The sequence below is a fragment of the Pan troglodytes genome, chromosome 14 (genome assembly GCF_028858775.2).
Source record: "Pan troglodytes isolate AG18354 chromosome 14, NHGRI_mPanTro3-v2.0_pri, whole genome shotgun sequence".
NCBI classification, from domain to species: Eukaryota; Metazoa; Chordata; class Mammalia; order Primates; family Hominidae; genus Pan; species Pan troglodytes.
The window spans coordinates 77,099,057-77,675,772 of NC_072412.2; the positions used below are offsets into that span (position 1 = coordinate 77,099,057).

At 34.5% G+C, this 576,716-nt stretch overlaps 2 protein-coding genes across 3 annotated transcripts; one reads left to right on the top strand and one right to left on the bottom strand.

Annotated features, from left to right (window-relative positions):
• Positions 1-19,516: 19,516 nt before the first annotated feature.
• Positions 19,517-448,772, bottom strand: DACH1 (dachshund family transcription factor 1). Of its 2 annotated transcripts, XM_016925363.4 has the most exons (12): positions 447,476-448,772; positions 264,692-264,807; positions 213,311-213,472; positions 156,196-156,351; positions 155,619-155,791; positions 142,624-142,759; positions 139,822-139,956; positions 70,611-70,762; positions 60,794-60,941; positions 57,318-57,461; positions 56,752-56,820; positions 19,517-22,234 (listed from the first exon to the last, which is right to left on the bottom strand). In XM_016925363.4, the coding sequence occupies exons 1-12, from the start codon at positions 448,330-448,332 to the stop codon at positions 22,197-22,199; spliced, it is 2,286 nt and encodes a 761-aa protein (XP_016780852.3). In that variant the 5' UTR covers positions 448,333-448,772; the 3' UTR covers positions 19,517-22,196. The 2 variants fall into 2 exon arrangements, with proteins under 2 accessions (XP_016780852.3, XP_522679.5); XM_522679.8 differs by lacking the exon at positions 156,196-156,351.
• On the top strand, positions 257,840-258,481 carry LOC100613592 (histone H3.3A-like). Its single transcript, XM_003314165.7, has one exon. It carries the CDS (start codon positions 257,938-257,940, stop codon positions 258,346-258,348), a length of 411 nt encoding a protein of 136 aa, XP_003314213.2. The 5' UTR covers positions 257,840-257,937; the 3' UTR covers positions 258,349-258,481.
• Positions 448,773-576,716: the final 127,944 nt, after the last annotated feature.

The following is a 576,716-nucleotide window of genomic DNA, read 5'->3' on the forward strand; positions in this document are numbered from 1 at the left end:
TCCAAGATGGAGGCCTTTTGTTTCTTTCTCTTTCATGATTGATCTGCTAGGACTTCCAGTACTGTGTTGATTAGGAGTGGTGAAAATGGACATCCTTGTCTTGTTCTAGTTCTTAGGGAGAATGTTTTCAGTTTTTCCCCATTCAGTGTGACATTGGCTATGGGTTTGTTATATGTAACTTTTATTATTTTGAGGAGTTTCTTCAATGCTCAGTTTGTTCAAGGCTTTTATTATGAAGTGGTATTGAATTTTCTTAAATGCTTTTTCTGCATCTATTAAGATGATCATATGGTTTTTGTTTTTAACTCTGTTTATGGGATGAATCATATTTACTGATTTGCATATTTTGTACCATCTTTGTGTCCCTGGAATAAAACCCATTTGATTGTGATCTATTATCTTTTTGATGTGCTGCTAGATTCAGTTTGCTAGTATTTTGTTGAGGATACGTGAATCTATGTTCAACAGAGATATTGGCCTGCAGTTGTCTTTTTTGTTGTTGTTGTATCCATGTCTGATTTTGGTATCAGAGTGATATGGTTTGGCTGTGACCCCACCCAAATCTCATCTTGAATTGTAGCTCCCATAGTCCCCATGGTTCTTGGGAAGGACCCAGTGGGAGATAATTGAATAATTGGGGTGGGGTTTTCTTGTGCTGTTCTCATCATAGTGAATAAGTCTCATGAGATCTAATGGTTTTATAAAGGGCAGGTGCCCTGCACATACTCTCTTGACTGCTGCCACGTAAGAAATGACTTTTCTCCTCCTTTGCCTTCCACCATGATTGTGAGGCCTCCCCACCCATGTGAAACTGTGAGTCCATTAAACCTCATTTTCTTTATACATTAACCAGTCTCAGGAATTTCTTCTTAGCAGTATGAAAATGAACTAATACACAGGGTGATACTGGTTTTATAGAATTAATTAAAGAGACATTTCTTCTCCTAAATTATTAGGAATAGTGTCAGTGAGATTGGTACTAGCTTATCTTTATACATCTGGTAAAAATCGTTTGTGAATGCTTCTGGTCCTGAGCTTGCGTGTTGGAAGACTTTTTATTACTTATTTAATTTAATTACTCATATTGGTCTCTTCAGGATTTCTATTTCTGCCTAGCTTAAATCTTGTTTTATGTTGCCAGGAAAATGTCCATTTCCTCTAGGTTTTCTTTTTTTTGCATGAATAGACGCTCATAGTAGTCTTTGATGGTTTCTTGAATTTTTGTAGTATCAGTTGTAATGTCACCTTTATCATTTCTGATTGTGTTTATTTGAATAGTCTCTTTTTTGTCTTAGTGAGTATTGCTAGCAGTCTATCAAATTTACCTTTTTTGAAGAACAAACTTCATTTGTTGATCCTTTGTAATTTTTTGGTCTCAATATTATTTATTTCTGTTCGGATTTTTACTTATTTATTATTTATTTTTGAGACAGAGCCTCACTCTGTCACCAGGCTGGAGTGCAGTGGTGTGATCTCAGTTGTTGTTTATTTTTATCTGCTAGCTTTGGGTTTGGTTTCTTGTTTTAGTTCCTTGAGGTGCGACAATAGGTTGTTAATTTGAGATATTTCTTTTTGTGTAAACATCTAATGCTATAAACTTGCCACTTAAAACTGTTTTTGTTGTATTCAAGGGGGTTTGGCATCTTATGTCTCTATTTTTATTTCTCTCAAAAAATTTTGTTCATTATTGCTGTAATTTTCTCACTGACCAAAACACTACTCAGGATCACATTGTTTAGTTTCCATGTATGTTTATAATTTTGAGAATTACCTTGGGTATTGATTTATAATATTATTTTACTGTCATCCAAGAAGATACGTGATGTGATGTAGATATTTCTTAATGTATTGAGACTTGCTTTATGGCCAAGCATATGGTTTATTTTGGAGAATGTTCCAGGCAAAGATGGGAAAAAAAAGAAAAGGTTGAGAAAGTACATCTTAAATGTTCTTAAAACAACAAAACAAAAGATAGCTATGTGAGGTGATGGATAAGTTCATTAGCATAATTGTGGTGAATATTTCACAATGTATGTATACATCAATTCATTAAGTGTAAACCTTAAACATACACAATTTTAAGAACACTTAAGATGTACTTTCTTAGAAAATTTCAAGTATATGATATTGTTTACTATAGTCACACTGTTTTACATTAGATCTTCAGAAGTCATTTATCCTGAATAACTGAAACTGTTTACCTCATGACCCCAGATCCCATTCCCCATCCCCTGGTAACCACCATTCTACTCTATATTTCTATATGTTCGATATTTTTTGATTCCATATATAGGTGAGATCATGCAATATTTGTCTTTCTGTGCCTAGCTTATTTTGCTTGGTATAAGGTCCCTGAGATTCAGTATTTTCTCCATTTTCAAGGCTGAATAATATTCCATTGAATATTTATACTACAGTGTTTTTATCCATTCACTCACCAATAAATATTTAGGTGATTTTCTTATCTTGCCTATTGTAAATAATGCTGAAATAAACATGAGAGTGTTTATTTCACCACTTTGATGAATTGATTTCATTTCCTTGGAGATATACTCATAAATGGGATTGCTGCATCATACAGTGATTCTATTTTTATTTTTTTAGGCAACCCCATCATACTGCCTTCAATAGCATCTATGCCATTTTACATTTTTCCAAATCATGAACAAGGATTCTAATTTCTTCATATCCTCACCAACTCTTATTATCTCCTGTCTTTTGGATAATGGATATCCTAACAGATGTGATACATGTCTAATTGTAGTTTTGATTTGCATTTCCCTAATGATGATGATTCCGCAGTAATATTGAAACCATTATGTATTTCATGTGCCTGCTTGCCATTTTTATTTTTTCTTTGAAAAAAAATCTGGTCAGGTACTTTTCCTATTTTTTAATTAGGCTATTCATTATTTGCTATTGAGTTTTAGTGATTTGTATGTGTAAAATATTAACACCTTATCAAATACATGGTTTGCAAAGCATTTCTTTCTATTTATATGCTGCCATTTCATTCTATTGGTTGTTTCCTGGCTGTGCAAAAGCTTTTTAGTTTGGCATACTTTAACATGTTAATTTTTGTTTTTCTTTTCTGAGCTTTTGGCATAAAGCCCCCCAAATCATTACTGAGGCCTATGTCAAAAAGCTTTTCCTCTATGTTTTTTTTTCTAGGAGTTTTACAGTTTTAGGTTTTATGTTTAGACCTTTAGTTCATTTTCAGTTTGTTTTTATTTGTGGTGTAAGATAAGGGTCCAGTTTCATTCTTTTGCATGTGTATATCCAGTTTTCCCAGTACAATTTATTGAAGAAAATATCTTTTCACATTGTGTCTTTTTGGCAGGCTTGTTGAAAATTAGTTGACCCTATTTGCTCAAGTTTATTTCTGGGCTCTTTATTTTGTTCTATTGTTGTCTATTTTTATACCTCTACCATACTGTTTTGATTTTTATAGATTTGTAATATAATTTGAAATTAGGAAATATGATGTCTTTGTTTTCCATCTCAAAATTGAACTTATTATTCAAGGTGTTTTGTAGTTTCATACTAATTTTATAATTTTTTTAAATTTGTAAACAAGGCCATTGAAAATTAGGTAAGGATTGTTTTATGGCTTGAGTGTTTGTGTCCCTTCAAAATTCATGTTAAAACTTAATTCCTCTTGTAGTGGTACTGAAAGACAAGGCCTTTGGGAAGTGATTAAGTCATGAGAACCCCACTTTCATGAATGGGAGTAATGCTTTTATAAAAGAAGGTTAAAAAGCTTCCTGTCTCTTTCATCTCTTCTGAAATGTGAGAACAAATTTTCACTTTTTGCCCACTTCTGACACATGAGGATACAGCAAGAAACAGCAAGAAAGTGCTATCTTGGAAGCAGAGAACAGCCCTCACCAGACATGAAATCTACTGTCACCTTGGTCTTGAATTCCCAGTCTCTAGTACTGTAAGAAAGACATTTCTGTTCTTTATGAACTACCCAATTTCAGATACTTTGTTATAGCAGCACAGACTAAGATAATTGCATTGAATCTGTATATCACTTTGGGTAGTACATACATTTTAACAATATTAATTATTCCAATCCGTAAATATAGTATATCTTTTTATTTATTTGTATTTTTTAATTTCTTTCATCAAAATTTTATAGTGTTCAGTGTACAGATATTTTACTTTCTTGGTTAAATTTATTCCTGAATACTTTTTTATGCTATTCTAAATGAGATTATTTTCTTAATTTATTCATCAGCTAGATTGTTATCAGTGTTTTTTTTTTGTCTATTTGCAGTTGTTTCATCCCTCTTTCCTCTCTTGCTATTTTTTTATTGTATTTTATTTTATTTGGAGGGAGTGATTTGCTTTGATTCTTTCTTCTTCATCTTTTTTCTATATATTACAGGGTATTTTTTTTCTTTGTGGTTAGATGAAGGCTTGCATAAAATATTTTGTAGTTAGAACCTTCTATTTTATAGTGATTATTAAAAAGTGAAAAAACAGTAGATTCTGGTGAGGCTGTGGAGAAATAGGAATGCTTTTACACTGTTGGTAGGAATGTAAATTAGTTTATCCATTGTGGAAGACAGTGTTGTGACTCCTCAAGGATCTAGAACAAGAAATACAATTTGACCCAGCAATCCCATTATTAGGTATATACACAAAGGAATAGAAATTATTCTACTACAAAGACACTTGCACACATATCATTATTGCAGCACTATTTACAATAGCAAAAACATGGAACCAACCCAAATGCTCATCAATGATAGACTGGATAAATAAAATGTGGTACATATACTCCATGGAATACTATGCAGCCATAAAAAGGAATGAGATTATGTCCTCTGCATGGACATGGATGAAGCTGGAAGCCATCATCCTCAGCAAACTAGCACAGGAACAGAAAACCAAACACCACATATTCTCACTCATAAGTGGGAGGTGAACAATGAGAACACCTGGACACAGGGAGGGTAACAACACACACTGGAACAAGTTAGGGGGTGGAGGGGTGAGGGGAGGGAGAACATTAGAACAAATAGCTAATGCATGCGGGGCTGAAAACCTAGATGATGGGTTGATAGGTACTGCAAACCACCATGGCACACATATACCTATGTAACAAACCTACATATTCTGTACTTGTATCCCAGAACTTAAAGTAAAATAATAAATAAATAAATAAATAACCTTCTATCTTAAATTGATAACAACTTAATTTTAATCACACACAAAATGCTATACTTTTACTAACCTCCATTTTTGTTCTTGTAATCAGAATGTGACTTCTTTTAATATTATATATTCATTAACAGATTTTTATCTTTTAACTTTAATTATATTAGGATTTGGAGTATTTGGAGTCAGTTATACAACACCATCACATTGTTACAGTAATCTATATTATGTTTATATGTTTACCTTAACCAGCGAGATTTAAAATAATCTGTTTTTGAATTAACTGATTTTACTGCTTGATCAAGTCTGCTTTTGGAGCTCTCTTGAACTTTTTATTTCAGTCATTGTATTCTTCATCTCTAGAATTTCCTTCTGTTTTGCTTTTTTATGGTTGTTGAACTTATTTGAATCCTTTGGGGATTTTTCTTCTTTCCTGATTTTGTTTAGTTGTCTATCTATGTTCTCTTGTGGCTTAGTTTCTTTACGATAGTTATTTTTCCTACTTAGGCATATCTCAATTTCCTTGGAATAGATTCCTAAAAAGTGATCACATTCCATTGGTGGTGTCATGTTCCTTGATATTTTGTATTTCTTATAGACTTGTGTTAATGTCCATGTATTTGAGGAGACAGTAACCTCTCCCAGACTTTGTAGACTGATTTCAATGGAGAAAGACCTTCAATTACAGGTAGGCTTGAGGGCACCATCTGGGAAGGGTGTAGCAGCTATGGCTCTAGGGAAGATGCAGTGGCACAATCTCTGTGCAGTTTCATTAGCTGAGGTTAATTGGTGAAAACTGCAGGGGCCCTTGGTGGTCAAGGCTTCAGGTGTCCATATTGGTGGCAATGTCTGCTAGGGTCTTCTTGTCCTCTTTTTCCTTGACTAGGGGAGGCCAAGGCCAATGGGAATCCTTCTTGGCATGAGACCTGGTATTTACACAGGTATTTACACATGAGACCTGGTATTTACACAAATGTATTTACATTTGTGGTAGTGTGGGATGGGTGTCTAATGCATGAGCACACATGAAGCTGCCATGAAGCCATGGTCTGGAACACGGGCACATCTGAGGCCCCTGGGTCTAGGACATGGGTGCACTTGCTGCAGCACTGTCACTAGTGTTTAAGGAGCAAGTATGTGGTAGTGGTGCAGGTGTTTGAAGCACAGGTGTTTATGGAGTGGCTGTGGAGCTGGTATCTGGGACATGGGCACACATGGGACAACCATCCCATCCAGTTGTATATAGTTACAGAGAGTCTCAGGGTAGTGCAGCAGTGGCTCCTTCTCCAGGAGGATGTGCTGGTGTCTCCTTCTCCAGAGGGTCTATGGCAGAAGTAATGGCTATTAAGTTCCTCGGCAGCAAAGGAAAGCAAGCCAGTGTGGACAGTGATAGCACTTGCCGCATGGCTGATAATGATAGCCCTATCCTTCTTTGCTCCTAGTTGTCTCCAGATGTCTCAGCAATGACTATCTTCCAGTGATCTGGATGAGATGAAACTGAAGTGTGTCCCCAGGCAGTGCCCTAAAAGGCTGGGAAGCTGATTGCTCACTGTGTGCTTCTTCTCCTCACTAGGGGTACTCAAAAACCAGTGTTCCCCCTTGATACTAAGCTGTGCCTGCCTAGGGAATAAAATGATACAGGCTGAAGGAAACTGTTCTTCCTACATTTTGTGTGGTTATTCCCCATCTTTTTGCTCCACTTTGTTGTTGTAACTTCTTAACTCTTGAGATCACCCAGAGATTACTTTTTCATTTGTGAATAAATGCCTAATTGTTTTTTGTGGGAGGACAAAGGCTGGGTTCCCCCACTCTACCATCTTGCATATGTCACTCTTGCATTATGTTTTTCATCTTTTCTTCATCTTCTTCATCTCTGCCTTTGTCTTTTGCTTACTTTTTCAACCTCACTAGTTATTTGAATTTTGTATGCAAGAATATAGAGGGGACAGGAAGTCCACAGAACGGGGAGTCAGCAAATAGAGATTTCATGCATTTCTTATGTAGTTTCACTTATTTTATCACAGTCACATATAACCTCAAATGAACCAAAAATTTGCTTCATTTAAATTCAGAGACACTTAGTAAACAGAAATTTCTTAAACTTTATTCAACTTCATGCCTACAACTGTAAAATGTGAATAAGATGGCCTATATTGTACAGTTCACAAGGGCATGTGGTCAAATGAGATAATATGTGTCAATTAGTCATGAAAAATATAAATTTAAAAAATAAAGTTAAAATATTACTTATTTGATGCACCTCTCATCAACAATCACACTGGCTATTGAGTGGCGACAATCTGGCATTTCACTTTTTTCTGGTAAAAATATTGCAATATGTCCACAGTAAATAATTCATCCTCTCCCATTCTTATGTAAAGTGATTTTAATAGATTTAATTCTCTTCTAATTCTAGAGCTATGAGACTCAAGCATAGACACAGCAACAGATTTAAATAATAAAAGCCAAACAAATAACTATTTTGTTTTCATAATACTTATTAATTGTTCCGACAATGCTTTTTTTTTTTTTCTTTTTGAGACGGAGTGTCACTGTCACCCAGGCTGGAGTGCACTGGGGCAATCTCGGCTCACTGCAACCTCCGCCTCCCGGGTTAAAGCAATTCTCCCCGCTCAGCCTCCTGAGTAGCTGGGATTGAAGGCATGCACCACCACGTCCTGCTAATTTTGTATTTTTAGTAGAGATGGGGTTTCTCCATGTTGGTCAGGCTGGTCTCGAACTCCCAACCTCAGGTGATCTGCCGGCCCCAGCCTCCCAAACTACTGGGATGACAGGTGTGAGCCACTGCGCCCAGCCACAGTGCTTTTCTTTAAATAAATAGAAATAACTTCTTACCCAAATAAACAGGTGGAAAGTGGAATGGCAGGGAGGAGGACTATATTTCACACATGCATTTAAGGAAATGGGCAAGTGCAAGCCATTTTGTCATCAAATGTGTTTTCTACTGTAGCTCTGATGGCAGCATCCATGCGAGAAAAGAGAATACAAAGAATATGTGGAAAGTTTCAATGGGCCAGGCCTACAAGTGACATACATTAACTCTATCTTAAATCTACTGACTAAAATTCAGTCATATGCTCTTACTTAGAAGCTATAGACCTAGAAAAACTTATCCACAACATCATTACACAAAGAAAAGAGATGGTGTTTATTTGGTTAAAAAAAATTAGCTATTTTAGCCACACTGTTGGTGAAGAAATATTCTATTTTTCTACCTAAATAGAATCTAGGTACATACAATAGCATCATTGCTAAAAGGAATTGTACTTTTGTATGAATCTTGAAAGTGGTGGAAAACAGAAATGGTCACTGGATAACTTTTTTTTAAAGAATCTTGATTATTTTATTAAGGCCCTGATTTGAACTATAAAAGATGCTACCAAAACCCTGAATTTGAGAGATGCTTCCCCTTTTTAGCTGAAGAAAATTTGATGTGAGCTTTCTGTCAACAGTTAGTGAAAGTGCCTTGACTATTATAAACCATCAGTTCAGACCATTGAATGCCCAATGGTCTTAAAAACATTTTCCTCTATAAAATACAGGATTATATTAAATGATAGAACATTTTTAGGGCCAGTTAGTTTATAATTTCATAATTATTTTAGCAAACATTTGTTAATCAAATACAAGAAATCATTCACAAAGCTTGATGTACAACAAATATAACAAGACAGAATTTGTTTCCTTGAAGACATATATTATTAAAAAAATCAGAGAAAAAGCATTATAATCAATTTTTTAGATGTAATCATGTAGTCACTTGCCTTGTGAGAGAGCCAAGAAATGTTGTGGCCTTTGTTGACTAAGTTAGATAGAAAGAATTGTTAAGAAATGCTACCTGAGAAATTGGCACCTGATTTGATCTAAAATTAAGATTTAAAAAGAGCTAACAAGACAAAGTTGGGACAGAAAGGAATGCCTAGCCATGTTGTACAGGGAGTAGAATTTCCAGCATTATAAATAAATTTATAAAAAAAATTATAAATTTTGGGCAGAAAATTTCAAAGTTTCAAAGTTTCAGTATCAGCCAAGCAAGTTGAATGTGACAGGAACATAAGAGAGCCAAATAAGAATGTTTAAAAATGGTCAGATGACTAAGCATAGGTTCCATGAAAAGTTCTTTTCTTTAAAAATTAAAAAAGAAAATCTGATAAAGAGGAAGGATATAAAGTATATCTGTCTCGGAGCCATCTATAGATCCATGGGTAACTTGGAATTTCAGTTTCAAAGGTCATGATTATGGCATATGGGAAATAAAGTCTGAGTGGAGAATTTCATATAAACCCAGGAATCAGAAAGTCTATACTCTAAGTTAAAAACTTAAAGTGGTAAAAATCCATCTCTTAAAGGTAGATGTCAGAAAAAAATATATATGAGCTGTAACTCTGGGTAAAGAAGAAATAATCTCATTTGAAGATTTAGGACAATAAACTTACTCTCAAACTTGCACTATCTCCATGAACTAAAAGAATTTTAAGTTAATTTAAATTTAGATTTTAGTTAAAAGAGCCCCTGGTATCTAGCAGAAGCAAAAAAAAATTCTCCATGGAGCATTAGAGTCTCAAACAAGATTTTCAAGAATTCCCATAGATAAAGTTCCAATGAACATGAGTTCAAAATCAACATTTAAAATTGATACATAATATTTGTACATACTTATGGAGTACATATAATGTTTTACATGCTTAGAATGAGTAGTAATAAAGTCAAGGTGTTTAGGATATTCATCACCTTGAGCATTTATGATTTCTGTATTTTGGGTACATTTCAAGTCCTCTCTTCTAGCTACTTTGAAATACATAATACTTTTTTATTAACTATAGTCACCCTGCTCTGCTATCAAACATTAGAATTTATTCCTTCTATCTAACTCTACAAAATCAAAATTTTTATATTATTAAGAAATAAGAAATTAGAGGGGATCATAGAAATAATGAATACAGAATCAGACCTCAATAACACAAAATATTGGAATTCTCAGAAACAAAATATGTCTTTATTGATCAATAAATAGATAGATATAGAAGTATGCAACTATAGGTAAATAATGTATATAATATATAAAGAAATAAAAGAAAGAACCAAACACGTGGATAAAGAAAACCTACTAAGAGCAACTTAGAAGGTCTAAAAAAAACCAAGTAGACTTCTAAAAAATGAAAATATAATAATATTGAGTATTCTCTGTAGCGTTAAATGGCAAACTATATACATCTGAAGAGATATTTAGTAGACTGAAAGAGAAATCAGAAAAATTACATAGAATAAGGTACAGATAAAGAAATAGTATATATGAATGAAGGTTAAGAAACTTGGAAGTTAAAGTAGAAATGTCTCACACAGAATTACATTGGAATTCCAGAAAGTTGTAAACATTATGAAAAATAGACACAGGCATCATTTGAGGACATAATGTCTTAGAATTTTCTAAATTAAAGAAAAATATCTCTTCAACTATTTGGGAAGCCCAGTGGTTTCCAAATATAATAAATAAAAATAAAAGTCCACACCTATACAAATTATTTTCAGACTGCAAAACACCAAAGACAAATAAAAGTTATTAAAAGAATCCAGAGAGAAACGACAAATTGCCTACAAATAACAACATTTAAACTACACTTTCATAATACCAGTTGGTGCCAGAAGCCAGCAAGAAGAATATAAAAATTGTTAAGAGAAAATTACTGGCAAAATCCAATTGAACATTAAGCAAATTTATTTTTTGTCCAAGAAGAGGAGAAAAATAAAGCTGTTTTAAGACTACCAAAAAGTAAAGAATCTTATACAACTCCATTAAGGAAAGAAACTTTTGAACATAATCTTCAGAAACAAACAAAAAAAATGACTCAGGAAGTCAGAGATACAATAAGGAATACAAAGAATAATAATAATATAAACACAAAATGATGAACCACTAGCAATAGTAAGTTCTTGTAGGAAAAAATGAAAATTAGAAATAAAAGAGCATCTAAAACATCAAGAGAGGAAACGGAATGAAGGCATTTCAGGGGCCTGGTATTTTTTGGAAAAAAATAAATGTATGGAAATATTGTACCCTTTGCTACATTAAGTAAACTTCTTAAAAACTCAAGAATAACTACTAACAAAATAGAAATAGAGTGTATGGTTTCCAAGCTGTTATGGGAAGAATAAATCAAATGAGGAATCACAGCCTTAAAAAATGAATAAATAAAAAGAAACCCCAGAAAATTAGAATAAATAAAAATAATTAAAATGCTGGAAATAAATATAAACTTACTGAATCCTCTAGAAACAGATCTTCAGTGTGAATTTTTAAAATCAACTATATTTAACCTTATGTAATATGAAACTATATCAGTCTTACTTTCTGCTGAAGTTTCACAATTAAGACTCTTTGAAGAAATAGATGGGTGTTTGTTTGTTTGTTTGTTTTGTGACAGGGTCTCACTTTGTGACCCAGGCTGGAGTGCAGTGGCATGATCTCTGCTCAATGCAACCTCCTCTGCCTGGGCTCAAGAGATCCTCCCACCTCAGCCTTCTGAGTAACTGGGACCACAGTCTTGTTGCCATACCATACTGGGGTAATTTTTGTATTTTTTTGTAGAGATGGGGTTTTACCATGTTGCCCAGGCTGGACGGGAATTCCTAGACTCAAGCTGTCTGCTCACCTTGGCCTCCCAAACTACTGCGATTACAGGTGTGAGTCACAGTGCCTGGCTGAAATAGTGTGTTTTAAGGTCTCAAGCAGTTAAAAAAGTACTAGCTAAGGCTGGAACAGTTTATTGAGGTCCAAGCAAGCAAATACTCAACAATTAATGGAGACCCATAGAAAGGACACAAGAGCCAGCTTGAGGGAGTTCCTGCTGGCCAAATTTGGGTCATTTTAATATAAAAAATAATGTTAAATAATATAATATATCAAATATATTTTTAAAAATAGTTCACAGCTGCTTACACATTCTGAGAGAGAGGGGAGAGAAAGCAAATGGGGCAAAATATTAGCAATTAGTGATCTTAGATAAAGGGTGTGAGTCTTTCACATTTTCTATGGCTTTGAAATAATTCATGATAAAACATGCCTGCGCATTAACTACAAGATCATGCCCAACCTACTTTGCAAAATAGTACTATCGCATAAATGCATATTTTAAAATAACAAACATTTTGATATCTTGCAGATTCTGTGTTGGTTTCTGGTCATGATTGCTTTAAATATTTATCTTAGCAAGTAATAATGCCATATGATCTCATTTGTTAAAGTTCTGCCCTTCCAATGTGACGAGACTAAAACAAAACAAAACAAAATTAACTGAGATTGGAAAAACAAAAACCTGGGACGTCACTTGTTTTTCTGGTTTTGGCCAAGAGAATAGCACTGTTCCTCCCAGATCCTTTTTTACAACTAAGAACTCTGAACAAAAAGACAACAAACAAGCATAGAGAGGGTCTCTGAAAGGTGGAAAGAATGCGGACTGCCTAGGGGCCTCAAGCCTTAAGAATGATACCGAACTGACTTCCCTGGGTTTCCTTATTGCCTCCCATGTATCTCACAGCCCTGCAGAAGTCTCCAAGCAAGAGCTGCAATGAGACCCAAACATAAAATTCTCTAAGGTCAGTCTTTTTCCTTACCCCAAGGACCAGTTAAATGGTGGGCAAACAAAACAACCTCTTTGGCCGTACACAACCAACTACAGCCAAGCACCAATGGAAAAGTCACTCCCCACAGCCAAGTACACTCCACATTTAGTGGGGCAAGTGAAAAGCTGATCTTCCACCCAATGCCACCACCCTCCACACCACTTCCCCATCTGTATAAGCAGGAGGTAGGCTGTGATCCCACTGTTAACAACCAGATGGGAGCTAATCTTCCTTCCCTCTGCTGGCTGGGCCTAGCTGAGCCTCCACCCCCACCTGCTGGTAGCCATGAAACTTAATGAGGCAGGGCAAGACAGGGCTAGCTACCACTTAGATTCATCACCCACCTCAATCATGTCATTAGGGCACAGTGCGGGTATTCACTTTGCATCAAGTAAGCAGAAAGAGGTGGTGTGAGCTTCTTTTCCTCCAGTGCCCTGTGTCAACGGGCAGAGAGAAGAACTCAGCTTCTGCCTGACCTAGGTCATTCATACGTTGTTGATGGGAAAGTGAAACAGCACAGCCCCTCTGGAAAAGAGTGTGATGGTTTCTCACAAAACTAAACATGCAATCACCATATGACACAGCAATTACATTCTTGGAGTGAAGAAATAAAAACTGATACCAAAAAAAGTGTACATAAATATACATAGAGCTTTTTTATTTTTTATTTTTGACGGAGTCTTGCCCTGTGGCCCAGGCTGGAGTGCAGTGGCGCAATCTCGGCTCAGTGCAAGCTCCGCCTCCCAGGTTCACGCCATGCTCCTGCTTTAGCCTCCTCAGTAGCTGGGATTACAGGTGCCCGCCACCATGCCCGACTAATTTTTTTTGTATTTTTTAGTAGAGACGGGGTTTCCCCGTGTTAGCCAGGATGGTCTCGATCTCCTGACCTCTTGATCCGCCCGCCTCGGCCTCCCAAAGTGCTGGGATTACAGGCGTGAGCCTCCGCGTCCGGCCACATAGAGCTTTATTCATAAAAACCACAAACTGAAAACAATCCACTTGTCCTTCAAAAGATAAATGGTTAAACGAAATGTGGTACATCCATACCACAGAATAATACTCAGAAATAAAAAGGAATTAACTACTGACAAGTCAATAACTTGTATGGATCTTAAGAGCATTGCACTGTGTAAAAGAAAGTCAATCTCAAAAGGTGTCCGACTGTATGACTCCATGTAGACAACATTCTTATGAAGATGAATTATAGAGATGGAAAACAGATTAGGCATTTGCCAGTTTTCAGGAAAATAGGGAGAGAAGTTGATGGCTGTAGCAGTAAAAATATAATAGTGGGAATCCTTGTGATGGAACTGTTCTGTATCTTGACTGTGGTGATGGTCACGTGAATCTACAAACTTGATAAAATATATAACTAAACACACAAATGAGTGCATGTAAAACAGGTGATATCTTGTTGGTAGATGATATCAATGTGAATTTCCCAATTGTGATACTGTACTATATTTATGCAATAGTTCACCTGGAGGGTAAATGAGGGAAGAATTCATGGGATGTCTCTGTGTTATTTCTTATAACTGCCTATAATATACAATTATCTCAAAACATTTAAAAATATTTTTAAATGAATAAATAAATAATATTGATACCACATCCCAAGGCAAGATGCAAGATCATCATCAGAATTTGCAAATAGATATTTAGAAACTAATATTGTGTCCTTCATTTTCCACCCCCTACAGATTGTAAAACAAATTTAAGAGGTAGGATAAAGAATCAGAGGTAATAAGATGATTGTTGGTGAGGGCTGAGGGTCTCTTTTGTTTCAAGTTACTTCAAACACCTAGAGGATGAGAAAAATAACTGTCTTTCATCTGAAGTCTAGAGAAGAGATCTCAATGGGACCACTTAAAGAACCCAATTTGTCCCCTACAGGTTGGTGGACACAGAGGACCAGTGTCTGTTTAATGCTTGAATTTTTAATGTAGCAATATGTGTCTGGTTTGTTGCTCTGACAATGGTAGTCAGAGCATTTTCTGCATTATGGGGAGTGCTTCAACATTCCCAGTGTCTATCAAAGTAATAATGCTGGAGTATTTACTGTGGACGCATGTGGTACAGATTCAAGAATGAACAGAAGATAGCTAGGCCTAATAGTGAAAGCTCAGCAGATAAAAGAGGAGTGCTAGGTGACCCATCAAAATGGAAGTGCATCTGGCTTCTTCAAGGCAACTGCAGGTGAAAGATTCCCCAGGAATGGGGGGTGTCCCCCAAATCACAGTCAGCTTTTAATACCTATAACATCTAAATGTTAAATTATCATTTCTGTTAGTCAATTAAGAATTTTTGGCTGAGTGCGGTGGTTCACACTTGTAATCCCAGCTCTCTGGGAGGGTGAGGCAGGCAGATTACTTGAGCCCAGAAATTCCAGACGAGCCTGGGCAACTTATTGACACCCTGTCTCTACAAAATTACTAAAATTAACCGGGAATGGTGATGTGGGCCTGTAGTCCCAGCTACTCTGGAGGCTGAGGTGGAAGGATTACCTGAGTTAGGGAGGTCAAGGCTACAGTGTGTCCTGATGGCACCACTGCACTCCAGCCTAGGTGACAGAGTGAGACCCTGTCTCAGGGGGAAAAAAAAATTTCTCTCCACCTTTCTCCCCTAAAAATACATTGTGCTGTTACACCATTTACCTGTTTGTTCTTTGATCATTTTCTCTGGTCTTGCCCTGCCTTGTTCTATACTGCAGGGACCTTCATTTCCCAAGATCTCTTGACCACTATTATTACTATTATTTTGGCTCTGATATGGACCTATTGTCTTCCTGTAGCCATATGCGGTGTGTTGGGTCGGTGGGGGGGGGGGACATAGGTAAAACATACATACATTAAAAAGCATCAAACTATATAATGGAAGGAGTCATAAACCATTCAGCATACATGAACCCAGGCACATGATAACCAAAGGAATTTAGCTGAAAAATCCAACTCATTGTGATTATCTTTTTCTTTATAAATTCCACACGGTGAGTTAGTAAGAAAAGCACTGACAATCTTCTCCCAGCTCCCATACTCATGATAGAAATTAACAATGGGGATTTTTAAATTAATAACTTTTTTTTTTTGAAACGGAGTCTCCCTCTGTCACCCAGGCTGGAGTGCAGTGGCATGATCTCATCTCACTGCAACGTTTGCCTCCTGGGTTCAAGCAATTCTCTGCCTCAGCCTCCCAAGTAGTTGGGATTACAGGCGCACACTGCCATGCCAGGGTAATTTTTGTATTTTTGTAGAGATGGGGTTTCACCATCTTGGCCAGGCTGGTCTTGAAATCCTGACCTCATGATCCACCCACCTCAGCCTCCCAAAGTGCTGGGATTACAGGCGTGAGCCACCGTGACCGGCCAAATTAATAACTTTTAATAGCTAAATAGTTACCATTTAAGTCCTTGCTTGTTTTTTAAAGCAGAAGTTTAAAATATATTATCAAAAGTGACTACACACAATAAACAGAAAATAGGGATAATGCACGGTGATGGAGATTTATCAACCAACTTGTGGTCATCTGTTGCCTAATGTAGTAGACACAGTTTGTCACACAATTAGCATTGATGGAAGAGCAACCAAAATACCTGCGAGAGAACTGGAGACTACTAGCAAAGTAACTTAACACTCTGGATCAACTCCCAAAGATATTTACTGTTTCTCTGCAAGCTAACCTCACCATAGCATAGAATTCTATTTTGATTAATCTATGGTGTTTTTGAGTGTGTATATTAATAGAGCATTTTTAGTGGTTGCTGTAGATAATACATTATATTTGCAGAATTTACCACAGTTTACTTGAATTGACTGACATTTTTCCAGTGTGAGCTATATATAAAAACATTACCTCCTTTTGCCCGACTTTACACTCCCCCATTAATATAATTGTCTTAAATAGTTACCCTTTCTACATTGAGAACCACACCAGACTATGTCATAACTTTTGCTTCTGCAAACCTGTAGACTCTCTGAGAAGGGCTTGGGGCTGCTTCTCACATGCTAATCCTAGGCATGAAAAACCAAGGATTCTCCCCAAATGGGATGAACTGAGAAGAATGTTTAGGACATTCAGAGCAAAGGTGAATCAATAATGACTGAGATAGAATTTTTACCTCCATGCGCAGTTGGAACTGGGGTCAGATTTACCAATAATTTTATTTAGAAAAAAATCATTGCATTCCTCGTATTGCAAATTCATATTTAATTCAGAATTAAGTTCAAAATGCTAAAATTACTTTTCAAAAATATGTAATTGATTTTACAGAACCATTAGTTGGCATTAGTAGTGTGAGTGCACAGCTCACATTGCACACTTATTCATCTCCAGCTATTTCTCTGCCCCACAGCAGGACCTCCACTAATTGTTTTCTATAACGTAATATTTGTCAATCTCCCAGACAGTGGTCTGCAAACTTAGCTGCTTGCTAGAATCACCTGAAGAACTTGAAAATCCTGATGCCCTAGCCTCAACCCCAGAGATTCAAATTTAATTAGACACAATAATTTCTAAAATTCCCTAAACTCATCTAATGTACTGCCAAGGTACCTTACTGGCATGTGCTCTGACCCGAGGCAATCAGAACTCTCTGGGAATCTGACTTAGGACAAGACAGAGAGAAGGATTTGTTCATTCCTGTGGGCTGGGTCTTATGCTCTTGAATAATAGAAGAGTCAAGTGACGAACAAGAGAAGCAAGTGTGTCTGCAATGAGAGGAGAAAGAAGCAGAGTCACTGAAAAGAGCAGAAAAGTGAAGGTAGAAGAAGGTTCTTGGTCCCTGGTCCCTGGGGTCTGACTGCGTTGTTGTCTTGGGGTCCATGTGCACCTTTCTGTCTTTATAACAAATTTTCTTTGCTCTTTAATCTTGCAAAAGTTTGTTTTTATTATATCCCACCAGAAGAGTCCTAACTGATCAAATTGTTCAGCTCAAAATCTTCAGCTCATTAATCTCTAAATGTAAATGATGCTACCACTACAAATGTCACCCATTACCTAAATCACTCAGTTGGCATTTAGGAACTTATGTTCTGTGTTCTTTGAATCATTTTAAGCCATTACTTACTCTATATACTGATGCTGAGGGATAAATATTAAATATTGTATATCTATATGCAATAGTCTAAACATATCAGGAACTTTTGTTTGTTGATAACCTTTTTTTTGGTCTGTAATTAAACAGGCTACTTACCTTAAAATAACATTTGTGATCATTGATAAGAATTATGTGATTGAAATAAATGAGCAAACATGAAAAAAATAACTAATAGGATGCTTTACATAGGGGAAAATATATCTTTCCTTTTTCTCAATTCCTACCCAATTGCTTGACTCCCAAATCACCTCTGTTCTTTAGAAGGTTAAAGTATAAAATGGGTCACTAGATTGTTACCACCTAGTAGAAAGGTGTCTATGGCAATACCCTTTTAGTGCCCGTTCTATTTCCACTACAGAGCAAAAAAAAATGCTCAATGAATCTTATTTTCCTGAAAGTAAGATTCCTTATTCCAACAAAATTATAAGCTTTCAACTTCAGTCATTACAACGTCTAGTGCAATGCTTTGTGTAGAACAGAGGCTTTATTCATGAATTTGGTTAAATGAATAAATGAGGATAAGTTCGGCTTTTATATACAAGTCATATAGTAAAGATAAATGTTATCACCAAGCCTGCACATAAGGAAAAGATATTTTTGTAAGGCAATTTACAACAGCTTTTTGATTCTATTAACATCTCTATTTCCCATATTTTAAAAATGCAATCCATATAACATATTTATAAGATACTCTCCTCTAGTAATAAATAGCTCTTGTGAACATTATAAATTTGCTAGTCTCAATGAGAACACATGGGGGCAAACCTAAATTATCACTGAGTTTCACTAACATCCAGAGACCGCATGATGTTCTAGCGCTAGTCTTACTGACATAAACATATGATGACAGAAGACAAAAATGTGCTTGTAATGGTCACATAAACGTTTTAGGTTTTATTAAGGAAAAAAATCATAATTTAATATACTGTTTCAAGAATTCATTAAAATCATACCTTTAGACAGAAAAATTCATTTTCCATTCTCTTGGGAATGTTCAGAATATTCACAGAGATAGCAACCCGATATTTCTTCAAATGCTGCACTTTTGATTGATTAAAGTGTTTATATATTATTAAAGGATATTGTAATTTCAAAGTTTCTAAAGGCATTTTTTTCCCAAAGATAGAGATCAAAAGCAAAACACTGAGTTAGAGTTACAAATCTTCACTCATAGATATGGGAATAATATATTTTGTTCCATCAACATGTCTACTTTGCATTATTCAGCACAAAGCTTTGTGAAATAAGAATCATGGGAATATAAGAATATAAAGAAAAAAGGTACAAATAACAGCTTCATAAACTGAGAAATGTACATAAATAAATCATGTATATGTGGGCAGTTTGCTTAGCTGGCAAGAAACAAAATATGGAAAATCTGCTTGTTAAACAATAACTACAGAGTGTGCTTTTATGATGTTTTTCACCACAGTAATTCATATTAGAGACAGAAGCAGTTGCATGTTAAATAAAATCATTGAGCATTGTTCCCCTTGCATTGCAAAGAGCTGACTTGTGTTGTTTTTAGATGCCTCCCATTAGAAAGTAAATATTCCTTCAATGCTATGCATTTCACAAAATTTAATAAAGATGAACTGTAAATAAAGTCACAGAGAGATTTCAGACAGTTTTATTAGGAGATTGTTGAAAAGGAAAAGAAAATTAAATACAATAACAGTAAACGTGGTTCTCACATTGAAACCAGGCTCAAATAACTAGGCTACCATAGAAAAATTTCCAATTCTTGCATTATGATGTAAAAACAGATTTTTGTACAGATTTTGTACAACAAAATTCGTAATAACCTTTTATCATTTTTAGAAAACTTTAAATATATAGATAAAAATAGACAATTTTCATAGGTCCTACATGAAGATGAGTATGTTCTGTTCCAAGGGCTTGCATAGAGCGCAAATGTGGTTATAATATAGAACAACTAGACATTAATATTTTTAGGATTACAAAAGCATGGAAACCATAAAATGGGCACATTTTACTTGTTTATGCCAAAACACAAATTTCCAAACCAACCTGTATAACTAAAACCGGGAAAAAATTAAGTTACAGACTTACAATAACATTTCATGAATTGTAATATTTACAACATGTTAGTAAGAGTCTCTCTTAACATACAGCTGATAGCTTTTTTCTTTAATCCTTGCTAAAATTTCCTTTTATTTCAAATCAAACACTAAAGCATTCTCAAAGGTCTTCAAATACGTATTTTAAAACTATTTAATCCACGTAACAGGTGACTCTATGCCAGGAGCAGAGCAATGGCTGATTCTACTACATATGTAAGTTGTAGGCTTTTTAAAAAATCTTTCAAAAAATGTATGATGCAAAAGCTTGACACAAGTCCATTCAATTTTAAGTGTTGTAATCCTTTAAAGACTGCATATAGGGAAACAAACACATAGAACTAGGAAAAGAATCCCTTGTGCTCAAACAACAAAAGGTGGTTATGGAAGAACTATGCTTAGAAAACCAAGTTTCTACAAATCATTTACTAGCAATACTTTAAATAAAAATAATGCTCCCTTTGTAAGCAAGCTAAAATAGGAACTGTACATATAACCTTTTTATGGTATTAAAAAGATGAACTTAGCTGGCTAATAGTGAGCTACACAAAAGAATTATGTTCCAGTATTGCAAGGAAGACCTAAAAGGTATAGAAGCGTAATGCCAGAGTATCTATAATGTTAATTTTTTCTTAATCAAGTAATTAATACCCAATCAGAACTATATTTAAACATTTTAAGCTAGTTTTCTTAGACATTGAAGATTTTGCTGTTTTGTGGTAATAAATAATGTTACGATCATACAATTTTAAGATGACAGAAAAATCATAAAATGTATAGTGACCGTACTGATTCATATCAGTCTTTAAAGGTGTAATTCCAGATATGCAAAAAACAAAGAGAAGGTAACTTTAGCATGTAATAAGCACTGTTTGCTGCTTTACTTCCAGTTATCTGCACGAAAGTGAAAACACATACTGTAACTTTCAAAAAGACAGTGAAAATAACACATAGCCACCCTTCCCTCTGACAAGGGTGGGAAGCACAGCACATTTTAACTTTATCACTCAGCGCTACATGGTGTTGGACTGGTACATCAAGGTTTGTTAGGTTTTGTTTTCAGCAACATTAACATAATATGACGTTAACATATAAAAATATTTCTGGTGTTTTGATTTGCTGTTCAGCCACAATCCATTCCCAATAGTGCAGCTTGGGGCACTAGCTAGGGTTCAATATACAAATAAAAGTGGCTGACACAGAGTTCTGATGTCACCAGATGCTTAAGATCTCATTCATTAATACTGTGACTCCAGACAAATATTTACATGCCTGCATGCGTTAAAACCAGAAAGACATCTTTCTGACCAACAGGGTGACAAAACATATTTTCTAAAATTTTCATTTTCCTAAACTCTAGTATACTACTGCATACATAATACCTTCCTTGTGTGTTTTATGTTTATATACTGTACATATGACCAACAGTTTGAATAAGAAGCAACATTATTATCTTTAATTCTATATACCACTACCAGTTTGGAATGAAAACATGTTACATTTATATTTTTTTTATTTTTAAGAAAAAAAAACCTTCAGTGAAAGCTTTTGGCTTATATTAAATGCTTCTTTTCAGATATGCAAAATGTTATTTCATTGGGTTGTTGTCAACATCCATTTGTTGGTCTTTTGGAAAGTATGTGAAAAAAAATTCTTCAGGAGAAAACCCACAATTAGAGAGTTTGAAATTGAATGTAACAGAAAATCACTCTTGCATTTTTTTTTCAAGAATCCTCTATGCCCCCTACAAGTTCATTCGTTCATTCCAAGTGTTCTTGCTGGTTTCTGGAGGACATAATTCTGTAAGTCTGGGTAACCACTGCTACAAGAGTCTCTTGATGTGCTCAGATACAGAATTTTCAGAAGAGGAAAATGGTTCATTCCATTAGAAAAAAACAAAGCTAGGTCTTATTCAGACCTGCCTTTAACTCTGTATACAATTGTCCAGCAGCAAGTTGCAGTAATTAACTGTAAGAACTTTGATACTTGTACATTTACAAACATTCTCAGGTCTCTGGTATGAACCACAGGTGAAAATCAATGGAGAAAACTTTTTTTTTTTTTTGTAGAATACTTAAACTTTTAAAGAACATTAATACACAAAATTCAGGAAGTTCCCTTAAAAGGACTTTATTTTTTTCTGAACTTTCCCATGACGAATGTCTGACTGCAAAGTTCTTTTCTATAACATGGATTTCTTCAACAGGAAAGATTCAGTACATGACAGTAGTTTTCAAATACAGTCTTCCATCTAGAAATGAACAGTGAAAAATTAATTAATGGCATGGCATTTGGGGTACAAATGTGCATGTAAAAATGATGTAACTTGATATAAAATTTGTAGTTTTTATTAGATCTTTACTTGGTTAAGAAGTAACATTTTTCATATCTTCTCAAAGTTAATTTCATAATTACACTGAGTTTATGCGACTGAAAAGAATACAGCATTTCTACTTCTCATAAATATATATTTGTTATTTTGATATCAGTTCCAGAGCACTCAGAAAATAGCTAAGAGTATGTGTGTGTATTTTACTGATATGCAAAGTTAGTTGATTTCTGTTGAATAACAATTACTTCCTTCAAGCTTGCAGAACCAAATTTTCTCTGAATGCACTCAGGTGTATCTCCATCAGGAAAGACTGAACTCCCATCTTACTCTTTAGCAGTGTTGTTAAATATACCATGTAATGTAACTATTGTGCACATTCGTTGCTATTTATATGAAAGCCAGCTAGGTTATTTCATCACTGTCAATGAACTATAGCCTTTACCCCTTGAAGTGAGATTCATCCAACAATTAAATATTAAAATGTAAACACTGTATATTACTCAACTTTTACTAATGAGCAAACACACAGTTGTGTGAAAAAGAAAAGGAAATCAAATCTTGGAGACATCGAATAAATCCATTTGAATGAAGCACTAATAAGAAATAGGAAATTAAAAGTCCAAACCAAAAATAAAACAATAACAATACCAAACATAAGCATATTTCTCAAATATTTAATACCCTCTAAACTGTCTACTTCCTGGTGTGGCCTAAACTTTGTATACATTTGTCTAATATATGTCTGAAATTCAAATTTTAATATGTACAGTAGAAAGGAGAACAATCAGAAAAGGAAAGTTTTCCGAGCTTTGAAAAGTACATATTGCCATGTAAATGTTTGCAAAATGTCTGGTAACTGGAAGAATTAAAATATAAGAAAACATAAATGACCTATAGTACATTCAGGAAATAAAAAAGATAGTCTAAATATTTATGGACCTCACCTTCAACTTTTATACAACTACTTTTATACAATCTATAGTGGATATAGTAAGTTGCAAGGAACTTAATATCAGCAATGTTAAATCATGTCGTACTTCATAGAAATATTGGTAAGCCCAAATTATATATTCCTCTCATTTTTTTCTATTTTTTATAATCCTTCCTTTTTAAAAAATGTTTTTAATTCTTGTGGGTAAATATTAGGTGCATATATTATATTTATGGGATACATTGCATATTTAGATACAGGCATACATGCATAATAATCACATCTGGGTAAATGGGGTGTCTATCACCTCAAACACTTATCCTCTGTGTTACAAACAATCCAGTCTCTTTCAGTTATTTTAAAATGTACCAATTACTACTAACTATAGTCTCTTTGTTGTGCTATCAAATGTTAGATTTTATTCATTCATCCTATTTTTTTGAACCCATTAACCATCCCCACTCCCTCCCCATTCTCCTCACTAACCTTCCCAGTCTCTGGCAACCATCATTCTACACTCTATCTCCACAAATTTAATGGTTTTAATTTTTAGCTCCCACAAATAAAGTGAGAACATACAAAGTTTTCCTTTCTGTGCTTGGCTTATTTCACTTAGCATAATGATCTCCAGTTTCATCCATGTTGCTGTAAATGACAGGATCTCATTCTTTTTATGGCTGAATAGTATTCTATTGTGTATGTGTACACCATTTTCTTTATTCATTCATCTGCTGATGGACAATTAGGTTGCTTCCAAATCTTGGCTATTGTGAATAATGCTGCAATAAACATCTTAATAAACATTTGTAGGGTTGAAATACTACCTCCAAGATGTCATGAAACTCTATTTTGCTCATTGAGTATACAGAGTCCTCCCTTTTGCACAGAGTATACAGTAGTCCTCCCTTATCTGTGGGGGATATGTGCAGACTGCCAGTGGATGCCTGAAATCATGGATAGTACCAAACCCTATGTATACTATGTTTTTTTTGTATACATACATACCTATGATAAAGCTTAATTTATAAATTAGGCACAGTAAGAGATTAACAATTATATACAATAATGATGCAATTATAGATACATGGATAATAATAGAACAATTATAACAATATACTCTAATATAAGTTATATAAATGTAGCCTTTCTGTCTCTCAAAATACTGTAACATTTTCAAACTATTGTTGACAATGGGTAACTGAGACTATGGGAAGATAAACTATAGATAAGGAGGGACTACTGTAAGTTTAGTAAATATGTGTTAAATAAATGCATTAATCAGATATAGGTCTTTAAAAATATAGATTTCATATGGTTTACACAAAGTAGATATTGAATTATATATATAATTATATATATTATTAAATGTAATTATATATTATATGTAATTACATATATTATAAGTATAAAAACATATTATATAATGAACATCTCAAATCCACAATTTTCCCTCCCAGAGGCAGGGATGTCCATGAGATTAGCCTCAGACTGGCTAAATGCTAATAAGTTGTGTCAGATATCAGTTGCCTCTCTTAAAATTAATCTAGTTCAACTTTAAGAATAATAATAATGATTACTTGAAAGTCGCTAAATAGCCTTAGCTTTTCAGGACTGGGAGTGGTGGCTCACACCTGTAATGCCAGCACTTTGGGAGGCTGAGTGGGGAGGACTGCCTGAGCCCAGGAGTTCGAGACCAGCCTGGGCAACACGGTGAGACCCCATCTCTATTAAAAAATAATAGTTATAAATGAAAAAATAAAAAAGAAATACCCTTAGCTTTTCAGTTCAGCAGTCATACACTAGGATTTTTCTTAATAGTTGAAACATATAATAATCATAATAAAGATCTGCTCCCTCAAAATAGCATACATGTTTGGATATAAAATATAACCTAAGATTAACCAGTGAAAACGTATTTAATCCTGCTGAACTCTAATTCTGAGCAACGATGTAAAGACATGCACAAACTGTGTCTAATTCTCTCTGTAGATATGTGTAGATATGCAGTCTAAAGGGATTTTACCTCTTTGGCCCCTAACTGTCATTTCTGATTGATACTAAATATTACTGCAGTTCAGCTGTAGACATTTTGGTATTAAATAAAGATTGGAACCTCCTAAATCAGGTATTAATCAAATACTAGTATCAAGGCCATATAATTTAGGTAAAAATTTATTTCTAATTAAGGATATGGCAGTACCATGTTGACATATTGTGAAACATTTATTGTTTTTGTATGGAATATGGCCTGATTTCTTCCGTTTGCTTAGCTTAATTGGGCTCACCTGTGGGACCAAACTATGTTTTTCTCACTTACATTATATGAGTAATATAAAATTATTTGTGGTTTCAGCATAGCAGGAGTTTCAATTACTCATTTAGTAAACAAACCTAATAATATTATAAAAATAAACAGAACAAAAATTTCTGTCTTTCGTATATTTACTACCACTTGGCTAAAAATTGGACTGTTCTAAAGATAATTTTGATTCAAATGATTTCTACTACATAAAGTAACATTGATTTGTTTAAAAATCTAGTAACAGAGAATAGAGAAGTATCCAAAAAGATAGAGTGTTGATACTTTTGCCAAAGCTTTCTAATTCTTAATCCCTTAATTTATTTATCCCTACTTCACTCTCTTTTCAATTGTCTCATTATTTCTAGCATGTATTCAACTACATTGAGATTATCATTCCCATTCTTATTTTTTAAAAAATACGCAATGTTTCCTAGGATTAAACAGAGGGAACCGAGACCTTGTCAACTTCCACAGAATTCAAATTTCATTAACCTAAGTCCTTCATAAACTTTATAAAAAGTAATAATTTGCTCAAAAGTAACATTTCAGTACTCACTGTGGAACTCTTAAGTCTCTGTACAATGAAGAAAAGCAACTAAAGTATTAAATATAGTTTTCTAATCATCTGTGATCTACAGTATATTAAGTAGAAAGAATCCAGGAGCAAAAAAATGGATTTATACAAATAATCTTTTAAGTATGAATAATTATTTAAAAGACCCATATTTACATTAACTAGCCAAATTATTCTCCATGGTCTACAAATTATTCTCCATGGTACCTAAGCTGGTGCTGCTTTTCCTTTTCAATCTTATCTTTTACTTCCCTCCCCCAGGTTTAGTGGCCTGTCTATTCTACAGCACGCCAAACTCTATATTGTGTTGGAATATTCAGGTCTGTTCTTCCTTCAAGAAGCCTAGAATACAAGTACGCCCTCTCTCCCTACTTCCCCTTCTGCTGCCTCCTATTGAACTTCTCTACAAAGAGCTCCACTAAGTACTCCTCAATACTATCACCCTAAGAATTACTCTATAGCGCTTATCTCACTTTGAAGTCATATAAAGTGAGCCTCCCCCACGATAAGCCCCGTGGAAGAGGCAGCTGCCTCTTTCTGCCAGTATTAGAATGAGAAGCCTTCAGCATGGTGTTGTTTGCATTAAAAGTTTTAGTGTGGCCTCAAATGTTAAACTTTTGAAGAAAGAAATTCATTAATATGCCTATGTAACAAAAATTATTAGCATGTTAGAAATGTTAAAGTTTATCTAAAACTAAATATTTTAAATAAAACTCTCTTAGATTTGCAAAATATACCAGTAATAAGTATTTCATAAGCATCTTTACCATGGGTACTATATAAAACACGTTTATAAAAATTACATACATTATGTGCTCAGTATCTGATCTGCTGTAATTCTACTTTTAATAAATATGTCTCCTATTAAATTTTTGGCTAATGTTCCTAACAGATGGACAAATGTATCAAGCATTAAAGATGTCAGCTATAAAATAGACCCCACCTGTCACATTCAGGTAGTTCTCTATGATTAAATAATTATTAAACATCAGAGATCCTCTACTTCAGAATCCACCGGAGGCAGAAATGCACCAGGCACAGACAGACCCTTGAAGACTGACTATCTTTCTTTCATTTACAGACCCTTATTTTAAAAGCAGTTCTAACATATAATTTTGTCATATTTATTAAAACATATTTGCAGATCATTAAACGTCTGTAGGAACAAAATTTTAAACAAATGTTATAATGTTCCAGAGAAGTTATATTGGCCCTGTAGCCCACAGTAAATAGCTGCATGTGGACATACCCAGGGAACTAACAACAGGCTTCTGAATTATGGGGCTGTGGTTCTAACTCAGCCTTCTGTTAACAAACCACCTGAATGAAAGGCGGACGGCAAATGTGCTAGGAAGGATATATGGTCCTATAATTCAAACTGTGCCATGTCTGTATGTTATATAATAATGGTCCCAATATTCTCTCCTTTCCTGACTCTTCAAACAGCAAGAAAAGTCATGGGCCATGGAGAAGACTTTGCAAAAATGAGCGGCAAAAGAGAGATTATTGGAATCCCTGGAGCGTGTCCATGGCTGAGGCCTCATTATTTGGAGGTGTGCTGTTTACATCTGACAACTCAGAGGGTTGATTCATACATTTTATTTTAAAGGTTACTCATTGTACATCATACTTACCCTCTAACTAGATAATCTCACTCCTGCCCACCATTTTCTACATTGTCGTCTTTGGTTCTTTCTGTATGTGTTTGACACAGAAAAAATATATTTCCTGTTTGTTCCTCATGCTGAGGCAAGTTTACCAATCAGTTATTCCTCGATATCTCAAATGGATGAAAGCTTTACATTAAGATTAAGTAAACTGGCAATAATGATTCGTATCAGTAAAGCTAACATTTTCTGAGCACCTGTGATGTTAAAGGTGCTATATCGATTTTAAGTCTAAACTTTCCACCAACCCAAGAAAATAATGCCTCTTACAAATAAGGCTATTAAGGCATAGAGAGTTTAAGTATCTTGCACATTTTCACAGAGCTAGCAAATGGAAGTGCAGTGATTTGACATTTCTGTGAATTCAAATTTCATGTCCATTCCACTCTATCACTTTTCCTCTAATAAGCAACTGGACTGTCCCTGGAAAAAATATGATGTCTTTGACATACAGAATTATAGGACTGACTCCTAAACACCTAGTACCATTTGTCTCGCTGCCTTGTGGGTCTGCTCTTTGCCTTCCTCCTGGGAGCAGGGCTTCTTTTTAGTCAGCAAAGCCTCAATTGGTCAACCTGAAATCAGAACTAGAATTCTTACAGCGTAGTTTCAAAGAAAATACCTTCCTTTAACACAATGATTATTTGCTTTTGCATGGGAGGTTGATATGACAGAAAAATCATCAAGCTAAACTTTGTGCATGGGAGTACTTAATTAAAAAGTCTGTTCTAATTAAAAGCATTTGGGAGTAGGGGTTGAGCGAAACTATTTAAATTACAAATTCCTAATAGTTTCAAAGTTCATTGTGATTTGATGCTTACAGCTATAATTTGGTGTATAAGAAAGTATCTCGTGTCTAAGAAAGCATTTGGTATATAAGAAGGATCACTGAATAGTTTATTGTGCGTGTGAATTTTTGTATGCTGTTTGTTACTATGCAGATTTAGATCTACAGAAAAAAAATTGAAGAAAAACTTGTAAATTATTTGTAAAAATGGATCTCAGATTTTAATACTACAGTTGCAACCATCAAATCAGACCCAGTAAGTATATAGATTTTAGATATTTTATTCACTGTGTCTGAGGAGACAGACAGGAGAATTCTATCTCAAAATTTCTAGTTTTGTATTCACGGATTAAGTTTAATGTTTGGTTTAATATTTTTAAATGTATTATTATATGAAGTTATTGCTAACTTCTAATACATATAGACAGATGCGGAATTTAGCTTTTATTCCATATATAAAAACTAGAGTATTGAACAGATTGATCATTTATTTTAAAAACTAATGAAGTTTGTTTAATGCCAATCATATGGCCAGGCGCAGTGGCTCACACCTGTAATCCCAGCACTTTGGGAGGCTGAGGCGGGTGGATCACGAGGTCAGGAAATCGAGACCATCCTGCCATCATGGTGAAACCCCGACTCTACTAAAAATACAAAAAAATTAGCTGGATGTGGTGGCACACGCCTGTAGTCCCAGCTACTTGGGAGGCTGAGGCAGGAGAATTGCTTGAACCCAGGAAGCGGAAGTTGCAGTGAGCCAAGATTGCGCCACCACACTCCAGCCTGGAGAAAAAAAAAAAAAAAAAACCCATTCACATTATGTGACAAGATTTTATATAAGAAGATGACATATAAATTAATACAATTTCAAATTGACACCAAAAAATCCAATTTGTTCACTGTGAAAGTCATGTAAAATCCTTAACAATGGAGTATGCTTGTGGAAGGTATCACACAATATGCAAATAGATTTCTATTCCAGTTTTGGGAAGAACTCCCTCACAAACATCCACAAGGATCTTTTACACAGCTTTTGCACGAAGGACTTAATAAATTGCGTTTTCTATTAGGAAGTAGCTTTATTAAACAGGTCAACTATTTGTTCAAAACTTATATCCAGGCACCTGTAATCTAGGGATATTTGCTGCTTTCACAAAACAGTTGTACATGCAGATGCCTCACTCTTCCAGAGCTGAGGAAAATATTAACACAGCAGAGGGCAAACATATCACATCACATGTCCAGAAAGTTTAATATTTACTTAAAGAATCTGAGGTTAATATAAAATATAGTAGCCGTGTGTGTCTCTCAACATAATGTCTTCATCATGTGAAGTAAAGGAAACCAAAGCAAGCGATGAAAACAAATGTTAATGATTCATGTGATATTTGATAAGACAACGAAAGGAAGTCAAAATAAAAGCAAACAAACAGGAACAGATGGGAAGGATCTTTGTCAAGTCATAACCCCTCTTCTAAAACCCCCAAAGGAAGAAGCTAATTAAAGAAAATATTGTTTCTTGCTTTTTTTATAATTTTATATTTAGAGTAAGAACATTCTGCTACTGCTAAAGCAAGAAAGCAGAGACACAAAGTCTACATTAAACATGAGAAATATTTTAGTGAGACTGATGTTCTGCACAGGCCCATTTATAAGAGGATACTGAATAATTATCAGTTCTTCTCATGAAATGCAGATAATAACAGTGCAAGTGATTTCCAGATGTTTGAAGACTAATATATTCAAAGCTGTGTTTAAATATAATTAAAAAGTAAAAACTGAAAAATTAGTAACAGATTCTGTGGGTTTTTTTTTTTTCAAGGTTGTAACTGGGGAACCTGAGGCCTACAGAGTTGGGTCAAGGTGAGAGAGGACTAGACATCATATTAGACCTCATATCCTCTTTATATGCTTTTTCCATTAGCACTGGGTGCTGTTCTAGACAATAAGCAAAGACTGTGTGCAGGAAAGTACAACAACTAGGGTACTTTGTCTGTACACTCCAAATACACCACAATAAGAAATAGGTAATGAAGTGGCTGGGCATGGTGGCTCATGCCTGTAATCCCAGCACTTTCGGAGGCTGAGGCAGGCAGATGGCCCGAGGTCAGGAGTTTGAGACCAGCAAAACCCTGTCTCTACTAAAAATACAAAAATTAGCGGGGCGTGGTGGCACATGCCTGTGATCCCAGCTACTCGGGAGGCTGAGGCAGGAGAATTGCTTCAACCTGGAAGGCGGAGATTGCAGTGAGCCGAGATCGAACCACTGCACTCCAGCCTGGGCAACAGAGTGAGACTGTCTCAAGAAAGAAACAAAAAAGAAAGAAAAGAAATAGGTAATGAATTACATAATAGACCAACATGGCCTTGCTTATTTGAAATCAGAGTAGATAATGTGCCTTACTAAAAAAGGCTGGTATGCTCATGTTCTCACTTATAAGTGGGAGTTGAACAATGAGAACACATGGACACAGGGAAGGGAACATCACACACTGGGGCCTGTCAGGGGTTGGGGGCTAGGGGAGAGAGAGCATTAGGACAAATACCTAATGCATGCAGGGCTTAAAACCTAGATGATGGGTTGATGGGTGCAGCAAACCACCATGGCATATGTATACCTATGTAACAAACATGCATGTTCTGCACATGTATCCCAGAGCTTAAAGTAAATGAATTTATTGCATCATTAAAATTTTTTTTAAAAAAGGCTGGTATGAAGTAAAGTTCTTGATTGTGGCTAATAATTAGACCAAAAAATTGTAATCACAAACCGCTTTTATATATTTTTTCAGTTCTCTTCAAATAAGAAAGTACATGAGAGAACGCAGGTTAGTTGAAAACATGTTCTAATGAGAACACATGGACACAGGAAGGGGAACATCACACACCAGGGCCTGTTGTGGGGTGGGGGGAGGGGGAGGGATAGCATTTGGAGATATACCTAATGTTAAATGACGAGTTACTGGGTTCGGCACACCAACATGGCACATGTATACATATGTAACTAACCTGCACGTTGTGCACATGTACCCTAAAACAAGAAAAAATGTTCTGAGAACAAGAGATCATCTAAAGCTATAACACACAGTTTGATAAGGTACAGGCTTACCTCCTTTTATTTTGCTTCATTTTATTGTGGGACACAGATACTTTTTTTTTTTTTTTAGTTTTTTGTTTGTTTGTTTGTTTGTTTGTTTTAACAAGTTGAAAGTTTGTGGCAACTCCGCACTGGGGAAATGCTCACTTAATGTTACTGTGTCACATTTTGGTAATTCTCCCAATATTTTCAACTTTTTCATTATGATTATACCTGTTTTGGTGATCTGTGATCGATGATCTTTGATGTTACTATTGTAACTGTTTTGGGGGTTCCACGAACTACGCCAATATAAGACAATGAACTTAATAAATGTTGCGTGTGTTCTGACTGTTCCACCAACAACTGATTACCCCATCTCTCTCCCATTCCTTGGGGCTCCCTATTCCCTGAATCACAACAATATTGAAATTAGGTCAATTAATAATCTTACCATGGTCTCAAATGAAAGGAAGACTTGCATGTCTCTCACTCTAAATCAAATGCTAAAAATGATTCAGCTTGGTGAAGAAGGCATGTCAAAGTCCTAGACAGAACAAAAGCTAGGCCTCTTGCACAGTTTGCCAAACTGTGAATGAAAAACAAAAGTTCTTGAAGGAAATTAAAAGCTACTCTAGTGGACGCACAAATAACAAAAAGCAAAACAGCCTTATTGCTGATATGGAGAAAGTTTGAGGGTTCTGAATAAAAGATCAAACCAACCAACCATATTCCCTTAAGCCAAAACCTCATCCAGAGGAAAGCCCTAACTTCATTCTGTTCTAAGAAGGTTAAGAGAGAGGGTATTAATGATATTCTAGTCTGTACTCAAGGATCTGCCTCAGCTGGGGTCGAAATCTGCATCCTGTGATTCTATGAACTCAAATCTGTTCAAGAACTGAATGTTCTTAAAACTGTATTACCATAACAACAACCAAGCAAAATTAACAAAAAATTATGATGATAATCATCATCATCATCGTCAACTATCTATTGTTTGTCTATGCAACAAAGAACAGGCAATTATATGATTAATGTTAAGAAAGCCCTTCGACAAAGTGTTTTAGTCACGAATGAGTGGCCTAAACTCATGTACACACAGTTGGGATCCTATATATTGCATTGCTAAAACCTAAATGTTGCTCCTGTCCTATGCACGTGGCATAGGACCCAGACTATCATCTCTCCCAAGTTGTCTTCTTACACTGACAAGTATAATGCTTCACTATCCTACAGAAATTGCTGAAAGACTGGCTATAAATCTCCTTAAGAGCAGATAAAATACCGTATTTGTGTATTTCTAGCATCTTGAGCATTGCTTGGTACATGGAAAGGGCTCAATAAAAATATATGGAAGGAACTATCAAAATTAGTGTCACAAAATGAGGAGAAGATGGACGTTATGTGGCTCTAGATGTTATGCCTTGGGAAGAACACAGCCCCACTGGGATAGTGTATTGGCTTAACATACCTGACCTGAGCCTAAACATGAAGAAACATCAGATGCAAAATGAGAAACATTCTATTAAGAAAAGGACTGTATTTTTCAAAAATGTCAATTTTATAAATTATTTTAAAAGACTAAGAAAATGCTCAAGATTAAAGAGACTAAAGAGAAATGACAACTAAATATAGCACGTGACCCTAATTTAGATTCCGTAATGAAGGGAAACAAATGCTATAAAGGACATTATTGGGTCAAATGACAAAATTGGAAGTTGGATGTCAGATCAGATCAAAGTATTGTCAATGAAATATTTACTGAGCTGATAAATATACTGTGTTTGCATACAAGAGAACATCTTTATTGTTAATAAATACTCTGAAATAAATATGGATTAGATGATAGGTAAAGGCCCATAATATGTGCATCTTACTCTCAAATGCTTCAGAAAATATTATATAGACAGAGAAAATGCTAAAACACATGGAGGCAAAATATTAATAATTGATGAATCTTGGTAAAGAATACATGACAGTTTTTACACTGTTCCTGGACTTCTCTAAGTTTAAATTGTTTTGTTGTTTTTTTGTATTGTTTTGTTTTGTTTTGTTTTAGACAGGGTTTCACTTTGTCATCCAGGCTGGAGTGCAATGGCACTATCTCATCTCACTGCAACCTCCGCCTCCTGGGCTCCAGTGATCTTCCTGTAGGCCTCCCGAGTAGCTGGGACTACAGGCATGTGCCACCATGCCTGGCTCATTTTTGTATTTTTAGTAAAGACAGGGTTTCACCTTGTTGCCCAGGCTGGTCTCAAACTCCTGGACTCATGCAACCTGCCTGCCTCTGCTTCCCAAACTGCTGGGATTAAAGACATGAGCCATTGCACCTAGCTTAAATTCTTTTTTCAAACACAAATTAAAAAAAAAATACGTCAGCTATATCAGATATTTCAATATGTCAGCTATATCAGATATTTATTAATAACTAGTTAAAGATTTACCCTTTCTACTATCCACATATACTGTTTCACTGGTCATATGGACAGTGTTCTCATGATAAGTATTTTTCCTGCTTAGCAATGAGGTTTTTGAGAAGTTTACTCAAGTATTAGGTAGAAAACAAATGGTTCATGATTTTCTTAACAGAGTTCTCCAGAAATACCAGGTTTGAAACTGGACAGAGGGTGTGGACATTAGCTAGATTCTAGTCTATTGGTCTATCATGTTTTAATGGCAAATTTACAATTATAAAGTTTATGAAGTCTGCTTAACTATTACCTGTTACTGAGTTAGGACTGCATATGCAATGTGCATTTGTTAGTGTAAGAAATTACTGTTCTGTTTGACTCTATTTGAAATAAATATTAAGTTATCTTTTAAAAGCTTATCAAAAACAAAAACAAAAAGCAGAGCACAGGCCCTCTTTAAAGTTTTGCTTTGCTTTTATAAATAAAGAAAAAAATTTATATTGCTGGAGAAATGCTTTGGTAAAGTATTTTTGTGTGTGTCTTCTAATTAAATATTCATTAGTAAGAAGCAAGAAGTCATCAGAGTGGTTAATGTACCAGCAAGTGAGAATGGGGTACTTTGCACTTAGGTTACCTTGTCCTGATTGGAAGGTGAGACCTCTGGATTTCATCAAAGTGAAAGACAAAGAAATCTCTTATTACTTTCTCCATTCCTCTATTCCTTTCTGAGGGAAAGAAGACTAAGAAACAAGGGTGGAAGGAAATAATTATATAAGTGCAAATCTGATCCTAAGTAATGAATGGACATATTACCTAATATACTTAATTAAAACACAGCATAGAAGTAAAATGATTTCTTGTTTGATCAAATAAGATGCTACAGAGAAGGAAAACAGGGATATTTTGATTTATTTCAAGCCTTTATATCTTTTCAGAACTGCAAGAAACAGACAAAATCCTGTGAATAAATTGAGATTTCAGAATAAATTTATGTGTTATCTCTAAGAAAAAAACCAGAGGTGGCAATTAGAAGGGCAGCTCTTGTCAAAGCCTAGTTATTTTCTTCTAAGTTTGGAAGAAAAAAAAATCATCATCTGGCTTTTAAAAGTTCAGCATTTTCTACTTTTTTTCTATTTTCTCCAGCATGACTAATTTGTTACTTTTAATAAACATTATACTTGTTTAGGGAGGTAACTGTGGGTGAATAAAGTTCTACATCTTTAAAGCCTTATTTAATATGTTTACAAAAAGCTGAGCTGAGATTCTGACAGTGTTCAACTTGACAAATGACAGGCAAAGTTCAATGAAAGAGCTCTCAAAACTTTTCAGTAAATATGAGAGTTTCCTAGCTAAAGAAGTGACACTTTCATAGGGAAATAACTTTTCTTTATATCTTACCTAATGAAATCATTAACTGATATTTAGACAGTATATGGGTGAGAACAATAACATCCTATACAAGAACTTTTAAGTAAGGTGGCCCTCTGTGCACTAAAAACACAGAAGAGATAAGTTCAAAGATGTGCAACGTTATATTAAAAAGAATGACTAGCAAACAGGCAAGAAAGCACATTGACAGAAATATCATAACCAAAGGAAGAATATGAGAATCAATAGAATGTTTGCCCTGAAATGAAGCCTGGAGAAAGCAGTTAATCAAGCAAATTTACCAGACAGGGATGATGTTACTTTCAAAGACAAACATGGACATCTGCTCTGTCTTTAGATATATTCCTGAATCCATTAAATAGTAGGAATATATCACACTCCTTGTTCTGATTCCATTCTCACTAGGGAACTGCACAGTTTTATTTTCTGAAGAGCCTTCTGTGGTAGGCATCCTCTAAGATGATCAGCAATGCCCCCTGCCTCCTACAATTACAGCCATACATGATACCTTCTCCTTAAGTGTGGGTTGTACCTAGGGACTTGCTTCTAATGAGGAGAATATGGTAATAATGATGGGATGTCACTTTCAAGATTAGGTTCTAAAAAGACTGTAACTTGCAAGTTGTGGGCACACTCTTCCTCCCCAGATCTATTCACCTGCTTGATCTGATGAAGCAGGCTGCCATGTATTGAGCTGCCCTGTGGAGAGTACCGTGTGGCAAGGAACTGATGGTGGCCTCTGGCCAATGGCCAGCAAGGAACCCAGGCCCTCAGTCTAGCACTCTTGAGGACAGGAGGCATGGCAACAGCCACATTAGTCAGCTTGGAAGTGGAGTGTCCCTCAGTGGAGTCTAGAGATGACTGTAGGCCTGCCAACACCTTCCTGTAGCCTGGGGTACCCAAAGCAGAAGGCCCAGCTAAGCTAGTCCCCAATTCCTCACACACAGAAACTGTGAGGTAGTAAATATTCTTTTAAGCCATGAAGTTTTGAGGTAATTTGTTGTGACACTAATAGTCATTCCATGATAGAAAAGATGTTCTGGTCAATGTCACAGGTAAATATTTTAGTTCTTGTGAGTTTTAGTGTGTTAGTACCTCTGTTTGCTTTCTTCTGAAATACAGAGAAGATTGCTAACATAACTCCAGATCATGTGAACTCACCAAACCAAATGCTACCTTTGATTCTTCCTAGGAGCCTGCCTGCCTTTCAGAGGAACAAGGCTAACTTGCATGTTTCCCAGAACACTTATTGTTCTTAATGTGCAAAAATCAAACCAAACATCCGATTTGCTATTGAAAAGATAAATTATTCTAAATCACAAACTATTTATTTTCACACTTTTAAAAGATTTGTTTTGTCATACACACACACACACACACACACACACACACATACCTCTCCATATATAGAGATAGATAGATATATCATATATCTATCTCTCCATATATGGAGTCTATATAGACAGATAGATATAGATAGATATATCCATATCTACCTATATGTGTACCTATATATATCTTCTTCAGTAGGTGGAAATAATTTGCTTGTATTATCCTAGGGTGCTTTGATTGTACTGGGAATAAAAACAGATTTTCCTTAAAGAGCAATATGATTTCATGATATCTGGTGGCCTTCTCAGAAATAAAAACTATAATTCGAAATAGTTTAATTCTCAGATCAAAAATATCTCAGAATAATAATGATCATATCACGTAACTAGATGGACTGCGACAGAACTTACCCAGGCAATTGTTTAGCTCCCTACTGCTGAAGTTGTTACAGTTTAATGAACTGACAAAAAGCAAAAGAGGAAAACCACATTCTAGATCTGTCCCTTAAAAGCATCTAAAAAGATACCAGATTGAATGAAACAAGGCAACATATTTAGTGTTCCTGAGAACTTTTGATTTAGTGATTGTAATTGGCTGAGATCTATTTCGGTTAAATCTGGTATCTTACCATTTTTAAAACTATTGTTTATCATACTTCATATTTTCTAAGGAAACAGACCTCATCCTTTGCAAATTGCTCATGAAAAGATCAACAAACTGGTCACAAACAATAACAAATGTAAGACACTAAGTGCTTTCTAAAATGGAAAGCAGTAACAACAAAAAAAAGGCAAAATGTCCTATTACAAAAAACTGTAATGCTAATAGATAATTTTGCAATTTACAAATTGTCTCTATCTCTAGAAACAAAGAATTTCAGGAAACATCTGAGCACTATGGACTTATAATTTACATCTTTTGAAAGTTCCGGTTTGTTCTCAGCATATATTAAATTTCACAAGATTGCCAAACTTCTTTAATATAATTTCAAAAAATAAACACAAAAACTCTACAACTAAACATGCAAAGTATATTATAATAAATGTGCATATATTTAGAAAGAAGATAAATGCTGATATATGTATATTTCATGCCCATTGTGAAATTCTGCCCTGGGTCATGGTAACATAGGCCACTATTTCCATTAAAATTAATAGCTTGTGGCTGTGGTTACTGTCAGTATTGCCTTACTTTCCCATCACTAGTGATTGTGACATGAATAAAATTAACTTATGTCACCATGTAGATCATTATATCCTGAATTAAGGTTAGATTTCGAGAAGCATTATGAATTTAAGGAATTCATCTAGCCTTAGCTCTAAACCACTTTATAATAAAAATCTTTATTTTCCCACCAAAGGGACTTTATACCACTCTTTTAGGGCTAATTCATAGTTGCACTTGGACGATAGCAAACTGTTCAACGCAAAATGCTGATTTTATCTTAAAATCCATGGTCATCTACATTGATTTCAACTGGACAGACTTCAATTTCATTTCTTCTCAGGAAAACCTACTTGCATGGCTCTAAGAATATTAACTTCTATGTCTTGGATAATAAACGTTGGCTGTTTCCCCATCAGGTTTTGGTAGCATCGTGGTGCCTGTATAAAGAGTTCAAAGCTGTATAGCCATCTGTAACAGCTCTATTTCTTTACAAGTTCAGTGCTCAGATAAAAATTCTAAACGTTGCAGCCCTAAACAGACACTTGATGACTCTATTACCAAATGCATTTTATATAAGAGATCATGATGTTCCTAAAGCTTAAAATATCGTGTGAGAATAGTATTATTTTGGTATAACCTACACTTTCTTGTGATAATTCGGGACACTATTACATGAGCACGTTTTTCTTTATTTACCAAGACTAAAGAATAATTTTTACTTCCCCTTCATCAAAATAAGAATGCATTATACTGTTCAAATGACTGCAAAAAATATCTATGCATCGGAGGGAAAAGCTTACAATGAGAGTAAATTATTGTTGCTTTTTTGTTTATGACTCTATTCAATGTAAGTTTGATTACTTGAAAGGACTGGTATCCAACATATTGCCATATGGAACAATATCATGAAAAATACATGTCTCTTAATGCAAGAGTTGAATTGACACTTTGTCATAGATAAAATCTGCAGAATCAACAAAGATGCAAAATAACTAAGTCAAAACATGAATTATCTAACATAACACTATGTATTTTTATCATTCACTATTCTAATTTCATGTACATAATCTAACACTGTAAATTTATTGGTCCCAGTTTTATTACACTCACTTTCCTGGACAAAATTCAAATCCATCCTTTCTAACTCCCACGAAAAAAAAAAGCTGCTTTATGTTTTATCCATTTCTAAAAATTATTAGGTCATTCATTTCATACAAGGATAATGTAACATGTTACAAAATGTTTTAACTCATTGCTATTTGAACATACTTTGCTTCGCAATGTTGCCTTCGTTGCTCTTATTACTGTCTTTTCTTTGTGGAAGGATGAAGTGGAGAGTGGCTTGACTCACTTCTCAGAGTAATAAAATCAAGATTATGCAAAGAGATTCTATATTTTCAATATAAGAGATTTTTGTCAGCTTCAATTATGTCCAAAGTTGTGTCTCTCATCTGGACTTCACATTCCAATGCCTGCTTCATATCTCCTGAGGTGCTTACTCTACAACTGTATCTAAATGACACATTGTCACATCACACCCCATATTAGTAAGCCAAACTCATCATCATCTACATTAGCCTGGATCTCTTTCCCAGATTATGAAATTCAAACACAGCCATTTGGCTTTTGCATTTTCTTAGTACTACAATTTGACTTACCCCTTATATTTCTTACTCTATTCCTTATGAATACCAAAAGATGAACACTTATTACCTCTTTTCTGAATGAATTACAATTTTTATTTCTTTATTCTCACCTATATGAATACCTTTTATGTAATGTGTATATTATTTAGAATTTACTATATTGATTTCAGAATTTAAAAAAAAACAGCAGAGGCCATATTTTAACTTTAATAAAGGTTATTTGTGAATCTGTCCAATTCCATACTGAGAAACAATCATATTTATTTATTTCCTGTTTGCAAAAATTTTGCAAAATATGTTAATAATATGGCTTCTCAAAAGATCTAGACTTACATATCTTGACTTAAATAAATCTTCATCAATCAGCCAGTTGGAATGTACTCTGACAGTTGCCTGTACTCTGAAAGCAATTTATATGCATTTCAGAAGTACTGGGTTAAAGTGGATACTTTATTAAATGAGAATTCTAGACCTTTTACATCTCTTAAGGGAAAAAATATCAAAATTTCTAAAGTTTTAGATTTTACCTATTAGATCAATTTTAGGCTTAGATGCATGCTTCCAATATTGTGTGAGATCTTACAACCAACAAAGCTAAAAATGAGTTCTACTAGAAAAATTGAAACTATGACTACCTAAATATTGTATAGAGTATATTGGCTTTTAAATATTTAGACACACATACACGTGATATAGTTATATTTTGATTCATTAAAATTGTTTCTGTTTCATATAATAAAATCTAATGCATAAGTATTTCATACCTTTATATAAATAAAACCTGACCTAAAATTCCTACCACACTGAACAACATCTTGATATCTACAGCTATATTAAAAACAATTAACTAAATATGTATTTTATTAGAAGTATTTGTTTCTGTATATCCCACTAGATTATAAGTGAATTAGAAAGGATATGTCTTTTGTTTTGTTTTTGTTTTTGTTTTTTTTGGCCCTGCACTTCAGTGTATAAGCATTTGTTAAAGTGAATTGGCTGCTACAGATAGATTCAACAAGAGTTACGGACAATAGTTTGCCAAAGTTCATTCCACGAAATATTATTACTTTTAATTCAATAAAAAGGTTTTATGTCAGATACTTTTAGGAAATGCTAGTTCAATAAGTCAAATATGCTTAACTTTTAATGCAGTACTTTAATGCAGGATCTTGGTGTCTTTAAAATACTAAACATGGACTTTGAAAATTCAAGAGGATATGTATTAAAAACAAAGAGCTATTTTAAAATTTTGTCCTCTTAAACTGTTCATAAGATGATTCTCAGAGTAGTATATTGATAGCAGTCTGGAAGCCATACTGGAAGAATGTGTTCATCCATATTTTTTCCATTCTATACTGCAGTGAAGATTTTATAACAGTTGTAGTGTTTCAGGAAGAGAGAAAATGGATGAAAATTATTTGAGTGAAAGACATGAGAAGAGCAATTCTGAGGTTTCATTATAACTTAAATTAATGATTTTGAAACATCCAGAACTTTTTTTATGGGATGTCTTTATATTTTGTATTTATTAGCTAAACCATATGAAAGTATAGACCTTCAGATAGTGGTATACAAAGGGAGATGAGAAAAGCTAAGTAGAGAAGAAATTAAAACTGAAATTAAAACTGAAATTAAGCCCAAAGAAGAAAGAATCTAGTATTTTATATTTATATTTTTCACATTGCTAACTCATTTTATTCAGAAATCATAAATCCTGCCAATACTGAAAAACAAGATTTATTATTTTCAAGTCTCTCATAAATCTAAAGTATCATTAGTCACCTAATATTGCTAAAATTATACACATATTTTTTCATGTTAAAGCACTGCAAGTGTTAAAATATAAAAGTCTGCAGATTTGTAATGCATCATACAACTTCACCCTTTTGTTGACTATGCATTTTTACCATTAGGAAAATCACTGGAAAGGTTTTTGCATTTTTTGTGTTTTATAAAATAACATGCAAAGGAACCACTAGGCTATGAGAATTCACAGCCCTTCTATGTGCATTGTTGGGTTTAAATAAATATCTATGTTCTAATTTTCTCACAAAGAAAAGAATCATAAATAAAAACACTGTTCAAACCAAGGCAACCAAGAACTGCATTTGAGATCCAAGTAGGCAATTACCTACCAAACTAAATATTTACACATTAGTTTAGAAAATCAGTTATTATATGGCTTACCAGAAACAGAAAACAAAAATCTAGTTATACTGAAAAAACTTAAGTATATAAACATTCTAGAAAATTTGCCACATCTTTTTCTGTGTTGATTTATAACCACTCAAGCATTAATTTCATAACATTTTCACTGTGTAGATAAATGTTATCAGTGTTTTTGGAATTAGTCAGTTGAGACTCTTGTGGTGAGTGTGAAATTACGAGATGAGGAAATGTAGAAACTAAGCTAAATACTATTCCCAGCTCTTGATCAAAATGAGATTTGTTCTATTGTTTAACATGACAGCTCATATTCTTCAGTGTATTTACATGTTTTCTGGATGGATGATTGGGTGGTGTTGATGCCCCATCCTGTGCCCTTGATTTGGGCTTGACAAGGTTGTCTTGTTGGGAGCCAGTGAAGAGGTTTCTGTCTAGTTTGAAACCAAACCAGTCAAAGCATTAGGGCTGCTTGCCTTCATTCGTTATATTAGTGGGTGTAAAAAGGAGCAATAAGTCACTGGTTGAATTTGGCCTGTATTTTAAAATCTCATTACAAGACTACAATAAAATATCTATGAATAATGAAACAACATGGAGAAAAAGCTTATTCCAGTCCCATTTGGCTCCACTGCTGGTAACCCTTGGAAAGTAAGTGCAAATATGTTACAAACCTCAAAGGGGTCTCCTCCAGCAAAGATATGAAGAATTACAAGAAATGTATTCCAAAGGATAAACAGTAAACCGGTGACTTTATTCCATTAACATATTTTTCTCTTATCTATTACATTTACTTCACTATTTTCTGTAATTGAGACTTTGACACATTAACCAGGCTAGGTCCTGAACTCTTAGGGAAATACAAGCCTATTAGCTATTATATTATATAATAAATCAACCCTTTAAATTAAGGCATCTTCTGCAATTTCTTTAAATGTTCTTCCTTCAAATCATTTAAGAAGAATAATTAGAATTTACATAATAAAAATATTGGGCATTTTTATCCTTTGCAATATTTATACCACTTAAGTGCCTAACACAATGGTGTTAATCTGAATGGCATAAATGTAAAAGAAGATGTAGGAAGATGGCCCTCAAAATATTATCTCAAAAGTAAGTCTGAATTCAAAGCAGTTAGGAGAAGTCATTGCATTCATTCAAAAGAGCTTTGGGAGCTTTTTCCTTTATTTATGACTGAACTGCTATTTTCAAATTTGTTTATGCTGTATTACAATTGTTTTTTATTCAGAGGTTTTAAAAAATCTCTCTTACTATTATCAGAGAACATAAATAAGCCCGCATCTTATTCAGGCTTCTACATTGCTTTTAAGAATCTGCAACTTTGCATATAAATATGTATTTGGAGTTCCTTTAGAGAACAAATATGGTACTACTGGGCTTATGGTCCCATTGGGGTTGGCTGGCACTCATTACTATCTATTGGGTTTAGAAGAGGAAAGTGCTTTCCATTCTTGCTATCTTACATTTCTCATTAGTGAAATTTCTCTCCAAATCACTATCCTTTAACTATGAATAAGGCCCAGGTTGTGAAATTGTATATAACTTCTCTGGAGAAATTTGGTAAGGACAGTCAAAAGACAATGATACTTTGGAACAAGAGAGGCCTAAAACTATATTAACCAGTATAAACCACTAAGAAAATAAAGACATCAAAATTATTAATATAATATTGTTTTACCATAGAAATCAAATAATTAGTTCTTAATTCTGTTAAGATGACTTCATAAGCCTTATGAACTAAATGTAAATGTAAAACCAGGGTATGAAATCAAAGTTAAACATAGCACACCTGAATATGTATGGAAATAATTTATGGTCTAAAATCTCCCCATCCAGCACTCTTTCTCCCAGGGAGAAATAAATAAAGAATGAAAGTCAGATCCAATAATTTGTAGCCATCATTCATCGTTTTATAGGTGTAATTAGTAAGCTTAAGTGGAACTATGTTTGGAGATTTACTATCTCTGGAGTGTGATTATATATGAATTAGAAGAGTCTGCAGTTACTCCACACTATATGAAAATACAAATCATATTAGGAGAAATTTGCCAAATATAATAGAAAAATCAAGACACTCTAATGCTTCCATCTTAAATTTGAGCCAACAATAACTAGTTTATTTTTTATTCTGAAAGAGGTAAATAATTATATATAATATGTAGCTGCAAATAAAACTCCTTGTGCTATATTGTTTTAATTGATGTAATTATTGAAATTCACACCGTGTCATGAATTTTTTAAATGCTCTGGAAAATCTGGTGAATATTTATTTCATTTTCCAGCTCAATCATGCCTCAAAGAATAGCTATGTATCACATACAGAAAAAAAAAATCATTGACTGAGGAGAATGCAAGGTATGTTTAATTTTTACCAAAAATAAACACAATTTCAACTACTATTACATTAAATTTGTGCGTAATTGTAAAAATAGCAAAATCTTTTCAACACTCGGCCTCTACCAGTTACTGTTCTAACTTCTTTATGTGTATTAATTCATTTAATCTTCGTAATAATTCCACAAATAAAATGTTATTATCATATTTGTTTTACAGATTAGGAACCCAAAACATCAAACAGTGTAATTTACACACTTGGTATTATACTTAGTATTATACAGTTAACAGCAGCATGGGAATTTGAACCCAGGAATTCCAGGTCTAGAATCTATCTATCTACACACACACACGCGTGCGCGCACACACACACACACACACACAAACCATGAATACATATGCGTGTGCGTGCATGTGTTTGTGTGTCTATACTCAGTGAACAAAGTAGATGTCTTTGCCATTTTAACAGAATAAAAATATCAGTGTTAGAACAGGACTTAGCAGTTAAAGTGAGTTACCAAGGTCACAACATTAATGAATGATAGTATTGACACTAGACTATTACTCTCAGTTCAGCACTGCTCTCTTAGCACTAAACTGTATTAATGTTAATTTTACTCATTTTAAAACCAGTTATTTAAATACATTATCGATATTAGTAAAATAAAATCTGTATTGGCATTTATTGTGTAACTGATTTATTAATTATCCCTGTAAACTAGTGAATTTATTTTAGAGAAAACTAAACTTTATTTTAGAGAAAACGTCTTGAGAAAAATGCAAGCTAATGAAAATGCCTTTTTACTAAAGATGAATCCTACAGGAAACTTAAAGTCAATTTAATTGATTTTATCACATTACTAAACTTTACATAGAAAGACTATATATTTGCATTTTGAATCTTAATCCTCATAAATTTATGCCACCCTCATTATCTACTTTAACATTTAGTCACTCACAGCCACTTCATAAATTCTCATGACATAAAAAGATTGCTGTCACGTAGGAAGCAAGGCGTATGGAGACAAAGGAACTCAAAGATTCTGGATTTACAGTTTGAGTCCAAGTGACTTACATCTATGTGCCTCAGTTTCCTCAAATATAAAATGGGTTTACTGTGAAGATCAATAAAAATAATGCCTGTAAAAAAGTTGTGTAAACCTTAAATTGCTTTGGAAGTATTAGATGATGTTCTTTTTTGGTAATATCCTGAAACACTGCTGTGTCAAAAACAATCCCATTAAGAGATCACCAATATCCTTTCCCTTATGTCTTTTTAACTTCCAGGCTCTCTCCTTCCATTCCTCCTCAGTTCCCTTGAATGTATACTATTTGGCACTTGATGAGATTTTGGATTTCATCCCTTCCAAGGCACGGCTCTTGGTTTTCATTATGATCTCTTAGTTTGTGAGAGGAGAAACTCCTGCTGCAATTCTTTAGCAGATAGATTTAGAATAAAGTTAGAACTGTGTAGTTTCTGCCAGGAAACACTGTCAGTCAATCTAGCAGTTGTTAATAATAACAAATAGATTTTTACAGACTAATTTCTTTTAACCAGCTAAAATATTTTCAACCAATGAACCATTTCCCAAACCATTAAACATTCTGATTTTTCTCATATGGATGAGAAAAATACCCATACCCTCTAATTGCCCAGTATTTCAGCCATAAAAATAACATTGTCATTAAAAAAAATGAGCTGGTCTTTATAAATCTTATTTTTAAAACTAAATCGCTGTATGTATTTGCCATATGATTTGCCATCTTTGAGAAAGTGAAATTGAACTTTCTTTATTTTAAAGTGTTGCTGTTGTTAAAATGATACTGAATGCAAAATAATATGTTTGTTTTTCAGCTGTTGTAAGACTAAAGATATTTTTTGAATACTTCAATTATAAAAACATTTAAAACATACAAACTTGTGCAATTTTTATTTTAATGAAGATGAGAAGTTCATTAAAGAAGATAAATATTTCATTAGATCTTAAATAAAACAAAGAGATTTTTTGGCTTCTCTCAGCACAAAATTCCTTTGAAAGATTAATTAATACATGCAAATTATGCAAATTAGACCCATGCAAATATTTTATGAAGACAATTAAGGGAACCATTAATTACTGCTTTTTTTGCTTCAGTGAGATTCATTCATTTAATTTTAATTTCACTTTAACTGTTTTGATGTATAATCTTGCAGCTAAGAACTTTATCTTTCTTGGCGGGTCACTTAAACTTATAAATTTCATCAAGTGAGCACACAGAAATCTGTAAAGATATTCTCAAGACTATGTTTAGTATCAAGAGAAATTTCTGACACAATGCACTCCCAGAAACAGGGAAACTGGAAGGGAATGTGAGCTCATTCTTGGACAAGGTTCAACTACTGGAAAAGCAATTAATTTGCTTTGGCTGTGCTAATATAGGGGAATTAGAAAGTGTGACACAAGACAAATAGAAATAATTAGTTCTCCAAAATGATGTTCTCATTAATATGGTTCGAACAGTAGAAATAAAAAAACATTATTGTGGCATGTCTGCATTCTGTCCCTAACCATGGGAGGTAGAATAATGCACTATAAGCATTTTTATATTTATAGTTTAAATGATTATGTTTTTTTCTAAAGAAGAATTTATATCAAAGAGTTTATATGCTTAGAATGTCTAAATATATACATGCTATCAAATTAATAACACACTTTCCATAACCATGCATTTGTATACCAATTTTTTATTTTGCTCATACAAATCTGTATTGTAATGAACAGACTTAAAATGGGGGTTCTTTTTCTGTTACTTAAATATTTTCAGATCACTTTTATGACTCTTGAAGTATAACATTTCTCAGAAAAAAAATTAATTTTATTTATGCTCTATCTTAAAGAAGCCACTGTGTTTCTTAAAGTTTCTCTAAGATGGCTAGGATATCCTTACCATGGGGGATGAATACAAAAAGAGGAAGCAGGCTTTGTGAATATGAACTATTAGAGTTAGTTGTTATCTATATTACTAAATGATAACCTTCTTCAGCTTTTGTAGTCATTATATACATTTTTTGTTGTGATGATGTTTGATGAACAAGTTAATTGGATAACTTGCTCCAACTGAACCATCATTTTTTTCACTTGATAATAAAGGTTAAAAAAACTCAAAGCAAAACCTTATAAATATATTATTTTTCATAAATCTGAAGATAATACTATACTGTATAAAAATTCTTAAAAATTAACGTATTGACTATAATGAAAAAGCAACTTCCTAGTTATTTGGAATTCATAGTAGTAAAAAGTATCATCGGTACAAATATATATATGAAATTTAAATGCAGCTGATTTTTCTACCTCTTGTCTGATACTCCCCTCAGCCCTGCAGCTAATTGTTGTTAGTATAGTACCATAAAAAGATGTAAGTGGACATATACTGTCATTGATATTTGTTGAGCTTTTTAATATTCTTTAAAAACAGATGTTAAAATTAAATTTTCTTTCTTACAAAGGTAATCTTATTTCATTCTTCCTTAAATTTCTAAATTCCCCAAGTTTATTTTGCATGTTTATACTGACTGCAGAGATGTGTCACAACTTTTAAATTAGGATCACTTGTGAATTTCACCGATGCACTGTTTAACCACTCTTCCATGCTACTAATTATGATGTTAAATCAAAATGGATCTAGCATTGATCTTTAGGGTCCCCTGCTAATATCTTTCCCAGTTTCCATATATCACTATTTTTGACTATTGGTCTTCCAGATACTATTTAAGCCCAACCACAAACATGTTTATGAGCAAGCCAACTTAATTTATTTTTTTCAACTTTATTTATGCTAACAAGACATTTATATTTTCTGTTAATAACTCTCTGTTTCAATATTTAATGGCAATTTAGTTGCACGATGTCTACTTCCCCTCTCTAAACTTCCACTTTCAATCCATCATTCTTGATATTCCCAGATTAAAGTAATTTATCTCCCGAACTCTCATAGTGCCAACCCCCTATTACATTATTTTTACTAGAAAAACATGATGCCAGGCAGGGTGCGGCGGCTCACGCCTGTAATCATATCACTTTGGGAGGCCGAGGCAAGTGGATCGCTTGAGCTCAGGAATTCGAGATCAGCCTGAGCAACATGGCAAAACCCTGTGTCTACAAAAAATATGAAAATTAGCTGGGCGTTCTCACACACAACGTCTGTGGTCCCAAATACTCAGGATGCTGAGGTGGGAGGATTGCTGGAGACTGGAAAGTTGAGGATGCAGTGAGCTGTGATTACACCACTGCACTCCAGCCTGGGTGACAGAGCAGCACCCTGTCTCAAAAAAAAAAAAAAAAAAAAGACAACAGATATATTACAAACTAAGCTCAATCATTATGCCTAAATTTTCTCTGTCTAATTGAAATAACATCACAAAACTTCATGAAATGTCCCAACACAGACATATAATAACAATGGTTTCTTTTTCGTAAGGACCAGTTTAGAAAACTAGCTCTACGAAAACAATGTATTGAAATATTTTTACATAGTAAATAATTATAATGAGTTACATTCTATTACTATTTTGAGCAGCTTCATACTTACACAATGCCTACTATGTCTATATCACGTATAGTTTAATTTATGTAAGAAGTAATTTCCCACAAAAACCCACAAGAGGCCTTTAGCATTTGGAGTTCAAGCATATCCAGTTACATTAAAACACAGTATTACTTTTTTAAATATATTTTTAAAAGAATAAAATATATTCTCACTCATAGGTGGGAATTGAACAATGAGAACACATGGACACAGGAAGGGGAACATCACACTCTGGGGACTGTTGTGGGGTGGGGAGAGGGGGGAGGGATAGCATTAGGAGATACACCTAATGCTAAATGACGAGTTAATGGGTGCAGCACACCAGCATGGCACATGTATACATATGTAACTAACCTGCACATTGTGCACATGTACCCTAAAATTTAAAGTATAATAATAATAAAATAAAATAAATAAAAAAAGAATAAAATACTTATGCTGAAATTTAAAAAAATTCTAAAATTTTAAAAAATGTTAACATTTATGGGTATCGCTAAAACTTTCTGTTTAATATTAATAACTGATTGTCTAGTTAAATGAGTAGTTAACAATGACCTATAATAACTATAGAACAATAGTCCGTTTATTGCTTACTGCCTACAATCAATACCACCTTTTGTTCAATTTAATCAGTGACATCTTAAATTGATTAGCTTTATAGAAATGCTGCCAAACACCAGAAACCAGTGCCAAGGGACTAGAGGGAAATTTATTGTTTTGTTTTGTTCATAGTAACATAATTCTAATATTTATATTTTAAGATCGAGAAAAATGGTTTAAGGTAATACCCATGGTGATTACTTATTTCTAAATGACTAATCAATAGTCAATATGCAGTGCAGGCAGCCCCGAAAACAGTTTTAGTCCTGATTTGTTTGTTTGTTGTGTTTCTAAGAAACCTCTCCTTCTCCCCCACATCCCCCTTTTCAATCTAAATAAAGACACTTTTAAATACGGAAAACGTGGTTAGGTAACATTAAAAAGTTCTTGGACATTTCCACAAACACTTTACTATGGGAATAATTCAACATTGTATTATAAACACAAGTCGATTTCCCAAAAAGGGAAAAGTAAATTACATATTAAAAGTAATAATAGCTTCAGTGTTTACCAATTGCCAAGACCTGTAGTAAATATGTTGTAATAATAAAATTTAATACTAACATCTAAAACTTAACTGTATGCAAACTATTGCCCAGCATGTGCTAAGTGCTTTACATGGATTATTTTATTTAATCTTCACAATTACCTTTTGAGGTTAAGCTATTGCTAAAGGGGTGGGGGAATCAATGGGGCAGAGATTTCAGTCTAGACGTGATTTCTAGCATTTCTTAACTATTAGCTTCCATAGAAGTGCCTAAGGAATCCCCATTCCCACACTGATCTTAAAAGTCATATTAGAAATTGAAATGTGCATTAACAATTATATGACAATCAAACTTGAACAATACTTTCATAAAGATCTTAAAAGTGGTAAGTATAAGTAAGATACAATTTAGTGCTGTTAAAGTATGAAAGTCTTGGGATACCATTTAGCAACTTCTATTCAAATGCATACGTCAAAAGAAACAAAGGGGCTCACCAAATGTCATATATTAAATCAAAATTGGATCTGTCGCTGACATTGTAAATTTATCATAAATTCATTACATGTTAAGTTGTAGATTTTTTTCTCTAAATATGATTACTGTCTTAATTTTTTCACTGTCACTTTATTTTCTTTGCTTAGAGTGGGGTTTCCCCCAGTGTGTCTGGAAGTGTCTATAAACATAATATAGGCACAATGGCTGATGAAAAAGTAAAAAGCAGGAAAGGAAACATTTTTTCAATTGTATATCATTTGTTGGCAGTACACTGTTTTGGACTTTTTGGTCATTAAGAGGCAACAAGCTAACTATCTAAAATGAGTGATGTGGTTGGGAGTGGTTATCTTATAAAAGGGACATGTAAGCCTGGGTAAAAAGTTTTGGTGGAAGCAACAAGGACTTTGAAGTCATAAATCTCGATTCAATGCCAGAAACCCAGAAACCCCATTAACTAGTAGTGTGACTGTGAGAAAGTTGATCAGTCATTCTGATCTTAGGTGATCTTGCCTTTAAATTAGAATACACAGGAAAGGCTCAATACATTTCAGTTCCCAATCCACCTAACTATTTTAATGAGTAAATACTTCCACTTACTATTAATATACCTGTCTAAATGAAAGAAAATGTATTACTAGGAAATTCATTGAGTGACAGCATATTTGATTTAAAAAAAAAAAAAGCTTGCTCAAAGATGTAAATTCCCATCATAAGAATGACATGAAATATGATTCTTTGGAGCTGTAAGTTAACAAAACAAATAACAACAACAATAATAATATATTGTAAAAGAGTAAGAAGGGAATAATTTAACAATCCTAATCTAAAAGCAACCAGGAAGAACAAGATGTGGAAAGCAACTGGACTTACAGTCCTAGCTCCAATAAACTCTTAGTGTGACTTTTAACAAGTCATCCAACCTCACTAAGCCCCCTCTTTTGCACAATAAGGAGATTTAATTTATCTTAAAGTCCTTTCCCAATGTTAAAGCAGTTACATAAAAGTGTGCTTGGCATATCATCAATGTTGAATAAATATTTGTTGAAAAACTGAATAATTTTAAAATTCAGCACGTATCTTCAAATATTTAGCAAACAGAAAGAAGATATTTTTACATTAGAAAAAAGATTTTTAATGTGAAGGCAAGTCTTTTATGTCTTTTTATTGGAAGAATATTTGGTTTTCTATGATCTAAGATCAGTCAAAAAAGAATAAAAAGCCAAACAGTTTTGATTATGGTCATTGGATGTAAATAAAAGAGTTGTACTTTCAAGTGAAGTCAAGATTTTGCAAGCACAACTTGCAGATATTCTAAGATGTCAGAGGAACTATGGTCTGTATCGCCATTGGTTTTAACAATTATTTTTCTTGGTTTAAAATAACTTGTTTTTACTTAAAAAGTGAAAGCAAAAAACTACTAGTTTGAAAATGAACTTTTTGTTATTGTGGTAAGTGAAGTATCAATTTAAAATGGAAAATTGGATCTAAGTATTTACAGAATCCAAATCTTAGGTCAAATGTGAAAAGAAGAAAATAAAGTTAAAAATGCAAACGAAGAATAAACACATCCTGTTAATTCAGCTATTGCATATAAACATTAATTCTGGGTTTCCTTCTTTCTGTTTTTTTTCTGTTTTTTTTTTTTTTTTTGAGACAGAGTCTCGCACTGTTGCCCGGGCTGGAGTGCAGTGGTGCAACTTCGGCTCACTGCAACCTCCGCCTCAAAGGTTCAAGTGATTCTCCTGCCTCAGCCTGATTCTCCTGCCTCAGCCTCCCGAGTAGCTGGCATTACAGATACTTGCCACCATGCCCGGCTAATTTCTTACATTTTTAGTGGAGATGGGGTTTCACTATGTTGGCCAGGCTGGTCTCAAACTCCTGACCTTGGGATCCGCCCTACTCAGCCTCCCAAAGTGCTGGGATTACAGGTGTAAGCCACCGCGCCCGGTCTAATTCTGGGTTTCTTAGGTCATCCATTTTTCCCTCTCATCAGTCTCTTCAACCAAAGTCTGAGAAATGTCAGAACATTAAGGATCTTCATATCCACAAGATCTAACATAGGTCCTAATTCCTCGATGGCTGATTCATTCGTTCAGGGAATAGCAGGCACCACTATGTGCCAGACACTCTCTCAGACAATAGGAGCATGGCAGTGAACAAAACATGCATGGTTTATGCTCTGCCCCAGCTACCACAGAGATAAGAAGAAGGCATTGAACAAGGAACTGCATGTACAGCATGTTCCTGTGGAGAAATGGAAGGTGTAGTAAGAACCTCTAAGAGGCAGAACTAGTCCCAGGGGGCAGGGAGTTGCCACAGCGGGAGAGTGAGGGGTCTGGGAAGTGTTCCTTGAGGTAATATTTCCAAGCTGGGACTTAAGGGGTGGTTAAGTAAAGGCAAGGAAGAAGAAAAAATGTCTCCAGTAGGTGGGGAAAGAAGTGAAACAACAACAAAAACTTCCAGTATGATGGGAGCACAGAGATTGGAGGGAAAGAGTCGTGACCGGGCATAGAGGATGAGGGAGTGAGGGAGGGAAATGTCACGCTCCACTCTGCCCTCATTACATATTAACGACAATATTGGACTAGATGGATTAGGGTGCCATAGGGAAGGAACACTGGAGAAGAAAGGCAGGCTTGGGGAGAGGGGAGAGGATACATACCGTTTTGTGCACTGAACTTTTGGGTCTCTGTGAGTCGACCAAATAAAAAGTTGGATATTATTATCTGGAGCTCTTAAGAGATGTCTGAGTGGATTGGAAAAATGTCTATAAATTTTCTAAATATGTAAGTTAAAGAAACTACGGGGCCAGGCGCGGTGGCTCACGCTTGTACTCCCAGCACTTTGGGAGGCCAAGCTGGGCTGATCACAAGGTCAGGAGTTCGAGACCAGCCTGGTCAACATAGTGAAGCACCGTCTCTACTAAAAACACCACCGGGCATGGTGGTGCATGCCCGTAGTCCCAGCTATTCAGGAGGCTGAGGCAGGAGAATCGCTTGAACCCAGGAGGTGGAGGTTATGGTGAAGCGAGATGGTGCCACTGCACTCCAGCCTGGGCAACAGAGTGAGACTCTGTCTCAAAAAAAAAAAAAAAAAGAAAGAAAAGAAAAGAAAAAGAAAAAAGAAAGAAACTATGAAAGTAGATGCTGTTGCCTAAGGAGAAAGAATAAAATAAGATGACGACTTAGCTGAAGAAAGCCATCATGTTATAGATTTGGCTACATAAAATGTACGCGTATGTGCATATATATGTGTAGGGGCCAGAGGGGTTTTGAGGGATATTTACTGACAGGCCCAAAACACTGCTCGATGATTGTTTTTATGAACTCTGTCTACTTTATATATTCAAAAGATCTTAGAGAAATTCTTGAGTAGGGTAAATTTTTCAAAGTCCAACACAAATCATGCCATATAAATCTGTGTGACATAAGGCATAAGAGAGTTAATGGCCATATATTTCAGTTCCTGGAAGAAGTTTTTTAAAAATTTTTGAATGTCTGTTCTGTACTTATAGCATTTTTACAATTCATGAATTCCTAGTTATTTGAAAATCAGCAATGAAGAATCTACCCTGCGTACTATGAGCTGATTTACTTCATTAAGAAAATGCAAGTAAATTATTTAGGGCTTCTTTCTTCAGAAATACTTTCTAAACTACTTTCTTGATTCCTCTTGTCCACCTCTGTGGTTTTATAGAAATGGTGATACAAAATGCCAATGAGGCAATATTTAGTCTACCCAGAGGTGCATATTTAGGGGTAATTACTTAGCACTCAAGCAGTAAGTATTTAAGTGCCCAACTTCTAGGTGACTAACTCTTGGGCCAAGTGTGGCATTTATTTATTGCCAGAAATGTTAAAAATACATGAAAAAATTAAAAAACCTGTGGGCTTATTTTGTCTTTCCCAATAAATTGAGTTTACTTTGGAATAGAAAATAATTTCAGTTATGGTTGGATTGGGAGCAAGAAATAATACAAAGAACGTCATAACACCTGGGCTTGGGGACAGTTGGAGAGAGAAAGTGATGAGTGTGAGAGGCTGTGTGTGTGTCATTCTTGAATTGTGAAGCAGCAGGTGCTCATGGCTCCCAAAATGCATGACATAGACCGTTTCACAAATTAGTAATGAGTTCTGGTTCTTCCTTTTTTGCCTTTCCCTTTCTTGTCCTTAGACAACATTTAACTAAATACAGTATTCTTTCTTTGATTGCTTTTGTTCACAGTTAATTGTATTCTGTTTGTTAGCTTCCAAATGTATGAATTTTGTCTGAGGTTAGAAAAAAATTTCAAAGGGCTAATAAAGCTTATTGAATAGGGTGTTAGAATAGCAAATATGATCTCTTTGCTCTGTTATGTTAAGAGTCTTGAAATAGTTTGACTGCTGGTAAAATATCTTTTAGCAACTAACAGCTAGAAACAGATTCATTGACAGTGTTTTTTCTTATTACAATTTGGGAAAAGTCGTATTATCTGATAAATATAATGAATAGTTAGTATGTTTTATTAAAAAACAACTGTACATTTTGACCAGTACAACAATGGACAGGCTGAATGAATGAATAAAGTGAGTGAGGACTTTCTATTACAATTAAAGGCAAAAATAATTCCATAAAATGTGTATATGGTTTTAAATTACTATGTATAATTGTTGTACAAATGTTTTGTTTCCATAACCATTAAGTTGTTGGTGCATAGGTTTACTGTATTCCTCCACTGGTAAGATTCTGGATACTAAAAGGAAGGCAATTTGTGATTAAAACTTTTCTTCAGAATAAGTCAGTCACAACAATGGAAACTGAAAGTTGTCAACATTTCAGCCTCATACAGCAAGACTTTACCTATATTAAAATGTATGTTTGAACATATGTAAATTTGACAAATTCAAACAAAAATAACCATAGCCTTATTAACAACCAACATGTTGTTATGGGTGGCATACATATTATATCATCAACCATACAAAAATGTTTAATCACTTCTTAATATTAACAACGAATCTCTCATTTATATGCAGGACGATATTGTTTCAATTTTTTCTAGATTGAGTTCTGACCACCTTGAGGATTCTGTGTATATCAGATGATTTATATGTCACACTTATCTATGGGCTCATGTGCTTTCTGAGACCACTTTGACATTATCTAATGTGTGAATAGCCCCTGCGTGTACACATTGGTGCTGATATTTGCATTTGTCTTGTTGGTGCTATTGTCCCTGATAAAGAGGACTGGTTTTTTCATTAACAGTAATTTTGAACATGTGTATGTAAGTTTTATAAGATGCAAGAGGATTCTTTTAATTGTCATAACCATATACATACAGACACATACACAATATAATTGTGCTGAAATCCATAGTACTCTAAAAATTCAGATCTTTTTCTATATCTACAATAGCATTAATCTTGTATATCCAAGATGTCTCATAATAACATATGATTCAAACCTTAGGATTTACAAATTAATTGGAATGGCCTCAGGTAAAATAAATATAGGCCAAAAAAAATCCATTCTTTCCTCAAAAATGTTTCTTCAAGTTTGTGATTGTTACTTCTTGCACATATGATAGTTTACAAAAGTATATTTCCTTTACACTAAGCCAAGAATGACATATTTGGAGCTGATTAAGTAACACAATTAACGTCATATAATATCCTAAAAATGATTGAGTTTAAAATGCAGAATAAAAGCAATTGGGAGGATTATGGCAGTTAATCATTTTAGGCATCCCTTTGAAGAATCACCTTCATTTTAAATAGAAAACAAATGCTCCTGTTACTGTTTAGTATTCATGTTGTTAGGTTGAATTTGTCGTCTGGAATAGATGTTTGCCTATAAATGCTACCTTCTGGTTTTATTCTTTTCTAATAGTACGATCATGACAATATACATATTTAGCTCTTCTGAGCATTTAATACAACTCCCTTTGGTATGCTATATATGATTTTACTCAGCAGATTTGTGTTATTAAAGTGTATATAATGGCATACAGAACATTTGGAATCCACATAGGAACTAAACAGTCTTATTTATTGTTAGCATTCAACTAGTCTATTTTGCAGGTACCTTGCAGTAACTGTCATAAAAATGAGTAGTTAGACATTTTTAAATTGTAAGAACTACCTATTTGATTAACCACATATTTTATTTATGTAGCACAGAACTTATAAACCCTTCCTGCATTAGACTGGGCTTCACACATTCAATAAAGCACATTTACTGTGTCCAAGATTAAATCATACATTGTTTAAAATTAATTATTCCTTTTAATTGCATTGTATAAACAGAGATGACCTGTTAATTTAAAGAAAATCTATCAGCACAAAATGAATTCACTCATATAAACAAGCAAGATGAACTTGACCTTGTTTGAACTTGTTTTGATGTGGCCCAGATGGTAGGCTACATGCTTGAATAGCAGGCTAAAGCTGAGGAAAAACTCATATAGCAAGATCTAGATTTATAGCCTTCTGCAAATTCCTACCTTGTATTGTCCTTTCAGCATCTGTTCTGCCGCCACTGCGGTCAGCCTCTATCTCTGGGGTCAGAGAGTCTAAAAGCACAGAAAGGTAAGAGTGACACATATTTCATTTGATTCCTATTGTCCTTTAAAAAAAAAGAGCAACCTGTTACTTTGGTGCTGAATTAAAATTACATAAATCTTTGTCATCTTTTAAAGGTTGAACAAAAACTGTAACCATAAGAATTTTCGGAAGATTTGAACAGTAAGCAACACAACATTGTTCATAAAAGAGGATGGGGGTTCGGAAATTCTCAAATTAATATTTTATTGTGCTTCAGTAGAAAAAAATCTGGTTAAGCAGAGAAGCAATGACAAGTCCCAGATGCTGGAGTTCAGTAAAAAACAGTGGAAGCACCTATAAAATAAGGCATTTTCCCCAACACGTTCTTCCCACCCTGCTTTCAGCTTCAAGTATAGCTGAATGAATCACAAGATATAGAAACATACAAAACTACAAACACATGCCTAAACTGTCCTTTAAGCATTAAAAATGACAGTTATTCATGCAATAATATACACCCTCTTACCATTTAAGACTCTGAGACTATCTGTTGAAGCTGCCTGTTTTAGCGTCTGTTCTGCTTGTTCACGCCGTTTCGTCTCAAACTCAAGTGCTTCCTGCAATTTTCTCTTTGCCTTCTTCTCCTTCTTTAGCCTCTTTTGAACTATGGCTAAAAAAGAGTGTGTGCATATTATTATTATTTTTTTAAATTTTCATAATGCTGCTAATTTCCAAATGGTCTATATTTTTTATATTATTCATTTTGTTTTCCTGCTGAACTGAGTCTACCTATAAAAAGAAAGTTCCAAAAATCTCCACCTTTATCTAAAATAATTCCCAGTAAAATAATAAGAAAGCCAATTTTTATTTTAGCCTAGAACTATTACATTACAAGAATGGCTTTAATTGCCATATGTAAAGATAAATTTAATAGGAAACTAATTTTAGTATATGTTTGTATTCACTGATAAAGGAAGCTTGATTAAATGAATTTTGTGGCTTAGTTCTCTGTCCTTGAATCACAATAGTGCAGAGTCATTTGGATAGTGCAAACACTTATAAGCATGCCTCCTTCCTATTTCCTCATAGAGCATCAATTTTGAGCAGCAAATGGAGCATCTCCCCTAAAAACGCTTTGGAAAGCAATGTTAGACCAACTCAGTTTTTAATAATTTCTTTCTTAAAATTTTAGGAAATGTAATAAATATTTTTTGTACACTAGAAAAAATACTTTTAATTATTGTTAATGTATAGAACAGAAATGTTTTTGTTTGGATGAAGTTACGATGATTTCCTGAGAATATTTTTCTCACAGCAAATTTACAGTACTATGATATATTTTAAGAAAATTATTCTACTTTCACTCTGCAGAAATCTGAGGCAGTATGAACCCCCATTGCTAATAATAATATGCTGCTGGTAACAATAATGAGCCTTTTATATTTAAAAAAATAGATAATACAAAAAGTTGATTATGAAACATTTTTCTCCAACTGGACAATTTAAATATTTGTATATGATACATACTCGATAAATAATAACTACTGTTCTTTACAAAATGTATATCAACTATGTTTTCTGGAGGATAATTGTTTTAACTTTTACTACATATATATGTATACATATGGTAACTACTCAGCATATGGGAATATGCATTTTTCTTTAAAATTATCTTTGTTGATGGTTGATAAACATTGTAGATATCAATGTGACAGACTCAGTATGAGAAAATGCTTCTCTTAGTCATGAAGACTAATCATTTCATATTTACTGTTTGATTTCTTACTACAGATTAAAGAACAGCAACATTTTTAAAGCAGAATATGTAATCAAATTATAAAATAATAACGACTCAAGTAAGTATTTTAGTTTTAATTTCTAATTTCCACATAATCCTGTTTTTATTTTATATATATATATATATATATATATATATATTTTTTTTTTTTTTTTTTTTTTTTTTTTTTGAGACGGAGTCTCGCTCTGTTGCCCAGCCCAGGCTGAAGTGCAGTGGCGCGATCTTGGCTCACTGAAAGCTCTGCCTCCCAGGTTCACGCCATTCTCCTGCCTCAGCCTCCCGAGTAGCTGGGACTACAGGCACCTGCCACCACGCCTGGCTAATTTTTTGTATTTTTTAGTAGAGACGCGGTTTCACCTTGTTAGCCAGGATGGTCTGGATCTCCTGACCTCATGATCCACCCGTCTCGCCCTCCCAAAGTGCTGGGATTACAGGTGTGAGCCACCATGCCCGGCCTATTATTAATATTTTTAAGATGGAAGCTAATTTACATGTCAGGTGTATTGTTGCTGTACCATATATTTTTAAAAACCTGTTTGTATCAGAATGTACACTGGCTATGGTGTTATACAAAAAGAAATCGAAACTGATTTTAAACGTTAATTTCCCTTATTTAATGGTGTGCAAATCATGTGCTTACCTTAACAAAATTACCTGCCTACTGTTTCCCTTTCCAAAAACGATTATTTATGAGTCTCTTTGAAAAGAAACAGTAATTTCTGAAATATTTATTTGGATTGTACACTCTTGTGGCTCTAAAGGCTTAATACCCTGCACTTTGCCATTGACCGCTCACAGTTTCCTCCTACATGATTGAACCAAATGGGATCGCCATGTTCTCTCTCTTCAGGGTGATACACTGCTTCAATAGGCACATTCATAATAGATAAGTATTGATAGTTATTGCCTTGAATTTACTGTTCGTAATTAATTAAATGGGAATTTTACGGTGTGATCTGTGAATGTTTTGCCCTCTAGTGGTTAACGAAAGAAAACAGAATGTAAATCCTCCCAAAAGGTTTGAACCAATAAAATTCTGAAGGTCTCTCCAGTAACCAAAGGGTTACTTTAGGAATCCCCGGGCCTGCTTTTAAGTTCTGTAAAAAAGGACTAAACAAAATTAAGTGAGAACAAAATAAAAACATGGCTGTCTCATGGAAGCTGGTTCCACAGATTGAGTTCTTTGACCCAACTTCTTTATTCACTTGGAATACAGCCATTATCAATGTTTACCTTGTTTTGATTATTTAAATACCTGAATCTATGTGAAGCCACATTATTTAGAACTGTGCTATACATCTGGGATGACAGTGTCCCAAACTGACCAACTTCCAGGAATACACTAGCTGTTGCTTCGTAATAGCTAATAAAACAACCTGGTAAATCCTGCTAGTTTAAAGACAAAACAGAAACAACTATTTTTAAATGACCATTTCCAACATATAAAAGAAAATAATGTGGAGCATTTATATTGGATATATATTAAATGCATAGTTGAAGCAAAGAGGCAGTTGATTGTAGACAAAATAATCTTCAAATTCATACATAAAATAAACATGCAAATATAAATGACCTTCAAAATTATCTATAGATGCACCATACAGTGTGACAAAAGAAGCAGTTCACAGATCAATAATATTATTTTATCCAATAAGAATTTATATCAGTTTCTACTCTGTGTACTTGACCTTGTTGGATGAAAATGAGGCCTTCAGAAAGAAAATTATACAAACATTTAACTTTGGTCATTTGTTCAGATATTCATCCATTTTCAATTTCAGTTGATAAATATCTTAGTAAACCTGCTTCGCTTGAATAATCAGTATCTTCTATTTTAGCTTTATGAGTTTAACTCAAGTTTTTCAAAGGGCAATTGTGAATTAACATAAAATTTTTCTTCATGGCTATCATTAGAGTTTATTCTTATCTTAAAGAACATGAATTTTTAAACTCAACAATCAATAAAAGTTACATAATTAATGATGTAATGGACGTATTTCAATTTCCTGAGGTAGGAACAGAAAAGAAAACATGTACTTTGGAGATTAAGAAATACAATGAGCCTAGGATTCAAATTCTGCTCTGAACTTTAGCTACCGTTAAATTAACAAAAATACTACAATTTCAAAATAAATCACCATCATAGTATTAATATGTTTAATATTTTCTGTAAATATTAAACTTATCTGGAAATTTGGAAATACCTCTATTCTTTTGTTCCATAGCCAACTGCTTCTCAAGTGTTTCCCTTAGTTCTCTTTCCCTTAAAAAATCCATCTTCAGCTCAGTTTTTTCCAGTTGGACCTGTTTCTCTTGAGCTCTGGCATTATCTATGGCAACTTTCAACAGCCCCTGTACAAAGAAGATATTCGGAATGGTAATATTTTAATACAAAGCAAATTTCGTTCATTACTTAAAAGCATTTTCAAAGCGAAGAACCCAGTGATCAAATGACCTAATTCTTTCGCATTCACTCTGCACTCACTAGAACAAATACTATAACTAAAGCATAAAACTCCTAAGTCTAATTAAACTATTTTCGGAAGACAAATATTTATGGCATGCAGGTTTAATTGCTTCTAATTAGAATATCTAGATCCAAAGCTAAGTAGATATTCTAATTAGAATATCTAGATCCAAAGCTAAATAAGGGCAGCACATAAGCGTGTCTAAAAAATAAGAACTGAGAAGGAAATTAGGCTGAAACTCCTCCACAAGTAATTATCTGACATGGTTTATGCAACCTTCCAGGATTCTGGCAGTGCTCACCTTTCTCCTCAGAGCTCATTCTCCCACTCCCTACCATGAGCACATAGCCACAATGGTCTCCTTTTGGTTCCTCAATGCAACAATTTGTTTCTGCTCCCACGGACTTTGCTCTTTCTGTTCCCTTCCTGAATGCTTTTCCTCCAGATCTTTGCATGGCTCACACCCTCATTTCATTTCATCTTTGCTCAAAGTCACCATTCAAGAGAGGCCATCTCTTACTACCCTATCTCCAAATGTATCTTATTACTCCCTCCCTAAAATTCTTCACAGAATGTATCATTATGTGGTATTGACATATATTTATTTGTTTACTGATTTATGTTATGTCTTCTTTATTAAAATGTAAGCTCTCTGGGGCAGGGACATGTTCTCTCATTCAGGACTATGCCCCCAGGGCCCAGAAAGTGCCTACTATATACTAGATTTTAAAATTTCACAAATAGCAATTATAGTACTGCTACATTTTTCTTGAGATATGTAATATATTTAAGGGATCTAAAACTTGGTTTAGTAGTGCATTACTTTTTAAAAAGCCATTCAAGATGGTTGTAATAAACTCAGGATAACTTCTAGGAAATGATTAGACAGCATAATAATTTAAAAGAACATATGGAGAAAGCAAAGTTTATTCATACAACTAATAGTGAATATATAAATATATATATATTTTGACATACTGTATGCTTTTAAAAATTAGCAGTATTTTAAGGTTCTTGAAAATTAGATATGGAAATATGTTAAACATATAAAAAGCATTCTCTGTTTTCTCTCCTAAGATACTTTGAAACAGTTACTAGTAAAAATTAGAGCTAAAACTTCTCTTCAATTCAGCAATACAAAATGAGTTTTTGAAGTAGAAGATATTTTGCCTTGGTCTGTGAGTGTCAGAGACTGAAATTTTCAACTGAAGTTAAAATGAGATGAAAGTTGATGTCATTTGTAGATATACTCTAGGATGTGACTCCCTTGCAAGAAGACATTGTGAGCAGTTCGAATCAGGAATTTCTACTCCAGTTTGACTTGTAAGCGCAATAGACAGATAGTCTTACTTCAGTCTACCAATATAGTTTATAGCATTGCTGTAAGCCAATTTTATTCTCTTTTGACCACATACAAATTATTCCATATTTGCTATACCTGACCCAGAATCTCCTGGTATAATTCTTGTGATATGAAACAAGCTGAAGAAAGATTTCTCCGTGGCAGGTTGCCCCTCCCCACTCTTTTTTGTTTAACAGTAAAACATAGCTGCTAAGGAAACTGCCATCTTAACTCAATTCAACAGCATTCCTGTGTAGGCTTCTTCTTCATCAGGAACAAACAATTAGTAACAAATGAAAGAGATCATTACATCAAGTGCCCTTTTAGATCACCCCAATTAAAACTTTAGCTGTATTTTAATTCTAAGATACCAAATTCTAATTTTCTGCTCTGATTGCTCTTGTTGACTTATCTTTGAAAGATGTACTCTGTGTGCAATGTCTAGAGATTATTTAGCAAGATGCCAATGTTGGCACCACTTAATGTGTTGATTGGTTGTATTATCAGTAGCTGTTTAAAATAAATTACTATTAAACTATTATTGTCCTTGGCTGACAAAACACAATATTTTGGTGTTATTTAAATATGAAACAATCATTATGAATAAACATGTTGAATAATGTTAAACTGCAACTCTAATTTGTGTAATTTTATATTAATATTCGTTGTAAAGAATGAAGTTGCTGAGAGCATTTATGTTTACTGTTTCCTTTTGTTACAATTGCTGCTAATGTGACTAATGGTAATACATTACCTATTCCTGCTGATTATGTCTGAAAAATATTAGCTTTTAGGATCCAAGTCTCTCTGGGACTACTTATAAGCTATATAAAATTAAATGTAATTTTTAGACTTTGTATCAGTGCATATCAGTAGGAGTCCAGTGTGAACAAAAATCTGTACTAGAGCCAAACTGATGCATATGCAAAAGTATGTTACCGCCAGTGACAGCTCTGCTTCAAAAAATACAGAAAACTGATTAAATTTCAATGCAGCAGGGGGCTGGGAAAAACAATAGGATGTAGTGTTCACAACGTCTACAAATCTTTAGGACACCATTGTAGCCATCAATGATAATAATACTTTCAGATTTGTGTAACTTCTGTAAAATTTCCAGGTTGATCAAGTGCAAACGGTCACGTTAAATGCTGCATCTCACTTGGACATGCAATATCCAGAAAATGCTGTGGCAAAAATGTGAATGACAAAAAACGATAGAAGGTTTATAGCATGATTTTTTCTCCAAGGGGAGGATGGTTCTTAGGATACTGAAGTTGGTTAATGACAAGTCTAATGAAATACATTTTAAGTTTATGCCACAGCAATGGTGAGAGACAATAGTTGATTGACCCCAAATTTTTTTTTCTGAGTGAGGCATAATGGTTGTTATACTACACAAATGTCATTGTTTTCTAAAATAATCTAATTTGTAAATTATTTTCATCGTTTTTTAGAGATTGAGTTTGTTTTTTTTTTTAAAGGGTACTGTATCTAGCAATGTTTCTACTGTTGATACGGCTTAGAAAGTACAATATCTGTCTATATAAGAAGACTTCAAATAATACTGCTAAGAAACATTTCTTAATAACCTAGCTAGATCCTGGAGGAGAAGCTTACTTGATCCATGTTTGTATTTAAAATAAATTTATTTCAGAATCAGACAGTATCTAAGGTTTCTCGAGTGTCACTGAAACTCATGTGATAAAATTTGTTCTCAATAATGTGTTGCTTCTAATGAAATTAAAACACCTTAGTTGAAGAGGATTTTAGCAATCACCATCCTAACCAAATACTTTTAAAGATGAGAAAACCAAGATGCAGAAGAATCAAGAGACTGACTGAAAATCCCAAATACTGAGTTGAGTGTGCCTAGATCAGAACTGTCCAGCTACTTAGTCTCCTTTATTATTCTTTTAATGTTTCCCTGGTCTCTTTTCAGGGAGAAAAAGAATAATGTCCCTTGGAATCAGGAACTTTTGTAGACCAAAAAACAAACAAATAATCAATAGTACAGTATCAACTGACAGTTTTTTTTTTTTTTTTTTTTTGAGACGGAGTTTCGATCTTGTTGCCCAGGCTGGCGTGCAAATGGCGCGATCTCGGCTCACTGCAACCTCCGCCTCCCAGGTTCAAGCGATTCTCCTGCCTCAGCCTCCCAAGTAGCTGGGATTACAGGCATGTGCTACCATACCCGGCTAATTTTTTTTGCATTTTTAGTAGAGACGGGGTTTTGTCATGTTGGCCAGGATGATTTCAAACCCCTTACCTCAGGCGATCCACCCACCTCAGCATCCCAAAGTGCTGGGATTACAGCGTGAGACACGGCGCCCGGCCCAACTGACACATTTTCAGAGAAGCTTTTGTAACAAAATACAATACCATACTCTTTAATGCTATGATTATTGTCCTGCAACGCCGATGTACGACAAGAACAAAGAAGAGAAGACTCATAATATATAATTACGATTGAAAATAAAAACATATAATGTAGGGCCAATATATTTGATACTAGCTTCCCCATATTTTGAATTCAACATCTATTTTGTTGGGGTTTATGCAAAGTCTTCTCCCAATTAATTATATTATATATAATTATGTATTATAATTAAATTATGCATCAATAATTAAATTATGATTAAATTTAATGTTACAGTTAAAATTATTATATTTATATAAAAATTAATATAATAAATAACAAATAATACCTTATAATAAATAATATATTAATATAATATAATAAATGAATACATAATAAAATTATAATTACAATAATTTTTATACTTATAATTTTATAATTAAATTATAATTAAAATTATGTGTTAATGTAAATAAGGAAACTATTATTTTATTTTAAAATGTATTAAAAGTAAAGTAAAATTATTGGCCATGATATTGAAATGTAAAGAACTGAAGATGGATAATCAGAGTACAGTCATTCACCTCCATAACAACTTTTTGGTCTGCAAGCATATATGATGGTGGTCCCATAAGATTATAATATCATATTTTTACTGTACCTTTTCTATGTTTAGACACACAAATACTTGCTATTGTGTTACAGTTGTCTACAGTATTCAATACAGTAACCTGCTATACAGGTTCATAGCCTAGGAGCAATAGGGTATACTGTATAGACAGGTATACACTAGGCAATATCCTCTAGGTTTGTATAAGTGCATTCTATGATGTTTGCACAACTATAGGACTGTCCAATGATTCATTTCTCAGAATGTATCCCCAGCATTAAGTGATGCATGACTATAGTTCAGTCTTCTACTTAATTCTTTTTCATTTTCTTCCCACGAACACAGAAGTAGAGAATAATTCCTCCTAGATACCATGGTTGGATTATGTCCATTTACTAGGCTATAGTGAATCAATCTGGAGCTGCCATTTCTTGTGTGTGTATGTGTTTTTAAGATAGGGTCTCACTCAGTCACCCAGGGTGGAGTGCAGTGGTGCCATCATAGCTTACTGTAGCCACGAACTCCCGGAATCAAACCATCCTCCTGCCTCATCGTCACGAATATTAATAGCTGGGACTGTGGGCATGCCCCATCATGCCCAGCTAATTTTTGTATTTTTGTAGAGGCAGGGTCTCCCTATGTTTCTCAGGCTGGTCTCAAACTCCTGGCCTCAAGTGGTCTTATTGCCTCAGCCTCCCAAAGTGCTGGGATTACAGGTATGAGTCACAGCACCCAGTCAAGCTGAAGCTATTGTGGTTTTAACATATGTTTTAGGTCTTTCTTGTTTGCTTAATTCTTCCATGTAGGTTGACTATAGTGAACCAAACTCCAATCATATATCCCCTCATGGCAAATATCTTCAATGCTAACCTCACTCCTAACTGAATTTTATATTCTCTACTTAAACTTTACATTTTCACTTTTTAGTTATTCACCTATTCTTATTTTAATGTTTGTAAGCCACTTTTTAAAGCCTTTTTGTAACAAGATAAACAAAGTAAATAATTTGTTCACAACCCTATGTGCCAAAAGGTTCTAGATTTTAAAAAGTGAGTAGGCCCGGGCGCGGTGGCTCACGCCTGTAACCCCAGCACTTTGGGAGGTGGGTAGATTAGTTAAGGTCAGGAGTTTGAGACAAGTCTGGCCAACATGGTGAAATGCATCTCTACTAAAATGTTTTTTAAAAATTGCCAGGTTTGGTGGTGGGAGGCTACTCCCAGCTACTCAGGAGGCTGAGGCAGGAGAATCACTTGAGAGGCGGAAGTTGCAGTGAGCCCAGATGGTGCCACTGCACTGCAGCCTGGGCGACAGAGGGAGACTCCGTCTTAAATTTAAAAAAAAAAAAAGAAAAAAGAGTAAGCAGAATTATCCTTTGATCATGTTCTAATGGTAGCTCATGTTTGACGGTGTCATATCCAGTTAACTGACACTAAAATTTTAGTCTCCTTACATAAAATCTCACAGGTTGTTCTCCATGGACAGGATTGAAAGAGGAAGCCATAATGAAAGATAGACCACAATGAAAAAAAAAAAAATGCCATATAGAAAAAATAAAAGCAATTCTAAAAATCAAAAACTGAAGTGTATCCATATTCTTCACTAAATTAAATTAGTTTTTTACTCTAGATATCTGTATCCATTATCACTTTTAATTTCTAAAACACTCAAATGTCAGGAAGTAGTATAGCTCAAGCAGTAACAAAAATCTGGTGCCCAATTTTTTATATATATAAATTTTATAAATTTCTAAATACAAAATTTAAATATAATTTTTTATATATCAACATAGGATTTTTTTACCGGTCTTTTTTTTTCTTTTTACTTCATTCATTATAACTTTTCTTTTCTTTTTTTTTTTTTTTAGCTGGAGGGAGTCTTGTTCTGTCGCCAGGCTGGAGTGCAGTGGCGCAATCTTGGCTCTGCAACCTCTGCCTCCCGGGTTCAAGTGATTCTCCAGCCTCAGCCTCCTGAGTACCTGGGACTACAGGCATGTGCCACCACACCCAGCTAATTTTTACATTTTTAGTAGAGACAGGGTTTGACTATATTGGCCAGGATGGTCTCAATCTCTGGACCTTGAGATCCACCCACCTAGGCCTCCCAAAGTGCTGGGATTACAGTCATGAGCCACTGCACCTGGCTAACTTTTAATTTCTAAAACACTTAAATGCAGGAATTCAGTATAGCTCAAATAGTTAACAAAAGTCTGGTGCCCAATTTTTATATATATGTACATTTTATAAATTTAAATTTTAAAATAAAAATTTAAACAAAATTTTCACATATAATTATAGTATTTTTCTATAGATCTTCTTTTAAAACACAAAGAAATAACTGACAAAAATTTAATTTTGATGATGATGTCATGGAAAGGACATCTGTGGTAATCATTACAAATTTAAAAATCCAGGCTTTTAAAATTATAATATATAAATTATTGATCATTAGAACAATAACACTTTATGAAAACACGTTATTTTAAAGGGTTTTTTGGTCATTAATTTTAATAAAAAATAACATCTTTAAAAAATGGAACTTTAAACTTACTACACAAAAAGTATGTACCATTTTGGCATAGAAAGCACAGAACCCTATTATATATAATTGAAACTGCAGAGGAAATTGAGGTAGGCAGAATGTAATTACCCATATTAGAATTTGGACAGCAATCACATTTATACTGTATACCTAATAATCCGGGGTCATGACTGTTTAAACATTCCATACCATTCCTATGATAATACCATAACTCAGTAGATGTGACAATAGTAAAAGAGTTAGCATCTGCAAGCTTTTGTAAAATGATATGAAATCATTACTAACAATAAATGTGTGTGTGTTTGTATATGTATGTGTGTGTATATATATATTTATAATATACATGTGCATGAAATTCTGTAGGATTTTTAATTTTTATTTCACCTTGTGGGCACATATGTACATGCATGTATAAATATATGCATATGCATATTAGACATACATATAAATATATGATAACTGCATCTATATATACACATACATATAAGTAAGATTGAAGCGGACAAGCTAAATTTATCTATCTATCTATCTATCTATCTATCTATCTATCTATCTATCTGAGATGGAGTTTCACTCTTGATGCCCAGGCTGGAGTGTGGTGGCACAGTCTCAGCTCACTGCAACCTCCACCTCCCAGGTTCCAGCAATTCTCCTGCCTCAACCTCTCGAGTAGCTGGGATTACAGGCACCTGCCACTACGCCTGGCTAATTTTTTGTATTTTTTTTTTAGTAGAGACGGGGCTTCATGATGCTGGCCAGGCTGGTCTCGAACTCCCGATATCAGGTGATCCACCTGCCTTGGCCTCCCAAAGTGCTGGGATTACAGGCATGAGCCACTGCACCCGACCCCTAATTTATTTTTAATAAAGCATTCTTATTTTGGGTGTTCTAACTTTATCAGTCCCAGATCCCTATAATTTGGGAATAGAAATAAATTATTTAGCTTGTCTTGACCATTGTCCTTTTATCTACTCTTTTGAAAATATATCTTGAAAGCATATGGTAGGAAAGGAGAGTATATTAAATCTAGAGCCACCTACAATGAATAATTTGTCTAAAATGTGTACATTTTAAAGCTGGAGTGTTCTTTTTCTTCTTTTCTTTCTTTATTTTATTTTCTCTTTTCTTCCTTCTGAAATAATTATAGTTTGAGGTGATGTGGATAACATTCCTAATCTGAGTATTTCTGGTCCGTAGAGTGTGGATGAATACTCCAAACTGAGAGGATTTGACTTTGAAATGTAGTGGTCATATACAATTCAAGAGTCCATGTGTCAAACCTGCTCTTCAGATGAGCATGCTGTTTTACACTGATGAAACCCAGAAACGTTTTCTCTGCTGAAACTGAAATTAAATCCTCACTGACCTGGTTAAAGAGCTTTCAGTTAATGACAATCCATGCAAATAGCTTTTCTTTTGCTTCATATTGAGTTTTATACATAAGAAAATGAATTATTCCTTTACTTTTCAGAACATAAATTCAGAAATGTTAAGGGATATTTTCTGAAAACATTTACCTTAACTTAAGAAAAATTCATTAAAAGCACTATCTTATAATAAACAATAATATGGGTGAAATTTAGAAAGAAAAGTCTTTTGTTTTATATAATCGACTATTTGGCCATGATTTAGTATAGGCTGGATTGATGATTTTCAATTACTGAGTTATAAAACCTTAAAGTTGAATACAGTTCTGGAGACTCTAATTACATTAGTATTAAAAAATGCCATATTAATAGATGAGAAGACATGTTACATTAAAGGCCTTCTGTTATGTCCTTGGAGAGGTAAATAAAATTAATTACATTTCCACTGGGGGAAACTTTAATATGATAGGATATGTGTACAGAAAAATATTACTGAGGATGGAATGTTAGAGTAAAAGAATTTTTCTAAAAAGGAGCTTACCAGCACACTATCAGCAACTTGTGCCTACTACTCACTAGCTACCCAAATATGGAGAAGTAGATGACAAAAATCTCCATCTGGGGTCCACATGATCACTTCATGTGTGGGCAAGAAAATTATGCTTTCTTCTATCCCAAACACTCTTATTATCTTGGCTCCACACTCTATGTTATTGTTAACTGTAAGTATTTTTGATTCATAATGTACTGTACATAAAATATACATCCTGAGGACCACATAGGAAATCCGTGGAAAGTTTGGTAAGGCTTTTTGAAGTCTAGTCTTTGAAGAAATTCTATTAATTGAAACAAACTTATTTATGAAAGAAGGCATTTTTTTGGATTCTTCTAAATTAGACATATTTTAAATGACTAAACATATCATTTCCTCACTAGAAGGCCAGCAGTTTAAAAATAACTAAATATTTATTAGAACTAGTGTGCCGTTGTTTAGTAAAATCAGACAAACTTAAACAGTTAAATTCCTCCAATTAGTTGGTAATAAAGAGAGCATTTTAGACAGAATGAATTTTAAAGGCCTATGTCATTTTCATCTAAGTTTTTATTATGGCTTAATATACATATATATGAATATATATATATATATATATATATATGAGTATTTCTAAGCTAATTTGATTAGTGTAACAGGTTTAAAATCTAAGTTGCTTGAAGAGTTTAATACCATGTTTCAGTCAGTCTAATGAATGGATTAGGTAGGAACAGTATAAATTTTGGAAAAAAAAAATCTACAACAGGGTGTTCCATATGTCTTTCTTCCAGGTTGTAAAAAGGCCTACCTGTATGTTAGTCAGAAGAGTCTCGATGGAAGACAGTCCATCAGGAAACAGAAAAGGAGATGGAAAACCTGGAGGCAGTGGTTGTCCATGCCCAGTTAGAGAGAGTTTGTCAAGGCTGTCTCTTGCGGTTGGTGTAGAAAGCGGGGTCTCATCTGTATGTGATTGAAACAAAAATATAGAACAAGTTACGCTTGTCTGTTTTTATTAGACCTCAGTAATGGCTTCCCTAGTGGTTTCCAGAACATTTATTGCAAATTGGTTCCTGCTATCAGGAGAAAATGCTTTCTGCTGAATTTTCTTTAATGAAAAAGCTGTGGAGATACAACAAGATAACATTAATGAGTAACTTTATAAGCCTTTTAAATGCAGTCTCTAATGAGACTGAGTTTACAGTGCCATAGAATCTTTTTAAAACAAATATTATCTCATATATAGTTGTGATAATATATTCAGGCTGACTTTATGGGCACCTTCCCAATTATCTCCTTTTAGTTTGTTCTGTTTGGATTGACAATAGAGTATTTCTAGAGCTCCATATAAGAGAGGGGCTTTGTACATTAGGAAGCTTGTTTCTCTATTAACCCTTCCTTTATATCAATGTTTGTTCAAATATATTCTTAAGGAATTTACAAAAGAATGTAAAGTTAAAATCTTTCACTTTACACCTAAAAAGAAAAACTGGAATCCAAATATGTATTTCTAAATTATAACTGAATTATTCATCATCATTAAAATTAAAGACATAATTTTTTTGAACTTGAAGACCTTTTACCTTCATATTGAAAAATTATAGCTTCCATACATAAAAAACGGCATAAAGGAAGAGTAATAAAATGCTACTTCTATAACAACATTCAGGGAATCAAATTTTAAAATCCCTTCAAAATAAACTAGTCTTATTGAATATTCTTCAAATTTTTAAGCAATTTAGAGTAACTCATGAATACAGATTCTTTTCACCTCTCACAGTGAAATCCTTTTATTCAGTTTTTTTATTGTTTAACCATTTTTACAGTTTCACATAAGATAGATACAAGTTATGGCTTATTTTAGTTTATCATAATCACAGAGAAAATTTTATTCATGGCAGGATCCTCAGTTTTATAAATATTTTCATATTTCACCCCAGGAAAATTAATCAGAGCAATGTATTTGCACAGTCCCGATAGTATCTCTCAATTTTGCAAGTGGCTAAAAACTTCAGCACACTTGCCTTATGCTTATAATTTGATTCCACTGTTCTCCTCAATCATTCTTTTATTTTTCATTACACCACCTAACCACACAACACGTTTTCCAATTATGTCTCTCTGGGGCAGAAATATTGTAGAAGCTGCCACACTTCCCTGTCCCTCACTAATGTCAGAACAAGTTAAATTCATCTCCCTCACCTTGCCACATTTCTAGTTAATAAACCAAAAGGAAAGAAAAGCTGGAGAGGGGAGTAATGGCCAGAAGGCCTCCTATTAACTGCACTCCTCTCACACTCACGACTTTGCAGTTTCTCCTTCTACTTCCTCCTATGTTAACTTACTGAGACAGATGATCTGAGGCAGCAAGTACTAGAGGAAGAAACAGAGTAAGCAAACTAAAGTAGGACTCATGTTATTTTTCTTTTTAATCACACTTGTCACCAGGGTTAAAGAAAGATGGCCATGCAGGGGCAGGGATGCTGCATGGCTAATGTGAGCAAGGTGATCTTGGACACCATTTACCTAGCTATCATAAATTGCTCTTCCAAACCAAGGCTGCTAGTGTTTTCTCATAATAGCTCTGGAAAGGCACTTGTTAAACATATATGTGCATGTGAAATTGTTTAAGAATGGAGAGCAATATTTTTCGATCATCATCACCTTAGCTGTCACATGCTAAAGAAAATGTGGCTTAATAGATCATGGGGATAATAATTGCTTGTCTCTTGAAGAAAGGCATAGAACCAGATGACCACCTGAAGTTGCTTTCAGCTTTAGAATCTATGATTCCACAATTATTAAAGACTGCCCAAGAAAATAAAGAATCATATGTATGTGTACACATTTACACACATTTAGGCTATAAGTTTCATCATCCCCATGATTATTTGATTTAACTTCAGTGCATTTATGCTTGACTATATTTGGCTGTTGTGTGGATTAAATCATTAAATCACTCATGATGCATAAATTTATGTAGCCAGTATTTATTTAACATAAACAATGTGCTGGATACTGGAGATCAAATGCTAAAAACACAACCAGAAAGCCTCAAGAGGCTCATGTAGCCTAGAGTGACTGATTCCAATTGTTAAATAGCTAATTCCTATAGCCACTAATACAGTTTTCCTTCACTCGTTATTTCTTCAGATACTCCATTTATCCAAATATAGCATTAAAATTCTGTATATATATATATGTACATGTGTGCGTGCATGCCTGTAAGCACATTTTTTCCTGAAGCTGTTTTAATGGAACGCTCATTTTGGGCCTCGTGGTTTCAGCTGTATGAGAATAGGCTATTATTTGCTACAAACTTATCTAATTGGATTCCTTCATTTATCATCTTACATAGTGAAGAGACTACATAAGGACACTTTAATTCAATATGTACATAAGAAATTAGCAAATTTGGGGCAGAATGTTTAAGAAGTGAAAAAAATGATTCTTAAAGTCAATACACAATTTTGAAAAGAACACAAACAAACTACTCAAAGATCAAACAAACAGGAATATTCCTTTGGGTCTCATGACCCTATTATCAGACATAAAGTTGTCATCTTGTGGCAATTAATATCATAGAAGATTTCGTTTAGCTCTTCCTACAAAGATTGTAATATTGGGACCATGGTTCCACCTTTTGAAATAAAAGTGACCTTTGATTTCCTAAATGTTCTAAGAAGATTAAAGCAAAAGTTTGAGAGGCCAATGTAGAAGAGAGTTTTGACATCACATAATCTCCACTGACTTCAAAGAGTGAATGATGATGAAATACAAATTCACAAAATACTTTATTCTGATTGATATATCTGTACATATTTCTAAGCTTATGTTTAAGAGAAAGTTGGCTAGTCAGATGTCATGATTTTTGGATTAGTATAGCATTTGACAATGTAATTTCTTGTTTTTATTTTGTTTTCTTAAAAAACATTTTACTTTAAAATAATTGTATACTTACAGAAAAGTTACACGAATTGTACAAGGAATTCCTTCATAGTCCTGTAATGTGTGAATGGCTGACCGCAAAATATATGTTTATTCATACTTCCTGACATGTAACGACAACTAATGTTATTTTACTTTAAAAAAGGGTTTTCACAGAGGGAATTAAGATCTTGAGATGAGGAGATCATTTTGGTTTAGGATGGACCCTAAATCCAATGGCAAGTGTCTTTTAAGACAAAAGCAGAGAAAGGTTTGAAAGAGGCAGAAGAGAAGACACAGAGAAGAGAAAAGGCAAAGTGAAAACTAGGCAGATATTAGAATGTTTCACCTACAGTTAAGGAAGGGAGGACAACCACCGGAAGCTAAAAGAGATAAAAAATGGCCCTTGGAAGGAGCTCATTTCTGCTGGCACCTTCATTTTGGACTTCTAGTCTCCAGAACTGTGAGAGAATAAACTTCTGTTGTTTTAAGGCACCAGGGTTAAGGTCATTTGTTATGGCCAGCTCTGGAAAAGTAATAAAACTCCAGTTCACCAATTGTTTACATTTTGTCACTTTTTTTTTTTTAAATTCTCTCTCTGCTTCTCTCCCTCTCTTGTTCTGTGTGCGTGTGAGTGTGTGTGTGTGAGTGTATGTGTGTGTGTATGGTGTGAGGGAGGGTGCATATGTTTGAACCATCTTCCCCAATTAAGCCTTAAGACTTCAGTGTATATTTCTTAAGTACAAGGACACACTCTTACATAAACACAGTCCAAAATCAGCAAGAATAACATATGGAGAATATGATGATTTAATCAAGAGTCCACATTCCAATTGTATTATTTTTGAGATTTTTTGTTTACGGTAGTTACATAACAAATATTTTAACTTTTTTGTGACATGTTCTTAATGAGTTTTTTTTTTTTTTATGGGCATGTAGTAAGCACGAAATGGCCTCTAAGAGGGACTGTGATGATTTCTTATCCTGTTAGTCACACCCTGTCTGGTCCTTTTCTCTTGACCTAACAAAAAGAATACAACAAACATGAGATGTCACTTCAGAGACAGAGATTTGGTTATAAAATGTCTAGCTTCCATTTCTCTCTCTCTTTCTTTTGCATTGCTTGCCATGGGTCAAACCAGTTGACATGACATGAGACAGCCCTGTGGAGACGTACATGCGACAAGGGACTGAGGGCCAACCTCACGAGTTGGGTTGAAAGTAGATTCTTCCTAACCAGTTAAAGCATTTATGGCTGCAGCCCTGGCTGACAGGTTGATTGCAATCCCATGAGACCTTAAACCAGAAGCACCCAGGGAAGCTGTACCTAGATTCTTGAGCCACAGAAACTGTAGGATCATAAATGTTTGTTGGTTTAAGCCACTAAGTTTTGGTATAACTTATTACACAGCTATGGATAACTAAAACAGTATGTAACTTTTTCTCTGGCAAATATAATAAAAATAACTTAATGTTCAGTTAGTATTAGCTGCTTTGGACGTGGAACAACTTCTTTCTATTCAATTTCCTCATTTACAAAAAAATATCAGGTTAAATGAGACAAATGTAGGACCACACAAATCTAAAATTCCACATTTTCTAATACTTTTTATAAAAATTTATAAAAAATTATTTAAGTGGGCTTCTCACCTATTATGATGAAGAGTAACAATGTATCAGTTTGGAGTTAGAAATTTTAATAGTTTTAAAATTATTAATTTCAAAGATTTATGAATATCTATGAATATCTGAAAAAGAATGAGTCATACAAGTAAAATTTCAGAACAAGTTATTAATTACTTAGGTTTACAAGCTCCACTTTATAAGGATTCTTAAATTATCTTGTTTTCTTTTATTAAATTAGATCACAGTTCAGTCACCTATAAGGCAGCACTCCCAATACCTTTGATGGCAAATCAGATGCAGCAAAAAGTGCATCTTCCTAGGAAAAAAATTAAGCACTTTCAAAAGATGCAGTAACTAGAATACTGTTATTTTTTAGAGGACTACACATGGGTAGGGTCTGGCAGTTAATGCTAGTTCTCTACATAAGTTGTTAGTGGAATGAAACCATTGCAATTTTCAGTTTTACAGTAGTATAAAACCATTGCAATTTTGATACTTTGAATTTTGATGTTTTTTCCCTGGGTTAGCAATATGCAATGGTATGAAACCATTGCGATTTTCAATTTTACAATGGTATAAAACCATTGCAATTTTGATACTTTGAGTTTTGAATTTTGACTTTTTTTTCCCCTGGGTTAGCAATATGCAGTATGTGAGATATTTAACACTTTATTATAAAATAAGTTTTGTGTTAGATGAAGTTGCCTATCTGTAGGTTAATGTAAGTGAGCATATTTCAGGTAGGGTAGGCTAAGCAATGACGTTTGGTAGGTTAGGTGTACTAAATGCATTTTTAATTTACAATATTTTCAAATTATGATGGGTTTTATCAGGATGTAATGCCATTGTAAGTTAAGAATTATTTGTTTTTTAATTCAGTTATTTGAAACTATAGTGGTTTTCTAAAGAAAAATAGAGCAGCACATATTATAATCTTGACCAGAAAAACTACTTATTAACATCTTAATAATTATATAATAAATACATTGATAATTATAACAACATACAGTCAATTAGAATAATAGAAAACAAAATGAGAAACCAGAAATGGAAGAGAAGAAAATGTTTAAAAATTAAGTCACTTATCAATAACTGACTATCAGTAAGATTGATGCCTCTGTAAGACAAAGTATTTTTCTCTCCAATCTTATCACACATAACAATTTAGCAGGATATCCTAAGGAACAATGTTGTTTAAAAAAATAATGGGCCTCTACTTTTAAAATGTTTTCTTTCCTGTTAATAAAATCTAACTCAGTTGTTATTTTCATAACTAATCCCTTTGGGTTTGGATTATATATTCTCTTTCAAGTTAATGTGTGTCTGTGTGTTTTGGTCTCTAATGTCTTTTATTATATCACAAATTCCAAATAGAAAAACACTCAATCACTTCTAGAAAAGCACACATTACAAAGAGATTCACAATTATTCATTTCCAGTTGAAGTATACAGTATTATTAAAATGGAAAATATCTCCATATTTAATGTTTAAAACAGATCTGGGAGTTTCCTTGAAAACTCTCTATTTCTATACTGGCAAAGTGAAGGAGATTTTAGCAAAATACTAGAGAATAAAATAGTTTCCATACAGAAGTAAACAATTACTTATAAAAATATAAAATTTTATTATATTAATAAATTTCCATCACAAATATACAGAAAGATACATTTATAAGTGTTTTGGCAAACTCACTAGACATATTAAATTGGAGTAGAAGTATAAATAATCTATAGATTAAGGGTTGGTGCCTAAAAAATTTTGAAAATTATTTCCAGACATAAAACACAGTTCTTTAAACTGAGCTCAGTTGTAACCTCAGTACTGATTCATTCTCACTCTAGGCACTCTCAGCTTAATTTAGCAGTAGATACTAATAATAAATTTTACAGAAAGAAAAAATTACAGATATTGATGAGGGTGTAAAGGAAAGGGAATATTTATACATTATGGTGAGAATGTAAATTAGTACAACCTCTATGGAAAACAGTATGCAGATTTCTCAAAGAACTAAAAAGAAAACTACTATTCGACCCAGCAATACCACTACTGGATACCTGCCCAAAAGGAAAGAAATCGTTATATCAAAAAGATACTTGCACTTGTATGTTTATTACAGCACTATTCACAGTGGCAAAAATATAAAATCAACCTAAGTGTCCATCAAGGGATGATTGGATTTAAAAATGTGATACAGGCTGGGCACAGTGGCTTACGCCTGAAATCCCAGCACTTTGGGAGTCCCAGGCAGGTGGATCACTTGAGGCCAGGAGTTAGAGACCAGCCTGACCAACATGGAGAAGCCCCATCTCTACTAAAAGTACAAAAATTAGTTTGGTGTGGTAGCATGCATCTGTAATCCCAGCTATTTGGAGGGCTGAGGCACAGCACAAGATTGGCTTGAACCTAGGGGGCAGAGGTTGCGGTGAGCGGAGATGGCACCACTGCACTCCAGCCTGAGTGACACAGCAAGATTTTGTCTCCCAAAAAACAAAAAAATTGCTATGTATATATATATATATATATATATATATATATATACAAAAAAAGATATGCAACATATATATATATTGTGTATGTGTATATATATATAGACAAAATGGAATACTATTCAGCCATAAATAAGAATGAAATTATGTCTTTTGCAGCAATATGACTGGATCTGGAGGCCATTATCTTAAAACAAGTCAGTTATAGAAAGACGAATACTTCATGTTCTCATTTATAAGTGGGAGCTAAGTAATGTGTACAAGGACATAGAGTGTACACTGATAGACAATTGAGACTCAGAAGGGTGTGGGAATGGGGGAGGTTCATGATGAGAAATTATTTAACGAGTACAATGTAGGCTTTTCAGGTAATGGATATCCAAAACCCTGACTTCACCACTATGCAGTCTATCCATATAATAAAATTACACTTGTACCACAAGAATATATACAGATAAAAAAAGGAGAAAAAATTATCAGGTAAATGTTTTTTCTTTCTACCTCCATCTTCTCAGAAAATAAGGAATTCTGAAATATCACATTAAAATTTATCAAAATGACTTTTATATATCTATGCTGATGCATATAAAATATCTAGAGGTATTTGGGAATAAAACTTATTTCCTATATTTTACTTAATGCCCATTCTTCAAATTCTGGATTTAAAGTTACTCCAGAAATTTTTATAAAATTGACACCAAAATGCAAGGCATGATACAGCTATGGTAAAATGAAAAGCAAACCAGGCTTGATTCAGAAAGTATGAGTTCAAGTCCTGGCTCTACCAAGTACAAGCAAATTTTAGAGCTAAGAAACTGTCTCTTATTTGAGACTCATTTCATTTATTTATTAAAACAATGATTACCAATTCAAAGAATTATAGTTTAAATCCAATTAGATTATGCATGTGAAAGTGCTTTGTAAAATATAAAATACTATATTAATATAAAGTATGAATGGATGAATAATTAACAAATAATCCAATCAATTATACATTTTATAAATTTCATTTTGGAAACTTGGCTTCAGTGTGCCATGGAGGAAATTCTGTTCTTGTACCATAAGCCTGTGGTTTCTTTCTTTTTTTTTTTGAGACTGAGTTTCACTATTATTGCCCAGACTGGAGTGCAACGGCTCAATCTCGGCTCACGGCAACCTCTGCATCCTGGGTTCAGGTGGTTCTCCTGCCTCAGCCTCCCGAGTAGATGGGGTTACATATATGGGCCACCGTACCGGGCTAATTTTGTATTTTTTGGTAGAGACGGGGTTTCTCCATGTTGGTCATGCTGGTCTCGAACTCCCCACCTTGGGTGATCCGCCCGCCTCGGCCTCCCAAAGTGCTGGGATTACAGGCGTGAGCCTCTGCGCCCCTGCCCTAAGTCTGTAGTTTCTATATTATGTATCTCTGATAAGGCTTTGATGAAGATGTATAATGTTGATAAAAGAATGATTACTGTATACATCAGTTTCCTTATATGGACTAACCCTGAGTTAGTTTGGTGAACAGTTAAAATTGACTTTGATAGAAATAATTTGGGAAAGGGCAAAGAATATGAACTGGTTTATCAATTTCTCTTCAGGTGGCAGGACCTAGAGGAAATATGTGTTGACTCACACACACACACACACACACACACACACACACACACACACACACACACAGAGAGAGACACACAGACACACACACACATACACACACAGTACAGGTTTTGCAGAAATAGACTGTGAATAACATAAAACCACTTAAGAGGCTTCTTGGATATACTTCAAGCAGCATTAGAACTCTGAATTTTGAGTTTGAGTGAATAAAAGAAAAAAAATTTATATGGGAAGGAAATCATTGTGTTTGGCAGAATGCTGGAGGTTTGCTACAAAAATACACCAAACTCACAGTGTTGCCTAATTTAATGCATATGTATTCCACACTTATTATATGCAACTATCACATATATCAGTGAGTCTTAACTTTTGAATAGTTCTCTTTTGAGATGCTTATGAAAGTTGGGGACCACTCTTTTGAGGAGGAAATCGATCATCTAGTCACAGCTACCTAACATATAGTAAGTACTTATTAATATTTACTGAAAGAATATGTGAATGAGATAAGGCAAAGCAAAAGCTGGAGGAAAACAGACTGCAAAAATGAGAAGGATATAGCCTTTGCCTGTCCCAGGGTTATACCACATCCATGACAGTAAAACTAAAAATACCTTCTATTGGAAAACCACTCTATTGATTACGAGGCAATTTCACAGACATTATCTTGAGTTAAGAGGAAGCTCTAGGAATAAAATTTTTAAAATGCATGCAATTATAATCTCAATAAGGTTATATGCCAAAAGAGTGATTCAAATGGCACCTGGTGCTTATTTAGAAAAAAGAAGAGATTATGTTTAGATGATGTGAGTTGAAAGGGGAAAGAAGAAAAAAAAAAAAAGAAAACCACCATGGCAAGAAACGGGCACTGAATTTTGGGGAAGACTTAACCAGAGGGAGGTCAAGAGGTTGTATGAGGAAACCATGCAAGGATAACAGCTCAAGAAAATCAGGAACCCCAATTCCCTGAAGAAACTGTATTTTTAGGGGGAAATCATATTTTCTATTATTATGCTCAAAAAAGAATCTTTAGTTTCTGGCTATTCTGTATCTGTATTTCAAAAATTTCTGTATTCAGAAATTCTAAGATCAAGCTATCTATTAATATTTCCAATCTTGGCCTTGACAGCAAATCCATCATTATCTTAGCAAACTCATCTGAGGAGACAGAACTTGAGAACTCGGGTATCTGTGTACAGAGGTTTTGTTCCTTTGACAATTTGAAATTTCTTGGAAAAAAATGGAATGGCACCAAGCATTAAACACACACACATGCGAGCGCGCGCACACACACACACACGCAGACACACACACACACACACACTGATTTAACTTTCAAATGTTTTGGGTTGCATTCACATCTGCTTGTTTCTTAAAGACATACGTCATCAGTGTTTGTGCAAGAACTGGCATAGCTTATGCTGAAAAGATTCACTTAATTGACCTTTCTGTCATTTCCATGACCCAGTAGGTTTAACCTCACTGCTGATACTGCAGGTGAATATGGGAAAGCATTTATTGAAAGCTGCAAAACAGACATGGTTGTATTTCCTAGGTTGATGTTTTGCATATCTGCACAGTAGGGCCATTAAGTGTTCTAAGAGCACAACGGAAACAATCATAACATTTGTTTTTAGATGACTGACTCAGAACATGTACACCAGGCTTTATATAGAAACTGTTTTTGTTTTATTAAGGGACTGTTTGCCTGTTAGTGATAACATCATTAAAAATAAATGAAAGGGGGCTGGTAAAATGCTTCCCAAAAGCAGAAACCTAATTAAAGGTGATATGCCTGCTATGAGGCTTTTTGTTCAGAACTCAGAAATAGAACAAGGTTAGTTCTTTCTCGTTTTATAAGGCCCAAAGAAGACCTCACAGTAAAACATCACTTCTGATCTAATTTTCTATTTCTGTGTACTTTAATAATCTACTTTAAAGTATGCGCTTGCCCATAGAAAGTGAACTAGTTTTGTGCCTACAGATAGATTCTTCCTCATGTCATACCGCATGAAAAGAAAATCTGATGGTTCAGCTCAAACAAAAAATGCACTCCCTTTTAAAACAAATTGTAGAGGTCGTAAGATGTTCAGTAATAGTAATAGTAGATGCATAGTGCACCCATAAACATTCCACAGCTCTAAATGACCACTTTTGAAAGTCTGAGTTAATGATTAAAAAAAATTTCCAAATCAAGGTTTATAATTTCAGAAAGAAAAAAAAAGTAGACCCTTTTATTTTAAGGGGTGGAGTTACTCTAATTTCATGGATGGTGGAAAAAGCAGGAAACTGCATTCCCTTGATAACTCTGCCCTTATTGTGCTGTGACCTTGGCCAATTTACTTAAATTTACATCTGCCAAAAATGAGTTTCTGAAATGTGCTTTAAGAATTTTCGGGGGGGGGGAGGAAGAGTTGTCTCATAAATCCAAGGCCTTTTCAAAGTTAATATGACTTTAGAAGTAAAGCAAAAATGAAGAGAAATGCTAGGCACCATCACAGGGTGCCATAGTTTGATACCTGTTCTCTTCTTATCAGCTCTGCATAGCTCTAATTCATTTATGAGTCTCCAAGCCGAAAATGAGTGTCATTGCTACGTGAATAAAACAGAACGATTCTCAAATAATACCCCTGAAATATACACTAGCTCTGGTGTTGAGGACTGATATTCAAAGTCTAATTTGCATGTAACTTTTAGACTAAAATTATCATGGAATTATAAAAAATGTAAGAGGCCTTTGGAAATCACCTCATCTACATTCTTCCTTTTTCAGATGAAACAAGCCCAATAACTGAATGACCCAAAGTTTTTCAAACCCAAGTCTAAAGATTCTCATTTCTTTTCTCATTAAAAGATAAAGTGTCAATTTAGACGAAATACATGGAAAGCACAATATTTTGAATGATTCCATGAATATGGCCACCCACAAATATACATATATAGACTGAACTCCGGCCTTTTTTTTTCTCTCGCTCAAACTTCTATCTAAGAGGCCTAGGGAGTCATGCCCTACAAATCATAAAATCTACTTTAAAAGGTGGGTTTTTTTAAATTAACCCTGAATATTGTGGCTCAGTTTCCAATCTGATTCTGTTAGAGCATCATAGGACCACAGACCCCTTTATCTTAACTTAAGCATTCATTTCTACGAACTTCAAGTCTTTAAACAATAGCTTAACTCTCTCAACTGAAATTGTCAATCAAAGAGTCTCTAAAATCCACCTATGACTGTAAAAGCCCCTGGTTCGAGACGTCCCGCCTTTTCAGATCAAACCAATGTATATCTCTCATGTATTGATTTATGATTTTCCCTGCAATTCCTGTTTCCCTGAAATGTATAAAATTAAACTATAACTCGATCTCTTCGGGCGCGCTTTCCCAGGACCTCCTGAGACTGTGTAACACGAGGCTGCAGACACTCACATTGGCTCAGAATAAACCTCTTTAAGTATGTTAGCAGTGCTTGGTTTTTCAGTCATCACATATACACATATATGAAACAGGTGAAATGTGAAGCCTAATGGGATATTTAGTAAATGTTAAGAGATTTTAGGAGTGATAAAGATTATGTGTTTGTGATTTAAGAAAAGATTTACCCATCTTTAGAAAATATACACTGAACGTAAAGTAGAACAAAAAAGAAAAACATTAAAAATATGTACAGATTACAGAGCATATGTTTGAGATTTGCTTCAAAAATCTCTGGAAGAAGGGAAGAAATTGGGTGGAAGTATGAGACAAGATTTGCCTTGAGATGACCATTGTTAAAACAAAATGATGGGTAGGCATATGGGAATTCAGTACTCTTCTAATTTTATGTATATTTGAAATTTTCAATAATAAAAAGTTAATAGAAAAGGAATACTACTCAGTATTAACTTATTCTTTCTTCAGAGTCAGAGGCATTGCTATGATGATGTTCATCATTACCATAAATAGCTAGCACACAGAGAGTGCTTCCTGTGTGTGCAAAGCAATGTTTTAAATGCTTTGCATGCACTGGCTCATTTAATCCTTACAACAATTCTGTTACTGTTTTACTAGTGTTATACTTATTTTACACATTAATATGTAGAGGTAAAAAGAAGTTAATTAACTTGCCAATGTAACTCAACTAGGAAAGACCGCAGCCTGAATTTGAGCCCAAATAACCTTATTTCACAGCCCATGTTGTTTAAACACCCAAGGAGTAACACACAAATTTTTTAAGGGCATTCAAAAATACATTAATATGTGCATTCAAGTTTGTACCATAAATATATATTCAAAAAATATAATTGTATCTTGGAATAGAAAGCAAATGTAGAGATTTTCCATTTCGCTCCTCCGCCTTAGGACTTGACTTATTCCCTAAAACCAAGCCTATGTTCACATCAACCAGCCAAGATTCCATCAAATTGACTACTACTGATACACTTATGATTATTTGTGATTATCTGTGATTAATTGCTAAGATACCTATCCCAGAAATGAAACTCCAGAATCTTCCCAGATGAGACTAGAAAATTCTAACCATGAGTATAGTGGACATTTAATATCAAGTTTAACTTTAGGTAGCTTATGCAGAATATCTCTGTGGAAATTTCTCCACCCTACACCTTATCAAATGCTAACCATACCAACAAGGTCTATACTTCCCTTGTCGGAGCTGTTTAACCATGGAAGTACTACTTTTAAATTGACGCATGCATTCTATGGGGTAAAAACACAAAGTCTACTTAAGGATCTTTAAAGCAAAACAATTATTGTCCAAGAGGTTCATTTCAGAAGGAGCAAGTCTCATGCTTTACCCATTTATCAGATGCAATTAAACCTTGGATAATGCAACAAATTATCTTCTGCATTTGTCCCAATTTAGCTTCTCCTGAATTTCTTCATCCTGTAATCCTAGTCATGGATCTGCCTCATTTTTCACCATAAGAACCTTGTGTAAGTTTCCAAATCACCGTCTTTCAGTATTGGACACTATTTCTTCCCTGACTGCGTCAATGTGTTCCATGCTAGCACTGGGACTTCCCATTGCACTTGGTGACTACTTTGCTCTGATAAGCTGGCATGCAACATGCTGTTGGAATGCTACCCTAAGCTAGGCATCAGTTTGCTGGTCTAGAAAAATTAATTTATGTAAGTCTGATAATTTACTAAGTATAATGACTTCGCTTAAGCTACAGGTATGTTTTAATGGGTCCCTTCTTTCCCATCTTGCCTTGCCACCATCTCTTGGGACAGGGAGCACGGTATGTAAATGACAAAGGTTTTTTCAAGTCATACCTAGAACCACTTCATTTTTTCCTTCCCACATACAACAACTGATTACAAGTATATATTACCAGGATCATTTCACATGATCAAATTCATCAAAAATTATTATCAAATTTCTTTACAGGTTTATTTCTGTCTGTTTGTTTAACATGAAAAACTGTGAGGGAAGGAACTCAGTCCATTTATTCACCTGTGCAGCCTCAATGCCTGGCACATAACATATTTTTATATATGACTTGTTGAATATCTGATATAATTTATTTTCAAAACTAGTTAATTTATTATACCTTTTATTCTCATAGCAACATAGATAAATTTTAGTTGTAGTTACTTACTTTAAGTTAGATGAGCCTGAATGAATGAGAAGGGATATAATAAAAACTGCTTTTGTTTGAGTTGCCTTTTTAGAAATGTGAATTTAGCATATGAAAATAACTTAGGAGATTTAAATTCTAAATTTTAAAATCCCAATATTTACTAAATAATAAACTATATTTGTGGCTGCCCTGTGCAGCAAAAGAGACTAAGTAAATGCATATAACATTATAGTAAGATTTGGTTCATCTACTTAAAAATACTATTGGCTGTTTTGGGCAATCCCAGGTTTGCCACGGCAGAGTGTCCAAGCAAATGTTCATAAGCTTCTTGTCAGGAATATTACGGAAACTATTTCTTAGAAATTGACAGAAGGTTAAATTAAGTGACCTTTATATCCCTTTTACCTATTGAGATTTTACGACTTTTTCCTTTAAAACTAGCTGTTTTATAACATAGCCATATAAAAATGCAAAGGAGAGCACTAATTTTTAGGATTTAGGGAAATATAAAAAGTTAAGAGTGTATGTTTATGTCATTGTCAGCATTCTTCCCTTGGCAAGAAGGGGATTCTTTAACAGCACAGCTGCTATTTTGCAACTCTCAGAGCATAAAAACATAATGTAAATTCCTGGACCTCTACTATATATAAGTTAAAAATAATAATTTCAATTTATAACCACTCATTCTTTGTAGCACAGAAAAGAGATGACGTTGTTAGATTTATAAAATTGTACTTACTAGCTTTTCAATGTGCTCTATTTAAGAAATACACATCTGTTGGCTCAAAAAGTCAACAATTAACACGAGAAATCTTGGTTGTTTTACTTCAATACCTATGTTTAAATTTAATTTGAAAAATTGTTAGAAATTTTAAAGTTACTTTAAAATTTCAAATTAAAAAAGAAACATTGTGTTATCTGCATTCATTAAAGTATTTCCTGTTATCTTCTGCTTTGTATTCTATATGTGTAATAGTATGAATGCCTCATATTTATTTTGTGGAATTTGTTTAATTGATGAAGAATTTATGCATTCAAGGTAAAAGACATAGCTCAGATCAAGAATTGAACCTGGGAAGATAACACATGTTAGGAGGAAATGAGGAAAGGCAGCATGGATGAGATCGCTAAGGGGAGAGAGGTTAGAATGGAATTTGAGAAGTAATAAGGCCAGATTTGAGTGAAGTCTTGCAGACCTGATCATCCAGTTGTAGCTCAGAATGTTCAGGAGAAGGTTGGTCACGATCTTACAGAAATGGCAACTCTTCCTAATCATGGATGTATCATGAGAATATAGAACCATTTCATCCTTATGTAACCAGTGACTTTTTATTTCGATGGCATGTTCAATGTATATCAAGCTACCATTATTACTACTTGATATTTTTCTATATATTTCCTTATTGTTTGTCTTCTTCAATTACAATACAAATTCCTTAAGAACAAGATGTCTCTCTGTACTGTGAGCTGTTGTGTCTCCTATACCTTGAATGGTGCCTGGCTCTTACATGTAGGATGAATCAATACATTATTTAAAAATATTTCATAATGAAATCAATTCATCTCTTCGACTATTTGTGTACACTTAACTCAGTTTTAACTTACTGAGAAATCTCAAATTTAGAAACACATATATTTGTTAATTAGATATCTCCTTCCTTCCTTGCTTCTTTCTTTCTGGAGTCTTACTCTGTCGCCAGGCTGGAGTGCAGTGGCAAGATCTCGGTTCACTGCAACGTCCGGCTCCGAAGTTCAGGTGATTCCCCAGCCTCAGTGTCCCAAGTAACTGGAATTACAGGTGCGTGCCACCACGCCCGGCTACTTTTTTGTATTTTAGTAGAGACAGGGTTTCCTCATGTCGGCCAGGATGGTCTCAATCTCCTGGCCTCATGATCCACCCACCTCGGCCTCCCAAAGTACTGGGATTACAGGCGTGAGCCACTGCGCCCAGCCTAAAAATTTTCTTAATAGTATATTTAGAAGGCTTGAGATACATTATATTACTATAGATAAAATAACCATATAAGTCTACTGTTGAAGCAATTTCAAAGTAAAGCAGATTCTGTGTGTGTGTGTGTGTGTATACCTAAACGATTGCACACCACACATACACTTAGTTACATAAGTACATAGGTACATATAGGTATATCATATGTAGAACTCTTCCATATTTAGTAAATCCAATAACTGTTCTGTTCTGTTTCAATTATTAATTTACCTTAAATATCACCAGAAGCTTTAGGCAAATAAATAAGTTTATTTTGTTAGATAATAAGTTATCTTTCATTACTTATTCCTTCTCATATACTAAGATTTCATAAGAATGAAAAAACCAGGTAGAAACTGAAAGTTTTACTATTACTTTCTATATTCTAGTACTTTCCATTTTAGCCTATATACCTAAGATTAACAAATTATAAGTGGCATACAGACTGAAAGGCAATTTCCATAAATGACTTAATATTGACTAAAAATTTAAAAATAATTAAAATATTCAACTTGATTAGAAAGCATTTCACATTTGAATAAGCAAACAAAACATGCAGATTTTGTTCCTTCATCCTCTTGATACAGATTAAAAACTATACTATTATTTAATGTTATTCTACATTAGAAAAATTTAAATAAATACAACTAAAATGAAATAAATAAAAATATTAAGAAAATGTGGCACATATACACCATGGAATACTATGCAGCCATAAAAAATGATGAGTTCATGTCCTTTGTAGGGACATGGATGAAATTGGAAACCATCATTCTCAGTAAACTATCGCAAGAACAAAAAACCAAACACCGCATATTCTCACTCATAGGTGGGAATTGAACAATGAGATCACATGGACACAGGAAGGGGAATATCACACTCTGGGGACTGTGGTGGGGAGGGGGGAGGGGGGAGGGATAGCATTGGGAGATATACCTAATGCTAGATGACGAGTTAGTGGGTGCAGCACACCAGCATGGCACATGTATACATATGTAACTAACCTGCACAATGTGCACATGTACCCTAAAACTTAAAGTATAATTAAAAAAACAAACAAACAAACAAAATAAATAAAAAAACAAACAAACAAAAAATATTACATTTACATGCATTTTCAAAACTCACATAAAGCTCTTAAGATTCTTTTTTTTTATTATACTTTAAGCTTTAGGGTACATGTGCACATTGTGCAGGTTAGTTACATATGTATACATGTGCCATGCTGGTGCGCTAAACCCACTAACTCGTCATCTAGCATTAGGTATATCTCCCGGTGCTATCCCTCCCCCCTCCCCCCACCCCACAACAGTCCCCAGAGTGTGATATTCCCCTTCCTGTGTCCATGTGATCTCATTGTTCAATTCCCACCTATGAGTGAGAATATGTGGTGTTTGGTTTTTTGTTCTTGCGATAGTTTACTGAGAATGATGATTTCCAATTTCATCCATGTCCCTACAAAGGACATGAACTCATCATTTTTTATGGCTGCATAGTATTCCATGGTGTATATGTGCCACATTTTCTTAATCCAGTCTATCATTGTTGGACATTTGGGTTGGTTCCAAGTTCATATGGAACCAAAAAAGAGCCCGCATCGCCAAGTCAATCCTAAGCCAAAAGAACAAAGCTGGAGGCATCACACTACCTGACTTCAAAGTATACTACAAGGCTACAGTAACCAAAACAGCATGGTACTGGTACCAAAACAGAGATATTGATCAATGGAACAGAACAGAGCCCTCAGAAATAATGCCACATATCTACAACTATCTGATCTTTGACAAACCTGAGAAAAACAAGCAATGGGGAAAGGATTCCCTATTTAATAAATGGTGCTGGAAAAACTGGCTAGCCATATGTAGAAAGCTGAAACTGGATCCCTTCCTTACACCTTATACAAACATCAATTCAAGATGGATTAAAGACTTAAACGTTAGACCTAAAACCATAAAAACCCTAGAAGAAAACCTAGGCATTACCATTCAGGACATAGGCATGGGCAAGGACTTCATGTCTAAAACACCAAAAGCAATGGCAACAAAAGACAAAATTGACAAATGGGATCTAATTAAACTAAAGAGCTTCTGCACAGCAAAAGAAACTACCATCAGAGTGAACAGGCAACCTACAAAATGGGAGAAAATTTTCGCAACCTACTCATCTTAAGATTCTTATACATCCCCGATCTATCCATGCAGTAGTGACAGGAGATCATTCATATTAGTGTTTCTTCCTTTAAGTTGGGAATCCTCATAAATATAGTATTCTCTGTTGTTTATCTTCTAATGTATTCTAAAATCTATTCCCCAACTGTGTTTTTTAGCATAGAAATTCTCCACAGAGAATTTTAATATAGTGCCTCCTATAACAATAACTTCAAAAATCTCATGATACTTTTAAGAAAGTTGTTATTTCCTTCACTAACAAAACTATTTTTACAATTGTTAAATTTAATCATAAATTTAATCAGGAACTTTTTATGAAATGCAATTAACCTTGAAATATGAATACATTTTATTTTGCCAATTAGTTCAGCTGGAAAATTAGACAAATTTGAAACTAGTCACTCTAGAAATATTTATGGATGAATGCCAAATGCAACACTGTATAGAAAATACTCTAACAAAGATAAGACAGAGGAACTGTCACGGCAAGTGAGGACATCTAGTCCATCCTTGGACTGACTACCTGGAAGAGAACAATTATAATTCCAGAATGAAAGATAATCAGGACACAATTCTTACAGCATGGCTAAGATTTTAATATATGGGGATAATACATAACTTTTGGAAATGTATATAATTTATTATCTCAACCTATTATCAAATTTCTAAACTGAACCTCCACTTTAGGCTTAGTCCTGCCAATGTTAATATATTTTCTAATTGTCTATCATCTATTTATTGCTAACAATTAAACATAAAAATTCTATAAATGTTTACTGGAATCTGTTCATCCTATTATTTCCTCATTTCTCTGTTGGGCAAAGAAAATGAGCCTAGATTAAAAGAATGCTTTTCTGATGAGCCCATACAAATCCTAGTCATTGCACTCATGTTTTCTAAGAAATTATTTTAAGGAATGATTTTAGAATCTTCTTCAGGGTCATTATGGAGGCACTTCTTTCACTGCAAGTGAACTGTGCCTCTGTCCAGTTAAAAAAAATCATAGCTGCATATTAGTATGTTTACTTACTGATCACTTCTTTTGTGGGTCAGCATATTTGACTGTAAATTTAGTCTAAATATCTTGTGATATAATTCACGTGGCCTGAATTCATTTTGAATTGCCAAGTATTTTCGTCCTGTTTCTTCATCTGACTTGGGCTTCTGTTCCCTCTCATGATGATTACTCTCACAATTTTTATTTTCTCTTAGAAAGATAATGAAAACAAAAGAATAACTTGTACTTGTTAGTATCATTTTATATGCATGGAAGACAGATCTAAACAGTGAATGTGGTAAAAATTACTTTTTTTTTTGTAGATAGATAGGATCTTGCTCTGTCACCCAGGCTAGAGTGCAGTAGCATGATTATAGCTCACTGCAGCCTCAACTTCCTAGGCTTAAGCAGTCCTCCCACCTCAGCCTCCTAAGGAGCTGGGACTACAGGCATACACCAACTTGGGTAACTTTTTTTTTTAGTTTTTGTAGAGACAAGGTCTCACTATGTTGCCCAAGCTGATCTCGAACTCCTGGGCTCACACCATCCTCCTGCCTCAGCCTCCCAATAGTGTTGGAATTACAGGCAGGAGCCACTGCACCTGGCCAAATTAATGTTGTTAACTAATTACTTGGCTGTAGTTTGAGTTTATCTACATGTCCTCACCCTAAGCATATTAAAAATAATATTAAAAAACTTAGTTTCCCCAAATGCATTTCACTATTATCATCTCTATTCCTCGCAGTGATACCACCATCTTTGAAATTATTCTAAGAATAGCTTTGATTTGATTTATTTAACTTTTCTTCTCACATATACACTCACCAAATTATCCCTTCAAAATATTCTTAACATTTCTGTGTTTCTCTTCAACTGTCACCCTACACCAGGGTGTATAAATGTACTATTAGTATATTTAACCTTAACAGGTGCATTGCTTTTGACTGATCTTTCTACTACCACACCTCACTCCACTCATTAATAAAATATATGATTTAATTGCCTGCTCTCTATTCATTATAAACTGGATTCTCAAACTTTCAGCATGATTTTGAAAGAAATCCAGAATCTGATACAACCTCCGTCTCTACTAATCTTATCAACTGAGTCCAATAATGAAATGTGCTAGGTACAGTGAAACTCAAAAACATTCTTTCATGAAACAGATCAGAAACTGGAAAGGATGTGAATTAAAACCAACTCATAACAATATGAAGAATATATAAAATATAACTAGTAGAAAAAATTAGGAATGAGACTAATAGATGAAAGGTGAATACAACTAGTGTGAGAAATTAAGAGTACAAATAATATGTCTAAGTACAAGGTTATCAGGGCTTAAATTGTAATGAAGGAGTCAAAGAGGTGGTAAAAATATAAAGAAGAAATATAATCCTAAACACGAAGTTTAAAATTCTGTAGGAAACAGTCGGCTTATATTTTTACTAAGTTTTTCAATATGGGTCCTAGAGCTGGTTTTTCCAAATATTAACAATGATATTCAGTAAGTCCTTCGCTTCTCTGCCTCAAATGTACTGCCTCAAATTTCTCCTGCAATTGTACCTTTCTTTTACAGACTCTTCTGCTCTTAACTGAATAGTTCTAATTGCATATAGCCAGGCTATATTATATCCCATCTAATGGAAAAAAGAAAACATCCCTGGATACCATCGTTCCTTCTAATTATTGTTCCAGTTTTTCAGTTTCTTTTTCAAGAGTTAACTATACTCTGTTACCTTATCTTTTCCTCACAATTTAATCTTGAGCTCATTCTAGTCAACTTTTTATTCCCAGTTCTCTAGTATAACTACGTTTATCAAAGTTAACAGTGATGTTCATTATACCAAATCCAATGGTCAATTATCAGACCTCCCTCTACTTGACTTATTAGAGGTCCTTGACACATTGAACATTTCTTCATTCTTGACACCCTTTCTTAACTTGGCTTCCAGGACACTATTCTTTCTTCTTCTCCCAAAACCTCAATAGCAGCTTCTTCTTAGTCTCTTTAATGCTTTTCATTCTTATCTAGTCCTTTTAAGCTTAAGACATATCAGGTGCCTTCTGACCTTTTCTCTTTGCTATACTAATCCTCTAATGATCTCATTCAGACACAAGCCTTTAAATACCATCTATATGCTGATGCCTCCAAAATTTATTTGCTTTAGCTCAGATATTTTGCCTGAAGTGCCCTCATCTCTGGACTCACATCTCTACGGGGATATCTAATAGATATCCTAAAAAAAATATGTTCAAAAAATGAACACTTCATTATCCAATCCCACACCTCCTCCTATCATTTTGTTAATCTCAGTCCCATTCTATTCCCCTCCTTTCCAGGGTCAAATAACAAGATGAATCGTTAGTGTGACATTCTAGTTCATAGAGTTACAAAGACATAGATTTATCCAAATTTGTGTGCAACTATGAGAAACATTGAACATATTTTAGGTTAAATTTAAATAAGCAATATCATGCCATTAATATATTTTTTCAACTTGCATTATGTTTTTGAGACTCAAAACTGTGTTTTAAGGCTTGATTCATGTAAATCTATTTATTCATTTGAAGTGCTGAATGGTATTCCATTACACAGCAATGTTTTATCTCATTTATGCCTTCCTCTATTGCAACATTCAGTTTGTTTCAAAATGTTTGCTATTATTAAATGTTGCAGTAAAATACTTTTATCTCTATACTAGATCTTTGAACACATTATTCCATCTAACTCTCACAAAAATGTTGCATAGAATTATTATCGCCTTTTCATCATAAAAAAAACCTGAACCTTAAAGAGATTGAGTAATTTTCCTAATATTACACAGTTAGGAACAGAGCCAGAATTTGAAATAATGTTTATACAAATTCATTACTATGTTTTTGTTTTTGCTTTTTTCTACAGCACTACGTTATGTGCTTGTAAAAGCCTATGGAATTCTTGTAGGAGCAATGCTAACAGTAACAAGGACTAACAAGGGAGGTCCATTACACGTCCCAATCCATATTTTACAGAGTAGACACATGACATGCATGTGAGTATGGAAGAAAGATGAGCATGGTGGTGGCAGCCAGTTTAGAAAACTACTATTTATAACCTTGTTATTGACTGGTTAGACACTCTTGTTCCAAAGAGATTGAGAAAAAAATTTGTGGGAATTTGTGAGGAAACTGAAATGAGGAAGAAATACAAGTGAAATAGAAAAATCTTCATTTATGTGCTGAGAGCCAAAAAAAATGTAGTGATATTAAACAAACGAGGAAATTAGAAAGGAGACCCTCTAGAATGGAGCCACAATACAGAGTGGAGGAAAATATGAGTGCTTGATAATGGTCCCCTGGAAATAAAGATTTGTTTTATTTACTAGAAACCCTGAGCCCAAAATTCTTACTTGTTTTCTAATTAAGGGAAAGATGGAAATATAAACAAAACAAAACATAAAGTAAAAAGAGAAAGAAAAACTCAATTCAAGAGCATTGAATGGCTATCACAGCTTTCTACATTTATTCCTTTTAAAAAAATAAAATTTAAAAAATGGAAAAAGGAAAGGAACAAACCTTACTAGCCTCTTAGGTATGGAACTAAAATTATAATGATTACCTTTCTTTTCCTTGCCTTTATACATATGCCACTTAGCCTTTAACTAGATTTCCAACTGCCAGCAACTATTGAAACCAATCTTTTGTTTCAGCAGAAGGAGTAATACAAGGCATATTAAGCTAGGAGATTTAACAAACAGAAACTCAGGATCAATTTGTCTTTACTGATCTACTCTGGCCTTGGGTCCTGCTTCTAGTAATTATATCCCTGCCTTGCTTCCCTACGGGATTTATTCCTAAAACTGTAACTGAGGTCCATTCTATACCAGAAAGTGTGTCTTGGTTCCATGCTCAAAACGCTTCATTTCCCTAGGTCTATACTTCTTATATTACCAATTTCAGCATTTCTTTTTTGGAAATTCAACCCAGAACCCAACTTTCCATGGTCAAGCATCCCCTAATGCATTCAAATACCAATTTTTTTTTGAAACTTTACTTTTGCCTTCTATTTCTAGGCCTTCATTTGTTATCTATTTCCTGCTATAACCCATTTTCCTGGCACCCACCTGTTGGCATTCTGCATACTGCCTAGCCTTCTCTGCATTATGTTCCTCTGCCCTACACATTTTTTTAATTTAAAGTACTATAAATTTCCCTTTGGTTTACCGCAAGGATTAACAAGTACCATTATATGAAAGGAGAAAAAGTAAGGGAACAGAGGGAGAAGCTCTAATGTCCTTCTGTAGAGATAACAGGAAAACACAAAAGGAAAGCAAAATACTAAAACAGAGGAGAAAGTAAAATGTCAACTCTGAAGACTGAGTAAAGACCAAATTCTTAATAAAGAATTTGGCGTGAACACAAATATTTGGTCCAGTAGACCAATAAACTCCAAAAATTTGGATAATTTTGGCCTTTAATAAACTTTTCTTGGATCTCAAAATGTTCAATATAGTGTTGTCAGATCCTGAACATATCAAACTCCTGTATGAATAAATGTTAATGTAGTCATGTGTAAATTGGCTATAAGGAATTGCACAAATAACTTGAAATACAATTTCAAATACATCCATAGTTGCCAAACTGTGTGTGTCTAAATTGATTCTTACAGGCCTTTTGTTGTTTCACTTATAAAACCCTATTTAAGAAACCCACAAAAGAATCAAGGTATATACCTTGGAAGAAAATCTAGAAGAATAATCTTTTTTTAAAGATTATACATTTTTAAAAGATTATACATTTAAAAAATAATTTACATAGATGCTTTAGAGACTAACATAAGATAGTGATTGGTGAAAATGAGTAGGCTTAAATTCCACAAAATATAAGTAATAGACACGGTAAAGAAATATGCACAGAACTTAGAAATATATACGTAATTGGAACCATCTGCTACCAAATACAGGTACTACAAGACCTGTTTCAAAGACTAAATTAGACTCATTTGTTATTAGCAGTATGTATTTGCATTCAATTAATGTGCTAAAATCCTTTAAAAGTATGCTCTCTTAAGTGGGTTAAACATGCTCATTGTAATCTTGTTTATACTAATAATTGGCTTAGCAAATCTTTTCTTTATATCTAGAACAAAGGTAAACTTTATCAAGCCCAAGCTGAATTATCATAAATTCCATATTAGCAGAAACCAAATTAATGAGGTTTGATTGTACCAAGAAAATTGCTTTTGCCATTTGCTTAATTTCATCTGCTCTATATAATAACAAAAAATTCAAGTGACGAAAAGGGCAGATAATACAGTATTTGCAAAAATATTAGTAGAAGCAAGGCAAACATTCAGAAACTCTAGTTTAGTATTATATTTATTTGTTTAGATTCAGTGTGTAATATGATGTTAAGTATATTACTGTACCATGCTATTATGGAACAGATGTTAAATGCAATGTAAAAATGTCAAGGGTAAATGATTGATGATCCTCTTTGCCATTTCAAAGTAAACCATGATTATTTATATGCTCTGGACATTGCTTGAAAGCATCATATTAAATCTAAACAATTGATCCATTTTCAAGGGTTTTGTATAATGTATTATTTATGTGGTTTTTATTCTTTTGTGAACATGCTCCAGTATAAGAAAGTATTTAGAGTCTCAAGTGCTCCACCCAGTCCATATGGTAGATTTGTTCTCTGTGTAATACTTACCTTTTCCCTCTAGGCCCATATGGCAAGTCCATAGGCTGCCCAGGCCCCTCTGTCCTCCACAGGGGCCATATGGCAAGTTCAGTGAACATTCATTTACCTTGTATTAATATTTTATCTGCCTCAGACAGAAAAAGAGATCAGATTAAGTAAAGGCAGCTCCTGAAAATGGTTTAGCCATATAATCAATACTGAGTGTCAATGTGGTATGAGATATGAGTTCTGTTATTTCATTTATATTAAAAATAAAAAGTCCATTTGAATAATTTATCAAATAATTTCATAAGCTCCTTTGATCACTTGATATACATTGACAGAATACTGTTTAATTATGCTAATCATCTAGGCAATATTAACACATGATAGTATAAGCTAAGAAGTGGCTTAAACTTATAGGCTTTGATATATCCAAATAGATAAGGCTAAATCTAAATTATAATCTATATTACCAAGTAATTGCTCTAAAATTAATTCATTGCTATAACATTTGCAACTATAGGCTAAACTTTTGCTGTCAATGTAAAGTAATTAAGAAACCCTCAGAACTTTATTTACGGTTAGTAAGGATTTATATAAAAAAGAATGAATTAAAATACTATATTTCTGCATCTTCTGCTACTACAAGTTCATGTAAAGTTATCAAATGAATAAACTTTGTAGGGTAATTTATCTTCAAGTTCATTCAGTTGATAAAAAATTACTATTACTATAACTTTGTTAATACCAATTGTGTATATATAGATATATATAGTTATATTTCATAATGAAATTACTATTCCAAGGATTTAAATATTCTTTCATAAATTGCCACAAAAACATGCATATCCTTTATGTTAGACAGAGTTATATGTGTACATTTCTTTCATCTCCTTCAATGAAATGAAACTTGTCTCTCAAAAAATTCTTGCCTATTTATAACCTCAGCTTAGTTATTCAAAATGAACAAAAAGGATAATGCAGCCCACCACACTTAGGGTAATTTATTTTTGTTAGACCTTAGAATTCTTGTCAGCTTATATGTAAAATTTGATGTCAAGAATGTTTAGCAGAGGGAAGTTCATGCATTTGATGCTTAGTCCTTTCCTTAATAAATCTACAATGTTTTCTTCTTGGGCATGTCTTTTAATCAGTCAACCTCTTCCCACACAACAATTATAAATGGTTAGGTTTTTTTATTTGATTTTGCACAATGCACATATACTAGTATCACACTTTACCTACCTTTCCTTTGAGTCACCATATCTTTAATCATACGTGTTATGATATTTTTCCAGAATACATTTTCCAGGCCAATGTAAATTTTGAGATCACAACTCATAGGTGATAAGGAAGAGATTCTGAAGTCAATTGAAATTTTTTAAAAAGATAATATTGAAGTAAAAATGTTAATATGTTTAGGTCTGTCCCCTGTAAGTGCAAGTAAAGTCATAATTAAAATATAAAGACAACATCAGGATCTCTGACAGCTTATTTTAGGCTTGTATATATAGAAACATATTCCAACGAAAATATAAAAGTTTAATTTTATGCACTGAATATTTTCACGGAGTCAGCATTTTGCTATTTTGTGATAACATGTTAAAATTAATGGGATGTCTTAACTATGTTCTTTCTGCATATATACATATAAAAAAGGGAAAGCTCTGAACCTGACTTCATAAATAACATTTGCTATGATTTTGTTAAAGTTTAGATGTGTATATTTGTATTTGAAATCCTCAGAAGGTTACACGGTGCAACCCTCCAACAATATCTCTGAGTCTTTAGGGACAAAATCCCATTATGTGGAGTTCAGTAAAGGGGGTAAACACCACCATAAAGAAATACAAATTGCACATATTTCCCATTTAGCTAGTGTCACCAAAGTTCACCATTTAGAATTCTAACCAGTTAGGACTTATTCTTGGAGGTCAAGTACCTTGTGAACCTTGTCATCTCACTGATGACATCATATCCTATCCATCAATTCTTTCAGGAGCACACTTGCCATCTGCTCTGCACACGTTGTAATAACTTATTAGACAAATTCACAGGGTAACAATCTGCACAATGACACTGTTATCTTAATGTTGGCACACACTGAGATAACAACCACTATTTCTCTGTCAGAGCACAATGATTCTGCCCTCCAACTTTAAGAAAGAAGTTAGGAGGCTATTTAAACTTCACGCTTATGGAAACAATAAGCACGTTGGTAGGAGCATTTTTATCCATTGTAGGATGAGGAAAGAAACCCTCATCACAAGGAGATAGGCAGTTCCATTCCATTCCAGCGGACCAAGAGAGCTCAGATTTTGCTGGCGGTTAATTTCTTTGCTTTTTTCCATGAGGGAATTAGATGTACAGAAGTAGATGCAAATACCTTGTAGAAACTTAAAAATAATAATATTCGTAATCACCAAGCCATAAAACCCAGTATTTTCCCATTCCACTTGCTCAAATAGTACAATTAAAATAATTCCCCTATCTTGTCTGGATGACTATAGTATCTTTCCTTTTATTTTTTTTTCTAAAGGCATCTAATTAGCAGAAAGAGGGTCTCAAACATCTAGCTGACGCTGCATACCTGCAACTTTAATAGGTCCTTTGGAAAAATCAAGGACAGTGTCCAAGATCACGTACCTGTATTTTAGCAGCATGTTTAAACTAGCAGCTGTCAAACGCCTTATGACTTAATGAAGTCCAGCCCAACAGTCTCTCTCCCTCACCTTAAAACACATATATATTTTTAGAAAAAGAAGATGGTATTTATTTTTCATTACATGAAATTCATCCTCTGTTCCTTCTTTTGGCTCGTCATTTATTCCAGCTTACACTGTGATCAACATTGTACTAAAATAAAGTCAAGTACAACAGCCGCTCCCTGCCCATCAAAACGCACAGACGTCTGCCAAGCACTTGTAACAGCTGGTGTTACATTAATTAGTTTAAACTATTTATTTCATCCATCTCCAGAGCAGATTGAGCAAAAACATTAGAGATTATTCTAGCATCTGTAAGTGCCCTACAAACATTAACCAAGGAAAGTTAAAATATTCATCAGTCTCATATATACATATATATATGCACACACATATATTTTTATGTTTATATATATATATATATGATTTGAGACTTAAGAGCCATTATAAATACATGCGTATACTCTCATATACCTTAGTGAGGGGATGTTTTAGTAACTGTCTTTATAAGCATAAGTTTTCAACTTATATTCATCTTTTGTGTCTACAAAGTTTCTCTTCTTAAAAATTATCACTAGAAAGTGATAATAATTTCTGGTAGCATGGGCCATTAAACAATATATGACAGAGACTGGGTGACTCAATGGATTAGTCACAGATTTTATGGCCACTGTTGGAATCCTGCCCTAACTACAGTGATCAAAACACTGTTATCAAATGGTTGTAAAAATCTCAATTAAAATTACTTATATGGCTTCCACTAGGTTCTCAGCAAACTACATCCCATAACATGAATCTACACATTATTGACAAAATTAACTCAACTGCCACTTTTTGGCTTAAAAGAAAGAAATTAACTATATAACTGAATCTTCAAATAATGGTTGTCAACAGAGACTTGATTATGAATGTGTGTCCATTAAACACCTGTCAGTCTTCGTAGTTGTGTGTGGACTTTATTTTTTTTATTTTTTGTAAAACTTCTAGATTTTTCTAGACTACATTATCTTTCACTACATTTTGGTCTTTAGAAGCCAAATACACATGGATTAAATTAACAATAACAAAGGTGCACATGATAAATACCAAATAAACGTTAAGGAAATAAGTAGTCCAATGTTCACTGGAAAGGAAGTCATAAGAAGTAGAAAACATTAGGGGAAACATACTCTATATCTTGGCCAAAGTCTCCTGCATGAGCACAACCAGAAGTCCTGAAGCATTGCTTCTTATTCCTGGAGTTAAAAGCATTTGCTAGTCTAACCTTTCTCAGGTCAAAAATCAATCTCTATCAAGCAAATTAATTTTACTCCTTGGCACTTTATTTTCCTATACCAAATACAAAAACAAATTAGTACAACCAAAATTCAGTGTAATATAATTCATTCTATTTTGATTTATCTCAGATGGAAATAACCTCAGTTTTAAATAGTGAGCCTAACTGAAGAAGCTATTATAAAATGTATCCTCATTGTAACACCAACTACTCTACCTCTGTCATATCTAAGGGGATTCAGCTTGGTAAACTACCTTGTTTAATGGACAATTTAATCATTAATATGTAATACTAGTGTGAACTGAAATATGTCCCTTCAAATTCACGTGTTGAAGCTATAATGCCCAATGTGACTATTTTTGGAGATAGAACCTTGAAAGATGAAACTAAGTTTAAATAAGGTCATAAGGGTGAGACCTTTAATCTATTAGGACTGATATCCTTACAAAAAGAGGAAATGGCATCATGGAGGTACATGCACAGAGGAAAGGCCATATGAGGACACAGTCATCTGGAAAGCCAAGGAGAGAGGCCTCAGCACAAACCAAAACTACCAAAACCTTGATTTTGAACTTCTAGCCTTCAGAACTGTGGAAAAAAAAAATCTGTTGTTTAATCCATCCAGGCTATGGCACTTTGTTATGATGACTCCAACAAACTAATATAGTAAAATTCTGTCTCCCAATTCTACAGTGCTACCTAACTTATGGTTACTTAAAGTATCATTTCATGTGTCTTTTATAGCAATTCCATTAGGTATGAGATGATTTCCTTTGCTTTCAAAATGAGGGGTCTGGGCCTTCTGATTCAGGTTACAAGTTACTAACACTCCGTCTTAGTCCGTGTGTGTTCAAGCTTTTTGTAAAAATAATCAGTTTTCAATTTTTTTGAACCTTTTAGATACCTGAGAGGTGAGAGGCTGACAGGGGTGACTGAAATAAAATATTTTGGAACAAGAAAGTTTAGAGGAAACAGAAATCATATTTTAGAACAAGGGTAGGCAAACTATGGACCATAGGTCAGATCCAACCTGCTGCCTGATTCTGTACAGCTAGTGAGCAAAGAATGGTTTCTGCATTTTGAAATGTTTGAAAAAAATAAAATAAAAAGAAGAATATTTGGTGACATCTGAAAATTTTATGAAACTCAAATTTCAAGATCCGTAAAGTTTTACTGAAGCAGAGTCCCAATTGTTCATTTATATACCATATACATCTGGTTTCTCACTACAACAGCAGAGTTGAGTAGTTGAGTAGTTGTGTAGACAGAAATTATGTGTCCAATAATCCCAAAATATTTACTATCTCTCCCTTTATAGAAAAAAATTGCTGGATTCTGTTCTATACAATAAGATTAGTAGCATCCTTTATCATAATCATTTTAAATAGTCTAGTTCTGGTTTCTCCAGAGAGCCTATTTAACCCATAACAAATGTATAGTGTATCACTAATGAGCTGATAGCATTATTTCAATTAGCTCTAACCTATATTTATAATGTTATTCTATGACGGGAAATAGTATTTAAACTTTCAAACAAATCACAAGTGAGTTTTTGGCACCTAATCTGTTGGTAAATTTGTGGCTATAGGCTGCAGAGATGATTGATGATGATGAAACACGGTAGGAACAATAGTTACCCATGTCTACATTATTAAATTGTTCTTAGAACTTCTCCATTAGGCAGGTTTCCTACCATTTTTCCAAAATTATTCCCATTTTTCCCATTTATAAAACAAGGATTAATAGAGCTAATAAATGTCACAATTTAATAGCATGCTCATTATGTAATTGGGTTAAAGGTGAAATCTTGTTTCCCTGAATCCAGAGCTCATGTTTTCAACCATTATGCTCTCCTGTTTACAGTAATTTTACTTAGGCAAATATAATTGTTAAGATTTTTAATGTTTTTATTAACAAACTGATCTAAATACAACATAAGTACAAAATGAATTCTAAAGTTTTCTTTAAAGAAACACCAATCACACTGAAAATTAATAAATGAAATAATTCTGAGCACCAAATAACACTTCACCACAAATGTTTCAGATCATTTATTGTTCAGATGTTTGTGTCCAAACCAAAGTAGTATATATATATATATATATATATATATATATATATATATATCCTAACTGACATAGCACATATATTGTGCAGGCTTAAGCCTTTGAACAGGAATCAAGACACCATTAAACAAGCAAATTTATATGGTCACCACCACATTGCCATTGCTTATATTTTCTAAAATTTCCATATATAAAATAATTTTAGCATCAAATAGAAACAAAACAAGTCCAAAGCCACTGGAGTATAAGGCAGCTTAGAGAGAAGAAGCACTAGTTGAAGTCAAATTTGGGTTTCTTCCATGTTTTGTCATTCTTAAACTCTGAGTCTTGGGCAGTTGTATCCCATTATTGACCTAGATTTCCTCATCATTAAAACCGAGATAAAATGGTACCATCTTCAGAAGATTATGGTAAGAATTAGGTGTAATAATGCCATACTCTTGCCACAGCATCAAACCTCATGGAAATGAAGAAACAGTTCAATCCACAGGATTTTTGTAAAATGCTATTGCAATTATTTTAGACTATCCAGATTAAATATAGAATAAATTGAAGCTTGTCCCCAAAACTCTAAACAAGAATTTAGGGAAGGTGAAATAATGAAGACTTTTGAGAAAAAAATTAAAGGAGATAATCATATGTAAGTTTAGAAGGACAAGTTAATAAGGATCCAGGAATCTAGTATGTAAACCAAAAAATAAAATGCTAGGGACAAATTATTGATTACAATCAAAATAACTAGTTTAAGTATAGACAGTATAGATTGAACTATACACACAAAAAAACTATGTTATACAATTATAGACAATTATATATAAAATCAAGGAATAGTTCATCCAAGGGAGATAGTTAGACTTAAAAGGAAATTGAATTAACAATAGCAGCCTGTGTGCCTGATATCAGGAAGTATATGAAAGTACAAAGATCCTTGCATTGGAGAAAGAAGAAAGGGAAATTTAAAATCAATATTAACATAGTGTTAATTCCAATAATATCATAGTATTATGGTAGTTAGGTGAGAAGGTAAGTTAGTAGGCAGATATGTAGGCTAAAAAGATAATTTGTAAGCATATATACTATATTTCCCACTTATAAAGCATACATACATTTAAGCTACATCACTTTTAAGCTCTAAACTCTACAGGTCCAGAAAACATGTCTGTATTCATCATTATTTTAAGTGAATAGCATTGTGGCAAAGAGCAGGGGCTCTGGAGCCAAACTGCTGGAATTCAATTCCCAGACCTGACTGCTATCTATTAGCCACATGACCTTGGACTCTGTCTTATTATCTTCATTTGTAAAATGGAGATAACAGTAATGCAGCTGTCTTGTAAGTTGCTGTGAGGACTAAGTTATTACACTTCTAGTATTTAGAATAATATTTGCCATATAGTGTGTGCATGTAATAGTTTTCTATTAATACTATACCTTTTGAAAGCAAATGGAGGGCAGGGACCATATTTTTCTTTCTGTCCCCTTTATAATAGGTTATGATTTTGTCATCTTAAAAATATACGCATATGAATATGGATATGGATGTAGATAGAGATGTATAAATATACGTAGGTTTAACATAGGTCTAAATCTCACTACTATTCAATACTGCTTGAATGGGAATCCAAAATTTTAAACCTATTTTAAAACACATTTTAAAACCACCTCCTGGAGGAAAGAAAAAAGGAACTTCAAAATGATTCTTCAGTCTTTCAAAGGCAAGGCAACTGTTATTCCTATATGGTTTCCTCTAAGCAGATGTCCAACATTTTTTGACACTATGAAGCCATAATCTATCATTCTCATCTCTTCATGGGTGATTCCTCATGTCTTTTCTTCACCCAGAAAGTAAAGTAATCACCTGATCCCAGAGCATCACATAAAAATGCCAAATCGCCTACGCGGTCAGCCTCTACACCATACTTAAGCTTCATGGTTCCCTCTCAAATGGTTTAAAGACGAAGAGCCTCACCTTTGTAACTGTACCTTTATCTACTTAAACACCATACTGTCCATACTAATAATAATGAAAACTATTCAACTTTAACAATATATGCTAAAACTTCGATTTCAATAGAGGTTGAATTTCACATTTTCTCTTCACTTCAAAAGTCATTGTTGTGGAACTATTTATAGCACAATGGAATTTGTCATGTGACATTTCCAGGAAACTGCAAACTACTACAGTATAACAACCAAATCCAAATTGTTCTACTCTGTTTGTGGAAGAATCTGGATTGTTCTGAATAACTAATGGAACATAAAGCATATTAATCAAAGAATTGTTTTTAGTAAGTGGATGTAGTATTCATAAGCAGAGAGCTTTCAAGTTTTGCTAATATAAACTATTATTTGTTTCACAGGCAAAACATTCTCTGCAATGTGGGGTGAGTGGCGATGAGAACACCTCAGAAGACACTGGGGAGCTTTTTCAAACTCTTCCCTCCACATTGAGATTCAGATCTCAGAAGTACTGGGGGAAGAGGGTTGAGACTTGTGGATTATAAATCAAAAAAAACCTGAGGTTCTGCTGCAGCCCTTCCTACCACCACGCCGCACCTCCCTACCTTGAGAATCGCTGTCTATTTTGATGAGAACACTACTTTCGCCCCAAATAATCCATCATACTGCTATTAAAAGTCAAGTTCCAAACCAAGCGCAGTGGTGAGCACCTGTAGTCCCTGCTACTCTGGAGGCTGAGGAGGGAGGATCACTTCCAGTGCATACATGTTGATTTCTTATAACTCAACAAATACAACCTTCAGTTTATTAAACAGATTTCACTATAATCTCTATTTCATGGCACAATACCATTAATATTAGTAATAACTATATTTTTATTATTCTTTTACTCTCCTGTAATATAACATTCAGGAATGACAGTTTAACCCATTTCGACATCCGTACAGATGAAAAGTTTATTCCAAGGGTTGAATGTTTCTGGGACTTCCTTCTTCTAAAACTGTATACTATTTCGCTTTTTGATGAAATTGTTTTCTCATGTGAAATTCTTTTTTCTCTTTTATCGAAAAGTTAATTGTTAAACTTTGCTACAAAACCTTTTGTTCTTACTGAAGTTACTTTGCTTGTCTCTCCTACTGTAAGGACACCAAATCCTAAAAGCTGGCAAGAATGCATATGTTTATTTCACCATTGCTCTGCAATTACTGAATGCCACTTAATTATAGCAACAGATGCTCGAGTGTAGGAACCAGAAAAATCAAACGCCTCATTTCCAGGTTATTTTTTTCCATTGCTTCTGCCAACAGCAGATGTGTGAGCCCCTTGTGCTCTGGCGTAAATACTTATCAAATCCTAACAGGTCACCTATGTCACAAACAACATTTCAGATGCAACTGTTTCACCTGATAATAGGCTCTGAAAATAAAACTGTGAGCTGTAAATACAATGTATTCAGAATGAAATGCCATAATGTGAAATTGCTTTTTCTCCAGCTACAACTGAAGTCCTTGACAGTTTTTGGCAGTGATAAATCACCCTCCCATTAATTGTCTTCTCTCTCATTGTGAGGTGAGCTGCTAAAAGGGGCAGTCAACAAAAATGACTTAAAGGACAAATTTTGGCTAAAAGACAATGAAGAAATCTGTCATTGCTCAGCCTCCAGTAAACTGTCGTGAAACAATCAAAATATATGTAGCCAAAGTGTTTATGTCTTTGTTAGGAAGATTATAGGATGATAAGTTTACTGTAAAAAGAGAGGAAGGGCCTAGAGAAATTTAAATTGTGGGTCCTTGACACCCTCTTCGAAGTGATTTTTCTCCTACAAGATGCATTACTGTCTCTTAGATTTGAACATTATTCTCATCTATTCAGATTCACACTCTGACCTAGAATAAATGAAAAGTTCCCCAATGTGTGATCACAAGTTATAAAATCTTATTAATGTAATTCTGAATTGAGTGTAAATTTAATTTTTAAAAATTAATTTCATAAATTCTCGAATAACGTGTTTTGTCATAAACAGGAAAAAGAACTCATTCTATTCTACTTCCAAAAACTGTTTGCCACCAGTAGACAATTTAATTTTACCATATGCAGTATGTGAAAATTATATGTTACCACAGTGCATGTCAAATGCACCATTTACATTTTAGTTTATATTCAGCATTAGTAAGTAAAGATGCATTAAAACTAGATCCAATGCTGTTTTTGCATTAAAAATGTTCATATTTACTTCATGTAATTAACACATTGCTTAAATTGCTGAATCACAAGTCTAATTGAACTAAAACCCTAAATTTAACTTGTGCCATTTCCTGGCGAGTCTCTTCAAATTTCAATAACGTATTTGAAAGAGATACAGAGAAAAACATTAGGACCACAATGATTACACTTGTAGAATAATTCAAATAAAGCAAAAGCTGTAAAATGAAAACCAGGCTTTCAGAAATCTGTATGGCAAATAATGTCCTGAAGCATGATTGCTACATTATCATGTCAACAATTTTTTCTAGAGGAATTTGAGATAACTTTAAAAATAATTTATGGATATTTCAATTAATACAGGAAATCACTGAGTCAGTAACTCTAAAAAGAATGATTCAATATATCAACAAAGTGTGCTTTTTAATAGATAGGCGTCTCTGGTTTGCATTAAATGGGGCGAGATGAAGTGGCATTTTGGTCTTTCGATACTGTAATTCAATGAAGAGCCTAAGTTAAATAAGGAAAACTTAAATTACGTCAAATCCCATTTTGTAGCTCAAGCTGAATGTTAGCTGAGTATTAATAAATATAGTTTGTAGACTATGACATTAAAACATCTTTTGAATGACAGAAATAAAAAAAAATGAAGGGATTGCTTTTTTTCTTTTTTGGTGATCCGCCAGTTTGAGAGCTTACTGAGAGCATATGGAGATAGCATATTTGCAAGTCCATCTCCGGAGGATTGCAAAAGGCCCTTAGCTTGTGAAAAACAGCAATGTTATTTTTTTTTTAACGTTCCCTATATTTAGAGATTAAATCGCTCACTGCACAAACCCATTTGGAACAGGCGCGAAGGTGAAAAGGATAATCAGTACAGTCACTGGTCCGTGTTTCCTAAACGCTTTTGAAAACATTACTGTGCGCAGGCATAAAATTAGCGGCAGGACCTTAAAAAGGCTGGCATTTAGCATGACTTTTTGGAAAGTGACACCCTCATTTTTTTCTTGTAGGATATCATTAAATTTCAATCGCCCTATGGCAGTGCCTTTCCATTAATAACCAATTCACTGTGTCACTTTGGCTCTCCTTTGAAATAATGAGCCTTTGCTTCGCTTTAATAAATTTAAACATATTCTCAAGGCCAGGGAAGATAGGAAACCGCAGATGGGCTGAGAAAAACACGATTCATAAATCCTTAACTGCCTGAGATCGTTGAGAGCAAAACAAAGTAACACTCGTAAAATATTAAACAATCCCAGCTGTATGAGGGAAGCTTCATTAACAAAAATGGACTATTTACTGCCTTGCTCAGAGCCTGTGGGTGGAGAGAATCAAAGAAATCTTTTTTAAAAAAATCCCACTGCCATTTCTTTTTGTGATTCTTTAACCAACTAATGGATTAATGAAAACATTATCTGGAAAGTCCAGTTATTGTCAAGAATTAATAAATATTATTTTAAACAATATAAATTATTTTCCCCACAGACACAAATTCAAAATTAACAAATAAAGAGTATGTGTATGCCTATTTTTTCTTGGAAATATTCCCATAATCTTGGGAAAGTAATTGAAGACATGAGGACTACCCAAGTCCTCAAAACAAAATAATAAGTGTTGTGGACATTCTTATTCAAATGGTTTCTTTAAGTATTTGTCAGGCTGGAACCGATTAGTTACTTTAGCTTTTAGATTTGTATTTTATTATCTACTTCACTGTTTCTTCATAACTAAGACATTTTCTAACATTAAGCTTATCAAAAACTTTAAGATTAATAGTATTTTTGGAATGAAGCTTAAAGATTGGAAACTTGATTCAAAAATCCTAGCATAATAGATGGAAATTATGAGATATCACCATCAAGGATAACATTTTTAATGCTCTGCTTCAAAATCAAGTCGAGACTGCTGCTGATATACAAGTTTGAAGAACCAAGAGATCAATGTCAGTGTGTTAAATGCTAAGAACTTAGAAGCTCTAACCTTAAAGACAAGCTGACAATTTAGTGGACAGAATGTCAATGCTTCTAAACATTTCAAGGGCAAAAATATTGCTTTATACAATCTGTGTCACATTTATTGCAAGAAAAGAATTTAGATTTTTCTACTGCATTCTGTCAGCACTTTTCCTTTTATTATACAGAGATACATAATTAAGGAATTCAATATGGAATAATGCAGAGACTGACTCTTTTAACGATACATAGAGTCTTGTGATATTACATGCAAAATGCAAATACATTCATCCTTTTACAAATACCATATATTTTACCAGCTGTGCCTTTATATGGATAAAAATTCAGGGTATGTAACAAAGCATTTGAATAAACATGTAAGGTCTTTTCTGTCTTCACTGGCAGTTCCATTTTCTTATCATATTGTAATGGAAGCAAATAATTGTTGACCTATTTCCTAAAAGACAACCGAAGTTGAAAAGTCATAAAGGATTCTGGTTAAGAGCACACATACTGACTACAAATATCTTCTGGTATCTATTTCTTAATCTGTAAAATGGGAAAAATAATAACTGTGCCTACTTCCAAAAGTCATTTTTGAACTCAGAGAATTAGTGCATGTAACTTTAAACTTGCATCTGGTATATAATAAGCACTATATACAGGTTAGATTATGACTTAGTTTTAAATGCAATCATTTTGAAGTAAGAATTGTTCTGCCATGATCATACATACATATGTGTGTGTGTATATATATATAGGTATATATATGTATGTATAATAACTAATACAAAGAATGCTTACAATAAACTTTACTGTTATGTAAGAGCAAGGTGGTCTGTACTAGTATTACAAAGCTATTTGCTGAATTATTGTTAGACATTTAAGACTTGCTTTTCTTCTCAGTGAAGTCTTCCTGAGCTGTCTCCTTCAGTGTCAGAATGTGCCCTAGGCTCAATTCTTCGTTGGAAAGCTTAAACTTTGTATATTATATTCATTTGGAATTATTTCTGTTATTAATATCTAATCTTTAAGAGGTATTAAAAACACTTGCAATTATTAATACTTCTAAACAGTAAATGATTATCACATAAATATAAATTTTCATGTGTATTTAACAGCATTACTTTTTGTCTTTGCAGAATGTGAGTTGCCTTCAATATGTTTGCAAGATCAATTTAATATTATTTCAATTATTTAAATTAGTAAATAATGATTAAATTATTAATTTAATTTAAATTAAAATATCTTTGGTTATTCTTGAATGCATCACAACTAATTTATAAAAAGAGGTTAAAATGCTGTTAAAAATAATATAAGCATATTATACTTATATTTGTACTACACATTACTCATATAACTTTTAAATTACCATTGCATATCTTATAGTTACAAATTGCCAAATGTAAGTCATTTCCTTCTTTGCGTTGCAACTTCGGAGCAACTTGGATAGTAACAGATTGTATTTTCCCAAAATTGGAGTAGAAAAGTTGAAAGGGCTTTGATAACTAAGATGGCATGAGGATGCCATAGTAAATCAAATGTGAAATAGCATCTTATTTGAGTCTAAGTGACCACCCCTGAAAAGTTGGTATTTTCTTCCGTATCGGTCCTTCATCACTGAACATGGGAAACAATTACAATGAGAGAGATATGAGCACAGAGTCTTTGCCACTGGGCCCTCATAAATCTTGCCGGTTCCCAGTGAACAACACCAAATATTTGCAGCTGAGGAACATTTGCTCTGGCTTAAATTAACATATCTCAGCAGTCAGAAGTCATTAAGCTTTGCCAATGATTTGAAACAATTTTTCCATTTCAAAAGCTATATTGGCTTTTACTTATTTTTCTGGATGAAAAAGGTAGTAGAAACTAAACAAACAACATGAAACTGCAAGTTACTAATAAAAAAAATGACAAAGGTCTTTGAACTGTCCTTGGTAAATTTGTTAACACTTTTTTTTTTTTAAAGAATCCCTTAACTCTTAGGCATATAACCATATAACAGTTCAAGATGATAACAATGTTATGGGAAACAATGATTAAGGTATGCAAATGTAGATATGTTTGTCCATGAGATTTTTGTGAATGTAAGATAATCTACAAATCTGATAAAAATGAGAAAGAATAATCCAACATTTTCAATTAGTTTTCAAGCAGATTTAGTATAGAAGGAAAGAAATATGTTGCTGTGTTTTTCAAAGATGACACACCGTATATACCATTCATTCAGACATAAGGGCAAGAAAAAGTTGTTTAGAATAATTCAATGATCGTACCGGGGAATATATCAAGTGTAGAAAATAAAGTTTCTATAGATGAGACTGCAGTTTAGAATTCAAATCAATACATTCACCTATTTACAGGTTAATTTCATCAACTATGGAATATATGTTTTCTTCAAGGAATAACACTGCTTCAGGAAAAAGCAGATTTTAGAAACGGAAAAACAGATTTTTTTTTTTTTTTTTTTGAGACGGAGTCTCGCTCTGTCGCCCAGGCTGGAGTGCAGCGGCGTGATTTCGGCTCACTTCAAGCTCCGCCTCCCGGGTTCACGCCATTCTCCTGCCTCAGCCTCCCGAGTAGCTGGGACTACAGGCGCCTGCCACCACGCCCGGCTAATGTTTCTTTGTATTTTTAGTAGAGACGGGGTTTCACCCTGTTAGCCAAGATGGTCTTGATCTCCTGACCTCGTGATCCACCGGGCCGGAAAAACAGATTTTAACATCAGTTTCCCTTCATGATAGTTGTGTCCACCTAGACAAGTCATTAAACCTTTCAGAACCTCACCTGTAAACTAAAGATAATAACTTCCACCTTGCAAGTCATTTAAAGATTGGAGATAACCTACCTACAAAACAGAGTACTGTCTCACACTAAATGTTCTATAAAAGGTAGCTATTAATATTAATATTAAAAATAGGCAAATTAGTATCTAATGGTATTAATATTAGAGAATATTTAAAACAGAATGTTCTTAAATCTCACATCTAGTGAATTTTGTTAATTGGCAACTATGCATTAAGACGGGACCTTTAATTGATAACAGATAATAGAAATGTGTATATTTACCAAAAGTGAAACTGGGAGTATGGTAACACATGGTAAGGGAAATGCAAATAAAGCACTTCTTATGTGCCAGAAGTTGTATTAATGTTACTGTTATGTGATTTCACATAGTGCATCAAACAATATTGTGATTTGGGTTTTTTTTTTTTTTTTTTTTTTTTTTTTGAGACAGAATCTCGCTGTGTCACCCAGCCTGGAGTGCAGTGGTGCGATCTCGGCTCACTGCAACCTCCACCTCCCTGGTTCAAGTGATTCTCCTGCCTCAGCCTCCTGAGTAGCTGGGACTATGGGCGCTTGACACCACGCCCAACTATTTTTTGTATTTTTAGTAGAAATGGGGTTTCACCATGTTAGCAACGATGGTCTCCATCTCTTGACCTCATAATCCACTTGCCTCGGTCTCCCAAAGTGCTGGGATTACAGTGAGCCACTGCGCCCAGCTGATTTGGGTAGTTTTTATTGGTCTATATTTATACAAATCGTAGATGTGGCAACTGCAATGTGGACCCAGGTTCACCTGCCACCAGGCCTCTATTCTCTCTCTTGTGCTATGCTGTTGGAAAATAACTTCGGAGAATATTCACTAAAGATTTCAGATAACTTTTTCATATATAATTTTGTCAAATAGAATAATCCAGTTGCATCTGTATATCACCATTCATCTTTTAAGTGCAAACTCAACAACTCACCATCCTTAAACCATTAATCAAGATGATAAAGTTTCAAACAACCTCCATGTTGTTTGTGAATATTTTATTTTTATTTTTGCCAAAGATAAGATCCAAAGTAACTGATACTGTAGAAAACAAACATTTTGGGAAATAGCATTTTTAGGAAAATGGCCATTAGAGTGTAAGCAATGAAAGTCAAATTAATAAACTTTAATTGATAAAGAAAAATACTTACATAAATAGATCTTTTTTGTCAAGTTAGGTAGCAGTTAAAAAATGATATTTGCATTATGTTGGCTTTTTCTCTTTTTGAAAGGTCTTATCTAAATCAAATTAAAAGACCTTTCATGCCATTTGAAATAAATACAAAATAATTGAACACTGAAGATAGAAAATGAAGTACTAAAAGTATGAATGAGTAACACAACACCATCATTGAAAATATGTAATGCTTTGTGGACATATATGACTTGGAACACTAGAGAAAATTGAATGTTACTTGTTTTACTACCTAGAAGAGCATGGAACCACAAATAAGGCTCTCTTATTGCTATATATCAATTCTGAGGTCACACTGCACTTGCAGAAAGAGAAAGCATGTTTTCACAATTGTTCTTGTGTACTCTTTGCTGTCTGTTCTACAGTTTACTAACTTACATGGTAATGATTATTTTAAAACATTTTATCTTATTCTTTGTTAAAAGAAAGTTACATTACATTATTTGGACAAGGACAAAGACGCTAATTTAAAAAAAAGTTATTTGAACTTTTAAACGAGATTACAACATTGTTCTTTTTAGAAAAGGAAAAAGGGCTGGCAGAGAACCCATAGTGGAAGAAGTGAGCTTGCAGCCCTGCCTAAAGTAGTCAGTTGCCTCTAACATGCCTACTTGACTTGCCTTCTCAGTTTCACATCTCATTTCTCTTGGTAATTTACAGACCTCTAATTCTTTCATAAAGGCAAAAGGAAAAAAAAGACAAGCAAATTACATTTGCCGATCATCTTGTGAATTAAGATAATCATATCCTTAATATTAGAAACTAATACTTTGACATCATGTCAAATAATTAATATTTAATAAATGCATATTGAATAAGTGTAGAAAGGTAAAGACCTCAGATTTCTTTCATCTGTAAAAATAATTTTTATTTTATTCCATTTTATTTCCTTCCAAATAAAGTAAAAGAAAGAAGGAATTCTAAAGATAATTTCTAAGTTGGATTTAGAGTATCATCTCCTGGCTTATTTTTCTTCCCTTCTTATGATCAACGTAAGGGATGGAGGACAGATGGAGAAGGCAGGTGGTGGAAAGTTAGTTAGAAAAACATATATATAACTATATCAAAAGTGAGATAATTTTGAAAAATTTTATAATTTATGTAGATAGCTTCCTCTTGTTAGATAATAAACAACAGGAATTCTGTCAATATGAACATTTACACATATCTTATCAGGAGGAGAGTATTCCTCTAACTTTTCGGGAAGAGTTATTTAGTTTAACAACGACTAAATTTATTTGGATTTTATGTCTTATTAAATTATTTATATTTATCATGCATGTATAAATATAAGTTCATTCAAACTATTTCAGAACATAACCAAATTTCAAATACATTGTGTTCACATGCACCTATTGAAGAAAGGTCTAAGGAGGTCTTCATAACTTTATAAATAAAGAAGAGATATTTGTCCTTGAATAAGTATATGAGAATTGAAGAAAAACTCAAATGGCAAATCTCTAAGAGGTGTACAACTATGGATGAGGCCCTCTAGAATGAATTCTGAAACTTTATAATCTCATATGAGATGCACAATGTAAAACTCTGTTTAATAAATTTAATTTGCATAATGAGCTTATCAATTTTTTAATGAACTCAGAAATAGGACTTGGCCTGTTAACTCCTGAAATATTAAAACATGCAAGCAAAGGAATAGATAAAAAAATCAGTTCCCAATACACATCTGTGGAGATGACATTACTGGGAAATAGAAGTAAGATTTTTAAGGGCTCTGAGTAATTTTGTTATTAATGTTGTCATTTTCTGTTTGTTTTCGGAAGCGTTGTTCTCTAAACAGGGTAGCAAAATGAAAAACACAGGCTCACAGGTCAAAGACCTCTTTGGAATGCCTGTTCCATCACATTGAGTATTTAGACCTCATTCTTAAAATAAATATTATATTTTTATATCATTCTTTTGAGGAATAATCACATATATATGTGTGGGTATATACATGTGAATGTATGTGTGTATATATATACATGTGCATATATATATGCATACTATACTGTGTCTTGTGCATATTAGGCATTCAATAACTTCTTACTATTACAATGTTCACTCTCTCTTTCATTTGGAAAGCAGAATATAAGCTAATGATGTTAGTGAACTACTTTTTCTAAGGTCTCTGATAACCAAATAATGATAAAGTCCTTGGTTCCATTATGGACACTTGTTACATCCTTAGATTTCCATCATTTTGAAAAGATAATTTTAGCTGGCAATAGTTCTTTGGGGTTTTCAAATACATTGCATTATTAGACTATATTGTTAAAATCTAACCTTTCAAGAGAGTTTAAGAAAAAGATATATTTCCTATCTGTTTAAGAATTTAGTTGAATTTCAGAAATACTAGGAAGAGGGAAAAAAGAGTAAAGAGAAATATTTATGAAATTAAATGCATTTTAATTTTTCAGATATTCATTTGACACTTTTGGAAATTTACTATTTACTAACTCCCGTTCCACCAAAAGGAATTTAGAAAGGGCTCTCCAATACCAAAATAAAAGTAACTGGAAAATATTTATGAAAATAAAAATGAATAAATATATACCTTAATTATGTTAATTATGAAAAATGTATGCTACTGATGAAGAAGGAGATATTGGGGAGAACTGAAAGGCGTAAACCTAGATAATGTGTTCATATGTTTAAAGGATCCTAGTACCTAGTAGGCTTTCAGCCAGTACACTTCAGCTCCCTTCCCCTTTAGGGAAACAGATTTAGGAAAAAAATGCTTCTATCTAAATAATCTATGACTACAGCTTTAATAACCTCTTCTGGTTTGCATTTGTTTTAGCATCTTAAAATAATTGGGGTAGTTGTGATTATATCAACTCATATATAAATATATTTCACTGTTGGTTTTATTTTTATGAATCAAATAAAATTTTCTAGTTAATAAATATACAAGGCTAGGCCTAACTTTAAATAATGATAAGAATATATTTTTCTAATTATGGGATACATTATACTGAGAAAAGTTAATCACAATTGAATCCAAGAAACATGTAGGAGATATTTTTATCTGATTAGAGACAACTATTCAGGTTTTACCTGCTTGTACCGATAAACCACTTTACTTTTAGAATAACTGGTCAGGAAAATTGTTTTAAGACTTAAAAAAAACAAAACAAAACAGGAGAGATATCAATAACATTCTTTTAAAAAATTATTAGGAAAAGACAATGAAGACTGTGAGTCAGAGAAAAGCTCTTCAAAGCGTATAAGATTTTTTTCCTATATTTTCCATTAAATGCAATTAGAGAAATTTTTTTAGAGAAATATTTTCTCCATTTCCCTATTTTTCATTTGGAGTCAGCTTTCAAGGAAATAAAAAAGTTTCATAAGTAATTCCTCGTATTTTCAATCTAAAGATCAGCATGAGAAAAGGAAAGGAAACGTGACAGTGAAATTTATATCTTTTAGGACAAAACTCCAAGCTTGGCTGTTACTTATTTGCCTAATTTTCCTCAGTGGCTTAAATTAGGCTTAAATACTATGATGTTGATATTACTTTAAAGTCATGACCACAGTTATTTCCGGCCTATATTAAATTCTAATATGCCATTCAAAATAATCTCATCAGATTATTTAAGGGTCTTTTCTGCAGTACCTTTTCTACATTTTCCTATAAAACAGCTTGATATTTTCACTCTCTCTTTAGTTCAATGAAATCTCTATGGGAATGTACTTATCAGGTCTTCCTTTCTTGCTTTCTCTTTGTCTCTGTCTCTCTCTGTCTATCTCTCTCTCTCATTCTCTCTCTCTCTCTCTGAGTGTGTGTCACACACACACACACACACAGACACTTTACTGTATTGATGGCTAGGTATCAAGAATAAAAGAGTACTGAGGAATAGCATCAGTATGTATTTTTTATTGGTATTTCAACAAGGGTCATTTCTCTTTTTCTCCACCCTACCCCAGTGGCACAGAGAGAGAAAGACTTACATAAACACATGAGAAGCTTGGTCAGGAAATTAGACATCTTATCTCTGGGTCGGCTAAATAAGGACCAATAACCTAGGCCTGCAGCACTACTCGTGATAACTGCCTTTACAAAATGAAATTTTGACTTCTTCACAGCTTAGCTACAAGAAGACACTATCAGTAGACCAGCATTTCTGTGCAATATGAGGGGTAGTAAAAGATTTTAACATCTGACAGGGGAAAATGAACAACTGATAAAAAGTCTTTGAAATGTTCTCTCAATGTGAGGCAATATTTTTTATGTTGATTTACATTTTTATTATTGTTTACTTTCTTGATAGACTGAAGGTATACTAAACATGAAATACATAAATCGAAGGAAAAATTCAAAAATCAATAGCAACAATAAAAGGACAAAAATATTTAAAAAATAGTTAATTGTCTTTAATATTAAATTATGCTCGTTAATTTAATTGCATATTTACTTTGTTAATGATTTGAAATCATTGAGAAATATTTATTACTTTAATAATATCTACATAAACCATTATGAAAAGTAAAAACATATTGATCATATTGAAGTTCTACTTCTAAAATTAAGCAAAACATCAACACCAGAACTTTTAGTTTTTAAGAGTAGACAATGTTTTGATGATGCCCAAAGTGAGCAATTGTAATTATGGGGAAGGAAAAGAAATGAAGAAACAGTATCTAGATTTTAAAATTAAATATAAAATATAATTTTAAATCTTTAATACTTACATTAAGAACTCTTCTGATGTGTGGAGAAAAAAATGAATAAGAGGTAAAATTTAAAACAATAATAACTAAATTCCATTGTCATACAATATCATAAAAATAATAAAGTTATAACTCATCTTTTATGGTGCATGGATGATTGAATGAAAAACAAGTTGAAATTTATCACTAAATGTACCCATTCAAGTAAAACTGTGCACTTAATTTTGTACTTGTTTATAAGAGCTAAATGAGTGTTCTATGCAAATAGTGCTGCTGAAATTTTAGAAGAATGTAATTTTATTTTCATATGAAAGAGGTGAGGAACAAGTTAAAAGCACATGGAAAAAGATCTAGTGACTATCTGACTCTTTAACTCCCAGAATAATAACTTAACAAATCAGAGTTTTTCTATGTTTCATAAAACTATTTTAATAAATATTAAATGTTTTACATAATTTATTTAATTTTTAAGATAGAAAAATAATACTTAGAAAACCAAGCTTACCATTATCAGTATATTAACACTGTATTATACAATTTATAATGTATAATACTGATTAAGGTTTGGTATTAGAAAAACCTTAAAGAAGCATATTTATAGATGTTGCATTTTTAGATGTTATTAGACATACTAATTGGTGTATATCATGTGAATTTTCTTTACAAAATTTAAAATGTTCAACTGGCTTTTAGCATGTATAAGAATTTCCAAATAATGTATCATTAAGATTTTCATTTAAAATTTGGAATGTTATTGTTAACCAAGAAATCAAAAATAAAGAGTGATTGTGATTATCACAAATTTGGTCATGAAATAAGGAGACAGACTTAGCAAATCTCATATAAAAATAACATGGTAAATATTCCTTAATTAACAAATATGGTAAATTCCTTCAGCAGTTCAAAGGGTTAAAAAAGGTTTAAATAAAGTCAGGCGTATTTTTTTTCCCCCAAGACACTGCTTTGATGCTGAATTTACTTTCCATACAAATATTTATAGTGACCTCTTGTATTACTTAGCTTGTTCGTGCGCATACTTTATTTACCAATCTTGATTTTATATCTTTTTGATAATTTCCCAGAATACCTAGAACAAGCTCTATAACAACTGGAAATATTTGTATAAATATTTTGAAGATTCAATAAGCTATCTTATATGTTTTTTTTTAAAATGTTTTGAACAATAGTTTAACATTGTCTTCCAAGTTGACTAAATCAAAGTAAAAACATGCACTTAAGTACATAGAGTAGTTTATTTGGATAATAATGACTGAAAATTTCCCACCAAACTTGACGTAGAAATTGGTTAAACATAATAATTACGGTATTACTATCTTTAAATGATTAATTCTCATATTTGTTTTATTTGATAAAACTATTTACTTTTATTTCATTTTGATAGTAAATGATTAAGAGAAATGTATTGATTTGTTCCTCCTAAACTTTATTCTAGTCAAAAATTTAACAATACTGATCCAGCTAAATTTATCATCTCTTGAAATAAGAAATTAGAACAATTAAATCTAATTTAAATAACTGTATCTTATTGATAAATGTATTCAGAAACATCAAAATTCAAAACAACTAAAATTTACACTCAAAATAATTGCTTTCAAAAAGTTTTATCAGGAGAAATCTTTCTCAAGCGCAATTTTATCCCAAAGATCTAGGTAGAGATACTTTGGTTAAAGTGTTAGTCTATGGAATGCTGAAATCTCATATCTAGTGAAAGTTCTTGACACATCCTCGCTATTCAAACCCTAGGGCTAATAGTAAATACTTAGGAGATTACGGACATGGAGGCAGTGTGCTCTAAGAGACAGAGCATAATAATGAGAAGAAACAGACTGTCTCAATAATAATTGCATTTTTTCCTTATGCCTTGATTGCATCTGTTGCCCAGTGGCTGCAAATCCAAGGATTCTACATTTATGGAAATTATGTGCCAAGTTTCATTCCTCAGATCAACTTCAATAAATATTATGACATGCATTCATTCAACAAAAACTTGGAGTGTTTATTCTGTGTGGGGCACTAAGCTGAATGGTGGGTTGAAGGTGGTTGACAAGGATAGACTTCACAAATCATGCAAACTTCAATGTAGGAGACACTCTTGAGCTTTCTCTTTCTATCATCCTTTCCCCATTATCAAATTCCTCAAGAAATCCGCTCAACACCACTTCAATCAATCCATTTCTCTCCACTTTAATTGCCAACACCCTAGTCAAAGTCACCATCATTTCTCACCTAGAGGTCTTTAATAGCCCCTTAATTAGTTTATTATTTAATTATAGCTCCGCACACCATTATATATTTTCAATGCAAAAATCAATTAGAATCCTGTCATTCCTCTGGTTAAAATCCTCAAAAGATACTCATAAAATACAAACTTCTTACCAAAGAATGCAAACATCTCCAGGCTCTGATCACTTCCCTACCTCCCTGAATTCATCTTACCATGTGTCTGCTTTAATCTTTATGCTCTGGCCAAGAGGATTCATGCCAGTTTCATCCTGCTTGAGGGCTTTGAGCCTGCTGGTCTCTTTGCCTAAAATGTCTCCCCAGCTCCACTGCACCAGAACTTGCCATGACTGCCTTTGCGTTATCATTCAGCCGCAGTTCAAATGTTGCCCAGAGAAGCCTCTTGGTGCCATCCTATGTATGAAAGCCTACCCTAGCTACTATCACATTTCCCAGTCTCTTATCTGTCATACACAAAACACCAACTAATATAAGTTCATATGTTCATTTCTGTGTTTATCATTTACTTGCTTATTGCTGATATCTTTGATAAGAATATAAATTTTATGAGAGCAGGGGATTTGTTGATCATCTTGCTTCCAGCAGCTAGAACAGGGCCTGGTCCTCAGACCTCAATGAATAATTGAAGGGAAAAAAGGCAGAAGTAGGGAAAAGCAAAGAAATTTCAGGAATGTCTATATGATAACAACGTTAGAGTTCCATAGAGAGAATAAATAAAGTCTTCAATGGCTCCTTCATGATTAGTCATTTCTCAATCCCATCTTGAAAATATTGTAGTTTTTAGATTTATCACACTAAACTTCAATTTTGTCTCAAATTTGTCTTCTCCATTAAAAATTGTACTCCATGAGGTGCCTTGTTGTCTGTATTTCCAATTATCTAGTTGGAATTATCTAGCTTTATCCAGAATAGCTGCTCAATGAATATTTTCTGTTTACTACACAAACATAAAAATGTAAAACTATATTTGTTGTATTTTTTCATAAGGTTCTTTCTACTGAAATCATAAATACACGAGTCATGTAGATATTTTCTCTATGAGTTTAAATATAACCCACAAAAATCCAACTCATTTTATGCATCAGATATGCTAGCTTCTGAATTTTCGATGAACCCTTTTCTACTTCTCTAGACCAGCAAACACAATCACTCATAAACTGCATCTCACATTACACTATTGTTTTTGACCTTTAAAACTCAATGCCCCACAGTAGGCCACTGCTCTTTTAAATATTCCACATTGATTATTTCTCAAGGCTAGAAAATGGAACCGATTCAAATAATACTAAGGTTAAAAATCTAATTACTTCAATCATAGAATGAAATGTTCAGTGCCATCTTCAATTTCGTCATTTTATTACAGAGGTGATACATGAGTATTACAAAGAAGATACATTAGGGTAGATAATCCCAACTAGTGGTTCTATAATGGGAGTGTTTCTGATGTTTTGTTTTCCTCAAAAAAAAAAAAAAAACAATTACTTCATCAAAAATGATTTTATTGTAGCGTTTGGAGAAGCAAGCGTGGCAAAAGGAACCTTGGAAGGTCTTCCTTACCTATATAAGAATTCTGAGCAAGGAAAAGGAATATGCAGAACACAGGCAAGGGAATGTGAACTTCGAAGGGAAACACTGACATTCCATTTACACAGTCACAAAATGGATCTTCACATTTTAATAAAATCAACAGTATAAAATATTTAGACCTTCACATGAATTCTCCAGGGGAGCACTGAACAACAAACTACCAGAGTTTCTGGATATTTTTAGGAAATGCAAACAGCATAGTACATTTAGTTTAAAAATAAAAACATACTCAGTTTAAAAATGACTGCAGTTTCAAATGCTGGCACCTATCTTACCTACGGAGCTCTAGATTTTATTTAAAACAAAAATAAACACAAGATTCAGGGTCAGGTTAAAACATGTATTTTGCATTTCAATTTCGTTTCATATTTCTTGTCCTTTTAAAAAGAGGAAATAACATTGTCAACATGGTAATTTCAGAGTTTATTTTAGGCAGTTATTGGATATTTATGTTTATCACATAAAAGTCATCTTTCATTCCTCGATGTTGCACAGTTCCTTATATTTTATTTTTTAATCTTTTGAATGAGATTTAAATGTTTAATGTCTAAATATTCAAAATGCAAATGTATAACAGCTGAAATTGTTATGGTTCTGCCATATACACACAGCTCTATTTGCTAAGAGGCAAGAAATAGTGAAAATCATTTTCTCATTCACTGTTGTATAAAAACACTCTCACACTGGGTCTAGCTGTTATTATTTTTTGTCAACTCCTGTTTTGCTTCTATCTCTTGAACTTGCATGTTCTATGGCCCGTAGTGATATTCATTGATGGGTGCTCTTGATATTCAGAAAAATGCTTTTCTTTGCCTCTTAACCATAAAGTTCAGCAATGACAACCAAAGATTAGGTTGTGTGCACCCTTTCAGTTGTGGACTACAGAAAATCTTTCCTTCGAAAGACTTTCTAGAAACCTGTCAGAATTAACTATAAAATTAACTGTTTGATTATCAACCATGAGCCTATAATACCAGTGGTTAACAGAAGCCCACAATCTGCAATATATCCATAAACTCTCTGAAAATGTTACTGATAGGAACTATAATCAATATAAAAACTTGCAGTAACAAAGGAATCAATGTGCACAAATTCCCCGAGGATTTCTGCTTTCCTAAATAAAGTTTGTATTTCTGGCTAATTCTCTTAAGATGCTATTTTACACATATTTTAATTTTTAGTGAATTAAATTTGGGTAAAATAGAGAAAGTAAATTACACCAAGCTTTATTTATTTCCTGTCATTTCAACTCAATCAGCACTAAAACTTTTATGAAAGTACTACGGTTGATCAATGTATTTGTAAGAGAAAATATCAAAAAAGATGGAACTGGAAAAGGAAGGGCAATACAAAGAATGCGGTCATGAAAGAACTGGTTGTATTTTAAAGAGTATCTTGTATTTTTTACTTTGTTTTAAAATAACATTCAAAATAAAGATGATTTAAAAGATCATATTCTTAATTGCATCAAAAATATGGTAAATTTTATTTCAGTATCAATAAAATGATCTATCATTGGCATGAGATAAACTTTATGAATTTAGGCTTCCATGTCATTTATTCTATATTGTATATCATATTTATTTATAATATAAATTCACTAGATAATATAATTGGAAAATGTTTCCAATTAGATTCAGTATTATGGCCCTAAAATGGATGCATTTCTGTTAATATAAAAGTATACCTGGTACATTTTATCACGCATTAGAGATTTTAATCAGGTAATCTACACAGCATCTGGAAACCTAAGCAGAGGCAAAGTCTGCTATAACAAAGGCACTGTAACAGTTCACCTTCAGTGAAGAACAATAATGCATTATTAAATTCACTTTCCTGCTCAGTGGTTACACTTAGCTGACCACAGCAAATTTGCTCTCTGCCTGGTCCTCACAAGTTGGCAGAAAAATAGATTCTGTCACATTTAACGGGTTTAGAAAATGACAGGATGCCTCTTTTGTTTTAACTATAAACCATAATCTTTCAGAAGTAAATATAATTACAAATGCCTTTGGTCATGTCATTCTTAGGATGGATATTATATGTGGGTTATCACAGAATCATATATCACCATAACTATCATTAATAAATGAAACTGATACTACATACCAAAAAATCCAGATTTTTTATGGAGCTTTCATTCCATATGACATCATAATTCTTACAATGGAGTAAAGATCATTTTGAAACCTTATAGAGCTCTGAACATTACAGCAACCTGTAGGTTTTTGTTTTATCTTAATTTATGTAACTCACATGAATTAGGGTATTTAGTCTATGACAAAAATATCACATTGAACAAACTCAACTTCAACTTCTATAATATTGCCTAAATTAAAATGGAAAGAAATTTTAAAGTCACTGATTAAACGATCACCAACATAAAAATATATATGATTGTTTATCTATTAACCCATAAACCCTTTCCTTAACACACATACTTGTCCTATTAATATGCCTATTATAAAGGAAATGCTATGTTTTTTATTTTATGTATTGTTAAATTTAGATTATCATGTTACATAGCACTTTTTGTCAAGTAGGAGAGAAATAAATATTATGTAATGATGAATTATGTTACCATCCTAGAAATATTTTCATAAGTAATAAGTGCAAATTATGATGCTATTCCTTATGGATAATGAAGTTCATATATAATTTTATTTTTTTAAAAACCTGATTCTTTATGGTTCTATAGAAATTTTACTTCAGAATACTTTACAACTAGGTGCAAGAGATTTACTAACCAACACCAAAGAAATATTGCTTCCTTACTTGACAATGAGTATCAGTTACTCAAAGAAGTATTTTTATAGTTTCCCGAAATGTCTTTCGTAAGGGCTTTTAAACTTTATTGTATGTTTGAGCTTATTTCACATAATGATCATGATTATAAAACAAACTGGCATAGTTTGCCTTAATATTTAATTATGCAAATAAACTATGCAACACCTTGAATAAAAATATCAATTATAAAAATATCAATTAAAGAAATAAATTCATTGTTTGACTCTAAGATCTGAATAAAACTTTTTCTTTACAAGAAGCACACTGGACTTGCGATTTGTATACGTATCTTATTCTATAGGTTACATTTTCCATATATAAGTTCATTTATATGGCATTTTACATTTTTATTGATAATATCACATGAATCATTTGTTGTCAGAAAAGAGAAGTCTCCTGCCGTAATCAAATGAAAACACTGACATTTTTACATGGTGTTAAGGGTTAAATTCTTGTTATTAAAGAAAAAGAATACCCTGTGAAATTTGCTTTGCAATTTATTTCAATTATATTGATTTTAAGGGTTCTAAAAATGAGTTGCAGTAGAATTCTATGGAGCTTTTTAAACATTTAACATCCTTTAGCTTGCTATCCTTTTTAAAAAATTATTGACATTTGTGGAAAAGTCACTGATATTTGCCCAGTTTTTTTTTTTTTTTCATCTTCACAAATTTCAGGCCGGGTATGATGGCTCACTCCTGTAATCCCAGCACTTTGAGAAGCCAAGACAGGCAGATCACCTGAGGTCAGGAGTTCGAGACCAGCCTGACCAACATGGTGAAACCCCTTCACTACTAAAAATACTAAAAAATTAGCTGGGCATGGCAGTGGGCACCTGTAATCCCAGCTACTTAGTAGGCTGAGGGAGGAGAATCTCTTGAACCCAGGAGGTGGAGGTTGCAGTGAGCTGAGATTGCGCCATTGCACTCCAGCCTGGGAAACGAGCGAAACTCCGTCTCAAATAAATAAATAAATACATACATAGATACATACATACATACATGAAAAATAAAATAAAAAACAAAGTTCAAAATTGTACATCAGGTATAAAAAGTACATTGTGGTTCAGATAAACTTATTACATCACAATATGAAAATATAACTTATTCCTTAATCATCTGAGTTATTATCATACAGGCTGTTTCTTCATTTCATGGTAAAAACTTTAAATTATTAGCTATAAAGAATTGATAGAGAAAAATACATGCGTTGATAGCTGACTTTTAAATATCAATAATGTCATTATCATTATTCTAAATTTCTATTTAAAAATTTTTCCACAATAAATAAATCTCTCTCCTCTTTGGCTTGTCTAAAACAATGAGAAAAGTCTGTTTAATCTTGAACCACTGCCATGATTTCCAGAACACTGAAAATACATGAGTGTTTCATACATGAATTTTATTGGAAGCCAAATTTTTCTGCAAAGAAAATATATAAACTCTAATCTAAAGTCTAACTTCAAAGTTTCTCACTGTACCATCCACATGTTATAGAGAAAATAAGAACTTATAAGCCAGTATACTTCTATATAAGGAAGCTGAGAACTTTGGCTATTTGATGCCAAAAGTAATATTCAATTTAAACAATAAGTGAGCATTTTGAGGAGATTAAAAGCTCAGCTATTTTACTATCAGCAATTATTCCAAGTCTATGAAAGCTCTTAGTCTAACAAAGATCACAGCAAAATAAAATACATTCATGAAAGGAAAGATTGAAGATCCTTGAGGAACTGAAATTAATGGCACAAAAGAGATTTTCCAATATTATTGGCATAGACTTCTCTCTCCTTTCACCCACTGCCTAAGTTTGAAAACTGGATTTAAGTCAGGAAACAACAAGGTCTGTGTTTATGGTATGTGAAGAATTTAGGTTGTATGTTTATTGGTGTCTGAAGGACTTAGGTTCACTACAAGAAATGTAAAAGCAACAAAAGGAAAATGTAATTGCATCACTTTTGGTCTCTGAGTAATGTCTGGAGGATACACTGGAATCAGCACACATCCCACATTGGAGTCTTTTATACATATTTAATCCAGTGTTTTTTGTAAAATCAAGTTGAATCCTAGTAAGGATGATATGAACTGAAAAATCAAAATATTTAGATGATTAAAACAAATAATAAACTCTACAAGAACAAATGAATACATTTCAATTCAGACCTAAAACCATAAAAACCCTAGAAGAAAACCTAGGCATTACCATTCAGGACATAGGCGTGGGCAAGGACTTCATGTCCAAAACACCAAAAGCAATGGCAACAAAAGCCAAAATTGACAAATGGGATCTAATTAAACTAAAGAGCTTCTGCACAGCAAAAGAAACTACCATCAGAGTGAATAGGCAACCTACAACATGGGAGAAAATTTTCGCAACCTACTCATCTGACAAAGGGCTAATATCCAGAATCTACAGTGAACTCAAACAAATTTACAAGAAAAAAACAAACAACCCCATCAAAAAGTGGGCAAAGGACACGAACAGACACTTCTCAAAAGAAGACATTTATGCAGCCAAAAAACACATGAAAAAATGCTCATCATCACTGGCCATCAGAGAAATGCAAATCAAAACCACTATGAGATATCATCTCACACCAGTTAGAATGGTGATCATTAAAAAGTCAGGAAACAACAGGTGCTGGAGAGGATGTGGAGAAATAGGAACACTTTTACACTGTTGGTGGGACTGTAAACTAGTTCAACCATTGTGTAAGTCAGTGTGGCGATTCCTCAGGGATCTAGAACTAGAAATACCATTTGACCCAGCCATCCCATTACTGGGTATATACCCAAATGACTATAAATCATGCTGCTATAAAGACACATGCACACGTATGTTTATTGCGGCATTATTCACAATAGCAAAGACTTGGAACCAACCCAAATGTCCAACAATGATAGACTGGATTAAGAAAATGTGGCACATATACACCATGGAATACTATGCAGCCATAAAAAATGATGAGTTCATATCCTTTGTAGGGACATGGATGAAATTGGAAACCATCATTCTCAGTAAACTATCACAAGAACCAAAAACCAAACACCGCATATTCTCACTCATAGGTGGGAATTGAACAATGAGATCACATGGACACAGGAAGGGGAATATCATACTCTGGGGACTGTGGTGGGGAGGGGGGAGGGGGGAGGGATAGCATTGGGAGATATACCTAATGCTAGATGACGAGTTAGTGGGTGCAGCGCACCAGCATGGCACATGTATACATATGTAACTAACCTGCACAATGTGCACATGTACCCTAAAACTTAAAGTATAATTAAAAAAAAAAAAACAAAACATAAAAAAACTCTTGATTCGCATAATGTTTCTATTACTATGATTAAAGAGAGACATTGTTAAAATTCTGATTTATTTCTCAGTAGACAATGAGAACTAACATGCTTGATCAGATACCATGGGCCAAGTACTTTTCTAAGAGATGCATAGGGAATCTAACTTAAATCTTGTGAGGTAAGTAGATATATTGCTTAAACTCCCCATCTGCCTTGATTTGGATATTTTTCTAGATACAATAACGGGGACAATACTGATATGGAGAATGTAGCACCATTCATCTCCAAAAAATTCCCCTTGATTACAATACTTAATTTATGACATAGGTCATGAGTAGTCTCTGTCCCATCTGTAAATAATAGCGAAACTAAGAAAGGCACTTGATCCTTAGCCGTAGATTTAAATAGACTACTTCTGCTAAGATTCCCCAAGAAGAACCACACCTTCTCTCCTAGTACGAGAGGGATTTACCACATATCTTTCTCTAGAATTGTCCCACCTTACCACTAAAGCACACAACTATAGCAAAACTCAGAAAGGCATTTTATCCTCAGCCATAGGTTTAAATAGGCTATTTCCGCTAAGATTCCCCAAGAAGAACCACACCTTCTCTCTTAATACGATAGTGATTTACCACATATCTTTCTCTAGAATCATCCCACCTTACCACTAAAGCACTCAACTGCCTATGACAATTCTCAAACAAGCCATAGGTGTAGAAAGAACTATATCTATTGGGTAGGTGTGGCAGAGAGAGAATGGAAATCTTCCTGCGTATTCCTTATTGCCAGTAAAATGTAAAAGAAAAACAAAGCCATGAGACACATGACTACTTTTGAATAGAGGTTATAGTTTAGATAAACTCCTATATATGGGTTTAGTCTTCATTATCATTGATTTTATTCAAAAACTTCTCAGTATGGTTTGAAAATACAACAATGTCCTACGTCCTTTTGTTTAACATTCATCTCTAACTTTTTAGCGACAAGCACAGTGGTGCTTACCACATAGTAGGTAATAACAAATTTCTGAATGAATAAATTAATAAAGAAAATTGCTCACTTAAAAAAATAATGCTGTTAAGGAATCATTTACTGTGATTTTACTTAAATGTATGAGATTATGACTGCAAAACTTCCCTATGTCCTTTCACAAATGTTTCCTGGAATTGTATTGTTCTAAATGCTATCACTTATATTAAATGACAATTGAACAGATAAATCATTCTCTTTTACGCAACACACTGCAGTATGACAGTCTTTGTGACAGACACTGAAGATCCAGTTGTAAATAATATAGACCCCACCACATATTCATGGAACTTGCAACCTGGTGAATTACAAATCTTATCAGGGCCCTCCAGATTCACTGTCCACCCTCTCTGCCTTCCTCTCTGATCTGTGTGACTTCAGGATGAATCCAAGTCCTATGGATAGATTACTTAATTAAACAACCCAGCAAGCAGATCAGATGGAGCACCAGAATGTGACAGCCTGGCTTCTACTAAGCCCTAGATTACTGCATCGTCCTCTGTACCTACACCTTGAATTATCTTACTTCTATGAGCTGTCTGTTTTCTGATAGGACCCTGAGTGATATGGCACAACACGTATACAGTGCTCCATACAGATGGAACAGTTTTGCTAATTTTTATAAAAACAAACTTGTTTTTTTCAAGTACTACAAACTGAATTTTTACAGATGAAGAAACTGAAGGTCACGGACATTCGCTAATTTCCCAAGTTCAAAATTTTAACCAGGACTTGAATAGAGAAATCTAATCCCAAGGATATTTTCTTACCCTCATGCTAGAGTGCTTCCAGTGATAGTCATCTCTTAGATGAATATAAAACTATTTTGTGAATTCAAGATTTTTCCATAATAGATTACTTGTGTTATTATGGAATGGATAATAAATAATAACAATCATGATAAATGATAAGGTCAATATATAGCAAATTGAAGAAAGTATAAAAGCATTATATACTTATTTTCATGCTTCATTAGTAACCTCAAAGTATCTCATAGTTATCATGATTTTTAAATAAAGACAGAAAGAAAGAAGAAAAGAAGAAAGGAAGGAAGAAGGGAGGGAAGGAGGGAGGGAGGGAGGAAGGAAAGGAAGGGATGAACCTGTGAAACATTCAACTAATTAATGATCGCCTCATCTTCTGAAAGTATTTTTTATTGAAAATTTTTTAACAAAATATAGTTCACAAAATAATTCATTTGTGCTGTCTTTTAAATGAAGAACCATAAAGACAAATGTAATCACAAGTTTGAAATATATAGCCATCATGATTTTTTAAAAGTATCCTAACATAACTTTAACATATTCACAAATGAAGACTAAACAACTTGTTCCCTTCATTAACATAAGGGAAGATAATTATCTATTAAATTTTCTACATCCAAGAGGCTGTGATTTGAAATCAAGGCAGAGAGGCATGCAGTAATTCCAAACTTAGAAGAGCACAGAATGGCAAAGCCTTCATAAATATCCATCAATTTTGGCCACTTATACAGATATCTGAGTAGAAGGGGAATTCCCTTTAGGTAGTGATCCAGTGAAGGCTGATACATTTTTATGTAGAAAATTACATTTTACTTAGTTTTAAAGTAATTTGGCTCCATATGTCAAAGAGATCAGCTTTCTAAAGTTTATATTGCTTGCAATAAAATTTTTTTAAATCATCCTATCAACTGTTTCCTCACATCACAGCTTTGTAAAAGCACACAGGATTGTCAGACTGATTTACCTTCACAAAAGTATAATTCTCAAGCACTTGCGAACCAGATTACATTTTTCAAAAGAGGGATATATAAAGAAGAAAATTAATTTATGGCTTTTTTAAAGTAAATTTTTTAACTTGTATCTTAAAGATTTACATTGGATATAATAAATTTCTAATAATGTATTTAATAAATGGCTCCTCCTGAAATATACCAATAAAATAATCCTTAGTTATTACTATTTTGATATGAAATTATAGAACATTACAACATAAGGGTACTTTACTTGCTTGGAGTGGAAGCAAAAGCAGTTGTTTTTAAGAATTTAGAAACATATTGAGCATTCATTCTTAAAGTTTAATCACCACTTAGGTAGAGCTATATGCAATTACTTTTAAAAAGCATTTCTATACACAATATATTGCTTATAATTAATTCAATGAACTATCAAGGCTATAAAGATTAAATAAGAAGGAAAAAAATATCATTAAAAACCTCAGCTATGGTCTAAAAGTTAACTAAGCAAAGTGATCTAGAGAACAATCCTAATTAAAATGCCTGATATAAACAAAGCTTAGACCAAAAGCACTAAAAACAATTGAATACTTATTTTATTAATCTAATGAATCATGTATCATATCATTACAACTTCGTATATATCATTAATTTCATTCCTTTCACTTAAGCCTTTTATTGGGATTACTTCAGTTATTAGTTGGTCTAATGTATTGGTTACCTCTAAATCTCGCTCTACAATCTCTTCTTATCTTGTTGCATAAACCCTTGCGTGTTATTCAAATTGCTTCATTTATTATGATAGCTTTCCCATGTAAATTGTGCTGACTGCTCGCCCTTGCACAGTCCTCATTAGACTAATGAAAACCTTCAAACGAAAAAACTAAACAACCTGCCAAATAAAGGTCTGAGGTTATTATGAAAATTACAACTCTGGGAGCTGGAAGAAGCTCTGTTCATTAATTCATGCTCAGCAAATTGCTAACTAATTTAGTTGCACTCCTCTGCATTAATGGATTATTTTATAAAAATGTTTTCCACAGCCCAAGACCTTTGGTGCATGCTTTTGAGAGGCTTGAATTCTAATCAACCTTAACAGTAAATTAGGAATGTAATATCTAAATAATAATTGGGATGGCATATGGAGGAAAATAGTGTTTAAAATCCCATGAAAGGTGCTTTTGGTTTTCAGCTTCATCTGTCAATTTCACAGTAGTTAAAACAATTGTACTTGTTTAATATTCTGAAACTGTAGCATAAGATACTAGCAACAATGGTAATGTAAAATTTTAAAGAAAATCTAAAATGCAGCTTCTACTGGCACAAAACTGATTGTTATACACAGAAGTTATCACATACATCTCTAGGAATAATTTGTCAAAAGGAAAAGATTAAGTGGTAGTAAGCAAGGAAAAGTCAAAGAAAAACACTACCCAGTTTTCTACAGCAGGTGGGCAAGATCTCCTTTAAAATATCTTCAAAATATCACCAGGTTACTATGCATTTAAACATAATAACCACTAGTTCCATATTAACTTCTGATCTATTTCATATAAACTTCAAATTAGTTCTAGTGTCTTTAGGATTTACCTAAGCTTGGCTATTATGTACAAGCCCTGCAAACAAGGCTGACTGAATGTGTTAAATCATCCTATCAATTTGATGGAAGAATTCAAACTGCTCCAAGCACAAGAAACAACAGGGGTGTTACTCTGCTTCTTAACCTATAATACAGCATTCAATGCAAGATCACTCCATCATCTACCAAGAGAAGTTAAAGCATTTGTGTGTATGCAGGGGTATACGTGTGCACATGAGAGGTTATAAAAAATTTTAATAAAAGTAGAATGTGAATGTTAGGCAAAATTGAAAATATGTTTTTAAGTGGCAACCCTTTCTCTTTTTAAAAATTTAGATACTTGGAAGATATTTTGAACAAATAAGAAATTTATTTGTATTTAGTGATGATTAGCCATAAGATAAACAACTTTGTTTGTAGAAAAGTCATTATTATGTCAAATAATTATATGTCCATGTGGCAGTTTATATCTCAGGTTAGAAACTTCAAAAATATTAGGTCAAAATATATGCAGTTTCAGATATTCTATTCTTTTATTCCATAAAAACATCATCATACAGAGTAATCTGGTATCTGTGGAAACTCAGAATTTGAATTTTATTATTCTTTCATATTAAAAAATAAGAAAGCTGTTAGAATCACTGAACTTTTAACAGTCATTTTTGTACATTTCTAAATAAGTCTAACCAAGGAAGGAAAACAAGTGTTTTATAGTTCTTTGAGGAAAAAAACATAGCTGTCCATTTACAAAATTAAAATGTGCAAAATAAAAACATCTTCAGCTCCACTAAACAATGTTGGATTGTTAATTACTATTCTCAAAATTAAGTTTCAGGCACTGTGTGGTGGCTCACGCCTGTAATCTCAGCACTTTGGGATGCTGAGGTGGGTGGATTGCCTGAGCCCAGGAGTTCGAGACCAGCCTAGCCTACATTGTAAAACCTCATCTCCACTAAAAATACAAAAAGTAGCCGGTGTGGTGGCGTGTGCTTGAAGTCCCAGCTATTCGGGAGGCTGAGACCCAAGGATCACTTGAACCCGGGAGGTGGAGGTTGAATTGAACCATGATTGTGCCACTGCACTCCAGCCTGGGCAACAGAGCAAGACTCTGTCACCAAAAAGAAAAAAGAAAGAAAGAAAAAGAAAAAGTTTCAATTTGGGGTAAATTCTCACTCAAATAGACATAGCAAAAAATACACATAACCTTCCTCTGTAGATCACTTCCATACTAGACTATGCAAACTATCAACTGGAAACTAGCAAAACTGAAAGAAATCTACTAGCAATATGCTAGTAAATTGCAGGAAAAAAAAACTAGAGATAACCAATTCATTAAGCCAAATAATAAGTTATCCAATCACATCTTAGATGAAAGCAATAAAATAAGGGAATTTATGATGATTGATAAATCATTAAATGAAGCAAATTTCAATGTGAAACTGATAAGTGAGTCTACTAGTAATTTGTTCTCTACCCCACGTTTAATGCTTTAAAAATATTATCTATTTGCACAACTATATAAAAACAATCTCTTAAACAGTGAGGAAGTGAGTCATTCCACACCTACGTATTAAGAAAATAAAGCAGATTAAGTGGAATAATAGTTTTTTTTAAATGAGGAAAAGGCATCTCATCTGATCACAAGTAAAACTACTATAATGTATAAATTTATAGCATTTATAAGACTGCTCTTGTCTCTTTGACATATAGTGCATGAAAATTATCAGTAGATATTAACGTGATTCAGTTTTCTAAATATACAAAAAAGTTACTAAAATCTAAACATAGAAAAGATGTACTGGAGATATAACTGAGAAACCACTGAGGTTGTCAACACTAATAAATGACTCTATTTTTAAATATAATATTCATATTGCTTATATGATAAATTCCTGGGAAATGTAACCTTTATGTAAAACTGTAGTAATTTACTTTACAAGTGGCATGTGTGAGTAGTTCAAAGACAGAATTCTTACCCATCAGAGGGAATCTTGTTTGATTTCTAACCCACTCTCTTGTAGCCTATTCACATCTAATACCCACTATCACCTGTGATTTACACAGCCACACACATTTGTTTCTCCTCAATATATTTATTGAATGAATTCTAGGTTCATTGAAATTGTATTAAATAAATAAAGATTATTTTGAATACAATCATTGACATATAAAATAGCTGATTAATGTAGTTAATTTAGCAATTTTTTCCTCCAAAACTGTACACATTACATTTTAGCTATATGTAATCAAAGTGCTGTCTACAATATTATAATTTCAAATTTCCTATTTGGGGTCAAATGTAAATCATGATAACTGTGGTATTATGAATTGTAAATAGATAATATTCTAATTCAGAGGTTTAAAGCATGTATATTTTCCAATTTATATAATCAAACCACTTGCTCATTAGCTAACTTGATAGTAGTAATGGTTTCCATTGGATATTTATATGCATCAAGCACTCCAGACATATATTATCTCACTTAACTCTGAAAAGAAATTTATTGTACCCACTAATGCCAGAACCTGTGCTAAGTATACAAAGAAGGTGAGAAGACATAGCTCCTGCCCTGAAGAAGTTTGGGCTGAACACTAGTGGATAGGAAGGCATACATATCCCATGTAAGGAAAGAAACAGAAATCATGTAGGAAAGGACAGAGGATGTTTGAGAAACTTGAAAGTTCAGTGTGACGTGATGGTCATCAAGGCGCATGGGTAAAAAGTAAATAAATATTATAGTCTATATTTTATACCAATTGCCCATCATTTACAGGGCTGTTATGAATATCTTACAGTAAGTATTTTCCTCAATTGTCACTGAAATATTATTACAAGCTCTGCTCCTAGAAATAATTCATAAAAGAACAAAACCAGTGTCTTAAGCAAGCTGAGCTATGGCTTTGCATATGAAATCTGCTATCTACTTAAGAAAGAGCTCTGGGATCCAAAGAAAGTTGTTGTTGTCCAGTGTTATAATCACAGAACTAAAAGTGATGGCACTAAGTTCAACACTTATTTTCGAGGCATGGAAACTGAGGAGGAAAATTACATAGGTAGGTAATAGAATATTTTACAGGAGACTTTGAGATATGCCAACAAAAAATATATTTAGGTGGTATAAGTGAAGGAGAAGTTGCGTGTTAGAGAATTTTACAAGTGAAAATACTCATGGCCCTATAATATGTGTTAACATTATCAAAATATAGAAAATTTTAAAGAAAAAAGGCTTTTAGTCTATGCAATTCTATATAGACACAGGAGATACTAACAGGCTCCCATATAGTTGTTGTATGTAATATTTAGTATTGATTCATTTGAATAAGATCTATTTAGAATTTAAAAGAAAAAAGCCATTTGTTTACTTATAATTTAATTTTTTATTGATACATAATAGATGTATATATTTTGGGAGTACATGCGATAGTTTAAGACATTTACATAATTTTTAAAGACCAAATCAGTAGAATTGGGATATCCATCACCCTAAATATTTGTCTTTTCTTTATGCTAGAAATATTTGAAATTATCCTCTTCTAGGTATTTTGAAATATGCAATAGATTGCTGTAAACTATAGTCACCCTATTGATTTATTGAACATTAGGTCTTATTTCATCTATCTAACTGTGTATTTAGACCCATTAATCCTCTCTCCTCCCCACTGTTCTAAACAGCCTCTGGAAACCAGCAATCTAACTACCTTCATGAGATCCGCTTTTGTAGTTCCCATGTATGTGAGAACATGTACTTATTGTCTTTCTGTGCTTGGCTTATCTCACGTAACACAATGACCTGCAGTTCCATTCATGTTGCTGCATGTTTGAAGACTCAATCTTGATTTAAGTTAGGATTTTTATACAATGAGAACTGCACAAATAAAAATATATTTCAAAAATTACTTCCAAAAACTTGAATAAAGTGATACATAATGATTTTCTTTCAAAAGGGCTTTGTATGAAAATGGTCCATAAGGTTGGATGCTAAGACTAAAATATAAAGAAGAGACAAAAAGCCAAATATGGCCAGTTTGCTAACTACATTATTGCCTTTAGTGCTGTGTCCTTCACTTTAGATTACCAGTATGAAAAGTTTTTATACAAAGATGTTGAGCATTGGAAATCTTGAGCATTCCCCACCAAGCAGAATATGACACAAAAGAAGTGCTTTATGGCCTGAAGCAAATCCCCTGGATTTCCTGCCTCCCTCAGATTAGTCCTGCCTCTGAAATGTTGGTCTCCTGAAGTTGTCACCAGTGAAAGAAAGTTTTCTTATTTCTTATGAAAACAAATGAAGAGAAAAGCCTTATCTGTAGGAGAAATGACATATCAAGAAAAAAATCTGTATAATTTTAACGAGGAAAGGGAGAGACAGAGAAAGAGAGCGATTGATTTGCATTTCATTTCTTTTCATTCACATATCTAGCTTTCAGTAAATATTTACTCATTGATTACTTCACATTGGACTACTTAATCCAAGACCAAAATACAATAACACAAATTAGGTATGCAACAGTTAGTCACAACTATAAATGCCTAAGTTTTCTATAATTGGAAGAAGTTAATATTATAGGCTTATCTCCATCATATATATAATTTTTGATCAATCAAAAATTAGGTAAATTGTATAATAACAAAAATGTACATATTGAGTTACAGGCAAGGAAAGAAGTGTGCTCCAAAATTTGTTGAAAGTAGCAGCAATTTAAGAAAAACCAAAACAAATTATGCATGAGAGAGCAACACTGTAAACTAGCGTCAGTGGACAAATGTGTGGAGGATAAACAGAGAGCTCTAGCATCAAGAAACAGTGAGCCTATTTATATACCACAAATGTCAATTATTACAGCCTATTCCACTATATTTAGAATGAGGGAAAAGATCAGCAATGTTTTAAAACACAGAAAGCTCTTGAGAACTCCGGATGTTTGGAAAAGCTGAAAGACAGTTTTCATGCATATATATATATGGATGTGAATATATATATATATATATATAGAGAGAGAGAGAGAGAGAGAGAGAGAGAAAGAGACAGAACTAATAGACCAGGTGTGGTAGCTCACGCCCTGTAATCTCAGCACTTTGGGAAGCCAAGGCAGGTGGATCACCTGAGATCAGGAGTTCGAGACCAGCCTGGCCAACATCGTGAAATGCTGTCTCTACTAAAAATACAAAAATTAGCCAGGCGTGGTGGTGGGTGCTGTAATCCCATATATATATATGGGATTATACATATATACATATGTATATTATACATATATACATATATGTATATTATACATATATACATATATGTATATTATACATATACATATATACATATACATGTGTATATATATATACATATATATATACATATATATGGATGTGAACTGACATAGATTCAAGCCTAAAACTTTTGTTTTATATATATATAACATTTTGTTTTTGTATTTTGTATTTTTATATTTTTGTGTTTTATATTATTATATATATAACATTTTTGTATTTTATATATATATTGTGTATATATATATGCATATATATGCCTTAATTATACTCTCTCTAAGCTCAAAACCTTATGTGAGCATTCTTTATTTTTAAGATGGAATGAATTTACTCAATAGTTAAAACCACTGGTCCTTCAACTAATGGTGACTTAATTTTTTGGGCTAATAGAATGGAGCCCATAGCTATTTAATATTAAGAAGAACATAAAATGTTTAAGTTACTGATGCTTAAGATTTCAGACCACAGTGATTCTCAGAATACAAATAAATTTTGGCATCTATTTTTGGAATCCGTGTTTTCTAAAGAATTAATTGTCCTTTGAATAATTTAGTTGGCAGGCAGAAAATTACATATAGGTTCAAGCCTAAAATGTAACGAACATACAATTAATTTCTCCACAAATATCTATCTCTAAATGAAGTTATCTGTTTGATATAGATATGAGTTGTAGGAAAGTTACAGGGATATTATGAGGCCCATGAAAACTTTGTTATGAAAGAAAACAATTTTTAATTTCGTAGTTTCTATCAATCTAGAAAGCCTATGAATATTTACTATTAATTCACTATATTAAAAACTAGATAAAAGAAGGTACACACAAGAGAAAAGCATCACATAACAAAACGTTTACTAGAATAGTATCAAAATCTATTAAAATTTTGAGATTACATATACACATTTGAAATCAATGATACTTTCACATTTCTAGGGAGAATCTTAAAAATTTATTTGTCACTATAAAATATATGTCAAAATATTGGGAAACTGTCGGGCTATGGTCAAGGACTTTGTTCTTACAGCAAAACAATTTATAAAACCTTGATGTAAGTACCATTAGTGATATAGTAAGTTTTTATGTATATTCGTGGTCAGAATGTTCTAATGTGTTTCATATAAATGTGCTTTATGAAGGTCAGAAAATTCCACCTTTGGCCTTGCTATTAATCCTTAAAGCATGTGATCTCCACAGTTGTTTTAATTCTTGTCTATCTCTTAGAAACTTCTAGTAATTCAGCCCAGATCAGTATGCACTCAAAGACTGCCTAGTCTGTTTAAAGCAAATGTAGTACATTCTAGTAGTGGAAGGATAGCAATGAAGAAATAACTTCCAAATAACAAAGCAAATACTTTAAAACATGCCTAGATCATCAACCTAGTATATTATCTCAAAAAAGGCTCCACGGTGGCAAAATTATAATAATAATAAATAAGTAGAGAGATTGAAATCTTGACATATGAAAAAGGAATAGTTATGAAAAATATAGGTCAATTCAAAGGATAACATGGCACAAAGCTCTCCACCAAAAATTCTAGTGAGATTTGTTATTCCAATTCTAGTACTGGTCATTCCTTTTGTATTTTTCTCTTCACTACCACCTCTGGACTTGTATATTTCTCTTAGCCCTTCTCCACCATGGTGCTGCAAGAGAATTTAGCTCTAATATCCTGTCATTCATTGTATAACATAAATTAACTTCCTTCTTATGCATCCCAAGTTAAACTTGGTAAATAGTATGTAAGGGAAAATTGAGAAAAGAGTGACTCAAATAATTTTCTGTAGGGCTTTACTCTTTAGCTCAACCCTAGTGGAGAATGATTGTGACACCCATACATTTAATTATTATATTTAAATATCATTAATTAAAACTTGAGTCTTTGATGAAACTTTATGTTTTACCAGTATACTAATTTTTCTTATCTTTTCTTTTTTTTTTTTTGACATGGACTGTCACTCTGTCACCCAGGCTGCAGTGCAGTGGCGCGATCTCAGCTTACTGCAACCTCTGCCTCCAGGGTTCAAGCAATTCTTCTGCCTCAGCCTCCTGAGTAGCTGGGACTACAGGTGCACACCATCACGCCCATCTAATTTTTGTATTTTTAGTAGAGACGGAGTTTCACCATATTGGTCAGGCTGGTCTCGACTCCTGACCTCGTGATCTGCCCGCCTCAGCCTCCCAAAGTGCTGGGATTACAGGTGTGAGCCAGTACACCCAGCCCCACTATTCTAATTTTTACAATATTGCTATGCATGGATTTTTGATTAAATATCAAAAGTATAGGTCAAAATAAATATGATGGATAATATACATGACATTCTGCTTTATTGTTAATGAAGAGGTTGTGAAAAAAATGTAAGTTAAAAATTTAGAGACCATCTGACCTAGTCGTGCACTGCATTAGAATGCCTAATATAAATAGCACTTGATATCAAGTTTCACAATAAATAATGTAAAAATTTTATTAATGTCTCTATTTCTCAATTATGCCTAGATGTTAACATGTTAGTACCTAGATTATTGTTTTCTCACTGACATTCCACAGCTCAAATAATCTAATTTGTAGAAATATACTCCTTCTCCCTAAGGGATTTAGCAGAGCTATTTTTATGCTGAAAGGGAAATGTTTTATGTAAGCATTTTTACTTTTTTGTGAGTAGTCTTTTTGGTGGGAAGAAGGTACCCCTCCTTAACTTAATCTCCCTCCATGCATTTATTCCTGTTCAATTATTTAAATACCCAATTTTGTTTCCTTTCCTTGCTGACAGCTGATTAATTGTGCCCCTTTTATGTTTTCCAAAGAAATACCCTTATTCACAACACTGATTATTTGATGGCTTTGTCAAAAAAAGATAAGCAAATTATCCTATCTATATTTATAAAGTTTGAAAATATTAAGTTAAAATAAAAAATAGGTGGGAAGATTCTGATATCCACAATTTAACACTTACAATTTGAAAATACGTATTTGCATCTCCAAGAATAAATTTCTAATATGCTGACTAAAATATTTTAATTTTTTCATGGAATTATCAAATAAGGCATGAAAATACACATTTTTGCCTGTGAAAAATGGGTTTGATTGACATTAACAAAATATAAGAAACTTTTTTAGCTATGTAGAACCTGAGCTTTCTTGGCATATTTTGAAACAACTAGTAGTACATTGACATATAAAATATATTTCTGTTTCCTTATTGGTCTGTAAACTGTTTTTTTAATTCAAAAGAAGACAGAATAATCCTTTCTATATTGTTATTGTTCTATCATGCTAAGTAAAATGACAGTGACCCTGAAGGTATTGAAAAAGTCAAATAGCAGACCCTTTAGGAACTGAGAGATAACGATTGGGACTTTTTTTTTTAATGTACTGGTAACTAAATTGTAACTTACCTGTTGTGTAAGAGAAGTGCAGCAGGTCTTCATTCATATCTCTTTTTTGTTGAATGAATAGGTTTAATTTGTACTTAATATTGTGGATTTTAAAAACATTTATATGCTTTTTTTTTTACATGATGTAGAGATAGACTTCATTGTGTGATTAAAATCTAGTTCTAAAATCTATTGAATCGGGAAAAACAAGGAATATATAATCATACATTACCTTTTTCAATATGCATCCTTTTTGACTCATGTCCCATGTCATGACCGGCCAAATCTCCCTCTTTGGGCCCAGGAAGTACATTTGGTGATAAGCCCATCAGCATCTGGTTCATGGACAACCCATTCTGATGGACCGCTATTATGGCCGAAAAGAAAACAAACAAAACAAAACACAAAAACACCATAACACACAAGGTTCCAATAAGTCAATTAAACTCTCTTGGACTCAACAGTAACTATAATATTAATATAATGGTCTAACTTTAAATTTATAATCTATCCCTAAAAACACTGTGATAACTGATAAACATGATAATTTGTCAGAATATGCAGAAAATATTGAAAATGACATCACCTCACTTTATTTTCATTTTGCATAAAACAAGATTTTTATCTGGAAAATGTAAATTTTTAAAATATAAGAATATAGTAGAAATTGCTATTTGGCAAACACCATTAATAATAATTGTTTCAGGATCAAGGGATAATTCTAAAACTAGTGAATGGAAGTTTGGTAAAGAACAGAATATTTGCATAGTCTTAAGATATTTTTCTCACCAGACACTCACTATCTACAAAGGTAAACATCATCAACAAGTAATATTGCAATAGAGAAACCTAGTAGTCACCACCTTAAGAAAGTGATAAAGTTATTGCTGGTATTGTAGAAATGTGTGTTTCCTGAAATGATTCACTAAGAAGGACACATTATCACAGCTGTGTGATTCCCACCAAACATCCATAACCTAAGTCTAATCAAAAGGAAACATAAAAAAATCCAAACTGAGGGACATTCTACAAAATAAATGGCCTGTACTAAAAAAAAAAAAAAAAAAAAAAAAAGTTACTGAAAGACAAAATGGACTAAGGAACTGTTCCAGATTAAAGAATACTAAGAGAATATGACAACTAATTGTAGTGTGTGATCATAGATTGGCTTTTGCAGCTAGAAAAAAAAAATCTTGCTTTAAAAAATATTGGTGTGAAAACCAGTGCAATTTAAATAAAAACTGTAGTTCAAATTTTAGTACTATAATAATGTTATTTTCCTGATTTTGATCATTTTTCTCTTATGTAAAATAATGTTCTTGTTTCTAGAAGATAAACGATGATGAATTTGAGGTAAAGTTGTATTAAATCTATGACAGAAGCACTAGGTGACATTATGCCTTTATTGAGATATCACTTTCAGAGAACTTGATTGGTTGACTGATGAGGTAAATCAGGATGACAAACACATAAGAATAATTTGCATTATATTTGAAAATTTTCTGTTAGTCTAAAATTACTTTAAAGTAATATGTTACATATATGTACATATATATGTATGTGTGTGGATGTGGATGTATTTCCATTTCAACAATTATGGTATCCCAGGCATACAAAAATGTCTCCTTTGTTTCTATCAAAAATTGAAAAAAGAATATTACCATTACTAAAATAACATGAATGTATAACAAAACTCATTCAAATCTTCCCCCATCTGTCCGTCATTTTCATTTTGTTCCAATTTTTTTTTTTCTCTAGGACAGCACCTTTCCAATGACAATATCTTATAATGAAACCAATATTTATCATTAAATTTCTGATTCTAGTGTCAACATACCATAAAAATATACAGTAAATATTTTATTTGAAAACTGTTTTAAAATTGTATATAAAGTTATAAAATTAAGGAAATACGTTTCCAGCAGGCCAAAGCAAGTATATATATTTAGTATTATGTTGAACTATATAATTGCCAATAATTGTCTATCTTTTATTTATAATTATTTACATAGCATTCAACTTAATCTTTAAATTATCCACTTCAATAGCTCCCAGATCAACAATTTTCACTTTATGCATACATTCCTTTATAACCTATGAAGTGACTTTCTAGAAAATGCTTTCCTATTATGAAAATATTCTCGACAACCAAATAACTTAAATAAACTTTGTACAATTAGATGAAGTGTATGCTATAAACATAACTGCATAAAATAATAGCTAAATTCTGGAAATAAGCAATATATATAGGTTTTATCAAACAAGTTATTCTCTTTTAATATAGTCATTTATCAAAAGAACAATCTGAGATTATTGTACAGACACAAAAATCACTTGTTAATTGGATGGCATTTTAACTTTATTCTTAATTTTCTTGGCCATAACTACCAAGATTAAATATTGTGAAAATATTATAAAATAACACACAGTCCTACTTTCCAAATTTTAAAAATAACAATATATGGCAATACTATGCATTATTGATTGTTACTAATTCAAATTCTCAAACTTAGCTAATTTCAAATTATTTAATCCATTGACCACCTGAATGACTTAGAAATGTATGCTTTTTAAATTTAGTATTTTGAATTTAACTCATTTCTCTTTGTGGATATCTCCATTAACACAAGGATAAAATTTTAAAGTCAGTGAATTACAAAAATGGCAGAGTAGGATTTGAGGAATGATGTTGAATAATCCATAAACAGTGTACCAAGACACTAGATATTTGAGAATTGGTTGTGTTTACTTCAGAAACCAATCTAAAAGGTTACTTATTTTCTCTGTTTCATAGCTCAAATCTTTATATGTGGCATCAAAGAGAGGAAATTTATATCAGGACCTGTTATTAATGTAGTATCATACCTCATGATATTGCAAACTGGGAAACATAATTTTGAGAGATGGCTATTGCTACAGAGTTTCAGAACATGATCCATCTGAGATCCATTTGGAATGAGGGCATGTTGATTAGAAAAGCCAGCTGAACCCTAATAAAGTTTAAAATGGTGACAAGTAGAAGTATGAGACCTACGGATTCTGTCAGAAGAGCTCTCAGTCCGAGCAGGGGAGCTGGACACGCTGCTGCTGCGATGTGATGATGGGTGACTGCCAGGCCTTCTCCCCTCCTCCAGAGAGGGGGCAGGTGAGGGGCTATCAGGAACACGCTCCTGCACCAGCAAGAGAGGGAAGGAGGGTAGAAAAGATGTTAAATACAACGGATCTTTACTTAATGAATGTTGTTTTTTCTCAATACAATAAGAAATGTAAAGAGAATAAACACTTTACTTCATCAGCATTTAACTGTACTAAAAGATATGTTTATCTTGAGCAAGCCAAATAAAGTAGAAAAAGATGGTCTATGAAACTATGGTTCTACAGGTAAGCGTGACTGCAGTAATGGTGAATGTCAATCCACTCTGGAGAAAAAGTAAGCCCTAGGAAGACACCCAAAAATAACCAAATAAGAACCCATTAGACAACAAAGATCTCGGAGAATAAAGAAGGATTATTTATCATTTTGAAGAAATCTTTAAATATATTCCCTTATTTCTGCAAGTATCTAAAGATCATGTAATAAACACATTATCAACATGACTGACCATCATAATAATACCAGAGGAGTTTTTAACAGGTATTCCATCCTAGTACTGCTCTGGACATACTCAGTCACATTTTAAGGCATCACGGAAATGGATTATTATTTAATACTGGAATAATTTTCTTTGGTTTAAATAATTCTCGGAGTACCTACCACATCTAGCTTCAATTCAACCACACAACTGTATTAAGGGCACATTTATGAAATATATATCAATCATGTCCCAGGGAAATTTGGTACTGTGCTTCCTGATACTCTATTTTATGTCAACAGTCTTGTCTCTCTCCACACCTCCCTCTCTAAGCTCTGTACATTCTCCAGTAGACAAATCTGCAAGTAGATTCTATAAATGTCTCCAATTACCTATTATAAATGGAATTACAGATTAAGAAAGAAGGTACCCATTGGTGAACATTTTCTACTTTGAGCAGCAAAATATTTATACCCTCAGTTATTAACAGACACAGGCCTTGATGAACTGTCTTTGTCATAATAAATAGTTAAAAGTGTGGAAGAAAACTATATAAAGTATGTAGATGTATAATGTACTTATAAATAATTAGTACGTTATTCCTTATTAGGGAGAAAATATGCAATTACGAAATAGAGAAAAAAATCTAAAATGTAATTGGCCTGTAGGAGGCTAATGTTTCCAAAACGTCAATGTTAACTTAATATGGAAAACAAATAGGAGGTTCCAGGTTTTGTACTGCCAGTGAGAATGATGATCATGCTCATCTTTGGTCAAAGTGATTCCATTAGCACCATGATGGTTTGAAATCCTGCTGCACATCAGAATCACCTGGCATGTTCTTAAATGTGCTTATGCTTGAGTTTCACTCCCAGAGATTCTGGTTTACTGAGTATTATGGCTTAATTGTGTTCCCCAAAAAGATCTGTTGAAGCCCTAACCTTTGGTCCCTATCAATATGAATGTACTTGAAAACTGAGTCTTTGCAGACATAATTAGTTAAGATGAGAACATACTGGATTAGGGTGGCTTTTAATCCCACGTGAGTCATGTCCTTACAAGTAGATGTGAAGATAGGAGGGAAGAATGTCATGTGACCATAGAGGAAGAGATTAAACTTGTGCAGCTTCAAGCCAGGGAATGGCAAGGATTGCCAGCTGCTACCAGAAGCTATAGAAAGCGAAGGATTCTACCTAGAATCTCAAAGGGAGCATGGTCCTGATGAACTCCTGATTTTGAACTTCTAGACTCCAATAATGAGAGACAATAAATTTCTGTGGTTTTAAGGTACCCAGTTTCTGGTTCTTTGTTACAGTGGCCCTAGAAATCTAATACACTACGTCTAAAATGGGACCCAGACTTCAGTATCTTTTTAAAGCTCTCCCTGTGATTTTAATATGGAACCAAGATTGAGCTGTACTTTTGTCACACTCTTTTAATTTTTCAATGATGTACATTGCCAATAAACATCTTCAACAGATATGCTGAGACTTCATTTTGAAGACCCTGACAAATAAAATGAAAATAACCAGAAAAAATAGCCAGCCCTTTTCCCAAATCCATGTCATAAAACGGTTTCCTAACATATATTCCACGGAATTTTTAAAAAAAAAAGCGCTATAAGAAGCTTCATGACAAAACAATATTGTAAAGGAAAAGAAAAAAGAGGTCAATTAAATTTTAATCTCGAAAGTTGCAATGCGTATTACAATCTTGTCGTAATAATAACTTGTTGAACTTTAAGAGTTTTTGTACAGAGCTAATATGTGCTGATAGGCTTCTGTAAAAGACAATAAACTCCCACAGAAGGCAGACGTATTGTTAGTATTATACTAAAAAGCATTAGCCCTTTACCTTAATTGATCGGGGTTAACAATTAAGTGCTTTATTTTCTGCAAATAGCAAAATTGATATGTAGGTAAATGTAAGCAACACACAATATATTTTCCATCTCAAGTTATGTGGGGTTTCCACTTAAAATACTGCAAATATGCAAATAAGTGGGAGGGAGAGAGAAAGAGAAAGAGGCAGAGAGAAGAGATGGGAAGAGGAGAGAGAAAACAAGGGGGGACAAAGACAAACATACATCCCAGATATTAAAATTTGAAACTAACTTGTTCAGAGACGTTTATAACATGTATGCATTTGTTACATGCTAGGATACTACAGAAAGATGGCATCCAACTTTACAGTTTGCAGATTAAGATATTTTGAAATCTTTATCACAGGTAACATGGAAAACGAATATATTATCAGTTACTTTTCCAAACTAACAAAATGAAGCATGTATGCTTCTAAAATGTCTAAGGCAAACAAACGACCAACAGTTTTAAAAAACAAACATGTATATGACTTAAAAGAGCAGAAACTTCACATCTGGATGCCAAAACTTACTTCCTGTCTTCCAATTATAATTACCCTAAACTATAAAGAAGTTTCAAATGGCAATATTCTCATATCAAATCATTGTAATCACAAATCAAAAGACAATCTTGGCTTGTGTTAGCCACGCCATAATTCAAAAGTTTAGTTGTGTATGGTTTTGGAGTATTTGCGCACTTATCATAGAAGATGCATTTATAAGGCTATATGTAGAACTCCTTCATAATTTGTATAAATATATCAAGAAACAATACTGCAGCTAACTGCATACATGTCCAGAGATATACTCTTAAAGTCTAATCTTGATTTCTTGAAATTCTAATAGAAGCATAGTTTGTCTAAGCTTTAGAGCTAATTCCTAATACATCTAACTGTTAGCACTTGGATTACACAGAAATACATGGTGTGTATTTAAGAAAATGCATTGATATATTTTTGTATAAAGAGAATTTTCTAAATTAACCATTCTATTTTATTCCAAAGTTCACTCACATCAATGCTTATCTATCAATAAATTTTAATATTTTTCTTAATAATTATGTTAATGCATGTTTGGCTGAACAGACATAAAGTACAATCTTGAAATAAATCAGTCTCTCTAAAATGATTTTGCAAGTCTGATTTTCCTGTCATAATAGATTTCTTAGTAGTGCTAATGGAAAGCATGAGAATATAATTTTTCTGAGATATTTAACTCATAAAATGCTTAAATATTAAATGCATAAATCTCTGGAAACAATTATTATGCCATTAAAATAATTCCTTGTTTATTTTAACATTTCCCATATAAGTAGAAAAATGCTTTATTAGTCAATGTACTTAAATGTCAAAGTTGTCTGTGATCATCCCTTTAATGTATGAATTGTTCAGTTATTCATTTACACATCCAAAATACTCTTAAAGAGGCATATTATACTAAGTAAAAATAAATTAGATTGAAATCTTTATGTAAAATGCATTTTAAAAGCATAATAAAGCTCAGTAAATATGTATAAGTAAAATAATAATATTTAATTTACCTTTAACTTAGTTTTTGCTTTAATTGTAGTTTCGTGTTCAAGAACAAAGGATACAAAAACAATAGTTAATACTGTTATTTGAAGAAAATATTTTAATTTATGCAAATTTTTATGATTTAAAAGCTTAACTATTCAATTGAAACTTTCTATAAATTGAGACACAACATATTCAGTCATTTTACTTAATGTATAATTTCAATCTTTGGAACCTAATGTATTGTTCTTTGAAGAATTTCATTAAAGTAAAATCCATTGAGCAAGTAAGATTTGAATACATTGTTGCACAATAAATTAATTTATTTCAACAGCTTAATTCTTTTATCATATTTATATGCTTGCCTTTCCAGAGTATTCTATAAGATGGAGAATAATGGAGACAATAAAGAATTGCTTAGGAGGGAATCTCATAATTATTACTGAAACAAAATAGATAATGAGTTTTATTCAGACATAATAAGAAAGAAGCAGTTCAATGTCTATAAGAAAACTATGTAAACTGGATTTATCATTTCATTTGTGTAATACCCTTTAACGTCCAATAAGGGGCTGAAGCAGGACACAGAAAACGAATATTTAATTTAATACTTCAACACACTCCTTTATAGTCCTGCATCAACTTCACCAATCAATAAAACACAATCTTTTGCAATGTTCCATCTTTATAAAACTCGCCACAATAATAAATGAAAATTTAAGAGGAGCACTCTTTCACTGAAAAAAAAAAAAAAAAGGTCATACTAATAAACTAATAGTAACAGGAGAACAAAAAAGGAAAAGCTGCATTTTTGCCTCTGGGAAGAACAAGAAGTATTTGGTGTGTAGGATAATTCAGAATCAAAAATAGAATTCAAAAACAACATACTCAAATTCTAAAATAAACAGTGTAAAATGTTCAGTACTACACACATGTGATTAAACATTTTAAAAATTGCATTATCTCAGTTGCCCTCTCTCCACCTTAAAAATGTATTATATTTTATCAAATTAAAATATTTTCTTAGGGTAAGTATAATCACAACTCATTTCTCTAAAGGATTATTTCATTTAGCTTTTATTTATTTTGCTCTCCTTTTAATTCTCTTCATTTTTTGTTTTTCAATAGAGATTCCCTAACTGAACAGGATATAGAAGTGGGAAAACAATTTGTAATATTAAATTTTTGTTGTTGTTGTTTGTTTTTTTGAGTCAGAGTCTTGCTCTGTCACCCAGGCTGGAGTGCAGTGGCACAATCTCGGCTCACTGCAACCTCCACCTCCCCAGTTCAAGCAATTCTCCTACCTCAGCCTCTGAGTAGCTGGGATTACAGGCGTCTGCCACCAAACTTGATTAATTTTTTGTATTGTTAGCAGAGACGGGGTTTCAGCATGTCGGTCAGGCTGGTCTAAGTGATCCACCAGCCTAGGCCTCCCAAAGTGCTGGGATTACAGCTGTGAGCCACTGTGCCCAGCCTAAATGTTATCTTCATATAACTTTTAATTTATAAAATTGATGAAGTTGACCAGCACTTTATATAACCAAAACTTCTCAGCTTTAAGAAAACTCAGGCTCAAATACATTAGTTCAATGAGTATTTACTGAACACTTACTATGTACCAGGCAGGATCTAGGTTCTGGTTACATAAAATTAAACAAAACTGACAAAAATTATTGTCCCCATGGAGCATATATCACACCTGGTAAATGTTGTTAGTGAAATGCAACATCATTGACACTAAGAGTGGTGTTCAAATTCCTTTGCTTTGGAAAAATGTGCAAAGAAGACAAATAGCAGAATTGGAATCCTGTATTCAGAAAAATGCTTAAAAGTACTTTTAAGAGACAGTCAATGATGTTAGCATGCTTACACCTAGTTGAGGACCAGGCAGCCCAAATCAAGATTCCATAGCTGAGGAAGCCCCAAATAATATTTACATAGCTTTTAAAAAAACTTTGATTATGGAACTCCATAAATACTCAAGTTTTCTAAACATGAAACTGGCAAGGCCCCGTGAAACAACTTAATATAGCCTGAAACAACTTAACTTTATTCTCCTGTTGTCTTTTTGAACTTACTCATTGGTGGTAGGGGACTATATTTTTCCCAAGTGTGTATGAAAATTCACATAGCCTTGTAACTTTTTAGGTTGCTATTTGATAATATAAGTTTGCTTTAAGCAGCAAAATAAAATCTTGACTCAGGAATTATAATTCAGCACCATCTGACAATAAATACTGGTGTCTTAATTAAAAGGTTGGACTTCTTTCTTTACTACAGCCAAGGGATATAGAGATGAAGGAAGAACAGCAAGGAAAAAAAGGTAAGTGCTGATTTGACCAGCATTGCCTTTAACTGGCATCAATCTCTCCTGCATGGTAAATGTTTAAAGTCAATGTTTAACTTAGTAAGGAACAAATGTATGTTCTTACAGGCCACCACCACTATGAGCCTCTCATCTGCAGTTCACTTGATGAGTCTAATTCATCCAGATGTTCCTTTGACCCTTGAGTTTCCTGCATAGTTACCTCTGGAGGCTTGGTTCAAGTTGATGTGGGGGTACGACTACTTCATAGATGGTGTTGCAAGCTTCTATAATGAACGTAATGTCTGCTTGGTTGCCTTTTATGATGCCAGCCACCACTGATGATCATGGTCACAATTCATCACTTCATTAGGGCTTGTAATTTCCTACACACTTATTTTCTAGAAGGTTTCTATGATCACAAAGTTACCTCATGAATCATTTGGCTATTCTTAGGATCAGTTTTTATGGAAAAGGCAGGAAAAATGCTTGATCCCTTCCATGTATTTATCTTTAAGCCTTTATTGTCCTTTAAAAACATTAGTTCCCCTCAAATTCTCCAAATGTGAACAATGAGTTTCTTTTTTAGTATTATTATAAAATCAAGCATTTAAACATGTGATGTATTTCAAGGCCTAGATGTTTCATTAGTGGTGGTTGTGTTGTAAAACTTTCTTTTTTAGGTTAACATCTTTTTTTCATATTTAATATCAATATTCAAATAAACCTAAAGAGAACATACTTATTATTTTTTAAAACCAAATAAAATTAAATAAATTTTTGTGAAAAAAATTTATGTCTAAAAGCTCTGCATACACTTGGGAGATTTTTATGTTTGTACAAAGAATAAACTATTCTGTAACTAAAAACAAACATGAAGTATATGATGTCACATTGCTCTAAGATTCACTCTACTTCGTGAATTAGGTCACTCTGGTTGTAGTTTTTATAATCTTTTCACATTTTAAACTTCATGCAAGTAACATCCTGTTTCCTAATACAGTATTTTAAGAACTTGCTTTAAAGTATGAGTACAATTATAAACAGCGTTTTTCAATGTTTAATTCTTTAAATGAGAATGTCACAAAGTCTCTCTCTCACACACACATGCACAGACACACACAGAGACACATAACAGATCAGCAAAGAAAATTAACGAATTTAAGTCATATTCCCTATTTTCAGAAAACTGTAATGTGTCATAAGAAGAAAGATGTGTATCCAACAATGTAGGGTAATTTGAATGTCATCATATTTCTCAAAAACAATTCTATGTTATCTCTGAAAAAAATCTTAAAATGCATTTAAAAATCTGCTTTGCATACTATGCACTACAAACCCAAAAGTCCTGATTAAAATAAAGCTGTGTATAAAATTTTTATTAGGTAAAATGAGCAGAACAAAAAAAAATAGAAAGAGAGACAGAGGTCTCACCATAGAAGTATGACTATATTTCACAGGCTTGACAGGGATTCCCTGCAAAATTCTAGAACTTACTTTTAAACAAATGATTTTGGATACTTGGAGAGAAAACAAAATAGTAATGAGAAGAAAATAATGTTGGTATATAAAGACTTCCAAAGATTAAATAAATAGTAATTTAATCTTTATGACAACCTAATGGGGTAGTGCTGTTATTACATAAAATACAAATATATTAAATAATTTGTCTATGGTCACACTGGTTGGAGGTGATAAAGTCGAAATGCAAATCCAAGTAGTCTTTTTTCAGAACACATGCCTTAAATCACTAAAATATGCTGCGCTTCTTCCTTTCACTATTACTTCTATTTCAGCAAGAACGCCCTTTTCAAAATCTTTATAACATTGTGAATTTATTAAATAAAAACTGAGAAAAATATTGATTCATTCAAGAGAATTTTGGGTTACATAATGAATGATACCTAAGAGAATCAATTAATAGAACATTTCAACTTATTAGGAATTCTCCAATGACAAGAGAAATTGATCTCTTGATTTATATTGTTTATTTTACTCAGTCGTTTAAGGTAATAAAGGAATACATCCTTTTAAAATTTGGAAATGATACAAAGGTGGCATAAATAGCTAATGTGATAGTCTGGGATGTTAATACTCCAAAGTATCTAAAGACCCTAAATCAATGGAATGGAAACTAAAAAACTTAATGTGGATAAATAAAAATTCCTAACACAAATAAAAGATGAAGAAAAACTGGCTTAACAGAATTTTATGTCAGAAAGGCATGAAATGTACTGAGTCAGACATTCAACTACCAAACAAAATCTTTGGAACTATGACTAGATTTATAGATTATTGTCCAAATTGAGGTTGATGTCTAGTGTCTCTTCATTGCACAATTCACTTCTAGAGTATGGTGTGATAGAGGGTGCCTTCAATAAAAAGAAGGCAACCAAAAAGATGAAGAATAGTCAGAACAAATTAGAATAATTGGTCTAGAAAGCAGAAACACTATAGGCACTAAAACAGAGGGCTTAAATATTGAAATGGCTAGAACCTAGAAGAATTAGTAGACATTTTTCTTCAAATAAAATATAACAAAGTTAAGGTAGAAGCTATTGGGATGCAAATTTTAATTTGATTAATGAATATACTTCTCACTCTTAAATCTGCTGAAAATAGATTAGGCATCCTACAAAAGCTTAGATATATGAAAATGAAGAAGAAGGATGTGGGAATTATTTCTCCATTATGGGGGAAGCTGAATTACATAACATCTCAAGTCTAAGTTGCTTTATGTTCTATGAATGCTAAACAGAAAAAAGTATATGGGTATCATTGACACATAAGAAATTAATACAGGTACAGTTTATAATTATTTAATATATCCCTACAGATATTTAGCGAGAGAGAGACAGGAGAGGAAATTGTGCATATATCCACACAACTAGGAATTTTAATTAGACCTATTATTGTCTAAAGAGTATGTCAATTTCCTCCTCAAAATAATCTTGATTATACTCAATACAACCAGCCATAGAAAGTCTAAGTTCAAGACTTTAGCAGACCCTCTCATGAACGCTTGCATGTAAAGCAAATAACAATGCCATAGTGGGAAAGTCTTCATCTATCTAGTTTTCTTTTCCTCAGTGCATTTAATTCTTTCAACCCTAAATTCTCAATTATTTTAATTTTTTTTTCTACTTGGTTCTATTTTGTTTGAGAGTTTAGTTTGAGCTGCTTCAGTTTTCCATAGTCTGAGATTCATGTGGGTTTGGGATAATCAGAGGTCTAACACAGGTATCGACAAACTTTTTTGGTAAAAGGCCAAATAGCAAGTATTTTAGTCCACTCTGTCTTTGCATGTGAAAATAGCCATAGACATTACATAAATTTAGATATGGCTCTGTCCCCAGAAAAAACTTTATTTACCAACACTACATTTTGAATTTCATATAATTCTCATGTGTCATGAAATATTTTTCTTTTTATTTTTTTCCAACCACTTAAAAATGCAAAACCATTCTTAACTCACAGGCCATGAAAACCAGCAGCAGAATAGATTTCACCCAACGTTGGCAGCTTGGGGATTCAGACCCTGCTCCATTTCATGTACTGGCATTGATATGTTAATGAAAAAACTTTTGGAGCTCCTTTACTTCATAGAAACAGCTAAACAAAGAATATTTTTAAAATATGTAACTCTGAAAGCTATATTTTTGCTTCTCTTTTGTCCTACAAATTGTTATTGCCATTTGCATTTAGGTTGAGTTTTAATTTTAAGTCTTGTCATTACTCTTAAAAAATGTAAATGGTATATTCCAGCATTTAGAACATCTCTCAAAGTTATATTTTCTGTTTAAAGACTATTTCTCCAGTTGCTTTATAATTCCGTCATATGGGCTCAATCTTCTATGATATTTAACATGTCACTTGCAACAGACTTTCACACTTATTAATAGAATCTTCCCAGGCAAACCAATGTGTAGTCCATATTCTAGTTATCCACGTGTCCAATACTGTTAAAGGTGACATAGGAGTCAGCTGTTTTCTTTGAGGAAAATAAAAACTTCCCCAAAACTAAACTTAATTAACATCTATTAGGTGAGTTTACTAAACTCTTCTTGTTCTATACAGTCAACCAATATATACATTTAGACAGGTTGATTTGTTAACTTCTCTCTAATACTTAGAACTTCTTGGAGGACCTATTCCTCACCCTTATTCTCTGAGGACACTCACTTGATTTTTATCAGGTTATGTGGCTGTCTTTAAGCATCTAAAACTGTTAGAATCGTCTCATGCCTTTCTTAAAATGTGTTTACTTTCAATAATCTTTACCTGTCAGTGTCAAATTCGAAGCTATACAAAATAAGGGCACCATGATAAAAAATGGGCCTTTCAGCCCTTCCACAACAGCCAATTGAACTTCACTTTGATGTTGGCAATAAAAACTATCAGATTTTACTTTTTGTAATCATTCTCAATTAGAGCCATTGTTCCCTATTTGGCTGCTACTATTACCATTTACATCAACACTTTCAAAATCCACAACTCCCTTTAATCTGCATGTAACCAAGTTTCTGAAAATATTTGCAACAAGAGAAGAAGTGAGATATCTCTATGACTTAGTAGGTGTTGGCACATATCTTAAAACATAAAACGACCTCACTCTCTTCTCTTTTTGTGTATTTTCTTCCTTTCTCCATATATCCCCCTCCTTTCCATTCCTAAACTTAATCTAGGAAAACACAGGAATGTTTCTGACTTCCCAATCGTTGAGTCCTGAATTATTTTCTATAGACTTCTTCCAGAGGAAACTCAACTTCTTCCTCCTACTTATCTAAACTCTGACAACCAAGTATGTATTAAAAGGAGATCCCCTAAGTATTCTAATTAACAAGTAGCACAACTATTTTTTAAAATATGTATATATTGCAAAATAAAATAAATCAAGTATCCTGATATAAATAAAGGCTTTTAGATGCAGGAATAAGTAAGCCATCCCTCATGCAAATATTAGCTACAGGTCATAACTTAGACACCCATTATGACTTTAAACTGCTAAAATCTGCTCTTCTATAATATGTTTGCCTTATTTATTAATGTAAATCTTACCTAAATGAGAGATTTTAGTTACCAGTTTTAAAAGTAAAAATTACATAATTAATATTATGAGATGATTCTTTATAGTAATCACGACCAGATTTTTTTAATGAGAATAATCACATCGTATACATTAATACTTAGTACCTTGTAATATTTGCTTAAAGTAGCCATTGACTACAATGATGGGAAGACTTAAATGGGTTTTTCCCTCCGCCAAACTCCTCTTCTAGATAACTTTAATGAGTGAGGCAATCAGAGTGCTGAATTCTCAATAATACCTATTACCTAACATCATCATAAATTTAACAATACGGTGATATCTTGCTTATTGAATAATCTGGTAACAATATCCCTCTTAGAGAAGAGTTTTCAAAGGTCTTTTTATCAGTTCCTTGGCTGATAACAATGTGGCACTCACTGGCGCTCTCTGAGGTGGTGATCTTTGAGTAGTTGATCCAGGTCTTCTGTGAGACTTTTGGTTATTTTTTCCTCTGGTATTGATACTACAGAAAATGACCAAAGCATCTGGGACACATCTTTGTTTTTAGAGCCATTAATATAAGAAAAATTCCTATTTGTATATTACTCCACATTGTATGTAAGTAGTAACAGGGCCTTCTTTTTTTTTTTTTTTTTTTCTTTGAGACGGAGTCTCACTGTGTCACCCAGGCTGGAGTGCAGTGGCGCGATCTCGGCTCAATGCAAGCTCCGCCTCCCGGGTTCACGCCATTCTCCTGCCTCAGCCTCCCAAGTAGCTGGGACTACAGGCGCCCGCCACCACGCCCGGCTAATTTTTTGTATTTTTGATAGATACGGGGTTTCACCATGTTAGCCAGGATGGTCTCGATCTTCTGACCTTGTGATCTGAACAGGGCCGTTTATATAAGATGTGCTCCAGAGGATACCCTAAATTTAAGTGTATTGTATTCAGAAAAATGGGATAATTGTAATGTCAAATAATGATCATGCAGCATAAAATATCTTGTACTTAGTTTAAAAATTAATAATCTATTCTTAATTTTTTGTTATTTCTTACTCCTTAGCCAGACAATGCAGTTAAAATATTTTGATTTAAGTACACATTTTAAAATAATATGAAAGTAAAAGATATTTACATATATAACACATACGATGCACAAACATACACACACAGATACACAGGGATAGAGGAGATGGAATTGTGTATATATGCACATATGAAGTTTATATAACAATAATGTTACCTTTAATTTAGTGTATTTTTGAATTTATGGAAACTTCCAATTTTATTACTTCATTTAGTTTTTACAACATAATCCACACTGGATTATGCCTTTATTAGATATTTACTAGAATCAGGAAGATTGAATTACATGTCTAAGGTGACAGAGCTAGGAAGTGGCAAAACTTATCCCTTCTGGTCTTCTGATTCTCCACACATAAATGCTCATAACACCACACACGCATACACACAACTACCTATGTAAGAACACACATAATTTGAACTATAACATTTAATGTCCTATGTTTTTCTCTATCTTAATAGATATGTAGAGAATTTAAAGCAACCCTAGCCTGCCTAAGTAATGTGCCCCTGGGGCCATTTGCTACAAGTGATTTTTTTTAATAGTCTATTTACTATCACTTAGCTTTTTAGAGTTCAGATGTACTTATGGAATAAGAAAAATGGATTAAGGGATGGTGGCTTAAGATGAACATGCCAAAATAATTGTATAAAAAAAGAATTACCTTAATAACTGATGTCTCAACTCTGGATGGGGGACTCTGAACTTGTGCTGCTGCTGCCATATTTGCAATGGTGCTGAGGTGGTTCATCTGGCTCATTGCCATGGTGACAGATGCTGGAGGTAGGCTGACAGGAATTAGAGGGTGGGGCATCATCATAAAAGGAAGTTCCAGTCCTATAAAAAATGCACATATATCATCATTGCTCTGGAGGACATAAATCATTAAAAATTGAAACAGTCAAAAGTTTTCTAATAATGGTAGTCAAAGAAACAATATTTTTCCTCTTCGTATGCAAAAATTTCACTCACTACTCAGGGAAACCAGGCTTACAGCTATCTGGTTTGGTGCCATGGTTTATCATTTCCTAACTTATCCTGTGTTTAATACAAATGGTCAATTCTTTGCTATATTATTCCTATAATCAGTCTGAATCTTGCTTAAAATACTAGGGTTTTCTTTAACTTATCCCAATTAGCTATGTAAATATAGTATATCTCTTTATTATGTCCTATTTTGCCAACTGATAAATACAATTTAAAAAAACTATGATTTTTAATACTAAAGAATGCCATCGTACCATTTGGCAGAAGGTGGCTCTGCTGAAGATGGTTGAGAGGATGACTAAGTGGAAGGCTACGTGCTCCAGGCATGCGGGGGTGGGTTATAGAGGCCTGGGGTCCCTGGGATGGGGAAGAGGGCAGTGTTTCCTTATCCCAGGAACCATCACTGCTGCCTGTGGGGAATGAATATAAATTACTTGGATATAATATTATTCCAAATCTTCCAATGACTAACTTAAAATGAGTTTTTAAAAAAATGTATCACATTTGGAGTTGGAAAACTGATTTCTAGGGAAATAAGCCGAGGTAAGTAAATTTCCCCTAAGCTGCACGTTCTTTTTGATTTTCTATTTCTTGTATAGGATCTCAAAATTTAAAAAATATATATATTTCGGCAACATTTAACCTAGTGGTGGAGTCTAATACTGTTTGGCTATCCAGCTTAATATGAAATGGTCTCTATTATATTAACCAGATAATTAATTACTTCTTGGAACTGAAACACACTAATATTTATAGAATGCAAAGTTATCCTTGCAGTAAATGACATCCTAGCCATCACATAAAGTGCCTAACTTCATTACACAGCAAATCCAAAAAATGAAGCCATTAAACGTCCAGCTTGGTTAGACATTGTACAGAGAACACAAAAGATCACTTTATAGAATATAATGCCAAAGCAAAAATTAAATATGCATGCATGTGTGTGTGAATAAATACATCACTTGTTTTCAAATAAAGAGAAACATACATTATGTCTCCATGTCAATGCCACTCAACTGAGGGCTTGCATTTCAATATTGGTAGCAATGCCTTAGATTTAAAAAGATCATGAAATACCTTATTAGAATACTCCTTGGAAGGTGTTTATAAATCATTTCAATTTAGATGTGCTCCCAAATTAAATTAACATTAATTTATTCCTTAACTGAATCTGTTGAAAATACAAACTATCCACTTAGAGGAAATTTCTGTAATATCCCTATCAGCTCATGACTTTTTTATATCTTAAAAAAAGAAACCATATTTTCATATAATATGCATAGAAACAACAAAGTTGGTAAAACTCCAATTTAATGCTTTAGCTCTGCTAAAAGCCTCATTGTAAAATCTGTACGACATAGTTTTTAATGAAGAATACTTAGTTACTGCCATGATTTTTTTCCATCTACTTCATGAAGACAGTTAAGGTTCAATATAAATTCAAACTCATTAGCTCAATACTGTCTGGATCTTAGAGTAAATTGTTCAGAAGTGGGTAATGAAAACTCAATTCAAATTCTTCAGCAATCAAACAAAGCAATTTTATTAAACAATGAAAAGAATCAATTAAAATGGATATCTTTATTATCTTTATTATTTTACAAGAAACCATGACAGCTTTTGGTTTAAAAAAAAGTTTATAGCTTCATACAGAAATGACTTACATAAAAGAAATTTCTCCAGCTTGCTCCTACACTGTGATATAAAAGTTCTTTTCATATTCACAAATTTATACACCTTATTTCTGTTCTCATAACTTTTTTGACACTTATCCCTAGGTACTAGTCAAACATGCAAGCACTATAAATAGATGAATTTTTCAAATGTATGATATCAAGAGATTATTATTATAACACATTTTAAACATCTGCTCTTTACATTGCCTTTATCAAAGTACATGCAATTTTTTTATTATAGGCTTAATTCACAAAATCTGTGGGATTTGATTTGGTCAAATGTTATGATTCAGCATTGATTTTACCTTGTATGTTATCAGTTAAAACTGACTATCGGGATATAGAAATCATGCTTTGGAATAAATATTATTTTAATATAGAAATTGCCCTGGAAATTTAGAAATAATAAGTAATTTTCTCTATATTTTATACTTCATTTAAAATCTTCAACAAATGTAACGATTACATTTTCATAGTAGAGTGCATATTTGAAGATAATTAACTAAAATATGGAGTGGAAAAATATACATTCATTATTTTGGATTCAGTTTGAGCTCCATTTACAGCTATAATCTACTTTTGTTTTTCTGTTCACTTAAACTAATTTCCTCTTTTATTGAAGTTCTTACTGCCACGATAAATAAATAAATGGGAAATAGTTATTTCTGCAAATATATTTAAATTTCACTCATATCAGTAGAGATGCACAATAACTCTATTTTTCACATTACTAAGGTACAAAATATTATCTTAAAATTCTGATTAAATCACTCTGAAAACAGACTACAGATAAAACACTACCCATTTTCACATATGTTTTTGCGTCACAGATATCAGTCCCTTGTGCACAGGTAAATATCAAGCATTCATATGTGAATTTTCCCTAGTAAGTTTCTAATACTATATTAGATTTTCTCACTACATAGAATGCTTCTAGCCATCTCTGCCAATCATCATTTGTTAAGTACTCATGATGTTAGCTCATTTGGGTAATAAATAGAGCAAACAATTAAGAAACTAAGTCTGATGAAAAATATACAATATATAACCAAGTCAGCTGTAAGTGATTTTTGCATTATTTATAACATCCTTTTCCTCTATTAGCATGAATAAATAAGAATTGAAAATAGGCCACTTCAGAACAAGACCTGCCCACAGGTATTAAGTGCATATTTTCCCAATTTTATTTTAAGCCAATATATTAGCACGATATAAACCAGTATATATGCACTATGCTTATACACACATAAATACCTTTAAAATTCATATTTACTATTAAGACTGCAAGAACCAGCAGCAGATTCAATATATAAGAAATTTCTAACATTTGGCAGGGGAAGACAGAAACAGAAAAAACTGACTTACTGCTATTAAGAATATACTAATAACTACATATTTAAATATATGGAATTTATATATAAAGAGTGACTGTGTGTGTTTAGATTTTCTTCTGTGTAAAAGATGGGACAAGCAAGGTTATTTCAAGATTTAGTGTAACTAAAATTCAAATATGTAAGGAGTAGGTGTGGGAGGTTCTCTCCCCGCTTAGTCCCTCCCCATTCCAACATTAAAACAAAGCTTCTGAAAAATAAGTTTGATGCAATGTCTTAGTCTTCATGGGTTCAGACTATTTTCCTTGGCTCACCCTCACTTGATATTTTTATTGCGTTTTATGATACATCTTTTAAGATGGACCAGGTTTTAAATGCAGAAATATATCCCTAAATTGTGAAAGCCATCCCTACTCTAAGGGCACCAGATTACTGAATAGTCAGAAATGATGGGTTACAAATATAAAATCGTTTTCGTTTTCCTCTAATTACTGCCTTCAAAAAAGCTTTGCCAAGGTTCCCTATTCTGTCCCTTAAGAGCCTTGAGCAGATTTTGAGTATAATAAATCCACTCTAGTTAACTGTCATCTCTGCTTCCCCATCCCCACTAGCATTAGCCATTTCTAGAGTCTAGGTATCTGGAAGACGGAAGCTAGCTCAGCTTTTCAACCATCCTGTCTTCCTCCTCTCCTTCTTCTGGGTAATAAGATAAATGTCTCTTGCTTAAATGGTTCCTGCTTAAATTTCCCCTGCACCACAACTTCTGTGGCTACTCCTTTAGGCCATTGACATCTTCCAAGTGGTAAAGGCCTAAATCTAAACATTTCCATGGTGGTAATGTCTGATCCTTCAAGGGAATCCTTACTGAGGAACTTCCTAACTGCACAAGTCCCTCACAGTAGACTCTCCTCCAGCTTCATGATTGTCTAAGCTCCTTAAACTCCCATTGCCTCTTGATACTAAGGCCCTCCTGCTGGTGTAAGTCCTCTTGTTCTGATGCCCACTTTCTCCAGCCTGCTCCCTTCTCCTCAGTTCTTTACCACCACCTCCAACCCCTGCTCCCAATCAGCAGTTCACACTTAAGCAGAAATCCAGCTACCAAACGAGGTGGAAACATCCGCAATCCTTCTGTAATTCTGTTGGAATTTTCCTCCCTTGACCTTCTCAGTGAGGAAGCATGCCCAAAGAGGAATTACTAAACCACAGCCATACCTGTCAGTTGCTGTCCTTTCATTAGAATGATCTCTTCAAATCCCATCTTATAAATGAATGTTCATAAATGAGTGTGGTCCATTCTTATAAAGGAAGAAGGTGGTTGTTCATGGAGTCTGAAGTGATAGTTAAGACAGCAATGCTGATTCGGCTGCTATAATAAGCACAATTGTTTTTTACTTTCTTTAAAATGAGGGGTACCTGACACCTTTTGTTCTTGTTGGAGACCACAGGAAAAATTGTATTTAATATCCTGTTACATAAACATACACAAGAAAATGAACAACAAATATGGCTATATTATAAATCAAATTTTAGTAACTGGTTCTTGTAAATAAACTGAAATAAAGGGAAAGAATAAACAGAAATAAAGGGAAGCACAATTTTTAGGTAGGAAAGGGAATGAAAAATGTTTTGGACAAAGATATTCTTAGTTTCTCTACTGAAAACACAATAACAATTTTGAGTGTGTGTACGCATGGCACCAATTATAGTCTTAGTCCAAATAATTATACATATTCATGTATTTGTTCATTTCATTCCTAAATATATCCAACAAGAAACAGGTTCCCAAAGAGAAGTCCACAGTATTTCTATGCATTTTAGATAGAAGACACATAAAATAATCAAACACAAAACTAAAATGATCTGTAAAATATAAATGCCTTTTAAATTACTTGCATTAAAATAGTAAAAGTATATTTGACTACTGTATTACTATCATTTATACCTAGGTGACATGTAACTATTTGTTAAGATTTTCCCACAGGCTGACCCTGATAAAGGAGGCAAATCGCAAAGGGACTAACGGTCACACCACTGCTTACTGAGTGACACTGATGGATTGTGACGGGAACCTGACATTGTCAAGATTTGTTTACAATGAAAATGACGGCAAGAGCAGGCATTTACTCCATACCATTGGAGACCACTTAGAAAGACGTCAACTCCATCTTAACAACGAAAACAGAACTTCTAAATAAAAGTAAATATTAGTCACAGGTGCTACAGATGTTCAGCTGTTACTTCAGAGGTAGGTGAGAGAATAAACAAGTTATTATCTTTTAGTGGATTAAGTTCACTCTATTAAAAAATGATGTAAAACGTCAGCAGTAATGCTACTATTTTGCATGAGTTGCGGAAACAGTCCTTTCATGAAAGTTATTGTAATATAGTCTTTAAGTATTCTTTTGAATAACTATTTAATCCCAGTTGATCTACTTTAGGATATAAAAACACTGAAATCTCCTGATGCTTTGGTTTGACTTTATCACACTACTAAAATGAGAAAGAAGAAATCTTCTAGGGATATAATTAATTAGGGACACAGTTTAAAATGTTCCTGTTTTAAGTGTAGTGGTTTAGCAAAGTAAATGCCACAAGTGCCTCCTAACTGGTATTGCAAAATAATGTCCGCAGAGTAGGTCAGCACATGTATCATGTTTGATTTGGAGGTTCTGGGAAAAAAAAGAACTGGTTGTCTTTCATGTAACCAATTTTGCTTGGCTTAATATTCTTACATCAATTTATTTTTTTTCTTGAGAGAAAAATAATGTTGTTATAAATTCTAACTGCCCCATTACCTATAAATATATCATTTAGGAAAATATGTTACTTTCCCATAAATAATTAGATATTTTTTCTTTAGTTATCTATCTAACTAAATCTTACCCTGTGTTACTTGAACGTCAGATATAGTTAATTAGGAATGTGAAACTCTTGCCATACCAGGGGACTTTTATCTTACCTATGAGGTTTTCTTTTGAATGCAGAGCTGTTTTGATATATTTATTTTGTATGCATTGTTTATAACATAATACTGATGCTATTAGTGTTCTTGGACTCATCAAAACTTTGTTAATTCTAAATTTCTTCACCTACTTAAGATATTGGTATTGCCCTATATACTCCACAATGGTGCTGAAAGTAACAATAAGTGAAGTTGTACAAAGCACACACAAATTAATGGAAACTAGAACTGCTTATTTTTAAATTTTGGCTGAATATTCTTTACTATGGCCAATGATTATTGAACTAAAGAGAATGGGAAACAAACCGTAAAATCAGATCTGATATCCAAGTGACTAATGTAAGATGAAACGATACTTAATGAACAGGCAGACATTACTAAAAACAATGGCTTCTTTATCCTGAGAAACTGGATAATTATGAAAAACAAAAATAGCATTAGGAAACTTAAAATAGACAATGGTTTCAATTTTAAATAGCTTTCATTTTGGAACTCATAAAATTTATTTAAATGAATTTCTATATATAAATAACAATGCTTCATGTATTTTTCATTATGTCGTAGTAAATTTCAGAAAGTTTTGATGCAACTCAAACTAAAAGAAGTAGGGTCATAATTATAAAGATAAAAGGTAAAATACTATATGTGCAGAAGAGAGAGAGAACTATATCAGAAAACACTGGTTTTTTGATGCCATTGTTGTCTTTGGACTCATTAGCACCATGCTGTAAGTGTTAACCAGGGAAAATAGATCCACACACCAAAGTAAAACACAGAAATGCAGACTGGGTAAATAGTTACATAGATTTTTGTATAAGAAAAAATTAGTAGCCAGATTGATTTGTATTGACTACATATTTGGGTGTCTTGTAAATACAGACTATAAGCTGATTGTAAGCAAGAGCCAAATGTTGCTAGTCAGTGGAAATGAGACTGAAAAAATTGGTTAATTTCTACAACTTAAGTATAATTTGATTACAGATAAAGGACAATGTAGAAATGACCACACAATGTTCATACACACTTTGCTATCTAAAACTTATTCATACAGTTCTTCAAAATAAAGCAGTTTGGTATAAAGTATCTATGCTAATTTTGCTTTCCATCTTTTAGCCTTTCTTATTGCCATGTTAATGAATTTCTACTTTTTCTAACTTTACCTCACCATACTATTCTTCTATTAGGCAAACCAATAAACTAGAAATTCTTTCTCTAAGGATATTGTAATTTCCCTATGGATTTATAATCACATTAAATAAAATGGTGAGTTATATTTTATAAATTGTTAGTGGGATAATCAATGTCAAGGTATATATTATTAATGTTTTTATGCTCATGTACAAATGTTGCCCATGGCAAGGTGAAATAAGTTTTAATTTTCATGGTTTTATACAATGTTATCAGTTTTCAATTATTTGTGTTGAAATTGAAAACTTTTTTCCCACTTGAGGAAAATTGCTATTGAATTTTCCAAAAAGCATAAAACCTTCACAAGTGAGATGGTATGTTTTGGCAATTGTCTTGATATTTCTCATATGTATGGATTAAGTATTAATTTATCTCCTTCCTAAACCTGGTTAGCCTCAAAGAAGGACATCACCAGCGAGTTTTATAAGCCAGGAACCTAGGAATCCACTTTATCTGCTCATCTCTTCCTGTGCACCAGCAGCACCCAACTCCTTTTTCATGTCCTATTGATTTCATCTCTATTATTCATCTCTATTTTGTCTGTTTTTACCTCAGCTGCTGTAATCAAATTTAGGACCACTACTTTTAATTACAAATCTTACACTGTCACTCCCCTGATTAGGGGTCTTCATTTTTTTTCCCATTGTTATTAAGAAAAATATTTTAAAAGTTTGTCTTAATGTAAGTTCCATGTGGTCAAGCCTGTGTCTTTTTTTTTCTCTCATGATTGTATCCACAGAAATAAATAAGGTAAGACTAACTTTCAATCAGTTTTTGAGCTGAGAGCTTCAAATCCAGACCAATTCTCACATTTACATCTGGTAAATATCATTGTGGCAATAAAAGCATTCAGATATAGCCTTTGTTATGGAGCAGCTTATGATATGCAGGAGAGGCACATGCACATATAATAACATGTATTTGCCTAATTATTATTGTTATTATTATTTTTTATGCAGAATCTCACTATTACCCAGGCTGGAGAGCAGTGGTGCAATCTCAGCTCACTGCAACCTCTGCCTCCCGGGTTCAAGCGATTCTTCTGCCCAGCCTCCAGAGTAGCGAGACTACAGCACACGCCACCATGCCCAGCTAATTTTTGTACTTTACTAGAGACGGGGTTTCACAATGCCAGGCTGGTCTCGAAGTCCTGACCTCGTGATCTGCCGCCTCGTCCTCCCAAAGTGCTGGGATAATGGGCATGAGCCACCGCGCCCGGCCCTAATTATTATTCTTAACTGTAATTAAAGATAGAGAAGATAAAGAATGGTAATATGTCTAACATTTTGGAAATAAGCTTAATGGAACTTAGTAACTGTTGAGATATAAATGGAGATAAAGTGAGTAAAATATGAAAGATGAATTCAGCATCTAGATTAACAATTGTTGCATAGTGGCATAATTAAGGAGGCAATAATGATGATGATAGTATCTAGTATATATCATGTACTTAAAATGTGTTGGGCATTTTGTTAAGCTTTTATATGCATTATCCTAACTCTGAATTCACAATCCAAGCTTTTTATCACCCATATAAAGATCAGATTTTACGATAAATAAAATTCAGTTCAATATTGGACTGGTTGAATATGAGATGTTTCGGTAATAGTCTTGCAGAGATTGACAACAGGGAATTATAAATATGGGACTGAAATTTGGAAGAAAAGGAGATGCCCAATGAGGAAGATTTGGAAGTCATTAATTTGTACATAGTAGATTAAGCCATGATGCTTTAAGCAGATATGGAGAGAATAAAGGTATTGCTACCAAAAGTGTATTTCTACTATAAGCCATAGAATAAGTCTCAAATAAACCAAATTGCATAATGTTTTAATCCTGAAGAGCTGAGCAAGAATAAGCAAATATTGGTATGTGACTCCTATAGTTTAATACAAGTTACACAGAGTATAATAAATTCTTAGCACAAATGGTTGTATTAATACATTTTTATAATATTCAAGTTTCTCCGCTTCTAAGCTAAAATATTCTTTTTAATAAGATAATCAATACGAATACATGAATGCCTGACATATCTTAGGCCCTCAATTAATAATGAATGAATGCACATTATGATTGAATTTAAAGATTTAACAATCCTAACTACTATTTAAGGTAGACAGCCTAAAGAAAGACAAAACCAAATAGACACAACTAAGAATAATTTCAAAATGTGCCATTAGTCCAACTTGTAATATGATAATCAGTTAGGATATCCAGTAATTACAAAGTTCATCTTAAAAACATGGAGATGGCTGCCTTTAAATAGAGGTACTGCATATAACAGAAAAGAATTCAGCATATTTGAAGGACCATTGAAATAATATTATATTATAGGGTAGATTACATGCAGATGGCAGACTTGTTGAAAGCTACTGTTTATATGAAACCAAATCATTCTGACCATAGCTTCTATTATACATAGTGAAGACATTCTATTCGAAGCGCTTTTCATCAGTTTTTCATAGGCATTCAGAGGAGGAGGTTTTCAAGGTCAAAAGGACCAATAAAATTTCGGCTGCTGGCAATGGAAAGAATACTTAGGATCAGCAGCAATACAGATAATTTTATTTTTACCTTTATACTCCAATTTGGGGAAAATATAAGCACTTATTTTTATCCCAAGAATAAATGGTTATAAAACTCTTCTGTAGATTGCCGTGACAATGAGAGTTAGAATAAGAAAGAGGGTTAAAAACTATGTTTCTAAATAAGGATTTATTTTCTCAAAATATCAATCTTCATAGGCAAATATAAAGTAAAATTTAAACATTTTTATTCTTTTTATTTTAAAAATTATCTAATTTAATTATTGCAACCATAATGTGACCAATGAAGAATATAAGGGGGTATGAACCTAGGTAAAGTTACACAATGATTCAATGTCTGACTCGAGGGCTAAACACAGGTTTAAGTTTAGAAAAGACAACAACTCAGGATGGCATTTAGCTAAATCGGTCACATTCATTTTTGTTTCTTTTTTGCAAAAATTTTTCCCAACATCAATATTAAGAAGGTACATGCCTTGGTAAAAAATAAATAACGAATGATGAAATATGGCATCTTTTCCAAAATGGTCAAAGAAATAGGATTTTTTAAAATCCTCAACTTACAAAAATAACATGTATTCAAATTATCGTTATCTAGAAATAATAGTAATAAAGCTACTGAATTTTAAATACTTTCAGTGTGAGAGAAATCTACTTATTAAAAATAAGTATCTCCATGGTCAGGCACAGTGGCTTACATCTGTAATCCCAGCACTTTGGGAGGCTGAGGTGGGCAGATCACCTGAACTCAGGAGTTCAAGCCCAGCCTGGGCAACATGGGGAAACCGTCTCTACAAAAAATACAAAAATTAGCCGGACATGGTGGTATGCATCTGTAGTCCCAGCTACTCGGGAGGCTGAAGCAGGAGGGTTGCTTGAGCCTGGGAGGCAGAGGTTGCAGTGAGCCATGACCATGCCGTTGCATTCCAGCCTGGGTGACTGAGCAAGACCCTGTCTCAAATAATAATAAGAATCATCATCATCCAGGGGGCCCTTAATTAACAACGAATCGTTATCTGATTCTAAAAAATATTCTCCATTGTAAAATACTTACTATAATCTGTTATTTTCTTTGTAATCCCAAACTGTCTTAAATAATTTTAATATTTCCTCCAATGTTAAAATATTGCACACTTCCTACTTTTTGCCTGTTCTACCACACACATTCTCTCACATCATTACATCAGAGAATATTAAGATCATCATATACAGATGCTCTCATTTAGATAAGCCTGGCCTAAGACTTGAGGTCGCCTGGGTAAATATGCACCTTGTTAAACTTACAACAAATGTTGCTCTTAATTAAAATAACTTATATGAAACAACCACTTAAGACTTCAGCTACTAGACCAAAACAAAATTTTTCAAAACGAATTAAATACCTAAGGACTTCCTTTAGTTAAATTGATCTGTGTAAAAACTGTTTTCTTCTTTGATTTTGAAATTTTGCTCTGTGAGCTTCCTATGAAGAGTTGCTTTTCAGAAGGAAACATCTGGAGTATACTTTACGCTTAGTGTAAGTATCTTTAAGCCATTTCACAAGAAACATAATTGTGTTACGGACATACCAATAAACAATAATGGAAAGACGACTTGTCTTTTAATACTTGTGTGTGCAAATTACTATGATGGGTGTTTTAAATATATTTATCCATTTTAAATCTAATTAACTCACAAAAGTATTAAGACTTTAAGAATAGAACTTGGCTTAATTTTTGAACTGTGTCAAATCTCTACTGAACTGTTTGAACTGTTGAAACAGTTCTCTACTGAACTGTTGAAAAAATATTTCAAAAAATATTTTTTGAAAATCATTTAATTATGTGCATTTATTCAGGTTAATATTAATATAATTTTAAATTTTAGATGAGAAATAAGATGGCTTTGAAAAACAATTTATGTTCTTATTTATGCCAAAATTAAGTTAACCCTGCATATTGGAAATCTTAGGGAGGCAAGACAACAGAAACGATCAGACTAAGATTATTATTGCAGTCATATGAACTAGCAAACAAAGAAATAGAGCAGAAAACATAATTTAAATATATATGTATATCCAGAATGCTATGGTGTACAGGCCAAGGAGCAAGAAATTGCATTTAAACTTTGTAATACAACCTACAATTTATTTTTCTGTATATATTTGAATCATAGAATATTAGAGAACAAAATAGACATTGAAATCATTTGTTCATTCATTTTTTTAGCATATACCGAACATCTATTTTGTGCCAGGCACTGTTGTAAGTACTGGGGAGATAGCAATGGACAAAGCAGATGAAACTTTATATCCTCATGGAGTTTATATTAAAACTACAGGGAGGTTGAAAAAATAATAAACAAATAAATAAAGTAATATTATATACCAATTATGGAAGGATGAAAAAGAATTTTCTCATGTGCATGTGTGTATTTGAGCACATGTAAGCATGTGTGTTGGAAAAAAATATATTTTAAAATGATGCAATAAGGTAAGACTTTGCTGAGGATGGCACCATAAAGTCTAATACCCTCATTTTACAGCAAAGGAAGCTGAGGTTCAGCGTGATTAAATTAAGTGCTTAAGTTTGCACAGCCTTTTGGAAAAAGAGCTGAATTTGGAACATGTTTGCAGGCCTCTTGGCCCCATGTCCTCTCCACGGCACAACAGCACACACCCAGTTCAGAGAATTGCCTGGGCCATGCAGTGAGGCAAAGACATACATAAACGGTGCGTCTGGATGACAGCTGGGTACCTCAATTGACTAGAGGAGAGAACACGTATTAGGAAAGTCTGAGAAGTCAGAAGGAATTAGGTAGGCTAGGACCAGATTATGAAAGTTCTCAGATGTCAGGATGATGAGTTTGGTCATCATCTTAGGCACAGGAGAGATATGATTAAAGTGATGTATCAGATAGTCAGAAGGAGGAGAAGGAACTCATCATCAGGAATAATCATCCTGAGTTCTGTCATCCACCACATTGACATTGATATGACCAGGGCAGGATTCCTGAATCTCATATTTCATGCCACTGGAAAATTGATAAAATAGAAAAAAAAAATCTTGTGTTCTCTATCATTAGAGTTTTCTAAGAAGATGACTGAAGAACAAATTGGCTTTCAGAGCCAGCCATGACAAAACAATTATGTTGGGTGAGGACAAGTGGTTACTGCATACTCTACTCCATATCTAAACCTACTGGCTGTAGTTCCTTTTATACTGCAGTTAATATTATTTTTAATTAAGAAAAAACTATCTGTATCATGTTTGGAAGGTTTCACATACAAGGATACAATTTACCCTTTCTTGACAGGGGGTACCAGCTCACCAATAACTGAGTCAACAATGTGGAGTTCTTATTAGAAAAGCAAGAGGGTACTTGATAGATTCAGGTTAACAGATAACTTTTAGACCCTCCCTGAGTGACACAGTTGGAGATGCTAAAAAGGGAATATTCCTCCCAAATTCAGGATTAAATAGTAAGGTTTATGAAATGTAACAAGGTTGCTTCAATCTTTTTAAAGAAAAATTAAATCTGGGGAATATGCTTTAATACTGCAATTTCTATTGGTGCAAAGTGTATATCACACGGCACTTCAAATAACTGTTATTAAACAGAATATTATACACATCAGCAGATAGGAAAACAGTGTGTAATACTCTGACATTGAAACAGTATTACACACTATTTATTACTATTCTTCACTATTCACAATTCTTATATTCACCAGCGTTCTTCAAGACTGACCTCTCAAAAATGACAATATATAATATATCGTGTAGGCAATAATTTCCAAAAGATACCACAATAATTTATATCTAATACTATAGGCAATTGCACACCTAAATATATATACATGCAGAAAGTACTTATTATCTTCAGCCTGAAAAAATCAAATAGCATGATGAGCCTTCATTCTGCCCAGGAAGAGTTTTCTCTTCCTCATCAAAGCCATCAAATCATCATATTATTATAGGTTTCTCACATGTAAAATAATACCCAATGTGATTATTTTCATTTGTATGAGTTGTCCCTTCACATTATATCATTTACTTTAATGATTTTTGTTTTCATAGCCCAAAGTTTTTCGGTTAAATTTCTATTTTTATCTAGAAAGCTTAAAACCTGGTACAATTTAACATGCTAAAATAAAGTTTCAAGCAGGTCGCTACACATAGACTGCTTTTAAAAATTCAAAAAAGCCCCAATAGCAAATGTTACATAGTTACAAAATGCAAACTCCAAGTGTTTTATCCTAATGAATAAATGAGTTTGTCCTTTATGTATAAAACATAGTTTGTGTTTGTTGCACAAGTTTTTAATAATAGATGAATTTTAGGTTTGCTCCAACGTATTCAATAAAGTGTGATTAATTTGGTTTTTCAAAAATGCAAACTAGACATTACTATATTACTTTGCAAAATGCACAGCTTGCAACATTATTGTCTCAGTGGGATCTTAAATTGAATTGTAAAATGTGTCTTATTTCCAGTTTGATTTATGTAAGAGATAGCAGTGGATAATGCCCCTTTTGAAGTTTCACTGCTTTGTGTGACCAAACAACAGAAAACTAAAATTCATGATATAGTTTGTTAAAACCTCAAACAAACTTATACATTATATAATATTTGACTGAAATAAAAACTTGTGATGGACTTGGAATACCACATCTTCAGTGAAACAACTTTTTGAAGTTTCTTATTATGATGGATTATACAACACATTTTTGACATTTTCTGTGATTTTTTATGATATTTCAAGTAATTACCAAATCATGTTTTACTCTAAGAAAGCTTTCCTGTGCCCTGAGAATTAATCTATGATACCATTTAACTTGGCTTTTTGAAGTAAATATCACCAGATAAAAGCCAGCTGGATCTGAATAATAGGATACTTGAATGAATGTATTAGTGTTTGAAAAAGAGAGTACAAATCTTCTAAAAAGATTAATTTCCATAAAAAAGATAGCTTCCAGATCTACAAAAGAATAAATTCAAAAACATAATAAACTCTCAGAAAGAAAGGTAGATTAAAGTAAAAGCTGCAGCACCTTGTTACTGCAGCTGTTGTGTAGCAATGATTCTGTATCAATTACATTCGGTTGGTCCTGTAGGGCTCTTCAAAGCTTTGTGTGAAAAGCCTGAATGTGGAATACATGTGACACCGTAAGTAATAACTTTAGCGATTAATTTTGATGCAACACCACATTTATTCTGATCTTACTCTCAATATTTACAGTTTGAGAGAAGCTACAAAGGTTTAGATGGGAACGGATGAATCTACTAACAAGGCTTTTTTTCCTCCTTCATTTATTAAAGATGTGGATATGAATTTTTCTTTGTCATGAAAATACTGCAGCTTTATCACAGGACATAGTTGCTGACATCATCATGTAAAAAGACTTGAGTTGGCCAATGGACTTTGTTTTCAATATCCTGTTTCAAAATATGTCCTCTAAAAAGGCCAGGAATTCTGTTCACACAACTTCTCTACTTTAGTTTGTACAATTACTAATAAAAACAAAGTTTGACCACACATAAACTCCTCTGGGAGGCAAAAAGTACCCTTTCATTTTAAATAATTCTTATGCTGTTATTATCTTGAATACAAAACCAAAAGCAAATATGGAAATAACTTGATTTTTTAACTTTGATTAAATACTCAAAAATGCAAATCTACCTAAAGCATTCACATAAGAATATCATATTAGACAATTTCAAACGCAATATAAAGTACAGTAAAACAAGAAACAGACAAATGATAGTCTATTGTAATTCTGAAGTCATTTTTTCAGAAACAATTTTTTGTAAAAAACAATGCAAAATAATGAAAAAAAGTGAAATTACTGACCAATTCTTATAATAGAAACACTAAGCGATTAAATGAGATTAGTAAATCACTTTGTCAATCACATTTTGACAATAATTTTACTGTGTGAAGATAAATAAATGGCTATTTTCCTCCCTTTCTTTAATTTTTTCTATAGTTATCTGCCAAAAGCAATCCATAAATGAAATGTAACCTAGTAACTGCAAATGTGTTTATTTAAATGGAGCAAGTTGTTTAAATATAGCGAGATGTTTAAATACTAAGTCAACGTCCATCATAATCAAGACATAAAAGACATATTACCATTATTAGCAAAATATCACTCCCTATGAAATGCGATAGTGTTTATCAAAAAAATAAAATAAAAAGTAAGGCTGCCTTCTCTGCACTCATATGAACCACTAACTGGTTATGACAATTTTTAATAGTAACTCAAAAATTTCTTTATCATACTTCTTCAAGAAAGCTGCTTTTAGTTAAAACATAAAAATGGTACTTACAACGTTTCTGCAAACATAACTGCCACTCCATTAAGGAAATGGTGCAGCAAACAGTAAATAGTGGCCTCAAGGGAAATGTAAGTATTGATTTTATTACACTGTTGGTTGGTTTGTATTTGAAACTGTCAACTCTAATTTCGAACTATGCTCTAAGTATCCCTAAAACTGATTAAGAAAAGGAGAAATATTAATTGAAAAATAGTGATAATTATTATTTTTGTAGTTTTAAATACCACAGAGATTATTTCTTTTCAGCTTTTGGTAGCCCGTATTTTTAAACTACAAAATTTTATTTTGATAAACATAGTAAATAAATGATGATCTCATATTCATTAAGTCAAATTATATACTCATTTTGTAGACCGTAAGTCAGTATTTTACTCTAGGAGTGAAGCTAATCAGTATTAAAAATGTGAACATGGTTACACAACTCCTTAATTCAGTTTGGGAATATAGCTTTAAATTCATTGATATTGACGTTTTGATTCACCTAAAAAGACCTGATATGAGTATAATACTAATTATAAATCTAGAAATTTCATCATATTGAAATAAACTTCAACCCCTTGCCTCATTGAGCATAAATCATCAAATACTGAAAAAAGAACAAAATTTGCTAACTTAATATAATTGATGTTTTATATTATCATCATTATCACTGATTTTCCTTTTTTACATTTCAGTAAATGACAGCACATTCATGCTAAAAGTATAATTAATAACACAGATCATTTTATTAAACCATGCCAGAGAGCAATTCTGTTTAATATGTACATTTTCAACTATACCTACGGGGCTGTAAATATAGTCAGTGTTAAACTTCTACAATTAACTAAAAGAAGTGTTTATGCTACACATAAATCTTTGAAATGTCCTCTATGGAAATCTAAAGAGGTGAAAATTAATATAAAGAAAACATTACGGCTGTTCTTCAGATTAAAAACATAAAGTATTCTTGGGTTCACAAGCCACACAGCACACTATAAACATCTCATATCAGTAAGAAAAAGAAAACCTGTTATATAAACTCACAAAAAATCATTAATATAATTAAGCCAAGTCTCTATATCATGAATCTAAGAAGAGGGTCAAAGTAAAACCATTCTTATAGTTTACCACAAAAGTCATACTTATATTGTGTTTTAAATTATTTGGAGAGTACACATATCTTAATAAAGGAAAGCCTTGCTTTGACAAGGTAGATGGGAATTCTTTGCATATTCAACATGTGTTTACTGAACCAAATTTCTCAATTCTGAAGAATTAAAATTTGATGGATAAATACACAATCTGGCCTCACTGGTTGTACTATAGGCTTGAATCTCAGATCTGCCATTTGTTATACAGTTTGAATGAAAGTTGTGAAGGATACATTTTCATATTCACTTTGGAATTAGCCATAGACTAGAAAGCCTTACACAGAGATGTCCCTTACGAAATGTTAGTTGAATGAATGAGATGCATAAGAAAAGTTTAGTAAATATTCCTGCTAGGACTGACATTTTAATTATAAGAATGGGGGAAAAATAGGATATTATCTAACAATAATTTAAAAATCAACAGAGATTTTGAAAATAACTTTTAGTTCATCTTCATTGTCAGCCTTCCTGAGAGCATCATATTGCTTACAAAGTCATCTACAATTTCCCAGTTTTTCTTTTCTTTTTCTGTCTCTGTCTCTGTCTCTCTCTTTCTTTTTTCTTTTTTTTTTTTTTTGAGATAGAGTCTGGCTGTCAACCAGGTGGGAGTGCAGGGGCGCCATCTCAGGTCACTGCAGCCTCTGCCTCCCAGGTTCAAGCTATTCTCCCTCCTCTACCTCCCAAGTAGCTGGGATTACAGCCATGCGCCACTGTTCCCAGCTAATTTTTGTATTTTTAGTAGAAATGATGTTTCTCCATGTTGGCCAGGCACGTCTCAAACTCCTGATCTCAAGTGATCCACCTGCCTTAGCCTCCCAACATGTTAGGATTACAGGCATGAGCTGTTGCGACCGGCCTCAATTTCCCAGTTTTTCATTTGAGACTACTTTATTCTCCTTCACACTTCCACTGACTATAAGCAACTTTAAAGAAAACTCTAGAATACAACTCACTGTAAATACATGAGGATTTCTAATACAGATTGTAAAAAATCATGAGCTTTTTTTATAATCCATAGATCTACATATCAGTGATTTTCAAACATCTTGGTTTCAGGACTTCTTTATACACGTGGATTATAAATAGTTACCACATTAGAAAGGAAAAACTGTTAAAAAACCTTAAATATATATGCAAAAATATGGTAAGAAGCAAAACATTTTGTTTTACACTTTTGCAAAACTCTTTACTAAATGGCCTGAAAGAAGTCACTTAGATTTTGACATCCACTTCTGCATTCACCCTGTTGTGATGAAATGAGTCATGTAGCCTCTGACAAACAACTGTATACTCATGAGGGAATGACAGTTTAAGAGAAGTAAATAATATATTAGTATTATTATGAAATGAGATGTGACTTCTTGGACTCCCTGGAAGTATTTTGGGACCCTCCCTTCCAGGGGACCTGGAACCACACTTCAAGAAATACTCTAGTATCTGATGACATTTTAAGGTATTTAGAACATCCAGGTTACATTAATTTACTAAATCAAATACTGCCCTAGTATGACTTCAGAAAATAAGAACAAGTTTATAAAAGTTACTCTTAACGTTTCTTACACAAAGCCATTGTATCACTGCCATGCCAAACAACAGAATCCAAAAAGAAGCTAGTTAAAACAAAAAAAAAAGGGAGCTTTTTCTCTAGAGTTAATTTTACCTCACAGGGAATAACTACTTATTATTCATTGTGAGGTAGCAGACAAACTACAGAAATTAGTAAAAGTTAGGTGTGGCTGTCCATATTACCTTTGCAGTCTTAAAAATTCTGTGTAATATAGCAACAATCAAAGAGAAGGGCCACATTATCAAATAGATTAGATGATGAGTATAAACAAAGCACCTGCTATATAAATGGCATGAGGAGGAGAAAGAAGTACTTTGAAAATTTTAAAAAGGAGAATTAGGGGCTGAGTGCCATGGCTCATGCCTGTAATCTCAATATTTTTGGAGGCCAAGGTGGGAGAATCACTTAAGCCCAGGAGTTCAAGACCAGGCTGGGCAATCAAAAATAATTAAAACTGCTAGCTGGGCGTGGTGACATCCACCTGTGGTCCCAGCTACTTGAAGTATTGAGGTGGGAGGATCATTTGAGCCCAGGAGGTCGAGGTTGCATTGAGTCATAACCGTGCCACTGCTCTCTAGCCTGGGAGACATAGCAAGACTCTATGTCAAAAAAAAAAAAAAAAGAAAAGAAAAAAAGAAAAGAAAAAAGAAAAAAAAGGAGAATTTACCATGCCAATTTAGAACTTATAATAATTATAGAAAGGAAATTATGACCATTCTCCACAAATATTATGATTTGAGGGGAGCAGATTTCAATACCGAAAAATAGCTAATACAGTATGAGCATTACAAGTAAAAGGGAATACAATTTGAAACTGATATTAAAATTGATAAATTCTGGAAATCCAAGTAGAATGTGACAATCTCAATTTTCACAAGAGAAAAAGCAATCTTCCTCCAATAGTTTCCTTAAATTTCTTAAAGGTAAAGTATTCATTTTCAGTCTTTGAATTGCCTAGACTTAACCCAGTATGGTCCAGAGTAGGCATTCAGTAAACTGGCATTCCAAATAAGGGCAATAAATCATAATTAACATTTATATAATGGTTTCAATTTTAGGAAAATATGAGAATGTAAAAGCACATGTAATTGTTAGGCAGCTGCCTCAGAGTACAGATTTTGACACGAGAATAAAAGTAGTGCATAAGAGCACCTCACCACAGAAAAATAGGAAGAATTAGAGAGTTTTAAATAGAATGCTAGATTGACTAAAGCCAGGAATTGAGCTGGGACAATATAAAAGGCACTGGGGATTTATTTTTAATTTTATTATTTTTAAGTTAGCAGTTAACAAGAAAGAGAGGAACATCCTTTTATTGAAGATGGTATAAATGTTCAAACCAATGTTTTGTGACTGCTTGTCTTATAATCTGGAGATATTAATACTCTCTGAAAATGATGTTCCAATTGTCTAGATTCTAGAAAGTTAATCAGATCTTTTATGTTCTAACATTTTATGATCATCTGAAAGCTTTTACAGACAATGGATCTAAATTATCTATTATATTAATGATTGAAAGAATAGATGCCAACCCATTTCCAGATGACTTAGCTAATATGTTTTAACTGGTAAATGAAAGCCACACATTCTGGGTAATCAATAATACTCCCAGTGGCATTTTTATTTCTATCAAAATTTCATTTCTAGTTTCCCAGATGTATTCAAAGCAAGCATGAAAATTTAATTTTTAGACTGCAAAATGTCAAATGAATGTTATCCATTTTAAAATTCAAGAAAATGCTGTTGAGTGGGAATATGTAGAAGAAAAAGAAAATAGCAAGATTATGTATGCTTTGAGCTAAAAGTATTCATAATCCTTAACTTAAGAGATTTTAAAGGTCAATAACAATGGAACATTCCCATTTTTCATCATCATTTCCCATGAGGAAGTAAGTAAAATATCTTGAGTGACTATTAATAACTATGAAGAAGAATGAAGAAGTGAAGTTTTGGTTCATATTGAATTTGACTAATAAGTATATTTTCTGAAAATTTAAAATTCTAAATGTTCTTAAATAAATAAAATCTTAAATATTTCAATCAATTAGTTGTTTATGGTAAGTATAGGTTAACAATATAATTTCCAATTAAAAACCTATATTGACCATTTTAAAAACTAGTTAAAAGATATTAACATAATATAGAAAAACATAAAATGCATATTTTCATAACTCGGTGTTTTAAATAAAATCTAATTAGTAAAGACATAAACATTGAACTTATTTTCAAATGCTGTGTATTAAAATAATCTACTTGAATATGGACATCTCTAATATAAAAAAATTTTTAGAAAGTCTTGGGATTCTATCTGTAAATATATTACAAAGGTATTTTTAAAAGGAAATTGTGTAAAATATATACTTTAGGTAACAAATTTAGGAATATATCATTAATTCTTAATGTTTAAAGAAAGTTATTTAATGTACAAAATAATCACTCTCAAAATGCATTTATTTATAATCGCATGCTCAGAGATTTAAAGAGATATAACTACCTACTAAGGAAATACCATTTTACTTTTATAGATATTTTATTACATCAATGGAAATTTATCTCTATCCTTCTATGACTAAACTCATAAGCTATAACATAAAAATTACTGTCAACAATGTAGACCAGCCATAAAATTCAATTAAAAATCCCTACATTTTAAGCAGTTATAGTAACATAATGTGTAAACATGAGCTGAAGTGATGTGTAGCTCCTAGAGCATGTCACATTTAGGAAATAAATGTTTTAACTGTTTCATCATCACTCAGTGCAAAGATTTTTGAGGACTTTTTTTCTCCTTAGGTCTTTCTGGAAACATTAATGTTTTTGTTAAATATCAACAAACTGGCCCCTAGTTCTCTTGGTTGAATCTGTTTTGCAGTATTATTTTTTCATATGTTTCTGTGCCTCAAAACATATGTCTCTTAATTCATTCTTTCAACAAATATTAGTTGTAGTCACTGTTCTAGTTACTAGGATTAGCAATGAGCAAAGTGGACAACAAAGTCCCAGGCCTCACAAGGCTGACATTCTAGTAATTATATACTAGTTAAAATACATGGCATATCAGATTGTGTTAAGGGCTGTGGAGAAAAATAAAACAGGGAAGGAGGATAGGGAGTATCTACATATTGAGGAGACAGGTTGCAATCTAAAATAGGGTTATGTATAAACATCCTTAATAAGAAGGTAGCATTCGAAGAAGGTGGGAGAACAAAATATATGTACGGATCTCTGGATGAAGAGGATCTCAAGAAGATGGCTGAACAATGCATAGACTCTAAGGCAGATGCATTCCTGGAATATTAGAGAAATGTTAAGGAGGCCTATTTGGCTGGAGGTGAGTTTTGGTGAGAGATGAAGGAAAGGGAATCAGAGTAGAGAAGAATCCAGGAGCCCAATCATGGAAGGGGTTGTAGGTTATTGGAAAGACTAGTATTATTTCACTGATTATGAAATAGGAAGCCTTGGGATAATTATAGGCAGAGAAACTACCTGATTTGACATTTGTATTTAACTAGACTACTCTGGCTAGCATCAAAAAGAAGGGAGGAAGCTTGGAATTGAGTTCTGAGACTTTCACGATAATTCCAGCAGGTGATAATGGAGAAGGAAAGAAGTAGGTGGATCTGTGGATATGTTAGATGTATAACAGAGGGAAGAATCAGAGATGGTTCCAAGGTTTTAGGCATGAACAAGTGTCTTAGTTTGTTCAGACTGCTATAAAAAAATTCCCAAAGACTTGTTGGCTTAAACAACAAATATAGATTTCTCACAATTCTGGAAGCTGGAAGTCTGACATTATGGTGCCAATATGTCAGGTTCTAAGAGGAAACTCTTCTGAGTTGCCGACTGCAAACATCTCCTTGTATCCTCTCTGCCCACTCCTTAGGAGAGCACAAACCCCATTCATTAGGACTCTACCCTTCTAACCTTATTACTTCCCAAAGTCCCCACCTCTAAATACTATCACATTGAGATTAAGGTTTCAACATGAATCCTGCAGGGACACAAACATGCAGTTTGTAAGTAGAAAAATGAAGTTACCAATAACTGATATGAGAAAAATGAAGAATTAACAGATTTGGGGTAAGAGGTCCAAGAACTTATTTTTTTAGAGACTTTAAAGTGATGTCCCATACTAAACTCCTACTTGAATCACCATTTTGAAGGGTAGGGTCCACAGTTGGGGATACTAACATTCACATATATGTATTTTTTTTTATTTCTGGAAGAATAAAATGGATAAGTAGATGGCCTCAAATTATGAACTTATTTCATACTTCATTTTTTAGGTTTTCACTGGAAATAGTGTATCTCGAAAATATAAAATAGCTTACTTACTATTCCCTTGTTTTCAGGATTCTTATTCATTAACTGTTTATTCATTTAACTCATTTACTGAGTAACCACTGCATGCTGTGTGAGTCACTACTCCAAATACTGGAAAATACAGAGACAACATGATTCTGCCCTCAAAGCGCTAATAGCCTACTGGAGAGGAAAAGATACCATGGCATTTATACACTTTGGGGATTTTGGAAACAAAGTAGAAATGTCTGGTTTATATACACTGTGTTCATATATATGGTTTAATACATTGTACTTGTAATAACTGTGCTAGAAATATATATGACTTACAGAAAGCATATAAACAAAGAGATGGATAATGTAAGGAAGACTATTACTGTTTTATGAAAATTCAAGACAATGTCATCACAAAGCCTAACCCTCAAATAGTTAAATTATCTCACCATGTTGTATTAGGGCTACATCTTCATTTGCTACTTTATAGGTACGAACAAAGCACTATAGGTGAAGAGTGTACTCATGCAAGTGTGGAAGGTCTCCACATTAAACAGAACACTGGAAATGTAGGTTAATGAGGGGAAAATTACATTTTTGGCAGACAAACAGCAATTTGAATTTATAGAAGCATAAATCCTATATTCAAAATTTGTGGGCAAATAGGTATATAGCTAGGACTTTCAAGGAGAGGTTGAAGACTTGGAGGGGGCATAAAAGGAGGGTGCAACAAATAGCCTAAGATGACTCAGGTGGCCAATATATATTGCATGTAAATTTAATATTAATTTCCATTCCAAAAGATTTAATTAAATATAAGTCTAAATCAAGCTGAAAGAAAACTGGTATTTGAAGTGATAAATGTCACTCAAGCCAGTCACTTCAAATTTATTCAATGGTTTACTTCTAAGAATTGGTATAATAAGCTATGATTTTTGTGATGTAGCGTGAATTGAGGGTTTTTCTGAGCTAGAACCTCATGACATTTATTTGAGGTCAAATTGTCTATTATAAAATAACACTAGGTCACTATAAGAGTAGATTTTAAGTGTTCTTACAACAAGAAAATGTTAAACATGTGAATTAATGCATATGTAAGCTGGCTTAACTTGGCCATTGCATAATGTACACATATTTCAACACATCATTCTGTACACAATAAGTATACGTAATTTTTTAAAATTTAAAAATAATAGAAATGAAAAACAAATAAAACAGCTGTACGTGTGTTTTTACACAGTAGTGTTATACAGTACCTACCATTTGGACCAAGGGCTTAAATGCACACAATTTATTTCCCAGTAAAGACAAACATTGTTGGAAAAGTCCTCTACTGAAACCCCTTCTCTACCTCCCTCAGTGTGATTTTGCCATGGGGCTCTCATCAGTGGACCCTGGGGTTGTCTCCAGACTCTGGCATCCAATCAGAATTCAAACCAGTGGCCTTGGGGAATTGATTTGGTCTCTCAGTGCCTCAGTTCCCTACTAGGTCAAAAGATGATCATCACTGTCCCTACCTTCCTGTTACATTGTGTTGAGTCACACAAGTAAAATACAGCATCTTGTCCCTAGTAAGTGCTCAAAAAATTGGAGGCCCTATTATTAACAAGAGGATAATTGTTTTGTTGAAAGAAAGGCAGGCCGGGCAGGGTGGCACATGCCTGTAGTCCCAGCACTTTGGAAGGCTGAGGTGGGCATATCGCTCGAGCCCAGGAGTTCCAGAGTAGCCTGGGCAACATGGTGAAACCACATTTCTACCAAAAAGGAAAAAAAAATATGGGAGGCTGAGGTGGGAGGATTGCTTGAGCCTGGGAGGCAGAGGTTACAGTGAGCCCAGAGGGCTCCTCTCCACTCCAGTCTGGGCAACAGAGCAAGACCCTGTCAAAAAAAAAAAAAAAATAGGCAGAAATAAGATAGGAAAAAAAGAGAAATAAAATTAAACCCTTTATATTAAGATGCACTAGCCATAATTTTGTTTCATTGGACCACAGTAATGGGACCTGGATAACCCTGAAACTGAAGACACAGTATGAATATTTTGATAAATGTTGCAATTTAAAATTTATTGATGCTTTTTTTTGAGATGGAGTCTAGCTCTGTTGCCCAGGCTGGAGTGCAGTGGCGCAATCTCAGCTCACTGCCACCTCTGCCTCACAGGTTCACACGATTCCTCTGCCTCAGCCTCCTGAGTAGCTGGGATTACAGCCATGCGCCACCACGCCCAGCTAATTTTTGTATTTTTAGTAGAGACGGGATTTCACCATGTTGGTCAGGCTGGTCTCGAACTCCTGACCCCATGATCCACCCACCTCAGCCTCCCAAAGTGCTGGGATTACAGGCGTGAGCCACTGCGCCCGGCCTGACGCTTATTTTTTGATTCTATACACTCTTTTGTGATGTAGAAAATGTATATAAACCACTCATGATTTACATCATAAATTTTCCCCTAAAATAATGCCCAATTGGGCCATGATTGAGTTGCCAGTACTCAAAAGCCTATTTAAACCACTCTGTATTCAAAAATTTATATTTGCAGCCCTCTTTCAAATTGAACTATCATTTATCACATATTCAAAATAGAAAACCTATTTAATAGTTCTACTTGCAAGTCAACAGACTCTCCCTCGGCGATGGTGAAAATTATGTGGGAAAGATACTCTTGGGCACCAGAAATCTGGTGATTTTCCGCATTTGCAAAGGAGCATAATCTTAGCAAAACCTTACCCTAGTTATTTTTATATTTTGTTTATTCTCAAATCAGGGTCAGCTCTAACTTTTTTAAAGTGTCTAGGTCTTAGAGTTCTTCTTATATTTGGATAAATCTCTTATTTATATAAGGATATAGCTCTAAACATGTCATTTTTCTAAACCACAAAACTTTACTATAAAAACTAAAGATAAAATAAGTCAAAGCATGATAAAATTATTATAATTTTAAGCCTCATGCTGATGATATAAATAAAAAGACATCTGAGCATTCATCTAAAAAATGAGTTTTAACAGAATGATGGGACTGCACTATTCACGTTTTAAATAATTTAATACTACTTCAGAAAAAATTGCTGAAATTCTCTGACCCAAAATTAAAGGCAAGTTTTAGCTAAATCAAATGAATTAGGAGTAAAATTTCATTAAATGTAATGTAATTCAGGTATTAAAGAGGTTTATGAATTATACAACCTGAACAATGGAAATGCTGTTAAACAATTCCTGGGCTTTCAGGGGTAGAAAAATGGCATCCTCTTCCCTTGTTCTGAACAGAACCAATAGGCAAAAGTTTTGTATCTAATTTACTTATATGCCATCTTCAGGGTTTTAAGAGAGACACTCAAAGCTATATTGTGCACTTCTTGAATTGGAACTGTAGAGCAGGAAAAGTCAATTAATACACATCTCTCCACCTGTATCTTGTTTTATATGCACATAATAAAATTGACTTTAATTCCCCTGAATGATAAACCTCCTTACTTTCTGTATTTACACTATTTTGAATCAGTAACCTTATTAACATGGGAAATGGTCAATAACCCTCTCATTGATTTCATACTAATTATGCTAATGTTAATTTTTTTTACATGTATATAAAAAGACTTTCCTTTTTGTATTACCTCTTCATACACACAAACACATTTCTACACACACACACACACACACACATGCACACACATAAGATAATTTAGAGGACACAGATATAATGTGAGATGCCTCTGAATAATGAAGATAAAAAATAACTGATATGCGAAAGCAGAATAAATATCTTTACCATAATTTTCAGTCTTAGTATCAAATCATGGTCCCTGGTATTAAGGAATAGGGCCAAAAAAATCATGTGGCAATATCTGAATGTCTTAATCAGTTATTTGAAACTCACAGAAAGAGGAACTATAATTGTTTATCACCAAATACAACTAAAATATTCAGATATGCTTGATCAATATAACCAATAGGAAAGACACTCTGATGTAGAAAGATCATAGATTTAGAAATCAAAATTAGTAGATGCAAATCCTTCGAAAGACAGTAGCTTGCCCAAGGCAAGACAACTTTCAAGTTCTTGGCTCCTTTCTTTAAAATACTGCAAAGCATAAACAAAAGTTATATTCATTCAGAAATAATGGCCACATAAGTAAGCCACTACTACTGGCTGGACTAAAACTTGGATTAAAAAGTTTTTCTAGTTTTTTACACTATATATGCCCAAATCCTGAGATATAGGTGGATATATTTAACTAAATAAAGTCTTTCCGCATAATTTGATTTACCTGTCCTTATAACTACAATGATTATATGTTATATCCTTATAATATATATCATGTGCATATATACAAGTATACATGCATATTTATATAATTATAAAAGAAGGATCCAGGAAATCATTTTATATATAAAATAGCCAGAAAATGAGCACAATAAAAATCAAGGATCCACTACAGTTTTATTCAAACACCTAAAGGACTCTCACATTGTGAATGGCTGTTATGCATAATTTACATAAATTCTTTCTAACAGTCAAAGTTATCCACAGATGGATTGGTATAATGGACATGTGATAACTAATGGTTTTCAAGTTTATATTTTAAAAAAGTATACAAAGAGGACTCAATCATGAAAAGGTAATTAGACTAGAATTAAGTCATTCTTAAAACTGACTTTTCATTAGAATCACCTGAAACAAATAAAAAATTCAATACATTGCCCTCACCCTTAGAGATTATAATTTTGTTGGTTCGGTGTAACTCCAGTTATTTTTTTTAAATCTATCCAGAAGATTCTAAGAACTAGTTCAATCATATGGTCTCTTTCAATTCAGGTTCCATAATTCCGGAAAAAAAAATGCCATTTAAATATTCATATCTGTGCCAAAGTAGGATTTGCTTTTTATTCTCTATCTATCTAACAAAGATAAAAGAAAACCAAATAATTAATAGGTGAATAACGCAGTGTTCTTTGGTGGCATTTGTCTTCTGGAAATGGTTTATTTACATGTGTCCTTGCACCTCTTCGATCTCTTTCTCCGCCTGAAGCAAGCTGGACAAGAACATCTGGAGTTCACAGGAATATGGCAAAATCTCCCAGATATTATCAGTGGGATTAATATATTTAAACTTGCTATCTATATGAAAAATATACTCTTATATTACAGAAATATGTTGTCCCTTTTTCTTCAACAGGAAAACATGTAGTGGAAAAAATATTTTTTATAATATTTATGAAACTGTCTTCAACGCATCACTACATAGTAATTTATGACTTTTTCTTGCTTTCTGTTCTTTTATTTGCCTTGTATTGTTCTAGTTAATATGAATTTTATGCTTCAGATATAGAGTGAAGTAGAATACATTTCTGTATTCTTACTTATTCTGTGCTATTGGAGGAACACCTGTAGGAACAAAATCTCTGCCCGTCTTTTTTCTAAACAAAACAAAAACAAAAACTTATACTTTGTTTTAAAGATTTCTGAGGACTTTTTTCTGATTGAAATAAAGTAAATGTCAGTACTCTATTATCAGGTCAAAATGTTTTACAGTTTGTAGTCTAAAAGTAAAAGATGAGAATAATTACATTTCACATTTTTGAAACTAATGTAACCACTGATCATATAGCATATTTTAAAATAGTACAATAACCCATGTTATGGGTTGCCAGAATATGCTATTTCAACATTTGACTCTTGTACATATTTAATATATATTATGCAATATTCTTTTATGTAATTTGTGTAATGCTAAACAATGAGGCATAAGTGAGCTAGATATTTTCATACAGTTAACAGTTACAAATTTAATAAACATTCAATAGTATGCATTGAATACCCTTGGCTCATGCAAATATATTGACTAATTGTTAATTGAAGGCACAGTAAAATCAGAATATCAGGCTATGGATACCTGACTAGCTGGCTACATTGAGCTAATTTGACTCTATAAATATGGCACTATCAAAAAATATGTTTTACATTCTGGAAAGCAACACAAAATTTCCGGTATATTTTCAACATTTCCTTTAATAATTAAATTTTATTTTGTGTATCCAAGCATGCACAGTTCTTAAAGTGTTTTCTAAGTAAATATAAAATAAACTACGTAATTGCAAGTCACTAAATTATTTAGTCAAATAGAAAACATTGTTAGAAGGAAAATCTGTGTGTGTTTTCTTTAATTACATAGACCATATCTAATTTTAACTGCCTCCTTTTTTTCTTAATAATGAGTTGACCTTCTATTCTCCTTAACCCTTTTTTATCAAAGCCATCTACACCCACTTTGCCTTCTGTTTCTCTAATCTGCAGTTATTTATGTTTTCTTCATGCTGCTTTGTCCGCCATGGGAGCAAAATTGTATTTGGTGAAATATAGAGCTAATTATACCATGAACCCAGCAACAAAAAGACAGAGCAGATGTTACTTCAGACGTGTTAAAAGTCCTCATGCTTAATGTGCATCTAGTAAAACACTGAGCAGAGTCGTCAAAAACAATATCTAATCAAGGCTGTTTTAGACATGCAAATCTTTTTAACACCACAGTTAAATGGAGAAATTCTGTCAATAATATTTTCAGTACTCACCATGTGCATGCCAGAATAATTATATTAGGTAGTGATTTCTAATTAATATAATAAATGTGTGAGTCCACATCGTTACTATCCCAGGGGGAGAGAAATCTAGGGAGGCAGAAATGGAGATCATATGCTGTGAGTTAATAATACAATACACAATGTTTTCATTGAGAATGTGTTTCTGTGATGCCAACATAAGCTACTTGAATATTTTTAACTAGTAAAATACACTTTATTCAATTATGTTGCTTTCTTTTTATTCACAGAGAACCACTTAAATTAACTATTTAATTGGCTATTGAAGTAATAAAATTAAGATCAGTTTCTCTATTTAATAATTTTTGTCTATAATTTGGTAGTGACATACAGAATGTAACGGTCACCACAATCGTTGCTTTTTTGTTTGTTTTGGAAAAATTGAATTTTTTTGACATATTGGATTAAAATCAATATTACTTTTCATGAAGAAACTGGTTTCCCCCATTAGGACATGTATACCAATGGTGGATTACTCCAGGAAAATACCAAAATGCTTCTCATGCTGTGTACAGACTAAAAACAATCGCAACTATCCTAGTTTAAAGTCACTGTAAGAGGGCAGTATTTTAATGACATACTTTCTACTCAAAGAAGTGTGCCTACACCACAGGTTGTAAAGCCCCTTCTGAGATCTAAAACTTAGTGTGTTCAGTACACCAAACCTCCCTCCTGGTGAGTGTTAAATGTGTGCATTGAGTGGCTGGGCTGTGCATCATTTTCAGTGTTTATTTTAGGAAAATAAACCACCTCTCTGCAGAGTTGTGATAGCATAGCTAAAAAAATTCCACCATATTCAGAGGTGTATAACTTGTTCTCTTTTCTGTGTCACATGAAACGATAAAATAGTGTCTAGTTTATACAAATAACCAATTTTAAAATATTATATGTTGGCCAGTTTTAAATGGGATAGATACTCCAACAAATAATATTTTATATAAATTACCTATCAAGAAAAATAGATATATCTGTGGGATACATTACATTAGTTGAAAATTTATGCTTTAATTAACCTAAATTTTGTATGTGATACCGATATTATGCTCCATGTAAATAAAATTATGAACATTACAAGTTATTGTTTCTTTATTACAAAGGAGAATAAAGGCCTATTTGTATTTTCAAAAGGGAATGTGAGGGTAACTTTGATAATATTGAAGTTTTCATCAATGCTGAATATAACTGTTGTGAAGATATATCTAATTAGTCTCCTAGTTTATGCCATTATGTCACATTGTGGGGGGCTTGATGGGATACATTCACAAAATTTGACTTATACAATGAAAGCATTTTTTCAAAACTCTACAAATAAAGTTTACTGATGTCATATTTAATGAATAATAAAATGCAATATAAAAATCACTTCATGTAATTTCACAAACTTCAGTGATTATTGATATTTTCAAATCCTATTTTCCAATTGGTTAATTTTTCATTTATCTCATACTTTAAAATGTGCTTTAAAACCTAAGCACATATTTACTATAAAAATACTTATTGAATCAATAAACATCAAATCAAGTGATTAAGTAAAAATGAACTAAGTATCCTAACAGGTAAATAAAAACAGACAAGCTAAATTTTTCAACTTTCCACAGTGGAACTTTGCTACTTTGATATTCAGCAGACCAACAGAAGAACCACTCCAGATGGACGACTGATTATAACTCATCCAATACCATTACCATGCACTCAGAAGAATGGACAATTTCTCATGAAACCAAACCGTTAAATGTTACTTTTCCAAGTGTAGAAATTACGGTTTTATAAGCTTCCAATAATATGGTCTTTTTAGGAATTAAAACTAATGAAGGTGACATAACTGAAACAAAAATATAAAAACGTATTTTAACTGAGCTCAACTCTCAGTATCTAAATGGAAGTTATCTCAGCCAATAAATGAACAGAGTAAAACTAGACACCTTAGAGAACCCAGGTGTCACATGGCAATGGAGCAATTTCTCATTTATCTCCTCCTGCATCAAAAGCATTATCTTATCAGCTCTAGCATCATATTCTGCTAATAAATCAAAACAAAGGGACTTTCAAAGGATCTCTTTTGCATATCAGTAATTTAATCAAAACAGCAAACAGGGAACTAAAACACCTCCTTTGGTCTCATTTAGTTTACATGTAAACCGAAACACTTCTCTTGGTCTCAGTTGTTTTTATTTACCCCCATTGACAAAGTGGTCTATAAATGTATACATGCATAAGCAATATTTATGCAAAGTGGCTTGAATTTCAAAATCACTATAGATGTAGTTCACTTTAAGAAAATGCATTATATTAAAATATTTTCTAAGTAGTGGATTCCCTTAAAACTTGATTAGATAAAGCTCTTGATTTACATAAAACATTTCAGGAAAAATCCATAAAGATGACTATGCCTGTATACTAAAAGAATCTAATGTTTTACATGTTTAATATATTTAGTTCACTGAATCAATAATTACATTTTTTAAATATTAAACTTACACTACTCAACATATTCTTCATATCGGGAATATATTCTTAGCTTGAACGATACAACTAATGTATTGTAATATGATATTATATTTGAAAGAAACAAATGAAATAACATGACGTTATTTTTAATATCAAAAGATATACTCAAGTATGACAAACTTCTATTTATGAAATCACAATAAGATCACTTGGTTTAGTGTGAATAATATACCAAGTTTTAATGAAATAAAATTTAAATAACATAATGAATGAATATACTAAATGTGATAAAATAATGCTTCACAGTGTGAATATTTATAATTGATTACTTTTCATATAATAAAACAGGTATGCTTATATCATTTTTAAGCTTTTATCAAAGAATGTTTTCAACAAAAACATTGGCTCACAGCAATTCATTAAAAGAGAAATATTTTATGATATTGTGAAAAATGAAAGATTCTCCCTCTTCAATAAGTCTTACTTTTATTATGAAAATAAAAATATTATAATGTCCTTTTTCTTTCCCCATGCAGAGTCTAGAAAATATGAATTTACAACCACAGAGAAGTGAAGACAGTCTCCAAGATTCTCACCCCGTGTAATTGAAAGTGATTGTTGAACATTGCTGATGAAGACAAAACACTATGTAATAAACTGAATAATAACTTAGACTCAGTAGGGACTGTGGATGACTTCACTGTGTTTGGTGGCACTTTGCAGCTATCATGTGTTGAACTGGCAGAGTGACTCACCTATCTCACTGAAGCTACACTGTTGTGATACAGTGATCAACAATGGTGTTTCAAATTGGCACTCACTTTTTCTGCTAATCTACTAGAGTACTATTTTTCTGCTAGTACTGTAATAAATGATATTCTAGACTTGCAGTAATGTTTAATACATCACCTTCATTATGCTGCTTAACTATATATTGAATGTATACACACATCTATATCTATTTACAAATATTTTTTATATAGAGGAGAAACAGAATAAAATTGAATGTAAACAAGATTTTGTTTAAGCTGTCCATTTTAACACCCTGTTTATTATGTTTCTTACATGATAAGAATTCTTTCTAAATCAGTTTGATAACTGTCAGTTCAATGAATTCACATTTATGAAAAAATATTAGTAGATGTTCATCTTAAAATTATTCTAAGGAAATAAAGAATCTACAATAGAACTATTTTTGAGGATTTCAGAATCTAAAATAGAAGTATTAAATGATTACTGGTATGACAGATATAAAAAATCTTCCTGATAGTTTGAATACAAAGGTATCAGGGGGTAGAATGAGTGTTGAATTTATGTTGTGGAAAATTGGTCCCAAGTTGGTTTTCCACTTCATCAGAAAGCACTTTTCTCTTGTATGCAAACAGTTAATGAAGCATGCCAACACTGAATTGTTTTAACTAGTGTGAGAAATACTTCACCTTTTTCCTCTCTATTTCTTTTGGGAAGTTTTAATATGAACATAGTGAGACACCCTAAATGTTAGATCCCTAACAGGTAGAATGAGGGAATAAAATAGCTATTCATGATTTAAATATTTTCATTTTCATTTATGAATTATTCTCTAGTGAAAGGTAGCAAAAGATCCATCAATTCTGCTGCACTGTAATAAATGTATGATGAGAATGATCTAGTCATTACATTTTCATCCAGAAGCCTACCTTTAGTTTGAGCATTTTGAAGTAGTGAGCCTTTTGATTTAGTTTTTAAAGCCTCTGGCAGGTGGCAAAATTTTGTTCCAACAACACTCATGTGATTGGGAACAAAGGAATTCTTTCAAAAGGTTTGTGGTTTTACCTTTATTCCACTTTCAAAGAAAATGGGATGATCATTTCTTTCATATTAAAATTAAAATAAACATAAGGGACAGGAAAAACTACACATTACAGGATATAATTGCACTTTAAAAAAGAGCTTTTCATAGATTTATTCAGGCTACATTTTATACTTGTAATAACAAGGTGTTCACCTGCATAACTCTTTACAATATGATAATTTAATCCTTACGTTGCATTTCTTCTATTTGATATTTAAAAATTCCTGTTTTAAATTCATGTATACAGGCTTATTATTGTTTTGTATAAAACATTGTACCTTATATGCTATGATCTCAATAAAGACAGTTAGATTGTACAGGTACTAAGCCATGTAACAATTCTAAAATTTTTTTTCGAAGTAACTCAAGGAAATGCATTTCTGATATCGCTGTTACATGGAAAAAAGTAAGTCTTTTAAAAATACTGTGTTAAATGGGCATGACTTTCAAAGCCAAGTGTACCTCTAATCATCAGCAAATGTGAATAAGAATTGTCTCTTAGGAGCTTGTTTATTTGTGTTTTATTTATTGTTTCCCCTTAAAGACCAGTGTGATAGTAGTCTTTGTGTTTTAATACCACCAGGAAAAATTCTCTTGATGAAAGTGACTACTAAGTTATGGTAAACTTATTTCACTGAGCATATACAAAGATTATCATGAGCAACAGCACACATGTTCCTGTTTCTGGGCTGGGACTTTGTGGAGTGTTTAAAACATGATAAATTGAAAGATACCAACAAAATTCAGACTGCCTGTCAGCTGTATCAGTTTCAAAGGAACAGTGTCATAAAAAATAAAAGTTTTTAAACAATGAGAAATTTTGAAAGTTACTGCATTTATTCCCTCAGTTTAGGAATGAAGATACTGATGCCCAGAACGCTTAAGCGATATGTATTAATTCACAATCATGATACTCTGTAACAATTTCCATATTAATGAGAAAGATGTAGATTATGAATTAGGCATATTAGTAATAGAGATTACAATGTGTATATATATATATAAAATGGGTAAGATATACATCCTCATGAATTTATCCTTAAGAGAGATAATGCTGAATTTGCAAGTGAATCTCTTGCAAAACATTTTTATATACACATCAGAAAAATACTTTTTCTGAACGGTATGTATATTATCATAGATATAGATTTAAACCATGTGGGTAATAATAACATCCAGCATACATATAAACAAATCCACTTGCAAAAGACTAATACACATTAAAATTCGTTTCTTCTATGAAAACTATTAACAAGATGTTATTATGTCCATCATGTACCCATTACAAAAGAGAAAATGAATATGTTGGTTTGTTAAGAACATAAGTAGTGTATAAAATAGCATGGAAAAAAACTCTGAGCTTCTGACCTTACTAGACTATCATACCAATAGTCTGGTGAAGGTTTCACTCTATACTAGACTTTTAGACAGTATTTATTACCATATGGCTACCAGAAATTCTTAAAAATAAACTTTACTCTCAAGTCCTCAAATATCAATAGATTAACACATCATATTCTGAATGTCTCAACTTATATCAACAGTGAATAATATTCCAAATTTGGAATATGGTATATCTGTTCACTTATAATTAATCCTAAAACTAAATTATTCTAGAATTAAAAAGGACTGAAGTATAATGATTCTTCAAAAGGAAAAATATATGGGCTTGAGTATGGCAAATTCATTCTGTTTTTTATAATAATTATTTCATGCTCTGTGCCAATAGGAGAATAGGAGCTTTTGCAAACTTTACATGCACTGGCCATAACGAATTTCCTGAGTATATACTATAGAATACATGGGCATAGTTTGAGGATATAAAGATAATTGTACCTCTCCTTATGAAGACATGGCATAACTGAGGAAGATAAAACAGGAACTCTACCCAACATGCAAATGGACAAAAGATACATGAATTGATATTTTTGGTTTGTTTGCTTTCTTTTGCTTTGTTCTAAGCCGTGAAAGGAGAAAAGTAATAATCCTTCCTTTAAAGCAAGTATAATTTTATAATAAATATATTAAGCAACATCAACAATAGTATAAAATTTATTCTAAACCACCAATAAATATGATAGATTAATATGAAGTTTATTATTATGTGCCTAGTTCTAGAGAACTATGGAGACTAAAAAATATACATAGAAAAAAAAATCCACATCATCCATATCTCTAGTCCAGAAAACAGATCTTTCTCTTTTTGTGACCATACGAAGTCACCGTTGCAATTTATTTTAGTTCATACATATAAACACACAAACATCCGTGTGTGTTTCACAATGATAGGTGGATAAGAATATTAAGAATATATGTTGATGTTTTCCTGGTGCTGTGTACATACTATAAACAGGAAACCATGCTTCTTTAGTCTAGATTGAAGACTGAATGAATCAGACTTATGAAATATTAGTCATTTGTTTTAGTAAACACAACTAGTTAAAAAGTTAAAACCCTTAGAAGTTGACTTTTTTTTTTTCTTTGAGATGGAGTTTTGCTCTTGTAGCCCAGGCGCGATCTTGGCTCACTACAACCTCCACTCCCCAGGTTCAAGTGATTCTCCTGCCTCAGCCTCCTGAGTACCTGGGATTACACGTGCTCACCAACACGCCCGGCTAACTTTGTATATTTTTAGTAGAGATGAGATTTCACCATGTTGGTCAGGCTGGTCTCGAACTCCAGACCTCAGGTGATCCACCCGCCTCAGCCTCCCAAAGTGCTGGGATAACAGGCGTGAGCCACTGCGCCCAGCCAGAAGTTGACTTTTTGTCTTGATAAATATAAAAAATTTTATTATTAAAAACCCATTCTGGATAGTAGTCAGTAAAAAAAGGAAACATTCTCATTTTTAAAAATATACTTATAGAAACCCTCAAAGGACATCATATATCAGGGAGAAATGAGACATAGTCTTTATAAATTTGAAATGAAGAACCTAATATTCAACTTTGTTCTAAAGTATGGCCAGTTCATTAAGATAAGATACAAAACTATAAAATAAAAGAGGCAAACTACACTGATAGAAAAAAAAAATGTTCTTGTTTGCAGTGGATGTGGTCATCTTCCTAGAATTTCCAAGTGGGAAAGATGATGCTGGACAACATAATTAGGTTCTATGAACCACTAAATAGAACTAGAATATAATATCTATCTGATCTGATATTAAATGAGAACTGGACACTAAAACAGGGATATCTGTATGTTTTATAGAGCATTGTACAAAAATGTTTATACTCGCTTTACTGAACAGAATTCTACTGTCATACAGAATATGAAAGTTACGATGGTCGTGACTATTTCATTCAAAGTGATGTTTCTACCCCTCGTTCAAGCAAAGAAGTGGGAAAATCTAGTTTTTGTTTTGTTTTGTTTTTAGTAATTTCCTACTATTATATATGAGAACAAACTACAAAGCATCTCATAATTGCCAAGCATAAATCTTAAAGAGAGAGCATCTGTATAAATCACAGACACATACATATGCACATACATATGCACTGGCGAAGATTCAATACATTAACATAACACAAAAACATATCATATGAGTATAATAATAATTTCACCAGAATTTTTCCATATATACATTTTCTACATTGATTAGAAATATTCTGAAGTTTTTTGTTGTTTGACATCTCTTTAAGCTTGGTGTTTGGGGTGCAAAGAGTTTACTAACACTTAGTAAACAAGAAGAAAAAGGATCTTAAAAGATCTCTCAACTGTTTCTAGAACTTCTAGTGTTAAATCTACCTAGACAAAGCATACTAAGAAATGTCTCATGCAGATAAATCTTTGGGGAAGTTTTTAATTCTGAAATATTTTATACGGGCTAATGTATTTTTCTGATCATTTGTTTAACCTAAAATAGGAGAGCAATCTAACCTGATAATCACTCTTGTCTCTCTCTCTGACATTTGAGCCCCATACACACAAAGCAAATCACAGTCAGAATGAGATTATGATGCAATGATCTCGTTGTGAACGTTGCATTATGGCTCAGGCAGTGTATAAGCAGTCCCTCGGCACTTGTGCTTACAGCAATTTGAATTTCTCTGGTAGCTCAGTATGATTTATGGCATAATTCAGACTTTCTCTTCATCAAGGGAGAACACTGTCAAGTTCATGAGAGTTTTGAAACTAAGATAAAGAAGGGAAAGGAGAGCATTTGGAATAAACAGGAATTTGCGGTTTGTTATAATTTTAGATTTTAAAACTGAATTGGTTGCAAAATTATCTTTGACAGTTGTATTCAATATCATCTTGTGTACTGAATTAAAAAAATGGTGTTTACTAATGAATCGTCCATGGACTTATTCAGCCTTCAATTCACATGCAAAACACCTGTTTGAAGAATAAGTGTTAAGGCTTTAGTATTAATAGCGGAATAGATCTTCAACAGGGATTCATGTAAAATTCTGCTGTTTATCTTTTTTGAAACTCCTGTTCTGGCAAACAGGTGGTTTCTTATACCTGCCGTATTTCATTTCCTCATGCACAGCTGTGTTAGAAAATGTTTGATTTTATGAACCACATGCCAGACTTGGCAATATTTTTATAAAGGGCAGGAAAAAGCAAATTGTATTGCTTCATTTATTTTTTCTATACCAGCAATGTAAATTTTCAGATTTAATATTACATGCTTTTTTCATAGTCAACTTTTGTAATATAAGCAGCTATTTCTCCAGAAATATGGACAATGGTATGAATTCATCTCTAAATTCACATGCAAAATAAAACACTGCTGATGAAAGCTTTTTTTGCCTCCTTTTTATTATTATTCATAAAATTCCCAAGGTGTGCATGGTGTTTTATAGAGCAAATAAAAAGACAAGGTCCCTGCCACAAAGGGTTTATAGTATAATCCAAGGAACATACTATATAAAACAGCTCAGATACAGAGAATACATATTATTTGAGGGACAATCATATGAGGATGAATAAAAAGGTACTAAGCAAGGATATAACATCACAAAAGATATTTTTGTTGTTATAAGTTTAGGGGAATTTGTTGGGCAAGGGTAAGAACATGGAAAGTGATACATAACAAAGTTGATAGCATACCGATCCAAATTTTATTTTACATTCTCCATAGTGTTATGAGTTATGGCCACAGAAATCTCAACGCTGTATATATATTATGCTCCTGAAATGCTATAGTAGAATCCTTTCTCCTCACTCCATAATATGGAGGTTAACTTGAGTGACTTAAAGATACCAATTCCTTATGTTATATTATATTATACAATAATGTAATTATATAAACTGAGAACTTTCCATTCCAAACGGCTGTAATCAACCAAATGAATACAATAAGACACAAAAAGTTTACCTTATGTCATCAAGGTCAACAAGATGGATGCTGGCAAAACTAAACTAGAACTCAAATTTCTAGATTTCTAATTTAATGTTCTTTAAAAAAAAGATTAAACCTTATTTTCCCTACCTAATAACCTGGAGTAAACACCAAAGTGGGAGTCCAAACAGTAGACCCTGCCTTCATTACACGACCTTAAAAGTCACATAATGTCAAGCAAAAATCGATCTTCTCTGGGATTCAAGTTACTCATCTGTAAAGTGGAAATGCCAACAATATTAACGTTTTATGTTCCAGATTAAATGAAAAGAATAAGTAAATGTAGACGTGCATTGTACAAGAAAATGAGATTATAACACCCTACATAGTAAAACTCTGGAATGCTGACATTGAGCAAAATGCAGCTTAAAATGAAGGAAATATTCTATTGGAAAAGCATCTAGAGGAATTCCATGAATAAGACAGCCTGTAGTAACAAAAATAATGTATACAAAAGCATTCCTGCTTAGTGAGTACTCATTCATTAAGAATTCATTCAGGACTATTTGTTGAATAATTGACTGACAGTGTATGCCAGTCAATGTGGCCAGGCCTGCCCTGCCCTCAGCAAGCTGATGGTCTCAGGAAGGACGATGGTTATGAAGCAAACAGGCTTGCAAATAAAGATGTTATTATAGATTGTGCAAAGTGCAACAGAAAGAACAGGGTGATATAGGATGGAGCAGACTTGAAGAACTGATTTTAATTTTAGCATTCGAGGAAAGACATTTAAGCAGAGACTGGAAAATGAGTAGGAATTCCAAAATTTAAGAACAAAGAGAACAGAGATCCACTGGCCAGTTTTTAAGAACATCTGCAGAAAGAAAGGACGTAGTCTGTTTGAGAAACTGGAGATATGCCAGTGTGGCAGGAAGAATGAAAAGGGGAAGAATAACCCAAGAGTTTTGAGAGAGGAGGTGAGGAGCATTCCACTTTATGCAGAGTCTTTTCAGGCTATGTTAAGGAAGTTGAATTTTATTATCAGTGCAATGAAACGCCATTGAAAGATTTTTTAAAAGGAAATCTTATGAATGAATTTATGGCTCATAATCATCACTGTAGCTGTTGCAAGGCGAGAGGATTTAAAAAGACAAGGAGTGAAAACAGGAAGTCTGGTTAAGGTTACTGCAGTGGTCAATGTGGGGAGTGCTGATAATTTGAGTTACCGCACTGGCAATGGACGCAGTGCAAAGAGGAATTTGAATCCTAGATATGGTTTGAAGGAAGAATAAACAGATTACACATGTTAAGGATGAAACCTAATTTTCTAGATTGACTGTCTGAGGTTGTTGTGGGCTTTTGTGGTTGTTTTTGAGAGAGGGTCTCCCTCTGTCACCCAGTCTGGAGTGCAGTGGTGTGATCATGGCTCACTGCTGCAGCCTGGACCTCCTGGGCTCACACAATTCTATCTCGACCTCCCGAGTTGCTGGGACCACAGGTGTGTGCCACCATGCCCAGCTAATTTTTGTATTTTTTATAGAGATGGGATTTCACCATGTTGCCCAGGCTGGGCTCCTGCCTTGGCTTCCAAAAAGTACTGGGCTTACAGACATGAGCCACCACGCCCAGCATCTGAGTTTGTTTGTTTGTTCATTTGTTTTCTTAAAGATTGCTATGTACTGAGCTTAAGGAAGACTGACCAAAGTCAGAGTCCATGCAGAGGCATAAGATTGTATTTATTTATAATCCATTTTGCCTGGAACTATATGAAGGTTCTTGTTATGCATCTTTTAATGAAGAGAATGGTTTAAATCATCATGGAGGGGAGAGTATATTACCACTAACTATAGAATTTAACCATTGGACTGCATAATTTTATGCAGAATGAAAACGAGGAGAATTCCATTGGTTTTGTCTATCCAGAGTTCATGGGTAGTTGACCTGCTTTCATACACATTAATCCAATAAATATTATTATTCTGCAAGAGTAGTTTCAAGAGAATGGATGTAGGAATGGATAACACAGAAACTATTTACAGAATCCTGAGAAATAGCTTAACTTGATATAATGTCCAAGAAATTATGCACATGGAGGAAAAAAAACCCCAAATTTCAGTTACTATTAAACACACATATATGATGGGGAAAAGTGACACCAAGGCTAAGGATAAACATTAAGACATCATTAATATAAAAATGCCAAAACTAGGGCAGCTCATGCCTGGCAATGGTTTGTGCCAGTAATCCTAGCACTTTGGGAGGCCAAGGCAGGAGGATCACTTGAGCCCAGGGGTCCCAGATCAGCCTGGGGAACACAGTGAGACTCCATCTCTACAAAAAATAAAAACATTAGCCAGGTGTGATGGTGAATGCCTGTAGTCCCAGCTACTCTGGAGGCTAAGGCAGGAGGATTACTTGAGCTCAGCAGGTCAAAGTTGCAGTGAGCCGTGATTGCACCATTGCACCCCAGCCAGGGTGACAAACTAAAACTCTATCTCAAAAAAAAAAAAAAAAAAAAAAAAGCCACAAATGTAACAAAATCCTCTCCAAATACAAGAAATCATTTGAATCTATCAGTTTTTTTTTTAAAAAAGATAACTAAGTCTTCTGAAGATAACATATAAGTAAGGTATCTGTTTCTAACTAAAATCATGTAACATAAATCATAAAAGTAAATGTAAAAATTTCCATATTTATATCCTAGGAAATAATCAAAATTTATATTTTAAGATTATCCCATGTTTATGGTAAACCTAAAGAAGCTGTAAAACTTAAACTATAAAAGCTTATGTTCTATTGTTGTAGGCCTACATGTAAAGAAGTCATTATTTAATGTTAAAGTATAAATAAAATACAACTTCTATTTAAAAGTGTCAAACTTCTTTTCAATTCACAAGTATAGAAATAATTTAAACCATTTTTAGGCGTTATTTTATCTATCAATAGTAATTAACACAGTCTTAATCTGGCTAATGTTAATGACCACTGTTCTTCGGTAAATCCCAGTTAAACCAAGCTTATTAAGGGCTAATTAAAGGAAGTCTTATGTGCACTGAATAAAGTAATGTCTGTGTTTAGAGCTGGAGTACATATTTTGTCTGATAACATAAAATGAGACAAAACTTTTCAATTAAAGTTTACTGGCTGATTATTGATTTATTTTTAAAAATATGCAGATGAAATAACTGACAACTTTCCTCTTCCTGTGTGCCCGTACTTTTTAAAAAGTGTAGCAATGTAATCTGAATCTTGTAGCATATTTCCTGAGCTTGACACAGGCTCAGAGACTGCAGTAAATAATCCATAAGACACTCTTTGGATAAATATTCAGTCATGATCAACTAATGAAGATCTTGGATAAGAAATGAATGTTGAGGGCATGTAGAGGAGGCAATATTCTATATGATTTGAACTAACATTGAGACTCTGGGAATACTGGAAAGTCTTAGCTTTTTAGAAGATATCTATGAATGTTCATGTGTGTGTGTGTATGTACACCTTTATTATTTTACTTCTATTACCTACTTAAGAAATTTTAGAATAGTGATTGCAGTGTATCAAGCAGTGTTCAGAGAACTAATTTAACCCAAATAATCCCCAAAGAGCCCTATGTAATATTTTAAATTGTTATACCTATTATACAGACGAGGAAACTGAGATTCATAGAGGCTAAGTAAGGAGGCAAAAATGTCCTAACAATGGCAAAAACAAACAAACAAAAAAGTCATGTTTTACACCAAAACCACATGGCACCAGATTTTGTATTTTTAATGCTGAACCACAAACATTCTGTTGTTTCCCAATTTTCACTTCCATGTTTTGGCTCTCTCTCTCCTCCCCCTTACTTCCAAAGATTGCTTTGGGGAGACTAGAGGTAGATATTACAGAGTATTAACAAACTGGAGCTGTGTGAGGATGAACAGAAAAGGAAATGATGCATGCATGAACAGCTGGAGGCATGAAGGACAGGTATGCATGCATCTTGGAATTTTAGGTCAAACCTGTCTATACTGGAACAGTATTGTAGCCTAAGAAATGAAAGTTATGTCCAATTTCATTATGTGCAGGAGTTTTTGCTTATTTTGTTTTTCTCTAAATGAGAAAAGAAGATCAGGTGTGGTAGCTCACATCAGTAATCCCAACAATTTGGGAGTCCAAGAGGGGAGGATCGTTTGAGGCCAGGAGTTCCAGGCTAACCTGGGCAACAATGTCTCTACAAGAAAAAGAAAAATAGCCAGGTGTGGTGGCATACGCCTGTAGTCTTAGTTACTTTGGAGGCTGAGGCAGGAGGATCATGTGAGCCCAGGGGTTGAGGCTGCAGTGAACTATGGTTCCTGCCACTGCACTCCAGCCTGAATGACAGAGTGAGATCCTGTCTCTAAAATGAACAAATGAGAAAAGAATAGGGTATTGGATTCAGAATAGTGTAAAAGTGGGAATATCTATATATATACATAGAAAGAGAGAGAGAGAGAGAATTATGACATTTAAATATTTGTTTCTAATGCAGTTTCGGGGTTCAATTTTTTTTTTTTTTTTTTTTTGAGATGGAGTTTCGCTCTTGTTGCCCAGGCTGGAGTGCAATGGCGCGATCTTGGCTCACTGCAACCTCCACCTCCCAGGTTCAAGTGATTCTCCTGCCTCAGCCTCCCGAGTAGCTGGGATTACAGGTGCCCACCATCACACCTGGCTTTATTAGAGACAGGGTTTCACCATGTTGGCCAGGCTGATCTCGAACTCCAGACCTCAGGTGATCTACCTGCCTCGGCTTCCCAAAGTGCTGAGATTACAGGCTTGAGCCACTCTGCCCGGCAGGGTCAAATTTTTTTACAAAACATGTGAATTTGGTATTGAGGGACATTTGCATGCAGACCTATTTCTTAGAACTCATGCTGGATTATAGATGGTTTTGACAAATTAGGGAATACTGTCTACTGTATTACCTGTTTTTATCAATTTATTTCTTTTTTATTCATTGTTTTTGTCACCTTTATTTCTCAACATTCATGATTTACAGCCAACTAATCAGAATTCCTGGTTATTGACTAAATGTAATACTGCCTGCACTGCATGAGTTTATGATACAGAAATTTCAAACCACAAATCACTCCAGATTCCTGGAGGAATAAGTAGATGTTATACAATTATGCTGCAGTCTTCATCTCAAAAAAGAAATGCTTACGAATAAGTGATTCATTCTGGCTGAACATACTTTGAAATATCACATTATTGCCCTGAATCACACCTGTGAAAAAGCAAATAGGCTAACCAAAGACCCGGAAGAATAAAATAGTTAACAACATTTACAACTACTCTATGACCTCTTTCAAAGAAACACCACATTACAAAATTAATATCAGAAAGTACAGATATAAATAAAGCTTGTATATTCATTTTCTGTGTAAATTGAGCTCTTTTCACTCACGGACATAGGCTTGGCATCAATCATGGGGCTATATATTCAAAAGCAATCAATAAAAAAAAGTACAGGAACTGACAAACAACTAGTCAACAGAATCATTTTTTAAAAAAATACTTAGCAGTAGCCTTTTAAAATAATTTCTGCGTTCAATGTTACTTGTTTTGGTCTGCTCATTTGTTAAAATAAAATGGATGTCATATCCATTAACATTTTAGCTGGCTGTGGAAGTTTTTCACACCTACAGTCAACCATAAGTGGCTACGATATTAATATATCTAAAATGCATCCTCTTTTTGTCAGCTTTACTAAACGAGGTTTGGAAGGGCAAGGAGGAAATAAAATATGTAATTTCACAAAATATAAAGATATACCCCTTGCTCATCCATAACTTTCTTGTTCAGAATTTTTCCCTGGTTGGAAAAAGGGAAGCCATTTCTTATATTGAAGTGATCATTTTGAGAATTTATGTGTTTAAAAAGATAACATCTGTGTGGGGGGTTCAATATCAACATGGATTAAGCCAATTATAGGACACATCTTTCTTAGTTGATAGAAAAACTCAGAAACTGCTGAGTTATGCTTTGTGGTAAACATTTTGGAATGTTGCCAAAGCTGTTATAAACATTTCTGAGCTCACTTTTCCAGGGAACTCTTTTAAAAATCAATTAGAAGTTAAAGTCTTTCAATGCTAGTGTTTCAAAATGTCAAGCTTGTATTACTTTTTTCCTTGTTGTGCATCAATGGCAATATTTCAAAACCTGCATATTAAATTGATTATATTCTATAATTAAGCTATTAAACGAAGTAGAATGTGCAAGTGTACTAAAATCCACACTACAGCAGAATTAGGGTTTTTTTTAAGAAAAATAAACCTAATTACATAAAAACTGGGGAAGGCACAAGGTAAAAATAATGTATAAATGACTGCTCAGATATTATTTTAAAAGCCTACTCAAGTATAATTATTGATTTTAAAAAATACTTTTTAATATTACAGGTCAATGGGTTAAAATAATAAATGCTTTATTGATGATCCCTGAGTCAGGAATTTCAGAAAGTATTCTAGGGACAATGGCAGAGGATCAATTATGTGTCTAAATTTACAAAACCAAGGTCTATTCAATAATTTACTGCACGTAAGATTACAATGTATTTATATTTAAAATACATAAGATGAATGCACACGAATACCTTAGATGCATTTTTTTTTGCATAGGTGTGAATACATATTTAAATGTTTTCTAGAAAGGCTATATTGTCAAAATTTTTAAAGGTAGTGCTGAAAACATTTTATGCACTAAAAATAATCTAATTCTGTTTTATATATATGTGTATATATATATCTGGTGACATATAAATTTATATATTTTAGAAAAAGTAAGATCTAAATCTGTAACTATAAAAAAGTATGCTCCCTTACTCAACAAATGAACCACAAATGTACTGCAGAGAGCAAAGGATTAAAATTCCTCATGTATGTGTAACAAACACATTGATATTAATTGGTTTGTCCTTTCAAGTTGTGTTTATCTCTTCATTTCCATCACAGTTTCAAAGGTCACTCTGTTCCATTTATAAATCCAATATGACAGAGATTAGTAAAAGCAAAAAGCAACAACTAAATGAGTACATCATCATGCAATCACACATCTCACAATTCATTTATCCAATTAATAAAAAATACCATCAAATGCTTCATGGTGGGTTTTTTCAAAGCATCAAATGGTTCATGTCAAGATAACTTAATCGTCAACATTTAGGTTCAACAGCAGAGTAAATGTAGAGAAATTGAAATTGTACTTCAGTGAAAAGACAGTAGATATATCTATATTTTCCCAAAATAAAATAATTAAGAAAACAGATTACAAAAATGAATATATTCAGTAAATTCAGTTTATATTTGCATTAAGTTAATGAGAGATTCTTGGAAGCTGAAATGTAGGAGGGATTCAATTATGTGGGGTTTGTGTATGAGTGTCTAGCTAAGTTATGTAATTGCTAAGGTCATATATTATCAAGTAAAGGATTCTAAACAATAGAAAACAGTGCCAATATGTACTAATAGAAATAGGAAATTGTATAATATTTACACTCATTTTGATACATGTATTTTAATATATTCTAGACGATAGCTTTTTCTCTTGATATAGACATAGGCTTGGACAGTGGCAGGTATGTGAAAGTACCAGAAGAAACTAAACATGTGCCTGTGTGTGTTTTTAAAACTGGTAACTGTAGGAGGCTGAGATTCAGATTGCTAAAGAAAATAATTTACAAATTAATTTGACCACCTTGATAAGATGTTTAACTTTAATATTTTTATGTAAAGTGAATATCAGACTTATATTATCTGATAGACCCATTGTTTTAATAAGGCCATTTCCAAAAATATAGTTAGGATATGCAAATGTGAAGCATAAGCGAGCAAAAACAGAAAGATACAAGCAAAAGCAAGATAATCTAGAAGTCCTTGTGACACAAGTTCAGCACTTAAACTATAGAGAGATGAAGAAACACTAAACTATTTCCAAAAAGCAGACTAAAACACATAGAACTGATTAACAGATTATTTATAAATAATAAAGACTATTTCTCCCAAAAACAAACATGAGTAAAATGAAAACTATTGAAATTGATTTTGAAAATCTTTTTTTTCCCCTCAGCTCTATTATATGGATCTGTCTTCTGAACATAATAGGGTCATAGAATCTGAAAGCAGAAGAAAATTTCTAAGGCCACTGGATTTTCAAGTAGGCTTATCACTCAGATGGCATACTGCCTGAGTATAAATTATTAATCAGCACATTATATTAAATAATGTCATAATACTTTTACATTTGTTTATTAATTTACATATACTTACATAATTTTGTGTGTTCAGTGTGATGTTTTGAACTTCAGCTATCATTTTAAGTTAAATATACTTTCTGAAAAAAATCTATGTAAAGATATAAATATTAAATGTTTTATGAGATGATGATGTCTTTCTCAGATATCTTAAAATGTAATATCTTCCAGTACGAAACATATATTTTCTCCAAAGATCATAATCTATACTGATGTAGAAGTAAAATCATAGATGAATTATTTATTTTTTTAAGTTTTACTTAGAAAAGTGAAACATTTTCCTGAGAATTCCTGAAATGCTGCAATTATAGATAAACTCAATTGATAAAAAGACTTAAATATGTGCCATAAAGCCATGCATGAGGTAGATAAAAATGCAAAGTACACATTTTCTTATAATTTTTTAAACTTTTAAACACACATATGTTATCTATGTGCATATATATGTTGTATATATTACATATATAATGTATATAACTGGACACACAAACACACACACACACTTCTTCTTTGTCGCTATGCAGCTATTACTCCCAGCCTACAAATGACCCCAAGGAAGTAAGTACACTACACTTTTTGGCCGAACAATTTATCAACAGCTTGAAGTGACAGGAATGGTGATTCAATCCTGCATCCCCACATATCAGATATAGGCCACATTCTTTAGTCTGCAGAACCAAAAAGGGAAAAAGTCCCTGTCGCATTTGCCCTTTCATAGAGATGGAAATATTATTAGAAAGGACATAAACAGACTAATTAAATCACAGCAGTATGGCTGGGATGACAGCTGGTACAGCGTGTGACTGAGAAGATCCATATCTGTGAGCAGGAGGTACTTCACTTCCAATCCATTCGCTATTAGGTGCTTTCAAGCTTGCTGTGCAGACATTAAATAATAACATATCATTTCCAAGACTAAAACGATGTAAAGAAATAAAAAAGGCTTTCTAACCAAGAAATCTTTTGTGCAACATAGAAAAAAATCATTTACCACTCAGTTCTGCTTTTGAGATAAAGATGTAATAATGCCATTACCTTTCATCAGCAGGATCCTTGAAAATCAACACTCTTTGCTTATCATGCTGTGAAATACAAATAGAGCTAAAGGCATGGTCTGCGAGGCACTGCTGCAGCGATATTAACTAACAGATCTGCCCTTTGTGAAGGAAACCGTATCCGTTTCATTAGTGCAGACTCTAATTCAAAACTGTTGAAAATGAACTGCACATACTGTTTTAATAACAACATTCCTAATCATTATCAAACTGGTAATTCTCTCAGCACTGAATGTAAGGGTCTGTGTTTCCATTATGACCTGCTGTTAAAGAAAACCATATTTAAATCCTCCGTTCTTTCCTATCTTCCAAATTATCTGGGTTCATTTAGGGGGGATGGGGCATAAAGAGCACGCAAAACTATGTGTGCTACATTATTTCATCTTAAATGAATTGACATTTTTAGACATTTATGTCAACTACTATATTATTTATTTATTATCGCTTAGTTTCACTATTTTATATTAGATTTCACATGTCATGATTGATACAAATGGTTTTGTATAATTTGGGAATATTTGTACAACTGAGAGATGAATCACAGTCACGTGAATGTGAAATACTAGGTCTGGTGACAGGTGCATTGGGCTCAGAGTTATAAGCTTGTGTGCACACACTCAAAACAATATTGGACTACAAACACCCTAGTAAAATCTCTAAACATATATTTTTAATATCAAGACATTATGAGATATTTAAAAATATGTATTAGCAAACATTATATTTTATACAACAAAGTTAAATATTTATTTTAATCCCTCATCATCAATCATATGAAATTCAAATATAAAACAATTGAGTATCATATTAATGAAGAAAATAAGAATTGTCTGATCTTAAACAAATTGAATATGACCTGGGGTTATTTTATACTGAAATATGTGGTTTCTTTTTACTTTCTTTATAAACTTTACATAAACAGTATAGCATGTTTTTGTAGGTTGATAATTACCATTTTCAGGACTTTCCATGATGAAAACATATTCATCCTCCTGGAATGTAATGGAGTCTACCACATAACATATTCATTAGGATATATCCTATATATATGATACATCCTATATACATCCTTATATTTTATAATTACATGAGGATATAGTGTCAAATAAAATCACTTAACTTTTATTTCCTAATATGATATGCTTGAATTAACAGGTTTACTCCATTATCTAGTCATTAGTTAGAATTAGCAATATTGAAATCAAAACAAAAACATTGCATAATATTTTTGAATTATGTTCTCCAACTGTCCATATAAGTAAAAAAAAGTTTTCATGAAGTGGAACAGACATCACATTCAAAAATAAAAATATTTTCTGCCTTCTGCTTATCTGCATCAAAAATACATTTAATAGTTCATATAGGAAACTAGTACATGTTATAAATCATGCTCTAATGATTTTATTACATATAGAAATGGATTTAAGAATATGTGTTCAAATATTTCAAAGTGAAAAATGATTTTTTAATATAGAAATGTATTTTTCCACAGTCACCTGTTGCCATCATTAATGTTTCTATTCCTTTACATGAACAATAAAGATCAAAAACAAATTATGAGAGAAAATGCAGAATAATGCTATCCAATTTCTAGAAAATAATGAAAAAGAGCTTCATAAAATAATCAGTTATTAATATACTCATATGCCATTTTAAAATAATCTAATTTAAGCTATATTTATTTTTTAATATTCATAATTTTTCCACAATAACATAGCAATGTTAACTCTTATTTAGCCTCTTCCAAACTCTAATGAAAAGGATACATAGTACCAAGGTAGAAAAAGTGGCATCATCCTTTTTTTATATTCAAAATAAATACTGTCAATACTTATCCATCATATAATGCTTGCATAATATGTAAATAGATGTTATAGTATACTTAAGGATGCCTTGTTTTGGAACATGTGGTTACTTCTGATTTTTTATTTTAAAAATTACTGTCAAAAATATCTTTTTGCCCTTTATCTTTTATTGAGGTTTCAAAAATCAAAGAATTTTAGAGCCAACAGAGAAATTAGGCAAAAATTCGTTATTTATTAAATAAAAAAGACGAGCAGTTAAGTGACTTATCTAAGTAGTTAAGTTATTTATTAACTACATTATTACTGGAAGCTAAATCTTCTGACTTATTTTGCTCTCTGCTCCCCTACCTGAGTTTTTGGCTGTGTCTAGAAGGACTTACTTGGTCACACAATAACATATTCATATTTTACACAATGATGTTTTGATAATCTTGTATTAAATTAGCCATTTATCCTTTAGATTTTCACATTAGACTCTAATTCAAAGCTGTTGAAAATGAAGTGCACATACTGTTTTAATAACAACATTCCTAATCATTGTCAAACTGGTAATTCTCTATCTTGTTTAAAATACATAATGAAGAAAAATTGCCATAAATAGTAAATATTTAAAAATGCATTTAAATTGATGGAATAGTAGCTTAGTACATTTTTTGTCTTTTATTATTGGGGTAAGCAATTTTGTGTAAAAATTTCAGGATATGAAGATATCTTTTGCATAAGGGATGATATTAACCATATGGCCTATTCTCAATCAATTGAATTACAAACCATGGCGGTTCCTATACTTTTAAGAGATGCTTATGTGGTCTTCCATTAAAATATCCACTAATAGGACATTTGTGAAAAGATTTATATTTGAACATACTTTCTTGACCATATGTGAAGCTACAGAGAGCAAATTCATTAATTAAACTACTTATATATTAATTGACAGCTATCAGTTCTAAAATATTTCTCATTTCATGTGTCAGAATCTTTCTGGACTTTTAGGGTAGTCTTGTATATGCTCCACGTTTACAAGACTGGCTGTTAATATTGTTAAGTTTTACTCATCAGGCAGGAAGAAAGATCTTAAAAATCATCGTTAGGCAGAAAAACATTCTAGTTACCAAAACAAACAAACAAACAAACAAACTTTCTACATTTAATCTGTTAAACAATAGCAAATTTCTTGTGAATCAGTGATACTGTAATTGAACTGGAGACATTTTTAGAGCAAGCTTGCTTTGGCTTTTTCACCCTCCGATTTGGAATCTGCTCACAGTACTGCCAGCTTAACCAAAAAGGATTAACTCTCATATCCAACTGAGAACACAGATAATTCTCAGTAATTGGTAAAAAATGAAGATGAATGGGGCTGAGAGATAAGGAGCAATTAGCTCATCAGCAGTTACAGCTGTGCACTCAATCCGGCTCCATCTCTTGAGTCTCGGCCCCTTTTAAAGAACCTAAGCAGAATAAGCATAGGACACCCCCTCCCTGAAAAAATTGCTATACCTGCCCATCATTTCTCTAGTCTTCCATTTTATTTCCTTACTATACAAAGACACCTGTCATAGCATGCTGTGTAAATTACTACCTCTCTCAGGACCTATGTCTAAAGCCAATCTTCTTTTTAAACTTTTTTTTATAACAGAAACCAAATGACTACTGTAGACACTCTTAAATTCCCTGTCAATCGTTTCATTATAGCAGCATCATCTGTTTGAAAATATAAGCAATTCCCTCATCTAATTATAGGAAGGATTTGAGGTTCATTAACATTGCCAAGGCAGAGAATCCAATGTGCAATTGCAGAGCTCTGCTTGGTGGCCTGCGTTCTCAGTTTCCTTTTATTTGCTTTCTCAAGGTCTCCAAGACTTTTTCCTGAAATCATAAAATTAATCTTTTCCTTCCAAATAGACACATGTGTTAGAAGAAAGGAAATGACTCCAGCATAAACTATTTTGTTTCTGCAGGAATGGTTAAAATTAAAAAAAGATAAGAGTAGGGTGAGCTGAAGAAGATAATTTTATCTCTTTAACTGCCTGGCTTTTTTTCCCTTCATATATTTGTTTTGTTTTATTGGTTGAGGAATAGAAGAACTAAGGAGTGATAAATACCCTTGAAGGTGACGGCTTTATTCTCAAACTCAAGTCCTTAATCTTACTTGAAACTTCTACATTCTTGTAACGATTACAAGTTTGAGAAAATGAAAAACAATCATATGTTTTGAGCATGTGAAATGTGTTCAGGTTTGTTGATCAGGGCATTAGTGTACCCTTGCCTATGTTCCACAATGTTCAGAAAGAGAAAATACTAAAGTCTTACAAGTACTTCCCTTCCTTAAAGAAATTACAGCAGTTAGAAGGTTATGACTATGGTTTAAACAATGAGATTTTCTTGGGACATCTGTTTTGAGATTACATTTTGAATAGATATGAACTCATTTCCTACTAAGCAAGCAATCTACTATTGTTGATAGCTGTTTACCAGTTCTATGAGTCAGATATTAGCTAGCGGCAAAGGTCCCTCTTAAATCCTCCAAGTATTTTTTAAACTGTATACATAGTGTTTTCCTTAAATAAAATGTTAAGAGAAGTAAAAATGCAGTCTTTTCCTGCCTCTTGGTAAATTATACTCCACAAAATGTTGCACTTGGGAATAATATTTAATGTATTTATCTTTAAAGAGTTATTTCCTTTGTTGTCATTAAGGAAGGGAGTAAGATACTAGGTTTAGCAAGTATTTAAATAACATAGAAACTATTAAGAGATGCTCACTATGTCAATATTTATATACTATTTAAAAACTAGAAGTAAAATTAAGTTTCCTTTATTTAGATTAAACTGATTGTGATTAATTTAGTATTCTCAAAAGCGTGCATAATGCCAAAAAAAGGATAAACAGATTAAAACATAGCTATAGACACTATCAAATTGACCTTGGGTTCACCGGTTTTAAATTCCGCCTTTGCATTATCCCAGTCCCAATTTCCAAGCAGCATTTTTTAAGCTGGTTATGTAGATCAGTCCTTAAAGCAAAAAAATAGCAATTTATCTGGCCTGTATGTTGTGGATAGTGTTGCCACTAAAAAGAATCCAGGACATTTTTCCTTCTTATCTGCAATGTAGCTCATATCAGCCAACCTGTCACAAGATAGTACTTGATATAAACAAGAGATTGCAAAGACATCTCAGTAATCAATATCAGGATGGCTACAGTATGGAAACCCCAACCAGTGCATATCATTTGTCTCAGCATCTATTTCTATGGCCAAATGAAGCATTAATTCAAATCATAAATCTATGGTGATTTAAATCTGGGAATGAGCACCTGCCTGCTTTAATGATTTATTTTGTACATTTCAGTAAGCAGGAGATTTGTCCATATGAACTGACAGGTCACCTTCAGATGCCAAGAGCAGACTGTTTATCACCATGCAGACTAGCATCTCATCTTAGCAAGTAAATATTAAACTAAAAGAATCCAATTGATTGTGGATGAGGGAGAATGGCGACATGGCCATATATTTTACTCAGTGTGCTGATGCCTCACTCGGATCTATCCTCAGGTGCTCACTTCCTCCTAAAGTGATCATTTTGTTGGAAAGATATGAGCTCAAGGTTACCATGTAAAATTGGGATATAAAATAATTATTCACCATTGTCAAAGCTTTCTTTAAACATCTTTTTCTGGCTAATTTCTAAGGTTCCTATTATGAACCGGGAAGGGTTGTGTGATACAAATTTTTCCTGTCGTCTTACCCAGCAAATCAAACCAAACAAAGCAAAAACATAATCTGTTATCTGGGGCTTTAAGGATTCATTTACAATCAAGGAAAAAAACAATGCTCTCACAAAAAAAAAAAAAAAAAAAAGCCTAAAATGTTTAACAGAACTTATGAGCTAGATGAGTGCAGGAGAAAACAACAGCCTTGAATTGTCTTCAGAAATGTCACCGGATTTGGGCAAGACTGAGTAGCAACAATACATCATTTAAGTAGCACCCCTCTGAAGGGTTTCACTACTTCAAAGAGTCAACAGTTGATAGATTCATGAGAGCAGTCTGTATTCTAAAATATAGGCCTTGGAGATTCTTGGGATTCCTTCTAGAATTCATGTGCTTCAGTACCGCTTCCTAACCACTTCATGGTAATCGGTTCTCCTGGAGGATTCAGCACATCCTGTTATGACTGCCTGCTTACCTACCTATCTCATCCATAGACTGTATGCCCCTGAGTCCTGGGCCTGTGTTGTGATTATTTTTGTATTCCTAGAATGAGCTAATATTGAATGTCCTACAAAATCTAAAAGAGGCAACAGCTGCCCTGAAATCTCCTCACAGGCCTGCAGCTTAGCAAGTAATAGCTACCAGAGACAATGGAAAAGCAGGTGGAAGCAGTTGATGGTGGTAAGAAAGGAAGAAGGTGATTTCCAGGAGGACAGATTTGAAGAAATCATAATAATAATAGCAAAAGCAATCCCCAATCTACCAACCTTACTGATGACCAAACAACCTGATAAGCAGACATTGTAATAAATAATGTGACAAGTATTTTAATCCTCATGATATGATACTATTATTTATGCCATTTTTCAGATATGGAGTTTTGGGCTCAGAAAGTTTACATACTTTACAAAGTCACAGAGCAAGTCATTACTGAACACTTACCAAGAGGCAGGCATTGTCCTCAGAACCATAGAAGATTGTGGCCATCAAAGCTGCAATTCAGGAATTGCTTTGATCTTTGATGCAGCTCAACCCCCACCTTCACCACTGCTTTGTACCTCCCCCATTACCACATCCCTCCCAAAATCACTTTCCTTGATCTCTAGATATATACCTGGGGTGAAGGTGTTCAGGAAGGATATTATAAATTGGAAATTCTTAGAGGACAGCAGCATGTGAGAATAGGATGAAAATTACAATGATAACATCTTTTTGCCCAAATCAGCTACAGATATCTAATATAAATGACCTGAATGCCTTAGGGACTAGCAGCAACACCGATATTATGTTAGCACAATCTCAAACTATTAAGACTTTCTAGGAAAATTCAAGTAAATTTCTGCTCTTGGTTCATTTTGGCGTTGGATGGGGGGTGTCAAAACTAAAAAACAGTAATATCCATCAACTGCATACCTTAATGAAAAAAAGTCATTTATTCCAACTAAAATACAAAAGAAAATTCAAATTGTCTGTTTTTAAGTCATTGCGATAGGCTATGTACCGAAATAATTAAAGTAAGCTACAATTTGGTTAGTAGGCAAATATTGTCATGTACTATCAAATATGAAAAATATGTTGATGCTTAATTATGAACCATGTTCTCTTTATCTTATGCCTGTTGATTTCTGCAAAGCCAACTTCTGCTCTGGAAAATTCAAACAGAGATACCATGTTTTAATGTGTTTTGCTTTAAATGTTGTTAAATTGCCTATTTTAAGAATCCCTTCTCATAAAACCAACTATTAAGAACAGCCTGCATGAAAGCCTCCTTTTCTAAAATTTTGAAAACAATCCAGATTGTTTTGTAATAATACATATAATGTATAAGTGGCTAATTACTTGTTTTAAAAAGTGTCCAACAGTGCCCCATTTTCTCAGTCTAATAAAAGGCTTTTACTTTAAAGTAATAGTTCTAAAAACAGAATTATAATTCTTGCATTTTGCTTCAATTCTGTTTTAATTTTTAAATGTCTAAATATATGTGTGTAAACCATGACCGAAACAATCCTCATCCCTCCCTGTCTTCCCTCCAGGAGCGTTACAAACATGAGCACAGATATTATCCTTAGTCCTCTGCAGTTGTAGGGCCATCTCTTTTGGCTCTCTTCCATGTCTTTTCATCCTTCTAGGAACTCGCACTCACACCTACTCTCCATTCAAATCCACTACTGCTGGTCCTTTGCAATTTCCCTTACATAGTTGTGCTGAAAAGATGCATTTTTCCCCTTTTTACATTACAAAAGCTGCCTTTTAGCATCACTGAAACAGTATTTTGTGTTTTGTCTATATATTTTACTCTAATATTCATGTCTGTGTATGTTTCCAGACAGCTCTTGTGAAAATGATTGTTACTAAAATCCACAGTATTCCTTTATATACCCTTAACTATGTCTTAATGGATTGAAAGTAGAGAGCTGACAATTAACTTAAGAAATAATCTATGAAAATGCTGCATGGAAAAGAGAATTTAACTGAATGGCCGTGAGTTATTAGGGTCTTCATAAATATACATTGGCTATAGTATCTTGCATACATCTTGTAGTATCCAAATTTCTCTTGTTAATTATATTTTGAGCATGGTCACTGCATTTTAAAGAGAAACAATACAAGTGCAATAGCAGAAAAAAAAATGTTTTGCCCCACAACATCCAGATGCTAAGGATTTCATTAATACAAAAATTAACCCATATTTGAAGTTGTGTTTGACAAAATGAATTACCCAAATGGATAGTTGGCACAGGTAAAACTGTCCCTTTTGGTTTGACAGTGACAGTTAACTTTTCATCTTTCTCCATATGGTAGGAAAGAAAAAAAATCAAGAAAAAGTCATATTTTTGAAAGGAGAGACATTGATAACCATTATCTATAGAAAGAATTAATCATCAACATAATCTGTATTCTGGGCAGCATATGAAAGGGCTAAGTTTATATGTTTTGCTGCCAAGGGTAGTAAGTTTCTTACTTGATAACAAATGGATTAAAAGAATAAAAAAGTAAAGTCTAGGGTTTCCTTTGTACATATTTCTCTGTCACCTTAGCTACTCTCAAGGTTTTAGAATTCTCTTGATTAAACTTTGTATTATGAAAGATGTTAGCTGAATGTTTTTAGAAGTTGCAGACATAAAGTTGATCCAATAATTAAAAATAATGCTGCTAATTATTCCTTTAGAATGAACAATTATCATTAGTTGTTAGAGAGGCAAAATGGTATCCTCAAACATACAGTGTTTTCAAGCTAAAAGTGCCAACTTTTTGAATGGGTAGCCAACAGTTTTGTTCTGGAAAAGCATTTACTGTAATTCAGTAGCAAAGTGATCACAATAAGTTTCAGCGAACATAAAACTTACCGACACTTGAATTCATGTCCCCGTTTTCAGAGTCTGCTCCATGTTGGTTATTACTGGCATGATAGTTGCTCATGGCTTCTAATTTGATTTTTTTCACCTTCATTGCTTCGGCAATAGCTGCATTGGTAGCAGCAGCAGCTGCTGCAGCGGCTGCTGTCAGACCTTAAAAGAATAAATTAAAAATGAGGTAATTCAAATTCTGATTTTTCATTTAATAGTTCCTGTACTTGCTATAACCAACATACAAACATTTATTAGAGTATCTGATTCCTTTATGCAACACTTTGATAACTTATACTCATTCCCAACTAGACAATGAAACAACATTGATATAAGGGGGAGATTGATTGCTACAGTCCAAAATTAAATATTAACAGAAACACAATTCACAGGTAGAAGGCTAATAGTGGAAATGCAGCGACAGTTATCTCTTAAAGAAACCAATCTACGAATCTAAATATGTCCTTTCCTGCTTAAAATCCCCTGTAGCTGCCTACACGGAGGGAAAAATCTGAACTGTTAACTGAATCCACAAGGCCTTTCACAAGGAGTGTAAACCTACTTCCTCACCCAGTTTCTTCATTGTCATCCACACCCTGGCTATATCACAGATGTCACCATTACCCATACATGACCTGCATCTTCAAGCATGTGCTTTCACACATGCCATTCCCTTTTGCCTGGAACCTTCTTGCCCTATGACAAACATTTCCTTGACTTTTCATCCTCCTGAAAAAAGCTACTCATTAGAAGTCTTCCCATTCCATGGCCCCCAGCTGCCTGGATGCCTGGTCTGTTCTTCTCCCCCTGACCCACGTTTATACCTGTGCTGCTGTTATAGGACATGCCACCCTGCACTGGAATGGTCTGTTGGGACACCTGTTTTCCTCACTAGATTGTGAACTACTCAATGGCAGGAACCATGTGTTGCTACACAGCTTGGTATTCCCAGTGTTTAAGGTGTTAAAAAATAAAATACAATGTAATGAAAGCTAACACTTAGCTTCTAGTCATGAAATTTAAGTGCTGATTTAAGTGACATAAAAGTAGCTTAATCATCTTAATAACCCTCTGTGATTGATCACTATTATCCTTACTTTACAGATTAGAAAACCATGGCACAGGATTTGAAACAGCACACTCTGGCCTCGGAGTTGACACTTTAAACCACTATGCAAAGAAAATTTGTCCAGAATAGTTCATCTTCATCCATCCAGAGAACAGGGGGTAGAGGCAGACATTAAATTAGAAATAGAGTTTGAGCCAGGTGCAGTAGCATATGCCTATAATCCCAGCACTTTGGGAGGCAGAGACAGGCGGATCCCTTGAGCCCAGGAGTTTGAGACAAGCCTGGGCAACAGGATAAAACCCCCTCTCTACAAAAAATACAAAAAGTAGCTGGGCATGCTGGCCTGTGCCTGTAGTTCTGCTACTCAGGAGGCTGAGGTAGGAGAATCAGTTGAGCCTGGGAGGTTGAGGCTGCAGTGAGCTGTGAGCACACTTGGGTGACAGAGTGAGACTCTGTCCCAAAAAAGAAAAGAAAGGAAGAGAAAAGAAAAGGAAAGAAAAGAAAAAGACAAAAAGAAAAAAAAGGAAAAGAAACAGAGTTTGAGACAAGATCTCGGAAGATCAGAATTAAGACCATGCTGTTCTGACTTTATATATTTATATAGAGAGATAATAAGCAGAGGTTTTTGAGCAGGGGAGTGGTTTGTCTTGCTTAAATGTGTGAACTTTTGCCAAGTCAGTTCACTTCAGGCTGACATCCCTCATCTGCAAAATGACAGACACTGGAATGTATAAATGATCTCTCCTAATTCTAAAACCTTAAGTCTATGAGAAGATAAATATCCCCAACCCCACCCTTTTTTTTTTTTTTTTTTTTACTGTGGCTTCTTTAGTATTTTTGACTACAGTGCTCCAGCCGTTCGAATTTATCTGTGTGATTTATTTCCAATCCCAGCTGGTGGATTAGAGCCTAAGCACCGCTCTCCTCCTTTTCCTCCCCACTAATCATCACTTCTAGTTATTCTAGCAAATAAGTTACTGCCCAAGGAATTATAAGGAAGTATTTTTCCATGAAAATCTCTGCTGGTTTTTTAGAGGTTAGAAGAAGACTTCACCTTTCCTTCAGATCAGACCAAAGAGGCCCTGACAACTTTCACCCCAACGCAACAAGACCTTCAGATTGGGTCTTTACATGAAAAACTGATAATCACCCCTTAAAAGGCACTAATCTAAACTCAAAGAATCCATCTGGGTTTGATCTGAACATTCATTGCCTTTTAAGTCTCAACTTGAACTGATTCTCTCATCTTCCTATGATTGAATTTTCTCCCCAATTACTCATTTCCTTCAAAGATGTTTCAGAAAATTTTCTTTCCTGTTCTCTTAAAAGTCTCTTTGTGTTTTCCAGCAAATCTTTCTTCCTCAATTTTGTTTTGTCACCAATGTGAACATCCCATTTTTCCTTGGTTACCTGATGTTGACCCATCTCCAATTTATGACTTCAAAAGTCTTTGTCTTGGATTTGTGCTGCAGGGAAAACTTGTTCACAGTATTCAAATAATAAAGGTAAACTTACAACTCACTATTATCAGAGAGATCCAAATCAAATTAAGTACCAGGAACTATGACTATGCATGATATGGCCTTGGACCAACCATCCAATTATCTTGAATATAATTTTTTTCACCTGTAAAACCATTCTAATCCCCAAGAAAAAATATAAGGATAAATAAAATAAACTATGTGAGGAATGCCACATCATGTTTAGTAAAAACTAGGCATGCTATTCATTCTAGTTTGTTAAAAAGAAAGGCTTGGCCTCACTATAATTTCTGCAGAGTATCTGTGGCCTGACACAGCCCTCTCAGCTAGAATAATCACATTTGTCCTTAGGTGACTGGATTAGCCCTTGACTTTTAAAAATATTCTTTATGATTTTATTATTTAGCTGATTTATTTATAGTACTCCTTTATTTTTCTATGACAGCTTTTCCCAGTTTTACATTTCTAATACAAAGTCCAAAAGATATATGTGTGTCACTGACACACACACACACACACTCATACACTTTTACATGCTGTAACTTAACTACAACACTTTTTAATATTCTACTTTTAGCCCAGTTTTATGAAAGCAGAAAGCAAGCTATGACATATGCAACAATTGCTGATTTTAGTTTCACTAACTCACCTGGCTGTTTGATGGGTTCTCAATTCTAATTATTTAATATCTTTCCAATTCAACTAATTTTCTCCATTCCCACTGCCCCTCCCCACCAGTACAAGTTCCCATCTTTTCTTTCTTAGAGTCCTGCTCAATATAATAGCACGTCCCCCATCTCCAATCTCTTACTATCCATGTCATAGTCAGCCAAACCTCATGAAAGCGAAGATTTTTTCTTTTTTCTTCCTTTTTTTTTTTTTCTTTTGAGACAGAGTCTCCTTCTGTCACCCAGACTGGAGTGCAATGGCGTGATCTCTGCTCACTCCAACCTCCGCCTCCAGGGTTCAAGCTCTTCTTCTGTCTCAGCCTCCCGAGTAGCTGGGATTACATGCACCCACCACCATGCCTAGCTCATTTTTGTATTTTTTGTAGAGACGGGGTTTCACCATGTTGGCCAGGCTGGTCTCGAATTCCTAACCTCAAGTGATCCACCTGCCTTGGCTTCCTGAAGAGCTGGGATTACAGGCATGAGCCACGGCACCTGGCCTGAAAGTGAGGATTTGAATATATATTCAATGCTTGCTCTTAGGATCCAGTCCAGTGCTTCTCATGGCTGTCAGCGCCCTTTGTTCTCAGTTCCCTGCCTATCTGTATGTATTCCTGCTCCTCCAGCTCCCCCTTGCTCTCTGTGCTCCAGGTACACAGGCCTTCTTTCCTTTTCACTAGCAAACGACTTCATTCCTTCTTTTAAGTCAGTCTTTGCATATTCTGTTCTCACTTCCCAGAAAAGCCCTCTATGTCCTGGCCCCGGACTTGCCTATGCCTTCTTCATGTCATCACTTAAATATTATGCGCTCAGAGCTGGAGGCTCAGGTTCCTGACTCTTAACTATCTACCTAGGAAAGAGCTCTCAACATCTCAAGAATTAGCTCATGGCTTACTCTTTTAACGAGCTGTACCTGACCTTCCCCAATCTATCCCACTTGCTTGTGTTTGCATCACCCCTGCTGTATGTGAGTCTGCCATCCCTAGCTATGCATAAGAGTCACCCATGGAGTTTTAAACTATGCAAATAGCTCAGCCCTAGCATCTGAGATTCTGAATCATGAGGTCTGGTTTGAGGCCTCTGCAACTGTATATATCTGGTTAATCTTACTATTCTACAGGTCATTTTAATAAGCAATTCCAGTAGAGAAAAACAGTCTCTTAAACTCTTTATTGCTCTTTTCTGGGGGCTGGGGCCAAGGAGGGTAGGATTAGGATTCTGACCTCTAACTAGGTCATAGCACTAAAAGGGCAGAAATACTTTCTTAGTATATATATCCCAAACATCTGCTGCGGTGCTTGGCACATATTGTCACTGAATGAACAAATCCTTATCAAATTAGATTACATGGAAAACCACAGGAGAAACATGGTCATTATTTTGGCAATGTCAATGGAAAGTAATTTAAAACATTATTGTTATGTTACATTAAGTGTGTATAGACTAAGAATAACAAATCTCATCAACTTAATATAAAGCATGACTCTCCAAAGGTATGTCTTGCCTAGGGCTGGAGAGGATCACAAAAGATTCACCACCCTCAACCCACTCTGCATTTATTGAACTTCCTGTTGGCCTTGCAATGGTCCTTTCAAATCCCTGATGTAATTCTCAAATCCCTTCCAATTTCCTGTCTCTAAAAACATAGCTTACAATCTATACACTAGCCTTAAATAGAGGTCTCATTGTATATGTTGTTCCCAAACAAAGTTGCCTTAAAAACAACAACAAAAAAAATTCATGTAATAAATTCACAAAATAACTTAAGTCTTTGGTCTACACTAAATAGAGAATATAAACTATAACAACATTTCTATTTAATCAAGAATTGTCCACTGGTGTAAACACTGGCAACCCATAACATTTGCCACACCCTTTTCCTTCCTTTCTTCACTTATCATAGATCTTCTCCCCTGTCTTCAGATTCAGGGAAATTTTTGCTACCCTCCCCCCTCTTCCATATCCCACTTTGAATTGTCTTATACTACAAATTACCACTGCTTTTACATTTTTCTTTTCTTTTCTTTTTTGAGAGAGTCTCACTCTGTCACCCAGGCTGGAGTGCAGTGGTGGGATCTCGTCTCACTGCAACCTCCACCTTCCGGGTTCAAGCAATTCTCCTGCCTCAGCCTCCCGAGTAGCTGGGATTATAGGCAAACACCACCAGGTCTGGCTAATTTTGGGGGTATTTTTAGTAGAGATGGGGTTTCACCATGTTGGATAGGCTGGTCTCGAACTCCTGATCTCTGGTGATCCACCCGTCTCAGCTTCCCAAAGTGCAGGGATTACAGGCATGAGCCACTGTGCCCACCCTGCTTTTACATTTTTTCATTCAAGCAACCCATTTCTCCCTCAGAACTAGGCAATCAGCTGCAGTGCATGATAAAGACAGAAGTGATGTTCTCCAAGCCCACATCCACAGAATATTTCTGAAATGGACTAAGGAATCAGTGGTTTTGCATAAAAACACATTGCATAAAAGTATCTCCTACACCAAGACAAAAATGTACTAAACTGAGAAGTCAAAGGAAGTCTAAATTTTATTTTAAAAGATTCTAAATCTAATTTTATCATCAGAAATGGAGAAACTTTAATGCATATTTAAAGTTCATTTTCCAGATGTTTTTAGGAGGTTGAGATCCTAGGCAATGAATCCTGTGAGCACAAGTTAAACTACTTTGATTAGCTAGAGATGCTTTATAATTCCTTCATCAGTTTCCAAACAAGAAACGATGACTTTAAAAACCTTTTCTAACAGAACAAAACAACACAAAGTAAAAATAATAATAATAATAATAATTTTTCACTGCGTAAAAATGGATCGAGAAAGGTTTCTTTAAAAAAAAAAAGTTTTCCTTCAGTGGAAAGATAATAAGTCATATATTGTGTTCTCTCTTCTAGGCCTCCAATTGGTCTTCAGGAAAAGAACTGTATATCAAACTTAGGTTAATACACTACCTGCCTTAAGTGGTGCAATGTATTTAGATTTCTTTTTCTTTCCTATTGAATCTTGACAAACTATCACTTGCAAATTTAAAAGAATGAGCAAATTTTTACACAGAACTTAGAAACGTGGCTTGTCATATTACTATCTGAATTATGATGCAAACTTATGCTTGCTTCTTCAGAGTAAATTATAGATTTTTTAAAAAATGGCTATTGTTAAAAATTTTTATCTTTGCTAGTCAATTTCTTTTACTTTTATTCTCACTTTTTGATATTCCACTAAAGTATTTTAAGATTCCTGCTAAATTACTGACCAGCATAGAAGTTATTTGTAGTCTAGACTCACTCTCTTATAAGAAATATGTATAATACAGTGGTTGGGGGGAGAGAGACACCCCAAAGAGCCATGCAAACTTTGGACAAGATGCATCTAACTTATCTGGGATGGCGCAGCGAGTTATATAATGTCCCATGCTTCAAAAATTTCATCTCTAAACAGAGGGATAACAATTCTGACCTCACAGGTGTGTTGTGAAGAATGAAGGTGAAATTACGTGCAACAGCCTGGGCACACATCAAGCCCTCGCCCTCCATAAATGCTCACTGAAACTGTGAAGTAACTCATACGATCCATCATGTCTCTATGTTTAGTTTTACCTTTGTTCAATTACAAAGGTGCAAATAGGACAAAAAGTACCTAACGGCATAGGGTGAGAATGTAGCCATTTGGCAAACGGATATCTAAATATCAGGTTTCCATCAAATCATTGGATTTGGCTCTCTACATTGATCAGATTTATCATAAAATCACTAAATCTTCACTCCATGCTGTATTAACGCAAAGCCTTCACTAGTTTAAATTCTATATTCTAAAACCAATCCATGGATATATCTTTTGGAAGAGATGCAGGCATTTTTACTAGTTAGAATATTCTTTCACTTTTTAAAGATAGTGTTTTTCTTCTGCTTTCAACCTTTATTAAAATGGCCTTTAAATTCTTCAAATGCCATTATACAATCCTGATTACTCTCTTTAAAAAATGGAAAACTATCTCCATTTTATTTATTTCAAATAAGTTAGTACCCTTACTTATAAATAGAAGATTACAACTGTAGATTATAGATATCAATAAAAGAGACATATTGCTGTCAAATTCTTTCTCTGATCTGTTTGTTTGCTCATTAACTTGAAAGGCCCAATCTTTGATCTTTGGTTTCAAAGACATCAAGATGACTTCCAAATGTTTGATATATTGTCTACTTTTACATTGCATTCCATATAAAATGCATTTCCTCAAATTTAATAGTTAAATAAAATGGGTTATATCCAAGAGATGTTACGTATTCAAACTTTCCATATGATAGACTCGTTATTAGTTTGTGTTAGTTTGCTCACATTTAAACAAAACCATTTTAAACATGCAGTAGATTATAGCCAATGGTAGTTATTATTAATATTCTGGAATTGATAAGTTATTTATGTCTGGCATTCTTCCTACTGATTATTCAGAGAGACAGGCGGCTTATAAATATCTCATCACTCCACCGTCACAGAAATTTCATCGACAGTGCTCATGCACAGCTATTAGCAATATGAATCTAACCATTACAAGAAGGAGGAAAATCGAACATGTGGCATTAATACGCAGTCCTGGTTCCTAACCATCTGATAGGCAGATGGTGTGAAGCGGATTCTCCAGCTGAAATGAAGGGGCACATCATTTAAAACCTTGTTTGCATTCTAACTGATATCAGTGCCATATTGATATACATGATACATCATGGCAGTATTTGAACAATCTAGTTTGTTTCAGTCATAAATGTTTACAGCCTTGTTTTTTTAATCTTATAAGCATGTTCAGAAGAGTGTATTTTTAATTTATGAAACCTATTGTTTACTTCTGTTGAACTAGAAGATTAGTGGAAAGCAGGAATATTAAATTACTTCAACCAGAGCAATATAACCAAGACAGATGAATAAAGTGGGTTTCTATTTTCAATAAGGATGTTAGCAAAAGAATTTTAAAATTAGCTCAGGCATTTTGTGCATTAAATACACTTATTCATTTAAACCTTTCAGCTATTTTTCCCCAAGTGGCATACAGAGAAACTTAATGCTTTACATAGTCATTCATTTAAAACTCTCACTGTGTGCAATTAATCTTGTCCAACAATTCAATTCAGAAAGTAAAACATCAAAAAGCATAGTTCAATTCAACAGTCATTACTGTGAAGTAATCTTTCTGCTCCTGACAGTTCCTATAGACTCTTTGCAAAACTCTGTTGAAGGTGCATTGTAAGCTCCACATGAGTTTGAATTACAACTCAATTGAAATCACTCCAAGTCTTAGAAGAACTCTTGGCTCAATATAACAATTTGAAAACACCAGTACCTTTTTTCACCCTGTTTTCCTCCTATCCTTATTTAAATACTAGCTGTCAGAAACTGACACTAACTTTCCGTTATTTTATTTCTCAATGCTTTCTAAATAAATTAAAATTGTGATTGAAACATGCATGTCTTCACTCTTGAATGATTAAATAACCAGAATGATAAGCAGATAGAACAAAAAACTTAATTGTAAATCTGGTTAGACTGAAGATTTTGAGTGTGAACTTTTCTCTTAATGTCCATTAGACTGACTTTTCTTGGCCTTTGAAACACATTTGTATTCTGCAGAGAAAAAGAAAAATTGATCCTTGAGGCCATTAATGGAAACACTCCCTATACCAGTTTTGAGTCTTTCAACTGATTGAATTAGATTTTTTAAATGTTTGTACTAACAACAACAAAAAAACCCCACTAATTTGGAGATATATACAGTAAGAAAGATGTTGTTATAATGTGAATAATGACTTATAAATCAAATAGACATCAGATTTAACATTCTTTTTCTGGATAGCTTAAAATCTCAATTTCTCAGACTGAAGAGGTATAGAAGTGAAATCAGAAAGAAGGAACACCATAGGGAAGTCATCTGGCCATATCAATCACTGAGGAACTTCTACGAAAGCTTTTAAAAAGCTCACCTTCTGATCACTAACCCAAAATCAGGCTGAAACGTAATCAATAAAAACTTTTAAATTACTATAATTTGGTTTAAAATCAACTGTTACCTAATTTATAAAAAGTTGAACTTGGCACTATGAGGTCTTAAATATGTAACTTTTACTCCACCTTTAACATTACTACCTTTAGAAAAATATTTCTAAACAACCTCTTGGGGTCTTAAACTTCTAAAACTTGGGGACTAGAAAGACTTTACCTAATGTAACCCTTTTATTTTACTGATGATTAAATTTAGGGGCAATGAGGTTAATCATTTCTGTAAAGTCACACCATTAAATAACCACAGAGTAATCCCAATTCGCCTTACTCCCAGTTCAGCACTGACCACACGGACTCTATGAGTAAATATAAAAAGAAAAGTACAGAAGACAGTAAACTATGGAGTCTTTGAAACAGATGACCCCCCCTTTGCTCTAGTAGCTTATGGATTGTATAGAAAGTCGAAGTTATAGACACTCAGGTATGTCACAAATATACCAATATAAATTGACTCCACTTAGAAATCTGATCTAAATGTTTGTGTTTCAGTTTTATAGAATTTAGAGTGTATCTGCCACAGAAACAATGACCATTGAACTTTATGCACAAAACTTTTAACCTATACTGTATTGGTGAAATACAATATAATTTGTGCCTGAATCCTATGTATTACATAGGGCACAATGAGGAAGAAATAAAAAGAAGAGTAAATAAATTATTCTTCTCTGCATATCTTGAATATAAAACAAATTCCAACCAGAAACAAATTGAACTAGACATGCCTTGACTCTAATTTTCTTATAAGCACCCCTCTCATTATATTTTTTTCAATTATTTAATAAACTAGGCATTAGATATCTTCATGTTGGTCTAAGGCCCAATACTTCTTACTACTCACAGCACCCATCAGCCAAAATTACTCAGTGAATTGACTCCACGCAGGTAGCTCTAAGTAGCATTAGAGTGATTGAAAGTGTGTGATATTCTAAACGATGTTTTTGTTTTGTTAAGAGGCTTCTTGTTAATGTATTGGTGATAGTTCAGGCAATATAATAAGTGAAAAGAGGAAAAGATACGATAATCGTAATTTCCTGCAAAAGAATAACCTCACTGGCATTTCAGTCTAAGTATAAGCTCCTCAAATGTTCTACTTTTCTCAATATCATGCAAATCCTTGTCTAAATCCATTTCTACCTCAATGTCTCAGTTGTTTTTTTCTTTTTCCAGATTCCAAGTACCACATGGGGTCTGTGCATGTGTAGTTTATTGTTGAGGACAGAAAATGACAAAAAAAAAAAACAAAAGAGGTGGCTATTTTTACATATAAGTCTTGTTTGGGATGAGCCATCCAATTAAATAAAAATAGCCGGAAAATACATGGCCACAAAAGTCTTCTGATACAGTAAATAAATGTTTTTCAAGGAAAAGACTCATGCAAGAAATTTATTCATATATACATATATATGTATGAATATATGTACACATACATATATATACACACACATAGAATAAAGAATACAGACACACAGTATTCTTTCTAAGTGGAGGTCAAAGTCTGAGTGGGCTAGGAACAATATACATGCAGAGTCACTGGTTAACAATAGGAACAGAGAAACCAGTGGTTGAGGCATTATATTTTTTACTTCTTTGTCATTAGGTCTAGCATTTATAACAACATCTCATTTAAGCTCCATCATCAACCTACAAGGTAAGTGTTTTCCTCATCTGGTTACAAAGAAAACGTGAATAGTGAGAGGCCAGTTGTAGTGCTTTGAAAAGTAGGTTTGTGTTTGCAGTTTTAAAGTTGGATTATGGAGAAAAACAATCCTAGTTAATTTAGAAAAACACATAGTGCCATGTGATAAGGAAGATTCAAATGAAATATGAGTTGTGGTCCATAGTCTCAAATGGTTGTCATCTCCTACATGGTGGAATGTTAAAGGGAATGAAGCCCTTATCTTGGCACAATTTCATAATCATGGTCAAGTTACTTAATTCTTTGAGTGTGACTTAGACAAATTACTTAGATAGTCTGATTATAAGGAGACTTTACACCTTACTGTTCAAAAAATAAATGGTGTTTAGGTTTGAATTTATTTCTTTTATAAGGTTTGATTATTATATTCAACCCATCTCACCTAGGAACAGAGCAATTATATATCAGGAAGAATTACCAATGTGCAGTATTATATTATTCACTTCTTTTTGCTGCAAAAAAATTATTCCAACAGAAAGAAATGTTTAGTTACTAACATGCCAAGAAATGTGAACCTTTTGTGTATTCTGACAGGAACTTTTACTTTGTTTCAAAACATCTGTAAGTCATAGCAAATCTTCAATTTTCCTAACATCTCTTCATTTTAGACGCAATGTCTGTAGTTATACTGATCCAATGACTTCTCTTGACCTAATTTATACCGTACCATGAGATTCTATTAAAAGAAACTAAATCACTGCAGTAGATTTATTCACCTTAAATAATTTAAGCTAATTGAAAAAGAACCAAACTAAAACTAAGACACTTCTCTCAAGCATTCAACTTCTGCATGTCAATTAGTAATTTAAATAACCAGCTAATCACAAAAGCTTCGTGAGAAACACCGACCTATGCTATGTATACATCTCTCTACTTCCACTGGCTGAAGATACAAGTAAACATCAATTCTGATTCTACAAGTATGTATATCTCTTCTGTAGTAATTAGGTAATTCCAATACAATGTTTTCATGGATGGATTTGAGATTCTTTTTAACTTTTCCAAAAAATGTTCAAAAGAACATAGAAAAATAGAAATATCTGAACATTTCACATCTGGTCACTCTTTTTTGTCAATGAGTTATGACAGTTCAAATTTATAAGGTGACTTAAACAAAACAAAATTGAAAACACTGCTGTTATCTACAAACATTAATACATCACAATAACCAAAGACTGAACTCCCATGGATTGGTTTAAAAATTACTAACTCAGGCCGGGCGCAGTGGCTCATGGCTGTAATCCCAGCGCTTTGGGAGGCCGAGGCGAGCAGATCACTTGAGGTCAGGAGTTCGAGACCAGCCTGGCCAACACAGTGAAACCCATCTCTACTGAAAAAAATATACAAAAATTAGCCAGACATAGTGGCACATGCCTGTAATCCCAGCTACTCAGGAGGCTGAGAAAGGAGAATGGCATGAACCTGGGAGGCAGAGGTTGCAGTGAGCAGAGATCGCGCCACTGCACTCCAGCCTGGGAGACACAGTGAGACTCCATCTCAAAAAAAAAAAAAAATTACAAATTCAGTTTAATATTATTATATTTTATTATTGTTACTTTTCTTCTTAAGATGAAGTTATTAAATATCATTTTGATTTATGCAATGTTCACAGTGGCACATAATGTGATTAGAAATTACAATATTCTAATTGTCCCATCCTTTGGAACTCCATTTGTAAAATCAATGGTCATTTTTCTCATGCATTTATTAGATTTTATAATTCAGCCATTTGTAATACCTGGAATATGTGGCATAATGACATGTATGACAGTCCTACAAAGAGTTTCAAAAGCTTTTTGCAATACTCTTACCATACATCTTTCTTATGAGAATTAGAAAATTCAAACATAACTTTATCTTGGAGGTAAAGCCTTTTGAAATATTGCTAAAGTGCATACTGAATAAAGACAACACACTTAAGCGGACTTTCTCCCCTTTAAACAGCATTCATCTTTTCAAAAGCAATAGATTCTCAGTCCACACGGAGTCTGTTGCATTATTCATTTCATGTGCAACCTCATGCTGGACCATAAATTGTTACTTTATCTAATCAAAGGAGACTTAACTCTACAGAAGGTCAAAGGTTTAATTTTGTGAAGTATTATCTTACGCTATGAGTTTAACCGAAAAATAGAAGAAGAAAAACAGCCAAGAAACTGGTAATAAATGAACCTTTATTGCCTCAGGCACTGGCCTAGTTAATAAACTTTCATTGAAGGTTTCTTTCAACTGTTACGGACAATGAGAGGAAAAAAATCTTAAATTACAGCCATGTGTGACTTTTAAAGCAGTCATTCTTTTTTATCTCAACCTTCCTAGCTCAGGGAAAGAAGAAAAAAAAAAAGACAAAGAGAGATTGTCTTCGATCTCTTAACCAAAAATGTATGTTTCTAAACAGATGAAAAAGTGCAGATAAACTTTTCTAAAAGCAGAGGTCAGCTTTGAACAATATTAAAAAAATGCTTTCTTTAGGTGTTGAATCTTAGAAAACAATCTCTCTAGCTCAACGTAAAACTACAAAAGGGAGGAGGGGGACATGTTTTCTTCCCAAAAAGCCTAACTCTTAAATTGTAGTCTCCTGCTTAGCACAACATAATGCCTTATAATCTTGTCATTATTGCACAAAGTCAACTGTAGTTTTGATATTAATTAAATGCATTGTAAATAAAACAGTATCTATGTATTATCTGACCTGTTTTAAAGCAGAAATCCTTCCTCTGTCATCAGAAATGCTAGTAGCACAATAATTAATTGATATACAATTAAAATTTTTGAAAGGAACAATTTTATCTTCTTAGCTAATATTCTCAACCAAAAATGAATGGTCTATGTGTAGTTTTTATATCAGTATTTTCTAGAGAAGTAAACGAACTGAGTTCTTCTCAACTATATCCACTTTTTCAGCTGGCACTGTGTTGAGGATGAAAGTTGTCACAGCCTCAATTCCACTTCCACGCCACAGTATAAATAAGGTAGATCCTCCTGTCACCAACAGAGTTCATATAAACTGTGAGACAAGGAAGAAGCAATGTTTTGCATCATACCTCAGATCTTCCGCAAGAAAAGGGGAAAGAGAGCTGGCTCTGTACTAACGGGGCCCTCTCTGCCAGGTTCTATCCACAAATCACAATGCTCTCAGCAGGGCACCCAACCCTATTCCACCTAGCAGCATTTGGACAGAACTGGGGCTCTACTTCATTCCAGGGACATGTCCCCAGGATGCTATCTTGGCCACCTTTGAATCTGAACATGATGGCTGCTTACACCAGCAGCACCAGGTGAAAGCAAGACCAGGCTCCCTACTAAGAAGTGCACTCTGCACAGCTGGAAGGCAATGAGTTCTTCTGGGGTCAAGGATGGAGCAGGTTTATAGCAGCAGCTCTGTTTCTTTTCTGTATTTGCCAAGAATAGTAAAGGAGACTTCTGAGAAGAGACCATCTAACCTGAATCATGAATGGAAAAAAAAAATCAAGTTTTATTCGTAGAATATTAAGGATACAAACACGGTGTTTCTAAAAATGTGGTTAAGCCTAGATATCAGAATCCAAAGCAAGTTGGAATAATTGGTTTTCATTAAATTAGTAGAGGGTTTTAGAATCAACGAGCAGGTTTGATTTTATGCAAGAAACCATAAAGTGCTACTCCAAGTTTAGGAGGGGAAGCATTGTCGGAAGAGCAATTGATAAACATGATTCTCCCCCCCCCTCTTTATTTACTGCATAATTTTGACATAGGCATATAATTGGGGAGCTTAAGAAGAAAAAGGTGGAGAAAAATGCAGAAATATCAACTACTTTCTAGAACGAAACACTATAGTTTAGAATGTACATAAGTGAATGACAAGTTGCATGTATGTGCGTAAACGATTTAGTAATAGCAAGAGTGGTCATGGTTTATAATTTCAATCATCTCATTTACTGTTCTTTAAGAGAAAAAGCCTGAGGTACATTTGGAAGGTGATCTCAAGGTCAGAGAAGCATGGGAGAGTAACAAAAGCAGGTATCTCAAGTCTAATTCTTTGTTCCATTAATCAGATTTTTATGGGCTTGGGAAAGTTGTGCTACAGTACACAGGGAGGATAAGAATAAGGAAAGATCAAGGGAATTCAAAGGATTTATTAAAAGTGCAGACAGTAACTCCGACTAGTGTTTTTGCTAGACAGACACAATTAATTAATTGTAACATTGTGAAACTAAAATGCTGAAAGAACGTGCTCATGCCTGCAATGCAGTAATGTAGCAAATACTTAGAATCTTTCAACCACCAGGAGCTTTTGTTGGTTTTTTAACCTAATCCACAGCTTGACATAGATCCTAGGGTAATAGAACACAGTTCTTTGATTGAAATAATATCTAAACATTGCTGCACTAGCCTGGTGGCCTAATAAGTCTGTGTTTCTGAAACTTGAGAAATTTCAAGTTTGGAAACAAACTGAGATACTGAACTCTGGCTTGAAAAGTCCTTCAAGAAATTGCCTTTGAGACTGGAATATACTCTTTCCTGTTTAACAGGACCAAAAGAGATATAAAACTTCTGCAATCGGCCAGGTGCGGTGGCTCATGCCTGTAATCCCAGCACTTTGGGAGGCCAAGGCAGGCAGATCACAAGGTCAGGAGTTCAAGACCAGCCTGGCCAACATGGTAAAAGTCCCATCTCTAGTAAAAATACAAAAATTAGCCAGGCATGGTGGCGGGTGCCTGTAATCCCAGCTACTCGGGAGGCTGAGGCAGGAGAATCACTTGAACCCGGGAGGCAGAGCTTGCAGTGAGCCGAGACTGCGCCATTGCACTCCAGCCTGGGCAACCAGAGCAAAACTCCGTCTCAAAAAAAAAAAAAAAAAAAAAAAAAAAAAAAAAACCCTTCTGTAATCGTTTTTCTTTTAAACAGTGATACAGTCAAAGCAAATTGTTTTCTTCAGCCACTCAAAAGTTACTAATAAGGAAAAAGTACAGTGTTGATAATTGCAGAGTCTAATACATGTCATAAAAACATGAAGAATTTCAGAAGTGATCCATTAGCCCAACTTTCTACATTTGGACATAAAAATGTGAACACTATCTACAAGTTTACTCATTGTTACAGAGAAAGTTGATCCATCTATTTGATCAAGTTTAATCACATGAAAAACTTCAATTTGTTCAAAAACGCACTAAATATATCTAAAAAGTAATTCTTATATACCATTTAGTGGAAAATAGAAAACCCTCCGTACTTATTTTGTTTTATTCAAGGTACCTCAATTTGTGATAATGATAAGAATGCCATATTTGAGCATTTTAGTGAGTGTGGAATCATTTATAAGTCTGCATTTGCAGCAATAAATACACTCTGATCAAACTCTGAAAGACAATTGCAATAAAATATCCATTTAATTGTGGATTCTGCTGAATTTCAAAAGGCAAAGAATGTGTGCCATTACTATTTACCAATACTCAGGTGTCTTGTAAAAATTGCTAAGCAAAAATGGATGAATAGAGAAAACAGAAAGGCATGGGTAGCATTATGTATACCTGAGGCTATAGGCAAACTGTGATCAACATTTAGACAACAGACTTATAATATTTAAATAACGAAAATGATTTTTACTTAGCATCTGTCATTTGACACTATCAAATCACTTTATAACTGTTAATAAAAATGATACTTGGATGACAACTGAGATTCTGAACACTGCCACAAATGTGAAGTCTTGGCATATTTTATCATTACCTTGTAAAGCATGAGCTGTGAAGCTGGAAGGGAACTAGACAGCAAGTAAGAAAAATCCTCAAATTAAATAATAAAGATATTAGTTTGAAAGCATACCAGTCCTTGTACAAAGAGTTTTCACGAGCACAATTACAGTTAGATAAATCAGGAAATCAATGATGTCTAGAACCCAATTTTTTTTCCATATTTCCTTTCTGCTATCTGTTGGTAGATAACCCTCATATTAAAAAGTATTAAAAAGTTAGCTACAGCAATTCCAGGAATCCAACTAAAAAAGAATTAGCTGATTATGCTATATGTTTCTTTTTAGTCCTTGAAGAAATCGTTCCCACAGGACATCTAAAAGGCTCTAACTGGTCAAACTGTATCATCTGATCATGCCCAACCAATCATAGGCAAAGAGAACAGGGCCACCATGACTCACAACTGGGATAGAACATGGGGCTGAGACCTCCTAAGTGCATGACTGGAGAAACAATGGGAATACCTGAATCAAGTTAGGATTCTGTTAGAAAAGAAGGGGTGATGGGTTGTTATTGTGGAGCAACTAAAAAAGCCTGTGAGAAAAGCTCCTTGGAGAATATTAAAGAAAATAGCTACCAACTTCAAAAAGAAGCCCACTTACTTTGCTATTTCCAATATTCCAATATTTGTAATCTTTCCCAAGCATGCTCAACAGTTAACCTGCAACTCCTAGTTTCAGAGGATAATATCATTGTTGTTTTCAAGACACTACTTTATTCTCATAATGAAAGTCTTGGTCCTTGTACAGAAAAGTTTCATAAAATTACATAGTGAATTTGATTTTTATATTTAGAGTTACCAGGAACAGAAACATGAAATAGCACCCAATTGCTTTGAGTTTCCTTTCTTGTCTCTAGCTGGAGAGATATAAACAATAAGATGATGTGTCTACAGAACACAAAGATGGCATCCTTCATTTAATTACTATACAATCAAATATATGACAATAAAATGTGGACACCAAAAAACTGGTCATCTTTGAGCTATATCAAATAGAGACTTAAACTTTTCCAGTAACAGTGGGGTGGTTAAAATTGGTGGTAACATTTTCTCAATGCTTTGATATAGTACTAGAATCATTAACCTCATGTTCTTCATTCTTAATGGTGCAGACCAGTTTAGAAAAACATGATACAGCAACTGCAGAGCTCACGAGAGGCGACGAGAAGAGAGAAAGAGGGGACTAGGGTGAAAGGGAGGGAGACAACAATAGCTTTAAGAGTACATGTGTTTATGGCCAAGTTAGTGCCATTTTCTCCTCTTAATGTCCATCTTTGATACCATTAACAGGAAAAAAATAATTAATTAAAAGTTTAAAAATTGTGAGCAATAGCAGGCATATGGTATAGGACAAAGAATATGGGTTTTGAAGACAGAGCTGTGTTCCAATCCCCTCTCAGTCGTTAGATAGATGGCTTCTGTTTGTAAGATCTCAACTGTTTTTACCACAGTTAACTATTTTGCAGCATTAAAAATCAGGATCACATTGCTTAGGTCTCATAGAATTGATGAGAACATTAGATGCCATAGGATGCATAAAAGGTATGGTATAGAGGTGTTCAATGATGACAGTTGCCTTCCTATAATCTCACCATAGCCACCCCTTTCCTGCCATTTATGCGTTAGAAGCCTCACTACTGAAGGAGATGCCACTACTTGTTCAGGACAGATGGTAGGGTCAAGGCCATGGCAATAATCCCATAAATCCACCCCTTCAACTTTATTTCTCAGGATCAATAATGGAACTTGCTAGGTAAATATGTTCCTTGCCAGAAATTTTGTTTTGTAAGTATAGTCATGCACTGCATAATGATGTTCCTATCAACAACAGACCACATATACAACAGTGGTCCCATAAGATTATAATATTGCTGAAAAATCCTTATTGCACAAATACCATTGTATTATTATTTCCTCACACTAGTTCAGTAATGTGCTGTATGGGTTTGTAACCTAGAAGCAATAAGCCATACGTATAGCCTAGGTATGTAGTAAGCTATACCACCTAGGTTTGTGTAAGTACGCTCAACGATGCGCACACAAGATGAAATCACCTAAAAACACATTTCTCAGAATGTATCTTCGTCATTAAGGGACACATGAATGTACATGAATGGATGAACTCTGTACCACATTTTAAAATTGTGTAAAATTTGGATCTACAGCTTACTAAGGGACCTTAGAAAAGTCACTTAACTGCCCTGTAAATGGGGCTGACAACAACAACATGTTGTAGCGGATATAAAAATTAAATGAGGGAGTACACATAATGAACTTCAACTGTGTAAGGTAGAACATAAGCAATCCATATATGTAGGCTATTGTTAGTGTCCTTTGACATCAAAAGACACTAATTTCCATAACAAACACCATATAGAAACTAATTTTAAGATGATGAAAACTAAATTTTAATTCATGTTGTAATGAAAAGGAAAATAAACAAATATTGCAAAAATCACAAAAAGATCCACATTGTCATTACATTACCTATTTTCACTATACACATCTTGACTTTAAGGACATTTTATTACTAGAAATATATCATGGTAAAATCACACTGAAAAAGAGATCCAGTTAAATGGATATGAGCAACACGGATCTCACAAAAATTCTAAGTTTAGACTTTAAATATATAGTCACTAAATTATCCAGTGCAGACATAAGAATTGGTGCTATCTTGGAATTCAACTTCTTTAATCTCAGACTCACATTATGAGCAGAGGCCAGAAGCAAGCTAGAATCCCCGTCTTTCCCCTGGAAGGCCAAGCACTTTGACCTTTATTAAAAGCTACCCCATCATACACACAAAGTCTCTTTAAACGCATATTGGAGCCCCTAAATATGCTCACTCTTTATAATATATTTACTGTTTGTTCACATTGAAATATCCAAGAATAGTGGAGAATAGATAAAAGGAGATTCAAATAACTAATAAATATCATGCGTATTTCCCCCATATTCTCTAAGAACAAATCAATCAATACATATCAACAGCACATCAGCAATGTTTCCTCTACCATTACATTGGTTTCTTGGTCAATGGCTAGTTTTGTTACACAGACAATTTCTAATAGTCAAGTAATCCAGTACATAAGCAGTACTTGGTATATTATAGCAGCAAGAAGTATTTCTATTCTCAGAAAAATATAATTTGTTTTCCATTTCCTTACACTGTTTACTCTCAATGTCAACATTCAATTACATATCCATAAATATAATTTACTGAATGAAAGTTAAAATATTTAATTTTTAACTTCAAACTGTGATTCAAATTAAATAATGTTATTGTAATAGATAATAAGATATTTAGATTTTCAGAGTATGTGGTAAATAGACCCATTTAAGCAGTTCTATACAAGAAACACTTTCTCTCTTTGTGAGGTAATAGAAGACCAAAACAACTTTTAAAACAGAAAATCAGGTATTTGTTGAATTCTAAGAGACTCTAAACTCTATTTTCCCGAATTCTAATTATTATCAAGGCATTCAGATAAAAGCTGACAACTACATATGATCTTTCAACACATACATTTATTCACATAATCACTAAAATTGACAGTGTATCTTCATCATAATAAATTTGTAAGAATTACTTGATGTTAATAATTTTTATGACAAATTATTTTAATTCAAGTTTGAAGCTCCACTTGTAAGATAAATACAAACAAAACCAGCCTTGACATTCAGTTATGAAAAGTAATTCATTATGCATGAAGTAAAATTTGCCATCAAATACTTAAGCATCTTATTACTTTTTATTGTTAGTAAAAATTTGCAAAGGTAATTTGAACTTACTGTTATATAAGCTATTTAGCATTTATTCTAAGAGCAAAATATAGTTTTGGTAATCATTGTACTAAAAGACATACAATCGCTATAGCACAGAAGAAAAATGCAAAATATAGTGAAAACATGGCTGCTCAAATATTTGTTGATATCATCATGGAACTATTGTCATAGGTCTTTCAAAAGTGCATGAGGGCACGGCACGGTGGCTCCTGCCTGTAATCCCAGCACTTTGGGAGCCTGAGGTCAGTGGATTGCTTGAGCCCTGGGGATCAAGGTTGCAGTGAGCTGTGTTTTGCACCACTGCACTCCAGCCTGGGCAACAGAGTGAGACCCTGTCTCACAAAAAAAAAAAAAAAAAGAAAGAAAGAAAGAAAAGAAAAGAGAAAAAGAAAACAAAATAAAAAGTTTATGAGTGGGTTCTAACTCTGGGGGTTCAAGATCAGTCTGGACAACATGGCAAAATCCTGTCTTTACTAAAAACACAAAAATTAGCCTGGTGTGGTGGCACACGCCTGTAGTCCCAGCTACTTGGGATACTGAGGTGGGAGAATCACTTGAGGCCAGGAAGTCAAGGCTGCAGTGAGCTGTGATAGTGCCATGGCACTCTGGGAGTGAGATAAGAATGCATGTATATGTACCTGTATCTGTATCTGTATATGTATATGTATATGTGTGTATATATATGTGTGTATATATGTGAAATGTATGCATCATAAACTTCTGAATATATTATGAAACTATTTGGAATAAATTTTAGGAAACTGCAAGCTGTATTTGTACTAGTATCTCACACACATACACATATATACAGATATTCATGTGTTCAGAAAGATTATATCTATAATGTATGTTTATGACACAGACAGCATGTCTTACTCAATACTTTATTCCAGCTCCTAGAGATATTCTTGCTAAATACTAGACTTTTAGTAAATTAATGAACCCTTCATGAGTGTTTCTCTGAATTCCTGAGGAACTACTTAATTGGCATTTGTCATGCTAGATCGTATTCCTATTTGTTTCATATGACATAGGTACCTAATAAATGCAAATGCTTATAAAGATTACATAAGAGATCACTGATCGGTCTTTAGAACTAGCAATGCACCAAGCCACACGAATGGAACAGTGAGGCTGCCTCCTCATCATCTAAATGATTAGAAAACAAGGCTAAATTCTAGTATAGATTTCAGCACTCTAACAAATCGTTACTGTCCCTTTATCTTCCCTCTCCCCATGGCAGATTGTCATCTTTTTCTACTTCACAAAATTAAGTCATTCCACTCCTCTGCTTGCACATTTTTGGCATTACCCATTGCCTAGAACTCAAGATTCAAACACCTTATCTATAGCAATGCTTAGGCTTTATAACCTGTCCCTCACCTACCTTTCCACATATATCACTGACCAGTCACTGCACTCATTCCACTTTCTATTCTATTTAAAACTACGAAGAACTATCCTTCAACTCAGCATCTGATTCCTTCACTGTTCTCTTTGCCAAGAATCGTTCCCCTCCCTGCTATGCATAGTTTAAACACCATCACAAATTATCACCTCTTAGGAAGTGATAATCAGTTACTATTAATTCACCGAAGCAGAGTTGATTATGTCTTCCTCCGCCTCACCTTCTAAATTTTGCAGATATCTCAACTATAGCTATACTGAATTATATTGTTATCATGTGTTTACCAGCTTGTCCAATTATACTATGAGCTCCTTGAAGGTAGAGGCCATAACTCATTAAGTTTTCTTTTTGTTCTCTTGTACCCTCCATAGCATAAACGTTAAGTTTTTGAATAAATAAATGGCAACACTACAACAAATGAAATCTAGAAAATGTAGAAAAGTGGACCGCGATGACCAGTACAGAACATAATTAAAGAAGATCATTTAAAGGGCCAACAATTTATCCAAATTTGAGTCCTCCCAACTCGAGATAAATGAGACCTCATCTTTCTACATATTGCAAGTCCAGATTCGGAAGCTTAAACTAAAACACACATTTGGTTAAACTGTATGAAATTGCTGATATTTGACTAATTTTGACCTACAAAGTGATCATTTAATACAGTTCAACTTAATTTCTATTATTTGATGACAAAATTCACCCCCATTTCCCAAATCTTCTGGAGAAAGCAGCACAATAAACCCCGCCCCTAAATCCATGCTCAAAAGAAACACACTCTTCCAAATTCACTCACAAGAAGAAACATTCATTCCAGTGCCAACAAACATCAGCTGGTTCTAAGGTCAACACATTTACCAAAGAACTAAAAGTAAACTCTACCAAAAGAACAACAAAACAATCTAAGCCTGAGTGAAGTATGACCGTCAGTCAATTCAGCTCCAGTGCTGCTCCCTGATCTGTCATTTCCTCTTATCTCAGAAGGCTCTTTGAATTTTCAGACTAAGAGCAAAGGCAGACGCTGCCCTACGCATGTCTCTAAGGCTTTTACCTACTGTAATTGTTACACCTGACACCTGTGGTTATCGCACCTGCTAGGAGAGCATTCCCTTCTTAAAGCTTTTCCTTACAGTGCTTTTCCTTCCTGATGTACCAAAAATATTAGAATATTTTGGCTGCAAAACAAAGCCTACGTTTGAATCTCTCCCTTTATATATAAAGTTGGTATTTATCTACCTATAGATACCAAGAGATTACTAAATGAAAAGTAAGCATATTTCTGAAGTATTCACTATCATTTATTCTAAATTCTATTTTCTTTATTTTTTAATGCCAGAACTGATTACAGTAACTTTCCAGAAAATATGAAAAGAATCACTGTAACTATACTTAGCAATACTGTGACGTATATTTGACATCTTCTACAGAGTATATCTTAAATGTTCTCATCAGAAAAAAAAAGAAAGAATAGAAGCACTATTTATATTTGCACTGTGTGCTCAAAACTATAGTCAGCGTTCTGTTAATAATTGTACTACATCTATAGTATGTATGGGTGTGTGTATAAACACAAGCATACACTATTTTAAATGAGGAGAATGATGTGCAAAGGGATAGGTAACCATCTAAAATTAGATGACTAATAGGCCGGGCACAGTAGCTCATGCTTATAATTCCAGCACTTTGGGAGGCTGAGGCGGGAAGATCACCTGAGTTAGGAGTTTGAGACCAGCCTGGCTAACACGGTGAAACCTGGTCTTTACTAAAAATACAAAAATAAGCCGGGTGTGGCGGAGCACACCTGTAATCCCAGCAACTCGGGAGGCTGAGGCAGGAGAATCGCTTGAATCCAGGAGATGGAGGTTGCAGTGAGCCGAGACTGCACCACCACACTCCAGCCTGGGCGACAGAGTGAGACTCTGTCTCAAAATAAAATAAATAAAATAAAATAAAATAAAATAACATAACATAACATAACATAAAATAAAATAAAGTAAAGTAAAGTAAAATAAAATAAAATAAAATAAAATTATACAACTAATAAATGGGGCAGTCAGTTCAAACCAGATGTGTCTAACTCCAAAATTTACACTCTTAACTACTGTACTATAAGTGGGCCTCAATAAACTGAAAAACTGACCCACATGTCCAAGTGTAATATGCGAGTACATGGAAATGTGTTGGCACTTGAGTTTTCATAAGCATTACAGTTCACAAACGTTACATTCAACTCAACTTCAAAGCCTAAAATGCCAATATTTTGGCCATTATGTCACCAAATGATCTCAAATACATATACAGTGATTATATGACAGATGGCTTTGATAAACAAAAATAATTCTAACAATAAAAAAATGATAAAATGTTTATTTGGTACAGAGATAGGTGGGGAATGAAGAAAGGCAGGCTTAAAGGAAAAGTTGGAGGTTTATCTTTCATTAAAGAACATCTCTTACTTTGCATGTTGTACAGACTTATGATTCTAATCTACATGGCAGCATTAACTTTTTTGTGATGTGTAACCTCTAACATAGTTTAGTCAACTTCAGAGAAAAGCTGAAGATGTAAAACTAGAAAATTTCCAGATCGCTCATTTGAAATCATTGAAAGCAACTTGTTTCTTCAACTTTCTGCAAGAAACCTTCCCTGATGGCTACAGCTGTGATGATTAGAACTTCAGAACTTTTCAGCCCTCAATGACTGCCCCACTCATTTGATACACATATCATAATGCTATGCCATGTTATTACGTTATTTTTACTGTTAATTACTCTGTGTGTAAGATTTTCTCCCAATCACTTGAATACAGAAATCAAGACATCACTTAGCAAAACCTTCAGGAAAGCATAGCAGGCTGACATTGGTGATGTCTCTTTTTTTTTTTTTATTTTTTTATTTTTTTTGAAACAGAGTTTTACTCTTTTTGTCCAGGCTTGAGTGCAATGTAGGGATCTCGGCTCACCGCAACCTCTGCCTCCCAGGTTCAAGCGATTCTCCTGCCTCAGCCTCCCGAGTAGCTGGGATTACAGGTGCCCGCCACCATGCCCGGCTAATTTTGTATTTTTCAGGAGAGACAGGGTATCTCCATGTTGGTCAGGCTGGTCTCGAACTCCTGACCTCAGGTGATCTGCCCACCTCTGCCTCCCTAAGTGCTGGGATTACAGACATGAGCCACTGAGCCTGGCTGCCTCTTTCTTAATGAAAGCACACAAAATAAAAATTAAAATTAAAAATCTTAGAAATGACACTTAAAACCTTCAGTGTTCTAAATACTGCAGTCCTAAATCAGAATACTATTTCACTTTTTCCCATCTTTCTTTTTCATTTGCTTTAATTTGTTGGTGTTTTAATTTTGTTCATATTCCCAAGAAAACTTTATTTACAAAATGTCAACATGGTCTAAATTAATCTGCCAAAGAAGAAAAAGTTATTAAAGGGAAATTCTGGAACAGTCACATTTTTTATGAAGCATATAAAGAAGAAAGTAGAAAGTAATTTTTAATTGGCCAATAATTTAATAAGCTTGAAACTTGCGTGACATACTTCAAAGGTTATCATTAGCAAGTTTTTTAAAGTAAGTTATTTGGGATTTTGGGTATTGGGCTTTATTTAGAAGCACTCTGGTCTTGCGTCTTTTTTTTCCTTATTTAATTCAGTCCAGTCCCACAAGATATTTAGCCATTGTTTTACATTGGTAAACTACTTCAGATGAGCCTTAAGTGTGATTTTGCTTGCCTGTGTCATTACTTGGGCATTCCCTGTTCATTCTGCATTCTTCCTCACCACATGCCCAAATTATACTTCTATTCAGTCCAAACTGTCAGTATCAGATCAAGTAACTCTCTCAGCTTCTATTTATTTATTTATTTTAATTTAATCACTGGCCTAACATTTTTCTTCTGCCTACTGAATAGGGCATCTGGTCAAACTTCTATTTGTCAGCATATAGCTCCTTAACCCTGTGAAAACAGCTAACTAAACTGCATTTTATGGCCACCAGTCTAAGTCTAGGCTAAATTTTCTCTGTTTGATTTATCTTACCCAAAATTGGAGCACGTTTTGTTGATCCTTCTCTAACCATGCTTGTTGTCTTTTCTTTCTAACATTTTTACTACTTTATTTCTTCTTCCTAAATATTTTTGTTAAATTATGTTAGTTCCTTTGCATAGGCTGTCATCCTATCTCTATAATGCTGACAAATCAGCTTTCTCTAACAAAATCAAAACACTGTTATATCTCCAAACATTTTTGAATAGTCAATCTGTACCATGGGAAAGAAGATGAGTTTTCAAGTCAGAATATATATATTCTGACTTGAAAAGTATAGATAGATAGACAGATAGATAGACAGATAGATTGATAGACAGATATAGATAGACAGATACTGACTTGAAAACTCATCTTCTTTACCTTGAGTACAGATTGACTGTTCTTCTTTCATCTATATATATATCTATGCACATATATATGAACATATATATGTGTACGGGTATGTGTGTATATATATATACACACACACATATATATACATAAACGTGTGTGTGTGCATATACATATCAAACAACTGTCTCCACTGCTTCTTAGTTATGAATTATTGATCAAGTCAACTAACTAACCTGAGACTTAGAGTCCTCATTTTATTAATGGAGCTAATTGCATGCACTGTATAGGATCTTGTGGAAAATAAATTACAGTATATAAAATGTCTCCTAGTATGGTGCATTGTACATGGTTGACATTCAAAAATGCTTCCTAGGCCGGGTATAGTGGCTCATTTCTGTAATTCCAGCATTTAAACACAGTGTGACCTTATCTCTATTAAAAAAATTAAAAATTAGCTGGGCATGGTGGCATATGCCTATAGTTCCCACTACTAGGGAGGCTGAGATGGGAGGATTGCTAGAGCCCAAAAGGTCAGGAGGTTGAGGCCACACTGAGCCAGTGATCACACCACTGCACTCCAGTCTGGGTGACAGACTGAGACCCTGTCTCAAGAAGAAAAAAAGTTTCTTTTTATTCTTTTATTCTTACTCCAGCCTGGGTGACAGGCTGTAGGTAAGTAAGTAAGTATTCTTTTATTCTTTTTTTTCTTTTATTCTTACTCCAGCCTGGGTGACAGGCTGTAGGTAAGTAAGTAAGTATTCTTTTATTCTTTTTTTTCCTTTATTCTTACTCCAGCCTGGGTGACAGATTGAGACCCTGTCTCAAAAAAACAAAACAAAACAAAAAAAGGTTTCTTTTTATTCTTTTTCACAGTTTCGTCTGGTGCTCATTTGACTTTCTAATGGAGACTCACATATACATACATAGTACAAAATGCTGTGAATGTACCAAATCTCAAAATGATTAACATAGAAACATGCCTCATGAGTAGAATTTACTTTCTCTTTTTTATGTCTGAGTAATTCTATTTTTTTATTTTTTATTTTTTCAGAGATGGGGTCTCACTATGTTGCCCGGGCTTGTCTTGAACTCAGCTCAAGCAATCCTTCCACCTTTGCCTCCCAGAGTGCTGGGATTACGGGTGTGAGCCACCGTGTCCCTGAATTTACTTTCAAAAGTATACTCACGAACTTAAATAATTCAACACAAAATAAAAAACGTACTTTGATATCCAGTTTTAAAAGAAGAAAAACTAACTTCTATTAAATACCTTAACACTAAAATGAAAGTGTTCAGTGACTCAAAATAAATATTTCTGAACCATAACTCTGTAGTCTTAAACACAGTATATCTATGATATGTGACTAAAAGGCATAATGTTTGAAAATATCATATCACAATAATTATGGTGATTTCCCCTATCAAGGTAATAAAACTGAATTATATAAATTCATTCTTAGGGATGTATATTTATTGTTTCATTGAACATTATGCATTATATATTTCTTATACTCAAAATTGATGGCCAGGCGCTGTGGCTCATGCCTGTAATCCCAGCACTTTGGGAAGCTGAGGCGGGTGGATCACCTAAGTTCAGGAGTTCGAGACTAGCCTGGCCAACATGGTGAAACCCCATCTCTACTAAAAATACAAAAAATTAGCTGGCATAGACGTGGGAGCCTGTGATCCCAGGTACTTGGCAGGCTGAGGCAAGAAAATCTCTTGAACCCGGGAGGCTGAGGTTGCAGTAAGCTGAGATCGTGCCACTGCCCTCCAGCCTGGGCAATAAGAGCGAAACTCCATCTCAAAAAAAAGTAATAAAAAAAGCACTATATCCATGTAATGTATACCAAAACATATTACTTATTTTAATCTCCTTCACTTGGCCTAAATATTCTCACCTTGTAGGAAATATTAGCTATAATATATTTCAATGTGATTATTTAAAAGTCTAAAACCTACAACATTGTATTCCAAAAACTAGAAACCGTGATTTGAGGAAGAGATCTTGCTGGAATATTTTTATTTTGCAAAGAACTAATACCAAAAATGTGTACATAGTTTCAAAGATTTGAAGTCTCTAAAAATGTCCCTGTGAAATAAGCACACATATACTTCCTTGATAATTGCACACATTTTGATTGTTAAAAACATTTTTTCAAATTCAGAACATATTTCTTCACTCTGTCTTTCTTAGGAGAAAAATCTGAATATTAGCCCAATTTTTAAGTTAGGGTGTTAAAAATCTCAGAAAAGTTTATTCACACCTCTGAGGCTAAAAGAAATGCCTTTTAACCAGAACATAAGATTTTTAGAACCATACTAGAAGTCACTACCTCTTTGTATAATCAAAAATAGAAAACAAAGTACACATTTAGAACTTAACTATGAGACAGAAATTAATTTACGTAATGAATACTGAGAGGAAACAAGGTAGGAAGGAAGGAAGTTTCTGTATATCACTTCTTCTAAAAAATGGAATACAAAGAGTGTCATAATCATGTTTTTGACTCTTACTGGGGGGTGGCTCACAAATTTACAAGCAGATATTGTTACATTAAAGCAATTTCAATGCTCTAATAGAAGGTTATGAATTTGCAATGGAAAGTTACTTGAATTTCACACTGTAGAGCTGTTAGTGGTAAGTAATTATACCACTGTATTTCCAATGATGAAGTCCCATCTCTGTGCTTGTTCCCTTCCCAGTGGAAAATATCTTGTGAAGCAAAGAGTGGCTAAGGGATTCAGGAGGAGGAAAACACATACCATAAAATATAATTAAGAATTGTGGAGGCTGCATATGACAAGAATAACCATAAAAAACAGATACAAACCAGCTGGCTGTTAACAACTTCTGAGTTATAAAAATCTTAAACCTGCTGTAAAGCACTCAATTCGATTTACATAACCACAGAGCTGACATTCCTTTTAGGCTCCTCTGTTGGGGATTTTCTTTTTTTTGACATGTTTTAAGGCAACATAAAAAGCAACTGTGAAAAGAAGACATGTATCATCTTACACAGGAATTTATTCCTGCTTTAAGACTGGACTTTCAAACTTTAATTTGAACCTCTTCCCTTGAAGTGGAAAATATCTTTAATGGACATTGGCTGTCTGATTTTACAGCATTAGTTTTTAGATGTTCATGTTTCTAACAACACTAATGCTTTTTCTGTGTGTTATGTGTTGTGTGTATTTGAGTCACTGGCATTATACAATTTCAATTCAGTGGTACCCATTCAAGAACCAATATCCATGGTCTATAAGAAGAGAATAATATTTTGGTCAACCATGACTGAAACAACTATAATTTCTTAGGAACCTAATGATGCAAACAGCATTGTACAAAACTAACATAGGCTGCTGTAGGGAATTAAAAATAAACAAAATAAAATAAAATCAATTGTACATTGGGTGAAGTTTTGATGTATAAGTGCTGGCAGCCGAAATTGCCCTGAGCACAAAATGAGCTTTCCTGTTTGATAATTTGCTTGATTCACTATGTTGCTACATGCAGGGCACTTTATGTCTGACTTATATTAAATCCAGTCACCTGCTTAATGTTAGAAGGGTCATAATTATATACAAGGGTTTTGAACATATAGCATGTCAATATTTCAGATCTGGCATATAAAATATGTATATCCATTTTCAGTTTAACAATTTTAAAATATGTTTGGTAATAACTTTAGGGTTATAATAAAACACAAAATCATTCTATTTTCACCAAGAATAAAGTAAGCAAATGTATTGGGGTTATGAGACAACCATAGCCCCATATATTGGGACGAGCAGAGGCATGGAGTTATGAATTCAAATTCTCTGCCATTATCTGGCTGATTTTGAGCAGCAAACCCTAGTCTTAATTTCTCATGGTACTACATGTACCACAGAAAGTTGTTGGGAGATTATATAGTATATGGATTCTTAAAATATGTTAGGATTTTAAATAAATCTCTAAAATATTTTTATGTAATGTGTAAGCTGCCTTTTGTTATGTTAGATTATGTTAGGAATTATAGTTAACTCCTTCAGTTCTTTAGTCTGTGTAATTATTTAAAACAGAAATTACCACTAATAAAAAGAGAGAAATCAGTCCAGCTGTTATAGAAGAAATAATGAGTTTCTTTTTAGTCACTGACAAGTTTAAAATGACATCAAATGTCCAATATCTAGTGATAGACGTAACACTCTTTAGAGAGTATTATGGATAAAGTGATGAAAATAATTTAAAAAAAGGACATGAGATTGTTCTATAACATTGTTATAGAAAAAGATTGTTATAGAACAATCTCATGTCCTAGACAGGGAAAAAGCAAAAAGAAGTTTTCAAATATCTTTATAAGATTGTCCATGTTGTTTATTACAAAGAATAACAGTAATACTAGCTGCTTAAACACACATACACACACAGACACATACATATATATATGACTCATAAGAACAATTTTAATTTTGTTACATTGTTTTATCTTGAGTAAATATGAACTTAATCACTAGAAAATATCTTAGCACATAGTAAAATTAATTTCCTGAGATATTTTCAATCTAATTTTTATTAGGTAAAATATAAGGATTTTATTTTTTGTCACTTAAATCTGTCAAAGGACAAATTAAAGTAGCAGGAAAAAAGAAAGAACATGATTTACTATGTTCTGGGATATTACAACATTTTCTATACAATGGAATAATTAATGGAAGACTATCAATATAGACGACTATGTATATGATTAGACAGATTAATACATCTAAATATGATATAATCAAATGTGTGTATTTTATATTTCAAACACTTAACTCAAAAATTATATTGTTTCCATATAATCCTGAGACGGAGGATACATTTCCTAGATTATATGTTCCCATAATAAAATATCAAATGAAAATCTTCAAGAAAAAAAGATCCCTTGAAATTAAGTTTATTTCTATTTCATAGGCAGATTGAATCTTAGAATTAATAATAACTATAACGTTATCCTAAATGTAAAACATCCCTGTACAACACACCTGGGAGAGAGTACTCAAGGCATTTCTAATGAGATTTCCATGCAATATGGTCCACACAGTTTCTCAGTGGGCTCATATTTGAACCATTTTTTCTCCCATGAGTGACAGTCACTCGTTCAGTCCTGCCTTCTGGAACAATGGAGAATTAATCTGTAACCTCTGTAACTATATCCAAAGACAGTGATAATGTCCCTACTCAGAGCCCCCATTCTTCTCTAAATATTCTCATTTCCTTCAACCAATGTTAATGTAATAACTTCCAGTTGTGTTTACCCAATTTGGGCAATGTTTTCTATCATGACCTCTCAAGACGTAACAACCACAAATGGACACAATACTGTTGATATCGTCTAAGCAAACAAGGCTGCTGCCAAAACAAAGCAATATGTAGAGTTTGTCAGCAGCCACACAGCATCAAATTTAAAATAGACTTCAGTGAATCACCATGTTGGCAACGGTACACAGAGGTTTTGTTCCCAGATGTAAAAATCTTGCTTAGGTTGAAAACATCAAATACTATTGTTAAAAGGGTTCAGAATGAAATAAACTGATGAATACATGCTTTTTTAAAAATCACGATCAAAATATAATAACCATAAATGATCCCAATGCTGCCGATAAACATACAAGACTGTCACATCGTGATTCAGGAAACAGGCTTGGCAGTTATGTTAACAGTCTTGAGCAAGAAAAATCAGTGCCAAAATTTACTCATCTGTAAAATGGAAACGGTAATAACTACCCACAGATATTTTATCAGTATTAAATGAGCTAATATATGTAAAAGGACTTAGTAACTGAAATATGATAAATCCCAATAGATGGTAACAATCACTAATACTCTAATGATCTAAAAATTACATATTCATTAATCAGTCAGTGATTGCCTTGAATCTTCAAACAGCCACATTATATGCTTTGTAATACCATAAAACTCATATATTTTTCCACAAAAAATATTGCTATCGGATTTAATTTTCATATTTGTGCTGTACAAATGAAGTTTTGAGTTGAATCATACTCTTTTTAAGCCAATATAAAAATGGCACTTTCCACTATAATGAGAATAATTATGCCTTTAACCCCTAGTTTTCTCTTCCTCTTTGAAAAAATTTATAGTGCTGTTATGTAACTCTCTTGGTATTGCTACTTTGTACCTTCAATTATAGATTACTGAGTGGCAATGTCATTCCTCTTTGCAACTCATCATAAATATTTGTTGAATATTTATGAAAGGAACATTTCTAAAGTGCGCATTTCACAAATAAATTTTGAAATAGTTATGAATATATTGTATGATATCTAATATTCATTTCAGATTTTCTGCAACAAGAAGATATTCTATTTAATGACTATGAATATTTTACTTATTTGGAAATAAAGGGTGTGTGTGATTGTGTATATGATTGTGTGTGTGTGTGTGTGTGTAACTTCTCCAATTGAGAATAAAATGTATCAAAAGTAGATGGAGGAGTTAAACAGCAGAACAACAGAGACAATAATTCAATAACATCAATCAGTTATCTTTGTTACTTTGATTCTTTCATCAGAACTTAGCCTCTGCTAAACACAGGTTTCATAAACAACTTTGCCATTTTAAATGTTTTAAATAAAACATAAGAGAAAAAAATGCAAAGAGAGGAGAAAGCAAAAAGCTAGATTGAAAAGACAGACAATTCAAATTTGAGGAGTAGAGCCTAGGTTCAGGTGAAAAACATGCAACAGATACATGCTTTCTGGTCAAGGCATTATTGGAGAAAAGATTCAAGGGTTGACAGCTAAACAATGTGCTACTGGAGCACTGAAATGTAGAGAAACTCACGCTCAGAAATTTAAAGGAATTGCCAACATTTGCTTACTAGCCACAAATATTTAGTGGTTAAGGTTAATCAACCTTACAGGGACCCAAATCTCCTTAAGAAAGAGCCCAGTTTTATAGATTCCCAACTATTAGCTTATCTAACCCTGCTAGTTTCAGAGTGAATATAAATAAGAAATAGAGATTCTGGAGACTCCAGTTTTTCAATTGTTTTAAAAAACCAATTCACCAGGTATTTGACGATAGTTGATACAATTCACACAGCTGTCTCAAATAATATGGCCATGTAGATTTCCAGAGTTCAATATGTAAAGTTCACTAATATCCACATAATTTTTCATTTAAAACAGATTTAAGTGAATCACCTGTTGGAAACAGTACGCTGAGGTTTTATTCCCAGATGTAAAATCTTAGTTAGGTTGCGAATACCCAATGCTATTGTAAAAAAAATCTCCAGTGTGAAGTAGATTGGTGAATACATGTCAAAAAAAATCATGATCAAACCTGGCATTTTTGTTGACAGACTTTGTAGTGAGGCCAAAGGTGTAATTAGGCCAGAAAATTACTTTCTCACCACTAGAATTGTTCCCTTCAGGTCTTGAGTTATCAGTCCAGAAAATTTCATTAAACACTAAATTCACTTTAAGACAACTGTCAAAATTAAGCAGAGGTGAGTCAAGTCAAGGTCCTAATATTCAAATCTCTCATTTGGATTTTGAGATGCAATACAAAATAAAAATGCTATAGGTTCATTTTTCTATCAAGACTAAACTTTTTGTGAATTTAAGAAACAACCTGTTCTTTTGGAAAACAGGATAAAGCAGAATAACTAAATACATGTAGAATTTGAGATGCCTACTAGCCATAAATGGTTGAAATAATCTCTATTCCCTGTTCAATAAGATCTTGGTGTGAAAACAATAAAAACATAAAAGTACCCACAATTGTTATAGATGCAATGCAAGGGGGGAATGATACTAATGACAGAATTGTGAATTTACCATATTTGCTTTAAAATGATGGGAGTTGGCTATAGTATATTTATAAATAACTGGTGTACCACATTTTCAAAAATGGAAAAAAATAGGATATTTTGGTACATATTCCATAGATTTTTGAGCAAGAACTCAGTGTTAATAAACACAAAGGAAATATACTTTATACAACATGGTAGGATTATGAGTGACGCCTTCGTATTTTCCAAAATCTTGTAATAATAACTTACAAATTGAATATTTGAAAAATAGCTTCAACTACTTTTGCTAATTATATCAAACAGTTTAGTGTCTAATATAGTATCATGAAAAGTATGACCATAATTTCTGGAGCCAAAGAGCTTATGCTGAACTTCCCTTGGATGCCAATTGTGACATTGCTTTGACCAGGAGCTTTATCAATTGCACAAATAAATAATAACACAGAGATTTACTACTAATGAGCAATAGGGTAAATGAAGACTATAAAAGTGAGTTATTAATAAAAGTTAAGAAATTATTTTTTCAATTATTTAGGGTAAAGTAGCATGCTTGGGACTTACAGCTAACACTACAATGTGTTGAACTATTTATAACGTTCAGAAATAACTCTAATAGCATAAAACATTTGTCAGTCTATTAGTACTGCATTATTTAGCAAACAAAGTGCAATGTAAAAGAAAAAAAAAGTTTAGTAGACTTTTCCACACTCAGTAAAGTAATAGCTAAGTTAGAACTAAAATTCAAACATAATGGAATATTAATGAATTAAGCTTGGTCAATAATGTGGAAATATAATTTTTAACATCTCTCAATCTATGATTTTGCTACCCCCATATACCCTACATCCAAAAAATCATGAGACTGAACATCTCAACACTTTAAAATGTAACTATACAATATATAAATCTTCAAAATGAAACTATTTTAAAACAGTTCTTAAGCTTTCCACCAGTATTATGAGAGAAATAAAACACTATCTAGAAGATATTATGGTGTAAACTAGTGACCAAAACGCCTACTATGCAATAATTTAACTTACATGTCCAATACATGCAGTGGTGCTGTAAGAAGTTTCTGAAATTAGGATTAAGCATGCTAATGAAAATCTGAGGTGTTCTTTTAAAATTTGACCCTGTCCTTTAAAAAGTTCATCTATCAATTTTTTATCAATGAAAAATTCAATTCATCTTCTTTCAATTCTGATCAAAATGTCACCTAAAGAGATTAATGGATTCCTTGGAAATAGCATAAGTGACAGTGAAAACAAGATTTATAATTATTTATCACTGAATTCAATCCCCAATTGGGCCCTTCATTTCCATTTGAGCAGACTATTTAAATTTTGTGTACCTTAATATTCATCTGTTAAATGAGACAAACAACACCTCCTTCATAAATGGACACGAGAAATAAATGAAATGATATATTAGCTATTAGCCAAGTTCCTACCATGTAGTAGTTAGTTATGAATTGTTTGCAGTGCCTTTTGTTTTAACCAATTTTTTATACTTACTAATTGAATCATATTTAATTTAACAACATTTTGGCCAGAAACTACGCTAGCAATAAAAGATGCAGTGGTAAAAAAAAATACATAGACATAAATATTGATTGTATATATAAAAGTAGTTGGAATTTTAAAATTAAATGCAAATGTAACTGACAAGTTGTTTTACTTCTATTGATTATATCCTATGTACAAAGTCTTAATAAATATGCATTATAAATGCAAGAATATCTATAAAAGAGATGTGAGAAGTACTATGTAGATAAGCTCAAGCAATTATTTGGAAGCAAATTTCAAATATTTTTCATTTGTCAAAATATTCTTTATTGTGGTTTGCATCTGCAATATGGCCATGGCTATTCTAACCCATATGGTGAGAATTATAAATTTGAATAAGCCTTTTAAAAATTATTTCTAAAAAGTAATGTTCTCTTTGAATATACTAATTGGGTTTCCAACTATGCTACTTATGAAATGCTAAACTTATGCATTTTATTGGATTTATTATAAAAATAAATCAGTTGAACATGTAATAATCAGTAATGAAAAGATGACATAAAAATATGTCCAGAGAATAAAGAACCCTGCATGCTAGTTGATATGACATTTTAGGAACAAAAAGTGATAATTAAGTAAAAAACGACCAGGTGCAGTGGCTCACGCCTGTAATCCCAGCACTTTGGGAGGCCAAGGCAGGTGGGTCACCTGAGGTCAGGAGTTCGAGACCACCCTGGCCAACATGGTGAAGCTCTGTTTTTACTAAAAATACAAAAAATCGGCTGGGTGTGGTGGTGCGTGCCTGTAATCTCAGCTACTTGGGAGGCAGGAGAATTGCTTGAATCTGGAAGGCAGAGGTTGCAGTGAGTAGAGATCATGCCATTGCACTCCATCTTGGGCAACAAGAGCAAAACTCTATCTCAAAATAATAAATAAATAAAAATAAAAATAAAAAAATGAAGCAGCTGCAGACGTCAAATTTTATGTACAGTTTTTTTTCATATAGAATAGGAATATGTACTCATGAAGGACTATAACAAGGAATTTTCAATATTTTTTAAAGAGAAACTGAGAAAAAAACAGCAGCACAGTCAGTTCTTTACATGACTAAGATCTCACTTTAAATCTCTCTGAATCTCTTACAGATAAAAGAAACATGGCCAGATAATGGTAGTCCATGACATATGTGTTTAATTATAATCCTGAAATTTAAAATATTAATGCATAGAAACTCCAGAAGCAATAGATTCTCTGGAATTCAGGCCAAGATCAAAAGTGGTCTAGGCAGAATTTGCTGGACAGACAGTCAACATATTCAAGGTAAAATGAAGATTGCTGTTCAGATGATGGGATGATACGCTAATGGGAGTGATAATGCTGACAGTTTTCATGATCAATTTTAAAAAATCAAAGGAAGCAAACCACCCCATTTCATTAAAATAATAGCATTGGTATTTGGAGGAAGTACATATTTCTAAAATGTCTATATTCCAATAGTTCTCTCTCATTGATACATATAGTATTTTATTATAGATGATTGATGTGGAACTCACTGTAATTTCAAAAATTCATAGAATATTATTATGTCATGAAATCCATGCCTAGAAAGCAATTGCCATTATAAATCAAAAAGACAACTCATATGGACAGGTCATATGGTAACAGGTTCTCCTTGGAATAGTATCCTTAAACTTAATTTATTCAATAAGTTACTTAAAGGTTAGGTACGATGAGATGAATTTCATGCTCAAATAACTTCAAAATATCATTACATTGTAACATTAAGGGATTAATTTTCTTGGAATTTAGACACACTTGCATTTATATTCATTTGAATCAACATGGTTCCATGGAATCCTACTTAAACATTTCTCCATAATTTAATTCCCTAAAAGAATTTTATTAAGCAATATAAGATAATAGATAATACAAAGGGCATTTACTGCTTTAATAGATAAATGAAGGTATCCAAATAGAGGGATACATTTTAAAAACTTTCACAATGTTACATTTTCAAATTTAGAAAATAGATGTTTTAATAGGAAAACGAATAGGTCCAAAACTTGACTTTTAAGGAATAATGCTTTACTTGGGGAACTAAACATTTTATTGCCTTTAATATTAAACATTTTACATGTTTAAAGATAATCTTGATAATATAGCATCACATTTGTAAATTAAACCCAAAATAATAACTTACATTTGCATAGTTCTTTGGAATAAACAAAGAGTGTTACATCCCCTTTAATCCTTAAAAACTCAACACTCTTTCCTGAAATTATATCCTTACATCCCAGGAAGTAAGCTCAAATAATTAAAAGTATATATCTTTAGAAAAATAGTCTCTCCAAAATTATTGCATTTCTGAAATGAAAACTAATGGAAATGTGTTTTATCTGAATAGAATGATATTCAATCAAAAAGTCATGTAGGATGTATTCCAGTAAGTTAAATATGAATCACAAAATTCTATATATAATGGACAAAAACAAATCAATGACATAAGAGAACTGTATCAGGGAAAAAATATTTTCTTTGATCTAATTGAAAAATACAAGACAAAATTTTTTTTAATAAAAATAAAGAAATGGGCCCAATGCATTGGCTCACACCTGTAATCCCAACACTTTGAGAGGCTGAGGCAGGCAGATCGCTTCAGGTCAAGAGTTCGAGACCAGCCTGGCCAACATGGTGAAACCCTGTCTCTACTAAAAATACAAAAATTAGCCAGGCATGGTGATGGGCGCCTGTAATCCCAGCTACTCCAGAGGCTGAGGCAGGAGAATTGCTTGAACCCAGGAGGCAGAGGTTGCAGTGAGCCGAGATCGCACCACTGCACTCCAGCCTGTGCAACAAGAACAAAACTCTGTCTCAAATAAAAAACAAAAAAAGAAACAAGAAATGATTATAACCTGATGCCATAAATATGGGAAAGAACCCATAATTCCCAGAACTGATATATTCAAACATTCAAACAGAGAGATAAATAACTGGTATTCCATGTGAAACAAAGCAAATTATCTGTTTTAAAAATCATCATCATAAAACTCTGAATCGGATGGCATCTTGCTATGTCACACTTTGCAAAGTGTTTTGTGATCACATTAGCTCAGGGGTACCCAAACTCCAGGCCACAGACCAGTATGGGTCCTTGACCTGTTAGGACCTGGGCCACACAGCAGGAGCTGAGTGGCAGGTGAGCAAGCAAATCTTCATCTGTATTTGAAGCCACTCCCCATTGTTTGAATTAGCGCCTGAGCTCCATCTCCTGTCAGATCAGTGAGGACATTAGAGTTTCATAGGAGCAGGAACCCTATTGTGAACTGCACATGCGAGAGATCTAGGTTGTATGTTCCTTATGAGAATCTAATGCCTGATGATCTGTCACTGTCTCCCATCACCTGCAGATGGTGTGGTGAGTTGTATTATTTCATTATATATTACAATATAATAATAATGGAAATAAAGTGCACAATAAATATAATGTGCTTGAATCATCCCAAAACCATACTCCCCACCCACCCCCATCAGTGGAAAAAATGTCTTCCACAAAACCAGTCCCTGGTGCCAAAAAGGTTGGGGACTGCTGCATTCGCTTACTATGTTCTTCACGAAGTCCTATTGAGTAAGAAATAAGGCAGAACTTATGATGGTGGTCTTTACATGATAAAGTAGGTATTTCAGAAGGCAGCTTGATGTAGGAATATAATCAATAAACTGGGATCATAAAACCTAAATTGACTAGAACATAATAGGTACCAATTCCTACCTGTAATGGCTGAACAAGTGAGGGCAGGTAGTGTTACTGAATGTCACACAGCTAGCAAGCGATGAGGAAGAGAATAAAGGCCAGACCTTTTAGTTTCTAAGTTAGGAGCCAACTCACAATACCATTTTGTTTGAAAAATAAATAAATGTCTTTTAAAGAAAAGAGTCATAGCCTGACCTACTCATTGTATCCTAAAATTAGCCAAAAAATAAAAATAAAAAAAAGTCCATGGTATTCATGTTCTAGGAATTAGGTCTGCGGCAACTTTAATTAATGTGAAATGGCACAAAAGATCTTCAAATAGTTTAGTCTACTGTATATATCTTCAGCCATATATCAACACGTGAACATGATAAAAAGCTCTCCCATTAATTATACTGACTAATTCCTTAATGAAGTGCAAAAATGTTTGCGTAATCTGATTCAATTTATTGAATTAGGTTACAGTTTTATCATTTTGAAAATCAGCTTCATTGTTTACTTTACAATATGTCAATTCATTTCCAACAATTAAATAGCTCAGCATACAGCCATAATCAATTGAAAGCAATCTCCATTTTTAAGGTCTACCACCATTTGTAATGTGCATATTTCTGAAAGCAATATGTGATAGTTTGAACATATATTGTAACAGTAGCAATGACATTTTATATCCCTAAAACTTATTTTGTCCACAAGTCTATAAAGAAAGTTCAGTGTCATTAAGTCCCTAAAAAGTAAACATTTCATAACCAAATTTCAGTGTTATGAAATAATACTATTAGCAAAATCTATAGAGTATATGTGAATATGAATAGCTTGACAAACTAAGACTTCCTATACCTAACCTATACATTTTAGAAGTTATTAATTTTATTTTTAAATCCAATGGAGTTGATTTGAGCAAAGAAAGTTAGCAATGGCATTGAATAAGACTGGGATCAGCCTAATTACAATAATACTTTACCTTTGTCTAGCTTCATCACTTACAAGATGTTACTATAAATTGTGTCATTTGACATTCATGACAATTAGAGAAGCATAATTTTGATGTAATAAAAAGATTATTTTTACAGGTGAAAGAAATGAAGAATCAAAAAAATTTGAATGGCTCAATTATTATATATTTTAAAAACCATGTGCCTGAAAGATTCCTATGAATTTTGGCGATTGGCTTCTCTCTTGGGGCTTTACTTTTTAAATCAGAAAGTCAAATCAAAATAATTCTAAGTAAAGTTCAAGGTCTTTCATTTAAATATCTTTAGGGTTTATGTCATTGTTTTATCATTTCTGATGATGTTTACTGTTTAAAATAATACAGCATATTCATCCTTATTCCAAACCCTATCACAACTTTAAATATTTCTTTATATTATATTCAATAATTGTCATTTCCTCCTATTGACTAATTTTACAGCTATGGAACCCTTTAGGGTTTCTCATGAAAGAAAGGGAGAGAGGACAAAAGAAAAAAGATATGTAAAAATCTCTTTCAATTGGAAAAAAAAAAAGTATCCGTTAGCTTTACCATAGTCACAGTTTTATTCAGAAGCTAACTATTCCATCCATAAAAAACAGTGTAGCAAGTACGATTGCTTAAGAATATAAAGCATGCATCTCAAAAGTAATTTTAAGTTACCATACAAAAAAGTAGGAATGAATATATGAACAGGCACCTTTTAACTAGAAAGACACCATGTCATGTTTGGGAGAAAAATTAAAAGTAAAATAAAATAGAATCCACATATTTCATAATTAGAAGGGAACAAGGTGGTCTTCCCCAACCTACCTCCCTCTCAATGTAAAATTGCCTTCAAATTTAACTAACAACAGTAATTCTAAAGTGGGAAAATTTACAGCTGATGGTTAGGGAGGGAGAATAAGTTTTCAAAAGAATCGTATTGTTTTGTAACATAAACAATATAGCCTATTAAATAAATTGAATAGAAAAACCGTGGCTAACAACTTTTCATCCCAGTTTTCTCTTGAACATTTCTGTCAGAAGGAAAATTTGAGGTTTTATTAGTAATACATTCCACTTTCTGACAGTTCTCCACACAGCAAGGCTCTTTCTTACGGAAGCCAATGTAGACTTCTCTGCAATTTATTCTATCAGATTTCTGTCCTCAGAAGTGCACAATATGATTCTATTGTATCATCCACTTTCAGATTATCTGTAAGCCTTCTTAAGACTAAACATCACCATCATTTCCAAATTGCTATCAGCATGACTGTTCTCTTAATGCTCACAAGTTTGTCAATGTCTTACTAAAAATTGTGGTGCCATGACTGAACATAATATTCCAGATGCCATCTGAAGTGTAGAGCAAAATAGTACTGTTCTTTCCATTTATCTGGACTTTATATTTCTATCTATTAAGCTTAGGTTTATATTAGCACTTTCCAAAGTTGTACCATAATGTTCATTTATATGGTTACAGAGCCAAATGAAATTTTTCATCATTTTTCATGCAGAATATGTTTAAATCAGGTCTTAAGTTAATGAATAAGTAGGATAATAAATGTTTCGGGACACAAACTGCAAGGTTTTTATAAACACTATGATCTTTCTGGCTTTTGCCAGCTTCTCTAGAAATGTTGTTCCTGCCAACCCTTTCATAGCAATTTTACATCTTTACAAAGGACAGAGTAAAGTTCTGAAACTTATCCCCAAAAAGTATGGAGAAAATAAAAAGAAGTTCCAACATTTTGTGGTTAAATCTTTAATAACTAACCTACAGCACATCATTAAGGGAAGGAGTTGAAGCTTTGAGGCTAGCTTCAGAGAGGAAAGCCTATCAAAGAGAGAGGCTAAAATAAATAAATAAACGAAATAAAAATTAAAAAAGTTTATCTTGCTTTGCACTAAAATAAACAATATTTGTATTTCTCGCATTTCTTGGTTAGGAAGGGACGTAAGATACCAGCTGCACCTCCTACTGGTTAAAAAATTATAGCGAGCAATAAAAGACAACATGTGGCACATCCACGATGTAACCAAGGGATTAGAACACTAAGAATTTCACAAATAAATGGATATCTGCGAAGCTACAAAGCTCCAGGTAATCTATACAATATCCACTGTCATAATCAAAAGTTGACTCTGAAAATCTGATTTGCTTTTCTTAATGTAAGTAAACTTCTCTTGTCAAAGGAGGCATCATATTACTAAAAGGAAGCAAATAATACCTTGCAGTTACTCAATTAAGGACATTAGCAACTTCATTATGGGAAATCTACTGAGAGAGAAGTATAAGCAGATTGTAATTCTTAGTACAGACCAGTGTAGGAAAAGAGACTACAGAACTCAATAGAAACCTGGAAGAGAGAAATAAATTAGGGAAGAAAGTATGGTAATTTTCTTCTAAATTAAGTAGATGAGAGGACTGTCCAGAAGTCTAGTAATATGTGGTTATTTAATTAAGTCTAAAAATAATAGATCATTGCTCTAAGAGATAAGAAAGAAATGATTTTTATGAATATCTATGCTAGTAACAGACCCAGGGTATATTGTGATTTAACAGAAGTACTCTGTTTTAACATGTTGCATAGGAAAAAGAAGTAAATATATTTCTTCTGTAGTTCATCATAACAAGAGCTATATTTACATTCAGTTAACTCAAGAAATATATTTTATTTATATGTATTAAATTATATATCAAGATACTGGAGGTACAATGAAAATTCTAATCTTAAAGGATTATACAATATAGTACAAATGTAATTATATATACCTGTATATGCGGGAATTGTAAAGAGTAATATGTTCCCATGGACACGGGGTGGGTGGGGGACACCACACACCAGTGCCTGTTGGGGGATGTGGGGCTGGGGGAGAGAATGCATTAGGAGAAATACCTAATGTAGATGACAGGTTAATGGGTGCAGCAAACCACCATGGCACGTGTATACCTATGTAACAAACCTGCACGTTCTGCACATGTACCCCAGAACTTAAAGTATAATAATAAAAAAAGAGTAATATGTTCCATGCTACTATGTTATTTCTATAAATATCACTTCTCTAGAGCATCAATTTAGAGATTTAAATTCCATCAATTGATGATTATGCTTAAATGTAACCATCATAACCTATAAACAAACAAATAATGCCTTCCATACACTTAGTATACTTCCATTAGGCTCTACACGCTGCATCTTTAATCTGGAGCCTAACTGTGCTTAATGGGATTTTATAAGCTACATTAACACACCAGTGTTTAAATTTGTAATTGTAAGGCATAATAATTTCTCTCAGAAATCCTTTACTAAACATTTATTAGCCATATTCATTGAACAAATATTTAGTTTGAATATCTGCTCTGTGCCAGGCAATATTTTACACACCAGTGATACCAAAGTGAATAAAATAGGCCAAAATCTTCTGTGTGCATATCTACCATACCCCACCTGGACTTCTCATAATACTTAGCCTAGTGACTTGCTGGACGTCGTAGGCTGCCAATGGCCTCCAAAATTAAGCCCATGTCCTAATCCAGGAAATGTGTGAATGCTACTTTATATATTAAAAAAAATTATTTGTAGATGTGATTATACTAAGGATCTTAAGATAGATTATCCTGTATTATCTAATGTAGCCTAAATACAATCACAAGTGTCCTTAAAAGAGAGTCAGAGGGAGATTTTACACACACACCCCCCCACACACACACACACACGAAGGCAACATTACCACAGAGTCAGAAATTGGAGCCAGGCAGCCACAAAACCAAGAAATGCCTGCAGCTCCCAGAAGCTCAAAGAGGAAAGGACTGGATTCTCCCCTAGAGCCTCCAGAGGGGGTACCCTGCTGACACCATGATTTCAGCCCAGTGATGCTGATTTTGGACTCGCAACCTCCAGAACTCTGAAAGTATAAATTGTGGTTTTGCCACTAAGCTTGTGGTAATTTGTTACGGCGGGCACAGGAAACTAATAGAGGGCTCCATTCAAGTTTGAAAACTAAATAAATTGCATGATGAAGTCTAAAGTTTAGGTGGGCCTTACAAAAAGGAAAAAAAAAAGAAGACATACCTTTTAATTTTTCTCTTCAAGAAAAGTACAAAGGGAACATGTACTAAGTAGTTATAGGTTAAATGTGCTATCCTCAACAAAATGTCTAGTATCAAACCTCTCAAATATTTCCTAGATATATAAATATATGAAAACACATACAAACGGTGTTCGCAGCCGCCACCGCGCTGCCGTCGCTCTCCAACGCCAGCGCCGCCTCTCGCTCGCCGAGCTCCAGCCGAAGGAGAAGGGGGGTAAGTAAGGAGGTCTCTGTACCATGGCTCGTACAAAGCCGACTGCCCGCAAATCCACCGGTGGTAAAGCGCCCAGGAAGCAACTGGCTGCAAAAGCCGCTCGCAATTGTGCGCCCTCTACTGGAGGGGTGAAGAAACCTCATCGTAACAGGCCTGGTACTGTGGCGCTCCGTGAAGTTAGACGTTATCAGAAGTCCACTGAACTTCTGATTCGCAAACTTCCCTTCCAGCGTCTGGTGCGAGAAATTGCTCAGGACTTTAAAACAGATTTGCGCTTCCAGAGCGCAGCTATCGGTGCTTTGCAGGAGGCAAGTGAGGCCTATCTGGTTGGCCTTTTTGAAGACACCAACCTGTGTGCTATCCATGCCAAACGTGTAACAATTATGCCAAAAGACATCCAGCTAGCACGCCGCATACGTGGAGAACGTGCTTAAGAATCCAGTATGATGGGAAACATTTCATTCTCAAAAAAAAAAAAAAATTTCTCTTCTTCCTGTTATTGGTAGTTCTGAACGTTAGATATTTTTTTTCCATGGGGTCAAAAGGTACCTAAGTCTATGATTGCGAGTGGAAAAATAGGGGACAGAAATCAGGTATTGGCAGTTTTTCCGTTTTCATTTGTGTGTGAATTTTTAATATAAATGCGGAGACGTAAAGCATTAATGCAAGTTAAAATGTTTCAGTGAACAAGTTTCAGCGGTTCAACTTTATAATAATTATAAATAAACCTGTTAAATTTTTCTGGACAATGCCAGCATTTGGATTTTTTTAAAACAAGTAAATTTCTTATTGACGACAACTAAATGGTGTTTGTAGCATTTTTATCATACAGTAGATTCCATCCATTCACTATACTTTTCTAACTGAGTTGTCCTACATGCAAGTACATGTTTTTAATGTTGTCTGTCTTCTGTGCTGTTCCTGTAAGTTTGCTATTAAAATACATTAAACTATAAAAAAAATACAAACATATTGTATAAACATCAAGTGTTTAAATAGTTAATATGAGATTTATTCTTTGGGTAAGGCATACAGTAGATTGTTATATTTAATTTATTAGTGAAGACAATCCAACAATTTGTGGCTGTTTTATACTTGTGCATTTTTGTGTTCTCCTTACTTGTGAGTATCCCAATGAAATACAGAGCATTTATTATAATAAACTTCTCAACATACAAGGCACAATATTTTTTTTGTTGAGATGGAGTGTTGTTCTCTTGTCCAGACTTGAGTGCAATGGTGTGATCTCGGCTCACCGTAACCTCCTCTTTCCGAGTTCAGGCGATTCTCCTGCCTCAGCCTCCCGAGTAGCTGGAATTACAGGCACCTGCCACCACGCCCAGATAATTTTTGTATTTTCAGTAGAGATGGGGTTTCACCATGTTGGCCAGGCTGGTCTCGAACTCCTGACCTCAGGTGATCCACCCGCCTCGGCCCCCGAAAGTTCTGGGATTACAGGCATGAGCCACGTGCCCAGCCTAGGCACAGTTTTACATTGTAAATTTTCTCCTGAGAAGTTGAAATGTTTAATGCATTTAAACTATTACAAATGCTAATATTACAAAAGAGGTTGTTTAGATATTGTTGCTGTTTACTATTTAGTAGAAAAAAAGAACATTAAATTTGAAATATGTTTATGAATTCACATGAGAACATTTTTCTCTAAATTTTTTTAAAGATAAGAATGTTTCAATGGGATTAATTCTAGATTAATATTGCCCCGGTCCAGTATTTTTTCCAAAATGATAAATTTGCAAGTTATAAATTCTTACCTTTTAAGCATAAGGTATGTGTGTAGAATTGCTTTCTTTACCCTGAATACGTATTAGTTATATGTCTACAAGATCACAATGAGGGAAAAGACATATCCAACAGACAAAACTATAAATCATTCATTTAATTTGAGTGTATTTTTAAGATACTAAATAATTTTTATATGTCAAAGGCAAATACTGAGGACTCAATTAATTCTTAGTATTTTTATGAAAATTGTATTTCAAAATTAATTTGCATACTGACTTAAAGATGAAATCAGAAAGTTGGCAAATACACTATCCAAATTGCATTCCTGGACAAGAGGGGAGTATTTTGAATTCCTAAATAACCCCTTTCTTAATTTTAAATAGACATCATCTTATAAAAAGTATGAATGTTATTGGAAGTCTGTTGCTAGGATGAATTATTTCAAACTGGTAGTTATTATCAAAAATGATTTATGACAAGTGCTCAGTCAAAATAAATGCAGTGACCACAGCAGGAGGTATTGCCTTGTGTGACTCTACAAAGAACTTTCTTTCTTTCATTAACTTCAACTTCTGGTTGCTATGGCATCCGGTGACAACCATAACTTTTAGAAATTATCACCATCTGCCCACGCCCCTTCTAAGGTTACACACAAGCCCACTCAAGCAGCCAAAATAACACATAAAAATTCCACAGGCAATCTCAAAGTTTGTTGTTTTGTTTTGTATTTGTTTTTGTTTTTGTTTCAAGTATAGATACCTAAATATTTAATATTAAGACTGGGAAAATACAGTTTTTTTAAAAAAAAGTCTTTTTTTTCCTAAGAAAACAAATGCATCCAGGGAAAACTATTATTTAACTCCAATGTTCAATTCTTGAAAAGAAACAATAAAAGAATGATTAGGACTGAATCAATAGGTGTTTTTTGTTTGGTTTTTTGTTTTGTTTTGTTTTTGAGACAGAGTCTCACTCTGTCATCAGGCTGGAGCGCAGTGGTGCGATCTCGGCTCACTGCAAACTTTGCCCCCCGAGTTCAAGCGATTCTCCTGCCTCAGCCTCCCAAGTACTTGGGATTACAGGCGCCCACCACCATGTCCAGCTAATTTTTGTATTTTTAGTAGAGATGGGGTTTCACCATGTTGGCCAGGATGGTCTAGATCTCTTGACCTCATGATCCGCCTGTCTCAGCCTCCCAAAGTGCTGGGATTACAGGCATCAGCCACCACCCCCTAGCCGATCAATAGGTATTTATAAATTTGTCTAAATTAATCCATTTTCTTTTCACAGGACAAAGGTAGGCAACCTTGAAGATATATTTACATCTTTTTATCGTTTTCAAATGTTACTTCTCAGAATACAAAAGTACATAAATAAAGTCCTGCAAATTTAAAAGTCTATATAATCATATTTAGTCATATTCCCCAAATACACTAAAGCATTCGGTAGACTGTTCTGGCAGAAAGATGTTATATACTTCTTGAGAATTATAAAATGTATTTAGGATCATTAGATTTCCAGTTAATGTTTTAAGACAGTAAAGATATGTTCCCCAGTATATGAAGACATTACTCTGTATTCCCTAAAATCTAAACTTCTGCATCTAGAAAAATTTTACATAAAAAGAGAAATCATACTGAATATATGAAGGTAACACCATTCATGTGCAATAGTCAAACTTCTGGCAACCTAAAATCTTTGGACTAATGTTTAAAAGTTGAAAGTAAGCAAAATAGTAGTGAGCTGGCTCACACACCCTGTTCTAAAGCAATTCGCTGAGGTCTACAGGGCACTAAACTAACTCCCTCCCTGCCTCCCTCCCTCCCTTCCTCCCTTCCTCCCTTCCTTCCTTCTTTTTTTCTTCCTTTCTCTCTCTTTCCTTCTCTCTTTCTTTTTTTTCTTTCAGACAGGGTCTCTTTCTGTTGCCCAGGCTTGAATGCAGTGGTACAATCATAGCTCACCACAAACCTGGATCTCCCAGGTTCAAGTGATCCTCCTGCCTCAATCACCCCAGTAGCTGGGACTACAGGCACAGGCCACCACACACAGCTAAATTGTTTTGATTTTTGGTAGAGACTAAACCTTGCTATGTTGCCCAGGCTGGTCTGGAACTCCTAGCTTCAAGCAATCCTCCTGCCTCAGCCTCTCCAAGTGCTGGGATTGTAGGCCTGAACCCCGGGCCCAGCCTAACATCCCCTTTCTAATCCAGTTTATGCTCCTAATGAGCCTCCATTTCCTCATTCTTCTTTAGAACATGACTGCTTAAGGTCTTTTTTCGATATAATGCTTAGCTTGACAGAAGTCCTGGTTTCTGGGTTCAAAACATATAGGAAAGAACAAAAGTAGAATGTCTGAGAAGGCACAGTGATTGAAATACAGAAAATGATCGTACTTTAAAAATGAAAGACCAAATTTAAAGTATCTTCGGTGTCTCTGTTCACCAAGCCGGGAAGTGCATAATATATTTCAGAAAGAGTTCTTTCAAAAAATAATTTAATATTTTGAGTTGGGACTTTGGAATATGACCTTCCTTTATTTAGAAACTCCACTTACTTACCCGAAAGTTACTTGATGGTGTTAATTATGTGAGGTGTTGCTATTTACATTTTCATGGTATCATCTTATTTAATCATTACTTTGGTAATGAACTATGTATCATCTTCATCTTAAAAGATTAAATATGGGCAGACAAATCTTCCCTATTATAATATGACTACAATCTAGGATACATTTTTTCTCTTATAACTGTGAGTAAGTAACAATTCAGAGTCAACACAAGTTTACTAAATACAGAAAAAATGATTATTAAAATGGTTATTTAAAAAAAAAAACCTCAGAAACATGGTTCATAGAGAGGTTAATTATGTCACAAAGACTCTGAGGTCTTTTTTATTTCACACTTGAGTCTTTCAGCTATAAAACATGAAAAGTTGGCCAGGCGCAGTGGCTCACGCCTGTAATACCAGCACTTTGGGAGGCCGAGGCGGATGGATCATGAGGTCAGGAGATCGAGACCATCCTGGCCAACATGGTGAAACTCCGTCTCTACTAAAATACAAAAAAATATTCGGCCGTAGTGGCACATGCCCGTGATCCCACCTACTCCAGAGGCTAAGGCAGCCGAGATCGTGCCACTGCACTCCAGCCTGGTGACAGAGCGAGACTCCGTCTCAAAAAAAAAAAAAATAAAAAAACAAAAAAAAAAAACGGAAAAGAGAAGTTAAGATTTTCATATGTAGTATAAAAGATTTTCCTATGTAATTCCCAAGTCCCAAATTTTCTAAACAGAAATCTTTATCATTCAGTTAAACATAAATGAGCAAGGATTAACAACGTACTACCTATTTGATTTTTCCAAATCTCAAATTGGAATTAGAATATCAGGCAGTAGGATTCAGTTACTTGAAAAGCATGACTAAATAAATTAAAATGATGATAGTCGCCTTGAAATTGGGCAATTTTCAGCTATTGATTTCATTTTTCTATATCTCAATTTTTCATGCATGAAATTAGTATAAAAATATTTTCATGGAATTTTCAATTATTTACTATTAAAAACCTTTGGTGGCTGGGTATGGTGGCTCATGCCCGTAATCCAGGAACTTTGGAAGGCCAAGGCAGATGGGTCACTTGAGTCCAAGTGTTCAAGACCAGACAGGGCAACATGAAGAAACCCCATCTCTAGAAAAAAAAATACAAAAATTAGCCAGGCATGGTGGCCTGTGCCTGTAGTTCTAGCTGCTCAGAAGGCTGAGGTAGGAGGATCTCTTGAGCTCAGGAGGTCCAGGCTGCAGTGAGCCACGACTGAGCGACTGCATTACAGCCCAGGTAATAGAGGGAGACTCTTTGTCTTAAAAACAAAACTTAAAATTAAAATTAAAATTATTGAGGCCTTGCTGAAAAAGATATTAAATATATAAAATGAACAAATAGCTGAAATAGCTACAAATTAAACTCAATGATTTTTGTTAAATATCCACAAAGGTGAATGAACTGTTTAGACATTACTGCAAATATGAAGATGAGTTAGAGACAGTCATTGATGTCAAGAAACTTCCACCCAATTATGACATATGAAATAAGATTAATCCATGATTATATCAGAGCACACAGAAAGACAAATGTTACAAAGAAAAATACAATACTGATACAGGAATTTAGAGAAAAAAGAACAACTCTCATCTTGCCTGATTACCTTTCTTGTATCAGCTGTATTATAATACATGACATTTATATGTTCCTATGTATATTTCCTTAATATACATATGATAAAGAAAAAACGTTAATATAAATATTCTATATAATAATATCAGCAATATTTTAATTTGCTCATGGATCTGGCTCATTTCCTGATGAAACAATAAAGATGGGCAAACATATGTTTATGTAAATAATCTAATTAATGAACCCATTCAGGTGGTAGAAATCAAACGAATTAATTTTGCTCCAGTGCATTATGAAATTTCTTTATGGTATGGAGCTTATGAAGTCAAGACTATTCTTTTACTTATACATTTTCAAAATTCTAGAAATAAACATCTTTCAAATGGGTTCTAATAGAAACGTATTAGTTTGTGAAAAATTACGAGACATTTCTATTCAATATAGTTACTGTCTTTTGTTTGGATGCATGTCTATCAATTTCTGGAATGCTAAACAAGTTTAAAATCCAAAGACCTGGGTTTGAATAACCACTGACAGCTACAGCTGAGTGACCTTGAGAAAGTCACTGATTTTCTCTGAACTTTGATTCCTTAATAAGAAAATAGGAATAATAATTTGATGTTTGATATTTGTGGTAGGATTAATTAAAATAATTTCTAGCACTGTGATCAGTTCAGCTTTTATTTTATTTTAAACAAAGAAAAGATGGTAATCATAATGCAGTTTTGAAATAAATTATCTCAGTAACATTATCTTAGTGTGCACAAAATATAATTGATGTGTGTAAATATCGATGTCACCACAGATATATATAAAAGCTATGACATTGGCTGATTTTTAATATTTTTTGGCATAAGTGAGTAGCAGTCTTACCTGTTGGTGGAATTATCCCAGGAGACATGAGACCAGGGACAGAATGCGGCATGATGTGAGAGTTCTCTGGGGAGGTGACACTTTGAGTCCTCTTAGGAGGCCTTCCAGGTCTAGAACTGAAACAAACAAACAAAAAATTTTTACAATTAAGCTATTGTCTTACACATCATTTCAAAGTTGTTTCAAGTGGTAACATGGACTGTAAATAAATTTGTTTCAAGGACGGTTGCTTTTGCAGTTAGATGTAATAGACTTCCATCACTAATTAGATTACATGCTGAATTCATTTTCCTCATTGAAGATCAGCCACTCCTGATGCATAATTCATAGCCTGCACCTCGTTACCTGCTTCTTCATATTAATATCTATACACAGTTTGAATTGCCTCGTTTGCATATGCTAAAGTTCTGCAAGCAGCCTTCAGCACGAAAATTATGCACTAACTTGTAATAATTATTACAGTCAGCCTGCTATTGATTTATGAGACTTTTAAAAACCAAATATGTGTAGTACTTGTAATGAATGATATTTTAAGGTTCTTCAGGAAATTAAAAGGCAATGGCTGCCTAAGGAAATGTTCTGCTTGTTTGATTTAATACTACAGTTAGCTGGGAGGTGGAATGAAAGAGTGATTCAGACCTATAGCACATTTTTCGATGATATGTTTTATTACTTCGCACTGCTAGCCTGATATCTAGATGATAAATGACAATACATATCTAATGTGTGAAAAGGTCTTGCAATTTCTTTATTTTTTGTCATTTAAAAGATAAGTCAAGTTATCATTTAACCCTTATTCTATTTAAGTGAACATGCCCCACTAAGTTCCCTTACTTTTAATATACTAAAATATACTTGAAAGGCTTAGGATTATTTGTAGGATATCATTAAGGAACTGCCAGTGTAGCATCTCATATGTACCTTTAGGATAAATAAAAATACCTTGTGTTTTAGCAGTACTGTACTTTACATGCCTATTGCACAAGATTAATTATTACAATTATAAGCAGAGGTAGAGACAGCTATTGGCAATCATTAATGGAAAACAACCTAAAGTATATAATATTACAATTTTTGAAAACAAAGTTTTAGCATTGTGTTTTCACTTTCTGCCTCTGTATCATAAATGTGCTTTATGAAATGCTCTCCCATCATTTATTTGGCCAAAACGTGCCTAGATATTTCAAAACTAACAGATATAACCTCATAAATAAGCATTTTCATGTTTTGCCTTGGCTGAGATCCCTAGACTTATCAGAAGATTCAAAGATGTTATCTATTTAATTTAGGTAGGTAATGTTTGTGGTCATTGAGCAAATAATTATTAAGTACCTGCTGTTTTCAAAGAGGTGCACTATGGAGGCTAATTTAGGAGAATGGGTTCTTAGACTTCAGAAGTTTGTATTCTTGCCAAAGGGGAAGAATCTGGTGCATAAACAACTATGATGCAAATTGTAAAGTGCTAAATCCCATAAGAAAGTTGCAATCTGAATACTAATTGGAAGTTAGGATGGATGATGATACTACCATGTCATAGGAAGGAAGAAGGCAGCGGGAACATTAGAAGACAATTCTGAAGAAGAATTAAGCATGGAGAAGAAAAGAATAAAAGAAAATTACACTCCAGTGAGAATGTGAGAAATAAATGAAACCATGAAAAATGTATGGATATACAGGATTGTTTCAAATGAGCTGAAACAAGTCAAATAGGAAGAGGAGCAGTGATTGAGACTTTCAGAGTTATTGCCTAGGGCTAGATCCTGGAGGATGTTGGAAAAAGAGCAAGACTGTTTGCTTGTCTTTCTGTTTTGTTAACCCATAGGGATATTGTCGTGCTTATTGTTCTTGAAGTATCCCTCAAGCTACTTCCTCTTATTATTACTTTCTCATGATTACTGCTCATTCTCAGTTGGCTTTTTAACTCTTGTTAGTTGTCTGTGGTCAATCAACAGCCCTCTGATAGTATCCATTTTCCTTGAGTGATCTCTTCTATTAGCATCACTTAGATGCTAAGGGCTAAGGGCTAAATATATATCTATAGCCCATATCTTTCTCCTGGGATTCAGACAGATGAATGCTTATGTGCTGGAAATCTCTGCTTGGATGTTCTATAATAATCTAAGACTCAGCTTGTCTAAATCTGAACTCAGCATCTATCCCATTAATACCTATTTTGCTTTCCCCTGGTTCAGCGAAATGGAATCCAACCGACTAAGCCAAAAATCCAGGAGTCACTTGTGTCTTTTCCTTCTTTTGTATACTCAAATATTATCTTTCTGAGGTTATCTTTCTAATCTATTTTCTCTTCTATATCCCCACTCCTACCTTCCAGATCAATCCCTCATTTCTTGATACATGGTTACAGCTTTCCAAACTCTTCCAAGACACACATTCAATTTTGTCCCACTCCAGAGTCTAGAGTCCAGAGTCTAAACAACTCTCCATGCTAATTCCAGAAGGATTTTTATAAAATGCAAATTTGACCTTGCTTTCCATTTGCTTAAAGATATCAGTGGTTCCCTACTGGATTCACAATCCTTGAAATGGCATCAAAGCCATTTCAATATTTGGTCCCTGACGGCTTTTCCAATTTCAACACTTTATTCCTACATTCATAGCTTATATTTGGCCCTACTCAGTTTCTTAACAGTTTCCTGAGTGGCTCTGGTCTCCTATTACACTGTCTTTAAAGATGCTGCCTCCTTTGCCATCAAAGCCCTTTTCTATGCCAACCAATCCTCATTCCTGTTTTATCTGACTAAACCTGCCTAAACTTTAATCATCCTTCTTACCAACCACTTCTAGTTAGTATTTTTTCTGTGCTCTACGATAGAGCATGGGGAACCTATAATTCTTCCTGCACTGATTGCAATAATCGGATTATTTGCTTATCTCCCAAGGCTACTTGACAGAAATTGCACAAAATACATCTGTGTGTCCTTAAAACGTAGCTCAGTGTCTGGTTCACTCTATGTAGTAAAATAATAAAAATAATAATAATAACCCTATTTGTAAAGCCATTTCTCCCAAATCCCTCAAGTATACTACCTTATCAATTCCAGGGTCATAAAGTTTCCAAGAAATGAAAAGTAAGGCACAGAATGAGTTTGAAACTCTAAGTCGAAACGTAATGCTAAATATACTTCTCAAGCCCAGAGAAAATAGAATAGAAGGTTTGGGAAATCTCAAGCAAGATGCTACAGAAAAAGTGGGAAAGAACAAGGAAGTTAAAAGATTTGAAATGTATAGCCCTTTAACTTGTTTTGATTTTAAAGAAAATCAGACTACTTAGGAGTACTTTATTATTCTGGCCACAGGAATTGTCCCCACAGCCCTCACTCTGGAAGTAGAAGTGAGGCTACTAAGTAGGAACACTTTAATTCACGCTGTGATTAGAATAGACCCGGTGGGCTCCTTTCACCACAGATATCTCCTGCCCAATCTATCACATTGCCTCAAATTCCACCAATAGAGATTTATTGCTTTCAGTCTTTAAGCTTTAAGTTCTTTTAAAACCTTTCATTAAAATGCAAATACTCTTGGTGGTGGTAACACCCTAAAGCCATCAGCTAACACCCTACTGGGGACTACTTTCAATTAGGTGAGAGCAAGCTCTCGGGATACCTTTGCGAAGAATGAAAGGGACTGAAAGAAAATACTTGTAGGGACAAGTAAATCACTTACTCTTTTGCCTAAGAACAGGACAACAACTATGAACCTCTCGTTGGAGTTATTCCCAACTTCTTGGCTGAGGAGAAGTTGGAAAATTTATTTATTAACAAGACTTTTCTCTATCCCTTCACAACCTACAGTTAGGTTCCCTTATTGACAGGCTCGATATTTTATCCTTATGCAATCCTGGTCATTAACTCCTAGGGGATTTGAATACTTCAGGGAAGATAACTGTAAAATAATTGAATATTTAAATTTCTTTCAAAGGCATTTTAGGGAACCTCCAAGAGAACATGAGTAATACTCTGGCCAAAATCAGAGATTTTATTGCCTGGATTGATCCTGCTGTGATACTGGCTCTACCAATTTACTAGAAGGTGTAGACTTGACCAAGCTACCTAACTTAGAAAACTTGATTAAATCAGGATTTCTTTAAGAAGTGTTTCGTATCTTTGTTAGAAATAAGTTATTCTTAAAAAGAAAATACTTAGAAAAACAAAAACTTAACTGAAGAGAGGAAGCGAAACAATGAAAAAAGCATTTTCTTCTGGAATGTTCAATTATCTCAATAGTAGCCACTATCAACCCATCATTTTCTATAAGAGCGACCCATTTCTATCCCAGAGGATTAGAGCAAGCTGAACTCTCCTAGCTCTAATCAAACGGAAGACCTCACTTAAATAATTACACTTAATAGCTTGAATAAAATCACAATTTATGATTTTGGTAATTGTTTTTGCCAGCTTCATGCATTAGCCTTAGTACAGGCTTTAGTATTTTCAAACATCTGCATTAAAAGAGGAAAGCAATAGCTTAGAGATGGCCGCATCCACATTTAATATCCCAAACACTAGGGAACTCACCCAAGCACACTTTCTCCTGCAGTTCTAAATAAAAAGCTTTCCCACCCACTCCCATTCCCAACCCGCCACACACAGACAGATCGCCAGGGGGGTCTTCTTTCCTTAGTTTATAACACTAAATCAATCTCATGCTAATTTCAGTCTCTCTCCTACAACTGTATAATGTTTACTAACTTTTCCAGGTCCATTTATTGTTTTTATTTAAGGTGAAGTCAAAATTGAACTTAACAAAAGTGATAGTAATTAATAAGAAGCTTAGTGCAAAAGAGCAAGAGATGTTAGAGTACTTTGTAGAATTTTCAATACCCAATCTTCTTTGTGGACATCATCTTTTGTTAATCTCTTCAGTAGTTTTTGAGAAATTAAGCTTAATTCTCTTTCTAAGAGTTGGGGCAGAGAAACAAATAAAATTCAGAAAAACAAAAACAAAAACTGTGGTGTCTACACATAGGAAAATGTGAAAGTAGCTGCCCAGCAGAAATTTTAAGTCCAAATCCTACCTGCCTGGAGAAAGGAAAGAAAAGTTCCATTCAACCATTCATTCATTCATTCATTTATTCAAGAGAAAAGAGCTACTGTATATAAGCACAGGGCTAGACATTAGGGTTTCAGTAATAAAGACACAAGCCCTTCTATAAGAAGGACAATAAAATTAAATAATCTGTGGGGTAAGTGCAGCAGAAGGATACATGGCAGCAAATGAGCACTGAGATTAATCCTGGGACACAAACAAGCATTTACGAGTGAAAGCAACTTGCTCTGCTGATCTGCAAGAGTTCATTGGCCCTCTCCGATCTATTTACCCAAGGAAAGTTCCAACTCTGTGGTTATATTCTGCATATTTTTTTCTAGGAAACTGCTCCTACAAAACCAAGAGGTTTGTAAACTTTATATATGTATGTATGTTTATATTATACATTTTATATATATACACATATAAATAATTTATTTCTGATGGGAAAGTTACAATTTGCTTAATGATTTGCATAGCCACTTGAACATTATGGAATCATGAAGAGTCATGTTTATAAGTTTATGGTAACACAGAGGAATGCTTACGTTCTAAGTAGCATGAAAAAGCAAGATACAAACCTGCAGATATGGACGTATCAGAGCACATGAGAGAGAAATCAAGTAAAGGAAGCAATAAATACACAGAAAAAAAGACTGAAAGGAAATATGCTAAAATATTGAATGCTTATCTTTGAACTCTGAATGGAGAGTTACTTTTTTTTACATATGAAGATTTTCGTTTCTCTGTCATAAACATACATTATGTTTAAAACATAAAAACAAACTTTTTTGTTTTTTGACACAAGGGCTCACTCTGTTACTCAGGTTGGAGTGCCGTGATGTGATCACAGCTCACTGCGTCCTCGACCTCCTTGGGCTCAGGTGATCCTCCCTGCTCAGTCTCCTGAGTAGCTGGGACTACAGGCACACACCACTATGCCTAGCTGATTTTTGTACTTTTTGTAAAGAGCAAGTTTCACCATATTGCCCAGGCTGGTCTCAAATTCCTGGGCTCAAGCTATCCACCCGCTTCAGCCTCCCAAAGCATTGGGATTACAGTGTGAGCCACCGCACCCCAACATAAAACAAACTTTTAAAACTAATTTGACTTCAACAACTTGGATCATATTTTTCAGAGACTTCATTGTGGACAAATCATGACCCTGGCTAAACTTTATTAGTGCCTGAAGTTTGCCTCTATCTCATATCATTAACCACATATAATTGTCCTTTTAATCTTTCCTTTCCATTTGAGTTCTAAAATATCTGCTAAAAAGCAGATGATTATAAACAAAAATATTATCCTTGTAAGAACTATAAACTATGAAAAGTACAAATAATCATTGACATCGTCTAGATTAAATAAACCTCAGGAAATAGACCCATCAGCACAAAAGGATATAAAGGACTTCCTAAGATTAATGTATGTATATCAATATTTCACCAAAAGAAGAGGCTGATTTGGAATCCTCAGTTTATCAATGCATAGTTTTCCCTTAGAAAGATGTTGTTAACTTGTTAGTTGAACTTTTCCTTTTTTCAGTTTCCTGAGAGGCAACAATCCAAATAATCCAGAAGCTATATGATTAACATTATTTTCCCTTCTAATGCAAATTTTTTCCTATTGCTGGTAAAGCTTTGAGGGATACACTTTTTAAAATGGTGACTAATGTGAACATGTTTTCATTCTCACGTTCCACATTTGTTTGGACTTTTAGTGTTCTCTGTGTAGTTGTGTATCCCAGTCATGTGCACTTCTCAGTACAAACAGACTATGAACTAATGCATCAAACAGATTACTTTCCCACACTCACCAAAATACAGAGGTCCATGGGGCACGTGCTTACAAATATCACCAGTGGACACCTTGTGAGCACTTTCAGCTTATTGGCTCACAAGCACAAAAGCACTCTCTCAACTATTAACATGGCAGGTAATTCAGTACACCAAATGAATAAATACATACACAAATATGCAAAATACAAATGTTCCCTGGGGAAAAAGTTAAAGTATATTTTAATTAAAAGGTTCTGTGTTCAAATTAAACTACTAAGCATACGTATGTTTTGTGGAAGAACCTGACAGATTCCTGAAGTTTTTAATTTTGTTTACTGGGGCAAGTTATCAGAGTTTTCACTATATTAATATGCATTACAAATCTCCAAGAATGGGGTAACATAGGCATTTACTAAACTTAGTTCACCATGAAACCTGCCATTGCTAGTGAGTTTGTTTGTTTGTTGTTTGTTTAAAGACTTGTGCTCTAAACAAATGTGAAATAATCAATGGTATGATTTACATTTGAATTATGAAAATTTCTCATCTCTCAACAGTACCAAACCATGTTCTATATGTCATAGGGCACATGAGAAGTATTCTCTAAAAGTTAGGAAAACAGCAATTCACATATTCCACCGGATGCCAGAATGGGGGGCTTTACCCTTACATCACACCAATATGTCCTCATCATTTTGGTTACCATTATCTATTAATATTACTGCATACATATTTGACCAAATTCTGTAAAAGTTGAATACTGAGCAATGTAAGAAATAATTGGGTCAAAGGGAAAGGTTTACAAAGCAGGTGATCATCTAACTTGAAACATTTTACTCTCTACCAGAGGAAATGCAAGAGTTCACCATTATCAAAAAAATTACTATCAGTAAACTAAAAGCATCGTTAACAAAAAATAAACAGAAGTTAAAATTAGCTACTCTGGTGAGGATAAATTATTGTGGCCTCTGACCTCAAAAGTCACACTGTATACAACCAAAATAGTACAAGAAATTTATTTAATATAAAACCTGTTTAAAAAGCCAAAGACAAAATATCTGAAGTCTCCAGCTCAGTTGGAGCTACTACATACTGAATAAGGAATTACCCCAAAGAAAGCATTAAAACACATTGGAATGTAACTAAGCCACTCTTAAGCATTTGTATATTAAGTGTTAAAAATTAATGCCAGCCTAAAATACTAAAGAGAGTTCCTGTCGTAGGTAGTTGGGATAATCTCGCCCTCGCCCTCGCCCCTAAAGCTTCTAAGTCCTCTTCCCCTTTTTTTAGAATATACATAAGGTCTAAGTTAAGAAGATATTTAAAATCCATTATGTATATTAGTTATACTAATCTTAGAATATATTAAGTATTATATTAAACTTAGTTTAAGATATGTTAACTTAATGAATATATTTTTGGAGCCTAACCTTTATCAGATCAGGGAGATGGATATATTCTTGCCTCAACTGGAATTCTTTACATCCATGGTAAATGTCCCTTTATAAAGTGAATCAAGTCACTTATCACTTGATAAGTAAATGCATCAAACAGATTACTTTCCCACACTCACAAAAATACAGAGGAATATTTTGTGAGACTGAAATGCTTTTCAATGCAACTTAAAGTTTTAAAGAGACATACAATTTAATACTATTTATGTTTACCTTTCTATAGCATACATTATGCATCTACATATATGATTTCTCCCAGAGTTCATACCATTTGCAAATTTCATTTAGTGGCATGTTTGTCGAGAAAGCTAAATATTTTTAACCTTTTAATCACCTTACAGTTTTCCTTTCTTCCCGTAAGTCTTCCAGGCCACAACACCTCTCTTTTACAATTATGTGCAAAAGCTTACTAGAATCCCCTAAAGAACAAATTCTGAAATAATTAGAAACAATTGTAAGTGGCCTTCTTAAAGTTTGGGAAAACGTTAATACTATATTGGATTCTTTCTCAAAGCTCCTGTCATACCTCATAACAATATTCTAGAAAATTTAAATTTAATATTAAAACCTATTCCAAGCCCGGATGCGGTGGCTCACGCCTATAATCTCAGCACTTTGGGAAGCCAAGGCAGGAGGATTGCTTGAGCCCAGGAGTTCAAGACCAGCCTGGACAAGATGGCGAGATCCCATCTCTACAAACAACTTAAAAATTAGCTGGGCATGGTGGTGCATGCCTGTAGTCCCAGCTACTCAAGAGGCTGAGGCAAGAGGATCCCTTGAGCCCAGGAATTTGAGGTGGCACAGAGCTGTGATCAAACCACTGCACTCCAGCCTGGATGACTAAGTGAGACCCCAAGTAATATCTAAACCAATCTTTTACACCAACTATGAACTCCATAATCACAAATAAAAATGTTTTCCTTTTGTAATTTTTCAATTTACATTTCAAATGACAAGATATTCACAGCAATTACTATTGGCTATATTTTGTTTGAGCCAAAAGCAATGCATTCGGTCTTTTATTTCAATGGCATATGCCAAGAACCTGTTTATAAACTTGCAGTGGAAATGGTCGACCATCATTCTGTTTCTTCAGGTTATTGTTAATTTGGTCCCAATATGAACCCATTGCTCCTATCTCAAAATAATATCCAACTTTCCTTTGTAGGAGATGCCATTTCCAACACTTTAAAGGCCCCTTTTCCAAATGTTTTTGTTTTATTTTTGAATAGTAGATAAAATAATGAAATAATTGCAATTATATTATCTACTGCCAGGGATTGTGCTAAATTCACTATGCGATCTAACTCTTTTAATACTTTGACAAACTTTTGAGATAAATACTATTATAATCCTTATTTTTCTGGTGAGACACTGAGACACCAGAAAGTAAAAGTAAAATGACTTACCTAATATCACACATATTAAAAGTAATAGAGTCAGGTTGTGAACCATGGCAATCTGGCTTCAGATGCCAAGCCCTAAGCCCAGAAAGTAAAAGTAAAATGACTTACCTAATATCACACATATTAAAAGTAATGGAGTCAGGTTGTGAACCATGGCAATCTGGCTTCAGATGCCAAGCCCTAAGCCCAGAAAGTAAAAGTAAAATGACTTACCTAATATCACACATATTAAAAGTAATGGAGTCAGGTTGTGAACCATGGCAATCTGGCTTCAGATGCCAAGCCCTGAGCACAGTGTAATACTACCACTGTAGCAGATTTGCATGTTAATGTAGTCAACAAACATTAATTGAACATGTCCATGTGCCTGACCTTTTAATATGTGGTGGAAATAACAACAAAATACTATACCTTCCCTCAAGTAGCTCATGGTCTATTTTGGGAAATACATCAATACATAGAGAATTACACTAAACCGTGTTAAATACTGTAGTAAATGTTGCAGAGCATGGTTGTTGGGACAAAGTCATGGGGGTGCTTCAGGAAAGATGAGGTATGAGCAAGCAGGAGTTTGTCAACTGAAGGAGAGGAGGGGGTGCTAAGTAACGAAACAGCCATAGAGGCATAGCCCCCCATTACACACACACACACACACACACACACACACACACATACACTTCTGTAATGAAGCCTGAAGTACTCAAACTGGAGTACTTATAACATCTAATATTAGTATTAAAAGGTCATTTATTAAAGAAAACACTTCATAAAGTATTAAATAAAATTCAATTAATGTAAATCATATTAACAGCAATGTTTGGTGCTTAATTGGGTCAAAGGGAAAGGTTTACAAAGCAGGTAGTCATCTAACTTGAAATAGTTTTCATTTCCCCATCCTTAGCATGGTTAGTCTCACACAGTCCAGCACATAATTATTCTCTAATAGTTTTATACGTCAAATCTTCTCTGTCTATACTGTCTGCATATTTCTGACTTTGAGAAATGTGTTAGTTATATGATGGTAGGCACTGATTATTAGTCAAACATCTTTAGGATATCATGATTTGTTCACCTGTGTTCTTTCTTTCTTTCTTTCCTTTCTTTTTCTTTCTTTTCTTTCCTTTTCTTTTTTTTTTTCTTTTTTTTTTTTTTTTTTTGACGGAGTCTTGCTCTGTCACCCAGGCTGGAGTGCAGTGGTGCAATCTTGACTCACTGCACCCTCTGCCTCCCAGGTTCAAGCGATTCTTCTGCCTCAGCCTCCGAAGTAGTTGGGACTACAGGCGTGCACCACCATGCCTGGCTAATTTTTGTATTTTTAGTAGAGACGGGGTTTCACCATATTGGCCAGGCTGGTCTCGAACTCCTGACCTCTTGATCCGCCCATCTCAGCCTCCCAAAGTGCTGGGATTACAGGCGTGAGCCACCACACCCAGCCCGTTCACCTATTTTAAATGTATTTTCTTGTGATGCCTTATTTAAGAAGAATTTAAATAGAACACAATTTGGTGTTATATTATCAACTACATAGACAAAATCTGAATCTAATCAAAAATGAATCCATCTCCCCTTCAATACTTTACTGTAATAGGGATTTGTATTCATAAGATGGAAATTCATTACTCAACTGAGTTTTATTTCATTTTTCTGTAATCACTTATTATCTTAATCTTAATCAAAATTACTGTCATATTTTTGATATAAGAAGGAAATATTTTGTAAAGAAATTATAGCAAACCAGCAATAAGAAGGAAAAAACTACAGCGAGTGTGCATAAATCTTTATATAATAAAGCAGCCATAACCATAAATTACTGGTAAAGTAACTTTAAAAGTTAGTAAAGTAAGTCCACATACACACACACACACACACACACATACATTCAACAATCTGGTATGATAATACCTTCTTATCCATGGTTTTTCTTTTCTTTTTCTTTTTTTTTTTTTTTTGAGACAGGAGTCTCGCTCTGTCACCCAGGCTGGAGTGCAGTGGTGCGATCTCGGCTCACTGCAAGCTCCGCCTCCTGGGTTCACGCCATTCTCCTGCCTCAGCCTCCCTAGTAGCTGGGACTATAGGTGCTCACCACCACGCCCGGCAATTTTTTTTTTTTTTTTTTTTTTTTTGTATTTTTAGTAGAGACGGGGTTTCACTGTGTTAGCCAGGATGGTCTCGATTTCCTGACCTGGTGATCCGCCCGCCTCGGCCTCCCAAAGTGCTGGGATTACAGGCGTGAGCCACCGCGCCCGGCCTGGTTTTGCTTTTCAAGTTCAGTTACCAGTGGTCAACTGCTGTCCGAAAATAAGTATGGTACAAGAAGAAACTCTGAATGAGAGAAAGAGAGGCCACATTCATATAACTTTTATTACAGTGTATGGTTATACTTGTTCTATTTTATTCTTGTTGTTCATCTCTTACTATGTCTACTTTATAAGTTAAACTTTATCCTAGGCAGGCATGGGTGTATAGAAAAAATACAGCATATATAAGGTTAGGTACTATCACACTTGCAAGCAACCATGGGGGGTCTTGGAACATATCCCCCATGGGTAAAGGGGATTACTGTATAAGCATCTTCACATATAAATCACAAAAGTAGAAAAATAGTTTTGTTTGTATTAAATGATTGCTCCTTAGAGATGTAGTCTCAAATGAGGGTAAAAAAACCTATTAAATCAGAACTCAGACAATCTTGTCTTCCCACTTATGAATGCAGAGGCAAGATGGCTGACGCTACCTAAAATGCATGTTTTCACCCTTCACTGACAAGTTATTTGTATGCCACCTCTGGAGAAAATGTACATAACTAATTTGTTTGAGAAACCTGTAAACACACACACACACACACACACAAGCACACACACATCCGCCATTCCCCTCCACTGTGTAATGCATGAGGAGCTGTCAAGAAACGTAATCCTGAAGCACAAATTCAGACACCAACTCCAGAATTCAGAGACCTCCTGACAACTTTTTGATGCTCCCGTGAGGATTCCAGGCCTATGAACTAATGAAAAGATGATGTTAAGATAGACCAAGGCTGTTTCCAGCCTGCAGAGATTTAATAACCTGCTTAATTTGTTACCTGACATAGATGATACCTATGCACCAAACATTGCTGTTAATATGATTTACATTAATTGAATTTTATTTAATTCTTGATGAAGCGTTTTCTTTAATAAATGACCTTTTAATACTAATGTTCAATGTTATAAGAAATTAAGATATAAACTACCGGAACCACAGAGTTGGAGAAGTCATTGGCACCTGTCCTTTCAAGCTTGAATAGACACTGTTTTACCATGGAATTTTTTTCTCCTGGAATACTAGGCTGAGGCTGCTTTTAAAATCCTGATCATTATCCTAATTCCCATGTTCCCTTATTTATTTATAGCTGAATCATATTTTAAAATACTAAAAACATATTGCCTTAAAAGCGTTGTTTAAACTGGCTAAAGCATAATAGCTCACATTTAGAAATTACATAATGTATGCACTAGAATTCTTTTGAGCACTTTATGTATATTATTTCACTTAATTCAAGAAACTTCTGGGATGGAAATATTATTTCCATTTTATAAGGGTGGAAACTGAGGCAAAGACACATTGAAGCATAGAATTATGGAGAATAAAAGTATAAGTTTTCTTATTATTTCAAATTGAAAAAAAAATAGTTTCTTGATTAAACCTGTAACTAACATTACATTAGAGAGAAGTCTAGAAAAGACAACAGCTATGACATTTTGATTTCTTAAAACAGAAGACAGAATTCCATATTTCAGTCAATTTTTAATTTCATTGCTTGTTAGAGGATTTTCTAATATTTAAAACACGGCTTCAGTCTTGGTCAAACTTCTCTTACAGTCCAGGACCTTAGATCTGATGACTCACTTCAAATTCGTCCTCTCTTTCCAACATTATTAGTGCACAGACATGTGCTAGGTGACCCTGGCATGCAAAGGCCGATTCTAGATACCATGGCAGAAACAAGGCAGCAAAATATAACCCTCTCTCCAAAAGTCGTCTTCTTATTGTTAGAATACATAGCTATGACACTAAGCTTTAAGTGACTTTAGAAAGAGAAAGGAAAAAGAGAAGAAACTCTCAGAAAACCTAAAGACAAAAAAGGCATTTAAGATGAGTCTTCAAGCATGAGTATTATTTTAACTAACAGAGAGAAAGTGAGAAGAATGCATTGAAGATTTTCAAATGACATGGTCAAGGGCTCCAAGGCAGAAAAATGTGGAGTTCACCAGAAATGATGAGTGTGTCCAGGCCTCAACAAATGCTCCATCTGCAAAGAATCAGTGAGGCCATTTCGGTAAATTCACTATGTTTCTTATGCTACTCCCAGCTATATTGCAAGTCCTTTGAGATAATCACCAAGGCTTGTTTCTTCTAAAGCCCTCCTCCACTGTCCATTACAGAGGGCAGCAAATTGTGTTTGTTCAGTAGCCTTGGCTAACTCAACCAACAGGGTTGAGTTTGGCAACTGCAGATCATACTGTAAAAGGCAAAGCAAATATTTGAGTGTTTAAAATAGGGCCTTCACAGATGGGCCATGTGTGATCTACTATGACACTCATACTTAGGAAGTGATAGTATGTAAAGTACAGTGCTCATAATTTAATAGGTTTTTATGAGGTTAGCATGAAAATTAATTTAGCTGTAATTATCAAGATAGGGATGAAAAACAATGAGATCTAGGGAGGGGCGTAAGGGCTAAGGGATGCCAATCTGGTGCTATACTCACTGCCTGGGTGACGGGGTCATCTTCACCCCAAACCTCAGCATCACGCAGTGTTCCTATGTGACACACCTGCACATGTACCCCCAAATCTAAAATGGATGTTGAAATTATTTTAAGAAATCATGAGATCTAATAGTAACTGAATTTACAGTGTAATTAACATTATGCTGAACACTTTGATGCACATTATATAATTTAATCTCCACAATAACTCTATGATATAACTATCATCATTATGCCCATTTTAGAGATGAATGGAATGGTTCCTTATGAGAGAATAAGTAACTTGAATAAATCACAGACTGCTAAAGAAGTAGGACCAGGCCTGTCTGTGCAAAAGTCCATGCTAAATTGCCATGCTAATCATAAAAATGTTTCAGCCTTAAGTAACTTACATCAGAAGCAAATAGCCATATCTAGATAATTTTTCAAATTCACTTTTTTTTTTTTGAGACAGAATTTCACTCTTGTTGCCTAGGCTGGAGTGCAATGGCGCAATCTTGGCTCACTACAACCTCCGCCTCACAGGTTCAAGTGATTCTCCCGCCTCAGCCTCCCGAATAGCAGGGATTACAGGCATGCACCACCACACCCGACTAATTTTGTGTTTTTAATAGAGACGGGGATTCACCATGTTGGTCAGGCTGATCTCGAACTCCTAACCACAGGTGATCCGCCCACCTCAGCCTCTCAAATGCTGGGATTACAGGCATGAGCCACCGTGCCCAGCCTGAAATTCACTTTTAAGACTGCACGGCTATTCCACGACTCTGAATATATTTACTATTTAAAAATATACGTATTATCTCTAAAAAGAATTGAATGTTCCTGTCTCCACTTGCTGTTGCTGCTGCTTAGAATGCTCTTCAGTCAAACATCCCCATGTCTCACCTTCCCTAACCACTACGCAAAGTGCACTGGGTCCACTTAATAGTTCCCTTCTCCCACCTCACTGTGTTTTTATCTTAAGTGTTGTTCAGAAATACCACATAGCTACTTGTTTATTGGTGACTGTCTGTCTTGCATATTTCATGAGGGCAGAGATTTTGAATGTTTTGTTCACTGGAATATCCCCATTTTAGAGGAGCAATGTTTGGCACAAAGTAGGGACTCGATAAATATTTATTAAATGAAAAAAAATGAATGACTGGGTGAAGGAAGGAATGGATACACATTGCTGATCTATGGCCATCTGAATCAACATTGTCTTCGCAGTTATTTAAAGACCTGAAAGGCTGGTACTCCGACTTGTCAGAGTGTTGTGTATGGCGCCAACTTGATAATGATGATAAAGTGGAAGGCTTTTGAGTTAGTGCCTTCTTTGCATTACCCTGTCTCCAACTGAATATTCTGGATTTATCTTAGCTCTTCAAAATGATGTGGTTGGAAACAGAATCATCCATAAATTTTTCAACTTATAGCAATCTATAGAGCTTGAAATTATCAACCAAAGTATTCTATGCCCAAATATGTAAATTTTTAAACATGGCTTACAAATCTAGACACATGTACTTAAATTTTAATTTATACTTTTACAATGAAGTGTCAATTTTTAATTATATTATTTAGTCCAGGGTTCTAGATTATCAAAAATAAACCACCTTTAAACTATAATAGCACATTTTGTACTCAGAGATTCTTTCTTATATATTCATGGTAATATATGAAAGTCCTAAAATAATGCATTTAATACCATTGGAAGGCTATATTAATTTTAAAAATGGTGTTAAATTTTGCTGGCTATTTGAAAAGTTGAAATAGAGCCCGATTTTATGCATTTTAAAAGGAGATTACAGATTACAAATGAGTAAAAAGTCTATATTTGGAATAATACTTTATAAGAATGACATTAATGCCAGAAAGTACTGAGTAAATGATTGATAGAATTATACACATACAAATTAAAAACATTTTTAAGACAATTAATGCTGAAATAAAGCGACAAAAGAGAAAAATGTGTATGTAAAAGACGGATAATTATTGCAGGAAATTGCTAAAACCCAGGAGGTGCAAGTTACAGTGAGCCACGCCACTGCACTTCAGCCTGGGTGACAGAGCGAGACTCCATCTTAAAAATAGATAAATAAATAAATAAATAAATAAATAATAAAACAAATGAAAAATCCAATAATAAATGGCAAATGCATATGAATAGAAAAATAATACACATATGTAATTAGTTAATAAACATTAAAAGATTTACAATTTCACTAGCACATAAGGAATTAAAAATCAAATCAAATATAAAATATCATACTTTGGCCATCACTCTGGCAAAGCTAAAACATACTGATACAACACTGGTAGAATATAATATTTCTCAAAGAACATTTAGCATTCTGTATTGGAATTTAAAATATGAATACTACTTAAACCAACACTTTTATATTGATAAATCTAAAAATTCATTCTGAAGAAATAATGAGAGAGAGAGAGAGAATATGCAAAAATAAAACCCTAAAGGCTCATATAATTGTGTTGGGTTGAATAAATTACGGTGTATACTAGACTGAAATTATAGTAAGTCATTAAAATATATATTATAGACAGCTAGATTTTTAAAATACAAAAACCTGTCCATTGTAGATTTTTATGTGTTACAACAGGTTAGACAACAGTATGATCATATTTTGTATAGGCTATCAGTATTTTCCTCTTGTGGATGCAATATGTTATTAAATCTTTACTTTCTTACTAGTTTTTAAAATTCTTTAAATATCTGGCAGTGAACAAGATTTTGTGTTCTATTTATTTATTTTTAAATCAGAGAAGCACGGAAGGTACTAGGGGATCCAGGGGTAGATTTAGTGCCATTAAAAAACAATTATTTTTCACACACCAGGGAAAACTAAAACATTTAATACTCTGAAAATGTTGGATAGAAGTAAACTGTGTATGTACAGAAGACCTTTATTTTAGAAGTGCATGTAAAAAGAAAAAATAAATAATTAGAAATCCATTCTAAACTGACTGAATATAAGGATTGTAACAGGCAGATTTTATTCACAATTATATATAACTTGGCTATTTGTCTTTCACAAACTAAAATACTTTAGGGCAAATTCAGCTTTCAAAAGTCCTGTATACCAAGGGGAGCTACAATTGCGAGGAAGTATTTTTACCAGAAAATACTATGTCAAAAACTTCTTAAAGGAAAAAAGATAAAAATGAATATAGACACGAGGATTGCTAACTACATTTTAAAATCTCTCCTCTTTACTTACACTTCAAAGCAGTCAATTTTAAAACTGTATTTCATTTTTTGGTAACATTCAGCCTGACTTTTTCAAAAACTAGCTTTTCCTTCTTTAGGCTTCAACAATGAATTTTATTCAATCTCAAGGCTTCCCTGGTTGAATGACAAAGAGTAGTATATCTTCCTAGAAGGCATGGCCTCTTTGGAGTAAAAGCACTATACTCTTTTATTGGGTTCATCGATAGGATTTACTCTACCTTGAATGGGTGGTGTGTGGTGAGTAGTTTATGAACAAAACCTTCCTGGTATATAAACTGTCAATGTGAACACGATGAAAAAAGAACGGAGAATCTTGCTGGACAAGATGTTATTGCATCAATCCAAATAATTTCTCTTGTTTTCAATCTTCACACAAAACTTTTCATAAGCTTTGAAGAAATATTTGAAGGGATGCCTTGAGTGTGCATATTGGTCTTATTTATAGGAATGCATAACTAACAAAGAAATATCAAAACTTGTATCAGCTTTTCCAGCTATATTTTATAGCCAATTATATGAAATTACTATAGTCTCACTTTATGTCAAAATGGATATTTTTACTTTCATTAAAAAAATGTTAAAAGCAATGCTCCTGTTCTTATTGAACTACATTTCTGAATCTGAATTGCTTAAAACAATTAATTACATGTTTAAATTTTACCAATTATTTTTTGTTGTTTTCTAGTCACTATTTGCTTGACCACTTAGAGTAATTCATTCTGAAAGTCTGTGAAAAGTGTGTGTGTGTGCATGCATGTGCACACACACACACACACACACACACATGAGACACACAGTGTTTGGACATGTTGGCATCCTCCATATGTGCTGAAGTCAATGGAGCTAGCAAATGCATTGAGAACAGGAAATAAGAAAAGGCAAAGAAAAAAATTGATCTTAGTAAAAACAGGGAGCCACCCCTGCTGTTAAGAGAGCAAGCTGGCCAGGCATGGTGGCTCACGCCTATAATCCCAGCACTTTGGGAGTCCGAGTTGGGCAGATCACGAGGTCAGGAGTTCGAGACCAGCCTGACTAACACGGTGAAACCCCGTCTCCACTAAAAACACAAAAATTAGCCGGGGGTGGTGATGCGCGGCTGTAGTCTCAGCTACTCAAGAGGCTGAGGCAGGAGAATCACATGAACCCGGGAGGCAGAAGTTGCAGTAAGCAGAGATCGCACCACTGCACTCCATCCTGGGTGACAGAGCAAGACTGCAAGACTCCATCTCGAAAAAAAAAAAAGAGAGAGAGAGAGCTAGCTTAGTTAGAAATAAGCAGTCCTAATGAACATAGTTACATTTAAGGACTTGCCATAGGTTAAGTTAAATCACTGTGACTACCTGGACAGCCCTGAATGCACAGATATAGTAATACTGTAATATGGCAAGGAAGAAGATGTTCTTACCTCCCATGGAGTTAGGGTATACAATAAAATCTTTATATTTGAAAACAAAATTAATGCAAGTTGCTGTTTCCAAACTTTCCACATCCCTGATTCTATCTGAGCTTTTAATTAGTTAAGAGAAGTTCAAAGTAAATTAGCCTTTAATAAGTTAAATGCAAAATCCATGGATTTCTAAATTTTAACTTTAGTGAAGTATTTTCTAGGAACCTTTCCCCAATTATAGAATAAAAAACACAAAACCAACACTTGACTTTTTTAAAATTTAAAATCTGACTTGCTAATAAAATTTTGTCAATCCTCCCTGATCTTAAAGCATAAGTAGATGTTTATAATTTGCATGCATACATCAGAAATAAGGCAGATGCAAAAGGTTATTAACTGATATGCAAGCAAGGATAGCATTTACTTAACAAAAACACAGATTCATTTAAATCCATTTTTTTATAAATGTTCATATATGTACTAAGCTATTTGAAGTCAATAAACATAAATGATTATTAAATTACTACATAATCAAGACATTTTCTTAGGTAAGTGTATATTTAAATCTGAGATTTCATAATGCAATATAATATGTGACAATCAGAGTTATAATTAATACATATAACTTTAGATGCAATTGTTTTCCAAAAATTGTAGTACTTTAGTAACCGTGTTTTTTCCTATAATGAATGATGCATATATCTCTGTATCTTCTTACAAAATATTTTCTATTTGATGATTCCTTGTTCAGATATATAAGTGAAAATCACCTAAACATCAAAGATGCAATCCAGAAAAATCAAATAAAAAAGGAAATGGGAGATAGTGACAGAACAAAAGGCGGATTGATAGGAGGTAGTTAAGGAAGTAACTAGGGTTAGGAGATGAAATCTAAAATGCACACTAAAATGATGGACTAAAACTAAACTACAGATAGAGTTTCTGGAGGTAGAAAGATGAAAATAAAAATCAGAAAGTATCCTGTGTGAGATGATAAAATGTGGGTAAGTAAACAGAAAAGTAAATTAATTCAGAGTAATAAAAAAATTCAGATTTCATGATGAGGTGTTAAGGTTTGTTTAATTCCGTACTGTTTTACAGTGTTTGATTATATAGTTGCTTTTCAACAGGGGAGCCTAAACTTCTAGTCCAGTGCTTTCTTGCGACACTAAAACAAAGTTTTCTATTTGAAAATTAAGTGTCATGATACCAACTCCACATGCCTGCGTGTGCATGGGAAAGCTTCAGTTTCTGTTATCTGTCTTCTCTTTTTCCTCTTCTTCTTATCCAAAAAAATGAATAAATAAAGTATGTAACACATATATAAAATGAGGCAAAATCCATGTTTTTCCATTTTATTCTAATTTTTAGTTTTAAAAGTTATGCAAGTCACAAGAAATGTATACACCAAGCTCAAATTATTCACATCTAAAGACTTGAAATATATGAATTAAGTTCTCAACTTTAAAACGATCCTACATTGCATATCATTTTTATATAAACTTCCCCTTTAACTTACTAAATTAAAATGAAAATCATACAGCATATTTAAATCTAGATTTCTTATGAAACAATTTCCAAAGTTTGCCACCAGTGAATTATTTCCTTGATTAGCTTGAAGTACTTTGGAACAGGGAAGAAAGAAAGTAATTCTGGGCTTGTATAAACATCTACCTTCAGTGAGCTTAACAAGCAAACATTAACAAATGCTTTGCATCCTATTTACTTACAACAGTCCTATAAAACAATAAACTTCTGAAAGTAATTACTTTAAATTTATTTTTCCTCTACATTGAAGCAGAAAATATTGTCACGCAAAAGGTAGCATTGAACTTCTATAATAATAGAGATTTATTGAGACAGGGAACAATGCTGATTAAAAAAAGAAAAGCATTGAAATATACCCTAACATCTTTCCTGAAACACATGATAATAATTATCTTAGGAAAATGTGGTACTGACAACAGCATAAATGATGCTGCCAAATCGAGAGTTAATTTTATTTTAAAGGATTAAACCATAAATTACTTCTTTAAAATTAGTGAGAAAAAAATAGATCTCTTCTAAAGTCAATTTAATCAATTCACAAGAATTTTGCACAAGAGAAAAAATTATTAGACCATAACATTCCAAGAGGTTATATGAGGATCATATTAAAGAGACTTGCCACTCTTATTCAGGAGCTAATTAGGAATATATATGACTGGATTTTCAAATATCTGTTTAACAACTTATAGTCTAACATATTTATTGCCATCTCAACCTAGATTGTAAAGCAGTAGTTGGTTAGGATTTAATCATTTTTGAACTGTTCTCTTTTTAAAAATTTACTTCTAAATAAGGACTAATTTTCTTAATTGTGTGTCATATAGTATCTTAGCAGAGTCAAAAGATAATGGGCATTTAATAAATTCATGTTGACTAATAAGTGCCATGTATTGTTCACAATTAGCTATTCCCTCCCTGACCTTGCCCTGCTTTCACATAGGCAGAATGAGAATAACACTTTCTTCATTACAGAAGGTTTTCCTCCTTTTTAAATTTGAGCTTGGCTATGGGACTTGCTGTGGCCAATGACATGTGAGCAGATGTGACATATACCGTCACTGGGAAGAAGTCTGACATGGACCAACATAGATCTGTCCCTTCCTGAGCCTCTGTTGTCTTCTATGAGAGCGCATGGATGAACAGACCATAGCAGAGCTCAGCAGAGTGGTCCCTGATCAGCAGTCCTCAAATATAAAGAAATGGTTGTTGTCATAAGCCAGTGAGATGTTGGTATTGTTTGTTGCTGCAGGTAAAGCTGACTGCACAAGATGCGTCACAAATAACATAATTATTTTTTGTGATACTTAAAATGAAGAGCATATGTATGCTAGAGCTCAACTGCAGATAGAATGCATCAGAAGTAAACAACCTTTATGTGAAAAGAAACTCAAAGCTTTCAACACCTATGAGTAGGGTAAGGAAACTGCATAGGACTAAGAGTAGACCCCTAATCACAGCAAATCTGCTCCTTCAAGCTAATTCTGCATTCACCCTCAGGGGAGGAAAAGAGGAGAGAAAGTTGGATTTTAAATGATGGTACCAGCTATGTGAAGTCTACATGTTAAGACAGATATATTGATAAACACTGGCTTACTAAATATTGTACCTGATTATTAACAAATAATCCAAGACCGTCTGTCCAAGTATGGAGGGGAAGATGAATACAGGCCTAAAATGAAGTTATTACAATGTGAAAAAATTTTACTGAGTTCAAAATAGAGTGACAAAAATTCACTTTCGAACTACTTAATGATGACATTTCATCTCTTCAAATAAGGAAGTGTAGAGACAAACAGATTTTAATTAAAAAATACAATATACTTAAGTATGCTTCTTTGCTTCAAAAATCAATACAGTCCTTTTTTCTGGACCCGCCATCTTCCAGTAATTCATCAAAATGAGAAAAACAAAGGGAAAGAAGAGAGGCACCTGATATATGTTCTCTAGGCCTTTGAGACAACATAGAGTTGATCCTTTGGCCACGAATATGCAAATCTATAAGGTGATATTGTAGACATCAAGAGAATGCGTACTGTTCAAAAAGGAATGCTCCACAGGTGTTACCATGGCAAAACTGGAAGAGTCTACCATGTTCCCCAGCATGGTGTTGGCATTGTTTTAAACAAGTTAAGGGCAAGCTTCTTGCAAAGAGAATTAATGTGTGTATTGAGTATATGAAGAACTCTAAGAGCTGAGATAGCTTCCTGAAATGCGTGAAGGAAAATGATCAGTAACAGAAGGAAGCCACGGAGAAACATACCTGGGTGCAACTGAAGCACCAGCCTGCTCCACCCAGAGAAGCACACTTTATGAGAACCCATGGCAGGGAGCCTGAGCTGCTGGAACCTCTTCCCTGTGGATTCATGGCTTAAAAGGTGTTAAAAAAATAAAATAAAAGATCTCTGGACTGTGAAAATGTTTCTCTTTATTGAGTAGAAGTATGGCGTCCCCTCCCCCAAGAAATATTTAAAGCAAATTTTAATTGTGTCCTAATTTATTGTGTAACATCTTTATTATTTGAACTTAATGTTATTTTTTACTGAAAGATATGAGGTGGCTTATTGTGCAACAAATTGCTCAATTGGCTAGAAATCGGCCAGATACTATTTATGAAATATTTGTACTGGTTTGAAGGTAGTTCCTCTAAATCATTTTGGAAGAAATAAAATAATTTTAAAAAATACAATAATAAATAAAATCAATTCAGTAATTTCTCTGATACATTTTGATTAAAAGACTATTAATTTACATTCATACTTTTATGGTAGTGATGTTGAAACTAGCACTAAGCTATATTTCCTAGCACATATATAAAGAGTGATCCATTGTGTTTGGAGATAATGCTGTTCAAGATATAAGGTGTAGGACAGGACCAAAAATTATCAAACAGCTAAGTACAGAGTGAATATTGTCAAGGTAGACTGTCATAAATCTTGGACTTCGTTTTCCTCTAGTAATAATATTTTGTGTTAAGATTTTTATCTTTATTTATTCAATGACTCTGGGTTGGGAAAAAGAATAAAGTCCACAACCAGAAACTAGAAAATGGCCTAAAGCACTATTTAGGGACCGAAATGTTGTTGGCTACAACTCTCAGCACATTGGGCTTCACTTGAAGAAACTAACTAACCTATCTGCAAATGAGCACTTGCTTTAAGTAGATAAGGACTGCTGAAGTGTATGGAAGACAGTGGTTTAACATCATTTAGAACTCATCATTAAAAAATCATTAAACATCATTAAAAATGAATTTATTCAAAAAATGTTTTATGGATTTGAATTCTTCATTGAATTCACACAGCTCAAGCCTATCAATGAATGTATAGGCAGATAGGCAATTTGTTAGCTACCAAAGAAACTCCTCCAATCCTTCCATAGCAAAAACTTGGGAAAAGTTATTTTCTGATGTTAAAGAGCCAAAAGACTTTGGAATTACCACTTAGATCTCTATATGAAAAGTCTTTCTTTTTTTTTTTAGAATCAAGTAAATCAAGTCTTCTCTCTTTTGAGCATGTCATGAAGTCTCCATTAAAACAATTAGTAATTATCATATGGTTTATACAAATTCTGTAAGTGTACTTCTCTATTCATATCTCCTTTTCCCTTTTCTCCATAGCACACTTGTTCAACAACTAATCTTCGATTTATATCCTTTTTCTTTTGTACCCTTGTACAATAGCATATATTTATTTTTCTTTTTAGAAACTATCAGATATTTTTTCTTATCAATCAAGAAATCTAGTGATCAAAACCTTGTCATCATAAATATTCTCTACCTTTACCACCAGCTTCAAGTCATGTAAAAATTCAGTCAGAATAGGATATTTTCTAATGCGAATGTTACAGAACTCACAATAGAACCCTATATCATCTTAGAGTTTTTAAGTGGCATTTTATTATGTACAACTTCCTTGATTTTCTATAAAGAATCACGACAACAAAAGGGATAAAAACATATTATTAATTATATTATTAATCTTTATATTAATTAAAACATATTATTAGCCTTTCATCCATTTAAGGACTTAGTATTAATTGAAATCTATTGGGTAGCATATTTATATTTTTTACAGTGAGATGTATTTTTAATAACAGCCTCCTTAATTGAAATCCCAACAAAGATAGCATATTTGCAAATATTCAGATTTGAAATAATCAAAACAGTAAGACATAATTTCCCAGTTTGTTTGCTATTTATTTTTAATTATCTGAAATTTAGCAAAAACATGTGATGTGATTACTTGGACATATTCCATTCTTTTCAAGCACTGGCTCGATACAAAAATAAAATTGATTTCTTCACGAATATGAACTATCATGTTTTCTTGATAATTTCACTCACCTAAATTCTTTCAGAATAATTCTCTTGGCTTGTGGTAATTTTTTTCACTACACAATTTTATTCTATATCTATTTTTTTCAGACCAAAATATGCATTCTTATTTGAAGTATTATATAAAGTTGAAAAATGTTAAAATGCATTAATTCTCATATTAAAGTCAAGTTAATACTGTATGTCCTAGAATTATTCTTTGAACTCTATTTCCAACTAAATTCTCACATTTATAATGAATCTGCCTCGGTACAGTAAGAGTTTACTGTCGCTATTTAAACTGTTTTAAAGACCGTATTGATAAACTATGATTTTCATTTTAATATATCTAAAAACTTTGTTTCACAAATTATTTGATATTAAAGTCTTAGATAAACACACATTTGAATGTTTTTATTTCCCATAGTCATCTTCACATTTAATTTAATACATTTAGTGAGTATCTCTTCCTGTGAGGAAATTGACTAGGTCAAAGGACTTGAAAGAACATTAAGACAGGTCTGTCCCCTCATGGAACTTGCAAGCTCTTGGGGTGACAGGCACATACATACACATGCAGTAAGCAGGCTGTGTAAATGCAACATAATAAAGATGTGAACTACATGCTATGGGAGCATTTCTTGAGGAAGTCTCAGCAGGGCATGCAACCTGTGCAGTTGCACAACTCACGTGCTTGGAAGAGTTTCTTCTGCTGGATTTAATGCTCTGCTGTCAGCATCTTGAATTCTTACCATTTTAAAATAAGGGACCCTACATTTGTATTTTGCACTGGGCTTGTCCTGAAAGTGAGCCTGTGTACATGGTGCCCAAATGCAGATGGTGGGCTTTGGGGAAGGAGTAGCCCTGAGCCTCCCTGAATACTTGGTCATGAAAGTGAACTGGAATTTGGCAAGGGAAAAGAAAGTAAGGAGAGGCAAATAATCCCAGAGAACAGAAGCAGAACAAAGGCATGACATAATATTTGCTTAGACGGAATAATTAGGCTCTTACATCTAGAGAAGATGAAATTAAGACAGGATAATTTGTAATCAGATTTCCAAGGGCCTTAAAAGCCTACCTAGATTTTATTTATAAGAAAAGGAATAACTTTAAGCAAGGAAATGGAATGAAATGTAAATTGGTGTAAACGTAAAGTTGGAGAAAAAGACTAGATGGTGGCATCTTTAATAGAAGATAATGGCAGAAATCTAGATTTAAAAATAACAGGCTGCAGGAGAACAATGAAAGGGAGGATGAAGAGATGGGTAAGTGAGCCATACTCAAGGGCACATGGTGTTTCAAAAACACCTCCCACTATTTGGCTTTTATCCTTGAAAGAGAGGTCATAAGAAAGTTTCACCAGGCCCACTGAAGTGGAAAAGCATAATAATATACTTGGTGAGTAATCTAACTTCTTTTTCTCCAAAGGCTAGTAATCACCTATAAATTAAAATAAAGCACTTAAGCTTTATAGCAAAAAACAAACAAACTGGCGATTTTCACTAAAACCAAAACTGAAAAAAAAAAAGTAAAAACAAAATAAAAACCCTGATTAAGGGTGCATTTGAAATATATAGTCTCTTCTGCATGGCTTATTCCTGTGCCTCGATCTATAACAACAAAGCAATCAACAAACAAACCATATAGTCAAATTAAAGTCTGGTATTAAAAGTAAGCTTGACTTGATTGAATCAAAGCAGTTCATTTATTAAGTTTTTCACTTCTCAACTTAATTCCTTCAAAATAGGAATATGACCATATTAACTGAGTAAATTATTATTTTAAAGAGAAGATTATCTGAAATCAGTATAATTTCATTTTTTCAAATACAGATCTGGAGAAAGAGATTGCATGTTTTATTTTGGGCTAAAATACTTAGTTGAAAACTATTTAATAAAACATTTGAATAGAAGTTTTCTGGTGTTTCCCATATCAAACTGCTACCCTTTCTTGTACCAATCTCATCAATACCATTTATGAAACTGAAGAATATATTAACATATAATATATTATGAAGAATATATCTAAGTGTAATAACTGCAAAATAATCTTCGTTGAAGATTTAAATAGCCTACAGTGATTCTTGTAATATGGTTTGCAAAACATTCAGATAAGCAAGCTAATATCTTCCAAGTATTGTTTGTTACCAACTTTTCTACATCCAATTCTTCTCTAAATGTTCTTAAAATGTTGCTTATGATTATTACTTTGTCAATAAGCTTTCTCAGGGTTTCCAAGTTTTTTGTTGTTTTTTTTTTTTTTTGAGACGGAGTCTCGCTCTGTCGCCCAAGCTGGAGTGGCGCGATCTCGGCTCACTGCAAGCTCAGCCTCCCGGGTTCACGCCATTCTCCTGCCTCAGCCTCCCGAGTAGCTGGGACTACAGGCGCCCGCCACCATGCCCGACTAATTTTTTTGTATTTTTTGTAGAGACGGGGTTTCACCATGTTAGCCAGGATGGTCTCGATCTCCTGACCTCATGATCCTCCTGCCTCGGCCTCCCAAAGTGCTGGGATTACAGGCGTGAGCCACCGTGCCTGGCCGTATTTTTAAAATGATTTAACTTCTTCATAGCTAAACTTAACTTATATATGTACTTTTTTAAAATATCAATTCATCACTGAAATATATAAAATTTTCCCTTGATTAATAAAACGCGTTATATATACAGTAGTCCCCTATTATCCATGGTTTTGCTCTTGGCAGTTTCAATTACCCCTGCCAACCACAGTCCAAAAACATTAAATAGAAACTTCCAGAAATAAGCATGTCACAGTTTTAAATCGTGTGCCATTCTGAATACTGTGATAAAATCTTGTGCTGTCCTACTTTGTCCCACCGAGACGTGAATTGTCCATTTTCCAGAGTATACAGGCCATGTATACCCACTCTTTAGTCACTTAGTAACTAACTCTTGTGGTTACCAGATGAACTGTGGCAGTATCGCAGTGGTTGTGTTCAAGTAATCCTTATTTTATTTAATAATGGTCTGAAAAGGCCAGAGTAGTGATGCTGGCATATTGGTATAATTGCTCTATTTCATTATCAGTCATTTCTAATCTCTTCCTTTGCCTAACTTATAAGTTAAATTTTATTATAAGTATGCACATATAGAAAAAAGCATAGTATATAGAGAGTTGGGTACTGTCCGCCATTTCAGGAATCCACTGAAGGTCTGGACATGTACACCCTGCAGATAAGGGAACATTACTGTATAAATAAATAAATACACCCACACACATATATATTTGACAGGGTTTTGCTCTGCCTCAAAGAGCAAAGTGCAGTGGTGGAGTGGCGTGATCACGGCTCACTACAGCCTCGAATTTCTGGGCTCAATCGATCCTTCCACCTTAACCTCCCTAATAGCTGAGACTACAAGTTTGCACCACCATGCCTGGCTAATTTTTGTATTTTTTTGTAAAGATGGGGTTTCACCATGTTGTCTAGGCTTACACATATATTTTTTGTAATTTTATGAATATCTTGCATCTAAATGTGATTATAAATAGTCTACTTATTGGGAATAGAGACTAGAACTTTATTTGTCTGAAGAGGGATTGAAAAGAAAGAAAAAGACAATTCCTGACTTCAAAATATCATAAGGCTTGACTTTGAAATAATGCTGTGTAAATAAATTAATAAATTGATTTTTATAAAGAAAATTACATTTCCCTTCAGATTCCATCTCAAGGACTTTTCATATTTGCCAAATTTTAAAGAAAAGGTGCCATGCAAATTGGACCATTGAGAGGGATGCGCAGAGGATCATAGAAAGCCCCAGAGATTAATGAGAACTAGAATTTTATGGGGCCTGAAAGTGAGTTTCAAATATGAGGGTTGTGTGTGTGTGTGTGTGTTTATGTGTGTGTGTGTGTGATGAACAGGAGGAGAGTGTTACAAGAAAAACAGGATGGAAAAGTGAACAAGAGCTATCATAAAGGATCTTGTAAGCCACACTAAGGAATTTAGATTTTTGAACTGCTTCTATTTGAAAGACACTGAAAGATTAAAAGACAAAATAAGGTTTGAGTAAGTATCATTTTGGAGGTGGCCAGGTAGGAAAACACATGACAGCCTGCCTAAAAATCTTCCAACATTTCCTTTCTTCCCTCTTTATTAAAAAATTCTTACATAAAATAGCAGAAGAAATGAATTCCGTGGAACATCTGCAAAGCAAAGAAATTTACTTAAAAATTGTATTAGGGTTTGATAGTCTTTGAGGAATTCCCTTTTGGAAGACACTTAGAAGTTGACTTCTGGGGTAAATTTTAGAAAAATTAAATATTACTTAACCAATTCATATTACAGCTGTTTAGTTCACTGGGGCATGAATGGATCAAACAATACCCTAGTCAGTTATTCTATATAAAAGTAAATAATTATGTGTCTTTATTGATGGAAGAAATGGTTCTAAGTAGAAAGAAAACAGGATTGGAAAGCCATTGAAGTTAAGCAATACACATTTAGGTCATACACTAGGCTGGATCCTTGAAAAATGCATGAAATTTATTTCTAACACTTCATGCACTGGGAAAATCTGGCCAATAATAAATTCAGAATACACAGCAATAAAGAGCATGAAAATAACATTAAAAATAAGTATCAACACTTAAACTGCAACAGGAGGGATATAGATGAGATATGAAAAAATAGTTCTTCCTCTCATTAGAGCAGTTAAACATTAGAATAGGTTATCAGGGAAGGTCTCCACAGACTCTTCTCTTGAAGGTTTTTAACATCTACGACAGCCATTTATCTTGAATAGTTGAGGCAAGTCCTGTCTGCAGGCAGGTGAAGGACTAGATGACCTCTGAATTCATAAGTCATAAACTACTTTTTATCTGCTACCTGATTCGGTTACTCAAGCAGTCCTTTTTATTCAGAAGTGATCATCAGCAATGTTAAACATTCTACACATTAAATATTTCCCATTTTAACATGAGTAAACCACATTGAAAAGGTGTGGATGACAGATTAAAATAATCATTTGTAATCAAACCAGAATTAATTTTTTTAAAAAAATCTATCCTTCACATGTTAAAAGAATAAGCAATATGGGGACCATTTAAAATTTTGTCATTTCAGTGTGATAATGAAAATAGCAGGTATTTATGATAAGACTAGCACGAATGTTATTTTTGATTACTATAAATGATATGATAAAAGTCACATGAGGAATGTTTTCGATACTTGCTACATTGTCTGACTCATTTAAATAGATACTTAAATACCTCCCTTTTCTTTTATTACACTCTATCTGGATCATGAGAAAGTTCAGTTCTATGCTTGACACAGGTGACTTCAAGGAAAATAAATTATGTTAACCAAAACAGCAAAGGATCAATAAACAAATGAGCATATAACCATAGCTAATGTCGTTCCAAAGAGTTACAAAGATTCATCTGTTATCTTGGTTCTATGTAATCCCCCCTTCACTTCTCATCTCTGGCATTGGAATGCATGACAAATAAAAAATGATACAGGATTTTTAGTATAATAATAGAAATTCTAAAATGACCCATAATGTCTTTACTGAAGAAATATCTAATGTAGATTTCTTTTAATTCATTTGAATATGTATTCTTAAATCATATTTTTTTCAGAAATTAAATCTTTTTTTCTTAGAACTTCAATCTGAAAACCTTTTTTTGAATATCAATTCATATTAAAAATAAAATGTGGACAAAAATTAAATTGAAATATCAGGCAATGATTATACCTGGGGTATATAGATAACATACATATTATAGGTATCATTAATAGTTTTAAAATAAGAATAGCTTCAGCTATACTGCTTTAGCTGTAAGATTTTATAGGCTCAGAGGACAAAATGTGAAATAAACTACATTGCATTGACCTTCCTCAGAACGAACACTTGGCAAATGTTTTTAGAACAAAAATTTCTGCAAGTTTAGGTTGTAGTCTAAACTTCAGGATTTTAAATTGGTTTGAATTTTTAGCTGTATTCAAAAGACACTTAGAGGTTGTTCCATGTAGGACATGCTGGCCTATTACATATCACAACTTCTTGCCATTTAAGGTAAACAAAAATTTTTTTAAGGAAAATGTTGCTTTAGTTTACATTTCCCCCCTTAATTTAAAATAAATAATTATTTCAACCTATTTAGTCAGCGTTAAATTATTTTTAATAAACTATTCCCTTTACCCCCCAAAAAATCAATAAACAAACTTTTCATATTTCACTAAGGGAAAATTTAAATAACATTTAAAATGAAATTAAACTAAACACTTACAGCAATGACTCTGGCAGTCACTGAATATGTTTGAGGATTGCCTACAAGTGATAATAGAATAAACTTTGGCTTCTATTCCTTTATAGATTATTGTAAGTTTTAATTTTTCTCTGATGCAATGTTTAATTGACAAAAACAAAAAGAAGCCAGTAATGGGCCCATGGCAGCAAGGGGTCACAAGCCCAAGATTTCTTCTTTTCTTCTTCTTTTTTTTTTTTTCCTTTCTGTTTTGTAACCATGGTAAAACAATAGAAGTGAACTTTCCCTGAACTTTTCTCTTTAAAGCCCTGGGTCCAAGTTGACCTAGCAGGGCAGGCTGGAACCTGATACTATCAACCCAAGGGCTGCTAAAGCAATCAGGTTCAACAACAACCATATATGTTCCCTAATGTCACTTTGCCACAAAGCCAAGGCAAAAGCAAGCTATTTCTAGTAAAGAATTTATTTCTATTGTTTCAGAGATTAATTCAATGGTCTAAACGTGCATAAAACATGGACTAAATGGTAGACTACAGAAGTATATTATTGTTCTCTTATAATTATATCACTACCAAAGTTTATTTGCAGATAAGGCCTAATCCCACACACACAAAAAAAGCTTCTGGATGCATTATTAAAAAACAGATGATTTAAATCATTATAGATTTAGATAATCTTACATTTAACTTAGTCATTTTATTAAATTCTCATGGTGATCTGTCTTAAAAGGTAACACTGTACGAAATTTTGTCTATGTTCTTCTGCAGGCAATAAAGGTATGAAGACACAATTGATTAAAGATACAAATTAAAATATTTGTTATTCTGCAATTGCAGCATGATAAACAATGTATTAGATAAATTGTAGTAGCATCATTCCCATCTCGTTCAATAAAAGGTGTATTAGATTTTTGTTTTAAATCCAGTTTTCAAGAATTTGTAATACTACAAGCAAAATTTTAAAAGAGAATGATCAAATTCAGAAAAATTAGACAAATATAATTTCTAATAATCATAAATAAGTATTATAGAGGTAGTTCAGATTCAGCCTTTTTACCCACTTCTTATTTTCAACTACAATATTAAGAAACAATTAATAAAGATAAAATAATGGTAAGGAAAAGTTATTCTATCATAACTTGAAGCTCTCTCAAAATGTCTCTACAGATACTTGAATATCATATATTTATTACATATTAACTATTATGAATTACTTCAAAATGTCAACTGTGCATAAATAGATGCTCAGCTATATCATATCTTCCTGAATATTATTTCATATGGGCTATTTTATGGTACACTTTCATAGAAACAGTTTCAGTGGTTCCAATAGGAGAGTTGGATCATGTGGATAAGATTTTTGTTATGGCAACACTAGGCCTCAACGTACCAATAAGAAGAAACTAGAATTTTGCCCCCATATAAAAAGGAGTTAAAAATATTAACTGAACGAAGAAACGGGGACAATTAAACAAAACAAAACAGGACATGGGCCATTGTATCAATAGTTGTCCTTAAAATAATATTTTTCCAGAATTACAAAATAGTAAGAATCCTTTTCGAAAAGTATGTTTATAGCAACAACTTGTTCATACTTTAACTTGAGTAAGTTAGTTATTCGTTGAAATTCATTTTTGTAGGTGTAGGTTTACATTGGTGTATGCTTACATCCAGTATTATACACATTTGAGAAATGGGAGGACGAAACAAAAAATAAAAGACATCTGTGGAATTTTATTATATTTAGTAAAGATTCCTTATGAAAATATAGGATTAATATTTTTATCCCGTTCTTGAGCTGACTTTCCAAGTAGTAATATAAAAAATATTACTGAAAGTGCAGGTTAAACGCTAATTTGACTTTAAAGAAACCTATCAATGTTTAGAATATTTAGGGCACCAATAAGAGAGATTTTTTAAAAATGTATTTTAAAATAGAAAGGATGGAAAGAAGATCATGAAGCCAAGAAGTAAAATAGGCAGAGAAAGCATTGGTCTACCCTTTCAACTCTTGATAGTGGCTTCACTGATTCTCTTTTTTCCAAGTTTGAGAACAAGGAGTTAAGGTTGTGACTTAACTGAGAAAAAAGGGATAGCTAACATACACAGAACATCTACTAACAGGTAAGTAAAATATCTATCTCATTTAAATTCCAACAACCGTTTTAGGCAGATATTATTATCTCCATCTCTCAGATGAGGAAATTTGAGCTGACTGGCCCAACAGCATGACTCATAAATTTTAGATCTTTATGTCAGATCCATGTATCTCCGACTTCAAAGCCTGTACTTATTCCGTTATACCATGGTGCCTCTGAATAGTAGAGACAAAAGGTCACTTTGCCATGGATCAAAAGACAGAAGCTGTCACTTATTAGATGTGTGACCTTGACAAGTCACTTAACCTTTTGGTATCCACATCTTCCCTTCCCTAACACCCTCAAGAAGTGCTATAGCCAATAAAACTTAAAAACCTGAAATAAAATAGTCAAAGAAGCTAATATTAGCATAGAGCATTGAATAAGAATGTGAACAGTGAGCACAAAGGAAAAAGATGGCTGTGTGTGTGCTGCTCTGTTCAGGGTACATTCTTCCAACCTAAGAAGGCGGTTTCCTATATTTGTGCCATTATCTTAATCTCATTTCTATCTCAATGTCACTATTCTTCCTCCTGCCCTGCCTGATTTCTCTGAGTAAAAGTATTATACAGAAATTTTAACAGCTGTTGATGTCTATTAAAATAGCTAATTTCAATAGCTGTCTATTGGTGAACATAGAGTATATTAATGCAGAGTATTTCCAATGAGAACGAGATATGTCTTTTATGTAAATAAAAAGACAACTTTCAGTCTCGGGGAACAGTTAATGGGCTCTGAAAAATAATTTTCTTCAGTTGTTTCTCCTAAAAAAAAATAACAAAAACTCTGGAGACTGAAAAATTTATACCCCTCAAATAATTTCAGATCAGCTTAGAAATTAAATTGAAGTTTAGCTTATCAATTATTAAAACAAACATCTGGGAATACAGAAATAATGTTTTCCTTTTTCTCTTGAGTTTGAAATCTATCTTTCTAGACGTGTAAATGATATCTGAATATTTCACAAGTGCCTCAAATTCAACATGTCTGATGTAAACTTCTTATCTTCTACCTTAAACCTGCACCTCATTACCTATTGCATTGCATATCTCGGAAAATAAACCACCATCCATCCAATCCCCAAAACCAGAGCCCAGAGAGTCTTCCCAATCCTTCCCTCTTTTTCAATGTACTTTCTACTTCTTAGCTTAATAATCATCATCTTCTATTGATTCTGCCTATGATACATCTTCCAACTCACTCTCTTCTTCATTCACATTGCTCCTGCCTTCTCTCAGGTCCTCCTGTGTTCCTGTAGTGTTTGATACTGACCTAAGTGTTCTATATAGAAATAACATTATAGCACATTCGGTGCCTTCTGCGAATCTAAATATTCACCAAATTTCTTATCATAGCATACAAGACTCTTCAAAATCTAGCACCTCAATTCCTTTCGGGTATAATTTCTCATAACTTTCCTGCCCTCACTCTGTAGTTGGAACCTAATTACTTTCACATATTCATGCTTTACAGATCTAATCCTTCTTCCTGAAATGCCCATTCCTTCAGTTGTACGTGAGAAGCCCTACACCAATTCTCACCAACTTCTTCCCTAATCTTCCCAAGTGCTCACCAGTTGCCTTTTACTTCTATTGTATCACGGAATACCATAGTATCATATTAGTTTCTCTATTAACATAATAATTTATGTATTATTTTAGTCTGCCAACAAAGCCTTTAAATGCAGCAACTATGTTCTATATATTCCTCTTTTGCCAGAATTCAATGGTCTGGTAATAAGGATAAAAGTATTACTGTTTGCTGGATGAATCAGCTGAAGAAGGAACAAATGAATTATTTTTTGAATTTAATTTATTTTTATTTTACTTTAAGTTCTGGGATATATGTGCAGGTTTGTTACATAGGTATACATGTGCCATGGTGGTTTGCTGCAACCATCAACCTGTCATCCAGGTTTTAAGCCTTGCATGCATTAGGTAATTAACTATTTTTTTAAAGTATACATCATGCATGTAATTAACAGAAAATATTACTTTACAGGAATAGCCTTTCCAAAAAATTTCCGTCCTTCATTAAATTAAGAGACCTAATGCTAAGGATTCATCCAAAGAAGATTTTATATTCATTTTTACTGAATAATCAATTATATTATGTACACACCTACAAAATTCAAAATATAAAATAAACTAAAGCAAAATAATACACAATTTTATGTGCTACAAAAATTTTAGTTTAAAAATTATTTTAAATGTCAGTCAAATAATACAGAATATTAAGTCATCATTGCCCTTTAAAATTCTTTCAACAAGAAATGCCTAATTGTACTTTCATTTTATCTCACTGTACCAGTAAGTAAATAAATTAACAAAATAGCTTTTATCACACAGAATAACCTTTTAACTGAGGGATTATCTCTGGTTTATTTTTCATTTCTTTCACTGCAGATAGCAGTTCATGCCTCATTGATTAGTTTGCTAAGGTGCTGACCAGAAATGAAAACACTGCAAGGACCTGTGTGTGTAATCACACACACACACACACACACACACACACACACACACACACATTAATTCTATGCCTCTATGCCCGCTTACATTTGTTTCTTATTTACACATTTTTATGTTTTTTCGTTAAATTGCATTTCCATTCATAATTTAAATTGTCCATTTCATAACTCTCAGGGAGAGGAAAATATAAAGTCGATGGAAAAAAAAATCTAGTTTTCTTCAGATTCCTGCTACTTAGGAATATAATGATAGCCTATATCTTGATGTATGCCATTGAATATACCAGCCACATTTGAGACTTGCCATATTCATCATAAGCTCATCAGTCAGATCTTTAGATCTAACATCCCTTTCATTTTTTCAGTCAAAACCAATATGGAATTAGTAGTCCAAAAAAACTTTTAAATTAAAAAAAACACACAGAAATCAAGTACAGTAATATTAATAAGTGTTAATTAGAGTAACCAGAACCAATGAGAGCATGTCACTCTCATTTGGTCTTTTGCTACCCAAAGACTCTGTAGAATCACGTGTCCCAGTGTTTAAAAAGATCATGGATCACCTAGAAGGCCCCAGAAAAGAACCACCACAGGGTTGAAGGATTCGAAAGTCCAGAACAAATGAAGAAGGAAAGAGAGCATATGGTCACACATGGAAAAGATGAGAACAAAATGGGAACCTTAAAATATTGAATAAAAGCTAACCAAATAAAAGACAGATTAAATTCATTCCTTTCACTTCTGAACTCAATAATAGATTATTTTTGCCAAATGGAAGAAAGGGCATAACAGTTAGACTTAAAAAAAGCTCTCTTCCGGCTGGGCACACTGGCTCACACGTGCAATCCCAGAACTTTGGGAGGCCCAGGCAGAAGGATCTCTCGAGCTCAGGAGTTCAAGACCAGTCTGGGCAACATAGCGAGACCTCATTTCCACTAAAAATTAAAACAAAATTAGCTGGGCATGGTGGTGCACCTATACTCCCAGCTACTCAGGAGGAGGATTACTTGTGTCAGGGAAATCCAAAATGCAGTGAGCTATGATCGCACCACTGCACACCATCCCGGATGACAGAGCAAGACCATATCTCAAAAAAAAAAAAAAAAAAAAAAAAAAAAAGAAATCTCTTTCTCCCAGATCCTTCTCCCTCCAATGTTCAGGTAGAGCTAGATAACTTACTCAGTATGTCAGGATGTTGTAAAATTGACACTGGCATTTGTTACAGGCTTTAGCTCACCCACTGCTGAGGCCTCTTTCTCTTCTAAAACTGTATTCCCTTCTCTGTAATCTCCATCACCAAGTAGAGTTGATTATGTATTCAAACATATTGTTTCTTTTCCATTTGTTTGCTATTTCATTAATTAGGTGCATATTTCCTTAGGATCTTATGTTATCCTGATAACTGGCTGCTCTATCAACATTCCCATTTATAAACCATCCTACCCATTGCTTTTAGAATAAAAATTATTAGGTAAGAAGATTTTTAAGTAATAGCCAAAGCAAGCTTTAGGAAAATTATAATCTGGCAATCTTCATGTCTCTACTGTTAGTGGAGCTTTCTTTTCTGTTGGCATTCTTACTCCTCCCATTGACATTTAAACCCATCACCCCAGACATCTACACATCTTAGTATTTTGCTTTCAACAGTCAACTAAACCCTGCGAGGATTTAATTGATAATTAAAGTTAAAAGCTTAAATTATGAGTATTTGCATTTAAAAGAGGCTCCTTCTTCTGTGTGAATGCAACCTCTGGTGCTATTTCTTAAGTACAAAAGTAAATGAGCCTTTGTAGGCCACCTTTGAAAGGTTGTCTTTGACCCAAAATAGAATGGCTTATTTAATCATAGGATTTTCTGCTCAAGGAACAACACAGATCCCATGTCTTACTGTAGCATGTACCAAGCCTCTTCTTTTGGTCTTTCAGCCTCTTTACAAACAACACCCCACATTCTCACCAATTTGACTACATTTCAGTTCACATTACAATTTCATGCAATGCAAAGAATAGACATAGATTTTTTTCTAGAAGTCACAGTACACTTTCTATACTATGCTCACTATCTGTGTGTATTATTCTATTACCTATATTTTTCTTTTGGGTAAAGAAGAAGAGTATCACTTTTCTTTCCATCAAAAACAGATTTTAAAAGTGGCCTTGGGAGGATTGCCTGAGCCAAGGAGTTCAATCTCAGCCTCGGTAACATACTGAAACCCCATCACTACAAAAAATTTAAAAATTAGCCTGGCTTGGTGGCATGAACCTGTAGTCCCAGCTACTCTGGAGGCTGAGGTGGAAAGATTACTTGAGCACAGGAGGTTGAGGCTGCACTGAGCTGTGATCACGCCACTGCACTCCAGCCTGGGCCACAGAGTGACACTCTGTCAAATAAATAAATAAAAATAAAAAGTGACCTCCCCAGGAAGCCTTATTGAAATATATTAACTGTTTCTACTTTTAGTTCTTTATTTGTCTTTTTTGTTCAATATTTATTGAGAGTTTATTACGTACTGGGGAAGAATCTAGGTGAAGAAAGACAACACGTAAATAGATGAATAAACTACTAAAACGCTGTCTTTAAATTACTTGTACACAGAAGACTTCTCTAAGAAGATGAGACTTGAATATCAAGAAGTTAGCAGCTATGGATGGGTGAAGCTATGGGAAAATCAGCAGAAAATGTCTCAGCAAATGGACTAGTGAGTGCAAAAGGCCTAAGTCTGATCAGGAAAGCAAAGGAAAGCTAGCATGGCTTATTCCAGCATGTGAGGCGGAGAAAAGACAGAATGGACTCCAGGAGGCTGGCAGACATTTGGACTTCACTGACATATGAATAGTATTTATTTGTATGCTCTCTTACTAAGTTTTAAATCTTTTCCTGTTCACAGCACATTTTTGTATTCCCCAAATATATTTTCTCTCTCAGAAATATATATAGGTGTGTCAAGAGACACACCTTGTTACCCTATTGTCAGCCATAACGTCTAGTTCAAGGCTCAGCTCATAATCATGTCTAACAAATGTGTTTGACTAACTAAATTAAAATGTAATATAAATGAAAACCATTCATTTAAAATTCCAAAGCACTCCATGGTGTTTAAATTTTCAGATTCTATAAAGAATACTATCGGTATTTTAATGAAATATGAATCCTTTGCCTGCTAACATGTAAAGATAATGCTGCAGCTAAAAGTGCATTATATAAATGTCTACTTTAGTCCTTCTTTGTCAATGCTTTGCTATCCATATAAAAGATCCAGATCAATATAAAGGTAAAAACATGATACATGATAGCAGACAGTTATGTTCTCTAAACTTTACTTATCAATTCTAAGATGTCTTTATCAAAAAGTTTATTTTCTTGCAGTAGTTACTTTATATCAAGCAGTTATCTCTCACACTTCTCAGATTGTTCCTACACCCAGATAAATGTCCCTGTCATCAAATACTGAAAGGAAAATGTAAATCTGCATTATAAAATGCATTTCTCTCTTACTTGATGATCCACAGCTATTTCCTGTTAAAAATACTGTAGAACAAACAACAATAATAATATTGGTTGGAAAAAACAGGGAAACATTACCTATGGATATTTAAGAAACAGAGCCAACACTAATCCTTTATTTGAAGAAAGTAAAAATCTATATCCAAACATGATTTCCCTATACATAGTCGATGTTCAGATATTGAGCCTGATGCCCTCATAATACATTTGCCTAACACCACAGTAAATTTTTTCATTGTTTTCTCCCAACTAGGATGACAACCACCTAACCTACATAATATTAAGCAGACATTTAGTTCCACTGATGTGAACAGCCAAGAGATTAATGCTGACAGAGCTAAATTACACAAGAGTCAAGAGATGTGATCCAACAATACAATTATAATTATCACTAGGGGAGGTAAGAGATGAACATATTTTCGTCTACTAAGAGCTCTGAACTAAAGGGCCAAACACTTAAATGCCACTTTTACTCATTTGGTAACTAGGGGTAGTCCAAATTCTGTAATTATCTGACTTTGCATTCATTAAAAGCAGCTTGGTTTTAGAGGCTTCTGATAGCAATGTCACAATTAACAGTCTACGTTTCATTTGCAGCCACTATTTCAAAAGAACTAAAATAATCACCAAGTCATATGAATAATAAAAAAGGACTAGTCCTCATTTTCTTCTCATTTTGTTTCAGTAATTTGCTGTGCAATGAATTATGTTTTAACTTAGATTTTTATTTATTTTGTGTGATATCATAAAATAATTCAGAAATCCTCATATCATTTTTTCTTCCTTAAAAGTATGTTGGAAAAAAAAGAAATATGATATCCATTTAAAAAATAAGATTTTAGATGAAAGTTCTTAACAGTATGTTAAAGCATTTTACTTCTTGAGTGGTACATTATAGACACTTAAAGTCATGAATATATACCTGAAGCTTTAATAATCCTTTTGAGTAGTGTATCTATTAGAATGATATTTATTATAAGGATAGAATTAGAAATTATGCTCTTAGGCAATTATAAGTCTATACCATTAAGTTATTTTTACTCCAGTATATGAATCATCACTTTGAATAATTTATATATTAGAAAGTAATATTCCTTAGCAGTATACAACCAGCATATGCCATTTGCTATAAATGAGTTTCTGTATTATAAACAGGTAATACAATCAGGATGAAAGTGAGGAAACCATCTTCCTTTTGGCTTTCCTTACAGATATTCTGGGTGATTTTAAGAAGTTTAGTAAGTTTTGTTTTCTTACTAACTCCCTCCACATTGACATTTGTTGATTTCCTATGAGATTTTCTACCTTTTGAGAGAAAATATCAACTTGCTTCTTTCCTTCTTTTAGAAAAAATAATTCACAGAGCAACATTCCCTTCTAATGACTACGAGGTGGAATATAACAAGTCCTTCCTATGTGAAACTCCCAGTTGCAGCTACTCATGACTAAATCATACCGAACACCAAAGAAAGCAGCGGTTGGTTACTTAATAGCTTTCTGGACAGAACTTGAAAATTGGGAAGGGGGTACTTCCGGATAATAATACTTGAAAACTATCATCATAGTGAGCTTGGCTTATATCAATGTAAAAATCTGTATGCATTTAAAATAATCCCCAAACAGATATATATCATTTTCTCATTTATTATTTTATCTTGCTAGAAACAATAGTTCTAAATATGTTGATAAAGTACTGAAAAGCCAGACACACAGTATCATTCAGTTTCAAAAGTTGAGGAAAGAGCTTTGGATTTGGGGTCAGAAGGTACAGGTTTCAGTTTTTACTTGTATGAACTTCAACTTTCTGGGCTCAATGTCTACATCATTGCTATGGGGCTTCAATATACTATTTGTGGCTTTCTCATAAACTACGATGGAGCTGGGGGTGTAGCTAAAGAGAGGAGGAGGATTCTTATCACCTCCTCCCTCAATGCTTAGGAGCAGGGGCTAGGGTTAGAATATCTCTGTTATTTGGAGACTTTGTAAAGGAATGACTCAGTACCATCTATATTCAAAAGAGCAGAATGTGCTGAGTTCCAGGTTTCTTTTCATCTTTTTCATGGATTGTTGTGTCAAAACCAGAAACAGTTGTACATTTCTCTACCCTAAATAAAATAAAACCTATTAAAATGTGTCTAGGCCTGGCATAGCAGCTTGTACCTGTAATCCCAGCACTTTGGGAGGTTGAGGCAAAAGGATTGCTTGAGCCCAGGAGTTTGAGAACCAGCCTGGGAAAACCAGGCCCAATTTGTCTCTACACAAAATTAAAAAAAAAAAAAAAAAAAAAAAAAATTAGCCCAGGATGGTGGCATATGCCTGTAGCCCCCAGCTACTCAGGAGCCTGAGGTAGGAGCATCAATTGACCACAGAAGGTTGAGGCTGCAGTGAACCCTGATCACACCATTGCATTCCAGCCTGGGCAGTAGAGTGAGATCCTATCTAAAAAATAAAATAAAATGTGTCCTAGTTAACATGGTTAACATGGTTCCCCAAATATTTGGCATTATGTGTTAAGATATTTTATAACTTCAGACCGCACAAATAAATAGGTACCTGAACAGTAATATTAAAAACCTCTTTTGATGTTGACTTGCATTTGACGCAATAAAATCTGTTTTTAGCAAGGTGGTTTTTTAAAAATTTATGTTCTAATCCCACATCAATCCTCTTCTGTTTCTTAACAAATTAAATGATAAATTATTGTTTTGCTTTTTTGTTTTGTTTTGTTTTGTTTTTTGAGACAGAGTCTCACTGCCTTTTCCAGTCTGAAGTGCAGTGGTGCTGTCTTGGCCTACTGCAACTTCTGCCTTCTGGGCTCTAGTGATCCGCCCACCTCAGCCTCTTGAGTAGCTTGGATTACAGGCAAGTGCCACCATACCAAGCTAATTTTTGTCTTTTTAGTAGAATCGGGGTTCCACCATGTTGCTCAGGTTGGTCTCAAACTCCTGGCCTCAAGTGATCTGCCCACCTCGGCCTCCCAAATTGCTGGGCTTACAGGCCTGAACCACTGCACCTGGCCTGTTTTGTATTTTTGTTTTCACTTTCCTTTCAGACTATTTTGATAGGAATCAGCAATTCTTAGATTAGTCTGAAAAGCCTTCTCAGTATTGAAATTTTGTAGGCATTCACTTAAACCTAAGGTAAGTAGAAAAATTAATTCGTATCTAATGGAAACTAGTTCCAACTTGTTTGTTTTCAAAATAAAGGAAACAAATATGAAAAAACTTCTATCATCAAAAACTTCTAAGGGGTTTATAGTTGTATTTATCCTGTTTAGCTCAAGTGAGAAGTAATTTTACATTTGAAAACCTTCATCAAAACTGTACTGAAGACAGCTTTCTATACTTGGATAATTCCATTTGGTGACTCCCAACTAGGCAAAACTTTTTGCCCTTTAGCAAATATAATTTACTGAATGAATAAATAAAATTAAATTTATAATAACTAAAAACAATATATTCAATGCATGCCAATTTAAATCTTAAATTACTCCAACTGACCAACAGAAATCCTGAGATCATCAACATTTGCATAAAACCTGCTCTATAACTTGTTCAAAATAACTTGGAAACACTCTTGATATGATACAACTATACCATATACTTCCATTTCTGAATTTTTTTATACACAGCAAAGTAGATGGGTTATTTCCAAGTCAATTGAATAAAGTATTACTTATATCAAAAAATACATAGAAAATGTATGTTAGTTATGATATCAAAAGAAAGAAACTATGTTATGCCTAGAGTTTTAAACAGAGAAGAATTGTAAAGGAACTTGCAAGTAAGTTTCTTTATGATTTATGTCCATTTGTATTTTTTTAAGCTCCAATTAGCTCCATAAAGACTACTTTAGAGGAATAAAAACATTCAAATATTTGGCAGTCTCAAACACTCGTCTTAGAAATTTTTCTTCATGGATGAACCTTTATGTTATAATGAATGTCAATCACAACTAACTATAACTTTTGGATTTGCAAAGGAACAAGCAATTCTCTCTAACACTCCATTTGCAAGTGCAAAACATCAAAATGTGATATTACAATTGGCAAAAAACGGACTTTACATGCGGATTATAGCATATCTTAGTGAAATTGAAACTGTAAAAAAAAATTCAAAAGAAAACTTGAAAATAATGGTTTTGAACATAAAATTAGTACAACAAAAAAGACTTGAAAAATTTTTAGCAAAACAAGTCTCATCAAAGCAATATGAATGCTAGCGTCAAAAAACCATGTTTCTCAAAAGGCACCTTTCTTGACAAAGCTTTAACTGTTTTGAGCAATGTAGCCTTTAAGAAAATGAACCTACGGATTCAGCTGAGTTTCAAAAAAGAAGACAAAAGAGAGAGAAAGTAAATAGAAATTAACCAAAATATCGAATTCTACTTCTAAAACTCCTCTCAAAAGCTGTCATTTCATTCAAGTGTTAGTCCTCTCTTTCTCTGAGTGCATTGTGGTATCTAACATTTAATATTAAAGTAAAATGCCCTAGGGAAGGAGTGGTACCAATAAGAGTAAAGTTGATGAAACTATATAAAATATAAACTTTAAAGCTAGCTAAATCTTGATTTTTTCCTAAATATCTTAAAATTTGTTTTGTCTAGAATTATATTGCCATTTTATGTAGCATGTATAAATTTTACTTTGATTAGTAGATGTTCTTTACATAAACACATTAAAAATATAATTGATAATATCTATTAGAGAAATAAGCTCCTTAATTCACAATATTTGGGATGGCAATCATCATTGAAAATAAAACAAAAATGCAGGATATTTTGCTTGGATATTGCTCTGAAAATAAATAATACAGTATTAAAAAATATGAGTGGAAGATTTAAGGAAAGCATGCTTACACATGATTGATCTCTTAGAAAGCTGCATGGTTTATAAAGGCACTGGATTACATGGGGCTTTTTTGGTTTCAAATAGATACACTTTGCTCCACAGAGTTATGTATTTGCTATTGTCTTTTGCATTATAGTTTGTCTTTCTGGATAACAAATCCCCTTGGAGAACCTGTTGAAAGTTACGGACCCCTTTAATCATTAATGAACACATAGTGATTTACCTAAAATTGTGCATGCAATTTCAGTTGAGGTCCTCACAGATGCTTCCCCCTCAGAATCTCAGCTATGGACCAAGACTCTGCCTGGCATGTTTTAAACCTCTATTCTTCTCAATGCATTATACACTTGTAATGCTACAGGGAGTTGAGGCGAATAGACCGCATGTTGAAGCCCTATAAGTTTGTTTCATTAATAGGGGAAAATGTGAATTTTCCTATTTATATGCACATAGGCACTAGTATCATTACTGAGAGAAAAAGCAAAAGAATACTTCCATGTCTGAGATTTAAAACTGATTTAGTTGAAACAACTGATGAGTATTAAAAACAGTAAACTCAGCGTGACTTAACAAGAAAACGCTTTAAATGTAAGAAATAATTGTTTGGATATCTAAACATCCAAATCACATGTGCATTTTCATCCTAAATTAAACAAATTCTAAGTAAAAAAGTATACGCCTAATAGAAAAATAAAGTGATTTTTTTTGTCATCCAATAAATAGGCAATGAAAAATCTATATTTAAATTCAAGGTACTAAAGTGAATTAAAGAGGTAACTATTCCACAGGAGTATACATCATTTCAGTTTAATTTTAGTATACAAGTCTCCTTATTAAATATCATGTATAAAATAGTCTTATTTATCATCTTATCTCATTAAGTATTGTCTAGAGAGGCAATTTTGAAAAAGAAAACAATGGTTAGGAAGACTTTATTTTATTCTAATTATATTTGATACTTTAAGTGTTTATCTATCTAATATATCTCTTATTAAACAATTCTTTAGCTCTGGTATATTTTTTAGTAAAGTTTTAATAACTTTCTCAGAATTAAAAATAGCATATGATATCACAGACCAACAATAAAAGTAATCGAATTTAGAGAAATGTTTAGAAAATAAATAGATCTATACATATTTTGTTAAAGACCAATCAATTGATCTGCTGTTTTCTATGTAAAATGAAACAATGCTTATTATTAAAATATAGGCTGAATTCTTTGCCTGATTTTCCGCTTTCGTAAAATGCATTGCTTGAGAAACAAGTCTTCAAAAAACAAGGCCTAAAAAAATCTACTACTCAGGGTGCCTTTGAGGATATTTAATTAAAATCTAATCCTGCATTCATTAAGGCTCACATAAATTAAGCTGTCATTCATAAGATTTATGGATTCTCATTTGCATATTGCATACAATTCATCAATTACTCAAGTATGAAAGGAGCACATTTCCCTTGGAGCTGCCTGCTACCCTGCCAACATTTGAAATGAGGGAAAGAGCAAGACTGTCAGGCATTCACACAAACTTTCTTCCAAATGTCTGCTCCTTGATTAATCTAATTTTCTAGATCTTCCCTACAAGATACACCAACAGCCCTGGTGCACATTTCTATTATTTCGCCTGTCTTCATCACCAAAATCTTCCAGTCTTTGAATACTTCTTCATGTCTGAGTGATTATTATTTATTTGCTAATAATATGGCATTGATGACATTTCCCTATTCAAATGTGTTTGATATGTACAAAGATGTAGGTTATAGGTTTGTTGATTTTTAATGTTTATTATTTGCTACCAACAATCAGCCAATAAAGAGCTGAAAATGAGGACATGGAAAAGGAAGAGAGTGTTGCTGTGGAATGTAGTTGGCACAAAAGCCTAGTTTCAGAGACTGTTAGCATTTCAGAAGAACCTGAAACAAAGCCCTGTAGTAAATCATTGATTCTATATTTAATATAAAAAATGGAGTTCACTCAATCAGCTGCAAGTACATGCTACTGCACTTTTTGCAGTTCTAAGCAAAGTAGTAAGTAACCCAAATTAGTTTGTTTTCACTGTGCATAAAGCATACTGTGTTAATTCACTTGTCTTCTCTGGGGAGTAGATCTTAATTTCAGTGGCACAAGTTGGAAGTAACAGTCCCTTCTAGACCACACTCTGGAAACCTTCCAACAGGAATGTGATCAGGTGCGAAACTTAATGCAAAACATTCCTCATGTCCAGGATTTCTACAATTAAAATATATGAATGTATCAGCACTCTCAAAAATCTCTGCTCCTGAAAACATGCTGTCAATTAAATAGAACAACGGGAAAAACTACCTTTCAAAATCATTAGTTTTCTATGAAGTGCATATACTTCAGTATAAAAAGAAAGCATTTTATTCAATTTAAACATTTAGAAAATTCATTTGGTAACATGAGGGATTTTATTTTACTGTATGATACTTGCCAAACTATGATCATATCTCTTTGGAAACACCCATTTATAACCCAAAATTAGAATTTCCCAAATTAAAACCTTAACATCTCAGGTTGTGTTAAATTACAAAAGACACCTTTTGGTTGATTTTGCTCCCGAAGAGTCTAAAGAAATGAGTAAATGACTCTAAGGACTATACTAGCATAATCATAAATATTTTCACTTTACAAAAACTGTGCCTCTAAAGAGAAAAAAATTGTATTCAGCAATAAAAATAATTTCCATGAATCCCTCATAAATACATTTAACATTTATTTAAGGAGAAATAAATGATTCTATAAATTTAATCAGAAGGATGAAATCATTAGCATCCCCAATTTATAAAATGACTTTCAAAACTGAAAGCAAACAACAGATAAGCTCATGCTTTTTATTCATTCAAGTGGGATGGTTCTTCATAATTTTCAGAGATCCATGCCTGAGACACTACTGAGTGTATTGTCTGTCTTTTAACTCTTGCATTCTCTACATTTCAGTTTTCTCAGCATGAGCTGTCTACTTTATTCTATCCAAGTAATGTGTAATAGAAAAAGAATTGACCTATTCCATAATAATAATGCTTATTTGATTTCTTCAATACAAACCACCTGTTTGGGTTTTGTTTGGTTTTTGAGGTTTTTTTAACTATGTAAATTAAATATGATAATCAGCTTCCTTACTCAGTGTAATAGACAGTGAATGGAAAGCATATGGAAAACTTTACTTTTTTTAATTTACTTCATCCTACAAAAGAATTTACCCCAGATTAATGAAGAAATCCCAAGTAAGAGAACACAAAAACATCTAAGAGTGATGGACAATAGAGAGGAGAGCTTCACCTGGGGCACTTCATTTAAATTGAAGATTTTGCATTAAATGTTTGTACAGATTAAGTGAACTTGTTTCATGTCCCAGAGTGCACATTTATTTTGAATAAATTATTCCCAAAATGAATTTGCTTTCTTTTTATTTTTCATAGCCCCTTTAGATTAATAATCAGATCTAAAATGGCATTTCTGAATGCAATCTATCTAGTCCACACATATGAGAGAACATTCTGATAGATTTTAAGAGATACTTATTTCAAAAGTCACACACAAATGAATACATAAAAGGACACCACTCCTCTTTAGGAAAAGTAAATATATTAAGGAAAGCATCAACATGGCAATGACCTTGACAAGAATCTTGGGTTATGGTAGTCTATCACTAGTAATCAGGATTGATATCCATAAAATGAAGCTATCACAAAATCACTCTCTTGCTAGCATACTGCTATGTATGTTACATCCCTTAATACTGTTAAATGTGAGTCAGGTCCTGTGGAATCTATGCATAACAATGACAAACACAATGACAGACCCACAGAATGAAACTTGTTTAGAATCAGTTTAAAATAAAATATGCATATGTGAATTCAATTGTTAGTGTATTGTCGAAGTTTTCAGTCTCTCCAGAGGAAGAATATTAGGTAATTAGAATTACTCAACGTACACTAAAAATAATAAAACTTCTCAGAATTGTTTACAAGGCCATAAAGCAGAATAAGCCAAGCCTGATGGGTACCTGTGTAACAGAAATATTCACTACCAATACACCTTTATTTTAAAATCCTCTGATTTACCAGTGTATCCTAAATGCAATAATATGGAATGAACATTTATTGCGGCTCCACTCAAAAATAATCTTAACAAGTTATTCTGTATATATGTATCATGTCTATAAAGAAACATAAGATTAAAGACATTTTTTTCATGGTACAATGAAAGTTGATCAGTTTTTCTAATCTTATAACTAGAAAAATAAAGCAACATGCTAGATATCGAGTTAGTGGGTGCAGCACACCAGCATGGCACATGTATATATATGTAACTAACCTGCACATTGTGCACATGTACCCTAAAACTTAAAGTATAATAATAATAATAATCATAAAAGAGAAAAAAAAAGAAAAATAAAGCAACAAAGGTGAAAACAAGTTCTAAGAAAGGCAGAAGTCATTACCTGGGGCTACCAGCCTATTCTATTCTGTGCAAACTTGTTCTCCAAGAGGAATCAAGTATTTAAACTATTTACACATTTCTTTTTCCTAGATTAAAAGCTAAGTACAGAGAAGAAATAAAAAGTTGTGTAAAATGTATGTTTTCAATCACATGAAGGACAAGTCTACTCATTCTGAATGTATTTGAAATAAGCATGAGTCATGCACGCAAAGTCAAAAAATCAATCACAAAATGTTTACTTTTATTGTATAATGTTGTCTAATTTTAATTTCTTCCTTTATATATTGTGTGAGCATGTACATATGAGTGTTTGCACACACATACACACATATATGTATATGTGTGTACAGATATATACAAACACACACTCTTCATTATTTGGCATTTACAGACACACAAACACCTAAAGCATTATGTACTTTGTTGTGCACCTGAGAGCTTACTTAGCAGAAAGCAAATTTTATTTTACATTCAGCCATTAAGATTTGTTATTGTCTTATCATTATTTTTATTAGTTATAATTGTCATGTAAAATAGCTACAATTATACAAATCAGTATTTTTTTTTTGAAATGTGATGATTTTAAGCAATTCTAAGGGCCACATTTTCTTAATTTCAGAATGTAGTTGTCCTTTTGAGACTCTTAAGACATTCAAAGCATATCAGGAACCTAAAATTGTATATTTTAATTAATATTTTTTTCAAACGGAATACAGTTATAGCAATTAACTATTACTTACTTAATTGTAGTTTATCTACCTTACATAAAGATGGTGAGAATGAACACTTTTGCAATAATCTGAAGTGTCTAAAGTAGTTGAACTCCACGAGGAAAGCTCTCTCTGTAATATTCTTCAAGAGCCAGTCGTGTTATTAAACAGATAAGCCTGGGTTAAAAATACAACAGCACAAGATTCTAATGTTGAGTCTATTACTAGATTACTAGAATGCAAGGTGATCTTAAGCAAGCCACTTAACTTCTCTTTTCCTTGGTTTCTTGATCTTCTTTTTTTTTTTTTTTTTTTTTTTTTTTTTTTTTTTTTTTTTTTTTTTTTGGAGACAGGGTCTCGCTCTGTCGCCCAGGCTGGAGTGCAGTGGCACCATCTCGGCTCACTGCAAGCTCCACCTCCCGGGTTCATGCCATTCTCCTGCCTCAGCCTCCTGGGACTACAGGCGCCTGCCATCACGCCCGGCTAACGTTTTGTATTTTTAATAGAGATGGGGTTTCACCGTGTTAGCCAGGATGGTCTCGATCTCCTGACCTCGTGCTCCACCCGCCTCGGCCTCCCAAAGTGCTGGGATTACAGGCGTGAGCCATCGCACCCGGCCTGTTTCTTGATGTTCTTTAAAAATGGTGTTATGGAATATTCTTTTTACCTAATTCCCATGGTTGTAATATTAACACTCAAATCGTAGACTAGACTCCGCTGTTAGAATTGCTTGAGGTTAAAATATTGTGAAGTTTTGAGAATGGATGCTCAATCCAACTGAATCCAATTGTGAAAGAAACTTAGATCTGAATTCCCAAATATTCTGTCTCTATAGAGAAAAGTTCATGCCTTATATTCTTCAGCAGTTATTTTAAGGATCCAATGGAATAACTAGTTTTATAGTTCCAAGGGTTCTTCTGAGATCATTTCAATACTCTTTTGCTTCATTATGCTGTCTCTTCAAACTCATAATTGAGCTTGAGAGTAGTCAACTAAAATCTTCAAATAATTTCTGAATGTAAACTGCTAAGTACACCATTTTGAACCCTTTCAACGAAGATCATACATTGACCTTTATAAAACTTATGTTAACTATATTTGATCTATCATTCCAGCCTGCCAATATTTGGGGGATCTTGATTCCACCATTATCTATAGCTCCATCTAGGCTCCAGAATATGAAAGACGACTTATTTTTTTCCTTGAATTTTTCATGAAATCTATAATCTCTACTTCAAAAGCTCTGTCCAATCTATCTCTTCCTTCATTACCTCTTCTACTGTCCTAGTTCAGCAGTTAGTTTAATTACCTCTCCTTTTGGCTTAAAAATCACCAACTGGGCCAGGCGCCGTGGCTCACACCTGTAATCCCAGCACTTTGGGAGGCCGAGGCGGATGAATCTCCTGAGCTCAGGAGTTCGAGACCAGCCTGGCCAACATGGTGAAACCCCCATCTGTACTAAAAATACAAAAATTAGCTGGGTGTGGTGGTGGGCACCTGTAATCCCAGCTACTTGGGAGGCTGAGACAGGAGAATCACTTGAACACGGGAGGTGGAGGTTGCAGTGAGCTGAGACCACGCCACTGCACTCCAGCCTCGGTGACAAGAGTGAGACTCCTAAAAAAAAAAAAAAGTCACCAATTGGGTCCCTCTTCTCTAGAGCAGAGGTCAGCAAATAATAGTCTGTAGGCCAAATCTTGCCCACCTTTATTTGTAAATACAGTTTTATTGGAATGCTGCCACAACCTTTTGTTTATTTTATGGCTGATTTCACACTATAATGGCAAAGTTGAATAGTTGCAACAGAGACCACAAGGCTGGCAAAGCCTACAGATATTTACTATCTAACCGTCTCTAGAAACAGTTTGTCAATCACTCCTCTACAGGGTATTTCCAAACCTCTTAGCATGACACTGGAATGTCTTTATGGTCTGATTCCAAACTCATTCTAACATCTTCTACCATCAATTCCTTCTCTTGGTTCCCCATGATCTTTCCTATCTGCCTATACTTACTCATATCATTTTCTCTGTCTGGAATGCCTTTCCCCAATTTCACCTCCAAACAACCAAACCCTAACCATATAGCAAGGTCCTTTAAAAAAAAAAAAGGTATTCATAAATGGTGAAAAACAATATATCATAAGTGCTCACGTTTTATTCTAATTTTAAATTATTACTACTATTTGGGGGTTTTTTTGGTTTTTTTTTTGAGAAGGAGTCTCATTCTGACACCAAGATTATAGTACAGTGGCACAATCTCGACTCAGTGCAACCTCTGTCTCCCAGGCTCAGGCTATCCTCCCACCTCTGCCTCTTGAGTAGCTGGGACTACAGATGTGCGCCACTCTGCCTGGCCAAGTTTTTTGTTTGCTTGTTTGTTTGTTTGTGTTTTGTAGAGACAAGGTCTCACTATATTGCCCAAGCTGGTCTTGAAGTCCTGGGTTCAAGCAATCTGCCTATCTCAGCCTCCCAAACTGCCGGGATTACAGGTGTGACCAACACACCTGGCCTATTACTGCTATTTGATATATTCATTCTTTGGACCCACTTTGATAACTTCAGCACTGCACTAATATATATTAAGAATTGTTTTAAAGTATTCATCCACCAGTGGTTTAGACAGCACACAGGAGCAAGGACTCCTTAAATATAAAAATATGATGTAATTGTCAATCAGATTATCCCAGTGTGTTGGTGACTTCCTAAAAGTAAGCTAGTCATTTTGCAGTTTCACATCATAGGGTGCCATTTTATTAATGACAGTAGCATTTTACATAATGGTTCACTTGTCATCATAAATAATTCATATTATTCTCTTAAAATGAATGTTATATGTAATTTTGGTTCATAAAAATTATTTCCTATAAGCCAAACCAAAGCACAGTCAGTGGCCAACATGGTGAAACCCTTCTCTACTAAAAATACAAAAATTAGCCAGGCATGGTGGCCCGTACCTGTAGTCCGAGCTACTCAGGAGGCTGATGCAGGAGAAGCACTTGAACCTGGGGATCGGAGGTTGCACTGAGCTGAGATTGCACCACTGCATTCCAGCCTGAGTGGCAGAGTAACACTCCATCTCAAAAAATAAAATAAAATAAAAATAAAAACACACTTGAATATGTATGTGTGTGTATATATATATATACACACACACACACACAGGATATATATATATATACACACAGGATATATATATATACACACAGGATATTTATATATACACACACAGGATATATATGGGATATACGTATATGGGTTATACATATACATGGGATATACGTATATGGGATATACATATACATGGGATATACGTATACGGGATATACATGTACATGGGATATACGGATACAGGATATACATGTACATGGGATATACGGATACGGGATATACATGTACATGGGATATACGGATATGGGATATACATGTACATGGGATATACGGATACGGGATATACATGTACATGGGATATACGGATACAGGATATACATGTACATGGGATATACGGATATGGGATATACATGTACATGGGATATATGGATATGGGATATACATGTACATGGGATATACGGATATGGGATATACATGTACATGGGATATACGGATATGGGATATACATGTACATGGGATATACGGATATGGGATATACGTATATGGGATAAACATATATATATGGGATATATGTATATGGGATATATGTATATGGGCTATACATATATATGGGATATATGTATATGGCCTATATATACATATATGTGGGATATATGTATATGGATATACATATATATGGGATATACATATATATGGGATATATGTATATGGGATATGCATATATATGGGATATATGTATATGGGATATGCATATATATGGGATATATGTATATGGGTTATATGTATATATGGGATATATGTATATGGGATATACGTATATATGGGATATGTGTATATGGGATATACGTATATATGGGATATGTGTATATGGGATATACATATATATATGGGATTATATATATCCCTTCCTACTTGACAAACGCATTGCTTAGATGGGTTAAGATTCTTCACCAAACATTGCTCTTATTCTAGAAGTAATTTAGAAATTAAGGGAGAGAGTCCAATTATTTTTACTTCCCATAAGGTAATCCATTTCAAAATTTTACCTGTTTTATTATAATTAATCTATTTTTATAACACAAGAGAGTAGAAATTTGTCTTAGATAATGACAAGGAATTGAGCCAGATTGTGGCAGTCGGTAAAATCAAAGGCACCCTGCATGGCATTTTTGGCAACTGCAAATGATTGCTGGCTATTTCACACCTCACTTTTTCTTATAAAATGCATTAAAAATCTATCTCCATGATACTAGCTACCAAAATACACTGAGCTGTGTACAGAGAGTATGGAAAATGCCAGCAGAGTGGTAGAGGTATGCATGGATTTTCTAGACATCAACCCCAAGCAATAGGAAAGAGTTTTGAAGGACCAGAGTCTATGAAAATAGCTTTTGTTCAAAGTGACCAAAGAGTAATAATTATTGAAAACAAATCTCAAAGTTAAGAGGACACATATAGTCTAGGCTGTTTGTGATTCACCTTAGAAGAGATTACCATGATGTGCCATCACATATCAGATTCATTCAAAAATTTATTAATGACTTTTTACGTATACTGCAGCATACCTTCACTGAAGTACTAAAGCATAATGACAAAGGCCTTGAACATATGGGCAATTTTATTGATAAGACCAAAAAGACACCTGATAAAGCATAGTAACAGCTTAAGGAAAAAAAGTAAATATCTTAAAAAGGAATACAGATTTTAAAATATATATATAAATATAAAAGTGTATGATTGCTGAAAGACAAATGGAATGGGGCCCGATATACTTGAAAGGGTTGGATAGCAGAAGTGAAAAAGTGAAAGCATTCTAATATATTCAAAGTGCACTGCTATTTTTTTTCCCGTAAGAAAGAGGGAGTCAAATCAATATGAATGCTTACCCTTTTATTCAATAGTTAACCCAGAAGTATAAAAACAATAGACAATCACAGCAATAGGATTAGAGCAGTAATAGTGTGTTTTCTTAATCGATCTGATGTATATGAGTACATGCATCTATTTGATAAATAGTTATGGAACTTTCATAAACTATAATGTATTAAATACCATGTGCTCAGCTCTGTAGTAAACAAAGGAATCAGACACAGATCCTGTCTTCTTAGAGAGTAAATAGAACATAAAACATCTTTATGGAAAACCGTAACACCATATACAATCTGATAAATGACACTTTAAAAGTTGAAGATTATAGATGTGGTGGCTCACGCCTATAATCCCAGCACTTTGGCAGGCTGAGGTGGGCGGATGACTAGAGGTCAGGAGTTCGAGCCCAGCCTGGCCAACATGGTGAAACCCCGTCTCTACTAAAAATACAAAAATTAGCCAGCTACTTGGGAGGCTGAGGCAGGAGAATCGCTTGAACCCGAGAGGCAGAGGTTGCAGTGAGCTAAGATCGCGCCTTTGCACTCCAACCTGGGCGACCGAACAAGACTCCGTCTCAAAAAAAAAAAAAAAAAAAAAAAAAGTTGAAGGGAAAAAACTATGGGAGTTCAGAAGAGAGAACTAGGCGTTGTGCAAAACCATGAAGATAGTTTTGGAGCAGGTAGCCTTTGAGGGAACTCTGGAACACAAATGGAACTTGGAATTCGAGACTTGGGGTAAGGGAAGGAGGGATTTGGCAGAAAAAGTACCCTCCCCACATAGGGACAAACAACAGCCAAAGCACTAAAGCCACAGAACATACAATATTTATGAAAAACAGCAGTAGTTTAGTTGATGAAGGCATCTTTAAAATGGAGAAGAATGCAATCAATCTGGAAATAGTTTGGAAACAATACTAAGCCTTAAATTTTAAAAAGTTAGATTGACTTATTTTATAATCAATCAGTAACTACTGAAGGTTTTTGGAGGAGAGGGTTCTTTTTGCTGTTGTTGATGTATAGTTTGGCTTCAAACATAAATGGAAAGTCTGTGGGCAAGGAAATCATTTAGAAGATTCATTTGTCCTAAAGTCTATCATGTCCCAAACTACATCAGCAATATTATAAACTAGAGGCAATAGGAATGGTGAAGTTGAGAGAAAATGAAGTTATAATCAGCAATGTTTAATAGCTTATAAAATGCAAGGATTCAGGGAGCAAAGTCTCTATTAAAAATGACTGAAAATATGAAAGCCTGGTTAGCTGAAACAAAAGAGATCCTGCTGGAAACAAGATGAGTAACGCTGAAAGTGAAGATAAGCTCAGTTTTTAATATATTTTGGTGGTGGTGGAATTTATATGTGAAGTTCTTCAGTAATGGGACAAGTACTAGTAGTTCCGCGGAGAAAAACGGACATATATTTGGAAGTCATCTGCACGGAAGTAATCATTCAAAGCACGAGTTATTTGATATTTTAAGAAAGAGAACCTCAAGTATTCTTGCATACTTGCAGGGTTTGATCAATTTTCATCAGTAAGAGTAGCTCCCCATGGAAGTGATTCTTAAATAGGAGTTCCCCTCCACCAATAGAGAGTAGCAAATCTCAGTCTTGAGAAATATAGGTAAAACAAGGTGTACTGGGGCAGGGTGAGCGAGGAGAGAGGGGAATTTTGTCCCATACTTTTTCCAATACTCGATAAACAATTCCATGGTGAAAAAGATACATTTACAATATTAATTGAGAAATAAAATTCAGGGAAAAAGAGATCAGGATGGAAACAAGCAAAATGAAAACTTAAAAGACAGAAAACTGTCTGCGTGAGGTGGCTCAAGCCTATAATCCCAGCACCTTGGGAGGCCGAGGTGGGAGGATCATGAGGTCAGGAGTTCAAGACCAGCCTGACCAATATTATGGTGAAACCCCATCTCTACTGAAAATAACAAATTGGCCAGGCATGGTGGCACCTGCCTGTAATCCCAGCTACTCAGGAGGCTGAGGCAGGAGAGTTGCTTGAACCAGGGAGGCAGAGGTTGCAATGAGCCAAAATTGTGCCATTGCACTCCAGCCTGGGCAACAGAGCGAGACTCTGTCTCAAAAAAAAAAAAAAAAAAAAGACAGAAAACTATCAGATGCTCAAGAAAAAAAAACAGAAAGGAAAAGAGAATAAGGACTGAGACGATCTGGCAACGAAGAAGTTGCAGGTTACTTTAATGGGGAATTGGGAAAGTTAATAAATTTTTATGGAAGACAATGTACAAGAAGTTGTAGTCTACATTGGACACAGGAAGAAACGCGAATCAACAACTATTATAAGAAATTGGCAGCCAGGCACGGTGGCTTACTCCTGTAATCCCAGCACTTTGGAAGGCCGAGGCGGGCGGATCACCTGAGGTCAGGAGTTCAAGACCAGCCTGGCCAACATGGTGAAACCCCATCTCTGCTAAAAATACAAAAATTAGCTGCCGTAGTGGTGAATGCCTGTAATCCTAGCTACGTGGGAAGCTGAGGCAGGAGAATCTCTTGGACCTAGGAGGTGGAGGTTGTGGTGAGCCGAGATCGCGCCATTGCATTCCAGCCTGGGTGACAAGAGTGAAACTATGTCTCAATTCAAAAAAAAGAAAAAAAGAAATTGGCCAATGAAAAGAAGTGATGGAATCATGGTTCGAGGCAGCAACAATATTTAAGGAAGATGAGCTTGTGTGTAGAATAGCACTGTTCAATAGAAATATAATGAAAACCCCATATAAAATTGTAAGCATTTTAGTCACTATCTTTAAAAAATTGAAATTAAAGAGATGAAAGTAATTTAACAATATATTTTACTTAATGTATTCAAGTTATTATGTTTCAATAAGTAACCCACATGAAAATTATTGAGAAATTTTACATTCTTTTTTCCTATTATCTTATTTAAAGTTGTCAAGTACTTTACACTTAAAGACTATGTCAGTTTGCACTATCTACCTTTCAGGTGCTCAAGAGCCACAGGTGGGTAGCAGCCACTGTCCTGGACAAGATAGCTCTAGAAACAGAGCTAGGAACCTGGAGTGGTTTTTGCAGCTGTTACTTGACTGCTAAGTTTGGTTAGCTGGCCAGTAAGAAGTGGTACACATGTATTTATTTTCTCTATTTTTTATCATCAAGTACAAATAGAAAAATATGAAGGCATTTGAATTAAGAATCATAGAATTCTGTTACAAATTTTCTTTGTAACTAAGCAAGAATAATTCTTTGAAATGGGAATTTAATCTAAAACACTTTGAAGCTAATAACGTGAGCTTTTAAAGACACACTGTAAAAGTTAAAAGTAGAAAACATTTCCAGGATTTCTAAAGTAAAAGACACAATGTAAACACAGGACTAAAATTGGTTTAAGAATTTCAAAACCATTCCTCATGAAATCATAATTATATCAACTTGTACAAATAAAAGGTCAAGAACTTTCCAAATAATTGCATCCAGACATTGTCTCATTAACTAGAATCCCACACGCAAAAGTAGTTCAACAACTGTTGGATTTATCCTTTGCTCACTCTATTTTCTCAAGACTGATGAAGACAGCTAAATCACACATCTGGCATATCTTCTTCAAGCTATTTTCTACTACCTACATCAAATAAAATGAATTCCAAATACTTCACTCTTTACAAGTCAATTAAAGAAGAATTCACTCTAAAACAAAACAAAACAAAATTACATGATTTCAAGAACTCTTTCCTTTAACAAGTATTTTTCTTTAAAAAGTATGTCCCCATTTTTATTGACAATTTGAAACCAGCTAAACACGAAGCACAGGGAATTAAAAGACATCTTAGAAAGCAGATAATGTTTTAAATTTAAAGATCACATAGAAATCAAACCTTGGCCTATGTTCTTTAAAACTCCTCAGTAATATATTGATTTATTCATATTTCAAGTGATTGTGCATCAAAGAAAAAAATTGTTTATGTTAAGACAGTTCAAATTGGAGGATCAACTATCAGAGTTAAAGCATAAGGTAAAGGTAGCAACAGTCATAAAGCTGAATAAGATACTGCATGTGCTACTGCCTGGGGTGTGGGTGTATTTAATATCTCATAGCAGTTACTTCCCAGTACATAATGTATTATTTTAAAGTGAAAAGTTATAAGAATCACTTTATTTTGAACATATTAACACATGATGATATGATGTATAATATGTTGTCATTTTTCATACTGAAAACATAGATTATAACATAGATTTGAATATTCTCCTAAACATTTTTTTAAAATTATGTTAAAATGGAAGCCATCTACCTACCTTTTAGCCTTGACACTTTATTTTGGCCTTGACAGATAAAGCGAAGACTTTTTACTTTGTATCACTGAAGATAACATGAAATGGCCCACATCAGCCCAGTAGCAATATACTCTCAAGGTAAAACAGTAAACTACTAGTTTTCTAAAGAAAAACTAGTAGTAATTGTTATAACTCTCCTCTTAACTCTACAATGCTGTTTTTATCTTTCCATTTTCTTACAAGTAACTTGCTATGTACATATCATCTTCCCACCCAAGTTCAAACAGTTTCTTGAAATATTACTCATGGCGTATTTGGCAAAATTTCCATTGCAAAGTACCAAGCACATGGAAGTCATTCAATAATTGACTTTTTAATTTTGATTATTGGGAAAAGAGAAGAAAAGAAAAATGCCCACAAGGAAATGCCTTATCAGATACTGCTAAGTAAGGACAGGCTGGCATAAAAACATTGATCAAACAAGAACTTTGTTCGTCTTATTGTTTTTCCAGGAATGGAGCTCAACTCTACTTCATTATGGTTAAGGGGAAGTATTAAAATGAAAAAGAGATTGGGACATTTTATTAGGGGAAAATCCTGCAATCCACTTCTTTATTTTATTTAGTATTGTATTTTTATTTTTCTGTTGAAGACAATAAAATATTCCCTCAAAATGCTTGATAAAATTAATGATCCCTCTGATAATATGTCTAAGAGAGATTATTTTTTATGCTAAATTTGAAAAGTAATTTAATTCTTATTAACTTATTTAAATCTATAAAATAAACTTATTAAACATATATAATGGATAAAGATGTAAAATAAATAATTTTTCTTCCCAAATCTTTTTAATTCTATTTGAGTGATTTTTCTCTCATTTTTTAGGCTATTCTGGCACATAAGGACAAAAGAAGCCACTTAGTCAAAGAATGAAACAGAAAATAACCCCATCTTTCAGAATACCTATGTATAATCCCTGAAAACAACACCTACGCATAGTCACTTAAAGCAGAAAAAAAGAGAGATAATACAGACTGATATGGATCAGCTGTGCCGCCTCCCAAATTTCAACTTGAATTGTATCTCCCACAATTCCCACATGTTGTGGGAAGGATGCAGGGGGAGGTAATTGAATCATGGGGGCCAGTCTTTCCCGTGCTATTCTTAATGACAATGAATAAGTCTCACAGAATCTGATAGGTTTATCAGGGGTTTCCGCTTTTGCTTCTTCCTCTTTTTCTCTTGCCACTGCCATGTAAAAAGTACCTTTCGCCTCATGCCATGATTCTGAGGTCTACCCAGGTATGTGGAACTGTAAGTCCAATTAAATCTCTTTTTCTTCCCAGTGTCAGGTATGTCTTTGTCAACAGCATGCAAACAGAATAATACATAGCCCCACAGATTAGTTGGAACCCAAGTTTTTACTGATATGTTATGGAAATTTAATTTGTTACTAATTTTCCTCAGTTAAACTTCTAAATATCAATGGTCGTTACCAGTTTTTTATTCTTCTTGTCCCTCCAAATATCATACTAATGTTGAAATTATAACATGTAAAATGTTCTAACCACTATCAAGCAAAAATTTCATTAGTATAGTTAAATATGAGACATTCCTAAAATTTATTCATATTTACTCCATTGGGAAAAAAAAGGAAGAAAAATGCAAAGAAATGTTTTATTTGTAGTTTTCTCTGCAAAATAGAAGTGTCAATGAAAAATAAAGATATGTTTTACTATTAGTAAAGGGATTTCTGCTGTCTGCAGAATTGCAGCCTCTTCTAAATGTCACCTTGGGAATATTTCAACATCATCTTCTTCATCTTATACATTTTTTTTTTCTAAGACACTGGAAACATTTCAATCTTCCTTTTTACCTCAAGGATTTCCCAAAAGTCAGTTTGCAGAGGGATCAGTATAGACAACTTAAATAAGCAAAATCTGCCTTTATTTTTCTCTTGTTCCTACTCAGCATCTCCTCTCTAAAGATAGTCTAATAATTTTTATTCCATGTGCTATTTCTCTGTAGAAATTTATGAATCTTGTGGTAAAGTTTCCCCCCTAAAGTCACATAACATATGTGAGGGCTAAAACACTGACTTCTTGATTGGTCAACTTTTTGAATTAAATAACCATTACTGAAGTCCTGGTATTTACACAGTGATATGATGGACATAGTAGAATGAGTTTTCAATTGCATAGAGACCAAGACATACATATCCAGAAGACAGAAGTTAAGCAAGGCTATATAATACACTTAACTCACTGCCAAAATTATTGGCAAACTTGTCATGTGAATGCCAAAAGAAGGACAGATCACTAAAGGGAGGAATAATCAGGGAATACATTTTTTGTGAACCCCAAAGCAGAACACACTCTAGATATGTGGAACAGAGTGGGGGGAAAAGCCATGGCAGAAGACCCCCAATAAAGTTGATACATGGAAATAGAATCCTAATAGTATATTTGAGAAATAGTGACAAGACTGCATGGTCTGTCTGAAGTCAAGGGTTGCTGTTTCTATACAGCAGAATCAGGACTGCTGATTATTAAAGACAAGGAGCCACACACTTCGCTAAAGGTTTTGCTTTTTCGCACAGTCCCTACAACTCTATGAGGTAGATACATCCTTCCTCAGAGATAAGAAAATGGAGAGGGTTTCAGTATCTTGCTAAAGTCTCTTGAACTGATAAATGGCAAAGGCCAGGAATGAATCTGATTTGGAGAATATCCTATGACAGGTAAGAGATGTGGGACTTAATTCCTTAGACAATTTGTGTTTCCTAATTGCCTTTAAACAGATTTTATGGCTTTATAAATATTAGTGTTTCAGGAAGATTGATATGAATGTTTGAAAAAAAGTTTTCTAATTTGTTCGTGTTAGCAAAAAAGAAAATTATATTTTAAAGGAACTTTTCATGTCTTTTTCAAATAAAATGACTGAATCCCTTTGCAGAAATATTTATTTCCATGTCATCTCAGCTTCTCCTAATTATGTTGAAAGTCGACTGATTTATAGAAAGATTTTTTCAGGTTGATAAAAGCCCCCAACCCTGGAAAGTAAAAACGAAAATATAACAAAGGAACCAAATTACTTTTTTGGTTCTCATGCCCAAACCTCAACACCACGGAGGACAGATAAGGTGTAAATAAGGAAATTTTACTGTCCTGACCTCTGTTGAAGGTGTCATTTTACTAAAAGCATTGCACTTAATAAATTGATTTGGTGCAGTTACAGATACCTCCCTAAATAGTAGAAAAAGCAACAAAGAAAGGTTGAACCATTTGATGATTTGGAAATAATAATCAATGGATAAACTGACTACCTCATAACATATTTTAATTCAGCAATGAAGCAGAAATATAGCTCATGAATTTTAGAAGTTTACAAGAAAAGAAGTACAGTGTCCCAGATAAGGCACTTAGAATTCTCACCATCTTCTGCATTGGTTAGCTTATGCCTGATACAGTTCAAGAAAGACATACACAAACTAGAAAGCAACCAGAGGTAAAATCTGAAAGCTGTAGCTGAGGAAGCACTAAAGGTATGGTGATATCCTGCCTGGAGGACGGTAGAGCCAGAAGTATCTTTCCTATCACAATTCTGAAGAATTGTGATGCAGTAGCGGAATTAGTGTGGCCTATCCACATAGGAACCAGGAACAAACAGACACTTCTTACTTCCACAAGAAGGCAAAAACTCTTACAATTAGTGTAGCCAAACAGTAAGACCATGCTGCTAAGAATATGCAATCACATATTTAACAACTATCCTGGAAGAATATTACACATGGGTGCCCACTTTGGTTGGGATTTAAACATTTCTATGAAAACTATAAATCAAATTTTATATGATTTTATGAGAATCCATACAAAAAGGAAAGGAACTTCTATAATTGTTTTAAATTCATGAAACATCATAGGTTAAAAGTGTATATATGCTTTAGCAAACTCTAGAATTTTTCTTTAACCTTCTACCAGTTTAGTCTTGGGAGTCAAACATGAATTCTACATAAGCAACCCAGCAAGGTTTGGTTGAAAAGAATACTAGACTTAGAATCAGAAGTTTTGTGGTTTTTTATTTATTCTTTTACCTTTTGCAAATTCATATCTCGGAATATTGTTTCTCATATATAAAGTGGCAATAATATCATCTGCCTTACAGATTGCTGTGAAAATCAAATGAAACCACATTTATACAATCAGGTTGTAGACTATGTGACACTGAATATTATAAAGGGTTGTTTTCATTCCTTTTTTTTGTTTCAAAATAAGTCTCTCTGTCTACTATTTCTTTCCACAAATCTCTTAGTTATTAAAGAACTCATCTGTCCCCACTTTAGTTTTCCCCTTCTTTTCTTTTAAAGTTCTACTACAGGTTCATTATCATGAGAACATATGTAATAGGCACACAAATACCTTTGAAAAATGAATGCTCTGCAGTAATGGCATCTCCAAAAGATAATTATCATCCAAACTTTAGTATGCATGTCAGATATGACCTCACAGTATCAAAGGGAAGAAAAGCAATAATTTCTTGCTACTTGGTGAATATGCAAATTGCATTATACTATCATAATATATAAATTCTAATGGATGTCTAAATTGCAATGGCATGGCACAGAAGGCTAGATGAAACATAGCTTCACAGATTTCAGGTTTCCACCAACTAAGCTGTATCATCAAAATGTGACATCGAGATTAAGAAATAATTCAATGTGAATCTTCCTGGAGAAACAGTCACCAAACAAGAACATCATGTAACTGCTTTGTATAACTGTGCAATTCTGCCCAAAAGACAATGTTACAAAGTGAGTGGTGCTTTACATTTCACCAACTGGAGTGAGACTACACTGAGAACTGCCATTATGCAAACAAAACGGTGTACCCAATCCCAATAAAACTGCAGGGCTTTTGCAGGGAAAATAGAGGGGTTACCATGTTCCACCACTACACCTCAAAACATTAGAGTTATCTATACTTACTAAGAGATAAGATAATATTTTTTTAAAAGTAATTGTTACATCATAATAAACAACATAATGCGGCCGGGCGCGGTGACCCAAGCCTGTAATCCCAGCACTTTCCGGGCGCGGTGACCCAAGCCTGTAATCCCAGCACTTTCGGAGGCCAATGCGGGTGGATCACGAGGTCAAGAGATCGAGACCATCCTGGCCAACATGGTGAAAACCCCTGTCTACTAAAAATACAAAAATTAGCTGGGCGTGGTGGCACACGCCTGTAACCCCAGCTACTTGGGAGGCTGAGACAGAAGAATCACTTGAACCCGGGAGGCAGAGGTTGCGGTGAGCCGAGATTGCGCCACTGCACTCCAGCCTGATGACAGAGCAAGACCCTGTTTCAAATAAAATAAAGTAAAATAATAAACAACATCATGTACAAGAAAGATTCTTCCAAAATATACATGAATGAAGAGGAAACCCATAGATAGGAATGGAAAAAAATGTTGAAATTAAACTCTTCCCTTTATAGATGACAAAGTGGAAGCTTAGAGTTTAAGAATACAAAAATCAATCACATTTGGAGTTCAGATTTGGTCACTGATGAAAAGTAAACTCACTTAACTGCAATATGTTTTTTAAATGTGGCACTAAAAAAGGCATAATGATTTTAATAAGATGAAATCAACTACAAAAATTCCCAGGTCACTGGGAATTCCTCACCACTAAAGTCCTGTTTGGAATCCTCTTATACCCCCAGAGCACCAGCAACCTATTCCTTGCTGTGCTCAGTGTTAGCATCTCTGATAAAAGAAATGGTATAAACAAACAAACAAACAAACAAAAAACCTCCACAGTATCTGCAGGCTACCTGTGTTATCTAATCAAGCTTATGAGCTACTGGTGCCAGCCTTCACTGGTTGCTCATGTAAGGTTAGAGAAGTTTCTGGGTTCCTTCCCAGAAGTGGCTAGGACTTCTCTAATGTCTTCACTAAGTATAAGTCAAAGCTATGTTGACTTAGTGAATGTATTTATTTTAATATTTTTTAAGATATACTAAAAATACAATGTGGTAAATATTTCCTGCCAAAAATATTCAGCTTGATAGAGTACACATTTCTGTATTAACACATATGTATATGTATTAACACAATATCTAACACATAATTCTGTAGTAACACATATGTATTAACACATATGTATATGCACTGACACATAATAGCTATATCTATCAACAACTATTTTTGCATTTATGTATTTATATATTGTGTTTGTATATAAAAATAGTTGTATGATATATAATATCTATTTTCTGCAAAGGAATGGTAATTTTTACAGGAAAAATTACTTACAATTCAAAATTGTTCACAATGATGAGAGTTAATACTAGATCATGTAATGTACTCCACACACTGTAATGTAATGTAGTCCACACACTGTACAGAATTAATAAGAAAAAATAATTAAAATCAGTCATCCCAGGCCTGGCGTCGTGGCTCATGCCTATAATCCTGGCACTTTGGGAGGCCAAGGCAGGCGGATCACTTGAGGTCAGAAGTTCAAGACCAGCCTGGCCAACATGGTGAAGCCCTGTCTCTACTAAAAAAATTTAAAAATTAGCTGGGTGAGGTGGTGCATTTCTGTAGTCCCAGCTACTAGGAAGGCTGAGGCAGGATAATTGTTTGAACCTAGGAGGCAGAGGTTGCAGTGAGCAGAGATCGCACCATTGCACTCCAGCCTGGGTGACAGAGTGAGACTCCATCCCCCCACCCCCCAAAAAAAGAAAATCAGGCATCCCAGCTCAAAATGCATTCATGTCATGCCCAGGCTGGCTTCCATACAAGGATGCTCTAGGAGATTCTGTGAGTTTCCTCACTACATGTTTGTTTTAGATAAATTTGGGAGCTACATTTACCTTGAGAGTATCTCTACTGGGTCCATGGGAGGAAGCAAGGAAATCTGAGTTCTGCCATCCTAGCCTCCTTTCTCTGGGAATTTTTAATGAATTGTGTCCTAATGGGTCCCTGTATAGCACTGTAGCAGCTTTCTCAGGACCAATACGTAGGACTTTGGAGACAACCCTGGTCCATTCTCACATTCCTGAGGTGCAGGAAGGTCTTGCCCAGTTTGTGCATGAACTTGACAGGCAAATAAACCATCTAATCTGGTGAAAAGCAAAAAGCAATATGGAGAGACCTTTGGGGGACAGCATGTTGACTTCCAACTATAAAAAGATTAAGTACAGTTAGAATACTTTTCCCATCCAAAGTAACCTTCAAATTTATTACTTACTGGCCAGCTTTACAAATGTATTCACACAGATTAACACGTTGTGAACATGCTCTGTTAATATTGGAATCTGAAAAAAAAAAAAAAAAAAAAAAAAGGAGCAAGCTCCAAACAATGTTGAGGGGGGGAACATAAAGTGGTAGGGGACATTATCTAAGATAAATAAAGTAACATGGAATACAACTTTGAGACCATACACTTCAGTTCATAAGGCCAAAAGCTGATCACAGTGAGTGGCAGCTAAAGAGATCTTAGAGATAAAAAAGTGCTTGGAAATCATTTTACAGATGGAATAAAACAAGCTCAAGCCCTTAGTTTTTAAAAAGAGAAATCAATTTAAGGGAATCCAGTGGAGGGTCTGCTTGCTTCGCTAGAATGATATTCCTGTTGCTTATTTTCCATCATCCCCAGAACATCCTTTGCCCTTGAGCTCACTCTGGGGGCACCATTGAATAAAGGTCAACAGGTCCCTCTTGGTCTACTACTATAGCAATCCTCATTCCCAGGGCCTTGAGGTGTCTACCCTGTATAAGCTGACTGGAAATCTGCTTTTCATATTTTCAAAGAACAATGCCTATTTGTTAGCTCAGATAATAATGTAAGGATTTCAAAAACAAAAACATATGGGACATTTTCTTAACTAATATATCATCTGTCATAACATGATTAGAGTTTACTAATTTTTCTCTATGTTACCTGAAATATAAAAAATATTCTTTCCTTCTTTCTTTCTTTCTTTCTTTCTTTCTTTCTTTCTTTCTTTCTTTCTTTCTTTCTTTCTCTCTTTCTTCTTTCCTTTTATTTCTTTCTTTCAGATGGAATCTCACTCTGTCACCCAGGCTGGAGTACAGTGGCATGATCTCAGCTCACTGCCACCTCTGCCTTCTGGGTTCAAGCGATTCTTGGGCCTTAGTCTCCTGAGTCACTGGGATTACAGGTGCCTGCCACCATGCCCAGCTAATTTTGTATTTTCAGTAGAGATGGGGTTTCAGCATGTTGGCCAGGCTGGTCTCGAACTCCTCATCTCAAGTGATCCACCGCCTCGGCCTCCCAAAGTGCTGGGATTACAGACGTGAGCCACTTTGCCTGGCCCTATTTTCTATATTTTTCTGTTCACCAATCCAAAATCCAAGCACTTTGTGTGTAAATTATGAAGATTTTAATTTGCCTAAAAATATCCAATGACTAATTTCTATTTGAGAACACACTAGATTTTTTTTTGGGGGGGGGGGGCATTTGTTAAGAAAAAGTTGAACATATCAGATAAAACCTGGGTTGATACACCAAATGAATGATGGATAATGCCGCAAATCCCAGCTCTTAGCACAGTGCTTGGCACAGAGTCAGTACTCAGTAAACATAATTATTATTACTAATATTTTGACAAATTTACCTTATTCAGCCTCTTTCAAATGAGAAAATTACAGGCATTCCCTTAAGTGCACAATTAAGGAATCATCTCTCAGATTTAAAACATGATGCACTAAAGAAATGTTAATATTGTAGAGAGGAGCAACACTTGGGAAACTGTTAGTCGTTTATACCATTCTGTGAACCCGACTAAGGAACACGAGTTCCGTAAGCGTCATCTCCAAGCTTCACAACAACTCCATGCTATAGGCATTATTGTCTCCATTTTGAAAACAAGCATCATGAGGGTGAGAGGTAAGAGCTAGATAAGCGGAGAGCTGAGGATCCGGAGAGGAATGATTGAAGAAAGGGACCACCAGTTGTGAAAGCCAAGTTAAAGACAAAAATAAACAAACACTTGTCTTTATCTCAAACTTTTATGCTTTCAAGCAACTATTTATGGAAGCACCTACTATGTGCCAGGTACTCTGTTGGGAATAAATATCATGCAGAGTTCAAAAATTTGGTCACATTCACTCTTAACAGCTTGCTTTCTCTCATGCTCTTTCTCTGCCTGGAACATCCTCCTTTCCCCTGCTTCTCCTCCCCACTCCACTATACGGATGTTTAGAGTCTACACTTTAACATCATCTCCTCTAGAAAACTTGCCCTGAAATACCTGAGCTTCTTGAAATACACTCTCTTTGCATGCCAGTAGCAACCACTTACCCTACCATGCAATAATTGCTTCTTTTGGATTGTTTCCTAATCCTTGGACTAAGAAACTGTACCTTACACTGCCGCAAAAATGCCACATCTGTGTTTATTTAATTAATAAATTCACATAGCAAATGAATGAATGAAAACAGAATTAAGGATCTAACAAAAAGAATGAGAAAAGTTAGCATTTCAAGTAAATGTACCTTTTAATGACAATCTAATGTATGATTTCATTTAATATGTGTCTTAGCTAGAGTATAAGAATAATTGTTTAATATTGCTTTAAAGTGCAAATTGTTTCTTTAGAATTCAATAAATAAATGCTGAACTAGGAAATGAAAGTGTTGTTTAATTTAATTGTCCTCACTACCATGCATGGCTTTTTGATATTTTTAGTTATTAGCAAAATAGAAATTGACTTTAAAACCAAGAATAAAAGAAATATCATGAATAAATGTTATCTAATATTTCTACACTGCTTACTTTTAATGATTCAATCATTACAATAAGAAAACAGCAATATGTAGTTCACATAATTAGCTCTTGTAATAATTAGGGGAAGGGGTGGGAGCCATCAATGAAACACACACATTGTTGTCCAAGTTAAACCAGAAATTCTTGATGACTAACATTAATTGAGAAAAGATGGCTAAAAAAAATAATAAATCCTATGTGAAACATTAAACAAAGTTATCTGATGTTTATGTTTTTCTCCTTTAATAATTAATGGAATGTAAATAGTCAGGAGAGGCTTCAGTTTTGCATTGTAACTAACCAGCATTATAAATGGCAGTCAGATGTTTACATAATACCCAGAACCCTTCTGTATGGAAGGAGGTTACAAATCTGCCCCTTTTCCCTGTTCAAAGTCAAAAATAATGGTGCCTGATCCCCAGAGCATTCACTGCAAGAACTGTTTGCATATTCAGTTATTGTTTCTGCTGCGTCAGTCATCTGTTGAAGTTCACTCTAATGTGGCCCTGATCAATTCTGCCAGCTGTGCTTAAGTGCTGTTTACTATAATAACATCACACTGCATTCTTATTTGGCAACAACAGCTATGACAGCACCTAAATGCATTGAGAAGCCAAGATTTTTATCATGTACACAGATCAAATTGAAACTGTTTACAGAGGACAGTGATGTTCTATTTCTGTCCATTCTAGTGAATACCAATAGCACAATAATGGCTTTGCAAAATTCTGCCCTGTCTAATAATTGAAGATATTGTTGATCTAAATTCTTAATGGGATACAGAAATTATTTTATAATTACATCTTACATGTTGATTCACCAGAAATAAACCCTCACCTCTAGCATGTCCTGATGTAAGATGTAGTATGAGTAAACTATCTAAAATGAAAATATATTCTGAAAAATATCTAGCAGGAATAAGAGTAAATATGAAAGTAAAAAAGTAAAAAACTAACAATTTTAAATAATAGAAAAATATGTCAACAAAATATTAGATTGTATGGTTTTCTCACCTCTTAAAATAATATGCTTCATCTCATATTAAGCAATAATGCAAACTAAGCCGAATATGTCACTGAAATGAGAACTTAGTATTTCTACAAAAGCTTATACACTTCTTGTGATCAATATTTGTTACTGCTTTGCTACTTATTTAAAACTTTTATGTGTGAATTCTACTATTATGTATCACCTAATTTATGGCATTGTTGATTGAAATTTTAAAAAATCTCTCTTTATTCTGTGACTCCCTTAGTATTTCCTTTATAGTGAGTGTCATATAAACAAAAATACTGACTAATGAAAGAATAGAAAAGTCACTGAAATGCCATCCTCTCAGAGGTTTTAATCCTCCTGAAGCAACAGCAAATAAGTGGATATTTTTAAGATTAGCATAGAAAACATATGGATAACTCAATATAAATGCATGTCATAGCTCATAAATGCTCTGAAAGCTCCTTCTGAGCTATTACAGTGCATGCTGTGAATGTGTATTAACAATAGTGCACAGTCGTACATTAAATACATCACATATTTGCATATTTAGTTCTACTCAACTGTTGATTTTAAAAATATACTTTCTCCAAAGAACTATAGTCTTGGTTTCTAGTAGCCGTAATTTTTACATTAGGGTCTATCAAAATAGTAACCTAGTTTGATATTATTCAACTTTTAAAATTGCATTTAAATTCCTACAAACCAGGAAATTCTCTCTCTTTCTCTCTCTGTCTGTCTCTCTTCCTTTCTCTCTCTCTCTCTCTGTTGCTCAGTTACTTAGCTATAGCTGAAATTATTATTACTTGGAATTTCAGGAACTCATCTTTCTAAAGATTAACAACACTTTATACACTTTAACACTCTTTAGTAGATAATAATTATTTCCCCCAAACAAAATCTGTCATTTCTGATTTTTTAAGAAAACATGACATTCTACTAAAATCATCAAGTTGCCAGCAAGAATCCAAAACAAAAATAATTCATTCAAACTCTTTAATCTAGTCATTGAAGATTGACAATATCTTTTTATATTTTGAAAGCTCTTTTAACATTAACTGATATTTTAGTGTGTGAAGAAACTAAAGCTTTCTACATATAAAAGTTCATCTTTTGCCTCCTCACCACCGTCAGATAAAAGCATAAGGGACTTGAAGTCACAGTTCAGATATACTAGTCCCACAGAAATGAGCCCAATACATCAGCATCAGGACAGGCAGCAGGTGTGAGCAGTGACTAGAAAAGAGCAATGATACACAAAGAAAGCAAGCCAGAGAAGAGTTAAACCTAACCTATTAATACCACTATGCATGGGATAATAGAAAGGCCCCCTTGTTACTAAAGGTGAAGCTATCCTGGCTAGAAAAATAAGCGAACCACTGCAAATATTGTAGTGACTGTCCTGTGAATGGATTGCCACACCAAATGACAGAACTCTCTCAATTCCACTTTCCAATAACTTCAAGGCACTAGGGATGTGACAGCATGATGAATACCACAACAGACAGCTCCAATATGGTACCAGTTTACCAGATCAATATCTCGCTGCAATATAAGAAAAAAGGAGCTGATATTAGTCTACACAGTGTATTACAGATGAGGTACATTTCTTCTTACTGCACTCATGCTGAACCAAAGCAATAATTCACAGATTCCTTAAAAGGTTCGTGCACCATCACATGCAAAAAAAGGCTAATCCTTATTTTAACATCTGCTTGAAGATGTAATCACTTAAAGAAGTATGCAAGTTTTTTAAATGCCTTTTTCACTTATCACTTACCAAGATATATAAATAACGAAGTTAGTATATCCAGGTCTGAAAAAGTACAAACATTCATAGATTGCCTTGCTGACACTGTTCCAGTAATAGTATGAAGAAAATTGCCCTCAATATTTCACTACCAGCCTACCTAACTTGCTTCACAAGTGGAAGAGCACTTTAGAACTTTCCACATTTTGAGTGTGTGAAATATAATCAATTCTCAATTATCTGCAATGGTTTATTCTTTTTTGGATTATTCCATATTTCCTTTTTAAAACCAAAGTCACTGTGATGAGCTACCCCTAAAGCTGCCGAGAGCTGTAAACTACTATACAAGAAATATTAGTTGCCATGTGTACAAATCATACAAAAGTAATATAGAGTAATTCTCATGCCATAGTCAAAGTATAAATGACCAAATGTTTTATTGTTTCAAAATATTCTAATTGGTTCAGGCCACAGATGCAAAGAGAAACCAAAATAACATACTAAATCAGAAGCAGCTTAATTCTGACTTAATGTGACTCATGATTATCTTTTTTAATGTACTCTATACATCATCCACTGGAGTATTACTTTTATTTTCCTCCATTTTCTCTTTTTTTATATCCTGTTTCAGCAAAATAAATACGTATTTCCTCAAGCAAAGTTCCAGACTGTTCTATTAGTGCTTTAAAATGGAGGAATTCACAGCTGGCTCACCTGGTTAGTGCTTCCTCTCTGATCGTGCCCATTTCCCTTCTGGCACCACCCATGGCTCTTGATATAGATACTCCCAATTAATATCTCTAAAAATATGAGATATGCTTCCTGGCTCCTGTCCAACTACAAATAATAATTTACCTTTCCTTGCCCCCTTTCATGCTATGCAATCAAGTATCTGTACTATGGTATGTGCAGTCTTTAGAAGATATGGGAGTTGATACTTTGCAAGGGGATGATGACTCTCAGTATTTTCCTAGCTGCTGCCAACCTGAACTATGAAGTAGGTCAGCACTAAGAGTTTTGTTTTACAGATGAGGAAAATGAAGTTTATGGAGGTTAAATGGCTTAGCCCGTTGACCCAACAGCTGTCAGACTTTAGTAACCATTCTCTGGGCCAGTGATTTCCAGCCCAGATTTTGTAATACCCCAGGGTGTCTCACATTTCCTAAAGTATTTCATGAAATTCTCAAAAAATATTCCATTAAAGATAAATGTAGGCCAAATTATATCTTTTAGACATAACCAGGAAAAAAAAAAAAGGCACAAATATATCGCACAACTCTGCAAAACGTAAAAAACGCCACTATCTGGTGATTCACTGCATTGCAGGAGAGTCTAATAAAAAACAGGTAGAATAATAAGGCAAGTATGTTATGAATCATTAAATATCATTTCTTCCTTGGGTCACATCGCTTTTAATATCATTCTGTTTTTATCCAGGAGATGGGCAAAAAGACCGGGGCCGGGGGGGAAATCATCATAAACTACTTTATCTCTTCATCTTCTCTTTGAAAATTAACAAGAAAAATCATTAACTTCGTCTATGAGTTTTATTTTATCATGTTCAGGGTAGATTCTACATACTAAGATGTTGCCTGGAAACACTCCACTTGGCTAATACTGAATAGCAGTGTTCAACAGAGTTGCCGATATCTCCCCACCTTTAGTAGCTTTAATTTTTTATAGCAGACCCCAATCAAGTATAGCAAAACAAGAAAAATCTGTTTATGGGAATTTTATTAATATATCACACATGAGTTGAGGAAAAAAAGATATTTTGGACATTAAAGCTGCAATACAAGGCTGTTATACAGGTAGATATTTAAACATGGACCCCAATCAGAAAAACAATGGTGATGAAAAGCTATTTTCACAGAACTCTCTTTCAAGTTTAAATTGTGACATCAGTGGGCCAGACGAAACTGGTATTAATTTTATTGCTCTGACCAAAGCTAGTTAAATCTCTTCTTTCTGCAGTCAATGTCCCAAGGTCCCAAGATTATTGTTAGAGCTAGGAAGTCTTAAGTTAGGTCTAATTTGTCTTGTTTTGCAAATGGCACCCCTGAAATTCAGACAGTTCCAGGGCTACTAAGTAGCAGAACCTAGTCTGAAAGGTATGCATCCTAACTTTTAATTCAGTACATTAAGAGGAAATGGTGTAGCTATCAATTTCTTCACATATATCTTTAAGAACATGGGATACTACTTTCCCCAAATTACTATCTAAGAATAGAGACAGACTTGTATAATGTCTTCAAACTAAATCAAGTCTGTCCCTTGCCTACTCTCTTCCTTTCACATGAATTCTAAAAGTATTTCTTTTAATCACAGCATTAGCAACAAATATATGGAAACCATTACTTTTAAACTTATGATACTATACCAAAATAATAGAGAATATTCATCATAGACCATTAATTTATTGGCTGAGACAGTATGGAAAAAATACTAAAAAATGTTAAATATTAAAGTAATGGCTAGAAAATTTAAATTATTTAAATTTAAAGACTAAAATGCGTAAACTAAAGACTTTTTTATTTTTTTTTCTTTTAAGACGAAGTCTCACTCTGTCGCCCAGACGGGAGTGCGGTAGCCCGATCTCGGCTCACTGCAATCTCTGCCTCCCAGTTTCGAGCAATTCTCCTGCCTCAGTCTCCCGAGTAGCTGGGACTACAGGCACATGCCACCATGCTCGGCTAATTTTTTTTTCTTTTTTTTTGTATTTTTAGTAGAGACAGGTTTTCACAGTGTTAGCCAGGATGGTCTTGATCTCCTGACCTCGTGATCTGCCCGCCTTGGCCTCCCAAAGTGCTGGGATTACCTAGGTGTGAGCCACCGCACCCGGCCAAGACATTTAAAAGTATACTTAGACTCTATCTACCAGGAATTCATTTTTATTTCCTAGAAATCCAGGGTTCAGAGAATTGAACATGCACCCTCATTTATCCTTTTAAAACTTATAATTCAACATTCTCAGAATATTGAAAGGACTTATATTATGGTTTAGGGTTTGTTTTCAAAACAATGAAAAAAAAACCATCTTATTTTAAAAGATACTCTGTTGAGTGGCAGCTAAGTCCTGGACACTGTATTGGCAATCACAGAAATAAAGGTCAAGATAGATACGGCAGGATTCCTCTAACTGGATGAACTCACAGTCTAATGAGGAAGACTGATATAAAATGGTATAATTATAATACAAAACAATCATCTTTAGAGTAGAAATATAAATTCAGATTTTTAGAAGCAAAATATATTTAATAGCAAAATTTGAAATCCACTCAATTTTCTAAAGGAAAAATCATAACTCTCAGTATATTTAGAAAGTTTGCTTTAAATCAAGCAGAATTGAATATCTGATTATCATAGAGACATCAAATTGGGATATATGCTTGCCTGGATGTTGTTCACTTGTGAGAATGACATAGTGAATGTAAAGGATCAGGAGAAACGATGGCTCACATAACAAATTTGTAACAAAAAACTCATATACTGTGACTGTTTGATTTTTGTTAAGTACAATTCAATGCATAAAACATGAGAAATATGTATTAAAAGTCCTAATAAAAATGTAACACACGTTTGAAGATTTTTGAAAGGGCTTATTATTGACATAAAGCAAAAATAGTTTATTTAGCTTGAATAATTAATATTATGCCTCAGTAACTCATAATAAACATGCATTCAATTAAATGTTAAAATATCACTTAAATCAATACATAGTAATTCAAGACTTGGGATCAAAAGAAAAATTAAGAAAAACTGTTTTAATACCCTAAATGCCATAAGCACTAGAACACAAGCAATATAAGGAAATAACTTGATTTTTTAAAGGCATTTTCTTTGGAGCTTTAGTAAAATAAATGGACCAGTGGCCAAATGGCTCTGTAGAGTCTTTGTTGTCTAACCTGAACAAATCACTTAACCTCTGTAGGGACCATTTTTCCTAATCACAGAAATGGGTGTAATAATGCCAGTCTCACCAGTCTGTTGTTGAAAAGCCAAGAGAATTTTTAAAGGTACTTTTTTTTTTTTTTTGAGACAGAGTCTTGCCCTGTCACCCAGGCTGGAGTACAATGGTGCAATCTTGGCTCACTGTAATCTCTGCCTCCCAGGTTCAAGCGATGCTCCAGCCTCAACCTCCTGAGTAGCTGGGATTACAGGCACCCGCCATTATGCCCAGCTAATTTTTATATTTTTGTAGAGATGGGGCTTCACCATGTTGGCCAGGCTGATCTTGATCTCCTGACCTCAGGTGATCTGCCCACCTCGGCCTCCCAACGTGCTGGGATTACAGGTGTGAGCCACCACGCCTGGCCTTAAAGGTACTTTGAAAGTAGCAATCCCGTTGTTGATAATCACAATGGCATTTCTGTATTATCATGCTTTTCAGGGTTGAATCACTGAAGTGCCTTTAGGAAGGTGCAATATCAAGATTTTTTAAATTATGGACTTAATTTACAAAATATACATAAACATAATTACAAACCTCTCTATGATTAAAAGAAAAATGATGAATATTGTATTCAGAACCAATATGATAATTTCAAATATTTTTAAATTGACCACTGAAGACTTGATTATCTGACAACAATATAGAGATTTAGGGCTGTGAACACAGTCTCTCCATGGCCATTGCTCAAAGTTCATTAAGCACCGTTTAAGGTGATGGGTAACATTTGTCCAGAGAAATTGTCAGGATTTTTTTAGAGACAAATAAATCCTCAGTGGGTGTCAGTTGTGATGTGTGCATTTAAAACAGATTGACAGAGCAGAAATAGATTTTTATGTAAAAGACTGACAAAATTAACATGTTTAAGCTACTGATCCTATAAAAAGAGATCCCTGGAAAACACCTCTGTAGGTGTCTAAAGAAATACAGGGAGTGAGAACCTGGAAACAAAACAAGTTTTATTCAATGTAAATAAATGTTTTATACATATAAAAGGTCTTCAATGTGATCAAGAAAAGTGTAAGTTCAAGTGATGACAGATTGCTAAGAAATGCAGTGCGACAGCTAGCAAGGCATCCAGATCCTCAAATATTTTTTATGGAGGAATACTCTAAAATGTGCCTATATAATTATTTAAGAATAGCTTGAAATACTTTGAAATGCACCACTTAATCAAAATACAGCATCTCCTTTCCCTGAGGATGATACATCTGAACACAAATATGTATCTAAATGCTTAATGGGTCTGCCGAAGGAAGTTAACAACAAATAAATGAAAACAAGTACATATAAATATCCGGTATATTAAAAGATGACTGAGTGGCATATAATTTCTACGGGTAATTCCATGCCCATGTTGAAGTTTAAATTAGTACACTGTTAAGGCCTGCTTTGAAGAAAGTTATTATGTACCTTTTAGACTGCAAACCAGTAAACTCCCCCTCCCTCGCATTATGTTGTTGCCAGTCTTTGTCTTTTTTTTTTTTTCCTGTGGTCCTGTTTAAATTCTCACCTTGCTCTGCCCTTGTCATCAAGTCGTTCAAGCACAAAGCAGGGAGCATGGGGAGTGTTTACTCATTTCCCAAGTCCATTATCTTACACATTAATCACTGGTCTGGAACTTTTGGACAATGCTGAATCTGTTACCTTTTTTTCCCCTTTCTGGCTGCTTTTACTTGAGAGTCTGACAGTTCACCAGTTTTAAGCTGCACTAAGACTTGATGACCTTTTCATCTGATTAACTATTTTTGTCCCTAAAAAAAAAAAGATAGACATTTATAGTCCAGTGAAACCATCATGACTTTAAATGTGGAAGATGAAGCCTTTATTTTTTCTTCATGGAAAGACAGCCTAAGGGAGCTAAATATTTTAAATATTGGTTTATAAAAGAGTGCCTTTTTTGGGATTAAGTTCATTCCCCCCAACCCCCACGCTGCCCTCACTATTATTAAGTGTCATTTTCAAAACAAAACATTAGTGAGAAATTCCAGTTAACTTTGGAAAGCAAATATTTTTAAATATTAAAGTAAACAATTTTTAACTCTAATATCTTCATGGTTCTTGCATAATATGAAGGACTGTTCTGGGAATTTAAAGTTTAGCTTCAATAATGATTACTAAACCAAGAGAAATAGATGTAAAAAAGCAGGACAGCTGGAGGCTCTTGAACTATAGTTGTCAAAAGATTTGTTTGTGAAACATGCATTTTATTGCCTTGTATGCATGTTATAATGAGGCATGGACAACTGCAACATTACACTTAATGATTGCATTTCTTGTTTCAGCCAGTTTCCTTGTCCTCTTGCAATTAACGTTTTCCCAGATCACCCAGGGCTACTTTGTCAGGGAGAAAAAAAAAATCTGAAATTCACATAAATGAGCAATGTCAATAGTTTAGAAAGAGTTTACTTAGAGAACAAAGGGCCCTTATGAGGCACTAGTGAGAAGAAATGGGGAAAAAATGAGTCCTCACAATGTAAGCCTTTTCTTAAAGCGACTTGTTATCAAGCAGTTCAGGATAGTCCCTCAAATCTGCATTAAAATGCATTTCATTCCATTGACTCATTTGCATTAATTTCTCCCATTATATCTGAAAATGGCTGAATGTCTACCCAACACAATGCCACAGCCTATCACAGGCTACCACGGCGGCCCCAGGTGCCAATTTACTCCTCTTAGTTCTTTTCATTCTGTTTGCTGATTCTGACAACTGGAGTTCTCCTCTCAGTCCAAGGGACTTTTCAATTGGATTTGCTCGTGGTGACAAAATTGTTGCTTTGCTGAGAGGAGGGGGTTCTTTGATTGAGCGTCTATCATGCTGCCATGGGAAAGCGAGAGGCGAATGATTCTCAGTGGCTTCTGATTTCCAGTATTTGTTCAGCATTAGGCCCACTTATCTCCAGAAGAAAAAGCAACATGTAGAAAGAAAGTGACAGGCAGAAACACACTCACTTGCTCGTTCATTCTCACTGCGCTCTGTATTCAAACAAGGGGGACCTATTACACTGAAAGCTCCAGATCAGCCTCACTCAATTATCACAGTTAATCCTTATAGCTCTATAAAGTAAATATTTCATTACAATTTCAAATAAACAGTCACCCAATCTAATGAAGCAAGAACTCAAAGTGGCAATGTCATAGAACTCGTTACCGTCATCAAAGGGAAGGACACAGCCTTGTCTACTAATAATGAAAAAATAGATACTGGCATATTTATGAACTCAAGGGTGTTGCAGTGGTGAGGATTTCTTTTTCAGTGCCATTGGCCAATTTATCTTTCCAAATACAATTCAGTTATCAAAATTCTATGTGTCTTTTTTCTCTCTCTCTTTATTTCTCTTGGTTTTTCACCCCAATCTCTTCATGGGGATCATCATCTTCACTACCCATCATCCACACACTTAGCACATTCCACTATAACTTTTCTTTTTCATAAACATCAGAGAATTTTGATATGGCATTTTGAATTCAGGAAATTTACAGAATATAAAGTGATCATTTTCATAATCCATTGTCTCTATCACCAATGTTATCTTAAATCCTTCATCTTGTATGTCCTTATATCCTCTATCTACTACTCTTTTACTCCGGGGCAAGAACATCTAAAAATAACTCTCATTTCACTAAATTTTAATAATTTGAAAAAAAAAAGCTTGAATTGAATAAAGATAAGTAGATTAAGTCCTTAATCAAATGTTGAATTACCTCTATGCTATTCTAACTCTCATTTTAATCCTAATCTTTAGTCTCTCAGGAAATCGTTTTTCTTAAATTATTATTTTATCCTTCTTATTAAATATCCCGGTAGTAGTCATTATATTTTCACACTTTGTAATTCACTCTATAGGGCAGAGGGTACAATGTGTATAATAGCACCATTTTGCCTGTACTTATAAGCGCTGACTCAAAAGGGAGTCCATGTTATGCAATAAGACAAAATTTCCTATAGGTAGATTGTAACTATAAACTTCTTCTCTTTTCCTCTCAATTTTACAATACTATATTCTCCTGTCCTAAAATTATCGTCAAGTAGGAAGCGAGATGAATTGTTTTAGTGAGGAATATTTGCATTTTTCCCTTTCTTATGGGATTCTTAAATACTTACTAGCCTTTAAAAATATCACCTGAAACACAGACTTCTCAAACATCAATGTGCGTACACATCATCTGGGGTTGGGCAGGCGGGGAGCTTGTTAAATGCAGGTTTTGATCCAGTAGGTCTGGAATGGGGCCTGGATGCTAACATTTTTAAGTCACTGGTGATGCTGATTCTGCTGGTCCTGGGGCCGTACTTTGATAAGCAAGGACTTAAACTATTGATGGTGTTTATAATTTGTATAATAAAATCAGGAGTAGGGGATCCTTATATTACTATCAAGATAAAGCCATATGTGATATTGTCAACACTATTTTATTAATTTCATTAATAAATATATCTAAAACATGGGTGATTTAATAGATAATATTTATATTAATAAACTATCAAAAATGTGGATGATTTAACTAGGAGTGTTACTAGCAATACTGATAATAATATTGATAATTGAGTGCCTGCTATGTATACTTAATTATTAACTAATTTTTTTCCTCACTACAACCTCAAAGTCTGTATTGTTATGTTAATTGTATTAATTATACAGACCAGAAAACTAAGACTCGGTGAGGTAAAATAACTGGTCCAAGGTAGGGGCTGAACTTGAGTCAAGTATTGTATACAAATGCACTATCAGTTCAGTATCACTTAAATCAACTTACTCCCCCATGCCAAGCCCATATCGCTGGATCACAGTCTATGACATTCATTCACCCAACATGTTTTATTGAAGGCCTACAGTGTCTTAGTCCCTCTTCTGGGGACCAGGACATTTAGGTGTGAAAAGACAAGCAAAGTTCCTGCCATGTTGGATTTACTCTACAACTGAACAAATGAGTGAGCAAGAAAATGTCAGATATGAGTAAGTGATATGAAGAAAATGATGAATATGATGTAATAAAAAATTATTTAGGAATGTACATCTAGGTCCGGCGTGGTGGCTCACTTTGGGAGGCCGAGGCGAGCAGCACTTTGGGAGGCCGAGGCGAGCAGATCACTTGAGGTCAGGAGTTTGAGACCAGCCTGACCAACATGGAGAAACCCCGTCTCTATTAAAAACACAAAATTTACCCGGGCATGGTGGGGCATGCCTGTAATCCCAGCCACTTGGGAAGCTGAGGCAAGAGAATTGCTTGAACCCAGGAGGCGGAGATTGCAGTGAGCTGAGATTGCGCTATTGCACTCCAGCCTTGGGCAACAAGAGTGAAACTTTGTCTCAAAAAAAAAAAAAAAAAAAAAAAAAAGAATGTACATGTAAGTGGTAGATACACTACCTTCAAAATTTACCTTCAAATTTAAAATTTGGTACTATTAATATTGGACCAATTTAATAATGTAGTTTTTTCTCAGTCATTCCAAGTCATGTAAAAATGCAAATAAACATAAGTGACGTATCACTGGCATATAAAACGGCTTGCACCACAGATATGGGAAGACAAGTTTAAATGACACCATATATTGGAATAATCCCCCATGTATGTTGCTTTGACTGGTATCTTAACACTCTCTGAGATCAGTGTCATAATCTTCATCCTCAACATTCACATGTATATATCACCTTATTTAGGTGCTAGTTTTGTTTGAAGCATTTTAACATCTATTAACTCACTGATTCATTATGACTGCTTTATTAAGTAAGTATTATATGTTTATATTCATTTTGCAGATTATAAAACTGAGGCATGGAGCCATGAAGTAATAAATTCAGGTTTATATCATTGGTTACGTATCAAAGTCAATTTTGAAATTCAGGCAGTTGGGTTCCAAAGTCTGTGCTGTTGAACAGTTTGCTACACTGCCTCTCATTTTTGCTTATAAGATATTACAGGTGTTGTTATAGATTATTTCCAAGATCTCTTTCTAATCACAAATGCTCAAACCCCATGATAATTACTTAAAATATAAAAGCTAAGAGATCAGATTGTGTTTCAGCCTGTTTGGTTGGAATAGTTTATGTGTTTAATATCTTATCAAAGCTATTCCCTGATTTTTTTTTTTGAGATGGTATCTTGCTGTATTGCCCAGGCTAAACTCAAATTCCTGGTCTCAAGTGATCCTCTCACCTCACCCTCCCAAGTAGCTAAGACTACAGGTGCACATTACTGCACCTGGCTTTCTAAACTTAATGTGAGACTCTGCATTCCTCCATTTATATTCCTTTTTACAGAAGATTTCATTTGCAATTAGTAAACCTTTTAATCGATCATTAAAATTAAAGTAGCAAAAATATCATTTATAAAGGCACATGCTCAGCAGAAAACATTGGTCAAAATAATTAACACATGTTTGCAGATTTAATGCAACTGTTGGACCTGTTATACAAACTCACCTTTTAATAACATCCAGGGGCAAAATGCCCACCTTTGTGCCATGTTGCAAAACATTTTATTCATTTATCTGTATTTTTAATGAACATTTGTTGAATATCAACTTGTGCACAACAATCTTGGGTACCAGGATATAAATATAAATGGCTGTAGAGCAAATATCAGGGTTTATGACACTAAAATATGGGTGATATAAGAAGGAATATCATTATCATTATAAATAATAACAATAATTATTTGCCTTTATGTGCACTTCATTTTTAACTAATATTATTCTCACCACAACATTTAAGGTCTCTAGCTCTATCTTATGCTATATTAATTATAGGGATTGGAAAACTTTCATGCAATCATACTCAAAGAAATACAGTACAGTTAACCGGGTGTGATGGCATGTTCCTATAGTCCCAGCTACTTGGGAAGCTGAGACACGAGGATTACTTCAGGAATTCAAGGCTGCAATGAGCTATGATAGTGCCTGTGAACAGCCACTACATTCCAGCCTAGGCAATAAAATGAGAGCCCATATTAAAAAATTTAAATTATGATAAAAAATTTGTAAAAGAATTATAATACATTTAATTATATAAAACTATAAATGTTATAAATGAGATAAAGTATTCAATAAAGGCACAAAGAAAAGAAAACATAAACAGCCCACAAAATTTCTAAATTAAAAATAAGTGGAAGCAGTGATGAAGTCTCAGAATGCTGTTTGTCTTGGGATGTAGTTCACTAGGGTAGAAGTCTCGTAAGTTTTCACTCCCCATATCTAATAATTGCTTGGCCTACTGCTGTGCTCAAAGTACATGCTCAATAAATATATGCACAATGCAAAAAGCTCTTATTTTACTTCTTTACTTTTACAATCTGAAGGTATGCCAATGTGGTAAATATCTGATGACATATCCATTAGGAGAACTCTTCTGCAGATTAATTTCTTAGGCATCTTGACAACTGTTTACATCTTGAAACATACGATTGGTCTTTGGACTTTGGACTTTAAAACAATGTAATTTATTGTCTTTTTACATTTTAACCATGCTTCCCTTTTTTCAAAGACTCCTCTCCACTCTTTCCTAAAAGTAGATATTACTCAAGATTTTATCTTTAGCTCTTCCTTGTCTCTCAAAATCCTTATACCCAGAAAGTTCCATTCATTCCAATTTCCAATCTTCAAGTGAGGTAAGCAGGGGTCCCCACTGATACCAATACAGTCTACTAACCCTGGATACCAGCCCCTGATTATTCTACAGTTATCACAAGTGCAACATTTCCATGAATTTGTTATCTTTTTCCTCATTCTGTATTCCCTTCCTGTTGCACCATCCATCAAGTCATACAAACCAGGCATTTGGAAGACATTAACTTATGATTTCACCTGTTCCATCTATCCTTGCCTACCCACAAGCTTCTAATCTGTGACTAAATTCCATGGGTTCTACCCCTTGAGGCACTGTCACGTCCATCTGCTTTTCCCCATTTTTGTGGTCACTGTTTCAGTAAAGGCTCTTTTTATTTTCCACAGGGACTGTTACAATAATCTTCTAACTAGCCTTCTTGCCTCCATTTGTAGTACACTTTCCAATTTGTCCCACAATGGGATGCTAGAGTCTTACTTATACTATGCAAATTTTGTTATGTAATGTACTGTCTTAAAAATCTTCCATATTTCCTCATTCTTTTCAAGATAAAAATCTAAACACAAGAATAAATGAGAGCCATTATTATCTGGTTCCTGCCCATTTCTCCAGCCATCTTTAAACAGTAATAATGATGGTTATCATAGGATGTGCCAAGCACTGTTGAAATGTCTTCATACGCTATTTTATTTACTCTTTCTAGCAATCCTAGGAAGTGAGATTTAAGACCCCCAGTTTTATAAGTAATGTTTCCATAACAACTAACATCTACAGTCATGGAATAAGAAAATGACCAAGCCAGGATGTGAAACAGAGTCGGTCTAAATCTAATGCTGTTGCTCAAAAGGATTCTTCTTCTTCTTCTTCATTTTTTTTTTTTTTTTTTTTTGAGACTGAGTCTCGCTCTGTCGCCCAGGCTGGAGTGCAGTGGCGCGATCTCTGCTCACTGCAAGCTCCGCCTCCCGGGTTCACGCCATTCTCCCGCCTCAGCCTCCCGAGTAGCTGGGACAACAGGCGCCCGCCACCACGTCCAGCTAATTTTTTGTATTTTTAGTAGAGACGGGTTTCACTGTGTTAGGCAGGATGGTCTCGGTCTCCTGACCTCGTGATCCGCCCGCCTCGGCCTCCCAAAGTGCTGGGATTACAGGCGTGAGCCACCACGCCTGGCCTCAAAAAGATTATTTACTATTTCCCCTAAATTTCATACTCACCTCTCCTTCTCATTCTCCATCTGTACCCTCTTCTCTTCAGGTTGTCACCTGTAGCCTTTAAGTACCTTAGAATCTATAATCACTTGTGGAGATGTTTAAAATTCCAATGGCCTGGCTTCATTCAGCTCTTGAGATTCTTAAGGTGAAGCCTGTGCATCAGAATTTTTTTAAAGCAACCCAGTTTTTTCTAAGGTGTAGCCAGGTTTGAGACCTACTGCCTAGCAAAACTAAATTATATATAGTTGTACCAAACATAATGTAACCTCCATTAGCCCTGATCCCAGTGATTGTAACTATTTCTCCCCATATAATTGTCTGTAGGGAATGTTTGGGCTTCCCACAGCTTCATGGCTCCCTTCAATTTACAATTGACATGACTGGCAGTCAGTAGACTGCCAACAATAACTTGTAAAATAAATAATTGAATAAGACTTGTTGATTGCTCTTATAAGTACTTTGTAGGAATTCTTAATGTAAGCACTGAAAATTAATATCTTGAAGTTCCTTAAATTTTGCAGGGCAAAGGGAGGAATGAAAGCACTGAAAAAAAACAATTTCAATACACGAAATTATTTACACATAAAATGTGTCAGTTTCCTCCTGAGAAAAGGCTTAAAAAAAAAGCTCTCACTTAATTAAAGGCCAAAAAAGTTTTTTTCCCCCAAAGTTTTAAACTCATTAGCATCTTGCAGATATATGTGAAAAATTATAGTCTAGATAAAGATAACAAAGACAACAGAGAGGTCTTGTTTTCCTAGTTAACACCCTCCTCTCCTCAGAAAAAGGTGACTTTAAAAGCTACATCTTTATGCAACTGCCATTTTTTCCCCAGTGACAGAGTACATTTTCCTAATAATTAATTACTTAGTCATTGGCAAATTAAAACATCATATTACTTTGCAATTAATATATATTTAACACTGTTTATCAATAAATTAAGTTAATATTAATTATTATCAATACAATGATTTAAGTTTCTACTATTATTTAAGTTATTCATATAATTTTTGAGAAAACGCTTTAGAGGTTTCTTCCATGAGGTTTTATTAAAACTGTTATAAGAATCTAAAAATCTTGTGTTTCTGCTATTATGTGAAAAATCTAAGTTATAGTATTTCAAGGGGCGATTTGGTGGGGGAATAAAATATCTAAGAATATAAAGAGAATCTGAATGACCACATAATAAAAATTAATCATGGTGAATTGCTTTGGGGAGAATCATACACTTGACCCATATTGAAGACTGAAATATTAATCCATTTCTATGACAGAGATCAAGTTTCACAGTCGCTTTTTATCCTCCTCATAATAGAAGCAACAGTTGTAAACCATAACGTTATAGTTCAAACAATGCCCCCCCAAGACTTCAAATTTATTATAGCATTCATCTCCAAGACAAAAGACCTGGTGTAGGCAAAAAGCTCTTTTTAGCAAAAAGCATGGTTGTTATTTATGGCTCAGATGCAAAGAATGAGTTTGGGGAATTTATCAGAGATGAAGGTATGAAATGTTTTAGCTTGTTCTTCCCTCTCTAATCCATAAACCATTTTCTCAGCCACCCAAGTGAATTCTAATGGAACAGAAATGATGAAATAATATTTTCCTAGCCCTTTAACACTTTTCCTTCTGTACAAGTTTCAGTGGGATGAGAAGAATATGTTTTATAATATAATTAAAAATATTATAAGTAGCAATGAAGCAATATTTTAAAATAAGATATAATTTAGCTCCATAGGCAAAGTTTAGCATTTTTAAAAAGTTTAATTTTTACGTATTGAATTCTGCAATTTCCTATTATTAGTAGTATTAAGAGTACTATGGGCTATCATATAATTAGAATTTCAGAATGTTAAGTATATTCTCATTAAAATCATTTAAAGAATATAAGCCCCATTATTGCCTCTCCAGTCCCAGCGATTCAATCACATTACTTGACCTCTTTCTTTTAATATTCTTCACCATTAATTCTACCTTCATCGTCACTCTCCTTGAATAAGACATGCCATAATCAAAACAAAGATGACTCATAGATTACCTACTTTCCATTCTCACTTTTTGGAACAAGTATAAGGCCACAAAAAGATGTCGATTTCTCTAAAGACTAGGCCAGGGAGAAAGCTTACTGCAGGTAGGAGGGTTTAGGATGTGCCAAGATGTGATGAAAGTTCATGCTTTATTCTTACAGATTGCCTTTCTTTTCTTTCCTCTCTGGCCTATGTCAGAAGGGTGTATTGCTTTCTTATAATGAAAACATATTCAACAAATGTGACTGGAAAAAAGTATGAAATGTATTAATATTTGCTCTCAAATAAATAAGATGTTTTTTAAAGTGTTGCAGTTACAGTTCTACAGCCCTGAGCACACTGTGAGCTACATGGATGACATATTTTTTCTTCTCTAATTCAAAAGACAGGTAATTGTAGAACAAAATAAGGCAGCTCAAATAAATACAGAATAATCTTTAAGCTGGAAAACTTTTCTGGCATTGTTTGATAGATGTTATACTAAATCTATTGTTTGCCAAATTCCATTTAAATTGCTTAAACAGCTCTAGGAAAATGTGGACTATGTCTGTACAATTTTTAACATCATAATTTGCAGAATTAAAAACAATCCACCACTGAGTTATTTGACATCACGCATTTTGATTGCACATTTTCTGAGTCTTGGAGCTTTTTTTCTCTTAGTTGTGATACTATTTCCTTTGCTACAATTTTCATCTGTATTACACTACTTTATCTTGACATGGAAATAAAAGTTAATTAGTTTCTATGACAACCTGTGCATTAAACATAGCAGTTCTCTCAGATTTGTAAATACATGCCAACTTAGTATTCAGAATGCAACTTGTATAAGCATTCGGTACAAATAGTGTGAGTTTGTTTGCAGTTAAGATAGAATAGCAACTTGAGCCAGATGACATGATTCATTTGAGTATACAGCATCTGTGAAAGATATCCTAAATTTGTCATCTATGTACCACATACTCTTCATATTTAAAGCTACAAATGCCTTTATAATTTTTTTTCTTAACCACATTAAAGATTCCATATAAAAACTCTACACTAAAAATCTTCTAGGTTTATTCTAACAAAGTGCCAAAATTAGACCCTTCCATTTAGCCTATGAAGTGTTGCACTCTCTCTAAAATAGTAGTTTTCAAACTTTTGTGTGCAATAGAAACACCTGTGGAACTTCATTAAAAATAGGAATTTCCAGGTTCTGCTCCTAGAGTGAGAAATTAAGTATATCCAGGATGAGACCAATAAATCTACATTGTTATCAAGCACCTTGGTTGAGTATAATGTGCACTTTGTGAGGGTCACTTTTCTGAAAAATAGTAGATTGTATATCAGACAGTTTTTAACCAAATGTAGTAAAAGATACTTTTAAATCATCAAGTTATCAGCATACCAAGATTTTAAAACCATTGTGAAAAAGTACTCCTTATTCTGTACTGAGAGTATAAAAATCACAGTTCTCACAGCATTCGTTATTCTAATTTCAACTTTTTAGAACAATAAATGATAATCTCATAAAGAAATCCTCCAGAAGACCAAATATATCAGTTATTGGTTGAAATTAGTAATATGTGACATGATCTTATGCATAAAAACCTTTCACAAAAAGCAGATGATTTACATGAATAAAAAAAGAGGCTAAATTTTACTATCCACTATTTTCTATGGACAATATTCTTTTGCCCTCATGGCAAAGGCAAGCTCTAATACATTATGCTTTGGGATTCTCATCAGAAACCTATAAACAATGTATAACTTACGAATGTCCTTCAGTGCATTAGAATACTTTTAGTACAGCTTTAAAATTTTAAATCAATTCTGCCATTCACTCCATATTATTTATCTTCAATTTCTCCATATTTTAAATGTCACTGTGTCATATTAAGTAATAAAAAGTTTAAAAGATTATAACCTGAACTTGGCAGATATGCACTTTCATTACAAGGCCTGAAATCCTTGCCTTCGTACGTTTTCTCTACCAGAGTCTTACTTCTTATCTTGTTTTCATTTTTGAATGCAATGAAATCTTCACACTCACCGAACAGTCTAAAGTATCAACAATGTTATTTTAAACCAATTCTAATAGTAAGTTAACGGTATTTAAAATATTTGGCTCTTAATCAGACTATTTTGTCACCTCTTTTAAAAATTATCCTATTATACAATATCAGCTGAAATTATCCATCATTCTGCTAGTCTTAAATCATCCTTTAATTCTATCAATTATATTATTCACATGCCCCATAATCCAGTAACATTTCATATTCTTCAATCTGAAGCTCAAGAAGGAAAGAACGCATTTAAAGATTAATTTTTATGTATGCTCTTGTAACAAATTAAAACTAAGTGACATAATAGGCTTTATTATAAGAAAATTAAGTGTACCAAAATGTGCTTGGGTAGAAAACCTAATTTATTTTCTCAGAACGTCCCCCTAAAGTAGGTGTTGTTTTCATTAAGTTTTTTTGCCTTTTAAAGGCCATAAGAAACTGAATTAACTAAATCTAGTAAATTCCATGTAAGTATTAAGTAACTCAGAACTCAAAGACTTATGGCAACAAAACTATGTACAGAATAGCCAGGTGCCTCTTTCCCTCCAATGCAATACTGATCTTTCCTTGACTACATGGTTTTTGCTGTGACACCACTCTCATTAGATTGGAATTTGTGTTAACTTCCCTGTACTAGGACTTACTAATAGGATTGCTAGCAATTATTATACTGAAATGAAATCAGCACAAACTATTAGATCTGTTTAAACAAGTTAAAAATAAACCTTGATTAAATGTTCTTTTATAAGAAGCTGCTCATTAGGGCTACATGGCCTTCAGAAAAATTGGTGTTTCATTAACATCAAAGAATGTACTCAGTTTAAACTCCCTAGCCTAAAAAGTTACATAGAAAATAAAGTTTTAAAAATATTTTAGATAATGAAATTTTAGGAAAGATCTTCCTTATAGCTCTTGGTTTAGTCAATAGAAAGAAATATACTATTAAGAATGGGGAGTATTAATCATGGAATTATGAAGAAGAACACCACCAGCAAATGCAAAAAGAAGCAAAACAAGAAATAAATACATAAATAAATCTTTGCCAGAATGATCAAATGACAGATTTCTTCTAAGCGGAGATACAAGTCGGCCACGAAATTGTTGAATTAAAAAGTCACTTAGTATTTAAATGCAAATCAGTATGTCAATTTAAGTATCCCTGCATCCATTTTTGCAACTAATCAGTAACTTTTGAACCAAAGTAGAACTTACGGAACTCTAGAAAGGGCAAGTATCCCATTCTAGAAAGTAGAAACAACATTTTTCTTGTTACAAAGAATCAATGAACTGTTATGACCTGATTTGGTGGAAATTATTCTGTTGTGATAGATAACCTAACATAATTAAGATATAGTGTTGGTAAATGTTAAACATTTTTATGGGCTACAAACTCATAGAAAGGATTTGAGTAAATTCTTATTTCTCATCTTCTTATATCCATATCATTACACACACACACACATGCACACACACACACTCTTTATCTCACTAAGAAAAGGTAAATATTACTTGTATAAAGGTAAATGTTAGTTACATAAAGGTGGGTTACCATTTATGGTTGAAGATGAGTAAAGGATGAAAAAAAAAGCCACTATAATTAAAAGTCCAAGAGAATCATCAAACATTGAAATTCACAATAACATGTTATCTAAAGTTACTGGCAAGTTGATCTATTTAAAGATTACAATTTACTATCCTTAAAGGGGTTTTAAAATAAAATAATTCATTTTCTGAACTGTACATGTATTATTCTAAACAAACCAAGCAGTAATTACAACTGTAAATTAATCTCTTCATATAGACTGATATCCTCTACAGTATACTTGCCCCTTGCCTACACAGTAATACGAATATGTTCTGATGTTTAAAAGGAATAAACCTTCTAGTTTGAGTAATTAATATTCCTTAATTAAACATACTAAGGAATAGACAATGGGTTCTTTATGAATCTGTGAGCATGCCTAAAAGCAACAAAATCACACTTTTGTTAAAGCATTTGTGTGTATTTTGCACAATTTTTAAAAGTTTAACCTCTGTAGATCAATGTGCTTCCTTAAAAGACTTTAATAAATTAAAGTGCAGAGAGCTTTTTTTCACCAGGCAGAAAAAGCTGATGAGACAGGTTTAGTTTAATCTCAGGCAATAGAAGTCATTAACCATTCTCTCAGGGATTAAAATATAGCTTGCCCTTTTCTTCTCTCACTTATCATTAGCATCACTTTAATCTCCTAGCGTTTCACACTGCTATTTTAATCATTACTTACTGCCTTTTGACAAGTGCAGAACATGCTTTTTCTCATTGAGGCAATATCCTGGTTTTAGCTGACAAATGTAGGACATAATGTAAAAATATCAAAGTGACATCTCTTAAACACACCTTCATCATAAAAACTCTAAAGTTACAATATTCCTTTGTCTAGTATTTCCATGAAAATTATCATTTGAAAGGTTTATATCTTAAATAAAGAAAAAAGTTTCTTCCAAATACAACAAAAACTAGTTTAGAGAAATAGTATGCTGAATAAATGAGATCTAAAAATATGCACATACATGTTATTCTTACTCTCTAAAATGTATATTCATGAACTGCCAAGTGTTTACAAAAGCAAAATGTTGTTTCGATATAACTATAATAACAAAATATGCTATATTGAAATGCCCACCCAATTACCATTTAATGCTTTATAATGATACTACATAGTACATATATCCTAGGTTGAGCAAAGTAAGTGCTGCAATGATTATCCCTAATTCTATTATTTTAAAATATGTACCACACCTCTGCTGATTGATAGATACTATGTAATTCTTGCGGAAAATTTAGGTAGAAATAACAATAGTTACAACCATATTCATATGTAACATCTGAAAACCTATTAAGAGTGTTACTACTGAACTTTCCGCTACATTTTCAAAATGGCTAGTTTAGATAAAAGAAAAACCATATGATGTTTGTTAATGTTCTTTTATCTAATGACATTTAGTTTAATTTACAGAATCTCTTTAATCTAATCTGCCTAAACCTGAAGTGGATAACAAATTTGGCATAAGTCTCTTGAGATCTGTGAATGTAAGTTTTATATTGTCTTTAGATATAAATATTACAAGTCTGAGAATATATTCTAGCATTAATACTGTGTTCTATTTTAACTCAAAACTAAACCAATGAAATGTTTGGTAATTGTAAAACCTGACTTTTTAAACCAAAGCACCAATTTTTGGTAACGATCACTAACACTTGGCCCCAAGCCTTTTAATCTAGTCCATCTGTAATGATCTCATAGTACTTTCAACCATTATTTAACTGTTAGAAGAAAAAATATGTCGCACTATATGTTTCGACAATAAAATCCCTTCTTAAGCTTCACAAAGCAGAACAATTCATTATTTGATCTCTTTCCAGGTTCAAAGTCTGTCTTATTACAGTACTTCAAAGAAATATGTAATCAAAGACAAACAGCTGTGAAAACAATCTTTTATTACTTTATTATCATTGAGAATATATCTTTGGAGTAAACCAGTGGAAATAGCGTACAAATAATCTTCATAAAGGTTGTTGTTTTGCATTTGTTCACAAACTATGCATGTTTATCTTTAAGGCTTTAATTTTACTTTCTATAAATAGAATAATGGCACAGGCCAGTCACTCTATTGCCTGTTTAAAAAAAAAAAAAAAAAAGAATAATAGCAACAACACCACAAATAAGTTAGCTGCTCCAATGTCAAAGAAATGTTTTTAATAAACAAATTTTCAAAATGATATTCAGTGATGTGACTCCCTGGGTTAACATTGCCCTGAAGTGAAATTATTTTTTTCTGGTGTTCATATTAATCAGTTAGATTTGCAGAATTAGTCAACTACAAATTGGTATACACAACTAGAAAGCATACACCTAAAGTTCCACTGACTATTCTGAAAACAGATGCAAAATCAAGCAATTAGCTTCTAAGGTAGAAGCTACATTGCCAAAATTATCTTCATATTTTACACATCACACAATAATCTGGTCATGTCTATATTTCTCAGTATGGAGGGTTTCTGTTATCAACATGCAAATAGACTGGACAACATAACATAGTGTTCTTTAAATGGGAATGACTCTCTTCATCTGCAGGCTTGTGAGACACTCTGTAGGTTTCAAGGTAGAAGTGATGAAGTCCTGCCATCCCACTACAGTAGAAAACATGTGGAGGCAGAAGGAAGAAACATCTCCGGAGTGCATATTATATGGTAGAAACCGTATAATTTAGTTATGATACCAACCCTTTGAGGAAGTCATCATTTATAATCCATGCTTTACAGATGTGGACACGGATTTTAAAACTTTAGTAACTTTTGACCCATTCTTGGGTTAATCAGACTCCAAAGTCAGTGTGCTCATTGTATTAGATCAGAATGCTGTCCATTCTAGAACACACTTTCTAGGTACATGTCCTCAAAAGGCACTATATTCTCTAACAAATCCACCTCTTCTTCAGAAAACCATAAGGCATTATGGTAGACAGGGACAAAATAGGTCACTGTCATTTTCTATGAAACTAAATTGATGATTCATCAACACAGGCCATTGTTAGAAAGATCATTGTTCCTAGGTCTTTACAAACATATCGCTAGGCCAAAAGTGATGTGAAATCAGTGCCATCTTGCTTACCAAAAGATATCACTGAAAGGTGCTACAAGAATGCTCCCCCAGCAGGGCATAGTGGTTCATGCCTATAATCCCAGCACTTTGAGAGATGGAGGAAGGAGGATCTCTTGAGGCCAGAAGTTTGAGACCAGCCTGGGCAACAGAGCAAGACTCCACCTCAACACAAGCTTTTTTTTTTTTTTTTTTAATTAACTAGGTGCTCGCCTGTAATCCTACCTACTCAGGAGGCTGAGGCAGGAGGATTATTTAAGCCCAGGAGCTTGAGGCTATAGTGAGCCATAAATGCATGCCACTGAACTCCAGCCTGGGCAACAGGGCAAGTCTCTTCAAGAAAAACAATTGCCACCTCAAATTGACAAACTGAAGAAGACAGACAGATACCAGTTATTCTGGTGCCATGGCCATATAGACAAACCAGGTAATTAAGGCTGTGATATAAATTTTTAAAAGATAATGGTATGTTCATTTCACTTTCTACTGTCTTAGTACAATCGCAAAATGATTTAATATCTTTGTATTGGTTTTAAAGTTTTGTCTCTAAAAATAAACATAGATACATATATAAACAAATACATATTCACACAAAGATACATACATTAGCTATGATATGTTCTTATGTATTTATATGTAACATTGTCTTAGTTGTAAAATGTGAAGTCTAAACTGAATATAGTTGTCACAGACATTCCTTTATATTATTAAGATTATTTGAAGGTCACTGACAGAGGAAGGAAAAAATAACACAATGATAGGCAGTAAACAGAACTGAATTTAAATTTTTTGTTATTGCCAGTAAACATAACTGAAAACTCTAACATCATATTAGTATGAACATTAGTATTTTCAATTTTAAATAATACATTAAAAAATTCCTAGAGACTCTTTGCCAGCCAAGTGTAGGGATAATGGAGAAAATGGAATTGCTTATTTGAAGTTATGATCCTTCACTTCATAGCACAACTTGGTTTAGTTTTACTGGTTACTAAATAAGCAGTATAAGAATTAAAAATGAATTTAAGGCATGACTCAATTTCCATAAAAGTTAATTTCTTGACTTTTCAGTTTGATTGTTATCAAAAGTTATTCAGTAAAAGGGCGCAAAACAAAGCCAGTCACTCCAGCTTTGGAATAATTAAGCAGTAATTTGACCAAACATTTCCTTCCTTCCTGTGTATTTCTCAAAGTCACTATTACACTATAAATTTTAGCAGAACCATTTTTAATGGGCACAATCTATAAGGGAAATAGTCCATAGTAAAATGTTTCACAACCAAGGTTGGCAACACCATTATGAAGTCACTTTTTACTGCTATTTTTAGGATGTATTCAAGATAAACTTTTGATTTTCAGGTTTTTAGAAAGGTCAGATTATAGAAGTGAGAGTTACCATGGCTAATTTTGACATGTAACACCTATGTATAATTGAGTTTATTAATTTTGGAAATACCTAAGGAAAAGTTAAATAAACAGTATGGTATTATAACTTTAGATGTTATTTTAATGCAATATTTTCTTAATATATTGATTAATAAAGAATTAAATCAGTTAATACTAATTCATTGTTTCCATTTTGGGTGATGCTATAATAAGCAATAAAAAAGGAGAAATAACAGTCTTAATTCCTAAGAGTCCCTGGATCATTTGCTTTCATTGAAAAGGTATCATTCATAAAGTCATGTGAAATAATCTTATACAGCTGCTTTTTCACTTTTTGAGGGTACCTTCTTACATATCATTTCATTTCACACTGAATAAAACATATATTTAAATTTTACTTACCCAGATAGAAAAACTAGCATCTTTTCTATACCCCAAATAAACCCTGCTGTTGCTTTTACTTTGTCACTCACTGGTAATTTTTTTCTTTGTCTTCTTTATCTTTTACCTTCAGTAAGTAACTTCTCATCTGACTTGATCTCTACAACTTGTTCTTCCTTCATCACTCCCCACCCAGACCCTGTCCCAGAAGTTTCAGAAGCCTCTTGACCTCCAATGCAAACATCTGATAAGCATCCTCAAAGCACTCTAGGCCTATTCATAGTTTTCTGTCTTATCCCAAATTATGCTATCTATTCTTTCAGCTTCCTGTAATTCCTGTTATCAAATATATTTCACTGTTTTGCCCCCATGGTTTACAACAATCACCCTCTTGTTGTTTTCAGATGAGTTCCTTAAAATGGTAAAGGGGAGCTCAGGAAACATTTCCACCTTCTTCTTCTTGTCAGTACGGTATAGCCTTAAAGAGACAGGAACTTCAGAGTCAGACAGTCCTGGCTCTTAGCTTGTCTCCAACAAACTGTTTGGTAACTTGAACAGTAAGTCTCAGTTTCCTCATGAGTTAAATGGGAATAATGACATCTATATCATAGGGTTATTATAAGCATTAAGCAGACAAAACTTTCAAAAATTTTATGGTACATCATTGATGCTAATCAAACTTAATATCACTTCCCCTCTTCTAGAAACTCATGTATAAATAAACAAGAATTGTTCTGAACTGCAATATCCTAGCTTGCTTTTAACAATCTATGTGATTTTATATATAATTATATTGGCAGTGACTGCATCTATATTATGTCAACCATTTTAAAACACAAAACAACTAATCCAAACACCAAACTTGTAGATTGGAGCTATATTTTTTCCTAAATTTCTGTTTTGTTTTGTCTAGTTTGGATTTCTACTGGACAACAAATAGAAGACTTGCTAACCTTTGTCAGACGTTTAATTTTAAGTATTTATGTGTAATATTCCCACTATTCTCAACATTCATATTCAGTATATATGAATTATTAAATCAATAAATTATAAGGCCAGGTGTGGTGGCTCACGCCTATAATCCCAGCACTTTGGGAGGCCAATGAAAGTGGATTGCTTGAACCCAAAAGTTTGAGACCAGCCTGGGTAAAATGGTAAAACCTCATCTCTACAAAAAATACACAAATTAGCTGGTAGTAAGGGGTTGTGCCTAGAGTCCCAGCTGCTTGGGAGGCTGAGGTAGGAGGTTGCAGTGAGCCGAGATTGCACCACTGCACTCCACCTTAGGCGACAGAGTGAGACCCTGTCTACAATAAACAAACAAATAAATAAATAAATAAATAAATAAATAAAACTATAAAGCTTCAGAATTGAAGTGGACCTTATAAATAAGCTAGTTATTTCTCTCAATTTACAAAAGACAATGCATTGCTCCAAGAGATTAGACAACTCAGTCGGTGATATTCAGAATCAGTAGTAGAAGCCAGATTTCGGACAATTAACTCACTAATTTCTTGATACTTTGATTTTTACATAATTCAAATGTAATTAATATTTTGAGATATACATTTTACTGATCTTTGTCTTTAACATTAGAGTAAATGTTAAAGGAATAAACTCCCTGATTTCTGTTTTCAAACTTCCCTTCAGTGACAAATGAGAGCACTCAATACTTTTAAAATTAACTTTCTGTGAATTATAGCTTTATAATGTTGAACAAATGCCCCCAATTTTTGGAGAAATTTAACTTGAAAAATCTAGTAAAAAAATCTTAATTTTCAAAAGGCATAACTATTGTTTTCTTTATAATAGTTTATAAAAAAAATTCTTATAATAAAAGTAAAGAAATATAAACTGCAACTTTCCTCTGCTAACAATATGTAGAAATCATATGTTTTAAGCATAGCTCTTGAAACACATAGTAAGCTCCTTTCAGAATTTCATATATTTATCATTTCTTTAAGAATAATATTTCCAAAAAATTAAACTTGGAAACAATAAATTTGTTCTGGTATAGTTTATAGAATTGTTACCCTAGGAGAAACACTGGTCTAACATGGCATTTGTTTATCAAATGATCACTAAAGAAAGGCAGATACCAGAAAGTTGGAGCTTTATGTGATATTTTCATTGTAACCATTCATATACACAGATTTAGAAAAGAAAGTTGCTCCCCTTTTTCAGCAAGATTTGAATGGCATTTTGCAAGACTTAACTTTGATACCTTTTCTTCTGTCATACCTAAGTCAAACTTTCTTACAGTGTGGATATAGTGAAAAGATGAGAATTTAACAAAAACAAAGGGCTGAATATATATATATACATATATACACATATATACATATATACACATATATACATATATACATATATGTCTATATGTATATACATATATATACATTTATATACATATATATAACATGCAAAGGTAATAGAAAACGTTTTAAGAGTTTGATTTTGGATTTTAGAACAAAACTTAACTTCATTCACACCCAGATATCTGAGAAAGAACAGCTATACCCTTTTAACATCACGATTTAGAAAATAGAATGCAGAAAGTGGCAACGCAAAATATACTTTGAGTAAGACACATTAATTTCTCTGGACCTCCAACTTTTTGCTTGTAAAAAGTACTTACTTTACTGAGTCATTGCATAAAATGAGTGACTTAATGCTTGCAGAGCGCTTTGCATACAACCTAAACCATATTGGAAGCTCAAGTGGTAAAACAATAACCACACCAAACAAAAATAGTTCTATTTCATGGAGTGATGGAGATACTTGCTACCTCTCCACCTCTCCTTTCCCCTCTATTCCCAGATCTCTTCTTTGACATCTTCAAAATTCAACAAAAAAGTTTCCCTGTCTTTTTCCTTCCCATCCCTGGCCACCTCTACTCAACCGCATCCACCTGTTTTATGTTTCTACTTGTGCAAATCTCAAGTTTTGGACTCACCACAGAGAATTATGCAGACTTATTTCTCTTTCCTACTATATTGTGAGCTGAGAATAAAAACTCTTTATTAAATCTCTGGATACCTCTTCTCTATATTAGTGCCTGGCATATTGTGGGTGCTTCAAAAACATCCTACGAAGGAATGAATGAATGAATGAATGAATGAATGAAAATAATAAGGATCAAATGGGATATTATATATAAAAAGGCTGTGTAAACCATAAAACATTACTGGGGGATAAGGGTCAGGTAAAGATCAATAGAGATTTAAAAAGAACTGTGACCAGAATAGGAATTACATCAGCAAGGGAAAGAACGGGAGAGGCTTCCAGATAAAAAAGCATACACAAAGACTGAAAAGTTAGAAAGAGCTTGGCAAGTTGAGGGAACTGAGGAAGGTTCAGTGAGGCATTTTAGAGTTTTTTCATTGTGCTATATAAATTTATATGATATTAACATTTTTATGTGATCAATCAAATAATAACAACATTATTTTTACATTGACACTATCATTTAAATTTCAGAGGATTCTGAAGCACTTTATGTATATTTAGATTAAATATATTATTTTGTTTATCCCTTATAAAACATATCAAATAAAATATGCAGGGCATTACAAATAACACGGTATGAAACAGAGGCTACCACATATTTTTGAAAATTAGCTACAAGTTGATAGAATTATCAATGTTGAAAATCTACTCTTGAACCTGGGAGACGGAGGTTGCAGTGAGCCAAGACTACGCCACTGCATTGTAGTCTGGGCGACAGAGAGAGACTTCATCTCAAAAAAAAAAAAAAAAAAAAAAAATTCTCTTAATGAAAAGAATGTTCCTCTCTCCCCTCTCCTCCTTCACTTAACTTTTACTCTTCCTTTGGTAAAATAAAAAATGTGCTATAAAAGTGAAATCACTTTCTTTCCTGCCTTTTTAATGTTTTGTTTAACTTTCTTGTTACACTCCCTGAATAGTGAAATACATTTTCAAATTATTGCTAAGAATAGGCCGGTCTCAGTGGCTCATGTCTGCAATCCCAGCATTTTGGGAGGCCAAGGCAAGAGAACTGCCTGAACCTAGGAATTCAAGACCAGCATGGGCAACATAGCGAGACCTTATCTCTACAAAAAATAAAAATAAATTAGCTGGGTGTGGTGGCACGTGCCTGTAGTCCAGTTACTTGGGAGGCTAAGGTGGGAGGATCACTTGAGCCCAGGAGGTTGAGGCTGCAGTGAGCTATGATAGTGACACTGCACTCCAGCCTGGGTGACAGAGCGAGATTTTGTTATGGTAAGTTTGAAACTTTCACTGTGCTTTCCCTTTGGTTCATTAGGTTATAATAAAGGCCACAAGCTCAAATGCCTCAAGAACCAGGCAGGGAACAAACAAATCCTGTGGGAACCACAGTGAACCTGCACACAGGTCCACAGAAAGGAAACAACTGTAACTCACCTCTAGAGAACTGTTGCCATGCCAACACTAGGTCCAGATTTTTTTTATTTTTATTTATTTATTTATTTATTTATTTATTTATTTATTTTTTGAGACGGAGTCTAGCTCTGTCACCCAGGCTGGAGTGCAGTGGCACCATCTCGGCTCACTGCAAGCTCTGCCTCCTGGGTTCATGCCATTCTCCTGCCTCAGCCTCCCAAGTAGCTGAGACTACAGGCACCCGCCAAAGCGCCTGGCTAATTTTTTCTATTTTTAGTAGAGACGGGGTTTCACCGTGTTAGCCAGGATGGTCTCGATCTCCTGACCTCGTGATCCGCCCGCCTCGGCCTCCCAAAGTGCTGGGATTACAGGCGTGAGCCACCATGCCTGGCCAAGGTCCAGATCTTTAGGATTCTTAGACGACCTAACAATTATGATTTTTCTTTGGAATTTTCATGGTAAATTTGATGCATAATTCATGTGGTTCAAAGATCACTCTGGACTGAACAAAATGATGTTTCTATGAGATATGAGTTGGCAACCTCAGTTCAGTATAACATTTCCTTATTTCTGTTTTCTGACACACACTACACAAAAGGTTTGTGAACCTTTACATATGTTTTTAAAATGTTGAATTGGATCAGATCATCCCATCTTCAGAAAGCTTGAATGATGCCACACTGATTACCGCAATAAGTACCGATTTCTCAACTAGACATTGGTTGCCCAGTAAAATATATCTCCAAAGCTGTAACTATCTCATCATCCTACAGACCCTTAAGTTTCAGGCAAAATGGACACATTTCACTCATGTCTCATCCTCCTATTCTGCAAAACCCATTAAACATCATTTCATTAGAAAATAAATGTTTGTGGCTGGGCCTGGTGGCTGACGCTTGTAATCCCAGCACTTTAGGAGGCCAAGGCAGGTGGATCGCTTGAGGTCAGGAGTTCAAGGCCAGCCTGGCCAAAATGGTGAAACCCCGTTTCTATTAAAAATACAAAAAATTAGCTGGGCATGGTGATGCATGCCTGTAGTCCTAGCCACTAAGGAGGCTGAGGCAGAAGAACTGCTTGAACCTGGGAGGCAGAGGTTGAAGTCAGTGCAGACCATGCCACTGCACTCCAGCCTGTGGACAGCAGGAGACTGTCTCAAATAAATAAATAAATAAACAAAATAGAAATAATAAAATAAATAAATAAACTGAAAAAGAAATGTTTGTGTTCTTATCCTTCCAGTAGTCCCAGTGCCTAATAATCTGTATTACTGGTAAACTTTGTATCAAATATTGTCTTGTGTTAAAGTTAATAGTTTCTTTACAAATCTCCCATAAAAATCACAGCATCAGGAACTATCTTAGTCATCAGCATCCATTCATCTGCTTTTTCCCATAGTGCGTACTCTGGCAGGCACTAAACCAGAGTTTTTACCTTCATTTTCATACCTAACAATCCTGAGAAATCAAAAATAAAATACTTATTCATGACAGTTGTTTGTGCACATTTGAATCTAGACAGTATAGTAATAGGTATTATTGCAGGCTAATAAACCAACGAGAGGGCAGGATTTGTCAGCCAAAGTTGAAATTATTTTATCTAATTTCTTCGAAGTAAGAAGATTTCTTCCACCAAAAATATTTTTAAAAAATTATTCCTCAAAGTCCCTCAAGCCATTATCACAGGAAGGATCAATAATAAGAGACTGGCATTGACAGTGAAAGAGGGAAGGATCAATAATAAGAAACTGGCATTGACAGTGAAAGATAACAACAAAGATAAAGGCATTGCTTCAAAAGACCAGTCAGTGGCTACACACACAGACATACACACGTTCCTGCACAGAGAAAGGAGTTACGACACTATCACCAGAAAGATTATGACATGTAAGGGATTTGGAGGTCTAACATCAAAACCTAAAGATAGCTGTATTAGATCCATAGTGATGCCTTCATAAAACAATAAAAGGCAACTCAAGATGAGCAAAATACGGTGAAAACTGGCTAATCACTATCAAGTTCCATTCTCATTCTGAACATAAACTTATAACTAAAGTCTAGGAAAAGGTACTTAATATTCCTACAGAAAAGAAAGAGATGAAATTTAGTCACTAACATATACAAACAAGATCAAGGTCTCCGCTTATGTTTTCCTATCAAAGGACAGGCAGAGGTTCCAAAAATGTAAGATAAAAATAATGTGATAACAGTAATTATAGGATGATTGAATTAATTTAAGAAATATCTCCTGTACTCTTATGGCTCAGATATTGTACCAGGGGACCAGAATACAGAGACGATAACCAACGATACCTGCCCCCAAGAGCATTGCCTTTAGTAGGAAAGGCAGAGAAGAAGGAATGGTTACAATAGATTATAAGAAGGAGTCTCAAGAGGAGTGATTGAAATTTAAATATCTTTCTATGGTATACTTAACTCTTGCTCAGAGTGACTGGGCAGGGAGAGTTTCACAGAGAAAGTGTCACTGGAGCTGGCATTTAAAGAATGAATGGAAAAAAAACATAAAAGACACAAAATAATTTAGGTTTGATTTAAGGTTTTTTTTTTTCCTTTTTTAAGAGGTATAAAAATAAAAAACAGGATAGTATTAACTCTATTTACTCACTAACATAGGTTGGCTCTCATCCTGGGAGATGAAATACATATTCTCCAAGGTTTAAAAAAAAAAAAAAAAAACTAAAGATAACAAAAGTGTTAGCATAAAAGTAAAAACTTATTGAGGACAACTGAGAGGTTGCTGCCTTTATGAAATAGAGAGAGTACAGTGAATTTGAATTTTTGTTTTAAAGGTGATGTATACTTTAGCACAATAGTTGGATTTGTAATGGTACCAAGGACCTGAATAAATCGATAATTTCATACAAGTAGGAGTACATTTGCACTGTTTTCCAGTCTTTTAGTTTTAAGATGTTTTCTAACTTCTAGAACTTCTATGTGTAGGCAAGGTAGTACCTGTTCCATGTAGGCACTCAGTAAACAGTGCTTCAGTAAATGAATTCACAGAAAATGGGTAAATAATTAAATGTAGTGGTAGAATAAAGCTAGAATAAATATGGTGCTCATGTAAGGAAAAGAAAGTAGAAAATTTTAAGGCCAGAGTTTTGTAGAAAAATTCATTATTTTCGCTCTGAATTGGTATACAACAATGCACAAAAATGGCCTATTTTCCTTTCTGTTCATGTGATTCACAACCACTCACATAAGAAAACAGAGTATGTTTGGCTTCACAAACTGGGGCTTATCTATCACTTTTTACTCCTCTCAAACTATTTCCAATCTTTTGAATTCAATCACTGCAATTATACAAATTCTCTTAGAAGTCCACTGCCCTCTCCTACCCTTTTCTTTATATATTAGAATTCACCCAGACATGCTCATTAGCCAAGAAAAGTTTTGTCATTATGAAGTACTAGAAACAGAGATAAATCCCCTGCAGATTTTCTGATCCATTTCTTGACCTATTTTAAAAAATAATCAGGTTCCCCAGCCTTCATCATAAAGAATTTCTATCATAATAAAATGTGCTGATAAATAGAATAGCCACTTGCTGAATTATCTAGATCTGTTCTAAGACTTCAGCAATGTATGGATTCTAATTGACTATTCTTTCTCAGTCTATAATAAATAGTGATGATCACTAGAAAAGCGATGATCACTAGAAAAACTTCTCTAAGAAGTACACATATAAAAATATATAATGGGATTCAGGGGAAATAAAATATGCTAACAGAGTCCTTTGAACTCTCTAAAAATGCGATTTGTTTCTTATTTTCAATTGTGAGAGTTCTAAGATGTAAGAGTATTCTGAACCACAAAATTAATAAGGGTCCAATTAGCTCCTGAATTCGCGAGGTTAAACATATATACTCCATAAAATTATTAAGAAACCCGGTTGTATCTTTGTCGTCTGCTTCAATTTCTTTTTATTTCGCACTAATTAGGAAGAACAAAGTTATATAAGTGTGTCTCTCTGTGTCACCTGCTAGTTAATCATTCAATGAAAAAAAGTAAATTCTTGTTAGCTGTAAATGTGATTGCTGTTAAGATTTAAAAAGCACTATCCTGAAGATAACCCAAAGAGCATGCCGTATTCAAATGTATATTATGCATTTAAGTTAGAGTTTAGAAAATTCCCTTTACATTGCTAACCAGTTTTAAGATAATAAGGCAAGGCCTAGGCTTCCTGATGCTGTTTTTAATGACAATCATATCTGTCTTATAATGTTAATGTGTTCCTAAAGCCGTGTGTACTCTTGTATCAAGGAGATGTTTTCACTTCATGCGTTGGATCACTGCTTTTCAATATAGCTGAAAAGACTCTGTTGACTGGGCTCAGCTCATTGCACAAAGCCTGAAAGGCCCAATGATTACTAATGGGAGCATATGGTCAGAGCTAAAATCCATAATCCCAATCCCTAGAAAGGTATCTTCACTTTTCCCACCCAGCATCTTTATTCTCTTCACATGCTTAACATCCTAACATGTTTTTCTCTCTTGCTCCCTCCTCAACTAACCAATCCCATGCTACTTTCTTCTACCTATTTTTGCACTGTCTACTCAACTATGCATCACAAAACCCCACTGCTATTCTTGGACAGGCAGGGTCCTCTCAACTCACTAGCAAGCAAGTACCAGAGAGCATACCTTTCAAGGGAGCACCATGAGGGGCAGGCATTGGTGGACAACAGCTTGGAACAAGGCAAATGTGAATAAAAGGAGGCTGCAAGAGAAACATAGCTCTAACAATGGAAAAAGTTTAAAAGGCGGGTAGAGAGCCCAATATAAGATTCAGGAGTAAGCCACAGGAAAGAAAAAAATAATCATAAGGCCCTGAAAAATAAAATACATACTTGAATCATCTATTTTAGTTGAAATAGCAAGACATAGTTTTTTAAAAATACAATTAGCTTATGCACATGTGCATGTAAGCATTTAGGCCTCAAACAATAAACATGCCTTGTGTATTATAGATCAATATAGCTTCTATATTTAAGACAGTTTGAAATTGTAAGTAGATGCTCTTAATGCCTTGCATCCCATCAGGATGGAAAACACAGAAAGTGGAAGTTGACATGGCGGCCACAGCTTCATAGCCAGGCAGGTGAAGTATATTTTGTCAGATGAGAAACAAATTAAAACATTTATTGTAGATCTAATGATTCAACCCTATTGCTTACATGTTCTGTAAGTTGTATTAATAATAGAAAGTAAAAAGGTTAATAAAATTAGATCTTTACAACCTATCTGAAAATGGCATACATTTCAGTATTTAATATTAACTCCAGAAATAGCCCTTTGAATATACATTTTAATCATATAAGAATGGCTACGAAAGGACACAAATTAACAATATTTTTTGTTTACTGGCTATTATTAAGTCCAATCTTTTTGCCCTGAGGACTGAGCCTCTTCATGATATTTAGAATCCATTATTTCATAAACTGAGTGACATAAAACTTCTATCAGAATTTCAGAGGGGAAAAAAAAGCTTTTCTAATGTTTCTTCTTCTTTTTGTTTATTGTGCATGGTAAATTGACAATACTTATTTAAACACTTAAAAAAAAATCTGATCCTTTTCTTCCTGGACCAAAGAATTTTCTCCGTCACAGAGTAATAGAGCTTGAAAACTTCAGCATCAGCAGGGAAGGCAGGCACTCCTTAGCCAGCCACTGTGAGAGAGAGAAAATGCAATTAAGGTTCCCACCAGGGAGAGAGAACTAAACAAAACCTGCGTCTTCACACAAGAGCCTTTTTCTTCAATGCGAACTACAAGGCCTCAAATCTTGTTGGTGAGATGCTAGCATTTAGGACAACACACTTTCAGATTTTCTCACAGCAGATCAAAGTAAATAATGCAAGGGCAGCAAACAAAAGGGAAAACTCCAGCGTGCTTACATTAAAAAGAGATTACAGGGGACTTACAAGTGATTGAAGGAAGAGATGACATTTTTTAAAACATAAAATCAAGATCTCTAAGTACAGCTGGCAAATAAAGTCTAGTTGTGTTACTTTAGCTAGAGAGACAAGCCACAAGTGACTTATCATCAGCATGAAATTTTTAAAAAGGTAATCTTACTTTATTAGAGTATTTTTTACATCTTTAGTTACACATATTCCTTCTCTTCACTTCCTAGGTTTTAGGATTTTCAAAGCCTAGAATCATGACAACTGATCATGAACCATTAAAGTTATGAGCCTTCGCAAATCATTGCTACAGAATATGCGCAGCATTCTGTGGATTGGAGAGATGTGGCCTCGCTTCGCTTGCCCCTTTCTCCCGAGGACAGTAATCAGTCATAAAAACAGCTCTCCTCCTTCATATCAAGCCAACAGCTGGAAACTCTTCTGCAATGTCAAATTTAGCACGCACCCCTTACTAGGCACTGAACTTAGTCTTGTGGGTCTGCGCTACAGTCTTAAATGAGTATTCCCGGGCCATAGTTTATCCTTTATTTTTGCGTTAACATTCTCATTGACTTTGGTGCAACTCTATAAAGGAAGCAAGGATTGAATATCATCCTTTAATGCCAAATTTACTACAGCTGAACAAAAGGAGCGGAAATCTGGGAGGCTCATGTCAATAAACAAAAGATAAATGTTTAGGAGACTTAATAACTGAAAGGAGCTCAAATAGCACTTTCTTTGGAACTATTTTTAAAAATACAGTGATATAGTAGTGTATAGAATTTAGTGACAGTTTAACTGATATTTATACAGTTTGTATAGTATATGTGAATATATAAACACACTATGTATGTATGTGTATGTGTGGGTGGGTTTTTGTAGTAACTGCTGAGATATTAGGCCACTAGAAATGTCCAAAACAATTCACAGATACAATAAATGCCAGAATCAAATAGGCAATGTGGAAGACAGACGTCAGGTCTTAGAATCCCTAGATGTGAGATCTGGTTCAACTTTACCATTTTAACTTTCCTGGGGATCAATCTATGACACAAAGAGGTGGGATTAGAGACACTCTAATGTTCTTTCCAATTCATACATTCAGTTAGTCTATAAAGACTCTTACAGCCAGCTTCTGGGCCAAACCTGTGGCTTTTATATGTGTGAGTATCTGTGTTTATATACACAAATATGCATATACATTTCTGTGTATGTCCATATATATACCTATATGTTTATACTAACATATAACGAATCAAATAATTTAATATTGTGATAACTTCCAAATTTAGAATCAAATGTGAAGAAATATATTTGTCCTGTCTGCTATAGCGTAGTTTACTGCACACACACACATCACACATACCCCCCACACACGCACACCTTCTTCTACCGCTATATTAGTTCATAAAATGTAAAATACATTGTTACTTTTAATTTCTTATGGTTACTTTTGGAGAGATCAAGGACATTTGGGCAGACATGTGTGGCTAATGTATCATAATGAAAATAATGTACCCAAGTTGAACTTCAACTTTTTTCACAGCTCATAATTGGAAAAAATGCATACAAATATGCTGTTGTAATAACTTAAATAGAATTTGTGCTTCCAAACTCTTATAAACCTCCATTCTGAAGCATTATTACAATTGATTCTAAATGTTTATATCTCAGATATACTTTCATTCAACTAAAATGCAGTTAGAAAAATTTATTCTCCAGAAATCAAATCAGTGTTGACAAATATGATACCAAGTTCTGTTTTAATTGTAACAATGAAAGAAAATAAATATTATGTATTACTTATTAAAATTCCTTCTCCAAAAAACCAGACTGGAAAATAATCAGTCTGTATTCAGTTCACAAGATTCCTTTATCTCACATGGATAAAGTAAGCCAAGTCAAATTCTCAGTGCTTACTATACACATTTAACTCAAAAGTTATTTAATTCTGTTTACTTTGTAAAATGTATGATTTTACTCTGTTTAGATCACAGTGCATTTAATTTAGGAAGAAACTAGAAGATTTAATATGAAAACTGGCAAGTGTAAAAGCAGTATTAAACTGTCAATCACAGCTGATATTGCAGAGCTTCATTATTTAACTGAATATGAAGATTAGACACCCTATGTTATGCATATCAATTTAAAATAAGAAATAAATTTAATCTTAAGTTGGAAAAGTGCATAAAGATTTGCTTGAACTGACGGGATCTGATTTATCCCATATAAAGTATTATTTCTGAGTTTATCATATGTGCATATAAGTCTATATATACATAAACATATCAAAAGTTTTAGATTTTAAAAATTTAGGTATTTATGTTGCCTTTCACTATCACCTTTTTCTATATCTATAAGAGTACATCATAAATATTAACATTAAATCTACTGGGAAGGCAGCTGTTGCACACTACACGCTAAAGGGCATTTTAACCCATTAGTGGGGTTTTCTCTGACAGATAGAAGTATATATGAGTGAGTGATTGTTGTGCAATAAACCTGGGAAACATGTAAATTGCATTTCCTCATGACATATTGCAACTGAATTAGAATATTGGACAGACATAAACAATGCAATCAAACCGTGCCTTTTATTGAGCTTCTATTTGACTTAGTATTCATCTGTAACAACAACTACAAAAAATGTGTTTCTCAGGGTCTGTGACAATGCAGGCCACGAGAGATTCAATGTCAGTGCCGGCATACAAATTTATTAGTCTATAAAATTTGACATTCTCTTATTTATTCACAGAAGGACAAATAAGATATTTTTTCATACTTACCAGAAATATCTGGGAGTGTTTATATGCCGCTCCATCTGGAGGATGCAAATAGTCAGAACTGCTTTACAATTCAGTAGGCAAAAGCCTGCTGAAGGATAACAAATGACTTCATGGTGAAACTGCTATTGAAATTCTTTCAGTATGTGATATTAAAAACAACTGAACAAACAGAGATAAGGGACAAATAGGATTTGAAACAGACTTTTTTTTTTCTTACAGTGCAAAAGAAAAACAAATGAATGCTCTAGTCGAACCTATATATACCTTTTAGTGACTTCACAGCATGGATTTGCTTAATGCATGATAGTTTTTAACTGAAGCATCTCTAGAAGTCCCACTAAAACCCAGGAACCAATTCTAAAATGTCTCCTTAGGGTCAAGAATTATAATGTTGACGCTTAAGAAAAACAAGAAGTCAACATGACTCTTTTGATGACTTGACTTAGAGTTTCACTTTTTGGCCTTTGGCATAATGCAGGGATGTGGAGGTTTAATAAATATTTGGTGGTTAAGATGCTGTAGTTTAAAAAGGCCTTCCAAAATTATGTGATATACACAGATAAAAGCAAAAATCTAGAGTTAAATATTATGAGAACCAAAGTAGTATAATGAGAGCTACCAAAAAGTTTACTTGAAAAAATGCATTTCATTTAGTTCAATCTCTCTTACATAGAAGAGGTTCTACAAATGTTGGCTTTGCAAGACAAACTAATGTTAGTAACTTCCAGGTGATCAGGAAAGTCAAAATCTAAGAAACACAAAAAAGCATTACTTTGCAATGATTATTTTTATTTCTTGCTTTGAAGGAAAGATGAAAGGCTATTTAGTTAGGTGTTCTTGTTTTATTCTACAGCTGCATCAAAGCAACTACCTCCAAATTTACAAAACAGTTCATAGAGCCCCCTGGTAATTGAAGTATAGGCTAAATGATCACATCAACAACATATGAACATTAAATCTGCCAAACAAAACTCAAATTATTAGGTCTTCAAATGATCCACTATTTTTCAAGAAATATCCAGTAACGAAACAGCTGACTGAAACCCTGACATGACAACGATTTTTAGATACTTCCCAAGATAGCATTTCTGTGTATTAATGTACAATGGGCCAAAATTATCAGAAGCATATTACAGTGATCTTCCTTTAGTCAAATCTAGATTCTTTAGGACTAACTCTCTTTACTTACAACTAAAAGTGTGCCATGTGCAACCAGCTGTGCTAATATAACCCATTTGCTCTTTCGGACATCAAACAATGATTTGCATTAAATGAAGAAATATTATCTTCTGAGGCTAATGCAGATTATTTTCTTGATAATTTATTTTTAAAATAAGAGGGTGGAGCTATTCTTTGTTTGTTTGTTTGGTTTGGTTTTTTTTTTTTGAGATGAAGTCTCACTCTGTCCCCCAAGTGGCAGGCGGGAGTGCAGTGGCGCTATCTTGGCTCACTGCAACCTCCGCCTCCAGGGTTCAAGTGATTCTCTTGTCTCAGCTTCCCAAGTAGCTGGGATTACAGGCACATACCACCATGCCCAGCTAATTTTTTGTGTATTTTTAGTAGACATGGGGTTTCACCATGTTGGCCAGAGTGGTCTCCAACTCCTGACCTCAGGTGATCCACCCGCCTTGGCCTCCCAAAGTGCTGGGATTATAGGCATGAGCCACCGCTCCTGGCCTGAGTGTGGAACTATTCTTAAAAGTACTAACCTTCCAAGTGAATTCACAGTTAAATGGGATTATAATATTTTGATGGGCAATAAAGTTTCATCAAAACTAGTATATTTTGATGACTGCCCAACTACAACTTGTTTAAGTATATAAAGAAGCAGATAGCTCCAATATAGTTTGCTCATTTCACATATTTGCTGGTCAATCAAGTCTAGATTGGTATTATTAAAGTCTAGCTCTAGCTAGCAATCTCTCCACCAAAGCCACCTCAGCAACCCACGGAAAGCTCACCCTCTTTTCCACGGAGGGACACTCTAACTGTATCACTCATTTGGTACATGATGATGTATGTCTTTGCATTTCCTCGTGTTGCTTCCTTTCAATTAGTTTTCTTCTTAGCTTCTTATCCTGTAGATCTTGCTTCCTTACCAGATTGTGGTATTGAGACCACTTTAATACTTGTTAACATTTCATATATAACCCAACCCAATGCATTTTACTCTAACTTTTCTGCCCAGTAAATTTCTCTGAATAAATGACATATTAAGCTCAACTCTAGTTTGCAAAATGTGATGTAGATAGAAAGAAATAATTAAGTATACTTTAAAGCAGAACAAATTGTGTATTTAAAGGAAATGTGAGTTCTAAAATAAGTGTTTTGTAAACACACACACACACACACACGCACCCCTGGAATCCAGACAGCAGGAAAAAAACAAGACGGATGATTATCAATCAGCCTTTACATTATTCTGAAGATGGTGGCTAACGGTTCCTATTTTCCTCAAAGGCAAAGGATACTTTTAGTTTTGATAATAGACAATAAATTCTGAAAATAATTTTACACAATATAGGGTGAACAAAAAATATTGTCAAACTCAACTTGTAAAAATTTAAAATTGAGATGTTAAATTGAGAGTTCAACCTGGTCAGATGTTTGTATATGATCAACCCGTGGTCACTGTATGTTCAATATCACCCTCTATTAAATGGAAACTGAGCATGCCACTAGAAGGAGGCATATACTCTTAGTGGTGGCTGGCCATCATTCGACTTTATCTAGCCCTAAATTTATTTTGTAGACACTAAGTTCTTTGCTCTCAGTGTTAATATGCCACATTCAATTGGGAGGAAATATTAGTAATTGGTCACTAGAGCTAGGAGCACCTGCATTAATTTTACCTGACTCTTCATGAAAGAGGAGAGGACAGAATGAAAGAAAGAGGTAAGTAGCATACAGTGGACTAATATGAGAGCTGCAAAATACTATATTCCTAAGAATATTATTGTAAAGGTCCTCTCTTTTGGAGCAGCTTTTAACCTGTGTGGTAGCCTCTTTCAATTCAACTAAATTCACTTCTTCAATGGGAGAAGTATCAAACATATTAAGAAAAATACATTTTTAAAGTTTTAACTGAAATAATGGCAATCATAACAAAACACTGGTTAACTTGTTCCAAAAGTAGCATATAGTTAAGCAGAAATTGTGAAAAAGAGTAAAACTAGTTAGCAGTTTTACTTAAATGTCCAGAATTCTCAGTTATCTTTGAGTTATATTTTAAGGATGTTAGAACATGTATTTACTGAAGAACTGAACTTCTAATATTTTCAGTCGAAAGCTGCTTAACTAAATCTTTAAGACTCAAGAAAATAGAAGTGGTAGAAGACTCTTCAGCAACTTTCAAAATGGAAGAATCTGAATTAAGTTTCCATTCTAAGACACCCTTTTCATTTCAATCTCCCTCCTTCCAAGTCTCCAGATTCCTTGCTATAGATTGAAGAAAAAAGGGAAGTAAGTATGTGAACATCTATTTTACTTACTTCTCAACCCAGTGATATCTCTCTCTATTTATTTTTTTCTTTCTTTTTGGAAACAGGGTTTTGCTCTGTTGCCCAGGCTGGAGTGCAGTGGTGCAATCTCACTGCAGCCTCCACTTCCTGGCCGCAAGCAATCCTCCAAGCATAGCCTCTCGAGTAGCTGGGACTACAGGCGTGTGCCACTTGTCTGGCTAATTTTATTTTTTGTCGAGATGAGGTCTCACTATGCTGCCCAGGCTGGTCTCAAACTACTGGGTTTAAGCGATCCTCCCACCTCAGCCTCCCAAAATGTTGGGATTACAGGCGTGAGCCACCATGCCTAGCCGGTAATCTCTTTTTTAGTGAAAAACATTGAGGTTTAGAAAGTTTAAGTAACTTGACCAAGGTCGTACAGCTAATGAGTAGGAGGGCGAGCTGGAGCTAGAATCCAAATCACAGTTCTGGTCTTAAAACCTCCTTATTTCCATTAATAATTTTTTCAATATTTTTTGAGACTTTATAAGGGGCAGGCATTTTGCTGTGTTTAATACTATAATTAGGTCCAATTATTATCCATTTTTTCCTTAAAAAAAAAAAAAAAGGTTTAAAGTAGTTAAGTTACTTTCCAAGGTCTGAGAATCAGTGGCACAGTCTAGATATTTACCCAGCCTGTCAAAGCCCATGCTCTCTGTCGACTCAACTTAGAGATGAGAAACTGAGTCAATGAGATGTACAATCACATATTCAATAAGTCAGATTCCTGTAAACCTTCAAACCCATTTTTCCTGTATCAATCTCCCATATGTATAGTTATTCACAATTCAACACAAAAAGGGCCTTGCCAGGGCAGGACTAACCAAATCCTAGGTGAATTAACATGGTGTCTCCACATCAAATATTCTGTCATGGTTGCATTGGTTTGCTTACCCACTAATCTCCTTTAAAAATAATAATGAGCAACCATTTTATTTATTTATTTATTGGAGATGGAGTCTTGCTTTGTCGCCCAGGCTGGAGTGCAATGGCGCAATCTCCGCTCACTGCAACCTCCACCTCCTGGGTTCAAGTGATTCTCTTGCCTCATCTCTCATACAGGTGGGATTACAGGTGCGTGCCACCATGCCCGGCTAATTTTTGTAGTTTTAGTAGAGATGGGGTTTCACCATGTTGGCCAGGTTTGTCTCTAACTCCTGACCTCAGGTGATCCTCCCACCTTGGCCTCCCAAAGTGCTGGGATTACAGGCGTGAGCCACCGCACCCAGCAAGCAACTATTTTTAAAAGGTAAATATAGGCAGAATTCCTTATACTAATTTTTAACCCTCGAATTGACATTCAAGTACAAAATCTTAGTTTCCTGTCATTTTAACTGAAAGGTAAAAACAAAAAACTAATGCCCTTTAAAAAGAAACCTTACTTTATAGAGTACAAGATCTTATTTTCCAATAATCTTAAGCATATCTTAAACCTTGCTAACAAATAATATACATAGAATATAGTATACTCAAACCATAGCCAAAGAATGGTTAAAAGAAAATTTCAATAAACCATTCTTTGAAGTCCTAGTTAATTTTTTATGTTACTGAGTAACATAAATAAGAGTATAAAATGAGATAATATCACTATTTTCAGCAAAGTCTATTTCTAATTTAGAAGCTCATATCTAGATTTGCTTCTCCACTTAGGAAGAAAAGTGATCAAAGCATTTACAAAATGTTTTTTTGTTTGTTTGTTTGTTTTTTAAGCCAAAGACATGACACTAATGGGCCTCAAGTACTTCAAGAACGCTGTAAAGATAGGAGTAAATTCACATTTCTAACTTAAAAATCTCACTTCTTAATGCTTCTCCCAAATCCCATACAATTCACCTACAGAACTTCTTGATATTTCCACAGTGAACCATGTTTACTTTCTGGATTCGTTCCTCTCCTTTGCCTTGTACTTAAACATCATGACCTGGTCCAACTCCCAGCTCCTCCCTAAGGCTCTCCATCTCTTCGAGGGAGGGCTGGTAACTCTTTGTCAATAATCCCACGGCATTCTCATTTTACACTGAAATCATTTATTTGGAGTCAGATTCCTCCAAATGAGGGAAAGAAAACATATCATGTACCTTTCTATGCACTTAGTATAATGTCTGATATAGGGCAATCAATGGTCCTGGGGCAGTATGTGCTACTGAGAAAAAGCAAACAAACAAAAAACAAAACAAATCACTTTGAAATCGGCCAAATATACTTTCCAAGCCACTTGTATGACGTATAACTTTGATCAAGTATTTAACCTCATCTAATTTTAACCTTGCATCTCTAATGTGAGCACTATAATATCTTCCCTGCAATATTGTTGGAAGGAGCAAATTAAAAAAAAATGCATGTACATAGCTTGGCGTGGTAAGTGGTACGCAGTAGGTGCTTAGGTGATAGATAATTATCAGAATGAATAATGTATAGCCAGAAGAAATTGGGCTAATCTTTACGAAAAATATATCTAAGAGAGCGTTATGAGACATGAACATTCCAAGCAAGGCTGTAGACTTCTGTTTTCCCAAGAGCTTTAAGAAAGAAGCAAGCGACTCTATTTCTGGAATGCCTTGTATTACTGAACATGCTTCTTTTAAGAAATCTCTTCTAGATTTCGGATTTTATAACACTCAACTTTACTAATTCTGCAAGTGACTTCACAATGGCCTCAATTCTTTAGGTATTATTATTTTTTTCATGAAAAAGAAGTTAGAATAATAGTGCTTGTTCTTTTTGTACCAGAATATCATCAAAACTTAAAGGTTTCTTTAAAGAAAAATTAAGGGGTCCTTCAGATTTCTTGCAGTTGGATAAAAATAGTTAATGGAATTATTCCTTATAGATCAAAACTATAAGCAGATAAACCTATAGCTATTATAAAAATCTTACTTTTCTTCTTTTCAGTAACACATAGTATATTATACTATCACTTCTACAAATTTGGCTGGTGACAAAGCTTTAAACTATTAACCAAATTTTCAGTATTAGTAATTCGCATTAGAAATGCCATAATGTTTTAGTTTAATGAATGATTTAAGGTTACACACTGTTCCTCCAGAAAGATTTCCAACATCTCCCAAGGCATGTTTATGATTAAAAGTGTCTCACTTGGCCGGTAAGCAAACAAAAAATATTATATTTCAAACTAATTATAAGGCCTATGATAGGAAATCACATAAAGAAAATCTCATAAAGAAGAAAATCACATAGAGACACATCACACACTTTGTATAAAAGACAAGTAATATATAGTACTAATTTGTAAGCTGGACAGTTCATATAAACATATTCAATTAGAAAATTCACCAGTAAACTTTGCCTTGTAGAAAAATATTTTATTTCCCAAGGACATCTACGGACACTTAGGGTTAGGAAACTGGTTTCTCTTATTGATCTTCTTTGTTAACTACTATCTCTAGTGAAAGAAATAATAAAAATAGAAACCAGCTATTATTTCTCCATGGTAAGAAATATTAATATTATATTTATTTGTTTTGTTTTTTTTACATATAGAAATTCCAAATACACCTAAGTTAACATAATCCTCTCGTATGTGTCAATAGTTCTAATATTATTAATGATAATATTCTCCTTTCTCACTTCGTTAACTCAGGTATGATCATTTTACTAATAATGGTAGAAATCTTTAGTTGCATATTGTAATTTTTTAACCACCCTGTACTTACCTTGTGTTCATTCAAACCTGCTTTAATATACATGCACTTTAGCTTTTGCTCATTACTTTAAATATTCCTAACAAATGTCCCAGTTTCACCCTGAAGGATTTAAAAAAGAAAACGTGGTACTTGCAGACAGTACATTCCATGTGATGTGATCAAAAAAATTAGGCTGAAAATTAGAAAAGTAATCCCAATAAAACTTAAAATGGCTCATGGTAAGATGATACCCTTAAGATAATTCTAGATGCCTTCCATCAAACAGTACATTGACTGAACTGGCTCAGTCCTTAAAGGGTCAAAATTTATTATCATTTCAGTTCATCTAATAAGTAATGTTTTTGCCGAACAAAACCAATTCCCAATAAATTCTCACTGTATTTGTGTGCTATGATTTGATTTAGAGGCCTATGGGGAGACACCATTTGGTAGCACAGGAACACAGAGGGGTAGGTGGTGCTGAGGAGAAGTAGGGCTCATGTGCCAGAAGTGTTATTGTGTCAGGTTGATTTATTGAGTGAGCTTCACTTCACCGAATGTTCCGAGATATTTATTTCCCTAAAGGCTCTGCAAAGATATGAACAGACCCGCATCCACAGATGTCATCATTGCTCATTTTACCGAGTCATGAAATTTTCTCAACTGCAATTTGTCCATCCAAAATTGCTGTAACAGAACAATGTCAATAGCAGCATCCTACTCCAGCACCTCCTTCTATATAAGGATCTGTTGCCAAATTCAGTACTTCTGTGCAACTTCATGGTAATTAAAGTGACAGAACAGTTTCACTGTAATTTCAAAAGAGTTTTCCAGAGAAGTTGCTCCGATTTTTAAACTCCACTTTGAGTCCCCAGATGAAATGTAACCGTTTAAGGGGAACCAAGTAGAAATATATAAACACAGAACAACTTAGCCTGGTCAAAATTAAAATAAAAATAGGTATAGAAAAGTAAATTAAGAAAGAAAGCAGGCTGTGTGTCTCCAAATCCAGGGTTTCAAAAATGTCACCTCTCCAAACACCATAAGCAGACTTAAATGACTAAATTTAGTATCTCACTCTTGGGATATGCTTTTATCTGTTTCACTTTTCCCCTTTCCAGCATCAAGCAAATGAACTATGAAAGATGATTTTAAAGGGAACTTGTTACATACATATATATATATATATATATATATATATATATATCCATTACCTAAAATTTTTTTTCAAAAACACTTATGCAAACATATGAAGAAGTACTTAAGGTGCATTCATACACCCAAACATTATAACTTGAGTATTTTCCATAATTTCATCTAAAACCATCTTCAGAACCTAATAGAATTTCAATGTCTGTGTTAAATAAAAACTGCATGCTTGTGTCGTATGTCAGAATTTTGGAGTTTATTTAAATATGTTAATATTTCTCATTATGCCATTAACAATAACCTTCATCCATTTGTGAAAAACATTTTGCCAAGCATGCACATAAAAAATTAGCAAGTGAAGCAAAATCACCTTAATTTGCTTTGGACCAGCAAATAACCAACTAATTTGCAGAAATCCCTGCCAAGCACTCATATTAAATGCTTCATGCTTATTTTATGACCTCTGCTGCTCTTCTCCTTCCCAGGCCCTGAATCATATGATCATTAACATATTGCAAGGTCTGAAACTTTATTTTTTACATTCTTTAATTAATGCCTGTTTATAGAAGGCCATAGGACTTCAGATCCAGTTAATGAAACTTCGCTCCCCCAGGCCTCTGGAGCCCAATGGAGAGCTCTCTCCTCTGTTGTTTTAGTAGCTTTTTTCCAACTGTTTGTTTATACACACTTAATTGATCTCTTTAGTCCCAGAAGCATTCCAGAGACACGACCTGTTTTGAGGAAGCTAAAGTTTCCCCCCTTCCTTTATAAAAGCCTTGAATGCCCAAGGTTATCAGTTTTAATTTGAAAGTTGAAGATTCAGCTTTATTTACACTGTCTAAAAGTAAAAACTGATACAGGCCCAGAAGTGTTTATTTGTACATTCATATACAGTAAAGGAGATCACAAGTGCATACAGGATATATTTATTTTGATGTAGAACTAAGTAATTACTAAATGCTGGTATGTCTTATTTTAAGGCATTGAATAAATGCAGTCTTTATAACAAGTTGAAAATAAAAACAAATCAGGCTGCCAATGCATGAAATTTTCATGGCTCTTCAATTTACGTTTTACATATTCCCTATGACAAGAATTTCTATTATGCTATTCTCTTTTTTCTGCTATAATTAAATTAAAAAAGTAATTGGCTGGTGCTGCACACTGCAGCAATGTCTTAATCACATAGACAAACAGTTTTACAATAGCTTACACCATTTGCCACATGGGGCAATGACATTATTGTACCAGACTATAAACCCGAGACAGATAGCACATACCGGCTCTCAACAACTGTGTTGGCAAGAAAAGAACACTAGGTTCATTCGGCACCCTGACTGGCATTTCTATGATGGAATTCCCAACTAAGTAGAAGTGGCCCAAATCTGGCCATGTGGTTTTGCAAATTGCCAAAATTTGAAGCTATGAATCTACAAATGCATGCTTATGGCCTAGGTACAGAATGTATTTTGGAAGAGCCAAAAGGAAAAAATATGGGTCTGAGTTATAAATGCAGTAGGCATTATGACTACTGGCAATGAGGAATCATTATATCTCCATTTTCGGATGGAAAAAATCTTGATTGTTCATGTGTCTTATATGTGTGTACACTATTTTATTAGTGATCAGTTTATGGATACTTTTTCTATTTATGTTTAGAATGAATACTGCACTAGGAGTTACGTGGGGTGGGGAGTGAACTCTTTGGTATTTCCAGAAATTTCTCTCTGACGAGATTCATGAGTCTGGGTCTTAATTTTGGCCTTTCCACTGACACACAGGCTAGCCTCAAGTGAGTTGCTTGAACTCTCCAGGCCTCAGTTTCCTCATTTATAAAAAGCGAAAGTTGGACAAGACTATCTCTAAGGTTCCATTCGGCTCTCAAACACTGTGATTATATACAAATTTAATTCTTTCTAAGAACAACATCTGAGAAAGGAACTAAAATAAGGCACAGAAGCTTCCAATGGTTGCAAAGAAGCAAAGGGGAATAGAAAGCTGAGAAATCTAATAGCCAGAGCACTAAAAAGAATAAAATAAACACAATTTGACAAACACAAGGGAAAACACAAGAGTTTGGGAAGCAAGTATAGTTTTTAGATCAGCACTCTCTACCGCTCAGTGAAGCCCTGTTTATAAAACATCAAAAGCCAAAAATTTTAGATGAACTTCTTTCTAGATTTTTAAGTGTAGTGATAACATTTGCTCTTTTACAACAGACACTTTCTCTCCCGACTGCCTATAAAGAAAGTAGGTACAGCATATGAAGAATTATCAGGAGAGATTTTCCTAAAGTTCATAAAACTAAGATGTTCTCTACAACACCTACACTTGATTACTTAACCAGTATTTCAAATCCTCATTTAGCTGAGACCTCTGAAAAATATTAAGATGACTCATTATGATAAAATGTAAGCCTGTTTTCTAGGATGAAATTGCTTTATCCAAACATCTACATGGTATTTTAATAGGATTCAGCGGCTAATTTGAAGTCCTCAGATATCGCTCTTTGATCATTTTAATTATTATTAATAATTTAGAAAGTCCCTTTGAAAAAAAATCTCTGCAACAATAAAAAAAAAATACTCTGCCATATCCGAGGAGACATTGCACATTGCTAATATCCTGTGAACAAATTAGTCTTAAATGGAAGGAAATTATGGAATAAAACAATAAAAACAAATAGCAACTATGTATTTTAAAGTAAATAAAATATTTCAGAAGCCTTTACAGTGTGCATTATACACATGTAACTTACAGACAAGCACACAGCAGTGTTTTCTAGACTTTGGAGAATCCACTCTTTTCCCTTGAAGTCCTCCATCCCTAAATTCCTAAGGCTGAACTCTTTGCCTTATGTGAAGCAAATTCAGTCCTTCCTGGAAAGGTGCTCAATAGCTGAAAGTCTTCAATCTTCACATAAATAGGGTGCAAATCAAATCTTATGATGGTATATTCAAGCTCTCAGGATCTCTGTTTGCCACCAGAAATGTCAGAGTTTAGTACCTACTAAGCCATAGATTTATGAGGAAATGCTTGTAGATTGACAAGCAATTTTGCAACAAATGCATCTTCAGCGTTAGATTCACAGGAATGTTTAGGACATGCCTAAATGATTTAGTATTTTATACCTCTGCTCAAAAGAACAGTTCATATAAGTCAGTTCTATCTGAAGACTGTCAATCAAGCAGAAACTAAAAGTAATTTTAGAATATCATGATTCATTTACAAAAAGTTTATCTCTAGAATTCAGGAGTTCGCAGTTCCAAGTGATACACTGATGGGCAAAGTTTGAAACGCATTAATTGAAACAAGGCAAATTACTTTCTTATTTAGATATGAAATACAGAGCATTTCTGGTTACTTTTATTTATGAGCTGCTAATATTTGAACATATGCAAAGTCTGAATTGTTTCCCATTTGCCCCAGACTTTAAAACATAATTCCTTTTCTTAACGTGCCACCCTTCAGGGTAAGGAGTTGTAATGAACACCTTCCAGTCACACAGAATTACAATGTTCTTTATCTTGCCCAGTACTGAAAAAAAAAAAAAAAAAACTTCCAAAGGTTTGGAATCCTGAAACCTGTAAACAAAATCTGTGGAGCAGATAAAATTTTAAATGGCACAATGCAATTAAAGCTGAATTCAATTTGAGCGCACCCTGTCCATCTGTCAGAGAGAAACAAAAGCCGAGGAGCTCCATTATTGCTGAATCCCTGCTCTTGTTAATTTGCTTGCTGAGAGATTTCAATTTCTAGGAAGTGCACAAATTAGTGTTCAGTCAGGGCTAGATCCTCAGTAAGTATAAGCAGATGGTGGAAATCAGCCCTAATCAAGTGGCCAGAGCCTTTTTTTTTCCTGTCTGATTAAAGCATTTTAATCCTTTCAGATTGTCTGCTTTTTTAGCAAATATTCACCATCCTTTATTTTTCTTATATTCCAGGATCGATTTAAATTTAGCCTAGAAACATGAGAGAAAAAATAACTTTGAGAAATAGGGCTATCAGCATCTGAGTCACAAGCAGTGGCCAACTGGGTTTGTGAATCCATTTAATACTTTTTTCTATTATTTGTTAAATAATTGTTTGAATCATTATTAATTTATATGCTAATATAAATAAAGCATATTTAATCTGTTCTGGTGGAATTAAATTACTGAAAGAAAGACAAAGAATTAGAAAAATTTCAGCTTGTAGATGAAAGCTAACAGAAACAGAGAGCAACCAGAAAACGTGGCAAGTATGTGTAAATCTTCCATCCAGGGAAAACAAAATAAAACAAAAATTTTATTCTTTATATTAACATAAACTGAAGAATATAAACAATTTTAGTAAGAGGATATGTTTAAATCAAAACAAAGAAGATCTAATAACTAAAAGAGTTGCAGGCTTTTGTGAATAATGAAAACAAAATTAATTTGCAATAAAAAATATACCATTGTTTTCAGAGTATGAGACAAACACACTCAAAATGCAAAACGACTGTAGTGATTATAGATATGCTAAAAGTTTGGTTGTATTAAAAGCTCACACATACACATCTACAAACCAAGGAATATGTGAACCAAAAATTTAGAAACTGTTCAGAGAAGCAGTAATAATTGTGATGTAATTGTGTAGGTTTAAGCAAACAGTTGGCAAAAACAAAGTCCTTCTGCTTCCAACATTTACCCAGCGTTTATAGAAAATAAACTTTTCTCATTATATACAAAATGTTTGTCATAATAACTTGTGGGTAAAATTTCAAAGTGTATGAACGTATTAAGGTTAATCTCTTAAGTCCTATTTTGAAATGTTCCTAAAACAAAGGCACATCAATAAAAAGTATTTATGGGAACAAGATACCAATTTAATATCTGAAAGCATTTTTGAACAAACTAAAACTTTGGGCCCAACATTTGCATGATTTCTGATATGCTGAAGATGTGTAAGATTCCTGGTAGTGCTTTAACATCCTGTTTAGCAATTTCATTACACAACTAGATTCTTAACAAATACCCTCTCTAACAGTATGATAACATTTTACAAGTAAACTGTTCATGTATATTTTTTGATGCATTTAACTAGGATAGTTACTAAAGAATTGGAACTTTCACTTCTTTATTTGAACATTTTAAAACTTATATTTACAAATTTTAAACCGAAGTATATTCTTGTTTATATGCGACCAAGTTCAAGCATTTGCCCATGATTGTAAATTTGCAAATTTCTCAAGCTTAACAATTGTAACTACTACATATATGAATAAATATTCCTCACATAGACAACTTACCCTTATATTTTGAAGTCTCTACTTAAATTTTCTAACTTTCTCATTCGAAAGCAAATTATGAAGAAAAAAATCATGACCCTATTAGACATTTATTTCGTGGAAAAAGCTTTAAGTTTTCTCACAATTTATAAACATGGAATCAGGCTTAAATCAGCTCACAAAGAAATAGTAAGTTTGTATTTCCCTTCTATTCCTCCCATCTATTCACTATCAATGTAATCTAGCAATGAAAACGGGCTCATATCTCAGCACCTTCTCTTTCCTCTCTTTAAAATCAAGCCTTAAGGCATTGGATCTTGCTAGATTCTTAGACATCTTGTCATGTGATTGTGCCTAGGACTGGGTATTTGAAAATAAACCACTATGAAATATAATTAGGTACTATGCTGAGAAGGCTACAGGTGTACAGGAGGAACAGATTGGCTTTTTATTTCCCCTTTAAAAATATATGCTACAAAGCTGGGTGTAGTGGCTCACATAGGTAATCCCAGCACTTCGAGAGGCCAAAGTGGGAGAATTGCTTGAGCCCAGGAGTTAGAGACCAACCTGGGCAACATAGCAAGACTCTAACTCTACAATAAATTTAAAACGTAGCTGGCCATGGTGGCATGCACTTGTAGGTACTTGGGAGGCTAAGGCAGGAGAATTGCTTGAGCCCAAGAAGTCAAGGTTGCAGTGAGCCATGTTCGTACTACTGGACTCCAGCCTCGGCAACAGGGTGTGACCTTGTCTCAGAGAAGAAATACTTATATACATGCTACTATAGGAGACAGCAGCTATGGGAGAATGCACCCAAGACATTCCTCCCCATCATCTTCCTTCTCTTACCACTGCGACCAGTGTGATTCTGGCATCAAACCTCTCTCCTGGGCCACTTTATAACCTCCTATTTCACCTCCCTACATCTTTAGAGATTGATTCTCTTACGTCCACTAAATATTTAAGACTTCTTTGCTTACCGTATTTAGGCCCTAGCCAATATTCAAGGCTCTTCTTTCTTGACCCTCTAGCTAAATCTTATTACTCATTAACTACATGATTGGACCTCTTCTTGCCAAAGCCCTGCATTTGCTCACAAAGTTCCCACCCTCTGGAATGCCATTAGCTCCACCTGTTAAGGTACTAGTCAAAGTTTGTCTACATTTCTGTTTCCATAAACCTTTCTCTTCCATCATAAACTAGAATTGATCTTTCCCCACTTTTTGCTTCAATATGTTCTTTCAGGGGGTTTAGTCTATCTAAAATCTTTTCAACATCCTGACTTGTATTATTAATTATTTACCTACGTATTTATATCTTATCTTACCTACCATATGAGAAATATTTCACGTTTGTTTGCTTTGTCTTCTCTGGAACACAGAACACAGTATTGTACCTTTCATGTTATGGATCTTCACTATGCAATACAGTAGCCAATAGCTACATGTGTCTATTTAAATTAAAATTAACTAAATTTTAAAATTTACCTCTTCAATTATACTTGCCACATTTCAAGTGCTCATTAATCACATGTCAGTAGCCACTGAACCAAACGGGGTGTAGAATATTTTTAATTTCAGAGAAAGTTTTATCATCAGATAGCTAGATTGTAAAGAGTCAATAAGGGTTTGACTCTTATAAACCTTACAAAGGTTTATACATTTGTATACAATTATCATCAAAGTACCAGGACATGACTAGAAAACAAGGAGGGAATCTTGACGGCTACTTTCTTGATGGTTTTGAGGACAACCACCAAAATCTATGAGACGCAAACACTCAACTACATTCTCTGGGAGGTTTTGGTTGCCTCAAAAGAGTCAACATTTTCTATTCCCATTATGTTTAAAAATGAACCCAGCTAAGCCAGCACAATTTTTTGATATTTCATATGTAATTAATAGTGGTTAAGGAAATTTATATGTCAACTGTTTTGCAGAAGCTTTAATTCACACTTTCAATATTTAAAAAGCCTGCTGTCACGGCTGGTAGGAATAAAATTAAACCCACCAGCTGTGGTTTGTTTTTTGAGGAAAACACATAACATTTTATTTTTGCATTGTCTGTCATCCTTGTAAATGTCAGAAATATAGAATTGAAATGCACTGAATCCCCTGGTTTACCGTTAGAGTCTTCTGAAAATGCTTAGTATTTTAATTAGACAAATATTTTAGCAATAATTAGGAGGAGGTTTTATTTTAACAGTGATACAAAGCATAGCTTTTATATTTGCTTGGAGAAAGAAATGTGGTAATAATATTCATTTGAATTCTTTTTTTTTGAGATGGAATCTAGCTCTGTTGCCCAGGCTGGAGTGCAGTGAGTGGCACGATCTCATCTCACTGCAACCTCTACCTCCCGGGTTCAAACGATTCTCCTGCCTTAGCCTCCCGAGTAGCTGGGATTACAGGCTTGTGCCACCATGCCCGGCTAACTTTGTATTTTTAGTAGAGATGGGGTTTCTCCATGTTGGTCAGGCTAGTCTCGAACTCCCGACCTCAGGTGGTCCGCCCACCTCAGTCTCCCAAAGTGCTGGGATTATAGGCGTCAGCCACTGTACCTGGCCAAATTCTTTATAATTTTTGTATTACTTTCTTTGTGGAATTTTTCATCAAAAGATAATTAAGGACAATTTCCTAAAGAGATATATTCTTCAAATCTTTCATTTATTAAAATTTGAGGCTATCTGAAGAAATGTCGTTCTAGATTATTTTAAATTGACCAGGTGTTTAGCTATACAAATCAAGAGTGTTTTGCTGAGACTTAAGTAGTTTCCATGAGCCATTCGACAATCACAGCACAGAATTATACAGTTTCCTTTTGATATGTGGCATTAATGTTATACCCTGGGAAAATGGAACTTGTCACAAAATTAACTTAGAATGTGAGAGAACATAAGCTGACAATTTCTTTTTTTCCCATTATTTTTAACTAGAAAAAATTGTATTCTATTTTTAAATGTTTTTGCCTTATAGGCAGTCAGCCACTGATAAGTACCCTAAGCACAAAGACTTAAGTACAAAAATTCAGACATTAAGTACCTGTTACATATCAGTACTTGTTAATGTCATTCTAATCAAAATCAAATTATTTAAATCTAAGCAGTGTTACATATTATGAAGAATTTCCTGAACAGATTTCTCAAAGCTCATCATTATATCACAATACTATTAGTCTACTTTTGGCCTACCAATCGTGAAATATTTTTCACTAACTTATCATGGTATCACTCTACTTCTCTATGCAGTCTAAGATCTCCACGGAGAGTGTGATTTATTTAAATTAGATCCAAAGTGATGGAGTTCTTCCAAAATGTCATGACTTTTTCATTAACATACCACAATTAGTTAATTTCTTTCATCAACCGATTATGAATCTAAAAATTATAAAATAGAGATGAGTTTACATTACAATATAGGTAATATGGTGAGAACACCATCATAGGCTTCTTGCACACAAGGGAAGTAAATAGGGACAGTGCTTCAACTCCGGGGCATAGGTGGGTTCCAGGAATGAGAAGAAAAGCCCAAGAGAGGAACTTCTGGCACTTTGCAGTTTTGCCCAAGGCAGTTCCTGCTTTTGCAGAACAGAATGAACAAGTTAAATCAGCATCCTCATATCAGCACAAGTAATATTTGTGCTATATTAACAACTGTCTATTAAAATGGTAGGTTTATGTCCAAAAACAAATCCAACATGGCATGTTTATATCCAACACAAAAATATGCCAATAACATTATTTGCTAATATATTTATAGTTCAGTACTGTAGTTTCAGTGAGATTAAAATAAATAGTGGAAGCTTGTGTTTGCCAGTTCATTCGCACTTCCCTCGCCCCTGTCATTTTATAACGTTCTGCCAGTATTTATCACAGATTGCAAAAAAAAAAAAAAAAAAAAATCCTCAATATGTAAAAATAGCAGCTGTTATTTGCCATTAACAATTGGGCAACTTCATAAATCTTTCCAAACTCAGAGAGAAAACAGAGTGTGTGGTTTAAGATTGGTCCAAGTAAATTTTTATTTTGCTTTAATTCCAAAAAACAAATTAAGTTTTTATTTTAAGCTATTATGCCTTTGCTGAGACATATTTCTAGAAATAGGAATCTAATAATGTATCTTTGGTCACTACATCACATCGATGTTAATATCAACTTTTGGTAATTGATTTCCTGAAAATTGACAGATACAGTAAAAATATTTCAAAAAATTAATCCAAATGCCAATTTTTACTCCTATCCAAATAATTTAGCAATATCTCTCACTTCAAAATCCCAAATATTTCTTGGATTTACCAAATTTTCTATGTCCAACTGACACTGCCTGGGTAAATTAAGTCTAAAAAGTCCTCATTATTTCCAGCTTCTATGATTACAGTTGTCTCTTGATTACTTTTCCTGATGTTAATGTCAACCTTATCAAATAATGTAGTCGGAGTAATTTATTTAGTCTAGAATTACAACTTGAATTATACATCTCCCCTGCTTAATATCCTTATACATAAGATTCTTTGTGATCTGACCATTACTCTCTCCTTGACATCACCACCCAACCTGGACCAACGTCTTCACCATACCCACTTACACCAAGCAGATCTTAAATTGCTTTCTTTTATATTTCTGTGTCTTTGAAATGCTTTTCTTTCTGGCTTACACAGATATCCCCAGAATTTTTGGAATTAATTTAAATTCTATTTCATATTTGTAATGCCTCTTTACTGTGCTTCTTCTCAAAGGTCTCCATGAGATTTTTTTGTTGTCATTATTCCACAAACCTGTTTCTGTGACCTCAACTTTCATTATTGACCAGGATTATCCATTTTATGGTCTCCCTTGATCAAATTAAACATCTGTCTGCAGAATTTCTACTACACTTTTGCTATGGTCAAAGCTCTAAACAAATTTTCTAGTAGTTTGCAAAGAATTTTCATTATTTTTATAAACACATAACTAATAAAAAGAGAAATATAAGCATCTTTGGAGGCACTAATGTAATCTATTTCTGCATCCTTCATAGAAGTAATTTTAATAAAACATCGTGAGATGTAAAATATCATGTTCCCTATTCTGTTCAAGGTCATTTGGTCATTGATTTCAAAGAAGTTGATGTTTTAAAGCAGTTTGACATCCTGCTTGTATGTCTTTAGAGAAGTTTAGTCAATACAGTAAGAAGAATCATTAGTTATTCAAGGTAAAACTTTCAAAAAATGCAACTAAGACACTTTGACCTTCTCTGAATCAGGAAATGCTCTGTGCATCTTTATGTTCTTTTAAATATAATTTGTCTAAACTGTCTAAAGTAAATCAAAAACTATCACTCAACCCTCCTAGTAAAAAGGGTACATTTTAATTGCAGAACTTAAAACCTCACAATTAAAAGCTGTGTTGCTACTTAAAGCCAACACAAACACAGGAATGAAAGCTGATGCATACAAATTAGACTTCTTGACATATGTGTAATTCTGAAGGATTCTCTAAAGCATAGACCATTTATATGCTTTAAGCGTTTCAATAGGGGAGGAATAAAATGGATGATTGTTACATTTTTAATAAAGTTTTGTCATTTTGGTTCTTAGTAATAACTTCATGACTATCTAAATCTTTCATCTGAAAAGGTATTTATAACATACCTCAAACAAAAAACAAATATGTGAAAAGAAAATAAAGACAGGGTCTCGCTCTGTTGCCTGGGCTGGAGTGCAGTGGCATGATCACAGCTCACTTCAGCCTCAATTTCCTGGGCTCAGGTAAGCCTCCACAGTAGCTGGGATTACAGGCATTGCCACTCCACCTGACTAACTTTTTTGTTTTTTGCAGAGACAGAGCCTCACCATGTTGCCCAGGCTTGTCTCGAACACCTGGGCTCAAGTGATCCTCCCACTTCGGCCTCCCAAAGTACTGAGATTAAAGGCATGAGCCACCATGCCCAGCCTAGAATCTTTTAATAGTGTTTAAGATGTGCACTTTTGAAATTAAGTTGAAAATGGTGCCACAAATTAATAAGTAAAACTTAAGCAAAAACTCTACCCAACATATAAGGAATATTTTTTTAAATGAATGTAATTGCTGCTAAGCATATAGTAACATCAATTTCTTATTTTTTCCAAAGAAGATAGTGTTGCCTTTTACATGGAACATAGTCTTATTTGATAATAACTTCACAGCAAATGTATGTGCTCAAATGATATAATTCTTCAATACCAGAACTACTGGGCCTTATAAGTGTAGAGGTAGAAAGGATGCAATGGATGGAGTAATAATATAATCAAAAATTAACTAATATGAAGGTCTCAGTTCTAAAGGAAGCTAAACAGGTAAAGTTTTAAGCACCACACTTTTTGAGTGTTAATTCCCGAAAGTTCAGAGTCATCAAGAAAAAGAGATTGAGACAGGTGTGGTGAATGTTAAATATTTTTCTGGTATTCTGGAAGGCCATAGTAGACAATGCTGTGTGTGTGTATGCTGTAGACAGAGAACTGAATCACTGTCCTGAAAGAAAACAACATACAAAAGTGTAGAAAGAGAAAGCTGATTTTGAAGACCAATGTTACCAATTTCACAAATTTTCAGAGGTTAACACTAGTTAATATAATGACAACCACAACTTAGTGAGAGACTATTAAATACCAGGCGCTGTACTAGATAATTCAGTTTTTATCTAGTTCACAAAAACGTTATCACTTAGAAAGAATTAATCCATTTACAGCTGAGAGATAGGTTAAATAGCATGAATGAGGCCAAGAGTTGAATTCAGGTTTATCTAATGCCAAAGCAGTGTCCTTACTATCACACTACAATTTACAAAAAGAGTACGGGCAAAGAGATATTTTTGTCATATGGAACTACAATTTGTAAACTTTAACAGGAAGAATGTAACTTAGTGGAATAGTGAACACCTACAACAAATCACTAGATTAGTGGGAGATTTCATTTATTTTAACATGGATTATTTTATGAAAAACTTCATTCCCAAAGAATTCACTAATTAAAGTATAAGTAATAAAATAATTGCCAAGATATACAGTGGACTCAGGTGGCTGAATAGGAAAAGAAAATACTATGAATACTATGAATTTGTGTGTAGAAAAGTCTGTAGAAATGGTAAAGAAAAAATGGATTGATTGCTCTAATCTTTTAGCACAATGATATCTAAAAGCTCATATAGCTTCAACTTCATTATTTTTAACAAAATGCACTACGTTACAGTTACTTGTGGAGTACACAGTACCATAAATAATTTAAATTAAACTACACTTGTCAAAATAAATGAACAAGTAGATTTTATGATACAGTACATTTTATGACGCCCTTGATTCTTTAATTTGTGTGTTTTGCTTAGTTGCTAATTCCCAAAATACTGTAATCTGCAATGGCTCTTGTACTCATTAGTATAGATTACCAATATCCCAGCTCAATAGGAAAATCAGCATAGAGAGGCATTCTACTGAACCAGAACATTTTTTTTCAATAATATCCTGCGAATATTTTATAAATATTGGTGTGAAGACAATAAGAGAAATAGTTCACTTCCCTTCCATACTAATTCACCAGTTCTATCCCTAACTAAGATATCTGATTATATTTGGCAAGTAAAGGTTCTTATTAATTTATTAATTTTGTCCCAGTGAAATACATCAAAATTTAGATTATAGATTCCTTTGATATTCTTGAATTACATATACAAACATAAAATGTTTTCTTTAAGACTAGTGTTACTGCTCTCCAGGAAGATCTAAGCAAAATTATCACAGTGTGAAATAGTAAAATAATTAAAAAGTAGTTATTTAAAAATATAAAATGTATGTTCCATATTACAGATTAAATATTTTTAAAATATATTTTCATGAAATAAAATACTTTCTGAAATTAGTACAACTTCCAGATGTTAGATATGGCCCATGTGATTTTTCCATCACAATTTATGAACTAATAAAGAATAAAGCTCTCTGAGAGCTGCATCACCTCTACAAACCACTAGTTTGCTACTATTCTATCATTTAATGATTCAACCTCTGACATCTTGGAGAGTATTTAACTCAACACGAGGAAACTATGGAGAAACTCTTGGAATAAGTATTAAGTATACTTAGGCTTTGGGTTCCTCAAGCCAGGGATATCCCCCTCATTCTCTACCTTTGCTGTTTCACCTGCCATGTTGGTGCAGAGAGCAAGTAACATGAAGGTAACTGGAGCATCCTTTGGCAAAACATCTTGAACCTCGGTTCCTACTTCTGTAAAGTGGGGTTAATAATATCTACATGTGAGGATAATGTAAGTTAATATCTGTAAGAATATATTGGGAAACTGCTATACCAGCAGTTCATTTTTTAAACTGATTATTTTATTGCAAATTTATCTTATGTATTTATAAGTTAAAGTAGAATGAACTGAAAAACTTTCCTTCTACCTATTTTTATTCTCTAGTACTTTACTTTTTTTCTGTCATGTATTTGAAATCTTTTAAAAACTGACTTACAAATTAAAATGGTCTACAGCTGTTTAAAACTGTGCTCCCACTACTAATTTTAAGGATCACAGTTTATTTCCACATCTTTTATTTTTACTCTGGATTTATGATTTATTAATAGATTTTTCAATGGATTAAATTCAAAGAATATATGTTTAAATACAGAGCATAAAGCTCTAGTTTTGTTTGCATTTTAATAAAAAAAGTTTCCACTCTGAAGGATATAAATTGAACTGTCCATGATCCTTGGTGTCTACTTGTCTCCCTTACAGAATGTATCAGCACAGTACATTCTGATATGTTTTATTTTCATGTCTATTTGTTGTCTAACTAGAGGATAATTCTGCACATTAATTGTTGTTTCAGTTGTATTTAATCAACTTCTACTCTTAAAAGAATTATATTCTTATCTTGATGAATTCAGATTAGACACATTACCTTTATTCCAAAATTTTATGCTATAATCAGTATTAGAGGACAGGTCAAAGGTGGTTAGAGGCATCAAAATGGCACCATCAGAAACACATCAAAATGGCACTATCGGAAACACATCAAAATAGTACCAACAGGAAAATTAACAGTTCCCTAAAGTCTATTTCCAATTAACTCCAGCATTTAATATGTATGTCCAATCAGTGTGCACTGTACATGTTATTATATGTTACTCAAATATATGCTATTATTTAACTTGAGATTCCTCTTAGTAAGAAGAGGCTAATGTTGTGTCCCACAGAAAAAAAGGAAAAAACCTCAAATGCACTTATCCTGACCCCCATGACCAAATTTATATTTCAAATATCTACATCTCCTAAACTGTGACTAGTATTTAAATCACAATTCCATATAAGTTTAAGTGCTAAATAACAGCACAGTCAGGCAGCCTCAAATTGCTTGGGTCTGCCCCAAGCCCAGCTTTTTGCAAGATGTGAAAAGTCATCACTGCCCTTTCATACCATCACTGCCTAAGTCATTCTTCTTCCAATAGGTTTCGTGCATGGCTTATACTAAAATCTTGTCTGATATGTCTAGCATCTTAAACATATTAAGAATGGTCTAACAAATATAATGGACTTTATTCATTGAAAAATATTAACTGAGTACCTACTATGTTATTTTTCTTTCACAGAGAAGAAGAGATTAAATTGAACTTTAAAGTAACCCAAGTTTACTATTTTAGTAGTTAGAACTATTATTTATAGGACTCTCACTAAGAGTCAGACATTTTACCCATAATCAAAAAATTATTTAGTATCACAAAGTCTTGCAAGTTAGATACTATTCTATGTTTAGGATAAAGAAACAGAGGGCCCTATGTGTTGAGTCACTTGCCCAAGTTCTTAGGATGTGATCGAGCTAGTGATCAATGCAGGTGAGTCAGACCCAAGAGTTCAGACTCAAGCTGCAGTTCCCATAACTCCTCTAACATCTAGACTTGCGTTATCAACTCCATCCACAGATGCCTACCTATATTTCCATTAATGAGGTTGCCTTTCTTCATTCTGAGGGAGGATGTATTCTCCTCCTTCAGCTCAAAGACAGTACAACTGGGAAAATAGAGCAATCATAGCACAGAATAGGTTTAAGAACAAACCTATAATATGATCTCATTTGACTAGTTCTCATGCAAGTCATCTAATAAATAGACTAGTGTTCACCTAGGCGAATATATACAAGACTCAAAAGCACAAGTTCTATGAGGCAAGTCATATCAATATTTAAAGGGATTGCCATTTTTCAATAATAACGTAAAGTAACATGCAAAATCATAATTTTTAGAGTTAGAAAAAAATATAAGACATTAGTAGTTACCTCATTTTATGGATCAAGAGACCCAAAGCCTAAAGAGATGAAGATATCTATCCAATGTGAAATGCCAATTTGGGGGCAAAATGATGGCTTAAATGGTGACGTTAAGCCCTCAGCCAAGGAGTGTCTCCACAGTGATGTTGTAGTCTTGGAATAATTATTTGAGGGCAAAGGATAAAATTAATGTAAGTAATCAAATAAATTGATTATGAGCCTGTCAACAAATGTAGTGACTGGCCATATCTGTTGGCAGAAAGTAAGCTAGATGAACCAAATAAAAATGTAAAAACTTTCCATTAGCAGTTTCATTGTGCTTGTCTATAAAGTCTGGTTTGTCCAAATGGGCAGTTTTTAAGAATGACCTTTAGTGAATGAAACTTTCTGGTTGCTGCCACAATTTTGTACAAGTTTATAAATTATGCATGTTTCTTAGCTTAGCTACATAACCAACCCAACCTATAAGAATTAAATAAGTATAAATTGTTTACATCAATTTACTTAGAATACTTTGTGAAAATACACTTAATTCTTCCTTCACATAATTTACTAAAGTAATATGTTGCATGTATACTTGTAACATCGGTATAAAGAGATAATATTTTAAAAAATCAAGTATCTTATAAAACATTTTTAAATGGGATTCTATTAATAACAGTGGTAAAAACCTGGCACCAAACAAGTTGCAGATAATTTAATACAACTAAAATTTTAAAGCATTAAAGGACTGAAATTAGATTGTAATGGACTCTTTGGATTAAATCAATGCAATTAAGAATATGATGAAGTATCCAGTTATCTGTTTTCTGAGCCTTTGAAAAGTGGAAATATTAATGGAACTGTACAAGAAATTACTGTTGACTAGATTAATTGCCATAGCAATTGTCATCTTATAAATATGTTATTTGTGACAATTATGCATCAGGATAATGCATGTATTGTCACATTACTTGAAGAAATCTTTAAATTCTGAAGAAAGATCATGAAGCTTTTTTTCATTTCCAGCATTATTGCAAACTTAGAACATTTTAGAGAAGGAGTTTGAAATTCTGTACTAACATAGCATATGATTTTAAAAGTTTGCCAGCACTTCAACTAACAAGTTGGGGGAAATTAAGCAGTAAAAATGCAACCTGAGGAAACCTCAACAGGAATGTAAACTAAACGGGTGGGGAGGTCTGTAGGTGTCAATCAAGAACAAAATGCAACTGTCAAGCTTGCTTTGCTAACAAACTGTCACATCAACAATATGGAGTTAATGACTACAAATTAACTGTATACCAGATGCTTGACACTTTGTTATGACACTTAGCAAGCTAGTTGACATTTGGGGATCAAAGCTTCTTTAATTACACTTTGTATAACATGTGCAACCTTTATGCTAATGTCCAAATATTCCTTGGAGCAAACAAAGCTGCCCAAGTAAAAACCACCACAGACTGTTTTCTAGGTGTGGGTTTGAAAGTATTCATGTTGTTCTTAAAAAAGGGGGTGGGCGGGGGGAGTAGCTGAGCGAGAGCCAGGCGTCAAGCACAGTGTTATTCATTATTACCATTGCCTAAAATAATACTGTTTCTTAACTTGGTGAAGCACTTTTTCTTACATATAGATGCAGACTGTGAAATAACACATTTTCGAACAAGGTGGTAATAGCATTTAAAGCCATTTATAAAAAGAAAGACAACTGGGCATTTCAGAATTTAAAATAATTGAAAAAGGTATTGAAGAGTAGAGTGATAAGGAATATATGAACTGTTTGTGGAACACTGATTTGAGTGATTTTTCAAGTCCTTTTTAGGAAAACAGTTTAACGATTTCCCAAGTAATTAAAACTCAATAAATGATATAAGCAAAATTTCACATGACAGGTATAATACTGAATGCTCAACATGCATAACCTTGAACTACAGACTATGTCAACATAAAAGAAGGTTAACATTTTTGTCAGGTCTTAAAATAAGCTCAGATTAACCAAAACTAAGATTGTCTTAAAATTAACAAAATTTTTAAAACAGCTAAACAATCAAAGAGGAAAATATAATACAATGTACTTGCAACAGGAACACAGTCAGGGGTTTCTTTGGAAATGGCACTATCTTGCTAAATGTGACAGATATAAGGAGAAGCTGTTAGATCAGGGGCATGTGACCCTTTATCCCATTTTTGCCTGGACTCTACTTCTTGGGGAAAGGCAAGATTGTAATATGTGAAGAAAAATAAAGGAGAAGAAATACCATTTGACCCAGCAATCCCATTACTGGGAATATATATAAATCATCCTATTATAAAGACACATGCATGTGCGTGTTCAGTGCTGCACTAGTCACAATAGCAAATACATGGAATCAACCTAAATGTCCATCAATGATATACTAGATAAAGAAAATGTGGTATATACATATATATTTGTATATACACACACCATAGAATACTATGCAGCCATAAAAAAGAACAGATCATGTCCTTTGCAGGAGCATGGATGGAGATGGAGGCCATTGTCCTTAGCAAACTCACAAAGGAAAAGAAAACCAAATACCACATGTTCTCACTTATAAGTGGGAGCTAAATGATGAGAACACATGGACACATAGAGGGAAACAACACACTCGGGCCTTTTAGTGGGTGGAGGGTGGGAGGAGGTAGAGGATCAGGAAGAACAACTAATGGGTACTAGGCTTGATGACTGGGTGATGAAATAACCTGTACAACAAACCCCCATGACACAAGTTTACCTGTGTAGGAAACCTACGCTTGTACCCCTGAATTTAGAATAAAAGTTTTTTAAAAAGAGAAATGGAAGCATATGTCTACAAAAAATTATGAATGAATAAAGTAGAACAAAATTATTAAAAATAAGACATATAAAGGAGAAAGGAAATATATAATGTTAGAACTGGAAATGACATTGAAGATCAAATAGTTCAACCTTATCACTCCACAGATTGGACAAACCATGGCACAGATCAGTGGAACTGTCCAAGTCACAGAGTTGTGGTTGGCCCATATGCCAGCTCCCAGGACTGTAAGTTGTGTAGAGTGCTGTTACAAGTACAACACTCTGGTTCTCTTTGCCATCATTACAGCTCCACACACCAAGATGTCAAGATACAATGTGATCCTGCCAGTTGATGTTTCAGTTATTGAATACTTATTGTTCTCTTAGAAAATGGCAAACCCTTCTCTAGGTGTTGGTAGTTCTAGGGACACACCAGGGAACTAGGCCTGCACTCAACAATGTCGCAACAGCTAGTCACATGTAGCTAGTGAGCACCTGAAATGTGACTTCTTGAAATGTCTGGGTGGCACATGCTATCAGTGTAAATGACACATTGAACTTCAAAGATTTCCTATGGAAAAGAAAGTAAAACATCTCATTGAATATTTGTTTATATTGACTACATCTTAAGAAAATAATATTTTTAAGGTATTAAGGAAATAAATGATTAAAATTAATCTCACCTGTTTCTTTTAACATTCTTAGTGTGGCTACTAAACATTTTCTTTCTTTCTTTCTTTCTTTCTGTCTTTTTTTTTTTTTTTTGAGAGAGGGTCTCGCTCTGTCACCCAGGCTGGAGTGCACTGGCATGATCTCGGCTCACTGCAACCTCTGCCTCCCAGGTTCAAGTGATTCTTCTCCCTCAGCCTACCAAGTAGCTGGGATTACAGCCACCCGCCATGATGCCCCACTAATTTTGTATTTTTGTAGAGATGGGGTTTCACCATGCTGGCCAGACTGGTCTCAAACTCCTGACCTCAAGTGATCCACCTGCCTCGGCCTCCCAAAGTGCTGGGATTACAGGTGTGAGCCATCGCACCCAGCCATTTTCAAAGTCTCACACAATGTTTCTATTGAACAGTGCCAGAACAGACCAGTGGAGTCCTGCCTTCGAGGAACTAGAATGTTTGGCAATAAGAAACAAGAAAATAAAAGAAATATATGCTATAATTAGGGAAAACAGGGTGGCCTGATAGAAAGTATGCTGGGTGCAAGTGTGCTTTCACTAGGTTGTCTGTGAAGGTCACTCTGAAGAGGTAAGGGGAGATTTGCATAATGAAAAAACAGACAAATGAGCTCAGTGAATGCAACATCAGAGAATAGGTTATTATGGATGCAGCTTGATTGTAGGTGAATTTGGAGAAGACGGTAAAGGATAGGCCATGCAAGCCCTGAAAGTCCCAATAAAGACTTTGGATTTACTTTGGTTGTTGTGAGAAGTCACTGTAGGTTGTTAATTATCATCTCCAGGGCTGTGACCCTTGTCCAAATCACCATCATAACTTGCCTCTTCAAGGAAGCCACTTCCTATTTGGTCATCTTGTCTCTACTCTTGCACTGCCCAGTCCATCCTCCAGGTTAGGCATGGATCGTAGCTAATATTCACCATTAAATTTATAAACATATTTTTATCTTCCAGTTAGCAAACAAACAAAAAGGTAAAGTAAATACAGGCATTAGTTGAAAGTGGATTCTCCTTTGGAGTGTGGACAATAAAGAAGCTTAGTTTTGACTTGGATGCTATTCTGTGTCTATCAATATATAGCAAGTTCCCAAAGCACATTTTCAGTTTAGATTCTCATTCTAGTTTCCTAAATACATCATTGCTAATCATGAAACTCCCAGGAAGGGACCTGAATCCATCAAGGTCTCTATAGAGAACACAAGCCCCTCAAACGTTATTAACTGAAGAGAGTTAGATGATGTAGGGAGTATTTGCTAAAGTATCAGCAGAATTGAAGTAAACCAATAAAAGAGAAGGTGGCACCCTGGGGCTGCCAGGTGTGGGAGGCCTAAAAGGGAGAGGAGATCAACCAGTTGCTGCAATTGGAACATGGAGCTGAAGCTATAGGAAAATCTCCCTGCAAGAACTGTGTATTTTGGAAGAGGGATGAAGCCACTGCTCATTAAGGCAGCAGGAAGGAAGGAAGAGAATTAAATGACCTGACCTCACTCTCCCCTACTTCTCTCCTCCTGATATCCAGCTGGCACTTTGCATAGAATGAACACATCCAGAAGCTACAGGGTAAGGTAGGCCAAGGAGGCAGTCCATAAAAATCTGGCTCCCAGAGAGCAAAGCCAAGGGGCAAAGACGCAGTGTGGATCTGGAAGGGCATGTGGAAAATATCCAGCACGGAACTTAATAGAGTGTCATTGGAGCCTCTCTCCTTTCATTTTATGTGGTCCTGGTCTGGGATTGACAGTCTGTAGCTGGAAGTCTATTTCATGGTCATGGTATCACATGGTATTTTTCTAGTGGGTGTAAGAAAGGATTAGAGGTCACGACTTTGTCTCTACCAATGTTTCCTTCCACCAGCAATAATATAATCAGAATGTACACATTCCATTCTCCACTACTGACAGAAAAAGAGCAAATTGAAGGTGTAAAGGCTCTGTTTCATCATTCATTTAAGGAACATTAATTTCTAACAAAGAAATTAATTCTTATTCTGAGCACTAAGTATCCACTAGTGAAAAAACAAAGTCCTTGTTCAAAAGAATTCATGCACAAATGAGGAAAAGGCAAAACTAAGAAACCAAGTAAGATAATTTCAGATATTGACAAGGACTCAAACAAAAATATAACACAATGTGACAAAGGGTACTCAGGGGAGAGGAGTGGATGACATTAGCTAGAATGGACCAGAAGTGGCTCCATTTCATTTAACTGGCACCTAAAGAAAAGGACTGTATTGGGTGCAGTGGCTCACTCCTGTAATCCCAGCACTCTGAGAGGCCGAAGTGGGAGAATCACTTGAGCCCAGGAGTTTGAGACCAGCTTCAGCAAAATAGGGAGATCCTGCCTCTACGGAAAAAAAAAAAAAAAAAAAAAAAAAAAAAGAATAGGGGCTGAAATTAATCACAGAATGATATGAAGGGGCACAGTTTCTATGGAAGAAAGAGAAATACCAGACAGTCCAGTGCATCTACTGCACTGCCCGAGAGATTGGCTGGGTCTGCCAAGGGGTTTCAAGGAAGTCCAGTCCCTTATCTTAGTATCACCATACCATTATCCTAGTATCCAAACAAGGACAGGCATGGTCTTCTGCATCCAAAGACAGTAGCAGCACCCTTCTGCAACCGAGGAGATGTGATTGCTCATGAGATGACTTTTCCAATTTCCAAAGATGCCACAGAGTCTATCTAAAGCCTTGACCAGGGCTTTGTAGAGTATGGTAGGAAGTTTGAATTCTATTCCAAGTGGTAAGGAATGCATTAGAGGTTTTGAAGTTTTAACTTTTAAGTTTCACATAATATTCTTTGGATGGCTTTGCTTTAGACTAATGCATTAAATCATGAGTTAAAAAAACAGAATTCGGTATATGTCAAATTAAAATATTAATATATATTTTTGGAAAGGTAAGTCTAATAAAAATAATCACAAGAAGAAACAACATACAGTTATAAATCCACATTCATGTAGAAAGAGCATTAGAAATCTTTTGTAATAAACCACTTTCTTAGTATGACTTCCACAGAGAAAGGATAGGATTGTCATTCATCTTCTAAAAGCTGTTCTACAAAAGTGGAAGGGGAGGTATATTAGACTGGAACAACCGAAACAGAGAACAAAATGGGAAGGAGAAAGATATTTCATAATTCTCTTCTTATGACCTCATCACACCCTCAATCATATCTCAAACAAAAACAAAAAACCCAAAGTACAACCTTACCTATCTAAATAGCAGAGCTCTAGACAAAAACAGAGGCCAGTAAGACAGCTAGCTGTACTGCAAAGTGGTTGCAGCATGAGAAAGCCAGGACTAACTGGAAAAGTTCATAAGTGGACATGGTAGGAGGTATATTCTATAGACTCCTGATTGAAGTATCTGGAATGATAGCCCCATTCAACAGGGCTTACCTACTTCTCCCATTTGTGAACATTGGTTTTAGTAGGTGAATCCTCTTACATGGTGCTTAGTTCCTTTTAACTGACTTAGTGTTAATATTCTTTTCTGCTTTACTAGGGTTGAAAAATGACTTACTCTATCCACTTCCACCCATGATCCAACTACTACACAGTTTTCCTCTCCTTTAGGTTTACAAAGTCCCTCCTGTGTGCCTCAGTTCTCTCATCTGCAAATTGGGAGGAGTGCACGATCCTGAGGTCCCTTCTCAGCTTGACTATTCTAAGATTTTAAATTTAAATTTAAATTTAAATTCTAAGATTTTAAATTTAAATTTAAATTCTAAGATTTTAAATTTAAATTTAAATTCTAAGATTTTTAAATTTAAAATTTTCCCCTTAATGTAGGCAACATCTGTTTTCTTCAAAATATTCAGTTTTTAATTTCTACACCTATAAGTTAGGAATGCCTAATGCCTACATTAGTTATATATTTTCTTTATAGGTCTATGCATTTAGATGATGAGAGTACAGTTCTATTTTTTAAGTTAAAACAATATACAATTTTCATTTTTGCTCCTGTATGCCATCATCATAAAGCATTTAAGATATTCACAGTCTCTTTAATAATTCCCTACTGGTAACTATTAAACGACTCCAGTATTATCTACTTCACATTCTTCCTTAAAACTGAAACCAGCAATCCCAGCACTTTGGGAAGCTGAGGCAGGCGGATCACAAGGTCAAAAGATTGAGACCATCCTGGACAACATGGTGAAACCCTGTCTCTACTAAAAATACAAAAATTATCTGGGCGTGGCGGTGTGTGCCTGTAGTCCCAGCTACTCGGGAGGCTGAGGCAGGAGAATTGCTTGAACCCGAAAGGCAGAGGTTGCAGTGAACCAAGATCGCACCTCTGCACTCCAGCCTGGCAACAGAGCGAGATTCCACCAAAAAAAAAAAAAAAAAAAAAAAAAAAAAAAGACAGACCCTGAAACCAGCAAAATTATATATAAATACATCCACATAAACCACACACACATACAATTTCAGTGAAATCCAGTTCTAAATGTGCTTATGAGTCTTTTAGTGTCATGTATTAAACTATCCCATTTTAAATAAGTTAATAATATAATTGAAAAGGAAATGTGATTTCCACTATATTTGTAGTGAACAGAGATACTCACAAAAGTTCAAAATAAGATCTTGCAAAATATTACATGGATTAACACCTGTGCCACCTTTAATATAGTAAAAGTAAAATGAAGTATGTCTTTATTTTCTTAGATTCCTTCCTAATACATTTCTTAAATTAAGCAAAAGTGCAAGATGAGCATTCCTTAGATGCACTTGCTGCTGGGCTCTCATCATTCTTGTGTATCTCGTGTATGTTATTATGTTGAACACACTGCATGTTTCCCAAAAGTTGCAATGAATGTGGAAAGGGAATTAACTAAAGCAAACTTTCCTCGATTAGCATTAATTTTCCTAATACAAAAATTTCTAAAGACAGCTCTATTTTAGTTTTGGAAAGCATGTAAAAAGTGGCATATACTCAATCAAACCTGAATTTGAAATTAACCTGTCACTTTAGACACCATAGTTTAAGGGGAAGGTTAAAACCTAAGGGTTTTTCAAAATCTCCATGCTGGAACAAGTGGCTAATAGTTCACTAGGACCTTATATGATACCAAAGGAAAGAGGGAGAGAACTAAAGAAACACAAAACAAGAAACAAAACATCTCTCGCTTTTATTATTAATAATTTAACAGTTCTCCACAATGAAAAAAATCATAATCTGAAAATAACGTATTATTAGAAAAGAATAAAGAAAAATGTATCTACACAGATTTGAACTTAGGGCTTCACAGCTATTAAAATTCAACAGAAAATGTACCTTTGAGGGACTATATCCTGAAAAATAACACAGCACCAACACAAAAGCGGTGGCATGCCCTGACTCATTATTTTCTATAAAGATGAGTATGATTAACTGTGTTCATAAATTAAAAAATAAAATATTCAAAAAATTATTTTTTCCTATTCCATAGTTATTCATAATAAACAAAAGCAACCCTTTCATTAAAATGCCCCCTTTTACAAGCTGTAAAGATAAGACAGCAAAATTATTCCATCTTTTGTTTCCGTTAAAAATATCCAGCAATCAGAGTTATTCTACTTATTAAGACAAAGGAAAGGGTCAATGTGTTCACAGTGGAAATTAAAAGGATTTCATCTCTTAGCTAAACCTCCTGTTTCTAGATGCATGCACATAATGATACTAAAAAATGACAATGGAACTTTAGAGAGCTATCGAGCTATGAAATGAAAGGCCTCATAAAGACAAGTGATTAACTTATTTAAACTTTTTCACTGATGCACTGAGAAATACATTTCCTTTTATTTCTGGTATTACAATCCAAATCATCATATAATGAAGTACTTCTGGATGTTAAGCCTGTATCTAAAATATGGAACAGGCGAGAAAGTCATTTAGCATATATCACAGATAGCCAAAGGTAGCATTAAACATAAGGCTAAAAGAAAGCAATTGTAGATAAAATTTATCTGTTTCTTGATTGTTTGAAAAGGCATTTCAAGCCAAGTTATCATAAAGTTGAAAAAAAACAAACCAAAATTATTTCAATGACAACCTCGTTATAAGATAAGCACTGTTAAATGATAAATGATCATATGAAAGTATTTCAAATCAGTAAACAAAAGAAGGCTATTTGTCTTGACGTTTTACTATCTGCAAAAATAATGCATAATTATTGAAATACACTTCCCCCACTCAAAATACAAGGCTAAGTATTTATCAGAAATTATATCAAACACTTGCCAAATTTTGTTATGTAAATTCTGTTAATTTGCTGGATATCAAGGAGAAATAGCTTACTAATGTTTTTCTATATGGAATAGTTCACAATTCTTCAAACCTCTTGCCACATGCCATGTAATAAAAGAACTAATACAATTATATTATATTCAATTTTAAAAATAATATAGAATATGTGTTACCTACGTTGAGACTCTTCAACAGAGTTGTCACTTGCTGTCTACAATGAGCCAAGATTTAAACTCTACACATTAATCACTAAATTTGATCTACGTAATAACTATGAACATTTTATATTATTATTGCTATTATTATTATTTAAAAGATGAGTCAGCAGGGACTCAGTTATATTCAACATCAAATAAGTACTTAGAAAATGAAAAAAATAAAATAAGGCAACATATGTCCTTAAACAAGTTGACAGACTGAAATTAAGGAAGAGATGGAGAGGAACTTTCCCTAATACTCTGAAAAAATGCCCCATTAATTGCTGAATGTCACATAAACATGATAAGTAAGAAAAAGAAACATTCTTGCCAGAGTAATATGCATGAGTAATAATCACCCAGCACATGGCAGGGACTCAGTGAGTATGTTCAGAATGAATGAAAAATAAATGAATGAATGAGTGAGAGAGTGAAGGGATGATATTTAATTTTTCCTAGGTCTGCAACTAGAGTTTTTCTTTTGGCTAAAACTACAATTCTCCACATCATTTCTTCTGCTTTGGAAAATAACTCTTTCTAGTCCCCAGGGTATTATTTCAATTACTACTTCATCAAAAGAGTTATTCTCACTCCTTACTACTCCCAGGGAGTAGTTTACACAATGGAGGAATTTGTCCTGAAATATTTGTGTTTTTTCCTCTCATAAAGTCAATAAAGTAGAAGCTCTGTCCAAACACAATCATTGACTTGAGCAATTTAAAGCTGAGGATATTACTATTTATACATTTCATAAACATGGGAATTTTAATACTGTTGCTTAAAATTTATTTTCATAATTGGAAAAAAACATGCCATTAAACTCAAAGAATGTCCCAAATAATGAAGTCTTAAGGAGGCTCCCACAGGAGAAAGAAATGGGAAAATCATCACTGATTGACTTGGAAGGTAAAAGAGCTATTAATTTATTAATTTTCACACATACCAAAATTGATGGATTAAAGGTTTAAACATATTTCAAACGAAATAATAAAAAAGATGCTCTTAAATGTCTTATATCATGTGCTTCATATTTAGTTTGCTCTTTCATTTACTAATTTAGTCCTCATATTTTACTTAAGAATTTTATAAAAAATAAACTGCACAGGTGATAATTTTGCATTATTTAACTCACTCCCTTATCCAAGCTATTTAATATACTTCCTTTTCACAGATTTATTGATAAATAATTCACCTATCATACTTTCACTAATTTACAGTATACAATTCAATGATGTTAGTATATTTACAGGGCTATATATTACCAAATTCAATTTTATAATATTTTTGTTCCCCTTAAAAGAAACCACATGCTTATTAAGTGTCACTTTCCACCCCAATCCCTAGACCTAGGCAATCATTACTTTAGGTGTGAGTAATTTTGCCTATTCTGGTCAATTTCTACAAATGGAATCATGTAGCTGTGGTCTTTGGTGGCTGGCTTCTTTCACTTAGCGCAATGTTTTCAAGGTTCACCCATGTTGTACCACGTATCAGCACTTTATTTCTTATTAATACCGAGTAATACACATTGGATAGATACGCCACATTTTATTTATCTATTCATCAGCTGATGGACATTTGGCTTGTTATTTTGTTTGGGCTATTATGAATGATGGTGCTATGAACACTTGTGTACCAGGTTTTAGGTAGACATATATTTATTCAATATGTTTCTGATTGACACCTAAAAAAAGTCTAAAAATAAAGACAACTTGTATTTATATTTCAAGAACATTATTAGAATCTATAATATTTTGCTTCTGGGAAGGAGCCAATACGTGGAATATATTCCTGAAGCCCCTAGTCTAACATCTGGCAACCATGCAAACAGCTGTATCCATGCACATGTAAAGCTAAAGAGATGGAAAGAATTTACACCCTGAGTCCACTGCCTTTGGCATATCAATCCTGATTCCAAATTTTGCATCTTAAAAACTGGAAATTAAAAATGTGTATTCAAATATCCATTTGACTGCTTCCCATTAAAAGTTACATTTTACAGCAACAAAATTGTGTTGCATATAGTATATACATATCAAAATAAAACATATTTGTCAACTTTATCATTTCTTTTCCTAATCCTGATTCTGTATGACATATTGCTTTTTTAGATAAGCACGGAATTTTAGGTTTCTTTTTAAGGATTCTAAGTTAAATCAGTCCAACAATAAACAAATAAAAGAAACTTCCTTTGATCTAAGTCTTTCCTACTTTTCAAGAATTTTCTCCCAGTACTCTACCTCAAAATGGTTGCAGTTTTCCAGGCTACACAAAACCATTTCTTATGAGCAAGGCTGTGCTCATGATTTCTCACGTGGCCAGCTGGTACCTTCTCCCTTTTGTCCTCCTCTAGATGGCATTCCTAGGAACATCTATAACCTGTCTCTTCTCCCATTCCCCTACTTGTCCATGCCATCCCACTGAGGTTTGTTTTGCCACCACCACCTCTGCTGCCATAAGGGCATGTAGTTGTGTATACATAAAGATACAAGTAAAATAGAATATGATTAATTATATATAATGATGCCTATTATATATGTATATGCATACCTACACATATAAAAGGGCATTTAATATATTTTATTTCACTTACATCTTTATATATGTATATTCCGAAGTAGATCCTTGAGGACTCAGAAATTGCCACTTTCTTAACCATTTTCTCTTCAGCAACCAGAAGAGTGCCTGACCAAGAAAGTACTCACAAACTGTTGACTGCTCAACTGGGGTTAATTGCGTGAATCTTCATTTACTATTAGTTGGAATAGGGAAGCATCAGTAATCCTGAATCAAAGTCTTCTGAAAGCTTTACAATTACATATGTACAGGATTTTCCTAAGACATTCAAATTCCACTAGGATGATGATTAAGAACATCCAGGAGAGTGGGAGTGTTATTATTATCTTGATAGTGGATTCTAACATTCTAGACTCACTTTGATAATCTAAATGTGAAATGATTTTTGATGGAAAATAAAGAAATAAAGTAGAAGAGAAAAAGCTGGCCTTTGCTGCCTTAGAGTCCAAACTCCAGCATGCAAATCCATTTTTATGCCTCTAAACACAGCTTACTAGTTCCACCTTACCAACATCTAAGAAGGCAATATTACAATCATTGTTTCCAGGGATGCAGGCGGGGCTGAATCGCCAACCTACTGACTTACAACTCCGTGAACTAGATCACCACCTCCTGTTATATAACGTATTGGCTGCAGAAACTTAAAACTAATTATTACAACATGGCCTTCATTAATTTGAAGAATATAGCCTTCAATGCCAAGATGGCAAAAAACAAAATAAACGTGCAACCTAATTGGTAAGGCATCTTTGGGTTGCACAGTAAGTTCCAAACTTGAGAAAACATTCATTCAACCAGCAAATGATTCCATAATAGCAGAAGCGCCAGCAGACCCAGAGAATGAGCTGAGAGCAAGGGAGTGAGGACTACATCAAAAGATTGTCAACGTACTACAGAAGAATAAGGTCATTGATAGAACGCTCCTTATTAAGTTTATAAAAACATTGGATTCACCTTCAATGTGACAGTGCCCTTTAAACATTTACAATTTAATTTATGTCACTAATAATAAAACTTCAGACTGTGCATGCCAGTTGAAGAAGTGAGAAAAGAATAGGAGAAAAAGTCATAACTATATAGCTGATTAGGATTTCCTACATTCACTATTTTAAGGCAAAGATTAAATAGCAAATCCTTCATTAAGGCAAGCGCCTGGGCTCCTTTTTTGAAAACCAGCGACTGAATTTCAGAGCAACTGCATTGTGTAGTGGACAATAACAAAGAACAGTGCTATTAATCACATAAAATCATTTCCTATTTACCCGAGGTTATCTGTAAATTTATAATTCTTCTGATAGCTTTTGATTAACTAAGTAAAGAAGAGGTTCTGCACCAGAGCTATGTAAATTCAGGTGCTGTGTCAATATCTGCAACACAAATTGATTGCCTTTAATGCTACTAAACAGAAGCCATCGTTCCGCTCCTCCGTGAACAAGATTTATATATAAATTAGCTTGAAATATACTGAAAATGAAATCACCTAGGGACATTTATTTTTTGCACTGTTTTCTGTGCTAAACTCTTCTGAGGAAGACTTGAACTCTGAGGATCAGGAAACCACAATCTTTCAAAAGTGTTAAGCTGCGTTACAGGGTAACGGAAAGGCTCGGGACAGAGTGATAAGATCTGTGTCTGCTTCTCTCTCCACAGCTTACTGTTCCTGACCTTAAGTGAGTTCTTTAACCTCTGTGAAACCTACATTTCTTCATTGGTGAATTAAGCCAGTTACACCCGTGCCATCGACATCCAAATATAAAGTAGGGTAATAAAAAATAATGCTCTTAAACGTCTTTTTAAACTTTTATATTTTCTAAACTATAAACCATGGTTTGTAGCACAAAAGCATGTATTCAACCATGAAACATTAGCGTAAGCATAATGTGCCATCTCTAAAGCAAATCATTTTAATAAGACAGACTATTTAAAATGTTGTTTTTCACAGCTTTTAGGGTAGGCTCAAGGCAAAGTTAAGAAAAACCCTGAGTTTGTCTTCATTACATGGTGCCTCTGTGGTTTGATCTTTCCTTTTAGCCTGCTGGTTCCCATCTTTGAGTAACCCACTCTTCCTCACTTCCATCCTGGCTTCTCTGGTCTCTAAGGCCCCCAGTCTTTCAGGTTCATTTCTGGTGTTCCTTATCCAGACACCACTATGGCTGTTGCCTTATGCTTATACTGTTGCCATGCTTGTACTCACTAAACCCCCTTTCTACTTTCTTCCTCCTCACTCCCCTCCCACAAAAATTCACTTAAATCCTGTTATCTGAAGACCAGTAGTTTTCTTTTCAATATTGAGTAAAGTTGTCTAATCTGACATTCAGTTCACATTTATGTACTAACGTAAGAAAGTTAAAAGCATTAACCTCTTCAAAAACTTAAATATTTTAGCTCAAATTGTACCTTTTAAATAAAATTTCTTTAGACTGGGGAAGTTTTAATAGTTTGTGGTTCTATTTTATATACATGCTTTGACCAAGTATAATCTCCATTTACAAATCACATAAGATAAATATGTATTGAAGTCATCATCGGGCTTGGTTTTGTGTGTGTGTTTAAATGTAAGACAAAACATATGGTAGTTTCTAGATGCAAATAAATAAAATCCTGATCTTAGAAAATTATTTTTGAAAAATAGAATAGAATGATTTTGGACTTAATTTTCAAACACAATTAATTTGACATTAGAATAAGTTCGTCTAATTTGGATAAATTTCATCTAAAACAAGAAAGTCACTGCAACTAAGTATGTTCTGGGAATAAAAATTCAACTGTATAAATTTGTACAAAATTAAATTTGCTTTATATACTTATTTCCTCCTCAAACCTAGGCTTTGACTTCTTTAAATTCTAAACAAGTAATTTTAGGCTGCTCATCCATTATCTCCAAGCATTCTCTTCCTGCACAGGATCCACCATGGTAATAGTTCTTTCATCAAAGCCTAATGGTTTGTTTCAAATAATCAAAGTAGTGTTTATATCACTGTCCTCAGGTGCAACCATTTTGCTTCCCAGAGAGCAGTATGGTACATGCTAATGTCAGAAGTGATAAATCAAAGTAAGTACAATTGTTTGTCTACCTTAACCAGTCTATTCAGCACCACTAACAAAAATACATGTTGGCATTTGCACTTATGTACTTTCTATTCGAGACCATCCAGTAATAAAGATTACCAAGAAAAAAATGCATATGTAAAACAGATGGTTGTGTGCAAGTCTTAGCCTTATGAGAAATTCCAGTGTTAGATGGTGGTTGCTGTGAATTAATTTGTATGCTTTACCTAGGGAGAGTGTAAAAATAGAGGAGTACTTACACTATAAATGATCAATGATATGTTTTCTACTTATAGGAAATCAGAATAGCTTACTTTCTTAAAATCACCAAATATTTTAAGTAGATATATTCATTTATCTTTTACTAACATAAGTAGTAAAAAAGTTAAGAATACGAAACACACCTACAACATTAACAGATTCAGAAAATATCTGAGAGGTTGCAATCAAATTTATCTTATTTATATAGGCAAAATTCTTATGATAGCCAATAGGAAACAGAATCAAGTTAGCGTAAATTAGAATAAGAAATTGAGTACTATTGTTCTGGTCATTTGCAGCTTGAAGTTGCAGTGACACCTAGAGCTTTTGTTCTTTCAGCCAACAGAAGTTGTAGAAGTCACAAATGTTTTCTATATTCAAAAAATAATAGAACTTGTCTGGATATTGATCATTTCCAGTTTCCAGTTCCTGTCGTAGCGCTTTTAGCAGCACTAGAGAAAGTCTAAGGCAAAGAGAAACAGTGAAATCTGTCTACTCACCTACTTAAGCATATATAAATGAGGAAGAGACAAAGAGAAATTGACAAGCGGAAAATAAACTGAGATGAATTAAAGACCCACTATGTTTAACCGACCAGTCTAATATCCTTCGAGAGCCAGAATTCCCTTTCACATTCATCTCTGCTCAAGAAAGTAAATGAGAGCAAAACTACCAGGTTTGTGACTCCTGAAGGGAAAAGAAGACAAGACAAAAAGAGCTCTCAAAATCTATCTTATGCCTAATAAAAAAGGAAGAGCTGCCAATCCCATCTTATTTGCTTTTGGATTTTGGAACCATAACATAAAGTATATTCTTAGCAATAACACCTCACCCTGTTTCTCTCTACTCTAAGTGATGGCTTCTTCACAATCAAATTCAGTCAATAGCCCAAGACTGATAGGACTTATCTTGAGATGTCAGCATGGTTCCAGAGGAACAAACTGACAAAGCAAAGGCGATAAGTTAGGGAATAAAATCTGTTTAAATGGTAGGATGCCTGATCATGGTCCCAGAAATGTATATAGATCAAATAGTGTTGAAGAAGCTTAAGTACAAATGATAAAATGACTGAATAAAGTTAAAGCCTTTTCGCCACCACATGAAGTGCTGCTAGGGCAAATGAAGAGGCATGTGCTATTTTAAAATGTCATCACATTTAGAGTTTTCCTTCAAAATTGTGGCTACTATTTCCTCAGTAACTCTTAATCTAACTGGAGTAATTTTTTTTATTCCTAAATATTTCGAATATGGAATTGTTAGTTTTTCTCATGTTAAAATGCCCCATTTAAAATATTTAGTAACCACATGGTTTAAGTTAAATAGTATTATATAAAAATAAACATAGAAACTAATAAATACAAGTTAGTATTGTAAAAAAAAAATAGTAAGTTCCGAGAAACTGAAAATCAAAACATTACTATGTTTTGATCTCATACACATTTTTATATAAATGCGTGTTGTCTTTCATTAAATCATTCCCCTCTAAAATGAGTCCTAACATAACTTGTGATATATAGGGTGGGCTTTTTTCTGTACTACTATATACCCACCAGAGAGTTAATCTTCTGATTCTATGGAAGACCCCCTTCAAATGAACAGCTTAATAATCTATCACAAAATCATGATTAATTTTCTACCACCATGCTACATACTGGGATTGCTCCCAAATGTTCAGTTTAATTTAAGTACTTTCTGATTCATGAACCGAGGGATAACATACAGCTATAAAAAGGTAATCCAATCCTAACATGGCCTTAACCCCTATAATCTGCACTTCAATAGCAGGGAAACTGTATAGTTTTGAAACTGTAATCAAGAATTTTTTTTGCAAACACACACTGGAGCTGTCCTTTGCTCCCATCTCTTATTAGATTACAATAAAACGACCATGCTCTCTTTATGGTGGGAACAGAGTGACCCTGGGGTGATTTATAATCTTGTGAAACCCTGTCCACACTGCTGACCAGACTTTTTTTTGAGGTCACTATCTGTTTCTTCAACTGATGTCTTCCTGCTGTGACAACACTGTTGGAGAGCTGTCAGCACACAAGAATTTCTCAGGCTAGGTATTGTCTTTGAACGCATTTCTTGTGTTATTTCTATTGAGAAGCATTTGCGTGCTTGGTGTTTAGACAGTAAAGGATCTTTCTAAGATTTTCTCGTTAGTCTAAATCCTGACGAAGAGAAGACAACTAAATGGGAATAAATGAAGTGGATCTCTTACTGACAAAGGAAGAGAATATTTATTTCTTCAAAATGTATAACATTGCCATTGAATACAAACAATAAAGCAACAATTCATGGTAAAAATGAGAGTATTGTTCTCCCCAATAGCAAAATAATTTGACTCCAACATGTTAGATATTGTCAAAAGTAAGTATTAGCTAAAATGCATGGGGCCTGCATAAACATAAAAAAAATAAGTGTTTCGATTTTTGTTTTTAATGTAAAAAGCAGAAAAAGTTAAACTAAGAAAATGTTTTAATAGTAATTTTTCATAAAATAAGTTGCAATCTCCATTCTTGTCAAAAAATGGCTGTAGATGACTAAAACTTATGTTGAATATTCCCAAATAGAAAATTATACTTAAAAATCAACTAGATCATAGCTAGAGTTAGAACTACCTACATTTTTTTTGTTATTATAGAAGAGGAACTTGTTCAAATGATAGACCTTCATCAATTTAGCTTCTCAAAATAAGACATCTTCTACTACTGGAAATGTAAAAATGTAAGAGAAGGCATGATATCCAGCCACCTAGGTTCAATTAAAGCAGTTTGTTTCATTTTGTTTATTCTCATTTCAATTGTATTTAAGTTAAATGACCAAGCCAACATTAAATTGCTTTGTTTTTATATATAGATAACTCCTACTATTCTAAAAAGAGGAGTAATTAATTTATCTCTATTTTCCTCTTTTTTGAGAGAAGACAATTAAGTAAAACAATCTGAATTCCACTCCCTACTTTTTTATTTTTATTTTTATTTTTAATGAAATCCATATAGCTTCAGAAAGACGCTAACAGGGAAGTTGCCCTCCCTTCAGAATCTTCTGAGATCTATGTGAATAGAACGTTTTGAAAGCTACAAGAAGAGAAAACATTTTGTAAGAGAGAGCCGACATTGATGTAAAAGAATCCTAGTGCATCAGATTCATCTGTAGCACCTGGGCTAGGAGTATTAGGGATGCTCAGTGAGAAATACCTGCCCCAGGACCCACTGAGGGATGGGTTCTATGGTCCAGTGGATGTAGGTCACTTTCACCCAGATACAGAGCTAGGTTATTTAAAGAGGCTCATGAAAGTCTCATAGTTTCATCCTTTTTATTTTGTTTATCTTTGTTTGTAAAGAGAATAAACAAATTTAAACTAAATTTTGTTTGAAAGCATCCGTTAACCTAATTTGTACACATTACTACTTGAAGTATAAGTGGAGAGAATCATGGAAAACAACGATGTTGATAGACTAAAACAGAGATTTATAAACATATTGTGTAGCATCATATTTTTTTTTACAGTATCCTAATTTCAGGTGGGAGTGATAATGTTGGAACTTAACTATTCCTGAACTTGTATGAATATCACAATTCAGAGCCCACACCAACTATGGGATTTCGTGACACAGCCTGGGGACTTTATAAGCTTTTTTGATTTATAAGAGTATTCATTCATCTAAACTTTTATAACTAAGAGCAGTGAGAGACGCCACTTAAAGACCTTCGACAGTGTCATGCAATTTTGTCTAGGATGGCTTTGTGAAGCTAAAATAAAAAAGTGTCTTAAAATGTTTTCATAGTAATTGGTACAATAAATTGTAATCCCTAGTTTTGTCAAAACTACAATTTATTAACTAGCATAAATAAGTAAAACGTAGGTTAATTCTCTGAAATAGCACAAGATATTTAAAATTCAAGTAGACCCTAGCTAGGGTTGGAACTAACTGATCCTCATCTTTTTATTCATCCGTATAAGTAATTTTGAAATGATGAAAAAAATGTTTAACTTTACAAAAGTATGGACACACTGGTAGTCATAACAAATACGTCAAATGTTCCTTTGTTTCCAGGAGGTAACCTACCATTTACCTTCTCCAAGGACTCTTAACAAAATGGACAGAAAAAATCAATTAAAGTAGCGAAATATCCCTTAGGATAAAGTTACTTCAGCAGTCAGTGCACTCCTCAGTAATCTCTTTATCTTGTGCTGAAGTAATACACATTTGTGCCATGTTTTTAAGTACTATATTTTTCATAATGAAGCTATTTAAAACTGAGCAGTGGAAAGAGAATGGGTGCTGATACAGCAAACGTTATGATATAAAAACAGGGTTATGAGGGAAGCACACACCAGAAATGGAAAACGTGATTAGAAGCAAAATGGATGATGCCAAGGTTCTCATATAACACGCCCGTGAAGTAAGACCCCAAATATCTACCTAATCTCCACTATCTAGAGCTATTGTGCCCAAGAGCACCTCTGAAATACTATTATGGGACATTATTTCTGGAATCACTATCTATATAAAAGGAAGTAGTCCCAAGAATGAAGTCAGAACTTGAAGAATTCAGCATATAATTCCACACACTTTTTAACAGCTCTGTTGCCTCGCCGCACCCCCCTGTAGCCTATGTTTGACCCATTCTCTCATTTTATAAAGGGTGGACCCACCTTAACATTTAAGTGGCATAGAACTTTTTTGATGCACTACTAAAATTGGTTTCGTTTTCCCATTTCAAAAATTGGGACTTTAATACGATATTGGGAATAATACTCATTTGAGATCAAAGAAATCATGTGCACATTTTTGCATTGGGAATCAGAGAAGATGCATAATTTTTGGAAGCTGAATAGATACCCACATATTTGTTGGCATTCTGAAAATCCCAGGCATTGCATTTTTACCTCTGCTTTTTCTACTTCTCCCTTTTCCCACATTTGTCTTTCTCTCAGTGTTTGTCCATGTGCAGGGAGAGAAATTTAGTGTTGAGGCTCAGCCCAGGAATTTGCCAAACAGATAAGAAGACAGAAAAGCAAGCTTGCCAAAATTTTTCCCATTACTCCTCAACTCCCCACCAAAATTCATTGTTCTTCCAACATATTTGCTGGTGAAAACTTTGGAAATGTTGGCTCAGAGAGTCACAATAAGACCAAAATAGACCAAAGGGAGCTGTTTGAAATGGTAACCACCAGTCTGTTAGAAAAGAAACCGGCCTGTTCACTTAATGAATAAAATACCTAGAGCTTGCCAAGGCAAATAAAGGCTTGTTTACTGAGGTGTATACAAATACAAGAAACAGAGCAAAAGGACTGGAAGAAGTAAACTAAAGAATAAATGTTGTATGGAGAAGTCTGAATTAAAATGAGCTTTCAATCAATTTTGCAATCACTGTCATTCATGAGAAACTCTGTAATGCTTATTAAAATGAAAATAAAACAACAAGGGTAAGAATCCTGTTCTCTTGGCCTGCCTCCAAGTAAGGTAATTTTGTCTTGTCTCCTAAAATTATCCCAGAGGTAATAATTATCTCAGACTTTTTAAAAACTGCTCATCTCTAAGCTACTGGTGATTGATCCTTTATGTATTGGTGAAAAAAAGAAGCCCTATTGGTCCATGACTGTATATATCCCCATTTGCCCATGATAGTCCTAGTTTATACCTATTGTCCCAACAGAATTAGTAATATTGTTTCTGTTTATTCTCAAGAGTGTCCTAGTTCGGCTAATTAATTTTATGGTTACCCTATCTATGCCACTCTGAAGGGATGAAAGAAGTGATGAAAGTCAATCTTCTAGCAAACAACAACAAAAAAATCACTTTAAAGAAGTTTACATCAAAGTTTATACAGATTCATTTTCTAACATTCTCCTAGAAATCTTCTACTATCTCATAAAATCGCAGAGATCTGGAAATTTTCTATTGTATTTAAGATATTTATACCTCTTAATACAAAACCAAGTGAATGGTAATCACTGCAGGCTATTTACCAACTTGAAAAAATAAAATAGTTCACTAATACTCCAATTAAAAGCAGAACCGTTGAACACAGTTTATCATAGGTACTCAGATTCAGGAACTGGTAATAGTCTTACCTTATCTTGCTCAATAATTGCCTAATAATAAATCTAGCCAAAGAATTCTGAATCACACATTTTATTCCTTTCACCGTCTTGAGAAAAAAGGTACCATTATAGAGTATTCTAGATATTTCTCATTAGAGAGAAAGTCCCATTTGGTAGGCTATGAAGAATTCTACATTTTCAAAAAAAAAGACTAAAATATTAAATAAAAATAAATAGTTAATGTTTATTGAGTGGTTATTATGTCTCTCACTGTGCTAAGTGCTTAATATGCATAATTTCATTTAATGTCACCCAAGATTATTCCACTTTTAGACAAGTAAGCTAAGACTCATAGACTTTAAAAAACGTGCCTACAATCCCCAAGCCAGCAAGTGGCAGAGAAAAGATCTTAAAACCTAGTTTTTATCTGCAGCATAGTTTGTTCTTGTCCCTTAGAATTGCAGGAAAAAAATGTAATATTTTCCTACTTGTAGATAATGCAAAGCTTTATAGCATTAACTCTGATCCATACTTCCTATTTCCCCCCTCTACTAAGCTAGAAATCAAAGCGAGAGAAAATGCAAAGAAAAATAAGCTCTGTTAAAATGCCTTTGAGCTCTTCATATCGCCTTTAAATATTGACTCAAATGTCATTTTCTCAGTGAGGTAGGCCTCATTCTGACCACTTTATTTAAAATTTCACCTATCCCACTCTTCATACCCCAAGCTCTCTCACTCTGTCCTATTTTTAATGTAATTTGCTTATTGATTATGTTAATTCTTTATTGCCTCCCTCTCCACCCCTAACCATGAGTGCTAGAATTGAAGCCCTATGAGGGTAGGGATTTTTATCCAAAACACCTAGAAGAAATGCCTGTCATATATTAGGTGCATAACAAATATGCATTGAATAGATAAAATGTAGTTTTCATCACTTTATACACACACACACACACACACACACACACACACACACAATTCTGAGGCCTCTTAATTCTAGTAGTAACAGGAGAGAGTAACAATGTGAAAACGAAAGATTAAGGGGGAAATGAAAATGCATTATTCTCTAGTGGCAAATTTAAGGTAATATTAAGTAAATATACTTCCTCATTTGGAATTTATTTTAAGCTAGATCTATGCATGGAGTAGTTTTACACGTATGATAATATATAAAAGCATTTATTTCCTTGAAAGCTTTTGGGTAGACCTACTATGAAATGACTGTTGGATTCACCAACTTCAATGGTAGATAAAAGTATCTTATATTTATACATATTCTGTAATAGTATTATTTATTCAATTGTAAAGTAGCATTTCTAAAATATGGGTTTTTTTAACACTCTGCTGAAGTAGTGAGAGTGTAACAGACACCTGAGCTGGAAACTTGGGTAACTGTTACTCCTATTTATCACCGCTTCTCCACTGTAGGTAGAAGGTATAGATAGTCAACATTGGTAAACCCTGAAAATTAACACGGCTTATATTCCTTTTCAATCAGGTCAGAAATGGCCTTATTAAAGCGAAGGAATGATGGCAGGCAAAACAGATACGTCAGTATGAAAGGTCTAAGAAGTGCCAACCTACAAAAGGCTTGGATAGCTTAAACTTCAAAACCATGTTGATACTGCATTTAATTATTAGTGAAGAGGTGTAAGAGAAATATAAACTCAGAAACTAAGAACAAAACTGGTAGACTCGATTCCTATTGCCCCCAGTGGGACAATTTTCGCTAATAGATGTTTTAAAGTTAATAGATGATTTAAAGTTTGCAGATGTGGAGTTTATTGTTTAATATATAGATGCTGCACAATATTAACGAATTTCATAAATGGAGAAGTTTTAGCAAAAAGGAGTTCAGTGAGAACAACACATTATTCTCCAGTAGATGTAACTGTCATAGCTTTGTACATTGGTTTTGATTATAAGTGTGTTCTCTTATTTAACAAAAATATTTTGGCACATACAAACTCACCAATTTGGTGAAGAAAAGAATTTTTATTACATACAGACTCTAAGAGTTAAAAATACTACATAGAATTGTTAAGATAAAGATATAGTGAAACCAAATTCTGGTATCAATCCCTTGAAACAATCGTATCACCCAAAACAATGTGCATGATTGTTTATAAGCCATCTGGTGTGAGAGAGTTGAGTTAAAAAGTAATTTTGAAGCAATTTTAGTTTGTTAGTTGAGAATGACTTGCACCGGATCATGACCTCTCACTTTCTCAATGGCATCATGATTTTCATTTGTTGCTCCTAATTGTCTGTGTTTATTTTAAAGGCACTATCCTTTGCACTTGTCCTCCCATTAGCATTGGATTGAATCAGCCAGCACACTCTGCAAACTCAATCTGCGGCTGCATTCCATGGAGCCTACCTTTGTGGTTTGCAGCAGCTTTTCTATTAAAAGGTCAGCTTACAGTTTAAGGTGAATTCTGTTAACAGAGCTTTCATTTTTATTCAATGGTATTTTTCAAATTCCGGTACAGAATGTTCCCATCTTTTGACACTAGTTATTATCACAAGCTCAGAATCAAACACAATAAAGGTATTTCTTCGAGTCACAATCATGACTCAGCAGCACAGAAAGATTTGCTCTCTGCAGGTCTCTATGTTTGACTTCCATTTAACTATGAATAATTCATAATGGAAAAATAATATTTGACCTCTGAGAATTATTAAGAATGCTTTTTTCTTTTAAAAGTTAATATGTGGTTTTCAAAGTTACTTGAATCCAGAAGACAGAGAGAAAAAATCAGTGCTTTTAATATCATAAAGAAATTATTAAAATGTCAATTCATACAGTAACTTTGAAATCCATCTAAAAACTTCATTCATTATTTTATGGTTAAAACTCACGGTGGCTCACACCTGTAATCCCAGCACTTTGGGAGGCCAAGGCGGGTGGATAATGAGGTCAGGAGATCAAGACCATCCTGGCTAATACGGTGAAACCCCGTCTCTACTAAAAATACAAAAAATTAGCCAGGTGTGGTGGCGGGCGCCTGTAGTCCCAGCTACTCGGGAGGTTGAGGCAGGAGAATGGTGTGAACTCAGGAGGTGGAGCTTGTAGTGAGCGGAGATCATGCCACTGCACTCCAGCCTGGGCAACAGAGTGAGACTCCGTCTCAAAATAAATAAATAAAAATAAAAATAAAATTAAAATTAAAAAAGGAGTTCACACCAAAATCTAGGGCTTCTGCCCTAACTTTTCCCTTGAGTTCCAAATATATGTTTCTAACATCCCCTGGATAATTCACAAGCATCTAACTCAAAGTCTTCAAAATGGATTATTTATGTTCACTAAACCTTCTCCTCCTCATGATCTTAGACTTACAATACTGTTCAGCAAAAACTAGAGAGTTAATGTCAACTTACGTCTCTTTCCCCACACAGCTCTTTCAAGTCTTTCCATTTTAGTTTACTTTTTCTTTAATGTTTTCCTCCCTATATCCCCACTAAAGCCGTATTTATTTATTTATTTTTATTTTTTTGAGACAAAGTCTCACTCTGTCACCCAGACTGGAGTGCAGTAGCACGATCTTGGCTCACTGCAACCTCCACCTCCTCGGTTCAAGCAATTCTCATGCTTTGGCCTCCCAAGTAGCTGGAATTACAGGTGCGCACCACCACACCCAGCTAAGTTTTTCTATTTTTAGTAGAGATGGGGTTTCACTGTGTTGGCTAGGCTGGTCTCAAACTCCTGGCCTCAAGTGATCTGTCCACCTCAGCCTTCCAAAGTGCTGGGATTATAGGCATGAGCCACCACGCTGGGTCTACAGCCTTAATTATTTAAAACTGATTATTAAAATCTCTGGTTTAAAACGCCTTCAATTTGTGTTATCTATCCAAAACACAAATTCAATCATATCATTCCCCTAATTAAAAATCTTCCAATGGAAAAAAAATTTCCCAATGATTTATTGTTATCTACAATATAAAGTTCAAATTCCTTAATTATATCACAGAGGGCCCTTCTTGAGCTGGCCGGTTCCTATATTTCAAGAGCAATCTCACAACCCCGATTAATAGATATATCCTAATCTCCAGCCAGGCCAATTTACAATCCATGAAAAATAACATTTTTTTTCACATTCTCATTCTAGGCCTTTGCATATTTATGTCTGCTTATTTTGCTTTCATTTCAGAAGCTTTAAATTCATTAATGTAGATGTATCCTTTGCCATTGCTACAAAGATAAAGAATAATGAAAATTGCAAAATGAATAAGAGAAGTGATAAAATAAAAATAGAGCAAGGCAGTAAAGTATGTAAAAAGAACTTCTAATGACCACATCAATATCTGAGCAGATAAATTTGATTTCAATTTTTTTATATTCATGTCTTTAAGCTTAGATTTCCAAGATGGATGTGATGTATGGGCTTGGATGAAGAGTTTATCACTTTTCTTTCTGTCTTACAAACATTAAAGAACATGTGCAAAGTTGAGATGGGAAACACAAAAAGTTCTTAGCCTCTATCTAGATTATGATGATACAGTTGTTTTACCAGCCCAAGGAGTATTTTACTGTATGTTTTAGAAGAAGCCTAAATAGGGTAACCTTCATGAAGAGGATATTCATTTTCCTGGCAGCTGTATATTTTCTGAAACCTAAAATATGTGGATGCCATGAAATCATAAGATTTCAACTCTAAAAAGTTTATAAATATTAAACCACTTTATTTGCTATCTTCTAAACCTGCCTTTCATCTGACGCAATATTTTCTTCCCAGGGTTTCTAACAGCATTAATATAAAATTTAATACGTATATGTGCTGTGAGGCAACTCAAAAGAGAATTTAAAAAAATAATTATGTCTTTTCTCTTTTTTTTTGCTTTTATTGTTATTTTTAATTGACCTAATAATTGCACACAGGGAAGGGAGAGCGGGGAGGGAGGAGGTGGCAAGAGGTTGATTAATGGATACTACCTATTTTCTAATAAGGAATAAATTCCTTATTTAATTTTACCTCTAACAAAATCCCAAAGTTTAAGTTCTTTGTCAGAGCCTGGATATGACCATTTTTCTTGGTTCACTGAAAGGATGCTTGCATAGAAACACTTCTCACCATAAATAAACTGTGAAATGTAGGTGAAAATTAAATTTAGTTACAGCTGCCAGCCTTGAGTCTTTTCTTGATGGTGGTTGTCTCACTCAAACAAGCACAGCTGTTTGTGACACTAGAGATAAACAAATATTACTACCAAGGAGGACCAAACTGCCTAGAAATGGGGAAAAACAATCTGCACTTTCTAAGGTCACTGAAGAGCTGCTGCCAGTAAGTTGGTCATTATGACTTTTCTACTATAAGTCCTAATTCTTGACTCTTATTTCCTAGGTATGACCTGAAAAACTGGAAAAATGAAAATGACAAAAGACATTTATTGAATTCCTACTAACTTCTACATAGTTTACAAATGCCATCTCACAATTCATAATTCATAATTTTCATAGTTCAACCTCCTTTCCCCAAATTTTCATCTTGCTGGTTAGGCATTAGGCTCCCTCACTGACAAATGAGAAAACTGAAGCTCAAATGGGTTATATAGCTCATTTTAGGCTGCAAGTATAGTGTAATAAAGAGTGTAGAATTTGGAATCAGAAAGCCTCAGATAACTCATTTAGTACCTGTTTCCTTGGGCAATTTATTTAACTTCTCTGTAATTCAATATCTTCCTCTATAAAATGGAGATAAGACTGCTATGAGGATTAAGTGAGATAAGAAATGCACTCCAATTAGTGCTTGGCATAAGGTAAGTGAACAAAAAATAATACTGATAGCAGAATTGGAGAAAACACTTTATAGTGCAAATTTTATGGTAGGGTGTGGTGGCTCACACCTGTAATCCCAGCACTGGGAAGCCAAAGTGGGTGGATTGCTTGAGCCCAGAAGTTCAAGACCAGCCTGGGCAAAATGGCAAAAACCCCATTTCTATTAAAAAAAAAAAAATTAGCAAGGCATGGTGGTGTACATCTGTAGTCCCAGCTACTCAGAAGGCTGAGGTGGGAGGATCACCTGAGCCCCAGAAGTTGAGACTGCAATGAACTGTGATCAGACCACTGCACTTCAGTCTGGGTGACAGAGCATGACCCAGTCTGATAAAAAGGTTAAAAAGATATTTATAAAGGACTCTGATAGCAGAGTAATGTGACAAGTAGAGAAAAGAATGGCATGAATTCCAAGGAGAGTTGGAAATAAGATGGTAAAGGATTATGGGGAATTGCTGGTGGAGGTTAGAAGAAAAAAAAAAAAAAGAAGATATTTAAATACTCACCTATTACTCAAAGTTAAATTTTAAAATACTAAAATATTTCCCCTTACAATTTACTCAGTAAGGTTAACAATAGGCTGAAAATGATTTCACAATCCAAGGATATCTATTCTTCTGACTTGTCAATTGGGTGTCTTGTTAGAGCACTGGCTAACAAGGTGAATGCTCAGATGAGGCATGATTTGTTTAAAGAGAATCTTCATTTTCAATAACATTTTATAATTTATGGAACAGACACACTTCTATCATTTAAATATTGAAACTACTGCACTATGAAAAATGTGTATGGCTTCTTTTTTGCTATCCTGCGTTATCTGAATGTTATTTTTATTTGTTTAACTTTTAATTTTTATGGGTATGTAGTAGGTGTATATGTTAGATGTTTTGATACAAGCATGCAATGTGTAAAAAGCACATCATGGAGAATGGGGTATCCATCCACTCAAGCGTTTATCCTTTGAGTCACAAACTATCCTATTACACTTTTTAAGTTATTTTTAAATGTACTGAATGTTATTTATTTATTTATTCATTTGAGACAGGGTCTTACCCTGTCACCCAGGTTGGAGTGCAGTGGCACAATCATGGCTCACCACAACCTCAACCTCTGGGGTCAACCAATCCTCTCCCCTCAGCCTCTCTAGTAGCTGGGACCACAGGTACATGCCACCATGCCTGGCTAATTTTTTTGTATTTTATAGAAACACGGCTTCACCATGTTGCTCAGACTGGTCTTGAACTCCAGGGCTCAAACAGTCTGCCCAGCTCAACCTCTCAAAATGCTGGGATTACAGGTGTGAGCCACTGTGCCCAATCATGAATGTTATTTAAAGCATAGTACTGATGCTTCTAGGATTCTATTGGATTTTGAAAAATGATAGTACTCTATGTTCCAAATTTTCCACACTAGAATGAAGTTTACAATTCTTCAAGAAGCTTTTCTTGTTTGTTAAACACATACAAGGGAGGCTGAAAGTTCCCTTCAAATATATTATATACCAAGCCCCAAGTGCAACACTCTTCGATGTACATTGAACCAAAGGAAAGCACACCAACCATGCATTGTATCAGGGTCATTTAAGAGGATATGTTTATGGTGCAGGTTACAGGCAGCTTTGCCCATTGCTTAAACTAGGAACATTTATTCCTTATCAATATTTAAATGAGCATACTATTTGCAAAGCATTGCAAATTATTGCCCTAGGGAAGTCATAAATGCGAAGAATCAAACTGCATAGGAGAAAAAGGACAAAGCCAGCCCATTAAGACAGAAGTCTCTAGGGGAAATGAAAATGGCACTACTTCCTTCAGCACATCCTTATTTTCCCACAGAAGGGCCCCTCACCTGAATCTTAGCACTAAAAGTTACAAAAGAAAAAGTAAAGATTTGAGACTTCCAAGAGCACCCATTAATAGAATTTAGAACTGAGTGATTCTGGTATGCTTAAAATTATGGTTTTAAGGCTCAACTACAGAGGTTTCCATGAATTTACTTAGTTTCACAAAATACTGTTAGTTTGAAATGACATAAGGTCGTGCATAAATAGTACAGGTAATCCTGGACAGGCAAGCAAGGCAGGGGTTGGCAATGAATCCATGCATTTAGTTATCCACCAATAGGTTCAATCATGAGTAGAAGCAAAAAACATCAGAAACATCAGGATGCAGCCCACTTTTTCAACATACAGTTGATGTAATTCAACAAACCACCATTAAAAAGAGGGGAGGCATTGCTAAATATTTTATAGAAATACTATACCTCCTCTCCTAAATGTGTAAGAAATAATACTTTTTTTGTTTTTGATTTATGCAATATATCATTTATACATGATCTTTTGTGATTCAAGGCTTTGACATGACATTGATGAGACACTAAACATTAACAGAAAAACTCACAAAATTTAGCTATACCACCGTTAACTCCTTACCTTAATAAGACTTCCATCACTTCCCCTATATAATAACTAACCTGGTGAAAAACTGTTACTACCCACACTTGATTAAAGAAAATGTGGAACAATATTCAGCCATAAAAAAGAATGAAATCCTCTCATTCAAGGCAACATGGATAGAACTGGAGTACATTATGTTAAATGTAGTTAAGACAGAAAAAGAAAGTTAAACACTACTTGTTCTCATTCATGTGGAAGCTTCAAAAAGTTGATGTCACAGAAGTAAAAAGTAGAACAGTGGATACTAAAGGCTGGGAAGGGCAGGAGAAAGGAGGGAAGAGGAAGAGATTTGTTAAACAACACAAAATTACAGCTAAATAAGAGGAGTCAATTCTAGCGTTCTATAGCACTATAGGGTACCTATAGTTAATAATATGTGATATAGGTTCAAATAGCTAGAAGGAAGATTATTTAACGTTCCCAACACCAAGAAATGATAAATGTTTGAGATGATGGATATGGTAATTACCCTGATCTGATCACATGTATCACAACATCATTATGTACCCCATAAATATGTGCAATTGTTATATGTCAATTTTCTAAAAATGTTATTATAAATAAAGTGAATGAACACAGATGGGCAAAGTTAAGAACTACCCCACTAAGGAATCTGCACATCATGAAAGTGTGCCAATATGAAAAACAAGTTATTCATATGGAATATGAGGATGCCAAATACCAAACTATAATACTTTTTTGCTGTGAAAAATAAATAATAATAATCTAAAGACATCAAAAAATGGCAAACTAACTGGATGGAAGAACTTATACAAGTGGGTCATTGACATGGGATGATGAAGCTGATTCTAGATTACAGCATGTAAAGGAAAAGTTCCTACTCCCAAACTTGCCATAGTTACATATCAGTTTAAAAACTGGAAAGAAACTTTATTACAAACTGCCTACAGTAGGCTTTATTTACTATAAAATAATGTTTAAACCTCAATTGTATGCCTGGTTAAATGGTTTTTAAGCTATTGAAAACAACCTATTTAAATGCATAGGGAATTATAAACAAGCCATAATCAAAATAGCTTACTCTGACAGTATTAACGAGATGGAATTGCGAAATAAGTATGGAGAGTGAACTAGAATTTGTGAAGAAAGGACTGGAATTATAATAGACCATAATCCAGTATCCTTATGTATTACTTTCCCCCCACTGAGGACCACTATCTGAAGATATAAATTAGATTAATAAATTAACACTACAATTTTAAATTTTATCTTATAAGCAAATTATGACCTTATCGGTACTGTTTGTTGTGTGATAAGAGTCCCTATGATGATAACGAACTCGTTAACATTTTTCAGTCTTTTCCCGCCGTCTTGGAGCCTATGGGGCCTGCTGGGAACAGGACTTCTAAAAGAAAATACGTCTGGAAGGCTGTGGTCAAAGGCCATTTTTTTTGCTAGTTATAAGCGGAGTGGGTCTCCAGAACCAAAGGGAGCTCATTCTTCTCAAAATTGACGGTGTTTATGCCCAAGAAGAAACTGAATTGTATTTGGGCAAGAGATGCGCTTATGTACACAAAGCGAGAACAGCACACTGACTCCTGGCGGCAAACCAAACAAATCCAGAGTTATCTGGGGAAGGTTCACTCCGGCGCACGGAAACAGCGGCATGGTTCATGCCAAATTTCGAAGCAATCTTCCTGCTAAGGCCACTGGACACAGAATCCATGTGATGCTGTACCTCTCAAAGATTTAGACTAATGAAAAGTAAATAAATAAAAGTTGATTTGTCAAATCGGCCGGGCGTGGTGGCTCACGCCTGTAATGCCAGCACTTTGGGAAGCTGAGGTGGGTGGATCACTTGAGGTTGGGAGTTCGGGGCGCAGCCTGGCCAACACGGTGAAACCCCGTCTCTACTAAAAATACAAAAATAAGCCCGTCGTGGTGACACACACCTACTCAGGAGGCTGAGGCCCGAGAATCACTTGAACCCCGGAGGCGGATCTTGCAGTGAGCCGAGATCGCGCCACCTCACTCGGCCTGAGCGACAAGGCCAGACTCTTCCATAGGTAGGTAGGTAGATAGATAGATAGATAGTCTTTTATTAAGTACTATTTGAATAGGACAATATAATAGGAAATAAAATTTTCAGAATGAGATTTCTTGGGTTCTGTTACCTCTACTTGTCAGGTACTAGCTGTCAAACCTTAAGCAAGTAAACTAACTGCTCTGATCTTTAGTGCCCTCATCTTTGAAACTAATAGTTAGAACCTATTTCTGCTAGCTGTTACTGGGAGTGAAGGTGACCACGTACTTAAAATATTTAATATAATCCCTATCAAACACTAAACACTAAAAATAGTAGCATGTAATTATCAAACCGCTAATACATATACTCTTATTTTTGGTCTGACCACTCAATTTAAATGTTTAGATACCTCAAAAATCATGCATTTGGTGACCTTTCATAACTAATCTGATAGACAAACCTTAATTAATAATAATAAAGGTAAAGATAAAACCTCAGCCCTATAAAATCATATGAGTATATACATATATGAAGTCTATATGTTTATGCTTAAACTACCATTAGCATATGGGAAGCATCCAGGAATTAGACATCTTGTAATATACCTAAGAACTAGTGTTACATATATTTTCATTTGTTTGTTTTTATTTCTATATAAAAATCTAAAACATATGTATTTGCATTCCTATTTTAATTTATTGGTCATAATCAAAATGCCCCATAATTACGAATTTCACAAGAACATTTGCAAGTAATTCAATAATATGCAAACAAAATTCTTATAAGTCTATTGCATTTATAATGGGTGCCTACTATGTGCTAGAAAGTATCTGAGGGTTTTAGCACAAATAGATACAAAACTATACACCACAATAATCCCAGGGAAGTAAATGTTAGTTACCAGAAACTGAATTCATTCAAGTTATAAAGTCTATTTATGACTTTGAAAAATCGCCGTATCATCTTCTATCAGCAAGTAGCTATATAGCTACATTTAAAAATGTTAACAGTGATGAAAAATATTTCACAATTTTTAATACACAAGTGAAAATGCCACAAAAGAATCCACCTGGATTTCTTCTCCTGTGGTGAATTTTGGATATGAGATGCTTTTGTAACCAAATGCCATGGAGAAAATCAATTAGATCTGATTTTAACAACTTACTAAATTTCACAATATAATAAGGGAGAAACAAGGTGTATTAACATAAGGCACTGCAATCAATCTACTGACAAAGGAAGAACAATAGTATTCGGATATAGGTAATATTATATTGATGTGTTCACAAAATATTGGACCAAGTTTTTGCTAAATGGTTGAATGCCTAGCTCAAATTTATTTTCAAAACGGGAGACTACAGAAAATAATCATTTAGGGGATCTTGAGATGCTTGGTCGTATCTCTCAAAATCACTGTGCTAGGAGACGCTTGGTACAGAATAATTATAAATTTTGTATTTAGTTTAAGAAAATTCTGGAGACTTAGCCATCATAGAATGCTCTGGCCTACTTAAAAAGAAATCAGAGATTCAATAATACCCGCTTTAATTTTCTATAGAATCTCCTGTTTTCATAGAGTTGCATGACAGTTACCATAGATACTGAAGCCATTATCCCCCCCCAAAAAAATGGTATTTTTTTACATATGCTATGACTATGTTTGTCTTATCTTGCTTCTCAAAAATTTAACCATGTTAATCTGTCATTCAAATTTTCTTTGGAAGTTAATGTTAATAAATTTTTTTTTTTTTTTTTTTTTTTTTTTTTTTTTTTTTTTTTTTTTGAGACGGAGTCTCGCTCTGTCGCCCAGGCTGGAGTGCAGTGGCGCGATCTCGGCTCACTGCAAGCTCCGCCTCCCGGGTTCACGCCATTCTCCTGCCTCAGCCTCCCGAGTAGCTGGGACTACAGGCGCCCGCTACCACGCCCGGCTAATTTTTTGTATTTTTAGTAGAGACGGGGTTTCACCGTGTTAGCCAGGATGGTCTCGATCTCCTGACCTCGTGATCCGCCCGCCTCGGCATTTTAATAAACGTTATATGTATATAAGGACTTTGTAATTTTTCAGAATTCACAACTTCCTTTAGATTGTTATAGTTTAATTGGTATTTCTTTAGAAAGAAGAGCAAATTGTGATAGCAAGAACAGAAATAGATTTTTCTTCGTGCTTTGTAAGCTCTTCTGGTAAGAGAGTTTTAAAAATTCAGTTGGGAATTCTAAACAGAAAACAACTTTTTTAGTTTTTTTTTTTTTTGGAAACACAGTCTCACTCTGTCACCCAGACTGTAGTGCAGTGGCATTATCACAGCTCACTGCAGAGCCTCGACCTCCTAGGCTCAAGTAATCCTCCTGTCTCAGCCTCCCAAGTAGCCTGGCTAATTTAAAAAAATGTTTTTGTGCAGATGGGGGGGTTCTCACTATGTTGCCCAGGATGGTCTGGAACCCCCGTGCTCGAGTGATCCTCCCACCTTGGCCTCCCAAAATGCTGGGATTACAGGTGTGAGCTACCTCACCTGGCCCAGATGACAATTCTTGAAACACACCTTACAATTTCTGCAGTAGTTTCAAATAACTAATCGCATTCCTATCTTGACAACCTTCTGAAATAAGGAGAAAAGTTATCTCCATTATTCCCACTATCCGACATCACTCACCCAGGCAATTCACATACTTGGAACCTAAAATCAAATTTCCTGACTCTTCTTATGACCCTACGGTGTCTATACATTAGTTAATCTAAAATCTAGAGATATTGTGATAATAAAATACTTCCCTTGGATATTAATGACAATTTCTTTTGAAATAACATAATGATATTTTTGTGGGAAACATTTCCTAAAAATTACACTTGTTGCTAATGCTTTAAAAAACTGAGTTTTGTGTATGTATTCAGAATTAAATTTTCTTGCTACCTTAAGTAACAAGTGTGAACTGGAGGAGATGAAAATACTTCCATTGACAGTCACAACTAACTACTTTACACACCAGAGCCATGCCTCTGAGATCTGAAACATTCATTTCAACATTTGGCAACATGTAACTGTCTCGATACTGTGAAGTCCTGCACAGTTTGCTATGGGCAAGAGACCTGCCGTTACACAAGCCTGTGGATCGACTGGTCTTGGTAGAATCTTATTTTAAGACTCTTTAAAGCACTGATTTATGCACAATTGATCTGATCAGCCAGGCAGTCAATGTGATTTATTAGCTAAGATGGCCAAAACCCTTTTTTCTCCTTTTTCATGCAGTAGTAATTCACCTCATTAGAGGTGGAATCATTATAGGAAGCTACTGAGAAATAAGAAGTTGAACCTGCTGGCCTGACTCCTTATTTCCCCCCCATCTATGGATCCACCAAATAGTAATAGCTAGACACTAAGACCAGAGCTGCTGTGCACACATGTAGAAGCCACTGTACTAGAGACAGATGGAGCAGATCAGAGAAGATTCTAATATTCTTCCACTCTGAAACATTTCCAGATATCAAATTCATTCATTTAGCTTCATGAGAAACTCATTCATTTAGTTTCTAGCAGGTATTTTTTGTTTATTTAACTACAGTAAGACAAATGACTTGTATTACTTTGTAATTATGGTGCCTAACTAAACATAAGACTAACAATATGTATAACAAGAGTTGAAAACCTACAGTGTACATCCAGACGTGTGTACACAAAAATGTATACATACGCTTACACTCCTAATGTTGCACAAGATCTAGTTGAACAGCCCAAACAGGTCTATCTATGGACAAAATACACATTTGAATTTGCCAAGCACTTATATTTCCTATAATATGTTGGGGAAGGATCTACAGCTCTCATAGGTATACATCAGTACATTTGGTACAAAACTTCCTTCCTCTTGTTAAAGTCTATCTCCCAGTCAGGATACCCTAAGTCCCTACTGATTACTGGCTACCTCCTTAAATTTTATTAACAAATAGTTAGAGAAGTAATGTAACAGAGTAATTTATGTTCATTTCATGAGATAGCTCTACTTTAAAACAGAGTATTACTCAACACCTTCGGGCCCTTCCATGCAATCTTCCACTAGGAGTGCAAGGCCAGGATCCTTAACTCTAGTTGTCCAAACTACGCATTTCCCTTTGACTTGATAGAAGATTCCTCCCTCCCAACACAGTGATTTTGAGAGATATGACCTGCTAATAGCTTCCTTCTATACCTTATCCCTCTCTAAAAGAATGAACACTTCGCCACTTCCCTGCCCACCTCCGACCTGCAAGTATAAAGTCAATAAGAGACTACTTAATATTTCACTATTAAAAGTTTAAAAACCACACATGATTCAGTACAAAAATGTTGAGGAGTAATACATTAATTCACTATATATGTGCTATATAAATTGTGAAAATTTGGATTTAAAAATTCAGATTTACTTAAGCCCAGTTATATAATTTCCATACAGAAGGACATATGGCCACTGTCTTTGAGTCACTCTGACAAATGACTCCTTTAGAATATGCTGAATGAATGCACAGCTTTTAAGCTGAGCACTATTTCAATAACTTTAAAATGCAACAATGAACAAGACAATTTGTAAAATATGTGAATATTTTTATAACTCTTTCAGGAGGTACAGTACAACCTATCCTTATTACCAAATAAGTAATGTCAAATGACAAAATCCTTAGCTATTGTACTAGTTCAAAAGAAATGCAATGTGTGTATGTGCGCATTTGTGCTGTGATATGTACGTCCATGAGTATGCTTACGATCACATATTCAAGACCAGAAATCTTTACTGAAAGGATTCCAGGTGAAAATTTTTCAGTGTCAGAACATCAGTAAGAGGAAATATAATCTAAGATCTGGAGTTCTTATTCTCATCAGACATTTGCTGTTGACCACACAAACTTTTTCTTTAACCTCCTTCTTAATAGAGATTAATCAAAGGCAAGTAGCTTCTCCTGATTTAGGTTTTTGTTTCAAAACTTTGGTTGGATTATTATTTTAATAATTGCCTATTTACTGCTACAGTTAAAACTCCATGTTTAAACACATTTTATAATTTACATTATAATTTACATTACATTTAGTATATTACATTATAACTAGTAAATAATGATGTTATTGGCCATTTTGATTTATTTATTATGCCCCCTTCTTGAAATAAAACTTTGCCTATATTATTAATGGTTTAAAAGAATAGTTTCTTTTCCTTTAGCTAATTGTATTTATTAGCAGCAGTTTTGTAAATAGAATAAGACACTCCAGGGAGAATACTGAGCTGGCATATAGTGGCCTTCTTGTTGTTGAAATCATTCACCCTTTGGACTTGTGAACCACAAAGCCCCCACAGCTCAGCAAATCCCAGCGTAGCACATGCCAAGTCCTGTCTTACTGCTTTCACATAGTCCTCACATTCTAACCCCCACCCCAATATTGCTAGATAGCTCAATACTGATGAGCATAGCAACAACTGACATCATAGTTTATGGAATACAGTCCTGCCATCAAGCACATGTTGTTACTATATAAAGAATACAAATTCATCTGAAACTTGGGACTACTTCGGATGAATTTTTAGTTTGAGACCCCAGAGATTCTTAAAATTGTCTTGTGCATTTTCTTTAAAAATTGATATGTAGTTTAGTCATTCTCAGTGGGCTTCTGCATCAGTTTAAACAGTGAGTGTACAATCTCCGCCTAGTTAAACTACACGTTTACATGGCGAGAGTACCAATGAGTATGTTTCATCAGACATTTCTGGAAGCTCTCTGGCCAATAGGAATGGTTTGAAACTGTTTTCTAATCACTGTTGAAATCACTGATAGTACTGTCTGTCCACACTATGACAGACAAAAGCTGAAATGTATTAAACATAGCAATCCATCATCCTGCAGATGGGAAGCAGGAGCCAGCCGAGTTCAGAGGCAGTGACTACCCGCTGCTTAACAAAGGCTGGAGTCCTGACAGTTCAGTCCCTTCCTTGCTCTTCGCGACCACCCCTCCATCTGAGATGAATGAGTGTAATCAGTGAGGGAGAAAGCCTGCTGAGGACCTCAAATTCAAACATTGTTACATTTAAAGTGCTGCTTTTTTTTTTTTTTTCCTAATCAGAACTGTTGCTTAAACAGTGTTCTCCAACTACAAGAAGATAGGCATTTAAGTGAATGAATGAACAAATGAACTATAGATTCAAGAAGCATATCCTTAGAAAATACTGTCCTGGTATACCATTAAGTTTAGAGAGCTAGCTTTGAAATAAAGCTGTGACCCTAATTCAGAGGAAGTTTTTTTAAAAAGTCACCCAATTAAGGGTAAGTTTACATTGTTTGGAGCAAAGGAATAGCGATGCTCTCTTTGAATGACCAAGAGATTATTTTTAAATAAGCACCAAATACAAATAAAATGCTATTGGCTAAAGTTCAATTTGTTTTGCATACTTGTTTCTAATAAGGACATATGAGCCACAAAATAGCCAAAGGGAGGGAAAAAACCCTCAACTGCTAACAGCACATTAACAAAGTATAGAAACGAAAGACACTTTTCTTTGGATTTCAGCCTTGTCATTTCCAATTTTCTGCTCCTTGGACATGCTTGTATTCAAATTCTGGAACATCTATTCAGCATATCAATCCTAATTAGACAATCTGGGTCTGGAAAGGATGAGAGCTGGGTCATTTGCATAATTTAATCATAAATACTCAGTGATACATATTTCCAAATGCATTTGTACAATTATCTTTTCATCCTTGGGGCAATGGTATTAATATGATTAGGCAATATTTCTGGAAAAAACAGACAAGTATGCACTCTTTTTAACTGCAGCTTAGGGCGATATGAAAAATTAATTAATTTCTGAAGAAAATCAATTTCTCTACGTGACCACATTAGACATTGCTAAACCAAGACTCAGAAACCTCTCTCAATCACTACATTTTATCAGGCTCTTCTAAATTCTGATTAGTATTTGAACAGTTCAATAGAAAAACTGGTAATGTATCAAAGAGCATCTTAAATTTTGAAGAGATCTTTCTGCCTACTTTCTTTTAGGGCACACCACTCTGCTTTACTTTAATGCATTGTTATTTAACCAGTCAATGAGAAGTCTGTGCTTTTGGTGTGAACTCATCTTGAGTGATCTTTTATTAATGTACATTAACCAATTTCAAGGACAACAGGATAAGGTTACTTTTGAAAGGCTTTCTCAAGAAATGGATTTATATTCATCTAAAATAATCTTAATTCACATGACACTGTTTATTATTAAAAAATTAGATAAACCAAGTCCTCTTAAAATGTACCATTTTCATAAGAAAAACATTATAATATACTTAGTGGAGCTCTAAGAACCCAGGTGGCTAATCTGATTTTTAAAAAAGAGATTCTGCTTTGTATGTTAATTAGTACAAAAGAAAGAAGTCACATTTGTGAGTTTAAATGCACTATTCTTTTCTTTTCAATCAAATGAAAAAGTAGAAATTACTGCATGCAAATATTCAATATTCATTTAATTTGCATAAAGGTGCTTGAACAAATTTTTGATTCTAACAAGCTCATTTTTCATGCGTTTTGTCTTTCATCCTAATCTAGCATCTGTCATTCCTTTTTGAAGTTATTATCGGCCCAATTCCCTCTTGGACATGGTTGCTGGGTGACCGGTATCTTAGCACCCACTTTGACAGGAACAGATGTGAAACTGATCAAGAGATTTCCCAAGGGTACCTGAAATCACAAACAACTTTTGTGAAAAACAAACAGCATTCCTGTCATGGGCCCTTATTTAACCCACTCTCCAAAAAAAAAGAGCAAAAAAGTTTACTCCAGATCAAATATGCCATTTTAATTTTATTTCCTAAGCTTGGAATAAAATACTGTAATTAAATACAATTGTATTATATTTCACAATTTTGAATTCAAGGGATCTGTTCTAAATATCAATAGCTCAAAAATCCAGAGTTTGTTCTGTTTTTGGCTAGATGTTTATAGGTAAATTTCATGGTAAAATGTTTCTATTTCATGCACAATTTCACTAGAGTTTCAAAAAAAAATAAAGGTGGGTTATGATAATTTGGATGACAAGGGTATGTAAGAAGATGAAATTTAGTTTGGTGTCTAAAGGCTTCCTATTTTGAGTATCATGTACAATTCTGTGCAGTAATAAGGATTACTCTACTTTTAGAGGATTGCCTACAAAATAAAACTTCCCCTCTCCTTTCATGCATTTTATAGCAAGAGTTTTTAACATGTCTTTATTTCCAGTTCATGTGGTGTGTAACATCAATCATTATTGGAAAGAGAGCTAGAAAGTGCCTCTGAAAGACAAAAAAGGTCATAGAAACTTCATATCATCACCATTACAAAAGTCAGATTAGGTTGCCTTTTCTGAAATAGATTATTTTTAAGACCAGGACAATGATCTTATGATCTACCTACTTTCCTTCCTTCCATCACAGTTAGAGAGGGTGGAGTGCAATAGCCATGTTAAATCACCATGAAACTAGTTGGGGTAAACTTTTAAATGAAATTAGGTATATAATTAAATATTGGTATTTTATAAATATGGCATCAGGTGATACTAGGAAACAGCCAAAGAACTGATATGATTTTTCATCTTCATTCAAATGATAAGTATAAGGCCAAGGCAGAAAAATTGTTAATTTACAGTGAAAATAAGTGTTTGTGGGTTTTTTGTCACTTAGCAGCCAACAGAAAAAGAATCAACAATGTATGTTTAAAACTCCAAATAGTTTTTCCTAGATGATCATGACTTATGATAGTAAGGAAAGTGGTATACCTTCCACTGGCAATTGTAATATTTTTCCTCTATTCCAAGAATTGATTTAGTATAATTATTATTAGAGACTTTTATGTTTGGTTCTTATTGGGAAATAACCAATAACCACTTATCCAAATGGTTTATTCAATGTTAAGTGAGAAAAGAATAAAAAGTCTGTGGAATTCTTTTTAACTTTTAATTTGAAAAGGAATTTGCTCACCTCAATTTCAAAACCCAATGATGGAATTATTTAACCATCATAATTGTGACAGCATATACATGTGTTGCCTCACCATCTATAAGATGTTTTTGGTGTATACAACATTGAGAGCAAGTCTTTCTATATGGAGAAGTAGGTCTTGATTCTGTAATCTAATGGCAGTCATTTAAAACTGTCAAACAAGTAGAGATGCTATGACCTTACCCATTTATATCAGTTATCCATTTGCATTTATATGACATAGCATAGTACAGAAATGAAGCAAACTACTACACACCTAAATTCTTCTTTATTTGGAACAAATTGTTAACTTCAGCTGTCCAACTTAGGCCCAGTTCATGTAAGTAAAGTGAATCCAGCTAAAATAAAAATATCTTTTATGCATCCAGTTTATCAGTGACCACCTTCATTTATTATTAGTAGTAGCAAAAGCAGCATTCTGGAAACCCTGTCAGGTGGTCCAACTAAAAGCAAAATTAGATACATAACCATTTAAAGTGTGACTCTAAGAAAAATTAAATATATTCCTAGAAAAATCCTTATTTGGAAATGTTATTACAAGGAAAAGGTCCTAAAAAAGTTTCTTCTCCTACTTGGACTGACTCATTAGTAAAGAGAAATTGATTAAAAAGTACAAAATAATTGTTTTTATATCTAATTAAATTTGTGTTTTAACTCCTTAAATCTAGGATATATACATAAAGAGAAGAATTTTGTTTTAAAAAGCAACATTTTAATAGCATGAGAAAACTTAAATAGCTGCAAAATTTTGATGGCACTTTGGCTTAACTGTGAAATACCACTGATGAATAATATTTTTTTAATTTCCTAAGAATAAAAGTACTAAATATGGTAGCCAAACAGGTGTTAACAGAAAGAAAAATCAAATTTGACCCAGAAGGCTCCAATATTAAGGTTTGAATTGGGATCAGTTCATTCCTTTCCCATGGGGTAACTTGTATAAATGTAATTCTATGGTTTCATAAAAGCAGGTCAAGTTTCTGTCCCTGGGGGTCTTTTGGCAATTTGAAGCATGGAAGCACTGTTCCTGGCTACAAGTTCAAATCTGCATGTACCATACTGTCAACAGTGCGTAAGAAAAAAATCAGTGAACAGCAGACATATATTCATCTTTGATTATAGTACACACTTATCAGAGCATTCTTAGAGGGTAAGAATAAAGGTGTCAGAGATGACAATCATAAAATATTTTGAAACTATTTTCACTTACTTATACTTTCTCCTACCAGAAGATGCAAAAAGTAATGTGAAATACTTGTATTTATGTAAATATCTAAATGCAAAGATGAACTTTTTACCGAATACTGTGTACAAGGTTTTATATTTTGTACAAAGTTTTTTTAATTCCATAAGCTTTAGATGAAGCAGAAACTTCTAAGTCATCACTGTTTTATAAGCGTCTTTCTATGTTGCAAAAAATGTATGCCTGCTTGCACTCTTACCGATGACGTAATGACTTGACATAGGCCATGGAATTATTGAGAAAGTAATTGATTTCAATTTAACTGGATCTTTACTAGGTGTTTTCAAAGACAATTATAGTCCACTGCAAGAAGTGTAATACACATCTCCTTATGTAGACCTGCAGATTAACCCACTGACCTCATTCCTAACTCATCTCATTGATGGCAAAGCTTTTAGAACAGTCTCTTTTCCTTTATGTTATGAAATTGTTTTCCTATCATTTATTCACTGATTCTAAAGGATATGCTTGCTCTAAGTGCAAGAAGCAATGAAATAAACCAATAAAAGAAAGAGAGCAAGGGCATCAAGCACATGTAGTGTCATTTAATAATGTACAGATTCTAATACCCAATCGTTTAATATCTATTTTATACAAATAAAATAATTCTTATACATATATTTTTAAACAGAGAATTTAAAGTACATTATCATAAAAAAGGTTTAGAAAAATTAAGCTGTTTTTAATCACTGTCCTAATAACTATATAGCCTTGCATAATTATATCTAAAATATTTAAGTATAAACTACTTCTTTAACTCTAAAATTAATTCTTTTTTTCTGTTGTATTTCAGTCAAATAGGACCTGTTTATTGATGTATTGTTTCATGTTTTTATGTGTTACAAAAAGGTAAAATTAAAGCCAATTGTATTTTCCTAAGTTATTTGTCCTGTGGCCCTACATCCTACAGGTGTATATGTTATGTTTGCGTGTGTGTGTGTGTGAATGTATTCCTACACAACACATCTACATGTATGTAAAGGCTTTTCTACCAAATGTACGACAATTATTTAAAGCGTAGAGTACAAATGAGCTAATGCTAATACATATAAAAAATATCCACCACAGAGTTCTCTAAACTACTGATAAAAATTTTACACTTGTTGCACACACAAGAACATTCATCCTCATATAAAATGTGTGACAGGTAATATGAAAAATAAAAGTGTTCCAGGTTATTCTTTTAAAATCAAAAGGCACTATTTAACTGTAAGTGCCTAACTCAAGAAGATAATATCATTTTGAAGAATCAAATTAAATAAAAATCCTAAATTTGAAACATAAAATAGAAAGTAATACTGTTGAATGCATCAGTATATTTTAGCAGAACTATGATGGGTTCAAAGATTTGTTACACCTTAAGTGATTTACTTTGTTCATACATAAACAATATGTCTTTAAAATATAAGACTATGAATAAAACAGCCCATTTACTGTTGCTACTAATAAAATATCAGGATACAGTTTAAGATTTTAACAAAATACTCCATCTGCCTGATAAGTGAATGTAATACACTATTTCTTAGTTAACATATTCTAGAGATTTATTTTCATTGCCTTTACTGAAGAAATGACCAGTATCCCTTAAATGGAATTGATAAATATTTACTGCAAATGCTTCTATATGCTTCCATAAAATATCTCCCTTTCAAGTAGTACACTTTCTTTCTTAAGATATATTTTGTTTGCCCTTGAAGAAAAATAAGGTTATTTTTTTTCCTGTTGTAACTGGAAAGGCAATCTAATTATTTACAAACACTTGATACCATACAAATTCAAAGATCATTTAACACTGTGACTTTTTAATACTTCATGTTTACCACTCCATTCATATATGCTAAGAAAACAAAAACATTTCTCAATTATTCGATGTTACCAATCAACATCAACCAGTGTACTATGTGGCCTATTGCAGTATTTGCTTCATGAAAATCATGCTTTAAAAGTATATCCTTTTTTTTTTTGTCAAAAATATAGGCTATCTTCAAAATCCACTTCAGGATTCTTAAAGATCTACTTATAGTCAAATCAAAGTATATTTATTTATATTTCTCAAATCATAGAAAATATAATCACCACGTTGTACAACGTTTTCTTCCTATCTAACTGAAATTTTGTAACCTTAGACCAACAGCTCTCCAGTCCCTGGTAACCACCATTCTACTCGCTGCATCTATGAGTTCAACTTTTTTAGATTCCACATGTAAGTGATATCATGCAGTATTTGTCTTTCTGTGCCTGGCTTATTTCACTTTTACTTCCTGCTAGAAAAATGTAATGTATTCCAGGTATTGTATTCAACCTGTACAGTACATTATTATAGATACTTCAGTTAAGCACTCTCTCTCTCTGCCTCTCTGTCTCTCTCTCTCTCTCTCTCTCTGTATCTCTCTCTCTGTGTGTCTCTCTCTCAGTATCAATCACTACTCTCTAAAACTTTTTTAAAAAGTAACTGGCTATTCAGTGTGTTGCTGTGCTTGTAGTTTACAACACTTCAATATATTTATAACAACAACAAAAAAAGACCAATTAAACAATGACATAGTGAGATTTCCAGTTTAATGAGTTGTCTCTGACAACTTCCAATCAAGTCACATACATTTAAATGTGCAGAAGAATCCCAGCTTGAAATCCTGGATCAATTCCAAGCCAATTTGGATCAGAAAGCAAAAGGACCACATCTTTAACACAATGCAGTCATTGGCAAATTTAATGTCCAATTTAGAAAGAATGAAAGATGATTTTTTTAAAATGGGTGAATTCGAATGCTTTTCTCTTATAAAGGAAATCTATGTCCGAATAAACCAATACATTTTAAATGCATTTGGTTCAAGGTCCTTGACTTTGGATCAAGTGGTGATTTGGGTCATTATATGTGATGTGACATATATTTTTTAATTGGACATTTATCTGCTATTCATTAAATTAATTTTAATTGTATCATTAATTTGAAAAACAATGACCTTTTTATTGATTGTCTAATAACTAATTTATAGTGGATTGAAAATTCTTTTCATTGTCATTTGTACATTTATATATAAAGCTAATCATTAGCTGCCTAAAACTAGCAACAATGGACACACTCTTAACAGATTCTCAGAAACCTCCTTAAAATAAATAGGTATAACAAATAAAGTAATCCACCAGTAATCTAATAATAACTAATTAGTGGACCAAATATAAATATCTTATCCTTGGTATTCTTGTTTTCCAAAGCAATAATTTGGTAAACTAACTATACTATCCTAATGAAGTCATTCCTGTATGTGACATTTGCTAAAAAGCGAATATCAGCAAATAAAAGTTAGTTACAAGACAGCCACAATAGCAAAAATTACTTTTTACTAGAAATATTTTTGGCAGATTGAGAAGAAGGAAACAAGAAATTTGAGCAAAATGTAGGTTTGCACAGAGCCTCTGCTGTGCCTGAGATGTACATATCTGTGCAGATCAGAGCCTTTGCTATTACACTTATCTGAGCTCCATTAGGTGGGCTCTTAATTCATAGTCTTCTTCATTAAAAATTTAATTATTGAACATAACAAACATAATAGAGAAGGGTCTCCTTAATGCAGTCCCAAAGCCTGAAAATATAAGTGTAGTCTTAGCTAGAATATTCAAACTACATATACTATATAAATATATACTACATATAATATGTAGTATTTAGACATACATGTGTACACACACACACACACGCACGCAGATATACATCTTTTAAACTGGACAATCACAAAGCATTACCTCAGTAAGAAAATGGCACATGCTGACATATGCTAAGGTCATTCTATTTTTATAACAATTCAAACATAAAATGATAAAACTTTATCTTAATTACATTTTTAAATACCCAAGCCAATAATATCCATTTTTACATTTCCTGTTATTCTAAAGATATATAACTTAATGTGACTTTTTTTTTTTTTTTTTTTGGTGAACAAGCTGAAAAGGAAATACTTGAAAGATAAATTCAAACAAAGTTTAACTTTTTAAAAGAACCAAGTAACAAAACCCTTAAAATAAAAATGTTTAATGAAATCTAGATGACTCACCTGTACCTATTTAGAAGGCATAGTTCAAATTAATTTCTTCAGACAAGGATTCAAAGGGAGACAGTTTACAACCTGTGAGAGTTTAATTTCCCATTATATTTTGCAGTAGTTGTTTTCTACATTGCTAATATAATGCAATCTAGATGACTATTTTACTTGACTGACAAAAGCAATTGTATGAAGCAATTTAGTAAAATAACTTGGAAAGATAAAATAATACTAATTGATAGTTAAAGCACAAATTGTTCTTAAAATAACAACTACTTGGTTGCACATTAAGCTAATTTACTAATGCTACTTATATTCTAAAAACAAAACATCAAATGAGAAACAATAAAGCATATCATGTTTTCATATGCTGGTGAATCACACGTAGTAAATCGCCAAAGACAAGAGTGATTTATGCTCAAATCCTGCCAAGACTTTAGGCAATATAGGGTGTCACATCTCAGGGAGTTGGGGGATGCAGTGAGGCAAAAAGAGGGTGGTTAATATTTGTCCCAGTAATTGACATGAAACTGGAGTGAAATTTAATAGAATAATCCAAAAAAAAGCAGATTTGGACTAAAACAATGAAGATTTTAAAACTATGTGTCAAATGTGAATACCAGAATTTTTCTAGAGGAAAAAAGCCTGTCGTGTAGTTTATTTTATATAATATTTGAAGCTTCACAAAATAAAATATATGTACAAATCAAATTTCTTACATCAGAGCATTAACTAAATGTGGAGTTCAGAAAGTAAAGTATCATCATAACCATGTTCACTTTTGACAAAAATAACTACGATATTGTGAGAGACTAACTCTTAGAAAAACAACAGGTTTGGAAGAGATTATCCAAATAACTCAACAACTTATATCCTGCAGTATAATTTGATTGAACAAACTAAATTCTAGGTTAGAATATTCTTATATTTTATTCATACACTAGTTATTAAAGTGTAATTTGCTAACACTTTTAAAACATACAGAAATAAATTGTGGAACCAAGCAAACTTTCATATTTAAGCTTTAGTCTTCTAATTATGCCCTATTCTTTTTGAAATGATATAAAATGAGACATTAGGCGTTATTGGAAGCATTAATCTACTGTAATACGAAAACTTCAGAGTCTCTCTTCATTTGAAGCAATTCTTTAATTTCTCTGTGCCAAGTATTGTAATTATCTGTTAGAAGTGAATCTATATTTATGTTAAACTTTCTATATCAATGCATAAGTCTGTGTCATTGAAAACCAGGCAACAGGGCAAATGTTAAATAAATATAGACTGGTTCGGTTTGCCATCTTTATTAAAACTCCTAACCAAAAAAAAAAAAAAAAAAAAAATAGAGTCAAGAATTGGAAAATGTTTTGTACTTCTTACACTACAATTTCATTCATGTATTACTACTGAAACATAAAACACTTTCAATATTTTGTCCATGGATGGTATTTTAAGACAAAAGAATTCTGTTTGTGAATATAGGTATGTGCCTATAAAATATATAAGACTAACTGGAATCTACTTAAGTTAAAAACTCCTCAAATCTAGGGTTACTTAGAACCTACATCACAATCTTGTTTGAAAGATCCTGAGACAAAATTATCTTCTTACAATAATGAAAGAAATGAATATTTTAGATAACATAATAAAACAAGGTCACTTTTTAAAAACCTGAATTCGTGGAAAATTGAATCCTAACCCAAATCTACAAAAAGGGAACTGACTCATACAAACAGAGATTTGACCATGTACATAATTACTTTTCTTTTTTTGTTGTTATTTAATGGTAAGCAGTTAATTAACTGACCTCTGTTGCAACAGCCAAGTTCATGCAACTAATGTTTAGTTTTAAAATAATAATTGGAGGAAGCTGATCAAGGACAGACTTTGTCCTTTGACAACTTTTAAATATATGTCCTTACATTTCTTTCATGTTTTGAGACCTTTATTTTTTAGCTTTACATTTCTTTCATGTTTTGAGACCTTTATTTTTTAGCTTTACTGTCTAGCAGGTGATAGTCTCTTTTTCATCTCCTTGTGGTAATGACAGACGGCTTCAACATTTATTCTAGTTTTCATAGATAGCATGCTAATGCAATAGCCCTAAGCAAATTAAATCCACTCGAAGGTTTGCTACTAACTTACTGAGCCACTTTGAGCAAGTTTATGAACCTTACTTTTCTGTAACATCATTTCGGTTCCTCAAAATCCCTGGTATTATTATTCCATGCTATTAAGAGATAGACATAGTTTCTGTAAAAAGCTGAGAGTGCTAAGATTTGACGTTTCTCATTTTATATAAATTATATGTGCATGTATAAATTATATACACACATATATGGGTGTATAGATAGTAATTTTATATAGTTTCCCTTCTTGCTCAGCTTCTCTTATACTCTACATAAATTACTCCCTTAGCCTGTTAAGTAGCTAGAGGAGAAAGAAACCAAAGTGAAATAAATCAATACATCTAGGTGAATAAAAAAGGTTCTTCACAGCAAAGATATAAACTTGACTTGAATGAAAAAAGTAATCATAATTTTATAAATGCAAGATGCAAAACATTTCAAAGCTTTCAAAGGTAAGAAATAAGACAATAATGCTTATAATAATCATTAAAAATAATAATATAGGGTAAACAGTATATTTGGTGAGAGGGAGTTCCATTACAAGTTCTCAATTTCTTCAATCAGTGGCAGAGTTAGGAAAACCAAGGTAGGTATTTGCAACTAAACACCTTCTCAAGTTAATGACTACAATATTGCATGTATTTAAGTTTGAGTAAGCTTTTTTAGTTGATATATGATCAAATTCAATACTAAATCAACAAACTTCCCGCCTTTAACTTAAAAATAACTTGAAATAGGGTTTTAGAGCAACACATGTAATTGCAAATTATTAAGGCCAGGTGACTGAAACATAATTACAGTAGTGATGAGATATTTGTGAAGAGATAAACAGTTCCACTGGATTTAACTTATCTTGGCTCTGCAAGTTTAAACTCCAGATCTGTTGTTAACCTCAGGGGGAAAAAAACTTGAAAAATATTTAGTTAAAAGTTAAAGAATATTCTCCAACCACATGGTGAGGACTTCAAATCTAGGCAAAAATTCAGGGAATAAATCGAGTTTAACATTGATTATAACATTTATTATAATGCAGTCATTGAAGAAAGTTTTCTCCAGTAATTTTTTGTGTTTACGTGTGTGTATGTGAAATGGCCTTTAATTATCTAGTATCTAGTGTGCTGTAAGAAATACATAAAGAGGATACCGAGGAGAGTAGATGTTTGATTATTAAGGAGAAAAAAAAAGTAGCAATTCACCAATTTACTGGATAGGCAGACAATTTTATAACAATCATATCTGAACTAGCTTCAAATTTCACCTAGCTTTCTTCATAACTCCAGAACAATTTTCCTGTCCTGATTCAAATAGTTTTAATATAGATTTGGGGCAAATATTTTATATTCTGCACGACCAAGAACTCCAATTATCTGAGTAAATGACGTTTAGTGATCTTGCTTCCGCGACCCCCACCACCCCCCATCTTTACTGCCACCTGTCCATACTTTTGAGCGCGCGCGCGCACATACACACACACACAAACACACACACACAACATTTACCCCAAAATAGTCGAAGGTTCAAAGCCCAAACACACCCATGTCCCATGGAAGGAAGAGTACCTAAACACGGAAAAGAATTTCTGGCTAGGTCAGGATAGGACATTTGCTGGACTGGAATTCGAATCTTTTTCGTTTCACAGCCTTCCCGGGCACTAACAGAGAAGAAGTTTTTCTCCATGGAAAAAAGACCTAGCGCTTTTTCAACACAATGTCCTTCTGGTCTCCTTGCTACACTTTCTTTCCACCTAAGTTTCCCTGTCTCTGCGGGGGCACACACTAACTCCGCTCCTTCTCTCAATCTTCAAACTTATTTGGAGGGTACCGAAGTTTCTGCGCAAATTTTACGCGCAGTTCCCACGTGCCCGCTTCAGGTCTTCAACTTTCCCTATTTTCTTTCTCCCGGAATCTCACTCTGAACTTTTGCCTCTGCGCTTCCTTGCAGAGAACCGTGGGGACAAAGCGGCGCTGTGAAAGGGGGTGGAACGATCATCTCTACCCCGAAACTGACAAGTTGCCCCACTCCCGCCCCCTCTCGGTAGATCCTCCCCCACTGAGCGTTCATTAGCATAAAACTGGTCTGGCTGGGGACCGGTCCCGCCGCCTCCTCCGTGCGCGCGCTTTGCTGGGCTGGGGAAGCCAGGGCACAGAGTATCAGGGCCGCTGAGCATCCCAGTGCAAAGTGTGCACCTGCTCGCTGCTTAAGCTACTAACCTTTAAGAAAAGAAGAGAGAGAAAGACAGAAAGAAAACACACTTTGGAGAGAAAGAGACAGAGAACTCGAAAGAGAGATCGAGAGAGAGCGCACTCCGTGGCTTTCCTTCCTAATCTCTCCAGTTCAGCTTCCATTGAGTCTCGGGCAATCGGTCACCTCCCCCTACCGAAGAAAACCTGCTGGTTGCCCTCGCATCTGCCCCGGGGCCACCGTACCCCTTTATTTCCTTTGCACACGCACTCGCTCACACGCGGACACACGCACACATGCGCGAACACACAGACCCCTCCCCTCGGCTGGCTTCCCCTCCGGGCTTCGGAGCTCAAGTCCCCGGAGCTCATCCCCCGGGATGGACCCGGTCTCTCAGCCTCGCGGGTCATTTCCCTCCCGACCTCAAAGTGCCCTCCTCGGGTGCTGGCCCGCTCCCTCGCCTTTCCCAGCGGGCCCCTCACCCGGAGCGCGTCTCCCCGCTCCCCGAGCCCTGCGGAGCAGGTCACGACCTCCCCCCGCCCCCGGGACGCCGCTCGGCGCCACAGATCAGCCCTGTCGGTGCCGGGAGGCTGGCCGTGGAACCCAGGTCCTGGGGAGCGCACGAACGCGGACAGCAGCGCTGAGAGGGGTCTCCAGGCGCCCGCGCGCCCGGGGCAGGGGGCTGTGGCTCCAGCAAAGGCGCCGTCCTCCTCCCTCTCGCCCCCTCCGCCCCGAGGCTCGGCTTTCCCGCATCCCACAGCAGCCCATCCCCGGGACCCAGAGGGCAAGGGGAGGACCCGGCCGAAGAGCGAGGTCTGGGCAGGGTGAGGTGCCAACTTCTCAGGGGGTCGGGCGCGGCTGGCGAGCCCCGAGCAGGGAGAGGAGAGGGCCGCGCTCGCCGGGGCGCGCGGCTCGCGGGCGCGCAGAGCGAGCGGCGCCGGGAAAGGAGCGAGGGCAGGGCGAGCAGGCTGGTGGGAAGGGGCGCGGGCGGCGGGGGCTATCCCCCCCCGACTCACCTTGCGTTGGTGCAGTCATTGTAGAGGGTCTCGAAGTCCTTCCTGGAGATGAGTTTGCAGCGGTTCACTCCTGGCTGGATGGCGCCCAGTCCCCTCAGGATGCGAACTTGTTCCACATTGCACACCACCGGCGTGATCTCCAGCCGCTTCAGCTTGGTGTAGACCGTATGCAAGCCCCCCACCAAGTGCTTCAGGAACAGGTCGAAAGCCTGGGGCAGGCAGATCAGCTCGCAGCCCTCCACCGTGAAGGAAGCCACTTTGGCCCCCCTCAGATCCACCATTTTGCACTCATTATTCTGAGGGGTGTTTTCCACTGGGGACGGGGTTGAGTACACGGGTTTCCCGGGGAGGGGGCCGCAGCTGCTGCTGCTACTGCTGCTGCTGCTGCTACTACTGCTGCTGCTGCTGCTGCTGCTGCTGCTACTGCTGCTGCTGCCGCTGCCGGTGCTGGCGTTGATGGGGGTGCTGGAAGCGACGCCGCCGCCAGCGCTGATGCCGCCGCCGCCGCCGCCGCTGCCGTTGCTCGCGGCCGCCAGGTTGGGGTTGCAGTTGCTGCCGCCGCCGCCGCCGCCACCGCCGCCTCCGTTGCCGCTGCTGCCGCCGCCGCCTCCGCTGCCGCCGCCGCCGCCGCCGCCGCCGGTAGAGGTGACTGTGGCCGCCGCCGCCGCCGCCGAAGCGATGGGCTCCGGGCGGAACAGAGTTGGCCCAGAGGACGCCGGGGGTCCGATGGAAGGAGCCGGAGACGAAGTCGCCGAAGAGGTGGAGGTGGTGGTGCCAGAGGAGGAAGCAGACGTGGAGATTGGGGGTTGAGGGGGGACCAGCTGGGTCGGAGGGATCAAAGCCGCCGGCACTGCCATGGTCACATATAAGGGGAAACAGACGGAGGAGAAGCGAGAGGAAAAGTTGCCACACACCCCCGGGAGGGGAAGGGGAAAAAAGGGGGGAGAAGGAGCGAGGGGGGCAACAACAACAACTCCGGGAGAGAACGAGAAGGAGAAAGGGAGAGAAGGGGGAGAAAAGGAGGTGAAGGTAATAAAGAGCGAGCGCAAGAGGGGCGAGCACGAGAGGCGCTCTGGAGAGAAACGCACAAAAGTGTCCCGCAAGTCGAAATGCGAGTCCTCTCCGGGGGCTGGGATCGAGGGCTGGTTTGGGGGGGGGGAGGTGGGGCGGGGAGGGTCGGCTGTTGTTGTGTGGGTCTCGCTCTAGCACAAAGTTAAGGATGAAGGTGAAAAGGAGGAGGTTTGAAGGACTTGGGCTCTCCCTGGCAAGTACATTGATCAAAGATTGAGAGGGGAATGACAGAGAGAAAATGAGCTGAAAAGTGCAGGCTGCCGGCTGGACGAGTTGTTGTTGTCACACGGTGCAGAGGGGAGGAGCTCCGGAAACTTGAAATACCCTTTGAAGCCGCAAAAACCTCACTCACTAGTATTAACCCAAATTATCCAACCAGGAACTCGGAGCAGAGACTCCGAGAGCGCGAGACACTGGAGAGGGAGCGTGCGAGGAAAGGAGGAGGGGAGGGGGAGGATACGGAAAGAAACTGTGGGAGGGACGGAGAGGAAAAGCCGGGGACACAGAAGTGGCGATCGGAAAAGGAGAGGGAGATCATCTACTTCTCTTCTACTACTACCGTTAGATTGCATGTCTCACATTCCATTTCGTCCGCGGGGACTGGTAATTTTTTCCAAAGCTTCTAAACAATCGCCCGCCAACTTAAAGAGGAGCCTGAGCGCTCCGAGCTCTCCTTCCAGGATTTAGGATCCATCTCCACGCGTTTTGGCAATGAGCTAGAAACGAAAACACAGCCCCCACTTCACGATTATTCAGAAATTATTTTGAGGAAAATTCACATGTAAGCAAAGCGTAATGTTCTTTTGCATCTGATTGTTTATTTCTCTACTAAATTATTCATTTATATAAAGATAGTGAAAATTCCAGGACAGTTTTCAAGTGGTGAGAAGAAAGTCAGTCCGAAATCGCTTAAGAATAATGGAAAGCTCTGTATTCAATTCCATATTTCCTAATAGGTTGTGGAAAGAAATGCTTGCCTTGATGTGGATGATTTAGAATAACTTCACTGTCTCCCCAAAAGCCAGTCAGAAATACCTGTTAAACCTAGAGCTATCAAGGAGATAAGGTATCCTTGAAGATTTAGAAAGTGGAAAAAGGTTTTTCTTACCCAAAACTCTATAATTAATTCACCTGTCTTACACAGTAACCAACTATCCTCATGTCCTTTAAGACCCAAAGCCAATTGCTAATGTGTTTTTTGGACAACACGATAGTTTATTTTTTGTTTGTTTTGTTTTTTCATGTTTGAAAAGTGCTGCTGTAGTTTTGGAAAGTCCTTTTCAATTTGTCAGTAAATATATGTTTTGTAAATAATGAGAAGAACAAAAACAAAGCTCACTAGTTGACTTGTAAAGACTTGGGTAGCTGTGCTTAAAACAACATGAGGCTGAGTTTAGACTGACTCTATTCCTCCTTTCCTTCCTCTTTCCTTTTCTTTTCTAACTTGTTGCACTGAAGTATTTATTCAAGGATTTTTGACTAACATATGATTTGAATATGGGTCAAATCTATTTGCTGCTCATGTCTCCAAGTATCTTCAATTAGTTAGCCTTTGAACCGGTCCACACATGTTCAGTAAGTTCATAAGATATGAAGCAATGCTTTAGCATTTGACAGATTTTTAAAATAAACTATTAGTAGCAGGTTCACAGGGTTGGGAAATTTTATAATAAAATTTTTGCCATTCTGGTGTTGAAATGATCACATTTCTCTTTATCATTTTAAGCCTTTGAACTCTGTGAATCACAGTGTCAAAAAGTGCAGGAACTGTCTACCGAGAAATAGAAATATGACACTATGGACTAATTAGTGTATGATTATACTAAAATTTTTGGGACATAGCAGTTAAATCAGGAGGCTTTCCTGGGAGATAAGAATTCAGAAAATCGATTGTTGCAGAAAAGTCCATGAACTTCTGCAAGGACAACTAAAGTTTAAACAGTTGTTTGGCCTGGGTAACCAACGTATTGTAATACATTCAGAAATAATTTTTATTAATGTTTCAGTCTTCAAATTTGTTATGGGTAAAAGTAGGAATTCAATATATATCACATACATCAAAACACTTCCTTAAGTATTTTTGCATGTTTTAGAAAATATTACTTTTTTAAGACATACCAAATTACTATTATAATGAGGGGAGGGGAGGAAGAAAGTATTAAGCCCTGAAAAGCTAATTTTATTTTGGAATTCTATGCCTAACTTTAATAAATTTTGATATGGTTTCAAAAGACTAAACTATAGTCTCATTATTTTAAGTTCTAGACCCACAAATGGAAAAATGGGAATTAAATGCCGAGCATCTGCCATTACCATTCTCATTTTTTACATTTCCTTAAACTATCACTCACCCAATACCTGCCACATTCAGAAGCTACAGACAGGAGGTAATGATAGCAGCCTAAGCCATAATCCCACCTTGCTTCGCAGCAAACTCCAAGTTTTCTACTGCAGGGAAACCTTTGCCTCCGAGCACGTGCTCCACTCAGAAGCAGGGCTGAGAGACATTTGCCCCCACCTGAATAAGAGCTCTCCAGCCTTCCTTCTCCTGACCTCAGGTCTCAAAATCAGTTCAGGGAACCACCACTTACCCCTTCAATCAAACAATAGGATTAGAAAAGGCATATAGCACAAATTAAAATATGTAGGAAATAAAAGCCTTGAAAATTTTGAAGGTTTTATCTCTATTTTTCTTTCCTTTTTTTTTTCTTTTTCTTTCTTTCTTTTTGAGAAATGTTGCCAATGAGTAAGGCAAACAGTTATTTAACAACAACAGATAAATCAACTTAGAGATTTTGAATTCTCACTCCATTGCATCTTTAGCTTTTAGAGCTTTTGTCTTGCTTGTTTATTGTTTTACATCTCCGCTTGTTTCAGGTCCTCTCCCTCCATCTCATCTTCCCCAACCTTCACTCAATTTGCATAAGCAAAACTCAAAGTACTGTAACTGATATTAGAAAATTCTCCCTGTGTTTTGTGAAGACGTATTGTGCTGAAATCAATAAGACTGTTTAAAATTCAAAGACCTGCAAATCGTTCTGTTTGTCCTTTGATAGGGCCTGTGCTGATTAAAATGCTACCAAGAAAGCTTAATTGCTGCACTAATTAAGAAGTCTTTAATTTCTTTCCTAGGATATCGTTTGAAGCTTAGCTTGTACCAGTTCAGGGAAGGTATTTTCTTCCCTCCCTCTGCCCCCTTCTGGCCCCTCCCCTCCCTTTTCCCCGTCCTCCCTTCCCCCACAACCCCCCCCACCCCCCGCCCGACAATGAGATCCCTACGAATGGGAATTAACAGAGAGAGTGGTCTCAGGTCTTGCTATCTATTACTTAACAAAAATCGGCACAGGATGCAGAGTTCAGTACAGTATGAAATGCAGTTTTGAGAAGAGCTGTAAGGTTGCAAGAGACAGTAAGAAAATACAAAGTAGCTGTTGCAGCTAAAGTCCCGCTGAATACCTGGATGACAACAGGCACTTTAGCCCGATGATGAGGGCATCCTATTTGGTTAAAAGGGGCAGTGACAGGGAAATGAAACAGGGACACATAAAAACATACTTTCAAAACCTGTGGTTTAAAAAAGAATAAATCTGTAGAAAGATGGACATAGAGTTGGGATTTGGTAAGTATCATTTTATTTTATGAGTACGAAAACATGAATTCTATGGGGATTTATTTCTGACCCTTTTTATAACCCAGGGAAACACAGCACTGTATTACATCCATTCCATTCTTATCTATTGACCTATTTTATTCACTGATTTCTCAAGTGGGGAAACTGACTAAATCATTTCACAAAGCTTTCTCTGTAATCAATAGTCATTTTTTAGGTTTATTCATGCTGCATTATAATTCTGGTAAATGACTGCAAAGCAGAAGATTGTAAGAAACATACAAATATTGACAAAGCCAGGATAAGTCATGTCTTTAAACCTTCAGAGTTTCAATATAATTGATATCATTATTTGAAAAAAGGGAAATGCATATTTCATAGCATATAAAAAACTAAAATGATGGAGTAACTTAAAGGCAATATATATCTGAATGTATTTCTTGAATATCTCAAATTTTCCTAAAAGATTTGAGTATCCTCTTTCTATAGCATCACTAAGTGAAACGGAAACAATTTGGGCATATGCAGAAATGACAAGAAGAAAAGATTCATTGCAATTTTATTATTTTAATTTTTTCCCAAGTTCTCTTAGAGACATACACAAAAACATACAGATGCATATTCCAGATATAGAATGAATCCCTTTCAGTGACAGGACAAGGAGATAAAATGCTTAATAGATTCAAAAGGAGATTTACCATTCTAAGCACGACGTCACTCTAATTATGTTTACTCTAATTGAAAGCAGGGTTTTTTGGAATCTGAAATTACTTTCAGATTTTTTTTTTAAATAATGCAAGTAGATCAAATGTTGATCACAAGCATTTCAATCTTTCAAAATGTATTGGAAAATTAAATGAAAAGTGGAGTTTGGTACAAACAATGCCCCAGGGCAAAAAACAACTAACACTAGATTTTCCAGTCCAGCCATAACACAAATCAATTTGAGCACACTTCTATGGCCAGACTGCCAGATTGTTATGACTGCTAATTCACTCAATCAAAGAGTGCATTAGCACACCCGGCACAAATAGCCTTAACAATAGAGTGCATTTCTCAACAATTCCAAGATATATCACAATGGAGAAGTAAAGAGGAAGATCATTTTTATATCTACATATTTACTAATGGACCTGTTTCCTTAGGAGAAAAAAAAAAAAGATCAACTTCAAGCATAGGTTTATTAAAGAGCTATCAAAGTTTGGCAAATCTAAAAAGATATCAGGGTACCAGTAGTTCACTGACTTTGTTAAACGTTTCTCAGGAGAGAATCCAAAATTGATGTTTGCACTTCAGTAGTAAATCATTGAAGACGGAGAAATTATGCCAAGTGACTCTCTCAAGCCTTCTTAACTCAGACGCACTGCCTCCTCAATCAGCTCAGCAGATAAACCTCAACTACCTTAAGCAAAGACTTCCTTACTTTTACACTTTCAGTCTCTGTCTCCCCACTTTTCCTTCCAACTTCTGACTTTTGGTGACTCTTACTTCCATACCTTCCCTCTCTTTTCCACTGCCCTCCTTCTCCTCAAGAACAATATAAGACTTAAGGATGCATTCTCTAATCAAGCACAGAGAGCTTGGTGATGAATTACCCAAAGGACAAAAGGTAGGGAGCTGAAGGAGAACAGATCATAACTTGAAGCACTCAACTTTATATTGCTAACTTTCATTCTTAATAAAGAAGTGGTTAAAATGGTTATAAATAGTTCTGCTCTGCTTTACACCATGGAAATGCGTGGACTGTGTATATATGCTTACTGAATGCATTGTAATTGTCTATTCACATTCACCTTACATAGTTCCCATAGACAAATGGTGCCGTTTGGCACCACTGTTAGTCCCTCCCTAACCCATCCTCATCCCCTTTTCTCCTGGTTCAGGATGAAGGTGACAAATGGCAAAAAATACTCCACTGGTCATGGGGTATATTCTCAGAAATCTCTAAACTCAGATTGAAGAGAGAGGGTAGTGGCAAGAAGAATAGTTACACACAAAAAAAATTCATCCTGGAATTGCTTCCCTCATTTCAAACTGCATCGCTTCTATGACACATGGTCAACTTTCCATGATAATGTAGTTATCCTTTTCTATCACTACTTACTTCCAGTTAAGTGTCCTTAATTTCATCTGTAGGTTGGTATTAAGGGCTGCCCAGCCTACTGTTCAATTAAAAAAAATAAACACATTGAGATCATTGTAGAGTCAGATTGTAAAAGGAAGCAGCAACAAGAATAATATAAATTGAGATTAATTCCCTTCATCTCTTAAATCAGGTCATTGTGAGAGGAATGGTGCACTCGACTGAAATAAGGTCAAAAAGTCAGACAGATATTTAAATCCCTAGTTTTGTAATAAATATTGTACTTGTAACTGTACCTTTTAATATATGGCATTTTCTAATTGTCATATTCTTTTCTCTTTAAATAACCCAACACTCGCTTTCCTCTAAAGAAGATCAGCATGAAGGCATAAGAAGTGCTCAAGAGACATAGTTGAGAGTGGGGAGAGGACGTATAATCTGTTATAGCATAAAAATATGTTTGATACTGAAGCATAAATTACTGTGTAGTTTTTCAGCCTTAGGAGAAATGTATTTTACTTGATTATAAAAGTTTCTGTTGATTTTCTATATGCTTTGTTGTTTTAACTTATTATCTTGGTCCTTTTTCTTTCTCTATGCTTAAAAGAAGAGGTCATTGTCCAACAAATAGCCTATAAAAATTGTTTTATTTGAAGTCAGAAATTTCACGGATTGTTAGAAAAGAATAAAGTGTTTATTTATTTATTGCCTTCCAGAACAAAGAGATTTTTTAAAAAGTTGAAAGAAGAACAATTGCCACCTTCTAGCCTGAGATCTTGTATGTCAAGTTTCAGCCCAGAGCAAATTTTTACAGCAAGTTATAAACCCCTGTAACAGAGGGTTTATTATAATGGAAGTGCTGACACAACCTTAACTATAGCGTTGTAAACGGCTATGCTATAATATCCATTAAGTAGAAAGAAAAATAAGCTGGCTGATCAATAATTTATACAAAGAGTACCAACTGCAGACATAATAACTGTAATGTTTGCAAAGCAATCTCTCTGCTCTCCAGGCTTAACAGTAAACGCAAACTAGCAACGCTGTTAATTTCCAACTCCTACAGATAAGAATACAAACAAATTACTTAAAATTATATTTTGCTCAACATTTAGCATGCCTCGATGGGATAAAATAAAATTTAATTATGATGCAACTTGTGCCGGATGCAAAGCTGTTTTGTTTTCCAGCACATTTTATTATGAAAGGACATTCATTTGGAACATCAATTATGGGGAAATAGTATGTTTCAAGGAGTTGACTTGGGTCAGGCAGGCTCTTCTAAGAGTTATTCAGACATGGAAACAGACTGACACTGTTTAACTTCAAAGAAAGTTACAGGGTTTTACAAAGCCACAACCTGAAATACAATACTGCATGCTCTGATCCAAGTCAACTGTCAGTAAAAACACACCTTGTCATTAGAGTTTATGGGAAAAAAGACATTGGTTTGGAAAATGTGGCCATCATTAGCATCCAGTGCATCTAGGAGTGCTCATTTAACATGAGCTTCATTTGCATGGAAGCACAGTGTGTCATTTCTATCTAATAAACATAAATCATAAAATGTGAGCATTATTTTCTTCTCTGGAAAGTTTTTAAAAATATATTTTAATAGCTGTCCATATTCATTAGTGCTCACTTTTTTTAGTTTCTACATATGCGAAGTATGTTATTTTGATATTTTTGTTTTCATTGGTGGCTTTTAAAGCAAGAAAAGAATATTTGACAGGAATTCAAGAAGGGAAGAGAAGAACTGAAGGATTCCAAATTGTCCACTATGTACATACTGGAAGTTGAACCAAGAGTTTACATTTCTGAGGTTCACATCTCCATCAGTCTTTTTGTCTGTACATTTCCTGGTGGTGGGATTAGTGGGGGGTGTGGAACTCAGTAGAACGAAGAGACTTTGCTATCAGAGTTGTAAAATGGTGTATTACCCTGTGAGCAATTGCACTTGGAAAGGAACCAGTAATTTATATGAGAAGTGTTTAAGATTGCCTGCTCACCCAGTGATCCATGCCAGGTCAGTTCCAGTAATGCTAGAAAACAAAAGGAGGTGCACATCACTGGGAAAGAGACACCTTATACGCCTTAAGAGCTTGTGAAGGGAAGCACTAAAATGCCATTTTCTCAAATGAACTGATCATTACCATTTAAAATCCTGAGGGCTGTGGGACTGGGGAGGAGAGAAAGAATTTTTCTTTTGATTTAACAGGGCTCTGAAGTACTGGTTTTAAGGGGGAGGTGTTTTGTTGTGATTGTGTCTTAGCCCTATGCTTTAGCAAAGGTTAAATCTTGAAAAAAAAGGTGCAGTTTTAAAGCAATGAAATGGAAAAAGACACAATGGCTTTGAGAATGCACCTGGCCCATGTGAAACTAAGAAATTAGCTGTTTTTAAAATAATCCATACAAATAGTAATGCAACCGTCTACTACTAATGTTCATGCCAGGCTCTAAATTGTTGGTGTTAGTATTTTACTTGAATAGATTTTCCCAGATCAACCCCTCACTCCTCCAGTTTTCAGGAGAAGGCTGGGATAATTATATAAAAAAGTACCTCCTAAGAATTCTTTACAGACTTCTTTATTCTTGCTTAGCACAATCCAAGTGCCAGCTCTTAGTATACCTCCTTTGGGGAGAGGTTTCAATACTGTCATCTTCAGGCACATGCTTTTCCCATATGCTTTAAAGTCATTTTAGTTTTTGAACCGGAGTTCCGTTCATTCACACATCCAGCATGTCTTCATAATATATTCTTTCATATTTGGAGAAGAAACTAAATAAAATGACTATTCCTGACTAAGTCAGAATTTATAATTCACTGATTGGCTCAAGATGCCACACATCCAGGAATCTTTGCTGATTTATTCCTGTGTGTTGTAATAATTTTCACACTGCATTCTGATGGGAGAGACAATTATCTTATGTGTTTACACTTGTTGATATGTTTCTCTTCAGGTGGTCTCAAGTCATTTCTACTGCTTTTGATATCCACTATAATGCTTAGGGCTTGTGGGGTGCCCAATAAATGTTAGCTGGGTAATTACAAACTGCTAGTATGCTATGCGATCCATTTTCTTTGCCCCCAAATTACATAAAATGCTCCTTCTCCAAATGATATATTGTTTGATTCAGAACAAGATATTGATAAGTAGCAAAATTTTAGATATGCTCATTCAATTCTGTCCTAATATACAATGAATTTAGGACACTTCTTAGGGCAAAAAATCCGAAATGCTAAGAAACTGGGTCTGAAATAGCTGGAGAAAAGAATCGTAGGCCTGTAACTACGGCTTGTATTTGGGACCCATTTAGAAAAGAATCTTCTTTTCTTAGTCATCGGAGGAGCCATTAGAGAGTCTTCACCAAGACTGAAAATATAAGTGAGAGTACATCTTGAAGTGCTACTGCAGAGGAGGAAGAAAAGTAGATTCGTGTGTGAAATTCTACCTACCAAATGTGAGTAAGCATGCATATGTGCAACAATTTGTAAAGTTGTTTACTATAACATCACCATCACTTTAACGTACATAACAGTCTCTGTTATATAAAGCATACTTATTTTTGTGCACCGACCATATGCTAGTTGCTGAGGATGCAAAGGAGAAAAAGACATTCGTCCCTATCAGCCTTTACTGTACATTATTTCTGTTGAGTCTTATTACCATAACATCATTGAAATTTTGTGTTAGTGGAGCCTGGAAGATCATCTAATCCTAACATTGCAGATCTCATGCTACCATTTCCCCTGTGACCATGTCAGACATCACAAATGGCTTTCCGATCCTTCCCCTCAAGATCTGAGGCAATCTCAGTAACACTGTCAGGATAGAACTGTAGTCTGCCTCTCACTGTGAGCTCAACAGATTCATCCCTATATATCACTCCTGATCTTGCAAAAGAGAAAATTGACAATTAGCAGTATATGAGAATGTCCCTTTGTACTCACAGCTAGTTAAGGCTTAAGTCAGGTATTGGTTTAAAATCAAGTCCTCATTGATTTATTCTCCCAACTACCCTCAAAAAAAACTTTCTGAGGTAAAAGGGGGAAATATTTTTATTTCATTTCATATGTAAGAGAATTGAAAAAATAATAGAGAGGCACAGTTGGGTCTAAACTCATGATTCTCTGTTTCTATTTCTGTATAACAGATCTCAGAGTGCTCAAATAATAGAGCTACTGATGTGTTCTCAGTGGCTACTTAGATGAATGCACTGATATGCTACAGTGCAACATAATGGGGATGAAGGAAGCAAACAAACAAAAAACTTGTGCAACTGTTATTTCAGGGACAAGACCTTTTGAGATCTTGAGAAATACTTCACTTGTATGTGATGTTAGAAAGTCAAACTGCACAAAGCCTTGTGGTTCTTTGACTTTCGTGATCTGGTTTCCTCTGGTTAGAAAATGGCAGCATCCACCAGTAAAAATCACCTACCTGTTGGAGTGTGCTGCAAAATCAGGCAATGAGCCAGCAATTGAGCCAGCAGTTGATTCCATAAACACTTTTCTATAGTCTCTTACCAACCTCAGTCTCCTTTCCATATGGGACTATCTAGGCTCTTTCTCCGATCTTTTTTCATCCTGATTTCAAGAAAGGTCACTTTCTACTTGTTTCCCAGATGATTCAGGGATCACTCACAGCTCTTCCTAACAGAGCAATCGCATGCCCTCCTGCTGCCACATTTAAATTGTCTGAACTGCGTGGCTTGTTCATTTACTCTCCCTTTGGAGTGAAGCTGCAAAGTAAGGAAGACTTGAATGGCCTTGCATCTTCAAAGAAGTGCCTTGAGCTCTGGAATGCAACAAAGTGGGAGAAACCACTAAACACCGGGAAATGTCAACAATGAGGCGGGAATGCATGGGCAGGTGGATGCAGCATTTCTAGGCATTTTCTCAGACAAGGCAACAAACTCAGCTGAACTAGAAAATGGGTCTTTTTCCCACAGAAACTAATTCAACTGATTTTTGAAACACATTGATAATAGCATTAGCATAAATTTAAATACATGCTTACCAGGCTGTTCTCTGTTACGTTTTTATGCAAGTGATTTGGTTGACAAATTAATAATTGTGATTACTAAAGAAGAACTAAATTTCCAATAATCTGAACATTTGGTCCTAATAGGAAGCTGTAGGCCTTGACTTCTTAAAGCATTAAAAAAGATGTAAGGTCAAACTAATTTCAGTAGCTAAAATGCACTTATACTTAATTGTAGTATATTTCAAGCTAAACTTAAAAGAAAGCAGAAATGTACCCAAATGTTTTATGCCTATAGTAGCAATTGGTAGTTAAATTACTTCTAAGCACAGAATATGAAATTCTATTTATATAATTAATATAATTTATATATTTATTATATATATTTAAGTTATATCTATTATTTATATATATCTATAATTATATCTATATCTGTAATTTATATCTATATCTATATCTAATTATAGATATATATCTATAATTATATCTATAATTTATATTATATATATAAATTATAGCTATAAATATATATATTTATATTATATTACATATATTATATAATATATAATATATATATTTATATTATATTATATATTATATTATATATAAATATAGTAAATATAAATATATAATTAAATATATAATTAATCTATAATTGATGAGCTCCATTGTAAATATAATAGGTATTAGATGGTACATTCAGCAACTAAACAAATAGTATTTTGTATGCAAATGTAAAGAGACAAACTTATGTCTTGTATGTTTCTTTTAACCTTAACATTCAGGAATAATCATCATCAGTATTTTGGTAAGTTTTCTTAGGCAAAATGTCAAAATATTCTTCTAGTAAATCTGACTACTACTTGTTGAATTTCCACAGGAAGCCCCCTAATCAGGAATTGTCAAAGGTAAATATGTAAAGTGTTGTTTAGACATCTTGAGTTTATGTATATTAATATTATTAGCTATTATAAAACATAAGACATTCAAAAATCAACATCAGATTAATGTTATATGTCAAGCCCTCTAAATGTATATGGCACTTAATTTATATTGAAAAAAATTTTAAAGAATAATTTCTATGAATATGTACTTATATTTTTTAGAGTATAGTCTCTTATTTTAAAAATATGATCACAAAATATCTTTTAATAATTTAGCTACAAAGAAATAGTTTCAAGGAATTGCTTTCTATGCCACACACACACACTCAGAAACACACATACTTGTACACACACATACTTGCTCACACATGCCTATTTTCAGAATTTTCTAAATAGCAATTACTTTCTTAGATTTATAGTCTATAATGCATGGCATTTTTTGTATCCAAAAAATATATATTTTTTGTTTCCATTTAAGTAGTTTTAGTCTAAAAGCACTTGCTAATCATAACAACACAGCAAAGGTTTGTTATGTAAACATTATACTTTATTATCAGCCTTTGTTTTCCAATACAATGCTTTAAAAATATCCTCTGTTGTATAAAGGACATTGTTGCAAAAAGGCAGCTCAAAACTTGTCCTTCCCTTCCTTTCATTGATCTGTTGCCTCTTAGGCAATATGAACAGCTGTCTCCAGCTCACCCACAAGCAAGCTGAACATAATAATAAGGTAGTGTTACTGGCCTGAATCTATGAATGATTATACAAAGGGTGCCAGCTCTTTTCCATTAAAGATAAGGTAACAAAGATACCATAGAGAAGAAAACTGGTTAGCAAAGCAAGCGTGTGCTTCTGCCTTTAAGGTTTAGTTACTATTCTGGTAACCACTGAGTTTCTCTTTCCGTTGGGTTTCCAATAAGGTGAAGGTGCCCTCTGTAGGAGACTCCCAGTAAATGCCGCTTTTTTATATTTGGGTGACAACAGGCAAGTTCTGCTCCCCTACCTCCAATTTATAAATAAACAAATAAATAAATAATCACAGAACTCTGTGTGAGCAGAAGCTTGAACTCTATAAATCTTAGGGGGAAATTAGTATAAAGCCCACAATGATCTATGTAAATGTGGTTGCTTTTTCAAAATGAGAGCAATGGAACAGTGAGCAAGCTATACAGCATGTTGGTGTTTGATATTTATTGACACTGTGACACTGTGATATGTAATAGAATAGGCTGTATAAATTCAGAGGTGTTCCAAAAACTGAAAGATAGAAGGTCTTGGCATAGTTGAGTGAAAAATGGATCTAAACAGAAAAATCCACATGCAGAGAGACACATTCACCACCTAATAAATACACCTCCCCAAAAGGTCTTCTTATCTTCCCTTCCTATAAAGGTTACCATAATGCAGATTCATTATCAGTCCCACTGGGTAGCACATAGCTCAGTAAGAAATTGCTTTTGTTAGCATGCTCGTAGAAAGAGATTAGCTATTTCACCAGATCTCTTGGGGCTATTTGAAATTTTGGGAATTCTCTCTGTAATTTAAAATGGAAGTTAAAGCCAATGCGAATAGACTAGGGAGAATCTCACAAATTAAACCTCTCCATCTGGAAGTTTCTTCATCACTTATTGCAAAGTACAAGCTGAAATCGCATTTGTTACAGGCAGGAGAGAGATTTCATCACTGATGATGCAATTACATTTATATTAATGTTTTAATAATTAACTATGTTGGTTGCAAAGAAAAACGTAAAATAGAAATGCTTAACAGTGTTTTGGATTTTTTTTGTCTTTATTAACTTTGTATATTACTTAGATTTTATCACTGAAATCATCTATGTACATTATTTAAACTATGACTTTAGCCTCTATGGAATGTGTGTAGGAGAGTCTAGTATCACCTGTATTGCAAGTTAGGGGATGAACAAGTAGGCATGGAGGCATAAGAGAAGGGAGATTATTTGCATCCTCTTATCTAACCGACTTCATTTATCCTCAGTATCGCTCAAACATCCCCTTCTCTGCGAATCCATTTTCCCATACCATTGGCCACTTAATCTCAACAACAACTATATTATGGATTACTATGTACCAAGAACTGTGTGAGCACTGTGCTAGATAGTTTATATGGATTATCTCATCTAATCCTCGTAATACATAAGAAAGATAGGCAATTTGTCTTATCCCAGTAAGAAAATGAGGCATCTAAAGTTTGGCTGATTAAATTACTTGCCCAAGCCTACTCCACAGTTTGCTTTCTTTTCCCCAAGGATACCACTCCCTTCTGTCCTCACTTATTTTTTCACGCGATTGTTTTTCACATGTTCAACTTATTTGCGCTCCTGTCTTCCTAACACAACTGCCTGGTGAATTCCCAGCCAGCAGTAACAGCTATCTGCCATCCCACTGGATGACTGAGCATTGCTAAACACTCTCCCACAGTTATGCAGAATTGTATCCTTGATTACTCATGACTCTTAGTTGCAAGCTTTAAAATTTAAGCCAGTTCATCTAGAAAGGGGCTGAATCAGCTCACATCATCACATCAATAGAAGTCACGGCTTCAGTTGGTCTCAGGGATAACTTTGACCAGAGATTCAAACGTCTCCTCATATCATCTCTGATTTCTGAAGACACGTTTGTCAAGGTGTCTTCTTCAGTTCCTCAGTTTAGGTTCTAAACAACTGGATTCATAGTTTCTAGAAGCAATCATGCACACTGCTTCTAACTCCAGCACCCAAAGACACAAATCCAAGGAAGAACTCTTATTGGGTCATCTTGGAAGAGGTGCATATTTCTGGATGAAGAAACTGATCAAGGGCATTATCGGGTAGTGGTTAAGAATGTGTGGAATGTGAAACCAGATTCCTGGAATGTAAAACCTGGTCTATTTGTGACTTGGGACAAGTTTACATCCCAGTGCCTGAATTTTCTTATATGAATAAAAGGAAATGATAATTGTACCTACTTCATTGCATCGCTATGATGATTAAATGAATTACTATGCAGAACTTAGAATAATGACTAGTTCTGAATATGTTAGTTATCAGTGATCATTTAGGCCTTAGGATTGGTTCAGCTTGGGGCAGATGCTCACTCAGCTCAATCAGTGCGACCACTGGGGCAGAGTAATTAAACAGCATTGAAGCTCAAATTTGAGGGGGATTCCTAGCATGGGAGACAGAAATTTTTTGGAAGGAAAAGACTTTTCCAGGTGAAAGAGTGAGAAGTGCTAGATGGACAAGTCACCAGACACCAGGAAGAATACTATACAATCAGGAAGAATGTATGATCTCCTATATGAGTGGAGAGCCATTCAACCATCTTTTTACGTGTCCTTAATCAGCTCCATCGCTCCTTCCTCTCAGTGATAATTCCAAAACTTTCTTAAATACTAAACCCAATTCTTCAAACGAGAGATGTGTATTCTCTATTGAAACTCTTCCTATTGCAACAGGAAGTTTAAGATCATCAGGTTTTCACCATTTCTTGATTGGACTGTTCCTAGAGTCTCTGAGCTGACTCCCTTTCCCAGTCCTTCCCTTCATCCATCCACATTATTTCCAGATTTATAGTGGAACTTGAGAGTGCCACTTTCAATATAAATCTTGAATATAGGTCATGAAGTCTATATACTAAAACTCTTCAATGGTACTCCTTCACCTCCAGCATGAAGTTCAAATTAGGACTAAGCCTGACCTAGGAGACTTTATCTTTCCTGTTTTTGTATTTGGATACTCTCCAGGTCTAATTTTTATTTTGTTATTATTATTTCTACTTTGTGACCATTTGTTGACCTGTTTTAAATAGCTAGCTAGCTAGCAGACAGAAAGAAATCAATAACCAGTTTGCTAGGGCTACAGTAACAAAGTACTACTGACTTAAGCAACAGAAACTTATTTTTTACAGTTTTGGAGGCTAGAAGTCCAATCTCAAGGTGTCAGCAGGTTCAGTTTCTTCCAGAGGGCTCTTTCCTTGGCTTGCAGATGGCTACTTTGCTGCTGTGTCTTCACGTGGTCTTTCTCCTGTAGATCCCCCCGGTGTCTCTCTAAGCATCCTAATAAGGACATCAGTCAGGCTGGATTAGGGCCTACCCTAAGGACTTCATCTTAACTTACCTACCTCTTTAAAAGCCCTGTCTCCAAATACAGTCACATTTGGAGGTAGTGGTTAGGGATTCAACTTATAAATCTTGAGGGGACACAATTCAGCTCCAGGTATAATTTTTACCTTAGAAAGTCTAAAGTGCTAAATTTGTCAAATTAAATCATGCTACTCTTCTGGTGAAAATACTTCAATCACTTCTCATTAGACTTTGAACAGCACTCTGGTCTTTTTCTTCATGGCATAATTTTTGTTTGTTTGTTTGTTTCTTTTTTGAGACACAGTCTTGCTCTGTCGCCCAGGCTGGAGTGCAGTGGTGCGATCTCAGCTCACTGCAACCTCTGCCTCCCAGGTTCAAGTGATTCTCCTGCCTCAGCCTCCTGAGTAGCTGGGATTACAGGCACGCGCCACCATGCCCAGCTAATTTTTGTATTTTTAGTAGAGACGGGGTTTCGCCATGTTGGTCAGGCTGGTCTTGAACTCCTGACCTCGTGATCCACCTGTCTCGACCTTCCAAAGTGCTGGGATTACAGGGGTGAGCTGCCGCGCCTGGCCGCATTATTTTTAACTTGTAATTTTACCTTAGTTTGTTTGCTTTTTTATTGTGTGACTATCCGCATTGGTAAGAGTTCCTTTGGACCATTTCTATTTTATTCTTTATTGTATTTTCTTTCTAGTACAGAGATTGAAATAAAGATGTTCCTCCATATTTGTTGAATAAGAAACGACCTACTTCAAGTAGTATGACTATACTGTGTTATTTCACGTGTTTGGGGTTTGGTTCTGACTATATCCTCCAATATTTATTTGCTTACCTAATGATTTTTTTACCGTTTATGACATCCCTCAAAGAAAGTGATACATATGCACCATGGAATACTATGCAGCCGTAAAAAAGAATGAGATTATGTCTTTTGCAGGGACATGGATGGAGCTGGAGGCCATTATCGTTAACAAACTAACACAGGAACAAATACTGCATGCTCCCACTTATAAGGAGGAGCTAAATGATGAAAACTCACGGACGCATAGTGAGGAACACCACACACTGGGGCCTATCAGAGGGTGGAGGATGGGAGGAGAGAGAGGATCAGGAAAAATAACTAATAGGCACTAGGCTTAATACCTGGGTGATGAAATAATCTATACAACAAACCCCCATGACACAAGTTTACCTATGTAACAAACCTGCACATGTATCCCTGAACTTAAAAGTTAAAAAAGAAATAAAAAAGGATGCTCTAAACCAATGAAAGATGTAACTATCCCACTTCTATGGGATACTTACCTCTATTTTTAATTTGTTATCATATATGGTATCAGTCTTCATTAATTACAGGGAACAAGTATCAATCATATTTTAATTTACAGAGTTTAGCGTATTGCCTAATATATGACAATCCTCACATTGAACTTTGCTTTTTGGGAAACAGTTAAACGTCACCTGAATGACCAGATAAATTTTAAATGAATAAAATATCAAAGTATAAATGATTTAAATAATTATATTCTACCTCATCTTTAAGAACTTTCCTGATAATCTGAGTCTAAACACTTCTCTTTTATCATTTATTTTATCCATTATGTAGCTATGAGTAATCCATTGTCTTGTAAAATCTATTAAAAGTATTGCCTTGAACTACTGTTTCCATCTTTAGTCATTCACATTTTGAATTAGTTTGTATCTCATTTTTTTTTTATCTCACCAGCTAGAGAGTAGGGGATTTTGTCCTATATAATTACAGAAAAAGACATATATGCATATAATAAGCACTTGTTCACTGGATTCAATTTGGATAAATTTGAAGCATGTGTAAATTCAGAGATATTTCAAATATCTAGCCTATTATATCAGTTAACTCTTTCTGCATAAACGTACAATCCAGAATTTAGCAGCTTAAAAAAATCACATTTGATTTAGCTTATTCTTTTGTGTGAGGTCTGGGATGACGCTACTGGTCTGGGTCAACTCAGCTGGGTTGTGTTTTCTGTGATTGCTTCATGATTTGTCTGCTCATTAGGAGACTGCCATGACAATGGGGCTGGGGTTTCACCAGGCAGTTGTGTTGGTTGTGAATCTTGCATATGTTAACCGGTGGACATATGCAACACATTCTTAGGTGCTATGGACTGAATTGTGGTCCCTGCCCCAAATTCTTATGCTGAAACATTAACCCTCAATGTGACTGTATTGAGAAATAGGGCTTTTAGGAAGTAAAGTTAAATGTGCTCATAAGGATAGGGTCCTAATCCAATACAATTGGTGGATTCATAACAAGAGGAAGATATTTTCTGTCTCTATTTCTCTATGTCTCTCTAGCAAGCACCAACGAAGGCCATGTGAGAATACAATGAGATGACCATCTGCAGTCAGGAAGAGAGCCCTCATTAGAAACCTAATTGGCAGGCACCTCGGTCTTGGACTTCCCTTCCTTCAGAACTGTGAGAAATCAATTTCTGTTGATTAAGTTGCTGGTATTTTGTTATGGCAGCCAGAACAGACTAAGATACTAGGGTATATACCTAGGATTGGACTTGATAATGGGGTTTGCACATCTTCATACTTATAAGATAGAGTCAAGTGGTTTCCAAATATTTCAAAAGTTGTTCCACATCGTTTCTAACATCTGATATTATAAAACTTTTGAAATGTTGCAGCCAGGGGGTATAAAATGGAATCCAACTGCAGCTTTAATTTATATTACCTTATTACTAAGATTGAGATTTTTTTTTATATGCTGTTTGGCTATTTGAATTTTCCTCTTCAGTCAAGTGTCTGCTCTTTTGCCCATTATAAGTTATGTAAGTTACCATTTATGTTTTTCTTTTTGATGTACAGAATTTACATATTCTGAATATGTTAAAAATATATTCTCCCAGTGTGTTTCTTCTATTTTCACATTATTTGTGATAGTTTTTGATGAGTAGAAGTTCTTTATTTAATATAGTCAAATTCCAGATTTTCCTTTATAGATTTCTCTGTTTGGGTCTTGCATAAGAAATTTCCCTATCCTAAGAACATAACCTCATTCTTTGAGATTTTTTTTTAATTTTGTTTTTTTGCTTTATATGTTTAAGTCTTCAACATTCTAGGAATTGATGAGTTTAACAGCAGAGATGGAGGGGTAGAGGGAGGAACATAAAGGGTGTTTGTTGCTCCTGGCATCTAGTGGGTAGAGGGCAGGGATGTTGCTAAACATCCTACAGTGCACAGGACAATCCCCTATAACAAAGAATTATCCAGACCAAAATGTCAACAGTGCTGAGGCTGAGGGATCCTTGGAGTAGTCATTTGTGTAATACAGCCATAATCAGTATTCTTAAATTCTTTATGTGTGCTTAAAAAGAAAGCATATCCTACAATCACGAGTGTAACTGGTTTCTATATTCTATGTGCTTCTTTTAGTTAACCTTATTAATTTTGTGGTTCAAAGATTTCATAATCTAACTGATTTCTTTGACTATATGATTTATCATTATGGAGAGAGCTGTGCTAAAATCTCTCTCTGTGTGGATTAGTCTAGTCCCTCATAGTTCTGTCAACTCTTCCTTTAAATAATTTGACGCTCTGTTTTGAGGTAATACAAGGGTAGAATACATATGTCTTTCTGATGAATTGAAATGTTTATCATTTTAATTGGCTATCATTTTCTCTAACACATTTTTTTCAATTGATTTTGTCTAATATATCCTTATAAACACAGTGGACATTTTATATTTTAATATTAATTTGTTATAACCTTATTATATTTTTTACGTTTTCAATGTCCTTATATTTTAGGATATCTTTTGTAAACAACATGGAACTCTCTTATTTTAGTATAATTAATTAATTAATTTAGATACATGGTCTCACTCTGTTGCCCAGGCTGGAGTGCAGTGGAGCACTCACGGCTCACTGCAGCCTTGACCTTCCAGGCTCAGGTGATCTTCGCATCTTGGTCCCCCCCAAGTAGCCAGGACTACAGGGCGTACCACCATGCCCAGCTAATTTCTTTGTATTTTTTGTAGGATGGGATTTTGCCATGTTGCCCAGGCTGGTCCCGGATTCCTGGGCTCAAGCAATCCACCTGCCTTGTCCTCCCAAAGTGCTGGCGTTTTCAGGCCTGAACCACCACATCCGGCCTTACCTTTATTTTAAATCCTTTTGCATAATCTTTGTGGTTTAAATGGGTCACATAGTCCATTTTCATGTATTGAAATCACTAATATTTTTGTATTTATATCTATCATCTTATTTTGTGGTCTTACTGGTACCACCCCCTATATTTTGTAGTTCCTTCCCTTGCCTTTTAATATCCATTCATGACTCACCTGAATCAACCACCACTGTGATGGTTGCCAGATTGTGTTCATCTATTTCTGTTTTTCTTTCTACATTTACAAGTTGTCATCCTATTGCAAGAAAAATCTTTTTCTTCTATTGAAATCATGACTTTGTTAATTTAAATTATTGTATTCCCCTTATTATTATTTTCATGTTGACATTGGCCCAGATTTGTTGTTCAGTTGGAGTCTATTCCATCTGGCTTCTGTCATTTTGACATGCCCATGTCATTCTTTGGGAGTTTCTTAGTTTCTGGCACAGGGTCCAGGTTCCTTTTGTGCTTTTCATGCCAATGGTCTTGGAATCAGCCATTTTTCTAAGGAATCTGGTTCTTGTGGAAGATTATATATCAAAACCAAAATCAGGACCAAGAATCAAACACATTAATAGAATGTAAAAATATATTCAACAAAATAGAATTACAAAAAATGTATTAGAGAAAGTGAAAGTCACTTAAAAATTATCTAATGAAAATGCCTTTCACTAGAAAAGACTTAAGAGTCCAGGGTTAGGTGTGCTCATTGCTACGTGTACTTCATAGCTTCTAGGTCCTCTCAGTAAACAAAGTAAGAAATAAATGGATGTGTGTATACATTTCTAGATAAGTAAATAGAAAAAAATATTTGTGTGTGTCACACATGTTTTGTATCTATTCTATATCCATTATTTCGATCTACATCTATTATTTATCTATCTACCTATCTATCCTGTGAATTTATACAAGATTTTCACTTCCAATCCAGTAATTTCATCATGTTCATTTCAGTTAGTTTCTCCAATATCTGTGTTCCTGATAGTGAGAAACTTGACTTTCATTATCTTCAATATATGTACTTATTTGTCTTATCTCCTTGTACCTAACCAATATCCCAAACCTGCTTGTTACCTCTTTGACCTTGACCATTTTGCTGTCTCATTAGCCTATGATCTTGCCATGGCCCCTTTGGTTGACTACCTAAGCGACCCCAGCCCTTTACCCACCTTCTAAGCCTCACTGCATTCTCTACCCCCAGCTCTATCAGATTCTGAAACTTTCTTAACTCCACCACTTCTCTTCAGCCCTGCTCTTGTTCCACAAAAAGGGAAGGAAAGAGAAAGAGGAAAAGGACAGCAATGTCCTCAGATTGGGAGCTAAAGTTTATCTGAATATTTATTTATTTATTTTGAGTTAGGGTTTCACTCCGTTGCCCAGGCTGGAGCACAGTGGCGAAATCTCTGCTCGCCACAACCTCCGCCTCCCGGGTTCAAGCAGTTCTCGTGCCTCAGCCTCCCAACCTTAGGTGATCCCACCGTCTTGGCTCCCAAAGTGCTGGAATTACAGGCATGAGCCACCATGCCTGGCCTCAGGCATTTTACTTTTCTATCATATGACAACAAGAAAAGACATGAGAGTCATTTTTCATGTTCTGTATGCTATCCTTGATCCAAATATTATCACTATGCTCTAAGATTTCTAAATTAGGAAATTAAAAGTTTGTATACTCAAGCTTTATATGTAGTAAAGTAATATATATCTAGATGAAATATTCCACCTGAGAATGGCCACATACTCCCCAATGTAAATTTTTAAATAATTTTGAAATATTTCCTCATTTTATTCACAGGACGTGATAACGAGTCATACTGCGGTGGATCGGCATGCACCCTGTCCCCCTTCTTACCTCCCAGAATTACCTCAGTATCATAGCGTAGGTGCTTTGGAGAAAACTGACTCCTCCTAGCAATAAGTCTTCAGTTGCTTTAAGCTTTAAGCACATTCTTTCAGTCCTCTGATCATTGTCATTTGTCCAGGGGTGGGCATGGACTTTAGTGGTACCAAAAAAAATCTCGCATTCCTATTTGAAATGCTGAGACAGAAGTACAGGCTCTCACTTTCTCTGCAGTTGGCAGAGAGGGAATGTGGTCTCGATTGCTTCTGGCAAACATTGTGCAGTCATGTTGGAAAGGGGACTTGAAATGAAGCAAAGATTCCAGAAAACAGAACAAACCAAAAGAAATGGTGACCACTATAACTGGCAACTGTGGAGCCTGCCCTATCTCTGGACATCCAGTTACTGGGGCTAATAAAGCCTGGTTTACTTTGTTGTCTGTGCCATTTGACTTTGCTTTCTTGATGTGAATAACACAGAAAAGTTCTAACTCACAGTGACATTAAAGAAAAAAGCAGAATGGAATAAAACCAAACTAGCAAAGTGTATAAGTCATAAGAAAAAATTGACCATGACTAAAGATAAGACTAGACAAGGGTATCTATGCTTTGAAAAAGTTGGTCACATGATAAGAAGTTCTTTTGAAAATAAGCTTTATTTTTTATTCTTTGGTCAAAAATGGGCAATGATTAAAAATAGCTTATTAATTTTTCAAAAAAATGCATTAAAAGAGCAACATAATAGCAGATCCAAAGCAGTTTATGCAAAGTTACCCTTATAAAACGTCACAATTAGGAGGCTAGTATGAGTCTTTTATATACTCTGGTTATATCACTAATACTGCACTTAGAAGCCTAAAGCTTTCTTGTTTATTTGAAGAAATGTATATTCCGTTACGGCACAATTATTTGATTCCATACTGAAAGTGTCTGTAGGTAATTTTATGGAAGAAAGGAACTTCTAGAGACAAAATGAAGCTAAGCTGGGCCTAGAGTTGATACTTTGGCCAGAAATATTAGGGCAGTCCTTTTATTAAAAAAAAAAATCTTGACATGAATAAAGCAGCAGAAAGGACATTGTATGATTCTACTTCTATGAGGTACCTAGAATACGAGCATTCATGGAGTTAGAGAATAGAACTGAGGTTACAAGGGATGGGGGGACAGGAAGGTTCAGGGAGTTATTGTTTAATGGGTTCAGTATTTCCATTTGGGAGGATGAGAAAGTTCTGGAGATGCACAGTAGCAATGGTTGCACAATATTGTGAATGTGCTTAATGCCACTGAATTGTACGCTGAAATTTGGTTAAATGGTAACCTTTCTGATATTTATGTTTACCACGCTAAAAAGATCTTTGCCTAGCACAAAATTTGATGCATACATTCAATTAGAAAAGTTTTCATTTTCATAAAATTGTTAGTTTTTATGTAGAAAACATAAACAACAGTAACAAAAGCAGCTGAGTATAGCTCTTCAGAATTTCCATGACCTAGCCATCTGCTTGCATTAAAGCAAACCAAATCTCCATTTTCTGCTTTAACTTCTTCAGTATATCCAGTAAACTGGTCATGTTTAAAGGCACAAGCATGAAGAAAATTCATAATCTCGATCACTTTCCTAAGACATCATGCAATGAACCTCACTTGCAGAGTTCACAGCACCAATTCTCCTGATGCAATGGGAAGTGAGCTCACTTTCTCTTTATGATTTAAATCAACGATTGAGATCTTCTATTTTATTTCTTTTATTATGGGGCACCTTATCTGTGACAAATAATTTCAGTTTTCTACACTTAGATCAAACTTCTCAACTTTCATACCAGCAAGTGATTACGTTCTACTGGTTCAAATATGTTAATTAATTTGGACTCACTATTACTTTTGTTATTTCTAAAAATTCCTAGTTTCTTATATTTGGTTTGCAGTACACAAATGAGACACAGTAGGGTGAGAGCAAATAGTTTTCTATTTCTGATCACTCAGATTCACATAAGACAAAGGGAAAGTCAGATACTTATTTATAATTATTTTTCATACAGAACTATAGTAATTCTTCATCCACCTGTATAAACTCTTACATAATATATATTCATGAGAAAGGAACACGTACGATAAATGGAGGGTTCAAGAGACCCAAAAGATTTAAAGATGGAATGCTTTATTCAACCATTGAGAATATGCTTAATTTGAAATATTGTATGTTAATGTGTTTCTTTGTATTTCTTTATGTTGCCCCTATTCTTCATTTCTGGATTTTTAAAAATCTAAACAAACATAAAAGTAAGTTTTTGAATGGTTTTAGTTAGTCCATGTCAATTTACTGGAGTTAAGGATCTTCCACTGAAATGCTTTCTAAAAGCCATATTTCACAACTGCAGCTTACCAATGGAATGTTCCATTAGGTGTGCTTTACTTTCTCTCCATCCATGCCATTCAGTCTTGGTTAAAAGCTGGATACAATAGGGAACGTTTACTGGGGAGACAGGACACTACGCCCTTTAAACCACCTTTCTCAATATTGTCCCCATCAAGAGACAAGGATTTTGCTTCTTCCAGGTATAGCTCATTCTAGCAGTCTGTGGATTTCAGCACTAAATGTCTTCTAGAAACTTCAGGAGAAACAGCCCTATTTAGTACCATTTAACTTTACCAGTCATCTGTTAAATAGAACTTCACTATTAGGAATGTTTTTAAAAGCTAAAATGAAATGTTAAGGAATAGAAATACAGAACCAGTTAAGTGTCCTGCCCACTCACACATTGCTATAAACAAAATTAAGAACAAGTATTAAAATTAATCCCAGCTACTTGGAAGGCTGAGGCAGGAGGATCACTTGAGCCCAAAAGTCTGAGAACATAGCGAGACTCTGTCTCACAAAGAAAACAAAATAAAAACCCAAACATTAAAGTTATTTTATTTTAACTAATTTATTTGTAACCTGTGGTGCCCACCCAGACTAGAATTTGCAAGGCAATACATATCATACATTTAATATCTCAGTAATCATAACTGTTAAAATGATCATAATAACACTTTGTACTTACCTAGTAACTTTCATCCAGGGTTTTAAAGCCCTTTCTAAACATTAATTAATTCTCCTAACACTTCTGCCAGATAGATACGTATGATTATCTTCATTCCCCTAGTGAGGAAACAGAGACATTTGTGTTGTCACTACCCCCAGGCTATTCTGTAAGGCTGTGGCAGTTGTGAGGGTGAGATCTTAGTGAACAAAATTCCCATTCTGTGCATTATTCTTTCATTACTTTACATTCATTCTAAGCATGCTGAGTTCCTAGAGAAGTGTCTTAAAATTGTCAATGAGCTGTGAAATAATTTTAAGAATATATGAAAATCCCAAATGAAACTAATAAAAATAGGACCACAGGACTAGGATAGAATGTGAACATTTCCCTGACATTCGTTTCTAAAGCTTTGTTCATGAAATGTCACAACAAACAAGACTAAAGTCTATAATCAATTTGTACTTGCCATGCCCCTTCTCTAAGTTTTTATAATTATGCCACCTCACTGTTTTTACTTTCAGTAATTGTTCAACTTCTTTGTGGAGTTTCACACAGAAAAGTTTAACTCTCTGGCTGATTCAATTTTTTTTAAAGTGGGATATTGCAGATGAAAATTGAAAATATCTGCATTCATTCCTCTTGTACATATGATGCTGAAAACTTTAAACACAGGCAATTTATGCAAAACAACCACCACCACCACCACCACCATTTTTGGGCTTCTGTGTTAATGCTTTTGCTTTTTTCTTCATCTGTCCTGACATTCTGATTACCACCTAGTTTTATGCATTTTCTAGGTGCTTTCTTCAATTTTCTAGTTTTATACAATAATTTTTCACTTAAGTTGTCACTATTTCTTGTGAATAAATGTCCACTGCAAATATGGCATTGCTCACTTACATAGTCCATTATGCAACAAAAAATTTACATGTACATGTAATTATGAGACAGAATTTTGGGGAGTCAGATAATTATGTCCTAGACAAAAATTTATAGCACCGGAAAGGTATAGACAGTGTCATAGATACCAATTCCTACAAACCAATTCAGAACTGGTTATAAAAATGGTTTATGAATGCTAATTATAGAGTCTGCAATCTGCTAATGTTAAGTTAGAGTCTTGTAAATAGATAATATGAAGTTTGGTTCCAGAAAACCTACTTATCCATGTCTAGAAAGCTAGGAGAGCTAGAAGATAAAAGTGAGTGCTATTTGTTGGTCTGTTAATTGTTTACTGAAATCCTAAAGCTACACAGGTAAATGCAGTTTTATTTAAAGCATCTTAATCTTTCCTTATACAGTTTTATCTCATTATCCACCATCTTGACATTTTGGCCTTATTAAAATGTATCTAATCCTTTATCTGCTTTTCTGTAGTTTCTTTACTTTTCTTGTGGATCTTCTATCTACCCTTTTGCTATTCTGTTTCCTAAGGGCTCACCACCAGTCTGCTTGAAAATATCCTCCATCAAGTAATGTGCATCCAAAATATTTTTAGCCCTTTGTAATGAGATTTATGTTGATTTTCCTAACTCCAATGATGTTATTAGATTGCTTGTCAAAATCATTAATACAGCCCTTGTATTTAAGAAGTACCTTAGTTCTGGAAGCTGCAATTGCCATTTTGTTCTAATTGAGCACCTTTTTAATTCATGGATAGATAACTGTAATTTTTGCTGTCTTCATTTTCTGGACACGACATAATATTATTTTTGAACACTACATAATTTCATTCCAGAGGCATCTCAGTTTGTATGACATAGAAATGGAAAACCACATGGATTTGAGAACATAGGCATAGGCAAGGACTTCATGTCTAAAACACCAAAAGCAATGGCAACAAAAGCCAAAATTGACAAATGGGATCTAATTAAACTAAAGAGCTTCTGCACAGCAAAAGAAACTACCATCAGAGTGAACAGGCAACCTACAGAATGGGAGAAAATGTTTGCAATCTACTCATCTGACAAAGGGCTAATATCCAGAATCTACAATGAACTCAAACAAATTTACAAGAAAAAAACAAACAACCCCATCAAAAAGTGGGCAAAGGATATGAACAGACACGTCTCAAAAGAAGACATTTATGCAGCCGAAAGACACATGAAAAAATGCTCATCACCACTGGCCATCAGAGAAATGCATGTCAAAACCACAATGAGATACCATCTCACACCAGTTAGAATGGCAATCATTAAAAAGTCAGGAAACAACAGGTGCTGGAGAGGATGTGGAGAAATAGGAACACTTTTACACAGTTGGTGGGACTGTAAACTAGTTCAACCATTGTGGAAGTCAGTGTGGCGATTCCTCAGTGATCTAGAACTAGAAATACCATTTGACCCAGCCATCCCATTACTGGGTATATACCCAAAGGACTATAAATCATGCTGCTATAAAGACACATGCACACGTATATTTATTGCGGCACTATTCACAAGAGCAAAGACTTGGAACCAACCCAAATGTCCAACAATGATAGACCGGATTAAGAAAATGTGGCACATATACACCATGGAATACTATGCAGCCATAAAAAATGATGAGTTGATGTCCTTTGTAGGGACATGGATGAAGCTGGAAACCATCATTCTCAGCAAACTATCGCAAGGACAAAAACCAAACACTGCATGTTCTCACTCATAGGTGGGAATTGAACAATGAGAACACATGGACACAGGAAGGGGAACAGCACACATCGGGGCCTGTTGTGGGGTGGAGGGAAGGGGGAGGGATAGCATTAGGAGATATACCTAATGTTAAATGACGAGTTAATGGGTGCAGCACACCAGCATGGCACATGTATATATTTGTAACAAACCTGAACATTGTGCACATGTACCCTAAAACGTAAAGTATAATAAAAAGAAAAAATATATATAAAAAAAGAAAAAAAAGGATAAAAATGTTGGAGAGTAAGGAGAGTGCTGATAATGATTGGAGTAACTTTGGCTCATTCAAGGCACAAGGTTATGTTTAGACACGTGTTTGTCTGTGAACTATCCTTTTAAAAGATAAATCATTCTTTAATGCTGCTGAAACACTTTTCATCTTCTGTGATCTACTGCAAAGGATGGCGTATATTTTACACACTTCTAATTGATTCAGGAATGCCTCTTCCCAACACTTACCTTTAAATACTGTTTCACACCTCTGACACCTCCAGCTAACTAACCCCCGAGTCACCAAGAGCACATTCAGCTCACCCCTCCCTCACCCTGCACCCTATATTGGAGACAGGGCCAGACTTGAAGGTGGAGGGGCCCCAGGCAATCTTTCCAGTCTCCCACAAAATAATTATTGAGTAATCACTCAGGGCAAGAATTAAATTGTTGCAGGTTAAGAGGAACAAGAAAGGGTGGTCAGAAAATAATTGGGTTCTGCTGAAAGCTTTCCTGAGATGCTAGTTAAAAATATCTCCTTTGGTGGAATATGGTATACTCCAGGAAGAAAAATCTCAAGAGCTAAAATATTCATATTGTAAAAGAAAGTTATGGCATAGTAGATTCATTATTACTTAATTTAAGACTCATGGATATGGCAGGAGTGAAAAAAAATGTTAAACCAAAAACTACCTTAGGAAAAAATACTTAAGTAAAAAGAAATAACATTTTTTAAGGACAAAGAAATATATAATACATTTCACGCATTTTTTAAAATTTATTTTGAGATGGAGTCTTGATCTGTCACCCATTCTGGAGTGCAGTGGCACGATGTTGGCTCACTGTAACCTCTGCCTCCCAGGCTCAAGCAATTCTCCTGCCTCAGCCTCCCGAGTAGCTGGGATTACAGGCGCGTGCTATCACATCAGGCTAATTTTTAGTATTTTCAGTAAAGGCGAGGTTTCACCACGTTGGCCAGGCTGGTCTCGAACTCCTGACCTCAAGTGATCCTTGCGCCTCAGCCTCCCAAAGTGCTGGGATTACAGGCATGAGCCACTGCACCCAGCCGTCATGTATAACAAAATAACAGAGGAATACAGGAGTGTATTTTTTTCAAACTAATGTAAACATACTTAAGTTCACATGTCGTGGATATTTGACAGGGGATTAGGAATTGCAGAAGGGAGAAATAGAGGCAGATATAGACTTAAAAAAGAAGACAGCAGATGCATAGAATTGGAGACCAGATAATTAGAAATGCCTCAAGGAAAAATGACCACTTTCCCCATTTTTCCTACTACTGCTTACCTGGTTTCCAGCATCTCTTTGATCCAGTTTCCCTGAGTTGTTAGCTACTTCTGCCAAGCCCAAAGAGCTATAGGCCTCTGTGAGCCCATCCTGTCCCTCATAGGCTGGGCAATGATTCATTCCCATCGGTTTCAACATACCTTGGGGTACTTACTTCTTTCCTTGGGAAGACTCATTTCTCCTTCAACTATTTCTGATGAGCCTGTGATAACTGAATTTGGCCTAATCTTTCAAATCTGTGTATATAATTCATGTGGGACAATGAATAAGAAAAAATATCACATTTTCTTCTTATAAGATTTTAAAAAAATCATTGATGCACACTTTTGGCCATTATATTTGACAAAATTGCTAAAGATATATTTAACCAAAAACACTCTTATAGCATATGAAATAGTATATTTGATTTACGTATTAACATCATTAGCACTTTCAATTGATCATGAGGTCCTGTATGAAATGGCTATGTATTACATAAACTTGTGTTTTTAGGGTCTAGCATAAGGCCTGGAATAAAGGAGGCACTGAATATAGTTTTTAAGTTAATGAAGTTACAGAAACACGAATACCACATGATCTCACTTGTGGAATGTATGTAGGTGGAATCTAAAAAGTTGAACTCATAGAAGCATAGAGTAAAATGGAAGTTACCAGGGGCTGGGGGTTGGGGTGTGAATGGGATTGGGGAGATGCTGGTCAAAGGATACAAAATTTCTGTTAGAAGAAATTAACCCAAGAGCTCTATTGTACAATATGGTGACTATAATTAATGACAATATATTTCATATTTGAAAATTGAGAAAGAGTAGATTTTAAGTGTTCTCACCAAAAAAAGGAAAGTATCTGAGATAATGCATATGTTAATTAGGTCAATCTAGCCATTCCACAATGTATGCATATTTCAAAATATTATGTTAAAACAGACATTACAGAAATACAAGAGATCATCAGAGATTACTATGAACTATACACCAATAAAATGGAAAACCTACGGGAAATGGGTAAGTTCCTAGACACATAAAACCTACCAAGACTGAATCAGAAAGAAATAGAAAACCTGAACAGACTAATATCAAGTAATGCTATTGAATCAATAATAAAGTCTCCTAGAAAGAAAAGCACAAGACCTGACACCTTCACTTCCAAATTCTATCAAACTTATAAAGAAGAACTAATACCAATTCTCCTCAAACTATTCTGACAAATAGAAGAGAAGGAAATTATTTCTAACTCATTCTATGAAGCCAGCATTACTCTGATACTAAAACCAGACAAGGACAAAAATAAAAAAAGGAAACATTGGGCCAATATTTCTGATGAACATAGTCACAAAAGTCTTCAACAAAATACTAACAAACTGAATCCAACAGCACATCAAAAAGATAATATACTATGATCATGTGGTAGTCATCCCAGGGATGCAAGGATGGGTCAACATATGCAAATGAATAAACATGATACATCACATCAACAGAATAAAGAACAAAATCATATGATTATCTCAATAGATGCAGAAAAGGCGTTTAATAAAATCAACACCTATTGATGATAAAAACTTTCAAAAAACTAGGCAGAAAAGAAACATACATCAACATAATCAAGGCCATATATGACAAACCCACAGCTGACATCAAAGTGAATGAGATAAAGCTGAAAGCCTTTCCTCTAAGAACTGGAACTAGACAAGAATGACAACTTTCACCACTCCTATTCAACATAGTACTGGGAGTCCTAATTGGTGCAATCAGGCAACTGAAAGAAATAAAAGGCATCCAAATTTGAAAACAGAAGTTAAATTGTCCCCTTTTACAGATGACGCCATTTTATATTTAGAGAAGCTTAAAGACCCCACCAAAAAACTTTTAGATTTTATAAACAAGTTCAGTAAAGTTGAAGGATACAAAATTCACATACAAAAATGATAGCATTTCTATACATTAATAATGAGGTAACTGAGAAATAAATTTAAAAAGGGAATCCCATTTACAATAGTTACAAAAACATTTAAAATACCTAGGAATAAATTTAACCAAGGAAATGAAAGATCTCTGCAAGGAAAACTGCAAAACACTGATGAAGGAAATTGAAGAGGACACAACAAATGGAAAGACATCCCATGCTCATGGATTGAAAGAGTTAATATTGTTCAAATGACCTTACAACCTAACACAATTTACACATTCAATGCAATCCGTATAAAAATACCAATAATATTTTTCACAGAAATAGAAAAAACAATTCTAAACGTTTCACGCAACCAAAAAAGAGCTCAAATAGCTAAAGCAATCCTGAGTAAAAAGAACAAAGCTAGAGGCATCACACTATCTTACTTCAAAATATGTTACAAGCCTATAGTAACTAAAATAACATGGTATTGGGATAAAAACAGACACAAAAACTGATGGAACAGAATAGAAGACACAGAAATAAACCCATAAATTTACAGCCAAATGATTTTTTACAAAGGCACCATGAACATACATCAGGGAAAAGACACCCTCTTCAATAAATGGTGCTGGGAATACTGGATATGGATGTGCAGAAGAATGAAACTAGACTCTTATTTATCACCATATACAAAAACCAACTCAAGATGAATTAAAAACTTAAATATAAGACCTGAAACTATAAACTGATCACAAGAGAACATAGGGAACATATTCCACCTGGTTTAGGCAAAGATTTTTTGACTAAGACCCCAAGAGCATAGGGAACAAAAACAAAAATAGCCAAACAAAAATAGCCAAACTAAAAAGCTTCTGAAAAGCAAAGAAAACAGAGTGAAGAGACAATGTTTTGAATGGGAGAAAATAATTGCAAACTATTCATCTAACAGGGGACTATTATCCACAGTATAAAAGAAACTCAAACAACTTAACAGCAAAACAAAACAAAACAAAAATCCCATTAAAAATTAGGCAAAAAATCAAAGTAGATATTTCTACAAAGACGACACACAAATGACCAACGTGTATATGAAAGAGTGTTCAACAATACTAATCATCAGGTAAATGCAAATCAAAAACACAGTGGGATATCATCTTATCCCAATTAGGATGTCTAATATTAAAAAAACACCAAAAAATTACAGCTGCTGGAGAGGATGTAAAGGAAAGGGAATTCTTATACACTGTTGATGGGAATGTAAATTAGTACAGCCACTATGGAAAACAGTACAGGTTCCTCAAGAAAAACTAAAGAGAACTACCATATGGTCTAGCAATTTCACTACTGGACGTTTATCCAAAGGAAAGGAAATCAGTATATCCAAGGAATGCGTTACCACCAGGTTTATTGCAGCACTACTGACAATAACAAAGATATGGAATGAAACTAAGCATTCATTAATGGGTGAATGAATAAAGAAAATGTGGTACATTTACACAGTAGAATATTATTCACCTGTAAAAATGCATTAAATCACGTTGTTTGCAGCAACATGGATGGAATTAGAGGTCATTACATTAAAAAATAACACAGACACAGAACGACAAATATCACATGTACTCACTTATGTGGGAGCTTAAAAAGTTGATCTCCTGGAGGTAAAGAGTGAAAATGATGGTTACTAGAGGCTGGGAAGGATGTGGGTGTGTGTTGGGGTGGAAATAAAGAGAGGCTGGCTAATGGGTGCAAAAATACAGTTACACAGAAAGAATAAGTTCTAACGCTTGATGTTAGAGTAGGACGACTACAGTTAACAACAACGTATTGTAAATTTCAAAATAGACATAAGTGAGGACTTGAAATGCTTTCAACACATAGAAATAATAGATACTTGAGAAGATGCACGTCCTAAATACCCAGGTTTAATCATTACAGATTCTATGTATGTAACAAACTATCACATGTATCCCACAAATTTGTGCAAAGATTATGTATCAATAAAAAACTTATGATGAATTGTTTATTTCTGGAATTTTCCATTGAATATTTTCAGATCAGAGTTTACCACAGGTAACTGAAACTGCAGAAAGCAAAAACTGTGATAAAGAAGGAGGACAACTTTAGTTAACAAGTCATCCTACTGTACAGTGACACTACTGTATTTTGTTTTGATTTGTGAAATGTGAGTATATCAGCTAGTTAAATAATAATAAATAAATTTTAAAAAATCAGCTGTACACCATAAAGATATATAATTTATATTTCTCTGTTTAAAAATATATTAGTTGTTTGTCATTAAATTAATGAAAGGTCAATGTTTACTCAGAAGCTACATTCATTCATCTGCTTATTCGACAAATATTTATTAAATCCTTACTGTGAGTCAGACACTAAGGATATCAGAATGCATCATAAAACAATACAGAAGAAGGCCTCCAGGTCCCTCTGCATCCTACATTCTGGCTACAGATATAGCAAAGTGTCTCTTTTGAAAAACAATTTAGAAATATACATATATTTCGGAGAAATCAAGACATTAAAATGGTTGATGTCATGAGAACAGATTAACTTCTGGAAAGAGAGAGTATATAAAGGAAAAAGAAGAACCAATACATTAGTACTGCCCACGGTAAAGGACTGGGTCTTTTTCTAATGTTTTCCCAGATGCCTCAGTAAAAGTGGTTACTCTGATAATAATTGTTAATAAGTAACAGATATTTCCAAAGGATATATACAATTAGATTTGAAACAACAAACAATAATGTTTGATTCTAGAGTACAGTATTAAGATAATTTTTTAAAGTAAGCAAGCTAAACTGACTTGAAATAAAATACTATTTTATTTTTTATTCTGTTTTCTCAGTTTTCTTTTGTTTCTTCCTTAAACATTTTTATTGTGAAATATAACATGCATATAGGAATGTGCACAAAATAAGATTGTACAGCCTAATGAATGATCATTAAGCAAATACTCATGGAACAACCAGAAAGGTCATGAAATAGGACATTGCCAGAAACTTGAAGGTCCCCAAATGCTTCCTCCTAGACACTACCTCTTCTCTATCACATGGAGAAAGCCACTTTACTTTTTTTGTTGTTGTTGATCGTGATGTTTTTATTTATGTATGTATTTTATTTCTTTTTAAAAGTTTTTTATTTCAATAGGTTTTGGGGGAACAGGTGGTGTTTGGTTATGTGGATAAGTTCTTTAGTGATGATTTCTGAGATTTGGGTGCACACATCACCCAAGCAGTGTACACTGTACACAGTGTATAGTCTTTTATCCCTCACTCACTTCTCACCCTTTCCCCTGAGTCCCCAAAGTTTATTATATTATGCTTATGCATTTTTGTCCCGTAGCTTAGCTCCCGCTTACAAGTGAGAACATATGATGTTTGGTTTTCCATTCCTGAGTTACTTCACTTACAATAATGGCCTCCAATTCCATTCAGTTTCTTGTGAATGCCATTATTGTGTCCCTTTGTATGGCTGAGTAGTATCCCATGGTATATATATGCCACATTTTCTTTTTTTTCTTTTTTTTTTTCCATGCAAATAAAAATAATCCTTTATTTTCTTTTTTTTTTGTAATCGAATCATTCAAATGGATAGGTTTAATTGCATCGTATTTTCTATTTGTTCTACCTGTAATTTGTTCTCCTTTTCTTCTTTTTCTTCATTTAAAAATATTATTTTTATATTTTTATTTTTTATTTTTATTTATTTATTTTTGTTGTTGTTGTTGTTCATTCTTGGGTGTTTCTCGTAGAGGGGGATTTGGCAGGGTCATAGGACAATAGTGGAGGGAAGGTCAGCAGATAAACAAGTGAACAAAGGTCTGTGGTTTTCCTAGGCAGAGGACCCTGCGGCCTTCTGCAGTGTTTGTGTCCCTGGATACTTGAGATTAGGGAGTGGTGATGACTCTTAACGAGCATGCTGCCTTCAAGCATCTGTTTAACAAAGCACATCTTGCACCGCCCTTAATCCATTTAACCCTGAGTGGACACAGCACATGTTTCAGAGAGCACAGGGTTGGGGGTAAGGTCACAGATCAACAGGATAAGAATTTTTCTTAGTACAGAGCAAAATGAAAAGTCTCCCATGTCTACCTCTTTCTACACAGACACGGCAACCATCCGATTTCTCAATCTTTTCCCCGCCTTTCCCCCCTTTCTATTCCACAAAACCGCCATTGTCATCATGGCCCGTTCTCAATGAGCTGTTGGGTACACCTCCCAGACGGGGTGGTGGCCGGGCAGAGGGGCTCCTCACTTCCCAGTAGGGGCGGCCGGGCAGAGGCGCCCCTCACCTCCCGGACGGGGCAGCTGTATATATGCCACATTTTCTTCATCCACCTGTTGATTGATGAGCATTTAGTGGTTTCATATTTTTGAAATTGTGAATTGTGCTGTTATAAATGTGTATGCAAGTGTCTTTTTTCATATAATGACTTCTTTTTCAAATGCATGGCTGAAATAAAGTAAAAAATAAAGTATAGGGTACCTATGTAATAGTGATTTCATTATCTGAAGGTTGTTTAGCTAACTCTTTATGATGTAAATGGCATATATATTCATAGATCACATTAGTTGTGAATTAGTCATGAAGAGAAAAGTAAGCAACATTTTTGAACAAATAATTTTAAATGGTAGATGAGTAAAGTTAGTTACCAATTAATAAGCTATTTCTTGTACACAGATTTTCATACTTTCATTGGAATTGCTAATTAGGAAAGAGAATAGCCCGAACATTTCTTTAATAATAAAGAGAACACAACCAAAGTTTCAAAATGTTCATCTATAGAAATACACCAGAACATTGAAAATCCACATTTATTGTCTATGAGATATTCTTTGAATAAATCAAAACAGTACAGGTTTTCTATGATTTTAGACTAAATTACTGTAATTTCCCATTGTGTAGTCAGAGTATTTGGATTTAAATCTTGCTTTTGTCCCCCATTGGAAAAGTTATTTAACACTGGACTAATTATTACCATTATTTGTAAAGTGAGGGTAGTAAGTTTGTCTGGATAATTAAATGAGAATCTGTGGAAGGCACAGCTTGACATAAGTGCATAGGTCCTGACTTTTTTAATTGTGCTTGGGTTCTTATACCCTAAGACTTCTCCATTTCATAGTGGAAATGTTAATCTAATAGTAAAGTTCAATAAAATGTTTGAATTAATGAATTCTTGCATACATGAATCACCATATTTATATCAATAGCTTTAATGTATTTTTATTAGACATACCATGATTGATTCAATAACTTCTCTTTTTATGGACACAATCTCTTATACTTTTGAGTTTACATTATCATTATTAATATTATTAGTTTAGAAAATTTTGAAACTACATTCCGTATGCCTGGGACTTCCATTTCACTCATCTTCTGTGTTGGAAAGCTAACTACTACACTACCTAGATGCAGCAAGCATTCTGGATATTGATTAGGTTTTTCTAAAAGGATGTACCTATGGGAGATTTGGATGGTGTGTATGAGTAGAGACTGTCATCCTGCCTATTTTGGACATTTCTATTAAAAACAAGTTTGGTGTGATCCTTGAGGTATGAGTTTTGACCTTTGCTATTATGTTAATGTCTGCTGTGGGTACAACTCATAGTCTGGCCTCTCCATTAACTTGCTGAGAGTTTGGTGTCTGCCTTGGCTCCTTTTACTCCACTTGAGCTGCTGCCACTGCTGCTGCTGCTGCTACTGCTCCTGGCTAGAAAAGCTATGATTAGCAACCTCAGTAAACCTCTCTGCAGCCCTACATTAGAGGCCCACTTCAAGCCCACTGATATCCCCCACCCCTATTAGTTTGCCTCAGGTAAGGTGTGTCTCTCCTGGGTCCATATGAAAATGGCTAGGCCCCACTTGGCCCACATGTGATCTAAGGGTAGCTCCAGGGAGCAGAGCAGGGTCCCCTGCTTTTCTTAACCATCTTGTATCACCTGGCTTGCTATGATGTCAATTCAGCAGGGTGCTGCAGGCCAGGCTGGCAATGACCTTCCTTAGGAATACCAAATGGGAAGTGAGACAAAAGCTTCTCTGCTATTGGAATTTCCCTCAGGTGTTTCCTTATGTTTCTAAAGACACCTTTTCTGTAGAATACTGTTCCTAGAGGATACAGAGGAAAAGGGCTTTTCTCTCTTTTTCTGTATTATTTACTCATCTGCTTTATTTATTCTACTTATCTCTCTTTTCTCCTCACAATCTTTTGTGAGGTGGCAACTTTTAGGCTTTTCCTTCCACCTGATCAATGCCTCTCAAATTTTAGTTTGAAACACCTGAGCAAATTGAGGCCTCATGCTCCTTTAAAAAAACTGAAATAGGCGAGGCACAGTGACTCATGCCTGGAATCCCAGCAATTTGGGAGGCTGAGGCAGGTGGATTGCTTGAGTCCAGGAGTTTATGACCAGCCTGGGTGACACAGTGAGACCTCATCTCTACAAAAAATAAAAGTTTAGCCGGGAGTGATGGCGTACACGTGTAGCCCTAGCTACTTGGGAGGCTGAGGTGGGAGGATCAGGATCTTGAGCCCTGGAAATGAAGTTTGCAGTGAGAGCTGTGATTGCACCACTGCACTCCAGCCTGGGCAACAGAGTGAGACTCTGTCACAAAACAATAATAATAATAAATAGAATAGAAAATATCAGGGCATGTTAATTTTTTAGTAGACGTCATTTCTGAAAGCAGTTTTAGGTTCACAGCAGAATTGAGCGGTATGTACAGTTACCATTTACCCCTCACCATGACCCCCTCCACAACCTCCCCCACAATCAACATCACCCACCGGAGTGGCACATTTGTTACATTTCATGGGCCTATTGACACAACATTATCACCTAACGTCCATAGTTTACTTCAGAGTTCACTTTTGGTGTTACACATTCTATGGGTTTGGACAAATGTATGCCACGTATCCACCGCACGGAAGACTTTACTGCCCTAAAAATTCTTTGTACTCTGCCTATTCATCCCTCTCTCTCCCTTCATATCAACTTCTAAATATCATTTCACGGAGTTTTAATTTCTATTTTTAAACATATATTTAGCTATGGTTATATATTCATTTTATACCTGTTTCTGTGTGCTGAGTGATAAGGTAAAATGCATTTCTTCCTGAGGGTTTTGGTCAAAATATGTGAAAGTCACTGTCCTATGTCATAACCAGATTCCCTATAGGATAAGTTTCTGCATTTAGATTATAGCAAGAAGAGGTCTCCTCTCCGTTCTTTGGAAGAAACCACATGATATAATTCCTCTTGGATTCATCCTGATATGTTCATGAGTATTAAAGGATTCCAAAAATTTATTTTTTCTGAACAAAATTTATCTTTTAAAATTATTGTATTGCTGCAAAATCCTATTATGAGTGTCAGAAACGGAATAGTAACTCTTTATTTTTGCATTCCTGCTATAACAAATCTAAGCTGGCTCCAATCCCCTCCATTCACACCACTGCTTCCATATGTACATGGATGCTTCTGGGAGGAATGCATGAAGGTCAGTACAAGGAAATGCAAACAGAAAAGCATATCACAGCATTTCAAAACCATAACCACACTATGCACCACTCCACAAACTCTGCAAAACCATCCAATAAAAGGATGAATTCTTTTTTGGTAAGAGTTTTTGTTTTACAAACTGGCATATTAATCCTCTCTGAATTTTCTTCCCACAGAGCAAACTTCACAATGGTCTGGACTAGGTTTTTATTGGTGATATTGGGCTAAATATTTGAGTTTATGGAACAGACACTTCAGGGTATGCATTTATGTACATGGAGAATTACTCTTTGTGTGATAATAATTGTTATCAACTATTAGAAGATGGCAAGAGAAAAAAAGATACCAAATGCTGTAGAAAATCTTTACTGATAATTTCTAAATTTTAATCTTAAAATACATTATATTGAGTAATTATAAAATCTCTGGGAATTTTCAAACCAGTAGTCTGAATATAAACATTGCTGAAATTATTAAAATTTGACTTTAAACTATTCTGTGCATGTGAATGTAGTTTGTTTTTTATTTCCTATCTCAATCTAAATATTTCCATTCTCTTCTCTGAAAGACTTTAAGTTTTTAAGTTGTGTAACTCTGGACAAATTTTCAAGCCCTCTAAATCTCTGTTTCCTCAACTACAAAATGCCAATAATAATAACTGTTTTCAAGTCTCCAAATACTGCTGGGTAGACATAAAATGCATGGATGCATATGTGTTTAGCACAGAGCAGGTGTTTAGGAGTTGTAGTGGTTATTCTTTTCTTTCTTCCTTTGGAACTTCTGGGCTCAAGTGATCTTCCTGTCCCAGCCTCCCAAGCAGCTAAGACTACAAGAGTGCACCACCATGCCCAGCTACTTTTCCTTAATTTTTTTTTTCTTTTAGATATGGTATCTCACTATGTTGCCGATACTTGTCTTGAATTCCTGAGCTCAAGTAAACTTCTTGCCTCTGCCTCTCAAAGCACTGGAATTACAGTTTCTTCCTTTCTTCCTCTCCTCCTAAGACCTCCTCCACCACCTTGGAATAAACCGCCTAGCTTGGCAATGTAACTTCAAATGATAACACTGCTTGTATGAAAAATTTGGTGTGTTCAGAATTCCTTACAACTGAGTTAAAAATAATCTATGAAACACAATCTATTTTACTAGAAATTGGCTGCACATGAATTTAAGGACATCTAAATTTCCAGAGCATTTATCACTCATAAGGAAGCCGGTAGGAAAAATAACTGGAAATGAGATGAGAGCTGTAGTGAGTATTGGGCATGGGAAGGGAGAAGACTTCTCCCCCATAACTGAGCTTGAAATAACAACTTTTTAGGGTCCATTTCACTTCCCCTGCATGTTAAAAATTAATAGGCATCATTTTCAGAGCAGTTTTAGATATAAAGAAATAATTGATAAGAAAGTACAGAGAGCTCTTATCTATCCACCCTCAGTTTCCCCATCAGTAATATCTTGAATTGCTTTGTTATAACTGGTAAAGGCATACTAACACATTAACTAAAGTACATAATTTACATTAGGGTTCCCTTTTTGTGCTGTACAGCTCTATATGTTTTAACAAATGCATAATGTCATGTGTTTACCATTACAGTAGGATAAAGAACAGTCTCATTGCCTTAAAAAGTTCCCTAACATTTTAATTGTTCAGACAGCTACTCAGTTCTCTCTCTCTCTCTCTCTCTCTCTCTCTGATTCTAGATGGGAAATATATGGCAAAGTAAGAGGGAAGAAGCAATTAGGAGCCTATATATTTGTTACTTATTCAGTAAATACTTATCGATCATCTACTATGTTACCGGAATGTTTGCTAAGTGTCATGGATAATACAGTGAATTAAGTATACTTGCCTATTGGGTAAGACAAATTAAAAAAATCACAAATAATTACCCATTGTGGTAAGTACCATGATGGATGTCGTGAAGAAATAGTGCAGGGATTTGTAACATAGATGGACAAGACAGGGAAGAGTCTCTGAAGCAGCGAGAGTGTAGGTGAGCCAGACATTGGATGGTGCATAGCCAGAAAAGCTCCATGAAGAGTGGCAGGGAAAGATGTTCTTCAAGTGGAAATGTGTGCAAAAGCCCAGAGATGGGAAAGAGCTCATCTCATTTGAGGAAGAAAGGGAACAGGGAACACAGGCAGAGGGTGGGGGCGGAGATTGAGATGGTTGAGACTAAAGAGATGTTTGAGTGCATGTCATGCAGGTCTGGTAGTCTGTGATAAGCACAAGAGGTCCCAGAAACATTTTAAGGAAGGAGTGGCAAAATCAGATATTCATGTCTTTGGTGTGGGGAACAGATTGGAAATCAGCCAAAGCGGAAGTGAGAGGAGACTAGAAGACAGATCCAGATGAGGGGGTGACTTAGACTACAGTGGTAGAAGTAAAACATAAAGATAAAGAGAAGTGGAGGATCTTGAGGTACATTTTGGATGTTCAAAATATGTATAAGACTTGCCCAAGGTTTTGTGACAATAAGTGAAAAATAGGAAAGAACTTAAATATCCATCACCATGTATGAGATTAAATATATTAAAAGAATTGTGGTAAATCTGTATGTGCTTACATGAGAAGATCTCCAGGATGTGTGAACTGAAAAAAAGAGAATGTCTCAGAATAAATATAGTATTGTCCCACTTACATAACAACAATAACAAAAAAAGAAAACAGAATCAAACTATGTATATCATGTCAATTTTCCGTATTTAGGTTCTGTATCCGTGGATTTGACCAACTGCGGGTCAAAAATATTCAGGAAAAAAAAACCAGTGAAAAATAATAGTAGGACAATAAAAATTAATACAAATAATAATACAGTACAACAGCTATTTACATAGCATTTATATTATGTTAGATGTTATAAATCATCTAGAGATAATTTAAAGAATATGGGAGGATCTGCATAGGTTATATGCAAATACTTTGCCATTTTATATGAGGGACCTGAGCATTCTCAAAATTCGGTATCCCCAAGGATCCTGGAACTAACCTCTGGTGGGTACTGAGGGATGACTGTTCATATACACAGGGAAGGATGTATTGGAAAATTCAGTAATCATTATTTTTGGAAAGATAAGTGGAGTAGGATTTTTTATTTGTTCTGCTCTACATAATACCAAGATTGTTTTAGAACAAAAATTTTCATATAAAAATTATTTTTAGAACAAAAATGCATTTTAAAACTTCTGATGTTGGCCGGGTGCGGTGGCTCATGCCTATAATCCCAGCACTTTGGGAGGCCGAGGCAGGCGGACCATGAGGTCAGGAGATCGAGACCATCCTGGCTAACACAGTGAAACACCGTCTCTACTAAAAATACAAAAAATTAGCCGGGCATGGTGGTGGGTGCCTGTAGTCCCAGCTACTCGGCAGGCTGAGGCAGGAGAATGGTGTGAACCCGGGAGGCGCAGCTTGCAGTGGGCTGAGATCGCGCCACTGCACTCCAGCTTGGGCGACAGAGCGAGACTCCGTCTCAAAAAAAAAAAAAAAAAAGAAACACATAATGTGAGATTGGGAGGTGAAAAAGATGACATTTTTCAATGACCATGAGTACGGATACTTGTGCCTGAAAGGTGTGAGTCTCGGCAGTGAATAGACATTCTCATGACATATCACCAGCTTCATGGCTGGGTGGTAGCAGTGGTTTTCTGACAAGATCACTGTGGTATGACTTTTAAGCCAATAGTATGGCAGCCTTCACACTTTTGCTCCTCCAACCCCTGTCCTCTTCAATTATTTTATAAGCATCTAATTCCCTATAATTCCCTATATTAAATCCCTTTCTGCTTGGTACACTTAGAATAATTTATTTTTCAGGCACTGAAAAGTCTGACTAATACATCCATTTTCTCCATATAGCCTCCTTGAGTTTTCAGATAAATATCATTGGGAGCTACAGGACAATGTAGTCACTTAGAGTCCTTCACATGCCTTCTACGAGATGTCGCCCTCCCCAGATGTCTGTACCATCATGGAGGAGCAATTGTCAAATCACAAAAATTAAATATGCAGGATTATACTTAACAGTGTTGTCTATCCTAATCTAAGGCACAATCTCTATTAAACCATTCTCATTGGTATGAACACTTGATCTAGTTCTCTAATCGCACACACACACGCAACACACACTCTCACACACCATCTTTGCTTCAATGGCTCTGCTACCTGTGCTCCCGTTTCTCTGTTCTGCACTGAAAAATTTATTGAAATATTCATCTGTACTCATGGTTTCGCAGCTCCCCTGGACTGTTCTCTTCAGTTGATACAAGTCTGATTTTATCTTCAGCACTGCAAAACTAGTTTTGTCAAGATCACCAACAACCTCCATGTTGCCAATCAGAAAACATTTATCTGTCCTATCTAATTCAGCCTCTTTAAGGGCGGGACATGGTTGACCATTTCTTCCTTTCCTATACAACTGAATTCTGAAACACTGTATCCTCTTGGCTTTCCTCCTCCCTGTCTGGTTACTCTCTTTCAGTCTGATTTGTTATTTTTTTTGTTTCTGTGGCTTCTTCTACATGTTTTGAGCCCCAAAGTTCAGTTGCTAGGTCGTCTTCTATTATCTTCTAAGATTTCTTTATCTTTCAGAAATTTGCTATTGTACTATATGAATATAACCTTGAAGTTTATATATTTCATACCCTCTCCCCTGAGCTGCTAAAGATTTGCATATCCAACTGCTGCTTTGATGTTTCCATATAGATGTCAATAAATATTCAAACTGAAAATAAGCCAAAAACAAATTATTTACTCCCCCAGTTAAAAACTGCTTCTCTACTTGTCTTTCCCACTCCTGTAAACAGCGCTATTGTGCACCTACTTGTTCAACTCTCAACCCCCAAATCGTCCTTACTCCTCTCTTCCTTCATTTGTCACATCCACTGCTCCAGCAATGTGCCATAGATCTGTTCATTTCTCTCCATCTCATTGTCACTCCTCAGTCCAAGCTACCATCAGCTGTCATCTGGACCAACAAAATGTTTCTGAGCAATTCTCCCTCATTTCATGTGTTGCTCCTTCCACTACCCAATCTCACTGAAATAATCAGAACACTCTTTCGAAAGCTTATATTTACCCATTTACTGCTGTAATTAAGACATGTCTATAGTTCCTCTACTACTAAGGCCCAAACTCCCTAATCTCACTTCCACAGCGCAACACAATGTGGGCCTTGCCAACTGTGCCCTCACACAACGCTCTCACTTACTGTATGCTGCACATACTAGCTTGTTTTGTTTTGTTGTTTTCTTTGTTTTTCTAAGACGGAGGCTTGCTCTGTCACCCAGGCTGGAGTGCAGTGGCGCAGTTGCAGCTCACTGCAACCTCCGCCTCCCAGGTTCAAGTAATTCTTCTGCCTCATCCTGCCGAGTAGCTGAGATTACAGGTGCTTGCCACCACACCCCGCTAATTTTTGTATTTTCTTTTTAGTAGAGATGGGTTTTCAACCATGTTGGCCAGGCTGGTCTCGAACTCCTGACCTCAAGTGAGCCGCCTGCCTCAGCCTCCCAAATTGCTGGGATTACAAGTGTGAGCCACCGCGCCTGGCTGTTTTTATTTCTTTTAAACCAAGCTTGTCCTTGTCATGTCATTCTCTCTGCTTGGAACACCCTTCCTCATATTCTTCACTTGGCTCCTTCCTTTTCTACTTATAGGTTACAGGCCTACTGTCACCTTCATTCTAGACTGTTCTATCTAAATTAGCAGCTCAGATAAACAATAGTGTTCATTTTCTTTATAGTACTGTTTAAAATCTGAAATTATTTTTATTAGTTAACTTCTTTACTGCCTTCTCACTATAAACTAAATGAAAACAGTGATCTTAACGGTCTTTTTTTCCCCCTCTCCTTTATCCTCAGAACCTAGCACAATATTTGGGACATAAGATGAATTCAAAAAATATTTATTGGAAAAAAAAAATCACATCTTCTGATATCCAGAGCAAACACTTTTTCTCCTTTCATCAAGGCTAACAATAGATGAACCTGGATAACTCAATTGTAATTCATGAATTTTAATTACTTTCATCCTTCTGCTGTGCTTCCACTGTGTATTGGTTTTCTTCAGTAATGGTTATTCTGTTTTCAATATTAAATTTAAAGTATCTCTTATGTTAATTTTAAAAAGAAGTGTAATTTCATCCTTCTCATAGCTATTGTTAATCTGTTTATCTTGTTGTTGTTGGCAACATTTTCTTAAATCCTTTTCTGTTATGGAATTCTAATTTCAGAATTATTTTCTTACTTGTGAAATATTCTGTAGTAGAGAAAATCATAAGTTAGGGAACTTGATTTTAAATTCTAACTGGGTGATTTTGGGATAAGCAACATAAGCTTGGGACGCATTTTCTTCATCTGTTGAATGCAACGTCGAATTAGAAGATTCCCAAGGTCCCTTTTAGCCAAATTGTAGTAAGAAGTGAAGACAAAGCAGAAAATAAGAAATCTGCATGACAAATAAGGGCTAAAACTGAGTAGACATCAAAAAGTTAATGAAATGTAAACATCAAGCAGGAAATTTTAGTCATAGTCTTACTACTTCTAAGTCATCTAATAATATATTTTATCATCCTGGATTACATTGTAGTTTAGAATATTGCAATACTCAAATGCTAAGGTAAGTCACCACCATCAATCCCAAGAGTAATGGCATTGCATAGCAGCTTTCATCTTAGGCCCCTAAATCACTGTGTAAACATCAGTTAAATCTCAACACTTCCCTATGCTAGTATTATTGTGCCCACTTAACAGATGGAGAACTGAGCTATATTCTTGTTTAAGCCATAAACCAAAGCTTTCTCATTTAAAATCACTAGACGTCTTTAAATTAATAGTTAATATGCTATCAGAGACCTGAGGTTGAATTCAATGAATGAGAATTTCTATATGTGGTATCGTCCTGCCTGTAGGTTTATGGAGTTGTGTGTGGTGTCTGTAAATGTGGGTGTGTGTATATGTAAAGTATGGGTGGGTATGACTGTAAGTGTGTATAGTCTGTGGGAAAAACTAGTGCATATGAGTGTGTGTCTGAATGAATATAAAGTGTTGCACTGTAGACGCTCAAGTTTCCTTTTTTGTAATTTATTTTTAAACATTTCTTAGCTGCATTTAACACTTCTGGTATTCCCTTCGCCGTCTTTCACGTACTTTTCTGGCTTATCTCCCATTCCACAATTTCTTCTTTCTCTGTTGGTCTATGCTCAGACTTCTGCTTTCCAACTTCTATGTTCACCCCACATATTCCCTCTGGTGCTCTGTGTTCTTTCCTATGGTTTCATTGACTCTCTGTATGCTGACATTACCTAAGTCTACTCCTACAGCTTAAGTGTCTTTCCTATGTGTCTCCACTGACTCATAGACACCTCTCTACTTAGATGTCCCACCACTGTCTTAAACTCAGCATACCTGAGAATACACGGATCAACTCACTTACCTCCTCTCCTCTGCAACCTGAACCTTCTTCTAACCCTTCTAAGTAATAATAGATTACCAACTCAAGTGTCCAAGACAGAAATCCAGGACTTCCTCATTCTCCAGTTCCCTCACTTCCACACACTTAGCAAGTTCTGCTTGCAAAGTAAGATTCAATTTCCAATTTCTTCAAGCTCTTTTTTCCTCCTAAAACTCCTGTCGTAGCCTTGGGTGAGACCACCATTATATGCTGCCTAGATCATGACACAGGCTTTCTAATAAATTATCTACTCTGATGTCACAGTGAGTTTCTTAAGGCAATAACCTGATCATGTCTCTACTGTGTAAAACCTTTCAATGGTCCCTACTACTATGAGAGTCAAGTCTAATCTTTATATGATTTTCAAGATCTTGCATGATCTGACTTCTGCACACCATAATCATCGCTTGTTTCTCTTCTCAAATTCTACCAACTGTAACCATATGTCCGTGTGTGTGTGTGTTTGTGTGTGTGTGTGCGTGCCTCCAATTCCTTAAACTTGCATGTTTTCTTTTACTCTGTTCTACATCTTCCCCACCTCTTTGCTTGGTTAATTCCTACTTCTCCTTCAGGTCTCAGCTCAAAATCACTTCCCCCAGGAAAGCCTCCCTTGTTTTTCAAGGTAGCCATCTATGTGTTCTTAGAGCTCACTAGGTATTACTTATCACACAGCATCATGATTAACTTTGTACTATTAATTTTTTTAGATTCTAAATTTGGAGAAGGCAGAAATAGTGTCTATTTTTGGAAGACTATATCCTCAGTGCTGTTTCTGTTTCGGACACAGAATAGAACGCTTTGTAAATATTTATGGAATGGTTGACTCACTGAATGAGTGACCACACTGAGCTTATATAAGTATGTCAATGTGGTCACTGTTTTAGGTGAAGCTTGTGGGAATAAGGAAGATCTAAGAAAAATGGGCCAGACCCACGTTGTTCTAAATAAACCATGTTGCTCTAAATAATCCAGAAGCAGTAGGTCACTCAGTATAAACAGTGTATTTTAGTAGAAAATATTTATTATGTCCTTAAATTTCCTGTTGCATGCCAGGTGTGACTGCCAAGTAAGGAGGCTGATTTCATGTGTGGCTTATGAAAATGATCTTCTTGGATTGTAGCCCTGTTTGTCAGTGCAGCCAGGCATGGGAGGGCCTTGCCTTGATCCCACGTACCTCTCCACTCAAAGAGAGAAATGCTTGGTACTGTGGGAACATCTGCAAGTGCATGCCTATAAATTCTTACTCAAAAAACCCAAGTCATCTTTTACGAAGCTGGAAAATGCCTATTCCTGGAATGCCTCATTGAGGACTGAATAGGTCACTTAAGGTCTGAAAGGTTATGACAGGGCACATGTTTGAGGGAGGTGAGGACTGAGTATGGATGTGAGGGCTGGGGCTTCCAAGTTCATGCCGAGGCAATTCATGACCTTGGCCCAGGTGGGAAAAGAAGAGCAGGCAAAGAGGGAAAGATGCCCTGGGGATGGCAATCAGCTATGACCCTCTAAGGGAACTGAGGATTCTATTACTGTATATTTGTATTGGATCATCCAGGTTACTATGCAGGATATTTGTCAAGATAGGAAGATAGATTTTACTTAATGGTTTGTCAGCTTGCTTTACAGCCTTTAACTATTTAAACCTGTATCATATACCCCTCTAATTATACACATGTCCCCACATGTCTTAGGGGGCTGTCCTGCTAGTCAAAAACAGTTATTTTTAAGAATATTTTTGCTTTTTCTGTAGAATAGTGTTAAAGGGTCCTTAATTTTTTTCTTTCTTTCTTTTTTTTTTTTTTTTTTAAGTTTTTCTGGTTACATGTTATTCAACACAAATAATCTCCTCCAACTTTACTGAGGTGGCTGATCATGTCCAAGACCAAATCTGGAATTCAGGTGCTGACCCATGCCCAGCCTTGGCTTTCTTGTTGGCATCAGGGGGGCACCACTCCATCTGTAGGTGTCTCTGTCAGCTTCCCTTCTTCTGAGTCTCGCCACTGGCCCTCCAGACCTTTAGACCAAGGCCTGCCAATCTCAGGACAACTGTGACGCAGTGGGGCAGCATTATCTCAGGGGGCAGTTAATTACAGAGAAACTAGATACTCTTGTTGGTAAGGTGCCTGTAGAAATGTCTCCAGGAAAACTGTTTCTTCATGCAGCCTTGACACCTGAGAGACTGGATGGCCTTCAAGACATGTAGCTTGGGCACATTTTTGTCTGCCAGTTCTGGGTACTTAGGTATAAAGACATCGCTCTTGGCCACCATCACTCCCTCCTTCAACAGGAGTTCATAAATGGCAACCCAGTTCTTTTTGGATGTCAACATCTTGGGCGCTGCAGTGCCTGGGGCAGAGACAGGAAAGGCAGTGTCCCCTAATTTCTTGATGTCAGTAATATTTTATACCAACAGTAAAATAGATTTCAATTACACCTCAAGGCAAATCATGGTTTTAATCATAACACGGAAAAACAATATTGCATAAGTTGTATCTGTCTCTTGACTTAATGGTAATGGAAGTACTTCAGTAAAGTCCCTGATGCTGATTTTAATGGTAGGGAAGAGACTTCAGATAATTTGAAGCATGTCTAGTTTTGTTTTTCACTCCTCTTTTTACTGCATTGCCATATTTCAGCAGATTCTCATCATTTCAGAACACTCGATGTGGAAAATGACAGTTATTATTATTATGTGATTTAGTTTTATTTTGGTGCAAGGATGTTATTTATTAGACCACAAACATTTTTGGAATTTATTGGGCACTCAACAATGACTTTACGAATATCAACTCATTTAGGTGTTATGGCACTTTCAGATAGGTATTATTAATATTCCCATTCTAAAGATGAGAAAACATGGGCAAAAAGAAATTAAGCTACTTGCTCAAAATCACTACCATAATTCTTATCAATAGCAGAACAAGGACTCCAACCCTAGCAATCTAATTCTACGTATGTTGCATCTAAGCATTGCTCTTTTGCCTACAAGAGTGTTTACTTCTTGAAGATATGGATCATGAGATTTTATTTTAAAATTAAGAATGCAAAAATATAATTTTGACAATTAACAGTCATCAAAGGAGCAATCACTCACTTGAAGGCTTAAAGGAGCCTGATTTTGCATTATATTATTTAGATTTTTGAAAAGTCTAATATTTTATCTTCAAACTTGCATGAGTGTTACACTTTATACGTAAGAGGCAATATATTTTGGTCAAGAAAGAGTACATGCTACCATATTGCCTTAATTTTTTAGGAAAACCAGATGAATTACATTTTAAACAATTAATAACAATATAGCCATATGTAAAGGTTTTCTTTTTCAACTTGCCTATTATCAGATAGACATGGGTTGTTTTTTTTTTTAGATATTTACAAATAGCAGTAGTCACCCATTCAGGCAACTAAAGCTCCTATCTGGAATGTAAATGAATTAATGGATTTCAATGCTGTTGAGAAAATAAATATATTTGGCTGAAAGAAACAAATCTGACTGGGGCAAGTAATACTGACATGTTTTATTCTACAACGGGTGTGCATGTTTCTGTTAGAAATTGGAATGGCTCAGGTTCACCCTTAACAAGACAATTACATGTTCTGTGAAGGGAATTCCATGACTTCCATTTTAGCTGTCTATGTAGCAAGTACTTCACATTCATATAAAGGTTTAAAATGCATGCTATAAAACTTTTGAATATAATTGATTCTAAAGGAATAATCTGCATGTAAGGATATCCAACAGGCATTCACCTATTTGGTTACATAAAACAATCCATTTCACATTATATGACCTCACTTTGCAACTCAATAGCGAAAGAAAATATGTAATGAATTTTCAATACAATATAAATGGTATTTCATAATCTGTAGAGTAAGAACTGTTCTTGAATGTTAAGATGGTTTCCACATTGTCTCCCAGTATAAACACATAAGAATATTATTTGGCCTAGATCAGTTCCTTTTATATAAATTAGACTAGAAAATTGCATCAGCTTTATTTAGAAATATCCACAAGAGAGATACTCTGATTATTGAGGTCATTGCTGTGACTACAGTAGTGACTTGAAACCCAGTCTCATGGTTAGGAACTTTATTATGGAAAGTAATTAAACTTAGCCAAAATTAGGAGAATTAAAATCAATACCTAAAAGATAAAAAAAACCCACAAAGCTTATTTTCATGAAAAATAATCTTTCATCAATATAAATGTTAGAGTTACAATACTTTCTCCATAAAAAGGAGGATTAATTTTTTTCCAGTGCCTAAGGAAGCATATGCTTACCCCTGCTTGCTAAGGACAGAACAGAGCTCATTTAAATACAGGTGGTTACCTGTTACACACCCCCCCCACACAAACGACACCCCTCCCTATGTGTATAGGAATTTCCTGAGCACTTTACTATTTTCAGTTTTAATTAGGATGTGAAGAGAGGGGACATTTTAAAACAATGGATTCCTGTAAAGTAAATTGGGATTTCAGTAAAGTAAAACTCTCTCTCTCTCTCTATATATATATATTTATATATATAAATACTTCATAGATATATTATACATATATATCATATATACTTCATAGATATACATATATATCAATATACTTCATAGATATATTATACATATATCATACGGCATATCTATATTATACACATATATATCACACATATATACTATCTTCAAGTGTCATATATATATATATATACACATATATATATATAAAATTTGTGGCATAACATTGGGTTTCCATCTTTTAATTTTCCCCTCTAAAGCCACAAAAAGTAAAACAGAACACCAACCTATTCTATTACACCATCACCACCATTTCATATGTGGTCAAAGGACATTGAACGTTAGTCAAGAAGGACATAATCCAAGAATACTGGTTAGCTCTTTTTTTTTTTTTTTTTTGAGACGGAGTCTTGCTCCGTCACCAGGCTGGAGTGCAGTGGTGCGATCTAGGCTCACTGCAATCTCCGCTTCCCAGGTTCAAGCAATTCTCCTGCCTCAGCCTCCCGAGTAGCTGGGATTACAGGCACGTGCCACCACTCCCAGATAATTTTTCTATTTTTAGTAGAGACGGGGTTTCACCATGTTGGTCAGGCTAGTCTCGATCTCGTGACCTTGTGATCCACCCGCCTCGGACTCCCAAAGTGCTGGGATTACAGGCATGAGCCACTGTGCCCGGCCTTGGTTAGCTCTTAATTTAAAAAAACTGAAAACTTTACACAATTTTCTATTAGAAAAGGCAAAAAATTTGGTGCACCATTCTAGTTTCATGAATTGGAAAACAGTATTTTAATTTCCTTATCCTAAAGCAAAAATGTCTTTTTCTGCCACCGCTCTTGCATTCATTTATTTACTCCTTCGATTTACAAATAGCTATTGAACTTCTATTATGTGCCAGGCCCTTATGTACATTCCAGAAATCCACAATGGACAGGAAAGATAAAAGTTCTGTCTTCCTGGAGCTTATTTTAGCGTGATATATTGGAAAATCATGTTGTTTCTACCACCATTATGTATATTTTCAGTATGAGTACTGTTCCTTTTCTGCTGCCACCACCATTACCTCCTGTCTGGTTTACTGTAAAGTTCTCTTAACTTGTCTCTAGGAGTCTATTTTGCCCCCACAATCTAATCCAAGTCTATTAGTCTCCAAGTAGCCAGAAAGATTTGTTTAAAAGATGAAACAGACCGTATACCTCTCATGCTTAAAACCCTTGATGGCTTCTCATTTTCTACAGCCTTTCCATCCTGCTGTGACATCAAAGGCAGTGTGTTCTGGCCTTTCCTGCCTCTTCCAATAGCTCGCTCTCTAAAATTTAACCACATTGCTGTCTTTCTGTTATTCTTGTATTCCACAGTTACTCCTCTTTCAGGGTCTTATCAGACCCTCCCCTGCTTTTGTTGGTCTGTAGGAAACAAAAATGTTTCTACTAAAACATTGCAGGAAATGAGTTATCTCACATAAAAAGAAATAGAAGTGGTAGTTTCTAGGGTGATTACTGCAGTATCTCCTTAGGGGTATTCTTGGAATTACATTTTGGTGGGAAGAGAAAGACAAGAAATGAATAAAATTTCTATTGTGTGCAAAATGGTAGAGCTCTTGTAGAGGAAAATGAATCAAGACAGAGTCAGAATGAAGGGATATGTTTGGTTTAAAATAGTGACATAGTAATTGCTCAATAAATGTTAATGTTATTATTATTCATTATTGTGGTTTTTGTTACTGTTATCAAAATGGAACAAAATTGAAAAAGGTCAGAGGTTCATATTTCATGTATTTTAAGCAGTGTCAATTTTCTAAGTATTATGAAAAGTTGGGAATGAAAAAGAGACAAACTTTATTGGTGGAAGGCAAACAGTCTCTCCCACACATTCCACCTCTTTATGTCAACAATGTCAAGAAGTTGCCAAGCTAATGATTCCACATTCAACCATCCCAGCCACATTTCTTATTCTTCTCATTTTATTTTCTATACACTAATAGTTGCCATCATGGAGTGATATTCTAAAGTTAAGAAAATGTTAAAATATGGAAATAAATTAACAAAAACAAAGACAGATTGTAGTTGGTCCTAAAGGAATTGACTTTTTGACAAGTAAAACTTCATTAACAGAAAGTGTGTCTCAGTATGAACTAGTTTACAAAATATAGAATAAATATTAAGATGAGATACATAACTTTTACAGAAAGATAGACCTCGGAATTTATTTTAAAATGTTTTAAAACATTGAAAAATGTTTCCATTGACTAATAATTATGTTTGCCCATAACTTTTCAAGAACATATCAATTGTATAAAATATAATCCAATGTAAACTTTTAAACAATTTTTCATTTCATGAGATTGCTTTTGACTGGTAAAGTCAGTGCACATGCAGTTGTGTGTGGTATTACACAATATACATCAACTGTCACTGTCTTTTCAAGTTACTGAAGCAGCACGGCCAGTTTTTGCAGGCATTAAACCAAAGATTTTGACTTCTCAAAACGATCTTTTTCCCCCTTTGAACTCTCCATAACCCTACTCAAACCCACGAACACAAACTTTATAGTTTTCTCACGTTCATTTAACACAGGTCATGCGTCCTGATAGACACCTAATTCATTCAATAAACATCGAGAAATATTAACACTATTTTACCATGCATTTGCAGTGCTTTTGTGTCTGTTATATCTTTCAAACTTTTTTAAAATTTCAAAGCCTTGGAATTATTCAATGGCAATGACATTCTCTTTTTCTTTATAAATATCCTGTCTAGAAATAATATTAAAACTCTAATATGATTTGATCATTTAAAAGTATAAGTTAAAATGTGAGATTTCTTGTGTTCTTATGCTTCCATTTTGCTTTTGAATAGTAAAACTTCTCTTTCCTATTCTTACTACTTTTAAAAATATGGCTCCCTCAAAAATATCACTGCAAAAGGGTTTAAAGTAAGCAGTACCAATGAAAAGTATAGAAAGCCCTATTCACTTAGTCTTGAACATACTTTCTAGTCTGTATACTGTTGGATATTTTCCTTCTGATAATGTATTTTACTCCTGTCTTCCTTTTCTGCAATGTTGCATTCAAATAATTTTTAAATTATTTGCACAGCTCCATTTAAAATATCTTCTGTTCTTATAGATTACTGCTTTCACTTCCTGTCTCAACTTTCATTTTAATGCCACATTTTAAGTTCTGGTTGGCTTGTTTACAAACAATAATAGGAAAGAGAGATATTTTAGATTATGGTTTTTCTTATGAGGATAGCTGCGGATCATTGCACGTTGGATTTAAAATGAAAATTGTATTTGGAGTTGTTTGACTTGCAGAAATAACAAGCCTAAGTGTTTCAGTTTCTAATGGTAATTAGTTTTCAACCCAGACAGTCTGGATAACTATATATTTAATACCTTGTAAAGAACTATCATAACAAGCCCTTAAGCATTATTTGAAAATTAATAAACTAAAGTAGGAGGAAACCCTTTACTTTCCCATAGCAACATGGACGGAGTTATATTATTTTATTGTGAAATTTCACTTTTCAATTATAGGTTTACTAAATTAACAGGCTTGAAAAGCATAAAAAACAATTATTAGTTCCTTAACACTGCAGATGACTAATGAGTCCGTTTACGGTAAAAACAAACAAACAAAAAGGTTTCTTTTTTTAAAGGAAAATCATTTCCTTGAATTGCCTGAGAATAAATTCCGATTCACAAATAAATGTTTCTATTATACTAATAGAATGTATTGTACATTTAGGTGTGATTTTTCTAAATTATGTGAAAGTAAATCATGTACAAGGATCTTACTCTTAACCTATTTTTTTAAATTTATATTTTTATTTTCTAAAAATGAAGCTTGGAAGTAGAGCAATTTAATTGTTAAAATTTGCCAATAAAAGATTCAGTAATCTGGATTTGAACTAAATAACAAATGCTATTGATGATTACGTTAGATTCCATAGTTAAAATTGTGTATAAATTGGGTTAATTGCTTAGAAGAGAGTGTGGAAGACAAAAACTGCTTAACCTAATTCTTGCCATCACAGTGTGAGGGTGGAGAGCCAATGTTAATACACCCTGGAAGAGAGGAGCCATGTAGCTCCTTTATTCACAGACTCAGGACTGTGGCTGTGGTCTTCCAAAATATATACTTTTTTAAGATCTGGTGTCTGACTCCATGTGAAATGGTGTGTGTGTGTGTGTGTGTTAGAGCCTGGAGAAAGAGCAAAATCAAACTCTATAGAGACTTGGGGAGACTGAAGTACAGAAAAATTTACTTTTTCTTTAATTCTTACTCCCACCACCATAACTTTAAGCCAACATATTGATTCTGTTGTACTTCATGGCATAGTGATTAAGAGCAAGGGTTTTGCCCACAAATTGCCAACATTTACCAGCTGTGTGATACTTGTCAAGTTCTTTAACTTATCTTTGACACAGTTTCCTCATCTACAAAATTAAGATAATCTCCCAGGATTGTTGCAAGAATTAAACAAGTTATTAGGCATGAGTTTCTAAACAAGGTCTACCACATATAAGTCAGGATAGCAGGGCTTATGCAAAAGACAATAGTTTTAATTTCAAAATTCTCATTCCATCAAATTCTGTTTAAAAGTCCTCTTTAATGGACTTTTAAAATGTTTAGTTTCCTAAATCCTTTAATCATTAATTTAGTGTTGGTAAATGGAAGTGGACATAAGTTAAGGATAAGGGTTGAAGAAAAGGGAAAGAAAAAGGAACTAAGAATATGAATTGTTGAGTAGAAAATCTCTGTTAAATGTAGTACTTTTAATTTGCAAACACTATCCCTGGGTTGCTATGAGTTGCTAAATATCAATTGAGAAATGAGATACTCAAGTATATGTTCCCACTTTAAAAGGAAAAGCTTCTAAGGGAATGGAAAGAGATTAATCAATCAGTCAATCAATCAATTAAAAACACATTACTTAGAATCATAAAGAGTTAGTTTGATCCTCAGTGAAAGACACACAGTGAAGACTAAACTCTCCATTTCAGAAAAACCAAGAATTCTATGAGCGCCTGCATAATCCTAGTTATCCTCCACACTATCAACATAATAGGTATTCAATTAGTGTCTGTTAGGTGAATGAGATGAATGAACAAATAGTCCCATGGCAGTCAGAACTGGGAACAGAGGTTAAAAAAACTAGTGGCCAGAAAAACTAAACTTGATCCCTAGGTGCATTTTGTTTGGCATTCCTAGTGATTAAAATAGAATTAGTTAGAAATACTTAAAATGCAGGGGATTTTCACATAAAAATATAGATTTCTGGATTATTTTAAAAAATGAGCAGCTCTGATATCAGTAGGCTTTTTTTCCTGCCTGGCTACAAATTCCTAAAGCTGGATAGTAGCTGCTCCCTTAAGATGACCAGAATGTGGCAATACCACCCCAACTGCTTAAGTCATTTATACCGCCTGTTAGGTCTCTCTTAGCCTGAGTTTATGCATCTCTGATCTAGAATTGCAAAGCTTTCTGCTGAACTTTGATTCTCTTACAAGATTTTCTCATAGCTTAAAAGAAGTGCATACAACCCTACAATCATTCAAGATTTCATTTTTCTTCAATAAAAGGTTGGGGGCCTTTGAGTTACTTCCAGGCTTGCTCATCCTAGGTATGACTGCCATTTTGGGTCAGAAAATGTTTGCTGTGGGAGGCTGTCATGGGCATTGTAGGATGTATGGCAGCCTCTCTGGCTTTATTCCCTAGCTCCTCTCTCACCCGGTGCACTAGCCAAAAACGTTTCCAGGCACTGCTAAATGTAATCTCCCCCGCGTTGAGGACCATTAAGTTAGACCTCAGACTAGAAGAGTGCAGATAGATAAACTCAAAAGTGTTGCTGGTTTATATTAGACTAACTTGCAGCCTGGGAATTGGCTACAACTTTGGCACTGTGCCCAGGTTCTAGATTTAGTTGCTGAAGACTGACCACTGACTTAACTATATTTATTCAAATGTAAGCTATTTAAACTTGAGTGTGATGATGATAATACGATCATTTCCTTCAACCGTTGGTTTTGGATGGAGCCTAGAAGGGCAAGGAGGTGTAGTTAACAAAGTGATGTAATAAACTGCAACAATCTGCACATAGTAGCATCTGGATAGCATTCATAGGCTAGCAGTTCATTGTGTTTCCTACTCACATGTTGTTCCTGATGAATTATTTTTAAAGTATGACTAAATTATTCATTATACAAGATCACAATTATTTATGCAACTGAGGTTTACCACTAACATTCCAATATGGATTGTTTTAACTATGGGACTTCTATAAAGCTTCTAAGAAATAGAAATATATGCCTAGAATTAAGTAATTTATATGGGACACACCATAATGGTAGAGGAATAATACAGTGGTTGAACCTTTAAATCTTAAGGGAATCATTAATAACAAATCTGATAAAACATTATTTACAATAATTACATATGCAGTCAAATTTTATGTACACATCTCATTTTGAATATCTCAAAACAGTCAAACCGATTAAGCTGCCAGACCTAAACAAATTTCTCCCACAGGTTATCTGCCTCATGTATTTCATTAAATAAAAATTAGGTAATACTATAAAACAATAATAGTATAAAAATATAAAATTATGTATGATTTAAATTTTATTTTCACAGCATCAGAAAAATAAAAACTGTAACAAAAACCTTGAGGTAGTTAATCTATCTTTATTTTTCTTAGGCATCTCTGCCCCTTCACTCTGTTGATGAAGGTATATTCCCTATAGCCTATACTCAAGTAATAACTTCAAGTACAGTCCAAGTCTTCCTTTGGGAAGCTATTCCATTGACTAATATTAAGTGGGATACTATTGGTATGTTAATTAGCTGCTTCACTCAGCACAGACTATTTATGTATCATGTACCCTTCACCCATGAACTGACACATAAGAAAAAGCCAAAGATGAAATTTAGGGATTGTTCACATTCCACATCCTGGGTTTTGGTGACTACTTTAAAATCTATGCTTTTTCCCTACCGAGCTACATTTGTTTTAGCACTGAAAGCTAAGCGTAACTTTCACCGTTTTGATATAGAGTTTGTCAAGTAAAAACAACCAAAAACAAAAAAAAAACTTCCCTCTAAATACACACATTAATAATGGGACCAGTGTTCTCACTGGTAGGCTAACAGTACACTAATAAAGATAAATTCATTTATTCGTGTTAATCTATTTTTTCCCTTAGATTTGGAAAACAAAGTAATCAACATAGAAGCTGTAGAAGGGATAAGAAATTTGGTCAGAAATTGTTAGGAAGGTCATTTTTGAAAGTAATTGTTTCTTTTTCTCAAGCATATTAACATCCAAATCTCAAGACTCTGGAAGTTCTTCACTTGGAGGGTAAGCGGAAAATGTGTTTAATATTTAAAGCTAAACTCAACTCTAATCAACAACCTCAACACATCGTTAGACCTTCACATAATTCAACTTTTGCAGTAGTTTCTACAAAAACCAGAGTAGAAAACCCAGAGTATTGAGGACATAGGTCTTTTTTACACCACTGTAGGAACAAACATTCTTTCAGGCTTCTTTGAGCAAGTTTTCTCTTAGCTGGAAAGCAATTCCAAATTATGGGGAGCACTGCTATGAAAATGAATTATGGAACCACTCACACAATCTCAAATTTTTTTGCCTACAAATATGAAATAACTCAGCATATAAAATGCATGTTCAAAAGTATTTTTCTATTAAATTGAAAGCATTATGTTTATTGATACGAAGTCATTTTGCTGTGTTGTAATATAGTTTTTGGGTTTTGTTTTAAACAAAGCACTGAAGAAGGAGTTCACTTTCTCCGGCCCATGAAAATTACTGTAGAAAAACCAACTAAAGTATACCGCTACAGGACCTGCTTACCAAATCTGCCCTTTCAATGCTATGCGCATGCTCTCAGATGCCTAAAATTGTTCAGCCAACCACTGCACTAGACTAAAGAAGGCTAAGCTATGTGACACCAATAGCATCTGCTTAATCCAGCCTTGAATTGAGAGAGAAGATACGGAGGATGCTAGACCTACCAGTAATCAGGCTTCTGAAGATGCAAAGAGACAATCCAGCAAACGGACTACCCATTGAGCAGCAGGGGTCTAAATCTGGACTGTGGAAAGAAGATTATAAAGGAGAGAAAGTCACTGGGGGGTCTCATGCCCAGTGGGTTTTAGCACATTATGGCTCTTTTAAAATGTATCTCATTGGCTGGCTGCCATGGCTGGTACTTGTAATCTCAGCACTTTGGGAGGCCGAGGTGGGTGGATCACTTTAGTCCAGGAGTTTGAGACCAGTCTGGGCAACATGGTGAAACCCTATCTCTACAAAAAGTAAAAAAAAAAAAATTAGCCAGGCATGGTGGCGTGGCACATGTCTATAGTCTCAGCTACTCGGGAGGCCGAGGTGGGAGGATCACTTGAGCCCAGGAGGTCAAGGCTGCAGTGAGCCATAATCTTGCTACTGCATTCTTGCCTGGACAACAGAGTGAGACTCTGTCAAAAAAAAAAGAAAAAAAAAAAAAAAAGAAAAAAGTTACCTCCGTAGCTAGTTTCAGATTAAATACCAGAAGACAATTGACCAACCAGTCTCACATCTCAGTTCCAACAACTTTAAGTTTGACTTTGACTAAGATAAATTTAAGTAGCCTTTTCTATTAGAGAAACAGCACAACACAAATGCAGTTTCTGAAGGAAAGGCCAGAGATATGTCAGCCCACTTCATTATGAACCAAGCCTGGGAAGGAAAATGATGTGTGAGCTAACGAACTCACAAATAATTACACTGGACGTTTTTATGCTGCCACCAGACCTTTTGTAAGGCTATATAAACTGATCTTAATTTTGTTATACTGACCCCTAAAGGCACTTCCCATTGTAAAATAGTCTATTAAGAATTGGTCTATATTTGGGAAAGCAATAATATTAAGTTCATTATGGCTTTTTGCAGTCCAGGCACTAATTTAGCTTGTGTAATCCTCTTAAGGTTTTAATGGGTTAAAGCTATTTTAAGAATTTTTGCAATCAAACTATATAGGTATGCTTAGAAAGGTACTTGTCTTCCAGGCCCTTTAAAATATATATAAGATAATTATGTTAAATTGATTCATGTTAAAAATGTAACACACCCAGTCAAAAAGCCTTAATAAGACAGACTTCTGAATAAGGTAGTATTATTACCCAATCTCAGCTAAAGAAACTTGATTTTAAGAGCCACACATGGCCGATCTGTTGCAAGTATGTAACAATATATAATTATTATTAAACCAAGTTACTTTCATTGTGGAAAATATAAGTAAAAACAGATAAACAAACAAAAGAAACAATTAAAATCTTATTCTCCTCATAATGGAATCCTGCTGAATGCATATTTTTGAGCACACTTTTAAAAAGTAACAATATATCCTGTCAATAACTACAATAAATAATAATTTAAAAGCAGCATAGTGTTCTGCTGCATTGTCATAGTTTGCTTAAACCATCTGCTGTTTCTGAACATTTCTATAATTTCTCCCCTGCCTTTTTTTTTTTTTTTTTTTTTTGCTATGATGATGTTTCAATGAACATTCTTGCATCTTTTCACAGAAAGGCATTTTAGTGCGGTGGGATATTAAGAGTACAGGCTCCAGTAACAAACTGCCTGCAAGTCACAAGCTTCAGGAGCCCCTTAAATTATACATATAATTAAATTTTTCTGATTTAAAAGTGGAAACATATCTTATTTAAAAAAATCTGCATTCACTACTAAAAGATGATTTTTCCCCACGTGGTTATTGTTAATGTTCTTCTGCAAATTGCCAGTTTAAATCCTAGGCTTATGTTTTATTGAACTCGTCTTGTTTCTTACTGATTTATTTTACCTCTATATAGATAAAGGAATATATAAAGAACACATTGAAAGGCAAAGATTTTTGCCTTTTTTATACTTTGCTATATATCCCTAGTACCAACAGAAACAGTGCTTGGCATTTATCAAGTATTTACTGAAAACCCCAAAACCTTTATTGAATGAATTAATAAATCTGAAAACAAAATTCTATAAACTGAATAACAGCAAAAATATCTTCTAGATGGTTCTGACACATGAATATTCATGTACTTTATAGTATTATCGATTGTATTTCCTGCCCCATTTCTATTCAAGTTGTACTCATTATCAGTCAATAGGCTGAAAGTTTTAGGTTTCCTTGGTACAATTGAGGTGGTTTATTGTTGCTGGTGCTATGTTCAACATAGATGACTAATGTGGTAAAGGAAAGTAAATCTTAGAAAGTAACTAAATCTTAACTAAATCAAAGATAAAGGGGACATGAACATTAGTCATTTTTAAATTTAAAACCAACTACATTCAGAAAGAACACTAGGCTAGGTTTTGTTTAGGAAAGGGCCTAAGTAATGAATTTACAAATAAGCATTTCCTTCTTTAAGTGACTAAAAACCTGAGTAGGGATAATAAAATGTGTCCACTTATTCAAAGGAAAGATTTATAAAGAAACTTGCAGTCAATATAGAATACACATACTACAAATATTTAAAAATATATTAAGGCCAGGTGTGGTGGCTCACACCTGTAATCTCAGCACTTTGGGAGACCAAGACAGGTGGATCACCTGAGGCCAGGAGTTCGAGACCAGCCTGCCCGGCCAACACGGTGAAACCCCGTCTCTACTAAAAATACAAAAATTAGCAGTGCGTGGTGGTGCATGCCTGTAATCCCAGCTACTCGGGAGGCTGAGGCAGGAGAATCACTTGAACCCGAGAGTGGGAGGTTGCGATGAGCCAAGATCACACCATTGTACTCCAGCCTGGGCAACAAGAGTGAAACTACGTCTAAAAAATAAATAAATAAAAAATAAAATAAAAAATAATAAAAATAAAAATACATTATATTATTCAGAGTTTTGGTAACCCAGACAAAGGAAAAGCCTTGAAGACAGTGAGTCAATTCAGAGAGCATCAGCCATAGAAAGCTGGGAGAACCAGAGGCCAGGACTGTCCAGTGAGAACAGAAAGCACAGAGGTCAGGTTCATGGAGCTGATTCCACAGTAGAGATATGACCCCCTGCTGCTGCCAGAGATGCCACAGGATGGAGAAAGATGAGGAGGGACACCCTACATTCTCCCCTCATCTCACCTTCCAATCTTCCACTAATGTCTTGCATTGGCTTGACTTCGAAATCAGCGAAATCAGAGGTCAAGGGAATCTGACAAATATTCCCAGAAATACAGAGAAAAGCAGAAAGTGCGTAGGAAAGAATCTGAGAGTAAACTCACAGTTGATGGATGCAGATCCTTAGTCGTCAGTAAGCAGAGCCCAGAGGTGATCTGGAAAAGACTTTTTTGGAGCATTAGCAGATAAGAGATTCCCATCCAGTATAAAGGTGGGAGAAAAGCTATCCAGGAAGGGTAAGGAGGTACAAAGGTGGAAACAAGCAAGTCAGAGGTAGGGACTGATAAGTAGGTTAGCTTCCTATGAGTAGAAATGCTGTGCAACAGAGAATGGAAGAGAAGTTTAATGAGAACCAGTGGCAAAGTGGCAATGAAGATGATTCAGTTACCAAGTCTTTTAGCCAATTTGTTCTCATATATGCTTACTGCCTACTATCAGATAACTATTAGTTCAGAAAACAAAGGAAAAAATTATTGTTCAGATGTTTAATTCTTTAACCATAAGTAACCTAAAAATTGATATCCTTTAGATTTATCAATTCCTCAGCACATATCATAGACTATATTATCCTAATATAATAAATATGAGTCTCCAAATGCAGAATATTTAAATCTTCGAAATAGAAGTCAGAAATCATTATTATAAAAAAACTTTCAAGTTAAGTGCGGCATACTAGGGGGCCATGTAAATAACGTTGGTGAATTTGATTCACTTGGAGACGTTTTAGCAAAGCAAACGTGATCTGTGAACGGTGGTCAAATCTTTCTGACCATGATCAAGAACATCTAATATGATAGGCTTGCCCTGGTTCCTGGTTGTCATACCAATTTTTCACTGGTGTGCTGACCAGAATACATTAATATAAGATGTAAAACCCTCTTCTTCTGGCCTTATGTCCTATTTCTTTGCCATTCAAAATGTATTCTCGAATGCCGCCATACTCATTGAACCGCATATAGTATGCCTCTGTGCTTTTATTTCATTGTTCCACTTGCTCTAATTCTTTCATGCTTGGCAAGCATCTACGAATCATTCTTTGTTCCAATTATATACTATTTTGTTTCCCTGAATGCATGATTTAAGTTCATTCCTCTGTCCCACAATAGTAAATTCTGTTAGTCTTTGTCATCTGTGTTAGAACTCACTTCCTACAGTATCATAATGGTTTCATTGTCTATCCTTTTCTCTCTTTAGAGTCCCCCAGGAGCTTGGACTATACCACATTGACTTTACATCTTACAGTCGAGGGCTATGTGTCAAATTCTCAATAAATGTTTCTTGGATTGGACTGAGTCTGGTCTTGATTTCTAGCTCTACCACTAAAAATGTAGGAATGCTTATTTGACTGCACATCACGCATCAAATTATAACACTGTCTCAAGACTCTTCCTGCTCTTAAGGTCAGACCTAGGTTATGGAGACCTACCTAAATCATACCTGAGTTCTCCCCATGCCTTTGAGCTTTGAAAGAAACTAATTTATAATTTTCCTGGAGAATGAGAAAGGAAGAAAGAAATGAGGTCTGCCTAGGCCGTACCTTTGGCACATAGCAGATCAAGCTTACTCTCAATCTTGCCACAGTTCCACCAAGAACAGTTTAGTATACTTTACAACTGAGGCTATATGCTTTTTTTAAATTTATTTTTTATATTAAATTGGCAAGTTATAATAGTATATATTTGTGAAGTACAAAACGATGTGATGATATGAATACAATGTATTGGGTTGGTGCAAGAACAATTGTAGATTTTGCCATTAAAAATAATGACAGAAACCACAATAACTTTTGCACTAATCCGTCAATTGAGAAAAATGATGAGAAAAGTCTCAATCATTTTAGGAAGTTTATTTGCCAAAGTTAAGGGTGCGCGCCGGTGTCACAGCCTCAGAAAGTCCTGACAACATGTGCCCAAGGTGGTTGGAGCACAGTTTGGTTTTATACATTTTAGGGAGATATGAGACGTCCATCAATATATGTAAGAGGTATGTTGGTTCCTTCCAGAAAGGTGGGGACAACTCGAAGTAGGGAGTGGGCTTCCAGGTCACAGGCAGGTGAAAGACAAATGGTTGCCTGCTTTTGAGTTTCTGATAAGCATAAGCCTTTCCAAAGGAGGCAATCAGAATATGCATCTATCTCAGTGAGCAGAGGGATGACATTGAAGAGAATGGGAGGCAGATTTGCCCTGAGCAGTTCCTAGCTAGAATTTTCCCTTTTGCTTAGTGATTTTGGGGCTCAAGATATTTTCCTTTCATAAACCTAATAGAATAATTAAATCAAACCAATTAACATATGTATTACCTCAAACACATATTCTGTGGTGAGTATTTGAAATTTACTCTCTGATTTTGAAATATACAATATGCCATTATTAACTATACTCATCATACTGTGTGACAGATCTAAAAAAACCCCCTCATTCTCCTAACTAAGGTGTTGTTTCCTTTGCCATTCGTGTCCCCATCCCCTCTATCCCTCAGCCTCTGTAACCACTATTCTACTCTCTGCTTTTATGAGTTCAATTGTTTCAGATTCAATTCATGAATGTGAACATGTAGTATTTGACTTTCTGTGCCTTGCTATTTCATTCAGAATAATGCCCTCCATGTTCATCCAAATTTTACAAATGACAAGAGTTCCTCCTTTTTATGGCTGAATATACTCTACTGTGTATATGTGCCAGGTTTCCTTTATCCATTCATCTGTTGATAGACACTTCAGTCGATTTTATAAATTGGTTATTTTGAATAGTGCTGCAATGAACCTGGGAGTGCTTATAATAACCCAAATTACTGAAATACAAATGAAATGCATGACTTGATTATTATAAATACATACAGCCTCAGAGTTTGCAGGAATATTGAAGATGAACTAGATCAACAAGATGTCTGCTGCAAAACTTAATGTGCAACAATGAAGCGGTCATTCTGTGGATGTTGGGTCTCTGGTTACAACGATAGTGATCTTTATTAAATTATTACTATGAGAAGATCCTGTTCAAAGTGATTACATGTATCAATTCATGTAATCTTCTAACAATTCTATAAGATAGAGATTAGTATTATCTCCATTTTACAGAAATGGAGCTCTAAAGAGGTTAGGTAAACACACAAGGATACAGAGCTAATAAATGCTGAATCTATCATTCATGTAAATAGCCTGGCTCTAGAACCAGAGGTCCTAGTGACTAGGCTATGGGGCATTCTACTAAGTTCCAGTATATGGCATACTACTTTCAGTAACTCTTTGATAGGAGCTCACCCACTCAACATATATTTATTGTATGTTATCTGTATATCAAGCCTTATATAGCTTCTGGGACTTTAACCTAAAATGGAATATACTCTGTCCTCTCAAAGAGCTCATAGTGTGGTAGGAAAAAGTTCAGGTAAGTTAAAGTATACTAAATGGTGCTCAATAAATGCTTGGTGAATAATAACTGCCATGATAGTGGTAATATGGAAGGATATATGAGAGTAAAGAAAGGATGTCTCAGAAAGACTTGAGGCAGTTGGTTATCAGGAAAGACTTCCTGGAAATTAGCTAGATGAACATAATGACTGAAGGCGTATTCTATGAGAAGGTAATCATAAGAAAGAAAGTCTAGAAGTATGAGACAACCTCACACATTGCAGGACAAAGGCAATGATATGGTTTGGCTGTGTCCCCATCCAAAATCTCATCTCGAATTGTAATCCCCATAATCCCCATCTGTCAAGTGCCGGACCAAGGGTGGAGGTAATTGGATCAGGGGGACAGTTTCCCCTATGCTGTTCTCCTGATAGTGAGTGAGTCTCACCAGATCTGATGATCTTATAAGCATCTGGCATTTCCCCTGCTTGCACTCACTCTGTTCTGCTGCCCTGTGAAGAAGATTCCTGCTTCTCCTTTGCCTTCTGCCATGATTGTAAGTTTCCTGAGGCCTCCCCACCCCGGGGGAACTGTGAGTCAACTAAACCTCTTTCCTTTATAAATTACCCAGTCTCAGGTATTTCTTCATAGCAGCGTAAGAATGCACTAATACAGGCATCCTATACAGAAGTAATAAAAACAAGTGAAACAGGGTCTGAGATAAGCTTAGAAAAAAGCCTGGAGTCTCAGTGTGAAGGGCTTTGGATGTTAAGCTATGAACTGTGAACTATAGCATGACAGCCTTGAGACCCATTTAAGGTTTGAAAGTCAGCTAGTGACATGATCAAAATGGCATTTTAGAAAGGTCACTCTGACAACTCTGAGGAAGGTAGATTAAAGGGTCCAGATTGTATAGAACAAGAGGCTACTTCAACAAAGTAGAAGAAAAACAGGCAGGATTATGAAAAAGGAAAGAAGAGAAGATGTGCTTGGAGGCATTAGGCAGGTTTACTCAATCAGACTGTGCTAAGATAATACGTTACGCATTTTCATAATATTGCATCTACATTCTTGTATAATTTCCTCCATATGAATCTTTCTTCTGTAGTAGTACATAACATGTTTTTAAATTTTTTTGAATAAGTGAAAGAACACTTTGGTGATTGAGTAGATGTTGGGGGTGGTGGGGGGCGGGGAAAGGAAATACAAAATGGCTCTCAACATTTCTGGCAAGGACAACATGGTGCCATACCCTGAGATGGGCAGTAAAGGAAGAGAAGAAGGTTTCAGTAGAAAGATGATGGATGAATGATGATGGCTAAAAGATAGTTTGGATACTGTTTGTTTGTCCACACCAAGGCTCCTGTTTAAATTTGATCCCCAGTGTGGTGGTGTAGGGAGGTGGGGCCTGTGGGAAGTGTTTGGGCTATGGAGGTGAATTCCTCATGCAAGGCTTGGAGCTTTTCTTGCTTGCTTGAGAGTAGATTCGTTGTTGTGGGAATGGATTTTATGTTATTAAAAAAGCCAGGATATCCCTCAGGTTTCCCTTCCTTCACATTTGCCTATTTCCCCTTTGCCCTTCTTTGCCATGTTTTGACACTGCATGAAAGCCCTCACCAGAAGCCTAGCAGATGCCAGCACCATGCTTCTTGTACAGCCTGCAGAACCATCAGCTAAATAAACCTCTTTTCTTTATAAATTACCCAACCTCAGATATTCCTTCATTGCAACACAAAATGAACTAGGAGAGATGAAGTTTAGGCAGTTGCATGAGATTTTGATGTGTAGAGTTATCTACAAGTCAGTTTGCTATAAAACAAAAGTGTTCAGAATATTTCTGGCCTAAAAATTGAGAGTCATCAGTGCATGTGTGATAGTTGAAGTTTTGAGTTTAGAAAAGATCCTTTAGGGAGTGTGTGTGTGTGTGTGTGTGTGTGTGTGTGTGTGTAAAGAGAGCATATATAGGAAGATAATTTAATTGACAATATAAAGTACAATATTGTGGAGAAACAAGCACACAGGAAGAAGATAGTACAGAAAAATCAGAGAGAAAGGAGGAATTCTAGGAGAGAAGGGTCAGGAGAGAGGGGTCACAGAAGCCAGGAAGAACTAGGGTTTCAGGAGAGGATGAATATTCAACAGTTACAACTGCCATAGAGATGAAGCAAGATAAGCACAACAAATGTGTCATTGGGCCTGGTAATATTGAGGGCAATGAAGTTATTAGTGAAAGTAGATTCAGTGAAGTGTTGGAATCGAAGCCAGAATGGAGTTGGGGGAAGAATAAATAGGATGTAAGGAAATAGAAACAGTAACTGTGAAGTCTTCTTTCAAGAAGTTTTAAGACTTTTACCTAACAAGGAAGCAATAAATGGTAGCTAGAGGAGGGTGTATATTCAAGAATGACATTGTTTTAAGATGAGAAAGGTTTGAGCTCTAGTGACTGAATTGTTCCAGGATAAAGTAAAATAAACAAGAGAATAATTTTAAAAATCAAATAGAGTAATAACAACTAAGTCACCGAAAAGATGGGCCACGGAGTCCAAACTACATAGAGAAGAAGGTAAAGGTCAGATTGGAGATAGAAATTGTTCAGAAGAAGCATAAAGGGAAGAGAGTAAAAGGAATAAGAGAAAAGCATAGCAGATTTGAATCAGACACTGAGATGTTAATGTTTAAGTTTCTACAGTGAATCTGAGTAAGGAACTAAAGAAGAGTGATGTATTAACCAAATATGTTTTTGGTACAAGTCAGCTCAATGATAGGTGTGAGAAATATCTAGAACATAATCTTGGAAATATGCTTCTGAAATGCAGCAGAGGTGAAAGAAGCTGGGACTAAGAAGAGCAAGGAACTGAAGGGCTACCAGTTGGACTACTCAGCAAGGTATGTATTAAAATCACTCTGGCAAACTGAAATAGTCTTTATGGCTGAATAGTGTATATTCAGAAAATGTGGAGGAGATTCCCAAAAGGCAGAAACAGCTATATAGTTGGATGACAGCACTCTCAAAGAAGCAGTTTCTGGAAAGTTAAAGAGTACGTGTTTGGAAAGTGCCCTGAAGATTAAGAAGGTGAACCTGAGTCTTGGCCCTGTGGTACAAGGGTATGAGAGAATGGGCCACTGACACTGGTGAGTGAAACACGTGACAAACTTGCTTCAAGATAACGTCAGATTTTTAAAAAGACCAGAAGGCAAATTGGACACTGAGTGAAGAGGACAATGCTATAGGGTAATTTGTTAATATGGGTCATGGTTCCTGGAGAACACAGGGGAAAGTGTTGGCCAAACAGTAGTGGTGGGAGGACAATTAGGAGAGTGATAGAAACACCAAAATTGTGGAGATGAGAGGATAATAGAGCACACTTAAAACAAGTGACTAAAGGGCCTCCCATCTGGGGCTGAGGTGCAACTTGACAAAGGGTGCGAAGAATAGTGATATTATTGACCTCATGTGCTGCTTAGCCAGAAGTCTCCTAACAAGATGTTTCTAGCCAAAGACTCAGAATGTAACCAAGGTCAAGTCTATACTTGACTCAAGTCTATGCTTTTTGTGTTCTAGTCAAAAATCTGATATTTTTTCCCAAGGCAATCAATCCATTTACCCTTAGGCAATTTTGATTGCTAGAAAGAAGTTTCCATTGATCTAAGACACCTCTCTTTATGCATTTCATTCACCCATCAAGTTTCATCTGTTGGGGTAACATAAAACACAGACTTTGAAGATGGGTATCATGTGCATTCAGAGTCCTTTTTTCTTCAGACTGAATGTGCCCAATGCTTTTTCTGTTGCTACTTGTCATGCATTTCATCATCCTACTCATTTTTCAAATGTTTCAACTCACTTTAGTTTATAGTACATTCTCAATATAGTGGCTAGAAATGAATCAGAAGCCAGAACGGAGTTGGGGGAAGAATAAATAGGATGTAAGGAAGTAGCAACAGTAACTGTGAAGTCTTCTTTCAAGAAGTTTTAAGACTTTTACCTAAAAAGAAAGCAATAAATGGTTGCTAGAGGAGGGTGTGTATTCAAGAATGACATTGTTTTAAGATGAGAAGGGTTTGAGCTCTAGCAACTGAATTGTTCCAGGATAAGGTAAAGTAAACAAAAGAATAATTGTAAAAATCAAATAGAATAACAACAACTAAGTCACTGAAAAGATGGGCCATGGAGTCTAAACTACATAGAGAAGAAGGTAAAGGTCAGATTGGAGATTGAAGTTGTTCAGAAGGAGCATAAAGGGAAGAGGGTATAAGGAATAAAAGAAAAGCATAGCAGATTTGAATCAGACACTGAGATGCCAGACACTAAGGCACGTTCTAACAAGCACACTCTAGAATGAAATTATAAGGGAATGAAACCAACACTTACTGAACACCCACCATGTTCCTAGCCCAATGTGAGTCATGTACATGCATAACCCCACTCAAGGCTCAGTGTTTAAAGCGCAAGTTCTTATGTCTGAGATCATGGGTTGGAGCCCTTGTTCTGTCACATAGCTAATATAACAAATTAATTTACCTTCCTGGGACTCATTGCTTTCCTCTGTAAAACAGGAATAATAATGTTATTTATTTAGCAGGGTTACTATGAAAGTTAAATGAAATAAGGCATACTTTCTGCCATGTATTGCCTGGCACAGGGTAAACACACAATAAGTGATAGTTATCATTATCTACAATTTTCCAGATGAGAAACCTGGCAGTGAGTTAAGGTCAGACAATCAAGATTGAAATCCAGATGATTAAATTCCAAAGCTTATTACATCATCTTGTCCCACAGTCTAAGTTTCAATGCATGTCTTTCTGATGCTGCAACTCAAGATGATTGCTTGTAGATTAATGCTGAGTGAATTGTCCGCCACAATTCTTATGATTTTTCACATATGCTACTACTGTTAAGCATGGTTTCCTCAGCCTAAACTTATGAAAATTTATTTTTGAATCTCATTGAAGCCATTGTATTATTTAGGCTTAATGTTATGAACAACAGTGATAACTATGGAAATTTAAAAAGTGAAGAACGCAAAACATATTACGAAAATAATTAGCAACATATAAAATGGAGTTGGTTAGAGAAAGTAAGAAAACAAGATGAGTATAGATCAATACTTATTTATTTTAAAGATATTAATACCATTGACAGAAATGAAGAAATTTGGGAAAAAAATGTTGTCTTGGGAGGCAAAATTGTATTTTACTGGGAGATTTGTTGACAAAATAGTTGGACTGACTCTTCACAAATTATCATTTTTTTCCCTGGATAAGATCCCAGATGAATGAAGCACATAATTGAAGCCTCAATTTTTTTAAGAAGTAAAAATGGTTACATCTAACTTCATATAAAAAGACAAAAGAATTTTATAATTCATTAGAAAACTAGTCATAATTACAATAATAACATGGATCTGAGGCCAAAGTGAAAATGATATTTTGGTCTAACTGTCCTGTCATTTTGTGTGAGTTTGAGAAAATGTACTCTGTGTCTATCAAAAGAGCTGATGTTAATGAAGTGCCCTAGTGAACTAGTGCTGTCTCCAGTGAACTATCACATCCTAGGGCATAGTGGCTGACTTAACGGGTTAACTTAGGATTCATAATAAAATAAAGTCTTGCCTGAAAGAGAATTCTGTTTCATTGAAATCTCGGAAAGAACTTGTGAGAATGATCATCAGTATTCTATGACAAATGATAGTCCAGTAATGTAGAAAGTAGTGGTGGACTTTTTCTTCATTGACCACTGTTAATCCATTAGCAACTTAATTCCTTTGAAATGTAACTTCTTCAAAACACTTAAGGCTGTCATTTTTTATCACTGAGCATCAGAGTCCATCAATCATTGCCAAAAATTGTCAATCACAGTCAAATGAGGGCATTTTCAGAACTAATGGATAGGAACTTTTTGACCTCATGTTTTTCAAAACCTTAAAATCACATGCAAAAGAATATAACTTAGACTCTCTTAGACCATCTTCTGTTATTGGTAACTTTAGATAACCTTAGAGATTTTTAAAGTGTATTTTAAATACATAGTGCTAGATTTGTTTAATGGCTCATACTTTAAGAAATCAGAAGCATACATAGTGGAAAATTCTAAAAATGAGAAACATGAGATCTGGGTTCTAGTCTCTGACTTCACTACCATATGTGACCAAGGGCAATTTCTTTACCCACTCTTAGAGCTCTGTTGTTTATTTTCTATAATAGATACATAATATCTTACCTTCCTAGTGAGAGAACTGTGAAAATGATCTCATGCAGTTTCCTCCCACTTGGAGATTTATTACCATAAATCTTTTACCTGCAGTTGAAATGCACAAAAACAAACTATGCAAAAAACAAAACAAAATAAAGCAAAAGAGACTCAAATTGTTTCTTTAGACATATTTTCTCTAAGACATAAACCTCTACCTTGTATATTTTGTCTTCCTGGATTTTTAATTTTCTACCACAGTCCTTTTAGTTTTCAGGCAAGCTAAATGATTAGCATCAAAGACAGTCCCTAGAATTTCTGGCTGAGGTTAACTGTGACAGTTGTGAGTCTGACAGTTGCATCTTCATTTGCTGATTTTCCAAAGTCTAGCTGCATAAAGACCCAGGATTGCCAAATTATGGGGAAAATACCAGTAAATCTGCTTCCACTTCTTTCCTGTCTACTACCACACAGTCCTGGGTTGTAGCTCAATGCCATGTTTCACGAATACTGTGTATGTTTTCCTGCAATGTGTACCCCTAAGATTTGAGATTTGCCTGTTAAATTCCACAATAGGTAAGTTAAAACCTACCTGCTGCTTTTTTAAACTATAACTTTATTTTTGACAAAATTCTGTCTTCACGTTTAAGTATTGACCTTTCCTATATTCTTAACAATTTCTCTCTACAGAATTGCATTCACTAGGGTGAAGTTTCTCCGTGGGTTTTTTGTTTGTTTGTTTGTTTGTTTTTCAATGTTTGAATTAAGAAAACAACCATCCTTTCTGCATTCGGGGAAATCCAAGGATAACCTAAACATTTTCCTTAGGAAATTCATAAGTGATTGAGGCTCCTGCCAACATGAAAAGTTCACTCACCCAGGAAAACTTAAAACATTTATTTAATTATTATTTGAGTGGCTCCTATGAGTCAGATACTTAAACAGTACAGCCCTTAAGGTTCCCATTATCAGTAGGCTCATCTTTTTCTTTAATGTCTGAGTCTGAGTTCCCTAATTATCCGTTGCCCTTTCTTCCTTTTTACAAAAAAGAGTGGGAAAGAGTGCCTCTAGGGTTGACCTAGCTCTGACAAAGCAAGTGGAAATAAATGAGCAACGTTTCTAGAAACTACACCAAAACGGAAGTCACCATTCCCTCTTCTCAAGTTCTCTAAGACAGCCAAAAGTACACACAACACGGGACAAATGCCCTATCACCCCAGGGAGAGTTTGACTCTTTCTACACAAAAATCGAGGAGGTAAAAATCAGTGCAGCAAAGGGGTTGAGGATAGTAAGTTAGTTTTATGAACTAGAGATAAAAAATTTTTAAATCCTTTGCAAGGTTAAAAGGTATAAATATATCAGTATGTTAAAACTATTATTGATAAGAACTTGGAGGAAAATACAAATAATATCAAAACAACATAGTTTTTTTTCCTACTTATTCCTGTTAATGCCTATAATATATAATGCCTATTAATATAATATTAATGCCTATAATATAAAAGGTAAGGTAACATTACTTTCTTGCTTTCTAGAAAATTGTTACATTAAACATATCACACATAAATCTAATTTGGAGCCATAAGTTTTCATTATTATAAATAATGCTATTGCAGAGATAATTTTATTTGTGTCATCTTGAAAACAATATAGACTATCCAACATTAAATGAAATTTAAGTGTATTTCATGTATGTTATTTGTGACAAAAGAGGTAGTGTATATGCCAAATTTTGCTAAAATAATGACTTCAATGCAACCAGACACTGATTCTCTGGTGACTTCATACATCACTTTCACCACTCTGACTCATAGAGACAATGCAAAATTCATGAAAGCAAGGAAAAATATGATAAAATTTGTGGTATTTTTTTGTTTGTTTAGTTTTATTCTTAGCATTATTTTGTCACCATTTTTATTTTTAAAATATAATACACACAATTACTTTTTTTACTGCACTTCAAAGAACTTTACAGTTTTAAATTATTTCATTCTTGTATATCCCCTCTCAGAAAAAAGTGAGGGAGGTTGAAGTAAAGCGATTTAACCAGAAAAGAAGATAAATTTCTGTATGGTGTTTTTTGTAGGAGACATAAAGCATGTCAATTATATCCGTTAGTGTTCATTTCAGATTCCAGAAACCACACCAGTTATTTCAAGAGAAAAAATTTGGCATTGAACATTGTTAAGCATGTAATGAAGAAGTGAAAGGGCACAAAGGGTACATAAATTATCACAGAGGTAGAAACCACAAAAAGCAGCTTCCACTCCCAGGACTGGAGAAACAGAAGAAGGGGCTATTATTGCAACCTGAGTGTTGGAGAAGGGGTCACACAAAATTGTAAGTCAGTCCTTCGAGAAGGATGTGCTACTACGTGGTGTGGGTGTCTCTGATCTAGGAGGAGGGGATGGGGGTGGCTCTGATCTAGGAGGAGGGGCACTACAGGGCTGGGACTCTATCCTCTGAAGAGGGGGTATCAGCCAATTGATGCTTCCATTTTTAGTGGGGTTGGGGAAGTTATTTCTGAAAGTGTTGGAGCAAATGCAAAGTGGAATTAGTTATTGCTACCAGAGCAAACAGTTATTGTCAGGATGAAGAAGTGTTGCTGGGTATTGCTGAGAGGAGCTGAAAGCAAACAGGAGAGAATGACAACCTTCTTTTGCCTTTTTCTCCTTCAAGTTGCCTCTAGCACCTATGAGTAGCAGTCTAACAGAGAGCCAGTTGGTAAGAGAGAAATATGGTTTTGCAGAGCATATAAGGTGGGTGGGTGGGAAACATAAAAGACAATAGCTCAAAAATCAGCACCTAAGGTATCTAACATCTGCTGATATGCACCCTGTGACTGTCTAACAAAAACTAAGGGAATAGGCTGAGCATGGTGGCTCATGCCTGTAATTCCAGCACTTTGGGAGGCCAAGGCAGGTGGATCACTTGAGGTCAGGAGTTCAAGACCAGCCTGGCCAACATAGTGGAAACCTGTCTCTACTAATAATAGAAAAAATTAGCCAGGTGTGGTGGCACGTGCCTGTAGTCCCAGTTACTCAGGAGGCTGAGGCAGGAGAACCGCTTGAACCTGGGAGGCAGAGGTTGTAGTGAGCCGAGATCGTGCCACTGCACTCCAGCCTGAATGACAGAGCCAGACTCTGTCTCAAAAACAAAACAAAAGAAAACAAAACAACAAAGAAAAACTAATGAGATAGAGGCTGTGGCTTATTTCCAATTCTTTTTCTCCCATTTGAATGTAAATAATATTCAGACACATGCATGTGTGCATGCAAGGGCTGCAATGAACTGCAATAATTACAGAACCCTGGACTCAATAAGAGCCATAATAAATGAAAATGGGAAAAAATGCAAGATTATAGTTAGTTGAGATATAAATTTAAGGTAAGAAAGGGGTGACAGTGGCCAGGCACAGTGGCTCACGCCTGTAATCCCAGCACTTTGGGAGGCCAAGGTGGGCAGATCACGAGGTCAGGAGATCAAGACCATCCTGGCTAACACGGTGAAACCCCATCTCTACTAAAAATACAAAAAATTAGCCGGGTGTGGTGGCGGGCGCCTGTAGTCCCAGCTACTCGGGAGGCTGAGGTAGGAGAATGGCATGAACCTGGGAGGTGGAGCTTGCAGTGAGTGGAGATCGCGCCACCGCACTCCAAACTGCAGCCTGGGTGACAGAGCGAGACTCTGTCTCAAAAAAAAAAAAAAAAAAAAAAAAAAGGGGTGACAGTATGTGGCAGATCATAAGACTCTATTATCCAAAATGGAGAGCAATATTTCTGGTTCCAAATTCTCTTCTAAAACTCCATTAGTCCTCATCAAGAATTAGACTCTGTTTCCCCTTCCATTGAAACTGTATTGGCCTTTGTGACTGCCATAATGAATAGAATATGGCATAAGTGACACTGAGCATCTCCAAAGAGTAGGTGTTAAAATAGATAGACCTTCTCTTTGACCATCTCTCTTGGGATACTTGCACTTGAATCTGGCCACCATGTTGTATGGCTACCTAAGCTACCTAGAAGAGCTAGATTAGGTGGTCTGCCCAACAAACCCCACAAAAATCCCAGATGATTGCCAGTATCAATTTCTAGACATGGAATTGAGAAAGCTTACAGATGACTCGAGCTTCCAGCCTTTGAGCCACCTCAGTTGATGTTGAGTGCAGCACTGATGAGCTATTTCTCTGGAGACTGTAAAATGTGCAGATTAATAAAGCAAAATATGTTTACTTTTCAAGAAACTATGTTTTGGGGTGGTTTGTGATGCAACCACAGTAATTGTAACAGATTTTGGTCCCAGAAGTTGTATGCCGTTATAACAAACTTAAAAACTGGCTTTGGGAGCAGGCAGTAGGTAGAAACTGGAAGAACTTTGAGGAGAGTGTTAGTGAAAATCTAAAGGGCTTTTCTTAATGAAAGTTTGATTGCCCCAGAAGAGACTGTCAATAAGAGTTTAAATAAAAGTGACAAAAATGATATTGGAACTAAGAAATAAGGGGATTATTGTTATGCAGTGACAGAAAGTTTACAACACTATTGCCTGAGGTAACGTGGAAAAAGGAAAACATATCTGGTAAATTGGATGATCTAACTAAGGAGATTTCCAGGTAGAATACTGAAAGTCCACCTGGTTTCTTTTTGCTGTCTGTAATAAAATGAGAGAAGAGAAATACAGATGAAAAAGTAATTGTTCAGTTTTCAAGCAAAATTAAAATAGGAAGGAGGCTAGCCTTGTTGAGTTAAAAAATAATACTTTCTCATACCCAACCACATGATTCTCAAATTCGGAAATATTTTCAGAACAAAGATAAAATCAAGGGTGGGACTATATGTTCATTTGTTAAGGACTCAGAAAGAGTTATGGCAACACCTCAGATAACTTTGTCAGGCAACTTTGTCAGACAAAAGGCCCTCTAAGGATCTTGAAGGTGTGCCTCACAGATCCTCCTCCACTAAATAATAATGGAGTTTCTAAAAATCTTCAGGGTAACATCCATCAACATCCTTACAGAAAACCCATGAAAGAGAGAAGAGTTTATCTCAATGAGATTTGTGAGTGTGTCTTTTGCCTCAAGGAGTAAACTTCAGTAACAATTATAGGAAGGCTACAAAGATTTTTAAAGTCTGGGTGCCTTGGCTCACACCTGTAATCCCAGCACATTGGGAGGCTGTGGTGGGAAGATCACTTGAGGCTAGGAGTTCAAGACCAACCTGAGCAACAAAGTAAGACCCCAACCCTACAAAAAAGAATAAAAATGTTAGCTGGGTGTGGTGGTGCACATGTATAGTTCCAGCTACTTGGGAGGCTGAGGCAAGAGGATTGTTTGAGCCCAGGAATTTGGGTTGCAGTGATCTAGGATCCCACCACTGCACTCTAGCCTGGTGGACAGAGTCAGAGTGATATGGTTAGTATCTGTGTCCCTGCCCAAATCTCATGTTGAATTGTAATCCCCAGTGTTGGAGGAAGGGCCTGGTGGTAGGTGGTTAGATCATGGGGGCAGATTTCCCCCTTGCTGTTCTCAAGATAGTATGTGAATTCTCATGAGATCTGGTTGTTTAAAAGTGTGTGGCACCTCCCTTGTCTCACTTCTCTTCCTTCTGCTCAGCCATGTAAGATGTGCCTCCTTCCTCTTCTCCTTCCATCATAATTGTAAGTTTCCTGAGACCTTTCAAGACATTCTTCCTGTACAGCATGTGAAACTGTAGGTCAATTAAACCTCTTTTCTTTATAAATTACCCTGTCTCCGGTAGTTCTTTATAGCAATGTGAGAATGGACCCTGTCTCCAAAAAAAAGAGGAAGGCCACAAACTTTGAAAGAGAACTTTACTAGTAGCAATACTGCCAGCTTGAACTAAGAAAGACAAACAGAAAATGAAAAGATGTCTTCAGATCTCTATACTGTGGGCAGGAAAGGGATTGAGGAAACTACTTAGTTGCAAAATCCAGCTAGTTTTGACGAAAAATGAAGGATTTCCCAGAAGGTAGAACCAAGAGTACAAACAGCAGAGTCAAGAGCTGTGAGAGATCATTTCCAGGTAGCAATCCTGAGCCCGAATCCAGAAACTAACGCTATGTACCCAGCTAGGTTTTAGAATTTCTGTGGACCAGTAATTGCTGTAGGCCTTCCATTTCCACCTTTTTTTATGGTGTTGATAGTGGTTATCTATTAAGTCTGTCTCACCATCCTGTATTGGGTGTCAGGGGGAGGAGGTATCTGAATTCATAGGCCTGCACTTGGAGAACTGCACCTGAGGAGCCTCATCTGCATCTGGACTTGAGGTAGACAAAGACATCCTGATTCTTGAGTGTAAGCCTGACTATGTAGTGGGATCTGAAAGAGTTCTTGGAGGAGGGCAAGGGTGGAGAATGTGGGCAGACTGGACTATTGCATTTTCCAAAAGTACCCAGCAGCATTTCTGGTACCACTAGGCTCTTTCAAAATATTTTCAGTACTCCATCAAGAGGTGAATCTATTTTGCTTCCCATTAAAATTGGGCAGGCCTTTGTGACTGCCTCTAGAAGTAGAAGACAGTGGAAGTAATGCTGAGTGATTTCTGAGATTAGGACATTCAAGTGATTTGGTTCCTACCTGGATCTCTCTCTCAGGATGCTTTCCCTTAAACCCCAGCCATCAGGTCATGAAGAAACCCAGACCACATGAAATATGTTCTGGCTGACAGCTTTAGAAAATTTCCTAACTGACAGCCAACATTCACCTCCAGACATATGAAGGAACAATCTTTCAGATGACTCCAGCCTCCTGCTTTGAACCATCTCAGCTGATGCTGAATCACAGCTGAGCTGTTAACGCTCATCTCTGCCTAAATTTCAGATGGATGAGAAAAATACAAATCATAACAGATTTAAGCCACTATGTCTTGTGGTGGTTTGTTTCACAGAGGAAGTGTTATATTGACGTGTATTTAGTATTTGCAAAAGTAACTAAACTAGAGAGAAGTGAATAAAAATAAAAGAAGGGGAAAGGTGATAATTCAAAGGAAACAATGTGAGATCAGAAGCACAAGTGGAATGATGAACCATAAAAGATCTGAGGCATTTCTTTATCTGAGAAAGGGGAGAAGGAGGATTGACAATATAAAGATAGTCAAAGAAGAGGAAAATATTCCTAAAAGACACATTTACTTTTCAGATATAGAGTTTATGGACGCTGAAAACCTTTAACTTTTTAGAAACTATGTTTTAAATCTATTTCATGTACTTTACTCACAATGATAAATATTACTTACCTTTTCAATTTTACAGTGTTCCTGGTCTGCTGCATATTTTAATTCAAATTTTTAATGTTTTTTTAAGGCTAAGTAAGATAAGCATAGTTCTCTCTAAAAGGCAAAAACCTTTGAAGCAGTCCACCCCAAATTAATCATCATGCCCCTTTTCTCATATTTCTTTCCTTAATGGTTTAGAGATGAGCAGTCACATTACCATTATGTATGAATACTACTAAGCATAAATAAGTGGGACAGGTTGCCCTGCAAACAAATTTCATTAAAGTACCTAGATTAACACATTTTAAAGGTCTCTTTAATGAATCTTTGTCCTTGTGCTACAACACAAGCAAGAATAGGGCAAACTAAGTTGTAGAATTTTATATTTCCATCTCTAGCTTCAAACAATTAAGGGAGTTATAAATAAGCTCTACTATCTTTATCCCACTCAAAAATAATGAATGAGCCATCCTCATGAATCACAAGACTATCACATCAACCCATCACAAGCCCAAGATCATGAAAGCAAGATTTTAAACCAGCATTATATTTTGGAATAAATCATGGACTTGGTAACTATTTCAGAATTGTAAATGTTATGATTTTTAGAGTTATAGCATAATTCATATATCAAACCGTGGCATCTATGAACCCCAGCATAGAATTACTAGAGCTTTTCCAATTTTTAGAGCAAATGTTTGTGAGTTCAGATTTTTAAAAAATTACTATGATGAGAAAAGTGATCAAACAAAAACATTTGGACATATTAAAAGATGAATTTTGTAATGAAAATTATATAAATAGAAAGGCAATTCTTCAAAAATGTTGGGGCACAATGCAGCAATAATTAGATTATTGTTGAAACAAAAGATTGCTTTTAGTTTTCATTGGCCAAAGATAACAAAGGACAAAATAGATAACTCAAAATAGAGATTAACCAACCGGACAGAGCTTTTTTATTTTTGAGAGGGGGATGTGGATATATACCTGCAATTAGGGTGATAAATATTAAAGGGATGTATCTTCTAATCATTTAATATCCACTACATATTAATAAATAATTTCTTCTTATAAACTATAATATTATCATAATTTCTATAACATATGATATTATTAAAGGGTCTATGTTGAAAAGCGTTATTGTAGAATACTACAACTAAATTCTAAAATGTGGAATTAAGGGAGGAAATAATCTTTTACTGTGCTTTGAACATGTAACTGTGAGGCTGGTTAAAACGTTTTTATTTCTTTATGCCTGTGACATCAGAGAAAGATACAGATTATGGTACTTTTCAAAACTATTGTTTTGTTTTTTTGAGAATTCACAGATGTTTTCAGCAGGCATCTAAGTGGTTGATTTCTATTGCTTCAAATGACACAAGAAAAAGGTTAAGTACATACATATTTGATGTTTTTAAAATAAATCCGACCTTAAACTCTAGTAAATTAATATAGCAAGGTTCCAAATGTTCAAATACGAATTTAGCACACATATTACTCTTAGTTACATAATGCATTTCAATTAATTGTTTAAATTTGGTTTTTCATTGGTTTTCCTTTTGGTTTCTCACATACGGAACTTAAGGGTGCACAATTCTCTTAGACACAAAAAATCCCGCTTAGATCCCACAAGATGCCTGGATCCTAATGCAGTACAACATTCTGCTAGGTTGACTCCTTCCTTGAAAGAAACAAGAACATTCCCCGTAGAACAAAGGTTTTTAAAATCCAATGAAATTAATAGAAATTTCAGTAAAGTGTCTCAGAGGAGCCACAGGCAGTGAATTTTCCACACAAAATATACTGAAACTAGACGACTTATTGATGTGTTCATAAAGAATGTGTTTTGCTTTCCTTCTAAAAAAGTGTAGCAACAGGAATTCAAACACAAAATAGAAAACCAGACCTAAATTTAGTATTTAATATAATTTATAAGAAATCCTATTTAAAGCAGCAGTCTATAACTTTAGCCTATTTCAACCTTTCCTTTCAATTTCTAGCACTTCCAAACTACTTTTTCTTGATGTTCGATTTGTTATTACTTACTGCCTTTACTTTCTTTATGTTACCAACCTTTTCTCTCTTTTTCATAAAAATAAGAACATCACTGCTGCTGCTACAGAAACAATTGTGTGTGTCAGCATAGACACACACAAACACACCCACTCATAAAAGCCTCAGGACTCCCAAACTGTTTATAATCCCTTTTCTTATTATATAATGCTAATTTTAATATCATAATATACTAATATGATCTATCATACCCTCTCAATTCCAAAAAGGCTTGCTGTGTATTTTCTGCAAGAGTGGCAGATTCTAACCTAACTGTTAATGTGGAAAGAAGAATTTTCTTACTTGAATTTTACTATTAATAGGAGACTTAAAAAATTATTAGTGGTCAAATTTCAGATCTGACAGAACAAAATACATATAGCATCATAGCTGAAATTCTGAGGGGTTTAGTTTCATGGAAAAAAAGGCATAACACAAATAACCAACTCAAATATATATTCTTCCAGAAATCTAGACTTGTACCATTTCTCTTATATTTGATTACAAGTTTGATTACTAATTCAATCAGAGAAAAAACAATCAAAACATCTAAGACTAAATCGTGTCTAAATGACTATAGGCCACAGAACTCCCCACAGTCTATGGCAGAAATTTCAATTGCTATTCATATCTGGAATGTTTTTATATTTTTTTCTCATTATTCATAGTTGCTGAGAAAATTTTTTAAAAGTCCTTAGAGATTTAATTCAGTTTAGCAAACTTAAACTGAATAATCTTGATGTACCAAAATGCTGAACTAAGTAAGGGATTACAAAAATGATTAGAATACAGTGTTCACATTTTTTCTTGCAACACTTGTTTCTCTTGTATTGACTGGCACACTAAGAGCCTGGGAGTTTTCAAGATAATTGGAAAGTATCAGTATTCAAAACCAATCCCCAGTGCCACCAGGGGAAAAAAAGAGAAAAGAAAAGAACTATCTGCCCTTATGAGACGTGGGACTTACATCCTGATGTAAGGGGGTATAAAATAAATATAAATGACTAAATTATATAATCTGCCAGAATTCTGGAAAGGGATAAGTAAGATGGAAATTAAAGAGCATGGAGGGAGAAACCCAGACTGTGGAGCAGAAGTGAGTGTCAGAGCGGATGTAAATTCAGATAGGTTGGTCAAGGGAGGTAAGATTCATCAAGAAGGTGGCATTCAAGCAAACACTAGAAAGAGGTGAGAAAGAGATGCGCTTCGGTTCCTGGGGGAAGATCACTACAGATTAAGGAAATAGCCAGGGAAAAGGCCTTAAGAAGGCATCCTTGTTGATGTTTTGATGAGCAGTGAAGCACCAGTGTAGCTAAAGAGAGTTAGCAAAGGCAGAAGCGTTGATTAAATCAGGGAGTTAATGGGGGCATGAGGAAAGCAGTTCACATAAGGCCTTTATTTTGAATGGACTAGAGAGTCACTGAAGTATTTGTAGTTGCAAGGTGCCATAGATCTTACATTTTGAATGTATTGCTTTACCTGCCACATTAAGAATGCGTTATAGAGGGGCAAGGGTAAAAGCAGAAAGACTAGATGGAAGACTATGATGGGGTGAAGTAACGGTGATTTAGGCCAAGATGGTATCAGTTGTTGATATAAAGAAGTTGACTGCTTTCTGGCCCAATGGATTTTATTTTTATTTTTATTTTTTTTAGAGAGAGGGTTTGCTCTGTTGCCCACACTGGAGTGCAGTGGTGTGACCATAGCTCAATGGAAACTTGAACTCCTTGTCTCAAGTGATCCTCCTGCCAGATTAATTTTTAAAATTTTTGTCTATGTTGCCCAGGCTGGTAGCACATTGGATTTTAGATGAGCATGTTGGGAAATTATCCTGGTCCGAGCCTAGTTTACCGATTACTGAATATTAAATTATATTTGCTTTTGTGAGCATATTTGCATTAGCAGAGTTCTATGTTTATGCGTTTTCTACTAAGTAGAATTCCATTACCTATTATAGTAATTTTTTGTTGAATGCTAATACTATCTTTTGACATATCACTATAATTTCATTTCAGTTCGATTCCCAATTTCTCTTCTCTGTGAAGCCTTACTCCACCTTACTCTTACTCCACCCTACTGTATTCATGCCTTCAGCAATTACACATTCAATTTGTTCTGTATTATTTTGAGCTTGTTTCTTTGCTATTGTGATAGTTGCTTCTTTTGTTTCTCCAGTTTGGTTCGTGATAAAATGCAAGCAAGGAAAATACTTTTAGACACAGTAATCCCTTTACCCTCCAGGATAATTAGGTTATCATACTAATTATCAATTTTTGAGAGATAACTAAAATGATAAATTATATTCTAATCCTCAGTAACAGGTTTCATCAAGGACATAGTAGTTTTCATACAAAGTCTCAGAAACTCATGCTACATAGGCTGAGAAAGGAAATGTTCTGAGTCATGAGCTTAGGTAGGAGAGGGATGAGTACATTTATTTATTTTTTCAGAAATTAAAAGCCAGAATCAGGGACTGAAAATGGAAAGTTTCACACCAGCAAATCTTTCAAAGATTATCCTTCTATCTAGCAGAGACATTTTCCCCTCTCATCAGACACAATAAACATAAAGATGGTTTAGTTTCTGTTTGTTTTATGGTTTTGGAATTCTGAAAAAAGAAGTTATAAGGGCAAGTTAACTTATTAAAATGCTTTGAACTCTTTGAAGAAAAGATATTTTTATGAGATACATGTTCAAGGCATTCTTTCTGTCTTTGCAGTTTTTCTCTCATAAAAGATATTCTCTTTCAAATGGACTTAAAACTATCAAATGTGTTTTTACTTACATTTACTTTATCTCTTTGTACATGCTAGGGCCCATCTGAAGTAATAACCTCTTTGTTAAACTTTGTCTCTTAAAAAAACCCCAAGAATTCTAACAAGCCAAATATTGTACAATATGCTCTAATATATAAATTGATCTCATTATTGATTCATGATGTCTTGAACCATCACCCTCTGCCCTTCACCATATCTCAACACACCTTGACCGCCTTCTTCAAAAGTATGTCTATTCATGTTGTAGCCACACACTAAACTACAGACAATTAGCTGGTCCACTCCACTGCCAAGGCTTGAAATACATCTCTATTCCAGATATCGGGAAGACAGCAACACCCCTTGTCCTTCACATGTGATTCCTTAAATAGTAACCCAGTGGCCTCGAAGAGTCAATGCACTTCTTTCAGCCTAATTTATTCCCAGAATATGACCTAGGTGCTGGGGAGGATAGAACACACTATCTGATGTTCAGTTTGCTCAACTGTACCCTAGAGAATCAAAACAGTAAGAAGCATATGGTATGAATATTGCCCTGATGAAGGCACATTGTTCCACTTTGGAATTTAAAATAAGCAATGCAGCAACTGTTATTAACTAGCTTAGATCCTTTCTTCCAAATCAAAAGACTTTATAAAGTTTCAGGAAGCAGTTTGGTAGATTATGCATCCTAAAGGTTTTCTGTCTTCAAGACTAGAGTCAATGATTCCACAAAGGAAAAAGCTCCTTAATAACTGCCAACACAGACCATTAAAAACACACAACTTTATGCTTTGCCTTTTCCCCACCTCTGCAGTGGCAATAACCATGTTCAATAACTAAGCCTTTGAGCGGCTGCCTGGTGCTAAAGTTAAATGCATATGACAGAACTACCAGCACTGATGGATGGCTCTGGACCTGCTGTGCTGACAAAAGCCTGGGATGTTTGCAATGGTTGGTTATCAGTGAAAATGGGCATTACCTGATTTGGCATTTGAACACTTTGCAGATCCTAAAGTGATGGTCAGCATTGAACCCTGAAGACACAATGCTAGCAGGGTTAATACATGGCAGAATCTGTCTATACACTGTGGTGACTGATTATTTACTGAATCCCAGAAACAGATCTTTTGATAAGCAGACCTTTTGATAAATTTACTTTTGGGGAGTAAATTTCCAAGTTTTTATTTTTTCATCTAAAAATACTAGCAAATACAAAGATCCTCACTGGTTCGCAGTATTTTTTATGAGAACTTATAGAATAAAAAACCTTTCAAAATGTTTTCATTTCCCTCATTTATTTTGTCAAACCTCTGTAAATTTACATTTTGAAACTCATTTGCCTTGTAGGCATTATTATTTTTCTTAGTCTGTCTATAAATAGAATGATGATTTTGCATGCTAGTTTCATCTGGTATATTTTTATGTATTTATTTATATTAAACTTACTTTAGAAACATAAGCTAGACTAAAGGCTTTTTTGCAAACAAACAAACAAACAAAAAGGATCTTAACATAGTGGGAAAAAACAATCATCAAAGCAAAAGGACAAGATAGTATTTCAAAAATCATGCTGAAGGTATTGCAATTAAAACCAAATTTAACTCTGGGGTTCCAAGTAGCCCAAGCAAAAAGGGAAATATTATAGGATACAGATCTCTTTTTATCTTGAAGCAAGCATATCAATTCATCAGAAAAACACGCATTTTTTTTTTTGGTTCCACAGTTCTGAAAGTAAAACTTGCAAGTGTTTGTTTTTCCTTTTAAAATAAGGGCCACTGAATAAAATATTGACCAGCATCCATAGTGGAACTTTTTATAGAAACTACAGTGGTATTCTTCATACAGGTATTTCTTTTATTTGACCTTAGCAGGGGACAAGAACACCATGATGAACCAGAGTTATGTCAATGAATAGAGAAAAACGTTTTAGTTCAGTAGCATTTTGACAGCCTAACTTCAAATGAGGCTCAAATCTTACTATAATTCTAAGAAACAAAATTTAACCAAAGGCCTACTGAAAGGCCATTCACAGTTATATTGAAAATTTTATTTTCAAATCATTTTAGTAACTTCGATAATTTTTCAGGATAATTATCAAATAAGTATTTAAAAATAGAATAAATAATACAGCAAATCAAAATAAATAATACAGCTGAAAGACATATTAGAGTCCCTATCCATATATAGAAGAAAAATTTGTATGCTTTCAAAACTCTGGTTGAGGTTGTCCATAGCATACCAAATGCAGAGCAGCAGAAGCTGGAAACTTTAAGCCAGTCATTACTAGGTTGTGCCAGTGAGTTGCAATGAATCAGAGGGCATTCTTTCAAGAATGTTATTTCTAAAGCATATGCAGAGATAACTTTTTAGTCAAAAGAACTATGAATACTCCAGAGTCTCCTTCATTTCATAATATATGATCAGGAAAGTAAATAAATGAGAAGTTAGGTGGAACAGTTAAAATGTCTTTGAATAATTGTGGATTCTAGTATTTACATTGAACAATTGATAACTCTCATTTTGTAGATCAAAATGACTTTCTTCATAGAATTGGAAAAAACTACTTTAAAGTTCATATGGAACCAAAAAAGAGCCCGCATTGCCAAGTCAGTCCTAAGCCAAAAGAACAAAGCTGGAGGCATCATGCTACCTGACTTCAAACTATACTACAAGGCTACAGTAACCAAAACACCATGGTACTGGTACCAAAACAGAGAAATAGATCAATGGAACAGAACAGAGCCCTCAGAAATAACGGCGTATATCTACAACTATCTGATCTTTGACAAACCTGACAAAAACAAGCAATGGGGAAAGGATTCCCTATTTAATAAATGGTGCTGGGAAAACTGGCTAGCCATATGTAGAAAGCTGAAACTGGATCCCTTCCTTACACCTTATACAAAAATTAATTCAAGATGGATTAAAGACTTAAATGTTAGACCTGAAACCATAAAAACCCTAGAAGAAAACCTAGGCATTACCATTCAGGACATAGGCATGGGCAAGGACTTCAAATCTAAAACACCAAAAGCAATGGCAACAAAAGTGAAAATTGACAAATGGGATCTAATTAAACTAAAGAGCTTCTGCACAGCAAAATAAACTATCATCAGAGTGAACAGGCAACCTACAAAATGGGAGAAAATTTTCACAACCTACTCATCTGACAAAGGGCTAATATCCAGAATCTACAATGAACTCAAACAAATTTACAAGAAAAAAACAAACAACCCCATCAAAAAGTGGGCGAAGGACATGAACAGACACTTCTCAAAAGAAGACATTTATGCAGCCAAAAAATACATGAAAAAATGCTCATCATCACTGGCCATCAGAGAAATGCAAATCAAAACCACAGTGAGATACCATCTCACACCAGTTAGAATGGCAATCATTAAAAAGTCAGGAAACAATTTTTGCAACCGACTCATCTGACAAAGGGCTAATATCCAGAATCTACAATGAACTCAAACAAATTTACAAGAAAAAAACAAACAACCCCATCAAAAAGTGGGTGAAGGACACGAACAGACACTTCTCAAAAGAAGACATTTATGCAGCGAAAAAACACATGAAAAAATGCTCACCATCACTGGCCGTCAGAGAAATGCAAATCAAAACCACAATGAGATATCATCTCACACCAGTTAGAATGGCAATCATTAAAAAGTCAGGAAACAACAGGTGCTGGAGAAGATGTGGAGAAATGGGAACACTTTTACACTGTTGGTGGGACTGTAAACTAGTTCAACCATTGTGGAAGTCAGTGTGGCAATTCCTCAGGGATCTAGAACTAGAAATACCATTTGACCCAGCCATCCCATTACTGGCTATATACCCAAAGGACTATAAATCATGCTGCTATAAAGACACATGCACACGTATGTTTATTGCGGCACTATTCACAATAGTAAAGACTTGGAATCAACCCAAATGTCCAACAATGATAGACTGGATTAAGAAAATGTGGCATATATACACCATGGAATACTATGCAGCTATGAAGAATGATGAGTTCATGTCCTTTGTAGGGACATGGATGAAATTGGAAATCATCATTCTCAGTAAACTATCGCAAGAACAAAAAACCAAACACCGCATATTCTCACTCATAGGTGGGAATTGAACAATGAGAACACATGGACACAGGAAGCGGAACATCACACTCTGGGGACTGTGGCGGGGTGGGGGGAGGGGGGAGGGATAGCTTTAGGAGATATACCTAATGCTAAATGACGAGTTAATGGGTGCAGCACACCAGCATGGCACATGTATACATATGTAACTAACCTGCACATTGTGCACATATACCCTAAAACCTAGAATATAATAAAAAAAATTTTTTCAAATAAAATGATAGAATTAGAAAATTTAAAAAAAGTAAACTTATAATGGCTGAAAACATATCTAATCTCCTTTTCAATAAATAATGATATGCAACTGAAAAAAAACAAAAGAAATTGGATATTAGCAATTTCACACAGCTCTATCTTTTATAAGACAGATTTCATTTCCTTCACTATGTATGTTACACAAATATAAATATAAAGCTAGATTTTTTATAGTATAGTGCTTCAAATAATTACATATTAGTTACAGAAAAAGTAAGTTATATTTATATGGAGAAACTGTGATTTTTAGAAGTGATGTTGCAACAAAATTTTTTTATTTTGTTCACATGACTTAATAATATATTTTACTCCTGCTGGGCTGATGCTTTCGTTATAAGAAAATAAGTAGATTGTAAGAAGCAGACTGATTGATTACACTTACAGAAACCTTAGGGGTAAAGACACAAAAGTAAATCACATGAATTTAACTGAAAAAATATATTTTTACCATGGAACTGAACTTTGTTTTTTGGCTCTTAGTTTAAAAAGCAAGCTAATATTGTATAAATTGCATGCGCTAAAGTAAAATTTTTTAAATTGGTGATCTGAATAACAAGAAATATGTTACAAGAAATTGTTCTGTTCTGAAGTGTAAGAAGATGAAGGCTAAAGAAAGTTAATTAGATTGATTTATGAATTGATTTATTGATTTATTGATTACCTTCACATCTCTGTAATAAGTATAATTTTCCTTTACAAAACTTTTTTCTTCCCTAGACAAAAAGGGATGCATCAAAATCTTATCTATACTTTGTTCCCCATTCTTAGAAGCTATTTTGAAGTAAAGAGCCATGAGGAATCATCAGCCTCATAGAAAGATAACATATTGCTTTATTTTATTTCTGCAGTTTTTTTGTTAGTTCAAGGGATTGGATATCAACAGTCTAGAGGAACAGTAATATCCGGGCAGGTATCCTTAACACATCCCTTCCACCCTTGGTTAATTCCTAGGCAGCCTATCAGAAGTGTTCAGTTGGGTCCCAAGTGGTTCAGGGATCTCTCCAGGTTCTGACTCCTCAAGGTCATCACCTCTTTGCTCTTGTCTGAGGGCTCTGGTTTCCATCCTGGGATGCCGGATGCCTCACATAAGAGTCTTCAGCAGTTTGACTGCTGCCTTTCAGCTCTTGCTGGCCCAGGAACCTGCATCCTCAGTTTGTCCACAGAGCATCAACCACAGGATCCCATCCCATTACCAGGCAGGCCAGGCATTTAAAATTTCAACCTGAGCCCAGAGATGCTTTGGATTGTGCAGCCATAAAGAGTAATAGCTATGTTTTCATGGTTCTTGGTAATTACATTGAACTTCCTTATTTTAATATTAGGAATATACACTGAAAATTTGTAGGTTAAAAAAAGAAAAATAAAAACAAATGAATTTACTTTATGATTCCTCTTTAAAAATAATGACCAATAAAATGTAGGTAGAAGTAGCTTTAGTAGTAGCTATAAGAAGAAACACTTTAAAATAATGAGGTCCCTTATTCCCTTGGACAAATATATTATTCAGATACGAACTGTGTCTTAATGCAATGTTTTCCATTTAAAATAACTATTAATAAAGTAAATGAATGAAGCATTGGCTCCTTGTTTCCCAAACATGTATATAATACTTAAAATAAAAATACCAGTATGTATTTGGTATAAACATTCTTTCCAATGATTCTAAAGATTAAAAAAGAAAAGGCTTTCTCTCCTCCTGTTCTCCCACTGCAAGATAACTAAAGAAGGTAAAAGTTCTAGACCTCAGGGTTCAGAAGAGTATTATAAGATGCTGGAGTTTGGCCTCAAGTTTAACTTTATATTTTATTTAAATATAAATAACTTTATTTAAATTTATTTCAATATAAATGACTTTATTTAAATTTATTTCAATATAAATAACTTTATATTTTATTTAAATTTACTTAAATATAAATAACTTTATATTTTATTTAAATAGCATGCAATGAAGTTGATGCCTATTTTACCGCTTCCTTACCAGAATGTTTCAACTCCAGCAACTGGGTGAAAAGCATCTCAGATTTCATAGGAAAACAAGGCCCACTTTGTGTACACATATGTTACGTAATCAAATAAACTAGAAAATACTTATATATAAGAAGTGAAGTTATACATATTCTTTAAATACATATAATAACTGATTAAAAACTAAATTGCTAGTAAACATGATTTAAATCTAAAACATACAAGTGTTAAAAGACAGGGGAAACTATTTTGCAGTAAGTATTCTAAAGAATTTTTCCAGAATTCCAAAGATCCTAGATAAATTTATATACATATGAAAATACAAATATCAGTCTTCACATTCCCACTCTACTGTTATATAAATTTCCGGTTAAAATATATAAGCCATGGCTTTTCTTTCCAGCTCCTAGAGGCCTAAGATGATGTCCCTGCCTCAGCATGGAATGTCTTCTCTTCCTCTACCCACCAAATTACTACATCTCTTTCAAGGCCCTTTTCGAAAGCTCTTTTTCATGGAGATTTCCCCACTGTACAAGTCAGAATTAATTACTTCTTCCTATGGGCTCTCAAAGCACTTTGAACTTCTAAATGGCAATTACTTTATTCTGCTTTGCACTATTTACATGTTTAAATATGTCTGCCTCACAAGGCTTTAGGTTCCTTGAAGACAACATCTTAATCAGCCTTTTCCCCCCCACCCCACTGGATTTCTTTCATTCACGTGTACTTAATTATAATTTGGAAAATCGTTACCAGTTACGGAATTGCTGCCCAATAACTTTGGGTTAAAAATAACAGAATTGAAATTATTGTTTTTTACAATCCCTTCCAGTCAAATTCTGACTGTAAATGATGCCTTTCCATGTTGATCATTTTGTACCTTTGACAAGAAGGCAGCAATGTTAAAACTGTCTATGTGTGGTAGTTTCCAATATTCCCTGGACTCCTAAATGCACCCTTTAATATATTATACCTGTAGAATGTCTGCAAATGTCACTTGGATAACTATCTTTTCCCTGTGCTTTACTAAGATTAACCTTTTGAGTCATATAAATCAAAAATTCAAGGAAAGAGAAAAAGCTGAAATGGATGTCACCTTTGTCCCTTTACTTTGTGAAACTTTCAACTTGAATACTGTATCATTGGTGATATTTTAAACTTTTAGCCATATATCTATGATGTTTCTTTCCATGGAGGTAAGAACAAACATTATTCACTCTCAGACGTCTTCTAATTTGGGGAAAGGCATTTTGCAGTTAGAAAAATATGAGACTGGGTTTAAACAATTCCCCCAAGGAGTGTAAATAGTATCAGAATTGAAAATATCCCCTAATTTTTCAGTTCTAATCAGCGTCCTAGTCTCTGGAGTGTCTAAAATACTGTACATTTGTACAACACTGTACAAATGATGATTCTCAAATCATCTATTAGATGTGTGTAGACCACCTATGTAGATGTATTAAAGTGTATGTAGATCTATGTAGAACACATGAATTAAACCTCAAAGGGCTAGGTAAATGTACTGAGCATTGTTTTCTAGTTGTTAGACTGTTACCTTTTCACTAATAACTAGTTTCATACAAGATCAAATAAATTCCTCCTTCGCTGAGTTTAAACTATATTTGTTTATCTTTTCACACTTTGTACTTAGTTTTAAAATCATCTGATTTTCTATGATAACCAGATTAAGATGGATATCTATGATTATATTGACAGAAAAAAACTGAGGTTCAGTCGTTTAATGTCAAAAATTCCCCTTTTTTCTTTCGTATTTCAGGATCTTTCCTCTTTGTTAAACTTAGTAACAGGAAAAGAAATGTTAGAGGCATGAGTGGGTGAAACTTAGAAGCACTTTAGAAGAGCTTGCCTTTGAATTGATTGCTATTTAATGATATATATAGATTAATTTGGCATGTGCTAATATTAATTCTTAATTATTTTTCTTATTTATGAAAAACTATATCAAAAACACACACATGCCACTGTAATGCTTACATTTGAAATACCTTTATCCCATATTAAGTGTTTACATAAAACTTTTATCTTTGTATATTTCTCATCATGTATTAAACTGAGTTTACATAAAAGAACAGCACATTTTAAACATCAATAGTGGCTATATTGCTGTATTTTATTTTGAATATCATTAAAAATTAGTGTTCATGGATTAATATATAATCCATATATTATTGTAAAATTGTGCCAGAAGTTATCAATGAAAGGATTTGTATAATATAATTCTACATAACCAGAGTGGAAGTTGTACTATATAAAAAGGGCACAAAGCAATATTCTACCTGTATAAGTTCAGGTTTGGACTTAAATTTCAAAGTACCAGTTGTTGAAATCTGTAGCAATTGAGAAATAAGAAAATGAAGCAATGATAAATTCAGAAAAAATTAAGAGAAATATTTGCTATTATTTAATTTAAATATTCAATTTCATCATTCATATTTAGGAGAAAACAGAAATTTAGAGAAAATAAAAAGGTTCAATATGAATTTAAAATCATATACAGATATATGGCCACTTAAAGGCTAAATGTGACACCTTTTTTATAGCCAAAATTATATTGGAGTCTAAATAATTAAAATTGTCTGAATGAGGAAATAATTAGGATCTTAGTTTAGAGCAGAAACATTACTCATATTTGTAGTCTACAAAGCAACTTTGTATACATAATGTTATCTTCTAGGATGCTAGTATGGGTATAGCAATGAAATTACAGGTAAGCACTGTTCAACCACCAAATAAGTACAAATACTTCACAGATTGTGTGTATGATTGTAGTGAAATCCCTTTTGCATCTGCAGGAAGCTTATGCTTTTGTGCAGTTTCATTTAGATCAAAAGCAAAGAGAAAACCTAGAGTTTTTTTTTTTTTTTTTTTTTTTTAGTTCTTATCCTCATCTGATCTCTAGTTGAAGTTACCCTTAAATGCTCCTTTTCCTCTTCACTCGGAACAACCAAAATACCTAAATTATAAAAGCCACTGGAATATAAATGCCATGAGAAAAATCCCAAAGAATGAAAAGGAATAAGAATGGTGTGCCACTTTGTCACTATTGTTTTTAAGAGAAAAATAAAATATTATTATATATACAGTTGAATTAAATTGTGGTTTCAGTTAGTTATAAGATAAACGCTTATTGAACCCAACACAACTTATTTTAATTGTAACAAAAATGAAAGAGTTTAAAACTGGCACATTAGGTTTTTGGTATTATGTAATTGATTTTTAAAGTATAAGCATACAAGTTCAGTGCATGATATGTATAGACTATGTATCAACATGTTCCTTAGGAAAAAAAATATAATATTAATATCATCACTACTAAAGCCACATTTTTATATAAGTATCTACAATGTAACATCTGACTTAGGTACCAGGTAGGATACAAAGAAGTTTCAGATAGAAATCTCCTCCTAAGTTACAATTTAGAGAATTATACCTTAGTTGTAATAAATCCAAAGCAAAAGTAAATCCATAAAGCCAAACAACAGATCAGATTTGGCATGTGCTAATGTTAATTCTCAATTATTAACAGATTCTTAACAGATTCTTCTTACTAGTGATCAATATAAAGATATAAAACTCTGAACTGACATAAAACAGAGCCAGTAAGTAAAATATGAGTGAGTATAAGATATTTTTGAAAAAATAAACTTACTATATTTCAAAATGGATAAGTTGGATTCTCATTAAGGCATCAGGAAAAAAAAAATCTAGAGCTTACCATGGCTATAAAAGTGTTCAAAAGTTGAGCCCCCCCTTTGAAATCCTCCCCACACTGAGGATTTAGATGAAATTTGCGGAATTGGAAAGAAATACATAACAATACTCTAAATAAAAATACTCTACATCCTGACCAATTTTTATATCTCAGCAAACTTCAAATGTAATATAAAATTCAGTGACTGTCATGCTGACAAGTTATTCACACATATAATAAAGGAAAATAGCTTTGATTTGTAGTTTTAATTTGAAGATTCTATTATCTTCTGTAAATTGTTAACTACAATTTTAGTTAATTTTGATAGAGAATGCCAAGTTGAATTACTATATTCGAAAGGTTTATTTGATTTTCTTAAAAAAGTATAAATGTTTTATATACACACAAAATATTACATATATATGCTTATAAGCATATAGTGTCACATACATGGTACATAATATGTTTTTATTGAATCGAAAAAGTATAGGAAGTTTATGTCATTTACATCATTCTGGATTTTTTTTATTATAATGCCCACTTAAAAGGTTAAAAAATTCTTATTTCTCTGGATATTGGAAAATTTGACTTTTTGGAAGCTCCTTGTAAGAAGTAAGAAATAAAGCTATCATGATATTAAACAGAATTATAGAATCTGTAATAAGAAAATTACTTCTAAGCCATTACATTTTATTCTGAAGTCCCAGTGACCACTCCCATTTTCTCCTATGTGTGTGAGAAATAACTGATGTTTAGCAATTGAGTTTATTTTTATTACTGAACTCAAGTCAAAGTCTCAGCCTGGGTCAAGTTCTCAAAGATGGGCAGATTTAATATATGTGTCACCATCTTGATATTGCCGAACTTCAGATGAAAGTGATGGTTGGTGAGTCTGTGAATTGAGGACAAACCCTGTGTTAATGTTGATACAGCATTCAAAAACTCGTTTATTTTTGTTCTAAGTTGCAATTCATTTTGCTAGGCTGATATTAATTTTTACACTTGCCTCTTTTTCTCCTGTTTATCCAGTCATTACTTTAGTCACTGAACTGGTGTGTTATTGCATTTATTATTTAAAAAAATAGAACGTGAAAATTTATGTATGTCTTTTATTTTTCTTTGATAAGTTTATAAAACAAATATCTAAAATTATTTTAGGTAAAAAGCCTAGTTCCTTTAACTAAAAAAAAAAAAAAAAAAAAAAAAAGTTAAGTTGTATGCTCCCATTAATGAATAGTTTTTGAAGATCAAACAAGCCAGAATCAATTTTGCACATATCAGGTGATATGTCCAGAGTTTGCATTTAAAAATGAATTTGCAATCGTCTTTTGTCTCTATTTCCTAATTCATTTTTAGGGCTTTAAAGATCTGTTGTAACAGGACTCTTGTTACATTTAATAAGTGCCACGTTGATTGGCGTTCTCTAAGTAGGCTTTTCAGTTTGCCTGTGGGGAAATTTAATATAAAAACATTCAACATTCTTTTATTAGTGTTTTTTACTATTCCCAGTCCCATCAGACCTTTGGTGCAAGCAGTGTATTATTGAAAAGCTTATCTGTAAGAAGTGAGCCAAGGGGAAATTCAGCCTTTATTAATATTGACATCATGTTCCCACACAATGGCTGTCTAAAGAAACTTTTCAATTGGATTTCAACTGCTTTGATGCAATATAAATGGAAACAACTGAATGCATGGTTTAACACAGAATAGTGAATGATGCTGTATCCTCCAAACCCAAACAAAGTTGGAGTTTAGAGGTATTTCAGGACCATATCGAGTATCTTAAATTTATAATGATTTGCAGAATGTTATGTTAACTTGGTAGGTCCTAGAATAGATACATTTTCTTAGGGCCTCTCCCCTCCCCACCATTGCTATTTTAAAAGAGGAGACCAATTGAGATATTTTCAAGATAGAAGTTATATTTAAGTACCAAGATAAGACTTCAGTAAAGAAATGTTATGTTTGAGGATACATTAAGCTAAGATTATTATTTCTATATATATTGCTATACAGTGTCAACATCCAGAAAAGATTATAGAGACAACTCAAAGCAATTTATTGAAAACTTAGTTGTAGTTATTCTACTTTCTTCTATGATAGCAAGAAAGAGGTCAGTGAGTTAGGTTGCTTTTTACAAAAATCTAGAGTGCAGATCGAAATCATCCAGGTGAACAAGAAATACATATTTGTCAGCTTCACCATGGAACTAGACTGTAAAGATATAACTATTAGCGCAAGCAGTAAACTAACACTCAAGTAAAAGGAAATAAAATCTGCACAATTAGAAAAAGTAGTTGACAGTTTGCTTAGAACCCTAAATGTAATTTATTGGAGAATACATTCTTGACTCAATGAATACTATCACTTTTTTGGTTAAACAGTCCAAATTTGACATCCAGAACATTTCTTTAAAGTCACCATTTTCCTGGAAACACTCTAATTTTGAGGTGTCTAGGGCTATATTTAGCTTTTGAACAGTAGTTTTTGAAAAAAATATGGTTATGAAACAGATTGATTTAGAGGAGCATTATAATTAGCTGCTGAATATGTTAGAAGGATAGATTATTCTACATGAATCACAGAGCTCACTTTAAGTGTCATTCCCCATTCTAAACTGCCAGCTTAATTTCTTCTCATTTTTCACCACGAGAGCCTTTTTCCTATTATGCCAATAATAAAGGGTTAGTTGTCATGAAATAGGCATACCTTTGTGAAATAATGAATTATAAACTATTTGTTTCAATTTTTAAAATAACTGAGTCATGACTACTTGATTTGACAATAACCAGAAAAAACCACCCAGAAAACAACCTTATTTAAAAAATATATGCCCGGATTTAGTAGCTTTATGAGCCTCTGCAAAACATTTTTAGACAAATAGAGAAAAATCTATAACATAGAATAGCATAAAATGATAATAAGTATGGTTGGCCAAATGATATATTTTGGAATGTAAGAAAATTGTTATGTAAAGAACAACTGAGACAATACTGATGATCAATATTTAAGAAAAAATTTAAGATGATACATATAAATTAAAACATGCTTTAAAAAAATTCTAGAAATTGATGATTTGACAATAAATATGAAAATGCTATTAATCTTCAAAACCCATTTAAAATTTATCAGTTAAAAATAATAGCATTATCCTAGGGGAATTTTATGGAAGAATCTGCATTATACAATCTTGGAACAGTCTTAGTAAGAATTGTGTAAAACATTATAACCTTGACGTTTATCACAGGTGTAAGATTTAAAAAATTGAATAAACACTTAAAACGTGCTATTACTCCGAACATATGTCATTCTGCTAGATGCATAATGAATGTTCAGTAAACAATAAGTTGAATACTAAAATACAAATAGCAGGTAAGCCCTTCATTATTCTTTAAAAATGCCTATTTCTTCCTATTTTTTTTTTTTTGCATTGCTTTCTATTTTCAAAAAAAAATTTTCCAAAATTAATTACACTGGACCCAATAATAGAAAATAAAGTGATTTGTTTCTAAAATGATGATGTTCTAGAACCCAGACTGGCAAGCAATTAAAGAAGCAGCATTACTATAATAGAATCACGCTGGGCTGGGCTTTCGTGTTGCCCGGTATGTTGGAGAAAGAAGCAAGGGGAGAAAGAGTGCAGAAGAAATTCTGCATAGGTATGCACGAAAGCACAAGAACCTGTTGTGTTGCTGAAATGTAGGTACAGAGTGCTGGAGGTTGGGGAACCTGCCCTAACTCTCCTCTGAGAGCTCTTTCAAGACTTGTTATAACAGATTGCTGCATCCCATCCCAGAGGTGCATCTAAGATTGTTTTCTTTTTCTTTCTACCAAGTTCTTCAGTGTTAATAATGTTGCTGGTTCAAGAAGCACAGTGTGAGAAGTAGTGAATTAAAGAATGAGCCTGGTATGTATGAGAAAATATTTTTACCCTTATCAGATGGGGAACATTGTTTTCAGGGGCTGTTAAAAAATAGTCGTGTTACTACGATATTAATGTTTCCCTGATTCTTGGAGTTACATGTCATATTTAAAGAAGAAAACAATCACTAGATATCACCTACCACATGGCCAAAATTCTCAGGATAATTATACTGTTATATGGCAAACCTGTAGTTAGAGAAAACTGAGATAGATACAGTACCGCAGTTCTTGCGGGTGTCTGGATGTAGGTATATTCTTAGTTCAGCTCTGGAGCTGTATACAACCTTTTACCAATAATCATCAGAAAAATGCTTTATTCTCCAATTATTTGTACGACCATACGCCGCTATGAAGAAATATCTCTGATTGTGGTTAAAAACTCTGCCATTTAAACACCCCCTTAAATTAACTGACATTCAGTATTCCCTCGCACAGGAGCAGTTCACAACTTCAGGAAAGTTTCTAGAATTTCTATGTCCTGTCTGCTCCTGCTGGGTGAGCCATTTGCCTATGCAGAGTCAGTTGTTTGTTCTTAAATCTGTTTTGCCAGTGGTAGTTATTATTGTAATAACGTAATTTTTTTTTTTTTTTGAGATGGAGTCTTGCTTTGTCGCCCAGGCTGAAATGCAGTGGCATGATCTCGGCTCGGCTCACTGCAGCCTCTGCCTCCTGGGTTCAAGCGATTCTCCTGCCTCAGCCTCCTGAGTAGCTGGGATTACAGGGGCGTGCCGCCATGCTTGGCTAACTTTTGTATTTTTAGTAAAGATGGGTTTCAGCATATTGGCCAGGCTGGTCTTGAACTCCTGACCTCAGGTGATCCACCTGCCTCGATCTCCCAAAGTGCTCTAATTACAGGTGTGAGTCACTGCACCCAGCCCCTGTAATAATGTAATTTCATAAAATATTGAATGAAGATTTTTTAAATAAGTAAAAAATTACAAAACTTAATGAAAATAAGTTATTATTATGGTGTCAAATTAGATAGAGACAAGATAACTGTAAAAATGCAGAAAATAATGCAAATCTAGAAGTATTTTTGTAATTATTTTGCTTTGAAAATGATTTCAAATTGTGGCTTCACTGTAAGGAATTGCAGGGAATCCTGGAGAATGCATTTTAAGTATTTATGAAAGAAAGATTATGTTGGATTCTATTTGAGGTAGACCCATTTTTCAGAGAAAAAACTTTTGTCCTATAGCAAAAGATTAATGAATAAATACATACTTGGATTTAAGTTAAAATAAAATGGTCATCATAGGTCTGCTTTATCCTCATCCTCATCCTTCTCACTACCATCCTCTGCTTTAATTTACCATGACAAAGATTGCTCCTTTTCTAGCCAAGTAAGTTCTCACCTTCTTTCACAGTAATAGAGTTGTTGATGCCATGTCTTACTAGGAACCACGTTTGCTAGTTTTCCCAGCCTCTTGCAGTTAACTGTGGTTATGTGACTAAATTCTTATCAGTCGCAGTTGAGCATCAGTGATGGATGCCAATTCCAGACCTGGTCCTTAAAACATTGCTGAGTCAAAGCTGCGTCACAGCTTGCGATGGTGTTCTTCCTCCTCTATACCTGCCCCTTCACAAGATCAAGAACACAGATGTGCCTGAGACACAGCTTTCCTGGATATTAGGGATACATCACTGGGGATAACAGAAAATGGAAGAAGCACGGGTTTCTGAACGACCACATGCAAAAAAGCCTTGCTGCATAAACAAAACCAAAACTAAAAACCACGTGGTTATTTCAGCAAGCAATGTTAGACGTTTTTGTTCTTGTTGCAGCAACTTAACTCTTAACCCTAATTCATTACCTTGTTTTTTAATTATAAAATTACTAAACGCTGCTCCTGAGTATGAAAGTGGATTTCTACCATACATTAAGAACTCTACAAAGGAGGCCTCTTATTTCAACTGTATGAGGATTATGTTACATTATTAATTTCTCACCTTTTGTTACATTTTTGCAGTACACAAAGAGTCCTTCTCTTAACATACAATTTTTAAAGAAAAGAAAATAAAAAGAAACATATATTCTTGTATACACTCAAATGGTGTAACAAAACACCAAAAACAATAAAAAACTGTTCTTATAATTCATGAAAAAAATGTGGTTTACATATTAAATATTTTATTTAGGAATAATTGTCATCTGTCCATACAGTTGATGCAAAATATATGTTTGTAATTAATAATACAATTAAAGTTCTTAATTATCTTTAAAGTTGTTAAAATTTTTTAAAGCTTAACTTTAAAGTTTTTTTTATTTTTGGATAATGCTCGGACAAATCTGTTTGATGGGGTATCACATGTGATTATATAATACACAAAGTTTATAGTATAATTAACTGCATTGAGAGAGCTTATGCAGAAAGACATTACCGGAATCTCAAGTGGAAATCTGGTGATGTGTTCTAGTGATGTTGAACATAAGAATAAAATGGTAGCTGTTATATATAAAATATTACAAAACTAGCTGTCTGAATGTGTGCTTTTCACTTTTCAACAAATTCATTAATCAAACAAAAGATTTTTATTTAGCCACAGTAAATACCAAGGCACCAGGAACGGAAATGCAATATTTCTCAATAGTGGTACCAAAATCCCTCTTAAGGAAAGAACTATCTTCGTTTAGAATGCCTTGCATATACAGCTGAAGGTATAGATGAGATTTTAAAGGGATATGTACAAGCAGGAGCTCTAAAAACAAAGGGAATATGTGTGGTAAACTCCTCTTCAGGAAATGAGATGAGGCTTTTGTTTTGCTTGGAGGAAGAACAGATAAGCAGAAGGATGAGCAAACACGGAAGAGGAGAGGAGGAAGAGGGAAGACTGAGACAATGTGCAGCAAGGCAGAGGAAGCAAAGAGGAAAAGGATGCAATTCTTCTGAAATGAGTGGCCAAAGGACATGTTCCAGAATATGGATGCCCAACATTTAATTTGAGGTTTTTTTTTTTTTTTGGCATTTTGAGATGTAAGCCTCATCTCCATTTCTTCTTCCTTTCTTTCCAAAACCCAACACAACTTCTTTAACGTAACCTACTCTCACAAAGGCATGTGTTTGTGTACCTCTTACTGCTGTTTTCATTTTTGCTATTCTGCATTTGTGTGTGTCTTTGCAATTCAGGGAAGGGCTAATTTTCTGTAATTGGGTAAACTGGGTTTGGGGTAAATGTTATATACAAGTAATCTGGGATGGAGGGTGCAAACATCAAGGCAGAAATGTAATTTGTTAGGATTTTGCATCAATTTGGATGAGAAATTGAATTTCCATGAACCATACACTTGGAGACTGGATCCAAAATTAAGTAGGTCTTAGAGAGAGTACTGGATGTAGTTCCTGCCCTCATGAAACTAGTGGAGAGATGACAAATGAAAATCAATGTGGCCAAGATACTTGCTGCTCAGTGAATATCCACGTATTCCTGCATATTTCCAACCTCTCTTGTAATTTGGTATGGCTGTATGGCCAATTCTAGAAAATAGTCTATGAAAGAACATTTCAGTTAACATTTTCTGACCAAAGCATATAAAAGTCAGTGTGCAAATCTGTAGCTCTCTTCACCATGAAAGCCACATGTTATGGAGAGTGTGGCTACCATGTCCAAGGTGTCTGAGTCCCTGAGCTATCATGTGAAAGCAGTTGCCAAGGTGTCTGAGTCCCTGAGCAGTCATGTGAAAACGGTTGCCCTAAAGAGTCACCAAGTCCACAGATGACTTAGCATAATGGAGAAATATAATACCATGTGTTACATCACCACAATTTCAGGAGGAGCTTAGCTTAATACTATGATTAAGGGCAATACAGTGTTATGGACACTAAGATGCAAATATGGATGGGGTATTTTGGAAGGCAAAGGAGGGGAATTAAATTTTATTGGTGGAAAGCAATGTCAGAAAAAAGCATCTTGCAATTTAACTTTTAAGGAAGCAACAAAGTAAACATCAGAGAGTAATGAACAGAAAATTGGATTAAAAAGAGAAAAATACCTAATGCATGCGGGGCTTAAAACCTAGATGACGGGTTGATAGGTACAGCAAACCACCATGGCACATGTATACCTATGTAACAAGCCTGCACGTTCTACACATGTATCCCAGAACTTAAAGTAAAATAAATAAATAAATAAAATAAAAATTAAACAAAAAAGAAGAAGAGAAAAAAATGTTTCTGAAGACTTTAAGCAGAGTTTACAGGAGACAAAAGTTGCTTTTGCTTCCATCTTACCAAAGTCACAAAGGCTAGAAGATGGTCTACAGGATGGAGAAAAGGTAGTAATTATTTTCCAGGGTACCCCCAGCTCAGTATTGATAAAACCAAGGGAAAAAAAAGTGTAAGTGTTTCCAAACCCTCCCATCAGATTTCTTTCATGCCCTGAAAGTATCCAGATCCACCATATGTGTATTATTTTACAAATTAATACACAAGTTTGGATTTAGTCAATCAACTATATGTTGGTGTATATTTTAAGTCTATAATTACATATATATATATGTTCTATATTCACACATTTGAGTATATATATAAAGTATTTATTATGATATTTAGAGGAAGTGTGGTATAATGTTGAGAACATGTATCAGAGTCTGGAGACCTGGGATTTCTTTCACATTCCATCACTAACTCACTTAGTGATTTGAGCAAAGCAGGTATTTCATCTCTTTGAGCTCAAATTTCTTGTTCTTTAAAACACTTTAACTTTACAGATTACTTCCTAATGATTCCATTCTACATTCTGCCTGTGGAAAAATGGCCACGGTGCAAGTTATTTTGTTTTCTGAACCTTACTGTCGCTTTTACTCTTAAGACAATGTCAGAGGTATTGAGGGAATAAAAAAAAATATGGTTTCTTTGTCTTGCTCATAAGACAATAGGTTTTCATCATTTTTTTCCTGACAGTGGAGAGTAAAGCTATAAAGAATGTATTACAGAAAACATGATGAGCACGCTATATAAGAATTTGGTAATGCCCTTCCTGTCTCTGGCTTTGTTTCCTGCTTTTCGCCATTCCTTTCACAGTTGGAGTTGCAGAAGACACAATGGCCGGAGGCTTTCTTAGTACCCCAAGCCACTGTTCATGCTTTTCCTTCTGACTGGGCTTCTTCTTGCTTCTGGTTCATTCTTCAAATCCAAGCTCCTGTGGATTCTTCAAATCCAAGAAAATATTACCTTCTCTCTGTGGATGCTATGCCTGTACAGATTTAGTCATTTTCTTTCTATGCTAGCTGTATAATTTGAACACAGTTCCATTATTTGTTTCCCTGCTTGTCTTCTTTCTCTCCTGTCATCCTTGAATACAATTAAATACAAATAATAGAGTTCTACTACAAAAAAGAAGCTGTACTGCTTAATATTATCACATATAGGTATTCTAGTTACTTCTCCCAAAACGCTTTTCCTCAAACTCCATGACTTGATGGGTATTTTAATTCCATTACTCATGAATATAGACATCACAACTTTGTCAAACAGTGACATAGATTTTGTGTTATCAATTCTGCCGAAATTGCACCCCAACCTTTATTTATTTATTATAAAATCAATTTTGTCATCCAGGAACATATATATTGTGAACTTACTTTTTCATGTAAAGAAATAAAGACTTTTTGAAATAAAGTGATGATTTATTTAAAGTAGAAATAAATTGTAACTTTTTGCATCTTACACTGAATATTGGACTTGAAGTTTTTGTTCTTGATAAGGCTCCTGAAAAAAAGGAGTAATTATGGGAGCCAATATAGCTCATCATATTGACTATTTGTTAGTTTGCAGGAAGAAGACTTGGTGCCTTCTATTCATCAATGACTTGTGTTGTAACTTTAAATGCACTATTTTATTTTGTCATATGAAACCGATGAGTGAGACACTATCTTATCCCAAATGATAAAACTGATTCAGTCAAAGCTGATGACTTACTCAAATTATTTGGTAATATAGCAGGTCTTTAGTTTGAAGCAAGTGTTTTTAGTCTTAATTTCTTCACCTGTACCTTTTCCATAGGGCTGTGAAAATTAAATGAGTTAGAACACGGAACACTCTTAGAATAATATTCGGCATTAATAAGTGCTTTGTTTAAGCATTGGTGATAACTGCTGTTCTTATTGTTGCCTAACTCCAAAGATGGTGCTCTATTTTCTAAATAAAGGCAACCTGGATATCGATTGGTAGAAGCTTGAAACACGGTGTCTCCAATGTGTACCCTTAAGGTGCTAATGTGCACCTCTCTATAACCTAGGAATACCCCCAAGATGGAATGTGTTGCTCTAAGTGCAGCAGAAGGGACACAGGGGAAGGAAAGGAAGATGATGTGGAGCCTTTAGTAAATCTATAGTCTTGTAAAATATAAAAGACTAAAGAACCTTTCATAATAGGAAACATTTATATGAGCTGCCATGGGCTTTTTAAATTTTTTTAAAAAGCAAACTAGCAACCAATCATTCAATTTTCAGGGGAGGTGAAAATGTTCTAATTTCCTTTTGAATTATTTCTCTCTCACTGGACACACTCTTGCGAGATCTTGCCAAAGTGTAAGCTCTCCTTCTTACTGGGTGGGTGACCAGACCTAGGCAAGTTGGTCCTTGGAATATAATCCTATCACAGGAACATAATTATTGACAATGTTTAAAGCTCACTCAAGGTGGCGTGATATGGTGTCTTCTAGAAATCCTTCCACCAAGTCTTTTGGGTTTTTCCAGCTTTTAAATTTACTCCTCCTTTTGATTCTATGATTTTCCCTATAGCCTTCCCATGAATTTCCTTTTTGTGTACATTACATTAACCAGAGTCAGTTTCTATTGCCTGCAACAAAAGTACCCTAACAGCATAATGGAATGGAATAAAATGGACCTCAGTGTCAATGTCTGTGCTTTGACTCTGGCTCTGCCACTACAAGCTGTGTGGCCTCAAGCAGTCAATTAATCTACCTAAGCCTCAATGTACTTATCTGCAAATGAAAATAAAAATATTAAGCTTTCTAAGATTGCTTCTCTGCTTAAATTAAATAATATATTTAAAGCACCTATTATGGTATTTGACAGAATACACTTAATAAATGATAACTATTATTAGAAACACAAGAAAGAAAGAGGAAATTAATTTTCTTCTTCTACCCCTTCTCTATAACCTGATTTCAGAATCAAACTTGCTGTTGCTAAAGAGAAAGTGGCTGCAGTTTCCTTCTGACCTGGCTGCGTATTTTTTCATCACTACCTGTCCTTCATTGAGCTAAAGGAATCAGTGTCACACAAAATCATTCTGCCTTCCAAAGGTTTGGACTCTTAAAGAAGACCGTGCTGGTGATTGTTATTTTTATATTTGATTTTTGTTTTAAGGCAGTTTTTTTAAAGGCATTGCCAGTAAGTCACATTGTCTAGTTATCCAAAGCCCAAGCCAATTAGCAAGTGGAAAGAATGTTCTGAACCTAACGATCTCTAAGTTGCTTCTTTATATTAACTCTTTAATTCTATATATGAAAATTAGCTCTTATCTTATAAAATGTCATTCCTTCTTTCATTCTCTTAGATTCTCAATCATTTTGATTTGGGGAAAGAATTAGGGAAATTTTCTTTAAGTGACAGATATTTTTAATGGGTTATGAGACTTTGAACAATAGACGTTATTCTAGAGCAGAAAAGTCTTTAAATTCAAGCCTTTTTGCCTGCAGTTCAAAGTTCTTTGTAGTAAAAGACTAATATATATATAATAGTATAGTGTTTATTGTCCAGAATTAGGCTTTTTTTTCATGATGTTTTCATGAATCTGTAGAGCATGGACATGACTGTGTCCATCAATATTTGCTATGAATTCCTTTTGTGAAAATGCAACTTTATCTGTATACCTAGGTTAGAATGACCTACACAAAAAAGAAGCAAGTCCACAGAAGGGCAGTGAGGGGACAGAAATGAGAAGTGGTGTCTTTTTGTTTAAGCCTAGACTGAAATTTTGTATCAGGGCACTGGGTGGTTGGCTTATATCTTAACCACGCTACTCCACGACAAAAATTCCAGTTCCTTTAACTTATACTTAAATGTTTCATTCATTTCTGATTTTCTTTACATTTGAAGATCTTTAAAATGTAAAATGAATATTCTTTAATTATTACTTTAAACATACCTTCTGTATTCTGTTATGAAAGAGAATAATAAAAATTATGTCAGATTTTGAAAACAACATGCAGCTTAAAGTTTAATGTCAACTATTTGTTAAATATCATACTATATAAAATATTAATGATTATTTTAAATGTTTGAATTTATATTAGAATAATGATGAGAATAAAGAGCTTTGGCAAAAACCAGTTAGATTCGAGAAAATTTTAGCAACGTTTAAAATAATATAAAAATATAGAGAGCTTATAAATCAAGTTAGATATCCACAACAAGGGACCTGGTACTGACTGCAAAGGAAATCTCATTCTAAACAATGCAGCCAACGTAGAGACAAGACACATGAAAAGAAAGGAAATTACTGAAGCTATTACACACACAACACACTCAGCTAGGAGTCCAGCTGCTGAAGGAAGCTGTTGGTTCTTGATCTATGGAAGTTCCTAATTAGAATACAAGTTAGAAATATAACAGAAAACATAAAAAAGAAAGAAATTTACTGTAAGACTAAGGTTTTGTTTTGCTTCTTTAAATGTTAGCAAAAACAGACTTAGAGAAGCCTGGCTAAATAAGTAATAAATAATTTTTATAACTACTGACTTTTGATACCAATTATACTTTATCAAAGTTTCCAATATTCCATCACATATTTATCCCTGCTTTCAGATAGGCATGTCTACCAATAGCTTGTGAACTGTATGCTGCATTTTAAAGCTGCTGCATATGAATCAAATGGTGTGCACTTAGGATGCATTTATATATTCCTTAAAAAGCAGATTTTTCTTCCATTTGGCTCTCACTACATACTTCTCCAAAGGTTTTTGCAATAGATGAGCCTTTATAGGATTATAAATCATAGTATGCTAAAAGAAATGCTGTAGAAATTGAATACATGGTACAATATTTTGCACAGTGATAATCACCTATAGCCCCAAAGCATATAAATATATGATTTTTATTTTTAAGAACCCTAACAAATATGTGCCCACATATTCTGTTATTTATGGTATTTCAAATTACTCCTTTACAGGTTTGTGGGACTAATGTGACCTTCCCAAGGTCTAATCTAGCAAAAAGAAAAGATCCAAAGCAATTACCCAGAAAATTAAAATATATATATATATATATAAACAAGCTCTACTTCCATGAAATTGTCTAGATGTTTCAGGCAAATCATGTTTAGGTCCAAATTTAAACAGATTATTGCTTTCCTTCTCCATTTCATTGCTAGTGAACTTTATTTTTCAAGGTTGATCAGTATGCAAGACAAAGCATTCTCTGATTGATCAGTATGCAGGGTTGGATTACTCTAGAGAACATTTGGACATTTTGACTATGTCCTGTGGATTAACCTGCAGAGTATGCATTTTGGAGGGCAGGTACTGAGGGAGGAAACAAAAATGACTTAATGGTCTTGCACTGTGGAAGTGTGATCAACTCCCTGAGTGGAGGTTGAACCATCTTATGAAATCACTCACCATATGACAATGATCCTACGGCTCTTTGGAAAATAAATGTACCTCATTGTCAAGATGGATTAAACAATAAAACTGATTAAACAAAGAGTAGTGGCATTCATTTTGAGTTTTAAATTATACAATCATACTGATATTTATTCAGATATATTGATTTTCTCGTGGCAGTAGTTGTTCAATGTTTGTGTGATATTTTTAGGACTGAAAGTATATGGGCATCTACTACATTATATTTCATGACAATGACTTTAGACTTTCTGTTGTAAGTAGTGAGAGTTTTTATTCACAAGATTTTTGTCACTACATTACCTGTTGGTCTTATTACATGAGAGGGCACTTGAGAATCTCTGCAGAATATTTAAGGGATTCTCTGGGCATAATTTTAAGAAATCATCTGGTACAAAACAAAGGAAAGATGAAAGGAAGGTGGAAAGGAAGAATTTCTTTGTCAGTAATTCAATGTAGCTTCCAAAAATTAAGTGAAAGTCAAGTATTCTAAATTCTAGGTTGAACCTTTTAAAAAAACCTTTGAAACATTCTTGACTTTTTGCTTTTTCTTTGGATTAGCTTAAATCTTTGAAATTGGATAACGTCAAGGACGTTTCCAAATCAGGGGAAAAAAGAGGTTTAATAGGTAAAGAAAAATTTTGAAATATGTGTTTTATTATCTCATGGAAGAACAAATTGTGATATGTTAACACAGAAAATGCAACCATGAAATCTTACAAATAGCAAATGGATATAAGAGGGCTGTATGCAAGAAATCTGGAGAAGCATGTAGAAGTGAATATTAAAGGGCTTATAAATTTGCATTGTGAGACAAATGCACAAAATAGAGGGCTCTTATCTGTCAAAATGTCATTGATTTGATTAAAATAGTTTCAATTAACAATTATTGAAACCTTACAGGTGAAATACCCAATTGTAGAAAGGTGTAAGATAAACAACTTATTTTTCTAGGCTACTAGTATGTGCTAAAAAATGAGATTGTCTTAATTATAACCATGACAAAAATTATTTATCTGACTCCAGCCTCCATTTCTATTGTAGAAAAAAAACCCTTTCAAAAGCATATATATTATCTAAAGAAAGGCTGACACATTAACCCACCCTTAACATCCACTAATGCATTGACATTTGTTTTATCATATTAATTTCCATCATGGATGCTGGACAATGAATGATAAGAGTCCACTAAAAACATATTAATATGGAAGATAGAAAAGATGTTGAAAGGGGTTCTAGATTAAAATGCTAGAAAAAATGTTTGTCACTTAAAATTTGATATTTTGGCTGACTTTTCCACCCTTGCATAAACTCTAAGACTAAGATCATAATTTCTTCATTAGATTATGCTAGTTTAGCAGAGCAGAGAGTTGATCAAGTTATTTTAAGTGGTAGAGATGTTTATTGCCTGGATGCATTTTGGAATAAAAAAATCAAGGTCTTTAGCCAAGTAGGTCTTATAAAAACAAACAAACTAGGAAAATGAACCAAGCAGATCTTAGTGGCAGCTGGAACTACAATAGAGTCAAGCTTCAATGATGTAAGAATTGATGCTGATGATGATGCTGGTGGGGCTGGAGGTATTAGTAAAAACCTCACATCCTCTCTAGGATCCTAGCAGCAGGAGAGCTTGGCCCCTGAAGTCTTGCTGGTGGGATTCAGTTCTCCCTCTTGGCTACTCTTTGGATTTTGGTTGCCTTTTCCCACTATAGTGCCCTCTGTTAATGCCTCTGAGCATCTGCCTGCTCTTATATTCTGCTTCCTCAGGTTTGGCTCATTTGTGATCACACCCCTCATCACAGCTCCTTTACATAATAAACTCAGTTAGTATATCTTTTTAGCTACCTCTCCTGTTACTAGTGCCTTGATACTCTGACCTTTGAAACTCCTATCCATTAAGTCAGAATCTCCATTTCTTTCTTGGTGGAACAATCCATGATAAGTGGCCATCCAGTCAGAACTATTTCCATTAAATCAAGTTTTGGCCAGGCAGGTATCACGACTAGCACATGAGTGTTAAAACTATTAGGAAAGCAGTTGTTTATTTTTTCAAATATGATTCCTAAAAAAAAAAATCCCTTAAATCCCTGATACTAGGCATAAAAGTCACTTTTATTAATAGATGAATTTTCAATTTATTATCTTATTATTATTTTTAAAATAAATTTTAATTTAAAATTTTTGTGGGTACATAGTAGATGTATATACTTATGGGGTACATGAGAAGTATTGACACAGGCATCCAATGCATAATAATCACATCATGGAGAATGGGGTATCCATACCCTCAAGCATTTGTCCTTTGTGTTACACACAAGCCAATTATACTTTTAGTAATTTTAAAATGTACATTTGAATTATTGACTATAGTCATCTTGTTGTGCTATCGAATATTAGGTCTCATTCATTCTTCCTATTTTTGTCTACCCATTAGCCATCCCAAACCTCCCCCTCATCTCCCACTACCCTTCCCAGCCTCTGGTAATGATACTTCTACTCTCTATGTTTATGAGTTCAATTGTTTTTATTTTTAGATCCCACACATAAGTGAGAACATGTGATGTCTGTCTTACTGTGCCTGGCTTATTTCACTTAACATAATAACCTCCAGTTCCATCCATGTTGTTGCAAATGACAGGATATCATTCTTTTTTATGGCTGAATAGTATTCCATTGTGTGTATGTACATTTTCTTTATCCATTCATCTTTTGATGGATATTTAGTTTGCTTCCAAATCTTGGCTATTGTGAACAGCGCTGCAACAAACATGAGAGTGCACATGTCTCTTCAATATCCTGATTTCCTATCTTTTGGGTATATACCTTCCAGTGTGATTTCTAGATTATATGGCAGCTCCATTTACAGTGTTTTTGAGGAACCTCCAAACTGTTCTCCATGGTGGCAGTACTAATTTACATTCCCACCAATGGCGTACAAGGGTTCCCTTTTCTCAACATCCTCACCAGCGTTTGTATGAAACCCTTAAAAGTTAAAATCGTGGTCCCTGAGAACTCACATACATATTTAGTGACACTGAAAATATAATAGGATTAGCAGTTCATAGGAAGCAGGGAAGTTTATCTCTAATCCCAGATAAAATTGTCTTCGCCTTCAAAAAGCCTAAGCTGACTTGTGGTTTTACCTGAGACATGTAAAGATCTTGGAAGTCATCACTTTCACCCTTACATGAAAACATGAACAAACTGAAAATCAATGGCTATTCTTTCACCCTTCGGAGTGCTGAGGTAGCAGGGTAAACTGACTGGTGCCTTCATATCTAGGGAGACAGGTAAATCCAGAAAGATACAGCAATTGAGATCTGCTGACCTGTAGTGAAAACTGCTGGAACCATAAACTGGTAGAAACACTTATAGCGATTTTGGCAAAAAAAAGTTGGGACTGACTTTATAATTTTTCCCATTCACATGGGTGAAGGAGAGTTTCAGTGCAAAACAATGAAATTCCTCTAGTACAGACTTACAAAGAGAGAATTTCTTCTCAGGATAACAGGCAACAAACAACAGACATTGTCCAATGTGACACTGGCATTAACAGTATTGCCCAAACTTGAGAAGTATTGTATTAGAGCTATAGTAGTTAGAGCTACAAAAATACCTTAAATGAATACTCTGAACCTAAAATGAAACTTTTTAATAATCACAGTCAGAGTAAACAATAATATTTTAAAGTGGGAATAAACAGCTGAACATATGAAAACAAGTATTGTGTAGAATTGTAAATGGAACATGGAACAATGTAAGATAGGAGAGATGAGAAGATGATAGAGACCCAGAAAAAATTAAGCAAGAGGAAAGGGACATTTTCCATAGGTATAACATTATCATAATTTCCTGTATTAGAAGTGACTGTCGAAATTCTACTATGCACTATTTATCATTGGTTACATAACTAGTTCAACATTGGGGAATTTCTATTTTCAATACACGGGGGAAAGTCAGTCTTTTTCAATTTGAGTAAATATATTGATTTAGATAAGCTTTACATTATAGAATAATTTCAGGATGTGCTGCAAATATATTTATTAGTTAAGAAATTATTTATTCTGATCCTTTTATGGGTTAGGGACCTCATGAGACATTGAAGGAACAAAAATGAGTAAAGCACAATGTCTGTCTTTGAAGTACTCATAAGCTATGGAGGATATTTAGTATTATAATTCTTTTGGTTGTAAGTGAAACAGAAAAAAGAAATCCTAGATCCAAACTTGCTTAGGAAAAGGGAAATTTGGGGCATAAATATTATTGAGCAGATACTCTAATATTTTGTGCTATCTGTTTCTGAACTAAAGCAATGTCACCGACACGAAGGAGTGGGTAATGCTGTTTCCTCAAGTGGCATCCACACTCAGGATCCACATGAGGATCCTCTGACAGCTTCAGACTCTCTCACCGAGACTGCAGCAGTTCCAAATATCACGTCTTCTCACCATCAAGCTGAGCAGAAGAAGTGACGTCAACATTCTGTAATTCCCAGCAAAAGTGCTGAGATTCTCTTCAATTAGTCCATCCATAAACCATTACTGTTTTCAGAGGGGTGCCAGGCACAGGTGCTTGGGTTTCCTGGTCATCCCTGATGAAAACGATGGGACAAAGTTATCCCAGAGATGAGGAAGATAGGATAAGCTGATTGTCTCAAGCTGATCAGGGCCCATCCCCTAGGCCTGAGGGTGAGCTATATTTCATTCTAAACTTCGATGGAGGTATATTTCACTCTAAACTTCAGGGTCTCATTTGGAAAGGGAGAGATGGAATACACAAAAGCTTACTCCGGAGATTACAAATAGAAGACTGAAAATGTAATTTATTTAGCTCTGCATAGTAGGAATTTAAACAAAATATTTACTATGGTAAATATAAGTGTATCTGCTATGGTAGGGAAGAAAAGAGGCATCATCCCACCTGATTACATCAGTGAAGACATCTTGAGATGAGAATTAATAGATAGGAATATATTAGGTGAATAAAGGTTTGGAATGGGAGAGCATTCCAGAAAGAGAAGGCAGCATGAACAAAGGCGTAGACCCAAATGAGGAATAGCAAATTGTGGCAGGGAAATGGTAAGTCGTTTCATGACATTAAAAAAATAAAATTAGAGCTGGGAGTGGGCACTGATGAAGCTGGAGATGTTTAAAATTGCCAGATTATTGTAGGCAATGTCATGGCAAGAACAATTAATCCTGTGGTGTTAGAGAGCCAACAAAAATTTTTGTTAGGACGGTATCAGGCTTGATTTTTTAATTAGATAATTCTGTGTACACTATAAAAAATGGCTTTAAAATGATGATGAATAATGTCAGGGTTCTGATCATACCACCCTGAACATGCCTGATCTAATCTGAGCTCAGGAGCTAAGCAGGGGCAGGCCTGAGTAGGATGTGGATGGGAGATTGCCTTGGAATCTGGAGTGCTGCAAGCTTTAAAAAAATAATAATAGAAGAAATGTCTGGAAGATGGTGGATTAGAGGCTTTTAGCATTCCTCAGCCATTTGGAAATTGCAAAATCATGCTTAAAGTGTGAGCTCTAATTCAAGAAGGAAAATGGGAATCCATTGGAATAGCAAAGGACATCCCAGATCCTTGGGAGGAGAAAGTGAGCAAACAGCCTCTGTGACGGCATCTGGTTGATAAAAGTGAGTCAAGCCCCAGTACATAAGAGGGGTAGACAGTCTCCCCTCTGTGACTCATTTGTATGTCTTCTTTTGAGAAGTGTCTGTTTATGTCCTTTGATAATTTCTAATCCAGACAGAAGTGTCTGTTCATGTCCCTTGCCCACTTTCTAGTGCAGCTCATTTTTTTCTTGTTGATTTGTTTAAATTCCTACTATGCAGGCATTTTATTCTTGGGTCAGAGATTGGAGCGCTTATACTGGAGTGGAGAAAGGGCCTCCACAGCCAGAATTGAGCAATGAGTGTTGAAAGCACCCAGCAGTAGGTGCTGGAATTATACTCTCCCCCTTCACAGGTCCAGAATAGGAGGAGAAATGCCACAGCAATGGTTTCTCCTGGGCAAAAAGACTTGCAGCCAGGACCAGCCTGGCGACCTGGAAGCAGCCTGTGTGTGTCATTGCTGGGTGCCCCAGCCTGCTCTCCTGAGATTGTAGTGCAGTGGAGCCCCCTCTGTTCCATACTCAGGCAGACCTCCAGGCATTCAGAGCATCCATTCCTCTGGATTAGGAGATTAGGTCACCTCCAGAGGCCCCCATGCAGAGAATTTGGGGCTAAGGATGTTTCCCAGCTCCACGCCTAGGCACCCTCTGGGCACTTGCTGGCTGCCCCATCTCCCCCCTCCACAGATCTGATGTCTGTGTCTGCAATTGGGTGACTTGTAGGGAGGCCTTCCCAGTCTGGCCCCACCCATCTTGGTCTCCCAGGGCTGAGCAGTGAGATCAGACCACTGTGCACTCCATGGATTAGCCCATTGTATGAGGTGACAGAGATCTTCTCTCAGTAAACAAGAGTCAAGTATATACCACCTGTATTGGCCATAGCTGGCTCTTACTCATAAGAGTCATTTACTGGTCTAGAGGTTGAACAGCAGTACAAAACAATAGGAAATCTGACACAAGTGCATTAACATTGGGGAATAAGATAATATTCCTGAGACTGCTGCCACCTGGGACCCACAGGACACTGTGATTCTGCTCAAATGCCTAGTACATCACTACCACAACTAGCATTTGGGTAAGCCACCATATAAGGGCTATACATAATCAAGGAACTTACACAGACTCTTTCCCTCTGAAAATACCTGAAACCAGAGATCTAACCCTCAGCATGATCTGCCTCTAATGGAGGGGGGTGCATAGCTCACCAGTCTGTCTTGGATCAAAGGAAACATGGGAGTGGCACAAGCTCCTGGAGGAAGCACCATTTTAGTCTAGTAATAGATGTGGAGAGAAAACCATCTCTCATCTCCTGCCCCCAACCTCAGTGCACTGTTGTGGACTAAGCGGCAGCTCTTCCCATTAGGGTGGGGGAGCTCCACCCCTACTAAAGGCAAATATGCATGGGGCAGGGGAGGGCACTTTTCATGCTTCTCTGTTACCTCTGCTTCTGCTCCTACCTGCCAGCTGTTACTCTTAAGTGCCACCTACTGGACCACAGCTTGAACTATATCCTGAAACAAAATTATATCACTACAACATGCTATGTCTGAAAAGCCACTGCACAAAACTATCTGCAACCAAAGAACCCCCACAGGGCCTTGGCACCTTGAAAGCACACAGAAATGAAGCCAATAAATGATATACAATGTACACCACAGTCATACACCAAGGGAAAAAAGAATAAAAATAGAAAAGCCCTATACAAATGATAGCAAATTCAAATAAAAAAGGAAGCATCAGCTAGCTCTCTCAGATGAGAAGGAACCAGCATAAGGACTTTGGCAATACAAAAATCCAGAGTGTTTCATCATCTCCATGGATCTCACAAGCTCTCAAACAATGGATCACAACTTGAATGAAATGTCTAAAATGACAGATATAGAATTCACAATATGAATGGCAAAAAGATGCAATGAGATCCAAGAGAAAGTTGAAATCCAATACAAAGAAAACAGAAAAAATGATCCAAGATTTAAAAGATGATATAGCTATATTAAGAAAGAACCAAACAGAACTTCTGGAATTGAAAAATTCACTACAGGAATTTCAAAATACACTTGGAAGCCTTAACAAAATACTAAACCACGCAGAAGAAAGAATTTCAGGGCTCAAAGACTAGTCCTTTGAATCAACCCAATCAGACAAAAATAAGAAAAGAGAATTAAAAAAAATGAAAAAACCCTTTGAGAAACATGGGATGTAAAGCGACCAAATATATGACTTATTGGTATTCCTGAGTAAAGAGAAAGTAAGCAACTTGGAAAACATGTATGAGAATACAATTCAGGAAAATGTCCCCAAGAGGTCTGCGTGCAGATGCAAAAAATCCAGATAACTTCTGTAAGATACCATACAAGACTACATCCCTAAGGCACATAGTCATTAGTCTATCTAAGGTCAACATAAAAGAAAAAAATCTTCAAGGCAGCTAGAGAAAAGGATCATATTACCTATAGAGGGAAACCCATCAGACTAATAGTGACTCCTCAGCAGAAAACTTACAAGCCAGAAAAGATGGGGGTCCATTTTTAGCATTCTTTTTTTCTAAATTTTTTTTAAATTTTTAGTTCTGGGGTACATGTGCAGGATGTGCAGGTTTGTTACATAGGTAAACATGTGCCATTGTGGTTTACTGCACCTATCAATCAATCACCTGCATATTAAGCCCAGCATGCATCAGCTATCCTTTCTAATACTCTCCCTTCCCACACCCTAGCCCCTGTCAGATCCCACTGTGTGTTGTTCCCTTCCTCGTGTCCATGTGATCCCATCACTCAGCTCCCACTTATAAGTGAGAACATGCAGTGTTTGGTTTTCTATTCCTGCTTTAATCTGCTGAGGATAATGGTTTCCAGCTTCATCCATGTCCTTGCAAAGGACATGGTCTCATTCCTTGTTATGGCTGCATAATATTCCATGCTGTATAGGCACCACATCTTCTTTATCCAGTCTATCGCTGATGGGCATTTGGGTTGATTCCATGTTCTTGCTATTGTGAAGAGTGCTGCAATGAACATACGTGTGTGTGTGTGAATCTTCATAATATAATTATTTATATTCCTTTGGGTATATACCTAGTAATGGGATTGCTGGGTCAAATGGTATTTCTGGTTCTAGCTCTTTGAGGAATTGCCAGACTGTCTTCCACAATGGTTGAACTAATTTGCATTGCCACCAACAGTGTAAAAGCGTTACTATTTCTCCGCAGCCTCACCAGCACCTGTTGTTTCTTGACTTTTTAATAATGGCCATTCTGACTGGCATGAGATGGTATCTCATTGTGGTTTTCATTTGCATTTCTCTAATAATCAGTGATATTGAAAGTTTTTTCATATGTTTGTTGGCTGCATGATTGTCTTCTTTTGAGAAGTGTGTGTTCATGTCATTTGCCCACTTTTTAATGGGGTTGTTTGTTTGTTCTTGTAAATTTGTTTGAATTCCTTGTAGATTCTAGAAGTTAGACCTTTGTCAGATGGACAGATTGCAAAGATTTTCTCCCTCTGTAGGTTGCCTGTTCACTCTGATGATAGTTTCTTTTGCTGTGCAGAAGCTCTTTAGTTTAATTAGATCCCATTTGTCAATGTTTGCTTTTGTTGCAATTGCTTTTGGCAATTTCATCATGAAATCTTTGCCTGTGACTATTTCCTAAACAATATTGCCTAGATTTTCTTCTAGGATCTTTAGAGTTTTGGGTTTTACCATTTAAGTCTTTAATCCATCTTGAGTTAATTTTTGTATAAGGTGTGAGGAAGGGGTCCAGTTTCAATTCTCTGCAAATGGACAGCCAGTTATTCCAGCATCATTTATCGAATAGGGAATCCTTTCCCTATTGCTTGTTTTTGTTGGTTTGTCAAAGATCAGATGGTTGTGAATGTGCAATCTTATTTCTGAGCTCTCTATTTTGTTCCATTTCTCTATGTGTCTGTTTTGTACCAGTACCATGCTGTTTTGGTTATCTGGTTATTGTAAAGCCTTATAGTATACTTTGAAGTCCGGTAGGGTGATGCCTCCAGCTTTGTTCTTTTTGCTCAGGATTGTCTTGTCTATACTGGCTCTTTTTTTGTTCCATATAAATTTTAAAATAGGTTTTTCTAATTCTATGAAGAATGTCAATGGTAGTTTAATAGGAATAACATTGAATCTATAAATTACTTTGGGCAGTATGGACATTTTCATAATATTGCTTCTTCCTATCCATGAGCGTGGATAGCATTTTTTTTTTTTTTTTTGTATTTCTGGTAGAATTTCTTTGTATTACTGGTAGAATTCAGCTGGAAGTCAATCTGGTTCTGGGATTTTTTTGGTTGGTAGGCTATTAGTTACTGCCTGAATTTCAGAACTTGTTATTGGTCTATTCAGGAATTCAACTTTTTCCTGGTTCGGCCTTGGGAGGGTTCATATGTCCAGGAATTTATCCATTACTTCTAGATTTTCTAGTTTATTTGCATAGATCTGTTTAAAGTATTCTCTGATGGTAGTTTGTATTTCTGTGTAGTCAGTGGTAATATCCCCTCTATCATTTTTTATTGTGTCCATTTGATTCTTTTCTCTTTTCTTCTTTATTAGACTAGCTAGCATTCTATTTTATTATTTTGTTCACAAAACCATCCCCTGGATTCATTGATTTTTTGAAGAGTTTTTCTGTGCCTCCATTTCCTTCAGTTCCACTCTGATCTTGGTTATTTCTTGCCTTCTTCTAGCTTTGTGGTTTGTTTGCTCTTGGTTCTCCAGTTCTCTTAGTTGTGATTCTAGGGTGTTGATTTGAGATCTTTCTAGCTTTTTGATATTGGCATTTAGTGCTATAAATTTCCCTCTTTACACTGCTTTAGCTGTGTCCCAGAGATTCTGGTAGGTTGTCTCTTTGTTTTTATTGGTATCAAAGAACTTATTGATTTCTGACTTAATTTCATGATTTAAACCAGAAGAGATTGGGATGCATTTTTAGCATTCTTAAGAAAAGAAATGCAAGCCAAGAATTTCATATCCTGACAAACAAACTTTCATACCTGAAGGAGAATTAATGTCTTTCCAAGACAAGCAATTGCTAAAGGAATTTGTCACCACCAAACTGGCCCTACAAGAGATTTTTAAGAGAGTTCTAAACATGGAAAAAAAAAGAACAATATTTGCTAACACAAAAGTACACACAAGCACATAGCCCACACACCCTATAAAGCAACTAAAAAATTGAGACAACAAAACAACTAGCTAATATTATAGGAAGAAAACATCACATATAAATATTAACCTTGAATGTAAATGGCATAAATACCCCCATTTAAAAGACATAGAGTGGCAAATTAGATAAAAAGGGAAGACCTATCCTCTGCTGTCTGTAAGAGACCTATCTCACATGTAATGACACCCATAGCCTCAAAGTAAAGGGATAGAGAAGGATTGGTCATGCAAATGGAAAACAAAAAAGAAGATGCGTTATTATTTTTGTATCAGATTAAAAAAGACATTAAACCAGCAACAGCAAAACAGTACTAAAAAGGCCATTACATAATGATAAATGGATCAATGCAATAATAAGATTTACATCCAACATTGGATCACTCAGATTTATGAAGCAATTACTTCTGGACCTAAGAAAAGACACTGACTGCCACACAATAATAGTGGGAGACTTCGATACCCCACTGACAGCATTAGACAGATCACAGGCAGAAAACCAAAAAAGAAATTCTGGACTTAAATTTGACAATTGAATTGGATGTAGTAGACATCTACAGAATACTCTACTCAACAACAACAGAACACACACTCTTCATCTGCACATATAACATGCTTGAAGATTGACCACATGCTTGGCCATAAAGCGAGTCTTAATAAATTCAAAATAAATCAAAATCACACCAAGGATCTTCTTTGACTACAATGGAATAAAAATAAAATAAATACCAAGAAGAACTCTCAATACCACATAAATATATGGAAACTAAACAACTTAGTCCTAAGTGACTTTTGGGTAAACAACAAAATTGGTGTAGTAATCAAAATTTATTTGAAACAATGATAATAGACACGCAACATACCCAAACTTCTGGGATACGGCAAAAGCAGTGTTAAGAGGAAAGTTTATAGTACGAAACACCTACTACACAAAGAAAGATATAAAATTCACAAACTAAATTTGCACTTAAAGAACTAAAAAGGTCAAGAACAAACTAAACCCAAAGACAGCAGAGGAAAATAAAGAACTAAAATCAGAACAGAACTAAATGAAATTGGGATCCCCAAAACCATACAAAGTTTCAATGAAATGAAAATTTGTTTTTTGGGGAAGGATAAACAAGACTGATGGTCTACTAGCTTGATTTTGAACCCAGGAGGTGGAGGTTTTAGTGAACCAAGATTGTGCCACTGCACTCCATCCTGGGTGACAGAGCAAGACTCTGTCTCACATTAAAAAAATAATAATAATAAAGAAAAGAAAGAAAGAAGAGTTAAATAAGCACAATCAGAAATAACCAAGGTGACATCACAACTGATCAAAATGCAAAAGAACCTTAGAGACTGCTATGAACATCTCTATGCACACAAACTAGTAAATCTAGTAGAAGTGGATAAATTGCTGGAAACATACAGCCTCTCAATGTTGAACTAGGAAGATACAGAGATCCTGAACAGACCAATAACAAGTAATGAAATTGTATCAGTAATAACAAAATCTACCAACCAAAAAAAAAAAACAATTAAAAAAGTCCTGGATCAGGTGGATTCACAGCCAAATTCTACCAGACGTACAAGGAAAAGCTAATACCAATTCTACCGAAAGTATTCCAAAAAATTGTAGAGGAGGGACTCCTTCCTAACTCATTCTACGAAACTAGCATCATCCTGATACCAATATCTGGCAAAAACACAACAACAATAAAAACTATAGGCCAATATCCCTGATGAACATAGATGGAAAAATCCTAAACAAAATACTAGCAAACTGAGTCCAGCAGCACATCACAAAGTTAAGTGACCACAATCAAGTGAATTTTATCCCTGGGATGCAAGAATGGTTTAACATATGCAAATCTGTACATATGATTCACCTCATAAAAATATTAAAACCAAAAACCATAGGATCATATCAATAGACCCAGAACAAGCATTCAATAATATTTAACATCCCTCCACAATCAAATCCCTCAAGAAACTAGGCATTGAAGGAACATAACCCAAAATAGTAAGAGCCAAATATTACAAACCCACAGTCAACATCATGCTGAAAGAACAAAAGCTATAAGCATTCCCCTTAAGAACTGGAATAAGACAAAGATGTCCACACTCACTACTCCTACTCAACATAGTACTGGAAGTCCTAGTCAGAGCAATTAGGCAAGAGAAAGAAAAGGCATTTGAGTAGGAAAAGAGGAAGTCAAACTATCTCTCTTTGCTAACAATATGATTCTATACCTAGAAAATCCCAAAAATTCCACCAAAAGTCTCCTAGACCTGATAAACAACTTCAGCAAAGACTCAGGATACCACATCAATTTTCCCAAATCAGTAGCATTTGTATATGCCAATAACATTCAAGCTGAGAACCAAATCAAGAATGTAATCTCTTTTACAGTAGCCACAAAAAAGTTAAAATACCTAGGAATATATCTGGCCAAGGAAGATCTCTACAAGGAGAACTACAAAACACTACTGAAAGAAATCATAAACAATAAGAACAAACAGAATAGCTTTCCATGTTAATATTTGGAAGAATCAATATTGTTAAAATGTCCATAATGTCCAAAGCAATCTACAGATTCAACACTATTCCTATCAAACTACCAATCTCTTTTTTTCACAGAATTAGAAAAAACTATTCCAAAATTCATATGGATCCAAGAAAAGAGCCTAAATAGCCAAAGCAATCCTAACAAAATAGAACAAAGCTGGAGTTATCACATTACCTGACTTCAAGCTATACTACAAGCCTATAGTAATCAAAACAGCATGGTATTGGTACAACAATAGACATATAAGCCAATGGAACAGAATAGAGACTTCTGAAATAAAGTCACACACCTATAGTCAACTGATCTTCAACAAAGTTGAGAAAAATAAACAATGCAGAAAGGACATCATATTCAATAAATGGCACAGGAACACTGGCTAACCAATGCAGAATAATAAAACTGGACCCCTACCTCTCATCATATACAAAAATTAACTCAAGGTAGATTAAAGACTTAAAGGTAAGACCTCAAACTATAAAAATTCTAGAAAACCTAGGAAATACTCTTTTAGACATTGCCTAGGCAAGAATTTATGACAAGGACCCCAGAAGCAAATGCAACAAAATAAAAATAGACAAATGGGACCTATTTTTTTCTGCACAGAAGAAGAAATACTAGCAGAGCAAACAGACATCCTACAGAATGGGAAAACATAGTTGCATCCTATGCATCTGAGAAAGGACTAATATCCTGATTCTATCAGGAATTTAAACAAATCAACAAGAAAAAAACTGCATTAGGAAGTGGGCAAAGGACATGAACAGACACTTCTCAAAAGAAGACATATGAGTGGCCAAAAAGCATGTGAAAAAATGCTCAATATCGTCAGAGAGATGAAAATCAAAACCACAATGAGGTATCATCTCACACAAGTCAGAATGGCTATTACTAAAAAATCAAAAAATAACAGATGTTAGCATGGTTGTGGAGAAAAGGGAACACTTATACACTGTGTGGGGGAATGCAAATTAGTTCAGCCCCTGTGGAGATTTTCCAAAGAACTTAAAACAGAATTACCATTCAACACAGCAATCCCACTACTGGGTATATACCCAAAAGAAAATAAAACATTCTACCAAGAAGACACATGCACTTCTATGTTTATTGCAGCACTATTCACAATAGCAAAGACATGGAATTAACATAGCTACATCAGCGGTGAGTTGGATAAAGAAAATGTGGTACATATACAATATGGAATACTAAGTAGCCATAACAAAGAACAAAATCATGTACTTTGCAGCTAGATGCAACATGGATGCAGCTGGAAGCCGTTATTCTAAGCAAACTAATACAGAAACAGAAAACCAAATATTACACGTTCTCATTTATAAATGGAAGCCAAATCTTGGGTTTATGTGGACATAAAGATGTGAATAATAGACAGTGGAGACTCCAAAAGGAGGAAGAGAGGGAGGGAGGAAAGGGATGAAAAACTTCCTATTGGGTACTATGTTCACTATCTTGGTGATGGGATAGATAGAAGCCCAAACTTCAGCACCACACATTATACCCCTGTAACAAACCTGCACATGTACCCCATGAATCTAAAATGAAAACGGAGATGAAAGGAATAACAGTAATAGCAGAGAGGCCAGTTAGTATATTGTAATAATCTGAATAAAATTGACAAGGGCTTAAATTAGGTCCCACTGATTGTCAAAATGGAAGCAGAGGCAGAAATGGGTAATTATTTAGGAGGTACATCTTACTGGATGTGGAAATTAGTTGGATGAGAGAATAAAGACAGGGCATGGGGAGACATCAATGATCACTCTACCAGAAAGCTGCAATCAGAATTGCAGTGCTTTTGCTCATGAAACTGAGTAAGCAGGGCCCTTTTTAAAGAATCTTATATTACACTTTGGCTTTATGTGAACATTTACAATTTACTATGACATCACAAAACCTGGAAGAGAGAGAAACAAAATAAAAATAAAAAAAACAAAAGAATAAGTATCTGTATTAAGCCCTATCACACACAATACAATTTTATCCTCTACGATCAATTTTATCACAAAGATATTCATATCATTATACTTTATAATTTAGATATTACTAATGTGTTTGATTTACAAATGAGACATTGAATATTGGAGATATTAAATGATTTTCCTGTTATTTATATAATATATGGAAGAACCAGGCAAATAATCACGCTCGTTCAAAAGCAAATACTCCGATCTTTTCCTTAGGCCACATCATTTCACTACTTAAATTAAGAAAACCAGCTTCAAAGATATTCATGTTTGCAGCAGTTCCTCCTTATCTGTGGTTTCACTTTCCACAGTTTCAGCTACCTGCAACCAACCACAGTCTGAATATAGGTAAATACAGTATAATAAGACTCTGAGAGAGAAAGAGACCACATTCATATAACTTTTATTACAGTATATTGTTATAATTGTTCTATTTTATTATTAGTTATTGCTTTTAATCTCTTACCATGCCTAATTTATAAGTTAAACTTTATCATAGGTATGTATGTATAGGAAAAAAATATAGTATATATAGTGTTTAGTGCTAATTGATGTTTCAGGTATCCAAGGTTGGTCTTGGAACATATCCCCCGAGGATAAGGTGGGGTTACTATATCCTTTTTTATCATATGAAAAAAGCAATACAGAAATGTATATATAATTTTTACCTTTCAATTAAAAAGAAAAAAGAACAAAAAACAGTTGTAGACGTTTCCACATTTTCAGTAAGAAAACATTGTGGGATGAGAACACATGTACACAGGGAGGGAAACAACACTCACCAGGGCCTGTCAGGGGAGGGTGGGGGTAGGGAGAGCATTAGGGAAAAGAGCAAATGCATGCTAGGCTTCAAACCCAGGTGATGGGTTAATAGGTGCAGCAAACCACCATGGCACATGTTTACCTATGTAACAAACCTGCACATCCTGGTCATGTACTCTGGAACTTAAAATAAAAAAAATAAAAATCAAGTTAAAAAAAACATTGTGATGTTTTACAATGTTTATTATTTATTTCTCTATTTAATAAATAGAGCTATTTATTAAAACCATAGAGATTTTAAAAATATCTCCAGTTATTTTATTTTTAAATGTACATGTCTCCTCGTTGATTTGCTTCGAAGAGAGAAAAATCAGTAAACTCATGGTATGGAGGGATAATGTGCCTTAGCTGGACTTGGAAGCCGATTCTACAGCCTGTGCTCCTGCCCTTGTCTCGTGTTGCTCCCTGTAATTGGCTTGATTCTCTACACAAAAAACGAACAAACCCCAAACAGACCTTGGATATGTGTTTACATAGCAGAATAGATCTACAAATGAACTATCCTTTGTAAGAATAACAAATAGATAATGATGGCTTCACTGTTTGAATATGAGTTTCTCCCAATAAAATTTGGGGATCAATAAAGCAGAAGAGGGAATATTTCTTCTCTATGACGCTTTAGTATTGCATCAACTTTTATTTGCCACAATTTGTGGCTGAATCTAATAGAACCAGAGCCAGAAATCTGGAAGTTGGGAGGATCTGGTGAGCCACACTGGAAATGGGGCCTGTAGTGTGTGTGTGGTGTGTGGAGTGGGAGGTGGGGTGCAGCTCAAATCCAAACAGGGCTACATTTTTATAGTAAATTTACTTAATTTAAAAGACTTACTGTAAAGAACAATGCCATCTTATTTTCTCACTTAAAGCTTCTATGGTTGAGAGTGTTTGAGAAACTATCATATAGCATATTGGATACATATTTGGAAAGATTTACTAATTGAATTAAGTATATTCTCGGTAGTCACTTGTAGTGATTTCTAGAACACAAAATGAGCGGGTTGAATAATGTGCACTTTAAAGACACATAGACTAGAATTCAAATCCTAGGCTTACTTGGGCTATGTGACCTTTAGCAACTAAAAGATTTTTTGAGCTTCTGTTATCTCCAAAAAGAAAAAAATAAAGAAATTATAGTGACTATAAACCTGAGTAGGCTAATAGCTTGACAAACAACTCCCTACGTTTAGTTTCGTAAAATGATAAAAGTTAATTTCTATTTACTCAAGGATCTAACATGGGTGTCTCTGGTTGGACAGCTCTCCCAAGCATTTCTCCTCTCTGTGCAACTCTGTGACTCAGTTTCCTTCCAAATTGTGGCTGCACCCTAGTTTACATCCTTAAATCCCTCTCTATCAGCTGGTAGAGGGAAAGAAGCATGGAGGATTGTACTTGAATTACTCAGGGTTCACCAGAGAAACAGAACAAATAGGATATCTACATGTAAGAGATTTATGGTAAACATTGGCTCACATGATTACAGAGGCCCAGAACTTCCATGATACGCTGTCCACAAGCTGGAAATCCAGAAAAGCCAGTGGTATAATTCAGCCCAAGTCCAAAGCTTGAGAACTTAGGTGGGCTGCTAATGTAACTTGCAGCCCAAGACTGAAGGCCTGAGAACCAGGGGAAAGGGTACTGTAAGTCCCAGGATCCAAAGGCCCCAAAACTAGGAGCTCTCATGTCTGAGAGCAGGAAAAGATAAATGTCCCAATACACACATAACAAGAGAGAATTTGCCTTTCCTCCACCTTTATGTTCTATTTGGGCCCTTAACGGATTGGACGATGCCTGCTTACATTGGTGAAGGTAGATCTTCTTTATTCAGTTTACTGATTTAAACACTAATCTCTTCCAGAAAAACCCTCACAGGCAAACCCAGAAATAATGTTTTACCAGCTATCTGGGCATCCCTTAGCCCAATCAAGATGATGCATAAAATTAACCATCACAATACTTTAGAGAACTTTGTAGGTCAAGACTGGAAGGGGCAAACACTAATTCTATCCATATTCCACTGGGCAGAATTCAGTTACAAGATAAGTCCTAATCTGGGAGGCTGGGAAATGCAGTCAAGCTGCAAAGCAAAGCAATTGCCAAGATTTGAATGAGGCAAGCCAGAAGCTGAGTATGCAAACTTTAAGGAGCCACTGTCAAGGTCAGCCGGTCATTCTCAAGGTCAGCCAGTTCAGGGTCACACAAATGCAGGACTGGGATTTGCAGAAATCTGAGAGTCTCCTTACATATTCCAGCCCTAGTTGCCTTGCTTGCCTCACCCTAGTCTCGGACCAAAGTACACAGTTTGGGAGGGAAACAGTCTCTGCCACATCCATCTACCTAACAAGACTGAAAATAAATAGAATGTTCAATGTTTGATGCTTACCTATTTCATCATCATATATAAACACAAAAACAGAAATTATTTCCTTTTGTTTTTCTTTGCAATAAGACTGTGATAATTACATTTACACATTTAAAAAATCCTTAGCAAATATCTCTTAATTTGAAGAGTGCCAATTTTGTTATTCTATTTATTTTAAAATAAAGATTAAAAAAATTCTTGTCAGCTTTTATTCCGGCCACTACAGTATTTAGCAGCAGAATATAAACTCTGCAAAACAGTATACACACCCAGAGACATTTTTGGAACTTAATTTCTTTGAAAATAAGTTTTGGTCTGTACATTTTGATTTCTTAATGGTTGTTGAACTTCCAGTGCTTCTCTCAACTTCTGCTCCCTTAAAATTCAGTGAGGCATTGTTAGGGCACGCTTTCCCATAATGAACACATTACAGTAATCGTTAGAGAAGAAAAAAGACAAGAATGGCTGTGGTGTAATCTTCAAAATGTTCACATGGCTGTAATGCTGGTCATTTTAGGGAAACTGCCAAAAGGCTCATGAAGCAGTAAACATGCATTCTGTATTTAGAGAAGTAGTTTAACTTTCCGGATAGCCAATTCCAACTTCAGTTTATCTTGCTTTATGTACAAAAGAGCTATGTGGATGTTGACAGCTTATGAGCAAATCATTCTACAAAATGTGGCCATTGATCTGCTATTGAAAGAAGAGACAATGTTCTGTAGAAAGGCTGCAGCAAATACTAGTCGCTCTTATGAGTTAATGAAGTTTTTATTGTTAATTAAGTCTAGAAGAGTCTTTTCATCTATGAAGACTACTTTGCAAAAAGATCCAAAGTGATGTGTTTTTGCTTTTGCCTTTCCTTGTCTGGAAACTTTTGCACTCACCATTTATTCATTCAACAGACATTTATTTATTGAAGACTTCTTAGCAAAGCACTGGGTGCTGGTGGACATAAAGACATATTGGATTGGAAAGCACCCTCAGCCGGGCGCGGTGGCTCACACCTGTAATCCCAGCACTTTGGGAGGCCAAGGTGGGCTGATCACGAGGTCGGGAGTTCGAGACCAGCCTGGCCAATATGGTGAAACCTCGTCTCTACTAAGAATACAAAAATTAGCTGAGTGTGGTGGCCTGCTCCTGTAGTCCCAGCTACTAAGGAGGCTGAGGCAGAAGAATCGCTTGAACCCGGGAGGCAGAGGTTGCAGTGAGCTGAGATCGTGCCACTGCACTCCAGCCTGTGCAACAGAGCAAAAAAAAAAAAAAAAAAAAAAAAAAAAAAAACAGAAAACACCCTCAAGGAGCTTTTTGTTAAGTAGAGGATATGAATATGGACACAGATATGTACACAGCTACAATATATTGTAGGGCATGGAAGAGCCATAAAGGAGGTCAAGACAGACTCATCCAGAGAAAGGAACTATTATATATGAGGCTTCTTGCAGAGATGGCATTTGAGCTGGAAGAAAAATCAGCATAGAAATGATGTTGAAGTGAGTGGTGGTGTTGATGTAGAGTTTGCAGAAAAAGAACAAGAACACACAAATACCAGCCAAATCCTCATGTTGTGCATTTTCTGTGTAAGCACACTCAGATAATATTATTTATAAATATAAAGTAGGTATGAATTAAAGACCTCCGAGATGTTATCATAATGCCACACATGGAGCATTGTCAGCTCTCTTCATCAGTCTGGAATCAGGACCTCCATGAACCACCTGCTTTGACACCAGGTACTCAGCAAGCTCTTGTGTTTTTCTGGCCCTGGTATATTTATTAGATACCTGAACCTGCCTATGGCTTGGCTTTAGTTTGAAGAAAATCTCAGACATATAACTTCAAACTGAAATGTTTTAGCACATATCATGGAAAGATAAAAACTCTTTCAAAAAACATGACCACAATATGATTATCATACTTCAAGCAGCAGGCATTATTAATATTCCATTATGGTAAGAAAGAGAAAATTAAAGAAAGTTAATTCATAACGAGCAATTTTTCATGTGGCCTTTATTTTTACTTGTATAGCAAAGGAAAGAGAATGGAACGAGGGAAGGTGGGGAGAGAAAGAGGGAAGAAGAGAGAGAGATAAAAAGGAAGGTTAACAAGATAAAATACAAACAGCAGAGTCTAATAGCCTAAAATACAGGTGTGTGCTTATCTCAGCAGGGCTGACAACAGTCATCTTGCAGTGAAATAATGAATTGGCTGAATTATCCTGAGAACTTACAGGTGATAAGAGAGATGCTCAAAGGATAGGAGAAAGACTCTATGAAGATTTACTTAAAAACTTATTGTAAATGCTAGAAATTATAGACCAATCCATGCTAACTTCAGTTTATGTAAAAATATTGGAGCATGAAAATCAATTTGTAAACACTCAGATTGCAAGGTAATAACTAACACCAGTTAGAAGAGCAAGTTATCAAAGACCAATCTAATAGCCTTTGCTGACAGAGCAGAGGACATTGTAGATAGCAGAAAAGCAATACATGCAATACATCTCAACCTCTGGATGGCCTCTGATTTTGTCCCATATGACACACTCGTCAACAAGCAGAGAAAATATAGCTTAAACCAGTATTCCTCAAACTATGCACTGTGACCCTCAAGGTTATCATGAAATGGTACCAAAGAGGTTACAGAATTTACAACTGTATTTCGTCTTCCTAGTGCTGGAGCCAGAGGAAGTCCCAGTATGGAGAGAACATATCAGCAGGATGAGTGTAATTAGGAGATGTGCACAAGGAGAACAGAGAAAAATCCCAAAAAGACACTACTCATTCTCACATTCTCAGATAACCAAGCCCTTCCACCAACCTTCCTCCAGCTGTTACAAAGACATTCATCCCTGCAACCGGCCAAAGCAGAAGGTCTGGTTAAGTCAGACCTCTAAGAGTTGATCTTCTCTTCTGCTTTAATCATTGTTTCTTGCTTATCAATAACATCAATATTACAAAATATATGTAAACTCAGATTAAGAATAAAAAAGTTTTTTCAGTATTCATGATATTCAAGCACTTCATATGTGTTTAGGGTATAAAATATTTAACTCATGTAAGGATATTTTTATTTAACAAATAACAGGCCCTATTAGTAACTCATTT

Coding starts and splice junctions, on each gene's coding strand:
- LOC100613592 (XM_003314165.7), top strand. CDS start 257,938: ATGGCTCGTACAAAGCCGACTGCCCGCAAATCCACCGGTGGTAAAGCG.
- DACH1 (XM_016925363.4), bottom strand. CDS start 448,332: ATGGCAGTGCCGGCGGCTTTGATCCCTCCGACCCAGCTGGTCCCCCCT. Junction 213,473..264,691: donor TGGGATAATTCCACCAACAG/GTAAGACTGCTA, acceptor TATTCTTTTAAG/GTCTGACAGCAGCCGCTGCA. Junction 70,763..139,821: donor AAGGATGCATATTGAAAAAG/GTAATGTATGAT, acceptor AATCACATACAG/ATGAGACCCCGCTTTCTACA.